The 447,621-nt window shown below is 49.8% G+C and overlaps 22 protein-coding genes and 5 long non-coding RNA genes across 105 annotated transcripts; 17 read left to right on the forward strand and 10 right to left on the reverse strand.

Moving 5' to 3' along the window:
- Positions 1–9,899: 9,899 nt before the first annotated feature.
- On the forward strand, positions 9,900–20,185 carry SLC48A1 (solute carrier family 48 member 1). 4 transcript variants are annotated; one of them, XM_085534142.1, is made up of 4 exons: positions 9,900–10,060; positions 13,431–15,822; positions 18,262–18,382; positions 18,764–20,185. In XM_085534142.1, exons 2-4 carry the CDS (start codon positions 15,715–15,717, stop codon positions 18,898–18,900), a joined length of 366 nt encoding a protein of 121 aa, XP_085390268.1. In that variant the 5' UTR covers positions 9,900–10,060; positions 13,431–15,714; the 3' UTR covers positions 18,901–20,185. The 4 variants fall into 4 exon arrangements, with proteins under 4 accessions (XP_085390268.1, XP_015742347.2, XP_015742348.2 ...); XM_015886861.3 differs by lacking the exon at positions 13,431–15,822 and having other exon boundaries at positions 18,212–18,382; XM_015886862.3 differs by lacking the exon at positions 13,431–15,822 and having other exon boundaries at positions 18,215–18,382.
- Positions 20,186–30,586: 10,401 nt separating this feature from the next.
- On the forward strand, positions 30,587–33,293 carry LOC107325715 (twist-related protein 2-like). Of its 2 annotated transcripts, none has more exons than XM_032441077.2 (2): positions 30,587–31,262; positions 31,808–33,293. In XM_032441077.2, the coding sequence occupies exon 1, from the start codon at positions 30,771–30,773 to the stop codon at positions 31,254–31,256; it is 486 nt and encodes a 161-aa protein (XP_032296968.1). In that variant the 5' UTR covers positions 30,587–30,770; the 3' UTR covers positions 31,257–31,262; positions 31,808–33,293. The 2 variants fall into 2 exon arrangements, with proteins under 2 accessions (XP_032296968.1, XP_085390218.1); XM_085534092.1 differs by having other exon boundaries at positions 30,637–31,262; positions 31,995–33,058.
- A 381-nt stretch (positions 33,294–33,674) lies between these two features.
- HDAC7 (histone deacetylase 7) lies at positions 33,675–90,789 on the reverse strand. 19 transcript variants are annotated; one of them, XR_014941361.1, is made up of 27 exons: positions 71,898–72,035; positions 69,952–70,022; positions 45,616–45,812; positions 44,853–44,943; positions 43,961–44,075; positions 43,699–43,814; positions 43,421–43,543; positions 42,838–42,947; positions 42,373–42,489; positions 41,993–42,191; positions 41,621–41,829; positions 41,181–41,384; positions 40,412–40,637; positions 39,839–39,972; positions 39,334–39,454; positions 39,189–39,238; positions 38,224–38,537; positions 37,855–37,962; positions 37,686–37,741; positions 37,381–37,468; positions 36,982–37,101; positions 36,565–36,662; positions 36,353–36,471; positions 36,052–36,185; positions 35,753–35,837; positions 35,399–35,537; positions 33,675–35,079 (listed from the first exon to the last, which is right to left on the reverse strand). XR_014941361.1 is itself a non-coding variant. In XM_015886853.3 (26 exons), the coding sequence occupies exons 3-26, from the start codon at positions 45,763–45,765 to the stop codon at positions 35,034–35,036; spliced, it is 2,958 nt and encodes a 985-aa protein (XP_015742339.2). In that variant the 5' UTR covers positions 45,766–45,812; positions 69,952–70,022; positions 90,253–90,537; the 3' UTR covers positions 33,675–35,033. The 19 variants fall into 19 exon arrangements, 16 of the variants coding, with proteins under 16 accessions (XP_015742339.2, XP_015742342.2, XP_015742341.2 ...); XR_014941360.1 differs by lacking the exon at positions 69,952–70,022; XR_014941362.1 differs by lacking the exon at positions 42,373–42,489.
- A 12,266-nt stretch (positions 90,790–103,055) lies between these two features.
- Positions 103,056–110,736, reverse strand: RACGAP1 (Rac GTPase activating protein 1). 2 transcript variants are annotated; one of them, XM_085534089.1, is made up of 18 exons: positions 110,710–110,736; positions 109,757–109,825; positions 109,402–109,490; positions 108,782–108,984; positions 108,311–108,447; positions 108,039–108,108; positions 107,777–107,830; positions 107,418–107,495; positions 107,149–107,266; positions 106,837–106,967; positions 106,251–106,415; positions 105,786–105,881; positions 105,363–105,561; positions 104,961–105,066; positions 104,667–104,803; positions 104,389–104,520; positions 104,016–104,121; positions 103,056–103,697 (listed from the first exon to the last, which is right to left on the reverse strand). In XM_085534089.1, the coding sequence occupies exons 3-18, from the start codon at positions 109,484–109,486 to the stop codon at positions 103,622–103,624; spliced, it is 1,893 nt and encodes a 630-aa protein (XP_085390215.1). In that variant the 5' UTR covers positions 109,487–109,490; positions 109,757–109,825; positions 110,710–110,736; the 3' UTR covers positions 103,056–103,621. The 2 variants fall into 2 exon arrangements, with proteins under 2 accessions (XP_085390215.1, XP_085390214.1); XM_085534088.1 differs by lacking the exon at positions 109,757–109,825.
- A 4,627-nt stretch (positions 110,737–115,363) lies between these two features.
- LOC146751559 (uncharacterized) lies at positions 115,364–118,330 on the reverse strand. The gene is made up of 2 exons (XR_014941363.1): positions 118,034–118,330; positions 115,364–115,479 (listed from the first exon to the last, which is right to left on the reverse strand). It is a non-coding gene; the product is annotated as an uncharacterized LOC146751559 (long non-coding RNA).
- A 4,979-nt stretch (positions 118,331–123,309) lies between these two features.
- ASIC1 (acid sensing ion channel subunit 1) lies at positions 123,310–140,810 on the forward strand. 3 transcript variants are annotated; one of them, XM_015886867.3, is made up of 12 exons: positions 123,310–123,761; positions 124,315–124,709; positions 125,500–125,695; positions 136,546–136,696; positions 137,090–137,217; positions 137,403–137,553; positions 137,631–137,687; positions 137,770–137,923; positions 137,999–138,090; positions 138,307–138,386; positions 138,515–138,619; positions 138,754–140,810. In XM_015886867.3, exons 2-12 carry the CDS (start codon positions 124,345–124,347, stop codon positions 138,856–138,858), a joined length of 1,584 nt encoding a protein of 527 aa, XP_015742353.2. In that variant the 5' UTR covers positions 123,310–123,761; positions 124,315–124,344; the 3' UTR covers positions 138,859–140,810. The 3 variants fall into 3 exon arrangements, with proteins under 3 accessions (XP_015742353.2, XP_085390217.1, XP_015742352.2); XM_085534091.1 differs by having other exon boundaries at positions 123,420–123,941; XM_015886866.3 differs by lacking the exons at positions 123,310–123,761; positions 124,315–124,709; positions 125,500–125,695 and adding an exon at positions 134,953–135,708 and having other exon boundaries at positions 138,754–140,696.
- A 3,094-nt stretch (positions 140,811–143,904) lies between these two features.
- On the forward strand, positions 143,905–151,013 carry SMARCD1 (SWI/SNF related BAF chromatin remodeling complex subunit D1). Of its 8 annotated transcripts, none has more exons than XR_014941364.1 (14): positions 143,905–144,090; positions 144,211–144,398; positions 145,567–145,609; positions 145,707–145,829; positions 146,099–146,227; positions 146,347–146,449; positions 146,715–146,831; positions 147,162–147,263; positions 147,361–147,522; positions 147,633–147,730; positions 148,164–148,299; positions 148,648–148,770; positions 149,005–149,106; positions 149,331–151,013. XR_014941364.1 is itself a non-coding variant. In XM_085534099.1 (14 exons), the coding sequence occupies exons 6-14, from the start codon at positions 146,447–146,449 to the stop codon at positions 149,382–149,384; spliced, it is 897 nt and encodes a 298-aa protein (XP_085390225.1). In that variant the 5' UTR covers positions 143,905–144,090; positions 144,211–144,398; positions 145,567–145,609; positions 145,707–145,829; positions 146,099–146,221; positions 146,347–146,446; the 3' UTR covers positions 149,385–151,013. The 8 variants fall into 8 exon arrangements, 7 of the variants coding, with proteins under 7 accessions (XP_085390225.1, XP_015742303.1, XP_015742306.1 ...); XM_085534099.1 differs by having other exon boundaries at positions 146,099–146,221; XM_015886817.3 differs by lacking the exon at positions 146,347–146,449 and having other exon boundaries at positions 148,618–148,770.
- A 755-nt stretch (positions 151,014–151,768) lies between these two features.
- GPD1 (glycerol-3-phosphate dehydrogenase 1) lies at positions 151,769–156,477 on the forward strand. The gene is made up of 8 exons (XM_015886825.3): positions 151,769–151,837; positions 151,945–152,122; positions 152,540–152,680; positions 153,040–153,178; positions 153,891–154,003; positions 154,282–154,515; positions 154,683–154,789; positions 154,958–156,477. Exons 1-8 carry the CDS (start codon positions 151,797–151,799, stop codon positions 155,052–155,054), a joined length of 1,050 nt encoding a protein of 349 aa, XP_015742311.2. The 5' UTR covers positions 151,769–151,796; the 3' UTR covers positions 155,055–156,477.
- A 1,485-nt stretch (positions 156,478–157,962) lies between these two features.
- Positions 157,963–158,288, forward strand: COX14 (cytochrome c oxidase assembly factor COX14). Its single transcript, XM_015886826.3, has 2 exons — positions 157,963–158,008; positions 158,083–158,288. Exon 2 carries the CDS (start codon positions 158,091–158,093, stop codon positions 158,247–158,249), a length of 159 nt encoding a protein of 52 aa, XP_015742312.1. The 5' UTR covers positions 157,963–158,008; positions 158,083–158,090; the 3' UTR covers positions 158,250–158,288.
- A 1,219-nt stretch (positions 158,289–159,507) lies between these two features.
- On the reverse strand, positions 159,508–177,825 carry CERS5 (ceramide synthase 5). Of its 9 annotated transcripts, none has more exons than XR_001559747.3 (11): positions 177,599–177,825; positions 171,823–171,928; positions 169,633–169,763; positions 168,702–168,759; positions 168,070–168,120; positions 167,346–167,438; positions 165,918–166,046; positions 165,570–165,676; positions 163,546–163,702; positions 162,429–162,531; positions 159,508–160,798 (listed from the first exon to the last, which is right to left on the reverse strand). XR_001559747.3 is itself a non-coding variant. In XM_085534103.1 (11 exons), exons 1-11 carry the CDS (start codon positions 177,787–177,789, stop codon positions 160,646–160,648), a joined length of 1,206 nt encoding a protein of 401 aa, XP_085390229.1. In that variant the 5' UTR covers positions 177,790–177,825; the 3' UTR covers positions 159,508–160,645. The 9 variants fall into 9 exon arrangements, 7 of the variants coding, with proteins under 7 accessions (XP_085390229.1, XP_015742309.2, XP_015742310.1 ...); XM_085534103.1 differs by having other exon boundaries at positions 162,429–162,458; XR_001559746.3 differs by lacking the exon at positions 159,508–160,798 and adding an exon at positions 161,931–162,065.
- A 1,499-nt stretch (positions 177,826–179,324) lies between these two features.
- Positions 179,325–202,970, reverse strand: LIMA1 (LIM domain and actin binding 1). Of its 7 annotated transcripts, none has more exons than XM_015886813.3 (11): positions 202,887–202,970; positions 199,794–199,929; positions 197,514–197,559; positions 195,064–195,522; positions 190,533–190,641; positions 189,570–189,718; positions 187,687–187,794; positions 185,574–185,631; positions 184,900–185,015; positions 181,864–181,997; positions 179,325–181,495 (listed from the first exon to the last, which is right to left on the reverse strand). In XM_015886813.3, exons 2-11 carry the CDS (start codon positions 199,910–199,912, stop codon positions 180,499–180,501), a joined length of 2,295 nt encoding a protein of 764 aa, XP_015742299.2. In that variant the 5' UTR covers positions 199,913–199,929; positions 202,887–202,970; the 3' UTR covers positions 179,325–180,498. The 7 variants fall into 7 exon arrangements, with proteins under 7 accessions (XP_015742299.2, XP_015742301.2, XP_015742300.2 ...); XM_015886815.3 differs by having other exon boundaries at positions 199,794–199,932; XM_015886814.3 differs by having other exon boundaries at positions 202,830–202,970.
- Positions 183,639–199,422, forward strand: LOC107325707 (uncharacterized). 4 transcript variants are annotated; one of them, XR_014941366.1, is made up of 4 exons: positions 183,639–183,763; positions 185,005–185,109; positions 188,321–188,446; positions 198,602–199,422. It is a non-coding gene; the product is annotated as an uncharacterized LOC107325707 (long non-coding RNA). The 4 variants fall into 4 exon arrangements; XR_014941365.1 differs by having other exon boundaries at positions 198,757–198,912; XR_014941367.1 differs by lacking the exon at positions 198,602–199,422 and adding an exon at positions 193,008–193,220.
- A 2,436-nt stretch (positions 202,971–205,406) lies between the features above and the next one.
- LOC146751560 (uncharacterized) lies at positions 205,407–209,307 on the forward strand. 2 transcript variants are annotated; one of them, XR_014941370.1, is made up of 3 exons: positions 205,444–205,540; positions 205,968–206,028; positions 206,445–206,580. It is a non-coding gene; the product is annotated as an uncharacterized LOC146751560 (long non-coding RNA). The 2 variants fall into 2 exon arrangements; XR_014941371.1 differs by lacking the exon at positions 205,968–206,028 and having other exon boundaries at positions 205,407–205,540; positions 206,445–209,307.
- A 1,169-nt stretch (positions 209,308–210,476) lies between these two features.
- LARP4 (La ribonucleoprotein 4) lies at positions 210,477–228,543 on the forward strand. Of its 7 annotated transcripts, none has more exons than XM_032441073.2 (16): positions 210,477–210,646; positions 213,965–214,109; positions 214,732–214,890; positions 215,241–215,316; positions 215,838–215,974; positions 216,185–216,288; positions 217,060–217,170; positions 217,535–217,588; positions 218,081–218,290; positions 218,614–218,717; positions 221,375–221,608; positions 221,990–222,038; positions 222,268–222,426; positions 222,840–222,952; positions 223,165–223,336; positions 223,538–228,543. In XM_032441073.2, exons 1-16 carry the CDS (start codon positions 210,629–210,631, stop codon positions 223,871–223,873), a joined length of 2,181 nt encoding a protein of 726 aa, XP_032296964.2. In that variant the 5' UTR covers positions 210,477–210,628; the 3' UTR covers positions 223,874–228,543. The 7 variants fall into 7 exon arrangements, with proteins under 7 accessions (XP_032296964.2, XP_015742327.2, XP_015742328.2 ...); XM_015886841.3 differs by having other exon boundaries at positions 210,492–210,646; positions 213,962–214,109; XM_015886842.3 differs by having other exon boundaries at positions 210,492–210,646; positions 213,962–214,109; positions 223,168–223,336.
- Positions 228,544–228,736: 193 nt separating this feature from the next.
- DIP2B (DIP2 acetate--CoA ligase B (putative)) lies at positions 228,737–288,177 on the forward strand. 4 transcript variants are annotated; one of them, XM_015886830.3, is made up of 38 exons: positions 228,737–228,993; positions 255,496–255,567; positions 260,931–261,071; positions 261,533–261,658; positions 262,898–263,110; positions 265,409–265,552; positions 266,298–266,417; positions 266,915–267,112; positions 267,339–267,430; positions 267,902–268,012; positions 268,622–268,745; positions 269,254–269,363; positions 270,157–270,259; positions 270,790–270,854; positions 271,115–271,208; positions 271,728–271,847; positions 272,075–272,189; positions 272,810–272,949; positions 273,039–273,175; positions 273,490–273,570; positions 273,814–273,941; positions 274,274–274,388; positions 275,312–275,513; positions 275,738–275,847; positions 275,983–276,063; positions 276,630–276,753; positions 277,722–277,843; positions 278,371–278,482; positions 279,116–279,225; positions 279,819–279,949; positions 280,506–280,674; positions 281,639–281,809; positions 282,313–282,374; positions 282,484–282,541; positions 282,869–282,943; positions 283,396–283,573; positions 283,733–283,856; positions 284,364–288,177. In XM_015886830.3, the coding sequence occupies exons 1-38, from the start codon at positions 228,906–228,908 to the stop codon at positions 284,614–284,616; spliced, it is 4,719 nt and encodes a 1,572-aa protein (XP_015742316.1). In that variant the 5' UTR covers positions 228,737–228,905; the 3' UTR covers positions 284,617–288,177. The 4 variants fall into 4 exon arrangements, with proteins under 4 accessions (XP_015742316.1, XP_085390242.1, XP_085390244.1 ...); XM_085534117.1 differs by lacking the exon at positions 228,737–228,993 and adding an exon at positions 242,938–243,086; XM_085534116.1 differs by lacking the exon at positions 262,898–263,110.
- Positions 288,178–289,214: 1,037 nt separating this feature from the next.
- On the forward strand, positions 289,215–302,469 carry ATF1 (activating transcription factor 1). Of its 3 annotated transcripts, XM_085534126.1 has the most exons (10): positions 289,215–289,425; positions 292,892–293,005; positions 293,102–293,178; positions 293,339–293,553; positions 294,880–295,008; positions 296,592–296,692; positions 297,706–297,836; positions 298,437–298,616; positions 298,709–298,868; positions 299,636–302,469. In XM_085534126.1, the coding sequence occupies exons 5-10, from the start codon at positions 294,880–294,882 to the stop codon at positions 299,778–299,780; spliced, it is 846 nt and encodes a 281-aa protein (XP_085390252.1). In that variant the 5' UTR covers positions 289,215–289,425; positions 292,892–293,005; positions 293,102–293,178; positions 293,339–293,553; the 3' UTR covers positions 299,781–302,469. The 3 variants fall into 3 exon arrangements, with proteins under 3 accessions (XP_085390252.1, XP_015742324.2, XP_015742323.2); XM_015886838.3 differs by lacking the exon at positions 293,339–293,553; XM_015886837.3 differs by lacking the exons at positions 293,102–293,178; positions 293,339–293,553.
- A 119-nt stretch (positions 302,470–302,588) lies between these two features.
- On the forward strand, positions 302,589–359,862 carry SCN8A (sodium voltage-gated channel alpha subunit 8). 13 transcript variants are annotated; one of them, XM_085534108.1, is made up of 27 exons: positions 302,589–302,712; positions 322,015–322,344; positions 329,022–329,139; positions 330,314–330,404; positions 330,610–330,738; positions 332,690–332,781; positions 336,591–336,812; positions 337,174–337,237; positions 337,654–337,795; positions 338,225–338,431; positions 338,582–338,869; positions 339,121–339,480; positions 340,118–340,253; positions 341,850–342,088; positions 342,620–342,793; positions 343,371–343,727; positions 344,443–344,913; positions 345,301–345,418; positions 346,085–346,239; positions 346,627–346,800; positions 350,768–350,890; positions 353,378–353,662; positions 354,083–354,136; positions 354,476–354,613; positions 355,283–355,387; positions 355,485–355,755; positions 356,264–359,862. In XM_085534108.1, exons 2-27 carry the CDS (start codon positions 322,069–322,071, stop codon positions 357,409–357,411), a joined length of 5,937 nt encoding a protein of 1,978 aa, XP_085390234.1. In that variant the 5' UTR covers positions 302,589–302,712; positions 322,015–322,068; the 3' UTR covers positions 357,412–359,862. The 13 variants fall into 13 exon arrangements, 11 of the variants coding, with proteins under 11 accessions (XP_085390234.1, XP_085390232.1, XP_085390230.1 ...); XM_085534106.1 differs by lacking the exon at positions 302,589–302,712 and adding an exon at positions 312,902–313,405; XM_085534104.1 differs by lacking the exon at positions 302,589–302,712 and adding an exon at positions 312,932–313,734.
- TMPRSS12 (transmembrane serine protease 12) lies at positions 302,879–306,848 on the reverse strand. 4 transcript variants are annotated; one of them, XM_015886833.3, is made up of 5 exons: positions 306,579–306,848; positions 305,975–306,173; positions 305,151–305,422; positions 304,458–304,600; positions 302,879–303,740 (listed from the first exon to the last, which is right to left on the reverse strand). In XM_015886833.3, the coding sequence occupies exons 1-5, from the start codon at positions 306,679–306,681 to the stop codon at positions 303,501–303,503; spliced, it is 957 nt and encodes a 318-aa protein (XP_015742319.2). In that variant the 5' UTR covers positions 306,682–306,848; the 3' UTR covers positions 302,879–303,500. The 4 variants fall into 4 exon arrangements, with proteins under 4 accessions (XP_015742319.2, XP_015742321.2, XP_085390250.1 ...); XM_015886835.3 differs by having other exon boundaries at positions 306,589–306,726; XM_085534124.1 differs by having other exon boundaries at positions 306,583–306,723.
- On the reverse strand, positions 307,331–309,526 carry TMT1A (thiol methyltransferase 1A). Its single transcript, XM_015886840.3, has 2 exons — positions 308,855–309,526; positions 307,331–307,687 (listed from the first exon to the last, which is right to left on the reverse strand). Exons 1-2 carry the CDS (start codon positions 309,353–309,355, stop codon positions 307,451–307,453), a joined length of 738 nt encoding a protein of 245 aa, XP_015742326.1. The 5' UTR covers positions 309,356–309,526; the 3' UTR covers positions 307,331–307,450.
- Positions 359,863–363,390: 3,528 nt separating the features above from the next.
- TMDD1 (transmembrane and death domain 1) lies at positions 363,391–364,179 on the reverse strand. Its single transcript, XM_085534144.1, has one exon. The coding sequence runs from the start codon at positions 364,169–364,171 to the stop codon at positions 363,470–363,472; it is 702 nt and encodes a 233-aa protein (XP_085390270.1). The 5' UTR covers positions 364,172–364,179; the 3' UTR covers positions 363,391–363,469.
- A 1,529-nt stretch (positions 364,180–365,708) lies between these two features.
- Positions 365,709–382,498, reverse strand: FIGNL2 (fidgetin like 2). The gene is made up of 2 exons (XM_015886872.3): positions 382,414–382,498; positions 365,709–369,846 (listed from the first exon to the last, which is right to left on the reverse strand). Exon 2 carries the CDS (start codon positions 369,833–369,835, stop codon positions 367,682–367,684), a length of 2,154 nt encoding a protein of 717 aa, XP_015742358.2. The 5' UTR covers positions 369,836–369,846; positions 382,414–382,498; the 3' UTR covers positions 365,709–367,681.
- Positions 382,499–390,744: 8,246 nt separating this feature from the next.
- LOC146751562 (uncharacterized) lies at positions 390,745–393,718 on the forward strand. The gene is made up of 2 exons (XR_014941378.1): positions 390,745–391,337; positions 391,977–393,718. It is a non-coding gene; the product is annotated as an uncharacterized LOC146751562 (long non-coding RNA).
- LOC146751563 (uncharacterized) lies at positions 391,864–398,200 on the reverse strand. Of its 2 annotated transcripts, none has more exons than XR_014941377.1 (2): positions 393,000–398,200; positions 391,864–392,853 (listed from the first exon to the last, which is right to left on the reverse strand). It is a non-coding gene; the product is annotated as an uncharacterized LOC146751563 (long non-coding RNA). The 2 variants fall into 2 exon arrangements; XR_014941376.1 differs by having other exon boundaries at positions 392,957–398,200.
- Positions 398,201–400,025: 1,825 nt separating this feature from the next.
- ANKRD33 (ankyrin repeat domain 33) lies at positions 400,026–403,974 on the forward strand. Its single transcript, XM_015886811.3, has 5 exons — positions 400,026–400,110; positions 400,540–400,854; positions 401,745–401,874; positions 401,951–402,091; positions 403,015–403,974. The coding sequence occupies exons 2-5, from the start codon at positions 400,573–400,575 to the stop codon at positions 403,854–403,856; spliced, it is 1,395 nt and encodes a 464-aa protein (XP_015742297.2). The 5' UTR covers positions 400,026–400,110; positions 400,540–400,572; the 3' UTR covers positions 403,857–403,974.
- Positions 403,975–405,457: 1,483 nt separating this feature from the next.
- ACVRL1 (activin A receptor like type 1) lies at positions 405,458–416,680 on the forward strand. The gene is made up of 10 exons (XM_015886869.3): positions 405,458–405,684; positions 407,767–407,837; positions 408,910–409,134; positions 409,541–409,758; positions 409,845–409,944; positions 410,252–410,398; positions 410,469–410,744; positions 412,708–412,905; positions 414,303–414,433; positions 416,335–416,680. The coding sequence occupies exons 2-10, from the start codon at positions 407,771–407,773 to the stop codon at positions 416,467–416,469; spliced, it is 1,497 nt and encodes a 498-aa protein (XP_015742355.2). The 5' UTR covers positions 405,458–405,684; positions 407,767–407,770; the 3' UTR covers positions 416,470–416,680.
- A 1,787-nt stretch (positions 416,681–418,467) lies between these two features.
- On the forward strand, positions 418,468–437,233 carry ACVR1B (activin A receptor type 1B). Of its 2 annotated transcripts, XM_085534128.1 has the most exons (10): positions 418,502–418,653; positions 423,277–423,320; positions 426,817–427,056; positions 429,173–429,421; positions 431,555–431,785; positions 431,946–432,113; positions 432,898–433,054; positions 433,811–433,935; positions 435,449–435,579; positions 437,048–437,233. In XM_085534128.1, the coding sequence occupies exons 3-10, from the start codon at positions 426,882–426,884 to the stop codon at positions 437,171–437,173; spliced, it is 1,362 nt and encodes a 453-aa protein (XP_085390254.1). In that variant the 5' UTR covers positions 418,502–418,653; positions 423,277–423,320; positions 426,817–426,881; the 3' UTR covers positions 437,174–437,233. The 2 variants fall into 2 exon arrangements, with proteins under 2 accessions (XP_085390253.1, XP_085390254.1); XM_085534127.1 differs by lacking the exon at positions 423,277–423,320 and having other exon boundaries at positions 418,468–418,653.
- Positions 437,234–442,336: 5,103 nt separating this feature from the next.
- On the forward strand, positions 442,337–447,038 carry TAMALIN (trafficking regulator and scaffold protein tamalin; the record flags this gene model as incomplete). The annotated part of the gene is made up of 5 exons (XM_085534130.1): positions 442,337–442,565; positions 445,062–445,111; positions 446,034–446,088; positions 446,766–446,868; positions 446,945–447,038. Coding segments are annotated over exons 1-5 (467 nt in total), but the record flags the coding sequence as incomplete, so codon positions are not given.
- Positions 447,039–447,621: the final 583 nt, after the last annotated feature.

A 447,621-nucleotide genomic window follows, 5' to 3' on the forward strand; every position in this document is an offset into this window, starting at 1 on the left:
CCAGCATTTGCTTATCCAGCTGCAAAGCAAGCAGAGGAATGTCAGAACATTGCAACCCCATTGCTGCCAGCATAGGGGTCACCCATCCCCATAGGCTTTGAGCAGCCACCGGAGCCCAGTTAGCAGTGAGCAGCCAGCTCCTGCCTGCCATAAAATGCAAACAGAGCAGCTCTGCTTTATCTGAGCCATTATCGCTGGATTTAACTTGCTTGCTTTATCAGCACTTGAATAATAATTAATCTCCTGCAGCAGGGCAGGCCTGGCCCCGTGGCAATGTGCCTTTCCTGGGTGCAGGGTGCTTTGCAAAGGGATGGGTCCCATTGGGATCTCAGCACAGCAGCAGTGTGGGATGGGGGCAATCCTCCTCCCAAAGAGCTTCTTTTTGCTCTGTGTTTTTTTGTGGCTAAAGAAAGCAAAGCATGCATGCAAAACAACAACAAACAACAACAAAACCTGTTTTTATGGGCAGTGCAGGGCACAAACATCTCGCTCCTGCAATATAAACAAGGCCACCACTGAGCCCCTCCATGCACAGGCTCCCTCATAAATCACATTGGGAATAAAATAGCATTTCAGGAATGCAGTGAGCTGGTCCTGGTGCTCTGTGGGAAAAGCAGTGCTGCTCAGTGCTGGTGGCACATCAGGCTGCTGCTCCTTAGAGCTCCAGGGCTGCCCTTTCCCACAGAGCACCAGGCTGTTGGGCCCAGGGGTTGCATTTGGCTCAGGTGTCCCCTGGATGGAATAAAACCCAACCCAAACAGATTTGGGTTTGATTTGCAGAGCCTAACTGCATTGCATGCATCCTGCATCCCTCTGCATCCTGCATCCCCCTGCACCATGTGCATCCTGCATCCCTCCAGCCCTGGGTTCAATTTGCAGAGCCCAGCTGCACCACATGCATTCTACATCCCTCTGAGTCCTGCATCCCTTTGCAACCCTGGGTTCATTTGCAGAGCCCAGCTGCACTGCATGCATCCCTCTGCATCCTGTATCCCTTCTGCATCCTGTATCCCTTCAGCCCTGGGTTCAATTTGCAGAGCCCAACTGCACTGCATGCATCCTGCATCCCTTCATCTCTAGGTCTGATTCACAGAGCTCAACTGCACTGCATGCATTCTGCATCCCTCTGCATCCTGCATCCCCCTGCACCATGTGCATCCTGCATTCCTTCAGCCCTGGGTTCAATTTGCAAAGCCCAACTGCACTGCCTGCATCTCTCTGCATCCTGCATCCCTCTGCATCACGTGCATCCTGCTTCCCTCTGCATCCTGCATCCCTTCATCCATGGGTTCATTTGCAGAGCCCAGCTGCACTGCATGCATCCTTCTGCACCCTGTATCCCTTTGCATCCTGTATCCCTTCAGCCCTGGGTTAAGTTTGCATGGCCCAACAGCACAGAGCATGCAGACACCAAACAGCAGCCCCAGGGATGTTGCAGTGCTGAGGGTGATGCACATTTGCAGACCTCTGCTCTCCAAATCTACACCCATTCCTCATTGCTTTCTCTATCTGGGGATGCTTTCAGGGCCTTCTGGTGTGGTTGCATGGAAGGAGCTGAGCAAGAAGAAGCTCAGCTCTTTGTATCAGGGGTGAGGATGCCTGCTGGGCATGTGGCTGTCAAAGAGACTTTAGTATTTATCACCTCTTTGGCTTAACAGGATTGATGTTGAAAATATGACTGCGAGGAAAAGGGCTCTAAATTACAGCGCTCTGAGCACCCTGCTTTATTCCTCAGCATTGCTTCTTTATGTTATTTCTTGTCCTCAAACCATATATTGCTCCTATTTTAACCAGCAAGGCCTTTCCTAATTTACACCGTCATTACTTTGAGCGATATCACCTCCGTTATTATTACCATTATTATCCCGACGTGGTTTTGTGAGTGCCTCATTGCAACACCCGGCATTAAATAACCTTTAGGATTTAGGCTGCGTGATTTGGGATTTAATCAGCATTTTGCTTCTTAATTGGTGCAGAACGAAATGCTCTCCATGAATTAACACAAGCTCTGCCTTTTTGCTGTGAGGTTTACTGGTATATCTTCCTCATAGCCCTTTGCTTACAGTCATGGATGATTTGGGATCACTGCAGGGATGCTGAAGCTTGGGGAAGGATCCCAAAGGTAATTGGTGCTCTTTAATTACTGCTTAGGGTGCCTGACGGGTCTTGCTCAGCATTTCCATATCCAGTTTGTTTTTCCTGACTCTTCCTGTAATGTGATGCCCAGATTTGCATCTCCATAGACCTGCACCCAGCTGCAGGATTCTTATCAGCCACCAGGAAACAGCGGTTCTTGCTTTCCTTCCCAGTCCAAACACCCCCAGATCCCCATTGAGCACCATTATGGATGGGCAAGAATGGTGGAGATTTCACCCTGAAAAAGCAAACTAATAGATGATGCAGAAAGAATAGAGCTTGCATGAGGGCTGTAGCCATGGGGAAGGTTGGACACGAAGGGGTTTAGCATCCTTAGCACCACCATATGAGGATGCTGAGCACAAATAATGCAGACATTGGGGCAGATTTGGGATCAGAGTCTGCAGCATCGGGCTCTGCCATGAGCTTTGTGGGAGGAGAAGGGAAAACAATGGCTTTCCCAATGGGCTGCTTTAAGGAAGCCTCGGGAACCCCTCCCTTCACACCAGGAAGGGCCGGGATCTCCTCATTCCCTTCACTTTTCCTTCTTCCTTGTTTGTGTTTCAATATTCATGGGCTTGAAATCGTTTCTTTCCTGGTTGTTCTGAAGCTTCTTACACATTTCTGCAAAGGGTAAAACTAAAAACAAACCCTCAAGGACGACTTCTCATGAGGTGAATGGGATGAAATCCAGCTCTCTGCAGGCCAGCAGGGCTGCCCTCATCCTCCTTTAGCTCCTGGATTCAGCCCCTATGAAGCTTTCCCTGCCTGGCATATGGGAAGGAGGAGGAAGGCAATGCTACCAAGCTCCAGCTGTTGCAGTGACTTCAGCCTTGCTCCCTACAGCCTGGTGGCAGGGAAAAGGTCCAAAGTTCAAAGCTCAACAATAAGCAGTAATCATATGGGTGGAAAAAAACACCCATCCAGAGCTGTTCCAGAGCTAATTGTTGCTATGGGTATTGCCAGTGAGTGAGGAAACCCATTTTGTGACAATAGATGTAAAAACACCATCGGGTTGTGTTGTATTGAGAAGTTGGGATCGTTGGGTTGAGAGGTTGGAGGTTTTGGGTTGATATGTTGGGGTTTTTGGGTTGATAAGTTGGGTTCATTGGGTTGAGGAGTTAGGTTTGTTGGGTTTGTTGGATTTATTGGGTTTGTTGGGTTTGTTGGGTTTATTGGGTTGAAGAGTTGAGGTCATTGGGTTGAGGATCTGGGTTTGTTGGGTTGAGAAGTCGGGGTTTTGGGGTTGATAAGTTGGGGTTTTGGGTTAGGAAGTTGGGTTTGTTGGGTTTATTGGGTTGAGGAGTTGGGGTCATTGGGTTGAGGAACTGGATTTATTAGGCTGAGAAGTTGAAGGTTTGGGGTTAAGAAGTTGGGTTTGTGGGGTGGAGAAGTTGGATATGTTGGGTTGAGGAACTGGATTCATTGGGCTGAGGGCCTGGGGTCATTGGGTTGGGGAATTGGGTTTGTTGGGTTGAGAAGTCGGGATTTTGGGGTTGAGAAGTTGGGTTTGTTGGGTTAAGAAGCTGGGTTGAGGATCTGGGTTTGTTGGGTTGAGAAGTCAGGGGTTTTGGGGTTGATAAGTTGGGGTTTTTGGGTTAAGAAGTTGGGTTTATTGGGTTGAGGAGTTGGGGTCATTGGGTTGAGGAACTGGATTTATTAGGCTGAGAAGTTGAAGGTTTTGGGTTAAGAAGCTGGGTTTGTGGTGTTGAGAAGTTGGATATATTGGGTTGAGAAGTTGGGGTCATTGGGTTCAGGAATTGGGTTTGTTGGGTTGAGAAGTCGGGGTTTTGGGGTTGATAAGTTGGGGTTTTGGGGTTAAGAAGTTGGGTATGTTGGATTTATTGGGTTGAGGAGTTGGGGTCATTGGGTTGAGGAACTGGATTTATTAGGCTGAGAAGTTGAAGGTTTGGGGTTAAGAAGTTGGGTTTGTGGGGTTGAGAAGTTGGATATGTTGGGTTGAGAAGTTGGATTCATTGGGGTGAGGGCCTGGGGTCATTGGGTCGGGGAATTGGGTTTGTTGGGTTGAGAAGTCGGGATTTTGGGGTTGAGAAGTTGGGTTTGTTGGACTGAGGAGCTGAGCTTGTTGGGTTGAGGAGTTGGGGTCATTGGGTTGAGGCATTGGATTTGTTAGGGTGAGAACTTGGGGTTTTGTGGTTAAGAAGCTGGGTATGTTGGATTTATTGGGTGGAGGAGCTGGGGTCATTGGGTTGAGGCATTGGATTTATTAGGCTGAGAAGTTGAAGGTTTTGGGTTAAGAAGCTGGGTTTGTGGGGTTGAGAAGTTGGATATGTTGGGTTGAGGAGTTGGATTCATTGGGCTGAGGGCCTGGGGTCATTGGGTTGAGAAACTGGGTTTGTTGGGTTGAGAAGCTGGGTTTGTTGGGCTTAAGAGTTGGATTCTTTGGGTTGAGAATTACACCCAATGCCAAACATGAAGATTATCTGTCTTGGCATCACACGATTCTCTCCTTGCCTGAAATGAAAAATCCTGCCCTAAATTGGGGCCTAAAACCCCTTTATGCTCCCATCCATTGTCTGTGGGATGGTCCCACAGGACTCAGCTCCTTTCGCACCTGGTGAGAGCAGAGATCTCCAACGTGTGGGATGTGAATCATGCTCTGAAACGTGACCCAGGGCGGCCACAGGGAAATGCTGAGCATGGGGCGGCTGCTCAGGCTCAGTCTCGTTGTGTCTGCTCAGTGAATCTTTAATTAGGCTATGCAAATCCCAGCAGCTTCTAATTGTCCTAATCCCAAGGTTGCTCTCTTGCTTTCAGTGTTTTGGCAGTTGCTTTCTCTTCTTGCTGGGCTGAGGATGCTCCAAACTCATCTCACATCCTGAGGTGGAAAAGGTCATTCCTCCCCATATCTTACTTCTACATTTTATGGGTTCTAACCCAAAAAGACCCCAAAAAGCCAAGCCTATCTGCAAGCCACATGGCCCCTTTGTCTGAGAACGGACAGGGATGTGGATCAAGGTGATGCTGAATGGGAACAGCAGGAGACACATCTCTCACTGAGCATCCCAATGGATGCAGCAGTTGTGCAACGGTTGCATTGGTCATCTGTGCAAGGAAGGAGGACCATGCGGTGCACACTCAGCTTCCATTAACAGGAGATAGGGGGTCTGTTGCTCCGTGGATAGTGCTTGGACCCTCTGTTTGTAAGGGGGTGGTTCTCAGACTCCATTTGCTTAGGGGTGCTGTTTGCATCAGCAGAGCCTTTCCATGAGGATCAGCTCATTTTTGCTCTCTGACTGTGAAATACTCCAAAAGCACTGACCCAAAGCAGACTCCTCCAGCATCGGGGTGCAGCTCTTGCCAGCACCCAGCCCTGCCTTCATGGTTCTGGCAGGGGATGAGGGTGAGCTCTCTCCTTGGGCACAGTTATCCTGAGCTGGCAGAGATCTTTGCCTGGGGATGAGGTGACTCACAGCCTGCAGTGCCCAATGCCTCCCACTGCTGCCCGGACACGCACGGCTGCACGCAGCAGTGATGTCAGCCCCTATGGGATGCGGATCACAGACAGCATCATCTCATCCCCATCAAAGAGACAAGCATTATTCCCTCCTTTCCTGGGTATAAAGCTATTTCTGTGCAGTTGTTTTGCTCCTGAGCCCTCCCATGCATCGGATCTTAGACCCACACCTTTAAGCCATGAGTGTGGATCCCTTTGAAGCCTTTAGCTTTGGCATTGAGCTCCATGCTTTCCCCAGCTGGTGCTGGAGGCAGCTGGATGAACACCCGGCCCCGCTCCCGTCATCATGCAAAGCTTCTTTATCTTTGTTTTGGATCTGCTGCCGTCTCAAGCATGAAACCACATTTTCCTGCCCTACTGCTGAGCTTTCCCATCTCAGGAGCCCCATAAAATCCCAGTGCCCAGAATCCAGCCCTCTCCTTTCCATCACTTGGAGGTGTAGGGCAATATACTGTATGTGCACTCCTGCCTCCTGATGCTCTTCTGGTGGGTGATTAACACACAGCAATGGATTTCAGCATAAGCCAACATGCACTGCGTCCTCAAGGCCACGTTATCCACATGTCCCCTTCCAAGGCAGCGTGCTCACTATTTATATGAGTCACTGTCCCACTGTTTTCTATGGAAACAAACCCAAGGTCTCTCAAACCCATCCATACAATGACCTTGTTCAACCTTGTTCAGCATAAACTGCCCCATTTCTGATGGGCTCGGGGACGTTTTTCCACCTGGAAAAGATAAATAAGACGGTTCTGCAAAGTCTCTTTGGCTTCCAACCCCAGCAAAGGGGTGAGGATGAGGAAACAGCCTCTGAATTTCTGCTGGATCATTTGCACACCACACACGTGTGAACAGTCAGAACGGCAGCGGAGCTGATGTTTATCTGCTTTGACATGGGTTGGCTGCCTGGCATTTGCTGACATTGCTTATTGCTCCTTCAGGTGTGAGCACAGCACCTGAATTCCTGCGAGTGCTGGAGAAGGTGCCAGAAAAGGTGGTTTTGGGGTGGGTTTTTTTTTGCAGTTTTCAGGTCTTTCCGAGGCAAAAAACACCCCAAAGCCACCACAGCACATCCACACATCCACAGCACAACAGGCAGATCTCTGCTGCTCATACCCAAAGGTTTTATTAGTGCCCCATCAGGGCTGCACACATCCCTGTGCATTGAGCTGGAGCTCAGGGCTCACCCCTTAGACACCATAGACCCCATCATCCCCATAGACCCCATCATCCCCACCCCATAGACCCCATCATCCCCATAGACCCCATCATCCCCACCCCATAGACCCCACCATCTCCATCCCATTCCCTCCCACCCCATTATCCCCATCCACACCCACCCCATTCCCACCCCATTACTCCCCTTTTCCCTCTCACCCCATTATCCCCTCATCCCCCCCACCCCATTAACCCCCACCGACCCACACCCCCACCTCCTCCCACCCCATTACCCCCCCACCCCCTTACTCCCATCCCCCCCACCCAATTACCCCCCCATCCCCTCCCACCCCATCGCCCCCCCACCCACCCCATTCCCATCCCCACTGAATCTCAATAGGGAACACATGGAGGTCCATAAGTGACAGTGATCCCTGAGGGATCAGTGCTGGGACCAACACTATTTAATATCTTTATATCAATGACATGGGAAGTGGGACAGACCCCCACAGCACTAAATAGGAAAGATAAGGGTTTGATGGGTGGTTTGTTCAATGGTTGCAAGGTCATATCAAGTGCATGGTGGTCAATGGGTCAATGGATGGACAGTGGTGTCCTTCAGGGTGGGTAGTGGGACCGACCACCTTTAATATCTTCATCATTGACACTAATAGTGATAGATAGGTGCCCCCCGCAGCCACTTCTGGGTGACACCAAACTGTGTGATGTGGTGACATGCCTGGGGATGGGATGGCACCCAGACAGGACCTCTCACTGTGAGAAATGGCAGCAGAAGATGCTTTGGGTGCAAAGAGAATGGGCTGCAGACACCTATGGGGACACTTTGGAGGCAGCAGCCATATGGGGAGGATAAAGACAGGAGGATGAGAGGGTTCAGAGGGGCTCCCATTGCATCTATGGAGAAACCCCAGTCTGATCAGTGCTCCTCGGAGGGATGCAGGGAAGGGGAGATAACGTTTTGGCTGTCTCAGAGTAGAAGGGAAAGGGGCTGCTGCCATCTAGAGCAGGGACTGCTCCGCCTGCAGCCTGCACGCAGCTCGGGTATAGGATTGAGTGGCCCCATAGGGAGATCTCCATACATCCCTTTGCCCCCCGTTTCCTCCCATGTCCCCCATGACCCTATATCCCCACAGCTGCCTTATTCCCCGTGTCCCTACACCCTCACAGCCCCCACGTCCCTCTTCTGTCCCAATGTCCCCTGTGTCCCCGACCCCTCCATGTATCCACACACTCCCATGTCCCCAGCACCCCCTACATCCCCTATTCCCATATCTTCCTCACATCCCCATATCCCCCATTGCCCCCCATGCTACACCTCCACAAGCCCCACCATGCCTCCTGTAACCCTCATATTCCCTTCCCATGTCCCCTTTGCCCCCTACACCCCATATCTCCCCATCACCCCTTAAGACTCCTTATATCCCCCTCAGGTCCCCACATCCCTACACTCTCCCTGCACCCTCACACCCTCTGCCATGTCCCCTATACCCCCCTATCACCCCCACATCCCCCTCATCCCCTCCATCCTCCACATCCCCCACGTCTATCCCTACGCCCCCCACACCCTATATCTCCCCATCACCCCCTGAGACCCCTTTCAGGTCCCCACATCACCCCTTGAGACCCCTTATCTCCCCCTCAGGTCCCCACATCCCTACACCATGTCCCCTATACCCCCCTATGACCCCCACGTCCCCCTTATCCCCCTCCATCCTCCACGTCCCCCACGTCCATCCCTACGCCCCCCACACCCCATATCTCCCCATCACCCCTTAAGACTCCTTATATCCCCCTCAGGTCCCCACATCCCTACACTCTCCCAGCACCCTCACACCCTCATGTCCCCTATACCCCCCTATGACCCCCACATCCCCCTCATCCCCTCCATCCTCCACATCCCCCACGTCTATCCCTACGCCCCCCACACCCTATATCTCCCCATCACCCTCTGAGACCCCCTTCAGGTCCCCACATCACCCCTTGAGACCCCTTATCTCCCCCTCAGGTCCCCACATCCCTACACCATGTCCCCTATACCCCCCTATGACCCCCACGTCCCCCTTATCCCCCTCCATCTTTCACACCCCCCACGTCTATCCCTACGCCCCCCACACCCTATATCTCCCCATCACCCCTTAAGACTCCTTATATCCCCCTCAGGTCCCCACATCCCTACACTCTCCCAGCACCCTCACACCCTCATGTCCCCTATACCCCCCTATGACCCCCACATCCCCCTCATCCCCTCCATCCTCCACATCCCCCACGTCTATCCCTACGCCCCCCACACCCTATATCTCCCCATCACCCTCTGAGACCCCCTTCAGGTCCCCACATCACCCCTTGAGACCCCTTATCTCCCCCTCAGGTCCCCACATCCCTACACCATGTCCCCTATACCCCCCTATGACCCCCACGTCCCCCTTATCCCCCTCCATCTTTCACACCCCCCACGTCTATCCCTACGCCCCCCACACCCTATATCTCCCCATCACCCCCTGAGACCCCCTTCAGGTCCCCACATCACCCCTTGAGACCCCTTATCTCCCCCTCAGGTCCCCACATCCCTACACCATGTCCCCTATACCCCCCCATGACCCCCACGTCCCCCTTATCCCCCTCCATCTTTCACACCCCCCACGTCCATCCCTACGCCCCCCACACCCCATATCTCCCCATCACCCCTTACTCCCCCTCAGGTCCCCACATCCCCCACATCCCTACACTCTCCCATCACCCTCACACCCTCATGTCCCCTATACCCCCCTATGACCCCCTCATCCCCCTCCATCCTTCACATCCCCCACGTCCATCCCTACTCCCCCCACACCCTATATCTCCCCATCATCCCCGAGACCCCCTTCAGGTCCCCACATCCCTACACTCTCCCATCACCCTCACACCCTCATGTCCCCTATACCCCCCTACGACCCCCACATCCCCCTCACCCCCTCCATCCTCCACATCCCCCACATCCTTTACACCCTCCATTCTCCCTACGCCCCCTACGACCCCCCATATCCCCCCACGCCCCCAAGGTCCTCCTCGCCGCTAGGGGGCGGTACCACGGTAGGCCCAATGGGCGTGTCTATGGGCTGGGCCTAACGTGGCGGCGGCGCAGCGCTGCGATGGCGGTGAGCCGTGCGCTCGCTGTTCGCTTGGCCTACTCGGCAGCCGGAGCCTTGATGGGTTTCTCGGCCTTTTTTACATGGAGCCTGGCACCCAAATTCCGACAACCAGCCACGGCCGCAGCCGGGGGGCTCTCGGGTACGATATGGGGGCGGTTTGGGGGGTGGTCGGGGGGGATAGTGTGAAATAAGCCCACCCCAAATGTGACCCCCCCCCCCCCCCCCAATCCCCGGGGTACACCCCTCTAACATGACCCCCCCCCCCCCTTTATATGTATATATAACCCCCCCTTTGAGGTTAACCCAAAGCTGACAGCATTCCCCAGGCCTTGTGCCCCTTCCCCATGCCCATAGACCCTAAAGCATCCCCCTAAATATCCTGGGTACCCTGAGCATCTCTGGGGGGGGTTGGGGGGGGGGTGTTTGCCTTAAATCTGAATGGGAAAGCTGGGGGGCATAGGGGGGGTGTTTGCCTTGAAACTGAATGGGAAAGATGGGGGGCATAGGGGGGTGTTTGCCTTGAAACTGAATGGGAAAGATGGGGGGCATAGGGGGGGTGTTTGCCTTAAATCTGAATGGGAAAGATGGGGGGCATAGGGGGGTGTTTGTCTTAAATCTGAATGGGAAAGATGGGGGGCATAGGGGGGTGTTTGCCTTGAATCTGAATGGGAAAGATGGGGGGGATAGGGGGGTGTTTGTCTTAAATCTGAATGGGAAAGATGGGGGGCATAGGGGGGTGTTTGCCTTGAATCTGAATGGGAAAGATGGAGGGGATAGGGGGGTGTTTGCCTTAAATCTGAATGGGAAAGATGGGGGGGGCTTGGGGGGATGTTTGTCTTGAATCTGAATGAGAAAGCTGGGGGGCATAGGGGGGGTGTTTGTCTTAAATCTGAATGGGAAAGGTGGGGGGCATAGGGGGGTGTTTGCCTTGAATCTGAATGGGAAGCTGGGGGGGCATAGGGGGGTGTTTGCCTTGAATCTGAATGAGAAAGCTGGGGGGGCATAGGGGGGTGTTTGCCTTGAATCTGAATGGGAAAGATGGGGGGCATAGGGGGGTATAAGCTGTGGCTGGTAGCAAGGCTGCAGGGGAGAGGATGGGGACAGATGGATTTTGGGGCACCCTGTGGTGTTTTGGGTGCTCTCTGCAGGTCTTTTATGTGTGTTATTAAGGGAGTGACTTTGGCTAGAAGCTATTGGGGTTGCAGCAGCTTTCAGGCTGTGTTTGCAGCTGGGAATATCAGGGGTTCACAGTGTCTGCATGTGTATAGAGTGAGCCCCATGTGCCAACCAGCTTTGTTACCCATAGGAGGATATTAGTGCAGGCTTAACGTTGGCTTTGCTAAGGAAACTCAGGGCTGGAAAGTTGCGTTCACGTGTGCTTTGTGTTTTCGGGGAAGGAAAAGGAAAGTGGCATCCTCCTGAGCTTTGTACCCATGGGGACATAGGAGTGAGAGCTGTTTGCCGTGCAGGGTTGGAGCTGGAAGGTGCACATTAAAAACACAGAGATTTGGTGGCCAAAACAGATTCTGTGTGTCTTAATGACTGGGTTGGAGATCATAGTCCTGTTTTGCTTTGTTAACTGAGCAGCTCATGGGTTTTTATGGGGCCGAATGCAAGTGAGCACCTGGAGGAAGAGCACAAAGTGAAGTGAAACTTGATGGTGAGCAATGCCAGCTCTGCACTGTGCAGCTCAATATGGGTCGTGCCATTCAGTTCTCAAAGCTTCTTCACCTTCTTCCTCTTAATTCCAGCTGGAATTGGAGTTAAGCTGAATGATTCCAACATGCTTATCTTGCTTTACTCGGTGTTTTTGGGGCCCCAAGCAATGCACAGGGAAATAAGTAATGCTTTACACTGCATGTATGGGCTGTCTTTGCATTCACAGTGGAGGCTGCAATCTAAAAGGAAGCTGGTGGAAAGCAGAGAGAGAAGGCAACCTGTGCTGCTGGTGCTGGAGTCACTTAGGTTATTATCTGCTGAGAGGTTTGTGTGCTGGTTACCAGGTAATTCAAGCTAGTGAAGGTAGTAAGGGGGGGTCAAAAAATGAGATAAGAAGTGGTCATTTGCTAGTTTACACTCTATATACACTCAGACATCTGTGAAATGTCCATAGGGAGAGTCTAAGTGGGATCTCAAAGCCTGAGAAACCCATTAAGGAAAGGCAGGAAGGCTTTCAGTGTGTCCTGCTGTTACAACAAAGCTGTTTGAGGAGGTTCCTTGGCTGCTTTTTCCTGCCCTTCTGCTTCACGTTTTGCCTCCTGGTGTTTCAGGAGGTGAAATTGCTCCCCATGTAATTGCAATGAGATTTCAGCTTTGTATTCCTACTTGTTCTTGTGTAGCATTCTGTCTCACCAGCAAAGCAAAAGCCAGGAAGGAACAGGAGCAACCAGTCGTGTATAGAAAGGACCTTTGGAATCACTTGCTGCCCTTCATTGGAGTTGTTCTTTGCTGGGATGTCTCTCCATGCTTCCCTTCATCCTTACAGTCTTCTCTGCTTTAATCATTTCAGTTCAATTACCTCTCCCTATGAAACCGCAGCAATTGAAGATGCTGAGCAGCCACCATTCCAGTCTTTCCAGTCACCTTTCATAACAACAACCACCCCCTGCACACACAGCACTGAGTAACATCAGCTCCCTGATCTTCACAGGGCAACCTCAGGACCTGGATTGTCATAAAGGAGACTTTATGGGCTGTTTCCAAGCTGCTCAGTTATTTCTGGCCCCAAACAGAATGCTTGTGCTTTGAGAATGCAGCGTGGAGCAGATAGCAAAGCAGGTGCACAGAAGATGAAAGGTGAAAAGAGCTTTTCAGATGCTCAGAATCATGAAGATACCTGATAAGTGAAAGAGGCAATTTGTGCTTCTATTCCATTGTCTTAAATGGAGGGCAGCACACTGATGGGGAGCCCTCATGAAGGGAGATCTGGATCCCTCCAGGTGCTGCTAAAGGGCAGGAAAACATGCTGTTGGTTTCCTCTTTAATGCCCTTTTTCACCCCCTGTACCCATACAGCACCGTCTGCTTTCCTCCAAACAGAAATAAACCCCAAAGCACGTGCCCATGGGGGAGGGTTCGCTAAATGGAAGCCAGTTGGCACTCAGACCCTCCATAGACTCCTCTCCTTTGAGAGCTGCTTGCCTAAAATACTTCACTGTTGATCCTCAGCTATTTTGGCAGAGGATCCAAGCAGGGAAAACCCATTTTTAACCTCTGATGTTTCACTCACTTGGCTGGGACCCCAGGAAGAAACATTGCACCCTTTCTGGGAACCAAGCAGAGGAGGCAAAGCTTTCCCAACACAGAAAGGACAGAAGGGTCGTGTGCTGGTAAAGCTCCTATTGGGGGGGTGGGTACAGCTCACAAAGCAAGGTTTGTGTGGATACTGAGGGCTCTTCAAGCACTGCAGGCGTCCCCATTGCTCACCACAGGCTTCGTGTTTTCCATTCAGTCACTCTTTAATGCGTGCTTTGTTTTGTTTTCTTTTGCTTTGCTTGTGTTTGCTGTCAGCTGCCGCCCCCCAGAGCCTGTTTCAAGCCCCAGGAAGAGGAAGGCTGGCTGCAGAGCAGCTCCCCTGTGTGTGCACATGCTTCTCCTTGGCCTCACGCCGTTGTTGTTTTGTCCCTGGGATCCACAACACCCATCCGTGCTGTACACGGCGTCCTGGCAGCGTGCTCTGAGCTCAGCAAAGCAGCTGCTCTGCTGCTGGCTGCCAGCAGCAATGCTTTGCCTCAGCAGGAGCAGTGGGGAAGCCTCATCATGGCCTGTATTGGAATGGACTTCAAGGATCATGAAGCTCCAACCCCCCCCCATCACACGCAGGGCCACCGACCTCCACATTTAATAGCTACCCATCCAACCTGGCTTTGAATACCTCTAGGTATGGATGGGGTATCCACAGCCTCTCTGGGTGCTATTCCAGCACCTCACTGCTCTCTTGGTAAAGAACTTCCCCCTGACATCCAATCTGAATCTTCCCCCCCCTCCAACTCCAAACCATTTCTCCTTGTCCTGCTATCTGCCCCTTGAAAGACTTGGCTCCTCTCCTGTCTGTAGGCTTCCTTTAGGTCCTGGAAGGCTGCAATGAGGTCACCCCAGAGGTCCTGGAAGGCTGCAATGAGGTCACCCAGCAGCCTTCTGCAGCCTGAACAAGCCCATCTCCCTTTGTCTTTTTAATGGAGGTGCTACAGCCCTCTGAGCATCTTTATGGCCTCCTCTGGACCCTCTCCCTGTCTTATACTTCCAAACCTGAATACAGCACTGCAGAAGGGGCCTCATAAAGGCAGAGCAAAGCAGAGAGGGATAATCACCTCCCCATTCCTGCTGGCCACCCCTTGTATTGATGGAGCCCATTGGCTTTCCAGGCTGTAATCACACACTGCTGCCTCATGGTCAGCTTTTCACCCCCCAGGACCCCAATATCCTTCTCTGCAGGGCTGCTCTCAAGGTCTTCTCATCCCAGTCTGTATCTATGCTGTGTCAATGCATGTCAGCATTGTCCTATTGCCAGGCTGGGGTCGATCCAGCTGTCAATTAAGAGCTCCTTTAAACTCCATCCAAGCTCACTGTGGGTGCACTCCTGGATTGAAGCTACGAATTAAAGGCATTTTATCAAAGCTCCTGCTAACCACCATTAAAGAAAACAACCCCCCAGCCCCGTTGTTTCAGATGTACCGGTGCTTGTTGGATCGTTTCCTTTTCCTGGAGCTTTGTGTGCTTTAAGGCAATGACTTTTTCATGTTGTTCCACTTCAATGTTTGCTCCAGGTCGGAAATCCCTCCATTGTGTTTTATTCTGCAGACTCGAAGCGTGGGGGGTGAATCCAACCCAGACCAAGGGCTATGGAGCTTCTGATGTTATTATGTGCTGCAATGGAACTTCTGATGTTATTATGTGCTGCAATGGAGCTTCTGATGTTATTATGTGCTGCAATGGAGCTTCTGATGTTATTATGTGCTGCAATGGAGCTTCTGATGTTATTATATGCAGCAATGGGAGCAGCATGAATGCAGTTCTGGGATGCAGAGGTGCAGGTTTGAAGGAGGAGCAGATATAAGGGGGGAGATGGATGTGAACCAAAGCTGAATGCATTGCAGGTCAAACATTGCCTTAATGAGCCAAGCTTTTATTCCCCTATTCCATCTAAAAGCCTTCAGAAAGGCACTTATTGAGCTGAAGGAGTGAGGTGTGATGCTACATTTTTGGGTTAAACACACAGGCTTTTTGCTTTGGGCTTTTCCATGCTCTCTTTCCTCCTGTCCCCCACTTGTGCTGATGCAGATGCTGATTCAAACAGCTCCGTGTGCTCATTGCAACACTTGTTTTGGCCATTATAGAGAAGAAAACAAGTTGGAGGGGGGGGGGAGGAAGAAAAGGAACCTCATGCTTTGCCAGCTCCATTGCTTCAATGGAGGATCTGAGTGCACCAGGAGACAGACTGGCATCACATGGATGGAGCTGGGTGAGTCTCCTTCCCCTCTGCTTCACCACGTGTTATTTGCTGGGTGAAAGGATTCCCTGTTCTTTAAGGGGCCTCATGACCCAGCTCTGCACGCTGTGATGCTGTCAGCAGGCTTCTCTTCTTTGGGAAGTGCTTGGTGTGAGGTTATAGGGGGGGATTAGCTGAGCTTCCTTCCCAGTGCTGTGTCAGGCATTGGGCTGAGCTCAGTCTTGCTGACAGCTCACGTGCTGCCTCTTCTTGCTGCCTTGCATTCGGAGCCCTGACTCAGCACTTGAGCTGAATTCTGCTGATTCATCTTCAAGCTTGCAGCAGGGAAAGCTGCTTCTTGTGCCAATGCAGAAGCCAGAGCTTCCCCTCCCATCAGCAGCTTCAAGGCGTTGCAAAGCTGAGGAACATCAGGAGGAGCTGAAGCTTTTGCTTTCACTGTTTTATCTTCTACAGGTTGGGTTTTATCTCCATGAGCCACCTGCCTGCCCTTTGGGTTTGCTATGGCCCCAAAGAGACAGAAAGCACCGCCAGGTTTCCTAGCAAAGAGCTGCCTTTGTGTAGGTTCAGCTTCCTATTGAGATCAGAAGGGCTGCAAGCAAGGAGCTGCAAAGCAAACCCAACACAGTGCTGCCATCCCGCCCTATGTTGTTTTTGCTCTGTGTCACAAAGCTCTCTTTGAAGCCTGGAGAAGCTCTGCATGGAAGGAGAAGGAGAAAAGCTTCACGAAGCAGCACTTTGGGTTGCAGCAGTGTCAAATGGAGGCACACCATTGCAGATGATGCTCCTTGTTGCTGCTGTGGCTCCAATAGGCAGCAATGTTTGCTTACAGCAGAGACAAAGCTGCTTCAAAATGGGCTGGGGAGCAGCACACAGCCCAGATCTGAGGGTTTGAAGTGTCTTTTTCCTCTGCTGGAAACAAGGAATAACTCTTTGTGCTCAGATATTACACTGGTTGTGTAACCCAGCCCCCAGAAGTGCTGGATTTAATCCACTTTAAACACTAGATGAGAGTCCTTTGCCCCAAGTGGGAGCTTTATGCAAACTGTGAGCAGCTGGGAGCTGCAATCTGCACCCCTTCACTTCCAGAAATCCCATCAGAAACATCCCAGTCCTTTGACAATAGGTCCTCCATTAGGAGGGATGTTTGATAGGGTGGGTATCACTGGTGCCTATAGGAGGGCTGCTATATGGGGTGGGGGTCACTGGTGCCTACAGGAGTGGGGCTGTTTGATGGGATGGGGGTATCAGTGGTGCCAGTAGGGCTGTGTGATGGAATGGGAGTCACTGGTGCCTATAGGAGGGCTGTGTGATGGGGTGGGTATCACTGGTGCCAATAATAGGGCTGCTTGATGGGGTGGGTATCACTGGAGCCTATAGGAGGGCTGCTTTATGGGATGGGGGTCACTGGTGCCCATAGGAGTGGGGCTGTTTGATGGGATGGAGGTCACTAGTGCCAATAGGGCTGTGTGATGGGGTGGGTATCACTGTTGCCTATAGGAGGGGGGCTTGGTGGTATGGGGGTCACTGGTGCCTATAGGAGGGCTGTGTGATGGGGTGGGTATCACTGGTGCCATTAGTAGGGCTGCTTTATGGGATGGGGGTCACTGGTGCCCATAGGAGTGGGGCTGCTTGATGGGATGGGGGTCACTAGTGCCTATAGGAGGGCTGCTTGGTGGGATGGGTATCATTGGTGCCAATAGGGCTGTGTGATGGGATGGGGTCACTGGTGCCTATAAGAGGGCTGTGTGATGGGGTGTGTATCACTGGTCCCAATAGGAGGGCTGCTTTATGGGATGGGTATCACTGGTGCCCATAGGAGTGGGGCTGTTAGATGGGATGGGGGTATCAGTGGTGCCAATAGGGCTGTGTGATGGGATGGGAGTCACTGGTGCCATTAGGAGGGATGTTTGATGGGATAGGGGTCACTGGTGCCTATAGGAGGGCTGTGTGATGGGGTGGGTATCACTGGTGCCTATTGGAGGGGGGCTTGGTGGTATGGGGGTCACTGGTGCCATAGGAGGGCTGTTTGATGGGATAGGTATCAGTGGTGCCAATAGGGCTGTGTGATGGGATGGGAGTCACTGGTGCCATTAGGAGGGATGTTTGATGGGATAGGGGTCACTGGTGCCTATAGGAGGGCTGTGTGATGGGGTGGGTATCACTGGTGCCTATAGGAGGGGGGCTTGGTGGTATGGGGGTCACTGGTGCCAATAGGAGGGGTGCTGTTTGATGGGATGGGGGTCACTGTTGCCTATAGGAGGGCAGACTGATGGGATGGGGTCACTGGTGCCATTAGGAGGGCTGTGTGATGGGGTGGGGGTCACTGGTGCCCATAGGAGTGGGGCTGCTTGATGGGATGGGGGTCACTGGTGCCATAGGAGGGCTGTTTGATGGGATAGGTATCAGTGGTGCCAATAGGGCTGTGTGATGGGATGGGGTCACTAGTGCCTATAGGAGGGCTGCTTGGTGGGATGGGTATCACTGGTGCCTATAGGAGGGCTGTGTGATGGGATGGGTATCACTGATGCCATTAGGAGGGCTGCTTTATGGGATGGGGGTCACTGGTGCCAATAAGGGCTGTGTGATGGGATGGGGGTCACTGGTGCCAATAAGGGCTGTTTGATGGGGCCAGGGGGGCAGAAAACAGCCAATACTCACCTCAAAGTCTCCTTCCACTGTGGCTCCTGGAGCACAGGAGCAATGGGAGCTGTTATATGGGTCACTCCAAGCGTTTGGAGGGGGATGTTTGTGAGGTGGAGGTGGTCCTGCTGTGTTTCTTCATGGCCTGTTGTGCTGCTGAGTGCTGCGTTGCTGTACTGACTGCCCTTGCTGTCTGATCAAGCAGGTGTTCTGGCGCTCTGGGCCCTAATCACGCATGTGATGTATGTGCAGGATTACTGGAGGACCTGGTTAAAAGGGCTGAGGTTCTTCCTCTTCATCGGGATCCTCTTCTCAGCTCTCTCCGTGGTGGGATTCTGCACATTCCTCGTCCTGGCCATCACCCAGCATCAGTGTGAGTTGATCTGAGCTCAGCTCTTCCTCCTATAGACACCAGAATGTACTTAATCTATATGATAAGGGGATACAGATAAGGGGAGTGCTCTTAAACGCCGCTTCTTCAGCACTCTTAAAGCAGGTGGGTGAGGGTTTGGGAACCTCAGTGTGTATCAGCAGGGTGAAAATGCCTTCAGAGCTTAGTCAGCACATAAAGCTTCCTGCTGTGAACATAACATGGGAGAGCTCACATAATGACTCCCAATATCTGCTGGGTAAGGGGTGAAAGGCAGGGAGGGTTTAGGGGCTGTTTATTGTGTGCTTTAGTTTGGGGTTAAGGTGGATTCAGACTGTGAAGGATAAAGGGGGGGTTTGAAAGACGTCCCTTTTTCTCTCCTAGCCCTGACTGATCCCAGAAGCTTTTACCTGTCGTGTGTCTGGAGCTTCATCTCTCTGAAATGGGCTTTCCTGCTCAGCCTCTATTCCTACCGGTACAGGAATGAGTTTGCAGACATCAGTATCCTCAGTGACTTCTAACAGCTGGGACTTATTGCTCCTGTCTGAAAGGTGCTGGATGTCTGAGCTGCCCCCCAGCGGTACGTGCAAGAAGCATTAGAGGAGGCAGAGAAGGAAACCACCCAGTGCTGCTCGGTTTGTCTGTCTGCAATAAGGGGTTTTTTATTTGTTTCCTAATTGCTTTTACTCAACCATTTAAAGTTTGGCTCACGCTCTCAATCTGTTCCTTCTGTCACATCCCTGTGCCTGGCAGTGAGCTGAAAGGCTCCATCTGCTCACAGACAGCAGGCCTGCACCCACACCCTCATTGCCCTGAGGTCTATGGGGTTCATGTGGGTCAGAAGCCCCCAATGTAATGGGGGCTGTAATGCCTTCAGGATGCAGCCCCTGAGGGCGTGCATAGCAAACAACCCTGCTGTGTGCAAGCCAAACCCTACAACCAAACTCCTTGCACTGCTCTGCCCCATGGAGAGGAAGGGAAGGGAAGCCCTGGGTACCCCCAGCACCCCACATCTCCTGCAGTGTGGTACAGCTGAAATCAAGGAGCATCTTGATACAGCAAGAGCAGTGGGCAGCTGTGCCAGGGGGGGCGGCTGGGAGTCACTAAAGCCAGACCCCACTAAAGCCAGACCCCACTAAAGCCAGACCCCACTAAGGCCAGACCTCACTAAAGCCAGACAAAGTCCACGTGAGTGGAACACACTTAGGAGCTTCAGTGCTCAGCCTTTTAAATACTAACCCCCCCTTCCTGCTGGCAGCAATGGCAGGAGGTGCAGTGCTGATCCCTGCTGACCACCGTGGAGTCTGCAAGTGCTTTTACACTGGCTGTCCTAACCCATCTCCTACACAACACTGCCCTTGGGTTTGCTGCTTGGCTGCTGTTCCCAGCCCTATAAGCTGCTGCTGGTCCCTTCCCATCACCGAGTGACATCACAGCATCCAAAACTCCCATCACTTTTTCCCCCCTGGAGGTTTTTAAACGTTATTTTTGTGATGATTTACCCACAGAAAAGCTCACTGAACCCCTTGTTTTATTCCCCCACCCCCCGGCATCTTTTAGCTCTGGACTTTATACTCCGGTCTCAGCTTTTTAAAAGATGGTGGATGTAAATATATAATATATATATATATATTTTTACATTGTGCTTTGGTTGCAAGCTTGGTGTAAGGCCTGGCCCTGCAGCGGGGTGGTGATCGACAGCAGAGCTCGTCTGTGTGTATTCCAGCATCTCCTTGTACTAAACCACACTGTAACTCCTATGTGATGCCACAATAAGAGCAGAAATACAGTCAATTTCTCACCGTACTGGTTGCCTGTGGTCACTGCTTCACCGAGTCAAGAGGGGGGAGGGAGAGGGAAGGGAAGGGAGGGGAAAGGAAGGAATGGGGAAGGGGAAGGGGAAGGAATGGGGAAGGGGAGGGGAGGGGAGGGGAGGGGAGGGGAGGGGAGGGGAGGGGAGGGGAGGGGAGGGGAGGGGAGGGGAGGGAAGGGAAGGGAAGGGAAGGGAAGGGAAGGGAAGGGAAGGGAAGGGAAGGGAAGGGAAGGGAAGGGAAGGGAAGGGAAGGGAAGGGAAGGGAAGGGAAGGGAAGGGAAGGGAAGGGAAGGGAAGGGAAGGGAAGGGAAGGGAAGGGAAGGGAAAGAATGGAGAAGGGGAAAGGGAAGGGGAAGGGGAAGGAGAAGGGGAAAGGAAGGGGGAAGGGAAGGGGAAGGAATGGGGAAGGGGAAGGGGAAGGGAAGGAATGGGGAAGGGGAAGGGGAAGGGAACCAAAAGGGGAAGGGGAGGGGAAAGAAAGGAATGGGGAAGGGGGAAGGGGAAGGGGAAGGAGAAGGGGAAGGGGAAGGGGAAGGGGAAGGGGAAAGGGAAGGGGAAGGGAAAGGGAAAGGGAAAGGGAAAGGGAAAGGGAAAGGGAAAGGGAAAGGGAAAGGGATCATGTTCACCCAACCTGATGGAGCACGGGGGTCTACACCCATGGGTGCAGTGTAGGCAGCGGCCAGCAGGGGGCAGCAGCGAGCTGCCGTGGGGTGAGCGGTGCAGCAGCAGGGAGGGTCCCAGCTGGGAGCCCCCCACCCCCTCACCCAGCAGCAGAGTCCCAGCCAAGCCCACCCTGAGGGCTGCACCGAGCCGGCTCCCACCTCACACACCCACCCTCCTGCAAGCTGAAGGCTGTAGAAGCCCTTATTTCATACCCACGGGGTGCAGTGGGGCGGTGGGATACCCCAGGAGGGGTTTGTTTAAGTGGATATGAGTGGATCTGCATCCAAACTCATGTATTTGTGTTGGGAGGTCTCTCCTGGCATCGCTTCCAGTTTGCTCACACGGAAATCCCAGCTGGTTTCGTTCTGCTGTGGAGCCTCACGCTCTTCCCAAGTGATGGGGGATGCGATGATGTGATGGGGCTGACAGATGGTGACAGTGCTGGGGACCCTCCGGGGCTCCATCCCCTGTGTTGGGTACAGCAGGAAGGATGCTTGGGGATATTGGTGCCCATTGGGGGTCGTTTTACCCACCAACCAGTGCCAGTGCTGCTCCCAGCATCACTGTGTGTCACACTGTCCTTTCTGGTCCCAATGGCTGCAGGGAGGTGACATCCCTTCTCATTTCAGCTTGCAGAAGGGATGAGGGTCCCCTGGGCCTTACCCTGTGCTATGGGATGAGGGTTTTCCCACCCGATTTTCATGCCATCCCCCCATTCACCTCACAGGATGTGCTGCAGCCTTTGCATTTATTGGCTCTTTGGCTTCAGAAATGGGGCAGCATCCCTCTGAGCTCAGCACATGCTGCAGAGGGGTCCTGGTGTAGCAAGGATCCATGCCATAAAGCCACAACCTCCATCACCTTCTGATCCCCATCGTTGGGTCTCATCACCTTCAAAACCAGCTTGAGGAGGGTCCTGAGCAGCCCTTGAAGACGTTCATAAAGCAACATTGGGGAAAAACTCACAGATTTTTTGCATTTTAGCAATCTGCTTTCAAGATGTTGGCAGGATGGAAGCGGCCTTTCAAAGGCTCTGAGCAACCCCCCAACACTGATGGAGCTGCAGGATGTGACCTTCATAGAGTTGCTTTGGAATGAGGAGGAGGATGCTCAGAGCCTTCAGCCCACCCGTCCTGCTTTGAGCCCATCCATCCTGCTTGTGTTTGCTCTATAGGGGCAATGGGGTTGTCCTTAGGGTAGATACATTGTGCAATGCTGTGCCCATTGCTCCCAATGCTTGCTTTCCCCAGCCTCACATCAGGACCAGCCCCCCCATCCAACCATGCAAACAGGGAGCCAGCTCAGCACATATTTGCTCTTTGTTTAATGGATGTTGCTTATAACAATAATAATAATAATAAATACCCACCCAAATGCCATTTTCATAATGCAACATCCCCCATAGAGAAAGGGGATGCCAGCAGGAGCTGTGATGGGACAGCAGATGGACCTGGGCACATTGGGGCAGTGCTGGTGCAGGGACAGGGCAGGATGAGTCCATTGAAGGGATGAGATGTTGGGTTATGGTGGGGTATGATGGGTGCAGGGGGTGGTGGTTGTGGTTTGGTGGGGTAGATGGGGGTTTGGGATGATTGGGGTGGATGGGGTTGGATGGGGACATGGGTTGGTGGGGTGGATGAGGATGGGGATGGTGGTAATGGGGTGGGTGGGGATGGAGATGTTGTTTGGTGTGGTGGATCCTGTTGGATGGGGTGGATGGGGAGAGGGATACATGGGTTTGGATGCAGACTGGGGTGCATCAAGGACTCAAAGCCTGGCCAAGTTGCTCAGCTCATCACCTTCATCACCCATTGCTAATGGCTCTCCATGGGCTGTTCAGCCCCAGGTTGACCCTCTGTGCATTGGGGCCACGCAATTTACCCTCTCCCTTGGAGAAAGGCTTCAGATGAAGTTTGGGAGTACAAAACTAAGCACCAAATCCCACCGTGCCAAAGGGATCTGTGGTGCTGCAGGTCTCAAGAGCCAAAAAGGCAGAGATGGGTGGTGGTAAAGAGCAGCAGTGGGATTAAAAGCCCCCAAAGGAGCTCGTTTAGTGCTGGGATAAGAAAAGCACAGAGCTGGGAGGCAGCCATGGTCCTATAGGGGAGGAGAGGGGGGGTTGAGCATCACACTCAGAACTGGGAATGGTTATTTTTAGGGCATCTTTCAGCTTGGAGAAGAACCAAGGCAGTAAAATGGTTCAATGTGGTTCCAATATTAAACACACACACACAAAAGAAGAGGCTGAAAATTGCCATTGGGTTGAAGTGTTGTATCTGGGAAGAGCCTTTGAGGGGAGATAAGATTGATGGGGAGCAGTGATGGGCAATAGTGCTTTATTGAGGGGTTCTGGACCTGTCCTGGCACTGCTGGGGGGTCCCCATTGCTGGGGTTGAGCTTTGGGGTCCTCTGCCACAGCTCAGTGCTTTGAAGGCCATGCAGGGAGGGATCATTATGGGAATCATTACAGCAAAAATTGGATTTTTGGGGTCCAAAGCTGAAAACCAGCCCCCAAACAAAGGTCTGATGCTCCCCATACAGGAAGATGGAGCCACACTGGGTATATGTGTGTATGTATGGGGGGGGGGGGGGGGGCTGATGGGCACAGTGATGCCCACTGTGATGCTGCAAGCTCTTCTTCCTTTCCAACCCTCCAAATCTGTTGGGTTTTACATTATATTTCCTATAGTTTTCCACCCTGGGGAAGGTTTACATGATGGGATAGGATCCTCCAGGCTTTACTTGGGGGCAGCTTCACCCATGGAGGGGGCTGAGGATGGAGGGAAGGATTCACATCTCTACCTGCTCCCATCTTTTGGCACAGCCTGGTCTCATGGGCAGGGATTCAGGTCCTTTTTCCCTCCCCATTGCATGACATGGAGTCAACAGCAAATTGCTTTCACCTTCCTGATGGTCTCTGGGGGGCACAAAGGTTGACTGACCTCAACTGATCCCATGGGGGGGGGCACCCAGTTGGTGACGGTCCCTCTTCCACCTCATCCCTTCACCCCATCCCATTTCCCTCTGCTTTTATAACAAACCTTTTCCTATGGAGCAATTCATCAGGAGTGTTAATGAAGTCCAGACAGAGGAGATCTACAGCGTGGCCTCCGTTGGGAAAACAGGTTTTGATCAAAGACAATTATCGGGTGAGCCCAAGGTGCTCCGTTCTTATCCAATTATCCCCCCCCTTCTCCCCAATCTTTGATAGCTTTTCCCTTCCAGATTTCCTCCCAGCCCTCAGGTCACACTCGTTGCCTTCCTCACCCTCCTGGCAATAAAAGCTCTGTATTTATTTCCCATCCTTCCTCCATTGGTTGTGTTTTCCACCCAGTCCTGCTATTCATTACCAATAGAGGCTGGTGGGGTGGGATCTGGTCCTTCACCTTCATCCCTATGAGCTCCTCTCTCTCCTCACCCAATGAAGTACTTTGGGGTGATATCCAGATTCTCTCTCAGCTCACAGAGGTGATTTTTTTACCCTTTCCCCCCCTTTTCTGAAGGGTTTTCCTGTTTCCAGCTCTGATCCCCCCCTCCCATAGGGGCAGTTCTGACTTCATCCCCTCCAGGTGATGGAGAGGAAGGGAAGGATAGAGGGCAGACCCTCACTCATCCTTTGTGTTGGTCCCCATTGTGTGACCCCACATCTCACCTCTTCCTCCCAGACCTTTCCACCCTGACTGTTCTCATCACTTTGCCCATCTCTATTCAACCCCAAATGATTTCATCCATCAGTGATGGCAGAGAGTCCTGCATGGAGCAATGGGGACGGCTGAGCTGCAAGGATGGCCCCAAATGGCACTTTGGGGTTGGTCTGGAGAAGGTATTGGGAAGAAACCACCATCTTTGGGGGCTGATTGAATGGGGAGGGCAGCAAACTCTTCTTCCTGCCCAGGGCAGATAGGAAAAGAAGGAATGGGCTTCAACTGCAACAGAGAGGTTGGTCAGGGCTGGGGGTTGCTGGGGTGGGGGTTGGATGGAGTACTGTCTGCCCCCAGGCTCTGCTCAGCTCAGGTTTGATGCTGGGGGATCCCTTCTATCCCCTCAATGCATCCCCTTGTTTTAATCAATGCCATCTCCAGATTGTGCCCTGGCCATTCCCTCCTTTCAACCTTCCTTGCAAGCTTTGAGTCGATGCATCAGCCCAATAAAAGCCCAAGAATTGGAGAGAAACCCAACCCTACCCCCACCCCCTCATCCCCTCCTCCTTCGAGATCAAACGGGTTTCAATCAGAATAGAATTTCCTCTAACAAAATGAGGAAAGTCTGTCTCTCACATCAGCCCCATCGGCTGCTTCCCAACAGCACCCAACACCTCCACTCTGTGTCCTCCTTGGGGTGGCTTTGTCAGCTTACCCTATGGGTGGTGTCACCCTATGGCTGGTGACAAAGGGTTTTGTGGCTCCTACATTGAGCACATTGGGTTCATAGGGGGAATGTGAACCAGAGCATCCCTAGAGCTGCATCCCTCCCAGTGCTTGGGGACGGGGACAAGCTGACATCGCAGCCATCTGCTCCCATGTCCCATCAGCAAAGTCCCCCTTGTAAATGAAAGCTCCTCGTTGTGGTGCTCAGGAAATGGGCCTCAACCCCAGCTCCAAAGCACCAGAACTCATTCCAGGCGCCGAGGGAAACGTTTCCTTTCATCTCAAGCCAGGAGTGGAAGCAACCCTTTTAGTTCCCCCCCCCCTCCCCACAAGCCCAGATGGAGCTTTGAAGGCTCTCAGGGCCCTCCCACATGTGCTGCTGGGACTGTGAGCGATGTCTGCTGAGGGACGGGATGGTGGGGAGCAGCCCCATAGAGCTCAGCAATCAGATATACCCAAATGGAGCCATGATCCCACAGCTCACCCCCCCTGGACACATCACCAGGCATGGGGACATCCATGGGATAGAGGGCAGTGGGAGCACCGCAGGCATCTCTTGTTTGCTTGGGGTTTCTGTGGTCTCTTCTTCCCTAACATGAAGGTTGTTTGGGATGGAGGTGGAGCTGCTGCTCTTTGCTGTGGGATCCCTTCAGGGTTTGGGTTTGGGGAGTGTTTTGGAGGGCTGTGGGGAGGGCAAAGGGGTTTTACATGGGTTGCAGGGATGGAGTTACATTCTAAAGGGCAGAGAAGTGTCACAGAGTCATAGAGTCTCCCATAAGGATCAATGAGTCCAATTCCTATCAGCTGGTGTTGGGGTGGGGAAGGGTCCTCACCCTGCAGCCCTCCACCCCCAGATTCTTCCTCTTCTTTCCATCCCATTTATTGGTAATACAGCAATGGAGGGCGATGCCCTTATGGCAGTGGGAAGAAGTCCACCCCATCCTCTCCCATCCCACCCCAACCCCATGCTAAAGACACTGCCCCAAATGGATCATGGAGAGGACCCAGGGCCTTTCCTTCATGCCTGGCTCTGGCACAGCTCCATTTTGGCCCAAAGCTTGAAGGGAGGAGATGCTGAGCACTGAGTCAGCTGTGAGAGCCTGCAAAGTTGCTCATATAAAAATAACTTGGCGTTCTTTGGGACGTGCATCATCAGCATCACCCGACTGTCTGTCTGCTCTGTGCTTTGTGGCCTTATCCCACTGCTAGGCTTTGAGATAACAGCCTGAGGATAACAGCCTGCTTTGTGGGTGCCTTCCTTTATCTCCCCCCTTGGATGGGTCCCATCCAGCTCTGCTTGCCATTTGGAAGGGAGAAACACAACTTCCCTTCACGATTCTCACTCCCATTTCCAACCCATCCCAGGGCAGTTTTGCTCCCTGCCCTTCCAGCACCTTATTTATTGCTCAGCTTTATTTCCAGAAGCAGATGAAGCAAATCCTCCCATAAATGCCTTCCTTCTTGCTAACAGCTTTGCTTTCCCACAGGCTTCGGAGCCAATTGCAGGAGGACTGAGTGGATCCTCTGCATGGGGATGGGTGGAGGTCGGGGTGGTTTGGTAACTGCACACACAGCCACATCTCCACCTCGACTCTTTTGCTTTGGAAGCAGGAGATGGTAGGAACAGCATCAGCAGGATGGGAACCAATGGGGCTGGGATGGAGCCACCAAGGTGCAAAGCTGGGATACTGGGAGCACTGGGATGGAGCTCTATGTCGCCAAGGCAAGGAGTTAAAGGATGCTGCCCCCACCCCGGGGGTCCCCCATCCCCTCCATCACCACTCAACCCCCCACCCCATCAAGGCAAGGAGTTAAAGGATGCTGCCCCCCACCCCGGGGGTCCCCTATCCCCTCCATCACTGCTCGACCCCCCACCCCACCACGGGGCCGCATTTGGCTGCTGGAAGGGAGGGGAGGTGTCAAGGATGGCTGCGGGGCGGGGGGCCGAGGGGGAGGGCTGGAGAGGGGGGGGGGGGGGGGGGGGGGGGATGACGGACATCTTTTAGCTCTTAAAAAGTCCGCTCTGTTCCAGGAACTCGAAGTCACCGCGAGAAGGAAACGAGCTGCTCGGGCGTCCATCAGCGCTGCGGGGCTCGGATCAAAGCCGCCCGCAGCCCCGCGCCGCCCCCCGGTCCGCCGTCACCGCGGTAACAGCACGAGGCTGAGGATGCTTCGCATTTCTCTTCGCCCCGCATCTGTTTCCACTCTCGGGCCGCGATAACGAGAAAAAGCTGCGAAACCGGAGCTGCTCCCCCGGCCTCCAGGGGCAGCGGCTGTTCCCGGCTGCCTTTAATGTCGGCGATTTATTAGGCTGATCTTCCTTTATTCTGTTCTATATTCTATTCTATTCTATTCTATTCTATTCTATTCTATTCTATTCTATTCTATTCTATTCTATTCTATTCTATTCTATTCTATTCTATTCTATTCTATTCCATTCTATTCCATTCCATTCCATTCCACTCACTTTATTTTATCCCATCCCATCCCATCCCATCCCATCCCATCCCATCCCATCCCATCCCATCCCATCTCATCCCATCCCATCCTATCCCATTTTACCCCCTTCCATCCCATCCCATCCCATTCAACCCACCCCATCCCACCCCATCCCATTTATTTCATACAGGGTAAAAATGGAGGTTGTCATCAGCCCCTATAACAAAGAGCCTGCATTAAAAAAAAAAAAAAAGAAAGAAAAAAGAAATGAAACGAGATAATAAATAACAATAACAGAACTCAACACCAAAAAGAACCTCACCGTCGAGGTTCGGTCTCTGATTTTGTGCCTGGAATTATTTGCAGGCGCCATCAAAGCGGAGCTGTGGGCTCACACATGGAGTGTGTTATCCTGCAGGTTCACAGCCTGGGGTTGAGCAGCACGGAGAGGGGAGGGGGCAGTTTTTAACCCCCCAAGTTGGATTTGCACACGCTTGCGTGTGTTCTGTCCCAACCCCACTCTGTGCAGTGCACATAAAAGGGGTGTTGGGTTGAGCATCCGCAATCTACACCACTGGGTCAAGATGATGCTCTGGGTTAGGGCTAAAATTATGGGTTAAGAGCTTGGGGATGTGAAAGTCTTCTTGATTTATATGGTGGAGGAGCATCAGCTCTGTATTGAGCTCCTTGTTGGCACATGTGCACCCAACGAGCCCTTGGGTGCTCCTTCGGCAGGGTGCTGTGCAGCTGCTGGTGCTCAGATAAGCCAAAAGATGTGGCACTCCCCGGAGAGTAAGGAGCAAATTGATGCAAGTATTTTATGGTGGAGATGTCAGGGTGGGGGGTCCTGCAGGTGGGACACCAGGAGGTGGACACAAAGGTGCAGATGTGTCACTGTTAGGCAGTGCCGTCCCTTCTGACCCAACCACCCTATGGTTGTATGACCTTCCAGGACCCTTCCATCCCAACCATCCCATGGTTCTATGATTTTCAAGGACCCTTCCATCCCAACCATCCCATGGTTCTATGATCTTCAAGGACCCTTCCAATCCAACCATCCCATGGTTCACTGATTGTTAAGGACCTTTCCAACACAACCACCCCCTCGATTCTATGATCTTCAAGTACTCTTCCATCCCAACCATGATCTATGATCTTCAAGGACCCTTCCAACCCAACCATCCCATGGTTCTATGATCTTCAAGGACCCTTCCAACCCTACCATCCCATGGTTCTATGATCTCCAAGGACCCTTCCAACCCAACCATCCCATGGTTCTATGACCTTCTAAGAAAACCTCAGCTCCGTTGTCTCATTTGGTGGCATTTCTTTCACTCCTCTTTTAATTTCTCCCTTTCCAAAGCTCTGAGAAATTCCCATCACACTATCCACCCAACCCCAGGACATCCTGCCCCCTAAAAGCCCCCCAAGTGGAGTGAATGGGAGCAATGGGAGCTGGGCAGAGGCAGAGGGTTGGGACATGGTGAGAAATCCAACCTTTTTCCCATCTGGTGGCATCTCAATGAACCAAACAATCCAGGCTTCTTCTTTCTTCCTTATTTCTCTTTTCTCTCTGCATTTTTAAGGCCTGAAACGAGAGCTATAAAACCCCCCCAGCGAGCTGGAAAGAAAACCAAAGTTCTCGAAACCAGTTTGGCAACGCGTGACCTTCCCATGAACAGTTTATACCAAAGCTCTTCCAGCAACGTGCACTGAAAGAACAGATTGAAATGTTTGAGGGGGGGTGGGGGGGAACACTCTCACCACAAAACATCCAACTGTGGGTGAAAAAGCCCCATTGAGCAGCTCGGGGTGAGTCGTTGGTTGTCTCCATTGATCAAAGCGCATCGATATCCATTTGCTTGGGGATATCAGCACCAACCCTGAGCTCTGCAGGAGATTGAAACAGAATTAAGCTTGTTTTGTGGGGGAAAAAAAACCCTCAAAACCCATCAATTAAAAGATAAATTAATGAACAAAAGCCAGGCAAAAGCCCGTGCCCCAGCTGGTGTCAATTGGCCGCCATCCCATTCCTGCTGATCTCAGCCAGTTCCTCCAAGCACGGGATCAGAGGAGCCGGGATCTGCCTCAATTCTCCCCTCCCTGGGGGGATTTTTCTCTCTCCCTTTGTTTTCTCTTGCTTTCCCAGGCCCCTCTGATCCATTGTCTTCCCACATTAGGAACAGCTGATATTGGCTGCTGTCTTCGACAACAGTCGCGTGTGAGCAGCGCGTTGAGCCCTACCAAGCAAAGTCAATGGGATCCCATCGTCTCCCAGCATCTCTGCTTCCTTCCTTCCTTCCTTCCTTCCTTCCTTCCTTCCTTCCTTCCTTCCTTCCTTCCTTCCTTCCTTCCTTCCTTCCTTCCTTCCTTCCTTCCTTCCTTCCTTCCTTCCGTCCTTTTCTCTCCCTTTCTCCCTTCCTTCCCCCTCTTTCTCTCTCTCTCTTTTGTGGTGCAAACTCAAACCCATTTTGGGTTTGGTGCTATTCCTTAAGAGCAGTGGATGCCCAACAGAGTCACGTCTTCCATTGGGTTAAGAGCACATCCATTGCTCATTGGAGCATCCATTGCTCCACGCTTCCACTTGAACATCCCATGGATGAAAGTCTTCTCTTCCATTCTGGGTGGATGAAAACCTCTGGTTGGCTTTTGTAGGGTCTTAAAATTAAGACTAAAACCAAATCGGGCTCCCTTGGCCTCCATGGCTGGTGTTCACATCGGCATAGGCGACGACCGGGCAGCAGGCAGAAGCATCTGTGCTGGAGGGCTTGGGGGGTGTCAGTGGAGGAGGGAGGGAGGAAATCTGGAACCCATAAGCTCCAATGCTGTTTGCGTTACCTTGCACCGCTGCATTGGTCTGCGCCTGGTCCGCCCCCGTTCCTCCTCACCCTATCAGCAAAAGCCATTCCCCAAAGTTATCCGAACGCCCTCCTCTCATTCGCCCAAAGGAAAAACCAACGGAGCTCCTTGGAGGGCTCTGCGGGGCTCTGGAGGAGTTTGGTGGGGTTGAAGGACGGATGCTGAGCGTCACCTCCACCGATGCTCCGCGCGCCGTGAGAGCACGAAGGGAAAGGCTCCTTGGTTACAACATCTGGTGGCTGCCAAGAAGATGAAGGAAGAAAACATGTGCCCCGAGTCTCCCGAAGGCAGCCTGGTTACCAGCGAGGAGGAAGGCGAGAGGCTGCACAAGAAATGCCTCCGTAAACGAGGCCAAGCTGGTAAAGCTTTGGAGGACGGCAGAGCCACATCTCCGCAGGGCAAACGCTGCAAGCGCAGCCCGGTGCCGCAGTCCTTTGAGGATGTGCACACACAGAGGGTGATTGCCAACGTGAGGGAGAGGCAGAGGACCCAATCGCTCAACGATGCCTTCGCGGAGCTGAGGAAGATCATCCCCACGTTGCCCTCCGATAAGCTGAGCAAGATCCAGACCCTGAAGCTGGCTGCGCGCTACATTGACTTCTTGTACCAGGTGCTGCAGAGCGATGAGTTGGACCACAAGATCACCAGCTGCAACTACCTGGCCCACGAGAGGCTCAGCTACGCCTTCTCTGTCTGGAGGATGGAAGGGGCTTGGTCCATGTCTGCGTCCCACTGAGCCGGGGTATGTATGGCCAGGGTGCAGAGCGCACCCGCATCCTACATCCCACTCTGCATCTCCCAGCCCACCCCCTTTGTGATCCACATGCTGCAACAAACCCAGTTCATCCTGCTGGGTCTAAATCCCTAAAGAAAGATTGGATTTTCCTTTGGAATTTCTAGGTCCCAGCTCTGGTGATGGGGTCAGAGCCCACCCTGTGCTTTGGGGAAGACAACTGAAAGAGGAATGGGGACTCCCATCTTCTTGCATCCCAATGAGGGTCACCCAATGGGAAAAAAAAATCCCTTTTCTTTTCTTGGTCACCTCGGTGCATCCCTCCTTGGGTGCTGCTTGGCCTTATTGGAGATGCTGTAAGAGCTGTGCCCAAAGCTGTGGCTGCGTTATGGTCATAAAGGGCCAGAAAAGGGGATTGAAATGGTGCACAGCCCCGTTCCTAAGCCTGCAATGCAGTGTCTGTGGGGTCCCCATCTGTGTCATTGCATGCTGTGGGATGGGACACCCTCAGACCCTCCATCAGTTCCATCAGTTCTCATTGCATTTGTCTTTAGGGTGAACCTGGACGAGGCCAGAGGACAAAGTTCTCATCTTTGCCCCATCCTCGTATCTTGAAAGAGCGGAGGGAGAGGGAAAGGGGGAGAACTGCCCCGCTGAGACATTGCCAGGCTGGGAAGCAGCCCCAGTGAAACCCCAACAGGGACCCTGGGTGAATTCACTGCTAAACAGCCCCAATTTCAGGGCAGCTCTGGAGACGGAGGCGCAAACTGCGGCTGAAGATGGAGAGCGTTCCCATTGGGATTTCATTGCGTGATTAAACTCTTACTTCCCACCCCATGGTCCCAAATGTGGGGCTCTGCAGTTCCACCCCCGAGGACCAGAGGATGCAGCTGACGTTGAGGGGCTGCACAGCACAGCTCTGCTTATAGGAGAGATGGAAACGTGACCGGAGTGTGGAGAGCTGCAGGAGGAGCCCAAGCTGAGGAGCACTTTGCTAATGGACCCGAGCTTTTCCCTTGAGGACTTCGGGGCTTTTTGGTGAGGGTTCCTTCCTATTGGTTGCAGTCTGGGCTGATGGGCAGCTCAGGCTCCAGCCGGTGACTTCCAGACCTCTTTATTAGAGTTGAATGCTCGGCAGGAGCTTAACAGAGGAATGAAAGTCCTTTCGTGACCCTAAAGACCTTTCTAAGTGAAAAACCTCCCCACCAAATCCCCCCCTGGCTGCTCTTATTGCCCGACCTCAGCATCCATCCCTGGCTGCAGGCAGAGCATCCTCGTGTTGCACTGATAACTCGCTGCCAATTCGGGCTGTGTGATGGGAGGAGGATTTGCTGAGCAAAGAACAATAATAAAGGAGCTGTGCCGGCACTGGGGAGGCTCCATTCGCCTTCTCCCGTAGGTGAATTAACCCGGAGTGTGCAAAGGGACCTTAATATAAAGCAGCGAATGGAAGTCAGCCTATTAAATATCAAAGGGAGCTGGAGGAGCTGGATGGGGATGTGCCCTCGTTAAGCGGGAGCCATCATCCGGGGAAAGAGGGATGGAGCCCTCGGGCAACCAAATCCATGTTTGAAGTCCCCGAAAGCTCTCAGCTCTCAGAGCATTGAAATGGTTTTTATTCTGCTGGAGGTGAAAACGAAGCTGGGAGCACAAAGTGGGGAGGGGGAGGGAGATGGGAGGGCGATATTCTGTGCCCTTCATTTGTCCCCCCCTGGATTTATCGTCTCTCTCTCTCGCGTTGCCTTCACTTAATTGTCTATCTTGAAAGACCTTGGATAAATCTTCCCTTTGGGGATCTTGCTCGGAGTCTGTTTTGTCGGGAGGATGTTTATAAACACGTCTCATTGCAGGGCATTAAAACAGAGGGGTAGGGAAGGAACCCCGGGGAGGGGAGTTGGGAGGGAGCTCTGTATAGGAAACGCTTTGAAATCGGTGTCAAAACGTATTGAAGGCACCACGGGGCTCATCTGTGCCCTTCTCTGTTTGGAGCTGCAGCATCCGCCCCTATTTGGTTCTATAAGAGGGATGATGAATTGCTTGAATCCTGTGTAATCTGTGCCTTGGGATTTCCCAATGGGTCCCATTGCTGGGGAAGGGGGGCAGAGGGGGAAGCACTATGGTCCCAGTGCAGGATGCTGCCCCACCAAGAGCACTGCAATGGGGTTGGGCTGCAAACGTTGCTCTGGATGCGCTAGTTGTGATGGGGAAGGGATATTCAATGCATGTGGATCACACTCCAAAGGCCCCCAGCCCCAAAGCTCTGATGTGGGTCAGCCCATGGGCTCCATCAGCAACTTGGAAAGGCCTCAGGTTCGTGCTGAGCCCCAAAGTCTATGGCTGCCATAGAGGATACCCGCAGTACATAATAGCACACAGTGACTTCTCCCCCCACCTCCCACCCTCCCCCAGAGCTCTGGGCAGTTTGAGACACATAAATGTTTATTTTTCCAATATATTCTTTTTTTTTTTTCCTTTCTTTTTTCCTTTTATTTTTTTATACAAAATTTCCTCCCTGTGCCTGCAGATGAAGCCTGGCTGCCCCCTGAGCTCAGCACCCCATCCATCCCCTTCCCCCCCACCACCAAGCCTAGCTGTCCATTGAACCCCACTGTGACACCCAGAACCCAAGTGGGGGGGACACAGGGAAGGATGAGGCTCTTGGGGGGAGGATGCTCTGTTGCAGTATGAGAATAGAAGGCAAATCCAACTGGATGCAGCACTTCAAGAGGGCTGAGCCCATCTCTGGTCATCCCAGTACAACCCATAGAGGGAGCAGGACTGGATCTGATCACAGCTGGAGAAGTGGGTTCAGACACTGGAGAGGGGGAACCAGGTGCCATTGACTCCAAGGGGGAGACTGGAAGACAACCAGGGACTGCAGGACACGGATCCTTAAGGCCAGCGGGTTGCTGGAAAGGGCTGAAGGCACCTCGGTAACATCCACACACACACACACAAGGTGTTTGTTCCCAAAATTCCCATGGAAAGAAGAGTACGTAAGGTTCACATTAGCACATCTCATATGTATATAGTGCAAATCAGAGCCCCAGCACCAGAGGGTTTGCTCTCTGGTTAGTGGTTAACATGTCCCACAGGTGCAATCCTGGGCACTGCAGACACTCTGGCCCTCGCTCTTCCCCAGCTGCAAAGCAATGGGTGCATCATCCAATGCTTTCCAAACCCTTTCTCGTGCAGAATGAGGTCACAGCCCACAGCACTGGCATGCTTCTTCCCACCTCGTGCCCCAGCAGAGAGGAATAGGAGCACTGGGGAGGCCTTTGAAAGCCTCTCCCCTCTCAAGCAAGACAGAGAGCTGCTGCTCCACAGGACAGCTGACTGCAGAGGAGCTCTGGGTGCAGAGTTCTGATGGTGTGGCCACAACATCCATCCCAACACCCAACCCTTCCCCCAAGCGTGAGGAAGATCCCAGGAGAAGGGCAGGTCTGCACCAGAAAGGTGGTGGCCTCTTGCACATCCCCAAGAAAGACTTTGGGTTCTGAAGGTTGGGGACTGATTGCAGGCACAGTGTAGGGTGGCAGCACCGTGCTGTGCAGAGGGAGGTTGATGTGTTCCATCTGTCCCAAGCAGGAGGACGTCTCCTGGGCTGGCTGCAGGAGCATCCTTTCTTGGATGTGTGGCAGCCAAAGGTCCAGCCCCTTTCAGGACCGTGACTCAGGGAGTGAGTGGCAAATGGGAAGCCAGGAGTGAAGAGTGAGCACTGGGCTCAGGAAGAGTCCAACCACGTCCTGGAAGCAGGGGAGCAGAGAACATCACCGCTCATCACTGGTTCATGGGCTCCTCCTCCTCCATAGGCTCATCTTGTGGCCTGGAGAAACACAGTACATGAGATGAGATCTGCTCTTCCCAACACAACACATTATTTCAGTGCTTATCACCTCACATATCCAGCTTCTAGCCCTGTTGCCTGGGATGAGAAGGTTACAGGACCAGAGCTCCCATTGAACAGAATGGGCACAACATCCACCTCCCACTCTCTGAGACCAGTTTACACCCAGCACCACCCAGATCTCACTGGGCTGTGGGACACCAACCCCCTGCTGCCAACCCAAGCATCCCCAAGGCTCAGAGCTCAGCACATGGACTTTGGGCCATCTGCACATCCCATGACCAATGAAGAGCATTACCTCTTCTCCACCATCACAGCCACTGAGAGGGAGGCCAAGGCTGTGACCGTCTCTACCTCTTCTGCCTCGTGGTGCTGAGCCTCCAGGAAGGAGCAGCCCAGTTTGGAGGCAAAACGCTGCACGGCCACCCAGTATTTACCTATAGGGGAAGCAAAGGTCAGGATAGATGCTGGGACAGGGGTGGCCCAGGTGGCTTCCCATGTGAACGCATGCAAGGGGCATCAACCCACTCCAGGGAGGGGGAGGAAGGTGGAGGGTTCCAAAGTGCTTCATTCCCTGGGTGGTTTTCCCTTGACAGAGGAGGAAATGGCAGCACTTGGGCCATCCACGCTAACTCAGCTGTAGGACACTCACTTTGGACCTGGATCACGGCTTCCAAGGAGCGCACAGCGTTGGCATTGGGCTTCTGCCTCATGCTTTCTTCTGGGAGAGGGTCCAGCTACCAAAGGGAGAGATGGGAAGGGTCAAAGGGAGAGAGCTGTGCACAAGGCTGGGTTCACAGCCACAACCCACACTTCCACCCTGTTCCCATTGCTCCCAGTGCACCCAACAGGTCCCAGCAACCAGACAGGGAGAGCAGATTCTCCAAAGCTGCCCTACAGGGACACAGCAACCCCCCCCCCCCCAGTCCCCCCAGGGGTCCTGGCTCTCACCTCATTGCCCAGCAAGGCTGATACACAGGCTTCAGAAGCATCACAGATGGCTGTGAGGTCGTGGCCACCTTCAAGGGCCAGGACGATGGCCCCCCCAGCCAGGCTCATCAGCTGCTTGGTCATGTAGCCGAAACCTGCCCAGGAAATCCAAGGGGCAGACATCAGCCTCCCTGCCCAACACAGCGGGGAAAGAGCCCCCTCTGCTGTGCCAGAATAACTCAGAGCTGTCCCTGTGAGCTGCCAGCTCCAGAACCCAGCCAAGCAATGGGAAGAGCTCATGGGGATGCTTGTACTTCCTTACATTTAGCAGAGACTTTGTAGCCACCCAGGGGTGGTGGGTGGCCATCAGCTGCATCGAAGCCAGCTGATACCAGCACCACATCGGGGGAGAATTCATGTGCGATTGGCATCACCACCGTCCTGTCAGGGTGAAAAAGAACAAGTAGTAAGAGGGGTTAAGGGTTGGCTCGGCCTGAAGATGGGGGAAATGTAGGGGAATGCAGAAAATAGTACCTGAAAGCAGCCAGATACTCAGGGTCACCCATGGGGGGGTCAAGGCCTCCAGTCCAGGCTACGTTGACATTAAATCCCTCACCAGGGCCAGCACCAACCTGGGGGAGAGCAAGGATGATGGTGAAGGGCTGGATGTGGCCCGCAGGGATTCATTTCTCCACCCATGCATGGGTCAGATCCCATCCATCCTCATAACCATCAGTAAGCAGTCCCATGCTTCACCATGTCCTGCACTCTGGGAACAGGAAACCCCAACTCTGCATTAAGGCAAAGCAATGGAGATCAGCTTCCATGGAGACCTCCACCTGAGGGTGGAGGGGATGGACACCCTGGGGTCTCTCACTTGTAGGACTGAACCAAGGGGCTGCCCCAAAGCAGAGCTGTGTGGATCTTGGGCCTTGTCTGTTCATTTCATACCTCATCAGCAGCCCCGCTGCCAGGGAAGAAGTTTCCATCGTCGTGACGATGCAAAGAGATGTAGAGAACGTCGGGGTCTCTGTAGAAGATCTGCTGGGTCCCATTGCCGTGGTGAACATCCTACAGAGAGATATGGATGATGTGAGGGCTCCTTTTTGTGCACTTGAAACTGCCCTGCAGCTCAATGGAGCTAAAAGCACCTGGATCCCTGCCCTGCTTCAGACTCCCCTGTCTCAGATCTGGTCCCAATTCCCCCACCCTGACATGTCAGGGAGATCCCAGCCATGTTCCTGAAGCCAGACCCCAATTAGGATTCTCTACCCTCAGGTCTAACCCCAAATCAGAGCTGGGATGTCCTGGGAAGGCACAAGAACCTTCTAGGGGACAGGAGCAACTTACCCAGTCCACAATGAGGATCTTGCTGAGTTTCCCTTTCTGCTGCAGCTGCCTGGCAGCAATGGCCACCGAGTTGAAGAAGCAGAACCCCCTGCAATGAGGCAGGTGGAGCTGCTCAGCACCATGATCCCGAGCACCCATCCCTCAAAAGGATGGGCTCTGCCTCCCCTCCCCCCTTAGTCTGAGTACAGAAGGGTCCTGGGGCTGTTAACAGGGAACAATTAGTGTTATCACCCCCTGGGGGGACCCTGTATTGACCTAGATTCTGGGGCTTCCACTACAACACCCATCTGGGAAGGGGCCCTTACATGGCAGTGGATGGATCCGCGTGATGTCCGGGCGGCCTCACCACAGCAAAACCATTCTGGGGACAAAAAAAATCCATGAGGAGATCACACCCCATCAAGCCATTCCTGCTGCAGGGACATTCAGTGCCATACTGGTGGGACCTCCAGGCCCCTCCATCCCTCTCCTTACCTTCAGCTCCCTACTGGCCACTTTGAAGGCCAACTCGGTGACGCTGCCTGCGGCCCAGCGGGCTGCATTGGAGGAGTGCAGCTCATTCCAGATGGTATCACTGTCCACCTGCAAACAAGGGAACAGTCAGATAGAGATGGGGATAGGGCACATCAGCAGGGGAACCCACACTCTGTGCCAGCCACCCTGCTCAGAGGATGAAGCCACCCTGCACACCATGGGGCAAGATCCTTGGCTCCACAGTGTCCACCTGGGGACAGCAGTCAGGGTAAAGGCTCCTCACCCTGACCCCCCAGGAAAGCTCTGCACATGGAGCACCTCGCCCTGTACCCAGGGTCTAAAAGGAGTGACTGAGAAAACGCTCGTTACCTTCTTTATCTTATTTTATTGTTTAACCAAACATCTTGGTTTGATCAGGATCACGTCAAGGGCTGAGCCAGAGCCGGAAAACTCAAGTCTCTTCTGATCAACTCCATGTGTGCAATTCAAATGCTCCCCCTTTGCCCCCCAAGGGGGCAGCTCCAGGCCCCTGCCTTCGGGCAGGGCGATAGGAGGGCAGGGGGGGAGGCAGAGCAGGGAAAGTGGATGTAAACGAGGCTGAGAAGAGCTGGTGCCCAGCAGCGGGGGCAAGGAGAGGAGAAGAACCAGAAGAGGCAGCAGGAAGGCATGGAGTGAGACCCTTCCTGAAAGAGAGAGAAAGAAAAGGACAGAGACGGGGAGAGAGGAAGAGAGGAGAATGCAATGAATGGAGAGAAACCAGGGCAGCAAGCTCTGAGAGGAGAGGCCACAGAAATGTCTGGAGATAAGTGGAAAGCTGCTGTCCCCATGCCACTGTCCATGACCCTGGTGGAAGCCCATGCTGCACCCTGGCTATCCCACTGGGATGTGAGATGCTGTGCACACAGCTGGGGTCCCCTCTGTCCCACAGATCTGCTCCCTCTTAAAGCCCCTGGCTCTCAGATGTGGCTGCAAGGGGTTTGTGGTAGCAGGGATCCCTGGGGGAAGGGTCTGCAAAGGTCTGATTCAAGGGCAGGATGCTCCCAAGGATAGTGGGAAGCCGTGCTACAATGATGTCCTGCTCCCATTTGAGGGAGGCTGGGACAATTTTCTGTGTCCACATGCAGGCTGTTGCTGCTCCTACAGGAGGCCACAGACCAGCTTCTACCCTCAAGGCTCTGAGCTCCCTTGGGACACCCCACAGACACACAGGGGTGGGGGCTGAGAGCAGCCCAATGGCTTTGGGAGCTCCCTCCCCACTCAGGCCACTCAGTGGGGCCAGAAAAAATAAAACAAGCCCATCCAAAAAACACCCTGAGCAAAGAAGGAGCACTTACCCCCACACCTCCACAGGGCAGCATGACGAACATCCGCTGTGACAGAATCCCTGCAAGGAGGAGACGAGGAGGATTCAGAGCCATGGGAACCAGGGATAAGGGCACATAGCACAGGGACAGCACAGGAGGGCAGATGGGGGCTCACCTGCCAGCTTCCCATTGTCCAGTTTCAGGCGGTTGAGGGGATTGGTGCCATAGAGGAAGACGTGGCGCTCCGTGTGGACACACTGCAGCTCCTCCAGGGTGGCCTTGCGTCCCCGCAGACACTGCAGGGCACAGGGGTTATGACTGAACCACCCCAGGATGGGACATGTGTTCCCCTCCCCAGATAAGCCATAGACAGACTGTTTTCCTACAGTTGTAGAACCCTCTATGGCCCAAAGTCAGTCCTATTAAATCAGGACTAACAGGTGAGAGATGACACTGATGTTCCCCAAGCTGGCAAAACACCTCATTTCTATCTCAGCAGGGATTGTGCCCATCTTCCAGCACAGCAAACTCATGGCCATGGTCACACCAGTGTCAGCAACAGCCAAATGTAAGACCCCTTCCCAAGATCTCTTTGTTATTGGATAGTGGTGGAAAACAGGCTGGGAAGATCTGGGAACAAAAGGAGTGGAAGTTGGGCACCCCCCTCCCCTGCTCCTCACCTCACACTGGCTGCGCAGACCCCTCTCCTGCAGTCGGGACCAGATGCTCTGAATCCTACCCGCGTGCTCTGGATGGTTGCTGTTGTCACCACAGGAGCACTGGTGTTTGAGCATCACCGAGTCATAAACCAGTCCTGCAACAACACCCAAGAAGAGCCGTCATCCTCAGACTGGACTGGATGCCCAGGTCTCAGTGCTGCCAACCCTAATGCTGCCCCTTTTCCAGGGCTGGGTTTGAAGCTGGGACCTAAAACACCCATAATTATCCAGTTTGAATGAAACCATTTTTATCAAAACCACGTGAGCCTCTGCCCCAAGGTTTTTGATGCACATGTTGTCCTGGATGCTTAAGAAGCTAAACCAGTCCCTTGTAACGAGCCAGATGGAAGCTCTGGGGCCAGAAGGGAAAATTCTGCTTGGAAAATGCAACTTAGATAAAGAGAAGGGAACTCTCATGCCCTCCTCTGCACCTTCTACCAGTCAGGGTGCTCCCAGGAATTCAGGAGTCCAAGAGAGATTGGGAGTGACATTCAACAGCCCCCCCAACCACCCCCACGAGGGGCAGTGTCCTACCTGTTGTGAAATGGGGCTTGGAGGTCTGCTCCTGCACTGGCAGGGAGAGTGCTTTGGAGGTCGTATCCTGGGCAGGGAGGGAGACAGTCGCGGTGGCAGGAGATGACTGGGCCCTGGAGAGAGGTCTGTGCCCTGCCAGGACGGTTGGGACCATGGTGGAATCAGCCAGGGGCTGCCGCTTGAGGAGCTGGTGCTGCACACGTGGGTAGGGGTCCCAGAGATAGGCCTGATGGAGAGAGGTGGCAATAAGCATGACATCACCCAGCATAGAGTGACATGCACCTTTCTAGGAAGGAGAATGTCTCTGGAGCATCTGGATGTGAGAGCTCCCTTCATGCTGAAGGACTTGGAGCTGCTCTGTAGGAGCTGGCATGTATGAGGCAGCATCTGCTGCTCTCTGCTGGCTCAGTCCTGCAGTGCTGGGCAGCCCTGATGCAAGGTGAAACAGTACAGAGATGATGCCAGCACTTCGGGGATGATGCCCAGCCTTGCTGGCACCAGAGGTGGCTGCTGATCACTGTCCCTGTCAAACTGCAAACTGTCCCTGAGTTGAGAAAGGGAAAGATATGGTGCCTGCACCCCCACACACATAGCAGTTCTTTACAGAGCTCTCTGGGTCTGAGCTGAACTTTCCCATGACCAGAAGACATGGGTTTGTGCAAAATTTCACGCGGCACCACGAGATGTAGATAAGAAGCACTCTGAAATGCATGAAGAGGGGCTGGGAATTCCATTTCTTACAGCCCCATCCCTGCCATTCCTTGCTTACCTGCTGGAGGATGAGCTCCTCCTGAGGCTGCAGCATCTTCTGAGGCCTCTCAGGCTCCTTCCCGCTGCTCCCTGGCCGTGCAGGCTCCACACGTGCCCTCGCCTGCTCACTGCTCTCAGCCCCAGCCTCCATCCCCTCTGCCTCCATGTCCTCTGAGGAGGGGATCTGCCGCAGCCGGGGCTTCTCGCTGGTTTTCACCATGCGCTGCAAGCAGAGGGGTGATAAGTGAGCACACAGAGGTGATGGGGACAGGGCAGGCTGAGGAGGCCCCAGAGCCCAAGAATGATAGACATGGGAGCCAACGAAGCTGAGCACAGCCTCACAGCAAGGCAGCAGCATGCAGGCTTGGCCCTGGGTATCAGATAATTGCTGCCCTGCAGAAAAGGCTGCGATCCTTCCCCCAGTGCCTCCTGCACCCCATGCTGTAGCTCAGTACTTACCTTGCCCAGGTGCGTCTGCTGCTTGAGCCTCTCCAGGAACTGGGCATGGTGCTGCTGGTACACCAGCTGCTGCTGGATGGCCTTGGGGTTCTGGGGCAGGGGCTCCGAGCGGGTCCTGCCCAGTGGTTTGTGGTGGCCTGGGAGTGACAGGCGCTCTGTAGAGATGAGCGATGGGGCGAAGGAGAAAGGGACTGTCCCCAGACCTGGAACTGCAGGGGAAAGGAAGGAGAGGTGAGGCGTTTCTTTGTCCACTGGGCAGACGCTAAGATCAATGCTTTCCATCTCCTCAGCTGGAGCTTGTGGAAGAGAAATGGGAAACCAAGAAGCTCAGTGCTATGCCTTGAGTGCTGCTGGCCCAAGCTCAACACTTACCTGCCACAAGTGGAGTGTGGGTGACTGAAGGCTCGAGGATGATGACGGGCTGGAGCCGAGGGGACAAAGGGCTCCCAGCCTCGTGCTGTTCCAAGCCAGCTGGGATGAACATAGGTGAGTGTGTGCCTGTGAGGACAGGCCCGTTCAGCACAGGCACCCGGTGTGCCAGGCCAGAGAGAGAGCGACGATCCCCATCTCCCTGCAGAGAAGGGGGCTGGATTAGTAATGGGACACGGCACAGAGAGAGGATGGCACGTCCTCCCCATACCCATGGGCAGCCTCAGACTATTCAGAGCCAGCCCAACAACCTCAAGATCCCCCCCTGCCTTGCAGGAACCCTCTGCCCAGGTTTGGGTGGTTCCTACAACCAGGTCACCTACCCTGGCACTAGTGGTAGCTGGCAATCCCAGTGTGATGGCAGGAAGGGAGACTGCACTCTGCAGGGCAAACTGGGCCAAGGAGCTCTCCTGCATCATCAGGCGCTGGGCCAGGGGTGCCTGCACCAAACACGATCCATCAGTCTCCTGCTCTGGGAATTGCAGAGCTCAGCATGGGACATGCAGCTTAGGATGGGCAGCAGAAGTGGGCAGCAAAGTCCCAGCTGCCTGCAAGAACATCCAGGGCCAGGGGCACCAGGGACCCATATGGAGACAGCACATGCACTAGGAAAGCACTGGGGCACGCTGCAGAGGAAGGCAGCACATCACCACACTGGGCAGAGGGTCCCACCATGCAGGGACAGCTGGGCTAAGGGCAGCTCAGTGCAGAACTGGGGTCCCCAGGGAGGATGCTAGCTTATCTTGAGCCCAGGATGGTAGTGAGAGAGGCAAAGTTAAGGAGCTCACCTCATGGGCCATGCTGGAGGCAGTGGGGAGAGCTCCATGCTCGGCGGGGAGGCTGTCGTTGGGAGAGCTGCAGCCAGACACTGGTGTGCTGCTGCTGCTTGGGGAGGAATCTGTGAGTGAAAAGAAAGGGGAAAATGAACACCTATACCCAGAAAGGGCTACACAGCCCTGCTCCAACCCTGCAAAGCTCTCCCTCCTTCTAACAATTCCCCAGTTTGCCTCCTAGAGGCAAAACTCTCCTTGGCAAGGTGGCAAGCTGGAGATGCAGTCAGACATGGAGGAAGCCTAGCCAGCTGTATTTGCTCAGGACCTTGCATGCTTCCAGCCTTGTAGGTCAATCAAGGGCCCAAAAATCAGCACGATACAGTGGCAGCAATATCCTTCCCCACTTCATCCACCCCTATACCATCACAGCACAGAGCTTGCTCCCACAGGTTGTGCCCCACAGAGAGCACCAATGATTGCCAAGCCTCTAAGACAATAATTTCTCCCTTGGAGCCCCACAGTGGGCATTATACACGACCCCAGGCTGCTCCAGCCTCCTTGATCTCCCAAACTCTCTGCATACAGGCAAAGCCCTCACCAATGGTCTCAGGTGGTCTCCTTTTCAGAGAGGGGGGAGCACTTTCCTTCCGTGTCAGGGGGTTCTTGCGGCGGTCCAGGCACTTCCTGGGCTTGCAACGCACCTTCAGGTTGGGCTCAGACGCTGTGAGGGGACAGGGCAGTCAGTCCCAGCTCCATCACAGGTAGGGGCAAAGCTAGACTGATTTGGTGGAGTTACTTCTCAGCTCCAGCCATCCCCTGGGAGCGAGCTCAATGGCCTCATGGCAGCAGTGAGATGGTGTTGGCCCCCAGCCTTACCTGTCTTCCGGAGTGGAAAATGCTCTGGGGGATCAAGAGAAGTGCTAGGAACCGGGGACAGGAAGGTGCTGAGTACAGGAGGGGAAGGACCTTCAGGATCCAGAGGCTCCAGAGTCCTATGGGGAAAAGCATCATCAGAGATTCTTACCTCTTTGCTGAGATGATCAGCAATGCCTTGACTCATTCAAACCCACTTTTGCAGGGTCCCAAGCAGCTGCCCTGCACTGGGTGGGTCAGAATACCCAGGGTGCTCTTGTTTTACCTGTATGGCATTGCTGGAGGGTTGGGGTTGCTGGTTCTTTCCAAAGCTGCTGCCTGCTGCTTCTTCAGGATGACCTCAGCCAGTTTCTGCTTCACCACTGTGCTGGCCACTGCACCTGAGGGTGTTACACGTTGATGATTAGGAGCTGATGTGGCTGTGCCTATCCTGCACCTCAGCAGGAAAAATATCACTGGAAAAATATCAGCACCCCAAGAGAGTTCAGACTCAAAGGGCAAGTGGGCAGAAAGCTCATGGAAACAGGGAACAGCTGCACTCAAATCTATGAAGAGTTCTGCACCTCCAAAAGCTCAGCAAACTCCTAGTGCAGCAGGCACTAGATGGCGCAGGGAGATTGCAGCAGCAGGTTTGCTCTCCTGCATGGTGCAAAACTTACTACCCAGCTCTCAGCATACCCCATCGACCCCTCCTGTGCTCCAGCCTGGATCTGCCAGCTCTAGAAGGTAATCTGTGCCTTGGCCTGTACATGGGGCAGCACAAGCACTGCCAGTTTCGACTGCAGCACTGCAGTGGCTGTTGGGCAGAGTGTAACACCAAAGCAGGGATCTACTGCTACCACTTGGTTGGCACCAATAAGAAGGACACAAAGGACAAATCCTGACTAGTGAGTTCTGTGATGCAGCTACTGAGTGCAGCTCACTGCTCACAAGGATCCAGGCTTCCCCACACTCTTTTCCTGAAGCTCTCTGATGCTCAGGACAGAGATGCTCAGACCAAGAGCACGCAGAGCATAGCCTGGTTAAAGGCAGCACTGTCTGCTGAGCCCCTGCTTTAAGCTGCTTTACCCTCACTCCCCATGAACTTGGCCCCCCTGATTTTGGGGAACTGCCTCCCCAGGTGGAAATGCCACGTGTCACAACACTGAGGCTCTTACTTCGTTTGCTCTTGTCCTTATTGAGGATCTGCCGCAGCTCCTGCTCCTGCTGCCCAGGCTCTGCTTCACGGTGTGAGGTCTCCATGGTCACCTGTGAGAGGAGAGGGCACTGTCAGCACCAGGGGACCTGAAACACTGTGCAACAGGGATGGAGCATCTCTGCAACAGATTGTTACAACAATCAGTGAGCAGACAAGGATGTGTTGTTTCATTGCTGCAAACTGGATGTAATGAGACGTTCAGTCCAGAGGAGGCCATAAGGATACTCAGAGGCTGGAGCATCTCTGCTATGGAAAAAGGCTGAGGGAACTGGAAGGTTCAGCCCTAAGAAGGCTCTGGGGAGAATTCATTGTAGCCTTCCAGTGCTTAAAAGCAGCTTACAAATAGAAGGGAGAGTGACTTTTTACATGGTCTGATAGTGACAGGACACGGGGGGAGGGGAACAGATTAAAGAGGGGAGATTTAGGTGAGATGTGAAGATGAAATTCTTTGCTGCCCAAAGAAGTGTGGGCGCCTCATCCCTGGAGGTGCTCACAGCAATGGATGGGGCCCTGGACAGCTGATGGAGGCGTGTGATCAGCCCAGGGCAATGGGTGGGCTAGAGGAACTGAGGTCTCTTTCAACCCAACCATTCTATAGTTCTATGATCACGAAAGGACCCCTCCAACCCAAGCCAACCTATGGTTCTATGCTGGCAGACACACACAGCACCATGAGTTGTGCACGCTTCACAGGGGAAAAAGTATTTTAGAAGCATCCATACCCTGACGTGCTGGTGGGCAAGCTGCTCCACTTGCTGCTGGTGCAGGCTGGCGAGGAAGAGCTGGTGCTGCAGCTGCTGCGTGTGCTTCAAAGCCAGTAACGCCGTGTCGGAGCCGGGCTTGACAACACGCTGCCCGATGCGCAGGTCCATGGGGACGGCCTGGGGCACCCGTGGAGAGGTGCACGGGGTCACAGCAGCTGTTGGGACACAAAGAAGGGTGCAGCTGGGTGAGAGGCAGCACACAGAGGGGCCTCCTGTGCCTCCCACCTTTAGGATGGGGATGAGGATATCCCGACGTGCAGGAGGGCACTGAGAGGAATGTGTCCTGCTGTTGAGAAGGGCTTGCCACATCCCATCTGCTGCCTGTGAGAGCCTCCTCCGTCATCCAGGCAGAAATCCTGTATGTTATACACCCTTGGAGTGCCTCCAAGGCGCTGCAGGCAGCTCTCCCTGACAGCACGGCATTGCAAACTGAAGGCACTCCCATGTCACACAGGGAACCCCTTCAAACCTCACAAGACCACTTCAAACCAACCCTCTCTAGAGAGGGACTAAAGCACCCATTGCAGCAAGAGACTTTAACCACACAGCTCCTAAAGCCTTGCAGCACTTACCCTGCAGCGCGGCACTGCTGCAATGCTGCTACCAAATCCCACAACCTGCAATATTGCTTTGGAGGCTCAGGCTCTGAGCAGCAATGCCACCTCTGCTGCTCTGCCTCTATACAAGCAGACCTTAACAAAGGTCGGATGGTGCCATTTGCAGGAGCAGGGATGGAGGGAGCAGTCTTGCAAGCCAGATGGATGCAGTGGGACATTGCCACCTCCAGAGCAGCCACATCCAGTGCAGGTTGCTGGGGATGCTCCATGCAGCACAGCATGGTAGAAAGGGGATGAGCAAGCACAGGAGTGACTGAAGGATGCAAAGACAGCCCCAGTGGACCCATGGCATCCCATAAACCACGCAGCCATGGCAGCTCAATGCTTCAGACCTTGCAGCATAGAACGAAAGAAGCTGGAAGCAAGCAGGTAGGCAGGAAATCTAGAATTAAAAGCACTGCACAGGAATGCATTTGGAGGGACGGAGCCACTGCAGCCTAAGAACTAATTGTTTTCCTAAAGCAGTGAAGCAGCTCCAATTATTAAATAAAGAAAAAATAATAATAAATGCAAATGTTATTTTTATAGGCAGAGAACCACACCCTGCGCTGTGCAAATCTCAGCCTCAACAGCATCAAGGAGCTTGTGCTGACGACTGCAATACTGTAGGAGCCCTGCCATGCAGCAATGCAACAGGGAAACCCAGCACAGCCCCCTGCAGTGCCAGGAGGGAAAGCTGCCCCTGATCCATAAGGCCAACATCTCCCTATACAGCAAAACACACATAACAAGATTCAGCCCATTGGAGCTGATGCTCCCAGCCCCATGGTTGGGTTTGACCTGGTTCTCTACATCTCTTTGATAACCACCTGGGTTTTCATTTGTCTCTGGCTAATTAGTTCTAATTGCTACAGCCTCGGTGATAGGAGGCTGTGGGAGATAACAGCTGGAGGCTGAATGCTGCTGAGCTCCCATGCCCTGGGGCTGGAGGGGGTGTGCTGCAACCCCCAGCCCATAGGCTGCATCAACACTGAGATGCATCTGAACCAACACAAGTTACCCTGAGCCAGAAGACCCCTCTGCTCCATCCTCAGCCCTTTGCTTCAGTTCTTCCAGCTCCAAAAACGCTGACATCCTTCACAGTGCTGACAGCTCATCCTCTGCTGCCCAAGCAGCTGCAGCGCTCACTCCCATCTCCGCAGAGCTCCAGCCATCTCCCAGCTCCAGCCATCCCTTCATTCCTGCTAAACATCAGCAATTTTGAAGGATGGGAGTGATAAGGCTCCCTCCTCCCTGCTTATGGTTCCCATGACCCAGTGAGGAGGAGGATGCTCGGCTGCAGCACTCTCCCAATGCACTGTGTCTGCACAAGGATGGGCTGTAATGAACAAACCTCAGGGTGGGAGATGGGGACTTTTAACAGCACCCACCCACATCCATCCAGACCATCCTGCATCCAAGGCGCAGAGGTTGGGATCAGCTTTAATACAATTCACTGTATAGTTTGATTATAACAGCAGCCAACTACTATTAAGAGATGCTTGCGTTGTCCACCTCCAAAATAACTCTATTTGGGGAAATAAGGCCCTGATTTCCCTCGAGAATCTGTAGTGAAGTCAGTGAATGAGAAACCACTCATTAAAGCACTCAACTTTCCCATACAAATTCCTCTGCCCTGCTTTTATGCTGCCTATACAAAAAGCCACGTTAACAGATGGCAAGTCAGCACACTAACAAAGGATTTGGTAAAGCTCCCTTCGTTTCCCTCTGCTGGAGATTTATTCTCCAGCGTCGCGGCGTTGTTTGTAACAACACATTTCAGGCATCAGCAAAATAACACGAGTTACTCCAAACATAATTGCTTGGCTCGGAGATACACAGAGAGCTGCGTGTGTGCAGGAACACCCTGAGGAAGGGGATGGGGAGGATAAGATCAGCCCAACAAGCTGCAGCCCCCATCCCCACAGCTGATGGCATCCAGGGGAGCTCTGAGAGCAGCCCCAGCCTCCCTCCATGTATGATGTACATAGAGCTCCATGTACAGCCCCATTCTCACCCCTTCATCCATCAGCTGCTGAACCCCAGGCAGCAAAAGGGGCGGTTTTGTTTAAGTCTCTTTAAAAACAAACTCCAAAGCAGCGCAAAGGAAGGAGAGGGAGGGAGGGAGGCCGTGCGGGACAGCAGCCAGAAAAACAACTCCTCACTGCGTGCCCCAAGCCAGGAAAAAGGCAGTCGAGCATCCCTGCAGCCAAGAGGCACCAGCGCTGCTCCGCACACCGAGTGCCAGGGCACAGCTGCTTCCCAGCCTCACCCCCTGGGACCCACAGCACCCCAGTGCTGCCACCCACCCCTCCTGCAGCTCCAGGTGCCCCCACGCAGCCCCTTTCCTTCCCTAAGGGTTCGGCTGTCAGCTCCCCTCCGTGGCTTGAATTCACGTGGGGTTCACAGCTGGGATGTGAGCCAAGAGCTACAGCACACAGCTCCTCTCTGGAGCTCCGCATGACGGGGGCAGGCGGCCAGCAGTGCGCTCCTCCTCTTCCCTTCACCCCAAGGAAGGGCCTGGAGTCAAACCCAGCACTGCAAGGGCTCCCAGGGGGCTGCTCCCATCCCCTGCAAGCCCCCAGTGCCATGAGGACACAGAAAACCCCATAGAGGGGTTGATACAGGGATGCTCCAAACCCACTGCAGAGCCATTGGGGTAAGGCAAAGCGAGCGTCCTGCTCCCAGAGAAGAAGAGGATTCGAGGCCAGGCTCCTCTCTTGGCTGCCAACATCTTGTGTGTGAATTATTTTTAGTTGGTTAGAACATTCACATGGGAAGGACAGAGCTCAGCAGCGCATCACCCTGCCACCAAAATGCAGCCAGAGCCAGCCTCGCTGCAAGGACACACCAATTCCCCTGCACTAACCATGCATGGCATTGCATTAACAGCCCAGGAGGGGCTTTGGGGTGCAATAAAAGCACAGCACTGCTCATGCAATAGGGGGTGAAGTCACCCCTGTGAGTGCCACCGTGCCAGGGTTGTTTTTTTGGGTCACTGGGTACAGGCAGGTGGCAAGGAGGAAAACACTGCTCCGCCAGCGCAACCGGAGGAAGCCAAGGAGGGGAAAGCAGTGGGGCCCTGTGCGGAGGCGATGGCCCAGGGCAACCAAACTCATTGCACAAACCTTCCCCACCTGTGCAGGTCACACTGCAGCTCCACCCTTCCTCCGTGGAAAGGGGAGATTGCAACAGGCCCTGGGAAAGCTGCAGGGTGAGCGTGGTTCCATCTAAGTTATAGGCATTTTCCTGCTGCTTTTTCCTGCAGTGAAGCCTTTGCTTTCTATGCTATCTCCTTCTTGGGGTGATACCTGCTGCAAGTGACCTCCAAGCACTGGATATGGGGCTTCTCCCACCTTGCCATGCTCTTTGACAGGCAGCAGCACTGACTTTCTCAGGCTTTAGTGCATTACTGCATTGGTGCAGCTCACTCTCTGCTGGGGGCAATGGGGAACCAGGCTGCTGCATACAGAGCCACCCTCAATGAAAACAGAAAGCAACAAGAAATCTTTGCTTCGATATCCTTTGGTTTTTAACCAGGCATGAGCAGCAGTGACCTGTGCTTATATAATGGGGAAATAAAAGCAGAAGCAAATGGTATAAATGCATGGAGCAAAGCAAGCTGTGGGTCTTTGCAGCCCTTCACCTCCAGGTCCTGCAGCCCTCAATACAGCCCTATAGCTCTGCCTGAGGCCAAGCTATATGCACTTTTTGAAACCCCTTTCCCATCTTTTTTGCTGATGAGCTGTGAAAGGTTCAGGGTTCAGCCGGGTTGAAAAATGCATGTGATTAAAAACATTCCTCTGAAATAAAAGGAAAAAAGGTTTTCTCCAGAGCCACGCAAAAGCAACAGAAAAAAAAATCAGCCCAAGGGGGATTTGTTCAAATTAAAAACACTTAAATAAGAAACCACACACACACACACACACAAAATAGATTATGTTGAAATAACGTTAAGATCACAAAGCTGGGACTCCAGCAATAGGAAATCCCAGAGCTGGGGTACCTCGTATAACCTCCCTGCAGCCCCTAGGGCACATGGACTGAGATAGTGGCTTTAATTATGGGGCTGAACACTGTGCTCCCCACAAAGCTGAGAAAAGCATCATCATCCCGTTATCTTCACCTTGGGGTGAAGGGGAGGGATGTGGCACATGGGTGCTGCAGCCCTATGGGGATGCTCCACGTGTCCCTCTGCTCCCACACCTCCACCTGCTTGCACAGACCCCATAAAATCAGAGCATTTGGGTGTTTTTCTCCTCCCCAGGCCTGCAGGGGCAGCATGGGGAGCTGATGCTCACTCCAGCCCCAAGGGCTTGATGTGGGTGGGTCCCACTCCTCCCTACCAGACATCACATTCCTGCTCCAAAACAAGAAGGGGATGATGCATCTCTATGACGAGCCCTAAAGACTTTTTCCACAATGTTATAACTGCGTCTTCCCTTCACTCTGACTCTTCAAAACCTCATTTTCTTTTCCTCCCCTGTAGAAAAATCCAAGGCACCTGATGACTGAAGCCCAGCAGCCGTACCCACCTTAACCTTGTAACCAAAGCATGTGCCAGCACTACTAAAAGCAATGCACCTGGAACCAACAACCCCATGCACATACACCTGTGAGCAAAACACATTACTGAGGTTATTTCCAGCACCTAAATCAGAACCTGAGCCATAAATGAGACCCACATAAAGCAGCAAACAGCCCAGGGCTGGCTAAGATGACTCCCACTGGTTATTTGCAGCTCATGACCTTTGAGTCAGACATTTAATAGCACTCCTTGGAATTTTCTCCCCACAAATACGTGCAGTTACATTTTGAAACTTATGACTCCAGGACCCAAAATCTCACAGCTTGCTGCTGGGGTCAGGTTGCATTACACAAGCACCAGAGCAAAAATGCTTTGCACCTGGAGCTGCAGCTCTTATTAATGCTGGCAGCGAGCTGGGAGATGCAAAAGTCCAATCTTAATTTCGCTGGGCTATTCTCCCTATCTGGAATACAAAAAGGGGAAAGAAAACCTCATCCATCCTGGTAGGATGCTACCAGGTAGGATGCAGGAGCCATGCAGCTGTGTTTTGGTGCCTTTTCCAAAGCAGCTTTTCAAAGTGCTCCCAAATCCACATTGTTGGGTTTGGCCTCCAAAGTGTTTTGCCTGCAGGGTGAAGGCGGTCAAGAGGATTCCAGGTAACCCTGCATCATAGAATTACCCCCCAGAGCCTCAAATTGTATTCCCAGCCCTGAATTTTCCTTCAAGCAATGCTTAAACCAAGCAGCTTCCTTCACATTCTACACAGCTCCCACAGCATCCTGCATGCATGCCAGCAGCTCAGCCCCCCACCCCCCCCATATTGCCCCTGCTGTAGGGGGGTACTTTTAAAACCTTCAAAGCATTGAGAAAGAGATGAGCCTGGAAAGCTGGTGGTGGTTCAAGCCTAAGGGCACAGGATTGAATCAAGCCACGGGCAGGCAGCATAGGAATAAGTACTAAGTATTTATTGATTGCTCTGCAGATAGACCGCATCCTTGTGAGCAGCACCCTGGCACAAAGTGGTGCCCACAGGGTGGATATAGGATCTATCCCTGCCACAGCTGGACACCTCTGGCTGCAGTTTCCACCCACACCGGCCCCATCCCAAAGAGCAGCACCTGAGCTGTCCCTGGGAAGTCTCCCCCCTGAAATCCATAGAAATCCAGCACCAAAGAGCTTTGCTGCAGGGAAAGCCAGCAGCACTATGTGCTCCCCAGAGTCACGTGGGCAGCTTCTGCTGTTGGAAAGTGCCAAGAAGCAGGAAAAGTCCTCAGCCAAGCAGAGCACAGAGAGGAATCATCCCCCCCCCTTGGATTCCTTCCCCAAAGCCCCTCACCTGGTATCACAGCCTGGATGGGGTCTGCAGTGCAGCCCGCAGCATGGTGCACCTCCTCACCTTGCAGGCACAGATCCCACAGCAGCTGCACAAGGGGTGATCCCACAGCCTGCTCCTGAAGCCTTAAACACCACCAAGCCTCAAAGGAGGAGACGAAAGCAGGTGATGCGCAGCAGCTCCAAGCAAGTAAGTCCTCGTGCTGTACCCAAACTCCAGCACCCCGGTGTCTTCCAGCAGCACCATCTCCTCCCTCAGCCCAGGCTCCAGAAGGAGACAGTGTCCAACCTCAGCACCACCACCCTCCTGCAGTTCTCCCAATGCTTTGCTGAGGCTCTGGCAGCTCTCCCTGCACCCGGAGCAGGTGGGTGCGGAGCTCGGAGCAGCACGCAGGACACCTCGCCTTCCAGCACCGGCTCCTTACATCAGCACGAGAGGATGTTGCCTCCGTGCCAAGGGAAGCAGAGGAGAGATCAAACGATTACATAAACCTCTCCCTCAATTACCAACCGTTTGCACAAGCGGAGGAGAGCGTTCCCAACCGGTTTGGACCGTGGCAGCCTTGCTCTGGTGCCCAAAGCATCTCTGGGGGTCCCCAGTGTTACTGGGTGCATAAGGCAGGTGCGCCCAGCATCCCACCCAGCAGCCAGCTCTCCATCCCCTTTGCTTTAAGCCTCTCCAGGTTGCAGCAGCCTTGCTTAGTGCTGGGTCGTTGCTTTGCTGTCACCAATGTTCCAGCTCAGCCCTTCTTTTTTTTTGTCTCCTTCTCATTTTAATTGCTGCGTGCAACACAGCAAGAGCCCAGCTTGACTCATAACCCCCCCAGGGAGGAGCTCTGGGCTCACAAGCGGTGCTTTGCTTGATGTGGAATTGCTGAGACAAAAGCCTCAGCTCCCACAATACCAAGTGACTCCTCAAGGGGATCTGCCCTTTAATCAAGGCCTTTCTGCAGGCTGCAGAGAAGGAAACCCCTTTGGCAAACGCTGGCTGAGGTCCAATGCTGGGGATGGAAGCCAGATTTGGTCATGAAAAAAAGGTAAAAATAACTCAAGCCCAATGCAGAGAGCAGGAGAGCAAGGAGTAGGAAGAACAGCACTGGCACGGCTCATAGGAAAAGGGATGCATAGGGAATAGGGCTCACAGTGCTTCAGCATCTCCAACCAGCACTGAAGCTGAGACTGGGGTTTAGGGCAAGAAGCTGGGGTTTAGGGCAAGAGCTATTTATGTCAGAGGAAGGAAGCCACCAACACTTTCAATTTCCTGCACAGGTACATTTCTGGCATCCTTTGCCCTGGGTCCTCAGCAAGAAGCTGTAAAATGCATCCTCCAGCTCTAAGCTGGTGCAATGGGGCAAGATGCAGGCATCAAATCCTCAGCACAGAGGGAGCTGAAGTGTGCCTGGATCCAGCAAACACTCCTGCACTCCTACAGGGACACCAGTGGCAACCACCCTGGGTCAGCACAAGTGCATGTGAGCTGCTAGGTGAGCTGCTGGACTGAAGCAGGGGAATGCAGCAAAGGTTGGAAAAGCCACACAAGGCAGAAGGGCCAGGTCTGAGCAGGGCTCATCCCAGATCTGGCCAGGAAAGAACAGGAAGAGCAGGCACATAGCAGCTGCAGGAGGACATGGGTGTCCCCAGCAGCCAAAGTGGGGCACAGAGGGTGCCAGCAGGGCACAGTGTGCTCACATAGCAATGCTGCCCAGAATGCTGGACCAATCCTGCTGCTGTGTTGCTTGAGAAGGAAAAACAGCAAAGAGAGCCCTAGAGATCCCAAAGCAGCAGTGTTAGCTTACACCAGTGTCTCCTTGGTGGATATAAGACCACCACATAGAGCTGGTGCCAAAACCACATCACCACCCAGGACCCCATATATCACCCCACTGGGTGCACACTGCAGGGTTGCACTCAGCCCCGAGGACGCTCAAGGCTCCAGCACCTGCAAGAGATCCTCCCAATCCCTTTGACACAGTCACTGGGCATCCCCCATGGCCAGCATTGCCCTATGCAGCCACCCCATAGAAGGCAGAGGTTGGTGGGAGCCCTGGGATCTCTCCCAGCAGCTGCAGAACCAGGCACAGCTACCACACCCCTGTGGTTCTCACGGGCAAGCAGGAACCTTGGCAAAGCCCTGTCCTGCTGGCAGCCGGCCCCATCAGGCTCATTAAATGCAATTAAGCTGGAGTGGGTATTCCCTCCCCCTCCCCCCCATTCCTCTCCTCCTCCTCCTTTTGGGGTTATTGCTTTTAGACAAAATAAACAGGGCAGCTTTGCGTGGGCTCAGGCAGGTGGTTGGCACCTGGGCCCCAAGCAGCAGCAGGTGGAAATGGCAAAGGTTCTGCAAAGTGGAATGTGCAATAAGATGGATCATAATGAAGCACATACTCCAGCACATTCATTTTACCCCTCAGCCTGGGCACAGCAGGATGGTGCTTCCGAGCCCTTTGCACAACGGGCAGCCAGCAAAATCCGTTCCCCGCCCCCTCCCCACATCCCTTTGAGGCAGAAAGGAAGAAGGCTGGAAACATCCTTCCTCTCCTCCGCACAATACGATGGAAATAGCACGGGAGGAGCAGCGGAGGCGGCTCCACTCAGCCCCATTGCCTGGCCAGCAATGAGGACAGCACGGCCAGCAGCTTCCTGCCATTGTCCCAACCCTGTGCAGCTGCACCCAACCCAGGACAGTAAAATCAGAGCCAAACTCAGCTCCAAAGGGATTTAGAAGCAGAAGGAAGGCAAGATGAGATGCACAGCCCAAGCTGACTCTGTGTTGCCAAGTGCAAACCCTGCCCATGCTCAGATTGCGGCTGTACCCCTGTGCCCAGCAGCCAGGTTTGGGATGAACCCCAGCCCTGAAGCTGCTGAGCTTTTGCACTGCACAGGGAGAAAAGCAAAGCAAACCAACAAGAGAGCAGAAGATCCCTTCCTTGCATCCAGCTTAGGAGGTAAATCTAAGCCCTTAGGGAGCAAGTCCAACACTAAGTCCAACACTAAGTCCTCACAGTCTGCTCCAAAGGAGTGGTGACATACCCACCCCTGCTCCAGCACGCACATCAGCAGCCAGAAAACCCTGCAAGCAACCCACACCAACGTAAACCCACTGCTTGTGAGTGGGTAAAGCTGGCAGAAGAACCCGCAGCCTCAACAGCAAGAGAAACAGGAGCCATCCCATCCGCAGCCCAGCTGCTCCACTCCCCAAAGGCTCCCAAGTGCATTTTTGTCCCTCATGACATGTTAAAAATAGAAAGCAGCAGTGTTATTGTCTTGCAAGCAAATATAGAAAGCTTACATCCTCGCTTGCTAAACGTCTACGCAGCAGAGACTGTTCCAACACATTGGAAAGCTCTATTCGCAGAGCAAAACTTGGGAAACCAGCTGAATTTGATGCACTGTAGCACTACACGCCAGTGGTTAACTTGCCCTCCCCCATCTCTCCTCGCTTCCCTGCCTTCTTTCAGGCTCTTACGCATCTGCTCGCCGGCCTCCAAGGAGGGTGCGCAGGCTCACACTGCACTCAGCACAAGAACGCACTGCCCCGGTGCTGCCCTCACAGATGGGAAAGCAAACATGATCCAATCTGGGAGTGGACTTGTCACTGTCCTCCCTTAACGCTTTCCAGCTCCAGACAAAGTGGGTTTGTTGCAGGGAAACCAGCGGCACAGATAGAGAAGAGCTGAAGGATGCTGCGTCCACGCTCCAGGTTCCAAAGGGTGAAAAGCATTTGCATGCTCCTACAGAGCCCTGAAGGGAAAAGGCAGCGGTAACCCCAGCAGGAGAGCACTGAGCTTCCCCATCCATCACCCCTGCTGACTCAGGAGGGAGGGGGGCCTCAGCTTCATTCTTGGAAAGGGAAGATTTCTACGCAAGCTCGGCTTTTCCATGAGCGTTTGGGCGAACGCAATGCACCACTCCCACCCAGCTGGGACAGGCCTTGAGATCCAATTTCATTTCTCCAAAAAAGAAAATAATAATAATAATAAATAATAAATAAACCACATGGGAGATGAAGAATCCGTCAGGTCACTTCCAGCTCCAAGCAGGCTCCTTGCCTTCTCCAAAGGCAGCTCTGTGCAGGGACACTCTGTCCTTCCTGCAGCTCCCTGTAATGCTGATGGAGATGCAGCACCAGGACCCAGTGCTGCTGCAGAGGCTCATGTGTTCCAATGGAGCCCCCAGCAGCACAGCAAAGCCCAAGCAGGGATGGCAGCAAGTCTGTGTTGCATCCTATGATGCTGCCCCTTGCTGCATCCCACATGATTCCAGTGATCTGCCAGTTCCAACTCAGAGCAGCACTTAAAAGTCTGGCTTCTGCACTTGTGCTGTGCCACGTGCTGGCTTGCTAGACTCAGCAGAAGGGAGCAGCAGACAAAGCCATGAGCATTCAGGCTATCACACTATCAAACAAAGCACCCCTCCGGCTTTGAGCCCATCTCTATTGGGGGTAGAAGCATCCCAAGAGGAGGACAGGGAAGGTGTCAGGGCTGATCCATCACCAACACCCCAGCAAGCGCTGCTGCAGCAGTCAGGCTGTAAATATCCTCATGCAGACGCAGCAAGCAGACTGAGCATAACTCACTTCATTCCCCCCCCCCTTCGCCCCAAAAGAAAACACACACCCAGAAACAGAAGGAAACCAGGCAGGAAAAACCCGATGGTCATTCGACAACTATTCCAAACCTCTCTGATCCCAGGAGGGAGCTGCTCTGTGTTCCACCACATCCCCATAGCCACATCACAGCTGCCCCGTGCCTTCCCCCCATGATCCCATGCCAGCTGCCAGTGTCTGGGTGCACCAGGGCTGCTTTCTCCTCGTTTCATACCACGCACATCTCAGCTGGCATTTCAGAGCCAGCCCAGTGCCAGATTTCTCTCTGCTGAGCCAAGGCACTTGGAAATGCATGACGACTTCAGCAGATTAATTGGAAACACAGCCTGGGTGTTGCAATCCCAGGAATGACTCCAATTTCAGGAACAAATGTTTTCATCTCAAAAGTGGGAGCAGTCACCCAAATGGAAGGGTGCATTTTTGTTGCTGTAGCTCACCCCACTCTCCTGGTGTGGGGGGGTGGGATGGGAGCAGCACTGTGTCCCAATGGGGCAGCCATTCAGGCACTCACGTCACCGGGAGCTGCTGCAGGGATTCCTGATGGCTCCAGCTGGCTCCAGAGAGGGACAAGCTGAGGTTTGCCCACGTTCTCTCTCCTTTTACAGCAGCACATCATCCCTGCCATCATCTACAGGATGATGGTGGGGTCCCTGCTGCAGTTCACCAGGTCCCCAAGGGTAGATGCAAGGCAAGAAGAGTCCTCTCCTGTGGTTCTATCCACACCCTAAGGGTATGTTCCCAGTTCTTGCACAGGTGACTTTCCAAAAGGCCACTTACCATGCCTACAGCCCAGCAGGGCCTGCTCCAGCACTTCATCCAGGCTGGAAAAGTTGTCCCCTTGGCTCTTCTAACTTCCATCCTCACACATGGAGCACTTCACCCTAAGGACCAGGCGGCCAAAGAGTCCCCAGAAGGTCACTGCTGAAAGCTACAAGAGCTCAGAGATTCACTTTCTGGTCCCAGCACTCCTGAAGGTGACTCTTCTGCTCCATATCAAATAGGTGCTGACAGCCCAGACCACCACAATGCAGCAGTGCTGGAGGAGATGCTGGTTGCCAGAGCAGCTCCCCAGAGCCAAGCCCAGCAACAGGTCAAGAAAGAAGGGACCTAATCCCACAAGGAATAGGGCTGAACTTGACAGAAGCTGAAAATAAATCCCCACGGGACCATTCACTCCATCTGGTGACAAGCCATCCCCTTACTCCCATGCTATTTCTCCTTCTCTACAGCAATAACTCTTTCCCCCTTCCAGGAGTTTCAACATCAATTTGCCATTCCTTTGTTCAATGCTCTTTCCTGCCAACCTCCCATGCTCTCTTAGGTGGTCCCTCCACAGCCATCACAACTCTTCAACTCTCTCCCTTGGTTGCCAAAAAACAAAGCTCTGCCACAGCTCAGCAGCTGCACAGCAGCTTCCCCTGCTCCTGAAGCTGAAGGTGATAAGGGGAGAAGAAAAGCTGGTCTGGCCAGAGTCCTGGCAGGGACGTCAGCTCTGATAGCCTGCTGCCAGGGCTCCTGCAACCCAAGAAAAACTGTGTGGGCTGTGGAAAGGGCATATGGCTGCTGCTGGAGAAGAAACCAAGCTGAAAGCCCAGGGATGGATGCTGAGAGAAGCCTGCTTGCTCAGCTCCTGCAAGCTGCACACATTGCTAGCAGGGACCCAAGTGGGAAGGAAGGATGGAGGTGCTGCAGCTGCTTTGCTGAGCCTGAATCTGCAAACCCAATGCCATCCTAATCCACAAACCTACTTGATACCATTGTGACCAAATCCTTGCATCAAATCCATGCAAATCAATGGCTTTTCTGCAATTCATTTAGATATTCTGACAAAACAAAACCACCAGATGTTGTAATGAGATGCCACTCACAGAGCTTTCCTCATTCCAGCACCTCCTGTGAGATCTGCATGTGGGGCAGCCCTCTCTCCCTAACAAGGATATCTATATGCTAAAAGCACATAGGAAAAGCAACCAGCAGCCTGGTGAGCTCCGGCCACGTTGCATCTCTCACTCCCATGGTCAGCAACACCCGAGTCGTGAGCAGAGAGGAAAAAGCTGCAGAGATGGAGAAGAAAGCTGTTGTATTATGCAAGGATGCCCTCCAGCCAGCAGCAGTGCTGGGAGGCCTCCTGCCCCAAGCCAGGAGATAAGGCAGCAGAAGGGAGGACATGCAGATCCAGCACACACCCAAGCTCACGCCAGCCCCAGCCCACAAATCCTTCTGCAAGTTTCTCCGTCCCACCTCCAGATGTGCCAGCACCCCATCCTACACCCTGTGCCCCTCCCAGGCTTCTCCTCTGTCACACCCTCCACCTTCTTTGCTCACTTGACACATCGTCCCCGACACGTCTGCGTGGTGTGAAATGACCTCGGTGTGCTAGCCAAGCACTATCACTCGTTCCCATCGCTGTCACAGGCCATCATCCAGTCTGGGCTCCTGCAGAAGGGAGAAAACCTCCACCCAACAGCACAGTTACTCACGGGTAAGTCAAACCCAACAGGACATCCAGCACGGTCTCACCAAGAAGGAAAAATTCCTTTCAGTTCCTTGAGCTTGACAGATCTTTCAAGGGTTCATCATTTGTCGCCGTTATGAATCCACACCTCAAACCACAAGCAAAAAAATAAAAGGCAGCCAATAAGACAAACAGGAGCTGCAGACAGAACTGGGAGCTCTTTGGAAGGAATGAGGATCCAGACTGTTCTCCAAGGGCTCCTTTTTGCTGCTATTTGATGTGATATCAGCTCAGACACAGTACTGCTAGGATGGCATTGCAGGGCCAATACACAACTTGCAAACTATCTTCTGCCCCCATCACAGCGCTGCTTTGCTCCGTTCCTCTGGATCCCTTGGGTCTCCTTTGCTGATGAAACCAGCCCAAGCTTCACCACCATGTCCTACACCAAGGCAGATCCAGCACTGTGCAGCTGTGAGTCTTCCAACAAGCCGCAGCCTTTCTGAAGTGGAACTGCTTGAGATCTTTGTGCTCCAGAGGTGATGGGAAGCCCTTTCTCCTGCTTGATGGCCCACATGTGGCACTATTCAGACTTGAAGCCTTCAACCCAGGTCAGTTATTTTTCAGGACCAACAGCACCGTGGCACTTCCAGCAGCATCATCTCTCCTGACACCCATTCCTGTTGACCTCCTACTGATAAACCTCTGCTAGCAAGACCAATAAGATTTACATATAACCTTGCACATGCAAGGAGAAAGAAAGCAAAACAGGTAAGCTGCAGACACTTCTGCTCAGTTGCATCCACATCAGGAGCACTTCATAGCTTCAATTGAGCTCCCAAGGGTCAGCATCCAGCTGCAATACATACAATGCCAACAAGAAGCTCTGAGCTGGCATCTGCTGCCCTACAAGGCTCCTACCTGTCCATGCAGGGCTCCTCAGGTTGCTGCTCGCTCCCAAGCTGAGGTTGCATTGCAGCAAAGCCTTCTCTGGTGACAGATGAGACGCAGAACCACCACCCTCTGCTTGGTTCCAACCCACTATCAGTATTTATTTTATATCAGAATAATCACGCAGTGCAAGTGAAGCGTCAAAGCACATCGCTACAATCCGCATAGCAGGCTGGGGAGTGGAGCTCTACTTCTGGAGAGCCTTCACCTGCAAAGGTTTAGCATCACTACATCTGCAGAGGAGTATTGGCACCACTGCTGTTGTCCCACTGCTTCTAAAGCAGCATAACACACAGCACCCCCTTGTTTTCAGGGCTTCAGTGCTCACTTTATCACTTAACTTCCATTGAGAGACTCAGAAATAATGCAGAAACAGCCCCTGAGATGCACTAGGAGAGCACACACAGAGCTGAGCATCACCAGACTCTTCAGCCCCTTATCTGACCTGGGATATACATGACAGCACCTGCACTATTTCCTAGTCAGTCCTGAAATATAAACCTCTGGAACCTGACAGCAAAGCAAGATCCAAATCCAGTGGCTGCAACTGTAGTGCCTCAGCCAGAGTCCACATTTCAGTGCAGACCTCAGTGGTGTCTGCAGCTGCAGCCCCATTGCAGGCATTAAAATACAGCACAGCAAGGATGGGTGCAGGCTCAGATGCCTCCCACTGCAGACACCTCAAACTCAGGGATTACAGCCTAAACCATGTGCTGCTCCATTGCCATTCTGCTCAGAGGTTGCTCTGCTGGTGTTGCAAATCCACTCCCCCATCAAATCCAACAGCAGTTCCTCTCCCCAAACCCACTCACACAGGAAAGGTCCCCAAGAATGTGTTGAAATCCCCTACAGAGTACTCCCACTGCGGCGAGGCCATGTCAGCGACGGTTTAATTGGTGCCAATTTCACAACTTCTCTGAGAAATGAGGAGCTTAACAAAGCCCTTCCTGCAATATTAAGGAGCTTGAAAGACTCCGAGCTGTGAGCTGAAGCTATCCAAAAGCTACTGGAAAACTAAAAGTGAAGATGACAGCAACTTCAAGCCATGCAAAACCTATTCTGTGTCCATCCACTCAGCTGCAGAGGGTATTTGCAGGTGCTCTGTGCCCATACAGGTGTACAGCCTGGATGTTTGCCTTCCTGGGTGTTTATCTTCAGGCTGTGTCTGCACACAAGCTTATCTCCCAGGGGAGGGGTGTGTTTCTCCTGCACACACTGTTATCTCAAGGGATGTGGGCTCTCTCTGAGGCGAACACCGCACCAGCAGCAGTGCAGGCAGTGGGGATGGGGCTCCTGCTCCTCTCCATCATCTCCTTTAACCAGTGGGAGGAAAAACACAGCAGCTCTAACAAGGAGGGGGAGGAAGGGAGATGTGGGAAGGATGGAACGAGGAGGAAGGATGGCAGGGTCCTAATGGAAGAGCACTGATCTCATCTAGATGTGTTCAGGGCCCCCTCGCACCAACTCAAAGAACCCCGGTTTCTTCTTTTACCTCCCATTACCTTCCCACATCCCTCTAGTTCACATAGGGGCCAATTAACACAGCCATTTCTAATGCTCATTTCATGTGCTGACCCCTCTTGAGATGGGCACTCCAAATTGCCCAGCACATCCTCACCACATCCTAACACAGAGCTCTGCTTGCTGCCATCCCATATCACCGTATAGGAAGGCACTAATTAGCTCTCCCATCACCTCAGAATCATTTGAATGCTTCCATCCCACTGCAAGCAGCACCACCTGGCCTTGCAGAACCCAGCTTCAGGCTGCACCCTGTGAGCCCCCCATCACCCTAGTGCTTTTCTCCATCACTCCATCCCCACATAGCACTGAGTTCCACTCTGAAACCTTCCAGCCTGTTGGTCATGCCCTGGGACCTTGGATATCTTCACAACACCAGGACCTTGAGCCATTCTCAGCTCAGGAAAACACTCAGCAATGTCTCACCTGAGCAGCTCCATCCCCTGCATCCATATGGGACCCTCAGTGTTGAACCTGCTGCAGCTGACATGCAGGATCCTTCTCCCCCAGCAAAGCTCCAAGCCAGTTTTTGTGCAGCCACAGCCTCACATCTGCCCACTCTCCTGCCAATTGCCCAAGAGCCTCTCATGCCCAACAGTTCAGCTGTCACAGGCTGTGGGAAACCTCAGCTTTGGAAACACTGCGTTTACACTGATGCAACTCAGCAGACATTCGTTTTCCGGAGTTGCTGTTAAGGGGGAGAGGAGGAATATCCAGCCTGGGTTATGGGCTGACCTGTGTCAGGGCTGTGGCCAAGTGCACAGCCTCCCTGGGCTGTAACTCTACCTCTTTCCTCTTGGTCCCATCCCACTGCTTGCTTCCCTCCATCGGTTCCACGCGCCATACGGCTTCCTCCACCATCTGGGCTCCATTTAGGGGAGCTGATGTTTTTCACAGGGCTGTAATCTAAACTTTGGTATTGAGTTTACATCTCGCATACCAGCGTCTCACCACTGCGCCTGGCCACGCCGCGGGGGTGTCTGGGCTGCCAGGCTCCATCCTGACACAGAGGGATGCAGCATCTCAGCAGCTCCGTGGACCTGCAAACCATCAGATGCACCAAGAACTGCAGATGCTGATGCATAAATCCCATAAGGATCCAACCAGGCGCTGGGCACGAGGTTGGAAAGCAGAGCAGCTTCTCCTGGGAGGCTACAGATGGGAGCTGGAGCTCCTAATCAGTGTTATCCAGCCTCCATCACCAGCAGCAGGAAATTCTCTTAATTTTTTTGCCTTAAGCCCTATCCTTATCTCCATCCATATATTGCAGTCAGACCCTGCAAGCAGCATTTCTTAAAGCAGGGACAAAGGTTGTCCTTTGGGAAGCAGAGGGACACTGCAGCATCACACTGCTGCTCTGCTTGACCCAGACCAACCAGATGCAGCCATCAAAGCCAAGCTCTCTTATTTCCACCAACAGCAAACCCAGACCACCAGGGAGCAAGAGATGGGAGCACAGGAAGCAGCAGCAGGTCAGGGGCTTCCAGCACTGAACAACTGCTGGGTTTATAGGCACCTGCACTTGCAGCTGCCTGTGCTGCAGAGGTGGGACAGGAAGGTCTGTGCTCCCAGGACACCTCGCTGGACTGGGCTGTGAGCAGTTTGCTCTCCATCCCCTTTCCTGCTTTACTCAGTGTATGTTAAACAGATATTAAAAAGCACAAAGTCTATGCTCTGAGCTGCTCTCCCTTCCCAGAGCAGTGTCCTAAGTGCTTAGCATGAAGTCTTCCATCTTATATCCATACAAACCTGGAGGAGAATTAGGCAGCCAGGCTGTGATGAGGACAGACCCACCACCACCCAAAGTAACAAGCAAATTCAGGCAACACACAGATCCCCACCACGCAAGCAGCAAGAAGGAGCTTCACCTCCCAAACACAGCTAAGGTGCTGCATTTGCAAAGAGCCTGGCACGACAACTCCTCTACCAGACACTGTCCCAGCTCTCCAGCCCCCACAGTTATTTATGAACTGCAAGGGCTTGCAGGCTGCCAGCACACTCCGCCAGCGGGCACAGCAGCACCAGTGAGCACTGTGAGCTGGTTGAGCTCTGCTCCAAGCCCTGCAGCAGCCCCCGCCCCCATTTCCCCCCATTCCAACCCAAGGGTCTGCTCTACTCTTTGGCCAAGCAACCACGATGGCTCCATTCCAGCAATCCACATGGCCAAGCCAAAACTGAGAAGTAATGTTTTTATACTTGGACTTTTCAGGCAGGATTTAGTCATTTGTGGACACTAAGGCTTGGCGGGATTCACTGCCTCCACTCACCTACTGCAGTGAGCAGCTGTTTGTGATGGCAGAGCCCTGGAGATGGAAGAAGAGAGACTGCTTGTGATTTATTCCAGGTGAACCCTGATTTAATCCAGGAGCATCCAGCTGACGAGGAAGGAGTCACATCCAGCATGCAGCCAGGCACAGACTCACACAACACAGCTTCACAACAACAAATCCAGCGAGGACTTTTATCCCAATCTACCTAATGGCTAAAAAATTAGTTATAGGCAGAAAAGCCAAACCCACTTTGAGCGCACGCTTGCTTTAAGGAGGCAGAACAACTGAGACCTGGTCTGTCATACTAGAAAAGCAGGTTCCAGCACAGCTCTGTAAGGGCTGTACAAACCCTGTTTGCTTTGCTTCATGCCATGAGCCCCAGCCATCAATGCCCATCTCTGGGAGGCCCAAGGAATCATTGACACTAAAGGAGAAGCCCATGGCCCTGAACACACTGCTGGGGCTCCAAGCAAAGCTCTGTGCAACCTACAGTCTTCCAGTGGAGAGTCAGTGTGCTAACAAGCCTTTGTGCACTTGTGCCCTGATTGCAATTCCTTAATTCTTCCTGCCACGTCGACAGCAAGGTTTACCACTGCTGCCACAAAGCAGAGGGCAGTTCATGTTCCCAGCATTGCAGGGAGGAAACGTTTTGTCCCATTGCACAGCAAAACCTTGCAGCATCTGCGGGGAGCCTGCAGGCACTACAGCATGTGTTCAGTGAAGATTTGCTCAGAGGAGTTTGCATTATGTGGTCACATATCTGAGCCTGCTGGTTCATCCCACCCGCTCCTCAACAGCTCCAGTGCTGTAAGCAAGGCCCTGTGTGACAGTTAAGGCAGAGAAGAAAGTGAGCTGAGCCTAATCTGGGCTGCCAGAAGAGAGAGACAGCAGGAGGAGGGGAAGGGGAACGGGCATCATCCCTTCCATCTCAGCAAAACACCAACTCCACTGTAAATCCCCACCTTAGAACCAGAGCAAAACTTCTGAGGCACGAGCCTAGGGCTTATCTGCTGCTCCCTCCCTACTCCCACATTTCTGTTATCAAACCAACGCCACTTATCTTACAAATCCTGCCTCTTAAACCAGCAAAGCCACGTCGGTTCCTGCAGTGCTGAGGCTTGGCTGTGCTCCTCAGCTTCAGCACAGAGCCCCAGAAACACCAGCAGTCCCCATGGCACCTTGTGTCTGTTCAACTGCATCCATATGTGGGTCCCACCATCGTGCTCCGCAGCCACTGACCCCCTTCCCCACAGGTTAAATCACTTCAAGCATCCTATAGGCTGAACTTATTTAGGAGCCCATAACAAAAGTTTGAAGGAAAGGGAGTTAGTCCGGAGCTGTGCTTCATAACCAAGCGTGGGATAAAGCTCAAAGGAACGCAGCAGAATTCACCATGTCAAAGCTCAGCAGCACAAACCCATTAAGCACTGACCACTGGAGGAGAAGTGCCTCAATGAGGAGCCTCTGTGCCCTGCAGGCTCCTGCAGCAGTCACACAGCTGTCCCGGCTTTGAGACAGATAAGGCTCAAATGATTCATTCACTCTAAACCTTTATTTGTTCTTGCTTACCCAGAAAGAGCCAGCAGCTGCTAATGCTAAACTGGGACAGCTCCCAAGCTCAGACAAAGGCCTGCAAAAACAGGTTTAAGGAGGAACTGATTGTTCAAAAAAAGCAATCCTAGAAGAGGGAGTTAGAAAGAAGGAGTGCAGCGCTGTGCAGGAGGAAGAGGAAGCCAGAAAGCACCTAAAAATACATCTTAAAAGAAGCAACCAAGCACAGGACAAGGGCCTCGCCTGCACGTGACCATCACCCACAGCACAGGCAGGATGTGAGCTTGGTACACAACACTCACTCCCCAGCAACCCTGCATACAGAGCTTAGCAAAAGTCACAGCCACCATCTTCTGCCCCAAGAAAGCTCAGTTCTGCCATGCCACAAACGTTCTGGGTGTGGAATGCTGGCCCATTTGTGCTCTGATCACTCTATGCAATGCACCAGATCCACCCCAGCTGGAAACCCACCAAAACCCAGCAGAGATGGCATCGAGCAGCTTCAACAAGTTGAAGGAATTGAAAGAAAGTCTGGAAAACAAGATCCATCCTGAGATGCGCTCTAAAGAAACAGATAAGCCCTGCTAAAGGACTAACACAGGGTCGGTCCTTTGGGCTATGTACCCATCTGGGTAACACCTTCAGATGTGATCAGTTTCCTGTGAAACAGCCAGAAATGGCAAAGCAGGAGAGCTGAGTCTCTCCTCCTCCTCCTGCTATGGCTGGGGCTGCCACTGCCTGCTCCTCTCTTGCAACTGCAAGGCTGCAGAAAGCTCTTATGGGCTGAGAATGGAGCACGGGTAAGCAAATCAGCAAAGAACTTGACCTGCTCCTGCATGAACCCAGTGGGGTCAGAGCTTCAGCTCTGCTCCATGCAGGCAACACTCAGTGTGATGAGAAGGATGCTCCCAAATACCTTCAGCCAACCCACCCCAGTCAGGAGTCAACACTGTTCAAGGAAGGAAAACCCCCCCAAGGGATATGAGAGGCACTTACAGGACGGGCTGAACATCACCAGAGCCGCAGACAGAGTCAGAGCTGTGCCCTGAGGCTGAGAACATCCAGCTAGTTCCGCTCCTGGGAAGCCACCGCTCCGCATCCCACATTCACTTCTGCTTCACTCCTGCTGTGCACGTATCTGGTCATCGGGGCAGCACCGAGACGCAGTAAGATAAGCCTGCTTGAAGATGGGCCAGATGCAAAAGGGCACTTAATGAACTCTCGTGCACTGAGTCATCCCGTCTGCAGAGCCGTCTGCCTCCTCCGGAGCACACACCAACGTCGGCAACTCTTATTTCATGCTCACGTAGGTGTGGAACCCTTTGAGCACATCAAGCTGAAGCTGCTGGGTAGGGCTGTGCCCGAGCCGTCCCTTCAAAGCTGCCATGAAACGCAAACAAAACTTCTGCATGGCACAAGTTTGCTATTCTTTACCCTTCGGTCCTTGAACTCATGACTACTGAGTAAGGCGGCTTGCTCAGCTAACCAGCAGGCTAAGAATAGAGACCTTGAAGTGAAACCTACAGGGATTGGCAGCTATTTTGAGAGCTCTCAGCCGGCGGGGCGGCGTGACATAAGAGGATATAAAGAGGAAACTCTGCACGACAACTCTCACCTCACCAAGAAAGATTTGGTTAAGTGAAGGTAGAGCCTCCATGAGTGCTTTTGAGGCAAAATAAACACAGAGATGAGCCCCTGAGGCCACCTCCACATCAACGTGGGATCCCAAACCAGGCCTGGCAGCTCCGTGATGCACCCCCAGGTGCAGCTCAGCCCCTTCTCTGTGCTTCCAAACCCCCTGCAGAGCCTCACAGCTCTCCAGCAAAGCACACGCATAAGAAGGGAGGGCTGCAATCGTGCCCAGTCACCAGATGTGTTTTGAGAAAGATCTGGTCTCAGTTAGCAGCCAGCATTAAGATTAATGTAAGGAAATTTAAATGGCAATACTCGGAGAGTATTTGATTTCAAGCCTTAGATACTTGGAAAACAAACATACAAGCTATGGGTTCTGGAAATCAAGGCTGCCACCTGAAACCAGTCCCTGCAGCAAGCTCCCAGCACATCCACCTCTCGGCACATGCAAAGCAGAGGTTCCGAGCATCAGAACATGTTGAGAATGGTGGTTTTCTCCTGGTTTTTTGGACAGGATGAAGCTGCAAGCAGGGACTCCCAACTGACCAGCTTCAACTTCTATAAAGACATCCACTAAAACCTGCACGGGGCACTGGGAGAACAGCACACCTCCAGCAGCTGCTTCTTACCCTCCTCCTGCCTTACCACCAGCCTCTCTGCAGCGGATCTTCTCACCCTGTAGCCACCAACAGATAATACTGGAAAGTTTGGGGCCTCTTAAGTGTTGCTTAAGGCAGATAGAACTGGAAAATAGCAACGCAGGAAAGAGGAGACTCTTCTCAGTAGTCATACCCCCGGGCTATGCACAGAAACATCCTCTGAAGCCTCAGCGCATCAAACTGCCAGTGAACCTGTAGGATTTACATAAGCCTTGAAGTTTTGGATAAGAATCGAGGAAGAAATTCAGGAGGCAATCCTGCATCGAGCTCTTTGGGAAATGACGTTCTCCACATTTTCTGTGCCGCCCAAGGCTTCGCTCTTACGCAACAGCAGCTTTTGAAAAGGCAGCATCAGCATCAACACAGCCTTCCCCCCCCCATTGCGTAAGAGATTCCCCTTCCGTGAAGGCTTGGTTTTGAGGCATTACTTTTGGATAGCGACCAGGAGGGCTTCTTTGATCCTAAGTGATCCAGTAAATGCACTGAGCACCCGGGAGAGCCATCAGCAAGCAGTGCCACAAGCTGACAGCCTGAGCTGTGCACCACCCAGCAATACATCCCACTCCCAGGTTGGCACCAGAGGATGCTCCAGGCTAAAGCACTTCTCCACCATGATCACAGTCCCTCCTGGAGGCCAGTCCAAGGTCCTCATTGCTCTCAGCCCTGTCCCAGCTCCCACATCTCCCTCCCCTTGTACCCTATATTGAGCACCCATAGTCCCAGCCCAGCACACACTGTCGTGCAGATTGCAGGTAGAGCATAACCACTTTGCTTCATGCTGGTGGGAGCACCAAAGCATGCTGTGCAGCCCTGGGAAGAGCTAACCCTCCCTCTGGTGTGTGCTGATGTAAATAGTTCATGGGATGGAGCTTGTGGTTGTGATAAGGTGCAAGAAGCCAGGTAGCCACTGGAAAGATGCATTGAGCACAGCACCATCCACTGCACGTAGCTTTGGTAAACTGAAATTCAAAGAGCAGGGAGGGCAAGCAGGTATGTGTGATGGATGTGTTAATGCATCCAAGTGTCACATAGAGCTGCTGCCCCACTCCAGCCCATCGTTGGGACCAGGAGCACCATTGCTCCTAAACATCCTCCCATATTACCCAACAGGGACCACAGTGACAGGGACATACGTACTGACTGCCACCTCAAACCTTGCAGGCAGGTTCCTGTACATCACCACCTCCAGCCCTGCTCTGCCCAGGGCTGATGTGCTTCAGTACAGATCCTTCCTCCAAGGTGAGCCCAGAAAACTTCCAAAGTCAGCCCAGCAAGCACTTGGGCTACATTTACTATTTATAGTTTGATGAGTGGGATGAAGCCACCCAAGCATGCCAGCTTCACTTGCTCTGGCTAAACTCAAACAGCACTGACTGAATCCTGCACAGCACACAGAGGCTCAGAGCTGCCCAAGTGCAGCACAGGCTCATTCAGTGTTAGCAACAGCCGCTATATCTGGAAGACTGTTTCAAGGGAGAGCTGGAGCTCTGCAAGGCAGAGAAAGAAAACAAATCCTTCACATACATTCTGCAGGGCAGCGCTGCCCTCCTAAACATCCTCGGCTCAGTTTAACAACCCTGAGTTTAAAAGCTTCTGCTAAAAAGCAACAAACTGCAGCTCACCAGCTCTGCAACCCCAAATGCTGTCCACCTGCTGGGAAAACCTCATGTCACATCCCACAGCAAACACACAACCTCAGAGCAAGAAAACTGCCTCCAAAGCACTGCACCCTGTTCAGCAGGGGAAGGCAGCTTGGCAGCACGGGAGTGGAGTGGTCAGACCCAAACCACACTCTCTGCAGGCACCAACAAAGGAAGAAAAACATCACAGCAGCTCGGCACAGCTTTCTGCAGTGTTTTTAGTGCGAGCTGCAGGGCTTTCTGTAATATTTTTAGGGCCGCTTGGCAGAGAGCAGGGCTCTCAGAGCCTCGCTCACAGAGGGCTGCTCAAGCCTAACATGAGCCCACCCAGCTGCAGCCAGACTCAGCAGGGCCAGGACACGGTCCCTTGGCCATCAGTCATCAGCCCCATTTTACTAACGACACAAAAGTCAGCAAAGAAGCTGCTAAGAGGAAGCCAGCAAAGCCTGAATCGGGGGGGAAGGATGCATTCTTGCCTTCAGGGAGCATAGCAAGATAATGAGACACAGACCTCGGGAAGGACTTGATGCAGCAGCTCACAGCACTGACTCACCTCCCCGTCCTGCGCAGCCGTCCCTGTCCCCACGCTCTGGCTGGAGGGAACAAAGCAGGACACTGCTACAGCTGGAAGAAGACAAGAGGTAACCGATCACTTCACAAAAAATAAGGTCTGGGTGCTTGAACCTTCGACAAACACAGTTCAGACCCCAGTCAAAGCAAAGGGACTCACACACAGCCCTGCTGGAGCTAGGTAATGATGCAGGAGCTGCCCTAGTTTCACAGCACTGCCAGCATTCTGGTTTGTTTTTACCCCTCCACAAGGTCCCAGCTGTTAAATACATGACTGCAGGATCTCTCTCATAAAAGCACATTTACCATTTCATCCATCACTTGAACAGGAAAAAGCCCCAAAGCCTGCTCCACAAAGACTCCAAGCACACAAAGCCTCTCAACTACTGACATTTTCAAGTCTTAATATATTGTCTTTGAACAGTTTCTAAATGGTTTGGCAGAGCTGGCTTTCAGCCTCCCGAGAGTCATTTCTAAGTACCCTGAAGTGAGAGAACTCTGCTTGGCCTCAGCCCTGCACCCCAAAGCTATCAGTGCTGCCACTCACATCCCCAGAGCCACCTGCCTCAAAACACATCAAGCCACCATTCCCAAGCAAAGCTGAGCTCCCAGCACCAGGTAGAGCCTGGCTTTTCATTTTAACCGACAACCCAATAAAGTGTGAACATAGAAACAAGGGCCAGAGCCGTGACGCTCGTGCTCCAGCCACTGCAGACATCAGTTCCAAATCTTCACCAGAGACACACCACAAATCCAGACTCACAGCCTCAGGAGGATGCTGGTGTTCATTGCTCTGAACACCCACAAATGATGCTGCAGAGCTTCAAAACACTTCTGAACAGTTAGAGCTGCCCTAGACAGGACAGAGCACCACGCACAGACCCAAAACTGGGCACCATTCCCATCCCAGAGAGCTTCTTGCCCATGCAGGACACAGCCAAACAGTGTAATATACTGCTGGAAAAGGCACCTCACATGCACCTGTACTACACCTCCATTCTCCTGCCATCCTGCCCCGGATTACATGGATTGGCATTAACATTTTCACGTGTCTTTGCCCAAATTACACATCAGAAAGGCTTAGGACCTGGTCGTGTCAACTCTAACCCCATCACTATCCCACATGCTCGTGCCTTCAATGCTTTCAGCCTTGCTGCAAAAAAAAACTTTTGCTGCCATTTTCACTCTCCCACTTCCTGCTCACATCAGTCAGCCAAGCAGGAAGGACTGAAATCCTCAGATCAGACCAGGAAGCACCAGAAACCTGCTATGATGAGAGATCTGCAGACACCTGGGCAGAGGATTCCCAAAGCAAACAGCTTTTACAAGGAGCTGAGATCATTCTCTAGGCTAAAAACAAGGCAAAAACCACAGCACAGCCCAAGTTTGCTCCCAGAGGTGACAGCTCTTCCCTTCTCAAGTTCCCCCCCTTACTAGCTCTGCAGGAGCCTCTAAACAGATTCAAATCAATAATCAAGGAAAAAAGGTGTGGGAAGGTGGGGTTTTTTGGAGCATGGGAACTGCCAGCAAAGCCCAATCACGGGATAACCTGCAGGTCCATAGCTGGGATACTCCATGTATCAACACCTCTTTTTCTTTTCTCTTCCCATCCTTTCTGAACAACTCAGAACGAGGATACAACTTCATTTAACAGCTCACAAACCGACAGAGCTGCTCTCATCCATTACAGCTGGGAAAAGACACCGGGACCCAACATAGCCCAGATCCCGCACCCAAACACAACTCTGTACCCCTACAAAGCCCTGTAGCACTGCAATCTCACCCCAAACCAAGCTGCACCCCCACACCCTAAACCCCCCCTGAGGCCACAACCATCCTCAATAGGGCAGAACCAGTGGGGGAAAGCCCAGTATCCCCCTATGGCCCCCCCAGCATCGCAGGCCGCATGGAGGCCCGAATCCCCCTCACCTTGTAGGGGGTCTTGTAGGGACAAAGGCGAGGCCGGGCCGTCCGCGGGGAGTAGCGGCCGTTAAGGGCCGGTTGGCGGCGTGGATCCATAGCTCCGGAGCTCCACACCCGCCCTCCGGGCTCCACCTGCAGAGCCGCAACCGAACGGGGAGGAGCGGATAGAGAAGGCCCGGCCTGGTCCGGCCCACAGCGCTTTGTTTGCGGGCGGCACCGCCCCGAGGCCGCGCTGCAGCCAATGGAGCCGCCCGCAGAGCCGGGCCGGGATGAGGCCTCACGTTTTGGGCCGGACCGGGCTATGGGGACTCGGGGTGGGGATGGAACTGAGGTGGTTCCGAAGGCAAGAAGGGCTCCTGGAAGTGGGGAGTTGAACGGGGTGTGGGGGACTGGAGTATGGGGTTCAAAAGGGAACGTTGGGATCTGGCCCTTTTGTGGGGGTTTCATATTGAAAGGAGGTTCGTGGCTCTGTGTGGGGTGGGGTGGGTGGGCAAAGTGTCCCTGGTACCGCCCTATAGTATCCACTGCATCTCCTGCAGCACCTATTGCTTCTCCTAAAGCACACATTGCATCTCCTGCAGCACCTATTGCATCTCCTCCGGCACCCATTGCATCTCCTGCATCTCCTATTGCATCTCCTGCAGCACCTCCTGCCTCCCCTGCAGCACCCATTGCATCTCCTGCAGCACCCATTGCATCTCCTGCAGCACCCATTGCATCTCCTATTGCATCTCCTGCAGCACCTATTGCTCCTCCTAAAGCACATGTTGCATCTCCTGCAGCACCTATTGCATCTCCTGCAGCATCCATTGCATCTCCTGCAGCACCTATTGCATCTCCTGCAGCACCCACTGCATCTCCTGCAGCACCTACTGCATCTCCTCCAGCACCCATTGCATCTCCTGCAGCACCTATTGCATCTCCTGCAGCACCTACTGCATCTCCTGCAGCATCCACTGCATCTCCTGCAGCACCCACTGCATCTCCTGCAGCATCTATTGCTCCTCCTAAAGCACATGCTGCATCTCCTGCAGCACCCACAGCTCACACATGCATAGAGCTGGTGCCAAACAATCAGAAAAGCATCATCATCTCAATGAACAGCAATGCAGGGCTCCATCCATAGCCCAGCTGGGAATGCGAGACCCCAGAAGTGTTTGCAGCAGGCAAGAAAGAACTGTGCAGCTCGCCAGCCTTTTCTTTGCTATTTATCTCGCTGTGTGAAGCATATTCTTTTTGCAAATGGAACAATATCAATCCAGAATATTAAGCAGGTCCATGGCCTGTAATTAATTCAAGGAGGGTAGCAGCTCTTTATTATTATACATTGAGTCGGGCACTCTTTTCAGAGCAGAATTCTTATCTTTAAGGTCCCTTCCAACCCACACCACTGATGAAACATGGTGACCACAAGCCAATAGTGTTCCATCATGGCCAAGAAGACCAATGGTGTCCTGGTTGACCAATGGAAGACCAAAGATTGACCATAAACCAGCAGTGTGTTCTGGTGGCTAAGAAGACCAATGGTGTCCTGGTTGATCAGTGGTTGGCCAATGGTTGACCAAACATTGACCATGATCCAGCAGTGTGCTCTGGTGGTCAGAAGAGCAATAGTGTCCTGGTTGATCAATGGTTGACCAAAGATTGACTATGAACCAGCAGTGTGTTCTGGTGGCCAAGAAGACCAATAGTGTCCTGGTTGATCAATGGATGACCAAAGATTGACCATGAACCAGCAGTGTGTTCTGGTGGCCAAGAAGACCAATAGTGTCTTGGTTGACCAATGGATGACCAACAGTTGACCAAACATTGACCATGAACCAGCAGCCACACTTGGACCCAAGGAGATGGTTCTCGGGGGCTTCAAACCACCCCCAAAGTTATCCCATAGATTTCCCTGCTGACAACCAGGAACATCCTGCAGGTGGGGCTCAGCTCTCCTGCCCAGAGGACAGCTGCATTTCCAGGAAATCCAAAGTAGGGGAGTGGGGGATTCTCTGTCCGCTGAATCACACTTCTCTTTTCCAAAGAAGAAATCACTTCAGATACAGAGCAGAGCTCTGCCTCATCCCTGAGCAAAGAGACTTGCGTTGGTCTGCGGCTCAGCCGTGGGGTTCCACATCTCCAGAGGTCAAGCAGTGCAGATGCAGTGAGATAAAACACCGAAACACGAGTGGGCAGCAGCTGGGCTTTTGCTGAGCTATTTTGTTCTCTTTTACACTACCAGAACAGAACATGGGAAGTTACATATCGAGCATGCATGCGTGCACGCAGGCTGGCACCCGATGCAAGCTATTTTTGGTGCTCTCTGAAGCTGGCTCAAGCTGCAGCTGCTCATAGTGAGTCTCACCTTTGGGGCTTTCCCTTTCCCTTTCATCAGTGTTTTTTCTTTTCCTGGACCGGCTTTTCCTTCCCATTCGTTTTCAAATCTCATTTATCACCAGGTTCATCTGTTCAGTTTGGCTTTATCCCCTCTGAGACGATGCTCAAGCAGCACCTAATGGTGCTCTGAGCTTTCAGCCCACCCTGACCTCACTCCACACAGAGCACAGCATATCAATGTGCCCCCCAGGTCCTCAATGATGCCAAAGTTGCCCCTGTGATGTTTTGATGACAGACAGCTCATTCTGAGAAAGCCCAATAACTTGACAGTGAAAGTCCCAGCAGTGCCTACTCTGAGTATATCTGCATATCACTCATTGCCACCAATTCAAGGTGCAGGTTGTTGGGATCTTTCTCTATGCTTTAAGTCTAGCAGCAGTGGGAAGAAGGGGCTCATTCTCCCCTTTCAGCCCTTTTTTCCTGCTCAGAGCCCTAAATTCCCTTCAATCCGTCCTTCCCAAAGGATGGGGAAAGGCAGCCAGGGGCTGGGCTTTCCAAGCTGGATCTGTCCCTTCAGCTCTACTCCTGGCTTCACATGGAACTTAAGGGCACATCCCAGGGCAAGCTGCTATTTTTCTCCTCCAAAACAAGAGCCCAGTTGGAAAGGAGAGGTTTGAGGTTGGCTGCCAAGTGAAGAATCACAGCAGTCTTTGATATTCGTGATCTTCCTTGCAAAACCTGCCTCCAACTGCAAAAGGGTCCCACCGAGACCTCCCTCCATCCAGGTGTAGGATAAGGCCAAAGCTGGGATGGAGATATCAGAGCACTGAACCAGCTGGCAGCCCCGCACCGCAGGGTTAACACCAATCGTTCACCAGAGACTATTTTGGAAGCACAGGCAGTATTTTTAGCCAGGAAAGCAGGCACCACTTCCCTTTCTGCCATCTCTCCTCCCTCTCCCAACGAGCCAGGCCTCTTTGCAGCAGCCGAGCGTGGGGATGCACGCAGAACCCGCTGCTGGTTGTGAAAGAACCGTGCTGCTATTTTGATCAGAGGAGCTGAACACGCTTCACCCCCTTGCGTTTTGCAATCCTCGTGCCGACAAAGGAGGAGCAGCCGCCGCAGGCTGCCTGGGCTCACCCCAATCCCTGCCTGCTGCTGCCCACAGCATCCTGCAGCCAGAAGAGGGTCCATGGGGAGGGCAGGCAGTGATGGCAGCACCTCATTCTGTGCTGCTCTGCATCCTCCTCCCTCTGCTCCCCACCACTGTCTTCTTCCATCCCATCACCTTCCTGTCCTTCAGCCCCAAAGCTCCGCACTCATTGGGCCCACTCCAGGTCTGTACCCCACAGCTCATCTCTGGACCTCACAAACTATGAACAAGCAAAATTTTCTCCTGCTTTCCAGGAGAGAAAGGAGCTGTGCTTGCCTTTCCAATGGAGCTGTACTTGGTTTTCCACTTCCTTTTATTTTTATCCAGTCAATCCCATGCTTAGGGTTGAATCTGGGATGCTGGAGGCTGAACTGCTCAGCCTGCCAGTCACGGCTGACCCAGCAAACAGGCAGGAGGTGGGCGAGTTGCTGACTAGGGCACAAGAGGGCTTGATGCTTTTTATTTGCTGATGTATGATAGATATGGGAGCAGAAACTCACACCCTGAATTGGGCAACGCTGTGCTGGGCACAGGAGGAGGCTGCAAGTGGAGCTTAGGGAAACTTAGGATGCATCCTGAGTGCAGACCTTTCTGCTCTGTATTCTGAGGCCTCTGATGTGAAGGCAGACAGAGGCTGAGCAGGGGCTGAGAAGGTCACCCAGCCCAGCATCAGCTCGCTGCTGGTGCAGCTCTATCCCCAGTTGTATCCTGAACACATCCAGAACTGCTGCATCCCTGCAGAGAGCAGCTGATGGTCACTGCGTTGTGCTGTGACTTCTCCACTTCCATTCAGCAAATGGAAAACTATTCACATTTCAAAGCAAAACACTGAGAGCATGCATGCGCTCTGCACACAGGAGCTGGCTGCCTACTCTATTACTTCCCTCCTCCACAAACCTTTGCCTTGCATCACTGCTGCAAGATCTGACCCTCCTCTATGGAGACCCCCCTGCACCTAGAGACCCCCAGCATGGCAAGGCAGTGCCCAACCCACCTCCCACCACCCCCATCCTCCTCTGTTCTAATAACCAACCAACCGCACTCACCCTGGAGGTCTGTTTTAAATAGACACTCCTTCAATAAAGACCTACAAAAATACCTTTGGTCGTCCTTTTGCTGAGCATGAAACCACAGAGCTGCAAAGAGGAACCAGCGACTCAAAGCAAGGGCACGCTGCCGCCCGGCCGTTCCGCCCTCCCGTTGCTGTTTGCGCAAAGCAAAGGGCAATTAATGGGGATGGAAGATGCTTGCTTCGCCCGCCCGCTTCCCCCCGTCGCTCTTGTGGGTCTTTCGGACGGCCCCAGGGGAGAGAAAAACATTTGTTTTAAAAACAGGAAAATGTGATTGTAAAACCACAACAATGGGCCGGGGAAGGAGCCGGAGCAGCTCTCAATTTAGCTTTCGAAACAGCCTTCCAGTTGACTAAATATTTCTGTATAGCAAACAGCCGCCGCTCCGTGCGCCCTCTCCTGACTCCAGCAGCGAATGGAGCTTTGCTGTCTGTGCCACATCTGCACCATCCACTGCAAAACCCCTTCCTTGTGCAAGCACTGCGCTCCTCACTGCACATCCCCTGCGCTGCCCAATTGATGCATCGTTTTCTGTTCACTTTCCTTCCTAAAAGAAGCTCCGGTGCGGCAATCCCATGAAAACCCATTGATTTCATCCTCATTCTTGCTATTTCCACTAGAAAAACAAAAAAAAAGCCAAACGTTTTCACATAAAGGGGCCGTGTGAGGTTACAGCGCAGTTCACGCCTATCACCGCCACCTGAACGGCTGGAAATTGTTTATTTCCCTTCCAAATGCCCAGAGGATTTTTATCCAGATAAAGAAATAATAGCCGGCAAAAAACTCTGTTTTCCAAAACACAAAGAGAATGCACTGAAGGCAGACCAGGCTCCGGGCTGCAAAGCCAAAGAACCAAAGGAGCCATTTGCAGGTTTTCCCCTTGCTCCCCACTTTTCCAGCTGTGTGCCATGCTCAGTTCTTGCTTCATAGCAAAGCAGGATGGTACCATTCAAAGCCTTGAAGGCTGGGAAGCACCACAACAGCTCAGCTAAGTTCCACTGGCTGCCCATCCTGCTCAACAAGGGGCTGAATGGAGAGCTCAGATTATCCTGGATGGATGTTAACCTAACCATAGGTTATCCTGGATGGAAGCAAACCTGGTCACCCTCGTGAATGAAACAAAGTCATGCATTGCAGGATCCCATTACTGCCACAGCTAAGAGCTAAAGGCAACCAAACAGGTAAAGACAGAAAGAAATGGGGATGGAGCTGCATAAAACCCCCAGGCGGTGAAGCACCCCAAGGCTGCTGAGCAGCCACATCCTACCCACAACCAGGCCACCCTCAGGAAGAGGCCAGTGCTGTGCCTGATGCTCTCAACTCACCCACCTACCCCTATGACAGCACCCATGTGGGGACCCACCTGGTGCCTGCACCCCGAGCTCAAATCCAGCCTTGGGTCCACAGGGACTGATGCTCTGTGGATGCTCAGCTCTGGTTCTGATCCATGCTGGGCTCTGCTCTGTGCTTTGAATGGAATGGGAACACCAGCTGCTCCCCTCAGTGCCCAGCATCTGCTTCAGGTGGTCCTTCTGCATGGCAGAACTGCATGGCAGAACTGCATAGCACTGCCCTCCCGTCCATTTTGGGGACATCTATTGATTTTTCATGGATTTCTTTATGAATTTACACCAAATGCTGTGGAAGCCTTGATGGAACACCCCCCCCCCCATCAGAGCCATGGGGTTGGATGGAGCCATCCAGCACTGCTACATACAGAAATCCCAACAGATAAGAGGACAGCCCATGGTGTGAGCATCCCATTCCAGGCCAGCAGGGACCCCCAAACCCCTCCCAACATCCTCTCACTGAGATCTGAAGCATTTTTCCACCTCTACCCCAAAAACAACAGAGGAACACCCTGCCCTAACATAGGAACACCTTCCCTACCCTGCACCCTAAACTCCCCACGTGGGATTTCTCTCCAGCTCACAATTTATCTGCAGAGCTGTTTAAAAGAAAACAACAAAGAATAAGGCTTGCATGACAAGGCTGAGGTCTCACTGAGCAGCATTTCAGCACCTTGTGGTCCCTGTTACGTGGGTGCTTCTCTCTCCTGAGCTCTAAACGTGACGCTCAACAGTGAATGCTTCAGGCTTAGCAATGGTGACCTCTCCATCCGCACGACTTTGTCATTACTCACACTTCAGATTCACAGTGATCTGTTGGAAACCGACCTCTCTGGGTGGAAAAAGCACCCCCCCAAAGTGCTAACAGCACAGCACAGCTCATCCTCTGCTGTTGTTTGGCACTGCAGGGTGAGGGCTTGATTTGCAAGCAAGGTTGCAACTGTGAGCAAAGCAACTCAGCCCAAAGCATCACATCACATTGAAAAGCAGAGGAAGGTGAGCATGGGCTGCACACAACATTCCAAACCACCACCAGAAGAAGTCAAACCCACAGCTCTCAGCTCCCTAATGCTCAGATTTCCAGCATCAATTCATTCTTATCTTGCAGCCTTCCTAAGCTGGGACAGCACCCGCTTGTGAGCATCACTGCTGTGCTGAGCATCCAGAGCCACCATGTTGGGTGCATGCAGATCACTTTGCTTTAAGGGCCCTGCTGCTTTACATGTGTTGGCTCTCCCAGTCTGCACCTTTGTTTTTGAAGCACATTGAGCACGTGCTCAGCCTTCTCTACAGCCCAGAGAAATGAAGCAAATTGGAAATTCCCATGTTGGGCCGTGGGAGCGTTGCACCACTCTCAGCACTTTTGAAGCAGGGTGAAACTCAAGACTCCTTCCATCACAGCTTCCCTCCTCCTAACCTCACAATGCACACCAGTCAATCTCGATGCCATTTCCCAAGCTCTTCATCAAGACAAAAGAGCAGGGAAGCACCAGGGGTTGACCAGAGAAGAGATGCACTGCTTTGTGACAAAGGAAACAAGGAGATGCCATCCTGACCCTTGGTGCAGATGGGCTGAGGAGCTGCTGCAATGTGAGCTGAGAGCAGCTGTGTATCCTTATGGTTTATCAGCACAAAGGCAGTGCCAGGTGAGCACGCATCAGATAAAACCACCCGTGCTGTGGGGTGTGCAGCAACACTGTGCCATGCAAAGAGTGGGGGGGAAGGGGGGGGGTCTGTGGGGCAGCAAAGAGAACTTTGTGCTTTCAAAAGCTGAAGCTGAGCATTTGGGCTGCAAACAAGTGAGCACGGGTGACCCACAAGAGACTTTTAGTGCTACGTGAGATAGGAAAAACTCAAACCCAGAGCGCTGCTGCTTGGAGGAGGGTGCCCACCTGTGGGGAGGTTTTCCTGCTCTGCATGGTCCACATGCATGGGACATGAGTGAGAGCTGCTGCCCCTTGTGCCCTTCCCCTCCCAGGAGCCAGGAAACGAGCCCTATGTGATGGCTCAGCCCAGAGCAGCCCTGCAGCAACAGAGGGGACCAGGGGGATATCAGAGCACAGCAATAACACAGATCAACCAGAGCAGAAATCCCAGGCGGGATGCACCAGGCTGAGACTGGAGCAGAAACCCTGTGTGGTTTCAGCAGAGCAATGCTGTGCACACCAACATCATTTGCCACTAGTGCTCCCCATAGTCCTGCAGCACCAAAAGCTGCCTGCACCCTCCTCCATTTGCCACCCTCTTCCCTGCCCTTCCCTGGGGCATCAGCCATCCAAAACCCACAGACATTAGAGAAACACCACGGAGGTGTTCAGCAAAGAGCACACAGTGTTTAAAAAAAGCCCAAAATGAGACACATTAAGCCCAGAAGATGGTTTGGAGGAGTACCTTTGTTGTCAGTGCTCATCTGCCCGGCCTGCGCGCGGAGCTGCCTGCTGCCCTTTAGCTTTGTCTCTCTTTCCCCCCAATGCATTGTGACAGTCCCCCAGGGCAGAGCAGCTCTTTAGTGTGGTCTGCACCGTGTGTGGTGAGGAGCCCTGCTCTCTAGCTTTTTTCTCAGTGCAGTTTCCATGCTCGGTTTCAGAATGACAACCTCTGATGTCGCGCTGCCGCGGGCAGCGGCTCTCTCTAGCACACAAGTGGGTTTATCTCGCATCCTTTCATTTAACTCTCACACCCAGCTGGGGGGCTGACGGCTTTCAAAATAGAGATCAAGCTGCCAGGAGGCTCCTGGGGTTCTACCAACCTTTTGCAAAACCCTCTGCTGAGAATGGCCCTTTTCCATCAGTGCTCCCATTGGTATAATTGGTCACCTGGGGATTCCTGGACAATGGGTACCCCAGGAACAGATGCAGTGCCTGGTTTTATATCAGCTGGGTGGTGTAGAAAGACTAAAACTGGAGCTGCTTCGAAGCTACCCACGCTCGCCCAGGAAGGGAAAAGTCCCTCCCTTAGAGCATGAACAGCCCAAAGCTCAGCTTTCTGAATGGCACCCACGCTATTGAAGGGCTGATCCCAATTAATGGCACCTAAAGACAAAGGAGCCAACCCCATCCTCATGCTGCAAGTGATGCCTGAGCACCAAGGGCACTCAGGGAATCGGTAACATAAGCAGAAATGGCCCCAGCTCTGCACTCAGCATCTCAGAGCACTGGAATTGTCCCCTCCATGCTTGGCAGCGCATCTCTCCTGTGCAACATTAGCTCTGTGCTCACTGCTCCCAGCGCCATCCCTGCAGCAGATGGAGGAGCTGTGAGCACACGGAGCTTTTTTGCATCTCGATGGCAAGGCCAGAAGCAGAGAAAATCCGAGGGGGCTGAGAACAAGAGAGCTCACAGAGCACCATGATCCCAAATAGCCGTGGGCAGAGAACCTGGGCCGGTTGTTCTGCTGGAAGGACACCGTGGTTCACACAATGCAGCACTGTCTTTCCCTGCTACGCTGGGGGAAATTGGTTTTTCCTCCTTTTAATTGTCCTTCTGTTTGCAAATTGCTCGTGTGTGCTTTTTAGTCTCAGTCGCTTCTATTTTAGGAGCGAGGCAAATGGCAAACGAGGAGAGAGAGCGAGTGAAGTTTCCATGAGACTTCTGCCTCCGCTGCTGCGACATGGGATGATCCCCCAGGGCCAACACGAAGCAACACAACCCCAAATCAACCCCCAGCAGCCCACGCACAGAGCCTGCTCTGCTCGGATTTATTGCTTCAGAGCAAAAGCCAACAGTTGGAACTCAGTGCATGCCATGAGCACGAGCAGCATCCGCAGCCCCCATTGCAGCAGGGAAATGCCAGCAGGGACAGTTCTCTGCAGAGCCAAGGAAGGAAAACCCCAATGTTGGTCCCCATCATGTGATAAAGGGCAGCAATTCCTGGGCTTGGGGGGACACAACTGATAGGACAAAGGCACCAAAAGCACATGGGATCCTTTGAGCTGCATCAACCTCCTCTTCACCCCACTAAGTGTGAGCATCGGAGTAAAGATGCCCAACAGAGAGGGGGGGAAGAAAGAGAAAGAAAGGGGAGGGGAAAAAAAAAGTGCTCTTAAGAAATAGAAGGTCAAATTTTCTTCTTATGCAACTCCCTCACCAACTTGTAAAACCTAAAGCTGCAGGACATAAATCAACCACTAACTGCCTGGGGTTACAGAGACACTTCCTCTAATAGCACCCGATTGCGTAAGTGCCTTTTAACGGGGGAGTTTGTCTCTGCTGAAATCTCTGTTAGGGTGAGGCTGAGCAGCCCCTGCTGGGCTCAGGCTTTGAGCTCCATCCCTGCCCCGCTCCCCTTAATGGGGACACCCAAGGATCCCTTCCTTCAGCCCCTTTTGCACCTGGGGAAAGGTTGGAAGGATCTCTCGGCTTCAGGGATGCAAAAGGGAGAGAGCAGCGGGATCTCACCCTTCTTCCCATAGCAATGCCATCTATGGGGTCCTCTGCCCACAACACATCAGTTCTGTCTGAAATTGGCTTCATTTATATCTTAGCCCCTCTTTTGTGCCCCCTCCCTCCTCCCCCCATCCACAAACAAAGCCAGAAACCGAGAGAAATCACTGCGCTCCACTGCTGCTTCAGAGCATCACGTTATTATGACCAAAAAACACAATAGGGGAAGGAAAGGCCATCGTATGTCTCACATCCCTCCCCCTCACCCTCAATCCATGGGACAGAGCCCTGCACCCAACGCAGCACTGCTGTTTGTTTGGTGACTGTTCTGCTAATGGTTATTTTTAGCTGGTGACGCCCGGGGTATTTCGCTTCAGGATGTCCGGTCTGAGCCTCTTTCTGGGAATCCCATGTTCTCTAATTGTAAACAGCCCCATTCAGTTGCTGTAAGCACCGAGAGGCCCCAACTCATACAACAGGGCCGTCAGGTGTGAGTCAAACAGGAAGCCGCTGCCGCTTCCACAAGCAAAGCATCGGGTGTGAAAATGTGCTCCATTCACACAGCCCCACAGCCCAGCCCAGATCCCACAGCACGGGGATGGCTCTGGATGCAGGATCAGCTCCATCCCTCCTCCAACATGCTGTCCCTAGGAATAAAAGGGTTCCCAAGGGCCTCACGTGTGGATGCTGCAAGGGAGAGGGGATGGGGATGCTGAAGGAATGGGATGGGGATCCTGATGATGATGGGGTGGGCACAAGGATGCTGAAGGAATGAGATCGGGATGCTGATGAGGATAGGATGGTGATGCCAATGCAGGAGATGTGGAGGCACAAGAGGGGATAGGATGGAAACGAGGAGCAGTTTCAACCCCATCTCCCACCCCATGGGGCTGAGCTGAAGCAGCTGCCAACCCGAGCTCAGAAACACTGACAAGGAGCAGTTTGGTCCTCTGCTAACAGCAGCACGCTGCTGCTCTTGTGCAATAAACCAGCTTGGGGTGACCCAAAAACACATTCCCTGTGCCTTAGGAGATGAGCATCCAGGTCTACATCACCCCATGGTCCATTCACTGTGCAAAAGGATGGGGTGTAAGGGCATGGGATGCCCTAACAGGAGAGAACCTGCCACAATGACCACAATCATCAGGATAGGAAGGCATCAAAACGCACGTCATAATTTCACTAGAGCCACAAAGAGCTGCAGCAGCACCAGCAGCCCATCATTTGAGCCCTCAGATTCCTGCAAGCAGCAGCAATGGCACCACGCTGCTCCTGGGGACACAGCAGCAATCCTTACAGCTCAGCTGCCCTGAAGGTCCCAAATATCAGCATTGCAACAACAGGGACAGCAGAATCCTCCATTGTGCTTCTCTGAAATTACAGCATCACGGAGCTCAATGATGTCTGCATTGGAAGCAATTTTGCACAGGGTAGGAAGGTCAGAGCCAACACCTGCAGCGCTGTTACAGGACACTGATGTTCCTCCAGCCTCCCCAGTGCACCTTGAAGCCTTTTGGGTCCTTTGGGGACATCACAATACTCAGCCATTCCCCTGCATGGGCTCAAAACCCAGCAAGGAACTGAGCCAGCTGAGCAGCCCATGGCAGAGCACGATGCTTACAGAAGGCTAAGGATGGCTTTGGATGCTGTAACATATCCTATAGGAACCCATCCACACCAAACATCCCCACAGACCTCAGCACAGAGCATCCCGTGCGCGGAGCATGGTTGTACCCATCCCTTATCTGACTCATTTCAGCATCTCAGGGGAAACCCTGGCATTGATAAACAGCTCTCTGCTCTCTGCCTCCACATTCACCAACTGAAATCTGGAGTCTATTTTTAACCCTCTGACACCCACAGCTGAGAGGGAGCCGGCAGCTCCCCGCGCTCGTGCTGTTGTTTATCGGGTGGGTGAAGTGACTGCAGCGCTGGTGAGGTATCGAGCAAAGTGAGACCAAAACAAGAGTGCTGATGTGGCATGATGCCACTTTCCATGCTCGGAGCCTGCACTGTTGCCCCCGGATGGGGTATGCAAAACCAGCAAGCTCCCGTGTTTTATTTTCCAGCACATCCCCATATGAGTGTGCTGCTTGGTCTGCTCGTTGTCCTCTGTTTGCTGGGGGTGGTGGGCTGCATGCAAGGCCATGAATGAAGGGGGAAAAGAACTTAAGGAGGAGATGGGCTCATCCTGCAGCAGGGACATGGCATGAAGGCTGCCTGAAAGCAGCAGGGTGGGTAGAACTGCTACTGCTTGGAGCTTTCATGGAGGTTTTTGCACGCTGCTTGTGCACAGGGGAGCGGATGCAGCCTTTGTGGTCAGGGCAGGACACAGCGTGCTTCCTCCAGTTCTAGAGGATCCAAGAGCAAAGCTTCCAGCTTTCCCTTGAGGAAACACCTCCACTCTGACCGCTGCAGGAGAGAAGGTCTGGTTGTAATTCCTGAACAAAGGCTGCCTTGAACAGCAGCGTCCCAACCCCACTGCAGCACAGCACCTGATGCTTCCTTCCCAAAGCCCCCACACTCCCTATAAGGCTTTTGATGACCTCTGATTTCAGGATGGCTTTAGGAAAATCATTGTCTGGCTCCTAAAACTCCGACTGGCAGCTCTGCTTGCTGCCCATCCGCAGCTCAGCTGAGAGGCATCACATCACCCTGGGCTCCTCATCCAGCCAGCAGCCAAGGGGCAACACAACATCACCCAGGAAACATTCTCTCTTTGGGTTTAATGATGGAAACCATCTGCTGTTGTGTCGCTCAGAGCTTCACGCAGCCTTCTTGCCTTCTCTCTGGGCATCGACTTAAAAGCTCCACATTGCCTCCCCAGCAGCCCAGAAATAACTCAGAAGATGCAAATCCATCTGGTAGCCCCAGTTGGTCTCCATTTCCCCATTGCAGAGCCATGTGCCTGTCCCTGAGCTGCTGGTCCCTCTCCAGCTCTTCCTGCTTGTGCTATAAAACCTTCATTTCCTGACACACATGGGATGAGGCCAAGGGGTCATGTTTTGGACAACCTGCATTTTCCATGGCAACTGGCAATGATGTCAGTGACATGCAATGATGGGAAGGGGCCAGCACAATGGTGAGCTCTCCAGGAACTGGGCAGGAGGGGTGGCTGAAGTGGTGCCCTGGGCTGGGGGAGCCCTGAAAGCATCTGCCCTCCTCCCAGCCACATCCTTCCATCCATCCTGTGATGCTCCATTCACAAAACAAAGCATCCAATGCTCCTGTCTGAGCCAGCTCTGAGATACCACACGTGGATCAAAACCACCTTCCTACGCATAGAGTTGCCAAGGGATCCCATCCCAGTTGCCTTTGATACAACAGGAAATCCTACAGACCTCTTTTCCACCTTAGAAGCACCTCTCCAGGTGGGAAACATCATTAATTCTATCCCCATTCCTTATGCTTTACAGACTGACCTGGACATGTAGCTGCAGCCAGAAGGGAGCAAAGCCAGAGGTGCATTGCAGAGGTGAGAAGCAAGATGATGGGAAGCACAAGCCATGCACCCACAGCAGAGTTCTCACACAAATTTAATGGGTAATCAGTAATAACATTCACCTGCTGCATTCCCACAGAGCACTAAAGGTCCCAGCAAGGAAAGGAGCTAATAGGGCAGGCTTGGTCCAACTCCCTGCTTTAACTCTGCCCATGATAGCAGGTAGTTCAGGTACAGCAAATAGCATCCAGAACAACCCATAGGCATCAACATAACAGCAGAAAGAGAAGAACTGAGTGACTGCAGGCATGGATCTGCACCAAGCAGGTCTATGAAAGCAGAGGGATGAGCTTGTGCTGTTGGTGGTAGCACAAAACTGACGGCAGATGCCATCCAAACAAGTGGCAAACCTCATTTAAATGGTGGCAAACACCATCACAACGGTGACAAACAAACACCATCAAAGCAGTGATGCTGCCTTCCCTGCGTTTTGGACCTCGTAGGATCCAAACATGGGGAAATGGCCCAACCAAAGCTCAGCCCCTATGGGAACCCAACAGCATCGGGGTGGGGAAAGAGAAAACAAAACAACCCCACGAAAGGACTTCCAAAAACGCTGCATGAAAAGTGAACACTCAGCAGAGCGAGGTTTCCTGCGCAGTGAGAGTTGGAACAGGAAATCACTGCTTCCTGCATGCAGAGGAAGTGCCTATCTAATGCCTGTGATCAAAAACAAACATCGCCTCCATTAAACAAACAAAAGGGCCTAAAAAACTTCAACAGCTTTTGCAGCCCGGGTTGGCTCCAACAGGAGGGAGAAAGAGGCCAAAAATAAGCTGGTCACCTTGAGAAGGACCCTCGTCCTCTTCCCTGCGTGGCAATGAGGTTGCACTGCATGCAGGAGGCAATGGGAGCCCAGTCTGTGTCCCCAGCTCTGCTCTCACCCCACAGCATGGATGGGACAGAGGTGGGCACCAGCAGTGACCCCAAGTGCTTTGGTTTGGTAAAGCATTGATCAGATGCCCTCTCATCCATGCACTCTAGTCAACCTTCGGGTCAACCTTGTTGCCCAACTGGGATACTACAGCCAGAAACATTGCTGGATCATGGTCTGCCTTTGGTCACTGCTGGAAAGCCTGGATACTATCAGCCTTCTGGCCATAGGGCACACTGCTGGCTCGTGGTCAGCCTTCAGTCAACCATCTCCCTGTACTTGGTTTCTGTGCCTGCTCTTGGATTTGTTTTGAGATTTAATTTCACCTCTAGAAATATTTCCTTTCCAAACCGCTGCGGAGGTTCCTTTTGTTCGAATACAGAATCCCTTCTCTTCATTATAATGAATTCAGGCTATGGGGATAGGAATACTTTCTTATTCCACAGAAGGGCTTACAGACCTTGGTCTATAAATCATCCCTGTGAGCAATGAGATCGTGAGGCTTTGCTCATCTCAGGGCTAGAGGATGCTGCAGGCTTTGCAGTGCCCAGGGACCTCGTGCTGTTATTCCAGCTTGCTGCAAACCTTTTGTTTTTGGACAAATCCCAGCTGGGAGATGGATGTGAGGAGGCTGCAGGATCCAGGTGCTGCCCAACCTGCAGCACAACGCCAGCCGTGCTGGGGAATGGATCTGTACAGCCTTCATCCCCTGAGTTATGGGCTCTGGGTGTCACCAAATGCTGCACGCGTGTCGTTTGCCAGATTTAAAGCACAGACACATTGAGGTGGAGGAGGTGGTTTTGCTTCAAACCCAAAGCAAAGAGTGGGGGGTTTTTTTTCCAGCCCTGGCTGAGCCTGAAGCTCCAACATCATTCATTCTGCACACGTCTGATACTCCAAACCATCCTGGCTGGAAAAACCCTGCTCTCCCAGCACGTAGCTGAGCACACTAAAAAGAAACAAAGAGACCAGGGCTGATGCAGGATGCTGAAAAGCAGCACTCCTCCACATCAATGACAGCAAGAAGAGAGGAGAAATATGGTTCAGGAACAAAGGGAGGGCCAAGCAGCAAACAGGGCTGGCCCATAGGGACAGGGAAAGGACATGGGGACAGCACCATGCAGGCCATCTCCTTGCTTCCCCCACCACCTTGCATCCCCCACCACCTTGCTTGGCCCTCGCCTTGCTGTGGGTTTGCACCCGCACTGCAAAGCTCATGATGGGTTTTGCAGACCCACACGCATCAGCCAGCCCACAGCACAGGGCAGGATACAGCAGGTTGCTCCCCTGTGTGTTTTGCACTCAGAAGATGCCAATGCAGAGAGCAGCAGATCCAACCACAGGCTGATGGAAAAATGATTCCAGCATCACTGATAGCCCCGCAATGGACAGCAAATATGAAGGGTAGGGAAACATGCAACTGGGCCTTCCTGTGTGGCCACCACACCAATCTATTCCTGAGCAGCTTGTCCAGTGATATTAAAACCATCAGGTGCAGCCAGCATTAATTTGCTGAGTGCTCACAGCACTGAGGCTTTTTGGTGCACCTGGTTCGTTAAAAACAAATAATTACAGTTTCTCCATTTCCTGCTCTGGAAAGAAAACTTCCATAACTAATCATAGCCAGTTAACATGCATTTAAAGTGCATTCTCCTGTGCAACAGCAGAACACGAGGCTGTGTCTGTGCAGGAGGGTCGGCCTCTGGATGCTCCTTTAAACACTGTTTGCTCCTTCCTAATGCAGAGCTGCAGTCCCACGCTGGCGGATTGTTGAGGCTGTTCCATCCCTGGCTGGAAAATCCATGCAACATCCCTGGAAAGTTGATGGCTGCTGTGGAAGTTCTGGCCAATTTCCTCATTGTGCAAGTGCCAAAATAACAGAGATGAACTCCCAGAGGCTGCAATGGAGGGGATTGTGGGCACTGAGATGGAGAAGGCAGCTTTGAGCTGTTGGGGGCAGAAGGAGAAGTGAAGTTCTCAGCTCCTCCCAATAACCAAGGGGACAGAATGATGCCTGAGATCCAAAGGCTTCATCTCCATTTATACAAGCACTTCAGCTCCTGCTGGGAACACAGGTCAGGGGGTGTCCTCATGCTGCAGAATCTGGTCGGTATCACAGCTGATGCTTCTCATTCCATCTCCATCTTTACCTTTGAGTTGTGAACCCAATGTTATCCCTCAACGGGATTCAGCTGAGCGGGGGCAGTTTTCTTTTAGCTGAAGGACTCTAATACTCCCTGGAATGGAGCAGCCCATTTACAACCACCCAACCCATTCCCCATCCTCAAACCCTTCCACCTACAGCTCCCATCCCATATCCACACACCCCATTACCCAGAGCTGCTGCATTGGGCAGAGCTCTCAATGAGCAAATGCCACCAACACAGGTGGGATGGGAGGAAAACATCCAGGGTTGCATTGGACCAAGATGTAATAAAGCTTTAAGGCTTTCTCATCTGGTTTTGACACAGAGGATTACGACAGGCTTTAGGGGGCTGCTCTTTTCCATGCCCGGTCCCAAAGACCTCAGACACCCCGTGGCATTTCCCAGACTGAGATACTATTTCCTATGAATCAGATTTCAGCACAGACAGCAGATCCTGGAGACAGATGGAGACGAGGAGGAAAATCCCCACATGAGAGCTCAGACATCAATTGCAGCGTCTGGGCTGGATTGGGTTGCGTGCTCAGCTCAGCCCTATGCAGGGTCTGTAACACATCTGGCACTGCTGTCCTCTGCCCCTCTGTGCCGTAAGGCTGCACAGCCCACCTGCATCACCTGTATTTATTCTGCACATTGAATTCCTCCCCATTCCCCAAAGTAAGGTGAAGGAAAGGGATGCATTGCGAGCCATTCAGAGGAGCAGACACAGCAGGACAGGAGCTGCTCTGGCCTCAACATCCTTTGGAGTGACAGCCCCTGCTCCTTTGTTCCCATTGCAAAACAACAGACAAAAAGAGCCCAGCAGCAAAGAGGGGACTGCCAGGTGAGCAGCACACAAAGTGCACACCAGAACCCAGAGACAGCAAGCACCTTAAAGGAGATTGCTGTGAGACCAGAGCAATAGCTGACTGCCAGAGGGAGAAAGGGGAAAGCACCAGGAATGGGGAACAGAGCCCTTTTGGTGCAGAGGAGGGTTGCAGCCCCCACACTGTGCAGCCCCCACCTCAAAACCACACACCTGGCACCACCGGACGGCCCTCCCGCAGCACAGCTCCTGGGAACACGGTTGCATCACATTTGTTTTGCTTTGCTTTGCATTGGAGAGGAGGATTCCTCCCACCGTGCTGAGCAGCCGGTGTTACACGGCTGGCCTGGGTTACAGTAGGTGACAATGACACCCAGAGATGGGACGGCGCAATGAGGAGAGCATAATGGGGACGACACCATGGGGGCATGGGGTAAATGCAATGTGGATGGCACAATGGGGACATGGGGACAATGAAATGGGGATGGTACCATGGGGACAATACAATGGGGATGGCACCATGGGGACAATGCAATGGGGATGGTACCATGGGGACATAGGGGACAATGCAATGGGGATGGCACCATGGGGACAATGCAATGGGGATGGCACCATGAGGACATAGGGACAATGCAATGGGGATGGCACCATGGGGACAGCATTGGCACCAGCTTGGGTTGGGTTGGAGCAATTGGGGTGCCTTTTAGCATCATGCGCGTGGGACCCCCCCTGGTACTCACCGTGGCTTTGTCCTTGCATCCAGAGGAGTTAAAGCCCTTGGAGATGCGGTCGCATTGTCCGAGATGTGTTCGTTTTGGGGGGGGAAGGGAAGGCAGCTGCTTTCTTTATATCTCAAGATTCACTAAAGTTCAGGAAGAGAGAGAGAGAAAAGAGAAGGGAAGGCGAAAGGGGAGGGACTGAGCAAAGGGCCCAGAGGCCGTATAGAATGACAATGGAAGGAAATGCTTTATCAAACCTAGAAAGCCAACCCTGTCCTGGGAACACAGAGGGAGTAAAAAAAAAAAGAAGCTCGATGAAGAAAAGCGAGTTCAGCTGCCTCAGTTCCTCCCTTGGCAGCAGCCCTCCTCCCCCATCCCCTCACTGCAAACACAATGAGAGCCGAAAGCGTCCGGCTCCAACACTCCTTTTTTTTTTCCCTCTCTCTTTCATTAAACAGAGAGAAGTTTCAGTTCTTCAATAAAAAAAAATAGAAAGAAATCCAACAACCAAACCCTGCCCGGGAATGGGAATGTGACGCTCTTCCCCCTCCCCCGACTAACAGCCTTCCAAGTTTCTATGAGTCAAACGTTTGCAATGTGTTACCGAAATGTTACCAAGCTGGAATGCGGCATCCGAGAGGGTTTAGCTAATAAAATTTCTTGTTTGTTGGGTGGGAAAAAGTGTCAACCAACAGGGAACAACCATCCTCTTCCTTTCGCTTCGCCTATCTGGGTGTAGAGGTACCCATCTAAGGGGGGCATCGATGCTCCCAATGGGAAATGGTGTTGTAAAGGGAGATGGGAATTGTGCAGGTGGGGAATGGGGTGAGATGTGAAATGGTGGGGCTGTCCTGTAGCATGGTGAGGGTGGGCCCATAGCTGAGCGCCCAAAGCCCTTCATGCAGGTTTGGGATCAAGAAGGTGCTATTCATCACCCCACAGCTCCTGGGTTCATTATAGCTTCATGGCATGGCTTGAGTTGGAAGGGACCCCCATTGCAAAATGTGGGCTTCCAACGAAGACAACTGAACACAGCATTTTCCAGAAGCATCTGCTGTGGGTTTGCATGCATCAGCATCTCAATTTCTTTCCTCCAGAAAGCAGCAGAATCAAGGAATGCTTCCTTATGATGTTAACCACCAAAAGCAACACCCTCCTTTGGCTGTTGATCACTGCTATGCATTTTATCCCTTCCAAATCTAGGAAACCCAATACTTCCTAGTGTCACTAAACACACAGCAGGTGGGAATTAGATGATCCTTCAGGTGCCTTCCAACCCAACCATCCCACGGTTCTATGATCTTTGAGCTCTTTTCCAACCCAACCATCCCATGGTTCTATGATCTTTGAGCTCCCTTCCAACCCAACCATCCCATGGTTCTATGATCTTTGAGCTCCCTTCCAACCCAACCATCCCCATGGTTCTATGATCTCTGAGCTCCCTTCCAACCCAACCATCCCACAGTTCTATGATCTTTGAGGTCCGTTCCAACCCAACCATCCCATGGTTCTATGATCTTTGAGGTCCGTTCCAACCCAACCATCCCATGGTTCTATGATGACAGGATGGGATAACACTGGGTTTTGATTTTGGGGTTGGAGAACCACCTGTCCTGTCTATTTCCAATGTGTTTTCTCCTTTGATGCCATTGGAACAACAGTGGTGGAAAAGAGGGATCACAATGGACTTTGTCCAACCAACTCCTTTTCAAGCAGGTCATTGTGAGACCAGGAGCAGCCCAAGTCTACAAAAGCAGAAGCTCAGTTTCGCTGTACTATGGAAAAATGCCCATTTATCCTCAAAATGGCAGCAGCAACATTCACACTCAACAGAACAGAAGGGAATTGGGAAGATCTATCAGACTTCTGTGGCTTTCTCCCCAAATATAGGGGTGTTCCAGGCTGCTTTGTGCTTAAGGAGCCCTATAGTTCCCAGGCCCAATTGCTCTGCATGGAGAATTGTTCTGGAATGGTGTTTTTGGCACCGGGGAGAGTTTTACCACACCTGCAACAGCTGCAAAACATATTGAGACTAAATAAAAATACATGCATATATATATATGTATATATATATATCAGGCTAGAACTGTCATTGGGATTCTGATGTGGTGGAAGAGGAAAAAAAAAAGGGAGAAAATAAGAAGGATGGGGAAAGAGGAGATAGGGATGTGCTCAGAGGTTGGGAAGGAGCCATGCAGACCATGTCCCCATATGGGGCCATTCCTGCTCTGCTCGGAGCTGATCCTGAGTTGCAAACTTTTACCCAGTTGGATATTTGCTCTGTGTTCACGTTGAGGTGCGTGGAGCCCTTTCACACAACCCACTGCCAAAAGCAGAGCTGTCCAAATCCAGAGATAAGGGACAGGGCTTTGCTTTTAACAAAGAGACATTTCCATATCTGAGGAAGTGAGGCAATTCTGCCTCATTAAGAAGGCTGACAAAAGTCTCTTAGGAGGAAGAAAGACAGCGAAAGATTAAAATCTGTGCATTTCAGAGGAGAGCAGCCAGGAACGCTCATGTCCCATCAACTGCAGGGTTGGATAGAGGCTGCATGGCACCTTCCAGTGCTGGGAGTGATGGTGGTGGTGGAGCTAAACGAGTGCCTGGAGGGAATGGAAAGGCCCAGAGATGGAGCAGAGTGTGAGCAGAGCCCTCAGAACTGCACTGGGATCCATCCAGGGAGGGAAAGTCAATGCTTGGCTGCTTTGAACTCAGCCATCGTTGTGCAAATGTTGAGTTCCAGTGCTTTAATCCATTCTGGCATGTTCCAAGAGCACTTATTTGAGGCTTTATCATGAAAAAAAGCAAACCTCTACACATTCCAGCAGGCTCCTGGTATCTCTGGCTATGCACACAATGCTCTCCAAGGGAAACCTTCACGTGGCCTGTGCGTGTTATTTGCCATTCACACAGCTGCTCCTGCTGCGCTGAAGGGTGCACGTGGAGAAGGAAGATTCCAAAGTCTCTGTTAATTTGCAAGGATGTGTATGATAGCAAAGGGAAATGCAAAGCTCATCCATGGAGAGTGTGAGGTACCCTCACAAGCACAGCACATCAGCATCAATAGTTCATTTGGGGACGGGAGAGCGGAGGCAGCGTGAAGAAGAGGGGAAGGGCTCCATGCACAGTATTGATACGCCAGGTATGTTGGCCAGAGAGCTCTCAGAGGATGAATAACATTCCCTTCATACTCTGAAAAATGTCAGGCTGTTTTATCTGTAATGGGACGGCCTGTAAAGGTTGGAGATGGTGCTTAGGAGTAGAAAGGTGCAGATGGATTTTGAAGCTCCCATATCCATTTCTATACACTGAGCACAACCTCAGGGTCCTTTCTGGCCTATCAAGGAGATCCCAGCACTGCTGCTTCTCCCAGGGGCTCCAGATGGGTGGGGTGAAGCCCACCTACCCTGGAACACAGAGAGCTCTGCTTCTGCCTCCAGGCAGCTCTCACTGTATGGAAGGTGAGCAGAGCAGAGCGCAGCCCCCAGGCACAGAGCAATGCCATCAGAGCTGCAGGAGCAGCAGCGTGGGTGCAGGGGGAGGAGGAGGAGAGCTGCCTGCAGCTGCCATAGAAGGCAGAAGAGAAGCAGGTTTGTTTCTGCAGGGGGAGAAGAGTTATGTCTGCAATTCACAGCAGCTAAAAATACTCCCTGCCTGGAGGACCGGTGTGTACGAGAGATGCTCAGCATTCCCAATGGGCAAGACTGGGGGTGCCCAAGACCCAAAGATTTCAGTTCTTTCATGCACTTTGGCTCACTTCAGACTGCAAAGCAGATGCAGCAGCCTGGGCTGGCCTGTTTCTTGCTAATTAGTGCACAAAGTAATCGAAGCCCCAGCTCTGCTCTGAAGGTTCTTCACGTCAGCTGTGCAAGGAGCAGAGATCAGAGCCCAGCAAACAGATCCCCAAGGGGACTGATGCTTCTGCAATGTACAGAGCAGCACAACTGCATTCTGCACGGGCTACAGCCAGCAGTGGCTGCTCATGCACTGCAAACCCAGCACAGATCAGGGGCAGGACCAGTTCACCCCTTACCTGAGCTGCCATGGGTGCAAGGTTACACACACAGCTCCCTTTCTGCATCACACCAGCACCTCCCTGGGGACCTCATCCAACAGCAGACCTGCCTGAATCATTTCTCCTCTTCTCCAGTTTCAGCTGACAAATAAACCCCAACAACAACAACAAAAAAGAGGCATGTCCAATAGCTTTTCCCCCCTTTGAAGAGGCTGATCCCCTACGGACGGCTCACAGCAAGGGCGTGAGGAGGAACTCGCCTGGCCCCAGTCCCAGTAAATCACAGCTCAGAGACAGACGAACTCCATTTTGTGATTATTAACCCCAGCCCTGCTCCATTTGTTTGGCCTGTCTGAGGCTAAATATAGTGAGGGGAGCAGGAATGGCTGGGGAGAATTGTGTGCAGCTGTTCAGTACAGTCCTCCCCCCCCCTCCACCTCCCACCCCCAACCTCTCCTTAATAACAATTAAATATATATATATATAAAAACAATAAAGAGTTCCAGCGAAACAGAAAGACAACGGCTGGGAAATGAGAAGCAGCTGTGAAAGAGGAGGGGATGAGTCGTCCTGCAGGGAGACCTGACTTCAAAACTTGCAGGAAATGTTAAGAGAAATTCCACAGGCGCTTTTCCAATCCATCATCCCACCCGTGTCCGGGGTGGCCAAACAAAAAGCATCATCCATGGGGAGCTCAGAGAGCCCCATGAAGAGCTGCTGGCTCTCCTGCTCCATCACCAGTCCCTTGTTGTGCCTTTGGGACACGTCCTGGTCACTGCAGATAGAGGGAACATCAGCAGCAAGCAGAAGAAATGAAGGGAACCCCCAGTACTGTTCTCTGCTCACCAGGCAAGATGTTGCTGCACCAGCACCCTGCACACAGAAGCTTTCATTTGGCTGCAAAACACACAATAATTAAAGGGAACTGCTTAGAGGAGCACCCAGGGCTTTGAGATCCTGTGTTGGGCATTGGAAAGCTGCTCCTGGGTGTGTGTGTGTGCAGCAGAAGGCTGCTGGAGATGTGGGTGCATTAAATCTGGGTGCATCCACCACTCCTAAATCAGTGCCGGCACTTGTAGCCAAGCGTGGCCTATCTGGCTTCTGCTGGGCACATGCATCCTCAGGCATGTGCACTATTTAATACTGATGTATTTAAACAGATTGCTTTCCCTTCTAGGCTTTCCCTGAGCAGACAGTTCCGCAGCCAAGCTTATCTCACTGCAAAACAACATTTATCTGACTCAGATTTCCCTGGGCAAATACTCCTGTCCTCTTTCCCTCCAGGCAGAGCCAGACTCTGCCTGTTGTGCTGGCAGATTGCAATGGGGAAGCCTTCACCTGAGGCAGCATTGGGTTGACCTTCCCTCCCAGCTGTGCTCCTGGAGATAAAAGGAGCAGTGCCTTATCCCAAACAACTGGGTATCTTCCAGGACAGTGTGAGCATAGGAAAGCTCACTACTGACCCCTAACCACCAGCTTTTATCTCTGGCTCCAACCACCAACAGCTCTGGCAATGGCTGTTCACACCTGAGCTGCTTCTCAGGTAGATGCAGCAGAAGCTTCAGTTTTCTTCTCCAGGCAAAGCTCAGAGTGCTCAGAAAGCACTCAGCCTGCCCTTAGGTTTGGATATGGGTGTTAGTGTACCAGCTGGCCAGGCAAAGCCAAGTGCATGTGTTTAGCTGGAATGCATTCATTGCACCTCATTGCGAGTGGTGTGTGGGATGTGTTCCCACGTGTCCACCTTTAGAATATGGCTTTGGTTGGACAGGTCCTTAAGGATCATGGAGCTATAGAATGATAGAATGAATTGGGCTGGGGAACCACAGAATGGTTTTGGTTGGAAGGGACCTTAAGATCATAGGATGAGTTGGGTTGGAAGAGACTTTAAAGGTCACAGAGCTATAGGATGGTTGGGTTGGAAGTACCCTCAGAGCCCCCCCAGTCCCAACCCCTGCTCTGGGCTGCTCCCATTCCTACATCAGGGCCCCATCCACAGCCACAAGCACCTCCAGGGATGGGGCACCCACACTTCTCCATGCAGCAGTATTGGGGCCTTACAGCCCTCTAAGCCATGCAACAAGTCACTCTCCCTCCTGATTACAAACTCTCCCATCCCTTGCTCATAGCTTCCTGTTTGCCAGGGCAGCTCGGGGTGAGCACAGCCTTGTTTTCATGCAGCTCAGCCTTCCCACAGGCTGCGGTTTTGGCAGCTGATGGCACCGGGCATCCCGCAGCCAGGTGTGACCGCATAGGGTCGGTTTGGAGCGAAGGAGAAGAGCGGGGAGCTGAGATCAAGGTGTGCATCTGCAAAGGGAAGGAGCTTCCCAGCTCAGCTCCTCCTGAGGCTTCAAACCCCACTGTGCACTCTGGTCATACACCTGCAGAGCTGCTCACCCAGTCCAGGGGCTCTTTTTTCAGTGCTCTGAGATGCACACGGGAGGTTGTTGTTTTTCTTTGAAAGGTGTCCCAGCTTCTTCCAGAATGAGAACAGTTCCCCAGGGAAGGTGCTGTTGTCCAAGTGGCTCCTGGCTGCACACAGGTCCTGCAGCATCTCCACGTTGCTCTCCTACAAAGGAAGGGGTGAGCAGAGCACAGGCAATGCCATCCCACACTTGGTTCTATTCCCTCCTTTATGCACCTCTTCAGCACAGCACAGAGTGGCCCATTCAACCCACAGAGGAACCTGTTCAGGCCTAAAATCTACCAGAAATTCCCCCAAATCACCCCCTATGTACTCACTTTTACCCCTGGCTTTGCTGTGCCAGTTTAAGACAAGAGCTGGGTCCCATCAGAGCTGCTCAGAACGATGCTCCCCCTGTTGCCTTTCAACCAACAGCCCCCAGCTCCCTCCAAACAGCTTCGCCAACCCCACCACAAACTGCTCCAGAAATGACAAATTCCACCCATGAAAACAGGAGGATGGAGATTCCTCTGAGCAGCTCCATCCTAAATGCAGGCAGGGGAGGGAAGAAACACAGAGAGAGAATCTGATGGTGCAAATCCCTCACCAGGAGCAGAAGGTTGATTTATTTACTGGGGCCAGAGGTACTAAAAAGCTTGGACAGGAATTTGCACTAAACCTTTGACACACAAGACATTTCCCTTTCTGGCCAAGACAAACAAAGGAAGGAAGTGTCTGGGACATTTAAAGCGACCTAGTGGAGACAGGTAAGGGCAGATAAGGGCTGAAGGAAGAGCGGGCTGGGCAAAGGGAAGTATCTTGTTCTAAAGATTTGTTGGATTCCTTCAACTCTGCAAATCAGGGCTGGGGGAGGCAAAACTGCCTGGGGGGGAACTGCTTGCAATGGGAGAAGCACCGCTGCAGTGCTCAGCACTGGGTTTTTCTCCTTGCCCATCCTTTTTCTGCATGCCCGGTGCTTATCCTATAGCCCACAGGACTTTGATGCCCATGAGCTGACCACCATCCATCTCCTGACAAGTGATGCTGTGCAGGTGCCTGGTTGATGCTCGCCCTTCCCATGCCAGCAGGATCCCATGAGTTCCCAGCTTTATGGTTTGGTTCCAACAGCTGTTCCCATCTTCTCATAAAGAGAGCAAAGAAAATCCTCCTGGAGCGTATTGATAACATGTCTGTTTTCAGCTGAACGCTGCAAGAATATTTGCCCTCAAGAAAAGTGCTATTGCAGCACATGGTTTCTTCCTTGCAGCTTTTAATGCTCCCCTGCCTGCAGGACTGAGCGCATTCCCCATCCCTCGGGCACGATGCTGTGGCTCCAAGCTGCCATCAGCTCACAATGGATGAGCTCCAGAGCTGGAGGCCAGCAGGACAAGCCAAACTCCAGCTCCAATGCATGCCAAAAGGGTTAACCTTGTCTGTATGGGTTGATTTGTTTCTCCTTAGAGCCGACCCCTCCCTTACCACCTTGCTCTTTGACCTCAACCCTTCCCATTCCCTACAATATTCTTCCCGTTTCTTTTTAATGTTTTCCTCACCCACGAGGTGACACAGCAACAGCATGGAGCTCAGGGGGAGGCAGCTGAGAGCACATCCACTTAGAGAGATCGTGAAAACAAGGCTGCTGCCTTCTGGGTTATTTATAAAGCAAGCTGGACAAATAAACGTTTCCTACCCAGAATGGTCAAGGTTAAGAACCCATAGTTCTCCTTCCCTATGGGGATATCACTGGTGGTGACTCATTCCTAGCAGCACTTGGGGGCTTCCAGGGTGGGCAGAGGGAGCCAAGGGCTCCCTGCAAGGGCTGAGCCTGGTCCGTGCTCACTTGTTGCTATTAAGCACCAAAAAGGTGTTTGTAATGAGTGTAAATTCTTTATAAAATAAAAAATACAATAATTGGCCAGAGCACCATCTTGAGGCAGAGAATGGAAGTGATGGAAAAGCAGCTCGTAACATCTTCCAGAGGGGAAATCACCCTTGGACAAAGTCTCTGGTGCTGGGTATTCATCATAGAATCACTGTCATAGAATGGGGGGGCTGTAAGGGTCCTTAAGGGTCACTGGACCATAGGATGGTTGGGTTGGAAGGGTCCTTACAGGTCATAGAATCACAAGGTTGGAAAGGACCTACAAGATCATCTCGTCCAACCATAAGGTAACCACCATATGGTCATAGAACCGTAAGATGGTTGAGTTGAAGGGGCCCTTAGAGGTCATAGAACCATAAGATGGTTGGGTCAGAAGGGTCCTTAGAGGTCCCCTTGGATGGCATCCCTTCTACCTGTCACTGCACCACTCAGACCTTAAACTTGCTGGGTGTGCACTCAATCCCACCATCTGTGTCACTGATAAAGACATAGAAGAGCACTGATCCCAAAACATCATCCAGCCCCATACATTTGTGCACTTCCAGCCTCACAAAGCAGGCTCAGTCTCATATTTCTCTTATAGCAGGATGGATTTTGCTCCTCCAACCCCTGCCAAGAATTTCAGGGATATGAAAGACATGGGAAGCCTCAGGAACCAAGTCCTTCCCCCATTCTGTACTCAAAACTCTCCCACGCAGCAGAACCAGGCAATGGGTGAATGCTTGGCTGCTGGGCCCCACCAGCACCAAACCAACGCTCACCGCACAGAGAACCCTCTGGGCTTATCACGGCATCAGAGCAGTTAGGAGACAGTTGAGTGTCTCTCGAGGGGCCGATAGGAGGGAAGGCTTTGCTCCTGCAGATAAGAAATCCTCCCTGAGGAGCCAGGGGAGTCCGTTGGTATCTCAGTGTCTTCCAGAGCCTGGCAGATGAACCCTCTGAGCACAGGAGATGCTCATGTAGGCTGCAGCTGCTGTATTCTTGAGGTCAGTTAACCGAATCCCTCACTATCATCTATTTTCTCTTCCCTCCAATGATTTTTGCTCTTGTTGATCAAGCCTTTGCGGTCACCTCGTGGGCTCACCAAGCTGTAAACAGGCGCCTGGATCCTTGTGTTTTTGGAGATTAACAGAGATGGACACTTTAGGGCAGCACTTCAGGCTAATATCTTGAAATACTTCACAGCTCCCTTCACCTGAAAGCTTGGGAAGCCTTTGCTGCAGGTTATAGAGAAATAAAAGACAGGAGATTTAGGTTAGTCCTTTATAGACTGCCCAGAGCTGTGGGTGATCCATCCCTGGAGGTGCCCAAGACCTTCTTGGAGGGGTGAGAGCAGCCCAAAGCAGGGGGGGCTTCTAAAGTCCCTTCCATCCCAACCATCTTATGGTTCTATGGTCTTTAAGACGCCAGACAACCCAAGCCAGGCTGTGAGTCTGCAGCTCTATGGAGATGCAGGTTTGCAAGCATCTCTTGCCTGGTTCAGGTGGGTCAGCTCTATCTGGAATGCAACCATTCACTGCCACCTTGAGCCCACAGCAGCAAATCCAGCTTCTGCTGCTCATGCACCAGGAAAGGGAAAAGCCCAGGATTCCTTTATCCAAAATTCAATAGACCTACATCTCCAATATCAGATAAAGCTGTAGGAATGAGGCATTGTGCTCCTCTGGGCCCTTCTTAGCTTCCACTTTTCTCTTCCTGCCTCTCCACAACCAAGAGAAGCCTTCACATCTCCTAATATGTTCTTTTTACCTCCAAACAGGGGGGGGGGGGGGGAAGATGGAATATTGTTCAAAACAACATAATTTTGCAGTGAAGTAGAGACCTAAAAGCGATGCTAAAGTACGGGCACCCCACCCTCCAGCTCAGCAATGGGAGTCCTGTGCCATCTGCTGGCACAACCCCTACAGCAAGGTCTGTGGGGAGAAGGGAATACCCATCACATGGCCTAGCAGAAAATAGGCTTTTTTTTAAGTATAACAGCCATTTTCCAGCTGGAAGGTTGCAGTGACCCCATAACAGCTGTGCAGAACACTCTGTGTGTCCTCAACTGCTGAGCAGGTGGGGAATGCAAGCACAGCTATGATCAGCACAGCCATAATGAACCCAACACTGCTCTGCAGGTGCTGTGGGACACCCATAGAACCATCGCCATCCCCTTCCCCTGGAAGACAGGGCAGACCCTCTGCAGAACCAGGTAGCACAGCACAGAGGATTGGACTCCATAGGATCCATAAAAGCACAGCAAAACCAGAAAGTGCCTTTTTGTTACGTGCCTCACAAGAGCATCACCTGAACAACATTGCCAACAGGAAAAGTAGCTATAATTAATAGGACAAAGGTTTCAAGCATCCAGCCAGGACTTGGTCAGGGAACTCATGCTGCTGCACACTGCTGTATGTTCAGTTATTACCTTAACTACTCAGCTTCAGCCCTTGAAATGTCCCAACCCTCAGGCACTGCTTGCAGCATTTCCAAGCTCTGTGTTTCCTAGAGGTGTTGCTGAGCACTTTAGGGGTTCAGAGCCCCCTTTGTAGCCTGAATCTTCTTTGACACAAGCCTGGACCCTTTGTACCACCTCCCCTTATGTGATGAAGGACCCAGAGACTGCTCCCTGCCTGCTTTTTTACCATTTCCTTTAGCCGTACAGATTATTTCTTCCTACAAACCAAGCCATAGCTCTCACAGATGACTGCAACAACAAAAGCCAGCAAAAAGGAAGATGAAGGAGAGGGCTGAGAAGTAGTGGATTGCCAATAACAGCAGCAGACCTCTGCGTGCAAAGGAAGAGAGGCAGAAAAGCAGATCCCTGGGGTACAGGCACTGTGTATGCCCTGCTGCAAGTCCCTCCCAGCCCTGCATGGGCACTTGAAGGCTTTAAAAAATGTTTTTTCAGTCGGGAAACCAGGATTTCCTTTCAATCAGCTCCGAGCATTTGATCAGCATTATTCCATTGAACGCCACCATCTCTGGCCAAGGACTGTTTCCAAGCACTCTCCAAAGCTCTGTGCGTTTTTCATCTCTCTGCATCTCACTGCAGCTCTTTTGCTTTTCCTTCCCACTGTTTATCTCTCACAGCACTGAGCCTTGCTTGGACTTCCTGTTTGGCTCTGTGGTTCGTTGCTTTCTCGTTTGCTGTTATTTTTGACTTCCATCCAAGCTTTGTATGATATTAATAGCCATTTCACAGAGCCATAACCATCCTCAAAACCAGCCCTAATATTAGCAAAAGAGCCAAGAAGCATTGCCTAGCCCTGAGGAACTCAAGCTCCCACTTTCTCCTCCATGGTACCACTGCTGCCCACAGCTCAGCAAGCCAAAACACAAGCAAATGAATCCATCACCCAACCTCAGAGCCACACATTGGGGCTGTGGGAGCACTGGTGTGGAGATGGCCACACAAGAGGTGGAAGATCAGCTGCAGCTCAGGTTTGTCCAGGCTGGGAAGTGATGCAGTCCTGAATGCAACAAGAGATGGATAAACATCTCGTGAGAGTGAAATGATCCTATGCAAGTGCTTAGAAAGAACGTGCTCCTACGATGATTAAAGAATTAAAACTTACTGAGTGTCTACCTGATGCATCAACAGCCTTGTCAAGATGATCACCACTAGTTTGGTTACAGCAGTGATAACAACGTCCAAACGGCTCCATTTCTATTAAGGGCTGCAAGGAACAGGAAAAACAATCTGCCCCTTTCCTCTGATGAATTCTCCTCCCTTCCTTTGCATTGCTACAGTGACTCATCAGCATCCTGAGGTCCTTTGAGGGAGAAAATAAGAAGCTGATGATGGTTTTCGGCTCCTCTGTGCCAAGAGGAGCATGATGCCAAGGTTCATGATTTCTTCCTCCTCATTTTAGGGTTTAAATGGGGCTCTATTTATCTATTTTCGATGCCTTCGATATTTGATTCTCTGCACAGGGTTGCAGTTCCACATTACATTCAGTATATGTCATATTTTACCTCTTCTGTTTGTTTTGACCACTAAGACCAATTTCTGTCACTTGCCCAAGCTGTGTTGTTTAAACGAGTGGTAACAAATCATCAGTGAGCTGCAAGCAGCCCTAGGCCACTCTATGCACACTGCCCACAGACCACAGTACCTGCTCCTTAAGGGAACACATCATCACAGGCACAGACACCATACCCCACAGTTACATAAAACCACATAAATTCAGCAGCTTAAACGCATTAGGTAACAGCCACCCAGCTGCTAAGCAGCTGTGGTTAGAGACAAACAAGCTAAACAAACCAGAGCAAAGTTTTAGGCAGGTCTGGACAGTCCCAACCACAAACCAACCTGACCAGCCCAGCACCAAGGGCTCTCAGAGTCTGTGGCCTTTTAATGATAAAAGGAGTGTCATACAGTGGCATCAAGGAAAGCAGAGTGGAACGCTTCATTCTGGTTTAAGCTGCACCTCAGCACTGCCAGAGTAACACAGCACAAGAGCCTTCTCTAACACTGCCCAGGCCCTGGCTAAAAAAGACAGTGCAGGTGAAAAGTGTTCACCAGAGTACAGAACTACAAGTCACAAGGAGCACACCATGATTTACTTTGCTGCTATGCAGGTTAAGATAGTTTTCCAGAGCTCAGTAAAAACCGCATTTCATGAACTGTACATTCACCCTAAGCTTTTTTCCTGTGCAAGTTCATATCTCCTCATTTGGAGAAGCAGGTACTCCTAAGGTCAAGAGTGTTTTTAAATCATCTTCTAATGCTGTCTAGAGAAAGTTCTCTGCAAAAGTCTCCCCTTGTAAACCGAAAACAAATGCAGCACTGCCACCCTGAGGATGACAGGCTGCACCACCGCAATGCTTCACTCATCAGGCAGAGAACAAAATGCTACGAGAAGTAGCAGGGTGTTTAATTGCCTACGTTAATATTTTGAACAGGACTGGTATTTACTGTCTTCACCAATGCTAAAAGCAGGTAGTAAAATCTAGCATTGTGCAATATACTAAAAACAATCCCATTAATTCAGCTGAAAGAGAAAAAGAAAGTGAGATTATTTCACAAGCTGCCAAGGAGAGGAGCTGCTTCACTCGTGCATATTGGTGTGCAAACCCTAGAATGACATTTACTCCCAGGTCCATTTCATTTCAGCACGGGAGAGGGAAAGAATCTGCCTTGACGCCTCAGCTGGGTTGCTGACTTGCATTTGCTTGCAGATCTGGTTCAAGAGAAGTTGAAAAGATAAGGTTTGGATTTTGGATACAGACATCTAACAGTCTCCCTTTCCCAGGGATCATTCACCCAAGTTCTACCCACCCAACCAAAAAACCCCACTCTTCTCCCTGCCATAAGACAATGCTCATTAACCATTGTGCAGCTTGCACTGCTACTACAGCACTGATTAAGGCAAATAGATTCAGTAGTAAATCCAAGCTGCTCCCAGAATTGAGTCCAAAAGCCTATTTCAGCTCCTCCTGAACACCCAAAACACCCGCAGCCATCCCAGCATTTCCATACAGCACCCAGAGGAACTTACTTGGGGGTCATGCTGAAGGTAGAGAGGACCTTTTGGCACAGGGAGCTGGAAGACATTCTCCTGTACATCTGCCTCTCTGGGGTAGTGAGGGGTTCAAATATGCACTCTATCAAGAAAAAAAAAGATAGGCAGTGAAGTGAGCAACATGAGGACAGCTGAGTTTTCATTGCTATGCAAGCAACGTCAGACATTTCCCAGCATCTGTCAAAGATACCAGACTTGTCTAGTATTTTCTGGCACGCATTCTTTCTCTCTTCCTCCCAACTGCATGCAGGAATGGTTAGTTCCAACACTCTTACAAGCAGCTTTGATTGAGGATCATTGTTTTCCATACAGCAGCTGTACAGCTAGTAGAGCAGCATCCAGCTATTACCTTTAACATCTGGTGTCTGTGGAGTGGAGTAGGCATTGGTGTTCTCAATTACATGCGCTGGATCAATGTTTTCTTGCTCCAACATCATCAGCTGGCTCCAGTACTCCATAGGCATCAGCAGAAGACGCTCCACTACCTACAGAAACACCATGAGCAGACAACATCAGGAACTGCACACAGCCCTGACACACAGACACTGGGCAGGCATCGCCTCAGCACCCTCAAGGCAGGGTTTCTTAAATGGGATCTATTCACTCACAGCAGCTCTTCCTGCTCACCTACCTTGGGTTGCCGCTTTGTGTCCTGCAGGAGAGTCATCGGGTCAGGATCGGGCACTGCATGAGCAACTATCGTGGGGCCAAAGACTTTGGCTAAGTTGGTAACATCCATTTTGGTGTCAGGGCTCTGAGCCACTCTATTTTTAAAACAAAGAAACAAAGGAGTTTTCCCCTTTCTCTCACTTAATGCTGCTGCCTGTGAGTGAAAAGCCCTGGGCCAGCAACAAGAGACTATCAGAGAACACACCAATGGCAATATCCACCTTCCAGAACCATCACTCCATTTGAGCATACCTCTGCAGATGAACCATGAGAAAAGCCAGGGTGTCCCTATTAGCCCGAGGAAGTTCCCCAACTGCTTGGTACATAGCAGCTATGCTGTTGTCCTCATCTAAGATTTCTGAAGGGTAAAAAAAGAAAATTAAAGTATTATTGCAGTATTCCCCTCACAGTAAGAGCTGTAAAAAGTCCCTATCCCTCCTGGTTATAAGCTCCCCTCATGTTCTGGAAAGAACTTGATTTTCAACAGGAATTTCTCTCCTCTTTTGCTGTGCTATTTTGGAAGAAGAGATCTCTCCAGCAGCCTGAGTATCCGCAGCAGAGCTGCAGTAGGAGCAGCGAGGTCTGCCAGCTCACGTGTGAGATAAGCCTGTCATTAAGCCTTTGGAAAATGTGGATGTCACTTTGTCTCCTTACCTGCAGCTTCCATAAAAGTCTTGTTTAAGCGGAAAGTGAGAAGGGGCTCTTTCAGGTTGCGTAGAAAGTCTTTCAGGAGACCACAGATGGCGTGGATATCATCCACGTTACTGAGCGAGGGAATATTTTTTGATCTGAGAAACTTCTCTTTCAGTTCTCTCACTGTCTTGTCGCAGCCAGATATCCGGTAAAGGCCCTTCTGTTGGCAGAAAGCATTGCTTAGAGGCAGAATATCAGCTACACACAAAGTCTACCTCCTTCTGCTCCCACTTTCCCTCCACACCTGAGCACTCTGCACAGCCACTACTGCTCACAGCCTCCCACTGAGCAGTGCTGTACACACCATTAGCAAGGGACATTTAGGCTGACTACTTGCTTCCTTAACAACCCAACCCATTTCATCAGCACAGTCCTCGTTTTTACCTCATTCAGGCCTCTCTGCTCGATCTCATTAACACAGTGCACTATGATGGAAGGGATCATTGGAGGAGCAGAAGGGACAAAGTCCATTAATGTACCCTAAAAGGCAGAAAAGCAGCAGAAAAAAGTATGTAAGTCTTCATGACACAGAAAACATTTTCTAAGGAATTCACAGCAAGATTTAAGCTCAAGAACAAGCCTTGTTTCTTCCTCACCAGCCCTGAGCAGCACTACACCCATCAGCACAGTGCTATAGGATCGCCCACACAGAGCTGTTACATACACAACATAACACCATTGCAACAAGAAATCCCTACCAACTTCAGCAAGTTGGTTTGTTTCTTATTATGCAGCTCCAAGCAATGGGAGCTCTTCTGCAGCAGGCAGACTTGGAGCCTAAACACATTCCAGCTCTAACCAAGCATTAGCCTGTATGGGTCAGCAGCCATACATTTCCCCCAGACTTACCTCCCCAATTTTGACAGGAGGGCCTGTCAAGGTGGGGATGCAGGGAAGAGGACAGCGATCTCGACACTCTGGATGACTGACCACGTGGCAATCTCTGCACTTCAGAGAGATTTTTCCAAATTTCACTCTTTTTCCACAAGGAACACATGACTCTGGTTTGATAACCTAATGATTCAGAGCATAGAGACAGAAAGAAATTAGCGCCTTGTAGTAACTCAGCTTAAATAGCATAACCAGGCAGATAACAGACACAGTGAATATTGATTCGGGATGTAATGGTTGGTAGTTTCTTATCAATAGCTTGCTATCACACACATTTAATGAAAGTAGATACTTTTCAAGTTGTTTTCCCCCTTCCCCCCCCCCCCACACACACAAAGAGGGTGGTGATGCACTGGAACAGGTTGCCCAAGGAGGCTGTGGATGCCCCATCCCTGCAGGCATTCAAGGCCAGGCTGGATGTGGCTATGGGCAGCCTGGTCTGGTGGTTGGCAACCCTGCACATAGCAGGAGGTTCAAACTATATGATCTTCGAGGTCCTTTTCAACCCAGGCCATTCTATGATTCTTCTTGCCTGCAAACCTACCGTCTTTGATACGAAGTCATGCAGCCTCACTCCCCCATTGCTCTGTGGGGTGACAGAACCATTGCTCTCTGATTTGGATTCCACCTGCTTAAAGCCTAAGCTTGTCTCACTGCTCCAAGGCTGCAAAGGACCTAGAAAACAGAAGAGGAGCATTGTCTAGATGGGAACTGTACCCTAATGCATTCCTTGCTCCAGACAACATGCACTACAAATCAGAGGCAGCAGCTTAAGTGGTGGAGCATAGGAAATTACAATGACAGGACACCCTCCAGCCTGCTAAGCATTAATTTAAGACAACAGGCTGACACCTACCACTCTTTCTCTGGCTTCTCAGGCTATATGGCACAGTCTGAATGGTAGAAATGGCTTCAATAGGACCACCATCACTGGGAACCATGAAAGTCGTCTTTGCCACTATGGATTCGTTTCCCTGTAGCAAGAAGTGTGTTGTTGGTGACAGCAGTGTTGTTGGTGACAGCAATGCTGACAGGACAAGGATTTAAGTCTGTTGGCCCTGGAAACAGGCATGCACTGTGGCCAACTGCTTTAAACACACACACAGCCAGCTGGGATCACTATACCTGGTCTGCTGTGGAGCCAATTGATCTGATTTTCTTCTCAGGAGCTGGAGGGCCTTCAGCATGCTGCCTGGAAGAGCGCTGAAAAGACACAGTATTTTAGTCTAAAAGGCAGGTAATACTATTAACTTAGTGATGTATTTTAACCACTCTCTTGCAGACTCAAGTTCATAACAAGATACCTGAAACTCCACTCATTATGCCCTGTGGAAAAACAGTATCAGAAATAACTTTCACACCAAATCTACACAGCAAGTCTGAATCACATCCATCAAGGTTTTGTGACTAGCATCTACCCATCACAGGTGACACCAGTTAATGCTAACAACAGTATCTATGTGAAGGGAAAGAATTGAACATACCCTCTTCTCTCTCCTCTTCAGTCTGACAGTTTTCACTGCAGAGGAATCCCAGTCCTGTGGAAAACACACAGCACTGGTTAGCTCAGCGTAAACACCACACCACCTCTGGTCCACACCTCCATTACATTTTACCCAATAGCACAGCAGAGATATGCAGATCAGTTCTACCAATTTAATACCACAGTAATCTAAACACAAGAGGTCTCTAGAGATTACCCCGCAGGTTTAAGATTTCATAGTTTAGAACTTGGAATTACATTACCAGTGAATCATCAGTCTTGTCAAAGCTGATGTCTGACAGAATTGAGCCAGATTCATCTATTGTAGACAGTCTAAAAACCAAGAATTAGAAGAAGCATGCATCAGTTTGGCTTTCAGGCAGCTGTGGTCCCAAAGCAACCTTAGGCAAAAGAGCTCTATTTCAAACTGGAATAAAAGTAAAACTGTTGATGTGGATGCAACACGTATCTCAGACACACACAGGCAGACCAGTAGCTGTCACTTATGCTGTTCAGACAAAGCCATTCTGCCTACCTCTTGTTGCCTGAACCTCCTACAGAAACCTGTGGTTTGTTAAGGAAGGCAAGGGCAGACTTCTGTTCTTCACTTAGCTGAATGCTCCCAGATGCATCACACATGAGCAGCTCTCGAATCAGTTGTATTTGCCTCTCCTGAAAAGAAAGATAATATCAGAAGCCGTTTAATTACATGAACCAATCTCAGGTATTTGAGATACCACACAGATAGGCTCTCACAAATTGCTAAGAGCAAGTCCAGCACTCAAGCTGCTGATATCTGCAAAGCCCAGGCTCTGAAACAGCAGCCCTTCACCTTCCAGACAAAAGCAGAAGGCCATTACAAGGAGCCAGATCAACCCATCACTGACTTGTTTTTATTCCCCCTATTGTTTCCACCCCCCCCTCCCCCCCCCCCCTGGTTAATTGCAGTTTAACCACCTTCTCTCCACATCAACTAGAGCTAACCAGTAATAAAAGAAACACTCACCAGCCTGTCACAGTCTGCTTCAGCTTTTTGCCTGCGTTTGATCTCTACATCCACTTGATTGCGCGCGTGTTTCAGCTTCACGTCCAAAGCACTACGTTCAGCTTCACTTTTCATCAGAAGGTCTTTGTATCTTCCAAGCTCCTGCTCAGTTTTCTGCCACTTCCTTCGATAGTCTTCAAAGTTCTTCGCCAGCTGAATAAATTCTGGAGAAAAGATACATCACTCAGATTAAGAGAGGAGATGCAACAGCTCTCCTATAATTGAGGGCATACTTCTAATAATTAATTAAAATCTCTATTAATTGAAACATGGAGAAGCTGGCCTTGCAGCAAACCCCACTACACTCTGGATGTTCCCAAGATGTCACCACCTTTGCAGACCAAGTCCCAGTAGCAGCATCAAGCAGCAGATACCTCACATGAGACCCTGACAAAGGCAGCTTGCTTTCACCCTATGACTCCCTATTTCTCAACAACAGGAAAAAGAAACAACCTTCAAATCTGGCTGCCTGGAAGAGTGTTATTACTCAAGACCTCATCAGCAGATCCCTCAATAGCAGCTAACAAATCTTGCTGCAAGAATATAAACACACAGATGCTGCTTGATGTCTCAAAACTTACGGCATTCATTCCCCTCGCTTAAAACTTCAGCCTGGCGTATGAGTTGGTCACACAAATTCCACAGGTTCCTCATCGTGGTATCCATCCTCCTGCCAAGAAAACAGAACTAAATCAACACCTCCAAATGAAAAATGCATTACCAGCCCAAAAAAAGAGAGAATTTGTTTCAGAATTCTCTTTTCTTTAGGCAAGATGTAGCAGCTGCACACACACAAAAAAAAGATGTTAGGCTTTATGAAGAGATATGCATCTAAATTCTTAGGGGGCAAAGGCACTCAGCCCTCCAGAATTTAGTATTAGAGCAGCACAGCTTCCCAAACAGCCTCCAGTTTACTACAGAGGAGGGATCACAAACCATTTTCCTTCTGCCAGGCTGCAGGACGTGGCTCGGGCCCACTCCGGTGCTATATAGGCCACCAGAAATCTGTAAGCATTCAGAGCAACACGAGGTAAAAATAGAAGCAGCATTCAGGGGGAATTTCAATGCCGTTTTATATTTAGCTCCACTTTAAGTTACAGCTCCTGCTGCAAACGGCCTTGGAAATGCAGGCAGTCAGCACAAATCCCTCAAACAGCGAAAACAACGGCATAAACAGGAGCAGCCAAGAGGAAAGCCTCGAGCTCAGCAGCACAGAACACAGTTCTTTAATACAGAAGGGGGCACTCAGGACAGGCTTGGTTAATGAATGAGCTCCAGGTGAAGGGGCGGCTGTGAAGGATGGCTGGGAGTGGCACCAGGAGGGGCACAACGCCCTGTTACAATGCTTGGTTATAACCCCACACATATTGGGGTTTTCTGCATGGAAAAGCAAAGCTCTGAGGACACTCCATAGCCCTGTGTCTCACTCCCCAGCACCTCAATACACCCACAGCTCCATATGGAGCCCTCACAGCCTCTTCATAGGGCACAACGGGTGGGACAGCCCTGAGGTAACAGGCCTCGGGCCTGCCCTGAGGTAACAGGCCTCGGGCCTGCCCTGAGGTAACAGGCCTCGGGCCTGCCCTGAGGTAACAGGCCTCGGGCCTGCCCTGAGGTAACAGGCCTCGGGCCTGCCCTGAGGTAACAGGCCTCGGGCCTGCCCTGAGGTAACAGGCCTCGGGCCTGCCCTGAGGTAACAGGCCTCGGGCCTGCCCCGCGCCACACACACCGGGAGGCTGCCCGGCAATAGGGCCCCACCGAGCCTCCTCAGCTCAAGATCAGGGCCCTGCAGACCACCTCCCTCAGCCCAGGACCCTGCTGATGCCCCCCAATCCCATATCGAAGCCCCTTAGACCCCTCCCCAACCCGGCTTCCCCCCGCGCACTCACCCGCTCCGAGCTCCCACTCCAACAGCCGGCTTCAACTGCCCCGCGATTCGGTTTGAATCCCTGCCGCCGGCCAATCACAGAGCGCTCTCCACCCTTCAGGTTTCTGATTGGTTCTGCTCGCCCTGTGTCTGAAGCCAAATTGGCGCCATGTCTGCTAAGGGCAAAGCTTTTCCCTTCCTCTGATTTCCGGGTTTGACAGATGGTGAAGTCGGCCAGGCGCCATGTTTACTATTGGCAGTTGCTTCCAGCCCTTGTTGCTTAGCAACAGAGCAGGCAGGGATGGCGGTGGGGCCTGGACCCCCAACCCAAGGGCTGCTCCTTCTGCATTAACCCTGAACGCAGCCATTGGCAGCACAGGGGTATTTGGGGGGAAGAAATGCTATTCTCAGGCCAAGCCCTGGCTGTAACTGTGCTAAACCAATGACACAAAGCATGGCAGGGTTCCGAGTCCCCTGTGCATTGGTGACATCAGGCATTCAATGTGCCCCAAAGCTATTTCAGATAATAAAAGCTTTCCAGAAGGCCTTTGGTTCAGTGTTGTCCCTTGAGAAGAATGATGCCGTGGCCTTTTGTCTTCTATTTGAGCCAACAGACCCACAAGCCAAAAGGCAAAGCCTCATTTCATTCCACCTCCCATTTGCAAGCCTTTAATACAACTAAAACACAAACCAAAACCCAACGCTTTACAAGAAAGCGGAATCACGCAATGGCAATAAAACAGCGATGCACTTTAATCTTAGAAATCTGAAAACCAGCGGGTAATTGGAGAATGGATATTAGCAATTAGAAAGCGGAACTAAATGCTGGAAATTACTAAGTGGGAAAAGGGAGTTCATAAAAGCAGATTGCACTCAAAGATCCAGATGCTTCGTCAGGACTGTGTTATTTGGGCTATATAGTCTGCTTTAACTTCATAATTAATTCATGATGGGTTGCAAAAAAGCCTTGAGGTTCCCTGAAGAGTAAACATCAAGGAGGTACCTAGAGGAGAAGTGGTCAGAATTATCCATGTTTACGGAAGAAATGAGGCCTCGAGGAGAAATGCCTCATCCTCTGTGCCAACAGCAAAGCAAAACGAAGATGCCAACCTTGATATTTGACCTTGTGACACGCACAAAAATCATCCAAAACCCCAATTTTGCTCCAGTCTGGAAAACAAGACCAGGGTTGGTCCAGTTGGAGCCTCTGGTGCACCCCCAAAGCATTTTGTACCCTCATTTCTGGGGAGATTTAGTGATTTCAGCAGCAGCCCTGGGGCCTCCTGCAGCTCTTGCTTGCAATTAAATCTTCTAAGCTAAGACATCTCTGTTGGCAGATCGTATTTATAGGTAGGCGAGTTGTTTTAGTGTCATTCTGAAGAGTTGAAGAGGCTTTTGCTCATAAGCAAATTCTCCCTTTTTACAGTAGTCTGATACAGGCTGGCTTGTTTAGCAATAGAGATCAGTGCATTAACTTAAGGACCAATATATTCGTTTAGCAAAAGGAACCAACGAGTGCTAATTCCAAAGCTTCCCATTTCCAATTTGTTTGGTGTGTGAACAGCCTTGTTTTCTCTTAATACTGCTTCTCAAGAAGCACTGGGGTCATAATAGATACTTATCTTTGTATTTTATAGGGGGGAAGGACATTTTCCTTGGATTTCACATGTTATTGCTTTGGAAGATGCTCATTATGGCCTAATGAGCATCAGAAATTGGCCAGATTGGGGGAAAACAGCTCAAGGCCAGCAAAAAAAAGAAGCTGATGGCAGAAAAATGGGGAGAAAGCAAGCAGGTTTATGACCACACCAGGTAGTAGAATATGTATGTCAGTGTACTGCACAGGTATGCCCTAACTTCAAATGTAGAACCTGAGCTCTAAGAAAGCACACTTGTCTGTCAGGTCGTACAATCCATATCGTGAGGAATAAAGGAATGTCACTTTCTAGCACCACTTTGGAGTTTTCATCCTAGATTTTGGGTGACAAGCCTCTTACCAATAAAAAAGGCTCATCATTTTTGGTAACAGCCCACACGGTACTCATAGTGAGCTGCCACATGTTTTTCCTCCATGCATTTTCAGGCATCGTGTCTCCAAATCTTTCCCTAAAAACCAGTGAGGCTTTGAAGTGCACTGGGAACTGAGTTTTCCCATAGGAGCTCCTCCAGGAATCTCCTCGTGCAATAGCAATGCTCTGCTGTGGCCAACAGGACAGACAGACAAGCAGGTTATGGGGAACTCAGTAAGGTTTCCCTTTCCTCTTCCATGGTGAGAGCAGGCGGGCCAGATGCACCCTTCACATCTCACTTTATTTCAAAGCAGAAGACAAGGCGCAAGGATTGAGGGGCCTTTATTGCAAAGCAATTATACTCTCTTTTGTTTGTGTCAAGTATGGGGGGGGAGAAGCCTTGAAACGTCTCATCTGGGAAACCGTTAATAGAATTTATGCTAATTTGATGATTCCGGCGATTACTGGCGGAAACACTCCACATTTTCAGGCAGCTGAAATCCTCCTCGAGCTCCTCCTGCTATCTCACTCAGTTTGGTTGCTCTCCCATTCTCATCTAGATGCTGGATTCTTGCTTGCTGGGAGGTACCCAGGACCTTTGGGCACAGAATAGACCCCATGCCTCCATCCTTTGGGTGCAGGATCATAGTATCATAGAATAGCCCTAACGCAGCACCATGTTAACAAGCAGCCCTGTAGCAACAAACCTTCCCCACCAGCTTTGACTTCTGGTGGAGCTTCACACAAATCTCTCTGCCTGACTCCTGCCTAATTAACTCCAGAATTGCAAACCCATTTGTGCAGCTTTGTGCTTAGGGGGGAAGCCTTTATTAAGTTCTTCTTAATCCAAAACCAGTTTGAGAGCGCTGGTTTTCATGAGCAGTCATCCAAAAAAAAGAAAGAAAGAAAGAACAAGAAAATCCACCACCAAACAAAAATAAAGCAGAGCTAAGAAACTTGCAGCCAGCAACCTTTCTCTAGGGGAAAACAAAAGCAGAACAAATGATCTTAGGTGCATTTCTCTTGATGCAGCACTGATTTCAGCAGAGCCATTCGGTGGCATTCGGAGAACACCCAGCAGGCTGATAGGGGAGGGCAGCCTGGGTTCAGCAGGACATTTTTGGGTATGAATTCCTAATTTATCACGGCTTGCCTGAGCCGCAGGCCGGCAGATGGCATCAAACTCATGTCATCGGGTGATAGCAGGCTCTGCCACCACTCAGCTGTGCAAAATATTGCTCGGCTTTTTGCCCGTGCAGCCTTCAAAGAGCATGCCAAAGGAGCAGGGCTTGCACTATTGAAGCCAAAGCAGCCTGGTTTGCTTGTGATCGTCCGCCCGTGCCATTCCTCCAGCAGTGACCAGCAATGGGGTAAAGAGCACTTGGATGAGATCAGAACAATCTGGTTGCCTGCAGCAGCACGCAGCCCATCCCTCCTGCAATGGTGCATCGATGGCGGCCCTGAGGAGGCACGGCCTAATCTTGAACTCGTTAAAAAACAATGGGAGTCTTTTTATTGCCTTCATCTGGCTTTTAATGAATGACCTCTTGTCGCCAGGAGCTACGTATGGTGACAAAGGGTCTTTGTGGGCCGATATTTATGATTTCATTTAAGCCGGGGAGTAAGCTAAAGGGAGAGGGCTGGGAAATAAGAGCTGAGCTGATGTTTCCTGCTTGAAACTCAAGGGATCTTTATCTGGTGGGTTTTTTGTATTAATCCAGTTGTCATCTCTTAAATATTTGAGCAACTCCCAGCCACGAGCACTGGTGAGTTGGCAGAACACAAAGGTCACGGCTCGGTGACACAGCAGGGAAGGACTCTCCCAGTCCCCACACTTTACTTCAATCCTCAGTGCTAAGATGGGAGGAAGGATTTGCATTATTCTAACCTCCTCCGCCCCCAAACTGCATACACATGGAGCACACCGAGTGTGCAACCCGCTGGTGTGCAGCCCCAGGCTCAGCACAGCCATTGGGTCCCAACCTCCTCGCACTGCTACTCTCCAATGCTGATAAACGTGTGCCTTTTCCCTGGACAGGGTTCAGCGATGGATTAAGCAGCTGGGAGTCTGGAGGAGAGAGCGGCCCCTCTCTTTTGCCATGCAAACAGAGAAAATTAATCTTCCAGCTTCCTCTGATATTTGGGCTAAATTACAAGCTGGGAGCGGAGATAAAGGACGGGCGAAGGAAGGCACAGGTACAGCGGAGAGCCAGGCTGCTTGGCACAGACCCTTGTCCGTGCAGATAACAGCTCTCCTCCCTGTGTCATGCATAATTCACCAGCACTGCCTCCCTCTGTCCTGGTCATCCCTTTCTGTTTTCTCTCCCCTAGAAACCAGCAGCCTCCCCATCAATGCAAACCCATCCAGGCTACGTGTGGCTGCAGGAAGGGGAGTAAACACAGTTGTGCACCCAGAAACACAGCAGCAACATGCAGACCTCAGCTGCAGCAGCACAGTGCTCTGCTGCTTTGGGAGACACCAACACCAACACAGCCAAACCATCACAGCACATCAGCTCCTGCAGGAGGCTAAAGGGGGATTTCATCTGCCCATCACATTTCAGCTCTGGTAACCGAGCTATCTCCCTCAATCCCTCTGATGTTGTAGTTGAGTTGAGGTTACTTCCTTTGGGATACCACCCCCAGCATTAACAGGCACCAACTGCATTTATTTGGTCGATCATCCAACAGCTGCTCTGTACCTTTATTTTTGTTTGACAGAATTGTGCCACACGGAGCAGAATAGCCATGGAGGTTTTCCATTGCCTCCGAGAGCTTCTTTCCTAGAACAAAGCAGAAACAACCCTGGTCACTCCCAGCCAAACAGCCAGCATAGACACCTGCTTAATTATTTTTGCTTTGTAAATGAAAGCGGTGCCACGAGTTTAATAACCACTGCTTAGGAATAATTGGGGCGATTATTGTATGGCCCAGGGGGAAAATTGCAGCTTGTTATCTCCAGGGAGTAACATTAGGATCCAGAAGATAATCAGAGGGTTATTTGTTGCACTTTAGATGGCATTTCTTATGGAGTTGGGAGTGATAGAACTCACATTATTAAAGCCACCTCCAATGGAGGGAACACAGACACCTGTAAGCTCACCAGCATCCGAAGCTGTTCCTGCAGCAGGACAGCAGGCACATACATCAGGGAAAACACATTGGAGCTCAAATACCTCCAGATCTGTGTCACTCATCTCTTTTTATATATTGCAATTTATTTTCTTAAAGCAGCCAAGGCTTGGGACAGCAGCATATCAGGCTGCTGGAGAGGATGCAAAAGGGGGAGATGCCACCAGCTAAATCTGTACACAGCCATAGGCTTCCTTGGGACTGTCCCTACCCACCCTGCTTGATGGCATTTGCCTGTCCTTTCACCTCCAGCAATAAATCTGGGTTCAGCAGCAATGCTCACACAGCACCGAAGCACCAGTGCCTGCACAGTCCCAGCACCGTGCATCCTCCCTGTGAACACCAGGACTGCTCCCCATTGCACAACTGTCATTGGTGTCAGACATTTTGTGCATCACCAGGGAGGAGCAGCTTTTAGCTCTGAAATCACCCAGAGGGTTATAGGAGTTGGGGGAGAGTTCCAGCAAACCCAGATGCAGAGTGAAGGCAAAATGCAGCTCCCAGTGACGCCTCCCAACATCAACCCTTCTCTTGGCATCCAAGCTGCATTCATCCAGCCTGGCTGCAGCTGTGCAAAGAGGATTTTTAGCAAGGCTGAGCCCAGCCCAGCTCTATTCTCTAGGTTTGCTGCACAGGAGCATCCCCATATTCTGCATGACACCGGTGAACAGGATCCTGCTGGTCTCAGGAGAGCACTGAGCCACGGCTCTGTTATCGATCCCCCAATCAATGACAATTCAAGGCCTGGAAATGACAGCCCTCAATTCCCACCCAAGGCTGTGCAAGGAGAGGAGGGAGCTCCCTTGGAGGCTGAGCACTAACCCAAAGCCGGAACGGAGAAGGGAAGAGGCTCTTCTGTGGCAGGTGGGTTGTTTAACAAATTGGACACATAACAAGACAAAAGGCACAGAGGAAGGAGATCTGTCGGGACAGGACCTTTATCTCCAGCATGCTGGCAGCCAAATCTTTGTGCAATATTTATCAAGGGTAAGCGGGCAGGAGAACTGGCAGCAGATGGAGAAGTGAGGAATTAAAACCACTCATAGCCACCCTTATCTGTGGGGCAGACATGCCAAGGCAGGGGTATGTGGGAGCTGCGAGGCAGCCCAGGGTAATCAAGTTTGAAGCCATTTGTGGACTTAACCTTATTTGCTCAGCTGATGGGAGCAGAGAGGAAGCACTGAGGGCAAATCAGCATGTCTGCATCCCCGGGAGGCCCTCATGGCATTGCACAGCTGGAGGGGAGCGTGACAAATCTACCCCAAACGCATCGGTGCAATTCTGATTAAAATTCACTTTTTAACCAGCGACTTTGGGAGCTGCTCTTCTTTCTCTCCCAGCTTTGTTCGGCAGTAAAGCAAAAGCAAAAGATGCTGTGCCCTCGGGTGTGCTCACATCTCCAAAGCCAGAGGCAGGAGTGCCCTGTGAGTGGCAGACACTGCATGGCACTCTGCAACTACCCCATGAATGCATCAGGAAAGCTGCAGGGGAAGCGACAGATCCCTCAATCCCTGCAGAGCTCTGAGGCTGAGTTTCTACACACCCGGCCCCCCCAGCTCCTATGGCCACGGATGGCAAGCCGAGGGCTGCTTCATCTCTTGGGAATCCCCAGCTCTCACATAACACGGCGGTAATTAACTCACTTATTGGCTTTGCTTCTGCTGAGACTGCATGTTCAAGATGGGCTCCATCTGCTCCATTCACAGGCTTGGTGGTCGGGGGCTGGGTAGCAAACAGCCCCCCCCTTCCATTTTAAACAAGAGAAGAAAACTGTGTCGTCTCTAAAAGCAGGGGACAACAACAGGCCACGGCAGGGACCAGCAGCAGCCCTCCAGATGCCATACACCAACATTGTGTGTCCCCATCAGGGCCACCGCAGCCACCAGTGCCACTGAGTCCTTTTAGGGGATTTGCATCTCTCCGTTTAATTTGTCTTCAAGGCAAATACGAGCACAAGAAGCCAAATGGGAGCTCATTTTTGGAGATGCTGAACAGCTGCTGGGAAGCTGATCCATAAAGCTGGGGGATACAGACTCGCATCTCCTCCCCCCGCACAGCCCCTTTCCACCCAGAGCAATGGTTTTGGGGTACAATGCTAAGTAGCAGCACCAGCATAGAGCTGTCAGGCTCAACCCTTTCCTTGCAGACTCCAACAAACCCTCCCCGGGTCGTTTCAAGAGCTGAAAGCAGCAAATCTCAGCTCACCGGCACGTGGCGCTCCCGGGTCCCCCTGCACCCATCGCACCGCCTTTGCGTCCTCAGCCTTTGAGCTGTGCAACGCTCTCGTAGCAACATCGCTTTCATTTGTTTGCCAGCATTCGGGGAGCGGGGGAGCTGTGCTCCCATCGGTGCTGTTTGGAGGATGCTGGCGTGCCGGCAGCGTTAACTCTTCGGTTTCTGTGTAATCTATTGAAGCGTGAGACTCGCTTTCTCCATCACAGCTCCGTGCAGCAGTTGGGGGGGGGGGGGGTCCATTTCCCCTCCCAGCGTTTCCTTAACGAGATGAGTTTTGTTATGGCTGCAACCGGTGTCAGGGAGAATAAAGGAAGATGCGATCTGCACGGGTACTGTGGCAGTGACAAGGGCACGGGGACAAAGAGCCACTAGCAAAGCTGGAGCAGCACAGATGGACGATTGGTATTGGAAAAGCAGAGCAGAACTGGGGGGAGCTGGGGTCCCACTGTCCTGCATACACCCTGTGTTTCACCTCCATGTGTGCACACTGCTGGTACCCGCTTGTGGTGTGTGATGTCCTGAGCACACCCATAGGATTATGGCATGGCTGCTGACAGCATGGGGTGTTCCCAATTGTGTTGCTCCAGAGCAGCTTCTGATGGGGAAATCAGGGCAACAAAGGGAGTGAGGAGCCAGGAGGGACGGCCTCAAGCATTGCTGCAGGACTGCAGGCAACCACACATCCCCTGCTCAACATGGAACCATACAAAATGAGATCAAAGGGCCTCAGTTTCATCTTTCCAGATGTGGATCCATCCTGAGCATCTGCAGAGCCTCTGGTCCAGGGGAAGAGCCCCCCCCCAACACTGCACCTGGACCAGAGGAAAAGGCATTTCTGGACATAGAGTAAAACAAGTGAGGATGATAGGGGGTAATCAAGGTGGAGATGGTGCACAGGGAAAGCGTTCCAGGACGGTCCTTGCACAGCGGTTTTGCATCACCTCACACTAATTGCTCAAGTGAATGAAGCTGCACGTTCAGCTCAGCAACTTTGCACAGTGTTTCCATCCTCCTCCAGCCTGCAACGTGCTGGTCACAGCTCCGGAAAGCTGCAGCTGATCGATTACAAGATATCCAGAATGGCAGAAAAGCATTGAGAGCCTTGAAGGGATCAGAAGAAAAACACAGCAAACCCAGAGCAGGCAAAGGGCACCCAGAGCTGAGGGTGATGAGCAGCAAAATGAGGGAGGGGACGATCTCAGATGTGGTTTATGACATACCCCAGGCATGTGATGCAGGTGTAACACTGATGCAGGTTGCCAGTGAAGAGCTTCACCACCAAGATGATCCTGGGGAGTTATACTCTGCCCTTTGGGGTCAGATCCCATAAGCCCCAGGCACCTCCATGTCCCTGTGCTGGTTGTTAAGCGACTCAGCCTCCTCCTTATCCCGAGCGCGATGCTGAAGGTTTAAATAGAAAGATATCAAAATAAAAGATAATTGTTGAGAAAGATGAATAGGGGGGAGGAAAAAAAAAAAAGCCATCAGCATGGAGGAACTCTTGTCTAATTTCTCACCCACGCAGAGCACAGCGATATTAGTGCCTTCAACTCTGGTTTGTAAAAGCTTTCATGGCTTTATTACCGGCTCCCCGAACAGCTTGTCCTTTTAATAAGCCAAGGCCTCCAGATAGCAGCTCTGCCCATGGGAGATCCCATCAGGACGTGGTTAATCCAGGCAGAAATAGCACAGAGCATCACTGCACTCGCTGGGCTGAGGAAGCCCTCACCTGGGGGAGGACAGGGTTAAAATCCACCCCTAAATTCAAACAGTGAGGAGAGAGCACAGGGGAGCTGCCACCATTCACCAACACTGCCGGGTGTCCTCGCTTTCCCCTCTAGCCCTGCTGCCAGCTTTGGCCACGGAGGCCTTTAATTATCCAAACTGCTGCCCCTCACCGAATTAAATGCCGCTGAGGATGACTCAGTGTTTAATGGACTGGCTGCTCCTCGCGCCGGGAGAGCCAAGCGGGTGCGAGCAGGAGCGCGGCACGGCATAAATCAACACTGCACAGGGGTGAATGACCCCAGCTGGGAGCTGCCTGCAGGGATTGCATCTTCCTCAGGGTAACCCCAGCACAGCTCTGTAAGCAGCAGCAGAAGCAGCAGCCCTGGGTGTGCACCCCAATCCTTCCCAGCTGTGCTGCTCTGGAGATGGGGATGCGCTGAATTCGGGCATCCCGCAGCATCACCGAGCAGCTCATGCTTGGGTCTCATTCCTGAGGATTTAGATGTGGCTGTTTCCTATGGAAAGGTCTCTGAAATGGGCAGGCGTGGTTGAAATAACAGGAGCAATTGAGTGCCAAGAGAAGAAATGTGAGGTTTATCCCTGCTGCCATCCGCCCAAGCCGTAATGGCAGCACCAGAGTTCGACAAGGAGCAGCTCTGCTCACAGCCTCATTAGTCCCACTGAGGCTTTGCCTTTCAGTGGATAATTAACAGCATGCTCAACAATTAGGAAGCCCTGGAGCCCTACCATGACCTATGTGCAAGCACAGAAGCTGCTCGTGCTTCAAAGGTGGAACAAAGTGATACCACCCCAATGGGGACAGGTAGAAGCACTGCCCATCCGTATGCAGATGGAACAACCCCAAGCTGCCTCACCAATGAGGAAGGTACACATAGAAAGTCCCCACACTACCTCATTTGAATACAGTTTACTCTTGCTAATGATGTTGATGGCTATCTCCCCAAGCTAGGAAGAGTTTGGCCCCAAAATGGGTTCCTGGAAGCAGTTTCATATGAGCAATCTGTAATACCAGAGCTGATGGAAGCAATTTGCAACCCATTAGCAGAAATGGGCTCTGATATTTCATGTGTCACTCAGCCCAGGTTTTAGGGGGGCTTGGGTTCCCCCATTGCCTCCAGGATTCCTCCCCTCACAGGATGGGGATGATGAGAAGGGACAGACACCACACAGTGTTTCAAAGCCCCCCCCAAATGCAAGACTTGGAGAGCATGGAGCAAACAATGGCACCATTCCACTGCAGAGCAGTCAACGCCACGGTGCTGCCTCCAATGCCTTGGAGCAAGGTCTTCGTGGCAAACCACATTTTAAATCAAACTCCCACTTTAAGTACATGGAGATTGCAGGGCTGGTCACCCCAAGGGTGTTCCCACCCCAGAAAAGCAAGCAGCAGCATCCAGCTCTTCCAGCTCACGTGGTGTTTAATAGACTGCTAGGAATTAAATTGCCTCCCATGGCACAGCTGGGCGGCAGGTGTAGATAAAGAAGCAATTTGCTTGATCCAAGGGAGCAATAGAAGGGAGCAGCCCAGCCCTATGGGGAAGGAGAGCATCGCTTACCCAGCCTTACCCTGGAAGTGGTTTTGCCCTGGGGATGCTCTTCCAAGAAACAGAATGGAAGTTTGTTTCCGTAACAAAGATCTGCATGGTGGAATGGAGACAAGCATTGCTTGGAAGTGGAAAAAAACCTGCAAGGTTAGAGCCAGCCCTGGGCCCCAGCTCACAAGTTGTACTCCAAACACCCCCGCTGGAGGCTGCGCTGGGAGGCTCAGCAGTGCAGCACCTTCCCTTGATTACATTTTTCCTGCTAATTAGATCAGTGAGCACGGCTGACGCGCAGTCATCCGAGGGGAGCTCAGCATCCGCAAGAGCTGAGCAGCCCCTACAAAGGATGCAGCCACAGCAGCTTTCCCCCTTCACACCCACTGCGCTCAGCTCCCAGCCCCGACCTTCAAGCCTTCGTGCCTGCTGTCTTGCTGCTACCAATTAGTGCCTGGGGCTAATCGTTAACTCCTCACCAGTCCCACAGCCCTCAGTTGGCCTCCTTGCCTCTCCCAGCAGGAACCAACTCAGCCATCACGTGGCTCTCCCAAAAAATAACACGGAAACGCTCGTGCTCCCCACGCTCCACTCCTCTCCAAGGATGCAGCTGCATCCTTCCTGGCTGGGGGCTGACGGTGGGGAAGTTTCTTCCCTCTGCTCACCTCCTCCCCACCTCCTGCAAGAGGCAGCCCTGGGACATTTGGGGACCCCGTCAGCCCCCCAAGGAAATGCAGTTGCCATTTGGAGGTGCAGAGATGCTTTGTTGGGTTTTCTGACATGGTGGGAAGCAAAGGTTTGCAAGAGCATCCATGTGTGCATCTGCTCCAAAGTGAAACCCCATCGCTGCCACTGCCGGTGCATTTACTGTCAATAAAACCACTGCAGAGAATGAGCTGTCATCTGGAGGGGAAAAAAAAAAAACCCAGCAGGGTGTGGGAGAAACAACCCCTTTGTAAAGGTTCTGATCCCTTAGACAAGGAGCACATCCTTCTGCCAGGTTTCCATTGGCAGCCCCAGTGAAGAGGAGGCCGTCAGGAGGAGGTGTCAGCCTCATGGCTCACTAACAGGGCAAGCAAGCAGGGCACAGGCTCAGTGGGGCATCCCCAAAACCCATTTCTGCCCCTTTAGGGGTGATGTCCCTATAGGGACCCACTGCAAAGCTGCAGATTTCTGCTCCAGCAAGGGAAGGGTGAAGTCCAAGATTAGGACAAGGTGTTCCACAGTGGGTCCAAACCAAGAGTGTTCAAGACATGAGATGTGGGGACAGGGCACACGTACCTGACCTCGCTGTACCCTGAATTCCCCACGTTCCCATGAGGTGCAGGGCAGACAGTGAGGACTCATTGGGAGGGCACCTTTAGGATGGGTGACACTTTCAGGGTGAGCCCAGGCTGTCCTCCCAACTTCACCTTGGAATGTTGAAACTCTCTCTTCCATCTGACTGCAGCTTCCTTCCTGGGCACGACAGGCAGGTGCTTTCTGCATGCCTGGGGCTGAGCGGGGACACCCCAGCTTCAGGATGGGGAGAAAGAGGGGAAGGGGCTCAGGGATGCTGCAGTGCTGGGAGCACCCTGAGCCCTTCTGCACTGCTCTGGGGAGGAGGAGAGCACCCAGCACCCCACAGGGAGGCACCCAGGGGACAATGGCACCATTCTGACATCCAGGAGAGGGGCAGGAGTCCTGCAGGCTCAGGTCCCCGCTGCAGCGAGCATCGTGCTGGGGTCGTGTCCAAAAGTGAGCACCACATTGCTGCCCCAAAGCAGACGGAGCCACCAGCTGGGACCGGGCCGCCCGCGGGTGGAACCCAGAGGGCAGCAGAGGCCGTGGCCCGAGAAGAGCAGGGTCAGGGCGGTGTGGGGGGTGCGGGGGGGACCGAGGGGGGCTCGGGGAGCTGCAGCCCTGCTGCGAAGCGCTGGGGGATGGGAGCGGCACACGCATGCACACGCACACACACATCCCCACACGCACACAGCAGCAGCACCAACAGCCCCTGCCAGCAGCCTGCAATCGCTGGAGCTCCCGGCTCCTCCGCCTCTCCCTCCTCCTCCTTCTCCTCCTCCTCCTCCTCCTCCTCCTCCTCGCTGCCCACCGGCCTGCGGCACCCCTCGGCGGCCTCCGGCCCCACCAGCGCACAGACAATGACTTCATGCGGATTATGCATCTGAAGAAATCACCAGCTCCCAGATAGCCACAGGGGGAGGCATCCATCCATCCATCCATCCCTCCATCCATCCCTCCATCCCTCCATCCATCGCTCCATGTGGTTGGCAGGGCAGCAGACTCCCGCTCTCCTCCCGCTCCTCTCCTCGCACCCATCGGCCGCCTTCTCTCCGGCAATGGTCTCCTCCGGTCCCCCCGAGCGGCGCTGAGCGAGGCCCCGACGCATCCCCGCTCCCACGCTTGCACCAAAGGTACCGACGAGGCTATTTTTATTCCCCCCCCCCCCCCCCCTTTTCCTTTTCTTTTCCGGTTCGCCCGCCACTGCCGGGCTCGGTGCCGCTCCATCCCCGCTCCCGGCTTCGTCTTCCCACCCCGGAGGAGGGAGGTCGGCCCCATCCCCGGCACCCGCATCGCAGCGGCCCTGACTCCAGGTTTGCATCCTCCCCTCCTTCGTGTCTTTGTCGATGCGTTGGTGCCATTCGGGGGAGGCGGAGGGGATGAGTGCTGCGGGGGTACCGGGGGGGAGCACAGCACCTCGGTCGTGCTATAGGATGGGGAGGGCAGTGAGGAGGTGGGAGAGGGGGGATGCAAGATGTTGCACCCCGATAAATGCAGAGATAGAATACAGAGGGTGCGGGGGGAGAACAGGGCACAGCGAAGTACTGCCCCATGTGAGAGTGCACCCCCAGCAGTGGGGATGGCAGCGCACAGAGGTGCACCCCATCATTGCCTCGCTGGGACACATCAGGTGGTGGTGACACCCAGGAGGTGGCACTGGGCACCCAGGGGTCCCTTTCCCTACAGAGCGGCCCCCCCGGGCTGCCGACGCGGACCATGATGGACCTGAAGGTGGACGAGGAGGAGGTGGACAGCGGGCAGCCGGTGAGCATCCAGGCCTTTGCCAGCAGCTCCACCCTGCACGGGATCTCACACATCTTCTCCTACGAGCGGCTGTCGCTGAAGCGCGTGGTCTGGGCTCTCTGCTTCATGGGTTCTCTGGCTCTGCTCGCCCTTGTCTGCACCAACCGCATCCAGTACTACTTCCTCTACCCGCACGTCACCAAGCTGGACGAGGTGGCTGCCACCAGGCTCACCTTCCCTGCTGTCACCTTCTGCAACCTCAATGAGTTCCGCTTTAGCCGGGTGACCAAGAACGACCTGTATCACGCTGGTGAACTCCTCGCCCTGCTCAATAACAGGTGGGTGTCCTGAAGTGGCCCCGGGTGACACCTCTGTCCCCAGCTCAGTGTGTCACCATGCTGCACTGCTGTGCGATGCATCGCCTTCATCTCTGCAAGGAAGCACATCCTCATCTCAGCTTTGCAGATGGGTGCAAGCATGCACAGCCCTACCTGGAGGGCATCCTGCTCCTGGGCATGGAGTTGTTCCTGGGGGTCCAGAACACCCTGTTCCAGCCCCAGCACATGGATCCCAGCACACATGGCTCCAGTCCCTGTGCTTGGATCCAGCACATGTGATTCCAGCCTCAGAACACAGCTCTATGCTGTAAGGCTGGCAGGTGAAGCTTCTATATGCCACCAGTACACTGAGGCCATCCCTTGGGCTGTAGGATCCCACAGTGCCATAGCCAGAGTGAGACCCCTCACCCACCCTACCCAGCCCATCCCCATGCCTATAGCAGCTCTTCGATGCTGCTGAGCCACCCTCATGTTCCCAGGTCCCAAAAGCAGCCTCTGCCTGTGCATATTTATGCACACAGGGCATGGACCAGGCTGCCCTGAGCTGGGATCACTGCTGCAGGTCTGACTGTGGAGCAATTGGTCTGGGTTTGGTGCTGTCAAAGGGGCTGTGGTGATCCTTGTTGGAAGATGCTCATGGCTGATTGCATGGGACACCTCTTTGCCCATCCAAGTTGTGTTGCTGAGAGCCCTAAAGATGCCATGAGCTTTTGCCATGGGTTGGGGTAGGAGCAGCTCATGTGAAGCCACCACAGCCAGGCCTGAGCCTCTGCCTCCTCTTTCTCCTAAGATACGAGATCCCAGACACGCAGACAGCTGATGAAAAGCAGCTGGAAATCCTGCAGGACAAGGCAAACTTCCGAAACTTCAAGCCCAAACCTTTCAATATGTTGGAGTTTTATGACCGTGCCGGCCACGACATCCGGGAGATGCTGCTCTCTTGCTTCTTCCGTGGGGAGCAATGCAGCCCTGAAGACTTCAAAGTGGTGAGTGCCCCCACAGCCCCCTCCCCAGGCTGTGAATTCCATGCAAGGAGGGTGTTGATCTGCCCATCACCATTCCTCCCTCCTTTTGGATCCCAAAGAAGGGGCAGCAGCATCGCTGAGGGGGTTCAAGGGGATGCTGCTGGGGTTTAGCACATGGGGTTATGCAGGGTGTGCTGGGCTGGATATTTGAGCTGGAAACCACTGCACATGGAGTGATGGATGGAGGGATGGATGGATGGAGGGATGGAGGGATGGAGGGATGCCTCCCCCTCTGGCTATCTGGGAGCTGGTGCTTTCTTCAGATGTGTTGGTGGCACAGCAGGGAGAGGCCTGGTGATGGCCAGCAGGGGAAGCCCCGTGAGCCCTTGGGGACAGCGGGTCCCAGCGGTGCAGCACAGAGGCTGCATTTCATATTGCTCCAGTGCACAATAACGCCTTTGTGCCCCATGGCTGCCTCTCCCCATCAGCTGCCTTGTCTGTTTGGCTCTGGTGTGGAGCACGCAGCTCTGGGGTCCCCATCCCTGTCCCCAATGTGGCCTTGGGGACATCCCGCTCACCTCCCATGACAAAGCTGCAGCGCGTGCCGAGGCACCGGCTGGATGTCCCCAGGGCTGCTGTACACATCCCAGTGCTGTATGAGGGATTTTAATCCCCAGCACTAAATTCCCTTGGCAGGCCCTTGGGATAGAGAGCTCCTCTGTTGTTTGGTTGTTAAATGGAGGCGAGGGGGATGGATCCTCCTCAGCAGGGTCAGGTCCCAGCCCACGTGTGCCACCACCAGCTTTGATGCTTGGTGCTCCCTTGTGTTTTCTGCACCAGAGCATCCTCAGGGACCCTCCCACTGCTTCCTTGTACCCGCTGTTAGGATCCAAGCACCCTCCTTCCCCCTCTGCTCTAAGCGGGAGAAGCAAAATAGACGTGCAGCTGGTTTATTATTACTGCCTGGATTATTCCTTGCAAGCAGGTTTGGATGATTTAATGGATTTGATTAGAAAAAGCTGGCTCAGTGCTGTATTTATGTTGCTCGTTGGATTCCCCTTGCAGCCGTGCACAGGCAGAGCTGTGAGTGCTGGGGATGGGGATGGTGTTGTTTGGGAAACATTGGCTCTGTCCCCTCATGGGTTTGGTGGCAGCTTTTGGTTTGACCCAAAGGTTTGTTCCTTCCTCTTCACCACTCCCTCCCACATCCATCTGTGTTGAGCTCCTCTGTGCTGCACTGAGTCCAATGGCACCAAGTGAGACCAAAGGGTGCCGGGGCAGCAATGGGGCCAACCCTGGGCATCTCTACACCACCATGTGATGCCCCATTGTCTCCATGCAATATTCCATTGCCTGTGTGATGCTCCATGTCCTTATGCAATGCTCCACATCCCTGTGTGTTGCTCCATCACCCCTATGCAATGTTCTATGTCCCTGTGTGATGCTCCATGTGCCCGTATAGTGTTCAATCACCTCTGTGCAATGCTCTACATCCCCAAGCAATGATCTATGTCCCTTTGTGATGCTCCACGTTTCTATTTGATGCTCCATATCCCTATGTGATGCACCACATCCCCCAGCCCGCAGTGCCCCACTACTGGTCCCACTGCGTTGTGTGCCCCTCTGTGTTCTGAGGCCCCTAAAACAGTCCAGGCAGGAGGGATGTCTGGGTCAACACTGTCACAGACAGCACTGCCCCCTGCTCTGACTGATACAGATGAGATGCTGTATCCAGGAGCACTGCTGGGGGGATTTTAGGGCTGCCCAGACCCTATGGGCTGGAAGGAAGCTGTCTATGTACAGGTGGGGATAGAGATTGGTCCCTTCTGCCTCCATCACCTTTGCAACCATCTAACTTTGGTCCTGTTTAGAGCACCAAAGCCTTTAAAGAGATGCAGCATGGGGGCACCAATCCCTCCCCTGCCTCTTCACAGCCTCTCCAGCACCAGGTGAGTGCTTGGGGTCTATGAAGCTCCCCCCTCTCCACAGCATTCTGGGCTGGAGATTTGCAGGGAGCTGCAGCCACCTCCTCCCCCTGCCCCCCAAATCCCAACATAACCTCAAAACCCAATAGGGCAGCCACAGAGTGTGGAGCAAATCCTGCTCTCCAGGGCCTCCAGTCCTGTGGGACATAGGGTGAGAGCGTCCTTGTCACATGTGCTGTGCCCATAGCCAACACATTGTTCCCTATGCAATGCTCCATGTGCCTGTATGATGCTCCACCATCCCTATGTGGTGCTCCACAGCCTGGTCCCCAAGGGTTCCTTTATGGGAACAGGGGACTCACCCTCCCCACTGCCTCTATTCAGGGGCTATGCTCATTAGCAGCAGAAATCAACGTTTCTTGCCTGCTGCTTCATAATGTATAAGTAGGAACTCCCCTGCATGGCCCTGCTGGATCCCTGCTTGTTTTTCCGCTGCCTTCCCAAACCATTGCCCCAGGAACCCCATTCACACCCCATGGATCCGCTCCTCACCCAGCAAGAGAAAGGCCCAGGGGTCCCATCTCTAAGCAGGGCTCCAAACCCCATTCATTTCCTTTGCATCCCATGGGAAAGGAGAAGAAACATCCTCTTCACCCTGGGACTTGGGGTGGGAAGTGGGGCTGTCCCATTCAAACCACCCTTAAAGCTGTGGGCAATGTTTCATGCTTGGCTCTCCAAAGCCCCTTTTGTGCACAGTGCTGCTGAGATGATGCTGTTGTGCCCGTTGTGATGCGTTTGCAGTTTTCCTTCTCACATCCCTGCAGCCCATCCTGAGGGAGAGTCACATCCATGTGTTCCCATCCCTGTTGTGCTTTGGGGCTCAGCAGCCTCCAGGCAGCACACGGGGGCACCACGAATCACTGCAGAGGGTTGAGACCTCTGGACCATCAGGCTCCAGGGCTGAAGTGGCACCAGGGAGAATTGAGTCTGACACAGGGATCACGGCACTGCCTCGTGTGTCCTCTGCCCTGGAAGCGATGAGCTCAGGGAGGATGAGAAGGGAGGGAGCAGAAAGGCTCTGGAGTGAACCCATATGGTGCTCCTCCTCTTCTTCTTCCCATCCCCGGAGCTGATGTAGTGAAGAATGGATCAGGAACACCTCGCTGTCCCTCCATCCACCCCCCAGCACCCACTGATGGACATTGTGAGTCCAGAGCCTTCCAATGAGCACACTGTCCCCACAGCAAAGTGCCCACGGATAACCACAGAGTGTGGAGCATCTCCCACACAACCGAGACCCCACAGCTGCTCGGAGTTCCTAAACAAAAACCACACAGCCCCATTCTCACTCTGCAAAACCAACCTGGGGACCTCACAGGATAAGCCCTGCGGGGCGCTGCGTTTACAAACGGTGTAAAACACGCATATAAATGGCTCCTAAAAGCAGGCTCCTAAATAACTCATCAGCACTTGAAACCCTTCGCGTGTCGCTCCGATCTCCACCCTGTGTTGCATCTCCGAGCTGTTGTCCCCGGGGTCCCTCCGAGCTGTGGTTCTGTTGACCCCGGAGCCCGCAGCGTTTATTGAGCGAACCGCGAGGGATCCGACTTCATCGCGAGGAGTAATCGGAGGTGGTGGAGCAGAGAAGCGGCCGCGGGTGGGTCGGGGACACCCCGGCTCTGCCAGCCCCGAGGATTTCTGTACGTTGGTGTTTTGCTCAAAGCAAAGCAACCCTGAGCCGTGCAGCCCTCGGGCACAGAGGGGATGCACCGGGATTTCTGCTCCGTGTCTCCTTGGCCTTTGCTGGAGCTTTTCCAGCAGTGGGTGCCCTCAAAGGATGGAGTTTGGGATCCCTCGGCTGTGCACGGCTCTGCTCACCCCGTGCTGTTTGCTCGAAGCCTGTTGCATTTCAACCTGTTTTGCAGCACGACCGTTCTTATCCCCTACACGGGAGCGATGCCATTGAACCCAGTGGGATTTTGGCAGAGCCAAAAGCAGCAGAGGAGCATCGGGAACACCAGCACAGGGAACAGCACAGCAGAGACTGATACGTGTCTGCACCCTGCAGCCGCTCCACCAGCAGCATCATTTAGCACCTGGAACCTGTGGGCACGGAGCAGCACCGCCCCCATCGGGAGGAGGGGAGGCAGAGAGGCACTGAGTCCCCAGCCTGGCAATTCAGCCCACCCCAGCAGCACACTTGGACCTGCTGCATGTGTGTAAGCACTGTGCAAGTATGGGAACAATGCACACACAATGGCATCGTGCTCAACCAAAGCGTTTTGCTCACCCCAAAGCATTGTGAACTCTCTTTTGCTCACATGGAGATGCCACATTCACCCCAAAGAGCTTTGTGTATCACTTCGTACACACAACATTCTTTGCACACCCAGAGGCGTCATGCACTCCCTAAGAGCTTTGCACACCCAAAAGCACATTGCACACCCAGAGATGTTGTGCCAGGAGCTCACAGCACCTCAGATGCACGCCGGGGGCCCTGCAGGGCTGTTACAGTTCCTCTTGAGATGCCTTTGCGCACAAAACCATTAACAAATTAATTATTAATTATTATTAATAAGGTTAAATGGTATCCTCAGCTGCTGAAAGAGATGAGGAGGCTCTCAGGCGCTGTGCAGATGGAGGCAGGGAGCCCACAACCACAGAGCTTTGGGCACAGCCCTATGGCCACCGGCTCCAGGGGAAGCTGCAGGCTGGAAATGCAGCCCCGAAACATCACCAGGAAATGGGGATTCATGCAGATGATTTTCATCCCTTTCATCTCCTTTCCATCTTGATCAGAGGCCCCCGTTGGAGCAGCAGCACCAGCACACGGCGTGTTGGGCAACTGCAGCAATCTGGAACATCACACACAAGGATGTGGTGCAATTTCTCCTCTGTCCCCCAGCACTGAACCAGGAGGAGCCGGGGCAGAGGGTCACACTGAGCCATACAGAGCACTCCATAGGGAGAGCTGAGAAATGAACCACCCTGCAGCCCTTCACCTCAGGTTTAATTTCTTTACCTTTTGAGAGCCACCGTTGTTTCATCACCCGAAGGTTGGAGACCCCTGAGCTGCATTGCAACTCCTGAAACAGCTGTGACTTGAGATGCTCCTCACCATCTCAGGCTCCCATTTCTGTATATATTCCAGCCTTCACAATTGGATGTTACAATTCTTGGTTTGAAATTAACCATTATTATTCCCAAACATTTTTTTTTCTGCCCTGCTGCACCTGGGTCATCTCCCTAAGGACCAAACCAAGGCAGGGTCCCCCATCCCTTTGCTTTGTGTGGGTTTACAAACCCCTTCATGCAGCACCTGGAGCAGCTGCAGAGCGGGGCCATGCGAGCACCTTGCTTGGATTAGATTAGATGTGAAAAACCACACAGCAAGAGAACAGGATGGGAAAACAATCCCCCCCCACCACCACCACCAATAAAACAGTCGGTTCGGATTTGTTTGCACCGAGCATCCAAGCAATCGTGAAGGATGTCGTAAAGAAATCACAACTTACAGGCAATTTGCAAGCAGCAGGAGCTACAGGAAGGCTTTCAGAGAAGTGTCTGCATGGAGTAAGGCTGGAATTCACAGCATCCCCTGCACTGACCCCCACAATGCAAAAACCAGTGCTGAAAAAAGGCAGAAATCTCTTGGTATTACAGATGCTTTTGGGGATAGGAGGGGAAATAGGTGCTCAGTACTTTGGGTATGGCAGCTGGTGCATGGAGGAGAACAGCTAGAAGGGTTTGCCCACAAACTGCTCCCCCCCCCCCCAAGCAGTGGGGCTGCAGAGCCCTGCAGTGCCGTCAGTGCCTGCACCAGGCTGGGAAGCACCGAGAGGAGGAGGTTTTGAAAGATTAATGGAGTTTAAATGGGAACGTTTGGAGAGGAGATAAGGCTCGTCTGATAGGAAATCACACGGAACAGCCAGGGAGGCCCCGGGTCCGTAATGAAGTCCACTTAGCGCACGTTACTCACCATAATGTGCTTTTTATTAAAGTCCTGTGGACGTGGGTCTGCAGCCGACAGCCCCAGGCGGGGTGGCATGGGGCCATTGGGACAGAGTGGTATCCTCACAGCAGCCTTTTGTCCCCATCCTTTGTCCCTTGAGCCGAGAGCAGCGATCCCACATCACCCATCGCCTCCATTCCCCCCACAGCTGTATCCATAGGGATAAAGTGGGGGGGGGAAAAGACAGCGGTGGGGAATCATACAGATGGGCAAAAACTCTTTTTTAATTTATTTTTTTTTTAAATCATCGGGGTTTTTTTTTATGCATTAGAATGTGACATGCTAATCCACTGTGAAGCGTCTAATCTGGGGGATAAAGGGGCGGATAACACCAGTACGCCCAGCTTGGCCGGTGGAGCGAGAGGAGGCAAGGTGGAAGCATCTGATAAAGGCGGTGGGATTAGTGCCGCAGGATCCCCGCATCCCACCCCACTCCTCCGCCTCCGAACCATGGAGATTTCCCCATCTCCGCCTCGTGGTGGGGCAGAGACCCTCAGGGCACCGGGGAGCATCGCAAAGCTGCGTTTCTCCTCCTTGCTGTGCAATGCAAGAGCAGGGCAGCCCCTCCGCCCCATCCGATATCCCCTCCCTCCCCTGCTCCCGGCTGTTGTAGGGATTTCAATGAGTCCCATCCCACCCCACCGCCTGGATACGGAACCAAGCGAACCCGCGGCACCTCCTGGGGCCGGGCTGCGTTTTTGCATGCCTGGGATAACAGAGCTCACAATGTTGTTTTCTCCTCGCCTCCTCGGGGATTGGTTTATCTCTATGAATAACTCCATCCCGGCTTTGATCTCCTCTGCCATTAAAGCGTGACAGGCTGTGAAATGCGCTGCTGCCGCTGCCGTCAAATCCCCCATCCGCCTCCCTCCCTCCCCTCCGCCTCCGTGCTCCCCTGCCCCGGGGAACCTCGGTGCCCCCGGCCCGTGCTGGCGCTATGGGATCGGACAGCGGGCAGACAACGCGATGGAGCAGGGAAACACCGGCTTTGCTACCGTGGTCCCACCGCTATGGGGGACACAACGGCACCGAGCATCCCCGTTCCCCAGGTTGGGGCACAGCGGATGCTGCCACGGGGGCTGATGTCACAGTTAATTATAGCATCCCCCATCCTTCTCCCCCGCAAAAGCGTTACCTGAAAGAGGGTAAAAATAGCTCCTGCTGAGGGAGGAGCTGGAGAGAGCCCAAGGGCTCCTTGAAGATCTCCAAAACTCACAGAAATTGGGATGGTGACCCCTTGTCCCCAACGTGGGAACACAACCAGGAATTGTCCCCATCCGCAGGGTCAGAATCTGAGTTCTGCTATGCTTCTGGCTGTGACCACCCCAGTCACCTTCAACCCTCTGAGCATTCACCCCCAGGCAGTATTTCTCCTCCCTAGGAACAGCCCTGATGCTCCCCATAGGTTTCAGCCAAGTGAGACAACGATGGAGTGTTTTCATTACAGCACCTCCCTCACCCTACTGCAATTGCTCCTGAAAATCACATTGAAAGCCCACCCTGTACCATTAGATAGCATTAAATCTTGCTCACACCAGAACCAGGAAACAGAAGAAATCCCACCTCAGCCAGCTCACACCTGCTCTGACTCCTGTATCACATCCCAAGCCTTTACCTCACAGAACTGAGCAGCCCAACACCCCCAGGTCTTTTCCCAGCTGATGCCTTTTAAATCCTGGCCCTACCCATGGAGCTCATCTCCATCCAAATACCAAAGGGTTGTGACCCAGTCCCCATGGCTTGCTGGCCAGCTCCCCAATCCTAGCCTCATTCCCAGGATTTTTCCAGCTGAGGCTCTCCAGGTTGCTCCCCAAAGGCACAACCTTGCTCTCAGCCCTATGAAATTTCATCCTGTGGCTCTGGCACTTGTCCCCAAGGTCACTCACGCTTGCTTGCTCTCCCTGGCTTTGCAGCTGATTCCTCTGCTTTGTCCCCTTTATACAAAGGGCCCTTTGGAGGAATATTGAATGTGGGGACCCCCACGGTGGACCCTTGGGGAACACCGTGCTGTCCCATTATTGTCCCATTGGCATTTGTCCTCCTGGCTGAGCCCTGTGCACACCCCACACATCTCACAGTATCTCTTGCTCTGGCAGAGCTGATAACCTCACACAGGGATCAGAACCATTTTTCAGTGGCTTCCTGATTGCATTTGTTCACCTGTTTTGGGGATACCCATGTCATGTATGCTCAGCCGATGCAGGGGCTGGGCTGTGCTCTTTGCACCCATGCATCAGCCAAACCCCTTTGCCCAGATCCTGTGCATCGAAGCACTGCTGCATTCAGACACTCCCCTTCCCCTCAGCCTGCTGATGGCGGCTGCGGTGCTGGGATGGGGCTGGAGATTGCTCTGTGGTCACATTGGATGCTTTTACAAAGTGCTGAGCACAGGAAAAAAGCAAACCGCAAGAAGGGGCCGTGCTGCCGCAGGGCTGCAGGGAGTGGGGGGTGATGCCTTTGCTCCTGGATTCACCCAGCTCCAGCCCCATGCCATCTCAGGGCTGCCTCCCCAGGACCCCGAATCTCATCCTTCTGGCCTGAACGCCGACCCTCTGGGTTCCCTGTGCCCCTACATGGAGCAGAGCATGGGGCAATGCACTGCGTGGCTCACCAGGAGGAGGCATCACCCAAAATATGGCAGTGCCCAAATCCTGCAAAAAGCAGCATGGGCTTGGAAGACACCCAACTTCAAGCATCGCCTGTGCTTACATCACTGTCCCACTGTGTGAGGAGATGAACCCTTGGGGATGAGTGCGACCAGGATGAGCAGCACGGAGCACTCAGGGACACCACAGCATCCTCACTGGCACCACCCAGATGGACACAACGGCAGGACGGTGACACAGAGCTCTGGGCAATCTCTGGCTGCCACAGTGAAGAGCTTGGAGACCACAGTGAGTTGAGCAGATGGAGGCTGCGGAAACAGCCTGGCACCCGGTGGGACAGCATGGATGGAACTGCTGATCAGGCTGCCAGGGATGGAGGATGCAGCACACCAGGTGCCTGCATGCAACAACATCCATGTAAACCCATTCATGCACACCCATCTGTGCACACCCGTCCATGCACAGCTGTGCACCCCGGATCTAGCACCCCTTCAGCTCCCAGCACAGCGGTGCATCTCAAAGCCAGTAATGTCTTCTCTCCGTCCTGCCAGCCGCAGCCGGGCTGCTCCCTTGGGAACCTGCAGAACCGCCCCTTGCTCCTCCCCAGCCCTCTGCTCCTGATATCCCCTCCTCTCCAACCCCCCCTGAGCAGCCCTCTGCTCTTCTTCTGCTCCTCTCCCCTCTCTCCGTGCATCGCTGCACACCTCTCACTCCTTTTCCCTTCTCTGTCTCTGCTCCCAACTTTTCCCCTTCCTCCATCCCAGCCCCTCACCCACCTTATGAGGCACTGATTCACCACTGGAGACCCCCCAACCTGCAGCAAGACCAGGACCCGCAGCCCAAAGCTGGGACCCTCCACTCTGCACAATGCCCCTCCAGATATTCTGCACCATCTCCTTCTCCAGCGAGGAAGCACCGAGAGATGCCACAGCAGCTGGGAGAGGAGAGAATGGAGCCGATGAGTTCCTGTATGGGCAGGAGGAGGAAGAAGAAGAGGAGGAGGATACAGGGGCAGCCACGGACTTTGTGGCCTTTGCCAGCAGCTGCACACTGCATGGGCTGAGCCACATCTTCGTGGAGGGCAGTCTGGGTGCCCGGCAAGCGCTCTGGGCGCTGGCTTTCCTCCTCTCCCTCTCCGTCTTCCTCTACCAGGTGGCCGATCGCATTGTGTACTACCTGGAATACCACCACGTCACTCTGCTCAGTGAGGAGGACAGCCCTGAGATGACTTTCCCCGCCGTCACCTTCTGCAACATCAACCGGGTGCGGGTCTCGCAGCTCAGCCACGAGGACCTGCTCTACCTTGCACCCCTGGTTGACTACGAGCCCGGGATGGAGCTGGGCTTTGTCCCAGCCCAGTTCAGCTCTTGGGATGAGGATGAGCCCCTAAATTTGCACGGGTTTTTTAACCGCACTTGCCACCAGCTGGAGGACATGCTGCTGAGCTGCAGCTACCGGGGCGAGCAATGCGGCCCCGGCGACTTCGTGGCGGTGAGTAGCTTTGTCCCACTGCCCTGGGGACCAGATGGTGGCACAGTTCTTTTTCCCAGCACCGTCATCTCCTGGCTCCTGTCACCCCTAACCTTCCCTACAATCACACCTTCTCCTCTCCCCTTTCCACTACCTGGGACTGCTCAGTGTGATGAGTGCCGCACTCACAGCTTGGGATAGGGAAAAGTAAAGGAAAGGGACCAGGGAGCAGCTCCCACCAGCATCGTGTCGGATCAGCTGCAATCACAGCAATGCAATGGGTGATGCTGTCCATGCTTGGGGACAGGCACCCATCCTGCTGGTGTTGGTGTTGGTGAGACACCTCCATCCTCGTATCCCCACCACACCTCGGGGTCTGGGCTTGGCACTGTGCAGCCTGCAGCCTGCTGGCCCCAGATGCTCCCTTTGCCAGCAGCAGCTCAGCAGCATGGAGCTGTGCTGGCAGCCAGAGGTGAGAGCTGGAATGGTTGAGGAGGGCTGGGGGGTTGAGGATCCTGTCCAGCCCCCATCAGTGGGATTGGAAGTGATGGGGCAGATATTGGTGAGGGCACAGGGCTGAGTGCTGCTGTCCTGGGGCTGCAGGGTCATGGAGCTGCAAACCTGCAAAGCATCTCCACTGATCTGCACCCATTGCCTTGGGGGGGATCTCGTCCTTCTACCAGGGCAAAGGCAGCTCTGATGCTAAGAGACCCCGTGGGACAGGACTCTGGGTCAGGCTGTCCCCCAGGCTGGGCATTGCCACATTCTGGAGCTGGAGTCAGCTCCATGCTGCAGCACCAGTGGCAGTTTGGGGCCAGCAGAGGGGCCCCAGCCTCAGCCTTACGTCCTCTCCCACAGGTGTTCACACGCTATGGCAAATGCTACACCTTCAATGCAGGGCAGGACGGCAAACCCCGGCTCATCACCATGAAGGGGGGCACTGGAAATGGCCTGGAGATCATGCTGGACATCCAGCAGGACGAGTACCTCCCTGTGTGGGGGGAAACAGGTAACCCAGCAGCTCCTAGGCTGCTTCCCAGCAGCCTCCCAGCTTCATACCCCACAAGACCACGTCCCCAGGGCTCCTTCCTTCTGTTTCTCACCACTTCGGGTCTTCTGCTTTCCTTTTTCCTCCTTGCCTCTGCTATTTGCCATGGCAACTCCCTGCCGCTTTAGACAAGCAGCCATCACTTGTTTATAAATAGAGCCAGGCACTTTCCACACTGCTCTTCCCAAGGTCTGGACCACAGGGCTGGGGGGGACAAGGGCACGGGGTGGATGGATGCATGGATGCATGGACATGTGAAGGAGTGAATTCACCAAAGGGAAGGGAGGGAGACGGGAGGAGTTTTCTTCCTTCTTGCAGCAGGGCTCAGCTCCTCTCTGCTCCTCTCTGCTGCAGATGAGACCTCATTTGAAGCCGGGATCAAGGTGCAGATCCACAGCCAGGATGAACCTCCACTCATCGACCAGCTGGGCTTTGGTGTGGCACCCGGCTTCCAGACCTTCGTGTCCTGCCAGGAGCAGCGGGTAGGGGCTGTGGGCCTTGCTCAATCCCTCCCACCCCCCAGAGTGCTGAGCCCCCTCCCTACATCCCCATCTCCTGCCCCAGTGTGGGATGGAAATGGGGAGCAGCACACGAGGCCCCATCCCCTCACCATGCCGTGGGCTGCAGGGATGCGTGCTTCTCTCCTTATCCCTGGCTTCCCTCTCAGCTCATCTACCTGCCACCTCCCTGGGGAGACTGTAAGGCCACAACGGGTGACTCGGAGTTCTACGACACTTACAGCATCACGGCCTGCCGCATCGACTGCGAGACCCGCTACCTGGTGGAGAACTGCAACTGCCGCATGGTGCACATGCCAGGTGAGCTCTGCATGGCTGCATCCCACCCCAAACCCAGGGGACACAGTCCTATGGGAAACCTGTTCTGTTTCCTGCAGGCGATGCCCCTTATTGCACCCCAGAGCAGTACAAGGAGTGCGCAGATCCGGCCTTAGGTGAGGCTGCCCGGTCCCATAGGTCTGAACTGACAGCATCAGGGTTTCCCACATCCCCATCTAAGTCTCTTTTCCTGCCCAGATTTCCTGGTGGAGAAGGACAATGAGTATTGTGTCTGTGAGATGCCCTGCAATGTCACCCGCTATGGCAAAGAGCTCTCCATGGTGAAGATCCCCAGCAAAGCCTCTGCTAAGTACCTGGCCAAGAAGTACAACAAGTCAGAGCAATACATCGGGTAATGCACCACAGGTATGGGGCAGCATTGTGTCTCTCCAACACCACGACCTGACTCTGCTTTCTGCCCACGCAGGGAGAACATCCTGGTGCTGGATATCTTCTTTGAAGCCTTGAACTATGAGACGATTGAGCAGAAGAAGGCGTATGAGGTGGCTGGATTGCTGGGTGAGCACTGTGGGCTGGTGGCTGTGCTGAGAGCTCTGGTTGGCACCCTTCAGTGTGGCCCCATGTGCTGTCACCCCAATCCTGGGGCACCAGGGTGTGCACACAGCGTGGGTGCAGAACAGAGCAGCCCCCAGAGTCACAGCAGTGATGAGGTTTGCCCTTTCTCTGCTCCATCTGCCAGCAGTGCCCTGCTGACAGCTTTCCTCTCCCCCCCAGGTGACATCGGAGGACAGATGGGGCTGTTTATCGGGGCCAGCATCCTCACTGTGCTGGAGCTGTTTGACTACGCCTATGAGGTGAGCCCCAAAACACTGTGCCCTGTTCCTGTGGGGTCAGCAGAGCCCCCTTGGCACCACATCCCTCCATCTACTGGGGAAACCCCCTTGTTGGGGTCCATCCTGGAGCTCAGAGCCATCTCCTGCAGGTGATCAAGCACCGGCTGTGCCGGCGGGGCAAGTGCCGTAAGAACCACAAAAGGAACAACACGGACAAGGGCGTCGCGCTGAGCATGGATGACGTGAAACGCCACGTGAGTGCTGGGCAGGGGGTCTTGTTGGGGGGTCACCGTCACCACCTGGGGGAGAAGGGGCAGCAGGCAATGGAAGACAGGGCTTGGTTCTGGCTTAAACCCGTGACCACAACATCCCATCTCTTCCCCTACAGAACCCCTGCGAGAGCCTACGGGGTCACCCGGCCGGCATGACGTACGCAGCAAACATCCTACCTCACCACCCAGCCCGGGGAACCTTTGAGGACTTCACCTGCTAACCGACGTCTGGATGTACAACAACCCGAGCTACCAAAGCCCTCCGGAGCGCTGCCCTTCTCCTAGAGGAGAGACACAGCCAGGGGACCTCGCTCGAAGACACGGCGGGACGCGGACAAGAGCGGCGGCCTCAGATTTTGGGGCAGGCGGCCGGGCCGGGCCGTGTTGGCTCAGAGACTGGAGGAGGCTGCAGCCCAGCCGCGGAGCCACGCACAGCGGGCCGGGGCGCGGGCCTGCCCCGTCTCCTCCCCCTCGGCTCCCCTCGGCCTTTTTAACTAGAAACCCAGAAGCCAAGAAGAAGCAGCCTTCGGGCCGCAAGAGTCTCCATCCACAGCCCTGTTCGTCTGTCCGTCCGTCCATTGTCTCCATGCTCATTCTGCTCCCCAGAGCTCAGCCTGCGCCTGTTCCCATGCCTGGCATCATCTCAGAGCCCCGCAGCCCCAGCAGAGCCCACTGGGCTCCACGTGCACAAAACAGAGCAGCTCCACATCTCCAAAATGTCTTCCTCGGCCTCCGCCCCGGGGATGGCAGCGTTGGGCCGCTGGGGGAGCAGCATGGAGGGCTGCACCTTGGGGGACCGCTGAGGGCCTGCAGCCTGGTCATGGTGTGGGCTTCTGTGATGGTGTGGGGCTCTGTCGTGGTGTGGGGCTTTGTGATGGTGTGGGGCTCTATCGTGGTGTAGGGCTCTGTGATGGTGTTGGGCCCCAACATGGTGTGAGGTCCTGTCATGGTGTGGGGCCCTATCGTGGTGTGGGGCCCCAACATGGTGTGGGGCTCCGTGATGGTGTGGGGCTCTGTGATGGTGTGGGGCCCTATCATGGTTTGGGGCTCTGTGATGGTGTTGGGTCCCAACATGGTTTGAGGCCCCGTCATGGTTGTAGGGCCTCATTGCCCTGTCACATTGTGGCCTCCCTACCCCACAGTCCCCAGGAAATCTGGGGGACTGTGCAGCCCCCAAAACGACCATCCTTGGGGAGAAAACCACAGGGAAAGCTCCAGCTCCCATTGACATCACGTTGCCTGGGCAGCCATAGGAGCCCCAGCATCAACAAAGTGACAGGTTTAAGGGACACCCTATGGACCACACGGTCCATGGGACCGCAGGCTCCCACCCCACCAAACCCCCAACAACAGCCACCCCCGGGGGCCATGAGCCCTGGGCACCATCAAAGCTCACAGCCCAGGCCCCCTACCCCTTCCCATTGCTGCCCCCTCCCAGCAGTGGGGCCATTGGCCACCCCCAGCCCCCCGCATCAAGCAAGAGCCCTCCTGGGGCTGAAGTGCTTCTTCTCTTTAAGAGCTTTTGCAATAAGTCTTTTTAGTAGTTATTCTTTCTAGACTCTCTTTTTCTTTCCTTCCGCCCCCCTCTCCCCCCGCCCCCCAATTTTTATCCTCATTATTATTATTTGCTTCCTGACCAAAATTAGGAACTGGGGGTCAGTCCTTTGTTATCCAGCAATCACCCAAAGACAAAAGGTCGGCCGCATCCATAAATTTTCTTATGGATTTTTCCTAATGTTTCACTGCATCTCATGTATTTATTTTCTTCCTTTTTCACCCGTTAAAGCTTTTAAAGATGGGGCTGGGATCTGACCTTGAGGCTCGCCTGTTGGAACACCCAACTTTTGGTTTGTTTCTATTATGCCATCTGCATTTTATATTTCTTATATATAATATATATGACTATATATATATGTGTACATATATATATATATATCTATACATGCATCATATCAGTGTAGATATCCATTTCGTAGCATTTAGGCCTTGTTCTTGTGCCATTTTCTTTTTCTGTTACTGATCTCTGAATGCCTTCAAGTGTATAAAGTGTTGAATTCTCTCTGGTATCTGTACTATGTACACACATTTTCATAGGAAGCACAATAAGATGACAGATGCATTGTACATCAATACCTGCTACTCTTAACGACGATATAAAGAATGATAAAAGTGATGAGCACCGAGCCTGTCTGTGCTGTGGGAGATGCTCCTTAGTGAGCTCTGGTACCCAGGTGGGCTCCAGCCCCACATCCCTAGTCCTGATCCACTATGAGCACACCCTATAGGTGCTTCTGGGGCTGGAGAATGGAAATCGACTTCTGCTCCCAAGCAGAGGGAGGAGGATGCACATCTGTGCAGCTGCTGATCTTCAACAGCTCCAACACTTCTGTTTTGGGACAGCCCCATGAGGTCAGCAGAAACAAGTCAGCAGCTCAAATATTACCTGGTTTTAATTTAACCGGGTTAGTAGCAGCCATAATACAAACCATTTGCAAACAGTTTCTGTCCTTATGATTTCTAGATGCAAAGAACAAAAGTAGCGTGCCAGATCCAGCACTGGGCATCCAAAAAAGCCCTAGGGACCCCATGGAGATTGAATAATAGCAAATGGGCAGCAGGCAGGGAAAGCTGAAATGCCAAACTTGCTCCTGGAAATAGCAGATGGGTGGTGTGCATTCAAACTAGAAGAGAATTGCTGCTATTCCAGTCCTCCTCTGCCAGAGCTGGTGCTGCAAAGGCCACAGGGTGGGCTTTGAATAGGAACAGGATGATATAGCTAAGCCCAGAAGGGAGTTAATGAACCTAAATTAATTGCAGCCAGACACTGTGAAGCCAGAGCAGCTCACTATGCTTGCTACCTCTGCAGTGGCACTCAGCAGCCCCTGCTGCAGGGGCAGGCAGCAGCCCTGACCCCACTGTCCCTTCCCCAGCAGCCTAAAAATGTGCTGGGTTCCAACCACCTCAACCTCACATTGCATCCTCAGCCTCTGCCTGGGGTCTTTGCAGCCCTGGAGCCAGCAATAGGTGAGGAATGGGTGCATGGCCAGAAGCCAGACAGGAATCAATGTGAGTTGTGGACAAGCTGCACATTTTCTGACTCCAAGCTCCAATGTACACACCATCTTTACAGCATCAGAGCAAGAACAAGGATCCTTGCATTGCTCAGGATTATAGGGATGGGCTGTGAACAGCTGGCAGGCTACAAGGTGTGTGATGCATGCAGAGTGTGCATCCGAGGCTGTTGGTGCACACTGCGCACAAGACAAGGAGTTAATTACACTCCCCAGGAAGCATCACTGACAATGCACGCGAGGACAAGGTGCTGCACGCCTCAGCCTGAGGTTGCTGGGAAGCACCTGCTTGCACACGGCTGATTGTGTGGCTGCTGAAACCCTACAGAGCAAGGATTAATCACGCACCATGCAGATAGCGGCGGCACTGATAGCATCACCTCCTCTCCTCCACAGCAATAACTCCTGGTTACCACTTGCTCTCTGCTAACGCTGCCAGCAGAAACAGGCACTGGGCTATAATTACACAGCCCTGGATGCTGCTCGGCTGCCTGGAGCCAGAGCCACGCGGGCTGGGGAAGGTTTCAGCAGAGATGCCTCATGCCAGCAGGTGCAGGAAACGAAGGTGCACGGGTAGCATTTCACCGAGCAGTGAACCAAGCAAACCCTCAGGCTGAGGGAAGGAGAAAGGACAAGTGTAAGGAGACACTGGGGTTATTTCGCCCTCCCTTGCTTCTTATGAAACACAGCTAATGACAGGGGACAAGGAGAAATGGCATCAGAACGTCCCTGGAGAGGGGGAGCTGGGGCAACACTGTGCTCAGCTCTTAGGAACCCACAGCTCTTAAGTGTGGGTTGGATGAGTGGACAAGGGCTGAGCTGCGAGAAAGGAGCTCTGCAAAAAAAGACATGGGTCTCTTGGTGGCCAACGGGGTAACCATGAGCCAGGAGTGTGACAAGAAGGCCAATGATACCCTGGGGAGCACTGCACAGAGCCTGGGCAGCAGGGTGATGGAGGGAGGTGCACCTCCCCTCTGCTCTGCCCTGGGGAGGCTACAACTGGAGAACTGGGCTCAGTGCTGGGCTCCCCATTTCCAGGCAGATAGGGAACTGCTGCTGGAGAGAGACCATTTCTCAGCTCAGCCCTTCCTTATTTCTATATCCCTCCCAGCCACTTCCTAACCCTGTCCAAAGGCTCCTGCCGGGCTTTAAGCCTCACTTGAAGTTGCTGCATCTGAACAATACGGAGCAGATAAGTTCCACCGCTTCTCCTCACCATGAATATTTCATCAGGCAGCCAGGCGCCAAGGCTGTGTTGGAGGTGGCATTACATTAACTGCACGGACACACGGATGCTGAGACAACAGCTAATGGCTGTGCTCACGGCATCGTGTTTTCTATTGAGGTCAAGAAACACTGAATTTGGTGGAAAAGATGCCAACAACTCCCCACTTTTCTCCTCAGTCAACAATGCCATGCACTGTACAGGACAGCTTCCTAAATGGCCTGTGATTATCATTAATTGCTTAATTAATACTTGCGGTGTGGCTGCTCTCTTGGATTTTATTCATGGATTAATGCAGGCTGGATGCAGGTCCCTCTGCTCTATGAGCAGCCACACGGATGAGTGCCCTGGGGACAAGGAAAGTAATGCTAATACTTGCAAAAAGCGGCCTTTAATTCAGCGCTGTGCCTTCTACTAAGGGAGGGAGGAATCCTCCTCCAAGCATCCCCAGCCCTAAGCAAAGCAGCCCCAAACACGAGCACAGAGCACCTGTAAGAACAGGGGACCCCCACCCCAACTCAGTCACAGCATCGAGGCTTAATGAGCACCATCCTCCAGCACCTTGCACCCTCAAAACACTTCCCTATGGTCCATGCACCTCCCCAGGACGCAGCCCCTTCCCACACATCCCACCCTGCAAATACCCCATCCCATCCATGGTCTCTGAAACCCCCAAACCCAACACCATCCCATAGCCCTCTCCAAGTCCTCTACCCCCATCCACAGCCCTCCCCACGCTCTACACCCCCCACCCCCACCCCAGAACCTTGCCATACTCCCCCAGGCCCCTATTCCCCCACAGTAGTGAACCTTAAACCCACCCACGACCCCCATCCCTTCCCCCCTCTCCACGCCCTACTTCCCACCCCCAGCAGCTCCTCCCGCCGCCAGGGGGCGCTCTCTGCAGCCGTTGCCGCTCTAGGCCGCTGTCCGCGCTCTCTCTATGTCAGAGCTCCGGTTCCGGCCCGCTCCTCTTTGTGCTGGACAAGATGGCGGCGCGGGCGGGCTTCCAGTCGGTGACTCCCAGCGGTGGAGGCGGCGGGGCCGCTACCGGGACCGGAGCGCTGGGTCCGGGCACACCAGGCGGACCGGTGCGCATGGGTCCGGCCCCGGGACAGGGCTTGTACCGCTCACCTCTACCAGGGGCCGCCTACCCGGTGAGGCAGGGGAGGGGCCGCTGCGGGGCGGGGCGGGAGGGAGTGGGGGCGGCGGGGCCGAGGACGGGGCCGGCTTCCCCCCGGGTGGGCATTGGAACGGCTTTTTTCTTCCCCTTGCAGCGCCCTGGGATGTTACCGGGCAGCCGTTTGGCACCGCAAGGCCCTTCTATGGGGCCGCCCGGGTACGGTGGGAGCCCGGCAGTGAGGCCCGGTATGGCGCAGGCTGGCCTGGATCAGGCCCGTAAGAGACCAGCGCCGCAGCAACTGCAGCAGGTTCAGCCTCAGGCGGTGCCCAACCGCAACCACAAGTAAGAACCGGGGGTGCTGGGGGGCTCAGGGAATAGACGGTGCAGAGGGGGGGTAGGGATCAGGGCATCCTTGGCCATCCTTAGAGCTGTGAGTGGGGGGAGGAGCTCGGGTCATTCATAGGATAACTATGGGGTAGAAAGGCTCTGGGGACATCGTTGGGTGTCCTCTTGGCAACAGGGGGGTTATCAGGGCAATGGGTGTCCAAAGGATGCTGCCAGGGCAGTGGGAGGCTTAGGATATCCTTGGGTATCCCTGAAATAGGAAGGGTTCCTGGAGCAGATGGGGCTCCCAGGTCTTCCCTGTGCTCCTCCAGGGCAGGGGAGGGAACAGTGAAGGTCTCAAAATGTCCCTTGGGCATCCTCAGAGCAGCAGGGGTCCTGAGGACATCCCTGGGATGGCAGATGGGTCTTGGGCATATCCTTGGGCATTCCTATGGCAACAGGGTTCCTCAGGACACCCCGAGGGCAAAGAGGAGTCTCAGGGCATCCTTGGGTCCAAGGGGTCTTCAAGGTATCTCTGTGCATCACCAGAGCATTGAGGGTGCTCAGGGCATCCCCAGGTGGACGTGGACACATTGCTTCTCTCCTCATGAAGCCCCACGGGACGAGATCTGTGTATCAGGGTGAGGGCAGGCATCACTGAGCTGCAGGCTCTCTCTGAAGGGGTCAGCACTGACTTGGTGTCATCTGCTGGCTGCTCAGAGCAGCACGAAGCTTTTCTGTGTGCAGAGCCAGGCCTGGGCCTCTCATTGCTGCTTTTTTTTTCTTGGGTGGCTGAAAGAAACTTTGATGTTCTCGTGCAGCTTCGTCTCTGGTAGAGGGGAATTTCCAGCAGATAAAAGAGTAATGTGCAACTGCTGGACAAGAGCAAGTTAATGTTCAGTTTCTGATAGTACAGTGTGATGCCTTGGTAACGTTGGTAATGCATCCCTGAGTCTCCTAGAAAAGTCTGTGTAAAGCAGATTGAGCCATAAGGCTTCCTTTCCAATGATGCAGCCTTGCTTTCATTGCTTTCCTTGGGGATGTATTAAGGCGATCAGCTGCTGCAGGGCTGAGAGCATTGCTGATGCCCTGGTCCTAAAACACAAACCTCATCTCGCTCCTTTTGTGAATGTCCAGTGTTAATTAGCAGAATGGTTGCCATTTTAATGCTCTCCTTACTTTACAGTGCTAAAAAGAAGAAGATGGCAGACAAAATTCTACCTCAGAGGGTGAGTGGCACGTGCAGTTGACAGCCTCTGCTGATATGGAGATGTGGGGGAATTGACAGTGATTTGCATTCTTGATTGGCTCGTGTTCTGCTTGTAGATCCGTGAACTTGTGCCTGAGTCTCAAGCTTATATGGACCTGCTGGCCTTTGAAAGGAAATTGGACCAGACGATCATGAGGAAACGCTTGGATATCCAGGAGGCTTTGAAACGACCCATTAAGGTAGGAGAGGGACATTCAGAGACTTACTGTTATCAGAAGAGTAGGAGGGCTTTGAAGGTTGTGTCATAACCCTATAAGCATAGAGAGAACTGTAATGCCCAGGACTTAAGTGGGGGGGTAGAACCAAGACTGCCTCTCTCTGTGCTGTTTGTCCTGAGAGTGGATGTATGAGGAAAAGAAGAATATTTAGCTTAGTTTTAACAAAACATAAGCATGATTCTCATCCCTTTGCTTCTGAATGAATACTGAGCTGATGCTTTTTCTTGTAGCAAAAGCGAAAGCTCCGTATTTTTATCTCCAATACCTTCAATCCAGCCAAGTCGGATGCAGAGGATGGTGAAGGAACAGTGGCCTCCTGGGAGCTTCGAGTAGAAGGAAGGCTGCTAGAAGATGTGAGTGTAAGGCACCCAACCGCAGAGCTGATTTGATGGGTCTGGAATTGGAAATTGAACCAGTTTCTTAGTGTCTGGGAGTGTAGCTAAGGGCTTGATATCCTCCTTCATCTCTGTTTTCCAAGGAGTCTGATGGTGACGAGACCGAGAGCCCAACTCGGAGACCGATGGGTATCCCCATGGCAGAACATGAGTTATACAAAGTTCTTATAGCTATAAGAATTAATGGTGAGAGCCGATCAGTAGCACTTGTGTACCCTGGCTCTTAGAACCAGGGCACTCGCATTTTATGTAATTGCTGAGTAAGTTAATTCCTCCAAGCTCATCTTTATCTCCAGTCTTTCACCATTTTTGACTTGGAACTTGATTTTCGAGCATGTGTTGATGAATGTAAGTGTTCACAACTTAAAGGAACACTGCTGTGCACCTTGCCTGTGCTTGAGTCCTGGAACTTGCTCTCCTGACTCTCTCTTCCTTCCTGTGTTGCTTGCAGTCTGCTTTGTCCAAATACGATGCCACCAAACAGAAAAGAAAGTTCTCATCCTTCTTTAAATCTCTGGTCATTGAACTTGATAAAGACCTCTATGGCCCTGACAATCACCTGGTAGAGGTGAGCTTGCTTCTTTTTGCTGTATTATCTCTACAAATGGGTTGCTGTTCCAGCAGATTGAATTTGTGTGTAGTTGGTAACTTGTGAAGTGGGATATTTAAGGCTTTAACAAGTGGCTAGGTGCCAGGGCTGAATTCTCTTGAATTCTTATCTTAGCTTTTCCACTGACTTGCCAGGGCTCTGAATAAATGCATTAACTCTTGTTTCAAACTTTAAATGGGAATAAGATGAATCTTCTGTCGTGGGGGAGGTTGGGTGGCAAGCAGCGGGAGCAGAAGGAATCGAGCGTGTAGGTGCAGCTAAATTCCCCTCCTGTTGCACGTATTCCAGTGGCACAGAACTGCTACAACTCAGGAGACAGATGGCTTCCAGGTGAAGAGGCCAGGAGATGTCAATGTGCGCTGCACTGTCCTTCTGATGCTCGATTACCAGGTGAGATGTTGGATAGCAGTGCTGGGCACACGTAGCGTTTGTTTTGCTGTATCTGTGGCCATAGTCCCCTCTCACCTCTCTGTGCTTTTTCTTTCAGCCTCCCCAGTTCAAACTGGATCCCCGCTTGGCTCGTCTGCTGGGGATCCACACTCAGACTCGCCCAGTGATCATCCAGGCTTTGTGGCAATATATCAAAACCCACAAGCTCCAGGACCCCCACGAGCGGGAGTATGTCATTTGTGACAAATACCTCCAGCAGGTAACAGGATTTGTGGTGGGAATGAGCAACTGCTTCAGTTTTTCCTGGTCAGCAGGCAGCTGTCTGGCACAGCTCCTGTTCCTTCCCTTAGCCTTGTGTTTCTGTCACAGATATTTGAATCTCAGCGGATGAAGTTCTCTGAAATTCCACAAAGGCTTCATGCACTGCTTATGCCCCCGGAACCGATCATCATTAATCATGTGATCAGGTGAGGCTGCTTTACTTGGCTTTTTATTTATAGAAAGAAGAGAACAAAGAATGGATGGGGCTGGCACAGAAAAATGACGTGAAGAGCTCTGATTTTTCAGTAGTAGTTTCCCTGTGTTGCCTGCCATTATTTCCTTACACAGGAATGGGCACCTCTGACACTTACTGTATCCTTCTCTTTCACAAGGAACTCATACTTCCTTTGCATTACCACGTATGTGGGTAGAAATTTGCTTGGAACAGTCACTTGGTCCTTATGCAGCAAAGACATCAATAAAGCTTTGCTGTTTGGTGTTAGAGATGAACCTAACGCTGGCTTGGCTTGTCCCTGCTGGCAGTCCTTATGCTGTATCACCCTAAAGCAGTCACAATTTGATGTGTTGGCTTCTTGAATGACTTACTCTTTCTGGTTCCTTTCTTGTGGATGCCCCCAGTGTTGATCCTAATGACCAGAAGAAAACGGCCTGCTATGACATTGATGTGGAGGTGGATGACACCTTGAAGACTCAGATGAATTCATTCCTGCTATCAACTGCCAGTCAACAGGAAATTGCTGCTCTGGATAACAAGGTAGGAAGAGCTCCTTCAGGTGTGCCATCCTCTTTGCTAGATAGGAGTGTGTCTGTGGAGCAAGATAAGCTCTGAATGTGACAGTTCAGATTTGCTTTTTTGGGCATTTGGAAGTTGGAGTAGGGCAACAATGGGTAGATAGATGGCTTTACCTGGAAGCAGAGTTTTAAAGCAAATGGTCAGTGGAAAAACCAGTAACCTTTAGAGCAGGAAGTTAGGAGCTGTGAATCCTATCTGATAAGTCAGCCAGAGAGTATAAGAATTCACCTTCACACATTGGATCTCTTTATGTTTCTCTGACATTTTTTCCCTATTCAGCAGTCCCGATGCTGTGCTTATCTCCTCCAGATCCATGAAACAATAGAGACAATTAACCAGCTGAAGACCCAGCGTGAGTTCATGCTGAGCTTTGCCCGAGATCCTCAGGGCTTCATCAATGACTGGCTCCAGTCCCAGTGCCGGGACTTGAAGGTAAAAGCTTTTCTTGTGTGGAAGGTGGATCCAGTCACATGCTTCCCTCATTATAACTAGCTCCCACAGAGAGAGAAAGGCAATTTCCTGCTTAGAAAGCAAGACTTGAACTGAAATCAAACATAAGGACCTGACCTGACTGAACTGAAGTTTCTTTGAGGCAAAGGGGGTGCAGTTTTGTTCAGCACAGAGCTTTTGTACTCCCTGAACTGCTTTGTCCTTTGTGCTTTCCAGACGATGACTGATGTTGTTGGGAATCCTGAAGAGGAGCGTAGAGCTGAGTTCTACTTCCAGCCATGGGCTCAGGAAGCTGTGTGCAGATACTTCTACTCCAAGGTGAGTGTCTCCAGGCAGGGGTTCCTTCCAGACCCAGTAGCTTGGTGTACCTGCCACTTCTTGGGGCTGATGCCCTGGTGAAAAAGGAGCAGTGTTAAGCCTTGCTTTCAGACACTGCTAATGCATTATGATCCCAGTTTGTGTTCAGCCCCATCCAGATGGTCCCTGCGAGACTTGAACACTGAGCTGCTGTCTGTGTTAATGCTGCAACTCTTCCCTTCCAGGTCCAGCAAAGACGGCAGGAGCTGGAGCAGGCCCTGGGAATCCGCAACACATAGGTCCTCATCTCCTCCCCAACCAGAAGGCATCAGAGCTGCTTGTGGAGACAGGGTGCTGCAGAGCACGCAGTTAAGGCTCACATAACCACACATAACTGTGGTGCCAAGGCCTGCACCGTCATCCATCCTGGCACTGTCCCTGCTGGGGCAGCTCTAGGACACCTGGGGTCTTCTGGGGTGTGGCAAGCAGACAGGCTCCAACAAGTACACACTTCTACCTGGTTTTCTTCCTGACTGTTGCCTTGTCAGTCCCAAGGCTTCCAAGAGCCTCCCCTTGACTCCGTGCTGCCTGTAGTGTCCCCAGTAGCCAGTATGAATGCTGACTTGGAGTTCAGAAACTCTTCCTCTTCCCATTCCTTTTCAACTAGCATCTAGTTGTGGCACACGTGAGACCTGACTCTGGGAAGCCAGGATCTGCTCAAAGGGTGGAGTTCTGTGGCTAGTCTGGTCTCCACCTCTGTTAGTAGCAAGGTACCAGGAGATGGAGTGGGCAGGATGCTGACATACCTCCAGCCCTCCCCTCCCTCGCTGGGAGGGGGCTGCTGCACTGGGCTGCCTCACAGGTCACTCTCCTCCTTGAGGAAGTTACTGGACTGTATAGAGAATTGTTTCTTCCCTTGTCCCTTTTTCCCTGTCCTGCTCCCTCCTTGTTTATGACAGACTGCCTTGAGCTGGGAATCACAGGGGAGATGAAGCATTGTCTTACGGCAGAGATGTGGAAGTGCTGAGAAAAAGACTCTGCTTATGGTTCCAGCAAGCCAGCTGGCTGCTTGCTTTCCCCGTAGTGGGGAGGGAATGGAGTACCTGCCCAATGCAGTTGTGCAGGGGCAGAGTGTTGTATGCTCATTCCTTTGGGACAGTTACCGTGCATCATTTGCTGTGGGGACCAGAGGCTCCTTCCTGTGGATCTGGGAGTGTGGATCCATCCATTGGGAGTGGAGGTAGCCCCGAGTATGTATGAGTTAGCAGATGTTTCCATGCTGAAGCTCCTGTGTTTTTTTAGTCAAGTTATGGATCAGGAATGTACAAGTAGACTTTCTTTACCATGGGGAGTAGCAGCCCCTTATACCTCTTTGTGGAGTTATTTACTAGTGAACCAGTGGTCAGGTGTAAGAGAAGGACCTCTCTCAGCCTAGATCTCAGTATTTCTGCTTGGAACTGTAATGCAAACAGACTGTAATGCAAAGCTGGCCACGTTCTCTTGGAACAGCTGCAAAACCACATTACGGACACCCCCCCCCCCCAATCCCTGCACCCAACTGTGGTGTGTTTGGGAAGGTTGCTATGATTTTGGGAGCCCTCCTCCTGTGTCTGTGTTCCCACATGTCTGTGAGTAATAGACCCTCCCCTTTCTCCTTTGCCCCCTTTTGAAACTGCTCCTCTGTGGTACTGGGGTGAAGGTCTTGGTGCTGATGAAAGAAGCCCATTGACTCCTCAGGGTAGTTGCACATGAAGGATGCTGAACACTGCGTAGGCAAACATAGCTGTTGCAGAATAACTGCTTTTCTTAACTATTAAGTTGATTGTTTTGTTGTTATTTTTTTTTCTTCCCATGGACCAAACTTCTTTTTTTTTTTGTACTGTATCCTTGTAGATGTCACCCAGTTTTAATAAAAGCCTGTGAAGGAAGCTGTCCTCCTTCAATGCTGACAGTACGTTTTCTCTCAGCAGCTGCCTTGGATGACAACTTGTATATTTGCCTGGGAAGGGAGAGAGGATTAATTTCACTTTTTAAACAAAGCCAGCTGGTTGAAGGAACTGCGGAGAAAATGTTCTTCCCATTTTAGCCCTTTACACAGCGCCTTTCTTAAAGGATCTCTGCCTTTGCGGGGTGCTTTTGTGGTAAAAAGAGCAAAGGATTTGGAGCAAAAAGGGAAATCCGGTGGTTAAGCTGCTGCTGAATGCTGGCCAGCCTGGTGTCCACACCACAAAACACGGAGAAAAAGGTTACCTAGGTGGGTTAAGAGCCGTGCAGGATGGGCTTTGCCCTTTGGTAATGCTTGAGAAGGCTCATGAGATCCTGAACACAGAAGCAAGGGCAGCTCCTAAGGTCAAGCAGTCGGCGCTGCTGCTTACCGCTGGAGTTAAGGCTGAGGTTGCGTTCTGGGTCTGCAGTCAGTCGGTTCGTGTTTCCTACCGGGGGAGGGAGGGGGGGGAAGAAAATATAATGGCTTTTCTGCAGAAAACAGGTTGGGAAAGAGGCAGGGCAGCCGCACCGCCGGCTGCGAGAGACCTGAGCCACTCTTCTTCTGCTCCAGGGCAGTGAGCACCGCAGCCGGGACACTGCCCGGTTCGTCGGGGCGGGTAGGGGCGGGTGGGGGGCGGTCCGGACCGCGGCTTCACCGGGCACAGCCTTCAAATAGCGCCCTTGGGCTCCGTGCTGCGCAGCGCCCCGCGTCCCTGAGCTGAGCCATGGGTGGCAAGAAGGTGTGCATCGTGGGCTCCGGCAATTGGTGAGCGACCGCCGGGTCCCCCCATCTCAAGTGCCCCTCTCGGGGGGGCACTGCGTGATTCCTAGTGCCCCCCCTCACGGCTCCGTGTCCCCCCCCCCCTTGCGCAGGGGCTCGGCCATCGCCAAGATCGTGGGCAGCAATGCTGCACGGCTGGGCACCTTTGAGAAGACGGTGAGCATGTGGGTGCTGGAGGAGGAGGTGGGCGGCCGGAAGCTCACCGAGATCATCAACACGGAGCATGAGAACGTCAAGTACCTGCCGGGGCACAAACTGCCCCCCAACGTGGTGAGTGCCTGCTGAGCACCAGGGCCGTGTTTAATCACCCTGGTTTTTTATCACAGGTGATAAAAAGCCGCGGTGCTGCTGCAGCCCCATGTGCCAGCAGCGTGAAGGAAGGGGTGCAGTGGGGCTGCACGGGGCTCTTGTGTTCCCAATGACCTCATGGCAAGCTTTGGGATGAGCTGCTGCCCTGGTTGCTCTCACTGCCCACCTCTGCCCTTGCTTTGGCTTCTCACGGGCTGCTCTCAAGGCCACGTGTTGCTCCCCCATACAGAGAGGCAGGCTGAGCCTTTTGCTCTGTGGTTCTCCAGTCCCTCTAGAAGGGGATTTGTCCCCAAGACCCCTTGCTCCCCTTGCTGTTGGGGCAGGCTCCCCTCTACAAAGCATTATGGAGAAGCTCCTGATGGTAGCTGTGCTGTGCAGGTGGCAGAGCCCGACCTGGTGAAAGCCTGCTCCGGTGCTGACATCCTCCTGTTCGTGGTGCCCCATCAGTTCATCGGCAAAGTCTGCGACCAGATCAAGGCCCATGTGAAGAAAGGTGCTATCGGGATGTCACTCATCAAGGTGTGAGCAGGGCCATGGCATGATGGGGTTTTCAATGAGGAATTGGAGGCATAGGATCTTAATATCATAGGATTTTTTGAGTTGGGAGGGACCTTTAATGGTCATCCAGACCAGCTCCCCTGCAATGAACAGGGTTTGGGTTTAGAGCGGTGTATGCGGGAATACAGGCACTGCCTTGTAGGGGTTTGGAGGTGTTATGGGGTAGGAATGGGTGAGGGCTCACAGGAGATCCCATGTGCTGTGAGGAGTGGGGTGAAGCTGAGCACGGGGGGCTACTGGGATGGCAGGGGCAGGATTGGGGTGAATGGGGCCAAGACTCCCAGGCCATCAGCTCATCTCTGCTCCTGGTTGTCTCCCAGGGGGTGGATGAAGGACCAGATGGGCTGAGGTTGATCTCAGACATCATCCACGAGAAACTGGGAATTGAGATGAGCGTCCTCATGGGGGCCAACATTGCCAGTGAAGTGGCAGAAGAGAAGTTCTGCGAAACAACCATCGGTAAGGAGCCAACATCTGGAAGCTCCAGCCAGTGCTATGAACATCTGGCAGTCAGCCTGGCTCAAATGAATGGGGTGGGCACCTGGGAGACCCTATAGGAAATAGTTCTCTTGCTTTTTGTTTCATTGGGCTTCAAAAGGACACTCACCTGGATTCGTGCTCCTGTTAGCCAGGGCTGCTTCAAAGTTCACCTGGTGACACCTCCTGCCATCCTCCACGCTGTTTGTGAATTGCACACAGCAGCCAAAACCAACAGAACTGTTCTCTGGGTTAGAAGTTACAAGATTCACGGTGTCTGTATTTAGAACAAAAGCAAACAAGCCATGCAGGAGGCTGGAGAGCTGTAAGCAGAGCACGCTGTCACCATGAGCACGCAGAGACACTCTGATGCAGGGCAATGCAGGGAGAACAGCAGCCTCCAAACCCAAATTTTGCAATCTCTGAAGATGCCTTTAAAAGTGGACAGGCCAATTCTGTGCTAGGGATCATCCCTGTCTTCTAAGAGTTCCAAGTTTGAACCTTGGTTATTTGCCAGGCAATGTGTGCTTGGCACACAGTGGGGCCTGCAAATGTTTAGCCATGTCCAGAATTTGGGCAACAGATTCCTCTTGCTGTGCTGAAAGCAGCAGGACCACATGGATGGGGATGGAATGCAGTTCTCCTTTAGGGTGTGCTCCATCATCGTGTCCCTTCTCTCTCACTGTCTCGTTAGGCTGTAAGAATGCACAGTATGGGCAGATCCTGAAGGAGCTGATGCAGACACCGAACTTTCGGGTCACGGTGGTGCAGGAAGCTGACACTGTAGAGATCTGTGGTGCTCTGAAGGTGGGTGAGCTGCTCGCTGTGGTTTGCAGGGCTTGAGCTCTGCAGGGAGCACTGAGTGATCTCTGGATATTGCACTCCAGCTTGCAGAGACAGCTGGACAAAAGGCCAGGCTTCGGAAGGAGCTCTGTGCATGTCCTGCTCAGCTGCTTGGAGGGATGGTGGCAAGCAGACAGGCAGGGCAGGCAGCATTCTGTTGATGGGATCACACTGGCACCTGTGGATAGAGCAGTGCCCTGGGTTTTGCTGGGAACACATCTCTCTGTGTTGTTGTTTTCCAGAATGTTGTAGCTGTAGGGGCTGGTTTCTGTGATGGTCTTGGCTTTGGAGACAATACAAAGGCTGCTGTTATCCGTCTGGGGCTGATGGAGATGATTAGCTTCGCCAAAGTCTTCTGCAAGGGTCCTGTCACCCCTACAACCTTCCTGGAGAGCTGTGGGGTCGCTGATCTCATCACCACCTGCTATGGTGGTCGCAACCGTAAAGTGGCCGAGGCTTTTGCCAAGACTGGGAAGGTGAGCAGAGAAACAAGGGTAGCCTTAAACCTGCAACAGTGTGGAGCCAGTTAGCACAATGGTATCGACCTTCACTTGCCTGGTGCCACAAGCCAGCTCCAGGGAGCGACCACGGGGTATTGGATGGCATGGCAGTGTCCAACTCCCTCTCTGTTGGGTTGTTTTAGTCTATTGAGCAGCTGGAGAAGGAGATGTTGAATGGGCAGAAGCTGCAGGGTCCCCAGACGTCTGCTGAGCTGAATCGCATCCTTAAAACCAAGAACATGGTGGATAAGTGAGTGATCTAATCTCCCACGTTCACTTTTTTGAGGCTGGGCTGGGGGTGGAACTTCCCCCTCCCATCTCCCTGTCTGCACTCAGTGAGCTGCAGTCCCACCTGCTGCTGCCCAGTGCACCAGGTGCTGTGACTCTGCTCTGAGTGATTGTGTTGGTCTGTCCATAGGTTCCCCCTCTTCACGGCTGTCTATCAGATCTGCTATGAGGGCAAACCTGTTTCTGATGTCATCAAGTGTCTCCAGAACCACCCTGAGCATTTATAAATGGGCTCTGCCTGCAAAACTATAGATCCTGCTGAGAAGAGGGGTGAGCTCCCACCTACACCACCTTGCTGCTGCTACAGCTTTGTGAGGAGTTCAGACTTCTGGGAGCCTTTGCAGAGCAATGCAAGGGCAGAGGTTCCCCTTCTCAGCCATGGAGACTGCCAGTCTGAGCCTGGTATCTGCACAGAGGTACCTGCTGATTTCCCTCTTTCTCTGAAGGGCTCATTTAGCTTCTGCTGCTGCTTGGGTCCTGCCCTGAGCAGGGCTGAGCATCTTCCTCTTTGCCCTTTCTTTTGCTTTTGTGGATTCAGTTCTCAGAGAGACTCTGCTAGGTCGTCGTCATTGATCCAGGCTATGCAGGAGGCACTGCCTGGCAGGTCAAGCTTTGCTATTAGCCCCATGAGGCCTCTTGGCATGACACCAGCTCTTCCCTGCTTGTTGCTGTTGCTTTTGTCTTTAACTGCCTCGCAGAGGGGCCACAGTTCCCTGCCAGGCTCCACCAGAGGCTGAAGCTCCTGAGGACTTTCAAAGGAGCCGACCATCACTCTTTTAAGAAGCACCAGCACAGAAAGAAGCTCCCTGCCCCTTGCCATGTGCAGCTTCCTCAGCCACCACCAGCTGCTTCTGCTGCACAGCACAGCCAGCACTTTGCCTGTGTGATGGCAGCTCCAGAGGGAGCCCTCGGAGCTCACTGATTTCACTTTTTGTTCTCACAGTCGACCCTGGCCTCTGACCCCTTTTGTCACTGATCTGCCCGTGCTAATTCTGTGCCTGCTGGCTGTCCCTGGCCAGCTCTCCTCCCTCGTATCGGTTTGTTCTTTGGCTGGCTTTGGCAATGCAGGGACCAACTGCCCCAAAGTCTTTCTGAGCAGCTGGCAGGCTGCATAGCCCTTGGCAGTGTACCTGATAAAGCAGTTGGGCCGTTGCTCTTAGAGGAATGATCCACAGCAGCTTTTTGCCTTCTCTCTGGCTTGTTCCACTTTGCACCTTAGGCTGGCCTTTGCTTCTCTGTGTGGGTTTACAAGAGCTGAGAAAGCAGGTTCCACGCTTCCCCTGCTCCCATGAGACTGCCCACCAGCAGCACAAGGGGCAGCGAAGGACGTGATCCACAACAGGTACAGAGGGCCCTCCAGCAGCGCAGCAGGGGACAGAGGTCTCATGCTTTGTGCTGTGCCTTTGAAACTTGCCCCTTGTCCAGCTGGTTGCCACGTGCCCCTCAGACACTCTGGCTTGCTGCTGCTGTTGCTCAGGGCACTACATCCAGTGGCTCACTGTTTCCCATCTGGGGCAGGCTGGGTCTGCTGCAGGTCTTGCTGAATGCCCTCAGGTCAGGTCCCAGTGCTGCAGGCTCTTTGACTGGCAGTGTACTTCATGAATGTGTAAAAATCATAATAAATTTGGAAAGGGAGGAGGAGGCTGTTCACTCTGTGGTTCTGGTGCATCGTTGTCTTTGGGTTGGTGCCTGTTGCTCTTGCTAACGGTGTAGAAGAGGGTTCTGTTAGTTCCTTCCTGGGGCTGCAGCTTTATGTGCTGTTCCAGAAATGAGTAAGAACACACCTGCAGGGCAGTGCTGGGTGAGAACACAGCACAGCATCCCACTTGATTTTTTTTTCAGCAGCAGTTCCAGTGCTAAGCCTTAGCTGAGGGCTGCAGAGAGTTGAGATTGCATTGCTGAGCTGGGTACGTAATCCCAATTCTACCTGGGACCTGCAGGAGCCAGGATTCAGCTGTGCTGCCTGTACCCCAGCCCTCCCTTTCTCTGCTATTCCCTGGGACATTCTGTGCTGTTTTATTCAGCTCTCCCCAACTTCTCTTCCCTGCCTTGTCCCCGTCTTTCTTTGAAATGCATCTCATACTGAGTGACCTTTCCAGGCCCGTTAGCTCTCTGCTCACCCTCTTGCTAAGGGAATTTAATCTGCTGGCACTGCAGTTGTTTCTGTGCCTTTTATTAGACACGCGTTCTTGGTGGCACCCTACGACCTTTAAATTCAACTGAGCTGAAAAGCACACAAAGTAGCCAGCTCAGGCTCTGTCTGATCAGGAACTTTTTTAGCAAGGTTGAAGGGGAGGATAAAGGAAGTCCAGTGTCTTCTTGCAGGGCTGGCGCGACGTCTGCTCCCTTTTGTATTGATGGGCTTCAGGAATCCCACTTGAGGCTCACACAAGCTGAGCTCTCCTCCCTTGAAATACTGCAGCCTCTCAGCTCGCTGTTGCTGGTACCTGCAGCAGGATGCAGATCTTTGCTCTGGATTGGAATACAGCTGTTAATCCATCTGCTGTGGAGGTGCATCACTCCCAAGCGGGCTTTTCTCCACCACTACAAGCCCAGAAGCTCCCAGCTTTTACCTGGGGCTGCTCCGTATCCCCTTGCTTTCTAAAATCCCACTCTTTGCACCAGCGTTGGGAGTTGACAAGCTATAAAAAGTCCTTCCCTTTGCCATTTGGAGTTATGTTCTGCAGCCTCAGCACATCCCGTGGCTCGGTGGCTCTGCAGCTCTGGGGCTGCTGTTGTTGCAGCCTGAGGAGCAACCAGGGATTGGGATGAGGGGGGACTCTCAGCTCCTCATGTTGGGAGCCCTCAGGGAGGGGGTGAGGCCTTGTGTCTCCTCCAGGCCCTCAGGGAGGGGGTGAGGCCTTGTGCCCCACCTCAGCCTCACCTCCAGGCCGCGGTGAGGCCTTGTGTCTCCTTCAGGCCGCTGGGCCTCAGCCTCGCACAAGGCCGCACGTAGTTGAGCAGAGTCACCTCAGGGTGCTGGGAAAGGTCAGAGCTGGGCAGGCCCCGCGGCCTGGGGATGAACCGGGGGTGGGAGCTGAGAGCCCGGGGCTCTGAGGAAGGGAAGGCCCCGACAGAGGGAGCTGTGGTGCCGCATCCCGCTATGATGGGAGGCGGGGCGTCGAGCGGAAGAGCGGCCTTGAGGCAGGAGCGGCGGAGGAAGCGGAGCTGAAGGGAGACGGTAAGGAGCGGGATGGGATGGGATGGAACGGGATGGTGCAGGCTGCCGGTATTGAACGCTGCGTTGTGTTACAGGAGCGGCCATGGTGTCCGGCAAACAGCTGGCTGATTTCGGCTACAAGGCTTTCTCCGGTTCTATGATGCTGCTGACTGTGTACGGCGGGTACCTATGCGGCGTCCGGGCCTATCGACTGCTGCAGAACCGCCGCGCCCGACAGGCCTCGACCGGGCCCGAGAGCTGAGCACGGAGAGATCAATAAAAGCACGTAGAAACGTGTGAATTCCGAGTGGGAATTGGGTTTGTTCAGCCTAGAGAAGGTTGCGGGGTGACCTCACTTTCAATACCTGAAGGGAACTTACACCCAGGAGGGGAGTAAACTCTTGGAAAGGGCTGATAATAGCAGGACACGGGGAAATGGTTTTAAGTTAAAAGAGGGAAGATTTAGGTTGGATGTTAGGGGGAAGTTCTTCACTAGGAGAGTGGTTAGGCCCTGGAACAGGCTGCACAGGGAGGTTGTGGATGCCCTGTCCTTGGAGGTGTTCAAGGCCAGGTTGGACAGGGCCATGGGCAACCTGATCTATGGGGTCTCTATGGGGATCTATGGGGTCTCTATGGGGGTCTGTGGGGTCTCTATGGGGATCTGTGGGGTCTCTATGGGGATCTATGGGGATCTGTGGGGTCTCCTGGGCAACCTGATCTAGTAAACATGTATGTTTGGTGGCCCTGCTAGGCAGGGGGGTTGGAACTACATGATCCTTGAGGTCCCTTCCAACCTGGGTCATTCTGTGATTCTGTGAGTGTGGCACTGCGGCTGTGTGCAGGGGGAGTGGGGTGTTACTGCTTTGCTCCTTCAACATGGGAACAGAGAACGGGGGTCTCAGGTCAGCAGCACCGCAGTGAGCACAGGGAAGGGGCTGACAGAACCACAGGGGTTGGAGGGTACTACGAACATCCCAACCCAAAGCCCTCCAGAAGGTCGCAGTGGAAGCAGATAGGCTGATTTGGGTCTCCAGAGGAACCTCCCCAACCTCTCTGGGCAGTGTGTGCCAAAGTTCCCCCTAAAGAAGTTTTTTCCTTCTATACAGGTGGAATTTCCTTAGTTCCCATTTGTGCCCAGTGCTCCTTTGTCCTGAAAAGAGCCTGGTATAATAATCCTGATCCACACCGCTCAGGTGTTGCCAAGCGTTGATCTGATCCCCTCTTAGCCCCCTCTTCTCCATGTGAACAACACTTGGGCTCTCAGCCTGTCCCCACCGCAGTGTCTGCAGCTCTGCAGCCCCCATAGGGCTCTCCCAGCAATTCCCAGTCTGCCCTGAACTGAGAAGCCCACGCTGGGGCCAGTGTTCCAGCTGGGGGCCTCCTCAGCGCAGAATAGAGGGAGAATCTGCACCCCAAGGCCCCATTGGCTCACCATCATCACCCTGTTGCCCACCACAACGTGGTCACTGATTTCATTTTAGCAAATTAGAAGAGCAAAACATGGTTCTGAAGTGCGTTGCTTGTTTGGTTTTGTTTGTCTTGTTTTGTTTTTTAATCGAGATAAGAGTAAACAACAGTATAAAATGGTAACAACTCAAGAAGTTTCCAAAGTTCTGCTTGTGACTGCCCCCCAAGTACCATCAAGTTAAAAACAAAAAGAAGCAGAGCCCACGGTGTGGCTGCTTTTCCAGCCCAGTGATTTCCTCCACAAAAACCTGCAGAATGAGAGCAGCACCATTCTAACTTCAGTCCTGAAACACAGCTGAGCAGGACTGAAACTCCCCCTTATTACATGGAAAGCTGAGAGCAGCCCCCAGCATTGGTCTGCCCTCAAGTTCCTCTCTCAGCCAACTGCAGCCAGTAGATCTAGAAATATCTTCAAAACCACGACTTGCAAAAGAAAAAATAGATTTAAAAGGTACATATTGTGATACTTGTCTTAGGGGGCAATAAGGAATCCCCTCCCCTGTTTCAGACGGCTGTCACTGAGGCTTCAGAGGGGCTTTCAGCACCAGAAGAGGCAGCAAACGCTGACCTGGTCCCTCCTGAGAGCAGAGTTAACAAACTATAGCCTCCTTAGCACAGAGCACCCCAGAGAACGTGGAGCAACTTATCTGGTGTAGCACAATGCAACGCAGAGCTTGGCTGTAGCACAGAGGGATGAGTCTGCTGCAGCCTGTGCATGGGGAGCAGAAAACCAGGCACTCCCCATGCTCTGAGCAGCTTATGGAGTGCACCAAGGAGACGATGCTGACCTTGCGTTGAATGAGCCGTCGTCGCTGGCAGTGCATTCACCAACCATGGCCAGGGGCCAGCTGAGCCCAAAACTCATTCCACCTTGAGTTGATCCCAGTACAAACCAGTTTTGTCACATACAAAGATACCTCCGCAAATGTCGATGGGGCTAAGACTGAAGTACAAAATGGCTTAAAGTGAAATCTGCAGCTTGCTTTTTGCCCTAGTAATTGGCTTTCTCCCTTCTGTCAATGCCAAGCCTTTGACTGGTCTGGATTGTGCCCGTTTCAGATTTGCTGGAGATTTCTGGGGAAGGGGCATCTTGATTTAAAAAAAAAAAAAAAAATCACTTGGGAATGCAGAGTTCAACACATCTAAATATTTAGAGACAAGTTCGTGTTTGCTCAAGGCCAACCCAGGGCCTTAATCCTCCTCTGTCCATTGCCCGCCAGCCACATGGCCATTAATGCGGTTGGAGCCATTGCTTGAAGTGCTGAAAATTCCTTTTGTGCTGTTGGATGTCACATCTTCCTCCTCAGAGCTGCTTTCTACATCACTGCGGTCGTCTTTGGATACCTGAACAATCCAAGTGAGATTCGGTAGTGGAAAGGGGAGAAGTTGATAAATTCAGATGAAGTTACAGCAGTAGAAGGTTGTATTGAAGGGATTAACCAGCCCCAGTGACAAATGTCTTCTGTCCTCCACCCTTATTAACTTTTAAGCTTAAAGAGCCTGTCATCACATGCAGAACACAAGACAGATGTAGAAAGACAGCTGGGAATGAGGAGCTCTGTTTTCCAAACACTGTACACTGTGAGGCATCACACTTCACGCTCACCACATCAGAGGATGCTAAAGATCCTGGCTTGCTTTTGTCTTCCAAGAGTTGCATTCTAGACTGGTTAAAGGCTGCTTTTCCAGATAAATTTGCTTTCAATAACAACAATAATAAATCTTCTCATGCTGTAATAATCAGCAAATACAATGACAAAATACATATCTATTGGTTCTTGAAAGAACACTTTGTCCTACCAGGGCTGCCTTTGATACTTTAAAAATTAACCAGCTATATTTACCACATTACTGTTTGCACAAAGTGCCTCCCATTTTCACTGCTTGTCGTTCATCTGTGAGAACTCGTTTACGAGGAGCAGCACAGTTGGGGCAGCAGGCTGCAGAACAGAGACAATAACCTCAAACCAGCCCAGGAGCTCAAGAAGCATCTCAGCCTATGAGGAACTGCCCTATGGTTATGGCTTTGGCTATAAGGTGACTACAAAGTCAGCCAATGCCATTTGTATGTGGGGTTTTCAACCTTTGGAGCAACCCTCAGGCACAGCTCTGGTTCACATCACTGCTATCTGCTGTGGGAGTGCCATGGAAATGTAGTGCACCGGGATATAAAAGAAGGGACCATAAACCTGGCCCCAACTGCAAATAAGCACCTTGGTCGCTGGCTGGGCTCCAGAGCCATAAACTCACCAGTGCCATCTGGATGCACAAATAGCTCCTGCTTTAAATCCCCTAGGGCAGGCTTTCCACGTTTCTGTCTGCAGCTAACACTCCTCTTTCACCTCATGTGCAAGCACTTTGTGGGGAGACTGCTTTCAGCTGCTTCAGGATTTGATCCTGATCTGCTTGTTCTGCGCCTGGGTTCTGGCTTTCAAACAGCACTTGATGGGAAGGTTTCAACTCCAAGGAAGATGTGGCAGAAAGCCAGATATAGTTAATGATCTCCAGGATGGGCTTTGATGGGCCTGTTGGATGTACTCGCTTTTGTCTGTAGCCAAAACTTCTGGTACCCTTCCCTACTCTCCTCCTATACTGGAAGTTCCAAGGGTCACTGGAAGGAAGCAGAGATCTCTCAATGTTCATCCCATAACTGCTGTAATTCTTTTCACAAAAAGGATTGCTTTTCTGCTGTCCTCTTTCACTCAGCAGAGTGTTAACGAGCACTACAGATACAGACATCAGTGTCTTTGTGAACCAACAAATCATACAGGCAAAGATACCAGAACGAGCCACAGGACACTGCTCAGACCTTTGGAGAACCTGCATTTTAACACTGGATCAGGGCCAGCACTGCATCAGCCAGGGAAACAAACATTTTAAGAGAAGACACCACCCAGCTGAAGCCCCAGCACCAGAGCTTTGTGTTCCCCTCAGCCTAGAAACAGAAAGAAACAGAAGTACAGATCACACTTACATGCAAAGGATGAAACTGTCCAGCTCCAATCTGGCACAGAGGAAAAGGAGTGAGAAAAGAGTGAAGAAGACAAAGCTCAGAGCCCCTTCTCTGGCTAGGTCACCTGGACAGGAGAAAAGCAAGGAAAGGAAAAAGACACAGACCTCAGCTGTAGGAACAGCTGCATAGAAAATAAGAGCCTCACAGTAGCAGTTGTGGGGAACAGATGACAAACTCGTGTGCATGCTCTAAAATACGTTTTCCCCTGAGAAACACTGCCACAAACAGATATGTATTTCAAGGTTATGTTTCATGTGTGGGCAGCTAAGAAGTCAAACACGATGTATAGCTGTGAGAGAAACTCAGATCAAGATATCAGATAGATGACAAAAAAAAAAGCATCTGTGCTAGCAAACCATCTGTTGCTCTCTGGTAGATGCAAAGGAAGTGGCTTCTGATGGGCTGGCTGGGTGTCAAATCAGTTCCTAGGCTGCTTGCCCTGTCTCACGCCTCCAGTTGAAGTGCAACTTTTAAGCTTGGCAACTTAGGCTACAGCCAAACATCAGCACTGTTTGCTCTTAGGATAACATCTACCAGCTGCTGGAGTCTCAACCCTCCTGCTCCCTAACCCCCCCAAACTAAAACTGGAATACTTAGGGGACTGGAGCTAGTCTGCACCCCCACTAGTCTAGTGACAACCAGCTTGCTCCCAGTGTTTCTAAGAATCTTTACTTCTGCATCTCAATGCCTGGCTCCCACTGGCAGCCAGAGGCAGATGTTAGAAAGCTAGGAGCTTAAAGACATCCTAAATGATTATTTGAAAATGAGCTTTCTACCACCCTGAACTTCAAACAAAGCACTTAACAAATCAGTCATCGTGGTATCTCAGTGCACTGGAAAATGGTGGTGTTTCTTTGTGTGAAAAGAACAGAGGAAAGCCTCCCTGCCTCTGTATGTATTTGGCAGCTCTGGTCTGCAGAGCAACCAGGGTTAAAAAAAGAAACCAACTGCTCTACAAAGCAATCGTGATGCAGTTACCTTGAGAACTAGCACCAGCCCTTGCTAATGGCCCAGTTTCTCATAATTCCTCAACAGAGCTTGAAGAAAAGGGGACCCAAACCAGCCCCCAACACCTTACCTTTCCCCGCACGAGGGCCTTGTAGGCAGTGCGAACGATGAGATAGGACCAGATGACATGCAGGATCTGCAGGGTTACCAAAAGGCCATTGAACAGCCACCAGGAAGGGTAGGGGCCAATCAGTTCCCAGCTTTCGAATAGGGTTGTATTCAAAATCCTAAGGGATCCAGAAACACATTACAGATCGGCTGTGCTGGTAGTATGGCTTCCAGCCCTCCATCGAGACGACTGGCCAGATGCACAGCAGTTTGCATCTCATTTAAGCATCTGTTGCTTTGCTCCTGTCAGAGCGGCGATGCATCTGATCTCTTGCCAGTGTTAGGAGACAGACTAAAGCCAATTAGAAACACTGGAACTGAGCAACAAACAAGAGAAGATGTGAATGTTATGCAGTTTGGTTACGCATACAGATCTGCCGCCAATTTCCTTCTCAACAGAGTTTATAGTAACTTTACAGGAAGTGATGTCAAACTGCTCTGGTCACTAAAACAACTGTTAACACATTCATCCTTCACCCATTTCTAAAAATCATGCGGATTTTATTCCCAGTTGGCCTCCTTCCCTTCCCTCCTAGTTTTACAGATTCCTCTTGCCAAGCTGGAGGACAACAAACTGCTTCACAGACAAGGAATTTTGCTTTCTTTCAAGACTGTTTTGCTGTTCTCATCGCTGGAAGTTACTGCCAGCACTTAAGTGATGTAATAAACAATTTAGACTTTATGAAGTAGAGATGCATGGAAAGACCTTTAAAGGTACCATTAGTTTTGCACAGCTTTTAACATTTCACAGGAAAAGAGAAACAAGCCTGTCAAAGAAGAACCCAAGGCCCCAAAACGCAGCTACAGAAACAGCTAATTTGTGGCCACCTTATTAATGCAGTATGCAGCTCCAGAGGTCTGTCCGTGCTTTACACTGCTAATTAGGGAAGTGAATATACATGAGGTGAACTAGTATGAGGTCTGCAATACCACAGTATGCTTGTCAGATTTCTCTGTAAAGACGAGGAGTTACATTACAGCCAGTGGAAAATACATTAAAGATTTACAGGGCTGCTGAGTAATAGCATGATGCAAGAGCATCACCTCACAACAGACAACAGCAAGGAGGACAATGACAACAATCTCATCTATCAAGGGAAAGAAACTCTGGAGACTTAAGTACTAAAACCTTTCCTTATCTGGATTCCCTTGATGCATTTGCTGGGAAACAAGGAAGAGCTTTAATTGCAACTGTGATACCAAAACATAAATTTTGTTTCTGCCTACCATTGGGGTACTCCAAAAGAACAAGAATGCAGGCTGCCCATTGCTCAGGAAATAAATATATACAATAAAATAAAAATATTGTAATAAGGTACTAATTATACTATAATTATGGTAATAATCAGCTCTAAACAAATTTTCTGCTCACTCTTTCAATGGAAAGAAGGTGGAGAACATAACCAGGACCACCTCAATGAGCGTGTCCTACTGGATCAGCAGAGGACCTCATTATAGAACAATTAGCTCTAATTTGTTTAGCCAGGGTTGTACCTCCCAAGAAACCACAGATCTATTTCAGGCTCTAAACAGTCACGACTCAAGGGCAGGACACAAACATCACAAGAAATCAAAAGCAGCACTGATGACTAAGCCAGATACTCAGAAATTAAACTTACTTCAAGAAATTATGCCTCTTCTGTAACTATTTCCAAAACTTCTCAAGTCAAGAGAAGCAAACAGTGCTCCAAGCTGTTCAGATAGCAGCTGACTGTGCTCCACTGATGAGCACTGTCATCACTTTGCAGCAAGAAAAAGAGGAGCCAGCTGTGTGTTAAGATTCCAGTCACTTCTCACACTCTCTCTTTACTGACTGCTGAGAGGTTTCTTCATACTCCTGTCTAAAAGCACTGCTCCAAACAGCACTTGGGTTGTCTGCAACTTCAGACTGCTACAAGGGACGGGCTGCGCTGCTTGCAAGAAGTACAAAAGCTTTCCTTAAAGGACTGGAAGGACAAATAAGACCTTCCAGTTCAAGGTGCTTACCAGAAAGGATAAATGCCCAAACGTGTAACAATGAACACAACACCAAAGAGCATGAAGAAGGCATCACAGAGACGCTGGTACTTGGCATAATTGGCTAGCTTTGCTGCCTAGAAGAGATGAGAAACATGAGAATATTATTCCCTTTGTGCAGTCACATAATTACCAGGCTGTAGAGCTCCAAAATCCTCAAGACATCACACTTGTAGGGATTATTCTCAGCATTACAGCATTTATGAGGAAAAGCTGACAAAGCAGGATCAGCAACGCAGATATTAAAGCATGGGAACAGAGACGTCTGCTCACATCCCTGAGAGCATTAGATACAGAAAGACTGAAAATGAAACTCACCTCTAAGAGGAAATCAGATGCATCATGGAGACACAGCACCAGTGTTCCAACACGCACCATATTATTCATGTAAGAAAACGTAATGAGCCCAATTGTAGCCAAATGATGGACAAACATGATCAGGAAGTCCTGGAAACAGAAAGATGAATTAAGACCCTTTGGCTATCAAACAAGTACATATGCTTGGAGCAGAGCCATAAAACTGACCAACTGAGGTCACAGGATGACTTCAGTTCAGACTTGGACTCCACACAAAGCACAGCTCATCACACATCAGCTACCATCACTGCAGGCTCCAGAAAGGTCTCTCCCAGCATGTGTGGAAAGCTGCAACTCCGCATGCACAGGCACAGCACAGTCTCCTTGGCACAAACACTCAAGGCAAAGGCAAGAATCCTCTGAAAGGACTGACAGGACAACACACAACCCTTTTTTTTTGGGTCTCTTTGGCTTCACAGTCACATTGCTGGTCTTTTCAGCTCATGGCACAAATTTTAAGTACACTGCTGTTACTGTTGTCAGCATGCAAAAGCCTGCCAGAGCACAGCAGCCACAGAACAGAAGATAATCCAACAGCAAGAGCTGGGCTGCTCCATTCAAAACCTTTTTTCAATGCACGTACATTCGAGGCTGTTTGCTAACTCAGTCCCCTGGCTACAACACTTACACTTTACATCAATGCACCTTACCACACGGAGTGTAACAGAGGATATGGAATTAAATATTGAAAACAGTCTCACAGATGCTGTTATTCACTTCTCTTCTGCAGCTCCAAGACATTCTGCATCTTGGAGCTAGTATTTCAGTACAGTAAAAACACCTATTTTTTTCCTTTTTCTTTTTTTCCCCCAACAGCTGATGCAAGAATGGGGATAATTTGTTACTTTGCAGTTTGTACAGCAGAAGCACTAAGCCACAATTTACTATGAACTGTTTTCCAACTGCAACAATGAACCAAATCCTACAATGCAGCACAACAGAATTAGATTCCAGTAATCATGACCAGTCACCGTTTTGCCACAGCACGACAAAAAATTACTATCAAAAAACATGTATTATTGCTTCAGTGTTTGCCATTTTCTCATCCTGCTCAGCAAGAGAATGCTTGCAGCATTTCATTTTCCTGTCCTCTTGAAAGCCTTAAAGTTAAAATCTCTGTTTATTAGGAGGTATTGAGTGATTCTGTTCTTTCCCCTGGAAGACAAAAGAGCCTCTCAAGGATACACCAGGTCACACAGCAACTCCTTCCTCCCTCCCTTCAGGATTGTATAATGATTAGAGAAGGAGGTAGGCTACAGAGAAGTGTGAATGAGGAAGAAAATTCAGTTGTTACTATGCTTCAGCTTTACTGGCTGTGTGCACACGTACAGTTTTTTGTTAGCTTGGTCTATTCAGCAAAGCAGTCAGTGCAATTCTGGTTAACCTCACCTTCCGTTTAATGTCTGTAAACTGAGAAAACATGAGAGACCAATAGAAGGCCAGCTCCAAGATATAATAATAATAAAGCCTGGATGTTAGAGGCTGGAAAACAAACAAAGACAATACAATTAGAAGACAAACTACTTCAAAATTTACATTACAATCCACTTTTTCCTTACCCTCCCCACTGTGTTTCTTCAGAATGAGGGATGAGTTAAAAGATCCAGAATTAAGGTTTTGTTAACACAAGCTTAAGCAACAGCCACCTTCCTACAGGCTTAGTCACAAAAGCAACCTTGCGTGTTTGAGAGGAGAATCTCACGTTTTGAATAAAGTACAATGTTTACACTGCAGCCTCCTGGATTAGGAAAAACAGGCACTGAACCACACTGGCCGGCCCTTCTGCAATCACACTTGATGCATAATTGAAATAACACAGTAAATAAGTTACTTTGTATAATCTCAGCAGGAAGAAAACACAGAATGAATACCAGCTGAGTCTACCTGAGGAAACGCCACCATTGACAAATCTACGTAACCAGAATTGCAAGACACAAAGCACTGTTATCTTTGTGCCTTCCAAAGGGGATGGCTGTTCACTAATTGGGAAGCTTACCAGGCCTAGGTAGCATCCACAGAATGAGAAAGAGTTGAGACTACCCAATTACAACTTGCTGTCATTAATAGAAACTGCACTGGAGATTTGAATCTACTAAAGTTCTTAATCTCCTACCTGAAAGGGGTAGCTGTACCAGCACTGTCGTGTGTCCCAAAACCAGGGTGCCTGAAAAGAAAACTTAAGTTTATTATTCTGCTGGTCTTTTTAATTCCCTGTTATCTAAGGCATCAACCAATACAGTTCCAGTTCACTGAAATTTTACCTTCATTCCAAGCTAAGTTTACTGTAAGACATAATAATGATTTGAAATAATCATTCTACAGCCAAAGGCAAACTGTAATGAAGCAGCAATTCAAAGAATAAGCAGGCAGCACTAATAATAAAGACCCAGAGTTAAATGTGTACTCCTATGGGAAGAAAACAAAACCTCTCCACACTGAGAAAACAGGTCTGTCTTACTCTGTTGTAACACAACAAATAAACTTCTAGTATTTCCATAACGACAGATTTGTTTAGAAGTTTTCTCATACTCTCAAAGTGACCTTTACATAGAAACTCCGGGATCTCAAATAAGGGCGCACAGAGGTGGCCATCACCAAACTCCCCTTGTTTGAAGCTAGGTGCAAGCACAGAAGGGACACTGTAGTCAAAGCCCAGAAATTTCAGCACTGCAGTGCTAACCCAGGGGAACAAGACACAGAAAAACCAGGTGGGAGGATGTGCAGGAGTGTGCCAGATCAACTCACCGTCCAGAGGAACCTGATTCCATAAAGAAATATACTTAAATAGAATGTAAACCTCCACCTGGAAAAAGAAGCAAAATATGAAACATAACCAGAAACAGTTTCTGGTTAACATTTATAACAAAACCTGAAACAACTGTGGAAAAAAAAAAAAGCAGTTCTGACACCTGAAAAGCATTCGCCCACTGATTGTTAATCCTTCAATTGTAAATGTTTTGTGTGAGGATAAACCCATTTGAGGGTTTTCACAGCACAGTTGTTTGCATTGACAGCCAAGTTCAGAGTAAGCATGCAACATTCATATGCTTTAATAGACAATGTCAAGATAACAACACAAAAAACAGCTGTTATCCAGAAGGTATCCTAATACATGTATTTATCCTTCTTACCTTGTGGCTTTAAGTAGGCAAAATCATACCGGGGGAAGAATTAATATGAAGAAAATTACTAGAAAGGAAAGAAACCAGCATAGAAGAAACAAGTCAGGAAAAAAGCACTCAGATGCTACTGCTCTAACAGGGGAACTACAAGCACTCAGAAAGAAACAAAGAACAAAAGAATGAACTGAAGGGAAAAGCAGAGAAATATGGGAAGTGTCTATAGAAGTAGATACATCACTGTAAGCCATAAGGTCACTGTGCCTGGGAAAAACACTACAGCATAATTGTGCAGACAGCCAACTTGTCTTCAGTGTAATTATTGAACTGAAGAACAAGAAAAGCTCCTAGCAAGTGTTCTGGGCTTTCATGCACATACACCAAACACTTCTAAGCAGCTCTCTTCACTTCTTCCACTTGACTACAGGAGAATTTCCCTCCCGCCAGCCAACCCCCAGGCACCAATTTAAGTTAACAGCTGACCACAATTTCAGTGAGAAAGGAGAACAAAGAGCTGGAGCTCTGAGATGGAGGCACATCCTGGCCTCTGCACATACATGCTCTCACAAAATTTAGTGATGGTGGTGGGTTTGTCCTGGTTCCTCCGATGTCGAAACCAGCGCTGGATCTTTCGAACATCCCAGTCTAGCTGCTTTGACAAGCCTTCTAACCTTTTTCCATCTGGAGACTGAAGGAAGATGAAACAAATGTCAGTTCTCCTCCTTCTCAACCTGCTTTCAGTTCAGCATCCTCTGAACACTACAATAGGATCCATGCATAGATGGCAAAACCCAATGAAAGCACTACATTCATTTTTAACCCTGACATTAGTACTATGCCAGAAGCAGGAACCTGTTGCCATATTCATTCACATTTAACCTTCAAGAGCCACTAATTACTTAAGTATGCAGAATGCTCCTGGTTTAACATTTCCTCATTGATTTCATCATTTGACAGCACATCACTATGCACTATGTTCTGTTCATTAGTTTGGGAGGAGGAGCTTTTGAAATGCCCTGACCTACCTGTTAAAACCTGCATATCAACTCAGGCTGTTTGGAACTCAAAAAGATGACAGATGAATACATTGAAGGGGCAGTATACACTGTGAAGTTTATGGAAACTTTAAAGTGAGAATTCGGTTTTAACACATCTGATGTTTATAGATTCAAAAAAGGCATCAGAGAAACGGCATTATTTCCATTACCGCTTTTAGAGTGCATGAATAAAACTTGAAAACGGAAACAGTTGCACAATAAAGAATGAATCCCCATTCTCTCACTGGAAACTCTACTGGCAGTTTGTTTGAACAATGACAGCGGATTTACAGGAGCAGAAAAAATGAACAAAACCTGACAACCACCTCTACAATGGCTCAGTGGTGAGATAAGCCACGCTAGTTTCAGACCAGTGTCCTTTTAACAAGCTCTGCCAGGGAGCTCTTACAACTGAAAGATGATAAACACATTTTACCACTTAAGTTACAAACAAACCCAGAAAGCTACGTAGAATGCTCGTGTAATAGTCACCAGATTGCTGAACTGAAAAACAAGATAATCTGTCATCTGATTTGCAGTACTGAAACCAGGACATCTTCGTAGTTCCAGCACAAACAGACCTTTCCAGGCTTTAAGGGGTCAGGCTGCTGCTATGCTGAGAGTGAACTTGCCTCAAAGGAGAATGCACACAGCTCCCATTGCAGACAGCAATGAAATCTCTTCCCTCTGCATCAGTGCCGCCCCACATTTCCATTCTCCAAATCTGACAGCACACAAGCATACTGGCATAGTTAAAAGAAGCTCTGTTTCCATAGAAGCAAGATAAGTATTGCACAGCATGCAACCCCATGGGTTTCTTCAACATTAATTTCAAGGACAACCTCTGCATAAAAGTCTTCTCCGCAAATGGCATCAAATCACAGGGGCCTTTCTGTTCATGTTTCATCCCAAGTACTCCTGAACTTCACTGTTCCCATGAGGTGAGTTCTGCTGAGGCTTTTATAATGTCCCCTCCATTCACCGAGTGCTTTTTCCACCCAGCTCAAAATGGAGTTCGCCATCACCAAATGAGAACATAAAGCCTTTCATTTCAATATCTTTAATGAAAATCTATCCCACCACCTGTGCTGATTTCACTGTCAATATCCAAAAGCACAGACAGCATGTAGCTCTGTCAGTCTAAAGTGAAGGAGCACTGCCAGCTCAAGCAAGAGAAAAGCCATGAAACGTAGAATAAAAGCAATACCTGCTGCCAACATTCAGCATCCCACCACTTGTCAGGGCGTGCTTCCATGGACTGAATGCTTTTACTTGAGCAAGTGACTTCCACTTGGCACAGGAAGAGGAAAGCATTCCCCCAGATGGCCAATGAAAGCAGAGGAGCAGATCACAGCAGAGCAGTGCTCTTCCAATAGGAAATGAAAGATGCCAGGCAGTTTTTTTTTGTAAACCAACAATTACTGCCTATTACAGCAATAACAGCTGGGACAAAAGCAGGGAACTAAAAGAAGAAAATCATTATAAAAGAGGACAATTTTGATTCAAAATATTCTTCTGTGTGCAAAACCACAAATCAGCCATGAAGAGAATTTACTTTCCTACAAGACGGACACATCAGAGGCAATGGAAAATAAAGAAGACATGGCTGAATGCACTGTGGATGGAACAGGTTCCTCAAAACAGAGAAGTGGGAGACAGAAACCCACATGGTCACCTTTGCAGGTCTCAGTTCCCAGCAATGCAACTCACCTTGGTGATGGATGTAAACACTTTCTCTAAAATCGCATTGGGTTGGGCTCTGTGAGCTCCGCTGTCCTGTATGCCAAGGTTTATGGCACATGGCTTGGCAATAAACCTGAAATACAAAGAGATGGATTAAAACAAGGAATGTTTTCTTCACCCAAGTCACAGTCCCTTCCTCTCACAGACTGCAGAACCTCTCCAAAACACTTAAGATCTTCACTCATGTTGCTCCAAGGAACGGGTACCTTTAGTTAACCCAATTGGTAACTACAGGCAGCGTATGTTGTAACACAACTAAGGTGAAAAGTTCAGTTTGAACGCTCTGGCCTTGCAGGATCAGGACACGTTTCCCCACGTGACTTGCACCGCTCAAGAACAAACAATAATAATAAATAATCACTGGCACGAGCCCTCTGCAAAGAGCCGCTGGAGCCCCTGAAGCACCGCAGATCAAACACCTTATTTCCAGAATGCTTCTCGGCATCACATAGCTCCGAAAAAAAGAAAGGAAGTTCGATTCACACAGTTCACAAAAGACACAAACACAGATTTATGTTCCCCAGAGAGGAAAACAAAGCCAAAAGAACGGTTAAGTGGCTTCCCTAGGCAAAGTGGGGAAGACATCCCATGTCAGGATGAGATGCACACCTCAGCATCTCACACTGCATGTCACCCAAAAGCTAACCGAGCACTTAGTGAATCTTATGGCACCAACACTCTGAACACAAACCTGGTCTTGCAACTGACACAAACACACACGCATTCAAAGCCAGTTGTGTTTTGCTGTACCCTTGTGTCAAAGAGACAAGGCACACACATTACTGAATTGTGTTCTCTCCTGTTGGTGAGCAACAGCTTTTAAGCATAGCAAATTAAAACAACAATGACAAAAAAAATCAATTTCAGAGCACGCAAAAACCTGTTTCTCGAAAATGATTTTGAAAAGGACCCAACACTTGCATCATTAAATCTACTTTGCTTCAAAACAGCGAGTGTTCCAACTTCATTACACATATGTATTCCATTTAGAAGACTCAGAGTGTGATTAAGCAGAAAACGCTGCTTTTTCCAGCCATCACATTTGCTGCCATTTCCCTTTGTGTTCAAAAGATGAGATTCAAATGCAACCGAATCATTATTATAAGCATTCCAGCTGCAGTCACACTTGGGAGCACATCATCAGCGCTTCTGTAACGAATAGCTGCGAGTGCACTGCAGAGCAGGCACAGGTTGTAGGGTTTTTCCCTTGAGAAATTATGGATCAGCTCACAACTAATCCTAAATGATCCCCACTGCTTTTAGGAAATAACCCCCAAGCAATAGCAGCCGTAGTGCTGGGTTCCTGCCCCGTTTCACGTACATCCAGCTGACTTCAACAGCAACGGCTAAAGAGAAGAAAAAAAGGAAAGGGTGATTTCCTTGATTTCCTTTCAGCTCGGCTCTTCCCTGTTTTGATGGCTCACTGCTTCCTCTACCATCTGAACCACCAGCCAGAAGTGATGTTAATGGTGTTATAAGTGCCCATCTCGTTGCTCCTCTTTCCTCCAGGATGTATCATAACAGCAGGGCAGCTCACATGCACTCACCGGATATCAGACAGTTCTGTTTCATTTTCTGGAACATGGTGCTTACAGCTCCACAAAGAGCTGCTTTGGTTTAAGTGCAGGTAAAGAGGAGAAGGAATGGTTAAGGAAGCTCCTATGATCCATAAAAGGGGCATTATTTAGGAATTCACAACCTGAAGCATCAAGGAAAGAGGAAACAGCATCAAAAGAATAAATAAATAAACAAGAAGGAAGCAGAACTAATTCACTTCAGGACCCACTGATGACAAAAAGGCCACAATGAAGACTGGCACAGAACTGCTCTAGACTATAAGCTTCCTCTGCTGGGAAAATACAGACGTGTCCAGAAGTCAGGAAAGGAAAAAAAAAAAATAAAGAGCAAGGCAAGGCTACAGACACTACATGGGACTCAGCCAAGCATACAGGTGACCAAAGAGCAAAACAAAAAGACACACAAACATTTCTTGGTGCATGAGAGCAAGCAGATATCAATGTAGGCAAAGAGGAAAAGTCACAGTTACGGTGGTAGAGCCACAGAAATAGGATCTCTTTGCTGTTAAGGAAGTGCAGCCCAGCGAGGTAATGCTGCTCCTCTCAACCAGCAATGGCTTCATGAAGCACAGGGCAAATTCCAGCTCACAGCCGACCTCCTGCAGGGCCCAAAAGCCTTCCCAAAGCACTTCCCCTGCAGTAAGTTGCACAGGTGGGTTTGGACCTCTCCAGAGGACTCTCCCACCTCTGCATGGCTCTCCCAGCAGTTCCCAGTCTGCCTGGAGCTGGAGAGCCCAGCACTGGGCCCAGTGCTCCAGATGGGGTCTCCCCAGGGCAGAGAATCTCCCTTGCTCTGCTGGCCTTGCTGTTTGCAGCACACCCCAGGGTCCCCATTGACCACCATGAAAATGCCACTCTAAAGTGTAGAATCCCCATTCTTGGGGATGTCCACAACTGGACAGCACCACAAGCAATTGGAGCTGATTCCAAGACCGGTTCTGCTATAAGGAAGGGATTGGACAAGGTGTCCTAGAGGTCCCTTCCTACCTAATTATTTTATGATGCCACACAAACAGGCTGCAGGAGCTATTCCCAAGGTCAAGATTGTGCCGCGCCTTCCCAGCAAGGAGTTATCATTGTGTAAATGCTTTTATTGCTGTTTTGTGAACCCACATTTGTTTATTGGCGTATGTCACACCTACCCAGCTACATTTTCACCCCGGTTATTAAGACTTTGAAACCAAGCACCAGTTTTCAAGCACAGTGTCTCGCATCTAACAAGCACCTTCCAGTCACATTGTACCTCATGAGCCCTCTGTTCTGGAAGTTTCAGGTTCTCTGCTACAGCTCTGAAAAGAAGAACAATTCCCTAAGTTTAAGGTTTACAAAGTAAGCACATCCTGGAGTCAATCAATGTACCCGAAGTGAGAGTTCATCTCTTTATGATCTCCCAGTTTCAGTTCTCACTTCACCTGCAGCGGGATGAGATGCATAGGGTGAAACAACAGCAAGAAGAACAGTGGGGAAGAAAAAAAGAAATAACACTCTAACTTGACATACTTGTTAGCAGAAGTCCTTTCTCCTGCCTGCCTCAAAACCCATTTCCAGCTCAGCCCAAGGCCTTTCCCTGCCCTGCAAGCTCAGTTCTTCATCACATAATCACACATAATTCCCACACTCACTCTTCCCAGTGAATATTTTACCAACGCCATGATGCAAAGGCTGATTTACAGGAGCATTACCCACAGAAACGTTATGTCAGTGTAACAAAGGCACTTCCTCACACTGAAGACCTCCTACAGAGGACAGAGAGAAATGAAGGGAAAAAAAAAGGAAAAATAAAAGAGCTGCAGGAGAGCAGAATTCAAGTTCTGAGTCATTGAGTCTCATTGTCACTTATGTATCAAGGAAGCTTAAATTACCCCCCAGGCCTCAGCTGGGGTATGCACACAAGGGGATGTTATCAGACAAATCTGAACTATCACGACACATTCAAAGTTGCTGGAGGAAGAAGAGAGTATTTCTTGAAACAAACATACCAGGAACAGCCCTGGATTTCACTCTCACAATCTGCTTTCACTTCAGGATACCACCATGGAGGCACTGCTAAAGAAAAGGAAGCAACCCACACAGGAACCACGCCACGGTTTCCAGGTTCTACTGCTAGAGGAAGAACATTTAATTCCTCACCTGAATCTCCCCTGAATTAACACAGCAAAAGAAATTTCATAAGCCGGGGACACAGCATTACCAATATAAAGTAGCCTCTAGCAGGATGATGTCTTCTAGGTGCAGCAGGATGCACTGTACCACTCTGCCTGCCTCACCAGAGAAAACAGTCTGATGTATTTCCTCTCCAAACAACCTGAACCAACCAGGACTCAGACAGCCAGGAGACTTCTCCTGACTCCCCCATAACAACCAGGGGCAGTTGTGCCTCACAGATCCCTTTTGTCATCTGCTGGATGTCAGGGGTGGGCTTTGGCTCTATGTGTCCACATTCCCAGGTCCTCTGCACTGGTCTGAGCTGAGAACAGCATTCTGAAGTACTGGGAAAGAGATAAGATCAACAGGGGGGAAAACAGTGATGCTCCCATTTGTCTCCTGCTTTGCTTACCCACGTTCTTCTTTGCAGTTCTCTCTTTTTGTTCTGAAAGCTTATAAATAAATAAATAAATAGCACTTCCTACACACAAAAAAAACCTGAAAAATGAAACCAACTCAGCTCAGTTCCTGGTCGCTTTAATGCGTTACACAGAGAAATACATGCACTCATTACATCCAGAAATGAAATGTAGGACTGACTCAGCCTCTAATGAGCTATTTAAATAGGTACCTGAGATGTCGTAATTGGCTTCTAACACCTAAGTGTTCTTTTAACCAAGCCACTTTCCTAATTAGCATCGCTGTCAGCCACACAGCCAGCTCCACGTGCTGCTGCAAGAGATATCCATCGCAAAAAGCAGAAACTACTGCCCCAGGGGAGAGGTAACACAGGGTTATGGATACTGAACCCAGTGAGAAATGCTGCACCACACCTGTCCGTGGGCAGACAGCATCCAACCGCACCTCCAGCACTGCGGGGACCCACAGTGCACCCACACAACAGCTAGCAGAGAAGGCCTGAATTCTTCAACCAGGAACTGTCAAGGAAGAACACATCACAAGCAGAGAGCAGCCCAGCACCCCCTGTCACACACATAGGGTTGGCTTCCCCAGGAATGGGGAATAAGTGGGTTCTCCTGGCATTGTGCTCAGCACGAAGGGGGATGTCAGGGCCCACAGTATGACACAGGGGGTCCAGAGGCCACAGAGAGGCACGGTGAGACCCCGAAAGGCACAGGAGGGCCCCCATAGAAAGGCACAGGAGGGCCCCCATAGAAAGGCACAGGAGGGACCCCCATAGAAAGGCACAGGAGGGACCCCCATAGAAAGGCACAGGAGGGACCCCCATAGAAAGGCACAGGAGGGACCCCCATAGAAAGGCACAGGAGGGACCCCCATAGAAAGGCACAGGAGGGACCCCCATAGAAAGGCACAGGAGGGACCCCCATAGAAAGGCACAGGAGGGACCCCCATAGAAAGGCACAGGAGGGACCCCCATAGAAAGGCACAGGAGGGACCCCCATAGAAAGGCACAGGAGGGACCCCCATAGAAAGGCACAGGAGGGACCCCATAGAAAGGCACAGGAGGGGCCCCCATAGAAAGGCACAGGAGGGACCCCCATAGAAAGGCACAGGAGGGACCCCCATAGAAAGGCACAGGAGGGACCCCCATAGAAAGGCACAGGAGGGACCCCATAGAAAGGCACAGGAGGGGCCCCCATAGAAAGGCACAGGAGGGACCCCATAGAGAGGCACAGGAGGGACCCCCATAGAAAGGCTCGGAGGGCCGTGCGGGATTCCCCACACCGTGACACACGCAGCCTTCGGGACGGCCCCCAAAAGCGCTCCCTCTCTATGCAAAGAGATGAAAGGAGGCGCCGGGCGGAGGCCTAAGGCCTACACGGGACCTGAGGGAAGAACGGGACTCCAAACCGAGTCGGGCCGAGCGGTACCGAGCCGAGCAGAACCGAAGGAGCACCGGACCGAGCCCAGAACAGCACTACCCGCCCCGCTCGCCCGCTGGACGTTAATAAGGGACCCCAACGGGCTCGTACCGTACCACAGCGCGGAGGGGGCCTGAGGGCCGAGGGGCTCCGTGAGGGGCCCGGCCCCGCTCTCACCTCTCAAACAACAGCCTCACGGCGAAGATACCGAGCGCCAACGGGAAAGCGGAGAGGACGTGGCTCGCCCTCGGGTACTGCAGCCCACCGTCCGCTTCACCAGCCAAATCAGCCCACGTCACGTTATGTGGCAGCCAGAATCGCTCGTTCCAGAACCAGGCCCGCACCGCCGCTACCGCGGCTGCCGCCATCTTCCACCCCCCTCCTCCTCCTCCTCCTCCCGCCCCGGCGGCGGACACCGGCCTCGGCCCTCCCGCTTCCGCCCGCCGCTCAGTGCGCATGCGCAGGCTCTGCCTTGGCCACGCCCCCTTGGCGGACCGTTAACTCCTCGCGCTGTTCTTCCCTGAGGAGAATGGGCGGGAAACGGGATGTCGGGGCGTTCCCATTAAAAATAAAGAGGAAAAAAGAAGAAAAAAGCCTAATTGTTCCGCATTAAAAAGCCTCGAGATCGTCTTCCCATCCCCAAAGAGCGGCCTTTCCACAGTACAGCCGTTCAGCTCTCACATGACGAGTTGATGGTGAGGTAACAAGGGTTTATTTCATTAATGTAGACGCGGTTTAGCATTTAAGTACAAAACAGGTTCACAAGCTGAAAAATATAAAGTTGAAAACGTTCCCAGTAGGTTTCAAAGCATTCAGAAAATGATTTCAACGTGATGGGCTTGGGACTGAGGGTTACCAAGGGATAAAGGCTGTATTCTGCTTTGTAATTAATTATCTAAAGCTCTCCATCAAGGTACTCAGCACCAAGTTCCGTGTGTGTGGTAGCAGAGATCCATCTGTCCCATAATAGCCCTTCTGGCATCCACCCAGCTGAGAGTAAATTAAACGGCCCATTGAGCACTCAACGACTACAGTAACTAATGGATACAAGGAGGTGGCAGTTCATAATATCCACGCTTTTTATCAGTGGAACAAGTCCCAGCATTAATTTCCCTGAGAATGCGTTCACTGAGTGGTCAGAATCCGTGTAGCTCAAGGACTCGCAGGTGGCTGAGATTTAACCAGAACAAATAGCTATGAACAGCAGCCGTGCAGCTTTAGTATCACATAAACAGGGATGCATTATAAAGCTCATCTGCATCCCCTAAGAAACAAGGATGTCCAATACCTCCTATGTCTGTGACCAACAGCTTCCAGGCAGAACTGCTTGATTTGCTGAGTAGATGTTAAGAAAAAAAAGGATTTAGGGGATATAGAAAACATGCACTTGTACATCAGCCTCCCTAAGTCTGAGATCTCCCTCTACCTGTTGAAACCAAGGCTTGGTTCTCCCTTAAAAACAACCAGCTCATAGGTTGTACATGCAAAGCCACATAGCTGTTAATGCACGCTAGTACAGCAGCAGGGTGTTCCCTTCTCGGTGCCCTACACCCCAACCAAAACTACCCCAGGCTCAAAAGATAACTACAATACACAGCAGCTGTAAGGAAGATTAAACTAAATCAACTCTGGCTTGTCCTCAGCTGCCTGAGAAGCAGCTGAAGCCAGAAATGGGAGCATGAGATACCTGCGTGTCCTTATTTTGCTCACCCTTTGCTAATTACCTCTCCCCTCAGCCTTGCAGTCTGTTGTGACCTCAAAAAGTGAACCCACAGTGTCACCTAGTGGCAACAAGAAGTCACTGCCTGGCCTCCAGCTGTAAGTAAACCCCGGATTTCACTCATATCCCCTTTTAAAACGGTGCTTCTTTGTGAAACGAGTACGAATGCAGCCTTCAGACCTATTTCTTTTTATGTAAATGACCAAACTTTATTGAAGTTAGCAGGACTGTTAAGAAAGCAGGATATTTTACACCTCCAAATAGAGTTAAGAGTTAATTCTCATGTCACTACAGTACAAATAAAAGCTAATAGAAAGGGATATCTTCCTTCCGCCATTCAGATTCCATTATTTGTAAAATAAATGCGGTCAAGTTTTTAAAATGTACTAAGCTTCAATGCTAGCAATCAGAAAGTTTCTGGTTCGTATGGTTTTATTCCAGAGATTTGCAATGCAGCAGAATTTCACAGCCATAATGGAGAAAAATAAAGTAAAATCATGGCAGCTCAATACAAGTAGGATTTCAAAACGGTCAAAAGGCCTTAAAAAATGTTATGTGCAGTTTTAAATGATAATGAACTCTAAGTAAACAACAAAAACCCCATTCAAAATGCATATAAAAATGCACAAGTAATGCCCTGCAGGCTCCTGCAAATATGTTGACTTGCCCTCAAGGGAGTTTTGTCAGCACTGAGTTTGGATAAGCACTAAAATACATTTGTTCCAGCAGTGGGCACACTATTCCAGTTGCACAGAGAGAAATGGAGTATTAACCTTCAATTGATCGTAATTGAAAGTTAGTAACATTCTGCTCACTTTAAGACGCTTTAGTTGTTGGACTCCAAGCCCCAAAAGTGTTTTTATTATATTAAAAAACAAAACTGTGCCCTTAACATGTATTAAAGTGCATTTAGTTACCATGTTTAAAGCAGGTCAGAAAGTCCCTTTGAAACTGGTCCCTAAGCACTGCAGTAGCGTTTTGTAGTGGTAAAAGTAGTGTATTACAGAAAGCCTGTTCCATACCAGCACAGAGTACAGTGGGATTCTGTGCATTAGCGAAACAGGTCCTAGAGTTCCAAAAGGATAAAACAACAGGAAAGAGCTCTGTTATCATCCTGTGGATGGAGGTTACCTGTCAAAGGCATCCCACAGCCACAGATGCTCATTTCCATGCACCCAGACATTCTTTCAGGCTCCCGCAGTACTTTTCTGGCTGAGATAATTTGTACATATGATTCCCTTAATGTCGATGTGCAGTATAGCATCACTTTCATACAGGACAGCTGTTTGTTAAAGCTAAAAACACCAATTAAAAAAGGCCCAGCACCTTGAAGCAAGTTTTATTATAAAAGGCCTGTTTATTCTTCATCGTCATCTTCGTAGTAACGGTTCCTTTTGATCTGTTCTTCCACAGATAGATCTTCCATATCTTCACCCTCCCAGAAACCAACATCTTGGGATTTGCGATGCTGTTCAGGAGATGATTCCTTTGCAGTTACATTGGATAAGCTGGAATGTTTAGGAGAATTTGGTTCCAGGAATTCTTCATTTGGGGTTTGCTGCTCTTCCACAGCATGTTCTTCCTCATCCGTCTCTGCATTCTCCTGGCCATTTTCTACAAAGTTATGCTCTGTTGTTTTGATACCAGGTAATTCACGCTCTTCCTCTACGTTTTTCTCCTCAGCATTCTGTATGTTCCTATTCTCAATCTTTTCCTTTTGCTTTTTGTCTACCACAACCTCTCTCTCCAGTTCCTCACTTCTTTTCAGCGTGTCTCTCTCTGACTTAGAAGGAGAGGATGAATTGTCTGTTTTATGGCCTTTAACAGATACGGTTCTAAACGAGGCTGCTACCGTAAAGGGACGACTTCTCTCCTTCAGTGAGGAGGATCTTCTTAACTTTTTGAGATCCAGATCCACATCCTCCAACACATCTGGCTTGGAACTCTCTTCTTCTGGGGGCCATTTGGGCTTTAATACTTTGATGCCCTCATCCACAGTGCTTCCTTGAGTACTTTGGTCTGATGGAGGTGGCCAGGCAATCCTGAGCTTTTTTGTTTCTGCTGGTTTCTCTTCTCTTTCAGGCAAAGCTGAAGCTTTTGCTTCCATAGTTGCTGCCAGAACTCCTACTTTTGCAATTGGGGCATCCTCTACTCCTGGGTTCTGAGGACTCTCAGTTGCATTTACACCATGGAGAGTTTTCTCCGGGGATTCCTCACATTCTGTTTTGCTTGACCATAATTCCTTATGCTGTTTGTGTCCAAAGCCTTCATCATAATTACCTTTAGCTTTGAAGAGCTGATTGAAATGAGGCTTGCAGTAAATATTCCCACGCAGAGAAGCGTATGTCCCAAGACTGTACAGAGAGAAACAAAATCAGATGTTAGCTGCTTCTCAGCCTCTGAGACAAGCGTATATTTTAGTTACATTGCTGAAAAAAAATTACAGTTTTAATGTGTTTGTATGACCCTCTTTTCAAGTATCAGGAGGTAGACACTACATCTTCCTGTCATAAAGTGACATTACATATTACAAAACACGCTGCGTTAAGTGCAAAGGCAGCTGGCAGAACTAGGACTGCATTTACCACTCCTATGCTCCTGTTCAGTTCACTGGATTATAGTTGTTTTCACTTCTGCTAAGCCTGGACAGCATTTTACTCGGCTTCTGAGAATAGGAAAGCCACACTTCCTCGAAGGCAGCCAAATGGAGCAGTGTGTTTACCTGAGTTTACTGTTGCAATAGGAACAGCGGAAACAGCTGATGTGGAACACCTGCTGGTTGGCAAGGAGCCTTTCCATTGGGTACACCGTCTTCTGACACCCAACACAGGTTTCCTTTGCTGGCAACTGAAACTTCTATAGGAAGAAGAGAAAGTTCGTTAGCTGGAAAATCAATCAATTGCGAGGAGACTTGGCTCGGATTCATGCACAGCTTCCACAGTTGTCAGAAAAATGGCTGTATTTCTGCAACCTCAATGCTAATTCTGATAGAGTGGGGTTCTGGTGGGCAATGAGTGAGGAAGAAGCTACAGCAAACCCACAGGGATCAGCACAGTTTGACAGCCAAGGTTATGCCCGAGTGAGCTGCACATCACAAGCCAAGAGGGAACAATGGAAATGCTAGAACCCAGCTGTAACTTTGACAGAGCCAGTTCCCAGAAATATAATGTTTCTGCAATCTTTTTTTTTCTTTATAGGAAAACAATGAAATATTTAAGTAGATACAGTCATTACGAGACATTCCAAAAGAAAAAGTCAGCATAGAAAAAGATCTGAAAACCTCAACATAAAAGGTCGAGGCTGGGGAGAGAAGAGGAACAGTGCAGGCTGCCCTCAGCAGTTTGAAGTCCGTTTTTTGCTAAATGCTCTCCTCTTTTAAAGAGGAGAAAATAGCCTCAGTGCAGATGTGGGCAGCAGGAAATGCTTCTGACTTCATTTGTAAGCAATTCCAGTTCTACAGCAAAAAAAAACTGTAGTCGGGTTTCAGGACAAACAGCCCTCAAACTTGCTCAAGACTTAAAGCTGAGCAGGGCTTTGAGGTTAAAAAGCTAGAACTGTTTATGTAGTTACCAAGAGAATTTCCTGAGAATTTAGTGCAAGGGTAAACTTAAACACTAAGGAGTCAAGCGCTGCTGCCCTGCTATATGGGAACAGCTTCAGACTTTGTTTTCTGAATGCATCAAGGAAGCAAGCACATTGTCCATGAAAAAGGTCACTTGGTGCCATTCACTTCTCGGAATCTATTATGGTTGGCCAGCAGGAAAGATACCTCCAAGAAAAGAAAACAACTTGCAGGTGAGAAACGAACATTCTGCTCACTGACAGCAACCACTTCAGCAGCAGCATAGGAGTGCCTAAGCTCCATATCCATGGGTTTACATAGACATATTGATAGTACAGCATTTAAAAAAACTTTTGTTTTCTTTCTTTTTGGACACAGAATTACCTGCTACAATATTATTGAAAAGTTCCAAGGAAAAATACTGTGGCTAAAGAAAAAAAAAAAACAAAACAGGAAGACAGCAGGAAAACATAATTACAGCAATTAATTTATAATGGAAAAGAAACAATGGTTAGGCAATGGAAGTTACAATATGCAAGGGACAGATTGCTGAAGACTGAGCCAGCTGAAGTCTGTTTGTCACAGCCATAAAATTTGCTGCCAATTTAATTCCAGTTCAATAGGTATTTCAACTTTTTAAGGCACTGCTTTAAGCTACAGTTGATTAAAGTTCTAATGATGATGACAACTAGCCCAACAAAAATTCAGAGTTCCTTTGGAAAGGACCCACAGTCGTGCTGCCAAAACTGCATATGAACTCTCAATCTCGTGTTGCTAAATGAAATCTCAGAAAATTGAGAGTTTACCAATTCAGACACAACTCTGATCATCCTCTTTTGCCACAGGAAGCAAGGCAGCAACAATTTACTTGCCCAAGAGCTCATTTTTGCAACGTTACATGACAGTGCTGGCATGTGCTTCTGCAACGTGCATCCCCATCTAAGAAGAGGAACTTACTTGTATAACAATGAGCCCTGTGCCTGATGGAGAGGTGTTTTGGGGTGTGAAGAGAAAGAAATTCTTTTCCAGGCATACTACAAATAGGAGCTACAGGAGGAAGGTGAGGCCCAATAAGTAAAGAACTCGAGAGAAAGCTGAGAGTTGAGCTCACATTAGGAGGGAAGCAGAAGGCAGGAGCAGAGATTAGGAACCAAGAACAGGAAACAGAAGCTGGAAAAGACAAATAGGAACCTCGTGAATAAACAGCATCTAGGTTTCTATCGGAGCAGTGCAGCATCAAAAGCACTAGCAAGGTAGAGGACTAAAGTGGTTATAATAATAGGAAGAGATTGCAGACCAAAATCCATCGCTTGCGTGTACTTTGTATGCTTTCACAGACAGATTACAAAAACATTACAGGCAGCTAAGTTCTTATGCTAGCATTTATACCACCAAACACCAAGAAGCCACATCTCACTGCTCTTGCTTACATCAGTGCTGTTCCTCTCCAAGATGGGGAAAGCAACAAAAGCACAGTTGTTTCTTCAAGAGTGAGCCAGGAAGCCTGTGGCAACCCAGGGAATAGGCATCCTAACTCCAGACAGCACATGTGACAAGTGCAGTGTGATCGAAACATTCAGAACTGCTGTCTGCATGGCTAATAAGATTAGCAAACACATTCCTATCCAAGAAGTGCTCCATCTGCTTTAGAGCCCCTGCTAAAGAAAATCTAACATTGAAGATTTGTTATTGAGAATGCCACGGCGGAGTGGCTCACCATTCACCCTTGATATTACATTTCTACCAACTGCTGTTGCTTTGGGAACAGCTGGAAGAGGAGTGTGGAGAGGCAGGTCCTGGCCTCCTAAGGGCTCTCAGGTTCAGGATCTTAGTGCCATCCAGGAGCTCTGACATTACAGGAGGCATATACAAACCATGGCAGGATCTGCATCCCTGCTCAAATCCCTTTTTCCCCAGGCTTCTCCCCTTCTGAAGAGAAGCAGGCTGCCTCTGCACAGGGCAAACCATTACAACAGCAGCAACACAGCTCCCAGTATGCAGCTCAAGCTTCACCTTTGAAAAACACAAGTTTTGAGGCGCTTCTCCATTCAGCACTCAAATTCCCTCACAGTCCGATGAGAGACTAATACAGTTTCTTTGCTGACAGACTGGTTGAATGAAGGCTTTTCACTATTAAATAGAGAAGAAAGTTGTTCTTAACTGTTGCCAGTGTTTGAGAATAAATAGCTCCTTTACCTTCACCGTTTTTGGCAGAGATGCATCCGTCTGGCCAAGTGATTTGGAACCAAAGTTTTGCTGTTTTGTGCTGACAGGTTTCTGAATTTCTGTCTCGCCCTCCAGGTTTTGTCCAACTAAGGGAAGAGAAGATAGGAAGAAAAGATCATTAGAATGACCTGAAAACCATGGACAGTTTATGCTGATAAGGCCAAATAGCAATCCTACCAGGTAGGGGCTAAAACATTTGTTTGTTATTAAACTTTTTTATTTAGACAAAGCAAATACATTTAAACGTGATCAGTCTACTCACGTATCCGAATAGTTAAGTTGATACACTACAGAAACTTATATATGGAGATCCAACACATAACTCTGTGCTGTCATTTCCACAAAATGCTCTCATGTTGCCCTGAATTCAGGTGTAAATCTAATGCAACAAGAGAAGGACTTAACTGAATGGGATTTGTCTACCTCTGATCAATGCCAAAGGTATTTGGTAGTTGTCCTGCATTAGCAAGTACATTCAGCCTTGCACAGGACAGGCTTTTAGTATGAAAAAGTTTTTATTAGGTCAAATTTATCATTTGACAGGAGTGGTCCTAAGCATCCTGCCAACAAATGATTGATAAGAGGGAGCACTTGTCCTCATCTGCACATCCTGCTCTTGTTGAGGCAGAAAAATGAGTGCTTACCATTGCCATCCTCTGAAAGGCTGGAGTGGAAAGATAGGCTGTTTTCACCTACAGAAACCTGCAAGAGAACATTGAGCAATAAGCACCTGTGATCTTCAGGAGACCGAGAATCGTGGCCCAGGTAACACACAGAGTGACAGCATGAGCTCTCAGACAGGAAGAGACTGGCCACACTAAGGGACACATAAAGCTACTTTTTTGTTTCATAAGGCCCAAGATGGAGTCCAGCAGACTGTCAAGAACATTCAGTGCTTGCTACAAGGCAGATATCCTCACAGTTACAGCTCTTGCAACATTCAGATCATCTGCTGTTGTGTTCACACAAACACTGTATTTTTGTTTTTCCCCAAACACCTGCAGCTTGTATGTCTTTATCTTAGTCATTAGAAAGCCTCTTTGCTTCCTAGTTCTTACTGAGAAAATCCTTGGCCACCAAGCAATACGTGTTTACTGGAAACCTCATGGCTCCCCCCAGCATTTGGCAAATCTATGATACTTAAGCATTCAAATACAGTGCTTTCCAAAACAAAAGAAAGCCCTAACGACAACAAAAAAATCCCTGAATTTCTACAGCTTTTCTAAGAGGTGGTTATAAATCAGTTTCAGACACTGAACACATTACAGATAAAGCACTTGATGTAGAGTTGTTAAATTTGGTACTATTGCTATCAAAGAGCTCTAAGTAGCTACACTGAGAAACTAAACTACTGTAACAAGATTAATGGCAGGTCATCATTAATTCACTTTAATGACTGAATGGTCCATTGCAGGCAGCTGGCATTTGCAAATTAACGAGGTAACAGAAGAAGTTACATAAATTAACACACACTGTTCTACTGATGAACACTGGTGTACTGGGAAGTGCATCAGCACATTCTATGGGTGTTGGAGTCACACTTATCTGACTTCTAAATCAGTCATCGATTCAGTGCAAGAAATGGAAGTTAGCATGTCTATTTCACTCTCTTTTTGCCTGAAGGTTCCTATTGCTGACATTCATACCAGTAGTTTTAATTAGGCTTATTTCCAAATTTCATCATGCCATTTCAAATAGACAATCCTGATTCTCAAACAACACTCTCTTCAGGTTCTTTATTGCACCTGGACTCTTCAACAAGTAACTCGCAACTATTGTTGAGTATGATCACTTTTATTCAAATCTGCCATACAACAGCAGAAAAGGATTCTGATTTCACAGGTGTTCTTTTAATTAACTCACCTTTTAGCAGAAGCAGCCTCAACCAGTTAAACACAGAGCTGCTCAGCTGTCAGTAAGGAACAGCTGAAAGCAGCAATTTGGCTTCTGGCCCAAGGAAGGCTGGAAAGCTCTAAAAGCCCTCCTGGCATTAGGCTGCCACGTGTTCAGAATGGCTTGAATACACAGTACCCTGATTATTATTCAGCTACTTTTATCCCGTCTGCTATCCCAGTTTAGTACACAAACGGTTGAGCACTCTTTATTATCTCTGTATTCAGAGAGTAATTTAGCCCCAATTTACAGCTGAAGCTCAAAAACAGGAGCAAACCCAGACTGGCGCACTCTGCTACCTTAACCAAGATGCAGCCGCTAAATAGAGAAGAAATGGTGACAAAGTCTCTTATGTGCATCACACAAAGCTTTTCATCTTTTAAGTTATTTTAAAAAATAATAATAATAATAATACACACACCTACTTAAGAAACACTATTTTTGTTAAGGAATATGACACAGTAAAGTTTAGGTGACTTCACCGTATCAAATACTAACAGCAAAGTCAAACCAAACCAACCCCAAATCAGAGGTTTCAGTTCTCATCATCTGCTGAAGCCATTAAAAAGTATGACAACCAAAGGTTCTGCCTCACTAACAACATGTCATTATTGAGAAGATGGGAAATCTGCAAGGAAACTTTAAGACTTATCTCTAGACATTCTTTACAACTTTAAAAGTCTTCAATTGATACCTGCTAGCTTATAATTCAGATACAGTCTAGATTAATAAGGAATTCTGCAGGTATGCTGTCACCTGCTTAGATTCAATTTCTTAATAGCATGTGGAACAAAACAGCTGACACTCAGCAACTAGTTCCACTTACAGTGAAGTCCTTGATCTTCACCAGCGTGAACATCTTACCTTCTCCCCATCCTGATAGGAAATGCAGTCCTCAAAACTTGGTGGCATATTCTCCTTCTGCTCAGATTTGTAATTCTTGAGTTCACTCTCACTGGCTTGAATCTCATTCTATAGAATAAAGCACTTGAAAGTTGACAGGCTCTTTTCTCCTAGGAAAGTACTTGCTTTCCTTTTCTTTTTGTAAACTGTTTTCCTAGCATATACAGCAATAACTAAGTGAAAGAGCTTAAAAAAAATAATCATACACATTTGCAAAGTGATGGATTTTAACGAGGAAAAGAGATGGGGCTGTAAAATTTTACTCTGGGAAGATAATGACAGCCCTTTTCTCTGACTGCAGATTTCCTTTAAGATCAACTCTTCCATTTTTCTCCTGCTCACTCCACATCTTCACTGTCCAGACATGTTAACTTTTCAAGATAAGCACCATATAAAGCACTGAGTAGTTGATAAATACAACATAAAGCAAATCCTACTTGTTTCTATACTAGTAAAAAAGGGGGGACAAAAAAAACCCAAAAAAAAACTTATTTACCAAGATTTATTTTCTTTACAAACTGTCTTAACGTTTACACAAAAGAATCTTTCACACTTAAATAATAATCCAGCAAAACCTCGTGTTTCATTGCCGCAGGATTCAAGATAATTGGGGAAAGCCTCATGCCATTCACAAGACATCTGCTTTGTAACATGGAAGACAGATAACCAAATGCCAGCACCAGCAGCTCACTGGATTCTGTAAGCCAATTGAGTCTAACAGGTATGTAATTAAGTGCTGATGTTTTAATGCACAGATCTCTATGTGTGCTGTTCACCATCTCTCCCTACCCTTCCTGTGTCACTTGTGATGCTATTAAAATAATTGCTTCTCACCGTTTCTCTAACCCACTGCAAAAACATCCACCAGTTTTAATCCAGTCCTAATTACACAACAATGCCCACAAAAAAAGCTGATCCCAGGAGAGATTATTTCTCTCTTTTGCAGCATAGATTTCAGAGAAGGGCAGTACAAGTATCACGCTGCCATATCATGACACTTAGTTCCTTTGGCAGCAAAGAAGGAAAATAACCAAGACTTACAGCTTCTATTCTGAGTATTGCAAACAGTAACCTCATCAGCACCTTACCTGCTGCCCTTATTAACGTGCCAGGACAAAACCAAAAGAAATTCTGCTGAATGGGATTTCCTAAGAGCTCGAGGCTGTGCTGACACTCAAACTGATAGCACTGGGGAATTGAAAATGACAGTCTCAAGAGAAAAGCTATGGCAAATCTCCTACCATTAGGACATTCCTTATTGAATTGGCTACTACTCTGAGCCACAGACAGGAAGAAATAAACTGGCAAACTGAATAGAAGTGGGAAACTGGACTCAAATCAGCAATTTGGAGATAATGACATTTGCTGCACTGGCTGCAGTGCCCTTCCACTCATATCACAAAGGTTACTAGATTTTCCTCCCAAGGGCTGCAGAATCAAATCTACAACACAGACAAAATTGAGAAATCATTTCAGTTAGGTAGAGACTATTTCCTCTAGCTTAAAGCTAGTGTACATTACAGAAGTGAGGCTTTTGTTTGTTTTCAGCACACAGAGATCTCCAGACAAGCAGAAAGAAAAAGAACATCAGTTAAGTTTTAGAAGGATGAAATCAGGGTGCCAGCAATTAATTTCCTGGAAAACTTTCAAGATCATTCCAACAAGATGCAAATCGTTGCTTCTCCCTGAAGTAGAGACAACTCTGGATTAAAAATGAGCCCTATGAGCACAAAGGTCTTTTCAAAACAAGATGGCATTATCTTCAAAAAGCTTGGTTTCTGTAACATCTTTCCAGCCCCGGGTTGAGGCTAAAATTCAATTCTACCCAAGACAAACAGACTTACCGTGGTAACAAGGCCTGTAGAACTGCCCTGCTTGGACACAGCTGCCTGATACTTTGCCAATCTATCCTTTATTGAAGTTTCAGTGAAGCGAGGCATCTCTAAGCTTTTCTTGGTCTCCGCCTTATCTGGGCTGAGTGCTGGACTTGCATCTACAAGATGAAATGAACTAAATGAGTAAAGAGCAGTTTCCACGAATGCCAACAGCACACATGAAAACTACAAACCCCATCCCTTTGCCAGTGTGACAGAAATTCTCAGTCACAGGCTCTAAGTCCTGTAATCTACCCAGCCAGTTTCAGAAGTAGCACATTCACTTTGTCACTGACAAAGACTTCAGCCACTGCTCTCAGAAACAGTATGAACACTGATGGCTGTTTTACTGTTATTGTCAAATGAAAGCAGCTGCTACAGCAGCTAAATGGAAATTCACAACACTGCCGTTGAGACACAGTTGTTAAAAGTGTTTTAGAGAAGACTAAACACAAAGCAGAGTTTCACTTGCAACTTCCACCTTCTCCATGAAAACATTCACCATGTGACATGTTAAAGATGAGGATTTCAACAACAAACGTTATAAATTAGTTCAGTTTATCCTCACTCGTCCTTGGAAGCGTCTGGACAAGGTGGGAGGGATAAGAATTAAAACAAAGAAGATCAATCGTCTACTCACTACTTATTTTCTAAATTAGACAAACTGTTAAAAGTAGTCATAGGAACAACTACTTTAATTGATTAATACTAGTTATCTCCTGTGCCTCAGTATCTTTTGCCTAAGGGGACAATGCTTTAACATTCACAGCAAGATTGAGTTAATTAAATGTGATGCTTGCATGCACTTCGCAGACAGGAGATAGTTACACTTCTTTCTAATTATGAAAGGCAAGATTTAATTCCATTGTGTTCTGCATAGTATTTCTCTATTATATAAACTGAAGAAAACAAACAAACAGGGGGATTACTGACCTGATGCACTGTGACTCTTCTCTCCTTGGCCAACATCAAGGTCCTCTGAAGAGAAGCTGTTTTCAGAAATCCTCCTACCAATTGCTGTCTTCCTTTGGTCTCTAGCAACCTATTAGAGACAGAACCCACCTATCAGCTGCCTAGGCAAACAAAGATTGTTGAATTTAATCCTTTAAGATGCACAGGTGTCACTAGCAAATCTGCTTTACTAGAATAAACAAGTCTAGCAGGTGACATCTTATTTAACCAATATTAAGTTTGATCACTGAATACGTGACCCTTTACCACCTGGAAAACACTCTTGTGAAGAGGCTGGTGAATGTCCTTCAATAAGGTATCTGGGTTGAAAGATCAGGCAGCCACACAGGTGAGCTTTTTAGCAATTAGATTTTTGCATCTCATACCACTTCTCATGAAATTAGTGTTCAAGGTCATTTTATTAAGATTCAAAAATGAAAAGAATGATGAAAGAAGATAACAGAAATCAGCATTGATTTTCAGCTACAGAAAGGAAAAAAAAACATGCTAAACGAAAGTTATCAAGAGCTATTTGTTTTGATTTGGATCTCTCATGCACTTGGTACCAAATAATTCCCTAATTAGGTCTGATAAGGCTTAAGCTAGAGTGCTAGAGATAAATATTCTCAGATAAACAGGATAATCACTATTTGCAAGGCTGTACTGGTGGGCAGTTCTGTAGTTACAGCCCAAGTGTTGTGGCTGGCTCAATCAGATTTAAGGCTCACTTGTTGAGACCAACACCCCAAAACCTTGTGCTTGGTATGAAGAATTGTGAAAGAAACTTCAGAGCAGCTGAATGCTCATGAAATGCACTATTTAACTGGACCTCATTGAAATAAGAAGCTTTCAAAGCTGAAAGACAACATTCCAAATACTAGAAGGTGATAGATAGAGGGTGTTATCTTCCTCCTTAGGAAAAGATAAATCATGTGGATGGTTAGAAATTACTTTTGAGGCTGATGAGAGGAAGAAGGCAGGTTTGGCAAGATCCTACAACCACACATCCCTGCACCCCCAACCTCCTACCAACAACTTTCTTATTTGCTGGTCACCAACATGAAGGAAATTTCCAAGTTTTATTTTAACAGAACTGCACTGTAAGACAATCACTGTGAAAAATCAGGTTACTTTGGCCTACAAAACAGCACTTTACCAGGAAAGGAAAAATGCAGCTGGAAAACTTTTTTTTTTTTCCATTAGCATGGGAAATATTTCTTATTTCTGTGGTTTAAGGCTTTGTTAACTTTTCTTACTGGAAAAGAGCTTAGCCATGACAAGCCTTTTCCTTCCACTGAGTGAGTTGATAGGTTCAGTTTGGGAGTGTCTGCACACTTGTAAGAACTTGCAGATTCCTTATTCTGAGCAAACTATCCTTAGATGATTCTTCTTCAGCCTATGTCTGCTTTCATACCGCCTTCAACCCACACATCTGAAGCTCTTACAGCTCAGATACTGGTCCTTCAAAGGGTCTAGATTTCCACTAGCATACAGAAAACAGTTATAGGCAAAACACACAGAAAGAAAAGACCCTTTAAGGATAGAAAAAATCAGTTTATTAGCCCACTTGGAAACTGAACTAGTGAAAAGCTGGTGGGTGGTGTTGTATTTGTTATATGGATCACATACTCTCACACACAGCAGGACTGACAAAGCTACAAGTGAAGTTGGTAGTACAGACACACAGGAAGTTGAACTGGTGAGCCCCATTCATGAGGAAGATTTCACTGCTGGGGAACAAAAGTCTTAAGAAATTTAGATCTGGTGTCTGGGATTCCAACTTCACTGCAAGAAGCCGTTAGCATCTCTCTGGGGAAAAAAACAGCTAGAAATCCAGACTGGGTAAAGCTGATGTTGTGTACATTTTATACTAGCAGTCTCACACCATGGAAGAAAAAAAACAGAGCTGTAAGTGAAAAATGTTTACTTAAGGAAGGTGAGAGACTTTCTCCATTACCACCAACAGCCTGACCACAAGTAATTAGGCTGATTAGGGTGCATGGAAGGTAACGCTGTTAGCATGGAGGAATCCCTTACTCCCAGGTTTAGGCTTATCCCACTCAGTTCCCTCTATAATTCTGGGTGGGCCGCTATTCCAGAGCTACAGCTTGTGCTGCTTGCAAAATGAAATGAAATCCTCCTCATGTCTGGAAAGCCCCAATGTTCTAAGACAAAAGAGGTGAGTGCAGAGGTACCACAAAGTTAACAGCATTTCGCCTGGGGCACAAGGAGCTGTTGGGCAAAAGACCAAAAAGAAGTTACACCTATTTCATTATAGACAACTGTGTCAAATGTGACCCTGAGCATCAGGTTAGACACACAAGGCATAGTAAGTTTTTGCCTTAAAGGAAGAACAGAAACCACCTCAGAGATAACTTTCCTAACGAGCCTTGCAGAACTGCTTGCTCTTTCTTTTCTTCTGATTTTCCTCTGGTATGTTTTTGCTATCACTTACAGGAAGAATTCTTTGAAATTGATAAAAGACCTCATGTTTGGCTTCTGCTTAGCGCTGAAGCAATCTAGACCAACGTGCCTGCTCCTGGTTCAGATTAATGTGTTGGGAAGTATTTATACTGTGTCTTTGTGGAAGAAAACAATCCGCCTTGTATCAAAGCTGTAAAAGACAGAGCAAAATCTGAACAAACAGATGAATAAACTAAGCAAGTTTTGACCCAAAAATCAGAATAGGTTTGTGCAGAGTCTATGATCAAGTCAGGAAGTCCAGGCAGCAACCTGGATTCTTGCCATGGACCCAGCAACCAGGCAAGTTATTTTATCTTCACAGCCATTAACCTGTAGCCGTGTTGCCTCTTGGTTTATACAGATGTTTTTGTCAGGAAAGCTCTGGCAGCGCTTATACCATAAGACTGAAGCAAATACCAATGAAAATTACCATTTCTCATGTGAAGGAAGCCTTGCTTGCACTTAAGCCAGGAGTTTATCAACCAACTGGGTTCAGGAAGAGTATAAATGGAGGAGAGAACCACAGATCCTGCAGTCAGTTCCTACCTCACTGAAAAAGATCTGTGTCCCCATAGCACTGAACTATCTTCATTGTACGTGACTACATGACATCATCCTCCAATCCCCAGATAAAATCCCAGAACCAGAAACCTTACAATAGTGCTTTCTAATCAGACACCCCTCCCCCCCGACTTAAACTTCAGAGCCCTTAGTGCCTTTTCCCTTCCAAAATTATAAAGTAACTAGATTAACTTGGAATAGGAACAAGATTTGAACCTAACCTGAAGAACTTAATATCTACTGTATGATATTTACTGAGTTCGCTCAGATTTCAACCACGTTCAAATGACTAAGCTTAAGAGAATTATCAGTTCCAGACTCAGTCATCTCCAAAACAATTTTATTCCCCAGGCTAAGATAAAATTACTTCACGTCCATCTGCAAAATGGTACTTTCCTAAGGAATCCTGATGGATTAATCCTACAGCAAGAGTTCACATAAGTGCTATCAGGAAATCACCCTCCAGTCCCACCCTGAAAAACAGCCCTGATAGCATGGGTGGCTCATAGAGAAAGACAAAGACTACAGAATCCTATGCAATTACCACATACAGACCCCAAACTTCCTTTAACAAAGAACTGCCCCTCTGGATCTCCTAACTGATACATACTTTAAAAAGCTTTGTACAAAATCTGTTAGTTTTATTCAATAGTGCAAGAAAAATCACCGGCAGTAAAACAAAGCCAGAAGTATAGGAAACTATGAGAAAACTGGAAACTCCACCAGCCTCGGGACTGTGTTGCAAGTCAATGGCATATGCAACTCATTTTCTAGTTAAGCAATTCTCCCTCGGGACACACAGTCTGCAGTCCACATGCAGGATCAGATTTCATGAGCAGTCGTAGGAAAATGCAAGCCCTGTGCATTTGCAAGTCAAAACGAGTGAAGGCAGCAGCTCGCCTGGTGATCTTTGCTTCTTTATCCCCAGCGAGGATTTTTTTGATAAGAAACATTTGTTAAGATGCAAAGATGCGAGGAAAAGAAGGAGGTATTTCACAGCATTTCTATGCACACACAGCTATGTCTGGTCGTGTGACACAGATGCACATAAAGCCCTTCGCTCTGGCAGTGCATTCATCTCAACTGCCGATACTGTAGAGCTCTCTTCAACTTTATACATAACTCCACGTATTTGGACACAATTCACGTTTACGCAGCTCGTCTTAATCTCCATAGGAGATAAACACTCCCTCCACGCTTTGAAAAACTGCTGGAATTCCACACATTTTTCTCATTTTAAACGTTAACCTTCTACCAAAAGCAAATTCATCCTACATCTGCAACGAGCAACCGACAAAGCAAAGCAGAACTCTACACCTCTTCATACAGCTCTAAGCAGTTATTAACAGCGGCTACCTTATGATTCAACTAAAACAATGAACACAATCAGAGTCAATAGCTCTGAACCACTCCCTCCCGGGATTTTTTCCCGATGCCCAGGAGGCAGCAGTTTTAGTTTCCCTTAAGGTTTGCAAGGTCAGATCCTTACCTTGGGCTGAGCTGCTTCACCCTTTTCAAACATCATCTTTAACTTGTTCAACGGAACGCTGTACTTCTCTATCTTCCCTGAAGGCTCCGTGTTTTCACTGGCTTCAGGCTTTTCCACTTCTCTGGGCTCTCTCAGATAGTTTTCCATTTTACCACTCTCTGCTGAGTGGCTTTGAGACTTTCTGCTGTCAACACCGGGACACTGCAGCTGCCCAGGGGTGCCACAAGAGGCCCGGCTGTGAGATGCTGTGCCGGCTGCCGGGATCTGCTCCGTATCTGAGGATAAAGCAAGGCTGCTTCCAGCTCCCAGCTCGGGGATCGGGACCCTCTGCCCACCCTCAGCACAGCTGCTTCGTAGCGTTTCCTTCCGAGACTCCGTTCCCAGCACTGGATTCTCCCACTTCTTCTTTAGTACGCTCAGATTCCCTCTCTTAAAATGAGGGGGAAGATTTTCTGTGCTCTGAAAGAACAAGAAGTTAAATTCCAGTTATGTGCCTGATGAAGTACTTCCTTTCTATGAGAAAGGAAGTTAAAGGCTCAGCACTGATCTCAGCTCTCCGCTTTTTCAGACAGCTGTGAATAGTTACAACTGTGCCACATGGAGAAAGCATCCAGGATAGGAAAGGAAGGAGGGGGGAGAAGAGAAAAGTCAGGAGCTAAAGCAGGAAGTGAGCAAACAGGATGGCCTTATAAGGAAAAAGGGAGTCAAGGTCTAATGAGTTAAATGACACACAAAAGGCTCGAATCCACACATGAAGGGAAGGGGACCCAAATCCACATAACAAGGGTCTCTAGTCCTGGAACAAACAAACAACAGAAAACGCAGCCACAAGAGAGATGTGTGGTGTGCCAAGCTTTGCAATGTCTTCCAGCTGCTTCAGAAGACAATAACACTTCCAAAAAGCCACTAATTAGCTTCCAATAACCGGTACTTTTTTGATCTTTTGCATTTCTACTAGCACTAAACAGAAGCATTTCACACACCAGAGATCTGGCCTCACTATTCTGTACTATGCAGAGTAAGGCTTAAGTAAGGCACAGACAAGATATTTCTCTTTGCTCCCATTCATAAATACCAGATCATTCACTGGACTTTCTCTTCTACTTCACTCAACACACTGAAAGCTCTAGACAGGAAACGTTCACACAAAGCACAAGTGCTGCCTTACCATTGCGAGTTAGATGGTAATACATGGAGCACATTCAAATGCTTTCCATATTAATTTTGCTCACAAGCAGTTACCTCTCCTCAGAGTAACAGGCCAGCCCACGTTTGATTCATTCAAATCTATTACCTGCCAGCATTGCATTTTTGCTGTCCCTCCCTTATGGAGTCCACTGTGCATCAGACTCATTGCAAGTGGAGCAGGTCTGCAAGGCTTACAGGAATTAAACAGGATTAGCAGCTATATTAGGATTTAAGTCTCTCACCCCATTACTCTTCTGGTCACATTTTGAACACTGCTTTGCAAATTAACTTGAATCCATCTAGGCTTCAAAAAGATCAGCTCACTTGCTGACTGTACTTAAAAGAAAGCACTAAAGTTGTAAGGCAGATGTTGTAGTGTAACAGAAGTACTTAAAATTGCACAGCAGGATCCAGGATCTCTGGATATGAGACACATTGCTATGAAGCCCTGCCATACTTTACAGCCCCAGTCATTTTTGCTTGGGGTTTGCCTATTCCTGATCATAGAAGCAATGAAGGAAACTTACGACTGGGGAATAATTTTTAGAGCATTTATTTTATCACTCCTGTATCCCAAAGAGAAAGAAGGAAAATGACTCCTGAAGCATTACAGAGATCAAGGAAGTGTTCTCTAGCAAAATCATACCTCTATATCCTGTAAATATTGTATTTTTTGAATGAAAATCACAAGGTCTGCTTGTGAACACCTGATCTTCCATCAGGGTCTCTTGACCGCAAGCAGTAAGTACAGTGCAGGGGGAATGCGGGGCTCTAGCAGAGCCAAAAAGGATGGCTGTCCCACATTCAGGGCCAGTCTGAACTCTGTAGACCATTTTGGACAAGATCCCTTAACAGATTCTACAGTTATCAAAGAGATGCATGCTAGATTTCATAGAAGCTGGCAGCTTCTTTTTAAGCAGGCTTTTAAATTCAGTCAAGAAAGGAAGGGGTACCACACAACTGCCTACAGCTAAGAACAAAGAGGTTGTGGTTAGAAATGACAGCCAACTCGTTCTGCCTTTTGCTTAGGAGTGAACTGGTGATTCAACATTTAGCTTTGGGCAAGTCACTTGATTTTCTTTCATTAAACATCGTAAAGAGAAGAGGGAACGGGTCAAAGGCAGACACTGTGTCTGAGTTTTCTGTAGGACACATAGCAACAGCTTTGATATTCCCAAAATAAACCAGCACATGAACATTTCATGCAGGTAATCCATTCTGGTTGCAGGCTGTTGCTTATTGCCTAGGAAACAGGTACTTACATTTCTTTTTTTCTCAGCCGTGGCTTCTTCAGCTGCTTTCTGATACCTTTGGGAAATAGGAAGGAGGAAAAAAAAAGACACAACAGTTTTAAACTGGAATATTGAATGATCATGAAGACAGCTGAGATTTCATTTCCACCTCAGACTCCGTGCACTTATCAGACTTACCAAATAAAACCCAAGGCTGGAAAAAAACAGTAGTGAATAGTATCTGAACAATGCAAAATGACAGACACGTTTTAAGTCATTCAGCTTACAGTAATAACATGCGTTGATCATTTTCGTTAGCTAAGCACTCTCATTCTCAAATCAAGGCAGTTTACCTTGGAATAGCTGTATTGTTTCTCCCACCCAGCTGCCTGCTGTGTCCCCTCACAGGAGTATTGCCTCAGCTATTTATACAGCAGCTGCTGAACCGTAACAAATTACAGCTTGGCATACACAGAAAATCTACATAAGTGCCAGTTGATCGTACTATGCTGGGTGGTAAACTGCACCAATTCAGCAGTTGCTTCATGAGCAGCTGAATCACCCCAGCAGTGGCAACGTTAATCACAGCCCTCTGAAGATAAGCTACCCTGGATCATGAATCAAAGTCCTTTAAGAAGCTACAGAAAACTCCCAGCAATCTGCATGCCACTCTGCTGGGAGTAAATGCACCCAGAGCTCAGAGCACACCGCCCTCACTGGTCAATATACTGCACACAGTGATTGCATTTTGCTTTTGAAATGCACAGATTAATCTGATTAGACACATTTTGCCATTTGTAACCAAAGCTGTGCTTTTCAAAGAATCAGCCCTCAATGTATTTCTGTTTTCCTTATCTGTGGGTCTTTCTACTTTTGATAAAGCTATGAATATGTTACTGGCCATAAATGAGTCACTGATACTATAAGTCATCAGCTTCAGACTTTTAATGATGGCTGGTATCAAACCAAGAACTAATGAATATCAGGGGCTCTAAGAAGGAAAAAAAAACCCATAGAAGGACCAGATTCTTTCTAAGGAAAAAGAAACTTATGCACAAATGCCTGTCTTACAGCTGATGAACCTCACTGACTTTTGTGTACTGTGTGCTCCTATGTAGGTTTCTTCTCTCCTCATGCAGAACAGCAGATTGCACTCCTGTTTATTGCTGCTCTACAAGTTGCATTCACTGTACAGACTGAAAGCTGCTGAAGAATTGTAGCTGGCCATCTTTAATTCACACAAATGGATTAACCTGTGTCTTGTCTACTGCAGAGCTTCCAAAATTGAAACGAGACATGCTGAGAAAATAAGTTTATGGAGGAATAGAAATCAACGCTGCTGAAAAAAAGCAATAGAGACATGGGGATGAAAGTGCCCTACCAAACTGGAGAACATACACAAGGACTGAAAAGCTTCAGGCAGCACTCGGTAAGTCAGTCCAGCGTAGCGCACTGTTTACATTCCTGCTGTTGCAAATTTGCATGTCTCTGACCTGGCAAAACTGATAATTTAAACGCTACGGGGATTAAAAAAATACTTCCACGTACAAATATTTAGGTAATGACAATTTAGGGAAAAACACTCCTCTCTGTCGGTGTCAGAGTTGGCAAAGCCAGTAAGCAGCGCTGTGTTTTTGCAAGGAACTGACACTGCTTATGTAGAGGGACTCCGCTTGATTAAGGAATAGCAGTTTGGATTACTTCCAATAAGCCCTTTCCAAAGGATTACCAACATTTAGCAAGATGACTTGGTTCTGTAATCAAGTTTCAATGAGTGAATAAATTACCTTAACGAGACTGGTCAAAGCAAGCAGCTTCTCCTAGGACAGAGCACTTACAGAGCAGCATCTCTGTGTAAAGTCCAGAACGTAATTATCCTTCCTCTGCTGACTCCAGATAGTTTCTCTCATTCATTTAAATAAAACATTGCTACACTATTAATGCAAGTCTAGGTCACTTGGCTGCCCAGCTCCCACGCTAAGTGAGAATCCTATGCAGCTCATGATGAAGCTGCAAAGTCCCATTTCTGATGAAGTAAGAGTCCATCAGCAGTAGCTGCCTACACTCCAACACTATGCCCTCAGAATCCGACTGTAGTCACACTTTCTGACAGCAGAAAGAACAGATTATAACTCTGATCTTTGAAACATCGGCAACTAAAAGAAGTTTTGCACAGCATATACTGAACCAGAACCACAGAGCAGTATTATTTCTGAGAAGCAAACCAACTGTCAGTGAAGCAGTTATTGTTCAGTATCTCAGCTTTAACCTCCCCATGCAGACAGCGTTCAGAATCCTCACAGAACTCACCTGGAGAACCTCTCCATGAGAGCTGAGGACTTGTTCTTGTTGACAAGAGAAAGCTCTTTGGCAGTGATTTTCAAAGACTGTGAAGTCCATTGTCTTCTATTAAATGGGGAGGGCTCCATCTTTTCACCACGAACACCTACTTAAGAAGAAAGCAGAGTGTCAGTCAGCACAGGGAGAAAAGTAGTTGACAGTCACCATTTGGAGTCAGTTCATGAGCTGCTGATCTACTCATGCCACCAAGTGCTGATCATCCCAAATCTGGTACATCCACTGACCAAAAATACCCCCCAGCATCAGATTCAAGTTATAACTTCCTCTGCAGATGCCGCTGAGATGGTGTCCCTGATAAAACACCAGCCACAATGAATGGGGCAAGCAATAGGATGTAAAGCAGAACCCAAGTAAGAAGCAGGCTGTGACTGAAAAGGATGCTGATGTGAAGCTTTACACACAGAGTTCTCCAGGAAGCCCTGCTATGCCCTCTCTTGTTCTGCTTTCTGAACCAAATGCTCTGGCATTTATGTAAGAAGGCTTGAGTTATGAAACCTAAGAGGATGTAATTCCTATGCAAACATTTTTCATTCACTGGTGGTGTTCACTCTTCACGCAGCAGCCGTTTCCTCTGTGAGCCAACATAAGTCTTCTGTTCACAGAGGCAGCTGTAAATCTCTCGTCACAATAGCCAGCAGTTACCTAAAGGAATAGTTTGGATTACTTCTGCCTTGCCGTAAACTGGAAGAAATTTCGTACAGCTTAACACAACATATTTCAACAAGTCAGTATTGGATACGTATATATATTTTAACACAGTTTTCTTTTGTGGAGGAGGAAAGGAGGGGAGATTAATTTAAACAGTTCCTTGATAAGACAAAAATAAAGCTTGTGAGGCAACGCCTTTCCTTTTCTCCTATTTTCTTTTACCCCAGCCTCGTGTCACACAATGCCTGCAGCAAGTGCACTGCCTGATCCTGCAGCAGTGACATCAGGCAGCCTGAGCTCTTTCCTGTTTTTTCCATCAGTTTTTTAGCTGACCATTAAGTTACAGGACTCCAGAAGTCTGAGTCTTTTAAAAGGCACCTTAAGAACTTGATATAAACAGTAAAATGTAAGGACATAGAATGCAATTCCTCAAAAACATCGAAGATTTGGGAATGCAGATTCAGTCCAATAAACTCAGCTGCAGCAAATGGAATCTCACTGATCTCATGTGAAGTTGAGGCAGAAGAACCTGAATCAATGCTGACAGGTGAGAATGGGTCTGCAAGGCACCGGCTTGTTGCTGGAAGCAGAGGAACCTCTTCAGTGCTGCACCCTGCTGCTGTGCAGAGATAAAACACGCAGCTGAAGAGCACCTTGCTGCCCGGGTGGGTAACATCAGAAAGAATGGGACTTTCTTTGAGATCCCTTCATTCACCTGATGTAATGGGATGGAATGACACTCCAAGCCAGCACACGTTCTTCGAGATCGTGATTTAGATGGTGCTTTTAGACATGTACAGGTTGGACTATCACGGCAAACCAGAAAAGTTACACTATTTTAGTCGTGGTGTTGAAACACACTGAAACTACTTATCAGCATTACGCTTCCAGTCGCAGCTTGCTGCAGCTTCAGGCTTTCATCTCCCACTGAAGGCAGTCTCTAAAGTGCATCCATCGCCCCTTCCAACAAGAGAAGCTCACAATGAAGACAGAACACATTTTGCATCCCTAAAGCACCTCTTCTGTTACCCTGAGGAGTTCCATTAGGACTAAACTCCAATAAGGATTGCTCTCTGGTTTGCAGGCTTCTAACAGCTGTCACACAAATGATCATCCACAAAGATAATGGCTCTAATTCCAATAGAGGGGTGCTCACCAGCCCCTCCCTATTGAACAAGCATGCCTTACATGCAAATAAACCAGCATTTCTGTGATGATAAGACAGAGCCCCTGCTATCCATGTAGCAAACACTTAGAGCACGGATTCCATGAAGGCATGGAATACATCCGCGGAGCCTGCAGATTAAATTCACTCCTGAAAAACGCATCTGCTGAAAGAGACAAAACTCGGAGCCAGCTGTCTAAAGCTACAGCTTCAACTTCTGCTTGGCCATTAATCCGGAGCCAAGAGAAGATCAAGGGAAGCAGTTTCAATCACCATTCTCCAAACAGGAGTCGCTTCTGCAAAGGAAACAGTAGCAGAGCGCTCATTAGAAGCCTCTGTTGGCAGACAGCAACTCGCTGACTGACGTGCACCTTACACGGAAGGACAGTAAAACAAAATCTAGTTCAATTGTGCAGAAAATGGGCCTTAATTTGATCCCTAAGCACGGGAACCTTCAGCAATCACTGTTTGCAGATGAATTTTGCCACCATTGTGTTACACTCGGGTTTCCTCACCATTTGTTGCCTTACAGCCACAGGTGCACAGGGACAATCAGCTCCGCTTTGACAATCTCTCTGTACATGGGAAGTAAAGGAGAATAGAGACCCAGCTGCTGGGAAGGGACACGAAGCAGGACATCGAGATGCCCAGAAATGTGAGCTCCTTCATTTCCAGCACCATTCCACGTCCTCAGCCCTCTCCCATTCGCTTTCAGTTTCATCCCATTCAAACACCTTTGTCCTTCTTTTGCTGCTCCTCCTGAATTATTCCAACCCATGTCAGGAAAGAGCTCTTTATTATAAGATTAGCATTTAAACGAGATTGTGAGCGTTCTGCACGGCGTTACATAGTTATATTAAAGATGGAACAGAGTCCCGACGAGGACGGGAACCTCGAGTCCTGCGGGAGGGAATGGCTGCACTGCAGCCCATACAGCAGCCATATAGATAGATAGAAACCCACAAATATGGAAAAACCCCGAAGGAAAAACGCTCCTTAAAGACCACAGCACCTGCATCTAACCGAGCAGCACCGCAACACCGGGCTCTATTACCCTGTCACTCATCCTACACCCACACAGCTCCGAGCCCTCCACGGCGGGGACCCCTACGCGACCACCACCCCGACCCCGACCAGGACCAGGACCCCGACCCCCGCTGTCAGCCCCGCACCGTGCACTGCGCCCCCTCCGGCCCGAAGGTCCGTTCGCCCCCTCCCTCGTCACGCACCTGCGGCGTCACCACGCGCACACCTGTACCGGACCGGACAACGACTGCACCGCCGCGCCGCCGCCGGCACCGGGCAGCAGCTCTGAGCACGCCCCCTTGTCCAGCAAGATACGCCCCCTACACAAGTCACGCCCCCATCTTTGCATGGGGAGAGGGGGGGTCATGGAACGCATGCGCAGCTCTGCTCTCTATGGGGAGATGGGATCTATGGGGGGATTGGATCTATGGGGAGATGGGGTCTATGGGGAGGTGGGGTCTATGGGGAGGTGGGATCTATGGGGGGATGGGGTCTATGGGGAGATGGGATCTATGGGGAGATGGGGTCTATGGGGAGATGAGGTCTATGGGGAGATGGGCTGTATGGGGAGATGGGGTGTATGGGGACATGGGGTCTATGGGGAGATGGGATCTATGGGGAGATGGGATCTGTGGGGAGATGGGGTCTGTGGGGAGATGGGGTCTATGGGGGGAGATTGTGTCTATAGGGGAATGGCATCTATGGGGGGACATCACATCTATAGGGGGACACTGAATCTATAGGGGACATGAGGACATTGGATCTGTAGGGGGACATGGCAGCTATAGGGGGACATTATTTCTATAGGGGAATGGCATCTATGGGGGGACATGGCAGCTATAGGGGGACATAGGTCTTCCCTACACGTGTGTTCTTGCTTCAAGTTGAGGGTGTAGAGAGGGGTTGAGATGTCTGGGTCTTGTTGGTGGGGGTTGCGGTCGGCCGGGCCATTGTAGGGGTAAGCACAGCTCTCAGCACTGCAAGGCTGCCCCGTATGCTCATGGGCAGCACATGGTTGTATAGTGTGGCTGTACCTGGAGGGTGCTGTGTTGGGATGAGGAGTGGCCGCGGTGGGGTCCCACAGTGTGTTTAAAACAACAAAAAAATGAGGTTTTCAGCAGCCCGACTTGATAACCCACATTCCTGAGCTGCTGGGCGTTCATTAGCACGACACGAGCGTGAGTCTGCAGCCAGAAAGCAGCTCCTCCAGATGTTTATCTGCTGGGTGCACTTCAGGAATTGCTGTAGGTGCCCTTTTATGTATTTATATATATTTATTTGTTTGTTCTTTCTCACATCCCTTCTATTATCCCTAAGAGCATGAAATCCTTGAGTTAAAACACTGCCTTCACTCCCACACATTCAGAGCTCATCCAGGCCTCCCTGCAGCCCCAGCTCTGCACCCAATGCTCAGCACAGCTCCCCACCCACCCCAGCCATGAAGCAGGAAACAACGAGCTGGAGTCAATAGCTGGCATTACTTGCAGCACAACCTCAGCCGCTGGCTGCACTCTTTCCATTGAAAAGCAAAAGTGTTGGCCTGGAAAATACACACAGCTTAAGTTATGAGCTTTGTAACTTCACTGAGAGTTTAAAGGGTGCATCGTTACCCCTTTATGTGCCTGCTGTTGCTCATGATGTTGTTTTCTCTCACAGCAGGTTCCTTGTGTCAAAAAGTACTTTGTCCTCTCGGCTGATCCTGCAGTTGCAAAGTGTTCTTCTGTAGGCAAATGTGGTGAATGCAAAGTTGGCATTTCCTTGTTCTACCAACCTCACACCTTTAAAAGCCTCACTGAGATCCTTCAAAGCCTCCCCTATAAACTAAAGAGTCCCAACAATTTTGGTGGCTCCTTATGAAGACTCTGCTCCCTGCCCTCCTCTGGACCTTCTGGATCTCCATCATGTTCTAATGTGCTGCTGGGACCAGATCTGCTCCAGCTGTGAGCAGACAGAGGACTTTTCTAACAGCAGAGATGAGAACTTTGGCCTCACCTTGGTGTCCATCTTGGAAACAACCAATATTCAGCTGCAGCTTTTACCTGTTGTTGTATCCTGAGCTGGTGGTGTATGAGAAATTGGTAATCACAGCCTGAACCTCTGATTAATCAGCTGAGGCAAGTGTTGGGTCAGCTGTGGGAGCACAGGTGAGAGTCATTTAGCTGTGCTCCCAGATGGGTTGGAGCTCGACTCTAGACCTCATTTAAGGGCTGACCACCACTAAGGCAGCATCTCTTAGTGACTTCTTTGGTGGAGGTTGCCTCAGTGGTTCCCAACAGACTGAAGGTTTCCATATGGGTGAGTTTTTCCTATGAACAACCTTTTGGGTATTTACCACCATCTTTTCATTATTCCCATCATACAGGTGGCTTCAGAGATGTGTCCATAGCAATGCTGTGCTCCCCTTCCTGAGCTGCAGCTGACAGCTCTGAGCCCATCGCAGACTGAAAAGGACTGGAGTGTTTTCTGGTGTCTTTATGGTTTAGTAAGAGATTGTTGTGAGCTGCAGGGAGAAAAGCTGACAAGGCAGTAAGATACAACCAACCTATTCCAGGAGAATAACCTCAGGTGTAATTATTAACAGGCTTATGTTTAATGCAACTGGTGTTTGGGGTTTTTTTGGTTATTGTCCTTCATAAAAGGGGCAGCATCTTCTCCATCATTACTCTTAGAGCATCATTTATCCTCAAATAAGAGTCTAAATAACTTTTCTCTTGCCTTTTCAGCTCTCATGACAACTCCAGCTGAGGAAATCTGCACCTCTGCCTGCTTCCTCTGGTTGTTGGAGCTGCTGAACTTCCTACAGGAGGGTCCCAGCAGCAGGAGGAAGGTGAGGCAGCTGCTGAAGGGACACTCACAGGTACGGACGGTGCTTGAACACACACGTGGCCTTTTTTTTCCCCTCCACCCAACCAATGAACTTCACGTGACCCAGCAGCACCGCTCATTTGTTTAATCAGCAATTAAACTGGAATTTTACTTCACTTCCAAACAACTCTCTATCAGTCCTTACATTCCCTTTTATTTATTCCTTTTTAATGAAGGGAAGCTGGTAGAAAAAAATATACATCATTAAAGTAGCATAGCAGAATTTTAAGGAGATACCATCACCGATGTGGTGACTGTGGGACTGAGCTTTAAGCCCTACAGAAAACTGCTGTACCAGAAAGAAGTTAGGACCCAGTATCTCTTATATTTAAGGTGCACGAGTGCCCTTGTTGGCTCCTGCAGCCCTTTCCAAGCTCTCCTTCAGGCAGTTTGACTCCAGGATTGCTTCTTTCCCATAGCACGTGGCAGCACCACAACAAAGAAAACCAAGCAAACCGCACCCAAGTATTAACTCTGCAGGTAAAGTGCAATAAAACAATGAGTGCTTCTGTCCTACGAGATCAGCGCAGGTTTCTCTTCTTCCTTAATGTGTCTCTCTTTAAAAATACTGCTTGTTTTCATCACTCAATGCACATGGGAGGTTTATAAAGCAAGCCTGTAGTTATGGTGTGACTTGGTGTGCCCAGCACAGTGCAGGTCTGCAGGGAGTAATCGATTTTTATCTGTCACCTTGCTGGAGCTTATTGGTTATTATTGGATGTTATTAATTGTTGGGAGACCCTTTGGATTTGATTTGCCTGCTGAAAGGTGCATTTCCTATCAAAGCAAAGCAGCTCCTTCCAGAGAAGCTGGTGACTCTCAGATGCCTTTTGCTAAACAGGGGATTTTTGGTGGAGTTAAACATTAACACTGTTCACAATTCCCATCTGTTCAAGGTTCAAGAGAGAAGCTGTGCTGAGTCAGCCTGGCAGCTGTATTTCCTGCTCCAGTTCTTTCCTTCTGCATGATTCACTCCAACTCCCTGCCAGGGTCCTGTGACAGTAAGAGGCTCCTGCTGTCCTGCACCAGGACGTTGGAGACCAGCTCCTGTGTGTCCTGGCTGCCCTGCAAATAATGTTGGTGCTGCAGGGAGAGGAGAGAAACTCACAGTCACCAACAGACTTGCTTGAACTATTCAGGAATTTCCTTTGGCTGTTAGCACTCCTGTGCTCTTGCCACATGGCACTTTTCCTTCCAGACAACGCTGGACAATGGCTTTTAATGCACAGGACAGTATATTGTCTGTCTGTGTATATAGCTTTTATTACAGGCTCTTGAACTAAAAGGGAAAATCCTTTTAGCAGTGAGCGTGGCACATGAGGGTGGGCAGATGAGAAGAGCTGCTGTATTTAATATTGCTGCCACAGTGCGAACGCTCCAGCACTGCCAAGACTTTGGGCGTAGCCGGTCTGACATGGGAAACTGATTGTTCAGTGCTGTTGCCTGGCTGCTGCTTGGAGCTGCAGTTCTGTGCTGTCTGCCTGGTGCTCATCCATCACAGAGGCACCCATCCCACACTGGTGGGGTTTGGTTCTGCCTGGACTGTGCTCAGTTTGCTACAGCACCGGTGGCAATTTGTGCAAATGCAACTGCACGATCTGCTGAGCTCAGACCTGCACGCGGAGCCAAGAGCCTCCCTGGCTTTGGATAAAACTTTGCTGTGGTTACATGGATCATGTGATGGCGCAGCTGAACTTTCCAGCATTCACTGTTCTTGCTTTAGGCCTCTTCAGCTGCCCAAAGAGCTCAAAGCGTTTGTCCCTCTGATATAACTGTTACTTATTGATACCAGCAGTTGTTGAGGAAACTCCTCTGCCTGCATTCCTCTTTATCAGAGACTCCTTCCCAGCGTTGCCAGCCCGTCCACAAAGCCTCCAGCATCCTCAGCTGTGGGACTGCTGAACAGATGCAGCTCTTCCCTGCAGCACCCTGCCCTGCTCAGGACATTGTGCCACATCAGTCAGTTCCTCAAGAGCTTTGGTTCTCAGAATGGAGTTAAATCAGGTCTAAGCTGGACTCTGAGCCCTTGTATGCCTTGAAACAACTTGAAAAGAAGAACTATAGGGAGGAGAGCAGGAAAAGACATCGGCTGCAATCTCTCCCCCTGTGAAGAGTGCAGCCCTGGCTCCTCTGTGACCTCTTTCTTCCTGCAGGGTAATGAAAGTCAGCACGCTGTAATGGCAGCCTGAAAGTCAGCTGCTCTGCCACAGGGTTGGTCCTCCGGATAGATGAAAGGAAAGTGGTTTGGTGTCCAAACGACTGTCATGGCTTTAAAGAAGAATTAAAGCCAGATGTTTCCTAGCAGCCTGCTGAGAACAGCCTTTTCTGACATATTTGCCAAGCCACCGAAGAGAACCAGCCAGTGCCTGCAGCTCTGTGTGCTGGGAAAACACTGATCCCAAGGGCTGTGCTGCAGTTGTTTGGGCACCCTGACTGTCCCACATGGGTGCACCCACAGGGCTGGGGCAGGCAGTGCTGCCAGCTCAGTGTTTGTGCACCGTTTATCAGTATTTACTCCTCACTGGTGATGATAGCAAGACTGTGATTGTAGACACATCAAATTCAACACCTTTTGCTTTGCTATTGTAAGTATTGAAGGAGTTGGAACTGGTCTGGCATCAGCTCTCAGGTCGGTGGCTTGTAATGGTTAATGGAGTCCAGAATGTCCCTGGCTGGTGTTTAGTCTAACAGGCAGGTGGAGCTTTTGCCACACTGGGATCCCATCAGAATAAGGAAGAATGCGTTGTAGTCTCTCCTCATACACACACTGTTTGTATTCAGCTGCAATTGAAGCCAATGTGTGGATAGAACTGAGGTGAAAGCCGAGGAATAGGAAAATGGAATCCTTGCCTCAGTGTAATCAGGGAGAAATCTGCACATCCCACTTTGCTGGGAGTAACCCAGACCTCAGGGCTGCTGGGTGTGTGGTTCCAGCTCACACCCAGAGCTAATTAATCTTCTTGCCAGCTGCTCCAGGCTTCTGACTACAATAGGTAGTGTTGCTCTTTTGCCTTTCTCAGCCTGCCCCGTGGTTACAACATTCACCTTCTGGCCTCTTTGGGACTAATTCCTGCTGCTGTGCCCTCAGAGCTGCTTTGAGGTGGAGTTTCCTCTCTCAAAATCAGCGGGTGCTGGAAATGTCCTCTTGGCTCTGATGCCTGGGGAAGGTTTTGCTTGTTGTTCTATGGGGATTTGTCAGCCCTCCTCCTCCTCCAGCATTGCTTCCCCCTATGGAGCAGCAGATGAGATGCTCCTGAGATGCCATAGATTCAGAAGGTGCAAGAATAAATGGAGCAGAGGAAAGATACGATGTGGGCAATCCCAGTTTTTACTGGCATCCCCTCAGAGTCAGATAATTTGACCAATAACAAAAATAAATCCTTCTCTCGTCTGACTCTACCAAACTGAGCCATAAAGAGGAGCTTTCTTCCGTGCCCTTCATTTGTTCTCACAATACAACATCTCATTTCAGCGTGTGGCGGAGCAGAATGAATTGATGCACATCACGGACAGAAGGACGATTGTTTCTGCTGCGATTCCAAAACCAAATGAGCAGAGAAAGCCTTTGGGAGCTGCTCGGTGGGATTTGGGCTCCTGGCACTTGGGGTGGAGCTGAGGGAACGCTGTCGGCCTCACCACCCTCCTATAAGTGGATATAACAGGAGCTGGTGACTAACAGGAAGGAAACCGGACTGTGGTGTAAACACAAAACTGTTTCTCTTTGCCTTTCAGATGGGGATTAAATGTTATCTGATTACAGCCTGTTCTGGTTCTTGAACCGTCCCTTTTGAATTGCTCCCTTGGAAGACAAAACAATTATTGTTGGGAGATGAATGATTTAGTGGCTCTATAGACTGGGTCTGTTTTTTCTGCCCCATCTTGAAGCCCGATGAGGTTGTAAGTGAGTAAGAGCTCCACCAATTGTGGATGTGATTTGGCCAACAGCTGATGGACGATTTTACCAGTGTGATTAAATGGGGGCGTCCTGCAGGAGCAAAGGAAAACTGTGGCCTGCCTGAAGTGCTGAAGCTCCTGTGGGATTTTCAGAGCTGACCCTGAAGACGAGGATCAGAACGATTCTGTGCTATGATTTCTCTATTGCTGTGATATTGCGGTGGGTACATGAAAAATTAACCAGCAGATTCTGAAGATAAAGAGGTCTGTAAAACGGGGATAACGCTTAATGACTTCACAGGAGGGTAAAAGGATTAATGAATTAATGTTTGCAAAGTGCTTTGAAGATGAAACGTGCTCGGTCTGATTGTATCTGGTGGGTGAGGATGGAGGCCGTCAGTTCCATCCTGCAGCCCCCAGGATCGAGGAATGTCACCGAGGTGCATCTCAGACGTGTGAGATGCTCCTGGGATCCACCATCTGTGCCAGCAATTTGGGGCACAGCTTGTGCTGCCGCCTCTAATCTCTTCCTTGGACTTTGATTCCCTCCCTGCCTCAAACTCACGCCATTTGCTGAGCCGTAATTGCAGGTAATGGTGTTAAGTGGGGCCGGGCTTCCCCTGCAGGGCTGCTGGACTTTAATGGAATATTCCCATATCACCCAAAGCCCCAAATCAACCCTCGCTCCCTGAGATTTGACGCAGTCACTTTGGGGCAGGCTCTGTTTGCTGCTCCAACCCACCCCGCCGTGCCCATCACCACGTCCACTGTACGGACGGTGACTCCACCGCTCCCAGCCGTGGGATCCCGGCTCGTTCCCCTGACGAAGGGTCCGAATTTGGGCCAATTTCCGTAAAACAAAGCGGCACCATCTCGCTCATCTCCCGGCTCCTGCTCATCCCCCTCCCATCCACCAGGTGGCGCTGTCTCCCCCCCGTCGGGTCGCGTGGCTCCTTCCTGCCGCCGCCCCGTCCGCGATTGGGCCGCTCCGGCTCCTCCCTCGTCCCGGAAGCGATTCCTCGCGGCCCGGAAATCGGCAGCGGGCGGCGGACAGAGACGGGGGCCGGGCCTGGCGGCAGCGGCCGGAGGCGGAGCCCGGGTGTCCTCGGCGCTGGCGCGGCCGCCGGCGGGAAGCGGGGAGCGCGGAGCGGAGCGAGGGTCCGCCGGGAGGAGCGAGGAGGGAGCGATGCTGCTGTTTGTAGAGGTGAGAGCGGCAACGGGCCGGGCCATGTGGCGGGAGGACGGGGGGGAGGGGACGGGGCTGACACAGCAAATCCGGGTCCGGCGGGAGCGGAACGACGGGCGGGAGGAGAGAAGGAGAAAAGAGACGAGACGAGGGGGCGGGGAGCGGGAACGAGCCGGCGGGGACAACGCGGGGCGGCGGTGAAAGGCACCGCGGTGACCTTCGGGGAGCGGCGCCGCTGGGACCGCCCTGAAGGTGACGCGCCGCGCGGGGCCTCGGCCGGGAGCGGCTGCGGGGGGTTAAACGTTACATTAACGTTACATTAACGTTACATTAACGTTACACCGGGAGCGGCTGCGCCTGGGGCGGCCCCGATTAACGTTACAACGAGCGGAACCGCAGCCGAACCGCATCCAACCGATCCAACCCCGCGCCGAGGTGGCGGGGCCCGGGGCTGCTCAACGCGCCGCGTGGTTCCCCCAGTTCCGTCTCGAGGGGCGAACAGCGAGAAAAGGAACCGAGCGGTGACGGACCGGGCTGCTCCGAGAGGGGACACGGGAACACGGGCTGCATTGAGCGTGTAAATGTTTGTGAGTGCGCCTTGAAGGTGATTGACTCGGTGCTGCTGCTCGAGGCTTGTGGAAGTGGGGGCGGGGGGGAATAAAAGGCTGCATAGATACAAAGTGTGAGAGCTGGGTTTGTAGGGTTGAAGTTGAGCAGCACGGAGCTGACTGTGGGGCTCTGTGGGTTCTGAGCTCCCATTGGGTGTTCCCTGAGTCCCATGAAGGCACACGCCATATTTTCCTTGTGTTTTTTGGGTCTCCTTTCTTCCTTTTTGAGAGTTTCTGCCATCTTCATTCAGGATCCATCAGTGACGTTCTCAGAAGCTCCAAATGAAACACGTCTGACCTTGTGAAGGCGCTTCCCCTTCCAGTGTGAGCTCAGAGTCGGCTGTTGTGAATCACTGGGGTGCACAGAGCAGCTTCAGTTCTGGCTTCAGCCTGAAAAGCCCCATAGGGATGGGCTGTGCTGGGGCTGTGCTGGGGGTCGTGGAGCTTTTGGGGGGGTTTATCAGCTCACCGAGTCCAGCTGTCAGTGCTGTTTTTCAGGCTTAGCCCAGGTGTGCACGCACTGATTGCAAATTGATTTCATCACCGCGTGCGCTTCTGTTTGCAGGTCTCTTAGCTGAGGTGATGCTGTGAGGCTCGTGGTTGTTCACCTGCTGGTGTTTGGGATGGATAGTTGTGCTTTGCTTGCAGCCATGGCCGAATTTAAGTGCTCAGGATGGGTGAAATGCTGCCCTGATTGCTGCCAGTGCTGCTTCCCAGTGAGGAAAGCAGGGCTGTGAGCACTGAGATGGCTGACACAGCTCACACAGACGCGATGGGTTCAGGTGGGGCTGTGCAGATCAGTTGTGTGAGTGGCAGCACTGCCCTTCATTTACCTGTCAGCCTGCCTGAGCCTTGAGCAGCTGATGGGCAACAGTCCCTGCAGGTGTTTCCTCATCAGCCACCATAAGGTTTCTCTTTTCTAATCTCCCATAGATTTGCCAATTTCTTCATTATTAATAGTTATTTTTATTTGCCTCTACTTATGTTTTCCCTTCTGGAAGATGTTCAGGTTCTCACCTCACAAGTTTCAGTGAGTTCTTTTAGATTTCTCACCTGGCTGCTCTTTTAGGGCTCTCAGTTTGTTCTGCAAATTCCATCCCACACTCAGCATTCAGATTTTACAGGATAATACAGCATTAAAGAAGCTGTGCTTTCATTTTTATAGGCTCACTTGCATCTGTGGAAGGTAACGTAGACCGATAGAACACAAGGCAATATTTGCCTTCTTCTCAAGAGCAGGGGGGGGCTTCAGTGACCAACTTGGGGGAGTTTCTGGAGGGGAATCTTTGACCACGTTTCTGAAATTGAGGTGAAATGGGGGAGGTTCAGCTGGGAGCTTTGTCAGCTCGTGGATGCCAGCGAGCGTTCCTAACCTTTGTATCCCTGTAAAGCTTTAACCTCATCATGAAAGTTCCCGATAGCAGCAGGGAGGGTTGTTGGGCAGCCAATGGAAGGGCCTGGTGTTTGTTAACCTCCCCTAAATAAGCAGGAATTGGTGTTTTTTGGCCTCTTTTCCCATAGAGCCACTTGCTGGAACAGCAGCGCTGCTCTCAGGGCGCAGCACATGATATCCTCAAAAGGCTGATGTAAATGAGGGACTTTTTATCTGCTCAGAGCCTGTGGTGTCTTGCTATTAAGCTTCATGACATCAGGGCTGGGTCTTCCAGAGCTACATTATGTGTCATTAAATGCACTGCAACAAAGAGGAAGTAGCCCACGCTCTGTTTCAGGAGTGTATTTCAGACACTGTATTAATAGGCCCATTCATTTCTCTACCAGCCTGAATCTATTTGGTTTCTCGTCACTTTTTTTTCTGTGACTTCAGAACTTCCCCATTAACGTGTGTGACTTCCAGGATGTGCTGAAGTAAGTCAGACTTACCCGGGGTTGCTTTTCTTCCCTTAAATCTTTCAGTTTCACTTTATCAGATTTGCACGTTGCAGCTATTTTCATCTTGAGCTCGGTTTGAACCTGTAAGACGTGGGGTAGGGAGGTAGCATTGTAAGTAATGAATCATCTCCTGGATGCTCGTTGGTATTTGGTTTTAATTCGGATGAAAAGTAAATGGAAGGAAATGGGATCTGCTTTGAAAAGCTAAATCACTCTGCTGCCACGGTGCTGCATCACAGGAGGGGCTGGTGGGGGGCAGAGTGCAGTGTGGAGCGATGGGAATGTGCTGCAGCTGCAAACTGAGCTTTGGGCCCAGCACTTTGTTGGAGAGGAGCTGCTCTGTTCCTTCACACTGCACTGCTGCTGCCTCTCCTTTCCATTTCCAGCCACGTTCTTCTGCTCACAGTCACAAAACCTCGTTGCGGTGTGGGCTGAATTCATTGCGTTACAAGTTTACCTCCATCCAAAAACACATCAGTGCCTGCCAACAGCTTTCTTCAAGTCATAGAGAGATCAGGGAATGCTCACCTGGGTTCATGAGGAGTCCTGGTGTAAGCAGTGCTGTGTTAGGATAGATGTCACCAGTGAAGTTCAGTAACTCGTTGGTAACTCTTCCTTTTGGAATGTGGTGGGTTTTCTTTGTAGTTGTTTTCCCCTTTTCTGCTGAAAGGTGGCAGGAGGACTGGAAGCCTTTAAGGTTGGAGGGTGAGCAGAGCCTGGCAGCCAGCAGCTTCCCCTGCTGCTATCGGAGCTGTAAATAAAGAAGTTGGAGGCAGCGCTTTGAGGAGGTAGAAATAAGATACTTCCCCTAATGGAATTGTTGTGCTCTTCTCAGCAGGTAACATCCAAAGGAGCCGGCCTGAACCCCAACGCCAAGGTGTGGCAGGAGGGTCCCCAGGGCAGCGGCGAGGCGGCGCCGCCGAGCAATGGCACAGAGCTGCCATGGCACGAACCAGCGGCTGTGGCAGGGACTCAGACAGAGGGTGAGATGAGCCAGCACCGGGTTTGGTTACGGGCTGTGGTGTGTGGGAGCTGTGATGGAATTCAGGGAGGGATCCATAGCTCTGATGTGATGGTAGTGGAGCTCGGAAGGCCCGGTGATGACTGTAACGCGCTAAGAGGGAAACAAGGTGCTAAATGTGTAGAAATGGGTTCAAAATGTCTTTGTGTGCCATTGCTGCACTTTAGTATAAACTTGACCCTGTGAACGGGAAAATAAGCTCTGAGGGCCGCTGGAAGATGACCTGGTGATGTGGAGAACTCCTGCATGGTAGTGCTGTTAATGGGGTAGAAACTACAGAGCAGTTCTGAAGGTTTTGGGGAGCTTTGAATGGTTTAAATTGCAGCACAGTCTTGTCTTAAACCACCCCTCTGCTATGGGGGAATCCTACAGCCTTGGGATAATGGTATTTACTGAGACCTTTGTGCAATCCAGATGGTTGTGAAAATGGGGAGGTGGGAAGTGCTGTCCGCTGCAGCGCAGACATTGAGAATCCAGGCCGTGTTATTTCTGCATTCTGGAGTATGAAAACGCTGATGTTTTTCAATGGAAGTTGTTCTGAAGTTGATAGTTGGGGTTCTGCTGATGGTCTGTTCTACTGCCAGGTAACGCAGAGATTTCGGAGGAGAGCTGCAAGCACTATGAAGTGATGTACTCCACGTCGTGTGAAGCTGCGAGGAATGGCACAGGAATTGATGAAGCAGCTGCCAATGGAATTGTCCTAACAACAGAAGATCTTGGATACCAAATCTACGAAGTGGCCGGTGGGTATTTGATTAAGAACAACACTGTCAGTAGCTGTAGCTCTGCAGTGCATGCTGCCCTTGAGATAGGGCTTGTAAATGAGCAGGAACGTTGTCATTTCCCATTCAGTTTGTATTCAAGGAAATCCAAACCAGCCGTTGCAGTTGGCCAGGTAGATGAAGCCCATGGGATCTAACTCAGCACAACAGGAGTGACACAGCCTGGAGCGTGTAGTGTGGCCATCTTTAAATGTGTCTTCTGTGACCTTTTCCTTTGTTACCCTGAGGGATTCATGCTTGAGTTGTGCAATGAAAAGTGTTCTGTTATTGATGTGGAACTGAGATCTGATGGTGAATGTGATAAATTTCAGGTGAAGGCAACTCCGTTGTGTCCACAGAAGATATTAGAGAATGTTTGAGGAAACAACTCGAGTTCTGCTTCTCACGGTACAGTCAGCTCTCAGCTTTGTGTGAACTCTTGGTTAAAACTTGTAGCAAATACTTGGTTTTATTTGTTTGATTGATAAACACGTGAGCTGTGGGTGACAGGAGTTGGGTGCAGTATGACATGAGATCTGCTGGAGTGCTGTGGTGCATTTCAGCCCCATCCATTCATCCTTGTCAGGAATGGGAACCCAGGCTGATCTCTGTGCTGTGAGGTGCTGGGGTAATTTAGAGATGTCTTTAGCAAGATTGTGTTGCTTTCTCTGCTAAAACAGAGTGTGCTCTAACTTCCATCAAGGCAGTTTTAATCACCTTACTCTGCTTTGCATTGATCTTCCATGACTTTTGCTAAGCGATGAAATCTGAGTATGTTTTGGCCACAGTGGCTGTGAGTGGTGTTGGTGAACATTGAAGCCTTGCAATACGTGGTTGTTTTAAGGCATCTGTTTAAAAAAAAAGAAAGAAAAGATGGTGGAATTTTATTTAAAAAAAATAAAATAAAATAAACTAATTTGTCTTCTTAGTGAGAATCTTTCCAAGGATCTCTACTTGATGTCTCAAATGGACAGCGATCAGTTTGTTCCAATATGGACGATTGCTAACATGGAAGGTATTAAGAAGCTGACAACTGATATGGACCTTATTCTGGACGTTTTGAGATGTAAGTCTGGGTGTTTGGTAAATGCTGAAGAGATCTTTGTATGGCAAAGAATATGTATAAGGGGTGGCTTCAGACTCTTGAATTCGAGTTATGCTTTATTATAAATGCCTGAATCCATGCTGGTGAGAGGCTGCTTTGTGATAGTGGTATTAGCAGTGATTGCCTTGTACATTGTCCCATTTTAAGCCATTTTTTGTGTTTTAATTGTAGCTTCTCCTATGGTACAAGTGGATGAGACAGGGGAGAAAGTCAGACCAAACCACAAACGATGTATTGTCATTCTCCGTGAGATCCCTGAAACAACACCTGTGGAGGTAGGTTTTTTTTTTCTGTCTGGATCCATTGACAAAAGTAGCTCAAATGCAAATGACTTTGTTGCTCCTATTTCCTAATACTGAAAATGTTCTTAAGTGAACTTTCAACAAAATGGAGCTAGAGAGGCTTTTCTGGAGGGAACTTTGCACTGATCTCTTTAGATCCAAAAATGAAATCAGCCCAGGACGCAGACTGGAGTTCAGGCTGAATTTCTTGACTTGAAGTCAGACAGTTGTTTTGGCAGCAAGAAATGTTCTTAAACACACACATCTCCCATTCATGTGAGCTGAGCTCATTATGTTCAGAGAAGGGGGGATAATAAAATTCCTACTGATATTTGGCTGACAGAATGATTTGGTTCTTTGTTTCTTAAGGTTGTGACATGGGGTGTTTGTCTACTCACAGTTTTAATTGGTTCTTTGGATGCAAACATTGAACAGTACATTTGTCCTGTCTGAAATATGATCCATTGTTGCAATTAATTAATTGTCAAATGAGAAATATCCCTTGGAAGCATTCTTGTGGAGATGACTGTCTCAGTCGCCTGATCTCTCTCATACAGAAGTATCACCAGTTCTATTCCAGTAGTGATTTTTTCTCTTATGGTGATTTTTAGTCAGTTAATTCCTCTGGTTTTAGTTGGGGAGCTTGGTATGCTGTTGAGCTCATTAACTGGTAGAAGGTAATTTGCTGTTCTGTAAAGGGAATAAAAGAGCATTTCTGGTCAGGTGAAACTTACCGTAAGTACCTGATGTCTTTATCTCCCCTAGGAGGTTAAGGCTTTGTTTAAAAACGAAAACTGCCCCAAAGTCATAAGCTGTGAGTTTGCTCACAACAACAACTGGTACGTTACATTCCAGTCTGACACAGATGCTCAGCAGGTAAGGCTGCCTCCAGCTCTTATTTGGTATTATTACCTCTGTTTTGTTATTGATGCTTCCCCTGCTTGAGAGAATTGCATGCCTGCTGCCCAGAGCTTAAAGTATTGTTTGTTTACTGATCCTCCCTCTTGATATTTTATGAGATTATATCCAAATTCTAGTTAATCTAGAAGTTAGAAGGCTGTAGCATTACAGTTCACCTGTCTGCTTGCCTCAGAACTTGCCAGCCTCAACTGTGTTAGATAACACTTCAAATTCAGGATACCAGATAAGTTAGCTGGGCTTAGAAGGAAGCACATTAAGTCATGTCTTTTAAGAGGTACAGTTTCATCAGGGTATTCTAATGTTAATCTTTTCTGTGCAGGCATTTAAATACTTAAGGGAAGAAGTGAAAACCTTTCAGGGCAAGCCAATAATGGTAAGGCAATTTCATAAGGGATTTCAGAGTGAAATATTGTTTCTATGGGAATGACATCATGCGTTTGTGGGAGTGGGGGGTTAAGGAATTAGCAGTGGGATAGATGTAAAGTAGAGGTAGTTTATAATTCTGCAGGCTGTTGACTTGAATGAGGTGGTGGATAGCCTTGGGAAGTTACCATTTGGTGCCTGCAGGTTAACATTCACAGTGCTGCTTCCCATGAGGTGTGAAATCTGTTCTTCCATGGGAATCTGGGTCTGGAATTGTCCAAGCTGGAGTCTGGGTGGTTACTGCTATAGAAAGCATTGTTACCTTAAACTTGAGACATCTCTAGTTAAAGCGGTATCCTGATTGATTTTTATCAGAGCATTTGTTTGTAAGAAGTAATCAGCCTACTTCCTCCTTGTGTCCCCTGTGTTACAGTTTCAATAGACAAGAAGGGTATCGTGTTCTACTTCTCCATTTCTCCCACTGTGATTTGCTATCTTACAGGCCAGGATAAAAGCCATCAACACGTTTTTTGCTAAGAATGGTTACCGGGTAGTGGATTCCAGTGTTTATGCACAGCCTGTTCAAACACAAGCACAGTTTGCCTCACCGCTGTTTATGCAGCCTGTATATAGTCCTCAGCAGTACTCTATTTACAGCATCGTGCCTCAGACATGGTCTCCAAATCCTGCACCTTATTTTGAGACACCACTGGTGAGTTACAGCTACTGAGTGATGAGAATGGGGGGAGGCAGCCCAAAGCATCAGGAATGGCTTGGATGGCAGATCAGTGGAGTTAGCAGCTACAGAATGCAGAGCAGTCAGATGGCTCTGTTTCATGTCAGGGACCTCATAAAGGAAGGCTGGGTGAACCTGGTGGGGTTTTCTCTCTAGTAGTAAGGTTACAGCATTCTAGCTGGAGTAGCTCTGCATAAAAGTATGTGCAGACTAAATGAATAACTGCTGAAACTGATGTCACGTAACTGCAAACATTCTTCTTTTAAATTCAGCCATTGAGACTGTTGTGTCTGTTGCAGGCCCCCTTTCCTAACGGTGGATTTGTGAATGGCTTTAATACACCGGGATCGTATAAAACAAGTGCTGCTTCTTTGAGTATAGGTCGCCCATTCCATAGGAATCGGTAAGATGGCTCCTCCATCGTTCTTAGAGGGTAAATGTACAGTACTGAGACCCCAAAGTGTTCATTGCACCCCTGTAGGGTGCAGCGCCTCATAATGGGACCCGGTTGTTTATTTGATCAAACAACCAAACTGTTTGTTTTTTTTTTTCAACTTGGTTTATACCACAAAATAAGGATCAAGGTAGCAACTTAAAATCCTAAAATAATGGACATGTGCACTGGAGAGAGCAAAGGTAACTTCTTTAAAAGCCCCAGAGGAATTTTTGCAGACAAAATAACTTCCTCTTAAGGTAATACTTCTGATTTCGTTTGTCATGCACAGATTCCAAACTTGTGCAGCACAAACATGAGCTTTTCCTGCTGTGTGCTTAGTCCTGCAGAGCCACTCAGCATGTGCAGCTCAGTTGCATCCCTGACTGTTTTGTGCTACAGCTGCACGACGCCCTGTCTGTTACTTGTAGTTTATTTACTTTATCCCCATCTTTCCTGATAAACTGCAAAGACCCTGCTTGGATATAAGCAGTGGGGAGGAGGAAACAGCTTTGTATTTGCTGGAGCAGTGCTGTGTAAATACAACAGAGTAGTAATCTGTTTGTGTGGGTGGAAATGGGTTTATTTGCGAGCTCTTCTGCTGCGTTCAGCATGTGGCTGGCAGCGTGGAAATGGAGCTGTGTTCTGTTTGTGGAATCAGTTGACAACTGACAGTTCTGTAAGTGTTTGTGTGATGCAGTTAAGGTTTGTGGTTGTTGGCAGAGGATGAACTTGGGAATGTGGTCTCTGGTGACTCAGCAGAGCCTCAGTGCTGGCTCTGCAGCTGGCAGTACGGCTTAGGAGATGGGGCAGCTGCTTCTGTCACAGCTGCACAGATCACAGCTATGATGCCGACCTTGATTAATGTTTTTTGGATTTATTTTTGCCCTAAGCTGTGTTCAAACTTAAAGCTTGTAAAAATTGCTTGTTACGTTGGTCATCTCAGAGGTATGGATGCTGAGAGACGTGCAAGAATTGTATGTGCCTAAAGATTAACATCTGGGAATGCCCACACACCCACTGAGTTCCTGTAAATGCACCTGCCTCGTCTTTAAGCTTTTAAAACTCTTCTGGTGTTTTAAAACTTCCATTTGCTAAACTTGAGTGTTTGGGAAGTCATAGCTTCAGGGTCAGGTGTGTGCAGGTTCTGCTGGTCTGTCTCGGTTGTCTTATCTTTCCTGCTCATCTTGCTGAGCCACTGTGCTTGCACCAAGTAATAAATCTTAATGTTCCAGAAGCAGACAGGGATTATACTTCAGCAGGACTCCTTCGCAAGAATGAGACTGAAAGTTTGGCCCAGTGATGATCAAGTATCGCGCTAAGAGAGAACAGGTCCAACAGTCGGCATCTGGGCAGTCTGCACTTCATGCTTTTCCTTCCTTTTACTCTTTCATCTCACCTTTCTTTCTCTCTGCTTTTTATTATTTCTTTTTCCTCCTTATCTTTCCTTGTCTTTTCTGCTTTGCTCTTCTGCCCAGATAAGATTGTGGCCTTCTCAATGATGGTTGAGATTATGAGATCTGAGGGCTGACCTGAGAAGATGTTACTTTACTGGGGCCTAAAAATTGGTTTTTAATGCTGCTCAAAGCTGTGCAATATGAATTAATCTTTGTTTGATGCATCTCCTCTTGAACTGCGGAAGAGCTCATTCAGAGAGGTTCATTCAGCTGCTGCTTTTAGATTTGTCCTGGCTCATTAAGCTTCATTTGTTCTGTCATACAGGCAGTCGCTAGTTAAATATTGGATTTTTGTCTGTAGCTAAACATTTGTCTAAGCTGGTTGTGTTTATTTTGCTCTGATTTGCTGCAGTGTCCTTGCAGGAAAGGAAGTTTTGTGACAAAGTTCTCAGTGTTAGTGTTGGTTAAGTTAAATTGATATCTTCTGTTCAGCCATCTAAAAGATGATTTAAAATGGCTTTGGCAAAGCAGATGAATTTGAGCACTCAGAACCTGGCAAAGAAAAGACAGGTTCTGTGCTGCCTTCTGTTTAAGACCTGGAGCTGTACTAACACTGAGTGTGCACAGCCACATCGCGGTTCAGAGGAGACACAGCTTTGATGCTGAGTGATCAATAAATGGGTAAAAGGTCTGGAAAACAAGTTGGTGTTGGAGGTGTTTGTAACGGGAGCAGCAGGGCTGAGATCCTGGCTTTTGGGCAGTGGGGCTCACATTCAGTCATACATCTGCTCCAGCTTCTTGTTGCAGTTCAGATTTTTTTGCTTGTGTTGCAGGAAGTTTTGTTCTTCAGGTTTCGTTCTCCAAATTAGTTGCCAGAGCCCAGTGTCTGTGCAGCAGGTACAGGTCAGGGTTATGCTGTGTCTTCCACTGCACCAAGTTTTGGAGAATTTTGTTTTCCCTTGGTCAGGCAGCGACCTCTGTTTTCTGCTGGCAACATTTGATGAGAAGAGAGGTGGCAGGAGAGCTAGAATGGAAGGAATAGATGGAAGTAAGGAAGAACAGTCTCTTTGTTCTTGACAAGTGTTGAGGAAACAAGGCTTCTCTGATGGAGCTCCAGTGCATACTGACCTCCTCCTTTTTGTCAGCTACAAATTAACAGCGGGCAATGGAAGCTTTGCATTTTGTTCTTTGAACTCTGGGTCACGGAACCTCTTGCCATGTGCCCCGCAGTGTGAAGCCTCACTTCCGATCGTCACACAGCTCAGAGCACGCTGCGGAGGGTCCAGCTGCTGCCGGTACCGTGTCAGTGGGGGATGGAACACTGAGTAGAACCAACTCAAGGAATTTTGTTATGGAGCGACATAACAGCACGCTAACGGGGCACCAAGAGCAAGGCTATTCCCAGAAGGATTCTCCTACCATGCAGATGGAGCAGAACGGAGATTATGGCATCGGCAGGGGCAGGTAATGCAAGAGTGTGTTGGAGGTTCAGATGATGCTGAGCCAAGATCAGCCACTGGCACAACAGGCATTTCTGTAAATTGTCACTGGAGAAAACCTACATTTAAACAGAGCACAATAAATATTTAACTGTTAGCATGAACTCCTGCTTGACTGAATACCTAACAATTCTTCTGGCAAATACTTTAAGATGTCTTTATTCCAAAATAACTGATTTGTCTCCAGAATCATTTCCAGAACAGTTGATGAATTAATGTTGGTATTTTTATTGGCATAAGCAGTAAATCTTCATGATATGCTGCTGTGAGTCCCTCTGATACGGGTCCTCTTTTGATGTACTTGCCTGTAGATAAGTGACCGAGTGGTTTGTTTTTCCCTTTAAAGGAGGAACATCTTCAGAGGTCGAAGGAGACGAGAAGATGACCGGATTTCAGTAAGTTCCACTTCCTTTACTGCAAGTCATGTGCTTACTGAAGGAATGGCACAGTCCTTAAGTTCTTAAGTCCTTAAGTTCTTAGATTGATGATAATTAATCCTTAAGTTCTTAGACTACGCTGTGGGTAGTCGCCATTACTCAGTAAGCTCCCCAGTGCTCACTTTCAGCTCTTTCAGTACTACTTCTCATGGCTCTGTTAACTAACACATATTTTCTTCCCTTGTAGAGACCTCAGCCTTCAACAGAAATAAAGACTCAGACACCAAAGTTTGATTTGCTAGCATCGAATTTCCCACCTTTGCCTGGTAGTACAGCAAAAATACCAGGAGAACTTGTGCTGGAGAGCAGGATGTCGGATGTAGTCAAGGGAATCGGCAAAGAAAAGGTATCTGCTCAAGTCCTGGCAAGAGAACAGTAACTCACCTTGCTGTGTCTTCCTTCTCCCCTGCTTAAACCATCAATCATTCCTGCTAGAGCTGTGCGTTAGAGTGCTTTAAGACCAAACATTGTGCTGTTTGAATATAATAGCACATCTTCTGTCTCTGTTCTGGATTTCCTTGCCTTCGTGTGGGAGTATTTAGGTGAAGCTTCTGTAATTACGATAGTGTAAGCTCAGCTTTGGAATGAATAAAGCGGGGAAATGTGGGTTGTTAGTTGGTGTAGGAACAGTTTGTGTGTGGTTGAGACAGGGGCTTCTCCAGGTGAATCTGCTGCTTTCAGTTTTTGTAACTGGCATTTAGGGGAGCAATTCAAGCACATGTGTCATCTGTTCATATTTTGCACCTTCTTTCTGCACAGGAAAGCAAAGATTTGCTGCCCAGCTGTCCGGCTTCTGCTCCGGAGGAACAGACACACAGCGTTGTCCAGCAGGCTGTGAGTTCATCGGGGCAGGCTGAAGCTGTGGTATTGAGGTATGCAGCTTACGTGAACCGAGTGCGTTCAAATCTGTGTGTCCTGGCTAAGGCTGGAGCTGACATCCTGCAGGATGGCAATAATGTTTGTGCTTCCTTTCCTATTTGTGGAAGGTAGCAGTAAAAGCTGTACCATTGTGTTGCACAGAAAACATGGTTGTGGCTCTGCAGTCTGTGTCACAGGCTTTAATGTTACGTTGTTCTTCATTTAGCAGTGCAGTTCAGACAGAGAGCAAACCAGAAGAAGTGTCCGTACAGAAGGATGTTAAAAGCCACACGTCCCCACCTGCGTCTGTCTGTCCTGTCAGTGCTGCGAAGCCACCAAGGACGAACACCACCTCATCTCCTACTAACACAAATGCAGCTCCTGTGGTGGCTGTGCAGGTAAGGCCCAGCACAGGGATGGAGTGAGGAACACAGGGAACTCTCCCTCAGATGTGCTGGAGTAGCTCCTGTGATCTCTTCAGTGCAGTTTGCCACAGCTGTGGTTTCAGCACTCGCTGTGTGCATTCTTGGGATGGTGTGGAAGAGCGCGGTGTGGTTATTCTGCTCTGTAAACATTGCTCTTCTCCATTGGTCCCAAAGGAGCCACGCAAGCTGAGTTATGCAGAAGTTTGCCAGAAGCCCCCGAAGGAGCCGCCTCCCGTCCCTGTTCAACCTCTCAGGGAGCTTCGCACCAACGTAGATCCCCCTGCCAAAAGCGACAGCAGTGCTACAGCTGAGAGGGCTGCGGAGAAGGCTGCTGACAAAGCCGAGGGTCGGATGAAGGATCACTCCGGGTTCCGAGGCAGCGGAGCAGCCCGGGGAGCTGCGGGGAAAATCAGGGAACAGAGACGCCAGTTTGGACGCAGATCATCGCCTCAGGGAGCGCCGCGGCGTGTGGGCAAGGAGCAGTACGTGCCACCTCGGTCACCAAAGTAACACCTGTCCGGCTCGTTCCTCTGTTTAATTGGAGCTGTGGACTAATGAGCAGCAAAGGAGACTGAGAAAGAAGTATTCGTGAAGGGGGAATACTGAACTGGAGTGTGGCTTGTGTGGAGAGTCCCAAAATTCATCTCTGAAAGTGATTTCACAAATGCTGGAGGATTCCAATCAATATGAATATAGAGATTATAATTTTTGTATTTTTGTTTTTAATTTGCAGAGGGTTTCCTGCTTGAAATCTGTTCTGGGGTTGTGAAAGTAGCTTTTTGACAAAGGGAGAGGTTACGAATCGATGAATGAACGTGTCGCTCGGCGTGGGAGGAGGAGAAGAGATGATTATTTTTTGAAACAAAGGAGCATTTCTGTAAAAGTAGAAGTGTTGTTTTTTGTTTTTTAACCTATTTAACAGTTGGCTTGTAGGATGATGCGTCTGCCGTTGATGGCCTTGCATTGCAGAGCACGTCTGCAGCCCAGGTGCTTGGTCGGTGTGTGAGGCTGAGTGAGTGCAGCCAGGTCTGTTGTCACGGCTTCGTTACCGATGATCAAACTGAATGTACTGCTGTAGTAAACTTTGTGTTTCCAGCTTGGAGTATCTCTCTCGACCTTACTAATAACTCAATCAGCAAGCTTCTTCGACTAGAATTTTTACAGGAGAGTGGACTGCAGGTCTGAGCACATGGACAGCAAAACCTGTCTGGTACGTGCAGTTGGAAGGAGGCAGAAAGGGAGCGTGTCAGAACTTATGGTTCAACCTTCCTCGCCTCCTTGAGGGCAACGTGATGGGGCTTTTTGTTTGTTTTTATCTCGCTTTTTACTTTCTCTAATCTCTTTATTGCAGGCTTCTGTGCGTTTATCTTGGTATGTTTTCGTGAGGCAGACCCAGTATAGATGAGTGATGGACAGCCACATGGTCCATGGTGTTAGCTCTGTGTAAAGAGCCTGCAGTTGGGGAGTTGTGCCCCACAGAGCCCTACCAGGCTCAGGCTGGGCTCTGCTCTGGGGCAGTCAGCAGCTCACCTGTCTTTGTGATCTGGAGTAGGGCAGGGGATGCTGTATGCTAGAAGTCAGGGTTTACGTGTACTGGGAACTCGTTTACAGCTGATGTCAGTAACAACTGACTTGGAAGAAGTGTTCCAAGTGGAAGTAAGGGTAAAGAATTAAACAAAACCCCTCGTGTTCAGAGAAGCTGCTCGAAAGGTGGCATCTGGCCTAGCTGTGCCGACTGGATTTGCAACGCTATTTGTGTAGTAAGTGGTTAAGTTTGAAGGTGATCACAGTAATGACTGAAAGGGGAAGACTCAGCTCATTAATCTGCCCAAATCAGCATGCCAGGGTTCATAGTGCTGTGTGAAGCCTTAGGAGGTTCCAGCAGTAAGAAATGACGCCTTTTGTCTTTCGGTAGCGAATAGCAAGTGTACAAACTTTAAAGTCGTAAGTTGTGAACACTGGAAAACTCAATTGTGATATATACCATAAACATCTTAGTAATATATGTTAGTGTTGCCATTAGAATGAATGTAAGTGGCAGTTAAAATAACTGTGAAGATTTCCATTTTCTGATTTCTTAGCCAGATAACCCTTGGCGACTTCTTCCTCAGTAGGCATTTCTCTATCAACTGCTTTGAGAACACTCATATCTATTTTTATAAGTATATATATAAAGCCAGAGTTGTCATTTCTCTAACTTATTATTCAGCTTGGCAATTGCTTTGATTTGATTCATAACACAATATGATGTATTTATGCAGTTAACTGTTCATTTCTACGCATGTTATATATATAAATATATATATATACACATATATATTAAAAAAAAAAACAAAAACAAACAAAAAGAAGAGAACCAAACCAAAATCATTACTCACTGTTAAACTACCTGTACTGGGTTTGGAAGGTTTGTTTAATTTAGTTCTAATAATAATAACTGTTGATCACGTCTGCAGTTTAGGAATGCTTCCAGAACCCTTCTCCATTTATTTCCATAACATTTGTTGGAATGGGAGAGAAACTGAAAACGTTTTGAAATGTTTTTAAGTTCTGAGATGGGATTCAGGATTATTTTTGATCTGTTTAAAAGTGACTGCAGTCAAACTGGAAAACCTGTGCCATAGTCACAGATGTGTGGGTAGATTTGTGCTGTCCATGGGGCTTCAGGAGGCACTGGGTGCTCACAGTGCTCCTGGTAACCACGCAGTGCTCCAAGGTGGAAGCAGAGCTTTTAATGATTGTGAAATGGAACTTCTTTTTTTCTTCTTTTTTTTGTTTAAACAAAACTTATTTTATTACTTGTGGAAAAAAAGATGAACTGCAGTTTGGTCTTTCTTGAATGGTGATTGGGAAAACTTGACCGTGGAAAGGATGCTTTGTGTGTCCTGGATGTACATTTCCCAGCAGCAGTTTGGTTCCTGTACAATGTACACGAATGAGTCTGTAAACCCGTTGGCTCTTTTTCTTTTTCCCCCAGCACATTAAGACTTTGATCAAATTAGAGCACTCGTAATTATTTATTTAATGCTTACCTGCAAGGATTTCACATTAGCATTCCCCTCCTCCTCCTCTTCCCCCCCTGCCATTGATACCGTTGTTTTCTTTCCTAATCTTTTGTGCACTGGGGGGAAGTAACCAAGTAAATGTAAAGGCTGTGAAAACTCTAGTTTTGTGTGCAAGTTCTCCTGCAGTACTCGTATTGCATGGCAAGTGTTTCACTTAGACAGGCTAGCTGCTAACGTTCTTATCCCTGGAATAGACTCAGGCAAGCTGCTGTGTGCGCCCATCACGTCTGCCTGCTCTGCCAGGGGGACGCAGGGACAGGAAGGTGACTGAGCCAGGCTGACTGTTGGGGCAGCCCATGGGTGTTGTGTCGTTTAACTCACCTCACTTCATCCATTGGTAGAGTTGATGCCGTCCCTTGTTTCAACAGCCATGTTCAGAATGCAGCTCTCAGCAGCTCCGTGCAAACAGAACCTGGCCTGCTCTGCAGATGATCCACGCCTGCAGCTTTCATGGGCTGTGAGCTGCGTTCAGCATTGCTGACTTCCGTGCTTCCCTTGGTTTTTAAGTTCTTTTCCACCTTGTTGTGCATGGAAAAGATCAGGCCGCTCTCTTGCTGGAGAGCGTAAAGAGGAGTTAATTATTTGCATGTGGTAGTAAAACAAAACAAAAAAAAAAGTGCAAATTTTGTTTTCTTTTGGTTTCTGAAATTTAGTTTTATAGTATCTTACATTCCTGCTATCTTTGTTTTGTTGTTGGTTTTTGTTTTTTTTTTTTTTTAATAATTAAAAAGAAAAATACAATAATGTTAGCCTGGCACGGTATGATGGTGCAGTTTTAGCAGTAGATTTATAAAAGAGAAAAAAATAAAATAAAAAATGTAACCCACTCTATTAACCAGAAGAGAAAGGTGATACTGTGGCAGATCAGTAGCAAATAAGTGACTTAATCGATGCTTTACTGTAGTTCAATAGCTATGGCCTTACTACTTTGTCAATATCAGCTTAATTGTCTTGAATTTGTCTGCTCTTTTTACTGGTCCCGGGGGGGGGGGGGAGTTCCGCCTGGGTTGAAATATCTGATAATGTACAGATGATGTTTTAAATTTGTAAGATGCACCATTGTATTACAGACGATGCAACAGAAATGCACTTCGGGGTGTGTGGGGGGGGGGAAAATGGCTTCTGATGAGTGTTGTTGGTTTTTTCTTTTGTAAATCCTCGATGACTACAGATATGCAATAGAATTGTTTTCGTTTTCTTTTCCTTCCTAATTTTGATATATTTTTTTTTCTCTCCTTCTGAAACGTTAACTGATTGTCGCCATTAATCTGACTGACTTCTCATGCTCTTTATGTGTGTGTGTGCGTGTGTATATATATATTCCCTTTAGCCCAAGCTTCCTGTAGGATGATGGCACCCAGCTTTGGTTTGTTGTATTTTAGTTAGCTCTTCTCTAAGTGCCTTTAGCACAGGCACTGCAAGAGGCTTTTGGAGTCTGTTTTTAATGTACAGATGGGGAGGACTTGAAACGGAGTTTAAAGCAACTTATTTCTGAGAAAAAAAATAAAATAACATTAAAAAAAAATAATAAAAACCCATCCGCCAAACCAACCTGTAACAACCTAAAACTTTTATATTTAAGAAACCAGAGGTTTATTTTTATGGAGCTTCAGTTATGGATTACAGTTTCCAGAAACTAACAGTGTGCATAAATGGTTGGGTTTTTTTCTTTTTTTCTGTTTTTTTTTTTTTTTAATAGAATACAAAAGATTCAGATAATATATTGAGCTCACCCTTTGTGTTCCTTCTCTATGAATCCAGCTTTCCCCACAGTATCTCTCAGCTCTTCATAGGGCAAAACTTGAGTGAAAGGAGATAAAAAACACCCATCTGGCTTCTCTTTCTGTATCTTCCTGTTGTCAAAACTGTCCAAAAGAAAAACAAGAAACCCCCCCCCTCCCATAAATTTGTTGTCAAGTAGGTTCCATGCTTTAAATGTTCAAATGATATTTGTATTTGTTTTGTTTTTTTGACATTGCCAAGGTGCTATGGGAAATTGAAATAACAGTTATAGAAGAGAAAAAAAAATAAAGATAAAAAATAAAAAGCTGATTTAAAAAGAAAAAAAACTATACAAAAAAAAAAAAACTATACAAAAAAAAACCCAAAACCCAATAACGGTCTCTCTGCGCTGTCTGTGGGGAGCTGAGGGGACGGGGAGGCGGGAAGCGGAGAGCGGGAAGACGCAGCTGGGCCTGAGGGGCGCACGCAGTTCCTCTCATGGCCGCCAGGGGGCGCTGTATAATGGGAGTTAATGGGGCTGCGGGGCCGGGCCGAGCGGTGACGCGCTGTTCGCCCGCCGTGACGCGGCGCTGGGGCGGCGCTGTATCCAGCATGGCGGAGGTGGCGGCCGCTCCCGCTGCTCCCGCGACCCGCAGCCCCCGGCGCTGAGCCGGAGCCGCTCCGAGCTCGGCGGGCCGGGCCTGTCTTTATTCCCCTTCCCTTTCTTCCCCTATCCCTTACCTTCTCCTCCCGCCATGGCCGAGCCGGCGGCCGCGGGTATCTCCTCGCTGCCTCGCGAGGTCCGCGAGCAGTTGGCCGAGCTGGAGCTGGAGCTGTCGGAAGGTGAGTCCTCCTGCCCTGCCCTGCCCTGCCCTGCCCTGCCCTTGGGGGCTGGGGGGGTCTCCGTGTGGGAGGGTTAACGAGTGCGGCTGTGTGAGAGGAGGCCTGAGCGCTGAGGGGGTCATTTGCTTGTGTAGTGGGGGGGGGATAGAGGAAGAAGTAGCTCAGTGTGTGAGGAGGAAGGGTGGGGGTACAGCTGTGTGTGAGGAAAAAAAGAGCTGAGGGTCGTCTGTGTGTGTGTGTGTGAGGGAGGGGGGAGGTCCTCTGTGTGCGGAGAGGGGCGAGTAAAATGAGGAGGGGGGGGGGGAGCCCTATGGGGAAATGGGGTGGGGGGTCCGTGTATGGGGGGGGGGCTGCCTGAGCTCTGCGGGTCAATCTCGTTCTGTGGCCTCAATTCTGGGCTATGGATGTGGGGTGGGAGGGACTGACAGCGGTGCGGGGGCTCGGAGGGCCCTCGGGTAAATAACATTGTGCAGCCGGATGTGTTTTCAGCCTCTTTTGAGTTCTTTTCCGTAGCTGTTATCAGGGCGACGCTTAGACTTTTTGCTGAGAACAAAACCCCACCGAGTTTTGTTTCCCGTTCTGCACGGCTGTGTCTTTGTTTCCCGGTGCTTTCAATGCTGCAGGGCTCTGGCTGTGTATTGCCGGGTGCCCATGGGCGCTGAGCTCGGTGCCATAACATCGCCTTGTCAGGAGAGACCGTATGGGAGCAATAATCCCCCCCATCGTTCACAAATTGACGAGCAATCGAGCTGCAGGGCCGGCTTTGCCCTGTCGCTTTGTGTGCACAGAACATAAAGGACACTGTGAACAGCTGTAAATATATGAATCCCTTCGTGTTGGTATGCAGTGCTCAGTGTATCTCCGGATGGAAAGGCAGTGCTTTGTAACACTGTAGTTGGATTTAATGCTGCCTGTTGGCTCGTTGTGTGTGTGTCATTTTTATCCAACTTTTTTGCAGATAATTCCTTCTGCAAACATTTACCAATAGTGATAACCCTACCTGGCGTTTGGCTGTGGGTTACTCCATGCTAACAAAGAATTGGAGAACATCCTCTTCACTCACTGGGAATACAACAGGAAGTAATTGTTGGGCTTGGGAAGAATTTGCTGCATGTTTTTCAGCATTTGCTTCTGTTTTCTATGATACTGAATGACTTGTTTTAGCTTGAGCACTGCAAGCTGTGCTTGTTAAAGTCCCTTAGGTAGGAGGGCTAGCTGTGACATCACGCTAATCTTTCCAAAGCTTCTAACAGCTTAAACTTCCATGCTTTGGAACCAAGTTTCCTGCCTTATGTAATTCAGTGAACACTAAATCCATTACCACCTCGTGGATTTAATTACCCCGGTGTTTTAATGCACGTATCCTTGGTTTCTTTGTGCCAATCTCTTTTCCTATCAGAAAGCCCTGAGTGCAGCTTGATGGCGTGTGGCCACAGAGGGGACCTGAGAGGTGGGGGGGGTCAGTGGGGTGATGCCATTAAAAATACACCCCAGTCTGAGACTTCAGCATAAGGACTTGAAGGTGAATGTGCGTGTTGTTAATTGGGTCTAACTGAGGAGCTGTTTATAGTAAACAATATAGAATGGAAGCGTTTTATTAAATATGGCGGCGGTGCTTGCTGTGTAACTGATCAGCTCTCACTCAGATAAGAGCACTTGATCTATTCTCCTAACTGCAGCTTTTATTTTCTCAGATCGTCTCCTGTGTGAACATTTCCATTGAGGTTTCTACGCCTCTCTTAGGAGCTGTACCTGCAGGGGACCCACATCCAGCCCCACTAACACAGGAGTTGGGATCTTTGTGATCCCATATGGGGAGCACTGAGCAGGCAGTGTGAAGGAGGGCTGCCCTGCAGGTGGGCTGGGAGCACAAACATTATGGACTTCATGTGGTGCTGCGTCCCCGCTCACCTTCATGGCTTGCAGAATCTATAACAGTATGAGGGAGAGTATTAGAATCTTATCTGATGTTATGCTTGTGGAAGGTGCTGTATTGGCACATAAGATGCAGAGCGGAACAGAAGGATTGCTTTAAAGCATGCTTAAAGTAGAAGCCATAGTTTGCAGTGCTCTGCTCTGAGTCTTCAGGAACAATCTGCAGACAGAACAGCACGAATTGCAACTGTGCCTTGTGGTCAGCGTAGAAGTAAGGGCATTGCCATTGCTGAGGAGCTTGAACTGTTCCAGCAGCGCTGTGGGACGTGTTGCAGGAAGCAGTAATTCTTTTTCCATTAACCAAAATTGCTTTCATTTCTTTCTTTCAGCCTTTCGTTGCACGTCCTTATTTGGCCTCGGTGATTGATCTGTGTTTAACTCCTTTCTTTCTAAATGAGTTCAGGGAAGAATTCAGTTGTCTCCTATCATGTGTGTTATATCCAAACCTCGAACAGCACATTTCACAGAGGGATTCTTTACAGAAGGGATCAGTGTCATTGCCTCTAATGAGAATGATTAACTGTATGTAAGCAGTGAATTAAGTCATAGAGCTCCATGAAACCTGGAACCTACTGATTACTCATGCTTTCCTTCTTTTCTTACTCAAGTTTTTTTTTTTCTTTCTCCTTTCTTGTGCTTTTTTTTTCATCTGTCAGTAACACCCACATTATGCATCAGTAATGATGGGAAGGGCTGGCTGTGTGCTTGCTTCTGCTGCTGCTTGATGAGGAGGAGCACCAGGGATACATACTTTAAAGAGGACTTACCCAAACTATTGATAAGGCTCATAGAAATGAACTGTTTCACATCTCTCAGGGTGCAGGAGCTCAGTTTTACACCTTTGGGGCTGAGTCACAGCCATATGTGATAGTGGATGTTGTTGCTCCCTGGCAGCTTTGCTCTCCAAGCTCAGTGAACACATGGGATCCTCCACGTCCAACCTGAGATGTTGACCCTGGAGCACAGCAGCACTCAGCATGGAGGTGTCCGGGTGCTCTGGTGCTTTGGGGTCAGTTCTCAAGCAACTCTTCTCCCATTAACCTCTCTGATATTGTTGGATTGGTAGGTTTAAATAAGCACGTTCTGAACATTTGTTTTGCACAGTGCGTGGTCCCAGTTTGTGCTATCTGTGCAGTGAAGTTTGTCCCCTTGGTACAGTGTGGGTGGTGGCACTGGAGCTGCTGCACTGGAAGTAGGACAGCTCAGTGCTCTCCTGGAGGGCTGATTTGACTGCTGGGTTTTGTTTGACTGCAGTTTCTGTTTCTAAGCAGTAAAAGGATGTGAGCGGAATGAACTTCAGCTCATGACATCTGTGAAAGTATGAGGTAAGGGGAGGGGGGAAAACCCCGCCTAGTAATAACAAGGAATTCCTGTGATTGCAGTTCAGGCTCTGAGCATGATTTGCCCTTTCTGGGTTATGTGACAGCGTTATCATATCACTGCTCTTGCTTCATGTGCAGAAGGAGGTGGTTTCTGTTGACTTTTCTGGTTAAACATCCATTTGGCTGTCTGGTTTGTGATTCGATGTGGGTGTTTCTGTGAATGGCTCCTCACACCTGTGTTTGTTCCTTCTCTGCTGATTGTCTTTTACTGGAGGAGCCAGGCAGGAGGAAGACCTGTGTGTAATGACTTCTAGGAGCAGAAGGGATGGTGGCTGCTGTGGAAAACGTGGTATCAGCAGAACAGCTGAAACCCGGGACTGAAGGCCAGCCAAATAGGATAGAACCTTACTGGAAGAAAACATGTTGACTCAAGCAATTGGGTTAACTCTTTGTTTTGTTTGGCTTGAGAAATTCCTGAGGAATCCGGGTGTTTTTCTCTTCCCTCAAAAGCTGTGCTTTTCAGTTTTCATTCTTTGACTGCCAGGCACCCATCAAAGTAGGCGAAGGTCTTTTTTATTGCTGGAGTAGATCTAAATAGAGTAGGGAAGAAGCAAAGAAAGAGGAAGGTCTTGCTTACGTGGAGTTTGCTGAGTGGGCAGAGAAGTTTCACTTCAGTTTTCTCCCTATTGTTCAGAGGGGAGCTGTGACTGTAACCGAAAAGGCTGGAGGAAGCTTATGAGCGTAAGCAAGTCAGATCTGATCGTCTTGTAGCTAGCAGGACTCACAGGTGGTTTTTGTGCTCTTACGCAGCATTGCACCCACAAGTCCTGCATTAGGCAAAACTGGTAATGGGGAAGCTTTTATGTTGCTTCTTTAATTTACCTGCAGGACTGACAGCAGATGGGTACCAAATCTGCTGAGAAATCTGTGTCTGGCTTTGACGCAGCCTCGCCGTATGCAGCCAACAAAGGTACAGTTCCGAGGCAGTGCTTTGAAATGCAGAAAAATCCTTTTGGAGCACGTCATGGAGAGCTGTACATACAGATTCAAGGTGCTCATCCCTGCCTCATTTGGCTCTACCAAGATCCCGATAAGAGCCTTTGTTTCTAATGGTATTTTATTAAGCTTTACGGCAGGGAAAGAAGTGGTGTGAGCGTGGTAGCCAGAAAGAAATACAGCTCAAGTCAGCAAAGCTGTCCGCAGTCCATCATACAGAAGGTCCACAAGAACATCACATTTATACCCTGCACATGGTCAAAGCAGAGTGCTGGGTGATGGGTGGTTTGGAGAAACACTATGATTGTGACCAGGAGTGGGTTACGCTGTGCAAGAAAAGCATTTGGAGCATCCAGGTTAGTATAACAAAGAACAACCTGGAGAGTTTAAGAATGTGCATCTGGTTGCACTGTTGCTCCTATTCTTAGGAAATGAGGTGCAGGTTCGAGGCTATTTTTAAAAGCTTCAGCTCTGACCCTTTGCCTTGGGGAGAGGAGGAAATTAGAGGCTTTGAAGGCACTCCTCCACCTCCTCCCTTGCTTCTGTGTAGCCTTGCTGGAGTTAGAACCAGTTTTCCTCAGCTGGGTGGAGGGGACATCTGGTAGCAATGATTGCTGTGTTGCCTTTAATGCTGCTCACTCTTACTACTGGTGCTATTTGCAGTTTCAGTTGGATGCTTAGACTGGGAGCGTTGATCGGGGCTGTTAGCCTGATAAATCTGCAGTAAAGCTCTCTCTGGTGTTTCTTGTGGCGTCCTAGATCTTCAGCTTTCTATTTTAGATTCTGTAGCATGAAACATGAAGGGGTAGACGTGATGGATGGCAGCAGAACTGTGTGCAGCCGGGTCGCAGGTCTGGCAGGCATGCGTCTGCCTGGAAAGCACTTGGAGCTCCATGGAGAAATGGGTGTGCAAAGGACCCCGTGTGTTTGTAGTTCACTGGTTCTGTGTCAGAAAGGGTGATGGGTTCCTTCCGGATTCCCTCTCTCTAATTAGTTTTTGTCATGAAGCTTTCTTTTCATTGGATTTATCATGTTTATTCAGTGGCGAGTTTCAGAAGCCAAAGAGTGAAGTAATGGTGAGACATCCCAGAGGTACAAGCAAAAGCGGAATACTTTCCTGTTTTGATTTGCCTCAAATATGACGCCCAGATAACTTCTTCACATGGTTTTCTTGAAGCTGCTTTGCCTCCAAGTTACAAAAGGCACTTCCTGAGCTCAGTGCTCTGCTCAGCTCCTTGTGGGACCTTGTTAAGGATTGGAACTGAAGCAATCTTCTGTTAACGTTGGTTCAATCCAGCATTTTTTTTAGGCCTTGTGAAGTCAGGGGAGAGTCATCAGGCCAGGGTGCCTCATTCTATTAATTAGAATGGAAGATTGTTAAATTTGCACCGTGTGTGAGGGAAGTGGTGATTTATGGCTAACGGCTGCTGTGCAGGCGGCCGCCTTCCATCTGCTACACAAATTTTCCCATTACATTTTGATGACAAGTCTTGGGCAAAGCCTCACACCTGTATTCCTCACTCTGAGTAACGCTCTCCACTGCTGCTTTTTCCTCTGGCCTTGAGTAAAACACTCATTTCTATCATCCTGCACTTTTTTTCCTTCAAACTTCAAAGCTGAGTGTGTCTGCAGCACACCTTGCTATACACACACAGGTTATGTTTGTACCAAAGACAGTTGATGTAAGAGCACCTTGTGCTTTTGGCTCTAGTGAACGAACACCTTGTTTTGTTCATTGTAACTTCTGAGAGAAAAGAAAAGGCTTTTTTAAAAGTTTTAGAACTTTTCTGCCAACATCACCTTTTCTAATTCTTCTGGGCTTGAGAAGTGCTGATAGAAACTGTGTGAATTCCATGGGGGTGGGAGCCCACGGAGCCTGCAGGGCCTGTGCTGGGCTGTGTGTTACTGCTGCAATGATCAGCAGCTGAGCTGAGAATTGTTCCCCAGCAATCAGACAACCTGCGTCCAGCAGCTCCATGTCCCTGGGGAGCAACAGCAACCAAGAGACTTGTATCCCAGCCTGATAAAATTAGGTCTTCTGGAATCTCTCTCAGGGCAGCCGGATGGCTGACTGCCTTCAAAAACATATGTTCGAATGCAGGAGTAATGCATTCCATTTTGGATGGCTGTAGCCGTGGGAGCTGGGTGACTTAGTGGATAAAACGCTCCTATTTTGCCTCTGGGATCAGGACTGATGTCAGACATCAGGTCTAAAGTGCAGCGCTGGAAAAGGATTGTTTGGGATGCTTTTCCTCTCCCTTGTCACTGTACCTTAGTCATAAAGGATCTGGAGAACAAAACCTTCCTGTTGTTGGAAATAAAGCACGTATTGCAAAGAGGACTTAGCTGCAACCTAGAAATACACACAGTCGTTCTGCATTAGGAAAATGTACTTTGGAATAGCAACGCTTTTGTTCCTCTAATGTAAGTTTATAATGCATTTCTCGATCCGAGCAGCATAGGGGAAAGAAGTGTTGGCTGTGTCTTATCCAGGCAGCCCTGCCATTGCAGCCACACAGCTCTAATGCAGGCCCTGCTGTTCTGCTGGGAACTGATGGATCGCATCATACTTCACTGTCTGTTCCTGAATTTCATCAAAGGAAGCCAAGGATGAGTATTTTTCCACTGTGAGTTGTCCCTGTGCTCAGTAGCTGTAGTGGCAGGAGGATGGATGGTGCTGTGCAGATGGCAGCAAGCTGTGACTGCGGCCTCCTGGGAAAGGTAGGGTCGGGTGAGGCTGTGTTAAGGGAAGTTTTGTGTTGCTGCTGTCTCACTTCAGTGCATCAGCTTTTCATTTAGAGTGCTGACTGATCTTGGAAATGAAGAACCTTTTCAAATGTGAAGCACCTTTTCTGGAAGTTCTGTAACCTCCTGGCTGAGAACAGCGATGAATGCACGTATGTCAGTGTGGGGTTCCTGATAAGGGTGCTTTCCTTGCCCCATCATCACGTCTTCATCATCACCTTTCCCTATAATTACCAGCTGGGAGCTGTATGTGCTTCTGGAAGCAGTGATCATGCAGATATGCTGCCCAGCCAAAAAATAACCCTGGGGGAGGGGAAGAGGTTTTCTGGTCACTTTCTAGAAAGAGCAATGAGCAAAGTTGAGTGGTTGTAGGGGTCACTCTTTGCCTTTCTGTGCCGAGCTGAGCTCCTGCCACACCGTGCACCGTCACCAGGAAGGAGCAGTGAGCAGCAGTTCCTCCCAGGTGCTGGCAGTGACACGGCACATTCCAGGCTCTGCTTATTCACCCTGTGCTGGAGAGAGCAGTGTCAGGTGATTGAATGGAGATAAGAGTGCCTCGATCCTCCGTGTGGAGGAATAAACAGAGCTTCCATCTTCTGTTTGTGCCTTTGGATGGAGAAGGGGAGGTTTGCTCCTTCCTGTGTGTGCTGTGTGTGCCCTCACCCCACAGCCACATCTCCGTACACAGCTTCTAGCAGCAGGATCGGATCCCACCTCATCGTGTTCCCTCCTCCATCAGCAACAGCCCAAAGTCCCAGCTGTGTGCTTTGTGGAGCTGTGAGCTGCAGGGGACAATTGATGAAGCTTTTAAGAACGTACGTTTCCTTTTTAAGTCGAACCATTTACTTCATTCTGTGTGCAGCGAAACGTTGGTCTTAAACCAAACTTAGGGATTATTTTTGTGAGGTTATTAAAACTCTTCTGGCAATATCAAAGAAAACACTGAACAACACAGAGTGGAGCTGATGTTGTGTCATTAAAAGGTAGATCTCAGAGTGCTCATGTCAATGGTTTGGGGTTTTTTTCAGACAGGGATCTGTGTTTATTCTTAGGGCAGAAACTTCAAGTGATCCCTTGTGAATTAAAAGGAAAGAAAAAAAAAAAAAAGCAAACAATCCTTATTGTAATTAGAGTGAAAACCTCCACGCTTACACAATGTCGGATTGGAAGCTGATCCAGTGAAAAGGGGGAAGTGTTTTCAGTTTGCAGGCAGGAAGCAGGGATGCACAGAGCAGAGCTCGTGGGCACTCAGCCCCAGCTCCATGCATGATGGCTGGGCAGGGAAGAGCTGGAAACTTGCAGCCTGCTGACTGCTGTATGTCTGCATTGCATCTATGGAATTACCCCTCTCTGCTTTAAGTTCTTCAGTTCCTCTTGAAAGTCTCCTGAATTTAAAAAAAAATATATTTTTTTATCCTGTTTTGTAGGAAAAAAGTCAATCATTGAGTCCTAAAGCAGGAGAATCGTGGATGAAGACAAAGCAAATGAGTCAGATATAAATAATCCTATTATGTCTTGGCTGCTGCCACACCTAGAAACCTTGAACAAACACTGCTGTTCTGCCTGGCCATTCCTGTGTTTGATATACTTTACTTGTTAAGTCCTGTTTTAAAATTGCACCATGTAAAAATGGCGTAAGGCTGCTCACCATGAGCGTGAAATACTTAAGAAAGCTGCTTTGGTCACTTTGAGCACAGACACAGATGTCTGAGCACAGCAGATCTGTTGTCATTGTTCCCTCAGATCAGGAAGATCCAGAATCTCAGAGGTGCTGTTGCTGTGGAGGGCACTCAGAGCACTTTTATTGCTGCAGGCCTTTGAAAAAGAAGAAGAAAATAATGCCTGCCTAGAGCAGCCAACAGGAAGATGTAATTCCCCTTTGGTTTTTATGTATCCAAAGGTTATTCCTCATGTAGAGCCTCAGTAAAGCACTTCTGGTATATCTCATCGTAGCATGGGAGGTGTAAAGAGAGGTGTAAAGCAGAGTCATATTTGATGTATTGCGATTACACACTGTCATGTGTTTTCCAAGGTGATTACTTACTTAATAGCTCGTCTCCTTTGTGCTTCCATGCTGGATAAGTTGATTTTAAAGAAACCTGAATGAAACCATTTTGGAAAAGTAAGACAGCCAAACCCTTTCTCCTCAGCCCACATTCTGATCCTGCTGGTGCAGCTCCTTCCAGAGCCCAAAGTCCTGTCTGCCAAGGGTGGCTGTCACCACTTCCAGGGCTTCTAGGGGAGGCCAGGGTTGGGTTGTTGGTTCTTGTCCAGACAAGTAGTGCTCACTTTACATTGCTTTACATCCTGTACTGACTGCTGTCCTTTGGGTTTGTACGGGGCTGTGAAATGCCATCCTGCAGCCCAAAGGAGTTGTACGGATTTGTCACGTGTGTGCTTACCTGCAGTAATCTTTCTCAGTTTATCAGTGCTACACAGTGATGGTTCATGATATTCAGCCCGTGTATTTCCCTGGAGTGAAAAGGTAATTTCTTATGTTAAACTTGATGGAGAAAGCCATATAGAACTGCTTCAAATAATCCCTTTGAAATAATGGAAGCAGTCCAGTGCCATGCGAGATGCCATAGCTTGGCCTGTTCTCATAGGAAAATCATTGTATTTCTGTTCTTAACACCCCAGAACAGCTTCCTGTGAAGCTGGATGCAGGCATTGCGCAGCACTGCAGGCTGTGCTCCTCTTCCAGCTGGGACAGAACTATTTGGGCAGAAGGATAAAAGCAAAAGCTTGGCGTGGGGAACTGGGGAAGGAGTAAATAGTCTGCTGTTAGAAGTGAGTTTGGCTGCAGGTTATGGGAGGTCTGGCAGCAGGACAGCTCGGGGTGCGCTTGCTTTGTGCTGCTCTTAGCATGGAGTGACAGCCTTGGTTGTGTGGGTCCAGCCAGGGGAGCTGACAGCCTTAAAAAATGAGTAATATTCCTTTTGAATATTTGACATAGGAGAGAACAGCCTGCAGAGCAGTCCAAGAAGAGAAGAATGAAAGGAACTAGTGAAGCAGAGAGATTTGGGCAACGTAAGGCTGCTTTTTCTATAGTTCTGCTTTCGAGAATAGCTATTTTAGAATAGTTTCCATTTTCCGTGGGTGAAGTGTGACAGAAAGTCTCCGAAAGTTATTGTTGCATGGGAGCAAGCCTGCAGTTGTTGGGTTGTTTCCATGTTTTGAAGGGATTGTTTGAAGCTGTTTCATGGAATCCCAGCTGAAAGGTCGATTTCTGCTCCTTCAGCACATTCTGCCCCAAGCAATTGCAGACAGCATCTCTCTTCTTAACTCACTAAACCAGTTGATGCTTGAGCTTTGAACATACCGTCTGCTGTTAGATACGTAAACGAAAGGGACTCTGCTGGTTGTTCCAGGGAGTTAGCACATGGAGGGGAAAAGCTGATGTGGGTTTCCTGTGATATCCTTTACTTCTGATTGTGCAAATTCAGGGCCATCCTGTGTTATCTGCGGATGGAGCCATGTATGAAAAGGAAGAAGGCAACTAGGCCAGGGCAGCTTGCCCATTGCTTAAAGCCTTTGTTAGAGACCAAAGGAAACCTGCTCCCATTTAGGCACTAGTACAGCCTCAGGGGCCTTCTTGGCCTCATATGTAAAGAAGATGAAGGCAGCCACATGGAAATGATTGCACACTTTTGCATGTCAGTCTACATTAGCTTTCTAGACCCTGGTTGTTGTTTGAATGCAGAATCTTGTGCTTAATTCTCAGAGTTTTGATCCAGTGGGTCTGTCAGTGCAGCACTTAACTGTGAGAAATGGATCTTCTAAGTGAGAGCACTGGCAGAACTGGTCTGCTATGGGACTGCCCTGATCCTGTCTGTGACTGTGTCCTGGTCACAGGGAAGGAGATGTCTGTAGTGGTCAGGGGCTGCTTTGTGCCTTTGATGGCTGCTTTCTCCTGGTGATAAATTCCTACTTCTCGATTTGCTATGTCCTTAAATAAAAAGAAAGGGAGGGGGGAAAGGGGAGATAAAAACTCCGCTCTCAAAATAAACTTCAATTTTAAGCTGGTGAAACTAAGCAAATTAGAAATGGACACACTTTGAAATCTGCACTGCTCTGCTGTTTCCCTTCCCTCTATATGGAAAGAAGGTTTTAGTGTCATGTGTAGCTGTTCCAGCAGTCACATCACATCACCGCAGGAGCTGAGGTTGGCTCCTGCAGGCTGCGTTTCTGGGCTGACTCTTCTCCCTTTTCAAGCTTTCAGCATGAAGTATTCAGTGGTATCTGCGCACAGAACAGTCAGGACAGGCGTCATGCTGCAGGGAGCCGCAGTGAAGGTATCACGTTGTGAGCACAGCTTCTGTCTGTGGTCTCTACCTGAATGTGACCTCCAGGCTTTCAGGAGTTGTGCTTCGTCGTCCTGTGCAGAATTAGGGCAGCAGGGAACTTCTGTCTGAGGAGTGTCTGAGGTACCACTGTCTGTAAGGGCTTTTTTTGGGTACTGCAGATTGGCTGAGACAGCAGCATCGTGTTCAGTGGGATCATCTAAGGCGAGGAACTGATTGTGTTTTATCTACTGTACCAGTTTGTGCTTCTAGAATGCCAAATACTTAAGAAAAGAATATCCTCTTGCACAAGGCATAATGAAGGGAAGTGATTGCTTTATTTCCCAAATACCATTCTTTTTCTGTTACAGATTTTACTTATATAAACTGGATGGAGCCAGCAGGCAGGTCTTACTGGACAAATTGGAGGGCAGCAATCCAAACTGGTGCCTGTTGTCTCCATTCGTCCTTTTTCAGAGGTTTTCCTTCATTGTAAGCTCACTCCTTGGACCTCAGTTTCTCTTTCTAGGCAGACTGTCTTGCCTTAAATCCCTTCTGTCAGCACAATCTTAGCCCTTCCTGCTCCCACCCCCAGACTGTGGAATAGTCTGTGGTGCTTCAGACTGCTATGAAAACAGCCATTATGTTTGCAGTTGGAAGGAAGGGCCTGCTGCAATAGTAGTGTTGTATCCAAAAGGTACAGGTGTCTTCCTGTTAACATTATTACACTGACAGACTGGTTTTATAAACATTTTAATGCTCTTTGAAATGGGTGATAGCCAGTGATTACAGCTCCATTAGGTGTAGTAACAGATGGTTAACTCAAGTACTTTTTATGTTGTCATCAATAGCAGAAAAACTGAAGTGCAAGTGTTAGATTCTGATCCCTTCAAGTGTAAGGCTGGGGGTAAACACAGAAATGGTGGGGAGTCTCACCAAGCTGCTGCTTAGAATGGTGCAGAGTGGGCTGGAGAGGGATAATGAGTCACACTGGAGCACAGACACTGGGATGAATTGTACAGCAGAGCAGCAGGAGCACAATTGGGATGATCCTGAGATGGGCAGACTGCAGTGCTGAATAAAACTGCCAGGTTTTAGAGTGGGTAGAGCACCTGCAGTTACAAAGTTAAAGGAAGAGGCCTGGAAAGTCCCCTGCTTTTCTGCCAGCCAGAGTAAAGGTGGAATTAGGCCATGGCCATCAGATAACTGCACCGACGTCGTGCTGTGGAGCTGAACCAGCAGCTTTGCCAAACATCTGCAGTTCTGCCCTATATACCCGCATGCAGTTGTACCTTCCATCAGGTGTTTTTAAACGGGGATCAGAGTCCTCTGTGTCCCTGCTAAGAATTGCAGAGGGTGTTAAATCAGACTTGCTTTTTTTTTTCCGGCACTAAACTTCTAACTTTACTCCTGTTTCTTTTGTTTGTTTGCCTTTAGACACCTTAGGGTTGTATGTTCTTAAATGTCTCTATACCCCTGCCTAGAGAGAGCACAGTTAGCCTTGCAGGCTTCCTTCCTGTGAGAGCTAGAGCTCACACTTCAGGGTTTCTGTTTTAGATGAGTGACTTGGAGGGCACAGTAAGAAAACCAGGCTAATACCGTTAGGATTAAAGGCTAGTGGTGAACAAAGGGTTCTGTTCATTATTTAAAGTGATGCTTCTGACTTTGAGGGAGATTGGCTGTTGCTGAGGGGAACTGCACAGTCACTTTTGCATTAAATTTGTTGCAGAATGAAAAATGAAAGTACAATCTCACTTTCATTAAAATGAAGTAATTGGTGCCATCACTCCATTAGATTTTTTGGGCAGCTTTTGGCAAGTTGCTGCAGGTTGCTATTGACACCTGATCAACCAGCATCCTTAACGCGGAGGGAACAGGAGGGAGCTCAATGTGTAACTGAAGGATACAAAGGGACACCTCAAGGAAATGCCCAACATGCAAAAACCAACCAGGGCTGCCAGAGGACTTCTTCATGGAGATGTCTTTCTTGAGGTTGGTGAGACCAGGTCAAAGCAACAGCTGGAAATAAAGCTGAATCCATTTCTTTTAATGCATTTCCCTCTTGAGGTTCGTGGCTTGGAGATGAGCGAATGTGATTAAGCATCAAAAGTGGAATCGGGGAGGGAAGGATTCTAACTTTATCTTCAACGTGGCAAACAGACCCATAAGGTCAACCCAGTACTGATAACAGTTCAGCTCTGCTTTTCATTAACTGACATAACAATTAGCTGCTGTTAGTCATTCACTGCACTGCTCAGGCAGCTCTCAGTTCTCAACATGTACAGCTGTAGCTGGTTTTTTTGCTGTTTTGTTTTGCTTTTTTTAGTTCATAATACCACCTAGCATGTTTTAAATAAAATCTGGGAAAAACAAGTGCATCCCTGTTTGCAAGAAACCTTTCATCTGTAGCTCTGGGCTCTGCAGAACCGGAGTGGTGAGGAGCCTTGTTTTTGTGCTGGCTTCATCCCTTTCAGAATATTAATATTTAATTTAAGGCTTTTTAAAGCTTTTAGCAGATTTAGGCTTTCTTCCCTGTGGTGGTTATATGCGAGGACAACTTGAGAGAGCGCTCTGATGAACTTCCAATATGGAATGTGGTTTGATTCATTCTGATTTATGACTTGAAAAAAAAAAGCATTCAAGAAGTTTGTCCTGTTCTGTAGGTAGCTCTGCCACAAACAACCACAGAACAGATCCAGCACTTCTTCCATTCCTTCAGCTCGAGCCCAGCCAAGCAGGTACTGCTCACATCCCAGCCATAACTCCTTGCCATGAGGGCTGATCTGCAATGGCTCTGCAGAGAAAACCACAGGTGAGCAGCAGTCTCTGAGCCAGTGTAGTGCCTTCCCAGCAGCTCTGCACTCAGGTTGATCCTGCATTGCTTTTGTGCAAGCAGGCATTGTTTGGTGACAAGGTAGCACTTGGATTTTGCTGAGATGCTCTTATTTACACGTTTTTAACCCAGCATTTTAATGGTACGTTTTGCTTTTGGACAGGCTGAACCTCATTAGCACAAATACACCATGACATTTGTACTTGTTCATAGAAATTGAGTTTTGTCTTTCATATTTAAGACATTTTCTTCATGTGATGAGTGCAGGACATGAGAGCGGCCCTTGATCAGGTTGGTTCCTTTCAAGGCAGGAAACTATTTGTCCTGGGAAACACTTGGAAGCAGTTTAGAGATTGATCTTTATTGTTATTTTTCTCCACTCTGTGCCTGTGCTACAGAACTAATGGTGGTTTTGCATCATGCTCGTTAAGTTCTTGATCAGGGCTACAGAGGGGTTTGTGCATCGCAGCTGCCAGTGCCCAGAGCTGTGAATGAGCCCCACTCTGACCATCCCCAAATCAGCTGTTGGTGATTCAGGCTGCAAACAACGAAGGGGAAATGCAGTCAGCATTCTGGCTTCTGCAGAGCACACTCTTGTTTACCAGCTTGTGTTTCTTCCCAGTTGGCTGGATCAGTCGATCTGTTGTTTAAAGTATCTGTTTATAGCCAGCACCGTCCTTTGATTCTTTAATACTGAATTTACTAACAAGAGCTTTTAATTTACCTACTGTAAGCTGTGTCATTTCTAGGAGAAGGTGTTTGTTTTTTCTCCTTTTTATTATAAATAAATCTCAGTGAGTGTATTTCCACTGTATCAAATGTCTCTGGCCTTCGTGGGAAGAAGGTGCAGGAGCATCAGAGCCAAACAGAACAGTTTGGAGAACAGTTCTATTGAGGTGTTTGCTTATCCAGCAAAGCAGTGTTGCCTCTTTGCTGTGATACACCAGGTGCCAGGTGTGAAACATGCCTCCCTTTTCATTGATACTCAGCTCTTGTGTGTACTTCAAGGCCGACTTATTAATATTACAGGTGTCAGATGTATTGTGTTGGGGTCAGTCCCTGTTTTTTGCAGTCCTCTAAAGTGGAGGCCGTGCAGTTGGAAGCTGCCAGGTTTGCTCTTTGGTCAGTGAGATGACTGGGTGTTGGTGTGTCTCACAGCCATCGCTTTGCTCCTCCAGCAGGAAGGTGTTGGTGCATGGATCCTCCCCAGAGTCCCTTCCCAATAGGAGCCAAGTGCTGCCAGGCCTGAGTAACTCTGCCTTCCCAAGGAGCTCTGCAGAAATGGTGGTGTAGGGAGAGCCAGGAGGAATTCAGATGAGATGTTTTCTCAGCCTCGCTATGGGGCTGCTGGGGAGGCTTTAATTATTTGTTGTGCGAACAAAGCAGCGATTGTCCAAAGCTCTGTGTTATCCTCTGTTCCTTGTTTGATGGAGTGCCTCTATTCCCTGCTCACTGAGAACCTCGCACAAGGTGCTTTGGAGTCATTTGTTTTGTGATTACTTCGTTGTCATCCCCTCCTTTATTTTTCACTAATGAGAAATCAGCAAGCTGGAAGTTTTCTCCTGTGAATTTTGCTTATGTGAGTGGTTGGTTAGAAGCAGTGATCTCAGGAACGGCTTTTTAACGAGGCCACGGTGACACATTGTGTGATAAACACGTAGTATTTGGGAAGATGAATACAGGAATTCTTTACAGTAAAATAATTTTCTGTCAAAAGATTATGTCTAAAAGCCCATCAATGACTGCAGTATGTTTTCTGTGTGCTCTGTCGTTCGTTTTGTTTGTGTTCTTTTCCTTTTTGGCAAGTTGCTGACTGTGTGCTCTTAAATAATCCTGATTTCTCCATACTTCCTTCCCTCTGCAAGACAGACATTTGAGAATTCAGTTTATTGAAACTGGAAAAGGAGATGCTGCACCCTTAAAGAGGCCCCGGAAGGGAAATGTGCTGTGAGCAGTGATTGTGATTCTAGAGATAGCTTGTTGAATGGGTTCTTCCTTGTTTCTAAGCCTGTTTGTTTAGGTTCAGGGTCCACTGGTGTTGCAGATAGAAGATTTGCCTTCAGTTGTATGAGAATACACTGTGACAGCAGTGTCATGTTGGTGCAAGGCATGAAGAACACAGCTGGTGCGGTACTGTCATTTCGCAGCAACAGAAATACATGTTGTAATTGGGCTGAGTGTTGCAGCATCCTGCATTACGAGGCCAGTAAATTGAGCTGGGCTATTCCTTCCCTTATAATAGTAACGTGTTTTTTTTCTACTTTGGTATTTTGTACCAAAAATTGAATGCAGTTTTCTTTTTTTTTAAAGTATTTGTGTGCAGAATTAGACAGGAGCTATTGGTATGCAGGGAGCAGTGCTTCATTCCCATTGAAGTATTTACATTCAGTAGCATTGCTATAAATCTTCCGGAGGTTCTCAGCTCCTGGGCTGAGCTGGAGCGTGATGCAGCTTCTGTGCCATGCAACCACAATGTCAAGCTGTGCTGTGTGTGCTGCAGGAGCCTGTGCTGCCCATTGCTTGGATCTTCCACAATGAAGGTGCTCACATCAGGAGGATCTTTCCACATCCTACTCTCCAGCATCTGAACAAAGTGCTTCTGAGGCAGACGCTTGGGCTCCTCAGCACGCCAAAAGAGTCCAAACAGAAGTTGCTTCTTGCATGATCTTTCCTGTAAAGAGCATTGCAGCTGACAGCATAATGGCTTTTCTTAGGCTTGCTGGTGACATGCCAACATGGTTTCCTTAGCAGTGAAATTCCTCAAGAAGCCAGGGTTGCTGATGTAAACAGAGCTGAAAGCTTCACACTGCCCGCACTGACTGCAGGGCTGAGCCCGCTGCCGTGCCACGCTGCCCAGTGCATTTTCTTCTGTTCATTCTGTTCCAGTCGGCTTTCCCAAGCTTGCAGCCAACTTGAACAGTTTCTTCACTCCTTGGCCTCATCCCTGCACAGAGCAGCAGTCCTGGCACGGCGTGCTGTCAGCTGGAGCACAGCTCTGCTTTCCTGGGACTCTATTTCTGATGGGGCTATTCTGAACTACCACGTGCGAAGCAGACTTAAGGATATTTGGCAAAGCGCAGATGAGCGTTGATGTCTTTTGCCTGGATTCCCACTAGTCAGGCTTAAAAGAAGTGAAAAAGCAAAACTAAGGGTGATTTATTTCTTAGTTGCTGGCTGGCTGTGCCTCCTATCTCTTTGTCAGATATGCTTTTGGAATTTGGTGGGAGTTTCTGAAAGTTAAATGACTGGTGTTGCACACTAATTTGAGGCTGGATAAAAATTAATAATTCTCTTGCTTTGATGTCAAGTAGTGGGATCCTACGGCGGTGACTAATACTGTTGAATAGCAACTGTGAGAAAGCACTTGTTAATGCTATAAAATGACTGTGGTGTGTGTTTCAGATTTGAATGTTTTGGGAAAAACAGAGCATTTTGGTGTCTTCAGCAGCCATCACTTTCTCAGCTGCCCTTTTCTTTGGAATGGGAGTGCCATCCTCATGAACACATACCTGGTATCACTGCCTTGAGGGAATCAAGATAGGGAGAACGTGGTGACAAAAGTCTCATCTCTATGGTTTTGCTGAATTCATTCTCATTGGGTTTTTTGGGGGGGTAATCTTTCTTTTAAGTGCTAATGCTTTTCACTGAGATCCCTTCCTTTGTTCCAACGTGTATGATCATCGAGCTTGTCCGGTTACTTGCAATAGCGTTTTCCCATCTGGAAATACATAATTATTGTGCCCTAATGCAGTGTGACGTGCCAGCCTGCACTCTAGCTTGCTCTGCTAACACTGTGTTTAAAAGATGAGAGTTGCATTTCCATACCTGAATACTTTGTGTTGAGAAGCACTGTTTGATCAATAGATAGTGGAGTAATTGCTCTTACCTTCTTTCTTTTCCCGTTCTGACATGGCATCCAAGAATCTAGCATTTAATTACAAGGGTAACCTGAGGTACAGCTGGCCTGGAACAGGTTGTATCTCCAAACTGCTTTTCCAGGTGGCTTGGAAAGGGGTTGCTGTGGTGTCAGACCTGGAGTGGGGTTACCTGTAGCAGCTGGCTTTTGTTAGAGGAATCAAAGCCTCGTTCAGGAGCATTAAGTATTGCCATGAGAATGCTTCGAAAGGGTAAAGGATGGGTGTTGAACTCAGGATGAGGTACATAAAACTTATATTTTAATCTTATCCACTGTGAAAACGGTCAAATGGTTTTCATAGAACCAAGGGACAGCTGTGGTTGGAAGGGTCCTTAAAAATCACAGAACCATTGAATGGGTTGGGACTGAGTTGGGTTTGGAAGAGTGTTTAAAGGTCGCTGAACCATCAAATGATAGAATGGCTTGGATTGGAAGTGTCCTTAAAGATCACAGAACCATAGGATGGTTGGGTTGGAAGGACCTCCAACCCCCTGCAGCCCCACAATCACCCCTCCATCAACCACCTGGGGCTCCATCTGTGCTCCTGAGCACCTCCAGGGATGGGGTACCCACACTTCTCTGGGCACCCTATTTCTATGTGGCCACATAAAAATAAAAAATAAATAATTCAGGATTCTGTGCATGAGAGCAGAGGAGAAAACACCCCCATGAAGAAGGATCTGCAGCCCCTGAGGCCGGGAGCTGTTTGGTTTCATTGGCTTTCCAGATGAGTCTTAAATCTTATGAATCAAGATAAGGAATTCTCTTTGGATTCTTGCATGTATTGCTGTGTTGAAAACAGGCTTGATTTGGAAATTCCGTCCATGCTAGCCTATCTTGTGGAGAAAGTGTGCTGGTTTGGATAGATGAAGAGTTTGTGAGCCTTTCTAGTTGGGCTGGATGGACCAGGAGAAGGTTATCAGAGCTCACTGTTGTAGGAGCTCAGTTTCTGCCTTCAGGAAGACCATGATGCACCCCGTGAATAAGTGCTGAATCACAGGGCTGCTGCTCTTGCACAGAGTTTAGTCATTTCCTGGGAAACTTTGGTTTTCAGTCTGGTGGTGGATGGCCATAACTGTGCATTTGTGCAAGGGGTAAATAAATGTGACTTTCTGCTGGTGTCTGATCAGCGGGTTAGTCAGCAGAGTGTTCTGCTTTCTCATGGCTGATCTGCTCCATTGGGGTTGGAAGATGCGTTGTGAGTTGTTTTACTCAGCACTTTACACAGCTCAGACTGTGGGCATAGTGGGCTCTAAGATACATTCACATGGTGCTTGCTGCTTCTCCTTGTTTAAATGCAGTTTTTTGGAGCATTACAGCTATTGAGAACATACCTACAAATACCTGAGCCCAAATTCTGCTCATGGTCTGTGTGTTCAGAATAACTGGAAACAATTCACTTAAAACAGACTTTTGTACAATTGTACTTGTGACAAAGCTGTGGTTTACTGCCACGTGTAATTCTCAGAAGGGAAATTGCGTTTTCCCCTATGACACGCCACAGTTATTGAAAAGATGGTTATTTTTTTCCCCAGGATGAGGTTAGATGCATGATTTATTACTTGTTTATGGGGTTAAGCTATTTATGTGTGTGTGCTGGCTTTATGGGTAACATGTAAAATTTATATGGCTGCACTTTGCAACGCAATAGCTTGTATTAAAATGGACCTCGGTAATTGTATTTTGCAGATATTTGTTAGAGGCTATGAACCAAGCGAGTATTTAATAGAGCTAACAGGATTTAGTGATGTGTTTAAAGGCTTTGAGTTTGTACTTACCTGTTGTAAAGGAAGATGTTGGCCATGCATCACTTGCTGATTCACACATGTATCACGCATCCTTTTGCCACAGGTCTGAGCTAATGAAAGCATCTCTGCCTTGCAGTTCTTGCATACAGATGAATTAGAAGCAGGGCTGTATGCTCATTTGATCAACTTACCTGGGGAGGTCGTTGGAAGAAACTGAGCCCAGAACATCGGGGTGAGCTGATGCTGTGAAAACTGTGCACATGTAACGTGTAGGAATGTTCTTGTGTCTGCTCCAAGGAGAGGAACCAACAACACTGCGGCTCATGTATGAGAGGCTTCTTTATTTACAGTGGGAAGTTTCCAAGTATTTTTCAGCGTCCTGAACTCGTTTTGCTAACTCAGGGCAGTGCTGTTTTCAGTGGCGGTCACATTGAGATTCCATACGTGTCCTTTTTTTTCTTGTGGGAAAAGGGAAGGCTTCTTAGCTGGAACTGATCCAGTGCCACCTCCTTCCCATTGCCCACCCCCTGCTCACAAAGGCAACTCAGCTCTGTCCTCAGCTCACCCAGGTTGGTGATGTACCACATATGGCATCCAAGATTACAGCCCATAATACACGGGCCGAGACGGGTGACACGAGGACACTGGGTCATCTGGAGCTGTGCAGTGCTGTTGTAAGACGGAGATCCTTCACTGGAGTTTCAGTAGTTGTGTTTGTCATCTAAAGGTAAAACAACAGCAGCAGCAAATTAAAAGGGCTTAAGGCAAAAACACAGAGCGCTGTGTGACCTCGAGTGGCACAGAGCCACCAAACTGTGCCACAGAAATCTCATCCTTATCTGCAGTGTTAGGAAGAAATAAATGCTGAGATTAGAACAGTTTGGTGAATAAAAGTGTGGAACAAAGTCTGCGAGGTGCTGGAGCCAAGTAGGCTTGTAAGTGGGTATAGATTAATCTGGAGCTGATCTGTCTGTGAAACTTGGAGTGCTGAACCATAGCAGTGCAATGCTCCCACTCAACAAACACAGCTTTGTAAGACTGGCTGTTTTTTTCAGCCGCCTATTCATGTTCTTAATGGGTACAGAATGGTGCAGTTAAAGGGAAAGTGCAAGGCACAAACTTGTTCTGTTTCTTTTCCTTCTGGAGGGATGTATGGACCAGGTTCCTTCTGGAGGGATGTATGGACCAGGTACAGCTTGCTTTCTTTCTAAGAAATCACTGACTTATTGTTTTCTGAGAGATTGTGTAGTTTGCAGAGCTTGGTGTCCTTTCCAAGGAAGCAGCCTGATGTACTCACCAGAAGAGGAAGGGATCTCTGCAGCTGCATCATCACCTGGATAGAGACAGAGTGAAGGGACTGACGAAACTCATGACATAGTTTTACTGCTGAATTTGTGGCCAAAGAGCGTTGGGAGTGCAGGACAGGTGGCAGGTACTCTCTGTTTGGACATATGGCCTTGGAATAAAGGTCCCAGTGCTGCCTCCAGGGCTGCTGCAGCCTGGGATTGGGAATGTCCCAGCATCAAACCCTGCTTAGAACAGCGGCAGGGTGTGCCTAGGAGTTCCCCGTTGTGCACAAGTGGAAGGAAGATGAGCTCTAACTCAAGAATAAATGAAGGAGTGGCAACAGCTTCTGTTCCTGAAGCGCTGTCTGGTTTGATAACTGTTTTCCGCCTGCACCATAGCTGAGATGCTCTAAAGTGCTGAAGTGTTCACTTTGCCTTATTTTGAGTTTCTCAAGGATGCCACCTGATGCTTGCAGACATGCTTAAAAGGCCTTATCTGGATGTAGCGTGCAGCAGAAGAACACTCTGGACTTTCAGCTGCACTTCTGGGGTTTCAGCATCTCTATTGGTGTCTGCTTCTGGATGAGGACAGGGAATCCAGAACCATCAGAGTGCACAGGAGGTGATAGAACTGCAGGGGCTGTGGTGGATCCGAGGGCAGAAAGGCAGAGCCACGAAGGTCACTTGTGTGAGTAAGACCTGAAGTACAGATGGCAGTGGTGATAACGTCATTATTTCCTTTCTTAATATGATTTTGTTACGGTGTTTGCTGTTAAGTAAACAGAGCAGGTATCTGTATTTTGGAGCTAATGAACATAACCAGAAGCATTGCCAGGGTTCTCTGTTAGCAGAAACTGCTAGAAACATCCAAACTGTGTTTCTGCTGTTGTTTTAAAAGCATACAAACACTTCTCAAAATGCATACGAGCTCATTTCGAATCTGAAGCTTTTGCTTGATACAATCGAGTGTTTGGAGGCTTTGTTGGAGAGATGCTGTGTGCTACGTGATCATTTTCCTTAATTTCTCCACTGGAGTAATTATGGTTTTGTTAGACAGTAAATGATTCAGTGTTCTCATTCCATGGGGGGAAGGGGAGCGTGGATGTTGAAAGAGGAGCATTGTCAGAGCATAGCAGGATTAGCTGGTGTTACCACCTTGCACTGATTGAGCACCGCTCTTTAGAGCAGATCATCAGCGCTAATTGCTGAAAAGCAGCCTGGCGTCACAGGGCGGTGCGGCTCCTGAAGTTTTAAGCTCCTCTGTTGCAGGATTTGAATATAGGTGTAGCTCTGGGCAGGCTGGGTTTCCTGCTGCCCTACGGAAGCCTGTGAGTTCATCTCTGAGTTCTCAGCAGTTGGAAAACACGGGTTGGATGCACACGATGAAGATGGACTCTGTGAGAAGGGAATCTCGGGCTTCATTCTGGCATTTTCTTAAGGAATTCCCTTAAGTGAAATCAGTTTAATCACAACCAAGCGGAGCATCTTGGATTCCATCATAGACTCAGGACCCTTCTCCTGGTATTCCAGGCAGGGAAAAGTGGCTGCTCCATTACTTTGTTGTTTCTGGGAGTTGTAAATCGAGTCATTTCCCGCTGTGACTCCAAGGAATGGCATCCCTGATGTGTTTGCAAGACCTGCTGTGTCTTGAAAAGTCGAATACTTTTAACTTCTTGTGAAACTGTCAGAAAGGAAGCGCTGGAGGAGGGGAGCAGTACGGGGATAGGCAGCAAGGGGGGGAATTGCTGAAGGCCTGTCCTGGATCTGGTTCACCAAACACTGTGAAAACGAGCAGGAAAACTGAGCTGTGGCAGCACAGGAGGAACGTTCTCACATGGGGATGAGCTTTCCTCTGCGTGGTGGAGCTTTGGTTGGGATGGAAGAAGCTGTGAGAGGGAAACGGTGTGTGTGGGGCTGGTGGGATGGGTCATGGTGATGGAGAGGCTGTGGCTGTGCTTCAACTTCAGCCATCAACCAGTGCACTGCAGCAACAGAGCCATCAGGAAGGAGGGAGAGTCCAGTCCTCCATTGCACCACTGACCCTCAGCTCTGTTCACTCACGTGTCACTTTATTGTAAGAGGATTCCTGACCGTAACCTAAGAGCAAACTGATAATGACATCAGTTTGCAGCAAGTTTGGCTAAAATTCTGCCAGCACCAAAGCAAGTGACCCATGGCTGCAGCTTAGCAGAGCTGGGACCTTCAGGGTGAGGAGGTGAATGGGAGTTGCTGAAGTTGGGGTTAAGGCAGCGTGGGGAGGGGTTGGCTTTTGAGACAGCAGGAAAGGTTGCAATGTGGGAATCCTAAATGAAGCTGAAGCTCTGCTTGCTTTCAACAAGAATTCCCTTTCCTCAGCAGGGCCTCCTCAGCATGTGGAGGCACGACCATGGCTTAGGCTATGGGTAAATATAGCCCACAACTGAGCAGAAACAGTTGTAGCTGGGAGAGGGCCAGAGGAATGCCTCAGCATAAGTGGTTTTGTTTGTGACTCCTTTCCTGGGGATGAACAAACACTGGCACTGTTGTAACGCTACATTGTCAGCTCTCCTTTACTTTTGCATCTGTGCAGAAAGGGGATATTCTTCTTGGGTTGTTTGTTAGCTATCTGGGAGAATGTAACACATCAAATGGCACGAAACATTGAATTGATGGAAGCCGGGTTGGTGGAGATTTACCAGGTTTATGGAGCCAGGAGCACATGGCTCTGGAGATTGCAGCCCCGTTGTCTTTGTTCTCTTCCTGTTGCTGTAATTTATGATCCTCTGTGAGGAAATCCGCCATCGAGCCATGTCCATTTCCTGTGGAGCAGCAGAGAGGGGACAGCATGGAAGAGAATTTCTCTTGGTGGGTCTTTGATTTTTGTCTCGGTGAATTGATACCAAATGTGGACAGTATGGGACCAGAGAGATCACACAGTGAGTTTGTTCCACTTGTGAAGCACTTGGAAGGACATTTGTGATGCCATAGCTCTTGTGGTTCTGGTAACCAGACTTTGGCTTTATAAGATGCTCTCATACCTACCACCCATGCCTGCACACAGCCTTATTTATCCTTAGAGTCTTGCTGCCTGCATCCTTCTGTTTTGTGTGTGTGTTTATGTGTTTGTTTATAAGCTGTACATGGAAGTTGAGCAGCGGAGACACACGATGCTGCAGGGAAGTCCCAGGAATTTCTCATCTTGATTTCACTTGGGTTTGACTCCTTGTAGCTTTCCTGCTCTTGCCAAATAGCAGAGAATTTTTTCTCTATTAGTTCATGCTCCGAGAATCCTTCTTTCAAGCGATAGCGATCACGTGGTAATTAAGGTTGCACATCGTGTTTTGACCTGGGTTTCCTTGTGTTCTTTGGTAGTATTTCACCTCCATTTCTAATTCCCGAATGCAGATCTGTGACCCATAGGGCTCGCATTCCTATGGTGATGGGTTTGTTTTGCTGGTGGGATATTAGCCTGGAAGAAGCGATTGGAAAGAATTCCTTGCTGCCCGGTTGATCAAACAGAATGTGATGCTGTGAGTGCATAAACAGAGCGCTGGGATCTGTTTGCAGTGCCCTGGTATTCCTGTGTAACTCCAAGAGTTTTCTGTGGCAGACGTTTCATTACATGTAGTGTGTAACCACCAATGTCAGGAGTCCAATTAAGTGTTGGGGAGAAATCAATCATAAAACATCAGACTACAGACAGATCTGTGGATTGGCTTCCTATGCAGGTTTGTTTGTCCTGATGTGGTTTTTACCCCCCAAAGGAGACGGTGCAGGGAACTGGAACTGCTCTGAGAATGGAGAAGCAAAGCACGAATCAGTTTGTAGATCTGGCTTATGTGCTCAATGGAAATATTACCCCTTTGGTGCATGCTCCGTGCGTGGCTTTTCTGAAGGTGCAGTTTTCTAACACAAGCAGCATGCCTTTCTTATGAGCTGGATTAATTGGACTGAGCTGTACATTGCAATCAGGCATTAAAATTAATGCTTTGCTTGGCATTTCAGTGCTTCACGGACATTCTAATTTTCTATTGCTGGATTAGCTTGGACTTGTTGGGACCTGACTCAAGCTCAGTAAAAGAGAAGTGAGATAAAGTTGCGTGTGCAAGTGCACACCCTTTGCCAAGCAGTGCCTTTATCCATTTCAGCTCTTGCTGATGGTGTTGAATGATGGAGATCTGACTGTCCAGGAAAAGGAGCTAACTCTCTTCCCTCTTCAAGCACTTCAGTACTGCAGAATCACCTTTATAACCCGAATGGCCACTGAGCTGTGCTCCATCAGCAACACTGAGGGGGGGCTTTTGGCCTGAACCTTCTGATGCGACCCTCCATGTCCAGCTGGAAGTGCTGGGCAGAGCATTGGCTGAGGAGCTGATCAGTGCTCAATGCTCTGCAGCCCTGCGCTAATCAGGCTCATGGCAGAGCAGCCTGCTGGTCACCATCACTGTTTCTTGCTGTGACACAAATGTGGGTTATACTTCAGCTTGAGTAAGGACTACCATATAACTCTGTTTTCTTGTTGCTGTGTATCTGATCACTTCCAATCTTTGAGCCCTGAGAGAGATGAGGTTATAAGTGCGGGTCAGGCTAAGAGAAGGCTTGAAATGCTGCAGGGCTTTTTGTTTTAATCCCTTCAAGGTTTCCTTCTTTCTTGTGGTTCTGATGTAATGTGAGAAATTAAAACAAAAGACAGCAGCCAGATGGTTCATCTCCAGGATCAGACAGATTAGGGTTGGCTTTTTTTTTTTAAAGGGAAAAGTTTACTAATACTTCTCCTCCAGAGTTTTTGCCTCTGTGGAGCTCCAGCTCCTATCTTCTACATCATTCTGCTAGCAGGCAAACGATGGAATTACAGCTATCAACAAGTTACAAAACAAACAGCAGCTTGCTTTCACTGAATATCAAACCAATGCAAATAAGTCTGATTTTCTGCATCACACCACGTGCTTGCAGAGCAATAGTCTTGAAGTTGGCTCTGCTCATCCTTACCTCTCCTTCCTGCAGTGGACTCACTTTTATTTGCTAGAAGCACTTCTCAGTTTCATTACCTTAGGACCAGGCTCTGAATGTGCACTTTGCCCTGTTGTTTGGGAATGGCTTTGTACAGCTATAGTCAAGTTGGTTTTGTGGTCACAGAATATTTTCATGCGCTCTGAGTTTCCCTTTTTAGGTTTCCATGGCTTTGATATTCCATTTAGATAGCTGTTCTGATTCAAATTATTGCATTTAAATAGTGCGTTGTGTATATCTGTGATCCCAAGGGAAACTATGGGAACTGTATTATGAAGACTTTGAAATCATAATGTACTCACATGGATTTGGTTTCAGATTTTCTTTGGCAAATGTATTGACATGTTCAGGTGAAACCTGGCTATCACTGAACAAAGGAGCAAATGAATCTGGACCACATCCTCAGCGTAATGTTTGTTTTAAATTGAGGTTTTTTTTCTTGATTTTAGGGGACATCACACAAAAGGGGTATGAGAAGAAGAGAGCGAAGCTCCTGGCTCCGTACGTCCCTCAAACACAAGGTAGGTGCTTCCTGTGGCTGGTGTGACTCTTTTACATAGCCTTGACATGAAAGGGATCTGTGAAGTGGCTGTGGAGCAAAGCCCTGATGTTTCATTGGCCACCACTGAGCAGTTCTGTTTAGATTTGCGTTTCCTTAGCTGTCTAATAATTGCACTTGTGCAGTTTGCACGGCTGCCAGGAAGTCATGGGCAGTGCCTTTAGTTCCCTGGTTCATCCAGAGCTCCAGGGATTCCTTCTGGTTCCGTTGTTTGTTAGGGCTTTGTGGGGCGCCATCTGCACCCTGTTGTTACCTCTGTCGGGCGTAAATCACTTCCTGCTCCATTGTCAGCAGAGAAATCAGGGCTTTGAATCAGTCATAAAGTGTGAGGTCCTCACAAATCATTCTTGAAAGTTTACAAGTGGATTGACTGCAGAGCTGGTCCATATTGTGCCTTTGTTTCAGCCATCTTAATTCTTTGTTAGGGAAACATTATCATTTTAGTTAAGCGTTGGTTTGTTTTACTGCTGTAGCTGAATTCACGTACTTTGTTTACATCTGTTTCTTTTGGAACAGAGATCCCCAGCTATAGGTCTGACTCACAGCAGGATAATGATATGTAGCTTTAGACTGAAGGACGAGGCTGAAAATATGTCCAGTAATTATTATGGGGTTGCTTACCCAAAATAATTGTGCTTCTGATATGCTTAACCATTCAAAACTAATCCGTCTGGCTCTTAGCAGTGTGGGGAGTGAATGGGTATGATAGGCAGCCGTGACTGGACTTACTGTAATTTACTGAGACTGAACGACTGCCAAGAAAAGAAAAAAGCAAAGGCTAAAAGTGCATTTATTGACAATCAGCACTGCTTCCACTGGGGAACGTTTGGCTTTTCTGAGGAAATTGCAGCAGTTCAGGTGAGTGCATGAGCAACACAAAACAGCTCGATGATGTTGTGTGGTAGCACCTGGACTCTGCTGCTCCAAACCACTTGGTGCCTGGGTTGCTAGGCTGCTCCATCCAGGTGTTTCCCAGCTGCATTTTGTTTGCATATTCAACAAGAGCTGTTGCTGTATCTCCTGCGTGAAGCTGACAGCCACAGTGGGTGCTTACATACAAAAGCAGTGTATTCTGATGGACTGAAGGTAGCAAGGCAAGCACAAATTGTTTTTCAGCCTTCAGCTTGTTACAGGCAGCATCCTGAGTGAAGACTCCTCCCTGAACCACGGATGTGATAGGAATCTCTGAGGTCTCAGTGTGCACAATCAGTACCTCAGTATCAAATCTGTTTCTGTTATTTAAGGAAACCCAAAGCTAATGCATGTGACTAACCCCTCTTTATGGTCTTTGTAAGTTGGTGTTTGTCAAGCAAGTCTTGCAGTGTCAGTCCAGTGTGTCTACCAGCAGATCTGGAGCCATCCAAGCTCCTCTCCAACGTTCAGGTTCAGATTGGCTTTCATGGAGCCCAATAGATGCTGAAGCTCTTCAAACTACTTTTCATCTGCCTGCAGGATGTGCCCATCACCCTCATCACTTCATGCACGTTTGGTTTGTTTCAGAAAATCTTGTTAAATTAAGAGGAGGGGAAAAAAAAAAAAAGACAAAGCTGTCTGTGGCCCTGCTATTTTAATTGTCGTGCTTTGCAAGTCTGTAGAATGAGCCAAAGTTTAGGAAGAGACACGGGTTGATAGGAGGACACCAATTAAGATAGCATTTTGACTGCTGTTCTGGCTCAGCCTTCAGCTCTTTATATATCCTGTAGCCAGATGCCTCCGTGTCTGGGAATCTCCAGTTGTAAAAATGCCGTTGAAGTCATGCGTGAGGGATACAGAATCAGGTCACCCTTTTAACGAGCAGAAAATTAATTTAGCTCACAACAACAACAGAAAAAAAATGAACTCCTGGCATTGAGCACGTCGCATTTCTCAAAGCTCATCTATTGTCTCCATTTCATAGACGTGAAAGGAGATGAAGGAAGGTGGGGTGGCATGCCAGAGCATGTCAGAATTGTAATTGGGGAGATTCTGATTGCTAAACCTGTGCTCCATTCCCATTGCCTCTGGGAGCTTGCCTCCTTATTTTTGAGTTGAAGGCAACAATGTTGATTACCTAAAGATACGTGTTTTCCTGGTGCAACATCCATTTTTGCAAGTGGGACTAACTGAAGTGATGGAGATACCATTGCTGGGCTGTTACTCCTGTGTTTCCTGCTGGCTGCTGCACAAAAAGGCTTTGGAGGAGGAATTCTGAGCAGCGTTCCAGGTTCTGCATAGTGAGTAATGCAGCAGATTTCAGTGTTGTTTGTTCCATGTCACACTGCTGACCAACCTTCTCCACAACCAAATGCCACCCTGCTTTCACCTCGTTGGTAGTGTCTTAATGAGTTCAGCTGTAGCTAAATGGAAGGTTACAGGTAGATGTTGCTTTTGCTGGAATAAAGCTGGTGCTTTGGAGCAATTCTCGGTCATGAGTGACAACCAAAAAGACATAACGCAGTGCTATTTCTCACCGCTTTGAGAAATGCTTGTTGGGTGAGCTGTTCTGGCACCTGGACATGGCACAGTAACTCCCTGCCTCTTGGAAGGAGCCTTGCTGTGGGGCTGCAGGCAGATTTCTGCCTTGGGGAGCAGCTCCTGCCTGGATCAGTTGCTGCAAATCTGGAAAAGCACTTATGGCTTTTGAGCTCAATCAGTGCGGATGCAGGAATACCTTGTGCCAAAATTAGCAGCCCTTGCATAGAGACTTTTGGCAGAGTATGTTTTCTTGCTCTTTAAGATAATTCATTCTGTTCCTCTGCTAATGTGTAAAGGAAATTATATTCATTAGCCCTGACTCACTGTCAGACCTTTCTTTTTAGCTGCTGGAGTTCTGTGGTCTTGCTCCTCTTTTTATTCCCCTCAAGAAAGAAACAAAATGGTTTAATACAACTACATTTAGAAGGGAATATGGAGTATTGAACAGAGGGCTGGGCATGGCTGGGTGTGTTTTGTGTCCCAGTGCATGAGGGAAGGATGTTGGAAACTATGGAAATTGATAACGTTCAAAGCTGGTAGAGTTTTATCTGTGGATTTTGGTAGTTAACGTTTATTTTATTCCTTTGTTCAGTTTTGTTATTCATGGATAGGTGGGAACATTACAGCTTTGTTATTTTACTCTTAATTCCTTTGGAGATGGTGTTTCTGCTTTGCTTTGCACATGGGCTGTCCCCATAACCCAGCACAACTCTGCTTTCCGTTTTTCCTCCCCTTTTTTCCCCCTCTCTTTCAGCACTGCATTATTTCAAACAGGAGCTGAACTGAAATGGCAATAACCAGCGATAGAACAGCTTTGCCTAAACCTGTACATCACGCACATGCGCTGCAGCTTAGTGCTGTTGGAAGAGTTTCACCCTCTTACAAGATCCGACTTGCAGCTGCCACACGTGTGGAAGTATTCCAGATGAAGTCTGAGGGGTATCACAGTTACAAACAAAGCTTAGCACTTGGCTCTTGGAAAGCAATTTGTCGATCTTTGAAATGATTTCCAGGACTAAATCAATGGGAGATGGGATTTCTCCCATCGTGTCTCACACAGGGCAGTGCTGAGATCCATCTCAGTCTCTTCACAGCGTGATGAGTTCTCAGCACAGGGAGAGGGCAGGGATGATTCTGGGAGTGCTGCGGAGGGTTTGCAAACCTCAGCTGTTTGCGTTTGTTATTTATGCGGTTTTTATTTGGAAAGCTGTGGTCTAAGGAATAATCCAATACATACACTTCGTGCAGAGCTGTATGCAAAACAGCAGAATAACAGGTTTGCTGCAGTTTGTCAGATGAATGAGCCCTTCTGCCCTTGTTGTTCATGTAAATGTTTCTCCTTGATGATTGTATGCGGTGCTTTTACTGATTCTTCTGGTCTAAATATATATTTATCATAAAAATTTCCACCATCACCTTCAGCAAACTGCCAGGATCAGAAAACATCCAGTGCTGCTAAAAACCCAACGTCGGTTAAAAATCCATCACACCCTTCAGAAACAAACCTCCGATTACTTCTCTCATCCCTGCACTTTGCAGTGCTGTGACAGCATTGCTGTGTATGGAACACTGGGCCATCACCTCTCACCTGTAGGGCTCAGCTCACCTATGTCACTTATAACCATGTGGGATATACTGCAGCTGTCCATGTTGCTCAGATGTTTATTGGGCTCCTGTGACGTGTTGTTATGTCACTGCAAATGTGTTGCTCACCAACTAATGCAATCCCAGCATAGAGGGAGTGTTGTGTTTGCCTGGCAATGCCCCGTGGAGCGGATGAGATGGTTCTGCAAAGAAGAAAGAACTGAATATGAATTCGATAATTTATTACAAATAGTGTTAAATGTGCTGCTGACATCTAGTGGGAACTCGACATTGTAAGTGCTTAAATATCAGAGTGACGCTTCTCTTTGTTGTCTGTAAAGTTGTGTTGTCTTTGGATCAAAATGACAAGGATAAGTATGGCCCAATCTGAGGGCAGTTCTCTACTGCTGCTTGTGTCCTAGACGAGCTTACTTCAGTATTCAGAGAGATAATTGACTTCATTTGGATCACACGCAGTCTGTGCCTATGTAAATTTAACACGCTTGGTGCTATGCAAAGTATAAGTCGGCTGTCTGATGAATTAGGGTTTAGGATCAGGATATATTCAGCTGTTCATTTTAAAACTTTGGCTTACTGATCTTGCTTCAAGTTTTGGATGAATGATGCTGAAAAAAAGAACAGCTTTCAATGTAATAAATTAATATTCTGCTCTTTAGGGTTTTGGAAGGTATAGGAGATAGCTGAGGGTTTCTGCAGCAAGTTGGGTGTGATTTGCTGGTATTAAAAGTACCCTGAACTGGAGATGCTTGCTTTGAGTTGTTTACGTAAAACCACACATTAGGAAAGTGGTGTAACTGGAATTGGAACCCAGCATTTGTGGTTTCCTCTTCATTTCTCTAATCCTTTGGTAGTTTGTGAGAATTCATAAGCAGTGCAGATTTAGATGACACAATTGCTCTTTCCTTGCGTGACTTAAGGTGACAACCTCAGGCTAATTGCAGCTGCGTGACCTTTGGTTTTAGTCTATAAGAGATTCCCACTGAAGCACGGGTTCTAAAATTAAAATGCAGCAGCAACCATTGCTGACCTGCCTTGGAGAACTACACAAAGCAGTCATTTCTTATCAGATTATCTCTTCAGTTTGCTGTATTCATGGGAAAAAGAAACTTATTGGGCATGTTAAAGCCACTTGCTGCATCAGTCAGAACCCTTTCCTCACCGTGCCCTTAACAGCAGTGCCTAATAGTGCTGTAAATGAGTATCATCTCTAAATGCTTGCATCCATAACTGTACAGTCACACTGCTAATTCTGAACTGTCTTCCCAGGGGTTGATCCAGCTCTACAGAAGGAAACCAGAACTCAGACACCCACTCCATCTGCAACTCCAGCCCCAGCTCCCTCCTCATCCTCATCCAAATTTCACCGAGCCCGATCAGGGGGAGCCAGAGATGAACGCTACCGATCTGGTAAGGGCAGATCCTATAACCTGGGCTTCTTGCCAATGAAGGCTAATGGCTCCCTGACCCAAAATCCTACCTTAGTTCTCTATGAAGGAGCATCAGACTTGTGGGAGTTGTAGCAGCTGAGGTGCAAAGCAGAAGAACCAAATAACTCTTTGCCTTCTTGATTTTCTGTCTTGAACACAGCTCTTCAATAACCAGTTCACAGAATGAAAAACCCATTTGTGTGTGTTGGTAACCAGGTTCAGTGAACTGGTTGATAATAATTTGTTCGTGGAATTGATGACTGTTGTATGGATCTACTCTAGGAAAATTACCTATGAGATGGTAATGTAGCTGTTTGGGAAGGTGCAGTAAAATGGGAGTTGAATGCATATAGAAGGCAAGCAGTAGTTGAGTATATGTAAGCTTTGTGTTTTTTCTCCTCTGCTGTTGCAAAATTGAGTATATAAACTTCCATTTTGCAGATATTCACACGGAAGCAGTTCAAGCAGCACTGGCAAAACACAAAGAACAGAAAATGGCCCTCCCCATGCCCACAAAAAGGCGATCTACGTTTGTTCAGTCTCCAGCTGATGCCTGCACTCCCCCAGGTTAGGTTCTCACAGTGTGACTGTCTGTGTGGATGGTAAGGTATGCGTTTGTAACAGTTTCCAAATTAAGAGGTTGCAGTTTGCAAAATACACCAGATCTTTGTGGGTAGCTGCTATTCCTGTAGGGCTCTTGCTACCTTTGAGCAGTTGTTTTCATGGAGCTGCTGTTGGGACAAAGAAAATGAATCCTCTTCTGGGAGCTTTTAAAGAATCAATTGGCAGGAACTGAGCAGACCTTCTGTACTGAGGTTTCTTTTGCTTCCCCCACACTTCTTTCAGTAAAAACCCTCACAGTTAGGAATTCACATGAAATCACATTGTCAGGCCACTGCACTCATAACTTCTTTTACCTCCTTTTATCTATCTTTCTTTTGAGTGCTTTTCCTGGTGTCTGTCCAGTTCTCAGCTTTATGCTGGCTTGTCCAGTACAGCAGCAAATTCTGAGCTGTGGGCACCGCACAAATAAAGGTTAGCATTCACTTAGCATACACTCAGCATCATCTGGAATCAGTCTTTTCCTCCAGCAGATAATCACTGTGAAGAACAGGTAAGTGTTTGTACATAGCACTAGATAACTTACCGCGTCAAGTAATAAGTGTTTTATTCGTGGTAGATTATTATTTTGATTATTATTTTGCAGCTTTAGGACAGACAAGATATCTGTTTGCATGGAAATGCAGGATGTGGTTCCTTTTGTGTTTTTTCTCCCTTCCCCCTCCCCCTCCCCTTTTTGTTTTGTTTTGTTTTCTGCCATTGAAAGGGACCCATTTAGAATAATAGACAAAAGCATTTTCTGCATGTGGCCTTGGCACATTTGTTTCCCAGTGCCTGCGTTCTGCTTTGTTGCTGTGAATTTTCACTTTTGACAGAGATACTGACCCCTCACTTTCCATTTCAGAATTACCAGGGTTAGGAAACGCAGCATCTTGATAACACAATATGAATGGAAAAGTTATCAGACAGAATAAAACATGGAGAACCCACAAGAAGGATGCTTGCCTGGGTTGTATCTTTTATATGCAGTAAACAAGGGCAAAACCAGGAGTAAATGTATTCATACTGGATATGTCTGCTGCTTTAACTTTGTTTTGGCCTATTGAACTTTGTTTGACACAGCCTGTGAAAAAAGATCTTCATATTACATGCCTGTGCCATTGATATGTGACTTGCAAGGAGAGCATGTTCAGTGCAATGTGCTTTTCCCTAAGCAGCTGGAGTTTCTTTTCTGCTTCCACACAGACACGTCTTCCGCATCCGAGGATGAGGGGTCACTAAGGCGTCAAGCTGCTCTTTCTGCTGCATTGCATCAGAGCTTACAGAATGCTGAGTCTTGGATCAACCGATCTATTCAGGGGTCATCCACATCTTCATCAGCATCCTCTACACTTTCCCATGGAGAAGGCAAAGGGACCAGTGGGTCACTAGCTGATGTATTTGCCAATACTCGAATAGGTAGGAGATGGGTACGAACAGAAAAATTGCTTCAAGTTCAGACTGTATGTATAAAGCTGGAGTTGTCCGTTGTGTAAGGGAAATTTGGAACAAGAGTTCAGTTCTGGTCAAACTTGATAAGATCACGACTGTTTTCTTCCCCCTGTAGGAGTTTCAGAATACTGTGTTGGTGGAAAAAAGGGAAGTGGGGAGCAGGAGGTTACTGAAGTAGGAGAGGTTTCATGGTGCATTGAGGGCACTGACAGTGGGCATGACTTTGGTTCTGTACACAGCATTGCTTATGTCTACAGCTAGTTGAAGGTACTACATGCACAAAGCTGCCATGTGTAAATGGCATTTGGCATCTGTGCTCTGATGACAGGACATGGGCAGTGTCTTTGCCTACTGGGTGGGGGAGATGCTGTATTTTAACATTCACCGAATGGTTCATTGTGTGTGCTGTATCAAAAGAAATTCAAACAAACAGAAAAAAGAACCCCACAAACAAACAGAGCAGCCAAATAGGAGAACAGCTGAGCATGTCATTCAGAGAAAATGGCTGCAGTGAAGTGAAGATATAGCATAGATCTTTCGTGACTAGTCTGAGAAATAATCAGCCTTGTGGTATGGAGAAGATGGAGTAAAAACCTACGGATCTGGATACCCCAGGCTCAGTTTTTGGAGGCTCTGAGGTGCTCCTTGCTGCTGATGCTTCTGTATGAAATTGCAGTTTGTTTTTGCTCTGTGTATGTTTCTTTTTTACCTGCTGTTAAGGATACTACTGCATCTTAAGAGATGTCTGTATGTTGTGTGCTCTCTGCTTTTGCTTAACTAGTTTGGGGCAAGCAGTGCCTAGAAGTGCTGGTGGTTTTGTTTCACTTTTTTTTTCCCCCCTTTTTGTTATTTTTCGTTTGTTTCTTTCTTTCTTTGCTGCGATGCAAGTTGTCTTCTGAAATGGCAGACTGGGGGAGTTGCCTGTAAAGTGTAGTCAAAGTAGTGAATCTCTTTATGAAGCGCAGAGGTTCTTCTTAGTTGGGGAGTGCAGAAAGCCACATTAACTTCCGTAATGAATTAAGGTAATCTAGCTTTTTATCTATAGAATAACTGCTGTCTAATGTAATTAGAAGTTTATGCAGAACAGCATTGGGATTTTTTTTTGACGCATTGACGCCACATACATCTGATGGTAACACCTAATTCAAAAGAATGGGAATTCTGCTATACACAATTTGGTACAGCTCTTTGGAGAGAAAGATAAAAAGCCCTGCAAATATCTGAAGTTGTATAAAACCTGAGTCCTTTCCTGTGAGCTTAGAAGTTCAGCACACGAGAAATATTCCTTGCCACCATATCTCCAAAGGTGTGCAGTTCTTTCTTAGAGAGGAGCAGAGAGAATCAATTGCACAAACCTTGCTGCATTCCTTCGGACTGTATCTTTGTAAGCTAATGTGCAGTTTCAAGATTTGTTTTTATTCCCCTTCAAAAGCAACAGTTGCTGCTTCTATTAAGCTAGAATAGAATATCTGTGCCCTATCAGATAATTGAGCCAATGGTGTTGTATAAAGAAATCCCATGTAAGCAAAAATTGCTTACTGAAGAAGTTGATGAGTTACTGAAATATGCAGTTATTGCAGTTTTGAAGCTTACAAACTCATCTGGAAAGCAAAACAGCATCTTGCAACTTAAAGCAAAAAGCAGACCCAGCTCACTTTCCTCGTTATTTAACTGCTGGACAGGCTCACACTGTGCAGCCACTGAACTGGAAGAAATTTAAGCCTGATGTGGTTGTTTGTTGATGTGCTGTAGTCAATAGACTCCTGCTTGTTTGGTTTCAGGAAGCTTTACTGGCCAAAACAAAAGTTATATAGTACAATTCTAGCAAGAGAGATTACAGTACAGGTGATGCAGGTTTCTGTTCTGGGGTTCTGAATATTTCAGATGTCATTTGGATTTCAGACTTCTTTTTTAACAGTACTCAGTGTCAAGAAACAAGCTTGATTTTGAAGGTTTGTGACCAAAAACAAACCATCTAAATCTGAAAACCGAACAGCTTTCCTGACATGGATAATAAAGCCATTCGTCTTGTGCCTTTGTTTTCTGTTTGCTGGAATAGATAACGTGTGCTTCCAAGAGTTGCTTAATATTTAGGAAGCAGCATGATTAGTGTTATTCAGAGACCTTATAAATGCAACCCATTGAATTATTTTTAAGCTGGTTGGTAGCAGGTAATTAATGCTTTGCTTTTTCCATCTGATAATAAGAGGTATATGCTTAATTGTCATCTCAATTATCTCCCTTTTTTTTTTTTTTAATTTTTAGAAAATTTCTCAGTTCCCCCAGATGTCACAGCAACTACCTCCTCTTCCTCCACACGCCCAGCAGCAATTGACCTTCCTCCTTCAGGGATCGTGAAGGGCATGCACAAGGGATCCAATCGGTCCAGTCTGATGGACACTGCCGATGGTATGGAGCCTCTCAGAGCACACAGATACCAGAATAGCCTGAAGGAAGGGCTTGAGTTGGGAGAACAAAACACGTGGTTGCATTTGTCCCCTTTAAGCATTTCACAAGTTGGAAATGGTTATGTGATGCAGTGGTCACCTATTTTTACTGAGCTGGAGAAAATTATAGCAGAAATAGCAGACTTTCCTTTCTAGAAAGCTGTAGAAATGCATAGGTAAACTGTTAGCTAAAGCTATTGTCCTGGAGTCCTGAGAATGACAGGTAAGATGAATGAAAGCATGTAACTTTTAGCTCTAAGATCTCATGGTGCTGATAATACTCACTGTAAGCTGTTTGGCATAAACCGTTGTGCAGAGGGGTGGCATTAATGTGTGTAGGCTCGTTGTGCCCTCCCTCTGCTGGCCATTCTTCCCCTGCAGTTGATCAATACTGCACTCAGGTGCAGATCTGTAGGCAATAGTTTACATTGAGTGCAGCTTGTCAGAGGAAATCAGGGAGATCAGACTTCAGAATGGAGTAAAAATGCCTTAAAAATGAGTTTTATTCCTAGCATTCCCTGACCTGGGTTCATTATAATTGGTATTGCGCTTATTAATGTCATCCTGTTGGGCACAACTGTTAATTATGGAACAATAGTTGAATGAGTGGACATATCAAGAGGAAGTATCCTGCAGTGAAAGAAGGTAAGTCATATACATTTATAGAGGTGATGCACACTTTTATTAGACAAATTCTTTCCCTTCAGGTGTTCCTGTGAGTAGCAGAGTCTCCACAAAGATTCAACAGTTGCTGAACACCTTGAAGAGGCCCAAGAGGCCCCCTCTGAAAGAGTTTTTTGTGGACGACTTTGAAGAAATTGTGGAAGGTAATAGCACTCAGTGTTTCTTTGAATCATTTTTGATGCACACAGCCCTATGCTTCTTTATGCCTTTGTTTTTGACATTGACTCAGGTAGATTTATTATTTGCTGCTGGCAATATGTTCATGAAGAGTCTGATTAAAACTAAAAATGAAGTGACACACTGTACTGCTGAGTTTTGTGGGGCCTCCTCCATGCCGACTTCTTCCAATAACCAAAATGTACTAGCAAAAAATATTTAAATGCTTAAAAACTCTTCCTCTGCTTAGGCATCTTCACTTAGATTTCCAAAAATTAATTGGCTATTTCATTACAACCTTATTTTCTAAGCTTTTCTTTTATCCAGTTCTGTTACCCTCTGCACTTATTGTATTGTGTCACTGGGTGGTTAAACCTAAAGACTTTAAGGAAAAGGCATTTGTTCTCAGTGTGTTTTGTGAACTTCACTGCTCTGGAACAAATAGTGCAAGATGAACTGGAAACATTGTTGAATTTCCCTTCAGTTCCACAGCCTGACCCAAATCAGCCCAAGCCAGAAGGACGCCAGATGACCCCTGTGAAGGGGGAACCACTGGGAGTTGTTTGTAACTGGCCCCCTGCCTTAGAAGCAGCACTGCAGCGCTGGGGAACCACACAAGCTAAATGCCCCTGTCTGACAGCACTGGATGTTACAGGAAAACCAGTTTATACCCTTACATATGGTGAGTTGATCCCTGGCTTTCAGTGCTGAACTGTTCTGAAGAAGCAGATAGAACACAGGATTGTTGGCTTTAGTCTGGTTGCAATTTTGTGGGAGCTTTGTAGACAAAGGAGCACAACTGAAACAGAAGAGGTGACTGTGGATGGTTAAAGCAGTCAGGAATTGAAGTATTTTTCACATACTGGATTGATGTAGAGTTGTGCAAGTCTCTCTTCTTTGTGTTCTAGGCAAATTGTGGAGCAGAAGTCTCAAGCTGGCCTACACACTGCTTAACAAACTGGGGACCAAAAATGAACCTGTGTTAAAACCTGGAGATAGGGTAATGAATTTGGGACCGTCTGGTTTTCCCTGTGAAGCACAAAGTGGGTTTTGGAGGCCAACAACTTACACACTAAAATCTTGTTCTTCTAATAGCAAGGCACTTATTCGAGGGTCAGGTGGTTGGGGAAAGACGCTTCTGTGACTTTTCAGTCCTCCTGGCTCCTCTTTAAGCAACTTTTTGGCTCTGGGCCTTGCAATGCATCTAAGGAAGAACATTGCAGCTGGGAGAAATACAGAGTTTTAGAACTCTGTTTTGACTGTGTTCATCTTCATATGTATGTATACACAGTGATTGCTTGGGGAGTAAGTGCACGTACAGATATGTGGAACAGTGTTTGAAGAAGCCCTGTGAAAATCGTTCTCTTAGAATATAAAATAACGAAGTCTTCTGACTTTTAGTCACTGTGGATCTGAACTGTGTAATCTTTCCCTTGTATTTCAACTGACAAAACATTTTTGTGAATTGTAGGTAGCCCTTGTGTATCCAAACAATGACCCAGTGATGTTTATGGTGGCATTTTACGGCTGTCTCCTAGCAGAAGTGATACCAGTGCCTATAGAGGTACCTCTTACCAGAAAGGTAACGTTGATGGAACTTAGAGGAGTAATATGCAGATGTGGGATGAAAACCAAGTCAGGCCACCAACCTCTGAAAGTGTTTCACAGCACAAAGCAGCTGCCTCAGCCGTTCTCTATTAACACAATTGTGAGACCATTATGAGCATGCAGTAGAGTTTAAAAACATGGAAAAACATATTGACCAGAGAGCTGTGCTGAGCAGCTGCAAATGGTCCATTTGCTTCAATGCTGTAGTTTGGACTACAGTAGCATTGGCTGCTATTATTGCAAATAATTCCTTTGGTACAGATAATATTGTATATCCGCCTTCTGACTGACGTGATGGGGTCTCATTTCAAGCCGTGCTTCACATTTGCCAGTGTTTTGATTTTTGCTGGAGGCTGAAGATGTGAAGTACTTTGTGAATACTCAACAAAACAAAACTTCTGTTATTTTGCCATGTTACTTTATATCAAAAACTGTCTAAAACTAAAGAATTTAGTAAGAGGAAACCAAGAATGATGGCAAATTTCCAGAGCGTTACCAGTCTTTGGAATTTGGTAATGGAAAAGCTGACCAATGTTGTCTTTGAGCAGGAATGACTCTTCCCCCTCTTCCTCTCTTTCCTCAGGATGCTGGTGGTCAGCAGATTGGTTTTCTTCTGGGAAGCTGTGGTATTGCTTTGGCCCTCACCACTGAAGTCTGTCTGAAAGGGCTTCCAAAAACCCAAAATGGAGAAATTGTGCAGTTTAAAGGTTAGAATGGTTACATAGTCACTTTCAGTTGTACTTTTGCCATAGCAGAACTGTTTGAAATTAGTTTTCAGAAGTCTGAATGCATTTTTCAGTAGCTTAAAGTGAACAACTTTCCCAACAGCATTTTCTTATTGTTGTGGGCTTTGTGTGTATGGCACAGATTGATCTGTGTATGCAACAGAACGACTGTGTTGATCTGGGAGTACAAGCCATAGTTTGTCCTCATATCCCTTCGGTGACATTTGGCAGATTCAAACGCAGTTTTATTAATGATGGAAGAGTCTATATTTAGGAATACTGCAGGGATCTTTCCTGAGTAGAGGAAGTGCCTTGCTGCCCACTGAACTCCCTGATGAGAAATGCCTTCTGGCTACCAGCTTAGGTTGGATTGTTACTGTGTTTACATAACTAAACTTGGATAAATGATGTGTTTTTGTGTATTCTTGCACAATATAAATCTGTCACTAAGTAAACTGTTATTAATGCTCCACTTTAATTTTGGCTCCAGGTTGGCCTAGATTGAAATGGGTTGTGACAGATTCAAAATACCTCTCCAAATCTCCTAAGGACTGGCAGCCCAACATCTCAGTTGCAGGAACTGAGCCAGCATATATTGAGGTAAGGAGTGAACAGGGAATAGAAGGTAGTTTCTGTGAGCTGAATTTAATGTTCTAATCATCAGAGAGAGAATTCTTTCACCTCACTACCTTAAGCTTATCAGTTTCTAGTCACTGAAACAAATCTCACTGTGTACAACCTGCAGTGAAGCGTATTTTAGTAGTGAATATTTTCTGTGGCCATTGAGCACTGCTCAAAATGAAATAGAAAACACTCTTCCTGTTCCAGAAAGCTGGTAGTTGAGTCAGCCAGGCTGGGAAGTGTACTTCCTGTACCTGAGAACACAGATTTCTGGAACTACTGAAGCCAACAGCATTTGGCTTTGATTTTTCATTTTTTGATTTTTTCAATCAATTTTTTCAAATTTTTGATTTGAATTTTCTGTTCTTACTAGCAGAGTTTATTTTCGTTCGTAGAAGGTGAGGCATCTCCCAGGAACTGCAGTGATTTCAGTAGTAACAGAAATTTGGCTATTGTAAATTTACAAATTGCTTTTTCAGTTCACTTATGGACACAGAAGGAGATGTTCTGAGAAGCAGTAGTAATGAAATAAGCGTGAATACATTAAATTGCCATCTGCGTCTCTGGACCTAATCTGAACTAATTTGATACCTGAATCACTGTTTTTTCTGTGGTCAACCTTGCTGGTATTTTTCTACAGAAAAGGATTTTTTTTTTTGTGCACCTATCCGGAGCTTTGGAGGAACCAAATTTTATTTAAGATGGGCTCTCTTTTAATTTCCTTCATGTGTAAAGCCCAGAGTGACACCATAACCTTTTTTTCCTTCTGCAGTACAAGACCAGCAAAGAGGGCAGTGTTATGGGTGTCACAGTGTCTCGGATTGCAATGTTGTCTCACTGCCAAGCTTTGTCTCAGGCCTGCAACTATTCTGAAGGTGGGTGAAGTCACAGAAACATCAAAGAAGTTCTGGGGGGAGGAGGAAGAGAGAAGCAAATCTGTACATCCATTGACTGCAGTGTTATTTTTAGAGCTGTATGTCATAGTAGTTTAAAATGCAGAGTATGTCTTTTGAAAGCCATCACTTCATCACTCTTAATTTCCACTGCTTCTGGGAGTCAGCGCTTGAATGATATTCTCTCTTCTGCTGCTGCTCATGCATAAAGAGGTTAAAGCTCTTTCTGTTCTACTGATGTCCATTAAATGCTGGAATGTGGTTTTCTTACAACTTTCTGGGATGTTTTTCCTTCTATTAAATTGATGTTTGGTTGCCTTCTTTTGCATAACAAGGATCTCTGAGTAGTGGAATGTATAATCAGACAAACAAGGCTCTGCACTTGCTGCACGTACACATCTTGGAGCAGATCTGACAGTGTGAAATGACAGATCTGAATGTATGCAGATTTGAGCATGAATAACAGCTGCCCAGGCACATTTTACTTCTAAACTACAACTTTCTCTTTCCAGGTGAAACAATAGTGAATGTTTTGGATTTTAAGAAGGATGCAGGGTTGTGGCATGGCATTCTCACGGTGAGTTGAGCCTCTTGAAGACTTTCTAGAGCATTCCATAACTTTGTAACTGACATTTGAGGACACGGTTTAGGAATTGTTCGCTAATAACTCAATCATACCTCTCTCTCCCTCCAGAGAATTGTCCATGTGGCAGAAAGCATGGAAGCATCATCACTAAATTGATGTGGCTTTGTAGTATGGAAAGGGTTTGGGGGCTGAGGGTGATTTCTGCTTTGTTTTGCGAGCTTTTTCTTAGAAGTCCTTTTCCTGCTTTTCAGAATGTAATGAACAAATTGCATACTATCAGCGTGCCCTATTCTGTGATGAAGACCTGCCCACTGTCATGGGTGCAGAGAGTTCATACTCACAAAGGTAACTGCGTGTTCCACAACTTAAGCTTGAAGATTTCAGAATACATGAGAGAAGACCATTAAAATCTGAAATATTTTGGAGCCTCTCTTTTTGCTCTTCAGTGACAAATCAAACAGATCAAGTCTAATTTGTTGCAAAATGTGCACAAAGTCTTAATCAGCAAACTGTAGAGAATTTCATGGGGGACCTCACAACCTGTGTGCTTCAAGTCAGTGCTTCTTATGAGACAAAGAAAATAGCTGAGCATGGAGAGATCCATTGATCCCAAATCCTTAGTGGGGGGTGTTCAGGTGGTGGTAATGGTTCTGGTGTTTTGGAGAAGGGGCTGCAGCAGCTCAGGTGGTAGGAGGTGACCTGCATGTAGCAGCAGATGCTGTTCTGTGTTAAGGTTCCTTATCACTACAGACTCATTCGCCTTAGAGTTTTCTCATCTATAGTATTAGAGTGTGTGTTCCTATGAAAATGACTCATGAAAAGCATTCTTTTATTCTGACACCTCTTTTTTGTGTTGGGTTGCAGCAAAAGTTGCTTTAGTCAAGTGTCGAGACTTGCACTGGGCCATGATGGCCCATCGAGACCAAAGAGACGTCAGTTTGAGTTCTCTGCGCATGCTGATTGTGACTGATGGTGCAAATCCCTGTGAGTATGCCCATACTGCTGTTCTCCAGAGAGGTTTCTCAGACTTGCTTTATCCAGGTCCTGTTCAGTAGATGCTGATATCTTAGAAGATGTCACATGTAGTTTTTAGTAGTAATATTGTATATATACTCTGTCAATAAGCTGCACTTCACTTCTAGGCTATTTTGGAAACTTATATACACATATAGATATAAAAGATTATAGTTGACTCTTTTTTTTCATTCCAGGGTCTGTTTCTTCATGCGATGCCTTCCTGAGCTTGTTTCAGAGTCATGGGCTTAAACCAGAGGCAATTTGTCCGTGTGCCACGTCTCCAGAAGCGATGACTATTGCAATACGGAGGTAATGGCTGTATAGCATTGCAGTTTATTTGCTAGATTAAGTGATGCTGGCTAAGGCTTGTTCACACATCATAGTTGACTTCAGCATGTAATAAGCTCCACTGACATTTACTGTGTGTACTCTGGGTATTCATGTAGCTAAATTGTTCAGCATTTCTCCTAAGGTGAGTGCTTTTTTTTTTCCTCTCTAAGATGGGCAATAGCTCAACAGGACCTTTAAGTCGTCTGCACTGAATCCTTCTGTCTTGATATATGAGGCTGGTAGAGTGCTTTTTGAATCTGAGATGAAAATTAATATGACATTGGGCAGCCACTTTCATAGTCTGCTTCTGTCCATTGCTGCCCTCTATAAATCAGTAGCGCTGTAACCACCTGTGAGCTGGTATTTAACACAGGTTAAACTAAAGACCTGGAAGAGGAGCTGTCATTCACATGATGTGTTGCATTTGCCCAAGAATGAGTTTTCTGACTTACAGATTGATGCTGTCCCTCACCAGAGGACATCTCTGCTCCCATTTTACAGTATTTAAGTTGTTATGCAAAGAACAGACACTGAAGCATGCATTCTTTGGTTGCTCTGATATGTCTGATTTGGCGTATCGACTTCTGTGTCTTTCAAAGGCCTGGGGTTCCTGGGGCACCTCTGCCTGGAAGAGCCATTCTGTCCATGAACGGGTTGAGTTTTGGTGTGATTCGTGTCAACACTGAAGACAAAAACTCTGCACTCACTGTTCAGGATGTTGGGCACGTGATGCCAGGAGGTAAGAATACATGGGAGTCCCTCCTGAGGATATCTGTGAATGCTCTGGAATGTGCTGGAAAAAGAATCACTCTGTTTAATTGTTCCTAGGAATTATGTGTATAGTGAAACCCGATGGACCACCTCAGCTGTGTAAAACAGATGAGATTGGAGAAATCTGTGTTAGCTCCAGAGCAGGAGGAATGATGTATTATGGGCTGGCAGGGCTGACAAAGAATACATTTGAGGTATGTATAGCAGAGTGTATGTTTCTTTCCTGATTTCCTATGTGGGAATGAATCTCGGATGTTCTCTTGTTTTTGTAACCTATGTGTTAATGTTGGTTTTTGGAGAGAAACCCAGAAAAACTCATTGCGGTTAAATATTTTCTGTGCTCCCTCTTCTTAAGGATGCCTCACATTGCTAAAACAATTGTAGCAGGGATTTCCTCCTTATTGTTTCACTCACATACAATACAGCTCTTGATTCTGAATCATGGGAGCATGTTTTTCTAGCCTCAGGCAAATCCACTTTACCTCCAACGTCCTCCCTTCTGTTGCAGGTTATTCCTCTGAACTCAGCTGGCTCTCCAGTGGGTGATGTGCCATTTGTCCGTTCTGGCTTGCTGGGCTTTGTTGGACCTGTATGTATCATAGCTTCTGAGCTTGTGTTAGCTTGTTCTGATGACCTGAAATGTTTAAAAAGAGAGCATTTGTGCTTGGAAATGTGTGTATGTGATTGCTTGCTGTGAGTGACAGAGATAGTTGAGAGAGAATTCTGTTAATTGAAACTACGGACCAGTAAGAGCTGCAGAATATGTAAAACCTGGAATTTGTGTCTGCTTTATATACACAGGTCACTGATTGGTGACTTTCTTATCTTTCAGGGCAGTTTGGTGTTTGTGGTTGGAAAAATGGATGGATTGCTGACAGTCAGTGGACGGAGACACAATGCTGATGACATTGTCGCAACTGGGTTGGCAGTAGAGTCAATAAAAACAGTTTACAGAGGAAGGTAAGTAAATTAAAGCTCTCCTTTCTCCATAAACTTCTGCGTGTAATGTAATGAAATGGGATCTTCAGTGTAAGCTCCCATTTCTCTTCAGTAACTGGTTTGTTTGGGTAGGTCAGTTGAAGTAGACACGCTTTTGGTTTAGCCATTAATGGGCCTGGTGTCTCTGTTTTGCTGCCTTATATTTTTTCCCCTGTATTTGCCCCTATGGGTTTGGTTTCTTTATGGGGAATTTTTTCTTTTTGAGAGAGAGAGAAAACTTTGTCTTTTTGGTTGCCTGTTGCCAAGGAGTGCATTCAGAATTCCTGCTAATGTAGATCTCCTGTTGTCCTTAGGATTGCTGTATTCTCAGTATCTGTCTTCTATGATGAGAGGATTGTGGTGGTGGCAGAGCAGAGGCCAGATGCATCTGAGGAGGACAGTTTTCAGTGGATGAGTCGCGTACTGCAGGTAAGCCCAGAGACAAAGGTAGACAAGGGGAGTTTGTGCAGCTTTTCAGTGTGTGGGTAGATCAGAGGCCATCAGCATGACCTAGATGGAGAGAGTGTGGTCTTGTGATCTCTCTTGGCACAAGGTAGCTTTACAAGGTTGCAAGCTGGGTACATCTGCTGTGTACAAGCTGTTCTGTTGTGTCCTGAAGGTCCTGGGAAAGTGGCTGCAACACAGAATAAGCTCTGACAAAATTATCATCATTATGCTAGCACAGTGACTGTATAGAGAAACACAATTGCCTCTCAATGCTGCAAATCAGATCCAGTGCTCAAATGCAGTAGTTCTGCTGTGTTGGATCTTACTGATGTTCAGTGCCAGGCTTTAAAGTTGTCCTTATCTTTAAGACATTTTCAACAGAAGACAGTAAGCAGAGAATGGTTAAAACAGCTGAACAAGCATAGTCCTGAGAATGCAGAACAAATGGCAAATGCTTACTTTGAGAGCTGCATGCAGGAATGTTATGAGGTATGCAAACTAGGCAGAGAAGTCAGGGAAGTACCTGGTAACCTGAATAATGTATTAGTTGCCCGAGTGCTGAGACAGACAAAAAAAGAACAGAGTGATGATGGAGTGGAGAGACAGATGGATAAAATCCTAGGATCAAAATCATGTGATTTTGATCACAAGCAACTGTGTATATTTTGAGATTTTAGTCATGAAAAGTTTAAAAATGGACTTCTGGTATATGGAATAGAGTAGGGATGCAAGCAGGTGCTTAACTCTTAACGTTGAATAAGAGTAACTAATGTTACACAGGTCAAATTGAATGATAGTGACTGCCCTGCTCCTTCATTAACTTACAAATGTAGAGTTTTGTCCTTTGGCATGGCAGTGAAGCCAGTAATACCCAAAATTCAAGTGACCTTCTTTCCTTTCTTTAGGCAATTGACAGCATTCACCAAGTGGGTGTATATTGCCTTGCTCTTGTGCCAGCTAATACGTTGCCAAAAACTCCACTGGGAGGGATCCATATCTCTCAAACTAAACAGCACTTTCTGGAGGGCTCTCTGCATCCATGCAACATCCTCATGTGCCCACACACATGTGTGACGAACTTGCCAAAACCCAGGCAGAAACAACCAGGTAACGTGAGTCCCTTTTGTTTAATGTTCGTTAACTGTAGCTCACTACTTCAGCTTCACTACTTTACCAAAGGAAAAGTCACTTTGTTATAAGTTTCTATAGGGCCTCCAGTGCTGTGAGCTTTTGCTTATTTTAGACATTACCCTGATGCAGGTAATACTGAAAGACACCATTTGTAGCATGTGAGAGTATTCTGATTCTATGTGGCTCTTCTTAACCAACAGGTGTTGGCCCTGCCTCTGTGATGGTGGGGAACCTGGTTGCTGGGAAGCGTATTGCTCAGGCCTCTGGAAGAGATCTTGGTCAAATAGAAGACAATGATTTAGTTAAAAAGGTAAGTCAGTGTTTGTTACAATGGAGTGTGCAAGAAGAGTTTACCCTTCAGTTGAATGCAAGGCAGCAAAGTGAGACAAACTTAGTATTGACTAAATAGAGGAACTAGTATTTAGGTACTTCCTTTTTGTTTTAGCACCAGTTCCTGACAGAGGTGTTACAGTGGAGAGCTCACACAACTCCTGACCACGCGCTCTTCCTCTTATTAAATGCCAAGGTACAGTTGCTTTTTGGTTGTTGTTTTTTTTTTGAGGTCCACTGCGTGTTTTTTCAGCCCAAGTTTGAGACTGTGTTTAAAATCTTTACCTGCTGCAGTGTCCCCTATTTAGCCTCTTTGTCAGATGTTGCCCTAGGATTTCTAACTTAAAACTTGCACCTTTGAACCTGCAGGTCATTTGTCATCTTAATGCCCACAGTGGTTTGATGCTTCATTTTAAAACTGAGCGTATTTGTAGGTCCCACTGGTTCCTGTATCATTTAATGATGTATCCCTGTTGAGTATATTCTGGCAAGGTTCTGGTGTGAGAAGACCTGAACTGACTCCTGGAAGGTAGAATTTTCTAGAACAGATCTAACTCTATTTCTGTCTTTTCCGAATTGTAGTGGATAAACAGCTCAGTGAGCACCAGCAGCATATAGGTATTGATAACTAGTAGCTATAGACTAATGCTAGTGAACAAGGTTGTTTGGTTTGGTTCCAGCAGCTGTCTTACTGACACGTGTTGTGCTGGTTGGAAACCATTGTCAGAGGCTGTGGTTAGAACACTTCTATCTCTTTTCAAGGGAGCTGCTGTGTGTACAGCCACCTGCCTTCAGCTGCACAAAAAAGCTGAGAGAATTGCGTCAGTGCTCTGTGACAAAGGACATCTCAATGCAGGAGACAACGTGGTGCTTCTTTATCCTCCTGGTAAGCAAGCTTTCAAAAGAACTGCATCCCACTGTGAAAATACAGTATGGTGTTTCTTTGATGTTTCATTGAGATCTGGAAGTTCAGGAGGGATAATTGAACACCATTACATCAGGGACTGTGTAACTTCCTGATCCAGTTTTCACTCCATGAAGGGCTGTCCTCATGTCTTGCAGTTGCAGTATCACAACTCCAACATTGATTCTTTAGTTTTGGAAGAACCAATTTGTATCTTCTCACTCCTGGAGAGACGCGCTCAGCTCTAGGGATGTTACTGTCTCCCGATGTTTACGATAAAAACACTTTTTTTGTGGTTATCAAAGAACCCGTGGTATGATGCAAGGTTATTAGAAATGTGTGACCACACTGCATGTGCTGGAGAAATGCATTGTGTGCCCTAACAAGAGACCTCTTGGCTCCTGGTCTGTTCAGATCTTGTTTGCCTGAAGTCACTTTGACAATTAGCAGCTCTTTATCCAAGGAAAGCTGTGAGAAATGGCAGGGTGGGTTCTGGTACAGACTGGTGCCATCACCTTCAGCTCTGTTAGCTGCCTCTTCTACAGCAGTAAGTTGGGAAGTGTGGTCTGCCTGCTGTCACTGGTAGCTCACACCTTTATCACCTGGCGTGTGTACGGCGCTCACTGCTGATGAGAGGTGCAGTGTACTTCCACTACCAGAGACTCTGTTTTGAACTGACTGACTTCTGAGTCATTCAACACTGGGATATTCTTTTCCTGAAAAATGGATATGGTTTGCTGTGGTCAGTCTTCTCTGCTTTCCCAGTTCCCTATCCCAGGCTTCTTTAGCTTCATTGCCATGCTGGCCTAACTGTTTGACCTGCTTATGTTGCACACGTGTGCTGCGGGAGTGTACCTTTTTCTAATGAAAATTTGAACCGATGCTCAGAGAAAAAGCCTTCAGGGGTGTCACCAGGGTGCTGTACACTACAGCCTGTCGTGTCCTTGCAGGCATTGAGCTAATCACCGCGTTCTATGGCTGTTTGTATGCTGGCTGCATCCCTGTGACCGTGAGACCACCTCATGCTCAGAGCCTCACTGCTACTCTGCCCACTGTGCGAATGATCGTGGAAGTGAGTAATGGGACCTTAGTGTGGCTGGAGCACTCTTGTTTCAGCCTCTCACCTATGAGTAGTTAGCACAGCTGTCATTTACATGACAGTGGTGAAGGACAACGTTCTAATTCATAAGAGGGAAGAGAGAACCACCTCTTCTATGAAACAGTTGTTAGCAGGGATACTAATGTGATGTTACTACCTAAGATTTCATGTTGATGCTCCTTACTGGACAGGACAAATCCTGTTATTGGTTATTTTCCAAGTCAGTAATCTAGACAGGATATCTCCACATTATAAACACAGAGAAGAAGTTAGATTTGGGCTGCTGAAATAATTTACTTGCTCTAAAGGTTGTTTGCCTTTAAATCTGAGTTTGGGGTTTTAATGAAGGAAGTGCTGGAAAAGCCACAGAAATTAATGCAAGTCTACCAAGGGGAAGGTGGCTGAAGGTGGTGAAATACATCCTGTGAATATGAAATCTTGCCGTGACAGTATCTGAGGGAGCTGCTCTTGTCTTTATTAGCAGTTGTTTATCTTTTTAGGTCAGCAAAGCTGCCTGTATTCTCACAACCCAGACCTTAATGAGACTACTGAAATCCAGAGAGGCAGCTGCTGCTGTAGATGTGAAAACCTGGCCGACCATCATTGATACAGGTGTGGTCTGTGGACTTGGAAGACTTCTTCAAGTTCTTTGAAGGGGTTACCATTGAATTCCAAAGGGAGAGGCTGTTCCTCATTCCAGATGTTAACCAGATGACTCATAAGATTTTGTTGGAATGTTTAGAAAAATGATGAGAGAGACAAGGCAGATCTTTGCTCATCTCTCTCCTTCATTTGTTGAACTATTGATGGGTCATAATTTGCATGGAAAGACACGTTGTAGTTAACAGTAATTCCTTGATGACAACATTCCATGTTGTGGTTGACTTAACCTGGCCTCCTGGTCTGGCACTGTAGAGTGACTGAGCAACTCAGAGGGCATAAGAAGCAGAATGTGGTCTTGGATTGGTTGTGTCTCCTCATACCTGATCGTGCTTCATCCATTGACCCTGGAGTTTAAGAAAATTAAAGTCATGTATTTAAAATATTTGGTTTTACACACAGAAGAGAATGAATAACTTTCTCCAGGGCTTTTTGCAAGACTCTTCTTTTGTTCTGTGTGTTGTCTTTGGAAAATATCTTAATCAAAAAATGTATGGTCTGCCTCAGTCTTTCTGAAAACTGTTCTTCTTTTAAATAGTAATTTAGTAATAAAAAATTAAACACGTTTCTTTCTTTCTTGCACAGATGACTTGCCCAGGAAGCGGCTCTCTCAGATCTATAAACCACCTACGTCTGAAATGTTAGCATATCTAGATTTTAGTGTTTCTACAACAGGCATGCTTACAGGAGTGAAGGTACAGTAAAATGCTCTTAAAAGATGAATTATTTTGGTGTCTTGTCTTTGGCTGATAATCCAGACCATCTCTTCTGCCTACCTCCACCAAAACTGGCTTTGTAGCTTAAATAAAGGCCATACTTTTCAGTTAGTAAGGCTATAAATTCCCTGCGTGCAATGCAGTGTGACTTCAGCTGAAGAATCAGCTCTGCTGTATAGAAAGAGGTCTCTACAGCGGGCATCAGGAGTTCTGCTGCCTCCCACCAGGGAGCAGTGGGTGTGAGGAGCACAGCTGTGTGCTTTTGCTTCCCCCCCCAACACTAAGAGCAAAATAGGAATGCAGTTGACAGAGAAGATGATATGAAACTGAAAAATGAAAGAGTGTGTCATTAATGATCAGCTCTGTTTGGAGTCTGAGAAGCTCAAAACCTTTCAGCAGTAGCTGTTGTCACAGTTTCTGGCTCATATGGTTCCGCATCTGCTCTGGGAGATAAGGGAAAAAGAAATACTGTTTATTGGGAAATGCTAACAGGCCAATTGTCATTCTTACCTTGATGAAATCCTATTGTGATGTGAGATGTCAGCACGGTTTCTCTGTCTTTGGTGTTGCAGATGTCCCACGCAGCAGTGAGCGGCCTCTGCAGGGCCATCAAGCTTCAGTGTGAGCTCTACTCCTCACGGCAGATTGCGATCTGTCTTGACCCCTACTGTGGACTAGGGTTTGTGCTCTGGTGCCTTTGCAGGTAGGACCTTTGAGGGAGAAAAGGGTAAAGGTTAACTCTTGGCTGATTTTAAATGGGAAGTAGCAATCCACGTCTGTAATGAGGCAGATATTTTGGCATTACAAAATGACTAACTGGTAGTAAGAGGAGAATTTGTCTTAAACTGACAATAATATGTTCCCGTTTCCTGCAGGTTAGCAAGTTGTTATCCCATGTTGCTTATGCATATTTGTGCTGCCAAATATTACTGGCTCCAGAATGCTTCTCTTGCCTTTCTTCCTTGATTATATGTTGCAGCAAGGGAGTTTTCTTGCTGTAAATTGTGTGGTTGAGCTGATTCTCCCTTTGTTTTCAGTGTGTGCATATAAATTGTTCTTGTAAAGTAAGCCATATTTATTATACATTGTTGCTACAGAATGCAGGCATTGGAGCTATCATCAATTTGCCTCAGATCAGAGTCCCACAGCTTGCTTTTGGTCTATCAGGAATATAAGACAAAATGAAAATATAGTAAATATTAATTTAAAGGTACTTACCCGCTACACAAAAGTATTCTTCTCTTTGCTGTTTTTCACAGTGTGTATTCTGGACACCAGTCAATTTTAATTCCTCCTATGGAGCTGGAATCCAATCTTTCTCTCTGGTTATCTACTGTCAGCCAACATAAAATAAGGGACACTTTCTGTTCCTATTCAGTCATGGAACTGTGCACAAAGGGACTTGGAAACCAAGTTGAAATGTTAAAGGTGAGAAATGTTTCTTGACTATTAGGCTTTGTACATTAATGAAACTGCTGTAGCAAGTGAAGTGAAACGGTTGTTAAAGACAACAGCATAATGATGGACGAGTCTGCTGTCCACAGTTTGCTCAGAGAGCAAATGCAACAAAAGAACTTCTGGAGCCGCAGGAAATTAAAAGGGTTGAAATCGAATAAGGTGGATGTATTGCAGTGTGGGTGGCACATAGCCAAGGAGTGTCAGAGACTGCTGGGCAAGCCCTGAACAGAGGATGCCAGCAGCAAAATGCTCTGCAGAGGAATTGCTTATATAACAGTCTGCAGTGAAGGCTCAGACCAGCATATGATGTAAAGCACACACATTAAGTGCTTGGCTAAATAAAGGTGTTTTCTCCCGGGGGATGAGAGGAAGGAAAAAATAGCAGCATAAAAGGCTTGAGGTGTTTTCTGCTTGGGGTTTACTGAAGTAATTTGTGCACTCCTTCTACAAGGTTAAGGATCAGCCTTGTTCTGTTGGAGGCATAGAGTCCCCCTGCCTTGTGGTGTGTCACCACTTAACAGAATAATGTCCAGGTTCCTATTCTTGTGCTGTTCAGTGCATTTATAATAAGGTATAGAAGTAATAACGGATTCTGGTCTCGGTTTAGTTAAAGACTCGGTGCAACCTCCATAAATGACTGTACATTCTCACTTGGTTTGGTTTCCATCTATATAAATAGGGAATAAAAGATGTAATCTTAGCTGACAAGCTCTGCAGAAGCACATGGTGCTACATTCTCTAGCAGAGGAAGGAGCAGAGCTGATGATTTTGTTCTCCCATTATTTTCAGGCTCTGGTCAGACATATCTTACAGTGACAAATAGGAGCTGAAAAGAGGACACTGCTTGAGCACAAGAAGTCCCTTTCTCAGGGGGGTTAGGTCTTAGTGCAGTGTGGCAGAGGTCCTGTGCACTCATTTGCACACTCTTTTCCAGGCACGAGGAATTAATCTGTCCTGTGTCCGGACGTGTGTGGTTGTTGCAGAGGAACGGCCACGAGTTTCTCTCACTCATTCCTTCTCAAAACTCTTCAAAGACATTGGCTTGTCATCTCGTGCTGTAAGCACCACCTTTGGATCAAGAGTCAACGTTGCTATCTGTTTACAGGTAAGAAGAATGCCTTTTAGGGCCTACGTTGTCACTGCCATCAGGTTTCCATGTTACCAATTGAGAATACAATGCAAACCTCCTAATCTGCATGTGATTCTCCACTGTGAACCTAGCCCCACATCTGCTTTGCAGAGAACAACTAGCACAAGATCTGAGCAACTTCTTCTCTTTTCGGCTGCCAGATTACATCACAAATACCCAAAACAACTGAAATAAGACCTCTTTATTTAACCTGTGACTTCAGTTGCACCAGAGCTGGTAGCTCAGAGCACTTAGGCTGTCTCTGTAGCAGTTTCCCTCCTCAAGATGTATCCTGCACTGGTGTTAATGCTTAGTAAATACAACATACTTCTCTCTGTACTGATGTGCTTCCCTGAGCCCAACTGCAAAGATGGGGAGATGTGGATGTGAGGTCCATTGTCAGCGTGGAGCCCCCGGAAATCTTTGAGCTCAGGCACAAGTTGCCTAAACTATATTTGTTTTAATGTCCCCTTTCCTAGGGAACTTCTGGGCCTGATCCTACCACAGTGTATGTAGATCTGAAGTCCTTGAGACATGACAGGTACAGTAAGTTTGCTTTACTATAAAACATTGTGATAGTACTGAGCTACCACTCCTCTCAGTAGATTTCAGCTTTCTTCTTCTCCTGACTGTGTTTTCTTTAACTTCAGAGTCCGTTTAGTGGAAAGGGGAGCTCCGCAAAGTCTGCTGCTCTCGGAGTCTGGGAAGGTAATTTCGTGTTACTCCCCTGCCCCTCCTGATGCTGGGAATGGTGCTCTTGTGGCATAGCATGAGAGTGTTGGTTACACTGCTCCTCTGAAAGGTTACTTTGATTTATAATGGAATAGAATGCCTTCCCCGTGTGGCTCTTCAGACAGGAAATACTTCTGTTCTGATAGTGCTTCACTGTACATGCCCTAGCATGTTTTATATGCGTTAGTCATTTCCATGGGTGAAACCATACCTTTGTGGAAATAAATGAACTGCCTCGGTGCTTTAGTTGTGTGTGAAGATAATTCACAAACTGATTTGCGTATTCCTTCTTCTGATCTTTAGATTTTACCTGGAGTCAAAGTGGTTATTGTTAATCCTGAGACAAAAGGGCCTCTTGGAGATTCTCATCTCGGAGAGGTAAGCACAGATTTGACTTTTTGGGTAGTTTTTCCTGCTGTCTGGTTCTTGATTTGTATTTTCTCTTTGATTATCTGAGTTGATGGTAAGCAGTAATACCTTTTTAAAGTGGAATTACTGCTTTTATGGCTGGCTTCCAAATAATCTGATTTATATTTTGCTCTGCTTATCTTAATAACACAACAGTACATTCAATCTGTGTTGAAATTATAAAAGTCCACAGGTTTTCCATATCCTCATTTTAATGTCATTAGCAGAGGATATCTCCAAGATCCATTTTTGGGATGTTTGGCTGTTTGAGCTAAGCATAAAACATCTTTGGACTTGGAAGGCCTTAGTTACATTCATCCCTAATAAGACCCTCCTTGTTAGTTTATTATCTGCTTTATTTAAACACTCTAAAGATGCCCTTTTGATGTAACATGTGGACCTTTTTTTCCCCACTTCTGCAGATTTGGGTGAACAGCCCACACACAGCCAGTGGCTACTACACCATCTACGACAACGAAACCCTTCAAGCCGATCATTTCAACACTCGTCTGAGCTTTGGAGATGCAGCTCAGACACTTTGGGCTCGGACTGGGTACCTCGGCTTTGTCCGTCGGACAGAGCTGACAGCTGCCAGTGGAGGTATGGCAGAAACGAGTCTTTTCTCCCAAACAGTGCAATGGATACATTCCCATCAGTGCAAAAAGGAGACACTTGATTTGTATCCAAATCCCATTCACTGTCTGCCCCTTCCTTTTTTCATAGTGTGCATACATTTCATTTCTGATTTCTCCTCTTTAGAGCGCCACGATGCACTGTATGTTGTTGGAGCACTGGATGAAACTCTGGAACTGAGGGGGCTGCGTTACCACCCAATTGATATTGAGACGTCTGTATCCCGGACACACAGGAGCATTGCTGAATGGTAAAATAGCAGTGAAAAATGAATTCATCCTAATGTAGGTGGAACGTAGCAGTGTTTATGTAAAGATGCAGGATTTAATAAGGAGGAAAAAAAACCCCACAAACACAGAATGTAGGCAAATTCAGATTCTTCTTTTGTGTTACCATCAGCAAGTTGTGTGATCTTGATATGCATCTCCTTTCCCATACATAGGTGAGAATAATACTGGGCTGACTGACTGTGAATCTTGTCTTGCAAGCCGTAATTCAAAATAGAAATTACAGTTTCCAGTTGTGTGGTTATATTTGGGTTGGTGAAGGCAGCAGTTATTTCATTCGTCAAATTGATTTGTGTCTGAACTGATGTTTGGCACATTGACACTGGGTATTCATTGGAGTTACACTGCTTGGTAATGCAGTGCGAAGCAGGTGGTAAATGCTATCTAAGGATAAAAAATGAGAAACTCTGTATTTCTGTATCTGTGGAAATAACTCCGTTTTCTGTTGGTTTGTTCTTTGTAACTTTCAGTGCTGTATTCACGTGGACCAACTTGCTCGTGGTCGTCGTGGAGCTGTGTGGCTGTGAGCAGGAGGCCCTGGATTTAGTTCCTCTGGTTACAAACGTGGTCCTGGAAGAACATTATCTCATTGTGGGAGTGGTGGTGGTAGTTGATCCTGGAGTTATTCCTATCAATTCCAGGGGGGAGAAACAACGGATGCATCTCCGTGACAGTTTTCTGGCTGACCAGTTAGACCCCATCTACGTTGCTTATAACATGTAGTGTGTGGGGGAGCGATGCTCAGAAACCTTATGGGACCACCATACATAAAGGGTGGCCGTAGAAATGAAGCTGGTGAAAATTACTAATACTTGATATCAAGTTTGAGATTGCTACCACATTCCCTTCATCTCATCCTGTGGTATTAAGATCACATTAACTACCAACGGGGAAAAAAAAAACAAAAAGGAAATGTGGTAGACAATGGAAAACATTTGTAATGGTTTACTGAAATATTAGCTTTATAGCAAATGCAAATTGACAAGCGTGTGAGCTTCAAAATTCCTAAGGCCTTTACAGTAGTGTTACTTTTTTCATCTGTTGTACATATTTGTATTTTTATCTAATACTGTTTTAGGATTCTCTAAGGGGAGGGTTTATTTAGTTAAGATGATGAACTATTAAGAGGAGGGTCGTCGGAGTTCTGCAGTTCCCTACTATATAATGTACTTTGCATCTGTACTGTAGCTATCCATTCCGTGGGATCACACAGCTTATTTAAAATCGTGCCATGACCAAATCAATAACTTACGGAATCTAAGAGTTACTTATTCAGATAGATATTTCTTGAATTAAAAAAAAAAGAAAAGAAAAAAAAAGAATTTTGCCTATATTTTAAATATGTAAATATTATACATAATTCACTTAGATAGAAAATTAACTTGGTTAATGATGACAGCTGAAGGTAGAAATTAAGGGCAAGTAACTTTTGTGGTCCTTAGCATAATTACATTTGGTTAGACAACTAATGTGGGATACGAAGATCTCACACAGGTTTTCTTCTTTCAGTATGTAGTCTTTTATTGCTGGCCAGAAGCGTGTCGTAGCACATAGAAACCCATGATTTAAAGGCACATCTTCCTAAGCGAGGCTGAGATACTTAAAGAGTTGCATCGAATCTGGTGATGAACACGCAGTTCAATTCCCTGCTTGTGCAGTTCAGTCATTATTCCATCCAATTCCCTCGAGGGTACAGTGAGAATCACAGTAGATGGGCTCTGCTGTAAGCTGGGAGACGGTGAACCAGATTCCTTCCAAACGTTCTCTGGGAGCAATTTGCTATCAATTTCTGGGGTTTGGGCTGAGAGCAGTTCTACTACTACAGGAGGAGGCACAAAAATGCAACAGCGGTTCTGGTAAATGCATCGTTAACATGAATATCCCAACCTTCAGAATGCTGTGTCAGCTTTCACACTGGTCAGTGAAGCTGTAGAGCAGCGGGTCCAAGCTCTTCCTGCTGCTTGGGAGCAACTGCATGCTGGGCTGAAGGGAGAGATGGCGTTTAAGCTCTGACTCAGAACGACCTTTATTCACGTAATCCTGAATTTTATCCTAAATTCCTATGGGTGTTAAGGAAATACGATTTTGGAAGCAATGAGAGTTGATACCAAGGTATTGCAGCAGGGTTTTTCTGAGTCGAATACGGTATACAGTGTAAATAAACTTGTTCTTAAAATGCTCCACATTACCTCGTTCCAAATTTGTAGGCGGTTTTTAAAAGGTTTATAGGATGAGCTCTGAAGATCCTGTGGCAGTTATCAGCACAGAACCTGGCGGGCCTGTAAGCAAATGACCGGCTTTTGGTTCTTGAACAACTCCTGATGCATTCTGTTAGCTCTGAGGACAGGAGCACTGCAGCACGGATGGGAAGTTCTGAATATCTTTGGAAGATATTCAGTGCTGAAGCATCTCAGGTTGTGTTATTTGCAAATGCTTCAGTTTATAAGCGTGTGTTTCTACAGGGTTTATTTTTCCCCTGCTATGAGGCAGCACAGAAGGTGAAAGTTCTGTGCTGCTGTGTGGATGTGACAGTGTTTCTGCTGCTGGTCTCTATTTCCTTACAACCTGCATCCTAAAATGCCTTCAGATGGAGTTTAGTATCTTTAGTCTGAACAGCGAAAGGACAGCAGCAGGTGTAACTGTGACTAATACACTTGGAACTGCAGCTGCTTATTTCTAGTGTGAAGTGCACTGAAATTATTCTTTTCCAGCCAGTGAAGTGAGAGAATCTCCTTGTTTTGCTGTGCACTCCTTATCTTGTTGATTTTTCTTGCACAGCGGTGCAGCTTCGCTTTTTTTGTTGCATATTTCAGGAATAAAGCAACAAAGGGCCTTGACTTTTTCTTGCTGAAATCAAAGCTTTGGGGGAGTTGTTTCAACAAACTCCTTGTTTGCCCACAGAAATGGGTTTCAAGTACAGATTTTCTTTTACTTGCCTTTTATTCTTTTCAGCAATAAAAAGTGGATGTATAAATCCACTCAGAGATTCCCAGCATATGGCGAGTTGACTTTGTGGGATGGATTTCTTTGGCACACCTGATGTGGTTTTGATTTTCCCCTTTGGTCTTTATATGGAGAAGTATTTGGTTGTTTCTCAAATCTGGGGCTTTTTGTCTCACGAGTTTACTGCGTGCTCTTCATCTTTATCTCCTGGTATATTGAATTTCTCTGAGAACTAAACTCCTGTCCTCGGAACGAGATAACATTCTACTCTTGATTGCCACTAAGTGATATATAAAGCTGGCTGGGCTGGCTTTCACTGAATGCTTTTGTCTGTGTTTGGTGCAGTGAAAAGCATTGTGTTGGGAGAGGAAGAAATATGGAGCTGTGAATCTGGAAACCCCGATTTCCATCTCCAGCTCTGCTGATGACTTGCCACAAGGCCCTTCAATAGGTCATTTCACTCCTTCAGTTTCTTCATCTGTAGATGAGGATATTACCTAATCCTTACAACATCCCTGTGAGGTAACTAACTGTACAGCACTAAGTGCTAAGTATTTTTCATTGCTAGCCTCTTTGAGGTCAGGGTCAGTTTGTTCTTCCAAACTGATAAATGATTATTTGGTTGTCTTGGGAGGGCTGTCAAGAGATGTGACCATTTCACTTCCAAATGCTTGCTTGGTGTCTTTCCACATGGAAACCGAGATATTTTAACTCCACTGAACTTGCGGGGCCACTGAAGGGTTCTGATGTTGTGTGTTCGGGTTCAGAGTTGGGTTCTGCTCCATAACTGCTGAATCAAGTGTTGAGTCCCAAGAAGCAGATTTTCCACACTCCTTTGGCTTTGCAGCTTATCCAGTTGCAGAGGACAAATAATCTCCTCTTGCTGTCTGTCAGATTCCAAGCTACCAGCTGCAGTGAAACTTAAACTAGGAATTTTTACCACTTGGAACTAAAGTATTTTGTATGTCTTACTGTTTCTGAATACTCCCTAAGCAAAATGTGTTGGGTACAGGTAATTTCAAGTCCTGTTTCGTTAACGTTTGCATTGCATCTCTGGTTTAAATAAATGTAATTAAGATGTGTCATACTAACTGTCCTAAAAAAGGTTGTAAAAATGAACAATTCTAGCCCTAAATGCAATTTTTTTTTCCTTTAATTTCTGTCACCCTATTTACCATTGTCAAATTCAGACTACAGCATTATGTAATTATGTAAAAAGTTTTTATTTATTTAAGATTAGATTAGCTATACATTTTTAAATTTAACATCTGGCTGGACAGTGTTCCATTAACGCATTGATTGTGTTTCCTTTGTCTTGTGTTAATAAATATCGATGCCTGATTTGCTTGTTTTACTTCTTTATCTGCTGTTTCCCTGAAGGATTTTGGAAGGAACCAGGGTTGTTTAGCACTTAGGCCCATAAAAGGGAGCAGTCGTATTTTTGCTTCTATGTTATTTCACATAGAAATGCATGAGACTTGAGCCTGAATAGCTGAGCTCCCTGCACTCCCATAGCAATTCCTATCAGGATTTGGGGGTTTTCTCGTCACTGGAAGAACAAAGCAGTAGTGTAAGGCTCCATAGGGAGCCAAGGCACTTGAGATTAAACACTGGACTGACTTAAAATCATCATAGTTGAGATACAGTTTAATTATTATCATCTAACATCAGCAGTAGCTGCTGTATGTGCCTGTTAATGGTTACGTGTCTCTGGGTAAGAGTAGACAAACACATTATTGACCATGAATCCCAATTTTACAGTGGTTTCTCCTGTGCACGTTCAATTTCCAGTAAATCTTGATCAATATTGAGAAACCTCTAAAAGAAAAATAAATTAATATTGTTCAATTAATGAGAATCAGAGAATCGCTGTGAGGAGACCCACAGCCTTTCATCTTAATGGCAATGAGAGAATAACCCTAAAATGACCCAATGATGATGGAAATCCTCCCTGCTCGTGGCCATTTTGAGCTTAATTAAGGCTAAAACAGCGCCTGAAACTCCTTTTTTCAGTAACAAAACTGTTCTTAACATATAAACTAGCCAGAAATCACAGGGCAAAGGTCTGTGTTCTGCACCACGTCATTCTCTCTTTCGCTGTGGTGAAAGCCAGCGCTTTTGTGCTTTATTTTACGCCTGGATTTGAGATGTTGAAAATAAACGAGAAGGTTTTATTAATTTTATTAATTTTAGTGAGGCGAACGTCCCCCTGCGCTCTGTGGAGAACAAGGCCGCGCCCGGCCTTAGGCCCGCAACACCTCCACCACCTTCCCGCCCTCGGGCCGCGGCGGCGCTCTGCCTCCTCCTCTCTATGATCCCCGTCCTCGGGAACCGCCGGATGTGGGCGGTGTCAGAGCGGCGCTCTAGCCCCCTCCTCCGGGGCTTTGAGCTGTAAGAACTCTATGTTGGGGATTTCTAGGCGAGGCCTCCGCGGAGACTCTATGATCGCAGCCCGCCCACCCCGAGCGTCCCGCGCGGGCCCTCCGTGTTTACGATGCCGCCGGCTCCGCTTTCCTGAGGCGGAGACGGGCGCTGCGGCCACGGCTCTCCCCACCAGCAGCCACCGGCGAGGCCTGGAAGGCCTCTGAGGTAAGAACGGCTGACGGAGGCCGCCCCCTCCCCGCCGCCCCGCCCCCGCTGGGCCCGGTGTGAGGCGCTCCCGCCGCCCCTGGGCCTAGTCCAGGCCGCGCCGCTCCCCTCCGCTCCGTGGGGTGCGGCCTAGTCCCGCTCCAAGCGCTGGGCCCTATGGGCGCTGGGCCCTATGGGCGCTGCTTGAGGGCTCGCCCCTCAGCTGGGAGCTTGTAGGGCCCGGGCCCGAGCTGCTGGGCCGCCTCTCCCCGTGTGGGGCCCGTTCCCGTAGCGTTGAGGCCGTGCGGGTATTTCCACCCGCTTTGTATCCCTCAGCCATCGGGCCGCTTCCAGGTGGCCGTATGGGGTCGTTTCGTAACGATCTCGGTGATGTTTCCCCTCATAAATACCGCTGTCCCCATAGGGCCGTCTCCCCCCATCGGTTCGTAGGCTGCGGGGTTTTGTTTCCCGAGCTTCATTGCACCGGGTAAAGCAGAAACGGGGGGGGGAGAGTGGAAGGAAACACGCGTGGAAAGTAGTGTCGGAGTTGTGAGGAGCGCTCAGTGCAATGGCAGAACGGATTGAAGGCTGCGAGCTGAGCGGGTGCTGTGACTCAGGGCTCCTCGCTGCCTTCCTGGCTGAGTGCACGGGATGTGCCGCCCTTCATTGGTTTCCTGGCAAAAGAACTGCAGCTCTGTCCATCTTCTGGGTGAAAAACGCTTTCCTACAGCGTCTTGGTTGGAGGATGAAGTAAAAAGCGTTTTAGCAACAGCGTTTCCTTGTGAAAATGGTGCATTTTGAGGCATTAAGGAATCCAGCGTTTCAGCAGGTGGTTGGGATTATTTGCTGCGATTATATCCACCTGTATCTGATGATTAACGCTTCACACTTGAAAAGCAAATTCAGTCTCCGCTATTCTTTGAATTCGGACTTTAAAGAGCCTTTAAAGAATGATTCCCAATTACAACATTTCAATCCCAAAGTATAATTCAGGCCTTCCACCTGTTGGGTTTAAGAAGGTGAACCACAACGTGGCTTCTTCCTTTGGTGATCCCACGCTGCAGCTCGCAGTGCTTTGCCATATGCAGAGCTTTTGTATTCCTTGGTTTCACCCTTTGTTTCCCAGTTGTTCTTTGGGGCTCCACCTGATGCAACGGATCCAAACTGGAGTGGAATTGGAAACGCTGGCAGTCGGTTCTTAGCACTTTTCAAACCAATGCATTCTTCGTAGTGCAGCCATTGCAGCATCTTTTCCTGTAAGTCAAAGTAACTTTGATGCATAGCTGCACGGAGGTGTGAAAAGCATCATTCTTGCCAATCTAATGATTAAAAAATGGTTTGCATGCAGAGTGCTGCAAGTTCAGATCCCCTCATGGTGGAACTCAGTGAAAAAAACACCTTATTTTACCCCAAACTACACAACTGCTTGTGATAAATGTATGTTCTGTTGTTGCTGGAGGTAACTGCAGCCCTCCTATCTCCCATCTTTAGTACTTCTCTTCTGAGCTGAGCGCTTCAGGTTGAGGTTTTTCACTGGAACTCAGTTTCTGAGAGCTGAGAGATGGCAATCAGCATTCCAGGTGTTCACCAGCAGCCCCGACAGTGCCAAGTTCCTGGTTTTCCAGGTGCGTGGGTTGTTGTGGCAGGGCAGAGGCACGTCAGGCAGCGTGCAAAGCCAACCAGTGCAAGGTACCATCCCATGGAGGCTGTAAGTGCAAGAATAACCTTCACTATGTTAAATTTGTCTGCCAAATCTCTTTTATTTCACCAAAATTAATGGATGTCGGCTGAATCTTTAGTTGATTTCTGCAGAGCAAGTAGCCTCGCAATGAACTTAAGAAATGCATTTGTAATGGGAAATATCTTGTTTTCTTTATTCCTGTAAGTACAACTTCACACCTCTCAGAGGAAGATCAGCAAAGTTTTTTGCTCTTGCTCCCCAGTTTGTTTGTTTTGAGTGGTTTTCTATCAGTTTCATTGTTTCCTGCAGTCAGTTTTGCTGTTGCTTTGAGTTTTCATGGGACAGCCGAGCAGAGGCAAGCAGTAAAAGAGTGGGGGGAAGCGGGGAATGTGGTTTAGCACTACAGAAATGAATGGGTTATTTCTGCAGTGCTGGAAATTTATGTGAGTTTTTTGCTGTTGACTGGATTTCAGTTTGACAGTGCCCTGTTTACTGGTGACATTTGGCTCGTATCTCCCTTTGCCCAGGTGCAAAACACAGATTTTCCTTGGTAAAACGACAGGAGGGGGTATACAAAGCTGTGATGGCTGCAGTTCGTTCTGCTCTTTGTAGCTTTGAGATGTTTAAATGCTTTCACTTCTCTATTTTATCTCCTTAAAAACAAAGCCAGACGGCCCTCAAGATGCTGAATTGAGCTCTGCAGTGGCACCAATGGGAGAAGGAGCCTATGGGGCTGTTTGGGTTCAGCTCAAGCACTGCTACCGTGAACCCACTATGAAATTCAGCCTTCCTCGTGCTGCTGCAGCTGAAGCAACGGGTGGATTGCTGTGTGTTACAGCAGTGAGCACTGCAGGAGGCTGGGTTTGTGTGTTTATCCCTCGCTGTGAAGGGCACAGCTTCACGTAGCACCAAACCATTGCTCTCTCCTCACCGATCCCTCCGTAAAGCCCAGGTTTGAGTGACTTCCTTAGGAGTTCTGCCCTGGGACTCCTCATTGCGTGAACAAACGCTGCTCCTGGTGCGTGCTGACTTTTTACCCTCTGAGTAAACGTCAGCCTGAGAGAGCTGTGGTTTATCTCAGTAGGGAAAAATCAATGACTCACATTTCCACAGAAAGAAAATGTAATTTCCAGTCTCATAGCAACTGTCCTCTCAACAGTTTGAAACCTTCTGTGACAAAATGTTTAACGCTCACCGATCATCTCTTACTGCTCCCGGCTGGTCCACCCACTCACCCCACCTCACAGCATGCATTTTTACACCGCCGTATCCCCCAGCCTTGGGAGGGCTTTGCTGTCAAGTTGTGTTGAACGGTTAAATATAAAATCTTGGAGATGAGAGGAGCGTTGCTTCGTTCGTTATACAGAGTCCGATTTCTTCTTACAGGGTTTCAAACTCAGCTGTGTGTTCTTTGAACTCCTGCTTTGTGTTTCTGTCCCTTCAGCTGCTGGAAGATGGATTTGGCGGCGAGCTTGGCAAAACGTTGGGGAAATGGTTTTATTTAAAAGCTGCTTTTCTTTAGGTTTTCTTCCTCCGTCTCGTGATCTGATGGTGCATTTTCACCGAAACTCTGGGATATTGGTAAATGTATTTAACAGCAGAGTTCAGCACTGGGCCTGAGCAATCAGAACTCAGCGGTGTTGGGGCCATTGCAGATGCTGCTTTGTGCTGCTCTGAGGCCTGGGGAGGCAGCGTGCTAATTAAACTAATTAAAAAGGTGCAAGTGAGGCTAAAAGCACCACGCACTGAGACGGGCTCCCACCTCCTTTTGTTGTTAACCAATGTAACTTGTTTCTTCTCTTGTAGCTGATTATGGAAGAGGTGCACAAGAGCAGCAGCAGCTCCGTGCCGCCCTCCCAGCCCTCAGCTGCACAAGGTACAGCACTGCAGGCAGCTCAGCTCTCTCATATTGCTCAACAGGTAAAGCCCGGGCCAAACCTCGGCAAACGTTTGCAATAGATAAGAGCCATGGTGTTTTCACACGTGCTACAAACTCTATTAATTCTTGAATTTTAGAAACACTTGGAGAAGGAAAAAACGAGAGAAGGTTGAGAGAAATATACGTATTGATGGACAGCACAATTAATAAAAGGGTGTGTATTAACAAGACCTTAATTAATGTCATGCAAGCAAGGTGGGCAGGTGCAGCCCAGCAGTTGGGTTGGGTGGGATGTGCTCTAACATGGCCAGCAGCCCGACCTGCAGGAGCTGCTTGGTAACAAATCAAGGGCCTGACTTCCATGTTTTTTTCAGAAGAAGCATTTGCAGCTCCTTTTGTAGCAATGGCAATTCTGGGTGCTCAGCACCATGGAAACACTTGGATTTTAGCCCAGCATGAATATATTTAATGTGATAAAGCGTATGGAGTTGGAAATTTGACATAGTTTCCTGGAGGTAACGTCACATTCAAAGCTCTAACCTGACTTCCTCGTGATTCAAATGTCTGCATCTGAAGCACCTTTCTCTAGGTAAAGTCTGCTCCTGCAGCCACTCTTGTGAACCAATGTTTTGCAGCTTGTCCTCTGTGTACTCTATGGAAGTGTTCTAAATTTGATGCAGTACTTGGATAACTGCATGAGTCAAAGACAGCAGAGCACCAGCAGGCGTTCTGCTGTTGGTTTGCAATGGGCTGATCTTTGGATCTGGTTTTACATAAGGTTGCCAGTGCAATTTGACACTGTGATGCACTACAGGTGGTATTAAATGCCAAGTTATCAGTGTGAGTCTTAACGATTCCTTCAGCTTGTCACACGTTGCAGATTTAATTAATAAAACTAGTGGAGAAGTGTGGTGAGGAAACTTGTGCATCTACTGTGTGTAACTTGATGAATTTCAGGTGCAAAAGCTCATGCAAAAATCCACTGCAGACCTAATAGGATGTAATTGATTTTACAGCCTTTTATACAGGAGCAGCAGCAGTAATTAAGTTTTGCCAGTTAAGCCTAGATTTCAGCTACAACATTAATTGAAACTGATAGTTGCAAAACATTAAGGAGCAAAATATTTTAAGAGATGCCATGATTTTTACTTGGAAAAATCTGCTCTTTGCTCTGCTTGTTCCCTGCCTGCCTTCTTTACTCTTATGGCTAATACCTTTCATGCCACCCTTCTGCCTTGCCCTTTCCAAGTAGATCAGTCGGCTTCTGTGCTCTACTCCTTTGAGTTCTTACCTTGGAAGTCTTTGCACAATAACATTGCTTAAACAAAGGCAAGAAACCTGATGTGTGCACAAATCATTCCACTTTCTGCACTGCTTTGGTGCTGCTGGTTTGATCTCAGCCCTGAGACTTGTTGATGGTTTCGTCTGGGTTTAGATTTTAGTGCCCCAAACTCCTACTGACTTTGGTAGGAATCAGAGTGCTCAGATTTCTGCTTATCTAAGGTGTTTTTCAGATGGAGTCTAACCTTTAGAAAAGATGGAGTGCTGTAAATGTGGGCCTTTAGCTGGGAGCACTGGTGGCAGCTGAGCTCTGCTCTCAGCATTGTGGTTCTGAGCAATTCTGCTCCATTGTCCTTCGTTTAGGCCGACCTGTATTTAACTTGCAACACTTTAATCATTTGCCCATAGCACATACTTGATTTTCTCCCTCACCTGAGGCAAATAAGTAGCAGTTTCAGCCTTTTCACATGCAGATATATACCTGAAAAATGCACTTCTTTAAAGGCTGACTTCTGGGACTTAACTGGGCTTAAAAGAAGCTGATGCATGTTCTCCTCTAGCTTTCCTTCATGTGTTCATGTGTTCTGACTGCGGCACAAGCTGTGCTTTGTTCATGATCTCTGGTTTGTTGCAGATGTCTCTGCGAGGTCCTGCTCCTCTGACAGTTGTTCAGCTTCCTGGAGAGCAAGTCCAGGTCCAGGGTGTGATTCAGACAGCGCAGTCCTCTTCTGTAATCCACTCACCCCAGGTGCAAACAGTGCAGGTAACCACAGAGTGTCTGTTGAATAACCAAGAATCCTGTTCTACGTGCACAAGAAGACTTGTAAAGGCTTGTCTGATGCAGCTTAGTCTGCTAAGTGCTGCCCTTCTGTGTGAGATAGTGAGAGTGCAATGAAAGGGTGATGGGAATGCATAGTTTTTGCTGAATATTCAAGGTTGAAGTTGTTTGTAGTGCTGAAGTTGTCACTGAAATTGAACTATTTGATCTTACGTCCCTTTATAAAAAAAGAAAAGCAGACAAAACCAAACCACAACTTTCTAGCTGATGCTCTTAGCAGACATGCAACCAGCCTGCTTCAGTAACTCAGCAAGGAGAGCACAGAATAATCCAGTGAAGAAAATGGAAAGGGCAGACCTGAGTGATGGTGGGGGAGTTGGTGGCTGCTCACCACGTGTGCTATGACTCCATTTCTGTGGTACCCAACTGCTTTGCTTGCTTACTCACTCGCCATGTGATTTTTGCACAAGCCACTTCAGAGAGGTGCCCTGGGGAGCAGCAGCTGAGTCTGTTACAGCTCCATTCAGTTCTGGGCTGCAGAGCCCTCTGGGCAGCGTGGCACTGAAGTTACACTGTGAAACGACTGCAGCAATCCACCCAAGTGAGTGGAAGAGCTGTGCTGAAACACTCTTTGGTTACTCATCCTTTTAGCTGTGCTTATCTGTTCATATGACATTCAACTGATAAACCATGAAAAGAAAGCCACTGACACTTCTTTAGCTACCACTGATGCTGTAACTGATAATGGAAAAGAAAACACTTTTCACCATGCTGAAAACAGCTCAGCACCTGATTGACTGGGTTGTCTGGAGCTTCTTTCCTGTTATAGCCTGTCTGCAGGGTCCCCACTGAAGGTACCCTTGTATTTTTGGGTCATTTGTGAGCATTGTGGCCTTGTTGCTGAGAGGGAAAAAAGTCATACATGAGCAATGTGGATTTTGTTGTTTTCTTTCCAGTGTTGGTAGTAGGTTGTGCTTTTTATCTCTGAGGCAGCAGCAGCAGTTAAATGAGGGAAGCTTTTCTCAGAGCTGTGTGTATTCTTGTTGGGGTTTTTTTGCTGGCACACAGATAAGTACAAATACATGTTTTGTTAGCTTCTATTTAATAAAGAGCTTCAAGGAAGGGAATAACACTTGGCAGCTGGCTGAGAGCGCAGTGGGACAAGGCTGGAGATAATACTTTGCATATTTACTCCCTGATATGCTTCTGCCTTAAATACCATTGTCACTTGGTTCTCAGCTTCTGGTCACCAAAACATACTGCTTGTCTGTCTGCAGAGAACATTTACTTCAAGTGTTTGTACATAAATGGTGTTCCTGTTTCTGTTCCTCAGCCTTCAGTTTATGGTGGGAGAATCTCTCGAGTTTTCTTTTTATATGGAGTTTATAGGTTTGCATACTTTGGTTTTACAGTGATGTAAAATTTGACAGCACTGAGTCTAGAAATCCACCATTTTTTTCTTTCTCTTTGTTTATGTCATACAGGACTGCATTTATGTCATACAGGACTAACGTGTAATCTGTAATCTGCGTAGCACACAGGGTAACCACATGGGATGTGTTTTTTAGGTGTCTTCTTTATCTGAGAGTGAGGATTCTCAGGACTCATCAGACAGCATAGGCTCTACTCAGAAAGCTCGGGGGATCTTAGCACGTCGTCCATCGTATCGGTAAGTGCTGCACACACTTTATTTTGTGCTGTTACTCGAACCCAAAAAGCAGCTTCTTCTGACAGCTTCCTCTGTTCCGTCAACCCTTGCGTTGTTTTCCTCCTCTTGAAACATGTGTTGGATCCACTCATGCACTGCTCAAATTGAGGATGCCACGTGAGCTGTCCTTTGCTGCAGGGAAACTTTGACTTAATGGACTGGAGGTTGACTTGGAGGTGATGCGGCCCAGGGAAAATTATTTATCAGCTCTGATTTCACTCCATGATGTCATAAATGCAGAGCATGAGTGAGCAGTCTCACCGTGTGCTGACAGAGCCAAAGGTCTTACTCTAAACTTTTCTGAAGTAACTTTCTGGTTATTTTTCCTTTCTCGTTTATTCAGACATTAGACAGAGCAAACTGGTTCTAACTGCATATTCAAGGTTTGTCCTTGAGAGAACAGGATCACGTTGTAACTCAGACAAATCCCTTCCTAGGCCAACTCTAAACCCCTGGAAAAATGTTTGTGGTGGAAACTGTGATGCAGGTCGTACTGAAATGAAATGATGCAGCTGCAGTACAAGACAGACTTCAGTACGAAGTGTTTCTGGCACACTGCAGGTTACTGAAATCTGCTCTGGGTGATGCAGGTTCTCACTGCAGGTTTACCAGTATGAGGATTTCAGGCTTTTAGAGGATAATTACTGAAAATGTGGGATTTGCACTGACCTGCACGTACAGATCTTTTATAAATCAGTAGCTGCCTTGAATTGCTGTTAACTCATGAAATGATTCAGGTAATTAAATAAAAAACTTAGAATGTAAAAACTACAGAGATGTAATTACAGAAAGAGTTGGACACAGTCACCTCGTGCAGAATTCTGGTAATTCTCAAACTCTTTTCTATCAAAAAATTAGTGTTCATGTCTGCAATGCAAAATAGAAATAGCAGTTGTCAATTATTACTGCAGTAATTTGTGATCTTTGAATGCTGATACAGCTGATAAACCCTTTTTTTTTTTTTTTTTTAATAGAAAAATTTTGAAAGATCTCTCTTCTGAAGATACACGGGATAGAAAAGGAGATGAGGAAAGTCCTGGGGTCTCTACTGTTACGTCCATGTCTGTTCCCACACCCATCTACCAGACGAGCACTGGACAGTACAGTATGTTGTACAAAATGTGTGCTTGCCTGCATAGATTTCTGCTAAGCTTACAGTGAAATACAGATCTGTTTCTTATGCATTTGAGACTAAGATGAAATGCAGAAGTTTTGGTTATTTATCTAATAGTTAATAACATTAGCACAGTTTAGTATCTGAAAGTAGGCTGGTTACTAAAGGCTCACAATAAACTCTTTGTTATCTTAATTTTTTGCACATTCAGACAAGGTGTTCCAAAGATGTTTTTATGAAGCACATAACAGTCTGTTAGATTTAGTCCAAAAGGTGTGATCAGATACCAAAGTATATCTGAGAGCTACACGAAAAGGCTCCTTGTGGGACACAGGAGAATGCCTGGAGGACCTCCTGTCCCCCGTGTTCATATGGTGGCCTTGATGTTCATATTGCTGTTTCTCACCTTTTTTTTTTGCTATTGGTCCCAGGGATGGGTTGATTAAAACCCTTCTGAAATCAGCAATGCTTTTCAGCAGTGGGTTGAGGTACAGATTTGCTGATTTGGAGAGATGTACATTGAGCAGCTTTATCTGTGTTTTATAATGTACAGTTACAGATATTTTTCTTGCATGTCCCTTTCTCTTTAAGTTGCCATTGCTGCAAATGGCTTGCAGCTGGCCAGTGCTGGTGCTGATGGAGTGCAAGGCCTGCAGACGTTAACCATGACGAATGCTGGCGGGACTCAGCCTGGGACAACAATCCTGCAGTATGCACAGACATCAGATGGCCAGCAGATACTCGTACCCAGCAACCAGGTGGTAGTGCAGAGTGAGTATGGGATTGGTTACAAGTACTGATCATTAACACAAGTCTGTTTTGGTAATGCTGTTTTGACATGTTGTGCTGTGTGACTACTACAGCTGCATCAGGAGACATGCAGACGTACCAGATCCGCACCACGCCGACCACCACGTCCCTCCCTCAGACCGTGGTCATGACATCTCCTGTCACCCTGACATCACAGTCCAGTAAGACAGACGACCCGCAGCTGAAACGAGAGATAAGGCTGATGAAGAACAGGTATGTGAGTGCACTCGGGCTGCCTCGGTTGGTTCACTTAACATGTGGAGATCACAGAATGTCAGGCATTGGGAGGGACCTCTAAAGAATATCCAGTCTAGCCCCATTGCTGGAGCAGAATCACCCAGATCAGGTCACATAGGACTGTGTCCAGGTTGGTTCTGAATGTCTCCAGACCCCACGACCTCCTGGGCAGCCCATTCAGTGCTCTGTTACTCTCCCCATGGAGGACTTTTTTCTCATGTTTTTGTGGGACCTCCTGTTTTCCAGCTCGCACCCATCGCCCCTTGTCTTATCATTGGTTGTCACTGAGAAGAGCATGGCTCCATCCTCCTGACACCCTTTAAGTATTTATAAACATTACTGAAGTCAACCCTCAGTCTCCTCCAAGCTAAAGAGGCCCAGCTCCCTCAGCCTTTCCTCATCAGGGGAGATGAGACTTCAGAGGACAAGGATCAGTCCTGTAGGCTAACACTGATTGTGCCATCAGTGTGATGTGCTGCAAACATTGACCAAAAACTGGACATTTTGATCAAGAGAGGTGCCACATGCTCTGTCCCACACCATCTAAAGGAAAACAGTTTGTTTTTTCCCTGCAGAATGATATGTGCTACCAGGTAGTGCTCAGTGCCATGCTTTCCACTTGTGGTGGTGCAGCTTTCCATTTGTTTTGTGATTTCAGTTCTCCCCTCACGTTGGTCAGTATTGTAACACTGATAAGAAAACAAATCTCAGATACACAACAATGACTTCTGTCTGTGTTGCAGAGAAGCTGCTCGAGAGTGTCGTAGGAAGAAGAAGGAATACGTGAAATGTCTGGAGAACCGAGTTGCAGTCCTGGAAAACCAGAATAAAACTCTAATTGAAGAGCTAAAAACTTTGAAAGATCTTTACTGTCATAAAAGCGTGTAAGAAAAGAAGGTGAAACTTTGGTGGACTGTGGAAATTTTGGAGGAGAATTTTTCTTTCTTTCTTTTTTTTTATACTGAATTTTTTAACTAGATGAAAGGTCAAAAGTGAAACTTTTCTACCTAGATTTCACAACCTAAAGACTGTAATAGATTTTATTTACAACGTGTTGGTGACAGAGTACAAAAAAGGAGACGAGAAAACCTCACCACAATTCCTGCTGGCACAACTGGAAACTTTATATACAGTCAAGATTGCATCTACAACAAAAGGACATTGGCGTTTTACCAGGCAGGTGATTAGAAGTTTTTACCTCTTGTAACGGGGACATTATTTGGTTTCAATTAAAACGTGGATGGAATGGAATCCTTGCCATAGTTAACATTGTTAGTAACATTTATAACCAGTGTATGCTTTGATTTCTTAACTCTTTCAATCCTTGCTCTTCCTTTCAGTTATCTGTATGTAAATATTTTAATTTGAGCCTGTAAGTTGTTATTTACAGGTGCAGGTGAATAGAAGCTAATCCTGTGCTTGAGGCCTAAATTATGTTTCCTCTTTTTCAGCTGACAGTTTTACAGGTTTTTCCTTTTGTTTCGTTTTGTTTTTTCCTTCAATGTTTGCTGTGTTTATCAGATTAGGAAAGGATCTGCAGAAAGCAACGAGAGGAGCAGCCCTGAAAATGCCTGGGGTGCATGGAGTGGTGTTGACTTCAGAGAGCTCAACACATCCAGTTATTTTAAAGCACAGCTTGGTAGAGTGAGGGACGGTGCACAGAAGTTTCAGGAGGGTGATTTCATAATGGTTTGGTTTTAGTTTCTGGGCCTGATAGACATCTATAATGGAACAAGAAACGGTGTGCTGATTATCTGTACAATTAAATATGCACTGCTTATTCTGTCTGGAGATTCTACTGTGCTTTGGGATGTAAACCAAATAGAAGTACGATAAAGCAGAGGACAGAAGAATATACCAAAGGGTTTCATGAGGTTCTGTGGTTTGTATGCTGAAAGTAGTGCAAAACTTCTGGACTAATTTTGTAAAGTAGGCAATATTTTGCAAAGTAATGGTATCTTTGTAAGCAAATACTCTATTGAAAACAAGGTAGATGGTTGGTATATTTTGTAGCTGAATTGTGATCTTTACAAGTTCCAAAATTAAGTTTATATACGTATTTTGACAGTTTATATATTTCATTTTAGTAAACAAATGGAATATTTTGTGAACCAGATTTTCAAGCGTATATTTTTATGGATAGCACAAAGTCAAAATTGAGATCCTCTTTGGTGTAGGAGATATTTGAATTAGTTTTATATGTCTGTAGGCAGCTTACAGAAGAAATGGATCTTGGGGGGGAAAAAAAAACATGAATCGGGGCTTTTTTTTCCCCTACAGTTGATAATATCTGCACGTGTTTGATCTGATTGCTCTCAGATTCTGGCTGGTATCACTTTGATTTGTTTCAGGCAGACGTTGTGTTTGATGTGACCAGGGGTGTTAAAATCCATGTGGGCACAGTGCTGGGTAGCACTGGGAGTCCTCCTCACCCCATAGAGCTCCCTCCAACCTCAGCTGTTCTGCCATTCTGTGACACAGACAAATGTGTGCTCAGTGCTTCTTGCGTGGTGAAGAAACACACTATTCTCAATAGTTAGGATCGAATCCTGCTTCCAGATCTGTCGGTTGGGAATTGCACTATGGGCTACGCTGTGCAAAAGGTGTTAGAGCTACGTGTGTGTGTGTGCGTGTGTATTGTGCTGGCTCGGACCTGAATGAAGTTAGGAGATGTGCTCACTCCCCTGATTTGTGCTGCTTTTCCATGTTTTTATTTTACTCATTTTGAACTCATGAGCAAGCAGAGCTCTTTATGAGTGCTGTGAGGGAGACACTGCGCTCCACAGTCCCACTGTTAGCAGCCTATACAAACGTTTTTATTCCAGGCTTCCTAAATAGAACGCGTCCATCATCCACAACACATTTCCTTTAGGCCAGACTGGAGCTTACACTCGTGTCCTCAGTCGTGTCAAACACAATAAGAATGCTTTTGTTGCACATCAGCCATAACCAGCAATGCTGAGAAAGCCATTAAGAGTAAAGTGCTCCCAGGGGGGTGCTCGGCACCTCTAGAATTGGACTCTCACTGTCTGCCATCAGTGTGTGTGCGCTTCAGAGGGACTGATCTGCAATGCTGGGACTGATGTGACAGCTCCTCTGTGCAGTATCCTCATCCTCACTGCGTGCTGTCGTTCCTTTACCTTCTTTTGTAATACAGAATCATCATCATTAAGGAAGTTATCACGTGTTAAGACTGTACAAAATAAAACCCACAGTGGCCAATTCTTTATTTCAGCAAGTGGAGCAAATACGGAGCGTCGCTTTAGGACCTTTAGGCAGCCCTTTATCCTTTGGAAAGAGCAGCTGAATTTCTCATCACGGAGGTATTCACCAGTAACACGGGTTTGTGCTTTAAGTAATCGCTTATCACAAAGTACTGATTTCTGGATTTACTTTGTAACATCAGGAAGAGAAACAAAACCTGTATCCTGAGAGTGAGAGGTGTAGTAGCAAATACTGCTCTGCTTTTGTTTTGTTCCAAACCAACATACGTGCTTTATATGAACTGTAAATATTTGTCAAAACAATTAGATGGTTGCAGATTTTGACCTTGGTAAATAAAGTCACCAAAAGATAACTCTGATGTTCTTTATTTCTTCTCTTACTTGCTTTTAATTAACCCACCACTGCAGCAGCATCTCTTCCCACGTGTGTCCTGCCGTGCAGTCCTTATTGCAAAACTCCTTTGGCCTTTCTGCAGGTATTTATTTCCATTCAAGCCTCTGAGAGCTGAAACCATCGTGTGTTCTGCTGCCATTCACCCAGCAGAGGGAGCGTCTGTGCCATCCACAGAGCCGTGCTGATATTCCATAATCCCTAAGTAAGTTTCTGACAGCTGGGAAAGCACAGCAGTAGGGTAGGGAAAAGCATTTCCAGCCGGTGCAGTCCCTGTACTCACTGTCATTATTAGGGTCGAGCTCGTTACCTTTTCTTCTTATTTCAGTATAGAGATCAAAGGCAGAAAAGATAGTAATGAAATACACACATTTGGGAGCACTGCTCAATGGTTTTAATGTTAGATTTCATGCTTTTAGGATTGCTCTCACCAACCTGAAGCTCTCACATTTACCGTCTCCATGCAGGTCTATGGGAGAAGCTTTTCAGGAGAGAGCCACCAATTTATCTCAAGGAAATGATGTTTTGTTGTGAGGATGCCAAGATTTTACAGCTCGATGTATTGCAGCTTTCCTTGAAGGGAGGGTTGAACACGCTGCATAAGGTGGTGAAATATCAAACCTTCTGACAAGCAGACAATTGATATTCATGTTATTATCACTGTGTTGTCATTGTGACATACACTAATAAGGTTTTAATGTGATGAATTCATGTAACTGCTTCGTACCTTGGAAAAGATGGGAGGTTAGCACAGTTTGAAACCTCACACCCTTACAAAACACCCATGGATATGTACATTAACTGTTGTTACCTTGATGGATGTGTACATTAACTACTGTTACCTTGCTTTAGTTCCTACATTTACAAGAAAGGACACGACTCCAGGCTTTTTTAAGTGTTGTTTACAAATGCAGATTGGATGGGACACAATTATGTCCTATTGCTTCAAGATTTGTCATGGAACGAGATGAATGGAGCTGTGCTGTTATTGCCTTAAGAAGTGTGCAGGAGCACCACCCCTATGGCAGTCAGGGTGAGGGCGGTGCTGGCAGGGGCTGTGGCTGTGCTGATCAGCAGAAGTTGGGATTTGATCCACCTTCTGTATGGAGCCAATCGGACGTAGATCCCAGGGAAGTTGGGATGGCCGCAGCCGAGCCCAAAGCTGGTGACCCCTATCACATAGAATTTGTTGGCTGGGGGGTAGTGGCACGCCAAAGGTCCTCCGCTGTCTCCCTATAGATAAACAATAACATAAATTAGTGACTATATCCCCCTCCAGGAAACGATTTATAAGCACCAGGAATGAATCCGCTTATTTGAATGAATTATGTGGAGCTGCGTAGGGTTAGAAATAGGCTCTGACTTTGCATCCTGAGCCCATAGCTTTGTTCCTTGTGTGCAGGAGATGCATCCTGACAACGTATGTCTGCAAGAACCAGGAAACACAGCAACGAAAACACAGCCTGAATCTGTGCCAAATCACTTGCTTAGAGAAAAAGAGCTGAGGGAAGCAGGAAGTCTATCAGACTAATGACACACTTAGGAATGCATTGTTTTTTAATTACAAACTGCTCCGCATCGCAGCTGATGCCTCAATTTTAGCACAGGGCTCCTGACCTGAGAGCTGTTGCTTCTGAGGAAGAGATGCTGAGAGCTCAGCATTTCAATGCAGCTCTTGCTGCTGAGCACCTGGTTGTGTGTGCACACATGTGAACACTGTGACACCCTCACACCACATCTGTGTCCCTATTAGCTCAGCCTCTCCTACAGCTGAACTCTTTCTGAGATGTGGGGTTTTACTTGGATGCCACCACCTCAGCTCCCTTCCTATTTGCGATGCTTCCTTTCCAGTCGGATCTATTTTCATTGTAGCATTGCTTTAATTAACGATGCTATGGACAGTGTTCACTGGGATGCCCTCAGTGGTTTCAATGGGGGGAGGTTTTTTACCTGGCAGGAATCAACTCCTCCTGATGGAGAGCCAGCACAGATCATGTTGGCGTTGATCAGACCTCCATATGATTCAGAGCTGTTACAGACATGGGAAGGAATGATTTCCACTCCTGCCTCTTGCAGCACAGATGAAGGTTTGCCTTTAGTGGAAGACAGCAGATAGCAAAGTTAGGCACTGCTGCTTTTATGTAGTGGCTCTTGCTGTGCTGTCCTGTTTTGTTACCTTAAAGGTACCCGTGTACATGCTCTGTTAGCACAGAGATCTGCCTTCCTGCACATATTGTGGTTATTATTATAATTATTATTATTATAAGACCTGCACTTGTTGTGGTTAAAGGGAATTTGAGGGAGAGCTGCCACTCCTGAAACCTCTGAGCTGAGTGCACTGGAGCTGTTGTTTCTCGAGATAAAAGCTCTTTTAGAAGAGCCCTTTTAGAAGAGCTTTTAAGTGTATCATGACCCTGAAAGCTGCGTTTGTTCCTTTATTTGCATTACCCTCAGCAGGAAGGCCACGGTGCTGCTGCCTTCAGTTACACCTGGGCAGCCTCAATTTGCTTTCAATAGGAAAAAAAGCCCTGAGAGCAGATCCTCAGCTGGATGGAATGGGGTGAGAGCACAACCTGAGCAAACAGAACAAACCACAGGGTCTAAAACCTCACCCCAGCTGATGGGGTATCAACAAACATTCACCTTTTTCTCTTACGTGTCCCCAGCCGCTGATAAAGCACTTGATTTTGTTGTCAGCGTACAGGTAAGGGTGTATAGGAGGTAAGCAGATGGGTTGGATGTAATCGCTGTAGTGCACGGCAGAACGCAGCTGAAACAAAGCAATGTCGTTTTCAAACGTCTCTCTGTTGAATTCGGGGTGCACGTAGATGCGGGCGATCCTTCTTTTTATTACGTGTTTGCTGTGTTTCCAAATGTTATTTGTGCCCATCACTGCTCTCCAATAATACGGGTCCCTAAAGGAGAACTCAGTCAGCATGAGCTTGCAAAAACTTCGGTGCAGATTTTGCAACTGTGCTGTTGGGAAGGACGAAATGCAGCATGGGTTTGGGTGCAGTAAAAAAACCCTTCTGGAAAGGTTTGTGGCCACAAAAAGGAGTTGTGTCCAATTTGTTGTTTGTTAGGCAGGAATAAGGAATGGGAATGGAACAAGGAGGGGAGGATGGAGCACTATGGAGTTGTTGCGTTTCTCAGCTGAGTATTGCAACGTTTTTGCTTGTTTAGAAAGGCCAATTAAGCCTTTGTTTGCTTATTTAGAAAGGTCTATTGGAAAATAAATAGGCAAAGCAAAAAGGAAGCCCCCAGCCGAACAGAAACATCACCAGGGCCCAAAAGAACCGAGCCGAGTCCCACCCACGGGGCTGCAGATGGGTTCTACATCAGCACAGCTCTGCCCACCCCGCATCCCATTCATCTGCTCTTCATTTAAATGCTCCCAAAGTGATGACGTGCAAATCCACCACCCCTTCCCCGTGCACAGCAAAGCAGCTGTTGGTGCTGATACCCACATCCGTCCCGTCGTGCAGTGGGCAGCGGTGAGCACCGAGTTCTCACTGACCAAAGCTCCGCCGCATATGTGGGCGAATCTCACCCCCACCAGTTGCACCTGGAGGCTGACGGCCCACGGCCACGATCCCAACGGGGCTGTATCACCACCCACAATCCTGGATCCTGAGATGTCATCCATGAGCGGCCGCCATCCGCACTCTGCAGAACAGAAAGCAGTTGGTTGTAGGGCTCAAATGCAGCGCTTGGTGCATTGGCTGCATTGTTTGCAGGCGGCGCTCGGTGGTGTTTTTTCTGTCTGCTGTGTTACTTGCTGTGGTTTTTTTAGTGTTTGCAGTTGGAGCGCTGATTCTGGAGAGAAAATGTGGGTGTGAAGCGCATTTTACCCGGCTGCAGGAGTATTTCTTGCACTCGGGTTCACCGTGCACATCAGTGGGGGTGTCCCAGCCTCTGCAGCTTTGTGAGTTCATCAGGTTTGGGGACAGACAAAGTTTGTACCTGGAGTTTTGTGTGGAAGCTGCACAGCAACAGGCCCAGCCCCCTCCCCCAAACTCCCCCCCACCCGCTCCCCAAACCACCCATCGGCCACCTCCATCCCATCAATACCAACAAGGACCTCCAAGGACAACCGTGGGGTCAACACGGAGGGATCAGTGCTTGCCAGGACCCACAACAGCAGCACGGAGGCGGTGGGCAGCTGGGGCCGCATCCTTCTTCAGGGGCACAAAATGGCAGCAGGGCCACCAACGGCCACCAACAGCCACCACCAACCACCAATGGGGCTGAGATACCACCCCATAGGGCACCTGAAAGAAACCCCTGAGCGTATAATGTTAAATACAAGGCTTTTAATGCTCTGCTGGCTGTGTTGTAACTGAGGGCCACACAAGGGCAGGCAGGCAGCCAAGCAGCGAGAGTGGCGATGGGTGTTGCCCTCCCCGCGTTCGTCCTCTGCAAACAAATAACTCTCTGTTGAGCAAAGATTGTGTGTCAGAGGTTCTGCGTTGGTTTGATAAGGCTGGAGAGCAAAGTGCAGGGAGAGGGATGTGAATGCCAGGGGTGCTCCCAGCACAGGACTGGGACATCAGTGGGGAGCAGGGGGCACTTCCAGGTGCAGCATCACGTCTTTGTTTTGTCTGTCAAGTTTTGCTGTTCAGCTTTTTGGGTGTTGAGGGGGTCCCACGTTGCCTGTGTTGTTGGTAGGTGGGTGGTTGGACCAGATAACATAAAGATCTTTTCCAGCCTTAATGGTTCTGTTGGTTCTATATGGTTCTAATGGCTCATGAGCTGCTCCAAAGCCTTTACTGCACACCCAGCAGAGCGCTCTGAGCTTAAAAACCTTCACAGAACTGACCCTCCTCCTTTCATTTCACATTTATTAAGGTCCTCAACCACGCCGCCTACATTCATTGGCCAGGATCAGTTGATGCTGTTTGTGCCCAGGACTCATGGAGGTGAACAGCACGGAGCACCCCGCATCACTTCACAGCATATCCAATGATGTGGGGCTTAATGGGAGTCCAAGGCAGCGGCACACTGATGTGCTGCAGTTTCAGCTCCGAGAAGTTGGCCTCTTCCAGATCCTTCCATATCTCCCTGGTCAGGCAGCAGCCATCAAACACGAGTTTCCAGGTCGGGTGGCAAACCTGCTGCCAGAACAGCTTCCAGCTGGAAGGGTTGGCAGCCACGTGCTCCAAGAAATAGAAAACACCTCCCTGGGGGTTGAACACAGCTCAGAGCCACAGGAACACACACTGCCCTCCCCCCACACACTGCTCAGTGCCCACCACCCCCAGCTCCCTCTTCTCCCTCCCTTCTCTTTGCTTTCCTGATGCTGATTGGGATGAATACCAGCATAGACTCAAAGTGCATATTTCAGAAGCTGAAGGATGCCCCTATTTGGTCCCTCCTTCCTTGCAGTAATAGTTTGTTGCCCTTTTTGTTTGCACTACGGTTGCTATCGTGCTGTTTAGTTTCAATGCAGACTGAGAGGAACGTGTGCAAGCCCCAGTAAAACTCATTGGATTTTTGCAGCCCAGGATATTGGCCTGGAAACAGCATTTTAATGGCCGCATTCCTATTGCAAAGCGAAACAAAAACAGAACAACAACAACAAAACAAACCACAAAATCAAAACATTAACCCTAGTTTTCCCAATTTTGCGTTATTTTTTGACGTTGTTCCCATTGCTTTGCACCATCCAGCACCACAGAGTGCCTCTAACTCTTATCTTACAAACCAGGCTTGGGTTGTAGCCTCAAAAACAAATACTTCTTTTTTTACTTTTTGTTCTTTTTTCATCCTTTCTCTTCCCCCTTTTCCCCCTGCTTCCCTTTCCCACTCCTGTTTCCCTTTTCCCTTCTTATTTCCCTCCTGTTTCCCTTTTCCCCTCCTGTTTCCCTTTTCCCTTCTTATTTCCCTCCTGCTTCCCTCCTGTCTCCCTTTTCCCCTCCTGTTTCCCTCCTGTTTCCCTTTTCCCCTCCTGCTTCCCTCCTGTTTCCCTTTTCCCTTCTTATTTCCCTCCTGCTTCCCTCCTGTCTCCCTTTTCCCCTCCTGTTTCCCTCCTGTTTCCCTTTTCCCCTCCTGCTTCCCTCCTGTTTCCCTTTTCCCTTCTTATTTCCCTCCTGTTTCCCTCCTGTCTCCCTTTTCCCCTCCTGTTTCCCTCCTGTTTCCCTTTTCCCTTCTTATTTCCCTCCTGTTTCCCTTTTCCCTTCTTATTTCCCTCCTGTTTCCCTTTTCCCCTCCTGTTTCCCTCCTGTTTCCCTTTTCCCCTCCTGTTTCCCTCCTGTTTCCCTTTTCCCCCTTCTTTCCCCCCCCTTTTGCACTGCCCCTGCAATGGCTGCTTACAGCAATGACCTCAAACTTCTCCCCCAAGCACTCACCGGTCTGAGCACACGCTGCACTTCCTTCAGTGTTTTGCTCACACTCTGCACCGAGCAGAGAACCAAAGTGCAGACAACAGCATCCACGGAGCCGCTGGGCACCTGGTGCAGATCCTCCCCAGCTGCAGTGAGGAAGCGCTCGTAGTGGATGTGCTGATTCTTGCTCATGCTCCTTGAAAGACCCTGCTGGAAGTTGGGGTTGACATCACTGCAGGTGACTTTGCAGCCAGGAGGGTAGAACTGGAAGTTGGCACCGCACCCGGTGCCGATCTCCAGCAGTTTCAGCTCTCCTGATGGTCCGGTGAAATCGGGCAGGTTTCGGAATAATTCCTGCTTTTGCTTCTTGGTTTTCCTGTTGTGGACTGTAGACAGCTTCTCTAGGAAGTAAGGGAAAAAGACCTTCTTGCAGAACGGCCCCCACACACCCAGGAAGGACAGCAGGTAGATGGGCATGGCCAGCAGCGCCAGGCAGGCGCGGAGGAAGAGGATGGTGAGCTCCATTGTGGGCAGGGAGTCCAATGGAGCAAAACCAGTTCTGCTGCAAGCCACAGCCCTGCAGGTTCACACACAGCTGCACTGAAGAACAGAAGAACTGGGCCCAGCAGCTGAATTTCATGCAGGGAAGGGAAAAGCAGAACTGTGTAACCAAAGTTACGGCTGCGTCCCGACTCCGGCACGAGAGGAGCTGCCAGCAACGTTAAATAACCCCGGTCAGTTGGGCAGCCCAACCTCGTGCTTCACTGCTGGCAAAGCATCAACCAGTGCCCAAATGTGGAGGCTGCAGTTTCAGGTTACGGCCCCTATCTCTCAAAGCAGAACAGTGCCGTGTTTGTGAGCAGAAGGAAGTGGGACCGAGCTCAGAGTCTGTTGTAGACGTTTAATTGGGGGGGGTTGATGAATATTGCAGCTGAATCACATTTGTTTGTCAAGTTATTTTCTGCCCCGTTGCAGATGGGATCAACCCATCCGCTGCCTGAGCTGGGCTCTCACTACAGCAGTTTGTGGAGCTCTTCACTGCACAAATAGGGGCTCCTTTGCAAGGGAATCGTTTTGCTTTTCTTGTTACCCTCGATGGGAGTCATGGACTACAGAGGAAACAACTTATTAAGTCATTAATCACCGTGCAAAGTGGGTTTTATTGACTTTTATTGACTTTATCAGCTCCAGCCAACAAGTAATAATCTGTTTGATACTAATTGCAAATCCTCAGCGTTGTGATCAGCAGCGTGGATCAGCTGCTGGCTTTTAATTGCTTTGGTTCAGGTGACCCTACTGTAGGGAAAGGTCCCGAATTCCATCCGTTCCATTGCAAACCACGAGAGAGAACTTTGTTTTAGTGTGGGGAGCGAGCCCTGCTGTCCCATGAGTTCCCTCCTCCCTCTAGTGGCAATAAAGCAAAACCCAAACCCAGTGCACGGCGCTGTGTCATCAGGATGCTCCATGAATAACCTGTTATTACACCTTGTGGTTGGTCTGAGCAATGGGAGCAAAGTCCTTTGGATGTATGTGCTGTAAAGGCTGATGGAGTCAACCAGCATTAGGAAATCGTGACCTCTCTGCACTTGCTTGCATATATTCCCCATTCCCTTTCTTCCCTCTGTCCCTTCTGAGCTCAAGGTGCAGAATCCTGCTTTATTTAAGATGTTTTCTCTCCTCTTTCCTGTTTGTGCAGCAGCTCTAAGGGCTCTACCCAGAAAACCAACCCCACAAAATGAGAGGATTATTGGTGTTCTGAACGAGCTGCGGATGCTCCATCAGGTTTCCATGCTTTGTTCTGCACCTCAACCTCCTTTCCTAGAAGCCACGTGTGCAAGGCTTGTATTTGCTTTGGGCTTTGTCATCTCTATGGCTGCATCCCATTGGGTTTTCACTTTAGGATGTGTCTGTTATGGGGTGACCACGAGTATATTGGGCCTGCAGATGGGTCTTAGATTGTGGAACAGGACTCAGTTCTGCTTTGTGGTTGTAGACTGGTGCAAACTGAGCCAGGATATACAGGACTTTCTTAAAGGAGTCCCATAACGTGTGGGGTGGGATGAGGAGCTGGGTGCAGCTCTAGAGAAGGGCACTGAGCACCATCTGTATGGAGCTGTGCATGCAGTGAGTGTGCAAGGAGCCATGCATGCAATGAGCATGCAAAGAGCCATGCATGCAGTGACTGCACGGAGCCATGCATGCAATGAGCATGCAAAGAGCCATGCATGCAGTGACTGCAAGGAGCCATGCATGCAATGAGCATGCAAAGAGCCATGCATGCAGTGACTGCACGGAGCCATGCATGCCATGAGCATGCAAAGAGCCATGCATGCAGTGACTGCACGGAGCCATGCATGCAATGAGCATGCAAAGAGCCATGCATGCAGTGACTGCACGGAGCCATGCATGCAATGAGCATGCAAAGAGCCATGCATGCAGTGACTGCACGGAGCCATGCATGCAATGAGCATGCAAAGAGCCATGCATGCAGTGACTGCAAGGAGCCATGCATGCAATGAGCATGCAAAGAGCCATGCATGCAGTGACTGCAAGGAGCCATGCATGCAATGAGCATGCAAAGAGCCATGCATGCAGCAGGTGTGCACAGAGCCATACATGCACTGAGTGTGCACGGAGCCCTGGAGCCGTTTCCTGGTGCCAGATTCCCCCCGAACCGGATCTGTCTGTCTGTCTGTCTGTCTGGCCGCACTCCACAATCTGCCTTAAAGCGACAGAACTTCGGGCTTACAAAACCGCCCTGTAATGGGCGGGGAAAGCAAAACCTCAGTCTCTTTGGCTGTCTGCATGGAACAACCCGCTTTAACGACAGTCACCCCAGCTGCTAAAGTCTGCTCGGTTTGCTTGCACTGCTCCACGTGGTGGCACCGAATGCTTTGCAGGGGTGTCTTTGTGTCACAACCCCGTGCAAAGCTTAGGAGCTGAGCGTGTATTGCAGAGGTCAGTGCATAAAAAGGGAAGGGAGAATAAGGCTGTAGTGATGAAATAAAGAGAAGAGGATCATTATCAAGCATGCATCGTTTTGCACCAAGCAGCCACTTGCTGCTTAAAGGTGGCAACTGCTCAGATTGGGGATCTCAGATCAATTAGAGTCATCCTGGTGGTGGTGCCTGAGTTTGGGTGGTTTTGTCTGCACCCAAGGGAGGGTTTTCTGCCTGTTGTTTGCTTTACTGGTCTGATGACAAGCAACACCATTCCTGGAGTTGTTAATGGTTACCTGCTTTTCAAGGCATTATTTGGGCAATACTTGTGAACTCTGCGTGTCCCCTTTCAGCCTGGTTTAGCCCAATGCTCCAGGCAGAGCTGATGGTCAATCAGAGCTGGGCAGACCTGATGGGAAGAGCCAGCAGAAGGGTGAGCTGAGCACTGCCCAGAAAGCATCACAGAGCAGGGGTTGGGCTGAACCTCCTGCCCTGGGCTCAGGGTGGGCAGGAAGAGACTTTGCTGGGAGCCCCAATGTCAGTCAGGAGCTTCTTTATTGTTTTTGCTATCACTGATCACTCTGTGAGGGCACTGCCCTATATATTCCTTAGAGTGCTGTGCTTAAGGACGTCTCACGCAGGGTATAATTACACCCCTGGGGCTCCAGAATGTCCTTGAAGAAAGTATTTCTGGTGGCTCCGTTGGGGGCACTGATCCCATCTCCACGTCTGAGAGATGCTGTTATTTCAAAGCCATTTGTTATCAGCAAATTGTTTGATTTCCACTTATTTTGCATCCGTTTGCTGTTCCAATGGAGGCTGCACCTTCCCCCAGGTCAGCTAACAGAGAATGGGAAGAATAAATGGAATTGTAGGTGCCCTCTTCGCAGGTTTTGTGTCTCCAAATTCATCTGTTTGACTGACCAAAGATATTTCTGCCCCTTCAGAGCTCTCTTCACACCCCAACTCCATGCAGTGAGATACAGCACTGCCCATAGCAGCAAATCCTTCTTAACCCAAACAACTCCAGCACTTGGAGCCAGCTTCCATTCATTGCATCCGAGCAGCTGATGGCTGAATCCAGGGCTGAGGTCACGGAGCGGCTCTTGACACATCAGTGATGGGCACGGCTCCTTGAGATGCTCCAGATTCACCTTATCAAGAGCATGAGAAGGTGTTGGATGGATGGATGGATGGATGGATGGATGGATGGATGGATGGATGGATGGATGGCCCAAGGTTTTCCTCTTCCTCTCGTTGCCTTTCACCCATTGAACCAAAGCACATCCTGCGTTGGGAGGGCACCCATGTGTGCTGAACCCAACTCTGCTCTTTGCTGCTGGACTTTCTGCACTTATCTCTGAGTAGTTCTGCACGGAAGGCGGATCACCTCGAAGCAGAACAAAGCCCAGCTGCATCAAGAACGGCGGCCGCTCTCCATTCATCCCCAGCGGCGCTCGGGGCCGGTTGGATCTCGCACATTTTTGGGTTATTTTCCACAGGAATAGCGACGACACGAAGCGATTCTGACAGTCCCAGCTCGGGGAGCGATGCCGAGCACCGTTCCTTGGCCCAAAGGGAGGCCGGCTTCCAAACTCCGCGCACCAACCGGGCTCTTCCAGCACCGCACCCCGCGGTAAGCACCTCCCGGTCCCCCCCCGGAGCCTCCTCCCTGCAGCGTGGAAGAGGAGGAGGAAGAGGAGAAGGAGGCGGAGGTGGGGGGGGGGGGGAAGGAAGGAAGAAAGGAAGGAAGGAAGCTCGGAAGCTGCCGGGCGGACTCCGGGATTTTTGCCACGCTCCCTCCGCGTCCGTCGTCGTTGCAAAGGGCCGAACGCGCAGCTTCGGGGTGGGAGGGGGGTGGGGGGCAGCGCATCAAGATGGCGACAACCGCAGTTCCTCCTGCAGCTCCCCCACCTCCGCAGTCCAGCAACGCCTTGCGGGAGACGTGCTAGCGCGGCGGCCGCAGTAAGTGACAGCCCGGGGCGGGGGGGAGATGCTTGGAGGAAGGGGGGAGGGGGGGGTTACGAGCATCGCCTGTATTTTATGTTATTTTTTTATTTGATTTTATTTTTTGTTAATGATTGTGATTTTGTAGCTCTCGGTGCCCCCACCGCCAGCACGCTCTCTACCTGCCATCCCCCCCCCCTCCAACACACGCACGCTTGTTGGGTGGGGGCTTTGCCGCAGAGCGATTTTCCAGCCGCTCCCCCCCGCTTGCATCCCTCAGGAGGGGGATGCGGGGGTCGCTCCCTCCTCGTCCCGCTCCCTCCATCTCCCTCTGTTTGCATGGGGGAAGCACTCGAGGGGTGGGGGGTTCCCCGCTGCAGCCCCCGCGGGTGCCCGTTGGCAGCGGGGGGGACTGCGGGGTGCCCCGATCCCTGCCGTGATTACCCAGCACTGCGCCCAGAGCTTTCCCCTACCCCAGGACACCCTCTGCTCCGTCCTCTCCCAGCTCTGCCCTATGGGGAGGGGGCACTGTCACTCCCCTCCCCCCCCTCTCAGCCTCAGTCTGGGCCTTTGGGAGGGGGCAGCCTCATCCTGGAGCGGTGGGAACCCCCCTTATGGCTTCCCTCCTCCATCCTTTGGTCTGGGGCCCTTCTCCCAGGCCCCAAATTCTGGGCCGTGCTCTTTGTCTGCATTGTGGGAAGGGAGAGACTGAGGATAATTGGAGTTGTTCTCAGGATCCCTTCCCCCTCAGCCCTAGCTGCAGAGCTGCACATCCCTCCTCCACCCTCCCTGTTCTCTTCATCAGCATCCCGAGGCTCCCACTGCCAGGAGAGGGGGAGAAGTTGGAGGACGGAGTTTTGTGGGGAGATGCATGGGGCAGCTTTGAGGTTCCAGCCTGACCTAAATGTTGGCGTTGTGCTTTGTGCTCTTACTTTCTTCCACCATACAGATTTGGGGCAGACTTCTTTTATTTTTCCTCCCCGATGAAAGCGAATTGCACATTCTCAAGCTTTTTTCTACTAAAAATCTGGGAGTCTTCTTCCCCTCCCCACCCCCCTTCTTTTTTTCTGGTGCAAATCCTGCCCAGCTGATGTGGGGGTGGGGAAGCTGGAAGGGATGCTCCATGGCTGCAGATGATCCGAGGTGAAGCCTAAAAGTCTGATGGAGGGGGAGTGTGTGCCAGGGGGGACACAGCTGGAGCTGGTCGGCTGTAAGGGGCCAGGGCTTAATTTTAGATCCCAGTTGTGGTAGGTTAACCCACGGCTTTGCTTTCCATGTGTGCCATGTTGCAGGTAATTGGCATATGATCGTTTAGAACTTCGACAGGTGGGGTCTCATGAAGGGGGTGCTGGTTGTATTTCTGCTGTGTGTTGGTGTGTAACCTGGTCTTTGTAACACTGCAGCATTCCACCCCCAACGGGAACCCATGACCTGTATGTCCTCATTTCACACTGGGAAGGATTAAATTAGGAGGAGCGAGGGTGTTCTTAGGAGCCTGATTTCCCCCTCTTAGTTGTATCTTTAGCATCAAAAAGGGAGGAAGCGTTCCATCAATTGTTTTCTTGCCGTTGCTGGCTGACAGTCCATTTCAATACTGCTTTGGAGGGAGGGGGACTGCTAGTATCCTTGCGTAGGACTGCTTATTAATCCGTGCAGCCTGACGGGTGCTCACCTGAAAAGAGATAAAGATTTAGAATAGGGGATGTGCAAAACTCTGCCCCGTCCCGCCGTGGTGCTGAATGGACAGCTCCCGGAGCTGGGCTCGGTTCCCCCGATGGGGTCGGCTGCAGGAGCGGCTCCCGGCCCCGCGTTCAGGGCGGCGGGGAAGAACCGGCGGAGCAGCCGCTGTCTGTCGCGGGGGGCAATTATGTAAAGTTGATGAGTCTGATAGGGGTGTGCAAACGTCCTCCGGTAGGAACCGACACTGAGAGCAGTGAATGGCGTGGAGCTGTGTCGGGGGAAGGTCTGGATGTGTTAGAAAAGGTTCTTCACCATATTGTGGTGGGCATGGCCCTGAGATGACAGAGCTCAAGGAGAGTTTGCTGTGCTCCCTCTAACACAAGGCTTAGGTTTTTGAGTGGTCCTGCATGGAGCCAGGGGTTAGACTTGATGATCCCCGTGGGTCCCTTCCAACTTGGGGCGTTCTGTGATAATATACTTTAACAAGTTGCTGGCACTCATAGGAGAACTTTATAAAGGCAATTATCCATACAAGCAAAGCACGAGGCCTGTTAGAGCTTGGTTTTCCAGCAGCTGTGTGTTTAGATAGTCCGCATACTTGTGTGGTGTTAATATACTACATTATATTATTAATTATTATTAATGCACATCCCTCCTCCACCCTCCCTGTTCTCTCGATCAGCATTTATAATATACATTATTATGCATTAATAATATACATTATTAACTATATGTTAATAATACTTGTGTGGCGTTACATAAAATGACTGGCAATGTGTCTGAAGGGCTACTTGATCCTTTCTTCCATTACAACACTTCTACAGTGTCATTCATGCTGAGTGCTGGGGCCTGCATCTGTTACAAATAATTTAGCTGGTTATATAAGCTCATATGTATGGCTTACATCCAGATCACAGTACGGATAATGTAACTTGCTCCAGTGAGCAATACTAATTTTGTGGCTGTTTTGTGAACAGAGTTGTAATGCTAAGTTTATAATAAGCAAAAGGAAGGGTGCGTGTTGCAAGAAATGGAGCTTTAGTGTGTTTTCTCTTATATGCAGTTAAAGGAGATGAAATAAAATAGAAACAACGTCAATATTGAATGAAAGTAAAGTAGCTCGACTATCTGAAATACGGCATCGCCTTTCCTCTTTTGGTTATTATGTCAGTATTCACTTGTGGGTTTGTTTGATTGGTTTGGTTAGCGTGTATTTACATTAAAATGAACAGATATGGCCTAACGTATCTGTTGATACTGAATATTTTTCAATGACTTGAGAAGCAGTTGGCTCCAGCGACCATATGTGACTCCTGGGGCATGCAGTGCTCATGTGGTCGCAGGGTTTCCATCCACTATCGATCGCCTCCCAACTGAAGCAGCTGCAGCTGCCATTGAAATAAACAAATACAGAAGGATCGATAATTCGTGCTCGGAGAAAGGGTTTGGATTAAAGCTGATGTGTTAAAATGACCAAACAGAAGATTCAGCGTTGAAAACAAGCATGGGAAAAAATAATTTAAAAACCCACAGAGAGGAAATTTCGTGGCGTGGCTCACGTTGCTAGTAGTACTGCGGAGAGCTCGTCCTCATTTGGTGATGGGTTTGCATCCCATGTGGTTCAGCAGTGACTAAATGGTCTCTTGCTTGGACTGTGCTGATGATCTCGGTCCAGCAGGTCATAGAAAGTCATATGTGCTGCAGAAGAAAAAGAAGTGTTAGTTGTCATTGATGGTAGTTGCACCAAAGAACAGCCAGAAAGTCCATTCCTTGGGCTCTCCCCTTATTCTCTGCTATTCACACTCAGAGCAGAGTGGACAGTCACAGCTTTAGGGGTTTAAATACAGCTTTATTTTATGTGATGCATGTGGGCCCTTCGGTGTGAGCGAAATCCACCTGAGTGGGAAATGCTGTTGAGCCGTAAGGCTGAGCGGCTCACGTGCTGTGTCAATGACGTTCTGGCCATAGCAGGAGGTGAACTTTGTATTGTCTTCCTAGCAGGATGGCCGTGTTATCAGAGCCAGGAACAGCTGATGGCCGTAGCAAGTGATAATAAGGAAAGATGAAGACATAAGGAACTGCCAGGCCTGCATGGGTTGTATTCCAGAACGCCGTAGAAGTTTTGTGATCTATGTTGTGTAAGGGCAGAGGTCTGGATAAGGGTTTGTTTATTCTCCTTCCTTTTGTGTTTGCCCACGTTTGCACTGTTTTGAATTGTACTCTTTGAGCTCTCCGCAGCCTCGAATGGATTCCTCCAAAATGGTTGTTAAAAAACAAGTTGCCTTTCTGCTTTATAGGTCAATGGTAGCTGGATGGATTGAAAGAGGAGTCAGATTTTGCTCTTCTGAGCAGCTGAGCTACTGTCTTCATAATTACACAGTGGCTGTTCTGAACAATTCCCTGGTCAGACATTGGGCTTGGTGGAAAGGGTGAAGCCAAAGTGCTGTGTGTGAGCTGGCGGAGCTTGTCCTGATCCCCGGATCCCTTGGTGAGATTGGTGATAAATGCAAGTCAGCTTCGAGTAACGTCTAACAGAGGGAACTGGTTCTGCTATTTTTAGTTCTTGTAACTCACTAGGAGACAATAAAGAAGTCATAACCCTCCTGATAGGCACCGAAAAACCCGCAGTACTAGATCTACTTTTTCAGTAGCTCTCCTTTAAATGCTAGGGCCAGCATTTCTTCAGGCATCTTTCTCTAGCGTTTGGTGCTGCTGCGCTTCTCTCCCCTCCCTCTGCTTCCGTTCCTTTTTGACCTTTAGATTTGTGCATTCAGCTTCAGCTCAGTCTCTATTCCAAGAGCATCAACTCTCTCCTTGCCCTGTCTGGAGTCCGCCCTCGAGCACAGCGTAGAACCGAGCGCCTGGGGAACCCGTGCAACGTTCAGCATAGGGTGGGGAGATCCACCAGCAGCACGGCGATAAATACGGCTCGACAGTGAAAGCATCCCCTTTTTTTCCTTCCACCTTACAGCATCGAGCATCACATGATGCCTTTCCAAGGCTTCCTCCCGCATCGCAGCCGGTTGTGTTGCCTTTCATTGATAAAATTGGCCTGCTCCAGGCTCTCGGAATCCACTGCAGATGGAAGAGATCTGTGAGCTCCTTGGAAGGCTCTTTGCAGCCACGCTTTTCTCATGCATACATGGTTTGAATTGGGGTTTTTTAGGCCTTTGTGAAGAATTTCACAGGGCTCTGCATCAGCACGGTGCTTTCCTTTCTGCCCCAGCACTGTGTGTTCAGTTCCAATCCACGTGCATCTATGTGGGTTACATAAAACCTCCTATGGAAGGACCTGCTCTCCGGGGAGATGGAAGTTGGACCGCAAATGACTGAATCTTGCAAATTAATAAGTGAAGAAATGCGTTAAAGCGAAGATACTGCTTCAAAAGTGTTTTGGTTTTTATTTCATTTTTATTTTTTTTAAATTTCTTTCAACAATTAGCTTGAATAATTTATCAGAGTATTTCATAATGAACCAGTGAACGGACTGCTGGGAACACTTATTAAAAAGCAATAATAATTGTAATTGGGCATCACAGTGCAACCTTTTCTTTGCTGGTGTAAAATCTTGGGCCCATAAAGCACATGTAGTTCTAAGCTCCAGGTGCACAGGGTGAATTTCGGGGTGCACAGTGATGTGATTCCATTCCCAAAGCATTGCTTGGTGCAGCACCCATCCCTATGTGTTTCCTATGGGCTGGGTGCTCCAAGCATTTCTCCTGTTGGATGCTGTAGAATCAATGCAGAATGTGTTTTGCCAAACCAAGCTCTGCTCAGTCGGTGGCCTGGCTGTGTGCTTTGAGTAGGTGATGGTGAGTGTGGAAAATGTGGTGGGAATGTGTAGCTAGAGGCGTTTCAATGTATTGATCTGTGTGATTTTTGTAACAGCACTGACTCCCTGAAGGACCCTGGGTGGTTCTATTGCTGTGGGTTGAGTAAAGGTGAGGATCAGACCTTGGCTGGGGGAGCTGCAAAGCTTGACTTGTCATTGTGGGGATATGAAACGCGATGCCATTAGTGCTGTGGAATGGGGTATTTGGGTCTGATTTAAGGAACTGAATGAGCGTTGAGTGCCCATCCTTTTAGTTTACATCTCAGTTTTGTTTGTTCAAGGGGTGATTTCATGGGGAAACTAATGAAATCGGGGTAGGCAGAACTTCCTAAGGGATGGGGAAGCTGGATTGCTGGTGTGTAGTGATATCAAGCAACAAATCCTGATACAAAGGCAACCACAGCAGAAGAAACTGCAGCCACCCAGAATGAGCACGAATAGCACAAAGTGAACCTGTAGCCAAGTTTATCCGAATAACATCAGAGTGTCTTGTGATTTATTAATGGCCATAAACCCTTCCGAGGACGGGCAGTATTTGCAGTGGTCCCCAGGGGATGGGGAGAGTTGGGATGTTTTTGGCCAAGACCTGAAGCAACGCCGGATCTGAGAGACTTTGGGGTTTGTCTTATGGGAAAGGGAGTTTTCCATTTCAAATATTGAAGGGCTCAATGAGTGCCAGACATTTACCGCCACTCTCATCCTATAGGAGGAGTTTGCTTTGGGATGCAGTTGTGAACCAGTCTTTTTTTTTCTTATTTTTCCCCTTTTTTTCTTAATTTTAAACGACCATTTATCATATTGGTTGGTTGCTTCCACTTGCTGGTTGTGTAATTATGCATACAGATCAGGCATTCATTTGTGCCTTCGTTTCCAACCCCCCCCCCAATTTTTTATGCTCCTGTGTCCCTGAGCTACTTTGGTTTCTAAATTCAGGCCTTGCATATTTATCTGTGCCATTCAATTAGACCACATCCCCAATGCTGCCGTATAGTTTCACAGTATGTGGGAAATTTGGTAATTAAATGCATGCAAATGCTGCGAGAATAGAATAAATTAATTTTTTTTTCCCCCCTTAATATCAGCCAGATATTTTGTGATGTTTCTAGCGATAACACAGCTAAAATGCTGGCATTTCTTCCTTTTTCTTGCCTTGCTTTTATTGCATTTACTCCAGGAATACCTGATCGAGTTTAAATAAAAAGAATCCCAGCCCATCTGCACTGTGGGCTTCCATAAGGAGTTAAGATCTGTGATTCTTAGTTTTGGAGTACGTGTGTCCATTGCTGAGCCTGGGTGATGTGTCCCAGCCCATCCATAGGGATGGGAGCATAACTATGTCTTAGTGCTGTCTGCATTCCCCCTTTAATTCAGGGTGCTCTTTGAAACCAAGGCATGGAGAAGCCATTGGTGGCCAAGTTCGTGCTGAAATAGCTGAGTGTTAATTCAGTGCTATGGTGCAGTGTTCGTGGAATTTGAAAGTCATCTTTCTATCAGAGGCTCAGGAGCTTTAATACGTGTTTCAATGCAATGTGTTCATTAGAATAAGGGGCCGTGTTGCTGGTGGTCTTTTCTCTTTTGTTAGGGACCCCAATCCCATGCAGTGTTTGGGCTCTTTCTATGCCATGTGCTGGTGTTTTGCTGCTGCTCTACAACCCCTGGCTGCTTTGCATGTGGTTTCCTCCCTGAAAGCAGCAGCCCGGTGTTCCTGCAGCACTGCAGTGTGTTGCATCAGTGCAGGCTCTCAGTGATTCCTCAGCTTTTGTGGCCTTTTCCTGTTGTGTGAAGAGCCCGAAGTGGGAGCACAGTCAGAATTGCAGCGTGTTCTCCTTGCTGGGTCTCCAGCAAAAGGTGCAGAGCTGCAGAGGGTTTGTAGGCAGGCTGGGTTCAGATGAACATCCCAGCTGCTTTTCTCTCTTGCAGGAGGAGAAAGCAAGCTGCTCTCTGTAGGGACGGTGTGAAGCCCTGTGCAATGTCTGTGCTGTTATACAGGCTGTGAGCCCATCCTCAGCTGCTGCCTTCCCTTCTCTTTGTGCTCTGTGCCATAGAGAAGAGCTCATTCGTGTTGCATCTGAAAGAGGAGTCTGTATTTAACCCACATAGTATGGAAGTTTAGTTTGTAGCAATTAATATTGTACTTGATGAAGGCCTTTATTTCATTCTTAGGCCTGAAATCAATAGAAAACCTGAAAAGTTATATGCAAATAGATTCGTAAGATAAATTTTCCATATGAGTCCCATCCAAGGTCCCGGAGCTGCATGATGGGAGCTCCCTGGGTCATCAATCCCAATAACTGCAGGAAGGAAATCTTCCAGAAAACCTCTCCTAAGCTGTAATAACTTGAGATGGGGCAGGAAGGATCATTTTGGTCAAAGCCATAGAGTTGTTTGGTTTGAGAGAGCCTCAGTTCTCTGCTTGTTGGCTGCTGGGCTCTCAGAGAGGCCTAAGCCCAAGGTACTCCTCTGTGTGCTGGGAGCAGTGCTTTGCCTTCAGCCTGGTTAGCAGGAAGGTGATAATATCTGTCCCCTTCCAACATGGTGAAGCACCTCATCCAGACCCTAGAACAGAGCCGAGTTGGTTTTTGTGTCTAATAATCTGTTTGCAAGAGAGCACTGGCTAGTAATGAGTAGAAAGCAACAGTCCCAGCCCTGACAGTGCCTTGTAGGTTGCATGGGGTTGGAAACCCAGCGGTGCTTGCTGAATGCCTGCAGACCTTTGGGTGCGTGGTGTTTGTTGTCCTGCTTTTGCCAACGCTGACTGTTCTGCCTATTCTCTTTGTCCCATGCAGAGCTGACCTGTCCGGGCTGCAACATCACTAAAGAAGCTGCTGCAGGATGAAAAGATGGCAGCACGGCTGCTCGCACCACCAGGCCCTGATAGTTTTAAACCTTTCACTCCGGAGTCTCTGGCTAACATTGAGAAACGCATTGCAGAAGAAAAGAAGAAGAAGCGTCCAAAGCAAGACAGCAGCCATCGCGACGACGATGAAGACAGCAAACCAAAACCAAACAGTGACCTTGAGGCGGGGAAGAATTTGCCTTTCATCTATGGGGACATCCCTAAAGGCCTGGTTGCTGTACCACTGGAGGACTTTGACCCTTATTATATGACCCAGAAAGTGAGTCTGCAAGAAAGAAGTCACTAAACCGCCTTTCTCATAGGAGGTTGCAGGTTTGGGTATGGTTTAAATAGAAGACAAAGAATGGAGTCTTTGGATGGGGCTTTTTTTGTTATTGTTATCTGTCGTTTTCTTTTCTTGAATGCTAACAATATTTCCCTTGTGCTTCATGCCCCTTGGAGCACTCATTGGGTCCATCTAAGATAGAGATGATCTGGTTGGTCTCTAAGCACCTGCTTGGATAGAAACAGCAGAACGAGGTTTGGAAGCTGAAATAAATTGTGCTAATGTGCCAGTTTTAACCATGAGGGCAATGAGAAGAATCTAACTTGGGGGAATAGGGGAGGTTTTAAGCATGTGTTTCTTTACCTGCATGGAAATCTTTTTGAAGTTGATCATAATGAAACTGTGGGATATCAATTTGTAACCAAAAAAAGGGGGAAAAAAAGAAGCGAGATAACATGTTTAAATTGCTTTCGTTCTCAGAATTTTATTTATTTATTTTTTATTGTCTGTGGAATTGAGGTGATGTGGCATTTGTTGGTGCTGAAATGTGTTAAGAAATGAAGTGGTGTCATTGAGGGAAGTGGTGAGTAAGCAAATGCTGCTGGAAACAGAGGGGAGGAATCTGGTGAAGTAAGGAAGAGGGAAGGTTGGGGGACTTAAAGCTGAGTTTCTGCTCTTTAATTGCATTGCTTTCTTTGATAGAGATTTAGTTTGATTAAGCTGATGAGATAATAATGAGAAAGATGGGCTTGTGTGTGTGACAGCTGAATGTGTGATGACTTTGATGGGGTCATGTTGTGTAAAATCAGTAAGCTGGCAAGGGCAGCAAAATATTTAATGGTTTTGTGTTGGAGCAGATGCTTCTTGCCCTAACATGAAGTCAACTGAGTTTGGCCACTGAAGTTTATAATAATTAATTCTCCTCTAGGTTTGCACTCTAGCGCTTATTTGCTTTGTTAACAGTGCTAATAGAACATGTACCAAGACAGGCTGGTTTGTGTAAGTTGAAAATGAATTCTATTGGTGTTTAGATGGATGTTTGACTTAAGGAGCTGTATTGACAACTGGTGTTGTTGGTAGGAAGGAAGCTTATGCTATCCCTCAGAAATATTTTCTCTTTATTAAGCAAATATTTTCTCCTTATTAAACAAATCTGTTGTTGCCTGGTTTCGGTGTGGGCAGGCTGTGAAACACATGGAGCTAAGAGTGGTTCCCAGGATCTCTGGCTGTGGATGGCCACTTGCACCCCGCCACGTTGGGCACTGGGAAATGTCACCATAAATCCAGCATGGAGTGGTTTGTAGATGTGCGTTGGAGGATCAGGCAGTGTTCCTTCCAGCTAGAACAGGAAAATAGCGCTCAATGGGTAGGAAGTAACGCCTGGAGCGTTGGGTGAAGGCTTGGTTGTCTTTGGTTCCACCAGGAATAGGAGATGGGTTGAGCGCCATTGGCCAAACGTGCTTTCTTGCTCATCATATTTGCATCCAAACTCAGCACTCTTGATAAACCTCCCAGTTTTAGGTTAACTGAGGCACATTCCCAACTCCAGAGACGTCAGCCGTGCCTCCAGAAGAACCGTGCCTTTCTGCATGGAGATGCTCACAAGGTTTCTTCAGCTGCAGATGGAGAGAAGGTTCTGGAGGATGGAGCAAACCCACCTCCTCCTTGCTGCTCTGCAAAAAAGAGCCTCGCTCGCCCTGCAAACACCAGATTAACATTTTGCTGGCTTGCTTTCTTTTGCATCCGCTTCAGGATGGCAAGAACTTAGGTACGTGTTCCTTCTTTGCTGCTTCAAATAGTCGGTGACTTCCCACAAGGAATTTTTTAAGGCCATTAAAAAAGGCCCTTCTCTGAATCATCAGGAATTGCGAATCTGCCTGAATCATGGGAAGTTTTCCAAGAGATTTTTTTTCCCCTCCTCTCTAGCATTTGCCAGAAGGCTTTGCATCACAGGTCTTTTCTTTTAAAGCAAGATGTACATGCATAGGAACGAATCAGCTGGTTACTTTTCCTTGCAGTAGGATACAGCAATCTTGGTTTATCTACAGAAACCAAAGCTGCATTTTTAACTGGTAAGCTGGTTTTGTCTGAGCTGCTTTGTTTTCCTCTACTCAGTTTCTTTGCTTTGCAAAGTGGGAGCAATGACACTTGGTAGGATCAGGAGAATCCATCTGCTCACAGGTACCTGTTCATGGAGCTGAGGTAGCTCCTCTTTGTCTTAATGTAACTGCCAGAGAGAAATTCTTCCATGCTCCTTTGTGTTGACAAATAATGGTCATTTTCCAATTCCTGGCATGAAGCACGTGGTAGAAGCATGACTTGCCCATGATATCTGGTGCAGACGTCGGAAAAATTCCAGTTAAAAAGCAAAAACTCACACAGGAACTTCCTTGTTTGAACGCAGAAACAAAATTCAGACAGCACACCAACATGAACATCCATGGCGCTGGAAGCAAACCAGCTGATTGCTGTGGAGCGCCAAGGCGGATTTTGTGCATTTTCCTATTGCCTGCTCAGTTCAAACACCTTCTGCCTTAGCAAGTCTTGGGTGTTTCTTGTGAGGGGTTTGGGTGCCCTTGAATGGAAGGCATTTGTAAAAATATCTGTGGTCTCCTGCAGTGGGAAGAATTTGTCACTTAATTGCATTGTCTGCCTTGTGCTCTTGAGCCACTGGGCAGAATGGGGAGAAATGGGAGATTCCCCAGTTCGGGGTGTACCGTAAAGCTGAACATCCTTCAGTGCTTGCTTATGCAGGAGGTAAGGATTGTTGTCCTCTTTTATTTCTGCAAACTTATTTCTCATTTTTTACGTTTTCCCGTTTTTTTAGGCCTCTCTTTCTCTTCAATTTACAGCTTGGGCTGTCATTCCTTCCAAACAACTCCCTGCCTCTTTCTTTCCACAGAATGTGGCTTTGGCCAGACTGTGGCCTTTCTCCCTCAGTAATTCCCATCCATTTTGCTCAGTGAATCTCCTTCCTAATGGCTACAGAGCAAGGTGAAGGGTTCAGATGCGTCTCCAGTCATTCCATTTAGAAGGCAGTAGAAGGTCCCTACTTATTCTACAAGTGGTTGGGTTGGTTTCAGTGGAGAAATCGACCTTGGGTTTGTAGAGAACTGTTTTCCCACTAGAGTGGGATTGTCAGAGGTCACCTATATCTTGCAGATAGACACCTGAGGATCCTGCTCGCGGGTACGTGCCAATGGAGTGACTTGCAACTTCATCAAGTCACATGCATGGTTTGGAAATGGGCCCTCCAGCCCAGAATGTCACCTTGAGGGTGTGGACTGGGAAAATTACAGGGATGTGAGCAGGAAGCATAGGAGAAGCAATTGTGTAGCACGTGCTTCAAGAGCCTCCACTTAGGACTTCTCTATGACCCTGTGAAGGGATGCCGTTACTGAGCTTCATGAGCAACTCAAGGAAGGAACAAGAGGGAAGAAGCGAAAGGTTGGGACCATCTCAAAAATCAGCCTTTTAATTTCATTTCCAAAAGCCTTCTCCAGGACTTGGTACCTAGCAGTGTTTTTCTCCACTCCATCTCTTCAGTAGGCTTAAAAGGAGCAGGCAGGAATGGGAGGTGAGAGAATCTTGGCTGCGATGGATGGGTGGAAGGCAGCAGCATCCCTTCTGCTTCTGAGATGGAACGAGTTTTCTTATGTAGACAGATTGTGGTGCTCTTAAATTTCTACATCTCCAGATATTACACGTTGAAAGCTGCTTATTGTCTTAAATGCATCTTTTTGGAAATGTTTTATTTGATAAATCTCAGAAAGATGCCACGTTTTCTTCCTATTTTGGGCTTCAAATAAGGTTAAAATGAGCAGAACGTGGCAATTATTTTCTCCAATCTATGAATAGCTTTACTATTGAAGAGTAATTTTTCCAGCTTTTTGTAGGGGTGGAAAAATGTTTTCTCTATCAGAAAGTACAACTTGATGAGCCAAAAGCAGATTTAATATGCATGTAAAATATTTTTCTGTTCTTTTGTGCATATATATGTCCATATATATATATATAATATTCTTGCAGCATTCAGGGTGCTGGAGATCCCTGTAAATCCATCTTGGAAGTAGTTGTGTCAGAGGAACTTGCTCAGATTGCTTTCAGAATGTCTCTGCTCTCTTTTGCTTCTCGTTGGGAGTAAGGCAGTCGTCATGTTACCACTGTAGGAATGTGGTTCCATATGTTCCTATGCTGTTCATAAAGCTGTTTTCTTCTTTAGACTTCTGCCCACTCCTCCTCACTTTTCAGCCATTACAGAAGTGCTTAATGTAAAAACCAGCATGAAGCAGGATCAGCCCAAACCTTTGTATATCTGGAGTTCTTTTTGCCATCACTTGATCACTTCCGTCGTACCCTCCAGCATGGCTTCTTTCATGCACTGTTTTGCAAATAATTGTAGAGAAAACTTGACTTTTGTGATATTACTTCTTTCATACATGAACTATTTTTAGAGCCAGTGTTAAGGAAACCAATGTGTTCAACCAGTTGGATATCCAACAAATTGCATTTATAACCATCACGTCCAACCAGTTTGATGTCCAACCAATGAGATTTCCAGCCAATCTTAAGAAAGCTAAAACGAGCAGAATCTTTCTACAACTCTTTAGCATCAGAGACTTTTGGAAGTTCAGCCAGTTGTCTCTTAAAAGAAGACTGCAAAATGCCTTTTTCCAGGTATTGCCTTTCTCTTGAGTCTTATGCTTTGCCTCAGCAGATCTTAAAAGAGCTTAAGGATGTTCTTGGACCTGAACCAGTGAACGTTTTAAGAGTGTGCAGCCATTTTGAAATTGACTTTTAATATGTCAGCAGCGTACAGGAGAACGAAGAGAAGGTTTTAAATTGCCAAATGCTTTTTGGCTTTTGTGCCCATCTTTCTATTTAGAAGGCCAAGTGGAGATTTACCCAGGATTTTATAAGATACACCTGGGAGATCTTGGAACCACCGGAATCGATGAGCAGACTAGAATGCACCGAGCTACTGAAAGGCCAGGCCGAGTTATAATGAGCTTTATAGAAAGCAGTAAAGTCCAATGAGCATTACAGCAGAAAGAGAGAAATTTGGACAGAGCATGGAAGAGAAAACACGGATCGGCCTCATGGAAGGTCATGCAACAGGAGGTGGACCGAGCTGGCAAGCAGAATGCAGAGCTCATGTGTGGTGGGCAGTCGCTGATCACTGGACAGCTTGTGTTACCAACAGGGTGTGCCAAATTTCTGGCTCATTCCTCATGGAAATGGCTCTTGCAAACGTGTGTGACCCTCAGCACGGAGCCGTTTGCGTTTGCTTCCCGTTGAGTCTGGCTTGCTTTTCTAGCTCAGCGCTGAGTCTTGGCTGGGCTCACATCCGCGGTGCCGCGTGCGTCGGTCTCCAGGTGAGGAGTGGATTTGCTTTGGGCTTGCAGGTTGGAGTGCTGCTGCACGCTGATTCCCCCATGCAGAACAGAGGCAGAATGGAACTTGCCCATCTCACACAACCATTGCATGGTGGTTTTTAGGTTTTTATGTCTTTATCCGCAGTCACACTGGAGATTTGGTTCCTTTAAAAGCTAGCAGTGTTGGGAGTTACTGTTGTGCTAGGGCGACAAGTGGGGCATGTGAGCATGGGGTGGATGTTCCCCTCTGAATTTGGGGATGAGAAGAGATTTGAGTGTTGGGTGAGCTGTGATGAGTTTGCTATGCTGGGAAAGGAGAGAGAGCTGGGTCTTAAAACTGAGAGGCCCTTGAGCGCCCTGTAATCAGCAGCTTTGGAAAGCTTCTGGCCTTCTGTAATATTCTTATGTGTCAAGGTAATCTGTTCATTAATTCTTCATGCTGCAATTTAAGAGCTCTCTCGAGTTGTCTTTAAAGCACTCTTTGTTGGGAGATGCATTAGCGGTTGTGCTAACTAATACTTCTCACTTAGCACGGAACCACAATCTGATTTTCATTTCCTTCTCAAATAATTCACCGCTCAATGGCCTAATTTACCCAAATGAGCTGAAACGTCTCGTTTCCCTTACAAGGAGGGAGATGACAAATCTCTGAAGAGTGTTGCTCCTGGGGGAGCTCAATGGCTGCGTGGGCAGAGAGCCCCCATGGGTTCCCCTCTGCAGGGCTTTGGGAGCCCAGATTCACTAATTTTCACTAATGGTCACTAATTAATAGCAGTAGGAGCATGTGGTGGTGACTGAGGCTTGTGCTCTCCTGGCAGGTAAGGTTTGATAGTGGTTAGCAAGGTGTGGGAAGGAGGCACAACCCCAAGTGCTGCCCCATAAGGATGGGCTCATGCACAGGGCTGTGGCTTGAGGGCTGGGTTCACGTTGTGCAAAGAATTTTGTGATCCTTGTGTGCCTCGGGCCTTGGTTCTTCTGTATCGGATAGGGACAATGCTTCTGCCCTGTGGGATGGAGATGTGTGCTCCTGGATGGGAGATGTTGCTTCTGCTGTCTGTAGCGTCTAGCAAAACGAATGTTTTGGAGTAGGATAATTCATGATGTGCTGGTGGGTATATTTCACCCTAATGGGAACTTCTTACAGGAGGTTATCATTTAAAAACGCAGAAAACACAGGATTTTCTTTACAATAAAAGTTGTTGGTCTTTTCTTTGTGCTGCTCCTGCTTTGATTTTCATGCATTAACTCTTTCTCTCTTTCTTTCTTTCTTCCTCTCTTTCTTTCTTTTCTCTGCAGACCTTTGTAGTACTAAACAGAGGGAAAACACTCTTCCGATTTAGTGCCACACCTGCCTTGTACATTTTAAGTCCTTTTAATCTGTTTAGAAGAATAGCTATTAAAATTTTGATACATTCATATCCTTTTTACTACTGCGGTATTTTAGTCTTTATTGGTTGAAAGATCTCTTGCCTGTCCTGTTGTCTTCTTGCTCAATTCAATCATGATTTATTAACTGCAGTTCTAATGGAGCTGGGTTTGTTTTGAATGAAGAAGCATGGCCCTTTAGTCAAATCCAATCAAGTAAATGTTTAATTTATGTATTCCTTGCTAAATTGTGCCTTTGTGTGTCCACTCCGCCATCAGTACATGGCCATGGGTTGACCATTGGACTGGATGGTCCTCGAGGTCTTTTCTGATGTCGATGACTCTATAAGTGGGCATTCTGGGGGTGGGTTTGGGTTGGACTTGATCTTAGAGCTCTTTTCCAACCTTAATGACTCTACAATCCTAAGCATTGGAACAGACAGCTGTAAGATTGCACTCCACAGTGAAGAGCAGTTGAGCTTTAACTAGCTGCTGGAATGGTTAAACAGAATTAATATTTGGAGAAGGAGCCAAAGGCACTTTACATGCAATTAGACACCAGCTAATTTCCTGCTCCTTTGGCAACTCTTAAACCTCCTTCTAACGGGAAGGCACTTCCAAGATATTCTGCTGCTGGGCTCCAACTGCTCTGAAACTTCACCTGGGTGCACTATTAGGAGAGGAGGCACTGGATGGGATGCAATGTCGTGTCTGGTGGTTTATTCTCAGAAGGTGACACTAAAGCACATCTATGGAAGCACCTTCATTAGTTGCATTAGGGGTTTCTCCTTACTGAACTCGCACATCACAAGAAGAAAAGGGTTTTCCATCTCTGGTTGCTTCAATCTCCGCTATGGAGTGAGGCTGGGAATGGCATCTTGGGTTCTGTGCTACTCAAGAGTTTTCCTCCCATCAGGGGGGATGTATCAGCAGGTTGTAGTTTTTGATGACCCTGAATACACAGAATTATTTGGGAATGTGTTTTTATGAAGGCATGTGAACTTTGCATTGCAAAGACATACCAGAAAGCAGAGAACAAAGAGACACAAGGGCACTATTTGTATATATTCCCCTGTTCTTATCTCCCACGACTGCAGGAAGCTGGTTGGTGTAGCACATGGGGAATAGAATGGGAACTGTTGGGCTGTGTTGTTATGCAGAGGTCTTTGGGAGCTGATGTGAAGAGCCACCCCAGTGTGCCATTGATCCTTGACTTTGTTCCACAGTATTTAGCATGATCATTATGTGCACTATTTTGACCAACTGTGTATTCATGACTTTTAGTAACCCACCTGAATGGTCGAAGAATGTGGAGTAAGTAATATTTCTTCTATTCTTATACAGAATGTTGCTTTTCTTCTCTTCAGAACCTTGTTTTTCTTTGTATTTCGGTTAGCTCAAATGCAAGTTGCCTTTCTATCTGCTTTGTTTAGACAGAAGTCATTGTAATTCACCTGTTTGCATGCCTAGCATTACCTTCCTGCAAACTCAGCACAGCTCTCTTTGTTCCATTTAACAGGTATACATTCACTGGTATTTATACGTTTGAATCACTTGTGAAAATTATTGCCAGAGGTTTCTGTATAGATGGCTTTACTTTCCTACGAGACCCATGGAACTGGCTAGATTTCAGTGTGATCATGATGGCGTAAGTGGCATTTTCAGATTATTTCAGGTATTTGTGGCCCATGGGATGGAGTGAGACCTCAGGAGGGGGGTGGGTGTGGATGGAAAAGCATAAATTGAGGGAAGCTTAAGCGAATCCTTAGATTTTTACCTTTTTTTTTCCCAATAGAAAGACTGGCACGGAGGCGTAGATCTCAATTGCGACTCCATGGATGTAGCGGCGATGCTGCTGTAAAAAAAACTTACTTAAAAAAAAGCAATTTTCTAAGGATTGCCTTTGTTGGTACGAGATTTTGCAATAATATCTAGCGTGTAGATGTGCTCAGGTGCCAGAGCAGCAGCGTGTTCTGTTGAGTGTAGGATTAAGAGCCAAGCATCTTTACGTTCGCTCTCTACCACCCCTTCCCCTTTGGGTTTGCATGCAGGAATTGTTGCAGGTTGAGCGGTTTCTGATGAAGATGCGCTGTCAGGAAAGGAGACGCCTATTTTTTTTTCCCCCTTCCTCCTCCTCTTCTCTTGTGCTGGATCAGCTTCCATTGGGCTCACAATGAGGAGTTCACGTGGATGCCTGAACTCGCAGCTGGACCTGGGGCTGTAGCTGGCAGTTGCTGGTGGAAGATATATATATTTTCCTCCCTTTTCTACGTTTTGAAGTATTACACGTGTACATGTTTGGGCTCCCATAGTCAATGGTGGCCAATGAAGACTGGAGGACCATGCAGAAGGCTCAGGAGCCCAGTTCTTAAGGGATGGGAGCAGTTGAATTTAATCAGAGTTGAAATACTTCAATTGTATGAACTACCTGGCCCTGGTTGGGTTGTATTCCAAGGTCTGGGCCGCAGCTTTTCCTGAGCAGACACATTTTGTGCGTTGAATGGAGTTGTGAAGATTTGGACTTTCATGTGCAAAGTTGGAGAACCCGTAATTCGCTGCCGTTTTGGTTTGACTTTAAGATGGACAGGGATCTGCTGAGTGCACAGTAAACCTTTGTGAGCCATGCTCCCAGTAGATGAGGTTCACTGTTAATTGGTCACTTGCTTTATTTCTTAATCAATTAACAAGTAACAGCGTGATGCCTTTAAAAGGCCCAATGCAGTAATATTAAGTCTGCCAAAACTGGAGCTGACCTAACTATGGAATAACCCTTTATTTCTAGTGGGGTTGCCTTGCTGTAGGAGAGTCCAGGCTTGGAAACCATTGAAAATAAGATAAAATTCTTGATATAAAATGCTCCTGCAGCAGGAGGAATCTTGAATAAAGCCCATTTTCCTGCTTTTTGGTGCACTAGACAGCTCAGCAGAGGGGGATACGATCCGACTCTGTCACCCTACACTAAGCCTTTTACCCTCTGCGTTCCTCTATAAAATGGGGATAATCCCACCTACCTGTGGCTCACAGGTGAAGCCAAATGGATTAGAGTGGAGCGAGCAAAGCAGAAGGTGGTGATGCTTTGTTAAGACTCAAAGGAAAGCAAGGCGAATCGCCCTGAACCCAATGAAGAGATGCGATGTCACCAAGACTCCTGGCATATCTGGCCTTGGTTCTACATTTCCCTTCTTCTGTAGAGTTAGCCTCATGTTTTCTTGCCCTGTGTAGTCAAGAATGCAATGTCCATCCATTCAGCTGGCCCAAGAGTTCTACATTCCCTTCTTTTATAGAGTTGGCCTTCCATTGTCATGCCCTGTGTAGTCAGTGCAATGTCCATCCATGCACTTGGCCCAAGAATTCCACGTTCCCTTCTTCAATAGGGCTGGCTTCCCATTTTCATGCTCTCTGCAGTCAAGAATTCAATGTCCCTCCATGCAGCTGGCCCAATGTGAAGAGCCTTAAGCTGAATTTTCCCTTTAGGGCTCTCTCTCTCCTTTTAGACGCTGGTTCTGAAGGGTTTTAATTGACGAGCTGTTTCCTACAAACAGCCAGCTGTGTTGCAGGGTGACCCCAACGGTGCCATTAACTCTGGTTTAATTCTGCAGGTATATAACAGAGTTTGTAAACCTAGGCAATGTTTCAGCTCTGCGCACTTTCAGGGTTCTGAGAGCTTTGAAAACTATTTCTGTTATTCCAGGTAAGGCGTCCTGCGGTTGGTGTTAGCTGTTGGGTACAGGGCCCCTGTGAGTGATGTATTGCACTGTCTGTAGTGGTGGTTTTATTTTTTGGTTTTTGGTTGTTTTTTCTTCTTTTTTTTTCCCTCCTTTTGGCGTGTGTATTGTCATTGTGTATTTTTTTTGTGTGTGTGTGTGTGACCTCCCTCATTGCAGATATGTCACAGAGTTTGTGGACCTGGGGAATGTCTCAGCATTGAGAACTTTCAGAGTTCTCCGAGCTTTGAAAACTATCTCTGTAATTCCAGGTGAGAACCATTAAGCATTAAAGGCCGGTCTTGCTGTATCTCTTTGATATTCCCCCCCCTCGTTCTGCATTGCTTATCCCAGTGGCGCTGGGATATCTTTGATGGGTTTGCAGTCTGTATGGTTGGAAATTGAGGCTCCTGGGCCATTGGATGAGCAGCCTGCTGTTCCATACGTCTCCATCCCTGTGTACATGTATGGCTCTCCAATCTCTAAAATGAAAGCCAGTCTGAAAGTAGAGTCCAGAATGAGTTGAGGGTGGGTTTGGAATGAGTTGCTTCTTTCTGCTACTCTTGGCTGCCCTGTGGCCCAGACTGTTGTGTGAGCTTTCATGAAGCCCCAGGTCCTAATTCCCAACGTTGCCCATTTTGCATGGCACCCCAAGAGCAGGGCTGTCCCTTACAGGGATGTTTCTGGCCTTTGTCTGGGTGGCCAAAAAATGAGCGCTGCCCTTTACTACAAGAGACCATGGAGCATCAGGGACTGAGAGTATGACCAGAAGTGAGAAACTCTCCCATCCCCATACAGAAAGCACTTGGGACACGTGCAGAACCTTGTGCAGGTGGTTCCTCAGGAGCATCCCTCATTTTAAGGTCAGGCTTAAGACTCAATTCATTGCAGCAGCTGTGATCTTTTTTCCCAGCTATTACTTGATCCATCTCACCCTCAGGAACCACTTGCTGTGTTTTGCTATCCTATTTCTTCATCTTATTCTCCCAATGCATTAAATGACAACGGGAGTTTTCCTTACTCAGGGATACGCTCTCATATACACTTAGCAGAAAATGAACTGTGGATTTATAAGGGCCCATCACTTTGTCCCCATTTCAGACTGCTAAACCCATCAGATATACGTGGCTGTTGTGCATGATGGTCTCAAGTGGCACCCGCTTTCCTTGCACTGAATGAGAGAACGCGAGAATAATGTTCTTCCCTCCCTTAATGTCTGGCAGTGCACACACAGAGAGCAAAAGGTATTTTGGTAATTGCTGTTAGCAGTGCACTGGGCAGACCTGGAGTGCAGCTGCGGTTCTATCAGCTGCCACAGGTATTGACTGCATTGCTTGAAGAGAAGCAACGTTGTTGGAATGAATTTTGTCTGGATTTTGCTTTTGTTATCGTATTAAAAGCGAAGGCGATGCAGCTTTAATGAGCTGGTTGCTGTATGTGCAGCAGCACGCCTTGCCTTTCTATGGAAAGGAGTAGAACAATTTCCTATCGTTCCCTCCATGCTGCTCAAAACCAATTTGGATTTTCCCATTATATCAAATGGCAGCGAAGGATGAAGGGATCCGAGCTCTCAGTTCAGTGCAGCCACACTTTTCCTGCACCCAGCTGAGGGAGTCCTGGCTGAGCATTGGGTGCACTGCATTTATCCATGGTCAGGACTCACAATGTGGGTTGGTTGTGTGGGTTAGGCTCTGGGATAGGGTTGCCCCAGTTGTGGTTCTGCAGCATGGACCCAAAGCACAAACCTTGCTCCCGTTTTGGTTTTATGACTGGCAATATATGAGGAATGTGAAGCATTTGTGTAATTAACCTTTCTGCTTACTTGATGTAGAATTAGGTTGATCAAGCCCAAGAACAGAGGGAACATATTCAATATAAAGGGGTTCCCTTTCTGCTTCACTCTGTAAAGCAAAAGGCATTTTAACATTGTGCCTAATGAGGAAGTAATCTTACTGTCATGAGAAGTGCTAATTGCTTTCCAATCAATAATTGGAATCATCCTCACGGTGTTTTATGGATAAGATAAAAGTGGGAAACCCCACCAAGGCATTACATGCCACTGGGTAAAGTTGATGCAGGTGGAGTCTCTGTATGGAACCATATCAAAATACTGCATTCATATTAAAGCTCCTTAGACCACATCAACGCATTGTGGCTTATTATTAGCACTTTGGTTATTGCTAATTGATTTTTCCAGTGCCATCAGCCTGACAACATCCCACATCAAATCACCCCCTAAATGAGGCTCGAGGCCGCAGTGAGAGATCACCATGCAAAACAGAAACACAACTGCTGGGGAAGTGGCTGCATGTGCAGAGCAGAGCAGTGGGGCGACGGGTTGAGCATGCAAATGATGTTGTAATGGGGCACTTGTCTGCCAGAACTGGGAGCAAACAGCCTGCTTGGTGTCTGAGTGGGGTTTGGCATTGACTTAAAAGTTTTGAAGGAGACAAAAGACGTTGCTAAAAAATCATTCCTCCATGAAAAAAATCCCCTTTTACTTGATTTAGACTCTTTCTGTTCCTGGTATGGATCCAAACCCTCTGTTGGTATAGAGTGGTTTCTTGTCCAAGGTTTACTGCATGATGCTGAATGTGGCCTCAGACAGAGACCCTAACTGTATTCAGGGATCTGCTTTTACAACCCCCCTCGACCCTTTATTTTTCACCCCTATTTCACTCTCCTCCCTACCCTACCCTCTCTACCCTACTTTTATTTCTGAGTTGGGTCCTCATGCAGCCCGTTGATTACCAGGATATTTTGGCTCCTTGACCAAAACTAAGTCTTGAAATAAGACTGAAATAATTTATTGAACTTGAAAATTCTTCTGCTGATTGAATCTTTAAATTCTCCAGAAGAATAACATCTCCTTTAGGGCCAGAATCATTGATACAAGCATGAAAGCACTGGGAGATGGGGGTAGGGCAGAGGTGTTGAGGCATGGATAGAGGGCATGATTTGGGAATGTAAAAATGGGCCAAATTTGAGTAAAAGGAGCACAGTACAGAACACACAATTTTTCAGTGTGTGCCTTTTCATAGAATGAATTAAAGTACAGGAGGAGGAGCTACTTCTGTGGGGCAAAAAGAAAGGCTTTAAAGTGGTTTTTTTAAGCAATGGGCAGCATCTCCTCTCAGATCTCTCTGTTCTGAATTTCAGCATTTCCAGCTGACTTTGACTTGAGCTGTTCCCTCTTGGTGTATTTTATTGCTGCCCTAAGTAGGAGCGTTCCCGAAGCTCTTAATGGCTTCGTGCACAGAGGCAGTTTGTTCAGTGCAACTGCTGAGCTTTGTGAAGTGGGTGGTTGACTATAGGAACTGCCAAGGAATGGGGAAAAGGGGAATTCCTCCTCAAATTTCACATAAAAATCTGGGAAAAGTTCATCATTTTCCTCCTCCTTCCCTCCATCCTGCTTCCCCATTCATTTAAAGACTCCAGTTGACCCTACTTGATGTCAGAAATGCTAATTAATGGGCCAATGTTCCTGCATCTCAAATCCTTGCTTCAATCTGGATGGTTTTTATGCTGCATTTTGCCCCAGCAGCACAACCAGAGAGTCATGGATGGTTCCTTTTCCAGACCAGATGGTTTGGGAAACAAATGGGGTTTTGTCCTCTTGGCTTTTATCACTGAGCCTTGTTTAATGAGGAACAGTGTTGGCTTCCCAAAACCCAACCCCTTTATGGCAGCATTATTTTGCCACCCCGTAGCCAGGATAAGGTACCATATATATTTGGGTTTTCAATGCCTTTGCATTCTTCAGGAGTGATTTCCAGCCTCGTTCTCCTCTCCGCAGGCCTGAAGACCATTGTGGGTGCCCTGATCCAGTCGGTGAAGAAGCTGTCGGATGTGATGATCCTGACGGTGTTTTGTCTCAGTGTCTTTGCTCTGATTGGGCTGCAGCTATTTATGGGCAATTTGAGGAACAAGTGTGTAATATGGCCAATTAACGTGAATGAGACCTTCCTGGATAATGGCTCCCGGGGCTTTGACTGGGAGGAATACACCAACAATATGTGTAGGTATTTCTGCAGAGACGCTCCTTGAAACCTTCTTGTTTCACTTAATACTGCCGCCCGGAATATCTGACCTGGTTATGACGTGGTCTGCCCAACTTTACGCAATGAAAACCCCTTTTTTTGTGGGTGTTTCTCCATTTCTATATTTCCTTTATTAAAGTGCTTCAATTGAACTCTGGGCTGAGGCTCAGCTCCTTCCTTTGGTTCTACTCAGCTCTGGAGTTGCTGGAGATTTACCAGTAGGGGACAACTCTCCGGTAGACAACACTCCAGTTGAGGTTTTTATCATGCTGTAGTATGTTAAATCCTCTACTTCCATATGTGTGGGCATGTAATCTTTCTCTTTTTCATCTCCTTCAGCAAATTTTTACATAATTCCTGGTGCCCCTGATCCTTTGCTCTGTGGTAACAGCTCCGATGCAGGGTGAGTGGTTGAGCTTTATTAAGAGGAATGACTAATTACCGCTGATGTTTGCTAATGATGACAAAGCCTTTGGAATGTCTCCTGTTGCTTTGCTATGTTGGTTCTGGTGTTATTTCCAATGTGAAGCATAAACGTTTCATGTTCCTTAATCTAATTACGAAGCCATAGTTGCTGTCTGTTGCACTGATGCAATGTGAGTTGGCATTTCTTGTCTCACGTCTGGGGGATGGGATGCCTAACAATGATGGCTGGTGGCATTAATTCCTTCTGAGTCCAATCAGAGAAATAAGGGATGGAGGCTCAGAAAGAGAAACTTTCCACATGCCTTTGCCTCCCATTGGTTATCACATGTGATGGATTTGCCCTATCCCTTTTGTTTCATCAGTGCCCTGAAATCTCTTCCCTGTTCTCCGCAGTCAATGTCCAGAAGGTTACACGTGCATGAAAGCGGGACGGAACCCAAACTACGGTTACACGAGCTTTGACACTTTCAGCTGGGCTTTCCTGGCTCTGTTTCGCCTTATGACTCAGGACTTTTGGGAGAACTTGTATCAATTAGTAAGTAAACGCTTTGCTGCCCAACATGAGAATTAGGGGAGAAGATGTTGAGCTTTATTTGGGTTTGTCCTTGGAACTTTGCTGAGATTTTTGTTGGTTGGTTGCTTTGATTTCATTTTTGCATTGCTTTGAAGGAGTTTAGGCTTTGAGTTTTGCGTTGTACACCCAACTCCTTTTCATTTTGCCTATATTGGATGATCCCTTCAGAAGGGAGATGTCATCACTTTCTGTGTTTATGGCTTTGAACGTGCAGGCTCCTTGTGCTTTGCAGTAGGACCACTGAAATCTTAAATATATTCAGAAAATACTGTAATTTTCTTCGGGGCATTCAAGCTGAGCAACTTTGGATTGGCTCACACACACGCGTCCCTCTGGAAATGGCCTCCCCATCTCCTTTCCTCTTCCCTCTGCCATTCTCTTTCCTTCCAGACCTTAAGAGCGGCAGGAAAAACCTACATGATCTTCTTTGTCCTGGTGATCTTCGTGGGCTCGTTCTACCTGGTCAATCTGATTCTGGCTGTGGTGGCCATGGCATACGAGGAGCAGAATCAGGCCACGTTGGAGGAGGCGGAGCAGAAAGAGGCCGAATTTAAGGCCATGTTAGAACAGTTGAAAAAGCAGCAGGAGGAGGCACAGGTGAGTGCTTTGATTATCAATTCTTTATTCATGACATGTAATAAGAAATGCAGCAGTGCCACAGTTGGCTTTCTGGCACTCTCTCTCAAAGCAGCAAATGGAGTGTTGTTCATCATGAAGCTCTGGTTTTATTTCCCTGTTCTCCTTCAGGCTGCTGCCATGGTCACTTCAGCAGGGACGGTCTCTGAAGATGCTGTGGAAGATGATGGCGGTGGGAGGATGTCTCGGAGCTCATCGGAGATCTCTAAACTGAGTTCTAAGAGTGCCAAGGAGCGCCGTAACCGGAGGAAGAAGCGGAAGGACAAAGAGCTGTCGGAAGGAGAGGAGAAGGGTGACAACGAGAAAGTGTTTAAGTCAGAATCAGAGGATGGCATGAGGAGAAAAGCCTTCAGGCTGCCAGATAACAGGATAGGAAGGAAGTTTTCCATCATGAACCAGGTAGTATTCTTTTCTTTCCTTAGTGTTTGTGCTTATTTGTAGTCGGGATCATACTCTGCTTCATCCTGACTAGAAAATCAGAGGGATCTACCCCCTCCCCCCCATTAACACATCTAGGGAATCAGGAGGTCACTCATGGCCCAGGTTTGCAGACCACGTAAAAATCACTCTCCATTGCAAGTATTAGAAGGTCATGATGGTACTTTGCGTCCATGTAACTCACCCCACTGTCCTTCATTCCCTACTCCCAGTCTCTCCTCAGCATCCCGGGCTCCCCTTTCCTCTCCCGACACAACAGCAAGAGCAGCATCTTCAGCTACAAGGGTCGATTCCGCGACCCAGGCTCGGAGAATGAATTTGCTGATGATGAGCACAGCACGGTGGAGGAGAGCGAAGGCCGCAGGGATTCCCTCTTCATCCCCATCCGCGGCCGTGACCGACGGAGCAGCTACAGCGGATACAGCGGCTACAGCCAGGGCAGCCGTTCCTCAAGGATCTTCCCCAACCTCCGCCGTAACATCAAGAGGAACAGCACGGTGGATTGCAATGGCGTCGTGTCCCTCATTGGCGGCCCACCTTCCAGCATGCCCGGCGGGCGCCTTCTGCCTGAGGTGAAAATACATAAGGCAGCTCATGATGGCAGCTTAAGGAGGCTGATGTGTAGCTAGTATAGGCATGGCAGCCTTGTTGTCCTCCTCTACTTCCCCATATGCCGCCCTCTGAGCCGTCTGGGCACCCCAATGCGTTGAATGTTGGTTTGTCTGACCGCAGATGCCGGTGTCTGTTTTGGGTTCCAGTCCCCACTCTTTGGCTTTTCCCCTTTTTGAAGGGAAGTAGAGATGGTCATTTAGCCCTCACTAAAAGGCCTCTTTTTCTTCAGAGGAAATGGGGGTACCAACAAGGAACTTGTCTGACTGTTCTAGAATTCTAGAATGGAATGGTTTGGAAGGGACCTCAGAGATTATAGAAGCTTGGAGTGGTTTAGATTGGAGGGGACCTCAAAGATCATGGAAGCATGGAAGGGGTTGGCTTGGAAGAGACCTTAAATAATGTCCAGTGCAACCCAATTCCATGGGCAGGGTTACCAAACACTGAACCAGACACAAGGTCAGGTCACCCAGAGCCCTATCCCACCTGGCCTTCATTCAATTGATTCAATTCTAGGCTAATAATTCATTCCTAGGCTAATAGCACGTAAAACACAGGGAAGATGAAAAGCTTGTATTAATCTGCACACAAATGTTGCAGGGTACGACTGAAATTGAAATTAAGAAGAAACCTGGTGGGTCTCTCTTGGTCTCAATGGATCAGGTGAATGCCTCCTATGGAAGGAAGGATCGTACCAACAGCGTGATGACCGGCTTGACCAACACCCTGGTTGAGGGTAGGTGTGGTTTGGACGTTTGCTTTTGGGTTTTATGAGTGCATATGGATCGATTGCCCTCTCGTGGTGTGTTTTAGGAAGGCAGAGGATCCATCCACATCTGGTTTCCTTGTGCTGAGCAGGGCTGGAGACACGTCTGCCCTGAATGGTGATGCTGGTGATGTTGTGAGATGGTTTTGGGGTGGCTGGCATGACCAGGGCAATAGCTGCTTGCTAACGTTGGCCTTCCTTGGACTAGGAAAAGTAGGAATACTAGAGTCATGTCAGGGCTGGGTCTTTTCAAGCTATATTGCACAATGGAGATAATAATGCATTGTTTTTACCCACACCTGCTTCTTCCAAGCCAACATTAATACAGAAGCATTTATGAGACTTTATTTCACTTGGTTTTAAATATAAATCACGTAGATGTGGAGGCGAAGACAACAAAGAGTTGTAATTTTACAGTGATGAATACACAGTTATGGGAGTAAAATAATGGTATGGGTGCCCTGCCGTCTCCCAAGGGCTGGAGGGACCCTCCTTTGCTGACAGCCATGGGGAGAAAAGGTTTGAGCTGCCATAAGGTCTCTAGTGCAAGAGCTGTGAAAGGAGAAAGGGGCTTCTGCACGATGGAAGTTCTGAAGTGCACAGCGCCTAGAGATGTGATTTCCAAATCTGTTATACAGGAGCCAGCAAGAACTGGTGAGCAGCAGCCATATGAGGTTGGTGATCTCAAATTCCTGCTGTCTCCTGCAATAAAACTGTATGAAGACTAAATATACTTAGAAACAGAGCAAGGCTCTTCTGCTGCTTTCCTCCTGCGCATACGCCTACAGGCTCCAGTGCTACGGTCCTCTTTTTTAACTTCAGAAATTCCAAGGCAACTCAATACTAGGCAACCAGAGAACCAATGAGGAAGGGAGCAGCGGTCCTTTCCCTCCTCATAAAAAATAAATAGAACTTTAGTGAGAACAGCTGTATGGCTTCAATAAAACCATTGCTAAAGTCAAAGAGCGATGGGGGAAAGCTCCTGGTTTGTTTTCTTTCTAAGCACTTGAAATGAGTTGGTTTAAATGATGGACACAGCGTTAAGTTTGGTTTCTGTACGTGGATGTGTTTTGTCTTTAATCAGGTTATTCCTGCTCAGAATCCTTTGCAGCACCATGTCATGCATTTCCTCTTTTAGATCATGCCTGCGTTCAACGCAGAATCCATTTAACTTCAAGTTATTTAAGAACTGGCACCGAAGGCAGCTTAGGATTTGCAGCTTTTATTTGAGCCATTTTACCTCGGTCTGTTCTGAGTTATCTCATTTAAAACAATTAGTGCTCGTCCTGGTGGTCTGCGTGATTGGCCGTGGCCATCAACTCCCCTGCTTGCTAAATCTTTGTATTAAGCCATTGCCACACAGCCTGGGTTTATTTCTTTAGTTTTGGGTATTGCTGAAGAGAAGGCAAAGTGTAACTTTGCTGCAAGGAAGTTGACTTATTGTGCAAGCAGAGAAGTTAAAGGTGTCCAGGCTGGGAGCATTTTAGCCATGCTGAGAACCAGGCAGAGCCAGCAGTGATAGAGGGGAAGACTGAACTCTGCTGCTGTTTCCTTTTGTAACCACAGAGCTGGAGGAGTCCCAGAGGAAATGTCCCCCATGCTGGTACAAATTTGCCAACACGTTCTTGATCTGGGAATGCCACCCCTACTGGATCAAGCTGAAGGAGATAGTGAACTTAATCGTCATGGATCCTTTTGTTGACCTGGCCATCACCATCTGCATTGTGCTCAACACTCTGTTCATGGCAATGGAGCATCATCCTATGACCCCCGAGTTTGAACACGTGCTCTCCGTAGGAAATCTGGTAAGATGGTGTCGGTAAATATTCATAGCACCACTGAGGCTGGAAAAGGCCACTAAGGTCACCAAGACCAACCCCAACCCATCCCACCATGCCCATAACTGCATCCCTCAGTGCCACGTCTCTATGGTTCTTGAGCTCCTCCAGGGATGGCGAGTCCAACACTCCCTTGGCAGCCCTGTGCCATTGCATCTCCACTCCTTTGGAGAAGAAATGTTTCCTAATACCCAACCTGAACCTCCCCTGTCCAACTTGAAGCTGCAATCTTTGGCAGCTTGGAGATATTGGGTGCTCCTTTCTGGACACAATGTAATGCTACTTAAAAATCCATCCATTAATCCCTGTTATGCCTGAGTAGGTCAGTGAGATTTGTGCTAGTGAAGCTGAGAACTGTGGGCAAGCACACGGTGTTGAATAGACTGTGTTTGAACTGTCATAATGAATTGAAAGTTCATCATGAAGGCTGAAGGCCACAAAATGGACAGATGTGGATCTGTGCCCGTTCTTTTCTCTGTGTCTCTCCCAACACTCCAGGTTTTCACTGGAATTTTCACAGCAGAAATGTTCCTGAAGCTCATCGCCATGGATCCCTACTATTATTTCCAAGAAGGCTGGAACATCTTTGATGGATTCATCGTCTCCCTCAGTTTAATGGAGCTGAGTCTGGCCAACGTGGAGGGGCTTTCTGTGCTGCGATCTTTCCGATTGGTATTCATCTTCCAGTCCTTTCTGAATGTCTTACCTAAAGAAAAAGGAATACTCCCCTCTAAACTCCCTTTTTCCCTGCTTTTGGGGGAGGACAGTGGATGGAATTGAATCATTTCTTTGGTCTCTACTTTCTTCACAGTGCTGTTATGTTGTATGAAATCTGAGCAGCAGCTCATTGCAGCGAGGGATGACTTGGTAGTGTCTTGGTTCAGAGTACTTGATACGGATGTTGTTTGACCTCATTAGAACACACCTTTCATTTTCTGTGGTCTCTTGAGGCGATTTAACAAGTCAGGTTTGCTGGGCTGCGTGTGAAGCTTTTCCTTTGCAAACAGAGATCAGTATGTGGGGGAATAACAGTGCAGAGTACACAGGGTTGAACTGGCAGAGGATTTAAGCATTCCCTATTGCCAATGATTTCAGCAGCGAGAGCAGGAGGTTATGGCTGCATAGAACACTTGGTGGCTCTGGTTTATAAACTTCTGCCTGATTGTGCCCTTTTATAAAAGATGATAGATTTTATAATAGATGAAATTAACTATTGTTTTTTCTGTTTGTCTGGCTTGTTTTTTTGTAGCTGAGAGTCTTCAAACTGGCCAAGTCCTGGCCCACTCTGAACATGCTGATAAAAATCATCGGTAACTCAGTGGGTGCTTTGGGCAACTTGACCTTGGTGTTGGCCATCATCGTCTTCATCTTTGCGGTGGTTGGCATGCAGCTCTTTGGCAAAAGCTACAAGGAGTGTGTCTGCAAGATCAATCCGGAGTGTGAGCTACCCCGCTGGCACATGCACGATTTCTTCCACTCCTTCCTTATTGTCTTCCGTGTGTTGTGTGGGGAATGGATTGAGACCATGTGGGATTGTATGGAGGTGGCAGGACAGGCCATGTGCTTGATTGTCTTCATGATGGTCATGGTCATCGGAAATTTAGTGGTCAGTAAATGGTTACTGATGGTCTTTATCATTTCCTTCTGGGTGGGGTAGAGCGTGGGGAGACCACAGGACTGGGGGGAGACCACACATTTAGGGAGTCTCTTTGAGTTTGATTGGGGTCCTTCATGGCCTTTGGTGGATGAACAGTCCTGTTGGCTTTGGTAGTTCAATATTAAGGCTGTGCTTTGTTTTGGCTTAGCCAGTTGCCCACAAAAACAGCTTCCAAGCAGTCTGGGGTAAAAGCTTTTCATATCCCAGGAGAGGAAGGTCCTGAAGTGCTAAAATGAGGTTGGAGGTTTCTAAAATCTGCCCGTTCAATCCTGCAGTGTTACTGTATGCAAGAAGGGGCTGTTGGAATGGCACGGGCTGTCATGATGTGGGAGCTCAGACTGGGTCAGCACGTATCCCTCTAGCCTTGTATTTTGTGAAGAAAAGTCTATGGAGGACAACATAAGCAAGAATGAAGCAGAGTGAACGGTTGCGTATCTTACAAGTAGAGTTTGAGCCTTGTCTGAAAGGACTTGCTTCTCATTAAAGGGATTTAAGCAAAATGAGCCCTGGGACTATCAGTAGATGTGGGCATGGAAATAAATCTGGGAGTGATCCCTCAAAATGCCCCTGTGTGGCCCATTTCCTTTGAGCTTTAGATGGGGCCCGAGGTGGAAATCTTGCCTTCATGTGCAGGCTCTGCCAAGTGTGACCTCTTCTCCTGCAGGTGCTGAACCTGTTCCTGGCTTTGCTGCTGAGCTCCTTCAGTGCAGACAACCTGGCAGCAACGGATGACGATGGGGAGATGAACAACCTGCAGATCTCAGTGATTCGCATCAAGAAGGGCATTGCCTGGATTAAGAAGAAAGTGCGTGAATTCATGCAGGCTCACTTCAAGCAGAGAGAAGCAGATGAGGTCAAACCCTTGGACGAGCTGTACGACAAGAAGGTGAACTGCATTGCCAACCACACAGGGGCTGATATCCACAGAGACATTGATTATCAGAAGAACGGCAATGGCACGACCAGTGGGATTGGGAGCAGCGTGGAGAAATACATCATTGATGAAGACCACATGTCCTTCATCAACAACCCCAACCTGACCGTCCGGGTGCCTATTGCTGTCGGGGAATCAGACTTTGAAAATCTCAACACAGAAGATTTCAGCAGTGATACAGACCCTGATGGCAGCAAAGAGGTATGTCGTAATGCTCATTATCCACTCTTGTCAATTGATGTCTGAAGCATCTTAGGAGGGGGAACTAGATAGTTCCAGCACTGGACTTGGGTTTGCGTTACGATATTGGCTTGCACCTGAGATAGAAGCTTCTTGTTTGTGCTGGTTGCTTTATGGAGATCCATGCATGCTTCTGTGCTTACTCAGGGCATTTAGATATGTGATTAAAGGGACCAATTGAATGAGAGGTGTCTGTCCATCCTGTTGACATGAGATTTAAGCTGGGTCATGGTCTTAATGAGGTCAAGTGAGGAGACAGCTTTCTCTACAGTAAATGACTTGCTGAGTCACCACGAGCTTTGGTGGGAGCTAATTATAGGTTGGGATGTGTTTCATTTTGTGTTCAAGAAACTGGATGATACCAGCTCCTCCGAAGGCAGCACCATTGATATCAAGCCTGAAGTGGAAGAGGTCCCCGTGGAGGCACCAGAAGAGTATCTGGACCCGGATGCGTGCTTCACAGAGGGTACGTTGAGTTAGATGGAACCTCTGAGCTGTTACTGGGACCCTTATCTGCTGTAAGCTTACCTTCAGGATAGGTCTGGTGTTGGGTTTTAGCTTCTTTTGAGAGCCTTCTTGGGCTCTCCATCACAGCTGAAGTAGGCAGGAAGCATTTGCAGGGTGAGGGCCTCAGGGATGTAGCTGCCATTGCTAAGATCTACCTGAATTGCAGGTGGGGAAAGCTGATTGTACAATTGGTGCATTGAGTATTTAGAAGCAGAAGAATCTGATTCTGGGTTTGTTTTCTTTTTCTTCCTCCCCTGTCACTGGCCTCAATGTCTTCCAGCAGCTGATCCGTTACAGGTATTCCCAGGGCGAAGAGAGATTGTAAATGGCTCAAGGTTATTCTATGGGCAGGTTCTCCATTCCTGTCCTGTCAGGTGTGTGGATCTCTCACCAAATATAACTAGCTTAACCTGTTCAGGAATTCTAGTTAATTCAGGTTCCCAGATACAGAAATGATGGAAGTAATCCTCAAAAACTCAAAAACACGCAGAGTTTGAACTGAAACTCATATGATGAGCATCCAAATCAATTCCAGGTGCTGAAAATGTTACGTTCTTGCAGTATCTCCTCTACTACCCAACAAAATTTGGGGCTCACATCTCTTTGTGCATTGTTCCCTTTCCAGGTTGCATGCAACGCTGTAAGTGTTGTCAGGTCAATATTGAGGAAGGGCTGGGGAAGTCTTGGTGGACCTTGAGGAAGACGTGTTTCCTGATCGTGGAGCATAACTGGTTTGAGACTTTCATCATCTTCATGATCCTGCTGAGCAGTGGGGCTCTGGTAAGCAACATAGAGATGTACATGTAGCTTTGGGGCCACTTGGGAGAACTGTTTGTAGGAAACATGGTGAAAGACGGGAACTGTGATGGTTCTTATTGGAAAGCAGCAGGTCCGTGTTGTGGTTGGTGCTGTACAAAAGTCTTTCTCAGTGAGTTCCTTTAGTTTAAACCTAAGATGAAGATTCTGAGCCCAGATGTCTCGTTTCTGCCCATATTTCAAGTAGAAATGTGCTAAATTGAGATAGTTGATGCGACTACTAGAGCAGATGTATTGCACTGTGTAAAGAATGTCATCTCAGTATTGTTTGAATGAGCTTCTGGATTAATTACTGCATTGACCCATGGAGTAAATCTGGTGTAATGACATCAGGACCTGATTATTCCCCAGGCCTTTGAGGATATTTACATAGAACAGAGGAAAACCATCCGGACCATCCTGGAGTACGCAGACAAGGTCTTCACCTACATTTTCATCCTGGAGATGTTGCTGAAATGGTGTGCCTATGGATTCGTCAAGTTCTTCACCAACGCCTGGTGCTGGCTGGATTTCCTCATTGTGGCTGTATGTATCCTCTCCTCTTTATTTCTGACTGGGGGGGTATGTTAGTTAGCAGAATGTTGGGATGTTACTTAGCAGAACGTTGGGGTAATGCTTTCTCCTGTAGAGTGTCCTAATGGAGCCATGTGTGCAGTGTGAGCTCAGACCCAGATGTGTGTCCCAAACACGATGGAGGGTTGAGCCCTTTGAGTATGGAGAGCGTTTCCCGTGCAATTTGGGGTTCTCAAGAGCTTGGATTCTCTTAGAAACATTTTGTTGTGAAGCAGCTTCGTAGTGAGTATCCCAAGAGCAAAGAGAAGGCAAAAAAAATGAACACCCTAAAACCCTTCCAAGGCTCTCGTTGGGAGAAAGGAACATTTTGAATATGATTCATTGAGTTGCTTTTCAGCAACGTTATCACTCTGGAAATATTTCCGAGTAGGTGGAGGAACTATCCTTGGGATTCAGGGGCAGAAGTGACTCAGGATGTCTACATTTCCTGTGGAAAACTGACTTTTTATATGTATATATGTATTTATATTGCATTTTTTTCTCTTACGAAAAGATCTGCTCCCCATAACACCTTTGCTTCTTACACACATCTCAAAGAAGTAACTCTTCTTCTTTGAAAATAGCTCTGTTGCTGCCTTGTGATAACATGAGAACCTGCCATAGCCTCCCTATTCCTTCTTAGGTGGAGGGGGGAGATTTTCACAAGGCAAAATTGTTTGGGGTGCAGAAAAATAGCACTCATGGTCCTCATGCTGTGAGTTGAATTCCAGCTGTTGGGAAGGAGCAAAGCATCGTTTACAAATTGCACTGAACGTGGTGGTAGATTTGCAGGATGTGGAGCTGGTGGTCCATGCAAGGAGCCTGAATCCACTGTACTTAGGGTAAATTTCTCTTTGCTTGCTGCCCTAGATGGGAAATCTTCATGTTTTTGTCCACAAAAAAATAAATAAATGGGGATTTGAGGTGCTGAAAGCTGTAAAATAAGCTGATGTTGCAATGGATGAGCCAAAGCTGAATGTTACTCAACGAAACCTCAGCTCTGCACAGTATCCTGTAGCTGTTAAACACTTTTTACTTCCAACTTCTTTAATGCAACGTCAATGGGGTTGAATGGAGTCACGCGGTGGCAGCCGTAACAGATAGAGGATAAGACTTTGCATCATAACAACGCTCTTGAATGTTATTTTTCAGGTTTGGTAGCATTGTCAAATAACTCTCCTCTGATCCCCAAAGCTTGCTGGGTGTGTTTGTGAAGACAAAGTCTTGTTCTGGGTGATCATGAAGGCTTCTGCTTTTCAGTCAATCTGGGATTCCTTTGGTCTGACATCGGCGCCTGCTGTGTCTTCTGTTGGAGCGTGCGAGAGAATAACACTGGAAAGGCCCCATGAAAGCTGAAAGAGCCTTTTCCTGCTGTTCTTATAGGTTCACGCTCAGGAATGAGGCGTTATCCCAAGGGGAAGAAGCTCTAAAAGCATGGATTCCTTAAGTCTCTGTGTTATATAGGGAGTAAAACTGGTTCTGTATCCATAGACCATAAGACCGAACACTGTTTGATGTTGGTCTCACCCTTTCTGTGGGTGATTGATTCCTTGTCAGCCTTCCCATTCTGCTCATTCCCAGCATAATTTATATGTTCTCACTTTTCTGTGCTATCGAAGTCCACTCTTTCAAACGTGACGTGATGTGGATGTGCCAGGGTTGCACCGCCCTTGGTCCTATCCCATGCAGGCTGGTTTTGCTCCGTGAGGGCTTTTATTTAAACCCTGGGGATGCCCGTGGTGTTTTGTTTTGTTTTCTTTTTTTTTTTAATCAGTGTTACCTTAAAAGAAGAAACAAATAACCCAAAACCACATGGGAAAACTCAAAGAGCCCTGCTGTCTTGTATGGGACCATTTTGGTATTTAGGAGCATTTTGAGGCAAAGACAGAAGAAACACAAGGTAGACGCAGAGTTAAGCAAGGCAAGGCCTGTGTCTTTCCAACACCCTTTTACCAAAGAGATTGAAATTATGCCCCTGTTCTGCTGCCTGGGTGGCGTTAACCATGTTGTGTAGAGCTCATGTAGTGGTGTTGGATGATGTGATCAACCCACAGAGATAAAGAGCTTTTCCAACTCATCATACCAGCAGCTGATTCTTCAGGTCAGATGGTGCATGTGTTGCTTGACTCCCCTTTGAGCCCTTGGTTTGGTCTCATATATCAGGTGGGAAGAGGATTTTCCACCGCTGGTGAAGGCCAGGACAGAGAACAGGAATTCACCCTGTGTGTGTTTGTGTTTGAAATCTGGTCCTGGATATTTTTTTTCCTGGAATCTGTGGTGTTTTGTAAGGATCATCTTTGTGATTAATTTCACGTCAATGTCTGCTTTAAAAAAGGAGGAGGATAAATGGGAAATGCCCTCTACTGGGAAATAGGATCGAAACAAAACACCGCCACCAAAACACAGAGGAAGGGCTCGTGTTTTTCCATTATTTGTTGCTGTATATTGATGTCTTCTTTTTTTTTCTCCCTTACAAAATATTGGCATTTCTGTTCTTATCTGTGTCTGTGACGTGATGCCAGCCAGAAATGGAAGGTAGTGGGGTGCTGATGGGGTGCTGCTGTCTGTAGGTGCTGTTTGTGTATGGCCAAATCATGCGTAATGCAATCCAAAGAGTTTCCCATGGGCTCACCTGGGGATCGGAGCTCTGCCCTAAAGGCTCGTGCCAGCTCCAAAAGGAGATGCCCCCATGCTCTCAAGATTTCAGTCCATGCAGTTAGAGCTTGGGCTGCACCAGTTGGCCAAAGGCAGCCAGGAATTGATGGGATCCATAGAATCTTGGAATCACAAGGTTGGAAAAGACCTACAAGGTCATCCAGCCCAACCGTCATCCTATCCCTGTTACTAAGCTACTAAATGCTTCCTAGAATCACAGAGGTTGGAAAAGGTGTCCAAAATCATCAGCCAACCATTGATCCATCCCTACTAAACCATGTCCCCAGCTGGTTCCTGAGCCTCCGCCAGTCCCTGCACAGCTCGTGCCAATGCATCACGGCTCCTTCAGAGGGGAAACTGTTCCTAATATCCAACCCGACCCTCTCCTGGTTCAACTTGAGGCCGTTACCTCTCATCCTAAATTCACGAGCCTGGAGCCTGGAATTGATTGTAGGCTGTGACACAGGTTGTCTTCGTGGCATTGAAAGAGGGACCAAAACAAACCAGTCCCGGTTCTGCCGTCGTTTTGGGATTAGAGCCTGAGCAACCGTGTAATCCTGCATCCCACCCAGCTGCAAGATGCTCATCTACCCTCACCTTCTCTTGGAGATGTTTCCCCAATGCTGCTTGGGTTTATGAGCCATCAGAGCTGGGATCAGTGGCCGTGTGCCCTCCGTTGGGTGCTCCCATCTCTGCCAGAAGCCGGCTGGGCTGCTTGCTGTACAAACGGAGCTCAGGTGGTGCAGTGTGTGTATTTATCTGTATTCTTTCTCATAGGTACCTTTAACATTTGTCTGGCTTAATTTAATGGGAGCTGCTGGGATCCTGCAGACAGTACAGGGCGAGGGTAAGGTTTTTGTCATCCGTTTGGGCTCTTCCTTCCGACAGACCCCTTTACTCCGTCTGTGTGTCTCTGCCTCTCTCTCACTTCTCTTTCCCTTATGTTCTTTTCTTATTGCCTTTCTCAACCGCATTATTTCCTTCCAGGTCGTTTCAGTCAAGTGAAGTAGGCAGCTGGTGTCATGTCTTCGGTATTTCTCTATGGGGGCCGCCCAGGCTGGCAGCTGGGGTTGGGCAATCAGGGTTAGGGGACTCGTGCTAACAGTCTGGAACCTTTTTTTTTTTCTTTTTCTTTCTCTTTTTCCTTTCTTTTTTATTTTTTTCTTCCTTTTTTTTTTTTTTTTCCTCTTCTTTTCCTTTCTTCTTCTTCTTTATTTTTTCTTCTTATTTTTTTTTCCTTTTTTTTTTTTCTTCTTTTTCTTTTCTTTTTCTATTTTCTGTGTAGGTCTCTTTAGTCAGCCTTATAGCTAATGCCCTGGGCTACTCGGAACTAGGTGCCATAAAGTCCCTTAGGACCCTAAGAGCTTTGAGGCCTTTAAGAGCGTTGTCCCGATTTGAGGGGATGAGGGTAAGATGCCATCAGCAGCTGATCCTTCTGCATGCCCGTGGAGCGGTTTTATTTACGCATGCTAGAACTGATCAAAACGGGTGGAAAAGAGAATTCCAATCAGAAATGTGGTGCAGCTGCTGACTCGATCACCTCGACCGTCGATGTCCCCCCACCCTGCCCACCGCTGCGCACTCCCCACTTAAGAAAGGGAGAATGCATCCAGCTGCCTCATTACATTAATGACCGGCCCCAACCACGTGCCGTTTGTAGACGATGTTAACACTTGGCTGTTCTCATTGAGCCTGGCTTTGACCTCTAGCATCCGAGGGGGCTTCTCAGCTGTAATTCTTCTATCTAGGGAGAATCACCAGGTGCAAAGAAGCTGAATTCGAACCACCCCGGGCTCTCCGCCGCCTCTTGGTGGGGTTGGATGGGAAGAATCTCTGAGGGGCTGCCAAAAATGCATTGCAGGGGGGGTGAGAGGCTCCAGGAAGGGACCAGTGGGGAGCTTGGCTGCTTGCAAAAACGGCCTTGGTTTAATTCCTCTTGTTGCACCTTGTTGTTCTCGATCCAGTCTGGCGGTGACTGGAAGCCTTGTCTGGTAGCGAAGCTTTTTCCCTTTCCACTCCCTCCCTTGTACCATGCTTTGACGGTCCCCTGTCCTGTCACCGTGACACGAAGCACAAGCAAAGCATTGAACTTAACGAGCTTTCCTCAAATTGATAGCCGGATTTGAAAGGATTCGATATTATTTCAGTGCCTTCTGCTGCTTTCCCACTCATATCCGTATTTTGGTGCCTATATATATAGATATCTTATTTCCCATTTGGGATTGAAGCACTGTTAATAACACGCAGAAGAAAATAAGTGGAGGGTATGTCCTATGGGATCCTATGTCCTGGAATCCCATCAGTTACCAAAAACCAAAGGTTTTCTTCCTTTCTTTTTGATTTTAAGATGAGTGCTGACGCACTGTAAAGCCAGAACCATCCTGCAGAGCCAGAGATTGGAAATGCCTTTGCAAAGGAAACGTGCAATGCAGTTCTTTGCTTTTCTCTACTCCGTAGTAATCTGCATTTTAAAGAGCCTGCTCTGCTCTTCAGTTGTTCAGGGAGTCTGGAAGTAGTGCTGTGAAACATGCATGCCTTTTTGTCAGTTGCTGGTGTTCAGTCCGTGCACAAAAGCCATGTTCCTTCGCTCAGATCTCCTTCAGTGGTGCAGAAACATCATGCAATAACACGTAATGACCTATAGATTTGTTTTGGGAGGGTACAGTGGTTTCTTTCAATGTGATGAAGTGGATATCTGGAGCATCTTAGAACAAAGAGGCACGTTGCTGTGCTGGAGCGCACCCCATTTGGACAATGGAAGCAAAGCCTTGTTATCTCTAGTGCTTGGCTCTAACCTTTGCCTTTTTAACCCTATGCAGACAGGGGATGAAGTCATGAGGTCATTTGCTAATTGTTGCATTGCTGCTAATTGCCTGGATTGCTGTTTTCTTCAGATTTTCTCCATGTTGGAGGGCAGGCACTCAATACAGAGCTTATTGCACACACAGCAAACAGACCTGGTGGGTCAGGGTCGTGTTGCAGTGGTGTTGCTCTCTGTGTGCCCAAGCTCAGGCAGAGGAGTTTAAAACAGTTTAGATTCTGCTCTTCTATTAAAGGAACCTGAATTAAGAGCACATAAGAAAAGATTTAATCCTACTGCCCTAACTCTGGTAAAAGCCTGGGAGCTTCAGTTTGCTCCTGTGGTGGCAAGGGATGCTGAAGGACGTGGTGGTCTCAAAATTAGGGGATGGTGCCCACTGCCATCTTTGCGTTCGCTGCCATTGGAGGGAGGAACATGGCTTCTCTGTCTTCTTGAGCCTGCCTAGCTGCATGCTCAGCTGTCTGCCTGAGATGACACGGTTGGCCTTGCTTAGTCACCCGGAGACCTTGCAAACAGAGCACTTCTGCCTCGGTCCCGTTGCCATCGAAGTTGGCACCATGTTGGGTGCTGACCTTGGTGGGAGCTGGAAGCAGGCATCCACGCCATCGCAGCCTTGTTTGACAGTGGGGAATGGCCGTAAGGGCCCCTGGAGGCCAAGAGCCACCAAATGCATCAGCAAATGCACCCTCAGATGAGCTCTGAGTGGGCTGCAGTCAGGAGCCAATATGAGATCACTGAGCCTCGCTCATTAATGCCCGCATCTCTCTTTGGGTGATTAAAATGATGGGAAAGAGCGATTGCTGGCCTAAAGAAGTGACCAATCCAAATCCAAACCCAGTAAATTCAACACTCCGCCCTGTTCTAATTGGAAAATGGAGTTCCAGAGGTGGATTTATGATGGTTTTTTTTCACAGCTTGAAGTAAGTTCACTGCTAACTTCTGCATGGAGTCAATGCCACCGATCTGTCCGTGGCCTTACCTCCTATTCCCCCCCCAAAAAAGTGCTGTATTGATGCTTGCTGTCTCCTGCCTTGTGTTTTGTACTGAAACTTTTTCCCACCCCTTCCAACACAGGTGGTTGTCAATGCCTTGGTTGGCGCTATCCCTTCCATTATGAATGTCTTGTTGGTCTGCCTTATCTTCTGGCTGATTTTCAGCATTATGGGGGTTAACCTGTTTGCTGGGAAATACCATTACTGCTTTAATGAAACGTCTGAGGAGCGCTTTGAAATAGACATTGTCAACAACAAGACGGACTGCGAAGCGCTGATGCCGCCCAACTCCACTGAGATCCGATGGAAGAATGTGAAAATCAACTTTGACAACGTTGGGGCAGGATACCTGGCTCTTCTGCAAGTTGTAAGTGTTGCCTTCATCTCCTTCATAGTAGTGGTAAGAGTGGCTTTTTCTCATGTATTTTCTGTATTTTGTCTGCTTCCCCCTCTCCGTGCAACAGAACATCCCATAGGTTCCACCCTGCTTTGGGCTAGGGGTAGAATCCCTGTTTTATTGTTCATCCATTGACCTGATATGGGTCTCCCAGCACAACAAGTGGCCCCAATTCCACTCTTTAAAGGTTGTACCCAATCATCCATGGGCTGACAGTAAACCTGCTCATAAGTATTACTTAATATTAACTTTAAATATTGGTCTTTTCCTTTGTGGGTTATTAATAAGAGACATTAAGGGTGCCATTGTGACACAGCTGGCACGAGTCAGACTTGTTTGGTTTTATTTCAAGTGATTTTTGTCTAAGAGAATGTGTGTTTTCTTTACTAGGCAACATTCAAGGGCTGGATGGACATCATGTATGCAGCAGTAGATTCCAGAAAGGTACAGTGCATGCTCACAAGCAGATTCACCCCCTCCTCCCCCCCCCAGCAGCTCACACTGCTATTTTGCTTTCCTAAAATCAGGAGCAAAAATGGTAGGGCTGTGTTTATATCGCGTGTTTCGTTTCCTTACAGCGTGGTTTTTCATTTGCTGGTGTTAACTGTGTTGAAGTTAAAAGATGCTGAAGCAAATCCCCAAAAGAGCATTTGTTTGGTTGCTGTATTAGGGGCAGGGAAACTCCAGATTGCCTAAAAACACACAGAAAAAAGGTCTCGTTTTGACTCCATGGGTAAGATGTCTTTGAAACGTCATTTCCTTCTCTTCTCATCTCCCATTCAGCAAGAAGAGCAACCCAAGTACGAGGACAACATCTACATGTACATATATTTTGTTATCTTCATCATCTTCGGCTCCTTTTTCACTCTGAACTTGTTCATTGGTGTCATCATTGACAACTTCAATCAACAAAAGAAAAAGATAAGTGCTCGCTGTTTGCTCTTGAAGTGAACACCCATTTGAGGAGCATTGGCTCTCTATGCCAATGGGGTTTTTCTGCATCTTGAGGCCGAGAAGCTCCATCCCCAGCACAGTTCAACCCCTCTTAGAGCTGAGAGCTGCAGAACCACTGCGAAACTGAGGCAACCCAACACTTTATATAAGAACTCTGCCTAGATAGAGCTTCTCCCTTGCATGAATTTGCATGTGTTTGGTTTTTCATTTGCTTTTCCTTGTCTGAAGCAGACAGGCTTGAAGTAAGATGTCTTCCTCGCCACTGTCATTTTCAGTATCTCTCTCTGCTTTTCTTCCTTGGAAGTACAGCTAAGGTTTTGTGTGCATGGAGCGCTTGCTAAATGGCATCAGTTTTAGTTAGAGCTCTGACACCACTGCTGCCTGTTTACCACAAGTGAGACTGAGGGGATGAGGAAGAGTAGAACACAATAAAGCTCTATAGGGAAAAAAAATATATTCCTTTTTTTTTTTAAGGGAAAATTGGTACATCTTGGGTATTAATGTAAGTTATTGCTGTCTGAAATAGCTGCCACCAACTTGCCATATGGCAGGTATCCTCATGACTTGCTGCTGTGTTCTTCCTTTCCCTTCTGGTGCTTGAACTGATTGTAACCAGTTTTCCTTTTGCCCCTTTACTTTGGAGGTCAAGATATTTTCATGACAGAAGAACAGAAGAAATACTACAATGCCATGAAAAAACTGGGCTCCAAGAAGCCTCAAAAGCCAATTCCCCGACCTTTGGTGAGTACATTAGAAAGGGAAAAAAATGCAGAACAGGCTTCTGAAGGAGACTTTTATTCCAATGTGTTTGGCTCACGGCCTTTCTCCTGTTGCACAGAACCGCATTCAGGGAGCTGTCTTTGACTTTGTCACCCAACAAGCATTTGACATCGTCATCATGATGCTCATCTGCCTCAACATGGTGACCATGATGGTGGAGACGGACACGCAGAGCAAGCAGATGGAGGATATCCTCTACTGGATCAACTTTGTGTTTGTCATCTTCTTCACCTGCGAGTGCGTGCTGAAGATGTTCGCCTTGCGGCACTACTACTTCACCATTGGGTGGAACATCTTTGACTTTGTGGTTGTGATTCTGTCCATTGTGGGTGAGTGTAACACCCATTTTTCTTTCTTAGTGTTTGCAGAGAGGGTGTGTTCAAAGAGAAGCTGTAGGTACCCGGACTTCTGGCTTCTCTTTTCACCCATGGCAGAGTTTGGCAGCTCAGAGGCCCTACTTGCCTGCCTTCCTCCCTCTGTTCTGGCATTCATTTCCAGTTGCATGGAGTAAAACACTCGACAATCACTCTCCTTATCTTTAAAAGCAGACTTTTTACTCGCCTCCTTGGAATGTGATAATGCTTACCAACCACTGAAAATAGCATTGCAGCGCTTCCTACATCAGCATGTGATTTGCACTCTTGCTTTCTGTTAAATATTGTTGGTTAAATATCGAATTGAGCAGTTTCCTCCAAGAAGTCTTTTTGTTTTTAGTGGCTAATCTATGAGATGCTTGTAACTTCACAAATACAAGTTATACAAATGCAATTTACAGGTCGTTTAAACCTGGGTGGCTCAAACATGCTGACAAAACCCAACCCTTTTCTTCTTCTTCAGGAATGTTCCTGGCTGAAATCATCGAGAAGTATTTTGTGTCCCCCACTCTCTTCCGAGTCATCCGCCTGGCTCGTATTGGACGTATCCTGCGTTTGATCAAAGGAGCCAAAGGGATCCGCACCTTGCTTTTTGCCTTAATGATGTCTTTGCCTGCCTTGTTCAACATTGGCCTCTTGCTGTTCCTGGTCATGTTCATCTTCTCCATCTTTGGCATGTCCAACTTTGCCTACGTCAAGCACGAGGCTGGCATTGACGACATGTTCAACTTTGAGACCTTTGGCAACAGCATGATCTGCTTGTTCCAGATCACGACATCGGCCGGCTGGGATGGCCTCTTGCTGCCCATCCTTAACCGGCCTCCAGACTGCGACCTGGATAAGGAGCACCCTGGGAGCGGCTTTAAGGGGGACTGCGGGAACCCCTCAGTGGGAATATTTTTCTTTGTGAGCTACATCATCATCTCCTTCCTGATCGTGGTCAACATGTACATCGCCATCATCCTGGAGAACTTCAGTGTGGCGACGGAGGAGAGCGCGGACCCGCTGAGCGAGGACGACTTCGAGACCTTCTATGAGATCTGGGAGAAGTTCGACCCCGATGCCACGCAGTTCATAGAGTACAGCAAGCTGGCAGACTTTGCTGATGCTTTGGAACATCCTCTACGCGTCCCAAAGCCCAACACCATCGAACTCATTGCCATGGACCTCCCTATGGTAAGTGGAGATAGGATCCACTGTTTAGACATCCTGTTTGCCTTCACCAAACGCGTCCTGGGGGACAGCGGAGAGCTGGATATACTGAGACAACAGATGGAGGAAAGGTTTGTGGCTTCCAACCCTTCCAAAGTGTCTTACGAGCCCATCACCACCACGCTGCGGCGCAAGCAGGAGGAGGTCTCAGCTGTGGTGTTGCAGAGGGCTTACAGGTCACGGTTGGCGAGGCGGGGGTTCATCAGCCGAAGACCCCTCCCCACCAAAATGGAGAATGGAGGAGCAAACAGGGAGAAGAAGGAAGGGACGCCCTCCACCGCATCGCTGCCGTCCTACGACAGCGTCACCAAACCCGAGAAGGAGAAGCAGCAGCGGGCGGAGGAGGGAAGAAGGGAAAGGGTGAAAAGGCAAAAAGAGGTCAGGGAATCCAAGTGTTGAGACAGACAGAACGCTGGGATTGGACAAACCTAGGAGAAAATAAATATATATCTATATTTGCAAGCGGAGAAGAAAATAAAATAATAAAGATTGTTTACAAACTTGGTGAAATATATCCATACAGAACAGCTGTGGAGACACTTAACCTGAAGATCTTATACCAAACATAGTCTGCTTTCCTGTGTGACAGCGTTGCATCTTAAAGCAGTGACCTTCCGCCTGTTTGAAGGACCCCTGTGAACAAACATTTAAATCAAAACAGGGGAGATTTAAAAAAAAAAAAGGAAAAAAATATGGATTTTCTATTGTTCGGGCAGGTGGATACTGCATGTTCCACATCAGTCAATGCAACTTAGGACAAACAAGCAAAATAAAACACACACAGACACACAAACACACACACAGAAATAAAACCCGCTGCTGGGATTCATATATTTTTCCAAAGCAGCCAAAAAAATGGATTTTATTTTCCCATTTTGTTGGTTATTGTTGAAAGAAAACCCAGAAGTCACGACGTTAAGGGGTTTTGTTCATGCAAAAGTAGATTTGCATTTAGTTAAGCAGCGAAACAAAGCAAAAATTACAAAAAAATGAAAAAAAAAAAAGCAAAAACAAGCGAAATGACAAAAAAAAAACAAACAACCAGAAACGAACCACCCATTTAGCCCATGCCATCTGATTAATTGTCATAAGTTTATTTGATATTTATTATCTGCATTCTACTTTCTACATGGGCTTTACTTGGTTTGGGAGATGGGGTAATCGGGAACCTTCAGCCTGGAACCAGCTCAGGCTGAGCCCCCCAAAAATAAAAGTGCTCGTTCAATGCATAGAAACGATTTGCATGATGGCATGCCGTGACCAGGAACCATGCATGAGGAACCATTAAACCACAAGACACTCAATAATCTGTCCACAGCAGTGTGTTAAGCCATAAATTCGAGGCACTCCACTGACTTACCGTACACTGTATTGGGAGATTAACAATAATTGTGCCCTTCACCGGTACTGACCCGTTCTCAGCAATCTTTCATAGACCTGCCAGTAAGAAACAAACCAAACAGACAAACAAAAAAAGAAATGAAATAAGCAGATGAAATCCGTGTGTGTATGTTTGACGACGTGTCTTTCTTTTCCATCCAGCCATCTTTTTTGCACACCGTTAATAGAACTCAACTCGATGCTGCTCTGGACCCAGTCTAAGGGGGGAGATGTTAGGAACTGGGAATGGCTTGTTCTACTCTTGTCACTGTAAAACCAAAATCTAGGGCTCGAATACCGGTCAGCACGTTGATTTGTATCCTGCAATAGCTGTCGTTAGCGTTAATTACGACTCTGCCTCCATCCTGCAGCGTAGACACACTTGTTTTGTTTTATAATGTAGGGATAAGTGCTGAGGGCCGTAGAGATAGGGGGAGCTGGCAGCACACAGCCCCCCAGTAGGGCTGGGGAAGGGGATGTCGCTCAGCTGTGCCATGGCTGTTAGGTGGAGGGGATGGCTGGGAGCTCCCAGCCCCTTCTGCTCCTCCATCAGCACTGTGTGTTGGCGCAGCACTGTTTGGTTTTCTTGCTTCCGTAGCCATAGTGGGTTTTTCTTGTGTTTATTCTGTTGTCGGTTGGTTGTTCTGGATTTGTCTTTATTGTTTTGTTTTGGTTTGGTTTTTTTTTTCCCCTTTTGTTGCAAACAAAAGGCAGCACATGCCCGTGGTCAGTGGGAAAGCACCAGCCCGGGGGTGCAGGGGGAGAGCCGGGCGCCAGGTGCCTTCACCTCCTTCCCATTTCTTCCACTTCCATCGAGTGGTGAACTCGAACGGCCCTGCAGGGTGGGTAGGAATCAGAGCTACCTCTTGCCTAGTCTTCTCGCTGCAGCAGCAACCAATGCCACAGAGGAGAAGTTCCAACGTTTCTTTTTCTTTTCCTTTTCCCTAATGACCGCAGCGTCCTCGGCACCCAACCACCGCTCAGTGGAGGTTCATTCTTCAGGGCCAGGATGGGTTTTCTTCCAGGGTAGGAAGGGCAGTGATGGCTGAGGGCCAAACCAAGGGGACCCCAAAGAGTGGGAGAACCAGGACCTGGCGGTAGCAGGAGGACAGAGGCTGGGCATCATCTCATGGCCCACGCAGGGTGCCCAGCGCTGTGCCCACCACGATGGCCATGGAGCCATTCTGCCGCCCCAGGAACATGGCGAGGAACCTTTTCTACCCCGTCAGCTCTTTGCCCCAGTTGCTCCTAGGATATGATGTATAATAAAACAGAGAAAACATACATATGTACAGGCTACGTTGTAAACAGCACAAGAGAAAATAAATAAATAAATAAAAAATAGCTGAAAAGTGTGGTTGAACTTTTTAAGAGAATATTATAAATACTGTAATATACCATTTTATTTTATCAGCATGCCTTTTTGTAAATACAAAGATCTACGAAAATAATAGAATGGCTTCTGGCTTATGCCATTGTCCATGTTTATTTTTATTTTTTTAATATCTTTCTGTTTTCCTTAGACTTTAGATAGCCAGGAAATGTCCTCCAAAGAAAGAAAAAACAAAAAACCTCTACCCCCACCCTTCCCAAAAAATAGATTTAAACGACAAAAAAAAAAAAAAGCTTTATTGCAAATGGTCTTTGCAACAGCAAAAGTATATATTTTTGGGTTCCAATGTGCAATAAGTTGACCACTTCTATGCAAGATTTGGCTAAACTTCATAATTGTTCTTAAGCTGGGCTATTGACTCGCAGGTGAAGCTTGGTGCATTATTAGCGTTCATGCTGGCAATCCCATTCAGCTACTCAATTCCTTCGAAGGGAAACCCCTCCAAACTCTGTATATATATTTATTTTTTTAAAGCATTAGATCCGTAATAAACGTGAGAGGTCGATGGTGGCGTTTGTTGGTGGCAAGGGAACAGGAACGAAGGGTTTCTTCCACTGTTCTTTGGCTGAAAGGACGGTCTGGGGTATTTTGGTATGTTCTCAACCTCTTTGTTTCCTGCTTGGGGCAGACGGTGCCATCAGCCACTGCAGCCAATGGATCTGCGTTTCTGGACGTCTTCACTGGGTGAAGCCAAGGGCAGAGGGGAAACTTTGGTCCAAAAGCATGAAGGACGTTGGTGTCTGAAGTCAAAGGTGTACATGGGATTTATATTCCAGATTCAGAGTTATGGGAACAAAGCTGAGGGTGTTGTTGTCGATGGAAAGGACGTAGCCAAAAAGCCAAGACTACAGCAAGTAGCTCTTTTCCCTCCCCCCGTGTCCAAGTCCTCCCTTTTCGGTTCATTTGTTACTGTGTAAAAGAGCAGAGGGGAAGGGCAAAAAAGGAAATACCAATCCAAGCTGCTTATTCACTTTTCCTGTTCACCTTTTTTTAACAGTATAGAAGCCAATGTTGAACAACAACAAGAAAAAGAGAAATTAAAATAAAACCATGATGTTAGAGGCCACACCCGAGTTTGGATTATTTAATTTTCCGCCGCAAAAAAAAAAAAAAAAGAAAAAAGAAAAAAAAAATTGTTAAAGCTGTAAAAGATCAATAGTGAAGATTAGTGTATTAGAAATTGCATGGTGGCTCATAATGATCTTACCCAACATGATTAAGGATTACGTTACTATAAGCCAAAAGACAATAAAATAAATGTTACCCTTTTCACTGTACAAGGTCGGGTTGTCTCAGTGTCCCAGTTATTTGCCTGGTTGTCCTCTCCATCCTTCCTCCAAGGTCTGCTTTGGTTTGGTTCCATGTTAACACGATGACCGCAGATGTTGGGGTTACAAAGATCTGTCCTCTCCTGATGGGAGCTCTGTCCTGTGCCACAGTGGGGACGTCCCTGGGGATGAGCTCGGTGGTCACGGGGCATCACCTGCCCACATCCCCAGCACTCCCTGCCCTTGGTTGTGCAGCATCGATGTGGCTGGACAGCTCCAGAGCAAGAGACACCCAACCAAGGATGGTTGCCCATCTCCCATCCGTTGGGCACTTCCTACAGGATCACCTCTTTGCTCCAGGAGCTCAGATCCCACATCTGGTAACAAAGGGGCAATGAGGACCGAACCCACGCATGGCACAGGGCCATAGGACTGTAGAATCCCCCCAAGGTTCTGCTGCATGGCGTCGCTGCCTGGCCCCTAAGGGGGATGAGGTTTGAGATGCACACAAGCTCTGTACTTTGCTTCTCCTGGGGTTAGGATCTAACTTGGAGTTGTTGCAAGGCAAAGGGCTTTGTAATAATCAATGCTCCTAGAGGAGTTTTGGTCCAAATTATTCATCAGATATCTAATATTTGCAGGTCTCTGTTTGGTTAAGGTTGGTGCCTTCACTCTGCTCCCAGCTTGGTCTGAACACTGTTTCTCCCCCCATCACCTCCGGGTTTTATTCTCTGCTGTTTTACATGAAGAAAAGAGGAGGATGGAAACTGGCTGGGGTGGGAGGGAGGAGGAATGCCTCCAGGGAGAGCAGTGGGACGGGCGCTCCGTGTCTGAACATTGAGTTCCTTTGTACTGTACATCTTTTTACTTTGGAATTTGCAATAAAGAGCTCTGTCCATCTGATTTTAACTCCTTCTGCTGGGTGCCCTGTCGTTCTGTTCCCCTCACACTAACAGAGAGCATTCACCACCAAAAGCAATGAGTGAATTCACCCTGGTGTCCGGGCAGCTCTGGGAATGGGGAGACACAAACTCCTCTTTCTGCTCCAAAAGCACAAGAAGTACAACAGTAACACGGCCTAAGCCTGGCTAGGGATGTGCTACTGGAGCAATGCATGCAGGGCTGAGCATTTTGGGATGGAGACTGGCCATTTGCAGAAGGCGCATTGAGCTGCTGCAGGGCAGAGGCTGCTCCTGGCTCTGTAAGGAGTTCTGTAATGCCCTCAACCCAACCAAGCAACCACCACTGGAGTGGTATTCCCCTTCCCCTGAGCAGCACCACAGAGACAGCCCTCATTCCGCTCCAGAGTTAACGCTGCTGCTGCCCTTTGCTTGGGGCTGGCAGTGACCGACGTGCTGCAGCGCAGCAGATGGCAAAGCAGCATCCGGGAACAGCGGGGCGGCCGTGCAGCTCTGACCTTCCCTTCCTGGAAGGAGCAGCCCCGAGAGGAGCAGCGCTGTGCCAGGAACCCACGGTGCTGCTGCTCCAGGAAACAGCACTCTCTGAAGGGAAGGAGATACAATTTCATCTAGAAAAGCATTCTGTGGTTAACTGCTCCGTTCGTCTTTTAAAGGCAACGCCGGTGCAACTCGGCCTTTATTTTCTTCTCTAATGTTTTCCATTTGGTTGGATCGGTGCAATCTGTTTCTTGATGCAAAGTTAGAGGTTTCAGTTCTAATGACAGCAGTGCAGATGGTGGAATCAGATCTGGAGCAAAAGACGTTTCATTACTGCAGGGAACTTCCTGAGAAATGGAGACAAACACTCAGACGTGACAAAACAGCAGCTGAACAACAACTGCTCCCAAAACAAAGCTCCAGGAGAGCAAAGGTTGCTGAAATGCTCGAGTTCAGCTGGATTCCTGCAGGGCTGGGGATGTTCCCACATGGGAAGGGAATTATTTCCCCATCTCCTTCCCTGTATGAGAGCATAATGGCAAATGTTGCAGCAGAGAATCCCCACTGAGGGGAAGAGAAAAGAAGAAGTGCTCAGAGAACCCACACAGTGCTTGGGGACCCCCACTCCAGAGGGTCAGAGACCCAACCAAGGCTTGGAGAAACCTGTAGTGACTCAGAAACCCAATCAAGGCTTCAGAGACCCTATTGGAGACTGGGAGACCACACTGGGGTCTTGGAGACTCAACCAAGGCCTTGTTGACCCCATCCAACAGAGAGCTCCAAGGACTGCAGCGGTGATGTGGACAAGGGAGCTCAGCCTGGCTCCGTCCCTACCCAAGGACATTCCAACAGCCAGTGACAATTCACAGGGGATGCCCATTGGACATCCACCTTTGGAAGCTCAAGGCAACCCAAGCCAAGGGCAACACACAGGGCCGCCCTCTGCTCCACAACTCTTTATTGGTACGTTTTCCCACCAGCACCTGATGGTGATGCTCCAGTTCAGTCCTGTCCTCACCTCAGGAGGTGTCCGAGTCCAGCACCCAGTGACAGGAGAAGGCAGTGATCACAGCGACGAGGATGGAGGCGATGAACCCCCCGAGGATACCCGAAAGCACGGGGCCCACCCAGCCCAGGAGGCTGCGGGTGTAGGGAGGGGGTGGCCGCCTCTCAAAGCGCAGATCCCCCAAATCCCCTGTTCTCCTCCTAATCCGTGCCGTGCCGTGCTGCTCGCCCTGCAGCAGCAGTGAGGAGGTGAGATGCTGCACACCTTGGCCGTACTCCTCCACATTCCTACGCAGCTCCAGGCTCCGGTCCTGATTCAGGTTTTTCCCCAACTCCCGGGCGATGTCGGGGCGGCCGATCCGGCGGAGGCTGCGAGACAGTTGGTCCCACGATGTCACCTCTCCCTCCGTTTCCATCCACTTCCGTAGAGCCTCCGAGCAGCCAGGGCGGTGGCGTGGGATGCGGAGATGACTGCTGTCCTTTGGGCTCTGCCCCAGTCCCCTCCTGTCCTTGCTGAGCATCATCAGCTGCTCCTGGAGCTGGCGGCACTCGGATGGGGACAGCATCGCGGCAATGCGGGCCATGGTGTGACGGCCAACATTGGCTGCCACTGTGTCCTTACAATGTCCACCCACTGCCACCAAGAGCAGGATGAGACCCACAGGTGCCAGCATGGCTGCAGTGCCCATTGCCACGGCTGTGTCCCCAGCTGACATCACAGAATGGCACGTTCCAGGGATTCTCAGTCCCTTCCCAGTGCTGAGCATCTCCTGCTCTCAGCTCAGCCCCAGACCCACCTCTCCCCCAAATTCAGCATGGAAACAGCCTGGATGGGAGCTCTGTTCCCAACAGAGCAGCATCAGAAACCGCTGTTTAAGAACCATTTGGTCAGTGCTCTCAGAGTTTGATTTTTGGGTGTTCTGCCTGGAGCCAGGAGTTGGATGCAAATGATCCTTATGGATCCCACTTGGGGTGTTCTACGGAAGGGCCAAGAACCTCACACAGCCTGCAAAGTGCCTCAGGGCACCTTCACCATCTTTAGCAGAGAGTCCATCCATCTGTCTGTCTGCTCATCCATCCATCCATCCATCGACTCAAATCTCATCCATCCATCTGTCCATCCATCCATTCACTCATTGCTCATCCATCCATCCATCCATCCATCCATCCATCCATCCATCTATCCACCCATTCAAATCTCATCCATCCATCCATCCATCCGTCCGTCCATCCACCCATTCAAATCTTATCCATCCATCCGTCTGTCCATCCACCCATTCAAATCTCATCCATCCATCCATCCATCCATCCATCCATCCATCCATCCATCCATCCATCCGTCCATCCATCCGTCCATCTATCCCTCCACCCATTCAAATCTCATCCATCCATCCATTTGTCCATCCATCCACTCTCCCGTCCCTCCAGGACGTCTGTCCGTCCGTCCATCCGCTTTAACCACGAGGTGGCATTGCAGCTCCGACCAACAACCTCCTCCCTTCGGTTCACGCCGTTCCCATCCCGTTGCTGCAGCTCCGCTCTCCTCAGCTCAGCCCCAGCGCAGCCCCAGAGTGAGTGGGGCAGAGACCCGGAGATTTCCCTACAGACTACAGCTCTCACAAAGCCTTAACGAGATCACTTTTTCCACTCATACCTTTGCATTTGCAACAATCACTCTCTCCCCCCACCAAACTGCCTCTAATGAGGGGATACGAAACACCTGGACCCCCCCTCAAATGAGGAATGGGCACAGCTGGACCCAAACTGCCCCTATGGAAGCTGAGCTGAGCCCAACTGCCTCTATTAAGGGGCATGTCCCCTCCCCCAAGCTGTCCCCTATTAATGGGATGGGGCACTCCTGGACTCCCCCAAAGCGCCCCTTGCAAGTGATTGGGGCACACTTGAACACCCCAGATAGCCCCAGTAATGGGGCAAGGCTCATCTGGCCCCACAACAACCCCTAAAAGGGGGATGGGTACATCTGGAGCCCCCCAGCTTTCTCCCAGTAATGGGACAGGGCACACCTGGACCCCCCAATCCACCCCCAACAAGGGATGGGGCAAACCTGGACCCCCACCCAATGCCCCTCACTGTGATGCTTTCTCCTCTTGCAGTGCCCCCCATATCCCTCTGTCCCCCACAATGTCCCCTTGCACTCCCAGCCACTCATACCCTCCCCCCCCACCAATTTGGGTCTGAAAATGACAGGATTGGGCAAAAGCTGGTGCCAAAACCATGGGCTCTCTGGAGGGGTTTCGTGTAATCTCTTTAATACTGTGTAATACTTTTCTTTTTAAAATACAGCATTTCTTGAGGTAGACCATTGCAGCTCAAAAGCATTTCTCATTTTCAGACATCAATAAGACATGAATTAAATATTTTCATGTACAATACGTTGCAAAATGAGGTAGAAATGGTTACAGAGAGTGTACAAAGTCAAATAATGATAATTAATAATAATAATTAAAAACAAAAACAAAAACAACAACAAAAAACAAGTCTTCAGGAACCCAGTACCACTTTTTGGAAGAGATGGGGAGGAGGCAGAGGTGCATCCCCATTAATGCCCTTTGTGCACGCGCTCCCGTGCACACTTCAATGGGAAAATGAGAAAAACTTGGGGGAAAACCCCCCAAAATTGGCTCCTTTGGCATCCTGAGCACTGCGGGGGTGGGAGCACCCCATGCCCACAATACTCTTCTCCTGTTCTGCATGCGCAGACCCTGAGATTCGGGGGGAGAGCGACTCCCAAACACAGTACATAGCACTAAAAATAATAATAATAATAATAATAATAATAAAAATTATTATTCCTGTTCTTTCTTTTTTTTTTTTTTTTTTTTTAAGGAGAAAAACAAAATGAAACAAAAGCAAAACACGACAACCCAACCAGGTGCCAATAAGGGAGAAAGACTGAACCAAAAAGTGGTGCTGGGGACAGCGCCAAAGCCAAGGCCCTACAACAACCTCCACCCAACGCCATGAGGGCGACGGGAAGGGAAACAAAGCCAAACTGCCACCAGAACGAGGGCACAGAAAACGTGAGAAGCACCCGAAATACATTCAACTTTCACCTTGGTAACAGCTTCAAGTTTTTGCTCTAGTTTCATGGGGTTTTGTTTTGATTTCTGTCACTCTTTTTTTTTCTTATTTTGTCTGTTTGGGAAGCAAACGCACGAGAAAAAGAGAACTTTTTTTTTTTTTCATTTTTTTTCATTTTTTTCCCTTTTTTTTCTTTTTTCTTTAACTCTGAGGTAATTCATTTCCTGAGTAGTTAAAAAAGAAAACAAAAACACCAAAAAAAAAACCAACAAACAAAAAACAACAACAACAACAGCAACAACAGAAAAAAAAAACACCCCTACATACCTTACAAAAATAAAAACAAGTCTAGCATATTAAACAATCTACAGCATTTCACTCCAAAGCCCTGGGTTGTGTGATCCCCCCGCCTCCCCCTTCCTGCGCCGCTTCCTCCATGGCTGTGGTCAATGTTTTGCTTGGGAAGAAGTGAGAAGATGGAAACCCTCTGTACACAGGGACAGGGGTTTGTGCATGGATCAATAGAGAGTTTTAATTGTGGCTTGTTTTCAGCTCTTCTCATCACATCTGAGCAATGCCATTGGGCTGCGGATGTCCACTGCGCGAGATTGGAGAGGATGAGCCTTAAGGTTCTCTCCCAACTCAACTGATTCTGTGGTTCTGTGATTGAGATGTGGGTGTTCGTTACATGGGGGTTGCGCTGGATGACCCTTAGGGGTTCCTTCCAACTCAACCAATTCCATGGTTCTATGATGGAGATGTGGGTGTTCATGGCATGGGAGTTGCACTGGATGAACTTTGAGGGTCCCTTCCAACTCAACTATTCTCTGGTTCCATGGCTGAGATCTGGACGTCCCTTGCACAGGACTTGGAGTGGGTGACCCTTAAGGTTCCCTTCCAACTCAACCAACTCTACGGTTCTATGATGTGGATGCTCACTGCATGGGAGTTGCACTGGATGACCCTTCAGGTTCCCTTCCAACTCAACCAATGTTATGGTTCTGTGATCCTACGGTTCTACGACCACTGGTCTGGAAACGGCTGCAAGGGGAGGCGGGTGAACAATAAATAGGTTATCCTGAGTTCAACGAGCGACTGCTTCAGAAAAACAAAGGACCAAAAAAGCCCAGTCCTATCAGAAACCCTAAGAAAGAGGTACGTTGGTTGTCGCCGGGTCTTCCCGGTCAGTGCCTGGACCCGTACATCTTATCCCACTCAGCAAACAAGTCCAGCTCCTTCTGCGAGGCAGCAGGGCGGACCTTGCAGAAAGCCTTCTCAAAGTCCTTGTAGGAGGTGGGTTGGATCTGGCCCGGCAAGCCGTGCAGCGTGGTGGCCCCAGCGTGCTGGCAGAGCTGGATCAGCTCGCTGCCCGAGAAGCTCTCGGTGTGCTGTACCAGGGAGGCCATCTCCCGCTCGCTCAGGCAGGAGCTCTGCTGAGCCAGGGCATGGTGGAGGATCTGCCGCCGAGCGATGCTGTCCGGTGGGGAGATGTAGAAGCGCTTGGCAAAGCGCCGGTGGGAAGCTTCATCCATGCTGCCGGGCCTTGAGGTGGTCCCTATGATGACCACGTTCTGCTCGGCCGAGGTAGCTACGTTGTCCAGGTAGGAAAGGAGCTGCGACTTGAGGTTTCCAGCCTGGCCGCCATCCTGGGCCACCAGCAAGGATTCCACCTCCATGATGAGCACCACCGAGGGCTGCCGGCACTTGGCCACAAAGAAAACGGTCTGGAGGATCTTCTCAGCTTCAGCTTTCCAGGTGGTGAGCAGGGCAGTGGCGCTGAGCTTCAGCAGTGTGGAGCCCAGCTGGGTAGAGATGCAGCGGCTCAGGAGGGTCTTCCCAGTGCCCCGTGGCCCAAACAGAAGGATGGTTCGGGGCAGCCTGCTCGCCCCAGTGTAGGCACCAGGCCGCAGGATGGGCCACACCAGCTCCTCCTCAATGGCTGCTTTGATGGAGACCTGCCCGGCGATGTCCGTCCACTGCACGGGCGGCCCACGCTCCACAATCTTGGTGTTCACCAACTCCAACACCAGTGGGTCAACGTTTTTGGGTTGCTCCTCCACTGGTTGGCTGCTGAAGACGGGAGCTTTGGGTGGCAGCCTCAACGGGAAGGGGTGTCCCGGCTCGGCCGCCCGCTCCCCATTGGCAAGGGGAGGGCTGAACTTCTCAAAGGACTCTGTGGGTCGCAACGGGGCCTCCCCAGCTCCGTAGGGTGGTGAGACCACACTCTTCATCGCCTGCCCACCATATTTACTGCTGTGTTCCTCAGCACTGCCTGTTGGCCGCTTGCTGGCGCTGGGGAAGCCATTGCCTCGGCACTCACCGTTGTCCGACATGGGGTAGGGGGACTTTGGCTGCTCATAGCTGTATTTCCGATATCTGCCCTCTGCTTCATCCTCCCCACCTGAGATATCAAAAGCTTTCCTCTTCAAGGCGCCTGTCGCCTCGGTGCCCAAGGGTGGCACAGCCAACGAAGCCAACCCGGCGGCTTGGTAGCCATAGGCCGGCACCACAGATGGACGAGTGGTGGGCCCGGGGGCTGGCAATGGGGTGGGCGCCGCGATGCCTGAGGGCAGGTAGGAGGCAGAGGGATGGGGCGGGTGGATGGCCCCATAGCCCGGCTGTGTGGCGTAGCTGCCTGAGGCGTAGTTGTAGACAGGGCCAGAGGAACCATAGCCCGGCACCAGGGCAGATGAGGGGTGTGTGGGCTGCAGGAGCCCAGAACTGTGCAGGGTGGGTGGGTGCGGAGGGGCAAGTGCTGTGCTGGGCTGGCCGCAGTAGCCAGAGGGCAAGTAGGTGCTGCCATAGCCCCCAGGGTACTCCTGAGATGAGCCCAGCCCTCCTGAGCCAGCTGCTCCTCCACATGAATTCCCAGCATAGATGGGATCAGCGAGGTTGGCCGACACCACTGGGGAGCCGGCGAGCCCCAGCGGAGCGCTACCAGCCGGCACGGCGGGCGGCACCACAGCCTTGGCACCGGGGAGGCCATCGTGGATGGGTGTCAGTGGGTAGGCGCCATCAGAGCTGTGAGGCACAGGCCAGGGCTCACCATCCCCTTTCTGCCCATTAATGGGCCCAAAGGCACCGTCCCCATAGCCGCTCAGCGCCGGGCGCTCGTAGGGCGCATCCAACACCCCCGAGTACTTCTCGGCGTACCTCTTGAGGAGGTTGGAGGCGGTGAGTGCTGAGATGTCGTCGTTGGCCCAGGCGTAGTTGAAGCGCTGGCGGGTGCTGGGGTAGAGGTCGGACTTGTGGGCTGGTGAGGAGGTGGTGGAGGAGACATCGAGGTGCTGCTCTGGCCACTGGTTCAGGGACTGGGCATGCTCTGGTGACCAGTGCATCTTCAACAGACCTATGGGTCACAGGAATCGTGGTGTCATTAAAGGATGTCAAAGACCTCCAGGGTCATCAAAGTCTAACCCATCAAGCCATCTCCACTAGACCATATCCCCAAGTTCCACATCTATAGCAGCGTGAGACCACCAAAACTGGGACAAGTGCCTTCCTGCACTGCTCAAAACACACCAAACCACCCTGTTCCCCTGGACCATGTTGCACCTCCTAATCCCAATCACACAGAATCATGGAATTACAGAATAACAGAAAGGCTTGGATTGGAAGGGGCCTTCAAGATCATCTACTTCCAGCCTCTGTATCCTAAATTACACACTTAAAGTCAAAAAACCCCCTGACCACCCTTTTGCATCACCAGAGCAAACTCCTTGCGCCACTGATGGTGACATTCCCAACAAGTACTGCAGAGCAACCATCCAGCTCAAGCTTTGATGGTCACATCACCCTACAGAAGTCAACACCCAGGTCATCAAACCAACCCAACAGCCAACAGAACAACCACATAATCACACCAACCCAACACCCAACTGAAGATGACACCCACATCAAACCAACCCAACACCCAACAAAATAACCACATCATCAAACCAACCCAACACCCAACTGAAGACGACACCCACATCATCAAACCAACCCAACACCCAACTGAAGATGACACCCACATCATCAAACCAACCCAACACCCAACTGAAGATGACACCCATATCATCAAACCAACCCAACACCCAACAGAACAACCACATAATCACACTAACCCAACACCCAGCTGAAGACGACAACCACATCATCACACCAACCCAACACCCAACTGAAGATGACACCCATATCATCAAACCAACCCAACACCCAACAGAACAACCACATAATCACACTAACCCAACACCCAACAGAAGATGACACCCATATCATCAAACCAACCCAACACCCAACTGAAGATGACACCCACATCATCAAACCAACCCCGCACCCAACTGAAGACGACACCCACATCATCACACCAACCCAGCACCCAACAGAATACACACATCATCACACCAACCCAACACCCAACTGAAGATGACACCTATGCTATCACACCAGGCCCACCCAAACCCCTCCAGCAGCTCCAGCTCCTGCCCCCTGCTCCCTCTGTTTCACCTGGACCTGAAACCAGGTGTTGGCTGGCCACTTCACACCCAGCATTAACAGCATATTAAGAGCTATATAATAATTACAATGAATGGAATATTAACAAGGGCTTGCCCCAGTGACTGAGCACCTGGTGTGAAGGCAGGGCCAACCCAGGGGAGCTCAGGTGCATGCAATGTACCTGAGTGATGGAAGGGCTGGAGCCAGGATCCACCCCTTCCCAGCCCTCATTTAAGGGTTGACAGTGGAGGTGAGGGGTGTCTTTTTGGAGCTCCCTGTGGATTTCAGGTCTTCTGAAGGTAAGCAGCTCCTTTCCTTTGTTTCTGTGCCCCTGGCTGTTGCATTTGAGCAAGTCCTTGCTTGCTGCAGCCTAGGGCTTTGCTGCTCTGCTGTCACATTGCATTGCAATGATATATTAGTAGTTTTTGGTGTGTTATCACTCAACTGTAGAATATCCTGGGTTGGAAGGGACCCATAAAGATCACTGAGTCCATCTCCTGGCTGCGTGCAGGGCACCCGTATTAATTGCTTCTGGCTCATTAATAGCATTTGGTGAATTCTTAGCAATGAGAGAGCTGGGATTAAGCACAGCCAGCTCTGCAGTAATGCAACGGGGAGGATGCAGTGGGGAATGGAGCAGCCCTGTGCAACCCCATGAATCCCCCACACTCCTGCCTAGGGAACAAAGCCTGGCTGGGAGCTGTGCATCCCCCCACTTCCCAAGGCAGATGGGGATGTGGGCTTACACTGCACACACATGGAAGCACTGTCCCACCTGGGCCTGCACCCCTCAGCTCATGGTGGTGCATGTCCCTGCTGGTATTTCTAGGGTAAGAAAAGGCAGAAGAGCCAGGGCAGCCCCCAGCCCCATTGTTATCTGCTGTGCTGAGTCCAACCCAGCCCCACACAAAGCTGCAGTGGGAGCAGGAGGACCCTCGCACCCCATTCAGCCTTTAAGCCACTTTGTGACCGCGGCACAATTAGATTACTTAATGCTTTAATTGACTTATATGGCATTTGTACTTCCACTTTGGATATCAAACTTCCACAAGAGGATTTAAATGGCAGCTTTGTGTGGCTTTATCCGCCATCCCCCCCCACCCTGCGTTTACTCACCGTTATTAAAGTGCTACTGATAGATCAGCACTTGCCAGAGCAGCCTTGCAGTATAGGGCCTTTCCATTGAGCACAAAGAGGGGGCTTCCCAGCAAAGCTTTGCTCCTGTATTGCACAGCTTAGGTAGAATGGGGTGGTAAGGGCTGGAGGGGAGCAATGAGGAGCTCAGGAAGGGAGAAATGAGGCTTTGCTGTGGATTGAGATATTATGCAGAGGTGCAATTTATAGGGGGGGGAGCTGAAGGATCCTGAGTTTCCATCCTTGCTCAGTGCCGTGACACCAAACAGGGTTGTGCTTTCTAGATCAGGATCCAAATGGTTGCTAAGCTGCCCAAAAAATGCAGGTTTGGGCCTCAAAATGCTTCCTATGGGTGCTCAGAGCTGTTAGCACCAAGCAAGGAAACACAACTTGTTTTTCTCCCTTTAGTGCGGATGGACACCAGCACCCAAAGCCTAAAGTGCTTAAAGAAAGTAATTAAGTGCAGGCGTTGCTTTGCAGCTCCGGGGTCAGCTCGGATGTGATGCTACAGCTCCATCTCAGATCTACACGGTACTGAATGCTCACTATGCATCAGGACAGGGCTGCAAAACCCAACTGCAAAACGCGGAAAGGGAAAGCAAAGCCATGCGAATGCATCGCAAAGCCGGCAGAGGGGGAGGTGGGTGGGGGGTATGGGGATGTGTGGGGGGGGTATAAGTTGTCAGGGGGTCGCGATGTGACGTGAATGAGCGCTCGGAGCGGGGACAGATGTTTCAATGCTCCCCTTGGCAGTGTGAGAAAATTACTGTCCAGTGACCAAATGGCACGGCCGGTTCCCACCCTCGCTGCTGCCCCCATTATCCGCAGAGCAAGACAAAGGAGGGGCAGGGGAGGGAGGGGGGGGGCTGGGCAGGGGAGAATCCTATTGTTCCCTCCCGCCCTAATTATGGAAATCTTGTTAATCTATTCAGCTGAGACTCTGAAGTGCGCTTTTGTTCGGGGCCCTTCTTGATGCGCAGCGCAGGGGGTGTCCCGATGGAGCACCCCCCCTCCCCCCAAAACGACCCCTCTTGGGGGGCACCTCGTGTGGATGTGGGTGTCAAACGTGTGTGTGTGTGTGCATGGCAGGGCTGTGTGTGCATCTATTGCTGCTGCTCGTGCAACAAAACCCATGCGGATGAAGTGGGTGCTGATGGTGGCAGCCATTCAGCTCTCCCCAAAGGGATGAGCCCATCCCGTGGCTGTGGGGTTCCCGTGGCTGTGGGGTTCCCGTGGCTGTGGGGTTCCCGTGGCTGTGGGGTTCCCGTGGCTGTGGGGTTCCCATGGCTGTGGGCAAATGCTGCCTGTGCCTCAGTTTCCCCTTTGCTTTGCAGCCCCCAACCAAAGCAGGGAGGCAGCGTGTGCAGCAGAAGCAATCTGATGAGCTGCTCACTTTGCTTGCATCGCTGTCATCTTGCTGAGGCCCCTTTTAAAGGGGGAGGATTTCTGCTTTATCAGGACTCTACACAGCCCCCATCATCCGTCTATTGGCCCCAGAGCAAGCACACTCAGCTGCTGGGGGTCCCAGCTCTCAGCCCAGCCCCTAAGGTTTCCCATAGTCTTACAAACACAGCTCACCCCGATCTCTTTACATCCCACAGATGGCTTTTCCCAGCAGGATTTTGCTCTCAGCTCCATCCAGGCAAGGCCCTGTTGCGCGCCCTTACAACACGGCTGCAGTTATTGCATCAACAGCTTTGCTGCTTGCAATAGGATTTGCCCCAGGTCTTGCATTGTGCCTCAGTGCTTTGCAACCACGGTTCAGTGCTTTGCCACTGCAGGAGGTGAGGTGCTTTGCTGGAGGTTGAGCAGCACGGGGTTCTACATGGCATGGGGGGGGTGGGAGGGGTGGGTTGTTTCTTGTAAATGAGGCATTTCCTGATGATCTTTTTGGCTTCTGCAGTGCAAAGCTCATCCCTGCTCACCCCTGGCTCACAGCAGCACCGTTGGTGTTATGGCAAGTCAAACCCTGGCAATAAAGGAGAATTATGGCCGATGGAGGCACGCTCGGAGCTGGGGGCTGTGGTGAAGGGCTGAAGTGTTTTTGCAGTGCTGCTATAGATCACAGCGATGTTCTGACCTCCAGGAATCAGAAGGGACCCCCTGGACCCGAGGCCACAGAGTGACATGAAGAGCCAAGGTCTCTGCAGCGCTCCGTTCTCTGATGGATCTTCCAGATGTTCCCTCTTTGGGGTTTCTTTCTTTGCTAACACAGCACTCCAGAGGCTGCATCTCAGAGATGGATGGATATCGGCTTTGGCAATGCCCCTCCTGCTCCCATCTTCTGTGTTTCTTGCACAGCTGTTTTGCTTCTCATCAGAGCAGAGAGAGGAGCACCCAAATCCCTGCTGTATGGCTCAGCCACGAGCTCTGTCTGCTCATGGTGGTGAGATGGGGACGCTTCCTTCTCCCACTCCTCCCATAGGAACTCCATGGACCCACAGGGGCACCGTGGATCCATAGGGACCTCAGTGACCTGTAGGGATGCCACGGACCCATAGGGACACCACAGACCCATGGGGAAACCACATATCCATAGGGACACCATGGACCCATGGGGATACCAGTGACCCATAGGGACACCACAGGCCCTTAGGGACACTAGTGACCCATAGGGGCACTACAGACCCATGGAGACCCCATGGGCCTCCAGCACAGCTTTGGAGTTTAAGGAAGCTGACCACCAAGGCACCAGCTTTGTTTGCACTGTGAACCCAACACATTTGCAGCTGCCCCCCAGCAAAGAGAAGGATGGGATAGTGACCACAGCATAACCAACACAGGTATGGCAAAAGGAAGGTGGGCAGCCCTGATGTGCCCCATCCCCACCCTACAAGGATCAGCAATTACATGGGAGCTTGAGGCTCATCCATTTGCCCTGCCCAGCCATATATCACACCCGGAGCAGCTGGACATCAGGATGCAATGCAGAGGGCAATGGGCCACAGCCCATCTGTGCAGCTCCAGGACCCACCCAGGGAATGAAAAATTAATACATGTCTGTTTGGTCCGGCAGCAGCTGAGCATCATCCTCCATCTGGAGGGGCAGTGCTGGGGGTTGGAGGAATCCCCAGGATCACAGGATGTAGGTGTGGGAAATGGGGTGGGGGTCTCTGTGATAATGGGTGCCAATGGTGGGTTTAAGGTGTTTTTGCTCTGTGTTTCAGCATCTTGAGAAGGAGGGACGATAAGGATCTAAAAGGAAGTGGGAATTATTGGCTTATTTCATCACAGCATCACACGGTTCTGGCCCATGGAGCGCTCAACGCTGGGATGAGCTGCAGTGTGAATCCATTCCGGTGCTGCCTGCTCTGCCATAGGGAAACTTCAGCCCCGATTCCTCCTGATGTTTCCTCTGCCGTCACTTCTCGCCCTGCGGATGCTCTCCTGCACTAGAAGCCCTGGGTTCTATCAGAAACTGGCTGGGTTGAGGTTTATGGCCGCGACCTCCAAGCAAGAGCCCACCTTGAAGGGCAGCTCCCAGCAGGAAGGACTTTGGTATTAACTTCATTGAGGTCCCTGAAGTCCACTTTAGGTAAGTGATCCTTTCCCTCAGGATGTGGCCCATGTGTTGCTGCTCCCAGAACCAAAGCCTGGCACCAAAATCTCTTCCCTCGATGCCATGTGAGCTTTCCAGAGCCAGACTTGGTTGCGGCGCATTGGACCCATCCCGTTTCCTGAGGATTCCAATGGGGAAGAAAAGCAAAGTCCATTTCTGATCAGCGGAACCATTTCCCCAAGCAGATGCTGTCCCAGAAGAGGTGAAATGGACCCAATTTGAACGCAACCTGCACAATGAGGTGTGCCGCAACACAGCCCTGTGCTCCACCCCATAGCGAGCTGTGGGCTCTGCTTCTGCCCATGGACCTCTACAGGGAGATGTAGGGGAACAGAATGAAGGCATCTTCGTGCCATCCTCTGCTCTGCTGCTCCACAACCACAGAACCACGGGATCCTGTTTGGAAATGACCTTCAAGATCCCCACATCCATCCCATCCCAATGCCCACATCCTGCTGTTGCACCCACGGTTTGATGTGCACCCAAACCACCTGCAGGATGCGTGCACGAACCCCAGCAGGTTGGTAGCAGTTCTCCTCCCTTTGCAAGAAGAATTCATCACAGCTCTATTTCATTACCCCACAAACAACAAACAGCCCTTCATGCTGTGAGGGGCTTAGAAGACCCCCATCCATAGCCCTCCCTTCTCCGGGTGCTTTCTATGCTGCAGCTCCAACAGCAGCCTCCCCTGGGGGCAAAGCAACACCAGCAGCCCCCTCTACTCCCCCCCTGCTCTGTGTGCTGCCATAGGGCCGGGGGGCTGCAGAGGAAGCTGCAGCACGGAGATAATTTGCCGCGTGCAGCGGAGCCTGGCGCAGCGGTAGCTGTAACGCTCCAGCTCCTATCCTCCACGGAACGAATCAATCTTAATTAACTCTAATTCTGGAGAGCCTGCCCTGCCCTGGCCAGCACCTTTAGCAACGCGGTTGGATTTTCTGCCTGGCTGCCCTCCCTGGGCTGGGGCTGGATGCTCCGAGGGGGGAACGGAGCAAAAATCTCCCACTTATTTTACACCAATCCATCCCTGCTGTGCACCCTGGGGGAAGGCAGAGCCCATCCCACACCCACCCCAAGGCATGGAGTGGTGTGGAGGCCTCTCTCCCTCGGTGCCTTTTGTTTTCTCAAGCCTTTTGACTCCCCGATTCTTTCTTCACCGCCGCCCCAGCAGCAGCATGAAAAGCCAAAGTCCCTCCTGCACTCCATTCACTAATGGATTTTCCAGCAGTTCCCCTTCTTTGGGGATTCTTTCTTTGCTGACAGCGCTGCCCTATAGGCTGTATCTTCCCCTCTGCCTGCAGGGATGGATGTGTGGGTCCCCAACGCCAACATCCATCCCTGCAGCTCCCACCTCCTGTGCTCCTCGTGCTGATTTGGCTTCTAATTACAGCTGGGTCGGAACATCTCTGCTGCTTTTAGGACAGGATGGTGCAGCGCTGCTCAAAGCCAGAAGGTAAAATACCACCCAGCTGGGAATTCACCCCCCACCACTCTGGGTGTTGGCCCCAAAATGTTGGAAATTCACTCCCAACAAGTCAAGATTCACCCCTAAAAAAGGGAGATCCTGAGGACAGCAGACCCAGTATTGACCTATGAGGCCATAAGCTGCTTCTTCAGGTCCTGATACACCATAGGAAGGCTTCACCCTATTAACAGAGTGATATTCCTAGTGCTGGGAAATGGGGAGCAGCCCTGAGCTGTGCTGCCCCTTTGCAGCCTCCATCGATCGTGCAGCACCGGGCCCATCTCCGGGAGATAATCCTGGGGCAGAAATAATTCATTTTCCTCCCTTTTCAGCAGCCGCTCATTAAAAAGTAATCACCTTGTGCCAGGAGGATGCGAACAGCCCAAGGTCAGACCCATAACTGCCTTATTTCTGTGGTGAGTACCTGGACAGCATGGCCAATGCGGTGACCCCCAGGAGCTGAGAGCTGTCATGGGGATGGGATGGGGGTAGGTGGCACGTGGTGATGTATCCAGCCCAACAGTGACATTGGGGACACAGTGCATCCTAAACCTTTATAATGGCACACGATTGCAGCCCATTGCCTTTTAATTACACCATTCTGCAGCCATAGCTGTTAATTATGTTATTTCCCCCCTCTGGGAGGCACTGGGATGTAGAACGCAATGGTGGTGGCTTGGGGAGCTCTCTCCATGCTGGAATGGAAACATTGGTTGGGTTGGAAGGGACCTTAAAGATCATGGAACCATGGAATGGTTGGGTTGGAAGAGTTCTTAGGATGACAGAACCATAGAATGGATGGATTGGATTGGACCTTGGGGTCATAGAACCATGGTTTGGGTTGGAAGGGTCCTTTAAGGCGACAGAACCATAGGATGGTTGGGTTGGATGTTGAAGATCGTGGAACCATACAATGGGTTGGAAGGGTCCTTTAAGGTGGCAGAACCATAGGATGGTTGGGTTGGATGTTGAAGATCATGGAACCGTACAATGGGTTGGAAGGGTCCTTAAGGACCACAGAACCATTGAGTGGTTGAGTTGGAAGAGACCTCAGAACCACAGTTTGGGTTGGAAGGGACCTTTAGAGGTCACGGAACCATAGAATGGGTTGGAAGGGACCTCCAAGCCCATTCAGTTCTTCCCCCTCCTGCCCCAAATACATCCTTCCTTAGGCAAACAGCATTGCCACACACAGACCCTATGGGACAAGGAGCAGAGCTGGGTCCAACCCCACTGCTGGGAACATCCCCTCCCTTCTGCAGACAATACCAGCCCGCAGCTGATGCCGTCGCTTTGGGAACACAGAGGGAGATTAATGACAGTGAGCAGCTGAGAGCCACCAGGCAGAGGATGGGGAGTGGGCTGTGGGGTCCCTGTGGCCATGAGCCCCTTCCTTGCCCTGTGCTGCTGCATCTCTCCTCTATTTACACAGCAAATTCTTTGGTGGGGATGGCCTCCTCCAATGGGTTTGGTTAGGGCAGGAGGAAGGGCCACTTATTCTGCTGTTATTGAGCCTTATTCAGTGTGGGTTAAAGTGCAATTTGTGTCAATGTTTGTTTTCATTTTCTTGTGGTTGGGGAAGAAAATGAAGTGAATCTTTGGAAGGAAAACAGCCTGAAGACGTCGCTGTGTGCAGATGGCACTAAAAATGGGGCAACCAGGACCAGGGCATCTGCAATACAAGCAGTGAGGACACTGCTGTCATCACACGCATCTGCCCATCCTTCCCATCATCTGCACTCAGCTGAAGGGAGGAAAGCCACGCAATGCAACCCCTGCCCCGCTCCCTGCTGGAGGCAGAAAGGCCTTGGCTGGGTTTATGGTGGCCCCCATAAAGATCAGGGGCTGCTGATAAGAGACCCCAGGCATGCGCTGCTGCAGGGACGGCGGTGCTGGTGATCTGTACAATTTAACCAGCGTTAACTGCAGCTGATGACAGGGCACGGGGCTGGGAGAAGGAGTTTGCAATTTCCCATCCAGCAATGGGGATTTTCTCAACCACCAATGGGGATTTCATCATCCAGCAATGGGAATCCTTTCAACCTCCAATGGGGGATCTTCCCACCCACTAATAGGGATTCCCCCATCCACCAATGGGAACTCTCCCATCCGCCAATAGGGATCTTCCCACCCACCAATGGGAACTCTCTCAGCCCCCAATGGGGATTTCTCCATCCTCCAATGGCAGTTCTCCCATCCAGCAATGGGAATGTTCCCATTTGATGCTGACAAAGCCAAGTTTGGTCCTGGTGGCGCAAACCCAAGTGGTGGCAATGAGGTTTTATGGAGCCTGGGGGTGACAGCAGTGCTGAAAGCTGCACGAAGCCACACGTTGGGTCAACGCAAAGGATGACAAAGGCTCCGCTCAGAGCCATGGAATCACCAGAGCTCAAAACCTACAGCTGAAAAGTGTTTACAATGGCGTAAATGCAAAAGGTCAGCGTGGCGCAGAGGTCACCATCGCTTCTCCAGATGCATTAACGTCAGCTCCGAGAAATCCCTTGTAGGAATCCTCCGGTAAATCCGGCACCGTGGGGACGTTCCCTGAGCTGCAAAAGGGAATGGCAGCAAAGCAGCCAACCTGAGGAAGGAGGGATGGAAGGAAGATGGGATGGAAGGATAATGGGAAGACAGACAGGAAAACAGAAAGGAAATGGAAATGGAAAGAGAGAAGGGAAGGAGAAGGGAAGGGAAGGAGAAGGGAAGGGAAGAAGGGAAGGGAAGAAGGGAAGGGAAGAAGGGAAGGGAAGAAGGGAAAGGAAGAAGGGAAGGGAAGAAGGGAAGGGAAGAAGGGAAGGGAAGAAGGGAAAGGAAAGGAAAGGAAAGGAAAGGAAAGGAAAGGAAAGGAAAGGAAAGGAAAGGAAAGGAAAGGAAAGGAAAGGAAAGGAAAGGGATAGGATGCAGAAATAGGGAGCTGGGAGCAGCCTGGGGTAGAATTGTGGCCCCTCCGTTTGGATCAAACACTGAAAGCATCTCCACATCAGCTCCAGTGATCCACAAACAACACAGATGGAGCTTTGGCCACGCACTGCACGGACCCACGGCCACAAATTCCTGCTGCTCCCTTCGCTGTGATGAATTTTCCTTATCCCACTTTGGAGCTTTCCCTTCATTGAAGAATTAACTCCGCTTTATGCTATGGGAGCGCGGCCCTGGGGATGCTGTTTGAGCCCCGATGTCAGGAGGGAGAGAAAGGCTGTAGGGGGGGAGAAGGGAGGGAGGAGAAAACACCGCTTCCAGATAAGCAATTGTTAACATGATCCATATGGTACACAACTCGCCTTTCTGTTTAACCAAAATGATAATGGCAAAAGGGAAGAATGCGGCGGGGGCTCCGCGGGAGAACAAAGGCTCTGCCCAAAGCCTTCCCTGCAGAAAAGGGCTTGGAAAAGAGGGAGGGGGGAGAATTTCTTGCCTTTCTGTGCCAAAAGCCCACCCTGAGCCCTCAGAACCCCTCATGGATAAACAGCATCACGATCCCACAGCTGTCAGCCATAAAATACCCCGCCACGAATGAACGGCGACGCTGTTTCCAGCCCTATAATAAACTTTGAAGGAGAGCTGCTGTAAGGATGGAGCTCGAGGAGCGCCGATGAATCCAGGCTGCTGTGTTTACGTTCCCTCAGATCCGAGCAGCACAATGCAGTTCGTGCCATTCATTATCCCCCAAAGAGAGAAATGTCAACACAGTTCTGGAAACCAAACGTTGGGGTTGATAACAACGGCAGCACTATCAGCCCCAGCATCACCCACAGCATCACCCACAGCATCACCCCCAGCATCACCCACAGCATCACCCACAGCATCACCCACAGCATCAGCCCCAGCATCACCCACAGCATCAGCCCCAGCATCACCCCCAGCATCACCCCCAGCATCACCCCCAGCATCAGCCCCAGCATCACCCCCAGCATCACCCACAGCATCACCCACAGCATCACCCCCAGCTCAGCTCGGTTCTGATCGGATCAGTTCTGCGCTCAGCTCCACACTCAGCTCTGAATTCAGTTCGACACCGAATTCGGTTCTACTCTGACCCAGTTCCAAACCCAGTTCTGAATTCTGCTCCACATTCGGTTCCGCGCTCGGTTCCAAATCCGGTTCTGAGTTTGGTTCTGCCTTCAGTTCCACATTCAGTTCCGCGCTCCGGTTTGGATTTACTTCTACATTCAGTTCCACACTCAGTTCCGAATTCAGCTCCAAATTCAGTTCTGAATTCAGTTCCAAATTCACTTCTGCATTCAGGTCTGAATTCACTTCCACACTCAGTTCCGAATTCAGCTCCAAATTCAGCTCCAAATCCGAATTCAGCTCCAAATTCAGTTCCGAATTCAGCACCGAATCCAGCCCCACACCCCGTCCTGCCCCCAGCTCCGCTCCCATCCCCACACTCAGCTCCGATTTCAGCCCTGCACGCTTTTCTCCCTCTTAATTCTCTCCCTTCGATCCCTCCGGCTCCGTTTCTCAGCCACGCGTATTTGGTGCTCCGGGATGGGACGACGCGGACGGAGACCCCAGAACCATCGCGATGGAGGCAGCGATAAACCCCACAGCGATAAACCCCACAGCATTAAACCCCACAACATTAAACCCTACAACATTAAACCCCACAGCATTAAACCCCACAGCGTTAAACCCCACAGCGTTAAACCCTACAGCATTAAACCCTACAGCATTAAACCCCACAGCGTTAAACCCCACAGCAGCAGCATCCCATCGCCGTTCCGTTCCGCTCCTTCTGCCTTTTACCCCCAAATGCCTTTTGTCCACCTCAAAACAACCTCCCCCCCCACCCCTCCCCAAGCCCACCCCCCCCTATAAGCGCTTTCTGGAGCGCACCGCGGCGCTTCGGGGCCGTTTGACGTCCGTGATCCCGCATTGTTCGGGGGCCGGAACACCCCCCGCTCCGGGAATGGGGCCGGACCCCCTCGGGGGCACAACTGGGACCCCCCTCCCCCCCGATAACTGGGACCCCCCTCCCCCCCCGATCCCTTTCGAGGGGTGGGGGGGCGGGGTTGGCTCGGAGGATGCCCGACCCCGGGGTAGGGTTGGGACCGCTCTACAGCCAGCAGAACCGAAATCGCCTCATTTGACCCCCAAAAACTCGTTGATTTCCGGAAGGAAGTGCCAAAAGAGCCGAAATCGCCTCATTTCACCCTAAAACCTCCGAGATTCCGGCCTGGATAGGGAGGGTTCCCAGCACGGGGATGCGTGGCCGGGAGCCGCCCCTCCCTCTTTCAGCTCCCCCCCCACCCCCCTCCTCGGGGACCCCCCCTACTCACCTCCTCATACCGACGGGCCTTAACGCAGCCCGGGGGGGGGCGGCCGTGCGGGGACCCCCATCCTGCCGCTGCCCCCGGACAATGCGGGGCGGCCCGCGGGCGGCGGGGGCTGTGGGGCCGGCGCTGGGGCTGCGCTGGGGCCGAGGGTTGGGGCTATGGGGACGGCCCCCACGACGCCCACGGACCGCCCCCCGTGCACCGATGTGGGGCGGAGCGGAGCGGCGGAGCGGAGCGGCCCCTCGGGCGCAGCGGGGGTGGGGGTGGGGGGGATGGAGCGGGGCGGGGGGCGGAGGTGGATGAGGAGAAGGGTTTGGGCACGGGTGGGGTTGGGGAGGCACAAAGGGGGAGAGAGGGGCGGGTAGGGGGGGAGACCGGCAGCTCTGAGCCCGTGCAGCCCGACCGCCCCCATCCCAGCACCCACAGACCATGGTGTCCCGCATCCCAGCAGCCACGGATTCCAACATCCTGCACCCCCACATCCCCGCGCCCGATGCACCATAACATCCTGTGCCCCAGCACCCACGTACCCCAACCTCCTGCACCCCATCATCCCAGAGTCTGTGCACCCCACTCCGTGCTGCCCATGAACTGCAGCATCCTGCATCCCAGCACCCAACCTTCTGCATCCCAACATCCCACAGCCCGAACTCCCATCATCTCAGCACCCATGGACCGTGGTGTCCTGTACCCCCGTGCACCCCAACCCTTTGCATCCCAGCACCTACGTCCTACAGCATGCCATCCCCTGACCCCATGCCCTCAGTATCCCAGCACCCATCCACCCTGACACCCCATATCCCAGCACCCATAGACCCTGATACCCCATACCCCAGCACCCATAGACCCTGATACCCCATATCCCAGCACCCATAGACCCTGACACCCCATAACCCAGCACCCATAGACCCTGACACCCCATACTCCAGCACCCATAGACCCTGACACCCCATATCCCAGCACCCATAGAACCTGACACCCCATAACCCAGCACCTATAGACCCTGACACCCCATACCCCAGCACCCATAGACCCTGACACCCCATATCCCAGCACCCGTAGACCCCGACACCCCATACCCAGCCCCATCCCCTCCAGCTCACACCCCCTGACCCCCACACCCCCCATCCCAGCACCCACTCCCTCCATCACCCCACTCCACACCCCAGCCCCCCATCCCTGCCCCACAGATCACAGGGAGCCCTGGGCCGGGTGCTCAGCTGCTGAGCTGCACCGAGAGGGATCCCAAATACCTGACATACTTTCCTACTATTACTTTACCAGGCCCAAATCAAACAGTTGCCCCCAAGGATGCTGTGGCAGCGGGAGGCGTCGAGCAGACAACCCTTTATTAAGGCATTATCCGCCCCACTGCATTGCATGGGGTGATGGGAGAGCTCCTCCAGACCCCAAAATCCACCTTTTTTAAGGTCATTTTGCAGCGAGAACACCCAGCAGCCGCCTCTCATTCACTACACAGCCCCAGTTCCATTGTATCGAACCAGATCAGGACCTTCCCTGCTGTAATCACATTACGGCCCTAATTCCCCCTGCATGGAGGCAGCCTTGAATCCCTCAGGGAGCAGCAGCCATTGGGGATGCAGCTGCATCTCCCTGCATGCAGCTCACGTGCTGCTGCTCCATTGCAATCCATGCACTGCAATGCTGCTCATCCCCTTTGCAATATGGGGGTGTTGCTTATCCTGTTTGCAATACTCATATGGGGGTATTGCTTATCCCATTTGCAACCCATGCATGGGAATATTGCCTGTTCTATTTGTTTGCAGTCTGTGCATGGGGATATTGCTCAACCCTTTTGCAATCCATGCATGGGAGCATTGCCTGCTCTATTTGCAACCCATGCATGGGAGCATTGCCTGCTCCATTTGCAACCCATGCATGGGAGCATTGTCTGTTCCACTTGCAACCCATGCATGGGAATACTGCTTCCCCCCTTTGCAGTCCATGCCTGGGAATGTTGCTTATGCCTTTTTGCAATCTGTGCAAGGGATTATTGCTTATCCCCTTTTGCAGTCCATGCATGGGAGCATTGCCTGCTCCATCTGCAGTCTGTGTATGGGGATATTGCTCAGCCCTTTTGCAATCCATGCATGGAAATATTGCTCAGCTCTTTTGCAACCCATGCATGGAAATATTGCTCACACCTTTTGCAATCCGTGCATGGGAGCATTGCCTGCTCCATTTGCAATCCATGCATGGAAATATTGCTTATACCTTTTGCAATCCATGCATGGGAGCACTGCCTATTCCATTTGCAATCCGTGCATGGGAGCATTGCCTGCTCCATCTGCAATCCATGCATGGGAATACTGCCCACCCCTTTTGCAACCCATGCATGGGAACATTGCTCAGCCCTTTTGCAATCCTTGCATGGGAGCACTGCCTGCTCCATTTGCAACCCATGCACAGGAATACTGCTTCCCCCCTTTTGCAACCCATGCCCTGGGAATGTTGCTCATCCCATTTGCAAACCCCTTACGGGAATTATTTCTTTTCCCCGTTTGCAACCCATGCATGGGAATATCGCTGACAAAGCACAACCCCAACCCGACCAATTACTGGGATTGTTTCTTCCCCCCGGGGGGACGAGCAGAACGCTGTGCACTGAGGGATGGGGAGGCAATGGGGCACCACTATGGGCCAGGACCCTGCGGGGCAGCTGCAGGAGGGCCGACATAAAGCACTAATTGGGGCTTTGCCATTCTGCAGCGGAAACGAGCTGTGGCAGCTCGCTGCTCCTCTTTGCTCCCACCTCCCATCCTCTTCATTCCGCTCCTTTGCGTCCCCAACAAATCCTTCTTTTCTTGTTCTTTTCTCCCTTCATCCCGCTCCGGTTCAGCACAGCAGGGAAAGGTTCTGGAGCTGCTTCTTGCTGCAGCCGCTCGGTGACCCAAAAGGGTTTCTTTCCCCCACTCTTCCTATATTGGGGTCTATATGGGCACCAGTGCTTCCCATTGACTTTCCATGGGGGATAGGAGGGAGATGTCTTAAGAAGGGACCCCATCAGATCTGATCCCCCATAAGGTCAGAACCACCATCAGGTCAGATCCCACAACAGGTCAGAACCCACATAAAATCAGAACCCCCATCAGATCAAAACCTTCATCAGATCAGATCCCACATGAGATCAGATCCCAAATCAGGGCAGAACCCCCATCAAATCAGATCCCCCATCAAATCAGAACCCCCATCAGGTCAGAACCTCCATCCATCAGATCCCCCATAAGGTCAGAAGCCCCATCAGATCAGATCCCACATCAGGTCAGGTCCCACATCACATCAGAACCTCCATCAAATCAGAACATCCATCATGTTAGATCCCCCATCAAATCAGAACCTCCATCATGTTAGATCCCCCATCAGATCAGAACCTCCATCAGATCACATCCCACATGAGGTCAGATCCCATATCAGGGCAGAACCCCCATCACATCAGAACTGAGGAGCTGAGGTTTAATGGCACCCAACCATGGATGGGACCTTTGGGAGATGCAAGGTGGGAGTCAATGGTTTTTGGTACCCAACCCCACATGGATCCTTTGGGTGATGAAGAGTGGGAGCCAACATCTTTCGGTACCCAACCACAGATGGGACCATTGGGCAATGAAGAGTGGAGCCAATGCTTTTGGTACCCAACCATAGATGGAACCATTGGGCAATGAAGAGTGGATCCAATGCTTTTGGTACCCAACCATAGATGGAACCATTGGGCAATGAAGAGTGGAACCAATGCTTTTGGTACCCAACCATAGATGGGACCATTGGGCAATGAAGAGTGGAGCCAATGCTTTTGGTACCCAACCACAGATGGAACCATTGGGCAATGAAGAGTGGAACCAATGCTTTTGGTACCCAACCACAGATGGGACCACTGGGCAATGAAGAGTGGAGCCAATGCTGTAGCAACCAACCGAGTGGGTCTGGCCACCCTTTGGGTTTCACTGCCCTTTATCAAATGGGATGCCTGATTTCCAGCCCTTCTCCACCTCCCCTCATTAGCACAGAAGCTCCGGATGGGAACTGCGGGGTCAGGCGGTTTGTTTTCACTAATCACTCCCTGGGATGCCCCTAAAAAACGAGCTCCTCATCCAAAGTCTTTAATTACTGTTTGATCAGTGATAGAAACCATCAGCAGAAATGCATGCTGACACCTCCTTGCTTCGGAACACTGGGGGGTTTCTATGCTCCCACAGGGAGGGGACATTCCTGGGGTCGCGTGAGGGTTTAGTGACAAGATGGGATAATCCCAGCCCCTGCCATGTGATGGGCAGCGTTTGCTGCTGGGTGGGTGATGGTTCATAGAGTGGTGATGCTTTGGGGGGGGGGGAATGCTCTGGTTGTTGGATGCCCTCCCTCGGTTGGGTTGGGGGATTGGGAAGAGCAGCACGTTCTGCTTTGTGGGGTGTTTGGGATGGGAGGTGGTGGAATTCCTACTGGAGGTGGGATGGGGATGGGAAGCCCTGCAGCTCAGCCCACACATGTGGGTGAGGTGGGTTCCTGTTGGGGATCTGGGGTTTATGTTGGGGAGGGGGCTTTGGTCCTCTTTGGGACGGAGCATACATGGGAATGTATGAATCCCTTTGGGGATGGGATTTAGGTCCACATTAGGGGACAGGGATGATTCCCTTTGGGGATGGGGCTTATGTCTCATTTGGGGACAGTGCTTAGGTCCCCTCTGGGGATGGATCTTAGATCCCATGGGGGTCAGGGTTTAGGTTCCCCATTGGGATGTCTTATGTTCCCTTTGGGAATGGGGTTTCTGTCCCTCTAGGGAATGGGATAGGGACCCTGTAAAGCTGAAATCCCAATAGCAGAGGAGTCCGTGGGGTGGGGGCTGCTCATCCACCCCATCTTTGCAGGCAGTTGGAGAATTCAGGTTGTGCCAGTGACATGAGTTATGGGATCTGGATCCAGGCTGGGTCCCATTGCAGGCAGAGAACGATGCCAGTGCCCATAGGAAGGACAGGGTGTGAGTTTTGGTGCTCAGATGGGAAAAACACCTTTGTGCCTTGAGGGGACCTTAAGCAGAGCCACCACCGCAGCTGGTGGTACTGGTGGTATTGGTGATACTGGTGATACTGGTGGTACTGGTGGTACTGGTGGTACTGGTGGTACTGGTGTTACTGGTGGTACTGGTGGTACTGGTGATGCTGCAGCACAGACCTTGGGACCAGCAGAAGGGACAGAAGAGTCCAATGGAGGACTCAATCCCTCTGAGCTCACACCCACAATCAAGGCACCTTCTCCCCTATATAAAGAGGAAAACCTGCCCACTCCCACTGCAGGGTCCCCATGCCCCCCCTCCCTGCCCACCTCTGGGTACACAGAACCTCTTCTGCCCCAATGGGGAGGGGGGCATCACATCACAGAGGTCATTAAAAACCTTCCCAGGCCCCCAACCCACTGACGGAGGAGGACAACCATCAATCTCCCAATGATTTTAGAGCTCCGTGCAGGAGCTGGGGGCTGATTTACGCCCTACAAGGCACCGAGCTATTTTCATTTGTCTGATTTATTAACGTTCCATCAAATTACAGAGAGGTGCTGATTTACGACCCACCCGGCTGCCGCATCCTCACCCACGGCTGCTCCCTGCAATGGGGGGCTGAGCACAGGAGGGTTCTTAACGAGGTTCATTTCCCTAACGAGCAATTCTCGCCCTGCTTTGGGGACACACAGCCTGGGGAGGAGGGGGTTTATCTGCTTAGCAATAGCGGGCAGTGATTCTATTTGGAGGGTTGTGGATGGGGGATGGGAGAGGTCCCCAAATTGTCACCTTGATTTATGGGATCTGCCCCTGAGCGACGCCTCTGGGCTCTGTGCCCCCTTCCACCCCCCATTGCAGGCACAGAAGGACTTTCACAGCTCCATTGCCCACATCTGGATGTGCTTAAAGGCAGCGCTGCCCCCAGCTCCGCGCTGCGGGGACGCGGTCATCGGCAGCTCAAGGAGTGTTGGAAATGGGGGTTGGATTCGGGGTGGCATCGTGTGGAGTTGGGAACTGAGCTCGGTGCTGCTTCCTATTCATTGCACTGTGTTATTTTGGGGCAGAAAAAGGGATGATGAGAGGGGATGGAAGGAGCAATGGGGATTGCGCGGTGCAATTGGCTGGGCTGCAAATCAGAGCTCAGCCTTGCAAAGATCTCACCTCGATGTGGGAGCAAAGCAGCAAGCAATGAGCAAACCTGACTTCTTTTTATTCCTGCTGCAATTCTTGCTGTGATCCCAAGTCTCCTTCCTAACCCTGTTGGTCATTTTGGCCTCCATCTGCAGCAGTAAAAGGGGAGAGCTTCTCCTGATGGGTTTGTTTCTGTATAACCCAACCCTGACCCGTTTGCAACCCCTTTGCAGGACATGGGGTTTAAGAAGGGAATGGCACAGATTCCTCCTGCCCCACTTCTCCCAGGGGGCAGAAATACCTCTGTGCAAAGAGGGGCTTTGGGGTATTGTGTCCCCCCATAGGGGGAGAAGCAGACCCACATATGTGTATATGGGGCGGCCAATGGCTTCAGTGCATCCCAGCTCGTTTCTGTTTGGGGTTTGATGCTTTGATTTATTGCCCTCTGGGACCAGAAGGGAAAGGGAGAGGAGCACCCAATGTGGGCATGGATGAACAGCCCCCCCCACCCTGGAAAATACCCCCCTGCAAAGCAATGGGTGGGGAGCAGCTCTCATCTTCCAGCTCCGTAACCCAAAAAAAACCTGCAATTAAAGCAACCAAGAAATGGCCATTAAATCTACCCAAAATTACAACCAAAGCTCCTTTGCCCCTTGCATTGAACCCAGGCCGTTCCTAAGCACGAAGAGCCCCCTGCACCAAGCCAAGCCCCAATGGGAGCACAATGGAGTCTTGTTTCTGGTAACCCGAGCTGCCTCCTTCCCTGCTCTTTAATTTTAGCCTCCAACGCGCTCGCATTCCTCAGCACTACAATGGCAGATATTTATACTCTGGAATGCGGAGCCCAGCGCTAATTTAGCAGGGCTGGGTAACCACGAGCCGCGGCTCCGCCGAGATAAAATTGGAGCAGGAGGAGTTTTATGGGGCTGCATTTCCAGTGCGTGCTGAGCCAATGCTTGCTGCAATGCATCGAGCAGATGCACGTGGGAGCTGCGTGGCTGTGGGGTCATGGGGGGGTCCTGATGCTACATGGGGGCTCATGGAGGTGCAAAGCTCTCCGTGCATTGAAGCTGTGCATGCAGGGGTTGCTTCAGCTGCTGTGCAGATTTTGCTCCTGTTGTGACACCAAAGTGTCACTTTGACAGCTGCAATCGCCTTCCTAAGGTGGGTTATTTGCTGGGGAGGGGTCCATTGGTTGTATGTGGATGTCTCAAAGTGGTCACTTGGCTCTGGCTCAGTGGACACTCTGATGCCACAACGTTCCTCTTAACACACAGAAACGGGGAAAAAACCCATCCAGAGCACATTGCGTGGTGCTGGAGCAACAATGGGACCCTCCCAGCATCACTTCACCCCATCCAAAAGAGGACCGAGCATCCTTTGGGTGCTCCCATCCCATGTCCCCTAACAGGTCTGTCCCTAAGGAAGGGGCTGCGGATGGGACCGCCCCAATGAGCTCCATTTCGGGGCCACTCGTGCATGAACGAAGCCACGCTGACGCCAGCCAAGTGGTCCCAGCATCAGGGCAGGGGGATGGCAGCTAATTGAGAGAGGAGCAGTATTAGCAGATAAGGGAAGAGGTCAGCGCCGCCAAGCTAAATCCTTGACCTGTTATTTAAGAGGTCGGGCAGAGTTCAATAGACGAGTCCAGGTCAATTCACTCAATTAAAATATTAAAAGTTCGAGGCAGGAGTGTGGAGATGGAGGGCGTCCCACGCTGCTCCTCGTGGGGATGGAAGGGTCTATGTCTCACCATAGGGGTGCATGTTGTGTCCCACCATGGGGCTGCTCAACACGTCCCACTATAGGGCTGCACAACACGTCCCATCATGAGGCTGCCCAATGTGTCCCACTATGGGGCTGCCCAATGTATCCCACTATGGGGCTGCCCAACACATCCCACCATGGGGCTGCTCAACACATCCCATCATGGGGCTGCCCAATGTGTCCCACCATGGGGCTGTCCAATATGTCCCACCATGGGGCTTCCCAACATATTCCACCATGGGGCTGCCCAACATGTCCCACTATGGGGCTTCCCAACACATCCCACCATGGGGCTGCCCGACGTGTCTCTCTATGGGGCTGCCCAACATATCCCACTATGGGGCTGCCCAATGCATCCTACTATGGGTCTTTGCTTTTCAGCTGTGGTAGGACAGCCTGTTGTCCATCATCCCAACAAAGCCATCAGCCCCATCACCAAACCCAATGCCTGAATGTTGGCCAACTGGATGAGACCTTGTCGGCACCGACGTCACCTGTGGTTTGTTGCACCATGGAGGAGCCAAGGCTTTGTCCAAGGGAAGGATTGATCCCCCATGCTGTGTGCCGAGGCAGCACGCGCTACGAGAATAAATAAAAGCTTTCAGCAAAATTAGCAACTGAGGGAATAGATAAACACTAAGCAGATATTGACTTCTGTTGAGGTGAACGTCGAGATTTATTGAGCTGGGGAGGTAAATATTGACCGAGGCAAAGCTAAGGTCAATAATTAACTCAAGGGATGATAAATCAAAGCGCAATGAAACATGAACTCTGCGCGTGCATCGTTACGGACCTTCTGAACGTCTCCATTGAGGAAGATCTTGACTTTCTGCAGGACTTTGGGTGGAGAGCAGGACTTCAATCCTGCTGCTGAACCCCGGGAGTCAGGAAATAACTGAGTTTGGGTGAAGCACCAAATCTGGAGACTCTGAGACTCTTTGGATGTAACGCGGATTTGGAGCGGAGCCGGTGGTGGTGGAATGGAGGGCAAAGCATCAATAGTGTGAATGACTACAGGGGTGTAAGTGCGTGTTTGGTGCTTTTTGTTCATCAGTGTCATAATGGAAGGGAAAGGGGAAGGGGAAGGGGAAGAGGAAGGGGAAGGGGAAGGGGAAGGGGAAGGGGAAGGGGAAGAGGAAGGGGAAGGGGAAGGGGAAGGGGAAGGGGAAGGGGAAGGGGAAGGGGAAGGGGAAGGGGAAGGGGAAGGGGAAGGGGAAGGGGAAGGGGAAGGGAAGGGAAGGGAAGGGAAGGGAAGGGAAGGGAAGGGAAGGGAAGGGAAGGGAAGGGAAGGGAAGGGAAGGGAAGGGAAGGGAAGGGAAGGGAAGGGAAGGGAAGGGAAGGGAAGGGAAGGGAAGGGAAGGGAAGGGAAGGGAAGGGAAGGGAAGGGAAGGGAAGGGAAGGGAAGGGAAGGGAAGGGAAGGGAAAGGGGAAGGAAATGAGAAGGGGAAGAGGACTGGGAAGTTGAAGGGGAAGGGAAAGGGAAAGAGAAAGGGAAAGGGAAGAAGAAGGGAGTGAGCAAAGCATCAGATGGAAGGACGGACGCTTGCAGCCACGCTGCTGTCACTACACCAAAGGGAAGCACTGCAGGTGCTGGGCTGGCACTTGACACAAAGCAGAGCCCTGGTGCTCTTGTCAAGAGCTTTTCTCGCCCTGGTTACAGCACCCTGCACCCTGGCTGACCTCCGTACAAGAATTAAATAGGTTGAGATAGAAGAAAGCTCTGCAGTGTGCGAGCAAACCTTTCACCAGCAGAGGAGAAACCGTCCGTGCTGTGTTCCTTCCGCAAGTTTTGCACTGGGAATTGCTCACTCAGCCCATCCCCTCTGCAGGGAAAGCTCGGTGTATCCCCAGGGAGCTCGGGGATGGCTTGGGGTCTGGCAGTAATTACACAGGGAAAGCAGAACCCTGCTGGGCTGCTTCAAGCAGCGACGTGTCACGGCTGGGAGCGAAGGCGTTTTGCATTCCAACTTCAGATGTCGTCAGCAATAACACCAGGGGAGAAAGGCACAACGGCAGCGCTTGTGTGGCCCGTTCTGCTGTTACATCAGTGGGAAAAGAGCAAACACTGATAGAAGAGCCATGTGCTGAGTTGGAACTGAATGGACTTTAAGGACCCTTCCAACCCAACCATCCTGTGATTCTCCAGCCCAACCCATCCCGTGGCTCTGTGATCTGTAAGGACCTTTCCAACCCAACTATCCCATGGTTCTATGATCTTAAAGGACCCTTCCATCATCCGTAAGGACACTACCAACCCAATCCATTCTGTAGTTCTATGATCTTAAAGGACCTTTCCATCATCTGTAAGGACGCTACCAACCCAATCCATTCTGTAGTTATCTGACCTTTAAGGACCTTTCCAACCCAACCATCCCATAGTTCTATGATCTTAAAGGACCCTTCCATCATCTGTAAGGACCCTACCAACCCAATCCATTCTGTAGTTCTATGATCTTAAAGGACCTTTCCATGATCTGTAAGGACGCTACTAACCCAATCCATTCTGTAGTTATCTGACCTTTAAGGACCCTTCCAACCTAACCATCCCATGGTTCTATGATCTTAAAGGACCCTTCCATCACCTGTAAGGACCCTACCAATCCATTCTGTACTTATCTGACCTTTAAGGACCTTTCCAACCCAACCATCCCATAGTTCTATGATCTTAAAGGACCCTTCCAACCCAACCATCCAGTGATTCTCCAGCCCAACTCATTCCATGGCTCTGTGATCTGTAAGGACCCTTCCAACCCAATCCATTCTGTAGTTCTCTGACCTTTAAGGACCTTTCCAACCCCAACCATCCCATGGTTCCATGACCTTTAAGGACCTTTCCAACTCCAACCATCCCATGGTTCCATGATCTTTAAGGACCTTTCCAACCCCAACCATCCCATGGTTCCATGATCTTTAAGGACCTTTCCAACCCCAACCATCCTATGGTTCCATGATCTTTAAGGACCTTTCCAATCCAACCATCCCATGGTTCCATGATCTTTAAGGACCTTTCCAACCCCAACCATTCCATGGTTCCATGATCTTTAAGGACCTTTCCAACCCCAACCATCCCATGGTTCCCTGATCCTTAAAGTCCCTCCAAAAACATCCCAGCTGATGGTTCTATGATCTTCACGGTCCCACCACAGGCTGTTAAGAATGGGCAAAAAGCAGAAATTTCACCCAAAAAGAAGACATCCCTGCAGGCCGTCTTTGTGTATCACATCCATAAATCAGCTCTCCCTGTGGGCCGTCCCATTCGGGTTGGGTCATAAATAGGGTCGTGGGTCCTTTCAGGTTGATAAAGGCGGAGGGGGTGGAGCAGTGGGGGGGGTGGGCGTTGCGACCACATAACACTTTCATGGCGCTGTCAAAATAAAGAATACCAGCTCTGCTGACTCCTCCTGCGGCGTATATCAGCTTCAGTCAAAGGGGGAATGGGGGGTGGGGGGGAGAATCACAGCCCCCTACCCCAGACCCCAAAGTCTGCTCTCCAATGGGCACAGAGAGAGCCAAGGGACACTGCACAGAGCACTGCAGCACCATATAGCATTGCACTGCGTTTAGGATGCATGCAGAGAGGTGACAGAGTGAGGAGGGGTCACCATGGGGAGGGGACATCGTAGGGGGGGATCCCAGGGGTAGGGTACACAATGGGGAGGGGATACACATAGAGAGGTGAACCCCTATGGGGAGGGGACACCATGAGGAGGGGATCCCATGGGTAAGGGGCTTCATGGGGAGGGGATACACATAGAGAGGTGACCCCCCATGGGGAAGGGACCCAATGGGGAGGGGGCACCATAGAGAGGGGACCCCATGGGGAGGTGACACTATGGGGAAGGGAACAGAACAAGGGTTACCCTGAGCATCCCCCCTATATCCAATGGATGACCCCCCTCCCCAGCTCTGCCTTTAACAGCTCCAGCGATAAAACCTGAGTTTATTGGAAACACATGGAGCATTTACGGGGGACATCAAAGCGGGGTGGGGGTTTGCATGGCAACGGGGCAGATTAAGCCAAAGGCATCTGCTTTTCCCCAGCTCTCCGGAGGCGCAATAAATCGGCGGCCCCTGCGTCCCCTCCTTTGGGGGAAAGCAAAGGTTGGTCAAACACCATCGGACCACATGCCCGGCCATGTAAAACATGACAGGAATGGGAGAGTCGGGTTACACCGCCCCGAAGTGCAACGCGGCTCCTCCATCCCATATCCAACCCCAAAGGGAAGGGGTTGGATATGGGAAACCCCATAGAGTATGGTAAGCAGGGAGCACTGGGATCTTCCATCCCATATCTGACCCCAGTGCAAAGGTGTTGGGATCCCCCATCCCCAATCCAACCCCAAAGCAAAGGGGTAACCCCATAACAGGGGGAGCAGGGAGCAATGGGATCCTCCATCCCATATCTGACCCTAATGCAAAGGGGAAATCCCATAGTAGGGTGAGCAGGGAGCACTGGGATCCTCCATCCCCAGTCCAACCCCAAAGCAAAGGGGTAACCCCATAGTAGGGTGAGCAGGGAGCAATGGGATCCTCCATCCCCAATCCAACCCCAAAGCAAAGGGGAAAGCCCATAATAGGGGGAGCAGGGAACAATGGGATCCTCCATCCCATATCTAATACTAATGCAAAGGGGTTGGGATCCTCCATCCCCAGTACAACCCCAAAGCAAAGGGGAAACCCCATAGTAGGGTGAGCAGGAAGTACAGGGATACTCCATCCCATATCTGACCCTAATGCAAAGGGGAAACCCCATAACAGGGGGAGCAGGGAGCAATGGGATCCTCAATCCCATATCTGACCCCAGTGCAAAGGGGTTGGGATCCCCCATCCCCAATCCAACCCCAAAGCAAAGGGGAAACCCCATAGTAGGGTGAGCAGGGGATCCTCCATCTCATATCTGACCCCATTGCAAAGGGGTTGGGATCCCCCATCCCCAATCCAACCCCAAAGCAAAGGGGTAACCCCATAATAGGGTAAGCAGGGAGCAATGGGATCCTCCGTCCCATATCTGACCCTAATGCAAAGGGGAAATCCCATTGTAGGGTGAGCAGGGAGCACTGGGATCTTCCATCCCCAGTCCAACCCCAAAGCAAAGGGGAAACCCCATAATAGGGTAAGCAGGAAGCAATGGGATCCTCCATCCCATATCTGATACTAATGCAAAGGTGTTGGGATCCCCCATCCCCAATACAACCCCAAAGCAAAGGGGAAACCCCATAGTAGGGTGAGCAGGAAGTACAGGGATCCTCCATCCCATATCTGACCCTAATGCAATCGGGAAACCCCATAATAGGGTAAGCAGGGAGCATTGGGATCCTCCATTCCATATCTGACCCCAGTGCAAAGGGGTTGGGATCCCCCATCCCCAATCCAACCCCAAAGCAAAGGGGAAACCCCATAGTAAGGTGAGCAGGGGATCCTCCATCCCATATCTGACCCTAATGCAAAGGTGTTGGGATCCCCCATCCCCAATCCAACCCCAAAGCAAAGGGGAAATCCCATAGTAGGGTGAGCAGGAAGTACAGGGATCCTCCATCCCATATCTGACCCTAATGCAAAGGGGAAACCCCATAATAGGGTAAGCAGGGAGCATTGGGATCCTCCATCCCATATCTGACCCTAATGCAAAGGGGTTGGGATCATCCATCCCCAATACAACCCCAAAACAAAGGGGAAATCCCATAGTAGGGTGAGCACGGGATCCTCCATCCCATATCTGACCCCAGTGCAAAGGGGTTGGGATCCCCCATCCCCAGTCCAACCCCAAAGCAAAGGGGAAATCCCATAGTAGGGTGAGCAGGAAGTACAGGGATCCTCCATCCCATATCTGATACTAATGCAAAGGGGTTGGGATCCTCCATCCCCAATACAACCCCAAAGCAAAGGGGAAATCCCATAGTAGGGTGAGCAGGAAGTACAGGGATCCTCCATCCCATATCTGACCCTAATGCAAAGGGGAAACCCCATAATAGGGTAAGCAGGGAGCATTGGGATCCTCCATCCCATATCTGACCCCAGTGCAAAGGGGTTGGGATCCCCCATCCCCAATCCAACCCCAAAACAAAGGGGAAATCCCATAGTAGGGTGAGCACGGGATCCTCCATCCCATATCTGACCCCAGTGCAAAGGGGTTGGGATCCCCCATCCCCAATCCAACCCCAAAGCAAAGGGGAAACCCCATAGTAGGGTGAGCAGGGGATCCTCCATCACTCCTCATGGGGGGAGCAGAAGGGGTCCCCAATGGGTTAACGAAGGAAAGAGTTAACGAAGCTCTGGGTATGGGATGCTGGCAGGAGGCGGAGGGGAGGGTGACAAATGGGGTCGGGGTGGGGGGGGACACACACGACAGTCCTCCAGCAGTGGGCACAGCTGCTCTGCTGCTCCCATCCATCATCTATGGGGTGGGGGTGTCACCACTCAGTGCTGCCATGGATCCATCCTCTGCTCAGGGTGACGTCCTGGTTTGGGGACATCCCGGTTTGGGGACATCCCGGACCCTCTTTCTCTTTGCTGGGTCCCATTGCTGTTGGGATGGGAGCATCCCGAGCTGGAAATGGGGGTTAGGAATAAAGCAGTAAGGATGGGGTGGGATTAAGGCTGGGAATAAGGGATATAGGGTGGGAATAGGGTATGTGGGGTGGGAATAGGGGACGTGGGGTGGGAATAAGGGTATATAGGGTGGGAATAGGGGACGTGGGGTGGGAATAGGGGATATAGGGTGGGAATAGGGGATATAGGGTAGGAATAGGGGATGTGGGGTGGGAATAGGGGATATAGGGTAGGAATAGGGGATGTGGGGTGGGAATAGGGGATATAGGGTGGGAATAGGGGATATAGGGTGGGAATAAGGGGATATAGGGTGGGAATAGGGAATGTGGGGTGGGAATATGGGGTATGGGGTGGGAATAAGGGGTGTGGGGTGGGAATAGGGGATATAGGGTGGGAATAGGGGATATAGGGTAGGAATAGGGGATGTGGGGTGGGAATAGGGGGCATGGAGTGGGAATAGGGGATATAGGGTGGGAATAAGGGGATATAGGGTAGGAATAGGGGATGTAGGGTGGGAATATGGGGTATGGGGTGGGAATAAGGGGTGTGAGGTGGGAATAGGGGATATAGGGTGGGAATAGGGGCATGGGGTGGGAATAAGGGGATATAGGGTAGGAATAGGGGATGTAGGGTGGGAATATGGGGTATGGGGTGGGAATAAGGGGTGTGGGGTGGGAATAGGGGATATAGGGTGGGAATAGGGGCATGGGGTGGGAATAGGGGATGTGGGGTGGGAATAAGGGGTGTGGGCTGGTATTGGGGAAGATGGGTTGGGATTGGGGAATATAGGATGGGAACAGGGAACGTGGGCTGGGATTGTGGGTTCGAATTAGGGGATTTGAGCTGGGAATAGGGCTCATGGGCTGGGATTAGGGGACGTGGATTGGGAGTAGGGAACGTGGGCTGGGAATGAGGTCTATGAACTGGGAGTAATGGGATATCAATGGGAGTAATGGGATATCAAGGCTGGGAATGGGGTGGGGGGACACCAGTGCTGCCTCCCCCCGCCCCCCAGTGCCCAGCTGGACCCCAAAGCACTGAACCCCACAGCCCCTATGGGGCACCACACATCTCCTATGGGGCACCCCACATCCCCTATGGGGCACCACACAGCCCCTATGGGGCACCACACACAGCGCTGGCAGCGAAGGGGTGCTCAGGCCCCCCCCCACCATCCATCCATCTTCTTTACAGCCCCGATCCGGAGCCGGCACCATCTGCGGCCCCAAAATGCAATTACTACCAATGGGGGGGGGGGGGGGGGCGGAGATAGAGGGGGGGGTTGGAAGGAGAGACCCTCATCCATGCTCCCATATGGGCGATGCTTTACCCCCCCCCCCCATTGCAAATAGGGGAAGGGGGGAGGGGGGGGGGATTGAAATTGATCCGTGCTGCTGTAATTGAATTAGAAGCGCCGCTACGTTCGGGGCTGGGGGGAGTTGGATCACATGGGGGGGGGAATGTTATCACATGGGGGGGGATGTTATAACATGGGGGGGGTTGTTATCACATGGGGGGGTGATATCACATGGGGGGGTTGGTATCATATGGGGGGGGTTGTTATAACATGGGGGGGACGTTATCACATGGGGGGGATGTTATCACATGGGGGGGGGTTGTTATAACATGGGGGGGTTGTAATCACATGGGGGGGATGTTATCACATGGGGGGGGTTGTTATCACATGGGGGGGGTTGTTATCACATGGGGGGATGTTATCACATGGGGGGGTTGTTATCACATGGGGGGGATGCCATCACATGGGGGGGGTTGTTATCACATGGGGGGGGGTTGTTATCACATGGGGGGGGTTGTTATCACATGGGGGGGGTTGTTATCACATGGGGGGGTGTTATCACATGGGGGGGGGGATGTTATCAAGTGGGGGGGTTGCTATCACATGGGGGGGGGATGTTATCACATGTAGGGGATGTTCCTACATGCTTGGGGGGGTTATCACACCTTGGATGTGTTATCAGCCTGGGGGGGGGCTGTTATCACACCTGGGTCCATCCCATCGCAGTGATAACATCAGCCCCCCCCCCCCCCAATATCCCCCTCCTCCCGTCCCGTTCTCTCCAGCGCCCCCTGGTGGCAGAGGGTGGAACTGCAGGCGTCCATGAGCGCCCCCGCGGCCGGATTTGGGGGGGGGGGGCCCGTCCTCACACGGCCGGCTCAGCCATCCCCGCTGACCCCATAAGCCTCAATAGGATCCAGCACCTCCCGGGGGGGGGGAACAGCAGGGTTGGGGGGTTCTGGGTCCTGGAAGGGATAATGGGGGCAATGAGGGGACGTTGAACTTGGGGGTCTGGGTCCTGGAAGGGATATGGGGACGTTTTGAGGAGCATGGGACCCAGTAGGGGATTATTTGGGGTCTGGGTCCTGGAAGGGTCACAGGGGCTCTATAGGGACATGGAATTCAGGGAGGTTGGGGGGGTTCCATGTCCTGGAAGGGATAATGGGGACACTTCGGGGATGCTGTATTTAGGGGAGGTTTGGGGGTCTGGGTCCTGGAAGGGATATGGGGACGTTACAGGAGCACGGAAGCCAGTAGGGGATTATTTGGGGTCCGGGTCCTGGAAGAGCCATAAAGGACCCAGAACTCAGGGGGGTTGGGGGGGTTCCAGGTCCTTGCATCTCCTTCAACCCCTTGCATCTCTTGCAGCCCCACAGATCGGAGCTTTGCAGCTGCAGAGGGCGGTGGGCTGCACGAACGGCTCCGACGGGCTTACAGGAGCTTAATTAGCACACCTGCATTAGCTTAATTAGCACAACTTCATCATTAGCTCCAGCATCACAAGGCAGGAATGCATCGCCTGCACAGGTGGAACCCAGCAGCGAATCCACGTGGAGGGATGTTATAAGGGAGAGGGGGGGGTAATGGAGCAACACTGTGATGTGACCCTCCCCCCCCTTGTTATCCCCCCCCCCCCCCCAGGCCCGGATCGTGCAGCTCAGCCCGTTAAATCCTGCCCTGATCCGTCTCAAAACGGACGGAGCCATTTTTGGCAACAGGTGGAATTAAAGGATCCAGAGCAGCTGAGCTGAGCTGCAATCAGAGCCTGGGGGTGAAAAGGATTCAGCACATCCAGGACACCCCACCTTTAAGGGGGAGGGGGGGGTTGGGGGTCGTGGGGAGGGTCCCGCTGCCCCCAAAGTCACACGGGGGGGTTTGACCCCAGTGGGAGCAGGAAAATGGTCTGTAACCCACGAGGAAGCGGAGCTGACGGTGGGAGCGACTCCAGGTGAGGCTGTGAGCCCCATTGGGGGCTATGGGGAGGGGTGGGGGGGTTAAAGGGAACTATAGCTGCCCTACAGCTGCCGTGGGTACAGCGCTGCCCTATAGCTGCCCCATAGCTGCCATGGGTGCAGCTCTGCCCTATAGCTGCCCTACAGCTGCCGTGGGTACAGTGCTGCCCTATAGCTGCCCTACAGCTGCCATGAGTGCAGCTTTGCCCTGTAGCTGCCCTATAGCTGCTGTGGGCGCAGCTCTGTTTGCTGCCCTATAGCTGCCCCCCAGAAGGGTCTTTGCAGCCGATCACTGCAGCCCCACACAGGGCTGCTATGGGGTTGAGTTTTTGCCCCACTCTCTGCCCATCTCATGCCCCCGATCCCCACAGTGGGGTCAGTTTATAACCCTTCTCCCCCCATCCCCACACTCTGTGCCCATACAGACTGCACTGAGCCCCGGATCCCCCCTGGCCCCGATGACCGATGAGCACAGCAGAGCAGAGAGCTCTTCATCCTCCGACCCCGAGCTGTACTATGAGGAAGAGGAGGATGAAGATGGGTCCGAACCCTCCGACAGCAGCAGCATCTGCTCCGACGACTCCATCTACCCCCCCTCAGAGCCCCCATGTGGGGTTGGGGGGTCGGGGGAGCTGAGTCTCTATCAGTGCTGCCTGCGCAACGATGCCCAGCTGCTGCGGGAACGGCTGCGCTGTGGGGTGGGAAGGGGGGAGGCCACAGAGCTGGATATCAATGGCAGGGTGAGTAGGGGGTCCAAGGGGGGCCTGGAGGATGCTGGAGCAGGAGGGGGGATCTCAGAGCTCAGGGGGGTCTCTGGGGTCTGCATGGGTCTATAGGGTGGAGCTTGGGGGGCAGAAGGGATGGCAGAGCAATGGGGGGTTGGGGTCTCCTCGCATGGCATGGGTCTATGGGGGAGAATTGAGGGGGGTAGGATGGTAGAGCTATGGGGGGTTGGGGTCTCTTGGGATGGCATGGGTCTATAGGGGAGAACTGAGGGGGGTAGGATGGTAGAGCTATGGGGGGTTGGGGTCTCTTGGGATGGCATGGGTCTATAGGGTGGAACTTGGGGGGAAGGAGGGAGGTAGAGCAATGGGGGGTTGGGGTCTCCTGGGATGGGTCTGTGGGAGAGAATTGGGGGGGTAGGAGGGAAGGGATGGTAGAACAATGGGGGGTTGGCTCATGGGGCAGAATGGGGCAAGAGGGATGAGGTGGCAAAGCTATTTGGGGTTGGGGTCTCCAGGGTTTGCCTGTGTCCGTGGGGCAGAACATGGGGGCAGGAGGGAAGACATGGCAGAGCCATCGGGGTCCCCAGGGGTTGTATAAAGCCATGGGGCAGAACTTGGGGGGATAGGAGGGAGGAGATGGCAGAGCCATGGGGGTCTCCTGGTCACCATGCAATAGGGTTACATGGATCAGTGGGGCAGAAATTCCCCTTCCTGCCCTACTCTGTCAATGGGGAATGGGCAGATCCCAAAGGATGCAGGAGTGGGCAGGATGGGATGGCAGAGTCATGGGGGATCCCCCTGGCACCATTCAGTGGGGCTGGATGGATCCATGGGGGCAGAAACTCCCCCTCTTTGGGTTCAGGGTGTGGGTTGGGGGTCCTGAACACGGTGCTGCCCCCAAACAGAACGGGCTGATGGTCGCCTGCTGTCAGGGCTTCGTGGACATCGTGCCCCTCCTGCAGCACTGCCCCTACATGGACGTCAACCAGCAGGACAACGAGGGCAACACGGCGCTGATGATGGCGGCACAGGCAGGTGGGCACCACAAACCCCCCTCTACCCCCAAGGATCCTTCATTAACCACAAAAAAGGCTTTTTCTCTGCTTCTAAGGGCACATCACCATCGTTAATTACCTCCTTAATTACTTCCCGGCGTTGGATGTGGAGCGGCGCGATGCCCGCGGGCTGACGGCGCTGATGAAGGCAGCGGTGCAGGGACGACACGACTGCGTCACCGCGCTGCTGATGGCAGGTGAGGGGCATGGGGGGCAACACAGGGGGTGGGTGCCCCATCCTTGGGGTGCTCAGGGCTGTGGATGGGGCCCCTGGGATGGATGATGTGGTGAGGGGCTGAAAGGACCTTTCCAACCCGTTTTGCGGTGCTGTTTCCAATCCAAGGTGTTCTATGATTCCATGGTTCTTTCATCTCTAAGGGCCTTTCCAACCCAAACACAGCCATCCCATGGTTCTGTGGCCTTTAAGGACCTTTCCAACTCGATTATCCCATGGTTCTGTGGTCTTTAAAGACCTTTTCAACCATCCCATGTTTCTGGGATCTTTTAGGACCTTTCCAACCCAACAATCCCATGGTTCTATCATCTTTAGGTCCCTTCCAACCCAACCCATTCTATGATTCAACAGCTCTGACATCTTTAAGGACTCTTCGCCCCACCAAACACAACCATCCCATGGTTCCATGATCATTAAGGTCCCTTCCAACCCAACCATCCCATGGTTCTGGGATCTTTTAGGACCTTTCTAACCCAGCCATCCCATGGTTCTGTGGCCTTTAAGGACCTTTCCAACATAACTATCGCATGGTTCCATGATCTTTGAGGACCTTTCCAACCCAACCATCCCATGGTTCCATGATCTTTAAGGACCTTTTCAACCATCCTATGTTTCTGGGATCTTTTAGGACCTTTCCAACCCAACCATCCCATGGTTCTGGGATCTTTTAGGACCTTTCCAACCCAACTATCCCATTGTTCTGGGATCTTTTAGGACCTTTCCAACCCAACCATCCCATGGTTCTGGGATCTTTAAGGTCCCTTCCAACCCAACCATCCCATGAGCTCCATGGTGGTTTGAGGGATGGGTGGGATCCTCGTGCTGTTGCTGCACTGATGCTTTGGTGACACCACGGTGACGTTTCTCACATCCTCCTCCCCCCAGGAGCCGACCTGCACGCTGTGGACCCCGTCAAAGGGAAGACAGCCAGAGATTGGGCCGCCTTCACCGGCCGCTTCGAGACCACCGTCCGCATCCGGACCCTCCTCCGGCGCCCACGAGCCGAGCAGTTTGGCACCCATTACCTCCCCGAGTGGCCGGCGTTGGCCGGGTTGGTGGCCAAAGCCCTGAGCCCCAAATCCTTCAGCCAACGGCTGTCGGAGAAGATCCGCTCCATCTTCACCTTCCGCATCCCCCGCGACCCGGAGGAGGACGGCGTGTTGGACCACATGGTGAGGATGACCACCTCCTTAGCCAGCCCCTTTGTGAGCACTGCCTGCAGAACCATCTGCCCCGATAGCCCACCCGAAGTGGGCAAGAGGAGGCTATCGGTGGCGGAGATCCTACAAGGGCCGGGCACTGGGACAGCATCATGCAATGGCCAACTGGTGGGGCATGGCCAACTGGAAAGGCAAGGCCAACTGGAAGGACATGGCCAACTGGAAGGTCATGGCCAACTGGAAGGGTATGGCCAACATGTTGGCAATGGCCAAGTTGCGTTGGACCAAGCGATACCGGAGATGACACCACACCGTCACCATCTCCTGGGCTTCCTCCCCCGGCTGCTCCGTGCCAACTGCATCTTCCCCGGGGAGCGAGTGCCCAGGATCAAGCTGAGCAAAGCCAGCTCTCCTCCAGCAGGTGGGAGGGAGAGGAGACCCCGTGTCCGAGACAAGGGGCTGCTACAGCCACCCAAATGGAGGTACAAGGAGCTGAAGGAGGAGAAGCGAGCGGCTGAGGAGGCAGAAGGGGAAAAGAAGAGGAAAAAGGGGAAAAAGGGGCATTGAATTGGGTGGGGGTCCCTATGTTGACCTCTTGTCTGATGGGGGTTTTGGGGTTGCCCCCCACCCTTGTGCTGTTGGTTTGGTGCTGTCGGCCCCATGGTGATGGGTGGGATCCTGATGGAGGGGTGGGATCATGATGGAGGGGGTGGGATCTGGGTTGGGATTTTGGGGGGGGTTTGGGGTGGGGGTTTTTGCCTCTTTGGTTTGATGGAGATCCCGATCCCATGGAACATGACTGTTATTAAAGCAGAAGGGGTTGCCATGTTAACAGCATTGACCTAATGAATAAACCCCGGGGCTGTAGCCAGCATCTCCCATATGGGGCAACCCAATAGGTACAGGGACCCCAAGACCCCTCCCCTTCACCTATGGACACCCCAACCCCCCCACCCCATAGTGACCCATGGGGGGGGATTTTCTGCCCCCCCCCAGGGTGTTGTGGGTTTGGTGGCGGCTTCGTGCCGCCGTCAAACAACGAAACTTCCTCTGTTGGGAGATGTGAGCGATAGCGGAGGGACCTCAAAGAGCTGCGGCGGGGCTGAGTCACCGGGGGGGGGCTATGGGAGGGATTATGCTGTGGGTTGGGGTTGTGCTGTGGTTAATTGGGGCCGTGCTGTGGTTAATTGGGGCTCATGGTGTGGTTTGGGTTCGTGGTTTAATGGGGTTCAGGCCCTTTGCTTAGAGGTGAGGGTGCGGTAGGGTCTGGAAGGAATGAAGTGGGGCTGTGATGTGGGGTGGGGGGGGGAATGGGGGGGGATGTGACCCCATTTGTAGTGACCAAAACTGCAACCATGGGGGCAGAGAAAGGGGAAGGAACGCTTCCTCTGTCTGCAGTGTGGGAATGGACCCAATGGGCTCATCCCAGGGGTGCACATAGGGGTGGGGGCACATGGGGCCCCTTGTCCTGGGCATGGAGCACAGTGACCCTTATAGGGCCGGTCCCATTGCCATAAGGGGTGGTGGCACATGGGGGACAGTGGCATGAGGGGGATGTGGGTCCCTTTGTCCTGGGGCTGAGGCACAGCATCACTCATAGGGCTGTGTCCCAATGCCATAAGGGATAGTGGCACTTGGGGGGTGTGTCTGTGGGTCCTTATGGGGCTGCATCCCAGTGCCATAAGGGCTGGTGGCACATGGGGGACAGTGGCATGAGGGGGATGTGTCCATAGGTCCCTTCGTCTGGGGCACAACATCCCTTATAGGACCACATCCCACAGTGGGACGTGGGGTCCCTTTATCCCCATGTTGGGGCGCAGCATCCCTTATGGGGCCACAGGGGATGGCAGTGGGCAATGGGACAACCCCTTTGTTCTTCCATCACATCCCAAACCCCATATATTGGCTCGGATGGCCATGTGCTGGGATAGCAGCATCCCTCACCCTGCTGACCCCAAAGCCGTCCTTGCGGTGGGTGTGGGACCCCCACAGATTCCCCTTTAAGGCTCCATTCAGCTGGGAAATTTGGGATGAATCAAGGCTGGAAAAGGGCCGGAATGGGATGAGGACACAGAGCAGGATGGGGCCGATGAGTGGGAGGAAGGGAGGCAGAGCGGGGCCGTGTGCTCAGCAATAGGAAATGCTTTATGAGCGGGGAGCGGTGGAGCAGAGCCAGGCAGGAAGAGGCAGCGAGGAGGAACAGTTTTTGGTGACTTCTCCCACATCCCGAGCACAGAACGCTCCGCATTGGGGCTGAGTTGTGTTAAGGGCTGGGGGGCTCAATAGTGGCCCTATGAGGGTCTGTGGGGTGTGGGGTAACGTGGCCGGTGTCCCCGGCTGAGAGCGACGTTGGGACGTGGGATCCGGAGCTGGGAATCGCCCCCAGATGTTATAGGTGAGTGTTGGGGGGGGTTGGGGTGGCTGTGGGTCTATGGGGCCACTGGGTGCTATCCTGCAGCCCACCATGTATCCCTATAGGTGAGTGCTGGGGGGGGTTGGGGTGGCTGTGGGGATGCTGGCGGATCTATGGGGCCACTGGGTGCTGTCCTGCAGCCCCCCCAGCCCACCCTATATCCCTATAGGTGAGTGTTGGTGGGGTTTGGGGTGGCTGTGGGGATGCTGGGGTTCTATGGGTGCCGTCCCGCAGCCCACCCTGTATCCCTATAGGTGAGTGTTGGTGGGGTTTGTGGTGGCTGTGGGGATGCTGTGGGTCTATGGGTGCTGTCCTGCAGCCCCCCCAGCCCACCCTGTATCCCTATAGGTGAATGCCGGGGGGTTTGGGGTGGACATAGGGATGGGTCTGTGGCCCCATGTGGGTCTATAGCTCACCCTACTTCCCTGTAGGTGAATACTGGGGACTTTGGGGTTTACTTTGGGATGCTGCGGGTCTATGGGGCCACTGGGTGCCATCCTACAGCCCCCTGCCCACCCCTCACCCCCATTTTCTTCCCTTAGAGCTTCCATTGCATTTAGTACCAGGGGGGAACCCAAAGCAGCTCCACATCTGGGGGCTGTGTGTGTGTTGGGGGGGGGGGTTCAGCTGCTTTTCCCAATGGGTTTTCAGCTGGATCAGGATCTGGCCCCATTCCTACTGCACCCCATGGCAGTGGGGCTCGTGTTGGGGTGGTGAGAGATGGTTTTGGATGGGGGTGAGCACGGGTTTGTGGTTCTGGGTCTGTTTCCAATGGGGACAAGGAGCAGGGAGTGCAAAGCAGGGCTGAGGGCGCGAGCAGGGCAGAGTGTGGGGCAGCAATGGGGGCTGCTGCTGCTGTGTGCAAGGGTGGGTGTGCAAGGGGAGGTGTGCATGGTGGGTGTGCAAGAGTGGGTGTGTATGGGGGTTGTGCATGGTGGGTGTGCATGGGGGGTGTGCTTGGGGTTTTGCAAGGGGGGGTGTGCATGGGGGGGTGTGCATGGAGAGGTGTGCAAGGGGAGGTGTGCATGGTGGGTGTGCATGGAGAGGTATGCAAGAGGTGCGTGCAGTTGGAGGTGTGCAAGGAGGTGTGAGCAAGGAGTTTGTGTGCAAGGAGATGCAGTTGATGGTATGCATGGAGGCCTGAGCAAGGAGTGTGTGTAAGGAGATGGAGGTGTGCAAGGAGGTGTGAGCAAGGAGTGTGCGTAAGGAGATGGAGGTGTGCAAGGAGGGCTCTGTGCAAGGGGAGCCGTGTGAGAAGCGTGCAACTGGAGGCGGCCAAGAAGTCACCTGCAAGAGATGCACACAAGGAGGGGTGCACACATGGAGGTGTGCAAGGGGGGTGTGCAAATACGGCCCACCTATGAACCGTGTTTGTAGGTGCAAAGGCTGCACCGTTATCCCGGCTGTGCGCTCGCATGGCGCAATGGGTTTGCTCTGCTCGGCGCTTCCTCTGGACACAGCGATCTATTTTGGGGAGGGCCAGCCCTGTTGGAGCGCTGCTTTGCGTGACCCGCCGCTCCCCATCAAGGGCAGAATCTAAACAATCTTGATTCCTGTCCCGGCCCCACGGGTTGGGCTCCTTCAATTGCAGGAAACGCCGCTTTGGCCGTGTTTATATATATGGGAACAGTGGGGAGACGGCGGAGGGAGAGACTTGGGGAGGGGGGAGAGGGGAAGGGAGGGGGCATGGATGGGTCGTGAGAAAAGCTCTGTCTATGGGTTTGCTGTGGGGTCTATGGGGTGTTGGGGGGGGATGTGAAATGGTGTGTAAAGAGAGGAATAAGATGGAAAGGAATGGAGAAGGAAAACTTTGCACTGATGGGAATGGAGCTGGGGGGCAGCGGTGGAGATGTGGGGTTTGGGGGGGGACCTATGGGTGCTTTTGGATGCGTGGTCCCTCACCCCATTCCCATGAAGGGCCACAGATTAGATTTACAGAGCTGGATTCCACTGGGCAGCACATCCCTTCCTATGGGACTGCTCCCATCCCAAACCCAATGCACCGAGGGCTGCCCCACTGCCTCCTCCCCACATCATCCCCATCATCCCCTTTCCTTCCTATAGGAAAATGCCCCCCAGAGCCCGTGGTGGGGCCGTGCTGGTGCTGCTGAGCCTCTCGTTGGCCATCGCTGCCGGTGAGTAGCCAAGAAATGGGAGCAGCCCCAACAGCCATTGGGAAACCCAACTAAAACCCAGCAGAAATGGAGCTGATCCTCAATCCCAGGGATCCAGGCTGGGATCACCCTTCCCCTCCCCATCCCCATCACCCAAAGCTTGGCTCGATGAGAACCATTATGGGGCCATAGTGGGACTGTGGGCGTCTGTCTGTCCCCCTGCTGCTGTCTGTCTGGCCGCCCTCGCTCTGAACTCGCTGCTTCCAGGAGGGTTTTGTTCCGTGCCAAAAAGCAGAGCTAATTTGGGAGGAGGGAGAGCAGCAAAAAGGGATGAGCCCAAAAACAACATCCCACAGTCCAGGTCCAATGTTCCCCATGGGCAGGATGCAAACCCAGCTGTGCAACGGAGGCATGGCCCCTGGTTGGTCCATCTTTGGCGTGGATATCATTGATCCCAAAGCCAACCCAGTGCTGGATGGGTGGATGATCAACCCAACACTGTGATCCCCTCCAGTGTCTCCTGACAGCCCCAAGTTGGTCTGAGGGTCTTTGGCAATGGGTTGCGTTGACCCCAAAGCCAACAGCACCCCAGTGTTGAATGGACAATGGTCCCCAACCCTGTGGTCCTCTCCAACATCTACTGGTGGTTCCAAGTTGTTCTGGTGGTCTTTGGCAATGGGTTGCGTTGACCCCAAAGCCAACAGCATCCCAATGCAGGCTGGAGCTAAATGGATGATCTCCCAAACCTGCTGTCCTCCCCAGTGTCTACTGGTGGTCCCAATATGGTCTGAGGGTCTTTAGCATTGACCCCAAAGCCAACAGCACCCCATGGACAATGGTTCCCTACCCCATGGTCCTCTCCTCTACTGGTGGTCCCATGTTGGTCTGGTGGTCTTAGGCATGGACAGCATTGACCCCAAAGCCAACAGCACTCCAGTGTTGAATGGACAACGGTCCCATCTACTTGTGGTCTCAAGTTGGTCTGGTGGTCTTTGGCATGGACAGCATTGACCCCAAAGCCAACAGCATCCCAACGCTGGATGGATGACGTCCCCAACCCTGTGACCCAAAGGTGATTTCCTCGTGCCCGCAGATGAGCTGCAATGTGCGTGCGACATGCCATACTGCCCCACACCCACCTGCACCGGCAAGGTGTGCTTCGTCAGCAAGAGGAGGGAGGCAGGGAGGGTGACCCAGCACAAGGGCTGCTTCTCAGAGCACCTGCTGGAGAACTGCAAGCCCTACGTGATGGAGCACTATGGCATCCGCTGCTGCAACGCCAGCATGTGCAATGCTGAGCTGGAGATCTACCTGAGAGGTACGAGGCTCTGGGCTGTCCCCTTTGAGGGGTATGGGGGATGTGGGGATGGGGTCTCTGGGTCTCCGAGTCATCCCCCTCTTTGCTTGGTATCCCTGGGGTTGTTTTTTCCCGTGTGGGGTGGGTGCCCCCCAGCGCCTCTCATTGGGTTGTGTCTGCAGAGCTGCCGTCTATGGGTGACCCCAATGCCAGCCCACCTTACCCATGCAAAGCACCTTCACCCTCCCCATTCCAAACCCCAAGGACCTCTGCCTTCTCTCACCCTTTCCATATCCATCCCCAAGCACCAAGAACTCCACCACCCCCATTTCCAAGCCCAAAGACCAAGGCACCAAGACCTCCACCCACCTCCATGTCCAACCCTAAGCATCAAGTCAAACCCCACCTTCATTCTTCACCCCACCAGGAGAAGAAGCCCTGGGACAGTCCCCTTCCCTCTCCAACCTCCTCCTGCTGATCTTCGTCCCGCTGCTGACGCTCCTCATCCTCGTGGCTCTCACCATCCTCTTCCTCTGGAAGTTGGCCCAGCATCGCCGCAAGAGGCTGCTCCTCTTCAAGCACAGCGACCTGGGGGACACGGACTTGATGCTGAAGGCATCCATGGTGGGAGACAGCACGTTGGAGGTGGGGAAGCTCCCTGGGGTCCCCATGGTGTCCTGGGGGTGTGGGGTGACCACCCATCTCACATCGCTGCCGTCCTGGCCCTATAGGATTTGCTGAATGATGACTGCACCACGGGCAGCGGCTCAGGGCTGCCCTTCCTCGTCCAGCGCACGGTGGCCCGGCAGATCACCCTCGTGGAGTGTGTGGGTGAGGAGAGCAGAGATCCAGCCCCATTTGCCAAAACCCCATAGAGACACTGAGCTCTCCCCTGTCTCACTGGGAGAGAGTGGTTGGGTGGGTGTGTGGGGGTTGCGTTGGCCAAGGTCAACCCAACACAAGAACAAAGGGTCCTCCATCACCCCATTGCTGTTCCACAGCAAGAACTGGCTGATGGTTGGGACTGAGGTGAGGTTGGACCAGACGTTCTCCAGCTCTGTGATTCTATAGGGCTGGGATGGGGTGAAGGTTGGGGTCTGGAGGGGGTCCATGCATCACAGTGCTGTGGTCATGGCAGGTAAAGGGCGTTATGGTGAGGTGTGGAGAGGTGTGTGGCAAGGGGAGAACGTGGCCGTCAAGATCTTCTCATCCCGGGATGAGCAGTCGTGGTTCCGTGAGACCGAGATCTACAACACGGTGCTGCTGCGGCACGACAACATCCTGGGTGAGTGGGGAGATGTGGGGACGGGGATGGTAACACATGGCTCCATCACCCAACTCCTCTCCCCATACAGGCTTCATCGCCTCCGATATGACCTCGAGGAACTCCAGCACCCAGCTGTGGCTCATCACCCACTACCACGAGAACGGCTCGCTCTACGACTACCTGCAGAGGACAACCCTGGATGTGGAGACCTGCCTGGGGTTGGCAGCCTCCATCATCTGTGGCCTCGTCCACCTCCACGTGGAGATCTTTGGCACACAGGGCAAACCCGCGATCGCTCACCGTGACCTGAAGAGCAGGAACATCCTGGTCAAAAGCAACCGGCAGTGCTGCATCGCCGACCTGGGTGAGACTGAGCTCCTTTGGGCCACATGGTGCCAACCATCCATCCATCCATCCATCCATGCATCCATTCCTTCATCCATCCAGATGTTCCTCCATCCTTCCATCCATTCCTTCATCCCACTCTCCATCCATCCAAACCCTCATCCCTCCATCCATCTAACACTAAATCCAATGCTACATCCATCCAACCAACCCTCCATCCATCCGTCCAACCCTACATCCAGCCAGCCAGCCTCCCATCCATCCAACCCTCATCCCTCCATCCATCCAACCCTACATCCAACCCTACATTCATCCAGCCAACCCTCCACCCAACCCCACGTCCCTCCATCTAACCAACCCTACAACCAACCCTCCATCCATCCCTCCATACAACCCTTCATCCATCCAGCCCCCCATCCATCCCTATATCCATCCATCCAACCCTCCATCCATCCAACCAACTTTCCATCCCTCCATCTACCCTTCCACCCCTCCATCCAACCCTACATCCATCCAACCAACCCTACATCCATCCAACCCTACAAACAACCATCCATCCATCCATCCAAACCTCCCTCCACCCCTCCATCCAACTCTACAACCAAGCCTACGTCCATCCAACCAACTCTCTCTCCACCCCTCCATATAACCCTCCATATAACTCTCCATCCCTCCATCCATCCAACCCTACACCCCTCCATCCCTCCAACCCTACAACCAACCCTATATCCATCCAACCAACCCTATGTCCATCCCTCCATCCAACCCTACAACCATCCATTCATTCATCCAAACTTCCCTCCATCCAACTCTACAACCAAGCCTACATCCATCCAACCAACTCTCTCTCCACCCCTCCATATAACCCTCCATATAACCCTCCATATAACTCTCCAACCCTCTGTCCATCCAACCCTCCGTCCATCCAACCCTCCGTCCATCCAACCCTACATCCATCCAACCAACCCTACATCCATCCCTCTATATAACCCTCCATCTACCTCTCCATCCCTCCATCCCTCCAACCCCACAACCAACCCTATATCCATCCAACCATCCCTCTCTCCACCCCTCCATATAACCCTCCATATAACTCTCCATCCCTCCATCCATCCAACCCTACAACCAACCCTATATCCATCCAACCAACCCTATGTCCATCCCTCCATCCAACTCTACAACCATCCATTCATCCATCCAAACTTCCCTCCATCCAACCCTACAACCAACCCTACATCCATCCAACCAACCCTCTCTCCACCCCTCCATATAACCCTCCATATAACTCTCCATCCCTCCGTCCATCCATCCCTCCGTCCATCCATCCCTCCGTCCATCCATCCCTCCGTCCATCCAACCCTCCGTCCATCCATCCCTCCATCCATCCAACCCTACACCCCTACAACCAACCCTACATCCATCCAACCAACCCTCTTTCCATCCCTCTATATAACCCTCCATCTACCTCTCCATCCCTCCATCCATCCAACCCTATAACCAACCCTACATCCATCCAACCAACCCTCTCTCCACCCCTCCATATAACCCTCCATATAACTCTCCATCCCTCCATCCATCCAACCCTACACCCCTCCATCCCTCCAACCCTACAACCAACCCTACGTCCATCCAACCAACCCTCTCTCCATCCCTCCATATAACCCTCCATATAACTCTCCATCCCTTCGTCCATCCAACCCTACGTCCATCCAACCCTACACCCCTACAACCAACCCTACATCCATCCAACCAACCCTCTCTCCATTCCTCTATATAACCCTCCATCTACCCCTCCATCAATCCAACCCTACATCCATCCAACCAACCCTCTCTCCACCCCTCCATATAACCCTCCATCTACCTCTTCATCCCTCCATCCATCCAACCCTACAACCAACCCTACATCCATCCAACCAACCCTATATCCATCCAACCAACCCTACATCCATCCAACCAACCCTATATCCATCCCTCCCCCCCAGGCCTGGCCGTCATGCACTCCCAGGGCAGCGACTACCTGGACATTGGCCACAACCCTCGTGTTGGCACCAAACGTTACATGGCCCCGGAGGTTCTGAGCGAGCAGATCCGCACCGACTGCTTCGAGTCCTATAAGAAGACAGATATCTGGGCTTATGGCTTGGTGCTATGGGAGATCACCCGGCGCACCGCAGTCAATGGTGAGCACAGAGCAGCCTCAGCCTCCAGCCCTCCTCCTCCTTCTCCTCCTCTTCCCCTTTTTTTTTCCCCTGGCCCTGCAGATTAGCTGTAAATTATAAACACTGTAATCTGGTGTCAGCACCCGGCTGGCTGATTAAAGGGCCCATTAGGCTCAATCAGTGCTTTGTTTGTTCGGGAGCTGATTAGCAAACAAGCAGCATCCAGGGGGCGGCTGGCTGAGCTCCAATGGGACCTGCAGGGCAGTGGGGTCCCCACGGGGGTCCCCTCATCCCAACCCATCCCAAAGCCCATTAGTGCTGTTAATTAATTGATGGGTGCTGGAAGCAGAAGGACCCCCCCCCCCTTCTGGCACAGTCTGGTTGGGTTAATCCCACTGACCGCTCAGGGTCTCCTTTGGGTTCAGTATTTACGCTGAATTACTGCATGGGGTGACCATCACACAGCACCCCCCAAGTTTAAACCCCCATAGGGTCCCTGGGTGAGTGGGGGTGGAGCTGGGGGCCAATGGGACCCCTGAGTCCCGTTGTGGGTGTGTGGGGTGGGGGAGCAGAGGGGGGTTAAACCCAATGTGTGGGGACAGATGGAGGCACTAAGTGGGATTAGTGGGGCCGGCTGGCGGGGTCGGGTGGGAGAGGGGCTGAGGGCAGGGCTGGAGACCCCTGACCATCCCAATGAGGTCCCATGGTGCACCCTGATATAGGGCTGGAGTCTCTGCTCCCCCCCATAACCACCCCAATGAGACCCCATAGTGCACCCCAGCATAGGGTGGAGCCCATGTTCACCAAACCATCCCATTGAGGCCCCATAGAGCAGCAGAGCTGTGCACCCCATGCACCCTGCTATAGGTTTGGAGCCCCTAACCCCCCCAGACCACCCCAATGAGACCCCATAGTGCACCCCAGCATAAGACTGGAGCCCCTGAACCCCCAAACCATCCCATTGAGGCCCCATAGTGCAGCAGAGCTGCACACCCCACACACCCTCATATAGGATTGGAGCCCCTATCCCCCCAGATCACCCCAATGAGAGATCCCATAACACATCCCCACATAGGGCTGGAGCCCCCATGCCCCCCAGACCACCCCAATGAGACCCCATAGCACACTTCAACATAGGGCTGGAGCCCCTGTGCCCCTAAAGCATCCCATTAAGGCCCCATAGAGCACCAGAACTGTGCACCCCACACACCCTCATATAGGGCTGGAGCCTTTCTGCCCCCCAGACCACCCTAATGAGCCCCCACAGCACAGTCCAACATAGGGCTGGAGACTGTGTGCCCCCAAAGCATCCCGTTAAGACCCCATAGAGCATCAGAACTGTGCACCCCACACACCCTCATATAGGGCTGGAGCCTTTGTGCCCCCCAGCCCACCCCACTGAGCCCCTCACCCCATAGGCATCGTGGAGGAGTACCGGCCGCCCTTCTTCGATGCGGTGCCCAGCGATCCCAGCTTCGAGGACATGAAGAAGGTGGTTTGCATCGAGCAGAGAACCCCCACTGTGCCCAACCGCCTCTTCTCAGACCCGGTGAGACTTTGGGCAAACCCCTCAGCCCCCCCCACTTGTCCCCATTTACCCCCAGGGCCCCCATCCCCCCTTTGCTCCCAGGCACCACATACCACCAAGGACCCCCTCTGTCCCCCCCTTTGCCCCCAGGCACTTTGTACCCCTAGGACCCCCCAGTCCCCTCTTTAATCCCAGGACCCCCCTGTCCCCCTTTGCCCCCCAGGGTCCCCATCTCCCCTTTGCTCCCAGGCACTACACACCCCCCAGGACCCCCCAGTCCCCTCTTTACCCCCAGGACCCCCCTGTCATCCTTTGCCCCCCAGGATCCCCATAATCCCCCCTTTGCCCCCAGGGCCCCCCTTTACTCCCAGGCACTTTGTACCCCCAGGACCCCCCCATCCTCCCTTTGCCCCCATGCACTTTGTACCCCTCAGCCCCCCCACTTGTCCCCCTTTGCCCCCAGGGCTCCCATCTCCCCTTTGCTCCCAGGCACTACACACCCCCCAGGACCCCCCAGTCCCCTCTTTACCCCAGGACCCCCCCAATCCCCCCTTTGCCCCCAGGGCCCCCCTTTACTCCCAGGCACTTTGTACCCCCAGGACCCCCCCCATCCTCCTTTGCCCCCAAGACCCCCTCAGCCCCCCCTTTGCCCCCCGTCCTTCTTTGCCCCCCAGGACCCCCCAGCCCCCCTTTACCCCCAGGCACTTTGTACCCCTCAGCCCCCCCACTTGTCCCCCTTTGCCCCCAGGGCTCCCATCTCCCCTTTGCTCCCAGGCACTACACATCCCCCAGGACCCCCCAGTCCCCTCTTTACCCCCAGGACCCCCCAAGCCCCCCCTTTGCCCCCAGGGCCCCCCTTTACTCCCAGGCACTTTGTACCCCCAGGACCCCCCCCCCCATCCTCCTTTGCCCCCCAGGACCCCCCAGCCCCCCCTTTACCCCAAGACACTGCATACCCCTCAACTCCCCCCCCACACCTTGTTCCCCTTTACCCCCAGGACCCCCCTTTGCTCCCAGGGCCCCCCTTTACTCCCAGGCACTTTGTACCCCCAGGAGCCCCCCATCCTCCTTTGCCCCCCAGGACCCCCCAATCCCCCCTTTGCCCCCAGGCACTCCATACCCCTCAGCCCCCTCACTTGTCCCCCTTTGCCCCCAGGGCTCCCATCTCCCCTTTGCTCCCAGGCACTACACACCCCCCAGGACCCCCCAGTCCCCTCTTTACCCCCAGGACCCCCCTGTCATCCTTTGCTCCCCAGGACCCCCCAAATCCCCACTTTGCCCCCAGGACCCCCCAGCCCCCCCTTTACCCCCATGCACTTTGTACCCCTCAGCCCCCCCACTTGCCCCCCTTTGCCCCAAGGGCCCCCATCCCCCCTTTGCTCCCAGGCACTACACACCCCCCAGGACTCCCCAGTCCCCTCTTTACCCCAGGGCCCCCACGTCCTCCTTTGCCCCCCAAGATGCCCCCTGTCCTCCTTTGCCCCCAGCCCCCCCTTTACTCCCAGGCACTTTGTATCCCAAGGCCCCCCCCATCCTCTTCTGCCCCCCAGGACCCCTCAGCCCTCCCTTTACCCCAAGACACTGCATACCCCTCAACCCACCCCCCCCCACCTTGTCCCCCTTTACCCCCAGGGCCCCCCTTACTCCCAGGCATTTTGTACCCCCAGGACCCCCCCCATCTTCCTTTGCCCCCCAGGATCCCCCAACTTCCCCCTTACCCCCATGCACTTTGTACCCCTCAGCCCCCCCACTTGTCCCCCTTTGCCCCCAGGACCCCCCCAGCCCCCACTTTGCCCCCAGGGCCCCCCTGTACTCCCAGGACCCCCCCATCCTCCTTTGCCCCCCAGGACCCCCCAGCCCCCCCTTTACCCCCAGGCACTTTGTACCCCTCAGCCCCCCCCTTGTCCCCCTTTGCCCCCCAGGTTCTTCGTGCTCTGCCGGGACTGATGAAGGAGTGCTGGTATCAGAGCCCAGCAGCACGACTCACAGCTCTGCGCATCAAGAAATCCTTGCAGAAGCTGCAGCAAAACCTGCACCAACCCAAAGAGGAGCAGTGAGCCCCAAAGTGGGGGATGAGGGAGGGGGGAGAGAGAAATGCAACAGCAAAAAGAAGCAAAAAACAAAAAGCAAATCAAAAGCAAAGCAGCATTTTCCTGCTGTGGTCGCTGCATCCCTTTGCACCCACAGCCCACGTTGGTTGTGGGGCAGCTCATCTTATTTAATGACCCAAATGTAATATATTGAATAAAGCACAGCGCTGTCGTGGCACTACGTGGCTACAAAGGTCCCCGTGGGGCATTGCATTGATTGATGCAATGCATTGCATTGCTCGGTGCATTGCTCAGTGCATTGCATTGCTGCAGGCCTCGTGCATTGCTTGGTGTGTTGCATTGCTCAGTGCATTGCATTGATGCAGGCCTTGTGCATTGCATTAATGCATACCTCATGCATTGCTCAGTGCATTGCATTGATGCAGGCTTTGTGCATTGCTTGGTGTGTTGCATTGCTCAGTGTATTGCATCGCTGCAGGCTTTGTGCATTGTTAAGTGCATTGCATTGCTGCATGTCTTGTGCATTGCTCGATGCATTGCATTGCTGCATGTCTTGTGCATTGCTTGGTGTGTCACATTGCTCAGTGCATTGCATTGGTGCAGGCCTTGTGCATTGCATTACTGCGTGCCTCATGCATTGCTCAGTGCATTGCATTGCTCCAGGCTTTGTGCATTGCATTGCTGCATGCCTCGTGCATTGCATTGCTCAGTGCATTGCACTGCATTGTTGCAGGCTTTGTGCATTGCTCTTTGCACTGCATGCACGTAGGTTCTGTGCAGTACTCAATGCATACTTTGAGCACTGCTCATTGCACACATGCAAGCAAACACACACACACACACACACATATGAAGATCCATGAACACGTACATCCATACACACATGTACGTCCACACACACATGTAGATCCACGCTCACATACACGTTTACATACATGCACATATACACACACATACATGCATACACATGTATGCACACACACATGCACACACACACACACATACACACACACACATACACACACAATACACTCACATACACACACACACACACATATGTAGATCCATGCACACATGTTCATCCATACACATACACGTTTACATACATGTACATATACACACATACATGCATACACACATAAATACATGCATATACATGTATGCACACACACATGCACACATGCATGTACACACACACACATACACACACACACACAAGCACACACACATATGTAGATCCCTGCACACATACACACATACACGTTTACATACATGCACATACACACGCATACATGCATACACACATAAACACACGTGTACACATACACATGTATGCACACACACATACATACACACATATGTAGATCCATGCACACATGCACACATACACATTTACATACATGCACATATACACACACATACATGCATGCACACATAAATACACACATACACATGTATGCACACACAAATGCATGTACATACACACACATACAAACACACACACACACACACATATGTAGATCCATGCACACATACACGCATACACGTTTACATACATGCACATACACACACATGCATGCACACATAAACACGTATGCACACACGCATGCGCACACACATACACACACACACACATGTAGATCCATGCACACATGTTCATCCATACACTTACACGTTTACATACATGCACATATACACACACATACATGCATACACACATAAATACATACACATGTATGCACACATACACACACATGCACACATACACACACACACGTTTACATACATGCACATATACACACACATACACTCACATACACAAACACATACACACACATATACACATACACACACATGCACACATACACACACACACGTTTACATACATACACACACACACACATACACGGTGCGTCCCCTTTAAGACTCGCCCCGCCCCCTCCCCCTTAGCCCCGCCCCCTCATGCTGTGACCACACCCCCTCCCTCCCTTAGCCCCGCCCCCTCCTTTAGCCCCGCCCCCTCCCTCCCTCCCTCGCCGCCGCCGCCGTTGGGCTCCATGGCCGCGGCTCTCGCCATGGCCGCCCCCCCCCGCCGCCCCCCGCCGTCCTCCTCCGCTTCCTCCCGTTCCCCCGCCGCCGTTCTGCCGCTCCTCGCTCTCCTCGTGGCCGGTTCTCCCGGTGGAGCTCGCGGTGAGTTCGGCTTCAGGCCCGGCCCGTCAATCCCGGCCACAACATGGCGGCGCGGCGCCCCGCCCCCGCCCGGCGGCACCTGAGGGGGGGGGGGGGGGGTTTGAAATGGGGGGGTAATGGGGGATAATGGGGGGTAATGGGGGATAATGGGGGGTAATGGGGGATAATGGGGGGTAATGGGGGTCCTGAGGGGTCACTGTGTGGGGCTGAGCTCTGAACGGAGCCCTGAAGGGCCATGAGGGGATTTGGGGGGGGGGCTATGAATGGATGGAGGGGGGGGGGGGGGGGCTGAGGGGGTTTAAAGGGGGTATGAGTGGGCTTAAAGGGGTCCTGAATGGGTTTGGGGGGTCTTGAGTGGGTTTAAAGGGGCCTTGAATGGGTTTAAAGGGGGCATGAGTGGGTTTAAAGGGGTCCTGAATGGGCTTAAAGGGGTCCTGAGTGGGTTTGGGGGGGACCTGAATGGGTTTGGGGGGGTCTTAAATGGGTTTGGGGGGGTCTTGAGTGGGTTTAAAGGGGTTCTGAGTGGGTTTTAAGGGGGCCTGAATGGGTTTAAAGGGGTCCTGAATGGGTTTGGGGGGGTCTTAAATGGGTTTAAAGGGGCCTTGAATGGGTCTAAATGGGTCCTGAATAGGTTTAATGGGGTCCTGAATGAGCTTAAAGGGGTCCTAAATGGGTTTGGGGGGGTCCTCAGTGGACTTAAAGGGGTCCTGAATAGGTTTAAAGGTGTCCTGAATGGGTTTAATGGGGGGGGCCCTGAGTGGGTTTAAAGGGGCCTTGAATGGGTTTGGGGGGGACCTGAATGTGTTTAAAGGGGCCCTGAGTGTGTTTGTGGGGGCTTGAATGGGTTTAAAGGGGTCCTAAGTGGGTTTTAAGGGGTCCTGAATAGGTTTAATGGGGTCCTGTATGGGCTTAAAGGGGTCCTAAATGGGTTTGGGGGGGTCCTCAGTGGGTTTAAAGGGGTCCTGAGTGGGTTTTAAAGGGGCCTGAGTTGGTTTAAAGGGGTTCTGAATGGGTTTAAAGGGGCCCTGAGTGGGTTTGGGGGGGCTTGAATGGATCTGGGGGGGGGGAAGGTGTAAGGAGGCCGCAGGTGATGTTTGGAGCAGCTCAAGGGCTCTGAGTGGAGCTGGGGGGGTCTCAGAGGGTCCTGGGGGGGGTCGTGTGAACTTAAAGAGACAGGAGGTCATTTTGAGGGGGGACCTGGGGGTCTATGAGTGGATCCTGGGGGGGGGGTTGAGGAGTCCAGAGATGGGGGGGCTCTGTGGTAATTTCAGGGGGTCTTTAAGGAGAGCTGAGGGGTTGGGGGGGCAGAGGAGGAGCCCCTGGGGGGGGGGGGGGGGGTCAGTGCTGGGGGCTCAGAGGGGGATTTGGGGTCCTGCCCATCCAGATTGAGGTGGGGGGGGGGGGTGATTAAGGGTCAGGGGGTTGGGGGGGGGGGGTCAAGAAGGGGAGTGTGGGGTTGGGAGGAGGAGCTGGGGGGGTTGGGGGCACCCAGAGCTTGGTAGGTCTATGGGGGGGGGGGCACAGCCTGGAGCACCCCCTGTGTGTATGTGTGTGGGGGGGTGTTTGGTGGGGGGGGTCCACCATGCTGAGCTGCAGCCCCACACTTATGGGGTCTCGTTGTGTGGGTCTGTAATGTAAAGGGGGGGGATTGGAGGAAAGCCTTGGGTTGCCCCATGCTTTTAGGGGCCCCTTTCCCCTCTATAGGGCTGTGACCATGGGGGGGGGTCCTAAATGCCCCCCTGTTTTAGGGCTCATTGGCACCTGTTGGTGCAGCAATGGGGGGTCGGTGGGTGCTTGTGTAACACTGGGATGTGTTGCAACAGGAGCCCGGTCTCACCAGCCCGGCTTTGCTGCAGGGAAGATCCCAATGAAGGCAGATCGGGACTTGTTGGATGTGAGATGGATGCAAGGGGAGGGTGCACACGCGTGTGTGTGTGTGTGTGTGTGTGTGTGTGTGTGTGTGCAAGGCAGGATGCACAGCAGATCCTTTGGGATGCATCCTTTAGGTAGGGTTTGCATTGATTGGAGCACGCTGGGTGCTGGGAAGCAAAGCAAAGGGTGTTGGTTGGTGTCTATTGGGTTGTGATGGATTGAAGCCCACCCCTGCTTTCCCTTATGGTTGGATATTGGGGGGGGGGGGTTTAAAGGGGTCCTGAGTGGGTTTAAAGGGGTCCTGAGTGGGTTTAAAGGGGTCCTGAGTGGGTTTGGGGGGACCTTGAATGGGTTTAAAGGGGTCCTGAGTGGGTTTAAAGGGGTCCTGAGTGGGTTTGAGGGGGTCTTGAATGGGTTTAAAGGGGTCCTGAGTGGGTTTAAAGGGGCCCTGAATGGGTTTAAAGGGGTACTGAGTGGGTTTGGGGGGTCTTGAATGGGTTTAAAGGGGTCCTGAGTGTGTTTAAAGGGGTCCTGAGTGGGTTTAAAGGGGTCTTGAATGGGTTTAAAAGGGCTTTGAATGGGTTTGGGGGGGACCTGAATGTGTTTAAAGGGGCCTTGAATGGGTTTAAAGGGGTCCTGAGTGGGTTTAAAGGGGTCCTGAATGGATTTTAAGGGGTCCTGAGTGGGTTTAGGGGGCCCTGAATGGGTTTAAAGGGGTCCCGAGTGGGTTTAAAGGGGTCCTGAGGGGGTTTGGGGTGGGCCTTGAATGGGTTTAAAGGGGTCCTGAGTGGGTTTAAAGGGGCCTTGAATGGGTTTAAAGGGGTCCTGAGTGGGTTTGGGGGGGTCTTGAATGGGTTTAAAGGGGTCCTGAGTGGGTTTGGGGGGGCCTTGAATGGGTTTAAAGGGGTTCTGAGTGGGTTTGGGGGACCTTGAATGGGTTTAAAGGGGTCCTGAGTGGGTTTGGGGGGGCCTTGAATGGGTTTAAAGGGGTCCTGAGTGGGTTTGGGGGGTCCTGAGTGGGTTTAAAGGGGCTCTGAGTGGGTTTGGGGGGATTTCTCAGATTTCTCAGCACTTTGAAGCTTTGCTGATGTTTCCTCTGCCCTAAGGGATGTGCTCTGATGGGGTTGGGGGGGTGGAAGGTGGGCTGCACCCTGAGTGCTGTGTTAATTTGACACAGAGATGGACCTGAGAGTGGATGGGGTGGGTTTCAGGCTCATAGAGTCAGCAGCATTGGTCTGTAGACCCCCAGAAGTGCCTATAGAGCCCCATATATGCCCTGTGGACCCCCAGAAGTGCCTGTGGACCCCCCAGAAATGCCTGTAGACCCCCCAGAAGTGCTTTTAGACCCCCAAGAAGTGCCCATAGACCCCCAAGAAGTGTCTGTAGACCCCCAGAAATGCCTTGTGGACCCCCAGAAATGCCTATAGACCCCCCCTTAAATGCCTGTAGACCCCCAGAAGTACCTGTGGACCCCCAGAAATACCTTGTAGACCCCCAGAAGTGCCTTATGGACCCCCAAGATGTGCCCGTAGACCCCCAGAAATGCCCATAGACCCCCATCAATTCTGCCCTGTTAGACCCCAGCAATGTCAATGGACCCCCATTGCTGTACAGTGGTGGGTTTCCAGCCCCGAAAGCCATCAGTTCTGCCCTGTTAGACCCCAGAAATGCCCATAGACCCCCGTCAGTTCTGCCCTGTTAGACCCCAGTAATGTCAATGCACCCCCATTGCTGTATGGTGGTGGGTTTCCAGCCCTGAAAGCCATCAGGTCTGCTTTGTAGACCCCAGAAATACCCATAGACCCCCATCAGTTCTGCTCTGTAGATCCCAGAAATGCCCATAGACTCCCATCAGTTCTGCTCTGTTAGACCCCAGCAATGTCAATGGACCCCCATTGCTGTACAGTGGTGGGTTTCCAGCCCCAAAAGCCATCAGGTCTGCTTTGTAGACCCCAGAAATGCCCATAGACCCCCATCAGTTCTGCTCTGTACATCCTAAAGCTGTGCAGTGGTGGGTTTCCAGCCCCAAAAGCCGTCATTTCTGCCCTGTTAGACCCCAGTAATGTCAATGGACCCCCATTGCTGTACGGTGGTGGGTTTCCAGCCCTGAAAGCCATCATTTCTGCTCTGTAGACCCCAGCAATGCCCATAGACCCCCATCAGTTCTGCCCTGTTAGACCCCAGCAATGTCAATGGACCCCCATTGCTGTACAGTGGTGGGTTTCCAGCCCCGAAAGCCATCAGTTCTGCTCTGTAGACCCCAGCAATGCCCATAGACCCCAGCAATGCCCATAGGCCCCCATCATTTCTGCTCCATAGACCCCAGAAATGCTCATAGACCCCAGAAATGCCCATAGACCCCCATCAGTTCTGCTCTGTAGACCCCAGCAATGCCCATAGACCCCAGCAATGCCCATAGACCCCCATCAGTTCTGCTCTGTAGCCCCCCCATAATACACCTGAGACCATCCAACATGGATTTGAACCCCCAAAATCCATCGATGCTGGGCTCTGCAGCCCAGCAATGCTCAGTGTGGACGGACCAGAACCATTTTGGTGCCTCCTGATCCATTTTCCTCCCTATGTGAGCACCCAAGCAGGCGTCAGACCCGAGCACGGCGAGGCGGTTCGGAGCCATATGTCTGTTTTCTCAGCTGAAGAGCAACAGCAGCAGAAATGTCAAGGCTCCTTCTAATTAACCCAGTAATGATGAGGCTCCTGTCAATTCCCTTATTTAACATTCATTTCCAGCTCCTCTTGTGTTGCTTCACTCGATGCAGGGGAGCTCTTTGAAGGTGAGAGCATGTCTTTATCTCTCCCCCCCCCCCTGTAATAGATGCATTCAATGTATTAGATGCATTCAATGTATTAGATGCATTCAATGCAGCCACGTCCATGCTCAGCCCATAGGGACTGCAGCCAGTTGGGGCTCTTGTTTCTTAACTTTAAATATCCCCATAGAACTTTTAGGTGCTGGATTCCTTGTGTGCAAGTGCTGCTGCTCCTTCTTCTTTTTTTTCCCCCTACAGTGCTTTGCTTTGCTGGCTAATTTTAACTCTGTTTCATTTAGCAGCAGTGGGTCAGTCGATTGCAGGAGCTCCAGCAGGGAATGAAAGAGGGGAAGGGATGGGGAAAATGCAGGGAAGGATTTGAGATGGCAGCACGTTGTCTGCAGAGAGCAGCGCTGAGCTTTAAGGACCTTCCCAACCCAACCATCCCATGGGTCCATGATCTTTAAGGTTCTTTCCAACCCAACCATCCCATGGTTTCATGATCTTTAAGGACCTTTCCAACGCAGCCATCCCTTGGTTCTGTGGCCTTTAAAGACCTTTTCAACCATCTCATGGTTCTATGATCTTTAAGGACCTTCCCAACCCAACCATCCCATGGGTCCATCATCTTTAAGGTCCTTTCCAACCCAACCATATAATGGTTCTGTCATCTTTGATCTTTAAGGACCTTCCCAACCCAACCATCCCATGGTTCTGTGATCTTTAAGGACCTTCCCAACCCAACCATCCCATGGTTCCATGATCTTTAAGGACCTTTCCAACCATCCCATGGTTCTGTGGCCTTTAAGGACCTTCCCAACCCAACCATCTTGTGGTTCTGTGATCTTAAAGGACCTTTCCAACCCAACCATCCCGTGGTTCTATGATCTCTCAGGACATTACAGCATCTAAAGGGGCAGCAGAGGCACAAACCCAATTGTTTCCCATTTCTTTCCCTGCTGGGAGTGCAGGGATGGAGCTGCCCCCATTGGGGACCCACAGCTCGTTATGGTGACCCACAGCTGCCCCCATAGGAACCCATAGCTGCCCCCATGGGGTCTCCCAGGTCATTAATGGAGCTGGTATGGAAATGGAGAGGGGTTTATGGAGCAGGTATGGAAATGGAGAGGGGTTTATGGAGCTGGTATGGGAATGGAGAGGGGTTTATGGAGCTGGTATGGAAATGGAGAGGAGCTTATGGAGCTGGTGTGGAAATGGAGAGGGGTTTATGGAGCTGGTATGGGAATGGAGAGAGGTTTATGGAGCTGGTATGGAAATGGAGAGGGGTTTATGGAGCTGGTATGGGAATGGAGAGGAGGTTATGGAGCTGATATGGAAATGGAGAGGGGTTTATGGAGCTGGTATGGGAATGGAGAGGAGGTTATGGAGCTGATATGGAAATGGAGAGGGGTTTATGGAGCTGGTATGGGAATGGAGAGGAGCTTATGGAGCTGTATGGAAATGGAGAGGGGTTTATGGAGCAGCGAGGAGGCTGATTTGCCTTTGAGATGTGGAAGTGCCGCAGCCCACATCTTCCTGCCTTGGAAAGGAGAGCGATGGGAACGGCTGGGTTTGGCCGTGCCCAAAAGGAACCTGCGTGGTGGGACGTGTTCCTGCACCAGCTTTAATTCACCCTCCAAGTTCCTGATAAAGCAATGAAGGAGCTGCTGGGAGGCCCCGTTTCCTTTGAGCAGACATGAAGGCAGGAATGTGCCCCGGCTGCTCTTCCCTCCCCGTGTTGTTTCATGGTGGTTCCAACCTTTGTTCCTGGCTGCAGATCTGTCCTTCCTGTGCTCATATCTGGGGGGGATTTCATTGCATTCAATTCATCCCTTAATTCCAAAGCAGCCCCTTCAAAGCTGAGCAGCTCCGATGCTCGCATTGCATTCCTGGGGTGCATCCCTTTGCTCTCTGTGTTTCCATATAGAAAACCCTGCAGCCCCTTTTGCTTTTCCCTATGGCTGCAGCCCAGCTCACAGCAGCAGCAGCTGGGAAACAAAGAAGCACAAGTGCAGGCTCCTAATGCAATTAGCCGCCGATTTACCGCTCAGATGAGGGATAATGGGCATCTTCCTCCCATACAGCCCATGGAGTCGGTGTGGAGCTGCTTGTTCCCCCCCCCTTCCTGCCCCCAAGCTCCCCACCCCAGTTGCAAAGCAGCTCAGTGCTGGCCCTATGGCTGGGTGCTCATTAGACCCACTGAGGGTGCTGCATTGACTGCTGTGTGCATCCTTTGGGTGCAGCTATAGGGCTGGGGGGGGGGGGGGGAAGGATTAACCCTGCTGTTGTGGCTCCAAACCCTCCTGTTCCTGCAGCAGGTGGGCACACATTGTAGGGTTGATATACATTGTAGGGTTGATACACATACGGTTGGTCCACATTATAGGGTTAATATACAATGCAGGGTTGGTACATGATATAGGGCTGGTACACATAGGGTTGGTCCACGTTATAGGGTTAATATACATTGCAGGGTTGGTACATGATGTAGGGCTGGTGCACATAAGGTTGGTACATGATATAGGGCTGGTACACATAGGGTTGGTACATGAGATAGGGTTGGTGCACATAGGGTTGGTACATGATATAGGGCTGGTACACATAGGGTTGGTCAACGTTATAGGGTTAATATACAATGCAGGGTTAGTACATTATATAGGGTTGGAACACATAGAGTTGGTCCACGTTATAGGGTTAATATACAATGCAGGGTTGGTACATGATATAGGGTTGGTGCACATAGGGTTGGTACATGATATAGGGCTGGTACACATAGGGTTGGTACATGATATAGGGTTGGTGCACATAGGGTTGGTCCATGTTATAGGGTTAATATACATTGCAGGGTTGGTACATGATGTAGGGCTGGTACAATTAGGGTTGGTACATGATATAGGGTTGGTGCACATAGGGTTGGTCCATGATATAGGGTTGGTGCACATAGGGTTGGTCCACGTTATAGGGTTAATATACATTGCAGGCTCCCTCCAGGGAGGCTGAGATCCCAAGCAAACCCTGTTTGCTGCTCAGCCAGCTCCACCCTCCTCCTGCACATTGTTGCTCTGCCCTTTGTTTGCAGGTACAGGGCTTTGCTTGCAGGTTTATGGCAAAGCTGGGGGGGTCCACCCTGGGGCTTCTGTGCTCTGCACCCAAACGATGCTCGTGGAGAGCAGGGATGTGCACGACACACAGCTGGTTCCTAATGGAGCCCCTGGGCTGTTTGGGTGGAGCAGACTCAGCTGGCAGCTCCGGTTGGAGCTGAGCTGGGGTTGGCGTGGGACGAACATCCTTGCAGGGCTGTCGGGTCTGCTCTGTTGGTGGCTGCAGGGAGGGCTGGCAGCAACCTCTGATTGCATTTTGTTGTGCTCTGTGCTCTCTGCACCATCAAACAGGAGCTGCTGCACCTCCCAGACCTGGAGACGACCCTCCCAAGGGGGAAAATAAAGAGAAGAAATTGATTTTGCTTTGCACTTTTGGTCCCTGTTGGTTGTTAAGGGTTCGGTCTCGCTGTGTTTTGCAGCTCTGACGTGTCTGTGCTCTGATTGCAAACAAGCCAACTCCACCTGCGAGACCGACGGCGCCTGCATGGTGTCTGTGTTCAACCTGGATGGGGTGAAGCACCACGTGAGGACCTGCATCCCCGAAGCCAAACTGATCCCTGCTGGGAAACCCTTCTACTGCCTGAGCTCCGAGGATCTGCGCAACACGCACTGCTGCTACTCTGACTTCTGCAACAAGATCGACCTGATGGTTCCCAGCGGTGAGGGGGGGGGGCATGGAGGGGACATGGAGGGGGATGCATGGAGGGGGGATGCATGGAGGGGGGGTGCATGGGATGCATGGAGGGGGGTGCATGGAAGGGAGGTGCATGGAGGGGGGATGCATGGGATGCATGGAGGGGAGATGCATGGAGGGGACGTGGAGGGGGATGCATGGAGTGGGGATGCATAGAGGGGGGATGGAGGGGGGTGCATGGAAGGGAGGTGCATGGAGGGGGGATGCATGGGATGCATGGAAGGGGGATGCATGGGATGCATGGAGGGGAGATGCATGGAAGGGAGGTGCATGGAGGGGGGATGCATAGAGGGGGGATGCATGGGATGCATGGAGGAGGGGTGCATGCAGGGGGAATGCATGGAGGGGGATGCATGGGATGCATGGAGGGGGATGCATGGAAGGGAGGTGCATGGAGGGGGGATGCATGGGATGCATGGAGGGGAGATGCATGGAAGGGAGGTGCATGGAGGGGACATGGAGGGGGGATGCATAGAGGGGGGATGCATGGGATGCATGGAGGAGGGGTGCATGCAGGGGGAATGCATGGAGGGGGGATGCATAGGGGGGGATGCATGGGATGCATGGAGGGGGGATGCATGGAAAGGAGGTGCATGGAGGGAAGGTGCATGGAGGGGGGATGCATGCAGGGGAGGTCTGGCTGCTTGGGGTTGGGATTGCTTGGGGTTCTCAGCGGCATCTTCACTGCTCCCCTTTGGTTGCTGTGCAAACCTGAGCACTTGGCTCGTTTCCTTGCTGGGTAAAGTGGAGGTAATAATGAGCTGCTTCCAATTAACACGTGGAGATGCTCAGCTCCCCTGTGGCAGATGAATGGCAGCAGACGATGCGGTGCTGCTCTGGGGGAAGGTTCCCTATTCAGTTGTGGTTGGGTTTTTCCCCCCAACCCCCCCCTCACCTTCACCCACTGATGATGACGCTCCTCTCCTTATCAGCCCTATCTCCACGCAGGCTCCTGGAGGAGCAGCAGCAGATCTGAGCAGCTGCAGTTAACCAGGGCTCTGCTTTGCTGTCTGCATGGCCTGAGGACAGCAGGCCGTGCTCCCTGCTCCCTCTATCATCCTCTTGGCCATGCTTTGGTGCTGCACACCTCCATGGCTTAGCACAGGGAGCAGAGCAGGGCAGAGGATGCCCGCCTGGTGCTGAGGGAGCAGCCCTGCCCAGCCTGGGGGTGTGGGAACTGTCTGCTGTCAGGACAGGGAAGTGCACAGAACTTCCTCATTGCTTTGCATGAACTTCCTCGTTGCTCTGCATTTCAGCCTGTTGTGCCGTGGGTCTGATGAAGGCGGCGGGATCCGCTTCCTTTGGGTGCAGTGGGGGAAGCCCTGTCTGCTCTCAAGGCGAGCAGTTGCTCTTGTGGTATACAGGACAAAGGGGGGGCTGCTTGATTTTCCTCCCCCTTGGATTTGGCCAAAGCAGAGCACAGCAATGCAAAGCACAGCAGAGCACAGCAAAGCACAGCAGAGCACAGCAATGCAAAGCAAAGCACAGCAATGCAAAGCAAAGCAGAGCGCAGCAAAGCACAGCAGAGCACAGCAATGCAAAGCAAAGCACAGCAATGCAAAGCAAAGCACAGCAATGCAAAGCACAGCAATGCAAAGCACAGCAGAGCACAGCAATGCAAAGCAGAGCACAGCAATGCAAAGCAGAGCACAGCAAAGCACAGCAGAGCACAGCAATGCAAAGCAAAGCACAGCAATGCAAAGCAAAGCACAGCAATGCAAAGCAGAGCACAGCCTGGAGGAGCAGAGCTGGCTCCCCCCCTGCTGAGCAGCAGGAGCTGTCATCCCCAGCACCACAACCAAAGCTTTGCTTTCCTTTGTGGATCCTCCCTGCAGTTTGGCTGCATGGCAGCAGCCGTCCCTATGTTAACACTGCTGGTTGTGCACCCTCTGCCATCCCAGGGCTGCAAGGAAAGTCTGGGCTCCAAGAGGGGACTTAAAGCACGAGGAGGTGCTCATGGAACGCTTGCAAAGGAGTGATGATGATGATGATGATGATGATGATGATGATGATGATGATGATGATGATGATGATGATGATGATGATGATGATGATGTGCTTCTTGTTGCTTCCCTCTGCAGGACACCTGAAGGACAACGAGCCCCCATCCAGCTGGGGTCCGGTGGAGCTGGTGGCGGTGATTGCTGGGCCCGTCTTCCTCATCTTCGTGGTCATCATCATCGTCGTCTTCGTGTTTCATCACCACCAACGCGTCTATCACAACCGGCAGCGGCTGGACATGGAGGATCCCTCTTGTGAAATGTGCCTGTCCAAGGACAAGACGCTGCAGGATCTCGTCTACGATCTCTCCACCTCCGGCTCAGGTTCAGGTAAGGAAGCTCCGACTGCAAATGACAATGAGGGCATAGAGCTGCAGAGCTGCTGGCTCAGGTTGCAGATTTGAGGCTGTTGCATCACCAACCCACGTGTGCTGCTCTATCAGCAGGAGGAGCAAATGCTGTTTGCAGGGCCTGTGTCATCCCATCCCATGGAACAGTGGGGGAAGGAAGTGTTTTATTCATGGCTTTAGGTTAAGAAATAGAGTTTTACAGCACGGTGGAGTAATCCACAGAGGCAGAGAATGTAGCAACCAGGAGCCAACCTGCAGCACCACGTCTGCTATATATAAACTGTTTGGGGATCTCTTCTGTGCTCGCTGTCAGCAGGTGAGCTCTGCAGCTTGCATCAGCTGTGTTAGGGCTCCTTTCCTAACAGGAGTGTTGGGGTTTTACTGCATTTCAGCATTGTCAGCCTTGATCTGCCATGGAGCAGAACTTCCCTGACTGCCATTTATCCTCAGTGCTGGTGCTTTGCAAGCTGCCTCAAAGCGATAACGCAGCTCCTTTCCAAGCAGCCAAATGGCCCTTCCTACCCAAGATCCTACCTTGGATCCTGCTTAGGCTGCCGAGCAGCATCAAAAATAAAGGCTTGTGGGTTTGGTAATGTTCCTCTTTGGGCTTTGGGAGTTTCTATTCAGTGGTGATCAGGTCCCCTCAGTGTTCTCTCCCCCAGGGGAACACTGGGGTTCTCAGCCTGTCCCCACCAGGAGCTGCTCCAGGCCCCCACAGCTCTGCACCCCCCTGTGGGGCTCTCCCAGCAGTTCCCAGTCAGCTCTGAACTGGGGAGCCCAGTGCTGGGCCCAGTGCTCCAGATGGGGCCTTCCCACCTCCCTGCCCTGCTGGCCCCACTCTAATCAGTGCCCCCAGGCAAACATTGGCCTTGTTGGCCACCAGAACACGCTGCTGGCTCATGCTCAACTGTTGCTCAACCAGGACACCATTGGCCTTCCTTGCCAACTGGGACACCCTGCTGGCTCATAGTCCTCTGCTGGCCAACCATGGGTCAGTTGGGACACCAGTGACCCTCTTGGTCACCAGGGCACGGCTGGCTCATGGTCGCATATTGATCAACTGTTGGTGAACCACTGGTCAACTGTTGGTCAACCACGACACCAGCAGCATTCTTGGCCACCAGGACTCACTGTTGGTTCATGGTCAACCATTGGTCAATTGGTCAACTATTAGTCAACCATTGGTCAACCAAGTCACCAGTGGCCTTGCTGGCCACCAGGGCACACTGTTGGCTTATGGTCAACCATTGGTCAACCATTGGTCAACCAGGACACCAGTGGCATTCTTGGCCACCAGGACTCACTATTGGTTCATGGTCAACCATTGGTCAACCATTGGCCAACCATTGGTCAATCACAACACCAGCAGCATTCTTGGCCACCAGGACTCACTGTTGGTTCATGGTCAACCATTGGTCAACCAGGACACCAGTGGCCTTGCTGGCCACCAGGGCACGCTGTTGGCTTATGGTCAACCATTGGTCAACCATTGGTCAACCATTGGTCAACTATTGGTCAACCATTGGTCAACCATTGGTCAACCATTGGTCAACTATTGGTCAACCATTGGTCAACCATTGGTCAACCAGGTCACCTGTGGCCTTGCTGGCTACCAGGGCACACTGCTGGCTCATGGTCAACCATTGGTCAACCGTTGGTCAACTATTGGTCAACCACTGGTCAACCAGGACACCAGTGGCCTTGCTGGCCACCAGGACACGCTGTTGGCTTATGGTCAACCATTGGTCAACCACAACACCAGCAGCGTTCTTGGCCACCAGGACTCACTGTTGGTTCATGGTCAACCATTGGCCAACCATTGGCCAACCATTGGTCAACTATTGGTCAACTATTGGTCAACTATTAGTCAACCATTGGTCAACCAGGACACCAATGGCCTTGCTGGCCACCAGGGTACATTGCTGGCTTATGGTCAACCATTGGCCAACCATTGGTCAACCAGGACACCACCAGTGGCCTTCCTATCAGCTCATGGTCCCCCATTGGCCAACCATTGGTCACCAGTGTCCTTCCTGGCCACCATCACACCCTGCTGACCGCTGACACCCATTTCTCACCACGCCAGCCCTTCATTTCTCCCTTTTCTTTGCAGGTTTGCCCCTTTTTGTCCAGCGGACCGTGGCTCGGACCATCGTCCTGCAGGAGATCATTGGCAAGGGCCGCTTTGGGGAGGTTTGGCGCGGCCGATGGCGCGGGGGGGACGTGGCCGTGAAGATTTTCTCCTCCCGTGAGGAACGTTCCTGGTTCAGGGAGGCAGAAATCTACCAGACTGTGATGCTGCGCCATGAGAACATCCTGGGCTTCATCGCTGCAGACAACAAAGGTAAAATCCCCCCATCGATGGGGATGAGAGCTGCATCTCCAACGTGCTAAAGGAAGCCAGCAGCATCCCTGGGTTGGCTCTTGATCTGCAGCCTTACCCAGTGGTTCTATGCACCAGGAGGATGCAGAAGGTTCTGTTCTGTCCCTCTTTCCTCCTGCAGACAATGGAACATGGACGCAGTTGTGGCTGGTCTCTGATTACCACGAGCACGGGTCTCTCTTTGACTACCTGAACCGCTACACGGTCACCATAGAGGGGATGATCAAGCTGGCTCTGTCTGCTGCCAGCGGGTTGGCCCATCTGCACATGGAGATCGTGGGCACTCAAGGTACGAGTGGCTGTTGGTGGGCATTGGGCTGCCAGCTTTGGGTTCTATGTGCTTTGGGTTCTATGTGCTTTGGGTTCTATGTGCTTTGGGTGCTGTGTTGGCCTCTGTTAGGTCCTGGGTTCTACGTGCTTTGGGTTCTGTGTGCTTTGGGTTCTGTGTGCTTTCTATGTGCTTTGGGTTCTATGTTCTTTGGGTTCTGTGTGCTTTGGGTTCTATGTGCTTTGTGTTCTAAGTGCTTTGGGTTCTATGTGCTTTGGGTTCTATGTTCTTTGGGTTCTATGTGCTTTGGGTGCTGTGTTGGCCTCTGTTAGGTCCTGCGTTCTGTGTGCTTTGGGTGCTGGGTGCTTTGGGTGTTGATGGGCTTTGGGTGCTATGTTGGCCTCTGTTAGGTCTTGGGTTCTGTGTGCTTTGGGTTCTATGTGCTTTGGGTTCTATGTGCTTTGGGTTCTATGTGCTTTGGCTGCTGTGTGCTTTGGGTTCTATGTGCTTTGGCTGCTGTGTTGGCCTCTATTACGTCCTGGGATTCAGATCAGATCCACACTCCTGAAAGCATGGAGCTGCAATCCCTCTGCAGGCTCCCCATTGCCACTGCACCTTGCATCCCATGCAGGCCCTTTGCAGGCCCTCAGCTCTCCTTCCCTCGGCGCCGGAGCGGATCCAAACAGGAAAACATGTTGCGACACCAAGAGTTGTTGCTCATGCCATGAGATCCGGTGCTGCCTCCACGCCAGCACAGCTCCCAGCCCTTCTCCAAGCCCTGCCACGTCTTGTTTTGCTCCCTTAGGAAAGCCTGGGATTGCTCACAGAGACCTGAAATCCAAGAACATCCTGGTGAAGAAGAACGGCACGTGCGCCATCGCCGACCTGGGCCTCGCCGTGCGCCACGACTCCGTCACCGACACCATCGACATCGCCCCAAACCAAAGGGTTGGAACCAAAAGGTTTGGGATCCACGCTGTGTGTCCTCACCCTCCCTGCTGGCTCCATCCCCATCCCACCCCATCCCATAATATCCCACCCCATCCCATCCCATCCCGTTCCATCCCATCCCATCCCATCCCATCCCATCCCATCCCGTTCCATCCCATCCCATCCCATCCCATCCCATCCCATCCCATCCCATTATATCCCATTCCATCCCATTATATCTCATCCCATCCCGTTCTTATGACCATCCCATCTCCATCCCCTCCATCCCATCCCCTCCATCCCATCCCATCCCATCCATATCCCCATCCTCATTCCTATCCTCATTGTGTTCCATTTTTATCCTGCTCCCATTCGAACCCCATCCATGGTTCCATCCCCTTTGCATTCCTTTCTCATCCCATCCCCGTTCTCCTTCCCAGCCCCATCCTCATCCTCCACCCCCATCCCATCCTTATCCCCATCCCCACCCTCATCCTATCCTTGTCTCATCCCCATCCCATCCATCCCATCCCATAATATCCCATTCCATCCCATTCCATAATATCCCATTCCATCCCATTCCATAATATCCGATTCCATCCCATTCCATCCCATCCCATTCCATTCCATCCCATCCCATCCATCCCATCCCATAATATCCCATTCCATCCCATCCCATCCCATCCCATCCCATCCCATCCCATCCCATCTGCTGGGTGCTGGGGGAAGCCTCGTTCCCCATCCTCCACCCCTCCCACCATTAACGCTCTGCTCCTTCCCTTGTGCAGATACATGGCTCCCGAGGTGCTGGATGAGACCATCAACATGAAACACTTTGATTCCTTTAAGTGTGCTGATATCTACGCCTTGGGTTTGGTCTATTGGGAGATCGCCCGCAGGTGCAATGCAGGAGGTAATGGCTGCTCGGTGTGCTCAGCTCCCCTCCATGTTGGTGTAGAGATGGAGGGGGGGGACATCTATGCCCTGTGCTACCAGGGATGCCATATATCCCCCCCCATGCTTTGTATTATCAGGGATGCCATATATCCCCCCCCATGCTTTGTATTATCAGGGATGCCATATATCCCCCCCCCATGCTTTGTATTATCAGGGATGCCATATATCCCCCCCCCATGCTTTGTATTATCAGGGATGCCATATATCCCCCCCCATGCTTTGTATTATCAGGGATGCCATATATCCCCCCCCCATGCTTTGTATTATCAGGGATGCCATATATCCCCCCTATACTTTGTGCTACCAGGGATGCCATATATCCCCCCTATACTTCATACTACCAGAAATGCCATATATCCCCCTATGCTTAGTGCTACCAGAAACGCCATATATCCCCCCTATACTTTGTGCTACAAGGGGTGCCATATATCCCGCTATGCTTAGTGCTACCAGGGATGCCATATATCCCCCCCCATGCTTTGTATTATCAGGGATGCCATATATCCCCCCTATACTTTATGCTACCAGGGATGCCATATATCCCCCCTTAACCCCACTTTGTGCTACCAGGGATGCCATATATCCCCCTATACTTTGTGCTACCAGGGATGCCATATATCCCCCCTATACTTTATGATACCAGGGATGCCATATATCCCCCCTATGCTTAGTGCTACCAGGGATGCCATATACCCCCCCTTAATCCCACTTTGTATTATCAGGGATGCCATATATCCCCCCTATACTTAGTGCTACCAGGGATGCCATATATCCCCCTATGCTTTGTGCTACCAGAAATGCCATATATCCCCCCTATACTTTGTGCTACCAGGGATGCCATATATCCCCCCTATACTTAATGCTACCAGGGATGCCATATATCCCCCTATCCTTAGTGCTACCAGGGATGCCATATATCCCCCCTATCCTTAGTGCTACCAGGGATGCCATATATCCCCCCTATACTTTATGCTACCAGGGATACCATATATCCCCCCTATACTTTATGCTACCAGAGATGCCATATATCCCCCTATGCTTAGTGCTACCAGAAATGCCATATATCCCCCCCTATGCTTAGTGCTACCAGGGATGCCATATATCCCCCCCTATACTTCATGCTACCAGGGATGCCATATATCCCCCTATGCTTAGTGCTACCAGGGATGCCATATATCCCCCCTTAACCCCACTTTGTATTAACAGGGATGCCATATATCCCCCCTATACTTTGTGCTACCAGGGATGCCATATATCCCCATATGCTTAGTGCTACCAGGGATGCCATATATCCCCCCTATACTTTGTGCTACCAGGGATGCCATATATCCCCCCTATCCTTAGTGCTACCAGAAATGCCATATATCCCCCCTATGCTTAGTGCTACCAGGGATGCCATATATCCCCGTATGCTTAGTGCTACCAGGGATGCCATATATCCCCTTAACCCCACTGTTCTCCCCCATAAGGGATCCACGAGGAATACCAGCTGCCATACTACGACCTGGTGCCCTCGGACCCTTCCATCGAGGAGATGCGGAAGGTGGTTTGCGATCAGAAGCTGCGGCCCAACATCCCCAACTGGTGGCAGAGCTACGAGGTGACACAAGTCCCTTTAAGTCCCTTTAAAGTCCCTTTAAGTCCCTTTAAAGTCCCTTTAAGTCCCTTTCCTATTGATATAAAGCTTGTAGGATGGGGGTTGATGGGGTTTTAGGGCAGGACTGATGTCCCTGATGGGGTTTCAGGCCTTTAAGTCCATTTCCCATTGATATAAAGCTTGTAGGATGGGGCTTTAGGGCAGGACTGATGTCCCTTCTGTCCCTGATGTCCCTTATGTTCCTAATGGAGTTTTAGGGCAGGACTGATGTCCCTTGTGTCCCTGATGTCCCTTATATCCCTGATGGGATTTTAGGGCAGGACTGATGTCCCTTGTGTCCCTGATGTCCCTTATGTCCCTAATGGGGTTTCAGAGCAGGACTGATGTCCCTTATGTCCCTGATGTCCCTGATGGGGTTTTAGGGCAGGACTGATGTCCCTTATGTAGGGCAGGACTGATGTCCCTTATGTCCATGTTGGGGTTTCAGGCCTTTAAGTCCATTTCCCATTGATATAAAGCTTGTAGGATGGGGCTTTAGGGCAGGACTGATGTCCCTTCTGTCCCTGATGTCCCTTATGTCCCTAATGGGGTTTCAGGGCAGGACTGATGTCCCTTATGTCCCTGATGTCCCTTATGTCCCTAATGGGGTTTCAGGGCAGGACTGATGTCCCTTATGTCCCTGATGTCCCTTATGTCCCTTAAAGGGGTTTCAGGGCAGGACTGATGTCCCTTGTGTCCCTTATGTTCCTAATGGGGTTTTAGGGCAGGACTGATGTCTCTTGTGTCCCTGATGTCCCTTATGTCCCTGATGGGGTTTTAGGGCAGGACTGATGTCCCTTGTGTCCCTGATGTCCCTTATGTCCCTAATGGGGTTTCAGGCCTTTTAGTCCCTTTCCCATTGATATAAAGCTTCTAGGATGGGGTTTTAGGGCAGGACTGATGTCCCTTATGTCCCTGATGTCCCTTATATCCCTGATGGGATTTTAGGGCAGGACTGATGTTCCTTATGTCCCTGATGGGGTTTTAGGGCAGGACTGATGTCCATGATGGGGTTTCAGGGCAGGACTGATGTCCCTTCTGTCCCTGATGTCCCTTATGTCCCTAATGGGGTTTTAGGGCAGGACTGATGTCCCTTATGTCCCTTATGTCCCTGATGTCCCTGATGTCCCTTATGTCCCTGATGGGGTTTCAGGCCTTTAAGTCCATTTCCCATTGATATAAATCTTCTAGGATGGGGTTTCAGGGCAGCACTGATGTCCCTTATGTCCCTGATGTCCCTTATGTCCCTAATGGGGTTTTAGGGCAGGACTGATGTCCCTTATGGGGTTTCAGGGCAGGACTGATGTCCCTGATGTCCCTGATGTCCCTTATGTCCCTAATGGGGTTTCCGGGCAGCACTGATGTCCCTGATGTCCCTAATGTCCCTGATGGGGTTTCAGGGCATCACCGATGTCCCTTGTATCCCTGCCAGGCTCTGCGGGTGATGGGGAAGATGATGCGGGAATGCTGGTACGCCAACGGAGCCGCCCGTCTGACCGCGCTGCGCATTAAGAAAACCCTGTCCCAGCTCAGCGTGCAGGAGGATGTGAAGATCTAAACCCCGAGCAGGAAGGAATTAATGAGCTGCCATAAGAGTAGGTGTGTGTTGGGAGCCCTACCTCGTGTTTCTGCCCAATCTACTGCTACCAACCAGACCCGTGGGCTGCTGGATGGGGGACGGAGCCGCTCTCTGCTCCCTCTATTTCGGGTATGAAACAATCGGAACCTTTGGGACGTTTCACCTCCCGACGTCAAGAGCTGAGAAGGGACGTGAGGGGTCTCGGCTGAGCTCACAGCCCTCGTTTCCTACTGGGGACCCTTGTAAAGTTGATAAAGGCCGCGATTGAGGCCGGCGATGGGAGAGGGGCAGGTTTGCAATGGGACCATCCATGCAGACCGACACTGCACAGACCCCATTGGTGCTCCCTGCTGCATCTCCCTAATGGAGCCTGGATAAAAGACCCCCCCCGCCTCATCCTAAAACCCCCTCCCTCCTAAAACCCCCTCCCCAATTATCCCAGCCCTATCTGAGCTGGTATGTCCCTGTGCTCTGTGCATGTACAAACCAATTTGGGGGGGGGTCCTCCCCCATCATAGTGAGCCTTGGCCCCCCCAGGGTTGGTGCTGCTTCACACTGGACCCCCAACCCCAAACCCCCCCCCCCTTCATCCCCCTTCACCTCCACTATGGCCCTGGTTATAGGAAACCCCACCAGGCGCCTCACTGCCAACCCCCCCCATATCCTATACCCCCCCTATACCCCCCCCATCATGTCCTTCCCCCTCCCACCCCCCCCATATCCTTTCCCCCCCCCCCATCTTTTTATTTTAGCAAAATGAGGAACTGATTTTCCCTCCCAGGGTTTTTTGGGGGGTGGGGGTTTCTTCTTTTTTAGGGTGGGTTTTACTTTTGGGGTGGGGGGGTTATTTTTGGTAGCAAAGAGATGCCACGGAGCTGAGCTTGGGGTGGGAAGGAGGATGTGTTGGGGGTCCCACACCTCATTGGGGGGGTCCCACAGCCCTTGGGGGGGGGGGTCTCAAGTCCCTTTGGGGGTCCTACACCCCATAGGAAGGTACTTGTACCCCTCTGGGGGGGTCCCACAGCCTTTGTGGGGGGGTTACAGGTCCCTGTGAGGTCCCACGACCCCATAGCAGGGGGGGCTGTACCCCACTTGGGGGCTCTCACAGCCCTCTGGGGGGGTCTCATGTCCCTTTGGGGCTCCTACACCCCATAGCAGAGGGGCTGTACCCTTTTGGGGGGGGGTCCCTCACCCCATTGCAAGGATCCCATCACCCTCTGGGGGGGTCCCGTACCCCTTTGGGTGCCCCACACCCCATTGGGAGGGGTCCCACACCCTATTGGGGGTGGTCCCATGCCCCTCTGAGGGTCCCCTCACCTCACTAGGAGGGGTTTCACACCCCTCTTGGGGGGGTCCCACAGCCCATTTGGGGGGGGGGGTCCCATCCCCCTTTGGGTGGTCCCACATCATTCTGGGTGTCCCCACACCCCATTAGGAAGGGTCCCGTCCCTTTGGGGGGGGTCCCACAGCCCATAAGGGGCTGCATCCCCCCCCCCCATCTTTAGGGCACCCCCTCCCCACTTTGCCAACCCAACCCATCATTTAACCCCCCCCCCCTTTATCAATCCCATCTCTGGGGGTGGCTGTTGTACAGTGGGGGTGGGGGGGGGTTGCAGGGTTATTGGGGGGGGGCTGCATGGCTGTTCTGTTCCATTCAGTGCCGAATTGGGGGGGGGGGTCCATCCGACCACAGCCCCTTCAATGGGGGGGTTGGGGGGGGGGGGCAGAGCTCTGAAGCCATAACTGGGACGGGCTGATTAACGATGGAGAGTTGGGGAGGGGGGGGGGGGTGTTTTTAATTAGTAATTAGCGGCCTTTTAATTAATGAATGGATCTTTTTATGTTCGGTTTCCCTCTGGGGGGGGGTCTGTGTTGGGGGGGGGGGGGTCGGGGGGATGTTTGTTGTTGTTGTTTGTTGTTGTTTGTTGTCTATTGAACGTCGATTCTTTCTAAGCCAAACGAAACAAAAAAGCGAATAGAGCTGGATGGAAAACCTGCCCCCCCCCCCCCCAAAGCCCCCCCCCACCTAAAAACACACCTGGGGGGGGGAGGGGAAAGGAGGGGGGGGGGCTAATAGGAAATGAGACCAAAGCCGACCCCTGGTTGTGGAGCTGGGTATTGGGGGGGGGTCCTCTGTGCCCCCTCCCCCACCCCCCCCCACTGCTGTCATTGGGCTTCGATGTGATGATGGGGGGGGTTAATGTTGCTGTAAGGGGGCTGGGTTGGGGTTGGGGTCACAGTCAGGGTTATAGGGTCTGGGTTGGGTTATAGGGTCAGAGTTATGGGGTCAGGGTTGGGGTTATAGGGTCAGAGTTATGGGGTCAGGGTTGGGGTTATAGGGTCAGAGTTATGGGGTCAAGGTTTGGGTTATAGGGTCTGGGTTGGGGTTATAGGGTCAGAGTTATGGGGTCAGGGTTGGAGTTATAGGGTCTGGGTTGGGGTTATAGGGTCTGGGTTGGGGTTATAGGGTCAGAGTTATGGGGTCAAGGTTTGGGTTATGGTGTCTGGGTTGGGGTTATAGGGTCAGAGTTACGGGGTCAGTGTTGGAGTTATAGGGTCAGGGTTATGAGGTCATAAGATCAGGGTTATAGGGTCAGGGATGGGGTTGTAGGATCTGGGTTGTCATTGTCACAGTTATAGGGTCATGGTCAGGGTTATAGGGTCTGGGCTGGGATTATAGGGTCAGAGTTATGGGGTCAAGGTGATAGGGTCAGAGTTATGGGGTCAGGGTTGGAGTTATAGGGTCAGGGTTATGTGGTCATAAGGTTAGGGTTATGGGGTCAGGGTTGGGGTTATAGGGTCTGGGTTGTGGTTATGGTCACAGTTATAGGGTCAAGGTTGGAGTTAGAGCGTCAGGGTTATGGGGTCAGGGTCGGGGTTAGAGGCTCTGGTTTAGGGTCAGTGTTGGGGTTATAGGGTCTGATTTGGGGTCTGGGTTGGGGTTATAGGGTCACAGTTGGGGTTACAGGGTCAGGGTCATGGTTATAGGGTCTGGGTTGGGGTCATGGCCAGAGTTACAGGGTCAGGGTTGTGGGGTCATGGTTATAGGGTCAGAGTTGGGGTTGTAGGGTCATGGTTATAGGGTCAGGGTCATGGTTATAGGGTCATGGTTATAGGATCAGGGTCGGGGTTATAGGGTCAGGGTTGTGGGGTCATGGTTATAGGGTCAGAGTTGGGGTTGTAGGGTCATGGTTATAGGGTCAGGGTCGTGGTTATAGGGTCAGGGTTGTGGGGTCATGGTTATAGGGTCAGAGTTGGGGTTGTAGGGTCATGGTTATAGGGTCAGGGTCATGGTTATAGGGTCATGGTTATAGGATCAGGGTCGGGGTTATAGGGTCAGGGTTGTGGGGTCATGGTTATAGGGTCAGAGTTGGGGTTGTAGGGTCATGGTTATAGGGTCAGGGTCATGGTTATAGGGTCATGGTTATAGGGTCAGGGTCGTGGTTATACGGTCAGGGTTGTGGGGTCATGGTTATAGGGCCAGGCTCACAGTGACGGGTCAGGGCTGCTCTATGAGGCCACTCCATCCCCTCCATGCACTGATTCCCCCCTCCCCCTTTCACCCTCTTATTCCATGGGGTGGGACAAATTTCAGTCCCAAATAGGGGACTGAAACCCCCCCCCTCCATCCCCCCAAACCCCCCAAACCCCCCCACCCCAAACATGTGGGGCCGGCAGCCATGTAGCATCCCCACACCGTGCACAGCCCGGCCCATGGGGGGCTCAGAAATGGGGCTGGGGGGGGGGGTGGTAAGGGGGCTTATTATGGGGAGGGGGCTTAATATGGGGAGGGGGCTTAATATGGGGAGGGGGCTTAATATGGGGAGGGGGCTTAATATGGGGAGGGGGCTTTGGGGATGTGGGGGGGGGGGGTCGGACTGTACGATGGCCACTGAGACACTTTACCTCTTCAGTATGCAACTGTACATACGGTGTGAGATAGGAAACCTTTGGGGTTTGTTGATAGAAAATAGACCCAACCCGAAGCTGTTGGGGGATCTGCTGTACGTGATTAAAAGTTCCGTTTGATTCTTATGGGGTCGGTGCCGTTTGTGCCCCATGGATGTCTATGGGGCTCTGTGTGGGGCCATGTGCCCTCCTATGGGGCCATGTGCCCTCCTATGGGGCTGCATACCCTCCTATGGGGCTGTATGCCCTCCTATGGACCATGTGCCCTCCTATGGGGCCGTGTGCCCTCCTATGGGGCTGCATACCCTCCTATGGGGCTCTGCACCCTCCTATGGGGCTGTGTGCCCTCCTGTGGGGCTCTGCACCCTGCCATGGGGCTGTGTGTCCTCCTATGGGGTTGTGTGCCCTCCTATGGGGCTGCATACCCTCCTATGGGGCTGCATACCCTCCTATGGGGTTGTGTGCCCTCCTATGGGGCCATGTGCCCTGCTGTGGGGCTTTGCACCCTCCTATGGGGCTCTGCACCCTGCCATGGGGCTGTGCCCTCCTATGAGGTTGTGTGCCCTCCTATGGGGCTGCATACCCTCCTATGGGGCTCTGCACCCTGCCATGGGGCTGTGTGCCCTCCTGTGGGGCCATGTGCCCTGCCGTGGGGCTGCATGCCCTCCTATGGGGCGATATGCTCTGCTATGGGGCCATGTGCCCTCTTATGGGGCTGTGTGCCCTCCTATGGGGCTTCGTGCCCTCCTATGGGGCCGTGTGCCCTCCCATGGGGCTCTGCACCCCACAGCCCCACACATCACCCCATAGTGCAGAGATCAATACCAAGAAGCCCCCCAGCCCCCCAGCAACCCCCCACAGCTCCCCAACACCCCCCTATTCCCTGCACACCCCACAGCACCCCAAAACCCCACAGCCCCCAGCCCAAACCCAAGGCAGACCCAGGGGGCGGGGCTTATCGGAGAGGGGGCGTGGTTATTATAATAAGGGGGGCGTGTCCAACCGCGTTGGGGCATGGTTATCGCACAGTGGGCGTGGTTAATGCATGTGGGGGCGTGGCTATTGCCAGAGTGGGCGTGGTTTAGGCCATAGGGGGCGTGGTCTGCCTGGAGGGGGGTGGGCGTTGTTATGATAATGAGGGGGCGTGTCTAACATAGAAACAATAGTTATATTCATGGGGTGGGCGTGGCTATGCATAAGACAATAGTGTTATTCATGAGGTGGGCGTGGTTACGGCCGGAGGGGGCGTGGTTTCCTGGGGTCCATATAGCGGCGCTCGGGGGGGCCCGGCCCGGCCATGACCCTCCGGCGGCGGCGGCTGAAGGAGGGCGGAGATGGGGCGAACCCGGAGCGATGCGGGACCGAACCGAGTCCTGATCCCGGTCCCGGTTCGGATTCGGATCCAGCCGATGTGTACCGGACTTTGGCGGCCGCCGGAGGGACCCTGCCCCGAGTGAGGAAGGTACGGGGTGATGGGGGGGGGCTGCGAATGGGACCGGGACCAGAACCGGGACCAGAACCGGGACCGGGGGGGGGACGGGGCGCTCACTGAGGGGAGGGGTCCTAAACTCCATGGCCGTCCTGCCCCCATCCCCATCTGTGCCTCCATCACCTCCTCAACCAACCCCTGACCCACATATCCCCCCCCTGCCCCATACATCCCCCCCCTGCCCCACATATCCCACCCCACTCCGGCCCTACGTATCCCCCCCCGTCCGGCCCCACATATCCTCCCCCCCTGCCCCATACATCCCCCCCCTGCCCCACATATCCCACCTCCATATCTCCTCCCTCCGGCCCCACATATCCCCCCCCTGCCCCATACACCCCCCCCTGCCCCACATATCCCCCCCCCCTCCGGCCCCACATATCCCCCCCCCCCTCCGGCCCCACATATCCCCCCCCCCCTCCGGCCCCATATATCCCACCCCCTACCCCACATATCCCCCCCCTGCCCCACATATCCTACCCCACATATCCCCCCCCCCCTACCCCACATATCCCCCCCCTACCCCACATATCCCCCCCCTGCCCCACATATCCTACCCCACATATCCCCCCCCCCTACCCCACATATCCCCCCCCTACCCCACATATCCCCCCACCTCCGGCCCCACGTATCCCCCCCTCCCTCCCCACTACCCCCACACAGTTGTATCTCAGGGACAGCTCTGCCCCACTGTCCCACCCCCCATAGGCACAGACCCCCCTTTCCCCCCCATACACTCCATTGTCACCCCCCCCCCCATATACTCTGCCCCACTGCCCGGGAACCCCCCCCCGCCCCCCCCCCGCCCCCCGGCTCTTCCTGAGCGCTGGGGGAAGCGGCGCCGACATCCGGACCTGCCCCCCCCCCCCCCATCCCCCCCCCCGCGGGGTCACGCGATCGCTCCGGAGCCGCCGCTGATGGACCCGACGGGGCGGAACTTAATGGGGAAATTAATGGGGTCTGGGGTCCGGGGGGGGTGAAGTGGGGGGGGGGGGGGGGGCGGGGGGGCCGGGGGGGGTTGGTGTAGAGGTGGGTCACTGGGAGTTACTGGGATATACTGGGATGGACTGGGATATACTGGGAGATACTGGGATATACTGGGGTGGTGGCAATAGGATATACTGGGAGAGTGGTACTGGGGTACACTGGGGTACACTGGGGTGGTGGCAATGGGATACACTAGGAAGGAGGTACTGGGATACACTGGGATATACTGGGATGGTGATACTGGGATATACTGGGATGGACTGGGATACACTGGGATATACTGGGATATACTGGGATGGTGACACTGGGATATACTGGGATGGTGACACTGGGATGGACTGGGATACACTGGGATATACTGGGATATACTGGGATGGTGACACTGGGATATACTGGGATGGACTGGGATACACTGGGATATACTGGGATATACTGGGAGGGTGGCACTGGGATACACTGGGATACACTGGGATACACTGGGATGGTGGCAATGGGATACACTGGGATAGACTGGGATACTGGGATATACTGGGATGGAGGCACTGGGATGCACTGGGATATAATGGGATATACTGGGATATACTGTGATGGTGGCAATGGGATATACTGGGGTGGACTGGGATATACTGGGATACACTGGGATGGTGGGAGCAGGTGGTGGCAATGGGGTTAATGGCACCAGGACTCACTGGGATGGTGGCACTGGGATGGGGTCAATGGGAGCGGCGACACTGGGATATACTGGGATATACTGGGATATAATGGGATATAATGGGATATAATGGGATATACTGGAATGGTGGCACTGGGACACACTGGGACTCACTGGGATGCACTGGGATATACTGGGATGCACTGGGATATACTGGGACATACTGGGATGGTGGCTCTGGGACATACTGGGACATGCTGGGATATACTGGGATATACTGGGGTGGAGGCACTGGGATATACTGGGATATATGAGATATATGGGATATATGGGATGGAATGGGATATACTGGGATATACTGGGATATACTGGGATATACTGGGATGGTGGCACTGGGAGCTGCCTATTGCTGCCCCCCCCCCACCCCTGGGTCCATTTGGGGCCATGGCAGCTCCGCCCCACAGCGCTGCCCACGGTGCCCCCCACCCCCGCCCTCCACAAAGGGCCCATTGTGGGGCACCCCCCCACCCCCCCACCCCACAACCACGCTATAGGGCACAGTGACGTCAGTTGGGGGGGGGAGGTGGGGGCGGATAAAGGGTCCCTTATGGCCATAGGGTGGGGGGGGGGGGGGCATCATTTGAGTGTCTCTATGGCACAATGTGCTTCTCCTGGGGGGGGGTCCCATTTGGGTTCCCCCATTGGGGCTGTCCTTATGGGGTTCCCCATTGTCTCCATCCCTATGGGGTGCTGTGATATGGGGGGGGGGGTTATGGTGCTGTGCCCCCCACTCATCCCAATGGCTTTGTGTGTGTGTCCCCCCCCAACAGGATATGGGGCTCACCTGGCCGTCCCCAAGTGGTTCCCCAGAGGAGCACAGGTGGGGGGCAATGAGGGGGGGGGCAATGGGGGGCTGAGGGGTATTGGGGGCATGGGGGGGGGGGGGTCTGATACACCCAGACCCCACAAGGAACCTCAAATGGGGCAGTGATGGGGGGGTCCCATCACCTTGGGGGGGTCCCATTGTTTAAGGGGAGGTCTCATTGTTTTAGAGGGGGGTTCCGTCGTTTAAGGGGGGTCCCATCACTTTGTGGGGGTCCTATCATATGGGGGGGGTCCCATTGTTTAAGGGGAGGTCCCATTGTTTTAGGGGGGGGTCCCATCGTTTAAGGGGGGGTCCCATTACTTTGTGGGGGTCCTATCATATAGGGGGTGTCCCATCACTGTGGGGGGGTCCCATCGTTTAAGGGGGGATCCCACTACTTTGTGAGGGTCCTATCATATAGGGGGTGGGGCCCATCATTGTGGGGGGGTCTCATCGTTTAAGGGGGGATCCCATTACTTTGTGGGGTCCTATCGTATAGGGGGGGTCCCATCACTGTGGTGGGGTCCCATTGTTTTAGTGGGGGTCCCATCACTTTGGGGGGGTCCCATTGTTTTAGGGGGGGGTCCCATCACTTTGGGGTGGTCTCATCGTTTAAGGGGGGTCCCATTGTTTTAGGGGGGATCCTGTCACTTTGGAGGGGTCCCATCATTTAAGGGGCTCCCATTGCTTTGGGGGGGGGTTAATTTGCTTTGGGGTCCATCATTTGGGGTGGGGGTCCCCATCCTTTATGGGGTGGGGGTCACATAAGAGGAAGCCCCATCCCTGGGTCCTGGGGGATCCTTATCACCTGGGGGGGGCTCCCTATCTTTAATAGGGGGGGGTCTCTATGTCACTTGGGGGTCCTACCCCCTATCTCACCCCCCACACCCCGTGACCCCCCCCCCTTAACCAATGCCCCCCCCCCCCCCCCCCCAAGGCGGGTGGTGACGCTACAGAAGGGAGCAGAGGAGACGTTTGGCTTTGAGATCCAGGTGGGTGCAGGGGGGGGCTGGGGTGTCCCTGCAGTGATTTGGGGGGGCATTGGGGGCTCACAATGGGGTTTGGGGGGGTCACATTGGGGTCTGAGGATTGCAATGGGGTTTGGGGGGGTCTTTGGGGGGTCCCTGCAGTGATTTGGGGGGGTATTGGGGGGCTACAATGGGGTTTGGGGGGGGCTGACATTGGAGTCTGAGGGTTGCAATGGGGTTTGGGGGGGTCAAAGCTGGGGTTTGGGGGGTCTTGGGGGGTCTCTGCAGTGATTTGGGGGGCGTTGGGGGCGTCACAATGGGGTTTGGGGGGCTCACATTGAGGTCTGAGAGCTTCAATGGGGTTTGGGGGGGTCACAGCTGGGGTTTGGGGGGGGTCTTGGGGGGTCCCTGCAGTGATTTGGGGGGTCCCAGTTGGGGTTTGGGGGCTGACATTGGGGTCTGAGGGCTGCAGTGGGTTTGGGGGGGGGGGGGGGGTTGGGGGGTCCCTGCAGTGATTTGGGGTGGGGGTCATTGCTGTGCTTTGGGGTGGGGGGGGTTCACATTGGTGTTTATGGGGTTCCCTCTTTGGGGTCAGTCTGGAATCACAGTGGGGTTTTGGGGTCACATTGGGTCACAGTGGGGTTTGGGGTCACAATGGGGTTTTGGGGGGGGGGTCTTTACCTCCCCCCCCCCCCCCCCAGACCTATGGGCTGCACCACGCGGAGCAGCGCCGGGTGCAGATGTTCACCTTCGTGAGCCGCGTCCATGGGGGCAGCGCAGCCGAGGCCGCGGGGCTGCAAAGGGGTGAGTGCAGATATAGGGGGGGGGGCTATGGGGAGGGGGGGTCCCCAATCTCTGACCCCCCCCATTTATGATATAGGGGACACCATCACGGGGGTGAATGGGAAGAATGTGGAGGGGACGCGGCACCGCGACATCGTGGACATCATCCGCAGCGCTGGGGATGTGCTGAGGTCAGGGGGGGGACTTTGGGGGGGGGGTATTGGGTTGTGGGGGGGTCTTTAGGGGGGGGTTTGGGTTGGGGGAGGGGGGAGTCTTTATGGGGGGGTCTTGGGTTGGGGGGGAGTCTTTAGGGGGGGGTCTTGGGTTGGGGGTGGGTCTTTAGGGGGGGGTCTTGGGTTTGGGGGGGGTCTTTGGGGGGGTCTTGGGTTGGGGAGATCTTTGGGGTGGGGGTCTTTGGAGGGGGGGGTCTTTGGGGAGAGGGTCTTGGGTGGGTGGAGAGTCTTTGGGGGGGTCTTGGGTTTGGGGGGTCTTTGGGGGGGGTCTTGGGTTGGGTGGGTCTTTTCGGGGGGGGTCTTGGGTTGGGGATGGGTCTTTAGGGGGTGGTCTTGGGTTGGGGGGGTCTTTGGGGGGGGTCTTGGGTTGTGGGGGGGGTCTTTGGGGGGGGTCTTTCGTTGGGGTGGGGGGTCTTTAGAGGGGGGTCTTGGGTTGGGGGGGGTCTTTGGGGGGGTCTTGGGTTGGGGGTGGGTCTTTAGGGGGGGGTCTTGGGTTGGGGGGGATTTGGGGGGGGGTCTTTGGTTGGGGTGGGGGGTCTTT

This window comes from Coturnix japonica, unplaced genomic scaffold (genome assembly GCF_054131305.1).
Source record: "Coturnix japonica strain WE unplaced genomic scaffold, WE-NBRP24 Scf075, whole genome shotgun sequence".
Classification (NCBI taxonomy): domain Eukaryota; kingdom Metazoa; phylum Chordata; class Aves; order Galliformes; family Phasianidae; genus Coturnix; species Coturnix japonica.

Coding starts and splice junctions, on each gene's coding strand:
- SLC48A1 (XM_015886861.3), top strand. CDS start 9,922: ATGGCGGTGAGCCGTGCGCTCGCTGTTCGCTTGGCCTACTCGGCAGCC. Junction 10,061..18,211: donor CGCAGCCGGGGGGCTCTCGG/GTACGATATGGG, acceptor TGTCTGATCAAG/CAGGTGTTCTGGCGCTCTGG. Junction 18,383..18,763: donor GGCCATCACCCAGCATCAGT/GTGAGTTGATCT, acceptor TTTCTCTCCTAG/CCCTGACTGATCCCAGAAGC.
- LOC107325715 (XM_032441077.2), top strand. CDS start 30,771: ATGAAGGAAGAAAACATGTGCCCCGAGTCTCCCGAAGGCAGCCTGGTT.
- HDAC7 (XM_015886846.3), bottom strand. CDS start 66,566: ATGCGGAGCGGTGGCTTCCCAGGAGCGGAACTAGCTGGATGTTCTCAG. Junction 44,076..44,852: donor TAAGGACAAGAGCAAACGAA/GTAAGAGCCTCA, acceptor TAACACCCTCAG/GTGCAGTGGCCAGCACAGTG. Junction 39,455..39,838: donor GTCTGCGCAGCCAGTGTGAG/GTGAGGAGCAGG, acceptor TGTGCCCTGCAG/TGTCTGCGGGGACGCAAGGC.
- RACGAP1 (XM_085534088.1), bottom strand. CDS start 109,486: ATGGATACCACGATGAGGAACCTGTGGAATTTGTGTGACCAACTCATA. Junction 107,267..107,417: donor TTGGCTCCACAGCAGACCAG/GTATAGTGATCC, acceptor TTCTTGCTACAG/GGAAACGAATCCATAGTGGC. Junction 106,968..107,148: donor GAGAAGCCAGAGAAAGAGTG/GTAGGTGTCAGC, acceptor TCTGTTTTCTAG/GTCCTTTGCAGCCTTGGAGC.
- ASIC1 (XM_015886866.3), top strand. CDS start 135,085: ATGCCCCTCCAGATATTCTGCACCATCTCCTTCTCCAGCGAGGAAGCA. Junction 136,697..137,089: donor CCCTGTGTGGGGGGAAACAG/GTAACCCAGCAG, acceptor TCTCTGCTGCAG/ATGAGACCTCATTTGAAGCC. Junction 137,218..137,402: donor TGTCCTGCCAGGAGCAGCGG/GTAGGGGCTGTG, acceptor CTTCCCTCTCAG/CTCATCTACCTGCCACCTCC.
- SMARCD1 (XM_015886817.3), top strand. CDS start 143,923: ATGGCGGCGCGGGCGGGCTTCCAGTCGGTGACTCCCAGCGGTGGAGGC. Junction 145,830..146,098: donor CTTTGAAACGACCCATTAAG/GTAGGAGAGGGA, acceptor TTTTTCTTGTAG/CAAAAGCGAAAGCTCCGTAT. Junction 147,264..147,360: donor TTCTGATGCTCGATTACCAG/GTGAGATGTTGG, acceptor TTTTTCTTTCAG/CCTCCCCAGTTCAAACTGGA.
- GPD1 (XM_015886825.3), top strand. CDS start 151,797: ATGGGTGGCAAGAAGGTGTGCATCGTGGGCTCCGGCAATTG. Junction 152,123..152,539: donor ACAAACTGCCCCCCAACGTG/GTGAGTGCCTGC, acceptor TGTGCTGTGCAG/GTGGCAGAGCCCGACCTGGT. Junction 154,004..154,281: donor AGATCTGTGGTGCTCTGAAG/GTGGGTGAGCTG, acceptor GTTGTTTTCCAG/AATGTTGTAGCTGTAGGGGC.
- COX14 (XM_015886826.3), top strand. CDS start 158,091: ATGGTGTCCGGCAAACAGCTGGCTGATTTCGGCTACAAGGCTTTCTCC.
- CERS5 (XM_085534103.1), bottom strand. CDS start 177,789: ATGGCGGCAGCCGCGGTAGCGGCGGTGCGGGCCTGGTTCTGGAACGAG. Junction 169,764..171,822: donor TGTTTACATCCATCACCAAG/GTGAGTTGCATT, acceptor ATCTTCCTTCAG/TCTCCAGATGGAAAAAGGTT. Junction 167,439..168,069: donor GGTACAGCTACCCCTTTCAG/GTAGGAGATTAA, acceptor TTTGTTTTCCAG/CCTCTAACATCCAGGCTTTA.
- LIMA1 (XM_015886813.3), bottom strand. CDS start 199,912: ATGGAGCCCTCCCCATTTAATAGAAGACAATGGACTTCACAGTCTTTG. Junction 187,795..189,569: donor CTACAGGCCTTGTTACCACG/GTAAGTCTGTTT, acceptor TTTATTCTATAG/AATGAGATTCAAGCCAGTGA. Junction 185,016..185,573: donor CCTTTCAGAGGATGGCAATG/GTAAGCACTCAT, acceptor CTCTTCCCTTAG/TTGGACAAAACCTGGAGGGC.
- LARP4 (XM_015886841.3), top strand. Junction 221,609..221,989: donor TATGGCATCGGCAGGGGCAG/GTAATGCAAGAG, acceptor TTCCCTTTAAAG/GAGGAACATCTTCAGAGGTC. Junction 222,953..223,164: donor GCTGAAGCTGTGGTATTGAG/GTATGCAGCTTA, acceptor TTCTTCATTTAG/CAGTGCAGTTCAGACAGAGA.
- DIP2B (XM_015886830.3), top strand. CDS start 228,906: ATGGCCGAGCCGGCGGCCGCGGGTATCTCCTCGCTGCCTCGCGAGGTC. Junction 261,659..262,897: donor TGATGCCTGCACTCCCCCAG/GTTAGGTTCTCA, acceptor GCTTCCACACAG/ACACGTCTTCCGCATCCGAG. Junction 270,855..271,114: donor TGTGGCATGGCATTCTCACG/GTGAGTTGAGCC, acceptor CCTGCTTTTCAG/AATGTAATGAACAAATTGCA.
- ATF1 (XM_015886837.3), top strand. CDS start 292,898: ATGGAAGAGGTGCACAAGAGCAGCAGCAGCTCCGTGCCGCCCTCCCAG. Junction 298,617..298,708: donor CAACCAGGTGGTAGTGCAGA/GTGAGTATGGGA, acceptor TGACTACTACAG/CTGCATCAGGAGACATGCAG. Junction 298,869..299,635: donor ATAAGGCTGATGAAGAACAG/GTATGTGAGTGC, acceptor TCTGTGTTGCAG/AGAAGCTGCTCGAGAGTGTC.
- TMPRSS12 (XM_015886833.3), bottom strand. CDS start 306,681: ATGCGGCCCCAGCTGCCCACCGCCTCCGTGCTGCTGTTGTGGGTCCTG. Junction 306,174..306,578: donor GTCCTTGGAGGTCCTTGTTG/GTATTGATGGGA, acceptor TCTGTTCTGCAG/AGTGCGGATGGCGGCCGCTC. Junction 304,601..305,150: donor GGGACACGTAAGAGAAAAAG/GTGAATGTTTGT, acceptor CTTCCACTAAAG/GCAAACCTTCATCTGTGCTG.
- TMT1A (XM_015886840.3), bottom strand. CDS start 309,355: ATGGAGCTCACCATCCTCTTCCTCCGCGCCTGCCTGGCGCTGCTGGCC. Junction 307,688..308,854: donor TGCAGCGTGTGCTCAGACCG/GTGAGTGCTTGG, acceptor TTCAACCCCCAG/GGAGGTGTTTTCTATTTCTT.
- SCN8A (XM_085534108.1), top strand. CDS start 322,069: ATGGCAGCACGGCTGCTCGCACCACCAGGCCCTGATAGTTTTAAACCT. Junction 350,891..353,377: donor CCCGATTTGAGGGGATGAGG/GTAAGATGCCAT, acceptor CTTCCAACACAG/GTGGTTGTCAATGCCTTGGT. Junction 354,614..355,282: donor TCAATCAACAAAAGAAAAAG/ATAAGTGCTCGC, acceptor TTGCCCCTTTAC/TTTGGAGGTCAAGATATTTT.
- TMDD1 (XM_085534144.1), bottom strand. CDS start 364,171: ATGTCAGCTGGGGACACAGCCGTGGCAATGGGCACTGCAGCCATGCTG.
- FIGNL2 (XM_015886872.3), bottom strand. CDS start 369,835: ATGCACTGGTCACCAGAGCATGCCCAGTCCCTGAACCAGTGGCCAGAG.
- ANKRD33 (XM_015886811.3), top strand. CDS start 400,573: ATGACCGATGAGCACAGCAGAGCAGAGAGCTCTTCATCCTCCGACCCC. Junction 400,855..401,744: donor AGCTGGATATCAATGGCAGG/GTGAGTAGGGGG, acceptor GCCCCCAAACAG/AACGGGCTGATGGTCGCCTG. Junction 401,875..401,950: donor GATGATGGCGGCACAGGCAG/GTGGGCACCACA, acceptor TCTGCTTCTAAG/GGCACATCACCATCGTTAAT.
- ACVRL1 (XM_015886869.3), top strand. CDS start 407,771: ATGCCCCCCAGAGCCCGTGGTGGGGCCGTGCTGGTGCTGCTGAGCCTC. Junction 407,838..408,909: donor CTCGTTGGCCATCGCTGCCG/GTGAGTAGCCAA, acceptor TCGTGCCCGCAG/ATGAGCTGCAATGTGCGTGC. Junction 410,399..410,468: donor GCGGCACGACAACATCCTGG/GTGAGTGGGGAG, acceptor CTCCCCATACAG/GCTTCATCGCCTCCGATATG.
- ACVR1B (XM_085534127.1), top strand. CDS start 418,521: ATGGCCGCGGCTCTCGCCATGGCCGCCCCCCCCCGCCGCCCCCCGCCG. Junction 433,055..433,810: donor CAAAGGGTTGGAACCAAAAG/GTTTGGGATCCA, acceptor TCCCTTGTGCAG/ATACATGGCTCCCGAGGTGC. Junction 435,580..437,047: donor ACTGGTGGCAGAGCTACGAG/GTGACACAAGTC, acceptor TATCCCTGCCAG/GCTCTGCGGGTGATGGGGAA.